The following is a 576716-nucleotide window of genomic DNA, read 5'->3' on the forward strand; positions in this document are numbered from 1 at the left end:
TGCTCCCTATTTGGAAACCCCCAGCATGAGTAGGCCCACAGGGCCGAGGACCACCAAGCCATGTCTTCTGGGATCAGTGTAGAGCTACTCCAATTTGGGGGGCTGATTAGCAATGCAGGCCCCCTCAGGGACAGCACCAGTTGGTTCTGCTATAGAACTCACTGTAGAGCACGGCTTGGAAAACGCAGGGGTTGACACTCTTCACAGTTAGAGAAGGGGTTCTCAACATGTGGGTCGTGACCCCTTTGGCAAACCTCTATCTCCAGAAGCATTTACATGATGATTCCTAACAGTAGCAAAATTACAGTTATGAAGTAGCAACACAACATGAGGAACTGTACTGAAGGATTTCAGCATTAGGAAGGCTGAGACCCACTGAGTTAGAGGAAAGGGTTCTGTTAGGATGGTGTAGCTGAGATGATTAAGGGTCATACTATATAACCAGAAAGGCTCAGCACATCCTGTCTGTAGCAATGTGTTGTTATGCTCTTTGGACGGACCCGCTACCCAGCTCCCAAATGAATCGCACATGGAATCTTCTTATTCTTATAAACGTCCATCCTTAGCTTGGCTTGTTTTTTGCCTACATGTCTTAAATTAGCATGTCTACCCTTAGCCCTTTGTGTTTTTCCCATTCTCTTGCTTTAAATCTTACTCTTACCCCGTGGATTGTTGTGCAGCTGGATGGCTGGCCTCTGACGTCCTCCTCCTTCTCTGGCTATTTTTCCAGAACCCCTTCTCCTAGTTTTTTTCCTATTTATCCTCTCTGCCTGCCAGCCCTGTCTATTCTTTCTCCTGTCTCGCTATTGGCTATTCAGATCTTTATTAGACCATCAGGTGGTCAAGACAGGCAAATACCACAACTTCACAGAGTTAAATGCAACAAACAAAAGTCAAACACCTGAACATAATATCCCCAACACCTGACCTTTCCCTCGCTGCTCACTAACGTGGAGATATTCACAGGTACTTCCCGCCTGCCGGGTCAGAGCCCACTTAGAGGGAGGAAACAAGAAATCATATGAACAGCACCACAATCCGTGTTCCTGTTCTGTCCGGCCTCTGAGGTCCACTCTAGCCACCTCTCTGGTAACTGTCCTGCTCTTTGCTGTACCATTTTCCTACCCAAGCAGGCATGCAAATGCTGGGCTGGTTAAACCTGAGATCTCTGGCCCTCCCCAGAGGCTGAGCTGCAGGGACCACTGCTGATGCCCAGAGCTGGTCTGGTCCCCTAGTGCCTGTCAATCCCAAGCACAGTCTCTAGAGCATGCCAGTCAGACTATCTGGATGCATCCTGGATGTTGCTCAGCACCATGCCAGGGTTTAAGACCATAGGTCTACAGAGGGCTCTCTAAACCAGAGTGTGTCACAGCCTCATCTCTGGAATGGAAGGCCTGGGACCTCCCACAGATCTTGATGCTGCTGTTGCTGCCACTGCTGACCTTGGAATACACCAAGTTCAGAGAGAAGGGGAAATAAGCGTCAACACGGAACTGGCCCTCAGCTGTTAGGGACATCTGACCACTGTGCCTCTTATACCTCCTGGGACACGCAGTAGTGTCTCAAGGCCTTGGTGTTAGTATTCACGCAGGCCCCTGACAGGATCCGTCCTCAGCTGCAGCCACTAAGAGCACCTCCTGCGCACATTCACTATGTTCCCTTTTAAAAGGTGGGCCTTGCCCACAACCCCCCCTTCCACCAATCTTGTACCCTGGTCTCTGCCCCTCTCTGCCCCCTTCTCTGTCCCCTTTTCTGCCCCTTCTCTCTCCTCTTCCAATAATCCTCCCATATGAGTTTTGATACACCATGTGACTTCTCTTTGTGGCGTTTTTTAAATAAATTACAACACTTGGCCCTACCAGTTAAATTTGTATTTGGCTATGAATAGCAGAAATCTCATTTACAGCAGAACCCAAAGTCCAGAGCTGGGTAGCTACTCATGAGTGTCTCCTCAGAGACCTCATAGTAGCGTTTCCTCCTGCTAATGCCGTGTTACCACAAGGTGCCTGCCACAGCCTCAGGCAATGCATGCATTTGTTCTCCATCCAGGAAGAAAGGTATGGAAGGATGCCAGAGCCTGGAAGCCAACCCCGTCTTCTGTCACTACAGGAGTGGAAGTCATTTTTGCTCTTCAGCATGAATTTCTTGGGCCAACACTGGGTCATATGGCTGCCTCCAACCACAGGGTGGATGTGTGTGGATGGGAATTACATCTGCTAGCCACTGCCAAGTACCATTGCCTCATCCTACAGCCACATCTTCCTAGTACCTGGCCAGTGAAGTCTCCTAGGCTCTCTCCATTCAGCCTGCTATGCAAGGTGGTCTGGGAGCGATGCAGTTGAGAGGCTTTCATGCTGTTCTCTGATATGTGCGGCCTTTTGGACAGAGACCTGCGGATTCCAACCCTCATCCTGGTCACTTAAATTTAGGATCTGTGAGATGGGGCCCTAGAGGCAGCTCCCCTGGACTTCTGTTGGGATGAGTCTGGGACTTAGCCATGTAATACACTCCGTCGCCACTGCTGGGAGGGCCCAGGACCCTTGGCTGCGCGTGTGTCACTTACATCTTCAGCACCCATCCATCCAAAGGGAGTCATCATCATTCCCAAGCTGAGCAGCAAAAGGACCAGGTGGTCTGGGAATATTGCTCTTGGAGCCCCACAGAAGGCTGGTGGGGAGGCAGATAACAGGTCATGTCAGTGTCCAGGCTTCGTCAGTGACCTTCCTCTCTATTGAGGTCTACTGGGGCAAGCTCACAGTACGTAAGCAGACGTGAGAGGACAGGCAAGCTCAGACCTACACAGAGGGGAGACAGCCTGAAGGGGACAGAACACAGGCGAGGTTGGTAGGGACCAAATTTAAGAATGGGCAGCCAAGCATGGTGGCACACACCTTTAATTCTAGTCCTTGGAAAGCAGAGGCAGGTGGACCTCTGTGAGTTTGAGACCAGCCTGGTCTACAAAGGGAGTTCCAGGACAGACAGAGCTGCAGAGTGTGACGTTATCTCAAAATAAACAAATAAATATATAAAACAAATAAAAACAGGTGGGATGCTGAAAAAAAGCAAGTTGAGTGGCCAGCCACCAGGTGACCAGAGAGCATCCGGGACCTGTATCTCACACCAAACCGTGAGTTCTTATTCCCCGGTCACAGCCATCTATTACAGAGCTAGCTTCTGACTGCCCGGTTTCTCGACTGTGTTTGCTGTCTTGGTATATTTCAGGAACCCCTCCCTCTGCTGCTGATGCCCACGGCCACCTACATCAAAAGAGACCTTGGGGACCCAGGCCCTTCTAATGGTTGCCTTATTCTAGGGTGTGGGGTGATGATTAATATGATCTCCAGTGTGAACCTTGCTGGCCTGAGGGTGGTGCTGCTGGATGCCACCTCTCCAGGGAGCTCTCAAGCCTCAACATTCGGGTGTGCTCTTAATCCCTGGATGGCTGATGGCATGCATGCAGAAATAGTCTCAGAACCTGAAGGGAGTCCGAGTGACCAGAGAAAAGACAGCTCCCCCCCCCCCGCAAGAAACTTGATGATACCTCCCCTCCCCTTTCCTTTGTTTTAATAGCGGCTGTTGGCTGGGCATGCACATCGGCTCTCTGCGGACACATCACTGTGTTTTAATGACATGGGCAGCGGCAGATGGAGGTGAGGATAACTGGAGAAGAAAAGGGTATTATTGGTAAATGCGCTGGAAGCCTTGCAAATTTGAGAGGATAAATTGAAATTTTACAGGACTAATGAGTTTTTTGAAAACTGTTAGCCAGGCTTGTCCAAACCGTTCTCTCCCTATTTAAGATTTTCTAAATTAGAAACTCAGAAATTTCAGGAGCTGTTTTGGTCCTGGAATGAATAAACAGCCCAAAGTAGATGGTGCGTTTCCATGTATTAAACTTACATGTGTCTGGCTTGCATTGTAATCATAGGGTAATATTATTATTAGAATTTATGGTCTGCTCAGGGCTCTAGCTTTATTGAGCTAAGGTCTAGAAACATAGGAACCATTATTGGAATTCAGCTGTCAGAAAGAATCAAATTCTTGGCACCTGGACGCACGTTTTGTATGTACTAAGGTATGCTGGAATAGTTTCATACAAACAAAAAGGGGAATTTAGAGGAAAATTCACTGTATTTCTGCAGGCATGCTCTGTTCAGGGCTTATAACCCAGTGGTTGCAAAACCCTCAATTTGATTATTGGCTCTACTTATCTTAGTCATTGTCTTAGGGTTTCTCTTTCTGTGAAGAGACGTGACGACAGCAACTCTTATAAAGGGAAACATTTAATTGGCACTGGTTTGCTGTTTCAGATGTTCATGGTGGGAAGCATGGCAGCATGCAGGCAGACATGGTGCTGAGAGTTCTACATCTTGATCCGCAGGCATCGGGGAGCAAACTGTGAGCCACACTGAGTGTAGCTGGAGCATATAAGACCTCAAAGTTGGCTCCCATAGTAACACACTTCCTCCAACAAGGCCACACCTCCTAATAGTGCCACTCCCTATTGGTCAGGAATTCCACACATGAGCCTTTGGGGGCCTTTTCTAGGCAAATCACAACAGCTGTCTTGGAAAACTGATGTTTAGAATCACACTTCAATACTCCAGTCCCCAGAAGTACAACCTTTCAACCCTGGAAGCTCTAGAAGAAATATTTGTTTGTTTATTTATTTATTTATGTGTGTGTGTGTGTGTGTGTGTGTGTGTGTGCATTCATATGTGGAGACCAATGTTGGGTATCATTCTCAATCACTTCTGTCATAGTCAATGTTCTATTGCTGTGAAGAAACACAATTACCATGGTAACTGTTACAAAAGAAAACCATTTAACTGAGGCTGGCTTACAGTTCAGAGGTTTAGTCCATTGTCATCATGGTGGGAAGCATGGCAGTATGCAGGCAGATGTGGTGCTGGAGAAGTAGCTAGAGTTCTACATCTGGATCAGCAGGCAGCAGGCAGGAACAGAACCACTGAGCCTGGCTTGAGCATTTGAGGCCCCCAAAGCCCACCTCCTATTACACTTTTTCCAACAAAGACACATCTCCTAATTCTTGTAATCCTTTCAAGCAGTTCCACACTCCCTGTTGACCAAGCATTCAAATATATCAGCTTATGCAGGTTGGGGGAGGCATTCTTCTTAAAATCACCACAGCTTCTCTACTCATTTTTTTGAGACATAGTCTCTCACAGAACCTGGAGCCACAAGGATCCTCTTGTTTCCATCCCAATCCTCCTGCCCAGCACTGGGGTTACAGGCTGGAGAGCCAGGCTTTGGTGTGACTTCCCAGTACAGCTGCAGGACCATGGCGTTCTCCAGAAACCATATGGGCAACACCTGGCAGTGGTGGCCACCTAAGAAGCTTCAACCTGATTGTAACATCCAGAATTTCTACTGGGTCTCACACACATGGAACACGTGCAGGACTGACCCAGTGCCCTGGAGGTCAAGCTGAAGGCATCTCATTAGGCGGCCATTATAACTGACACAGTGTGTCATGTCGTCAGGCCTTGGGTGGAACACTCCTACCAGGCATGCTGCTGCAAGGGTCAGAAATCACCCAGATTCACCGCAGTTCGGCAGACCCTGGAACAAGCAGCTCGAGCTGCTTAGGTATGACCACCGACCCTTCCCGTACGGTCCCTTTAACCTGCTCTTTGTTTTATTGACTGCTTCTGTCTACTCTGTCTGCCAGTGTTCCCATTCACTTAATGTTTGTAAGTCCATGCCAATGGCTCCTGTACTCAGATAAAATCATCATGGTGTCACCTAAATCCTCATTTTCTAGAAAATCAGTTCCAGGAAAGCCTGATATTGTTGGTTTGGTTTTTTTTTTTTTTTAATTTTTTTGAGGGCAGGGCTGCTGTTTTTAGAGGCAGGGACTCACAACGTAACCCAAGCTGGCCTGGAACTTGCTGTCTTTTAGCTCAGCCTCCCGTATCACAGGCATGTGCCATGACACCCACTTTGGCTGAAACAAATTTTAAGAAGAAAACTCTGCCCACTGACACCAACTGGCATACTGGAGAGAGACCGAGCAGTCAGATTAGACTATTGCCTTCCTGGGCCATAGTCATCTCTCAGGTGGGCTGTTACGGAATGTATCAGAGATGGACCCCGGCAAGGTGCAGAGCTGAGATGAAGTTGTGGTGTTTCTGGAAGCTTTCAAAGCAAATGCTCTACTCTTCTTGGATTATGTGCTCCTCTGGGTCTGGGGAGTGCTGCAGATGACATCCCTAGCTATCTTAGTGTTACCCTCACCCTGACCAAGACTCAAGATCAACTAGAGAAGCCCTCCCCCATCTCCAAAGACCTGGTGGAGCGGTGACTACATCAGAACCCTCACTCTAAGGCATCTTACCAGAGCCTGGTAGTTAAGCTTAAAATGACTCAGTGGTCACGTGTGCTGACAAGGAGCCAGGCCCCACCCACAGTCACAAAAATGTTCATCTCTGTGTCACCAGTTGCAATGGGCACAATGCTTTGTATGTGATTCTGCCACTAGTGTCTGTGTGCAAGCTCTTTGCCACATGGTGGGGACACCTAAGCAGCACTATAGTTCCTCAGGTCCCCCTAACATAACTACACCCCACATTGATGTCCACACAGATCTCGGTAAGCTTTGGGGCTTGTGTAAGCATGGTAATACTCACCCACAGCTGTCAGGTGCATCTGGGCTTTCAGACTTTGCATGGGCAGGCTGGAAAACAGCACTGCATTGTGGGACATCTCCATGCTGTGGTGCTGTGGGGTGGGCCTGGGGAAACCTTCAGATGCACTCTTGTTTTTCCCTAATGTCTCCAGACAGCCTTTCACTCAGAGTGAGACAAAATGGCAGCACTCATATCGACCTTCTGTTTTCTGCCAGGAAGGGAAGACGCTGCCTCTCCTTAGACACGCAGACACTCACGCCTGGTTTTCTGGTTGTCAACATCTGTCTAGATATCACAAGGTTGTGGGATTTACTGTTGTAACAGTGTCTTTGCCACAGTGTTGATCAACATCAGGGAATTAGCCAAGCGTTTTGTGTCTGTTTATAGAGAGGCTACAACTGGAGGAAAGAGACATAGGAGCCGGTTTGCAGAAACGGGGTGGAGACTTCTCTCTGTAATGTCTTCTTTGCCCATTGTGCCCATGTGTGTGGGTAGAAAATATGCATGGTTTTGTGAAATGCTCTGCTTATATACTTCTGGGAAGTGGATTCTTCTTTTATTTCTTAAAAGGATTTTAAGATTAAATAGGGAAGTTATGGACCCAAGCTAAGCATCCAAGAATGGACAAAGAAAAGGTGTGTACATACTGTAGAATACAGCAAAGGTTTATACATACAGTAGAATTCCTTTCAGCCGCGAAGAACAAAGCTCTGTGATTCATAGGAAAATGGATCTAACTAGAGACAATTGCACTGAGCAAATTAAGCCAGTCTCAAAAAGACAAATACCATGGGCCTTCTCCCTTTTGCCATTTCTAGGTTTTACATAGATAATAAAATCATATAGGTATATAGGACATGAAAGTGTAATTAAATTTTCCAGAAGAGACTGTCTTAGTTGGGGTTTAATTTGTTGTGATAAAACACCATGAGTAAAACCAAATTGGAGAGAAATGGTTTATTGCATCTTATACTTCTAGATAAAAGTCCATCACTGAGGGATAAAAGGACACAGATTCAAGCAAGGCAGGAATCTGCAAGCGGCAGCTAAAGCAGAGGCCATGGAGGGGTGCTGCTGACAGGCTTGCTTCTCAGAGCTTGCTCATCCTGTTTTCTTCTAGCACCCAGGATAACCTGCCCAGGGGTGGCACCACCCACAGTGAGCTGGGCCCTCCCCCACTAACTGTCAATCAATAAAATGCTCTACAAACTTGCCCAGAAGCCAGTCTGGTGGAAACAATTGAGGTTTCTTCTTCCAAAATGATTCTAGTTCGTGTCAAATTGACATAAAACTAGCCAGCACAGGGACAAAGGGACAAATGGGGAATAATGAGAAAGGGAAGCAGTTGTGATGGCTTGTGTGCACAAGATCTACCCAAGTTCAAGGCAGTCACATTAGAGCCTGGAGGGGAGGGGCCCATGAGCAGGGGAGCTATTGACAGATTCTGGGTTCTAGGGGAGGGAGAATCCATTCTGAGGTCCCTGGTAGGTTGACCATGTTCCAGCAGATGGCTCCGCACCCATGGGATATGTGGGCGGCACAAATTGGACTGGATGGGTCATGAAATTGGGAGGAGGTGGGGAGAGTGTAGGTCTGGGGAGGGTCATGGGCAAAGCAGGGGGTGAATATTATCAAAAGACACTGTGAATGCATGAAATTCTCAAGTGATTAAGAAGAAAGTTACATTAACAGGAGAGAGTTCTGAAGAACAGAGAAAACAGTGCTGGAACTCTACCAGATGCCAGAGGAGATGTCTGGATTCCCCTCTGTGGCCCTTCACCTTGAGACAGGATGTCTTACTGAGCCTGGAGCTCCCTGAGGGTAAGGCCAACAAGGCTCAGCAGTCTTCTTGTCTCTATGTCCACCACTCTGTGGGACCAGCGGGAACAGTCATGCCCAGCTACAGCTAACCCGTGGATGCTGGAGACCTGTCTCTATATCCACCACTCTGTGGGACCAGCAGGCATGGCCACGTCTAGTTAATTCGTGGATGCTGGAGACCTGTCTCTATGCCCACCACTCTGTGGGACCAGCAGGCACAGCCACGCCCAGCTAACACATGGTCCTCGATTTTCACAGCAAGTGCTCTTACCAAACCGTCTCCCCAACCCTAACAAAACACTTTTCAAGCAGCGTTCTTTACCGTGGACGTCAACTTGAATCACAGCAGATTTCTCAACCCAAACCACGGAGGCCGAAAGAAAGTAGCACAGTATTTTCAGGAGCCGAAAAAAGAGCCTGCAGCTCTGGATCCCATCGTCGGCAAAAACATGTAGTAAAACCAACAGTCTCAAGGGTTGCAAGCAGGCTTCTTGGGGGGCAAAGTGGATAGTGGCGTTCTGCAAAAATAATAATAATAAATATATAAATAAATGCATGAGCAAGCAAAGAAAGAACCAGAGCAGAAGAAATAACAGAGAACACAAAATATGACTAAATATAGCGGGCTTTCCACCTCCTCTTGAGTTGACTCAATTATATTTGATAATTGAAGTAAATTATAACATTGTCTGATGTGGCTGTAACTATGTGGAGAAGAATATTTAAGACGGTTATAAGTGGCAGATGTTAAAGGGATGTAGAGTTAAGATGTTGTTACTTCAGCTGAACTGCTCAAACAACGGCAGACTGCCATAGTTGTGCACATATAATGTAATAAGAGGAACAATTGCTATAAAGCTATGCAAACAGATCTGCTCAAAACACTACAGATAAATCAACAGAACTCTACAAAACCTTCAGCCCTATGCAGATGCTAATCTGCTTTCTCTGTGGCTTTTTTCATTGTAGAGAAGTCGAATTAATCAATGTGACCTTTGGGGACTGGTTATTTCATGGGGCATAAGATTCATTAGTGCTGTGGAGTATAGGTATTCCGTTCCTTTTCACGGCTGAATACTGTTCCTTTCAGGGAAAATGTACAAAATACAACCTGTCTACACCTCCTGGGGGGCCCTCTCCAGCCTGTCTACACCCCCTGCGGGGTTTCTCCATCACTGAGGACCAAGATTTAAAAGAGGACAAAAAACTGTTTAATTTTAGGGCTGTTTATATTACGTGTGTTTCTTCATGGGGTGTCTGAACTTAATTTCTAACTAGAAGATTAAAATGAAAAAAAAGGGGGGGGGAAGTGCTGGAGAGATGGCTCAATGATTAAGAGCACTGGCTGCTCTTCCAGAGGACATGGGCTCAATTCCCAGCACCCACATGGCAGCTCACAACTGTCTGTAATTTCAGTTTAAGGGGCCCGGCACCCATGGCAAAACCCCAATGCAATACAATAAAAACAAATAATTTTAAAAAATAATAAATAAAATAAAAAATTCTCTGATAAAATTTTATTTACAATCTCTTCTTTTCTGACCACTGGTTTATTTACGTTCAGATAGGGATACGGCAAGGGATTCAGTGTAAATCAGGAAAAAATCACCCAGATCTCAGGGTTGCTGACATTGCTCTGCCCACCTTTGTTGAGGTTCACGACAGCAGGAGCAGACCCCTTGAAGAGTAAGAACAGTGCTCTCACGTGGCTAACCTTTGTTGTGAGCTGCTTTTAAAACTGGCTTCTGTGTCTGTGGCATTCCACACTTCTCGAGCTGCAGTGATTCCTTTATTTGTTGCCCTCACCAAGTATTCAATGAGAAGCAACACAGTGAACTGCGTCTCAAGGATTCTGGCCACCCATGGTCCTGATGACTATCTCTGGCTCACAGCTAGGGAAAATAGAAAGGAAGAAAGGAAGGGAAAGAGGAAGAGGAAGGAAGGAAGGAAGGAAGGAAGGAAAACATCAAAATGGTATCTTTGTATTTGCATAGTGTTCCTATTCATTGAAAATAAAGTGTAGAAATCTAAACGTTTGGTAAGATCAAATGTTGCTGCGTTAGTGCAACGGTGCTTGTGCCGGTATCAGCAGGCATGCATTCACATATGACTTGCGCTGCCTGGTCGTATGTCAATGTAGCACAGGCTACAGTCATTTGGGAAGAAGAAACCTCACCTGGGAGATTGGCCTATTAGCAAGTCTGTGGAGCATTTTCTTGATTAATGATTGATATAGGAGGGCCCAGCTCACTGAGGGTGGATGCACCTAGGCAGGTCGCCCTGGGTGCTGTAAGGGAGCAAGCCATAAGGAGCATGTCAGTAACCAGCACTCCTCCATGGCCTCGGCTCGGTTCCTGCCTCCAGGCTCCTGCCCTGCTTGAGTTCCTGCCTTGACTTCCCTAGACGATGAGCTAAAGATGAAATAAACCCTTTCCTCACCAGCTGGTGTTGGTCACAGTGCTTTATTCCAGCAATAGCCACTCAAGCTAAGACACGGTGGCTGTGTCTTTTCATTGTGCATCTCGTTTGAAATCCCACGGCTTCTTGCAGCAAAGGCTGAATCCAGCTCTCCAGGTGTCTGATCTGTGGATGGCATCCTCTTTCCTCTCGGGGAGGAAGAGCTGTTAGCAGGAGGAAGAGCTGCTAGCATGAGGTTTCGCGCTTTTGTGTTGCACTGAAGGATAACTTCCACGCCCGTCTCCATCACTCAGTTATCCAGCTGCAGGCTGAGGCCAGGTGAGGCTGGCCTGAAGTAAGGAGCCGGGGGAGAAAGCCCAGGCTCAAGCCGGAACCCCTATTCTGGTCCACACCACCTCTGTCTAGTGGAGCAGTCATTTATACGTTTCAGTGGACAGAATCAAAGGGTGATCTGAATTTATTCCAGACAATTTCTCCTTTTGTTTTTCTTAATTCATGAGTATTAATATTCTTTAATGAGGATTTTTTTTTTATTTTTAGGTTTTTTTTTTTTTTGTGGCTGTTGTGAGGAGAGAGCTCCCCGTCCCCCTCTAGAAGAGTTGAGCATTAGGGAGCAGCTCAAAGTGATGAAATATTCAGAATGTATTAGCAACTTTCGATAAAGAAGGAGGAGGAGAGGCTGGGTGCACACTCTAATCACAGTGGCGTTACTATAATTCTAAGGTTCTGGGTGAACGTCAATGCGGTCCGCTGACTGTTATGTCAGTTTGACACCCTGTCTTGCCATCTATTGTTCGCTGTAGGGCAGGCTTGATGTGTGACATGAACCTTAGCATCTCAGCTCTCTGGGCTGAAGAACTCAGGAGAGGAGACAGCCACACGGATGAGTCAGGGTTCTATTAACCACTGGTGCTCACTGGGCGCGTGCTAATGAGTCAGCACCGGGCTAACGTAGTAACCACTGGTGCTCACTCACTGTGCGCGTGCTAATGATGAGTCAGCACCGGGCTAAATGCTGTGTATGTGCCCTTATTTGACTCTCGTGTAAATCTTTCAAAGTCTCTGCTGTGATCAGCCCCACTTTGGGGGCAAGAAAATGGATATAGGGCTGGAGAGATGGTTCAGTGGTTAAGAGCACTGGCTGCTCTCCCAGAGGACTTGGGTTTGAGTTCCAGCACCCACATGACAGCTCACAACTATCTATAACTTCAGGCTTAGAGGAATCTGACACCTTTTTCTGGCTTCTTCAGTTCCCAAGCTTGCAGGCATGCAAACAACACACACACATAGAAAATTAAAAGAGAAATGGGGGGGGGGCATGAATACACAGGCTGGTGAGACAACTCAGTGGATGAAGACACTCGCCACCAAGCCTAACATCTGAGTTGGATCCTGAGTTCCACATGGTAGATGGGGAAAACTGTGACCCCTCCATACATGCCATGGCACGTGCCCACCCCAGACACACATCCATGTAGGTGCGCCCATACATACACATGGTACATAAGCAAATATGATATCTAAAAAGAGAAAGAAAATGGTTTCTCTGAGTTAAGAGAGGCTTCAAACCCACTGTGGGCCAAGTGGGATCTAGAAAAACAAACCTGGGTTCCATATTCCACAGCGTTATCTCAAATGCCATGCTAGTTCCCCAAGCTTGACCTTAATGGCAGCCCTCTTTAGAAAACATCTGAAAATCAACTTTCACATATTGTGGGGGCCCTTGTAGTTCTATTGTTAGAAGTGTTCATCAGAAAGGGAGTAGTAAAGTGTAGGTAACGTGTTTGCAAACATGAGGACCTGGGTTTGGTCCCCAGTATCCATGTAAAATATGGAGGAGTGGTATCATGTTCTTGTAACCCTAGCACTGGGGAGGCAGGGACAGATAGGTTCATGAGGCTCACTGGCCATTCAGACTCACCTACTCAGAGTTCCATGCCAGTTAGAGACACTATTCCAAAAACTGAGGTGTTTGGCATCTGGGGATTACAGATGTGCACACAGGTACTGGGGATCTAAACTTCCCAAGCTCGTATGGGAAGCACTTTACCAGCTAGCCATCTCCCACCTCCTGAAATGTTCCTTTACCAGAGTTCACCTTTGGGCTTTGATAACTCGTCCCTCTCACTAATAGTCACACATGTATAGAACAAAAGTTGGGAGTCAACATTTCCTCGGGGAATACATTTTTATCACTAGGAAATTTCAGACCCTTTAAAAGAAAATTAATTCTTCATTGCCTTTTTTGTAAATGTGTGTCTGTGCACAGGGGCAGGTGTAAATGTGTGTGTGTGTGTGTGTGTGTGTGTGTGTGCACAGGAGCTAGTGTAAGTGTGTGTGTGCACAGGACTTGTGTAAGTGTGTGTGTCTGTGCACAGGAGCAAGTGTAAGTGTGTGTGTACAGGAGCTAGTATAAGTGTGTGTGTGTCTGTGCACAGGAGCAAGTGTAAGTGTGTGTGTGCACAGGAGCTAGTGTAAGTGTGTGTGTGTGTACAGGAGCTAGTGTAAATGTGTGTGTGCACAAGAGCTAGTGTGTGTGTGTACATAGGAGCAAGTGTAATTGTGTATGTGCACAGGAGCTAGTGTAAGTGTGTGTGTGTACAGGAGCTAGTGTAAATGTGTGTGTGCACAGGAGCTAGTGTGTGTGTGTGCACAGGAGCTAGTGTAAGTGTGTGTGTGTACAGGAGCTAGTGTAAATGTGTGTCTGTGCACAGGAGCAAGTGTAAGTGTGTGTGTGTACAGGAGCTAGTGTAAATGTGTGTGTGCACAGGAGCTAGTGTGTGTGTGTACATAGGAGCAAGTGTAATTGTGTATGTGCACAGGAGCTAGTGTAAGTGCGTGTGTGTACAGGAGCTAGTGTAAATGTGTGTGTGTGCACTGGAGCTAGTGTAAGTGTGTGTGCGTGTGTGCACAGGGGCAGGTGTAAATGTGTGTCTGTGCACAGGGGCATGTGTAAATGTGTGTGCGTGTGTGCACAGGGACAAATGTAAATGTGTGTCTGTGCACAGGGGCAGGTGTAAATGTGTGTGTGTGTGTGTGTGCGCACAGGGACAGGTGTAAGTGTGTGTGTGTGTGCACAGGGACAGGTGTAAATGTGTGTGTGTGCACAGGGACAGGTGTAAATGTGTGTGTGTGCACAGGAGCATGTGTAAATGTGTGTGCGTGTGTGCACAGGGACAGGTGTAAATGTGTGTCTGTGCACAGGGGCAGGTGTAAATGTGTGTGTGTGTGTGTGCACAGGGACAGGTGTAAGTGTGTGTGTGTGTGCACAGGGACAGGTGTAAATGTGTGTGTGTGCACAGGAGCAGGTGTAAATGTGTGTGTGTGTGTGTGTGTGCACAGGGACAGGTGTAAATGTGTGTGTGTGCACAGGGGCATGTGTAAATGTGTGTCATTTGTGCACAGAGGGGCAGGTGAGAAGGAGGCTGCAAACTCCTTAGCACGCTTCTTTTTGGGAAAAAAAAAGGAAGCTTGAAAAGTTTGCTTTCAATTCTTCATTTTACTTTCTTAAAATATAAAAAGTTCCACACTGGTTTGAAGAGATGGCTCAACAGAAGCATGTACTTCTCTTGCAGGAGACCTGAGTTCAGTTCCCAGAAACTTCCTGTTATTTGCCTCTGGGGTAGCTTCTGACCTGCATGGGTTCCTGGACTCACAGGCACATATACCCACACAAATAGCCACACAACTAAAAATTAAAAACAAAATCTTTTTTGAAAAGTTTAAATTTTTTAAAAAGTTCCATAGTGAACACATGTTATTCTTTTTTTTTTTAAGATTTATTTATTTATTATGTATACAGTGTTCTGTCTGTCTGTATCCTTGCTGGCCAGATGGCCAGAAGAGGGCACCAGATCTCATTACAGATGGCTGTGAGCCACCATGTGGTTGCTGGGAATTGAACTCAGGACCTCTGGAAGAGCAGTCAGTGCTCTTAACCTCTGAGCCATCTCTCCAACCCAACACATGTTATTCTTGGGTAATGAAGAATTTACTAAACAGAACAATAACCCAGACCTTTTCTCATCTTTCCTCAAATTGTATGGCCCTTTATCAGAGGAGATGGATGGCCCTTTATCAGAGGAGATGGATGGCCCTTAGGGATGAAATTATTATGGCAATAACACAATTTCTTAAGCTTTTGTGATTAAGTTTTAAACGTTGCTCAAATTAATCTTTTGATATCACTGCCTGCTTTCTAGTGGGAGTAGGAGAGGGATTGCTCAACTGTAGCTTGCCCTAGTGACCCAGTATGATGCAGAGATGGACAGGATCACACAGTCCCATCTCCAAACAAGGACTGATGGCTGGAGTTTGGAACCATCCAGCAAACTGGGAGCCACAAAAGGCTCGTTTATTCTGGGACCATCCCTAGAAATAGGCACAGGACTCAGGCCTCTCTGTTCACTCCTTCCACTCTTCAACTTAAACTAAGATTTTCACAATATGAAATTTTCATGGAAATTGCCTCTGGCATAATAGGTCCAGGTAATTTACCTGATAAAAGAATGTCAACATCAAGTACAGTATAATTTGCGTAGTGACAAATTGTAGCCATCCTTCCAGGCAAGAAAGGACACTGCTGTGCGTGGAATGGATCAGGGCAGGGTCAAGTACAAGCCCTTGGATTTAATATGTAGCTCCCAGAATCATCACTCTGTCCTTTCAGAAGATAAATGTAAATTATAGCTAATAAAGTTATCATGAGTGATTGCAGCCCCTCCTCTCCTGCATGGCCAGAGAATTGGGAGTGGGGAAGAGGCAGGTGTGAAGGAGACACCTATAAATTATGAATTAGGAGGCATCTGACGGAGAGTGCTCCTCGGTTTTAAAGATTAGTAGGACCCACTACTGAGGTGGCTGTGAGGTCAAACTGACCGAGAGGGGAGAGAAATGCCACATCGAGAATGTCTTCAAGACCCTCATCTCTACCTGTGGAGGCGGGCGAGGGTATGGAAGCGAGGCAGATGAGTGGTGTTTACTTTTCACTGGATGATGGCTATACAAAGTAGGAGACAAGAGCTATAAATGCAGAAAGCAATCACCCACACAGTATTATGGACAGTTAGGATTATTTATTCCCCTGCTACTTGCTCAAAGTCAGACCCCACCAACTGTGAGCCAAGTAGGGGAGATGTGACAGGCACACACAAGTTCCAGTACTTTCTACCAATATGGCAAACAGGCAACAGAAAGTAGTGGGGAATCTAAGGATCGCCCTCCACCTCCAATTTATCTCTGAAAGCTGAGGGAACTGTGGGAGGAAAGAGGGGCTTGGACCAGTCATTTGCTCCCAGTAACTAGAGTGGAACAGGCAATAGTAGGAAGGCTTCTGGGTCATATCCAACTGTCTTAAAACCAAAGGCCAAATACTCAGCTAGGGATGGCTGAGAGCAGGAGAATCTGGTCAAACGGGAGTATTCATGGAGAATCTGGTCAAATGGGAGTATTCACCTTGACTCAGCTGCCATCATTTCTCCTGGGGCATGGGGTAGAGAAAGTAAATCACTGGGTCTCCATCTTTGTCTCTGTCTACCCAACCCTGTCCAGTTGCTGTGAGGTGAGATGCCTTTTCTAACACATGTTCTTTCCAATATATTTTACCACAGCTATCATCCAAAGTGACGGAACCCACTGACCACAGCCTGAAACCCTGAAAACCATAAGCCGGAAGGAATCTTTAATCCTCTAAGATTTTTTAAAATATCTGATTGAACATGATGTTGGGTTGGCTACATTAGAGTCTATCCATTCATAAACTCCTTAAATGAGTATGAAGAAATGGGTTGAAATCCGCTAGAAAGAAGAGAATGGGACAAGCAACAGCATGACTATGGAAGACAAAGAGCAGGTCAGGAGGTAACTCAGCAGCTCTGGGGAAGGTAAGCTCCACACCAGCGGTGAGGAAAGCTGAGCAACAAGCCAGTACATGCCACAAAACTCCCACAGCCTACCCCTGCCATTGTACCCTGGGCATTCGAGACCCCTCCCCATCCGTACTCTCCCCCCCGCCCCCAACAAGACAAGACAGCAAAGTCCAAGTCCAAGGTTTGGTAAAGTACGCAGAGAAGAACCACTCCGGAGACGTAGATCAGCTTCTGCTTTATTGTGTATGAGCAACCATTACAGAGCAGAAGCCTATGGGCTGTGATTGGTCAGCACATTACCACGGATTGGAGAGTGAGTGTTCACACCACCATGGACTCTAAGTAGAAGCAGCACTGGGGAGCCTAGGGAGCCAGATACTATCTACTCACACTACTTAAGAACCTACTGTTCTGGCTTCTGGGGCTCCGTGCTTCTTATTTAGAAGTCAGTATGCCGAGTAGACTGGCTGCCGAATCATGTCTGTATTTTCTCCTACACCCCACAAAGTACCATCAACTGGGGACCAAATGTCCAAACACGATCCTGTAAAGACGTTCGACATTCAAGCCAGGATAGCTACTGTTCATTCTTTTGCTCTTTTTGCTTCTCCTGCCATGCTACAAAAAGTTACTTACCAGGCTTATCAAACACTGGCACCCTGATCCTGGATTGTTTAGCCTCTAGAACCATGGGAAATTCATGTTGTTGCTTAGAAATGACCCACTCCGTGGGTTTCTCTAGCAGCTCAAACTGACTGACAGGACATTTCCGTGCAGTGAGAGCAAAGCACTGCTCCGTCTGTGATGGGAGCGACCCAGCATGGCCGCGCTGCCACCAAACCCTTCTGTGATGGCAGCGTTCCAGTATGGCCACGCTGCCACCAAGCCACATGCCTTGCGAAGTATCACACTAAAGGCACAGTGTGGTCCAGTGGCTGCTTTATTGTGTGTCCTTAGCAGTGGCTGTAGCCAAAAAGCCCCACTGAGTAGAAATCCTGATGGCGAGCACCCACTAGCTTGATCTATACAAAATGCCACTTTGTTCACCTACCCCCTCTCCCCAAAAAAAAAATCAGGCAAGGAAGGGCAGGGCTGACTGGATCAGAGGCATGCCCACAGCTGAGTCATCTGACTTACCCAAAGATCACAGTCTGCCTCCCGTGAGTCTTTGTGTGGGTCACACATGCACACAGGGAGGTCACACATGCACACAGGGAGGTCACACATGCACACAGGGAGGTCACACATATACACAGGGAGGTTACACATACACACAGGGAGGTCACACATGCACACAGGGAGGTCACACATACACACTGGGAGGTCACACATGCACACAGGGAGGTCACACATGCACACAGGGAGGTCACACATACACACAGGGAGGTCACACATACACACAGGGAGGTCACACATACACACAGGGAGGTCACACATACACACAGGGAGGCCCCACTGCCAGGTGTCTTGATCTCTTTATCAGCAGTTTCCAGTGTATTTTTTTTCTGAATCCTGAACACCAAGTATCCAGTACAGAAGGTTCTAGCCCTGTCTCCTTTCAGGTAAAATGAACAATAGGGTCCAGTCTTGGGGACCTTCTCACAGGAGGATTGTCTGTCATTGTTGGCCTTCAGCAACACCCCCAAACCTACAGTGCTACAGCTACCTGCTTGTGAGTGTTTTCCCATATGGCATGAAGAACTCTTTGTAAACAAGGCAATGGTCCTAGTGCTTGTCCACAGGTGCAGCTAAGCGACACAGCAGAGGCTTGGGGAGAGGGAGCCTGACCTGTTTGCTCAACAATACAGTTGACTTTAGGATCTGCTCTGTCCTAGACCTAGACTGTTGATAAAGTAGGACAGATAAGACTCACTTTGAGTTAGACACTTCATTTAAAGGGGTTTGAATGCTTTTCTTTAAAAAAAATTAAAACTTACATTTATGTACATCTTGCGATAGTTTGAATGTAATTAGCCCCCATAATTTCATAGGGAGTGGCGCTATTCACAGGTGTGGCTTTGTTGGCATAGGTACGGCTGTGTTGGAGGAAGTGTGTCACTGTGGGGGTGGGCCATGAGGTTTCCTATGCTCAAGGTACCACCCAGTGTCTCAGTTGACTTCCTTTAGCCCACAAGATGTAGGACTCTCAGCTACTACTCCAGCATCATGTCTGCCTGCATTTCGCCATCTCCATCATGATGATAATGGACTGAACCTCTGAAATTGCAAGTGAGATGCCCCAATTAAATGTTTTCTTTGTAAGCATTGCCGTGGTCATGGTATCTCCTCACAGCAATAAAAACCCTAAGACAGTATTTATGTATGTATATGTATATAAGTATATATATATGGTTGTGTATTAGTCAGGTTTTTCTAGATTAATAGAACTTACAGATAAATATCCCCATCTAATATTCTAATGAATCCCCACATATATAATGTATATATTATATATAATATATTATGTATGATGTGTATATGTATATATAATATATATATATATATATATATATATATATATATATATATATATAATTTGCAGGCTAATCCAACAATGGCTGGCTATGAATGAAAAATGCAATACAGAAATACATGAGTTGCTTAGTTCACAAGTCTGGATGTCTCAACTCGTCCTCAGTATACTCTGAAATCCAGAAGAAGTAGGCACCAATGCCAGTGAATAAATGGACTTGCTAGCAAGGTGCTAGAAAACAGGCAAAGAGCAAAAGCTTCCTTCTTCCATGTCCTTATATAAGCTTCCAGCAGAAGGTGTGGCCCAGATTCAAACTGTGTATTGCAGAATAGTATAACTATGTAACAATGTGTTGCATTTGTTTATGCTCCATTTGTTTAACTTTGTAAAGATGTGTTACATTTGTTTCACCTTGCTTGCCTAAGGCACCTAATTGGTCTAATAAAGAACTAAATGGTCAATAGCCAGGCAGTAGAGGGATAGGTAGGGCTTGTGGGCAGAGAGAATAAGTAGGCAGAGGACTTGGCTCTGGAGAGAACCAGAGAGAAAGAAAGGAAAATGCCAGTCAGACAGACACAGAGAAAGCAGGAAAGTAGGACATAAAGAATGAAAGAAAGGTTAAAAAAAACCCAAGGCAAATGTAGATACAGAAAATCAGGTTGAAGTAAGTTATAAGGACCAGTGGGACAAGTGTAAGGTAAGGTCCAGCATAATAATCATTCTCTGTGACATGATTTGGGGGTTGGCAGTCTGAGAAAGCCTACTGTAGGGGTGTCTTGTACTGATTTAAAGGCATCTCTTCCTACCTTAAAGCTCTAGATTAGAAGTGTTAAGGGATTAAGCAAAATCCCTCTCAGGTATACCTTACATTTTGGGGTTTTAGTTAATTCCAGACGTAATCAAGTTTTGACAACCAAGAAAACCCACCACAGTATGCATGTATATATGTGTATGTCTGTACATGCTCATGCTATAGTGTCCATGTGCAGATCACAGGACAGCTTGAGGGAGTCTGTTCTTTCCTTTCATCATGTGAGTCAGCAAAACCCCTACAGCATGAGCCATCTTGCTGGCACTGGACCTTCTGGATTGGGGAGCAAAGCCAAAGTATCCTTAACAGTTGACGATTTGTTTTGGGGATAGGCTCTTACTTGCTTTGTAGCTTTAAAAGTCCAAACCTGAAGCTGGGTATAGTGGTGCACGCTTTTAATCCCAGCACTTGGGAAAGAGAGAGAGACAGAGAGAGACAGAGACAGAGAGAGACAGAGGCAGAGAGACAGACAGACAGACAGACAGACTTTGGCTGGGCTAAGTCAACCAAATCAATCAAACCACCCATTCAATCCATTCAACGCCCAAAGCCATGTGCTGGAGCAGTTCAACAGGCGTGAATGGGCAATAGAAAGTTAGGCTGAGTGAAAACAAAGACAGCCTGGTAGAAGTCAGGAGTTTGGGAGGCATGGGAGATGGTCCAGCAGGCCTTGGGGTATACTTGACAGGGCCTTATTAAAGAAGACAGTAAACAGTTTGGGGGGCGTTCCAAAAGCACTGTCTAGAGTTAAGAACAGAATGTGGTTCTATGGTTGGCTGTTTTCAGAGCAAATGAAATTTGCCATTTCTGTGGGGCTTTTTGTTTGTTTGATTGATTCTTACAGCATGTAATCTGAGGACTGAGTTATGTGTACAATGAAGCCAAGGGAGGACCAGTGTGGTAGTGATTTTCATTGTCTACTTGGTTGGATTAAGAAGAGCCTGGGAGTTCAACAAATCGCACCTCTAGGTATACCCTTGGGGATATTTCTAGAGAGGATAAGCTAATGCTTTGAATGTAGGTGGCAGCATTCTCTAGGCAGGGGTGCCTGATGAAATAGAGATGGGGAAGGAGGAAGCCTGCTGATACAACCATCTTCTCTGTCTCCATCCCCCACTCTCTGAATCCTGTATCCCAAGATGTGAGTTGCTTCCTCCTAACGCCTCACAGTTGTCATAAACTGAAATTCTGCCATTGAGAGCCAAAATAAATCTTTCTCTTAGATTGTTTTGCTCAGATCTTTTGAGTCTTCACTCTGACCAAGGTGCATAGATATCTGGTAAACATCATTTCTCCCTTTCTCAAGTTGCTTCTGGAGGAGACGAATATTTGGCTCAATGGACTGAGTAAAGCAGACGGCCTTCTCCAATGTGGGCAGACGTTATCTGATGCACTAATGCCAGCGATAAACCCAAAAGGCCAAGAAAAGGTTGAATTCACTCTATGTGAGCTGGATACTGATCTTCTGTGTTTGTGGAGCTCCAAGTTTTCAAGGCTTCAGATACATCCTGCAACCAACTCCATGGCTTTCTGGGCCTTTGGATGATGTTACTGGCCTTTCTGGGTTTCCAGCTGGCAACTTGGTATGTCCTGAAATTTGTCAGCCTCCATAAACATGTGAATCAATGTACTATGTATACCCTGTTACATATCTGGTCACACACGCACACACACAAACACACACATACACACACACACACACACACACACACAGAGAGAGAGAGAGAGAGAGAGAGAGAGAGAGAGAGAGAGAGAGAGATCACCTACAGGTCCTGTTTCTCCTGAGCAGGACCACTCTGCTATGACTCTTTTTCATGATACCTATGGATACATAGGTCTGATGGTTAATATTGATAGTTCATTTGATTGGATCTGGAATCAAATGAGCCAGGCCTTTGGGAATGTCTGTGTGCCCAGTTTTAGGAAGGATTAACTGAAGTATCCTGAGGATACCTGAGGATACCTTCTGACTCAGCCCAGATAGAAAAAAGTCTAAGGAAGAGGCATGCTGGTTGTCTGCCTGTCTCCATTTCTTGAGTCTTTATTTCTGCTGCTGTTGCCATCTTAACTATCAGACTTCTAGATTCTTTGCATCCCAATGCAGACTAAAGCCCAGTGACTTTTCAAGAATCTTCTAGGTCTTTAGTGCCATATTGGTACTGCCAATGTACTGGGCTTCATGGACTGAGCCGCTATGAGATTCTCAGGCTCTGTAGTGTGCAGATAGCCTATGGTTGGATTACCTAGTCATAACTATGTAATCTGATCGAATAAATTTCCTTTATTCTATATATTCATTCTATCATCTTTTCTCTAGAGCAGTGGTTCTCAACTTATGGGTTATGACCCCTTTGGGGATCAAATGACTTTTCACAGGGATTGCCTAAGACCATCAGAAAACACAGATATTTACATTATGAGTCATAGCAGTTAACAGTAGCAAAATTACAGTTATGAAATAACAGTGAAATAATTTTATAGTTGGGAGTCACCACAACATGAGGAACTGTATTAAAGGGTCACAGCATTAGGAAGGCTGAGAACTGCAAGAGAATCCTTACACCACAAGCATATAAGATAGGTATCCAAGTGAAACAATTACTGACAGCAAGTCATAATTTAAGAAAAATTATGTACATATAAATTAACAGTTTATTAAAGATGGAAGAAAACTTACACACTAATAAGATGGATGTGCTATTTATTTTCCCATGAAGAATTAAATACTGTTGGAAGATTTGATATTGCAGAATATTGAAGGTGGCTTCAATATTTTCAAGAGTTCATCAATATTTTAATTTTATAACCATCAATGTTAACAATGCTACTTCACATAAATATAAAGTACAAAATGGTAGAAGTATATTCAGAGTTATTTTGAGAATTGTAAAATTTTGTCTTCATTCCAAGTCAAAATTCAGTTAATGATTTTTTAGTAAAACACAAGCCACTCACATGCCATTTCCAAATCAAACGTCTTAACACTAGTCAACTCAAAGATATACTAATCTGAAATTTATGTAATGATGGTAAGAAAACATCACACATCTTTGCTTTCTTTAATTAAACTGTTGTGTTTCCGCACGAGCAGAAAACTTTGTATACATAATAAAACAACACGACTCTGAGCTGAGCTGCTTCAGACAGAGTTCATTGGCACCACTTGGTGTGACATTATGCCCAGTGCAAAGTGTGTGGGTGCATGCTTAGAGACAAGACTGCAGTGAAGTCACATGACGCAACTCAGGCGCGCACTGCCCAAAACAGTTCAGATAGGCTGTTTGATTCTGAACTAATTTTTGGTTGTCAAACACTCAGAAACCTGTTACTGTTCTTAAAACTATTCTGACTTTTACATTATATGAAACCATGTGGAGTCATATTTTTTTAAAAAACAATTATGAACAAAACAGCAAACATAGAACTCTCTGGAGACTTAATTGTTCAACTACACTAGTAAAAAAATACACTTTTGAAATAAGGAGAAAATCTCAACATGTTTCAGTGTAGAAAAGAAGCATGAGGCACACATGAAACGGTGGTATGAGCTGTGCTATCTCAGAAACCTAGATCGACACGCTTAGGTCTCTGCAATGTCAGAGTTCAGCAAACACTTGATTCACGAGTCACATCGGCTTCTTTGCCTTTGACCATGCAATCCAATTACTCGGCAGAATGTCCTTTGCAAATTGTATTCTTTTAATTCCCGTTTGTATTGGTTACTTTTCATCTTGGGACAAAATGCCTGGAAACAAAAAGCAACTTAAGGGTTTGTTCTGTTTCATGGTCAGAGTGCCTCTAGCTACGGTGGCAGCAGTGTGGTGAAGGAGAGAGGGAGAGAGAGGGAGGAGAGAGAGAGAGAGAGAGAGAGGAAGGAGAGAGAGAGAGGGAGGAGAGAGAGAGAGAGAGAGAGAGAGAGAGGGAGGAGAGAGAGAGAGAGAGAGGGAGGAGAGAGAGAGAGAGAGGAATGCTAGTGTTCCATCATGTCCTCTTCCTCATTCAGTCTGGGACTCCAGCACATGGAACTGTGTCACCCATTCTGGGTGGGTGTTCCCACCTCAGTTAAAACCTCTCTGGAAAATCAGTCATATCCAGAGGGTTATGTTCCAGATGGTTTTATTTTATTTTATTTATTTTTATTTAGCTTTCTGTCTTCATTTTATTTGGTTTGGGTCAGTTTGACCTCTTCTTTCTATTAACTCCTGTGCAAATATATATATATATATATATACACATATATTATATACAAATTTTTCTCTCATATATTATATACTGACCTCAGTTTCCCCTCCATCCTCTCCTCCCAGTCCCAACCCCAACATCCTCTCTCCCCCAGATCCATTCCTCCTTTTTCTTCAGAAAAGGGCAGGCCTACCAGCCACATCAACCAAACATGACATATCAAGTTATAGTAAAACTAGGCAGGCACATCCTCTCATATCAAGGCCAGATGAGGTAACTCAGAAGGAAAAGTGTTCCCAAAGGAGGCAAAAAAAAAAAAAAGTCAGAGGTAGCCCCTGCTCCCACAGGAACCCCAAGCTACATAACCATAACATATATGCAGAAAACCTAGCTCAGACCCTACAGGTTCCCTGTTGTCAGTTCAGTTTCTGTGAGCCCCTGTGGGTCCTGGTTAGTTGGTTCTGTGGGCTGGGTTCTTGTGATGTCTTGACCACTCTGGCTCTTAGAATCCGAGAATCTCAATCTCTTCTGCAGGATTTCCCGAGCTGCACCTAATGTTTGCTGTGGGTCTCTGCATCTGCTCCCATGAGTTGCTGAATGAAGCCTCTCCGACAGTTATGTTAATACTGATCTGGATCCAGAAGATGACTGATTCAAGTCCATATCTTCCATTACGAAGACTCTTCACTAGGGTCACACTTCTGGATGGTTTTAAGTCTCAACTTGACAATCAAAATGAAAACCACATCCTTTTAATTCAATAACTCTCAGAGCATACACACCACACCCATTTAAAACCTTCTCTCTCTCTCTCAATGGCAAAGGAAGGGGAAAAGGCTGTAGAGCTCAGAAAAACTGTCTCAAGTGGGAGGCAGAACATCTGTAGTGGATCACACAAGAAGTCACATGAGGCACAGACATTTCTAGTGTCACTATGAAATGACTATGGTGTCATAACCAGGAGAAACTGTCTTGGAATCTTTGGGGACAGAGGCAGAAGTCCTTTGCTATGGCTATTCCCTAGAGGTTCCTTAAGCTATGCCTGCCACATTTTGGTCTTGGGGTGTTCTTTTTATAGTCCCAGGTGCAAGGTTTGATTGATAAATGCACATGCCTGCTTCTTCTGGTTTGATATTTTCATAGGTGTTATTATTTACTGGCATAAAATAAATGATCAGTTTGTGCCTCCTGGCGTGCTGGCAGATGGCGGGCGCTTACCTGTATAAACAAAATTCAGAATAGCTAAGTTCAAGGCTCTTGGTTTGTCAAATAGAGCTGCTCAAGGATAGGCAGAACCTGAAAGTGGCTATTCTATACTACAAAGTGACTCAGAGCAGGCCCAGCTTATTCTTCAGATGGAATGAAAGATAACTAGCAGCATAAAGGAGGAGTTTGGTCGACAGTGGAACACAGAGAGGAATTAGCCCTGGTGTAGCATAGACAGCCCCACAGGTATTGATGAGGATCCTGGGCTGGTCTAGGCTGACAAGAGTAGTGGCTTTCACCACCCACCTTTGCAAATGAAGGCTGGACCTTTGATGACTGAATGAGTTCAGGTCTGGAATGGCACAGGTAGGGTTTCCAAGCATGTGAATCCTGCCAGAACCTGACTTGCAGGCTGCATTCACCTTCACTTCTACAGCCAGGCTTCCAAGAAACTGGAGACAATAGAACCACTGGGCTAGAGTGCTCCAACAATGGGGATCGGTTGCAGGGCCGGTGTGTGTGTGTGTGTGTGTGTGTGTGTGTGTGTGAGAGAGAGAGAGAGAGAGAGAGAGAGAGAGTGTCAGAGAGGATGGAGACAGAAAGAGACACAGAAAGACAGAAAAAGAGCGGAAAGAAACACAGAAAAAAAGGAGAGAAACAGAGTAGACACATAGGAGAGAGAGACAGAGAGAGAGGGAGGAGAGACAGAAGGTGACACCGGCAGAGAGACACAGACACACAGAGAAGCAGAAAGAGAGAGACTCACACAAAGAAAGGCAAGGAAAGAGAAGAAAAGGAGACAAGAGGGAAGAGACATTGACAGAAAGGGACACAGAGAGAGAGACAGGAGAGGAGAGAGAGGAGAGAGAGGAGAGAGAGAGAGGAGAGAGAGAGAGAGAGAGAGAGAGAGAGAGAGAGAGAGAGGAGAGAGAGAAGAGAGACTTAAGAGAAAGAGCCTCTGGCACTACTGTAACAGTTGGGTGACATAGGACAGGGGCGGAGCTTAAGAATGCCATGGCGACTCTCTTTTCAAATCGCCGTCATCAGACACAGCCGGCAGGGGTGGGACCTGTGACAGCCACCTCCCAGAGCGGTCTTCCGCCGCTCTGTGACGCCATCAGCAGGCGACACTCGGGGGTGGGGCGCTGCGCTGGGGTGCTGCGGCCCTGGCTGGAAGTGAGTGGACCCGGCTGGGAGGAGACGCGGAGTTGAGTCTAGCTGGCGGGGCTGGCCGGAGCATGGCGGACCAGATCCCTCTGTACCCGGTGCGCAGCGCGGCGGCCGCCTCAGCCAGCCACAGACGCGCGGCCTACTACAGCGCCACCGGGCCCGGGCCGGGTGCCGACCGGCGCGGCAGGTAACCGCGGGCCCGATCCTTCCCGGCGCCGCGGGTCGTCCCCGCCGCCCGTGGTCCTTGAGGGGTCGTCGAGTCGGGCGTCCACCAGGCCTCGGACTCCAGAGTCGAGGGCGGCGGACTGAGCCGCGCCCGGGCGCTCAGGGACGCCGCTCCGCCTCTCCCGTGTGTCGGGAGTCCCAGAACTTACCGTGTGGGCGAGCTGGCCGAGGTGACAGGTGCAACTCATGTTGAGTGTGAAAAGCACGTCTTCTGGGTGTCACTGATTTTTCCCGACGCGAAGAGCTTATTAGTCCCTCTTTGTCCTGAGCCACGAGTGTACGGCACAGTACTTTCTGTTGACAGCTGTTTTGGAGGGTAGACATGGATTATTTAGAGAGTGGCCATAGTTTATCAATGCAGTTAAAATGTGCAGACCTTGCTTCAAGCGGAAGTCTCATACTCATATATAATGTCTTACACAAAGAAAGTAATACTATGGTTTATAAAAGAAACTTTAAAGTGGAGAGTTAATTACCTCGTAGTTACCAATACCTCTGTATTGAAGAAACAGCCCTTAGTACGAAGAAGAAAAATGTAGATATCACTGAATAGCTAGTCCCTTCCGAATCAGAGCTTTTAAATACTTTTTGGGTTGAACATTATTTATTTTTCTGTTTAAAAACAAGGTCTCACTGTGTTTCCTTGGCTGGCCTGGAACTAGCTCTGCAGAGCAGACTGTTCTCTAAATCATAGAGCTAGCTCCATCTGCCTTTGCTTCCCCTAGTGCTGGGATTAAAGGCATGTGCCACAACACCCTGCCGGATTTGTTTTTATGGAAATTATTGAGTATACTGCAAGGGTCATCAGGCTGGACACTAAGGACTATTGGAAGTCGAGAGACTAACAGGGCAAGTGTTCGAATGATGTTAGAGAACTGATTTGGATCTTGGTCCATGTACTTAACTACTATGACCTGGGGTCGTTTCTTTTCTCTAAGCTCCAGTTTCCTCATCTTTAAATTGGTGGTTCATATATTTTACTCTTATGGGAACGTTGGTTGTTAGGTGCTCCTTTTCAGAGTGCTTAACGTCGAAGAAGTGGATGCACCAAGCCACCATTTCTCCCATTCTCTTTGATGGTACCCAGAAGAGAACTGCATTAATAGTTTTATAAGTGATTCAATTTTAGGAAATTTGGAGATGCGCAGCTTTTTAAATTCATTCTTGTCATATTTTGAGTCTTTTTGTTCTACATATTCTGAAGCTCTCCTGTTTGATACCTACATACTGCTTGATGACTCCTGAGAGTCAATGTCTAATGCTGGGTTTTTGGTTTTATGATTATGTAATACTCCTCTTTGTTTCTGATTATTTTCTTTCTTTGTTCAGTTTGTCTAGGTCATCCCACTCTTTCCTTCCTTCCTTCTTTCTTCCTTTCCTTTTTTTCTTTTTTTTCTTTTTTTTTTTTTTGAGTCAGGGTCTGACACTGTAGAGCAGTGGCCTAGAACTCCTTATCCTCCTGTCTCCACATCCCGAGTGTTGGGATTACAGGCCTACACTATCATGCCTGGCTCAGTACTTTTTGAAATAGGTATCTGAAGGCATTAATCTTCACGCTGATTTTCCATACATTAGAACCTAAGTGCAGCGTTTTACTTTCCATTTCTCATTTTCATCCTTTTCTGGCTGTCTTTTGGGTTATTTGAACAAACTTTTTTTGAGGCAGGTTCACTTTGTAGACCAGGCTAGCCCAGACTAGCCTTTCGCACTCATAGAACTGTTTTGACTCATGTATAGTGTTTTTCAGTGCCTCTCCCTGTGTTGCAGATACTTAGAGTAGCTCTAGACATTGTAGTATATACACGTACAGTGCACCACAGTATACTATATTTAAGTGTAATATTTACCTCTTTATGTCCCTTTAGCCAATTCCTTGGCAATGTACTTGTAATGTTCTACGTAAGTTTTGCTTTTGAAAGTATACAGATGTTCCCCTTGTGTATATTGGAAGCCCACATCTGACACTGTTGTAGCTTTGTGTATATTGTTGTAGCTTTGTGTATATTGGAAGCCCACATCTGACACTGTTGTAGCCTTTGCTTCATCTCTCAGTTTAGAAACCTCAAGAAGACAAAGTTTCTTGCATTGAGTCATATTTTTGCCCTTTCTGTTGACTGCCCATTTTCTGATATTCTAGAATTTCTTATTTCTGCTCCATTTAAACAATTCTGTAGTGATTCTTTGGGAGTAGGTGTGTTGAAAATAAGTTCTCTTAGTTTTCCTTTATCTGAGGAGGTCTCTGTTTCCCCAACATTTCTAAAGGCCAATTTCACCAGTATAATAACTACCCCTTTACACTTTTACTTCGTGTGCTTTCAGGTGGATGTATTATACACAGCATGCTTTGAAAATATTAAACGCAAATTTCCAGAAATAAGCAGTTTAGATTTGCTGCTCTGGATAGTGCATGAAGTCTCTTAGTCCATCCTGTCTGAGATGAGTGAGCCATCCCTTCTGTGCTCTGTCTCTATTACCTGACGATTAGCCACTTGAACATTGCCTCTACTGTTGTTGTGTTGACTGTCATGGCGTTGACTGTTCTGCAACTTCAGTGTTTAAATAATTCCCATTTACCCAATAGTGTTCCCAAGCACAAAAGAAATGAATGTGTCAATCTCTTTAGACATGTATTGTTATTAAATTGTATTATAGGTGTATATGTATAGGAAAAATCATAGCCATGTGTATTGTTTGGTAATGTGTGTTTTCACACATCCACCAGGAGGCATTCCTGGAGGAAAAGGAAAAGAACTATATTGCAAATGAGAACGACAATTCTTTCAGCATCTGAAAAAGTTACGCCACAGAGAGCTCGTGGTTCTGATGAGCAATCCGTTGTCAGCTGAGTTGCTTTCTCTCTCTAGATGGGATTTCTCTCACCACTTAAAAAAAGATCAGTAGTTTGATAGTATGAGTTTTTCATGGATTTCTTTTGGTTCATCCTTTCATTTTTTGTCCTTGTGGAAATAGTTTTGAGCCTCTTTCTCTGGCATTTCTTTATCTGTGGCATTGGTAATACTTGAGAAGTTTTTCCTTGTGTTGTTTCCAGGCCCCGAGTGTCTCATTTGCTTGAGGTCCATTTCCTGTTCTGTTGGCCAGTTCCTCTTCTGTCTCAAGTTAGCCAGTCCTCCCATCTATTCTGCTCGCCTTTTCATCTTTAAATTCCACTTGGTTTTTCTTTATGTTAGCTCTCTGTGGGGATTATTTTTGCATTTATTATTCATATATTCAAAGTTGCCCACTGAAGCTTGTGTGTATATATAATGTATATGTTCTTGTGGGTGTATCCATATGTTCATGTATATGTATTTATGTGTATGTGTGTGTGTGTAGGCCAGAAATCTATTTGGGTATCTTTTTGATTTTTTCTGCATCTTGAGTCCTTCCTTCCTTCCTTCCTTCCTTCCTTCCTTCTTTCCTTCCTTCCTTCCTTTTTTTTTTTTTTGAGATAGAGTCTCTGTTGTGTAGTTCTGGCTGTCCTAGAACTTTTTGTGTTGACCAAGTTGGCCTTGAACGCATAGAGGTCCACCTGGCTCTACCTTATTTCCTGAGGCAGCATCTCTCATTGAATCTGGACTCACCATTTGGTTAGGTTGGCTGAACAATGAGCTCAAATGTTCTGCCTGTCTTCAGGTCCTCATCTTTAGGGTTAGAGACGTGCTGCTTCTGGCTTTTATGTGGATGGTAGGGATCCAATCTTAAGTCCTCATGCTTTTATGGCAGTCAGTTTACCAACTGTGCCATCTGCATAGCTTCCCATTTTCTTAGTTCGTGTTTCTATTTCTGGGAAGAGACACCATGACCACAGTAACTCTTTTTTAAAATAATTTATTTTTATTTTATGTGCACTGTTGTTTTGCCTGCATATATGTCTGTGTGAAGATGCTGGATCCCTGGAACTAGAGTTAGAGACAGTTGTGAGCTGCCATGTGGATTCTGGGAATTGAATCCAGATCTTCTGGAAGAGCAGCTAGTGCTCTTAACCACTGAGCCATTTCTCCAGCCCCACAGTAACTCTATAAAACAAAACATTAAATTGAGATTGTTGCTTATAGTTTCAGAGGGTTAGTCCATTATCATCATGGCAGGGAGCATGGTGGCATGCAGGCAGAAAAGGTTCTGGCTGCATTTTTATCAAAAGGAAATAGGAAATTGTCTGTGACGGTGGTTGGTTTCTTGAGCATAGGAAATCTCAGATCCTGCCCCTACAGCAACACACATCCTCCAACAAGGCCACTTCTCCTGCCACTCTCTATGAGATTATGGGGTCAATTACATTAAAACTACCACACCAGTTAAGCATTTTTTTAGTGGTAGATTTTTAAAATTCATGTCAGAAAATTTTGTGATCTGTAATTTTGATGCTAACATCTCTGGATTTTCTTTTTCTCATTCAAATTGAAATTTTTTTTCTTCCTTCCCTTCTTTTTTTCTTTTCATTGCATCCTGGACACTGGATATGTGATAAGACTTGAACCTTGCTTAATCCTCCAGTTTTACCAGACTTCCTGTGGTATCATCTTAGTAGTACCTGGGGAATGGCGAGACACTGCCTTGAATGGCCAGGTTCCCTACATAGCTCCTGAGTGGGCAAGGGTGTTCTGTTTGCTCCCATTTGAAATTCCCACTAGTCTTGTTGGCTTGTGAGAGGAGTGTCTGGTTACTGAAGCCTGAATGCCCCACCGCCTTAAGGTCTTTATATCTGGAAAGTGGTCTGAGTTCTTCACACACCCTATTTTCTCCTCTCTTCCCTCTTCTCACCCTCCTCCACTGTGTGTGCCTGTGTGTGTGTGTGTGTGTGTGTGTGTGTGTGTGAGAGAGAGAGAGAGAGAGAGAGAGAGAGAGAGAGAGAAATTGAGAGAGAGAAATTGAGAGAGAGAAATTGAGAGAGAGAAATTGAGAGAGATTTTAAATAAATTAAACCCAAGGAGTGATTTGCTGCCAAACCCCTTGTCACCAGTGCATTCCTTCAGCTCTACTCTTTCATTTACAAAGTACTTTTTGCTGGGTGGGTGATGGTGGTGCACACCTTTTATCCCAGGACTACAGAGGCAGAGGCAGGTGGATTTCTGTGAGTTTGAGGCAGCCTGGTCTACAAAACCAGTTTCATGGCTCTTACATTGAGCAACCTTGTCTCTAAAAACCAGTAAAGAAAGAAAGAAAGAAAGAGAAAGAGAGAGAGAAAGAAAGAAAGAAAGAGAAAATCACTTTTATTATGTATTTCTTGTTGTTTAACAGTATTTTGATATTTGTATATTTGTCATCCCATACACATCACTAATTTTAAGTGTGCAGTTTTTTGCTTTTTAGCTCAGTTATAGATCTGTGCAGCCATTACTGGAAGTGCTGGAGCATTATCATCATCCCCAGCAAACAGACAAGCGAACAAACTGCTTTGTGCCCTGTACCCTTAACCGTACCCAGCCACCTCAGCCTTCATCTTCTTACCCTTCCTTCTGAGTCATTCGGATCTATAGGATTTTTGTTTTATTTTTTGTTTGTGTGAGGTTTTGATTTCTCTTGAATAAAAGTAAAGCATCTGTTGGTTTTGTGTTTTGTTTCTCTGTTTTAAGTGATGACTGATTTACTCAGATTAGCTTTATAGCTGGAAGATGACTGAATGACAGTGAACATCAGGGTGTTGTTTACCCATGTTCGTTAGTACTTTTTCTTCGAGTTTCCCAGTGTTGGAGTTATTGGCCCTGCTTAGAGGCACTTGCCATATTATAATAGCTAAATTTCATTCTTTAATAAGAGACTCATGCTGAGAACAGATGGGTGTTGTCTGGTTATCTGCAAAATATTAGTGTTTCTTGGTGTATGTAACAAAGATTTTTATAATGCTAGCTTTCTTATGTTGATGATCTATACATACTTTCTTTTGATTTCTAAAAGTTTCATGATTCTGATGATTTAATATTTTAGTAATTATAAAGATGAAATTTTTTTGCTGTTATAATTACAGCTAAAGGGATCTGGCTCATTTGTGGTGTTGAGGATGAGCCCAAGACTCTGTCAGGAGCACTCAGCCTCACGGTGGGTCTTATGATGGTGCTTTTCTGCTTGCTCTTCGGCCCATGCTTTTTTTGGGGGGGGGGGGAGGATTTCAGAATTTTTTTTTGTACAAGTTAACAGAATTTCTCTGGAAAGGGATCCATAGTTCAACTTGAAAACAAGAAATTCTTTACACTTTTCAGAGTAGGCATGCTTCAGTTAGTTTTTTCACATCTGAAATATTAGTATGAAGATAGAATTGAGTCCATAATAGTTATAGACAACTAGAATTTATGTCCTGAGCTAACAGGTCATGACCCTTAACATTTCTGTATTTGTATTTATTTTTGTGTTTAATAGTGGATATTATGTCATTAATTATAGTTCAAAAGTTTGTATGTATAATATTGGTATAATTTCTTATTCTAAGAATTCTATAGGACTTTTTAGAAATCACTAATACATTGGGGCTGGAGAGATGGCTCAGTAGTTAAGAACACTGGGGGCTCTCCTGGAGGACCTGGGCTTGATTCCGAGCACCTATGGCAGCTCACAACCATCTGCTAAAACAGTCCCAAGGATTCCAATGCCCTCATTTGGCCTCATGAGCACCAAGCATACACGTGGTACACATACATACATGGCAGGTAAAACACCCATACATGATGTTGTAATAGGAGCGGCGGGGCTGCTTTTCATCCTGCCCGGCTCCCACACAGCTAGCTTTACACCAGAAATAACAACACACAAATTGTATTCTTTTAAACACTGCTTGGCCCATTAACTCTAGTCCTTACAGGCTAATTCTCATATCCCGATCAACCCATCTCTAATAATCTGTGTAGCATCAGTCTTACTGGGAAAGATTCTAGCCTACGTCTGTCCTGGGTCTGAGCTTCATGTGTCTGCCCGGGAGAGGGGAGCAAGCCTCTGCTTCAGAGAGCAGAGCTGTCGAGTCTGAGCTCACTTCCTCTTCCTCCCAGCATTCTGTTCTGTTTACTCCACCCATCTATGTTCTAACCAATAAAATGGGCCAAGGCAGTTTCTTTATTAGCCAATGACCTTCCTCCATCATTTCCCCTTTTTCTGTTTAAACAAAAAAAGGAAGGCTTTAATTTAACATAGCAAAATTACATATAACAAAACAGTTATCAAGTAAAAATTACAATAATCTTTATCATAACTAAGGAAAACTATAACTATAACTAACTATTCTTCAACTCCATCAAAGACTCCAGAAAGATACAATATTACCTAAGCAAACAAGAAATAAGCAACTTTCAAACTCTAGAAATGACAGAGACATCTCGCTGCCTGGACAGTCACCCAAAGTTCTTTTGTACCGCTGGGGCATCCATCTTCGGCCTACAGGCCCATAGTATCCAGAGACATTTCCATGAAGCAGGAAAATTCAAAGTCAGTTCAGTCACTATCTCTTGTGTCCTGCAGAATGTCTTGCAGACTCCTTCATGAATCCGGAACCCCGAAAAATCATCTCACCTTTAGGCAAGTTCAGTAGTCCTCTCTTTGCGGATTCTCTGTTTCCAGTTTATGCAATAGTCCAGGCAAGAGCAGTTTCTTGCCCAAATGACTATCAGACTCCATAAGGAGCCTCTTCAATGCCCATCTTCCTCTTGAAGTAGATTGGTGCTGCCAGGAGAAGAGTGTCTCATTGTCATGAAAAACCCTAAGTTATTAAAACATTTAAAATGCCATATTCTATAATCTTTGAAAAATATGAAGAATGTCTATCTAAAATATATCTATGTACATCTAGAAAATCTTAACTAACATGACTACAAGCTTGACAATTATGATTATCTATTAACAAGCTATATATATTACATTTTAAGTGAACTACACAATCACAATACCTTAAGATCAGAAACACATATACATATCACAATATTGACCTTAAATTTATATCACTAAAGCAAAATCCATGTCAATGCAAATTATTCATACCTATATCACATACACATAAAAAAATAATAAAAAATTTAAAAGACAAACCAACCCTACTAGTTTAATGTTGTGGTTACTTCCCAGCTCAAGGGACTAGCTAGCCTTTCTCCTTGTGCTTGTTATTTCAGCCAGGACCATGGCATTTCTTCCTGGTACTGTTTCCCTTGTTCCTTTGATGATGGTGCTGGTCAGTACTGCCTACCATTAGTCTAGTTTTAGTCTGTTGGTAAAGGGCAGACATTGCTCCCTAGGGCTCCATGGTTCAGTGTCAAGGTGCTTTAATGCCAGCTTGTCTTCTTGCTTTTTCTGGGTGGCACCAGACCATGAGAGAGCCAGCCTCCTCCATGATCCCATTCGGCCTTTTTGAGGGTGACTCACACAGGAGTACCTTGGGTTAGGTCCTGTCCTGACGCTGAGACATTAAGCTTTTATCACACATTTGGAGAGGCTCAAAATAAAAGCAGAATGCCCACACTTTAATAATCATGCCTGATCTCTAGTGACCCCATAGTACCTTACAGAGACATTTGGAGCTCAACACCCATGACCGAGGTACCTTACAGAAATGACCATGGGACAGAAGTGACCAGACTCAAAAACAACTTAAGGCATAAAATTTACTACTCAGCAAGATAATGAGATGCCTGCCAGTTCACCCACATGTAGACAGATCTCAGATGACCCATAGTTAGGACACTAAGCAGTTTCCCTCCAACAGCAATAAAAGAATTTCAACCACCCCATGGCTTGATAAACTCTCTTGCTTTTTGTCATTGTTTCTTTAAATTCTCTCTGTCTTTCCATGCACTTGGTGAATTCTTTGTAGTAATTGTGCCTCTACCTTCCGTAAGCCATTTTTTATGGCCAAGGGGCAGAGCATTCCAGCCTTTGAACCCTTTTTTTTCTGCTCATAGAGGCTGGAGAGGCTTAGTTTCTCAGCCGCTTCTTAGTAATGACTCGTTAGTGGCACAATTGAACTCCTCGGCTCCATTTAACAGGATGTATGCAATTTACTTATGTAGCAGTTACTTGTTTTGTTGTTTTTCTACTTTGTTAGCGTGCAGGCAAAGGAGGTTATTTTTTCTAAAGTTTTGAGCATTAGGTTTACTTTAAATTTCTTTAATATAAATTCCCAAGAATAGTTTGAAACAGCAGAGCTTCGACACTTAAGGTCGCAGGCGAGTGTGAGATAGCTACTGCCCTGGCTTTCTCTCTCTTGGGTCCGTGGAAATTGCGCGCCCTCCAGTACTTGAGCAGTAGGTCGCTGCCTGTGGCAACAGCTGAGGTGGCATGTCCTCCTTGAATGAGACAGTACACTTGGGTCTGTGTCATCTCTTGTTTTCTTTGTTCTCATTGTTTTTACTCATTTTAAAAATGTTTCCAGAATTATACTTAATTGCTGGAAACGTTGATTTCTCTTGAGTGACAAACCAATTAAGTGTGTATGACACCAGGCAACAAAGACACTTAGGATTCTCTGCTTATCCTGCCTCTGGGAAAAAAATCCATTATTCATCATCTTATTGTTTTTAAATACTGAGGTAAAATTTTCAATACAATAGGAAAATTGCTTTGGAGAGGGAACAAATTGCTTGCCAGTTCAAAGGCTGCATTACTAGACTTGGTATTGCTCAGAGTGAGCTTCCGGAGCCCATCACACTGCTCTTCCAGCATTCAGATTGGTAAGAATGAGACTCTTGCAAAGTGATCATTGAGAGAACCTTAATGAAAAAATACCCTAAAAACTCTTATGTTTATTAGCTGGTGTTTTGAATTTTGATTGTAGTTTGAATAAATATTCATTTTTCTAGTTTATTTAGAAAGTTTGTTGAAAGATAGAATCTTATGCAGAAAAGAAAAAAACGAACCATTTCAGGGAAAATACTTGCTTCAAGCTCCTTTGTGCCCTCGCCATCGCCTACAATGTAATTTGTAGAAGGTAATATGGAGCCCCTAAGATGAGCTGACAGTTTGATTGGTAGAGAGGATGTTTAAAGTGGGAGAAAATAGGTGCCATTTCTTTCGGTGTACTTACACTTCACAGAAGTCTTCCACGTCATCACCTTTGGTGGCAATGAGGGCAGGGGAGCTGTAACCCTGCACTGTTGCCTGTAGCCTCAGGAGTTCCTTGTAGAGACCTCTGTCGCCCAGTCGGATGCTCGACTGCTGCAGAAAAGAATTTCAGGCCAAGTTAGCAGGAAGTAGCGTCAGACTTGAGGTTTGAATACAGATTTAAGCTCTGCATTTAGAACATAGGACAGGCCTAAGAAGAGCTCCAGGCACATGCCTTTAGTCCCAGGATGTACGAGGTAGAGGCAGACTGGTCTCTTGAGTTTCAGGCCAACCTGGCCTATATAGTGAGGCACTGTCAAAGAAAAGAAAAAAAAAGTAAAATAGTTTTGGGCCAGTGAGAGGGTTCTTTAGGTTAAGTTCTTGCTGTGTAAGCTGAGGAGATGGGAGGAAAACCAGTTCCTAAAAAGGGTCCTTCTGACCTGCACATGTGCACAGACATGTGTACACGTGTGTAATATTAAATAAGAAATCAAGAAGGCAGTATTACATATCCAGAAGTGTGCATGGCTTCTCAAAACTTTGAAGTTTCTCACTATAAGCTATTCACATGATTTTGTGGCTTTTGAAATTATAGTACTGTAAGAATCTAAAAGATTTAGTAAAGAGTAAGTTTTGGTAAACTTATCTAAGGCATCTTTATTGAGGAAATGAGATCGTGGGTTGGGGGTGTGGCTTAGTTGGTTAGAGTGTTTGCTTGCCTCTCATGAAACTGAACATAGTGAACTGGAGGCCAGTTTGGGCTACATGAGACAGTGTCTTAAAAACATCACCCTAACCCGTCTAAAATCCCAAACAAGAGTGAGATCATAGGGTGGCTTCTGAGGTGTATTGATCATCTATAGACTCATAAGATAAAAGCATAGGTCACAGAGGGCTAAGGAATGCTCTTATTTATAGACAGGTCATAAGGAAACCAAGACATGTTTTTACTGATGATGTGGTTCATAATCTGGTTTGGGAGACCCTCTTGATTGCCAGTCTGCAAGGGTCAGGAGCCCCTTTTCTTTCTCATGATTCTTTAGTTTTTCCCTGTTTTTTTCCCCCTCCTGTACCAGCAATATGATAATCCATTTTGTATGTGTGTGTGTTATTTTATGATGTGGGAGTCTGCTGTTTTGATTGTTGTTTTCATTGGTTAAATAAAGAGACTGCCTTGGCCCTTTAAGAGGACAGAAAATTAGGTAGGCGGAGAAAACAGAACAGAATGCTGGGAGAAAGAAGCTGAATCAGAGAGTCGCCATGATTCTCCCACTCCAGACAGATGCAGGTTAAGATCTTTCCTGGTAAGCCAGCTCGTGGAGTTACACAGATAATTAGAAATGGGTTATATCGATATGTAAGAGCTAGCCAATAAGAAACTGGAACTAATGGGCCAGGCAGTGTTTAAAAGAACACAGTTTCCATGTAATTATTTCGGGGCATAAGCTAGCCATGTGGGCGGCCGGGTGCCGGGGACGCAGCCCCTCCGCTCCCACAACAATTTTACATGTATGAATACTTTTGTCTGCACGTATGTATAAAAGTACCATGTGTGTCTTGGTGCCTATAAAAGCCAGAAGAGGGTGTCAGATTTCCTGGAACTGGAGTTATGGACAGTTGTGAACTACCATGTGAGTGCTGGGAACTGAACCTGGGTCCTCTGCAAGAGCAGCAAGTGCTCTTAACCACTGAGCTATCACTTCAGCCTTCCGCTGTGTATTTGGTCATGGGTATTAAAACCTTTTCTATTTCCTTGGCTCCTCTTTCAAACAGCCAGTGCAGTTCTGGTTACCTTTGCAGACCAATTTCTGTACACTTATTTCTATGGATAATGTGAACCTGCAGTTACGGTTGCAGAGGCAGTAAGGTCTCAAGTGAGTTTTAGGCCAGCCTGATCTATATAGTCAGGCCCTATCTCAAATAGCAAAAGCAGAAGAATTACTTTGTCCTCTTGACAAATAAGGCAAAGCATGTTTTTAAAGTCCTTTTTGGAAACAAATTATTCTCAGGCTTAGAGCTGCTAATAAATAATGATAATTGAAATGAGAATAAAACTCCATTCTGATGCTTCCCTGGCAGTCCGTGTCTTGTCCATGCTATGTGTCACAACCCTCTCTTTTCTATAAACATGGCAAGAACAGTTTTCAGAGTAGTATGGCTTTGTCAGTTTAGATTTGCTTTATATCAGTTTTATTGCATGTGCTTTGAAGATGCATCTCCAGTACTTGCACATTGCTGCTCCAATACCTCTCCCTCGTCTTCAAGATCCCTGCTCTCTCTGGGTGGTGGTGGTGAACTCCTTTAATTCCAGCACTTGGGAAGCAGAGGCAGGAGGATCTCTGTGGGTTCGAGCCCAACCTGGTCTACAGAACGAGTTCCAGGACAGGCTCCAAAGCTAAAACAGAAACCCTGTCTCGGAAACAATAACAACAACAATGAAGGTCTCTTCTCTCTGGTCCTTTCAGACCCTCCATTGGGTGAGCCCAGTACATAAGGAAGTACACTGCTATTTCTCTTACTGCTGTAAGAAATACCTGATAAAAACAGTTAAGGAAGGGAGGGTTTACTTTGGTCCTGCTGTATGGTCTTTTCTCATTGGGACAGAGGAATGTGAGCCTCCTAGCCACATTGTATCCAAAGTCACCAAGCAGAGAGATACAATATTGATTGCCAACTTGTCTTTTCCTGCTTATTCATCATGGGGCATCAGTCTATGGCATGGATGCACACACATTGAGAATGGGTTTTCCCTCTTTAACCAAACCTCCCATGAAACATTCTTCTCATGGATGTAGGCAGAGGAGGTTCTAACGCCCATCAAGTTGACAGCTAAGGTCAACATCACAGGGAGGCTTGTTGGGTTTGCTTTCATTCTGGATCTCTCTGTAAGTAAACTGTTAGTTTATTTGTTTTGTCCTTTGTGCTTGTAGCCGTCACATGAGCAGGTCACGTATGCTTGTTTAATGCTGTGTGTTCATGCCTAGGACAAGTATAGCATGTGTGGGCTTCATCAGGCTTGTCTAGTCTCTATGACCTGCTGACTGAAGAAGCCCTTAGGAAATTTTTTTGCATCTTGCTTTGTAATATAAGTGACAAATATACTTATTTTTATTGCTGCTTCATAACTGTAATTTTGCTGTTATGAATTATATATCATATCTGATATACAGAATATCTGATATGCAACCCGTGTGAAATGGTTGCTTGTGACCCCAAAGGGGGCCACACCCCACAGGTTGAGAAACTGCTCTATATGATTCTTTTTTTAAAAATCCTTCTTTTATTGATTCTTTGTTACTTTCGCATGAATTCCAATCTCAGTCATCTCCATCCCCTCACATCTTCTTTCTGCTCTTGCAATCTTCCCCTCAAACAAAACAAAATTTAAAAGAAAAACCAAAGACCAAACATAATAAACAAAACAACAACAACAGAAGAATCTCTTTTTGGAAGCTGTAGTATGGCCTTTAGTCCTTCATCTTTGCTTGCAAGTCTTCACTGACACATGTCATTGATGTCATTGGTCTGGCTCAAGGCTCTGGCTTCTGCTACACCACTGATGCTGGGGCTCCTCTTGGATATCCTTTGTTGTAGAGACCCTGCCGTTTTGGAACTGTAGGTTCATCATCTATGTGCTCCAACAGTTCATAGATGAGGTGCCAACTCACAGCCCTGGTTCTAGCTTGGTCAACCCATCAACTTTCCCTCAGTCACTACCTGGGTGAGCTCTCTAGTGCTACCTCAGGCGGTTCACCCAATGCAGCCTGCAGAAAGGAGCAGGGTCAGTTCTTCTGCTCTCAGGTCCTTAGATCCCAGTCACCCCTACCAGTCTAGCTCTACTGTTTTGTCCAGGCAAAGCTCAGGGCCCTCTCTCTCTGGATTGCTGTAGGGGACATTTGGGTAGCCAACTCTCCTGCTGCAGTAGCCAGCAAAGGGCAGGGCCAGCTACACCAGGGCCACTGAAGAGTGGGACTGGCTCATCACAACATGGTTCCAGTGACCCCCCTGTGCTAATGTGGGCCATAAACATCAGCACAGACCCCAGCTGCAGTGGGACTACTGATCCAGACATGGCCCTTAGCTGCAGCTCAGAGCTGGATGTCACTATGGCCCTTGATAGCACCATGGCCCTTGGACATCAACATGGTCTCAGGTGGCTGACCAGACCCCTGGACATCCACAGAGCCTTCGGTGGTAACAGAAGCCACGGACATTAACTCAGACCCTGGCTTCTATAGGGCCATGTGCCCATACATGGCTAATGGCAACAGCCCTGTCGTGATCTGTGAATGAATTAAGTAGAATGTGGTTGGATAGAGGTTTTGTTTTTTCTTGTTTTTGTTTGATTGTTAGATTTTATTAGTGATCTAAGCCTTTTAAGTAACAGTGGCCTTTTTAGTCCTGGCTGATTAAGAAACTGTTCTGGGGGACTGGAGAGAGAGGATGCACCTGAATTCAGTTTGCAGCACATGTTGGGCAGCTGACAACCCTGTGTAACTATAGCTCCACTTCTGACCTCCCACACTTGTGGCACAGTCACACACATATATACATGAATAAAAATTAATCTGTAAAAAGTATTTTAGTTGTCTTAGTACAGCTATTTAGCTTTCTTTTGAGTAGTCTTCATGTTATGTCTTTTTCACTGTTTTTTAATTTTTTAACACTACATATTCCTGTATTTAAGGTTCTTCCTTGAGGAAGTGATTTTTGTACTCCAGAAGTTTTTTGGCACTACACAAAGACATTGTTGGGGCATTTTTATTGTCTCCACAAGGGGTGATGCTGCTGGATTTAGGACCTAGAACTAGGGATACTCTAGAACATTCTGTATGCACAGAACAACACTTCACAGTAAGGATATGTGATCACAATGTAAATTATGCCCCTGTTGAGAAGCCCCACTCTGAGGGTTGCAGTAGCCATCATTAACAGTGTTCCTTGAGCAGTGTCTGCTAATACCTTGTGTAAAACTAGAGGACCTTTGTTCCTTCTTATTCTACTTTTACCAGTTGTCTTCGCGTTTTGACGTTGGAAATTTAACTACACAGTGCTGCCATTTTTACATTTAGTCCTGCATATTCCTAAAGAACTTCTCTTGTTGTTCTTGATTTTATAGTTCTCATTTTCCTTTGGATACTATTTTTATTTTGGAACTTTGCTTAGCGTTCTTATAGGGTGGAGCTGCAGACAAAATGTTGTCTTGGCTTTCCTTTATCTGAGAATGCTTTGTTTTGTTGGAATAGCATTCTATCTGGCATGAACTAAAGTTTCCAGAAGAAATGTAAAGGCACATCTGCTGAAGAAGCTGTGAAACTGGACGATTGACAAGAATGCAGTGGCTGCAGAGGGTCAGAGCACTGAGCACCCCACATTATCCTGGAGTCTTTGTTCCTTTAGTAATGGTTTACTTCACCTTGTGGGTCCCACCTAATACTCTGTAACATTTTAAAATTAGTGTTTTCAAACAGTTTGGAAGATTCTTCCTACTCCTCTGTCCTCCATTCATTCCCTTCTACTTAGTCTCTTCCCACTTTGATGTCTCCTGTTACTCTCTTCCCCTCCTCAGCACCTTTTCCTCCTCTTGCGGTCCACCTTCTAGCAGGATAGCCTCCATACTGCATCCGCTTACATAGAGAACATGCAGTTTTTATCTGAGCTGTCTCGTGCTATAATACTTTCCATTCCATGCATTTTTCTTGCCAGTTTTTTTTTCTTTTGCAGCTGAAATAAATTCTACTGTAGTATACATGTGTTACGAGGAGAGGTGGCTTGTTTGCCCTGGCCGCTGGCTAGCTTACACCTGAAATAATCACACAGAAACTGTATTCATTAAAACACTGCTTGGCCCATTAGCTCTAGTTTCTTATTGGCTAATTCTTACATCTTAATTTAACCCATTTCTATTAATCTGTGTATCTTCATGTGCCAGTGGCTTACTGGGAAAGATACAGCATGTCTGACTCTGGCAGCTCTATGGCGGCTCTCTGACTCTGCCTTTTTCCTCCCAGCATTCTGTTTAATTTTCCCCGCCTACCTAAGTTCTACCCTATCAACTAGGTCAAGGGAGTTTCTTTATTCATTAACCAATGAAAGCAACACACAAACAGAAAGAACTCCTACACCATATATGCACAGTAATTTCTGTAATAGCTGAATGAGTTTTCACTCCTCCAGCCATGAGTACAGTTTCCTGCACTGTCCCACATCCTTCACAGCGTTTGTTTTACCTTTTCTTATGTCATCCTGACTGCAGGGAGATGGGATTGTGAAGTAATTTTGAGTGGCTAACATTTAAATATATACAGGGCATTATGTGTCTGTTTTTGAGGATGATGTGTTCATTTTGTAAGCTTATTTGTCAACTGTCAGCTCTCTCTTTCTGTGTGTGTGTGTGTGTGTGTGTGTGTGTGTGTGTGTGTGATTTCTTTATATAGTCTAGACAACCCTGTCTGTAATGGAGCTGGAAAGTGAGCTCATCCTGTAGGCTGTGTTCACTTCTATTGCTTTTCTTTGCTGAGCAGAAACTTTTAAGGTTTCATCTTCTCACTATTCTTGAGGCTGTTTCCCTTGTTATATAGAGTACTTGCCTATATCTATATATTGAATTATATTTACTATTCCCTAACTTACCTTGTATCAAGTTTTTTGTTCTTGTTGTTCTTTTGCAAAGGGAATTTATATCATTATGTAGTAGTTTGTTTGCTTTTAACAATGGTTTGCCTCAGGTGAAGGTAACATAGTTTTGAGAAAAACAGAAGATGATATCTTAGTTATTTTTCTTTTTCCGTGAAGAGAGAGACAGCATGACCAAGGCAGCTTATAAAAGCTTGATTATGGTTTCAGAGGGTGAGTCCATTCGTCTGTGGTCATAATGGCAAGGAGCACAGCAGTCAGGCAGGCATGGTGCTGGAGCAGTAGCTGAGAGCTTATGTCTGATCTGCAGGTTGGAGGGAGGGAGGGATAGAAGGAGGGCAGGAGAGAGATTGATTGGGCCTGGAATGGTCTTTTGAAACCTCAGACCACACTCCCAGTGACACATCTCATGCAACAAGGCCACACCCCCTAACCTTTCCCAAACAGTTCAACCAAAAAGGGACAAAACATTCAAACATGAGCCTTTGAAGGCCATTCACATTCAAACCACCACAGGGGATTTATAAAATTTAGCCTGATACTATTCTAGAAACATACAGTAACAAGACTGCTTAGCTCTCTGTTTTCCCTTTAGGTACCAGCTGGAGGATGAATCTGCCCATTTGGATGAAATGCCACTGATGATGTCTGAAGAAGGCTTTGAGAATGATGAAAGTGATTACCACACTTTACCCCGAGCTAGGATAACACGGAGAAAAAGAGGACTAGAGTGGTTTGTGTGTGGTGGATGGAAATTCCTCTGTACCAGGTTCGTCTTCTGTTACTACCTGATTAGTGTGTACATGAAGAGTATGGATAGACATTTAGTGGCTAGAGTGTTTGTAAGCTGTGTCAATCTATGTTGGTATGAAAGCCAAAGAAAATGCACCATCATGGAGTGTTTTGACAACATTGTCCACATCAGAGCAAGTGGGTCTGAAAGGGAAAACATAATTCTATGGTGATATGCAAGATATTCATCAGTGTGGCTATAGGATAGGGCCAGTTCAGGCGCCCTCTCCTCAGCTGCCCAAGGAACAAGCTGGGCACATCTCCTTGGACACCTGGGAACCCCTCTAGAGTCAAGTCTCTTGCCAACCCTAAAATGGCTCCCTTAATAAGATATCTACTTCCCTGCTCCCATATCCACCCTTCCTCCATCCCAAGCATTCCATTCCCCATCCTCCCCTTCTCCCTTTTCTCCCCCACTCCCCTTAATATTCTTATTCTTAAGAAAAAAGTATTTTCTTATGCAGTCACACTCCGGTAACCAAATTAAATTTACCATTATTACAATACTTTGTATATTTTTAAGCCCATATTCAACGCCGTCTATTTTTGAGCAGTATTCTTTATGGTCCATTTCCCTTAATCCTTGGGATCCTTGTGTAGCATCTAGGTGGTATGCCTTTCTGCTCTTGATTTTATCTGGGATTTTATCCATTCAATTTTTCTTCAGTTTCATAAATTCTCAGGTTTAGCCTCTTGAATGCACCACGTACTACTTAGACGTAGCATTCTTGTTCCTTGTTTTCGTTTCCCCCCTTACATACATACATGGTATATATGCATGTATGTATGTATGTATGTATATCTGTATTTCTTTGTCCTCCCTTTCCGAAATTTGTTGGTCTTCTTGGTCTTGTCTGTTACTTATAGTATCTGTTGTGGTTTTTATTTCATTGGTTATCTCTCTCCTTTATTTCAGTTATTTCTGTTTTTCAGTGTTTCAGTCTTATTTTTCCTCTCTTTTGAACTTCAGTTTCAATCTAATAATTGTTGTGTTTACTTTGGAGATTGTCTTGTAAAGGTCTTGGACAGATTTTCTTAATTCATGCATGTTTGATAAGATAATTCTTTGAACAATAAGACTAAATTCTTTCTCAGACATTTCAGCTCTCCAATTTTGGATTTCCATCTACAGGAGTTGGTCAGTTGGTGATGGGCTGGGTGGTGGTTATGTCATATGTTTTGTGTTGATTTTGTCATGTTTTATGAGTCCTTTGGAGTGGGTTTGGTTTGACTTCCTTCAAACCCTTTGAGATATTCTCTTCTGCACAACGCTAATCTAGGGAGACTGATAAAACTTGGTATTGATTATGGTATAGATTCCTAACGTGGTCCTCTCTTGGCTATATGCTAACAGGACCAAGGATGGGACTGAATACTTAACACCAAGGTGACCAGATTGAATGAAAACCTGGGTCACCATTTGGATTCTGTGCCCTTGATGGAGACAGAATAAAAAACTTTATGCCCAGTGAATCTGTCTATTCTCTGGGGATGATAGTTAGAACCACAGGTCCAAAGAAACCTCTGGGACCACAGCAGTGTACAGATTCTGGTTCCTGCAGTGACCACTGGAACCTCAGAGATGAGAAACTCATTCCCATAGTGATGTCAGAGATCACTGAAATCAATGTTCCAGACTCCCAGGGGACCCTGGGCATACCGAATCTGAAGCTTGGGCAATGCATTGACCTTTTGAGACCACTGGACTGAAGTCCTGGTTTCAGGGTACTCTTTGCTCCCACAGAAACTGGAGGTCTGAGTACTGGTTCTCTCTGGTTCTGAAGAAGACAGAGGCCTGAGCACTCTGCTTTAACATAGTGGTAAATACACTAGTAAACCAATGTTTTGATTTTTTTAATCTTTTATGACTTTTGTTTTTAAATGGAATATATAGCTGTGTTTTAGTTTTTATTTGTAATATGGTTCTTTCTTCATGGAAAATATTAAGAATATATTTTAAAATGTTTATGTCAATACCAAAAGGACCCAGGTTTAAGGATAGTGAAACAGCTCAATAAAATCTAAAGATGTGTTTATAAATGAATACTTTATATGAATAAGTTGTGATCCCATGGGAAAAGCTAATAGAACCATCTAGAGTAGGTTGATAGTGGATATGGTGTTAATGCATGTCCCATTGTCTTGTGGAACGTGTAACCTGAGATCCTTACAATCCTGTGGTTTGGTTGGGGTCTCCTCTATAGAGAAATGGTAGAAATTAAACACTGTACTTAGAGAGTCCTTATATATTTAGCAATCAGCATGGACCTAATTCGTTATTCCTTATATATTTTCAGTTTTGAATGTTTGTTGCTTTGTTTTCTAAATGCCAAGCATTCTTGCATTCAGAATTTTTGTGGCTATTTATGGTGGTTCTCATAGCAGATGGATAATATTAATTGCAGGAAGAAAATTTTAGTGACTATTTCAGTACAGTTAGGTTAGAACTAAGATTAGTGAGTTGTAGTGTTTTAATACATTATTGCTTATTCATCCTGTGAGTGGTTAAGGCTCATTTTAAAATTACTTTTAGTATCACCTACTCAGTACTTTATGACTGCAAACTGTTTTATTTTTTTTATTTTATTTTTTTCAGATTTGTTGTTTGGCAGAATTTCTAACCTGAAGACTTAGATATTTCTTGCTGAAATGTTTATTATTGCTATTTTTTTTCAATTTGGCTTTATGTCGTGAGAGTGAATGCTGCTTCCTGTAGATGCAGTGTGGGACATTGATGTATTGATCTATCTCTTTCTTTGATCTGGGCTGATGATCTTTCTCACGAGATTTACATTTCACTCGTTATCAAAAATCACTTTGTCCCTAGAAAACTGGAGCCAGGAATTGCATTTCCATATGAAGGGAGGAGAAGGGGGATATCAGATGCTGGGCTTATTCCTGGTTCTAAATGGCTTTGAGTTAATCTGTAAAACATTTGGGGTGCAGAAGCATGGGAAAATGCTCATCTTGCAAGATGACATGAATACTATGTTGTTTTGGTCATGGTAACCAAAGATGCTTGCAATTAGATAGAATAGTCTAAGTTGTGGGAAATAATGGGAAAGAACTGGTCTATTTTGAGAATTTCATTATGAATAAAATTCTAAAAGATTCTTGATATGTAAATATATTTTACTTAATGCTAGAAGATTGCTTTGATTGTAGAGGCATTTGTGAAAAGCTGATCATAAAACATTTTAAGGAAAAGTATAATTTGTATATTATTGGATTTACTTACTAGATTTATACAATGCCTTATGCTGTCAAATCTGAAAGTGTTCTCTTTATACTTATTTCGGATACATAGAAATATTATTAAGGAAATATTCAGTTACCTCTTCTAGAGGACCCTCCCCTCTGGTTTTTTGAGGTAGGGTTTCTCTGTGTATACCTGGCTTCCTGGAACTAACTCTGTAGACTAGGCTGGTCTCAAACTCGGAGATCTGCCTGCCTCTAGCCCCCTTCCCCAGTGCTAGGATTAAAGGTGTGTGCCATCATTACCCTCAAGATTTCTCTTTTCTTGTCCCTCGTATTTTTCAGTGTTTGTTCTCTGATGTTTTACTTACATTACTTTGCCCTAAAAATTTTCCCCACAATTTAATTTTTTTCCCTTAGTTCTACCAGTCAGTAAGGTTCACACATAGTTTTTTTGGTGGGATTAGGTATTTAGGATTTAGAGTTTCACAGTATAGCACAAGCTGGCCTAGAACACACTATGTTGCACTGTTTGGTTTATCCTTTAGTGTCAGTCTTCCTCCAAAGGACTAGGATTACAAGTGTAACTCATCATACTCAGCTATTGGAGGATATATATATATATATATATATATATATATATATATATATATATGTATGTATAGTCATATGCCCTTTCCTCTGAGCACCAAAGTCACCTACCTTTTCTCTTTGACGGTCTTTGTGGTCTGTCTATATGACCGAGTAGGATTTGTCAGGACACTTCCAACCCATCATGAATAGATTTATTCAGTTCTGTGTAGTAGTATGGGACTTGATAGTTGCTCTCTAACAACTTTATAATTCTGTCTGTGTGCAATGATATAATTAGCAGTAACACGTTTCCTAAATTTGTAATGTAGTTTTCAAATGCTTAGTCTTATGAATTTACTGTTTTAACTTAGCTCTGTCTCTGTGTATTTACATATCAGATTATTTGTTGAAGAACAAAGCTTTTTAACAGTGCAATTTTGAGGAATTACTGCTGCATTTTGAATGCTGAAAAGAAATGTGTTCATAAGTAGCTGTATTTGCTCGAGGTACCTGACCCTAGTTGGTTTGTTTATGACAAGTGGTGTCCTGTAGGACTCACTGTAGTAGTGGGTGTAGTAATAAGGGCGGCGGGGCTGCATTCCCAGCACCCCGGCCGCATACATGGCTAGCTTATGCCCCGAAATAACAACACACAAACTGTATTCATTTAATCACTGCTTGGCCCATTCTCTTCTAGGCTAATTCTCACATATTAATTTAGCCCATTTCTAATCATCTGTGTGTAGCACCCCAAGGTGCGCTTACCGGGGAGATTCTAGCCTAGTCCATCCTGGGTCGGAGCTTCATCCCGGGAGCGGGGCATGGCGTCTCTCTCTGAGGCGTCTGCTCCCGAGAGAGCTGTGGAGTCTCTGACCTCACTTCCTCTTCCTCCCAGTGTTCTGTCCTGTTTTCTCCTCCCACCTATCCTCTAATCAATAAAATGGGCCAGGGCAGTTCCTTTATTAGCCAATGACCTTCCTCCATCATTTCCCCTTTTTTGGTTTAAAAAAAAAGCTTTAACTTTAACATAGCAAAATTACATATAACAAAACATTTATCAAGTAAAAATTACAATAATCTTTATCATAACTGAGGAAAACTATAACTAACTATTCTTAACTCCATCGAAGACTCCAGAAAGATATAATATTACCTAAGTAAACAAGAAGTCCAAAATTCTAGAAATGACAGAGACATCTCGCTGCCTGTACAGTCACCCAAAGTTCTTTTGTACCGTTGGGGCATCAATCTTCAGCCTTCAGGCCCATAGTATCCAGCAGACATTTCCGTGAAGCAGGAAAATTCAAAGTCTGTTCAGTCACTATCTGTTGTGTCCTGCAGAATGTCTTGCAGACTCCTTCACGAATCAGGAACCCCGAAAGATCATCTTACCTTTAGGCAAGTTCAGTAGTCCTCTCTCTGCGGGTTCTCTGTGTCCAGTTTATGCAATAGTCCAGGCAGTTTCTTGCCCAAATGGCTATCAAACTCCATAACGAGCCTCTTCGATGCCCATCTTCCTCTTGAAGTAGATTGGTGCTGCCAGGAGCAGAGTGTCTCATTGTCATGAAAAGTCCTCAGTTATTAAAACATTAAATGTCCTATTCTGTAATCTTTGAAAGACATGAAGAATGTCTATCTAAAATATATCTCTATATATCTAGAAAATCTAACTAACATGACTACAAGCTTTACTATTATCGATGATTATCCATTAACAACCTATATTTCTTAATTATACAGTACATATTTAAATGAACTACACAATCACAATACCTTAATCAAAATCAGAAACACTTATACATATAACAAAATTGACCTTAAATCTCTATCAATAAAGCAAAATCTATACTAATGTAAATTATTCATATCTATATCATATCCCCCTTTAAATGTAAAAGAACATTTATAAACATTATTTGGGAATATGGGCGCAGTTATTTCTCTCCAAACTGCTTCCTGCTGAATGGGGGCGTTGTTAATTAGGTCTTTCGTGGTATAACCTGTGTGCTAGTTTCATCTCAGTTGGCAGTTGAGCGAAGCAATTTTTTGAAGGCGTGCGCAGGAACCATTCAGGAGGACGTGGTCCATCATACCAAATCGGAATAGAAGAAATGAACAGCGTCTCATCCTCCGTGAAAACAAAATAAGAAACTCCTTTCCAAAGCATCATGTCCTTAGATCCAAATTTCAAAGCCAAGGCATCAAAATATCTATGTTGGATTAGTTCAGCATTTATAAATAAATATCTTTTAGCATCTGTTGCTCCTTCCTCAGCGTTTAAATAATTTAAAGAGAGCATAAGAGCATACAGTATCAAAATTTTCTGTCTATTTTCCATCTTTGTACAGCTTTGTTTTAACCTCTATTTTCTTTATTTTTACTTTTAACTCTTTGATTTTTGAGACAGGTTCTCTGTATCTTTGACCTGAAGTAACTCTGTAAACCAGGCTGTCTTTGAACTCTCAGAGATCCGCCTGTCTCTGCCTCCCAGGCATTCGGGATTAAAGGTGTACACTACTACACCTTGAACTCACAGAGATCTGTTTGTCTCTGCCTTCTAGGCACTGGGATTAAAGGCATGTGCTACCACACACAACAACTCTCTTCCTTTTTTTTTTGTTTTTTACTTTAAGAACTTCAACTTTTAGTCTGCATATATTTTTAACACACTTTAAACCATTCAGAAATTTTCTCTGTCTTTGAATCTCTCTTTACTGTATATCTCTCTTTTTCTGACCACATGAATCTTTAATTTACCAAGCAATCTCAGTAGGATTAAAGGCATGGCTTTGCCAGCTGGATCCAGCCCATTCCTTAGCTTTCCAGCCTCATGGCTGAGGTACTGGCTGTAGCCAGCAAGCGAGCTTCAGCAGCCTGTGCTTGCAAACTGCACAAACCACCTGCGTAAAAGAGTCAGAGTTTGTCCTAGCAGGACAGCCCAGAAAGCTGGCATTTTTAAACGGCGCAGCTTTTTTCCTGCTACAACTGAAAACCGAAAAGCATGCGTTCAGCTTTTCGTCAACACCATTTAAGTATTTCGTGGCAGGACCTCTTAATGAGCTGCAGGCTTTGCAGCTAAAGCTGAGTCAGGAAGCCTCTCTTAGATGAGGTGCTTGCTTGCCTCTGGCAAGCAGAGCAGACCCGAGAACACAGCAAGTCTATTTGCCATCAAACTAATCGTAGCACTTTACTCCAAATGCTCTATTCAAAAGCTCTGTCTCCCGCAGGAGCCAGACAGAGATTGCAATGGCGGCATAGCCCCAGGAAGTCACGCTTTAAAATGACACAGCGTTTTTTCTGCTACTGTTGCCGAATCAGAAAATCTCTCTACAGCACACCACCAACAAACACCAAAAATCTGTGTTAAACTCTCGCTCCCTTATTTTTAAGCCTTCTCAGGTTTTTTAAGTGGGTTTCGGCTGTCCACACGTCTGGGCGCCAACTGTAGTAATAAGGGCGGCGGGGCTGCATTCCCAGCACCCCGGCTGCATACATGGCTAGCTTATGCCCCGAAATAACAACACACAAACTGTATTCATTTAATCACTGCTTGGCCCATTCTCTTCTAGGCTAATTCTCACATATTAATTTAGCCCATTTCTAATCATCTGTATGTAGCACCCCAAGGTGCGCTTACCAGGGAGATTCTAGCCTAGTCCATCCTGGGTCGGAGCTTCATCCCGGGAGCGGGGCATGGCGTCTCTCTCTGAGGTGTCTGCTCCCGAGAGAGCTGTGGAGTCTCTGACCTCACTTCCTCTTCCTCCCAGTGTTCTGTCCTGTTTTCTCCTTCCACCTATCCTCTAACCAATAAAATGGGCCAGGGCAGTTCCTTTATTAGCCAATGACCTTCCTCCATCAAGTGGGAGCATCTGATCTCTAATGTTCCATGGAAGCTGCTAACCGCGGTGGCTGTTAAACTCTTGAAGTATAGCTGAAGATCTGAGTTGTTGGGGCTGGAGAGATGGCTCAGAGGTTAAGAGCATTGCATGCTCTTCCAAAGGTCTTGAGTTCAATTCCCAGCAACCACATAGTGGCTCACAGCCATCTGTAATGGGGTCTGGTACCCTCTTCTGGCCTGCAGGCATACACACAGACAGAATATTGTATACATAATAAATATTAAAAAAGATGTTCTGCTCAAAAAAAAATCTGAGTTGTCATTTAAATTAATTAAAATTAAAATGCCCATTGGTGGCTACTGTATTCTGTATTGGATTGTCAGTGTAGGTCTTCTTGGACCAGAGTCAACATTCAAAAATTGTGACTTTGTAATAGGATGTTAAGAGGCATGCAGTAATGACATCAGCATTAGATAATCACCAAGGAATACAATCAGTTTTGACTCTAAACTTGTAGAATTAAATTGGACTTTTTTAAAAAGGCATACATCGTATAGCTATATTTTTTGTTTCATGCAGTTGCTGTGATTGGCTGATAAATGTTTGTCAAAGGAAGAAAGAACTGAAAGCTCGAACAGTATGGCTTGGATGTCCAGAGAAGTGTGAAGAAAAACATCCTAGGAATTCTATAAAAAATCAGAAATACAATGTATTCACCTTTATACCTGGGGTAAGATAATTACATCTTCAATGTCAATTGTATGTCTGAGCTTGCTACCTTTCTTTGCTTTCTGCCGATACATGGAGAGACTGCTGGCTGATGTCACTGTCCACGCCAGCATCTTCCCATTTCACACCTTTCCATTTCAAATGATGACTTAAGACTTTTTTTTTTTTGCATTTTTCTAGCTCTGTCTACTTTAAAAAATGCACAGTTTGGTTCTTGCTTTCAGTTCTTGATAAACATTTATGTTATAGGAATACAAAAGAATAGAAATACTAAAAAAACGTAAATGATCAGGAAGCACATAATTTTGGGGACACTTGAAATTTGTTTGGAATGAAAAGTAGAATGTAGTGTTGAAGTCTGCCAAGGAATTTATAAAGGAAATACACAATTTGTTCATATAAACAAAGTATTTCTATGTATTTATTTATAGATGCCCTTTCTATATTCAAGCTGTTATTCTCAGGCCTCGTTACATTGTTAACTCATTAGTTATTGGTAGTTGAATATATTGTTAAATTTAAAATCTGAAGTTTAAATATCTTAATCCTTTTTGTTATTAATGCTTTTGATTACATTATAAAACTAGTTTTATCATGAATTTGGAATAGTGGATTGATTTCTGCTTTATATCAGTTTTTTTCATCTTTCTTTTCTTATTTATTTATTTATTAAAGATTTCTGTCTCTTCCCCGCCACCGCCTCCCATTTCCCTTCCCCTCCCCCAATCAAGTCCCCCTCCCTCGTCAGCCCAAAGAGCAATCAGGGTTCCCTGACCTGTGGGAAGTCCAAGGACCACCCACCTCCATCCAGGTCTAGTAAGGTGAGCATCCAAACTGCCTAGGCTCCCACAAAGCCAGTATGTGCAGTAGGATCAAAAACCCATTGCCATTGTTCTTGAGTTCTCAGTAGTCCTCATTGTCCGCTATGTTCAGCGAGTCCGGTTTTATCCCAGGCCTTTTCAGACCCAGGCCAGCTGGCCTTGGTGAGTTCCCGATAGAACATCCCTATTGTCTCAGTGTGTGGGTGCACCCCTCGTGGTCCTGAGTTCCTTGCTGATGCTCTGTCTCCTTCTGCTCCTGATTTGGACCTTGAGATTTCTTTCCGGTGCTCCAGTGTGGGTCTCTGTCTCTGTCTCCTTTCATCGCCTGATGAAGGTTAATATTCAGGAGGATGCCTATATTGTTTTTCTTTGGGTTCTCCTTCTTATTTAGCTTCTCTAGGATCACTAAATATAGGCTCAATGTCCTTTATTTATGGCTAGAAACTAAATATGAGTGAGTACATCCCATGTTCTTTATTTTGGGTCTTCTTAAATGGGACCTCCTGAGACTGAGAAGCTTCTGTAAAGCAAAGGACACTGTCACTAAGACAAAAAGACAACCCACTTACTGGGAGAAGATCTTCACCAACCCCGCAACTGACAAAGGTTTGATCTCCAAACTATATAAAGAACTCAAGAAACTAGACCGTAAAAGGCTAATCAACCCAACTATAAATGGGGCACTGAGCTGAACAGAGAATTCTCAACAGATGAAGTTCAAATGGCCAAAAGACACTTAAGGTCATGCTCAACTTCCTTAGCGATCAGGGAAATGCAAATCCAGACAACTTTAAGATACCATCTTACACCTGTCAGAATGGCTAAAATAAAAAACACCAATGATAGCCTTTGCTGGAGAGGTTGCAGAGAAAGGGGTACACTCATCCATTGCTAGTGGGAATGCAAACTTGTGCAACCACTTTGGAAAGCAGTGTGGTGGTTTCTCAGAAAATTTGGGATCAACTTACCCCTGGACCCAGCAATACCACTCTTGGGAATATACCCAAGAGAGGCCTTATCATACAACAAAAGTATATGCTCTACTATGTTCATAGCAGCATTGTTTGTAATAGCCAGAACTTGGAAACAACCTAGGTGCCCTTCAATGGAAGAATGGATGAAGAAAGTATGGAATATATACATATTAGAGTACTACTCAGCAGTAAAAAACAAGGACTTCTTGAATTTTGCATGCAAATGGATGGAAATAGAAAACACTATCCAGAGTGAGGTAAATCAGTTCCTTGTTTTAATAGGTTCATGTTTCTTTATGAGCATAAAGGCAACTGATGGATTATGAGTCTTTTTTATTCTACAGGAATTTGTTTTCTTTCTAATCGTTGATTCTTTGGAGATAAATCAACGTGATTGATCTGTAGAAAAAAATCAATCGTGTATCTTACATTTCTGTAACAAAAGTGTTGACAAAGTTTAGCTGTTGGTTCTTACTCTGTTTTGTAAGAAATGCTCTGTCTTATACGTTTATTCAACTAACTATGCTAAGTTTCTTTTAGACTGCAATTGTCTTTTCTACCCCAGTCCCCAACCATTCACTAATAGACTTGATATCTAATGTGCTTCTTTATTAAAACATGAGATTAATGACTCCATAATCAACAGAGTAACTTTTTATCCTAACAATAAAATGTAAACCATTTTGAGTCAGATATTCTCATTTTTTGGAACAAAATCACTGTTTTCTCCTTAAGTATAAAGTACTAAATGCAAAGTGTCTAAGATGGTACATTATCCTAACGGTCACTGGTCACGGAGGATATTGTAAAGTATTGGTCATAGTTAAAGCCAGTAGTGTAGCTCAACTTTGAGGAGTATAAATTCCCACAGCCATTGGCTGCATCCTGAGAATACCTGTTGATGGCTCTGCACAGTGCTTGGTTACTGTGGGCATGATTTTCTTCTTTAGCAAGTCTCGGGAATTAGTCTTTTCATCTAAAACGTAGTATTTCAGAAACATTTAGTAATTACACAGTAGGAATTCTATGCCATTTTTAGCACAAATGGCAATTTCTGAATTGCTAATAGATATAATTTGTGTTGAGATTTTACAGAAATTGCCGAAGAAAAAGAGCTTTCTTTCCTGCTGAGATTAGTTTATGAAATAATTCAAAACATTTTTAGACAGCAATTGAGCATGATTATGGATATAAACATATTGAGTATAACTCTTTGTTACACTCAGAATTGTATGACGATGCAGGTAGCTTCCGTGTGTACAAACTGGCTCTAGCTCTTTAAGGCACAGTAGCCATTTACCCCATTGTTCTCTTGTAGAAATTGCTGGGTCTTACACCTGACACAAGGAATGGCTTTACAGCTTTGTAAGCTTAACTGAAAATATTGTTATTTGGATTATTTTTTCTTTCTTTTCATTTTTTTTTTTGATACAGGGTTTCTTTATGTAGCCCTGGCCATCCTAGAATTTACTATGTAGACCAGGTTGGCCTCCAACTTTCAGAGATCCACCTGTCTCTGTCTCCTAAGTGCTGTGATTAAAGTTGTGCATAACTGTGCATGCCTAAAATTATTCTGTTAACAATAACTCCAGTTGCTTGTTTTTAAAATTATTTTTTAGTTTTGTTTTTTGCTATGTCATGATTAAATATAGGGCCTCATATGTGCTAGCCTGCTGCTGAGCTATTGTCTTCAGCTCCAGAAGACTTTTTCTGGATTAAAAAGAGGAAAAGAAAACTAAAATGAGCAAAGTAGCAAAACCTTTCATCAGTTTTAGTAATCTTAAAATGTATTAAATGATGAAATTTATTTTATGTTTGAAAATAATTTAACAAATCAAGTACTAAAAGACACTAAAGCAGATGTAGGCTGCTGTCCTCTGAAAACTGGTCTGTTATTTACATATGTTCATATGAATGGTTTTTCTATTCTGAGAGCTAGTAAGTCAAATATCCTTAGTCATGTTTGGATCTATTGACTTGTTCATTATATGTTTGTAAGGCTCAGTGTCTGCTGAAAAGCACACTGGTATTATATTTCATGTGTGTGTGTATGTATCTATTATATTCTCCTGTTTCATAAATATTGGACATTTAGAGTTTTCCTTTTTAAGAGCTTTTTAAGACTTGTTGGTACTCAGATATTATCTGTGTGCTCATTTAAAGCAGAAGAGTGTCATCTGCTGTGATGTGTGTGTGTGAACAATGTAGATTTCATGCAAAAAAATTTCTAAGGAAGTGTACTTTTAATATAGTTGAAAGTCCTAATTATATTTAAAACTATATCTTACAATTAGAGTAATCTTAGCATACCTTTTGAAAGCTAATGTCAGAAGTAATTTACTCTGAATCAGCATACTTTCAATGATGGAAATGTGTTTGAATGCTTTGTTGAGTTTAACTATTGGTTGAAGTATTAATACATTTTTGTTGAGGGGATTTTGCTAATTTCTTTATTCCTTTTTAGGTTTTGTATGAACAATTCAAGTTTTTCTTGAATCTTTATTTTCTGGTAGTGTCCTGCTCACAGTTTGTGCCAGCATTGAAAATTGGCTACCTCTACACCTACTGGGCTCCTCTGGTAAAATACTTCTATAGTTATGCTATATTATTTAATGCTTAGTATATCAAAGTTGACTGTATTTTTTATATGGCATTTTTGTGCATCATTGAACTTATGGAAAGGACCATGCTGAACTTCCACGAGTCCTGTAGTAAGTCCTGTTGTCAGTGCACTGCCTGCGGAGCTGCAGGAGTGTAGGTCCCTCCTCCTGGAGGGGTCACAATGTATCTTGCCTGTGGCCCTCTACATCTGTACTGGGATAGCTGTGGCCTGCCTGCTCCTGCTGCTCCTGCCTGTGCACTGCAGGAACTGCTACTGGCTGGCTCTGTTGATTACTCTCCTGACACTTGGTTGATGGTGAAAGTTCTGAGGTCTTTGGTTGCAGGATAGTTTCTGGTTGATTGCCCAGTGTTTTCTCAAAGGCTGATAATGGTATACCTCTTTCAGATATATTCTTTCTTTATAGTTTTAAATGATTTGTTAATTGTTTTGCTTGCTCTTTCTTTGGTTATATGATCAGAAATATTGCAACAGATAAACTTATTCCCTCTGTGCAAGAAGGTGAAATGTTCAGGTGTCCTCTAAATGTGACTTTAGAATTGAAGGTCTAAGGTCTGCTCTTTAGCTGATCCATGCTAGGTCGTGGCCCTTTTCCCACCTAGAGACTTCTCAGTGAGGCTGTAGAGCTGAAGGGGAGTAAGGTCCTTGGCCCAGGTCGGGTCCAGTAAAGTTGTACTGAGGTGTTACTAATGACTTCCAGTCCACAAGCTCTAGCAGTACGGTTTATTTGAGGAATAACAGCAGCATTCCATAGTTGTATGGGATATAAATACAAAATTACTGAATAAATTAATGCATGTTTTACTTGCTAAATGTTTTATTGTTGTGAAGAGACACCATGGCCATGGCAACTTTTATAAAGGAAAGCACTTAATTGGAGTGGCTTATTTACAGTTTAGAGGTTTAGGTCATTATTGTCTTGGCAGGAAGCATGAAGGCATGGAGGCAGACATGGTGCTGGAGAGGTAGTTGAGAGTTCTTCTGGATTGGCAGGCGGCACTTGGCTGGAAGAGAGAGTGGCACTGGGCCTGGCTTGAGAATCTGAAATTTTAAAGCTCATCCCCAGTGACACACTTCTTCTAATAAGGCCACATCTACTCCAAGGCCACACGGCCAATAATGACTTTCTTATGAATCTGTGGGGGCCATTTTCATTAAAACCACCACAAGCAGTTAGGTTCAAAGAGACATTGGCACTGATCTACAAGAAAATCTGATTTTTGACACACAACCACTGTAGCATAAATCTGTGTGGGCCACCCCTTCAGAGGGTTATCAGTATGTATTAAAGACCTTTAAAATGAGCTTACTATTTTGAAGGGGTTTATTCTAATGTGGTGCTTGGTAAGACCAAAAAATGCTTAATACTGTTTTTGAGACATTTTATTATAAAACTGCAAAGGCTATGAAACTAGAAAGAAGTCCACAGGAGAGACAGAGAGGTGTGGAGGAGTGAGGGGAGACCAGTAGGACAAGGAAGCTGTAGGGAGTGGGCAGAAGAGTGTAAGGAAGGGGTGGGAGTAGACGATAAGAGCCCAGGAGAAAAAAGGAACATTTTGTTTGAAAAGGCTGTAATGAAACGGAATACTATACATGCTCATTATAAGATCTTAAAGTACGTGTAGGCTGAATTCACAACTCTTGCAGCTCATTTGTGTCTAGCTCTACATTTGTGTCTAGGTAATGTTGATAACGTGAACAAAGCCAGACAAAATCCTACCCTAACAGAACCTGAATTGTCAGGGAGAAGATAGTTTAGAAACAGATACTGGGCGAGGTCAGAGAACAAGTGCATAAACTTGCATTTCACAGCGAAAACAAAGCCCAGAACAAACCTCCGTCGTTTTCGCCTGGCCATTCTCATTCTGCTTCACTGTGAGGTAGCATCGGTGGCTGGGCAAATGTTTGTGTGACTACCTTAATCTAACTGTGTGATGTTTTATGATAAAGTGATTTTTAATAATAAAAAATATCAAACCTATCTTATAATTCTGAAATAAATTCCATATGGTTAAATTAAAAAAAAATTCTTTGGTGAGTTTGTAATTAAAGAGCCAACAACATACCAAAAGCCTGTTTCTGAGATTTGATGATGAACCAATGTGCTCACCAACTCTTTCAGATTTCTGCTAAATCAAATGTTAGGAGACATGTCCACAGCACAAGCATTCATCCGTAGTCACCCTTCTGATCTCTCAGATACAAGTTTTGCTACTGCAAAATCAAGAAACAAAAGAAAACTTCAAAAAATAATTCTCATATCCAAATTTGACAACCAAATTCAAGTCATGAAAGAAATAAAACCAAAAGGACTTTTCATTCCTACCCCTTACCTGCATAATGAACTAGTTCATATTAAAATACGTATCTAAATACAATTAAGGCCTTATCTGCCCAAAAAATGATAAAGCACTTTAAGAACAAACGAAGCCAACAAACTTAAAATGAAGTCGGAAGAGGAAATGGGTAAAAACATGAAAGCAAGGACGCTGCCTTGGTGTACTGTATGTTCTATGGATGCATAAGCACTTGCACGTGTGCATGCACTCACATACATACACACGCAGAGACATACACATACTCATACAAATACATACAAGTTCATTCTAAACCTTGGGTAAAATAACCAACTTTATGAAAAGATCAAATAAAATTCTTAATGAATTATCCAAATAAAAGCATTTTCCTTTTTTTTTTTTTCTCGAGAAGCCTTTGGGAGACAGAGCCAGGCAGATCTCTATGAGTTGAGGCCAGCCAGGTATATATAGGGTGTTTCAGACCAGCCAAGACTACATAGTCAAACCTTAGTAGTAAAAAGGAATTAACTAAAAAAAAAAATAAATAAATAGTGAAACCAGAGTTAATAATAAAGGCAAAGTGCCAAAACAAAATATGACTAAATACACTTTGCCTCAGATTTTCAGGAATTTGTAGTCTCAAACTATCATTGTTTAACTTGAAATACATTTTAATCCAAACTACAAATATTATTTAAATGATGAGCGAATTATAGAAAATAGGGAAGAAATAAATACATTAAAAGCATAAATATGATTTTATTTAGTATTAACAAGTATTGTTTTAAATTTTCTTTAATGCTATATTATCTTTATCAGAAATAATAAAAGTAAGCCAGACATGGCGATGTGCACCTTTTAATCCTAGCACTGGGAGACAGAAGCAGGCAGATCACTGTGAAGCTGAAGCTAGCACAATCTACCTAGTGAGTTACAGACTACCCAGGCTACATGGTAAGGCCTTCTCAAAAATGATTAAATAAACTCTAAACTCCTAGAAAGTATGTAGCATACATAATACTTTCCAAATACACATAAGTAGTTATGAAGAAACAAATTATTAATTACAGCATTCTTCAATAGCAAAAATTTAGAAACAACCTATCAAGAGAATGGGCATATACATTACAATATAATCTAATTAAAAATAGAGAAATAAAGATGAAATGGATATACATGTGCAAAAATGGACCAATTTCATAAATCTATGTTAAGCCAGAATAACATGTTGCAGTAGGATACAAAGTAAGGTAACTTTCACAGAATTCTTTTAAAGAATATAAGACAATAGTGTACCCTATTGTATTGATATAGTCCTGAGTCCTAAAAGTTACTAAGAAATGCAGAAAGTTACAATCTTACCTTCTATTCAGAGCCTATGTCTAGTGGCCTACAGAGCAAGTCCTAGGATGGCCAGGGCTATACAGAGACACTCTGTCTCAAAAACCCAAAGGAACAACAACAATAACAGCAAAGAGCAAATCAAAACAAAAAAGAAAACAGATAGGCTTCTATGGGATGATAATAAAATATAGTAAGATAAAGCAAAAACTTACATGCTCATTTATACTGAGCAAACTTCAGGAATAGAGACCCATTCCTTCACACTCTCGGTAATTATATCAAAATACTAAACTGGAAGCCATAATATATATGTATGTATATTATATAGGAATACTATATATTATATATAATGTTATTATGATCTATAAGGTAAAAAGAGAAGAAAAATATAAATAAGATAAAATGATGATAAACAATAATGGATCAAATTTTAAAAAGTAAAGAATATTCCTGATACACATTGTGAGTCAAGGAATCTTCAAAGATATCCTTGAGTTCATTTTCTTTTGTGCATCTACTGCTGGACATACAGCCAGCCACCTGTAAGAGTAGTTTGTTTCCCCCGTGATACTCTCTTGAAGGAAACTAAATTTTCATTTGTGAGTGGTTATCAACTGGAGATGGTTTCTGGGTTAGGGATGGGGACATGTGTCCACTTCTCTTTTCAGCTGTAGGACCCCATCTGCTGAGACCTGTGCAGACCCGTGCATGCTGCCTCAGTCTCGGTTCCTATGTGCATTGCTCCTGTTGCTTTAGAGGGCCTGGTTTCCTTTGGTGTCCTCTGACTCTTACACTTTTCCTCCCTCTTCTTTATCTTCCCTGAGCCCTGAGGGGAGGAATTTGGTGGAGAAGTCCTGTTTAGGACTGAGTGTCTCAGAGTGTTTCAAGGTCCCTCACTATACAATGTCTGGCTGTGAGTCTCTGTGTTTGTTCCCATCTTCTGCACAGGGATGTTATCTCTGATGATGGCTGAACAAGGCACTGATTTATGAGTATAGCAGAATGTAATTAGGAGTCATTTTATTGATGGTTTTCTTTGTTTCTCTCCCTCCCTTCCCTCCTCCCTCCCCTCCCTCCCTCCTTTTCTCTCCTTCTCTCCTCCTCCTCCTCCTTCTTCTTTTCCTTCCCCTCTCCCCTCCCCCTCCTCCTTCTCTTCCTTTCCTCCTCTTCTCCCCTCCCCACTCCTCCTCCTCCTTTTTTTTTTTTTTAAAGAAGAGTACTATTTGCTTTTACTCTGTCTCTGGGCTATCTAGTTTTAGGTTGTTCACCCAAGCATTGTTGTATATGGATTGGGCCTTAAGTCAATTCAGGAATTGGTTGATTACTTACACAAACTTTGTGTCACCATGGCACTAGCATATCTTAAAGGCAGAACACCATCGTCCATCCCAGAGTTTGTAGCTGGGTTGGTGTTCATATTCTTCTTTTGGTAGCATTCTTGTACCAAAGACACTAGCACACAGAGCTGCAGGCTCTGTGTAGGCCACCAGCTCAACCCTCCATGTGCAACGAGTTGTGTAGGCATTATCTTCAGCAATGGGACTTGCTACCATTTTGTCTAGAGCAACCTATAGTTTTGGCCACAGCCTGGGTTGTTTGGGGGTTAGAGTTAAACCAAGATATTTTATATTACTTGAGGCTATTGTGAAAGGTGTTTTCTCTGACTCTTTCACTGTCCATTTGTCTATTGGACATAGGAAGGCTACTCATTTTGTGAGTTAATTTTGTATCCTGTTAAGTTTGCTGAAAGTATTTATCGACTGTAGTAGTTTCTGAGTAGAATCTTTCAGGTCAGGTATATATCCTATCATATCATCTGCACATACAGATACTTTGACTTCTTCCTTTCCAATTTGCATTCCTTTGATCTCCATCAGTTGTCTTACTGCTCTGGCTAAGACTTCAAGTACTATATTGAATAGGTATGGTAAGACTGGACAGTCCTGGTCCTGATTTTAGTGGAGCTGCTTTGAATTTCTCTCTAAGTTGATGTTGGCTATAAACTTGCTATAAACTGCCTTTATTATGTTTAGGTATGTTCCTTGTATCCCTAATATCTCCAGGACTTTTATCATGAAGGAGTGTTGGATTTTGTCAAAGGCCTTTTCTACATCTAATGAGATGATCATTCTTTTGTTTTCATTTTATTTATATGGTGAATTATATTTATTGACATACATGTGTTGTACCGTCCCTGCTTCTGTGGGATAAAGCCTTGTTGATGATGGTGGATGATTTTTTTGATGTGTTCTTGGATTTGGTTTATCAGTATCTTATTGAGAATTTTTGCATCCTGTTAATTAGGGAAATAGGTCTGTAAATACCTGTTTTTTATTTAGTCTTTCTGTGGTTTGGTTATTGAAGGTAACTATGTCCTCACAAAACAAATTGGGCAATGCTCCTTCTGTTTCTATTTTGTGGAAGAATTTGAAGAGTTTTAGCACTAATTTCTTTGAAAGTTTGGTAGAATTCTGTGCTAAAACTATCCTCCTTGGGTTATATTTTGCTTTTTGTTTTTGCTTTTGTTTTGGACTTTTAATGACTGCTTCTGATTCCTTAGGGGTTATAGGTCTATTTAATTTGTTTATCTGATCTTCTTTGATAAGTAGTATGTATCAAGAAAATTATCCATTTCTTTTAGATTTTCCAATTTAGTTAAGTACAGGTTTTTAAAGCATATCCTTATGATTCTCTGCATTTTCTTGGTATGTGTTGTTATGTCCCCTTTTCATTTCTAATTTTATGAATTTGGATATTCTCTCTTTGCCTTTTAATTCATTTGAGTAAGGCTTTGTCAATCTTTCTGGTTTCCTCAAAGAACTCTTTGTTTCATTGATTCTTTGTATTTTTTGTTTGTTTCTATTTTATGAATTTCATTCCTAAATTAGAATATTTCTTACTGTCTTCTCTTTTTGGGTGTGATTTCTTGTTTTTGTTCTAGAGCTTCTAGGTGTGCTGTGGTTACTAGTAGTATAAGGTCACTCCAAGTTATTGTTTAGTTACTAAGTGCTGTGACCTTGCCTCTTAGAACCATCTTCATTGTGTCCCATAAGTTTGGATATGTGGTATATTTATTTTCATTCAATTCCAGAAAATCTTTAATTTCATTGTTTCTCCATTTTTTCTTTCAATAGTTAGTTCAGTTTCCGTGAATTTATAATGTTTTTTTTGTTTCTGTTTTTGTTGATAGCCAGTTTTAATCCACGGTGGTCAGATAGGATGCATGGTGTTATTTCAATTTTATTTTATCTGTTAGACTTGCTTTGTGTGTGAGTATGGGTCAATTTTTGCAAAGTCCCATGAGATGCTGAGAAGGTACACTGTTTTGTGTTTGGGTGAAATGTTGTGAAAACATTTGTTAGGGTCATTTGGTTTATGTCATCTGTTAGCTCCAGCATTTCTCTGTTAGTTTTGTCTGGGTGATCTGTCTATTGCTGAGAGTTGGGTATCGATGTCTCACTCTCAGAGTATGAGGGTCAGTATGTGGCTTATGCTGCTGTAGTAGTTCTCGTATGAACTTCGGTACATACATTTCTAGAATTGCAATGTCCTTTTGGATTTTTCCTTTGAGTATGTAGAGTCCTTTCCTGTCTCTTCTGATTAGTTTTGGTTTGAAGTTTATTTTTGTCAGCTATTAAAATGGCTATACTGACTTGCTTCATGGATCTATTGGCTTGGAATATCTTTTTCCTCCCTTTACCCTGAGGTGATGTCTATTCTTGGTGTTAAGTTGTAGTTCTTGGATGCAGTAGAAAGATGGGTCCTGTTTGTGTATCCATTCCATTAGTGTGTATCTGCTTATTGAGAATTTAAGACCACTGAGTTGAGGCATATCAATGGACAACGTCTATTGCTTTTTTTGTTGTTGTGGTGGTGGTGATGGTGGTGTGTCTCTCTGTGTGTTTCCCCACTTTTGATTTGCTTCTCCCAGAAGCAAATCTTGTGTTTTATCTTGTGTTTTGTTGGGTGTGATTAACCTCTTTAGATTTGAGTTTTCCTTCTAGCCCTGTTTTTAGGGCAGGGTTTGTAGGCAGATACTGCTTAAATTTGGTTTATCATTGAATGTCTTACTTTGTCCATCTATTGTGATTGAAAGTTCGGCTGGGTATAGTGGTCAGGGTGGACATCTGTGGTCTGGTAGAATCTGTAGAACATTTTCCTGCCCTTCTGGTGTTTAGAGTCTCCACTGAGATGTCACTTGTTCTAATTTGTCTGCCTTTATATTTTACTTGGGTTTTCCTGTTTCAGTTTATAATCTTTCTTTGTTCTATACATTTAGTGTTTTAATTATTATGTGCTGAAGGGAATTTCTTTTCTGGTCCAGTCTATTTGGTATTCTGTATTCTTTTTGTACCTTATTAGGCATTTCCTTCTTTAGGTTAGGGAAATTCTCTGATTTCCTTTAAAATTTTATGTGCCTTCAACCTGGGTTTCTTCTTCTTCTGTTCCTATTATTTGGTTTTTTTCAGACTGTTCCAGATTTCCTGGATGTTTCAGGAAAAGTCATTTTCTTTGACTGAGATATCTATTTTAGTTTCTATTGTGTTTTCAAGTACTGGAGTTTCTCTTCCACATCTTGCATTCTGTTGGTGAGGCTTGCCTCTGAGGTTATCCTATTAGAATTCCTAAATGTTTCATTTTCAGATTTCTCCCAGTTTTGGTTTCTTTATTCCATTTCTACTTTCAGGTCTTGAACTGTTTTATTAATTTTCTTCCATTGTTTGTTCCTAGATCCTTCAAGAGATTTATTCATGTCCTTCTTAAGGACTTCTATCATGTTTATAAATGCAATTTAAAGGTTGTTGTCTTGTACTTTTAGCAATGTGGCAATACCCAGTCCACAGGGACTGTTGTGGTATGCTTTCTGGAATCTAGTAGAGACATACTGTCCTAGCTGTTTGTCATTGTGTTTTTATACTGACTTTTAGTCATCTGGGTTTGGGAAAGATTGTAAATTCTGGGTGCTGATACTTGGTCTTGTCTTTGGTGGGTATTTTGTTCCTTGGGTACTGTGTCCCTCTCTGGTTCTTTGGAGAGTGTGGTGGCTATGTGTTGTCTGGTAGGTAATTCTTCTGGGATCCTGAGAGGCATTGCCAATGTGGGTTCCAGGTAAAAAGTAATGGGACCTGATAATTAGAAATGGGGATGAGCTGGTTTGGGGGCTCAAGGGATACAGAGGAGGGAAGAAAGCAGGGAGTTGCACCATGATCTGCTTAGGCCCCTGGGAATGGGAGCAGAATGTGAAGAGAGGCTACAGCCTGTAGTCTGCTACAGAGCTGATGATGAGACCTGGGAGCTGGATGTGGAGGAGAGGAGGGGAGAAGCTCGGAAGCTCTGCTGCTTGCTTCACTGATCTCCTTGCTTCTCTGGCAGCCTTGAGTGGAGGATTCCTAAAGAAAGCCTACTGGAGCTGGGGTCTGAGGGAGCAAGAGGGGTGGGGAGGAAGGCTGGAGATGTGTGTGGTCTTGTGGCTATGGAGGCAGAGAGAAGGGGGTGCTGCAGCAGGCTGTCTACTGCAGACCTGGTGGTGAGACGAGGGTGAGTCTGGGAGGACTGGAGCTGCAGTCAGCCTGCCTGCCTCCCTGGCTGGAGTCTGTTGTTTTCTTAATGACACCATTCTGACTGGGAGGAGATGGGATTTCAGTGTAGTTTTAATTTGCATTTCTCTGATGACTGTTGAAGCTAAGGATTTCTCCATATGTTGTTTCTTGGCCATTTGTGTTTCATCTTTTGAGAACTGTTTTCATTTTACTAGCCCATTTATCATTTGGGTTGTTTGACTTGGTGCTTTTTTTATTGTTGTTGTTGTTTGTATATTTTGAAGTTATTACTCTATTTTCTTCCATCCACAATAGTTCCGTTTTCCCATGCAGGTAGTCAATGTGGATGAGAAATCAGCTTAAAAAGTGTCATATTTTTTTCAGTCCCATTCTTCTTTTTTCTTGTATTTAATGTATATGTGTTTAGAACTGGAGTTACAGGGTGCTGTGGGCCACCAACTGGTTGCTGGGATTGAGCTTTGTTCCTGGAAGATCTGTCAGTGGTCTGAACTATTGAATCTCCTCCCCAACTTCTAATTTTTTTCTATAGTTTATATTTTTTATGAAATTTAATTCATTCAGCCTTCCATTCATTTGGATCTTTTTTTAATTAGAAAGTTTAAATTTATACAATAAGAACTAACAAAAGATACGTTATCAAGATCAAAATAAAAATGAAACTCACAGGAAATTGTTAATATGTAGAAATTTGCAAAAACAGGATATCACAACGTTTTCAGCAGAATTACTAATCAAGCAGAAATATATCTGGAAGTGAATTTGAGTAATTCCTAAGAGAACATAATCAAGAGTTTAAAATTTTTCATAAATGATTAGATGCTAATAGAATCAATCATGACTTTTTAGGTTTTAAATATAGCATAGATAACATTTACTGTGATTTAATTATAGGGTAATTTTCTGTTGAAAGTAATTTTTCCCCTGTCACAGGCCCCTTTTCTAGTTTCCTGGCATTTACCCTCCCTCACTCCCACATAGATACACTTATATAAAAACTACACACATGAGAAAGAACACATGGTTTTTGTCTTTATGAGCCTGTGCTACCTCATTTTATGTAATTTTTCCAATTCTTTAATTTTCCTGCAAGTTGCATAATTTTATTTTTTCTGTATGGCGAATAAAACTCATTGTTCATATGTGTACCATATTTTTATTGTCCATCTATCTGTTGATGGTCATCTAGGCCAAATCAATTTCCTTGCTGTTTTGAATAGAGTAGTGGTAAAGCTGGGGTGGCAGTGTCTCTATTGTAATAGGCGAAACCTTTGGAAGACCCTGCAGTGGTATAGCTGGACTTTATGGAAGTTTTGTTTCTAGCTTAGGAGAAACCTCCAAACTGATTTCCACAGTGGCTTTACAGTTTATATCCCCAGCAGCAGCAGGAAGTGTTCTTTCCTATCCCAACATGGTTGTTCCTGAGATAGTCCTTCTGACTGGGATGAGCTGGGCTCTCAGGGAGGTTTTGATTTGTGTTTTTCTGATGTGGAAGGACATTGAACACTTTAAAAAATATTTGTTGGTTATGTTAATTTCTTTTGAGAACCCTCTGTTCAGCTCTCAGCCTGTTTTTTGTTTAGTTTTCTGAGTTCTTTGTATGTTGTCGATGCTCCCATTTACTCTGTACTCAATTAGCTTTTTATTTTGCTGTACAGAAGCATTTTTAATTTCATGAGGCCCCATTTGTTGATATTTGGCCTTATTTCCTGATACTGAATTTCTATGAAGTGCCCATACCCTACTTTTTTTTTCTCCAGCATTTTCAGAATTTCAGGTTGAATGTTAGATTTTTGATCCATCTGAAGTTGATTTTTGGCAGAATGAGAGAATAGAATACAGGTCTAATTTCGTTCTTCTACATGTGTGTATCCACTTTTCCTAGCAACAGTTGTTAAAGAGGCTGTTTTCCCAATGAGTAGTATACGTGTTTTTGTAGTGTTTTTATTTTCATTCATTTTGTGTCTTAGGGGAAGAAGTAAATCTAAATAATAATTTCCTCTGCTTTTTTTATTCTGCTTTCTAAAATACTTTTTGTTTTATAGGGATTTGTCTTGGCTGTTACTATTGCACGAGAAGCGATTGATGAATTTCGACGTTTTCAGCGAGACAATGAAATGAATTCACAATTATATAGCAAGCTTACAGTAAGAGGTTAGCAAGAGACTTTTAATCCTCCTAGCATTTGCATAGTATAAGCATGTTAGAGTTAACATAGAAAGGGGAGCATGCTCGTTCTGGGCTTGAAAGCTCATGTGACTACATATGGGCTCCCATTTTCTTATAGTTTATAATGCTAGAATTTCAGGAGAGTTTTATTCATTTTCTTACATGTGTACGTATGTGTGTGTTGTACATGTGCGCATATGTATATTTTCATATTTATACACTAACAAATGTATGCATACACTTACACAAACCTATATGCTGTGCTCTGTTAGAAAGCTGTAGCTGATATGAAAGAAAGGTTTTGTGTGATCCACAGTAGCTCTTTAAAGCACGTCTTAATTTTAATGACAGCCACAGAAGTCAATGTTGATATCATGGCATTAAGCATCTGAGTAAACGTCATTACCCAGTGCACTACAGGTGCATACACATAGTGCTCTCCCCGCATGTGGGCCTTTACAAATGCCTAAGAGTCATTTTCTTCATTTTGAGTCTGTATTGGAGTCAGTTTATGGGGAAGAGAATGGGGCACGCTGTTACAAACAGGGTTTGTGATAGTAGAAAAGAGACCTGATGAGTAAATAGTGCGGGGCACCCTGCAACTCTAAATGGGAGCTATAACCTGGAGTTCTGTTGAGAAGTAAGGTCCGAGTGGATATTGTATGTTCTGTCTCTGGACATATATAATGACTAACTTACTCAAAAAATCCCCTTATGCCTTTTGTTTTGAATACCTTATTGAGTATGATTTAAGACTTACGATCAGTGTTCATCAAGTTGTGTAACCATCACCATCTAATTTTAGAACATTTTTAGCATTTCCAAAAGAAACCCAAAATTCACTGGATCATCTTTTCATGTTTTCCTCCTTTTCTCCCACTGAAGCCCTAGGTGACCTCTGCTCTACTTTTCCATCTCTAGTTTTGCCTACTCTGGACAGTCAAATGTATGGAACCATGTACTGTGAGATCTTCTGTCATTGGCTTCTTTGTCATGTTTTCAGGGCTTAGACATGCTGTAGCATGAAGTAGTGTTTTATTTTTGTTGACAAGACTTTGCTGCAGACACACCACATTTTGTTCATCTAGTCAACACTTGTGGGCATTTGAGTTGTTTGTATTCTGTAACTGTTACAAATAACCACACTCCTATGAACATTGTTTACCAGCTTTTCATAAATTTCGTTTTCATTTTTCTGGGCTATCTTCCAGCAGGGAGGTTCCTAGACTGGGCAATGAAAGAACCACCACCCTACTTTTTAATTGGCTGTATCATTGGCATTCTTGCCAACAGTGTACATGGGTTCTGATTATGCCATGTCTTCATCAGTTACTGTCTGCCATGTTTATTGTAGTAGTATGGGTTTTATTTGCATTTGCTAATGATTATTGAGATTGAGTGTTTTTGTGTGTTTATTGGACATTTGCCCACAATTGTATATTCATTCCTTCAACCACTTTTTAACTGAACTGTTGGTCTTTCTGTTGGTGAATTCTAAGTATTCCTTTGCTATCTTGGGTAAGCCTTTGCCAGATTTATGATTGCAATATCTCTCCCATTTTGTGGGCCTGTATCTTCACTTTCTTGATGCATAAATGTTTTATTTGGTCTGAATCATCTACTTTTCCCTTTTGTTTGGTGTTGTAGCCAAGAAATAACTGGCCAACTTTGTAATGATTTCTCTTTTTTTCTATTGGCTATAGACTTACCTCTACATTTAAGTCTGGTCCATTTTCATGTACAGTGTGTTATATTGGTCCACCTTGGTTTTCATAAATATGAAGTTATTTGTAACCATATGCTAAAAGACTAATCTCTCCACTCTATTTTTAAACCATTAAAAGAAATGAAGTGAGTTGGAGAGATGGCTCAGTCAATAAAGTGCTCGCTGCACAAACATAAGGACTTGAATTAGGATTCCCAGCACCCATGTAAAATGTTGGGTATTGGGATGAACATCTGTAATGTTGGATGTATGTTTGGAGAAGGGAGACAGCAGATTCCTGAAGCTTACTGGCCCAATCTAGCCATAACATTGAGCGCCAAGTTAGTGAGAAACTCTGCCCCCAAAAGAAGCAGGACAATGGAGAAAGACACCCAACATTAACTTCTGACCTTCACCTATGTATGCATACACACATCAACACATGTAAGTACTAGAAAAGAAAGATTTATGAAAAAGAACCCTCAAAGGGCCAGGTAAATTAGGTTTGACTTTATATTATATTGAGAACAGTTTATAGATTCTAGCTTATTTTTTTTCTCTTTTTTTTATTTTTTAATTTATTTATTTATTAATGATTTCTGCCTCCTCCCCGCAACCGCTTCCCATTTCCCTCCCCCTCCCCCAATCAAGTCCCCCTTCCTCATCTGCTCGAAGAGCAATCAGGGTTCCCTGACCTGTGGGAAGCCCAAGGACTGCCCACCTCTATCCAGGTCTCGTAAGGTAAGCATCCAAACTGCCTAGGCTCCCACAAAGCCAGTACGTGCAGTAGGACCAAGAACCCCACTGCGATTGTTCTTGAGTTCTCAGTATTCCTCATTGTCCGCTATGTTCAGCTAGTCCGGATTTATCCCATGCTTTTTTAGACCTGGATAGAGGTACTGCAGAAGCTAAGAGACCATAGATGCAAGCCCAAACTACTATACCCAGCCAAAATTCTAGCTTATTATGAAATTAATTTTACTTTGGTATTTGTAGTTAAGCAGAGTGTGTTGATGGAGAAAAATAATTGCAGACTTTTTCTGATGAGGGTCAGATGTGGCCCTACAAGACATGAAGTTTAAACCAACTGTCTTTCCCCTGATCAAGAAGACAAGGAAGCCATGGGAGAAATTGTAGAAAGATATCAAGAGAATGATATATGAGTACTTAGAGAATAACTATAGAGATATGGCAGTTATATGAATATGTAAAAGAATTCAGGGGCTGAAAAATAGCCTAACTAATAAAAGAAACTTACCAGAAGGTTTTAGTCGCAGACTTAAGTGAACTGGAATGTCAGTGACCTTGACTGTATGTCAGGTGAAATGATCCAGTTTGAGGGGCATAAAACAAACATAAATGAGCAGTTCTTGAGAGGCATTACAACAACATAAAGTGTGTGACATGTCCGTCATAGAAGTCCTGGAAGAGGAGGCAGAGAAAGGACAGAGTAGGGAAGAAGTAACGGCAAGAAGCTTGCCCTGTTTGATCAAAGACATGAACCTGTGCCTTCAAATTCCAGCTACCCCAAAAAGGATCAAGAGGAAGAGGTCATCATTGAGGCACAATCAGACTGTTGAAACTTGGTAACCCAGAGGAAAGGCCAAAAGCAAAGCAAATAGTCCAGATGTGATGTACTCAGATCAGCAGTCATGGAGGTGACAGGACGGACAGGCTTTTACAGCAATGAGAGTCGGACTATCAGCCAGGTCTTCTGTCTGGTAAACCCTGGGTTAATAACTCAAGAAGGCCCTGGCAGGGGTGGTGCACTCCTGTAACCCCAGCACTTGAGAGGCAGAGGCTTATAGATCTATTTGAGTTCAAGGCCAGCCTGGTCTACAGAGTGAGTTCTAATGATTGCCAGGATTGTTACAGAGAAACCCTGTCTCGGGTGGGGGAGACAAAAACTGAAGAAGGAATTAAAACGTTCTTAGATAAAATTCCCTGATAACCTTTCAAATTGTTTCCGTGCGTGCGTGCGTGTGTGCGTGCATGCATGCGTGTGTGTGTGTGTGTGTTTGGTGTCTGTACATGGCATGCACATGGATGTTAGAGGACAACTTCCAGGAGTCAGTTCTCTCCTCCTACCATTTGTTTCCCAAGGATCCAGCTCGGAGAATCAGGCTCAGCAGCAAGGGACTTTACCTACTGAACTGTTGAATTAGGAACAGCAGGCTGCGTCCCCAACACCCGGCCGCCCGCATGGCTAGCTTTACCTGAAATAATTACACGGAAACTGTATTCTTTTAAACACTGCTTGGCCCATTATATCTAGCCTTTTCTCGGCTAACTCTCGGACCTGGACTAGCCCATTTCTTATAATCTATGTAGCCCACGAGCTGGCTTACCAGGAATGATCTTAACCTGTATCTGCCTGGAATGGAAGAATCATGGCAACTCCTCGACTCAGCTTCTTTCTCCCAGAATTCCGTTCTGTTTACTCTGCCTACCTAAGGGTTGGCCTATCAAATGGGCCTAGCAGTTTCTTTATTGCATAATCAATGAAATCAACAGATTGATATATGACACTCTCACATCACTGAACCTTCTATTTGGTCCACTGATTGGCTTTTATGCACTGAAGAAAATTGTCAGAAAGTGGAAAAAAGGGCCAGAGAGATAACTCAGCAGTTAAAGTCACTTGATCTTGCATAAGACACAGGTCAGTTTCCAGCACCTACCTCAGATAGCTCAAAACCTTCTGTAACTCTACTTTTTGGGCCTCCTATGCCTTCTTTTGACCTCCTCTGACATGTGTACCAGTTGATACATAGAGCATACACTTAGCTACAGATGTGTAATAATAGATAAATAAATATTATAAAGGAAATAAAAACAGAGGAGAAAATATGTATGACCTGATAAAGACTCAATATCTAGATAAGTAAAGAACTCAGCAGTTTACCAGCAAAAGAAACTCAACTTAGAAATGGACAAAGAATCCAAATAGGTGTTTTTTTTTTTCAAATAAGATAAATAGCTAATAAGCACATGGTGTTCAGTTAGCATCATTAACTCATAGGAAAATGCAAAGAAAACCTCAGCAAGGTAATGCTACTAGGTAGGCCATCACTAAAGTATTGTAAGGTGACAAAGTGTAAGGGCTGATGTAGAAATATCGGTATCCTGGAGCATTATTTGGGGGTATTATCAGTGTTTAATCAGTCACAGTCACATCCTTCATGTTTAGATAGAATTTAATACAGAGACCCAAGAACATTTGCCCATGTTTATTATAGTCTTTAATATTCATGACAGCCCAAATGAAAACAGTCTATGAGTGGTTAAATGCCTAAGTAAAGTACAGAATGTAGATTTATAAGTTACTATGAATTAGGGAAAGAAGGAAGGAGACAGCAAGTACTTACTGGGTGTGAGGATGAGGAATGCTTTTTCTTTTGTTTGTTTTGTCCTATTCTGTTTTTTTTTATTTTATTGTGCTTTAGATGCTCCTTTGTTTGCTTCCTTCCTTTCTCCTCTTCCTCTTCCTCTTCTTCCTCCTCTTCCTCTTCCTCCTCTCTTTCTCTTCCCCCCCTCTCTCCCCCTCCCCTCCCTCTCCCTCTTCCTCTCCTTCTCCTTTTTCTTCTTCTTCTTTTCTTTTTTCCTTCTTGTTTTTGGTTTTTCGAGACAGGGTTTCTCTGTGTAGATGTGGCTGTTCTGTAACTCACTTTGTAGGCTGAAGAGGCCTAATTTAACGTTAGTGCTGCCATGACAGGCTGCAGACTAACACTCCTGGGACTAGACCTCACTATTAACAATAAGCAAGAAAAGCCACAGACTATATATTTTTCAGGGGACCAATCACAATTAGGACAAACAAGTACTAGGTGCTCCAGCACATTAAGAATAGCTTATCTAACTTGTATATAGGTTGTCAATTGCCAGTCTTTGTTTGACAAGACTCCTGCCACCCCACTCCTGTCCAATCAGGAGTGCAACCCTCATCTGAATCCGAAATTTCCCTACCGCCCTGTCCTTTACTCCTCCCTGCCATAACTGAGCTCAATGCTGCTCTCCCTAATCCAACCACTGTGAAGAGGGACAGAGAGCCCAAACTCGAGCTCGCAATAAAGGCTCTTAGCTTTTGCATATGAACTTGGACTCCTGGTGGTCTCTGGGGTGCTCATGATGCAGGCATAATATAGATCAGGCTAGCCTGCAACTCAAAGAGATCTGCCTTTACCTCTGGTGCTGGGTTTAAAGGGGTGCACTAGCACTGCCAGGCCCCTTTGTTTTTTTAACGAGACAGAAAAGGAGTAGATTTGAGTGGGAGGGGAAGTGGGAAGGATCTGCAAGGAGTTAGGTTATTCCATAATCAGAATATGTTGTATGAAAAAATATTTTCAATACAAGAAAGAGAGAAAGATAAAAAATAAATATCTCAAGCAGCCTAGTGGAAAGACACTATTGAAATAAAAGAACGTAACCTGAAAGTATAGTTTAACAAATGACTGAGTTAAACCAGAAGTAATCAAGTGTTTTAAAGTTATACAGTAATCACATATTCTGTTGGTATTGTTTACATATGCTGTCAGATCCTGGGATATCTAAGGACTTAAAAAAAGTTCTGCAAGAAGAAATAGAAAATGTATATGAGCCTCTGTATTGAGATTAAATTTCAAACTCTATGCTATTTATACAGAATGAGATAGTCTGTTCTTTTTTTAATACCTTTATAGCAATCACCAATTAATAGTCATTGCTTTGTGACTGAGTACATTTTGCTAATACCTCATCATGCAGCTTATTATTATATGACAATAATCTAATTCATTATTTAGTCAAATAATATAAAGTCAAAAAACACTGGCCAGGGTACTTTCTTTTATTTGAGTTTTTCCAATGAGGCCTTTGAATTTGGGGGAAAAAAATAGGTATCTATAGTCAAAAAGCCCCACAGTTACTTATAAGTCAGTTTCCTATTTATGTTTTATCGGTATAAAATTTCAAAATATAAAATCAACAACCTTAGAAAAATGTTATGCTAACTTTTTCATGAAAAGAGCAAAATGTTATTGTCCTTACTAAACAAATTAGCTTCTGGAATTCCCAGGGCTATTGCCTCCTTAGACTGCAAGCTCCATGCAAAGCTGTGTGGTGGTTGTTTTTAATGTGTCCACAGCAGATGGCCATACATGTTGAGATGAAGCAGGGCTTCTAGAAGAAAGAACTTTTGTCTCAGTTGAGGAAGCATCACTTTTATGGATTTTCCGCTTTTGTGGTGCTTGAATTAAACATACTCTAAAGTCAGTTGTCAGTAGGTCTGTTTCTAATGCAAATAGCAGTATACCTTTTTATACGTCAGTCACCATCAGGAGCAGTGGAAGGCATGAGATTTTACGTGGAAGTGAAAACGACAGCTGTTTGACCCCACTCATAGTGTGGACGCCATCACCCCGGGTGCTTTTGGGAGCTGCAAAGGGGACATCTGGTCTGTGTGGACGAACATGCCTCAGTCACAGCTGCGTGTGAGGTGGTGCAGTGTCCTTGCTTTGTGAATGAGTATTTTGACAGAATGCGTGGTGAGTGGAAGCTAGAGTGTGAAGGGAGCATCTGTTTAGCTTGTGACTAAGCACAGTGTAACTATGCATTTGAAGACTTTCATTTCTAGTATTTCATAGACGGTCTGTTGGAATAGTGTTTGTGGTGGCTTCCTTTCGTGCTTTACTGTGGTTGTGACATATTACTGCAGTTCACAGGAGCATTTGGAGGGAAGGCAGCTGGGGAAATGGTCTGTTATTTCTTTTGTAAAGGAATGCCTCTTCTTGCTTTAAATACGCTAATGTTCTGAAAATGCTTTGTTTGGAAGCAGAATCTGCCCAAGAATACCACCTACTCACGGCATGGATTTTGAGCTGACTCATTATCCGATAAGTTGCCTGCCTTGCACAGGAGTTATCTGCATTTCTGGCTGCTACCTCACTTCCTTTCTCTAGGAAAGGAAGGACTGTGTAGGACTGTGTTACTACTTGTTGCCATCATCCATGAGTCTCGGAGGGTATTCAGTGTGCTAATGGCATTGTTTTCTTAAACTTGGTAGGCTCACCCACTGAAGCCTGTACAGGCAGACAGATTGCCCTTGTGCTAACTGGACAGCTATGATTGCACCAGCACTGTGTATGCCTTTTATCTGACCTGCTAATAGAGACAGTCTTTACTTTTTGAGATGTTTGCCAGATGTCTCAGGCTGTTGTCATATTTTTATGAGTTCTTTCCTGATGTGAATAAACTAGGAGTTTTATTTCAGTGTCTAGTTTTGCATATCACATTAGACAAACATGTGTGCATTGTTGCTCTCTGAAGTCTGTGGCAGTATCCACATTATTTTTTGATTATATGGTGCTTCAGTTACTGAGGTAGATTTAGAGTGGTTGGCTAATACAACTCACCAATTATCATTTCATATTTCATTAACTCAGTATTCTTTCTAAAATTACCTAATTCATTTTTGCTAAGATATTTAGAAAAAATGAGGATCTTAAATTATGTCGATTATAGCTAAAGCGTTGTCTAAAGCAAAGCTGGTGGGGAGACTAGTAATTTTTGATTTCCAGAAGTAATGATTTTTAACCCAGTTAACATCAGCAAGCCAAGGAAGAATATGGCATCTCACAGGAAGGAATAATAAAAGACACTGAGGGTTATAGTTAAGGTAAATGAGACTGCTCAGGCTTTTGTAATCTTTTGTTTGTTTTTCAACAGAGTTTTATTATGCCATCCTAATTGGTCTGAAACTGGCCGCCTGGGCAAGACTGGCCTTGAACTCACAGAGATGTCTGCCTCTGCCTCCAATCCAAGCGTTAGAATTATAGGAGTGCACCATCACAAGGGGCCAGAAGTCTTCCTTTTTTTAATGGTAACATTTTCAGGTCTGTATGTAAGAGATACTTCTGAGCTTTAAAAGATACATAGTTACAATTGAAAATAATTTTTCCCACAGGGTAAGATTATATAACCCAGGCTCGTCCCAAACTCCGTAGTGCTGAGATTATAGGCATGTAGCACTGCACTAACTACATGACCTTTTGGTTAACTGAGCATATTAATTTTTAGGGTATGTACTGACCTTTGCTTTGGCCTAGGTACTTGGGTTTTACCAGTGTTTTATTGCCACTGTTTTGGTGATATAGGGAATTGAACCCAGGATTTTGTTTAAGTTCTCTACCTTTGAGTTATAACACCAGTCCGTTTAAATTTTGAGGCAGGGTCTTCTCCAGCTGTCCCCATGTCCACTCTTCCACTAGCACTTCAGGTCCTTACGCTCTGCTCTCATCATTGCTTTCTGTCACACTGACCACCTCCTGACTTGCCATATGACATTTTAAATTTTTGACTTGCGATATGTGTAAGGAAGGTCCCTAGGCCAGGGCTTGGATAGTGGAGATGCTGCATTCTGTCTTCATGTCTCACTTGGGGTTTGCTGTACCTTAATTGACAACTGAGAACAAGCCAACTATGGTCTACCTGCACGAGAGCTCTTCTGGGCCAGGACACCAAAACAGCTATTGATGATTTGTGCGACAACATGTGTGGACCTCAAAACCAAAACACTGAGAAAACAAGAACCCTGGTGCAAAAGATGAGTCATTGTATGGTTCTACCTAACAGTGCTTTAGTGTGTAGTTTAATTTGGCTCCTTTTATTTATTTATTTTGATGTTTGGCACCAACAGTATCATGTGTACTCTATTGTGTTTGCTTCTTTCAGTATGCTTTTCAGATAGGACTGATGGATAAACTCCAGTGTCTCTACTACCCAGTAGGATTCCACTGTACAGTCGTCTTCTCTCAGGAATCAGTGCCTGGCTTTCCCCAACCATCGGCCATTTTGAACCAAACTTCTATGGATGTTTTCATTTAAAATTTAGGTTTTTGTTTTGTTTTGTTTTGTTTGTTTGTTTTGGGATAAATACCGAAAGGTGAAATTCCTTGGTCACCAGATGGATTCTTAGTTTTGTTTGCTTTTTAGTTATAAAATTTACTTTTTAAAAGTGGAGTGGGGCATGCCGCAGCATGCGTCCTCGTCCTGAAGTTTAATAGCCACTCAGATACTAAATATGGTTAGCATTTTAAGGTTAAGCATATAAGCTTTAAAGGTGTTTATCTTACTTAGGTTTTCTATTGCTGAGATAAAGCACCATGACCAAAAGCAGGTTGAGGAGGAAAAGATTTGGCTCACACTTCCACATTGCTGTTCATCCTTGAAGGAAGTCAGGACGGGAACTCAAACAGGGCAGGGACTGAGGCAGAAGCCATGGAGGGGAACTGCTTACTGGCTTGCTTCTCATGGCTTTGCTCAACGTGCTTTCTTATAGAACGTGGTTTCTTTCTTTCTTTTTTTTTTTTTTATTGAGAAAAGGAGAAAAAAAAAACAAGTTTCCACCTCCTCCCTGCCTCCCATTTCCCTCCCCCTCCTCCCACCCTACGCCCCCTCCTCCCACCCTTCTCCCCCTCCCCCCACTCCTTTCCCCCTCCCTCTCCAGTCCAAAGAGCAGTCAGGGTTTTCTGCCCTATGGTAAGACCTAGGACCTCTCCCCTCCGTCGATATCTAGGAAGGTGAACATCCAAACTGGCTAGGCTCCCACAAATCCATCACATTATGTAGGATCAAACCCCCATGCCATTGTCCTTTGCGTCTCATCAGCCCTCATTGTTCGCCATAGAACGTGGTTTCTTATAGATCCTGGACCCACCATGGGCTGTGCCCTCCCCAGTTGATCACTTATTAAGAAAATGCATTCAGTTGGGTCTCATGGAGGCATTTCCTCAACTGAGGCTCCTTCCTCTGATGACTAGTTTGTGTCAAGTTGATACAAAACCTGTCAATGCAGTGTGTGAAAAATACAACTGGTCTTGATTTGAGTCATTGTAAGTTTACAGAACTGTTTGCTGTGTGATTAAGAGTTCTGGGATAGAGGGGTTTTGTTAATGGACCAAGTGCAGGAGTGAGAGTAAGCAAGGACCACTGTGCAGGTGCAGGGTGAGCTACTAGGTTGGCACCGAGCAGGCCAGTGAAATAGCAGCAGACATTAAGAAAAGGCAGAAAACTGATTTGAGATCAGCTATAAAGAACTTATTATACAAATCTGTATTGTCTTCTAAGTTATTGTCAAATAATGGAAGTTTGGGGGTTTAGAGATAGACCTAGTGTTTAGATGTTTAGTTCTTTGGAATTCAGATTGAAGGAGATAAATTACAAGTGGAGTCTATTTTGTGTTATGTTCTGCATATATAGGTAAAATGAGGAGTATTCCTGAAACTGAGAGACTGGGCATATGTGTAAGGAGCTTCTAAGGGAGAACACACCGCTGTGCTTTGCCTAGAGGCTAGCTTAGTTCCGGGGATAAGCCATGTGGATGCTTTTCTCTGGCAGGGCCACTCAGTCGCTCTGCCTTGGCAGCACAGTGTCAGGTCATATGGTGACTGTGCAGAGCAGGCAGCTCCTCCAGTGCCCCAGGGCTCCTTGCCAGAGCATGGAAGGAAGCTATTCAGGTTCTGTAGTGACAGAGTCACCAAATAAAAAGCAAGCAGTCTTCTGAGTGTAAGGTTAAACTGTCCAGGAATTTAGGTCCTATTAAAACAATGTGAACCAATTTTCAAAATGTAAAATCATGACCTTTTAACTAGACACATTTTAGGCAGATGCTCTGTGGTTTGCTATTTAGCCCTCTATAGTTCCTTTTTAGAGGACAGTCTTTCTGTATGCCCACACTTAACTCAGACTGCTGTGGTCAAGTGGTTCTCTTGAGACAACAGACATACACCACTATGACCAGCTTAGCCTTCTAACATTTTGTTCATAGCATAAAATTACTGTCTCAAAACTTTTGATACTATTTGCCATAAACTTTCCCCTTAAACGTGAATCACTGATTCCATAGAAATGAAAAGCAGTCACTATAGCATGTCTAAATATTAAATACCATATGGTAAAATAGCCAACCTTTTGGGCATTTAAGGGTTTTATAAAAGAATAAAAAATGGCCATGCCTTCTATGTTTTAAAATTATTATTATTTTACATCATCTAACTACAGGTTTTTCTTTTCCTCCTTTTTAAATGTGTGTATTATTTAAACTTAATTGGCTGGCCAGGAGAGAAAGCGAATTAAAAGACAGCATAGGGATTCTGTGGAGAGTGGCCCAAGAGGCCCATGGCAGCCCTTCTTATTTCATCCTTAGCTGCGAGAACAACAGTGGCTAGAAGCTTAGCATGACCATGTTTGCAATGATTAAAAGACGAATTCTTTTGTAAGTGTTTAGAATTACTGACTGGGAAGCTATGGTAAGATTTGTTTTATATATAGTTCTAAAGAACATTGCTGTCTTATGAATAAATGTAGTTGTAGCCTTTCTTAGTTTTCCTCATTGAAGAACACGGGAAAGATGTGCTGTGTGCTAAACAAAGCAACTCCAGAAACTTTGCCAATCAGACTCAGCTTCATTAGGGGGTGTTTAGCAAATCAGGCTTAATGAGGAGTTGATGGGAGCAAACTTGAGTAATGAATCTTGTTATGTTAGTTTTGGTAAAGCTCCAACTATGCTGGCAGTTAGAACACAATGCATATAAAAGTTGCAAACAAACCTATTGGTGCCATAGAGCTGTAGCTGTGAACACAGACCATCGGGTGCTCATTGTTCTAAAAGGCAGAGGGAAGGCTGAGACAGGAGGAGGGAACGCTTACTTGAGTTTTTAGATAATCTGCTGAACATCCTATTGTATGCAATATTTTGTAGATACTTAAGTGCAATACATATTCATCTTTATTAACAGATATTCCATATTAGATAGACATTAAGGATTTACTCAAATATGTACATGGAAAAATTACTTTTAGTAGTGAAATTTTCAGTTTTCAGTTCTGACTTGTATAGGCAAAGATACTAGTGGCAGATGATTTCATTTATTATTTGCTTTACTTTGTGTCTTCTGTGCCAGTCTGTGTAATTTGTGGTGTTAAGTGTAGTGATACGGTGAGCAGGCCTGCTTTTCGTCCGGCCCGGCTCCCACATGGCTAGCTTAGCCCCAGAAATAACAACACACAAACTGTATTCACTGAAACACTGCCTGGCCCATTATATCTAGCCTCTTCTTGGCTAACTCTCACATCTTGCTTTAACCCATATCTAGTAATCTGTGTATCACCACGGGGTCGTGGCTTACTGGAAAGATTCTAACCCACGTACATCTCAGGCGGAGCTTTATGGCCGTTGCCTGACTCTGCTTTCTTTCTCCCAGCATTCTGTTCTGTCTTCCCCGCCTACCTATGTTTTGACCTATCAGGCCAAGCAGTTTTCTTTATTAATTAACCAATGAAACAACAGATAAATAGAAGACCCTCCTACATCAGTTAAGGATCTATACATTTCCAAAATAACTCAGCTTCAGTCACCAGATTATTTTATTCAGTAATGTTCCTGATCATTGCTACCTTTTCTGAAAACTGAAATGCTAGCCAAGTGTGTGAAGTACTATTTACATAAGATCCTAACTTATCATGAGGAGGCCTGGCTCTGTTATTTTTACTATTTTAGGGGGTAGTTATTTAATCATGTTTGGTAGTTTAACAAGATTAATTAGGTGTAATTGCATATCTGAAATATAACTTGAAAATATGAAGAAATTCTGCTTTTAATTTTTTTAAATTTGTATTTGTTTTTTGCCCTAGAGGTATTTAAAGTACTACGTATCAAAGTTCCTCCAGTGCACTTTTGTTTCTCTGAGTTGATTGTACTACTTCTTTTCTTTTAGGGAAAGTGCAAGTTCAGAGTTCAGACATACAAGTTGGAGACCTCATCATAGTGGAAAAGGTTGATGCATTTTAATATTTTAATATACTTTACATCTGTACATATATCAGTCATTAACATTAGCTTAATTACAAGTCATTTGTATTTTGAAGGAACTGTAGAGATATTTTGATTCTTAATGTGTGTTTGTAAGAATTGATGTATTTTAATATAATTAATTATTTACATTTTCTGTTTTGCTAAAGTGTATTTTAATGTCTTTAGATAAAGCCATGTTTTTAAATGTAAGACCTGTGTTAATTGCTTAATGTATCCCATTTGTCTTAAGAATTGTGTTCATATGTTAATAATTTTCTATCACTTTTCAGAATGTACTTGTCCAGATGGCTATATTAGACAAAATTGTTGGCTCTAATTCCTTCGGTTTAAAATTGTAAAGAGAGAAAGCGAACGAAGGCTAAAAAGCACTAGAAAAGTAGTTTAGGCCATGATGAGAAGCCTTGCTCTAATAAAAGCATGTCAGGCAGGGAGAGTGAATGGATGGGCAGTATACAGGTCAGGGCTTCCTCCTGGGGTGCTGACCCTGCCTGTCTGTGACATGGAAAGGCCTGTGTGCTGCTATGTCTCTCTCTGTAAAAGATTCTTCCTGTTGTGCTGTCTCTGCCTTGTTCTTGATGTGTTGGGAGTGCTCTGCACACTACCTGGTGTGTGATGTCAGTGTGTGGGTGTGTCTTCTCTGGATATATCCTTACTTTGCCGTCTATATTCTTGGGAAATTCTTTACTGACTTTTAAAGTCTCTCTGGCATATTCCCATTTGACTTCCTCCAGAGCTGTCTGCAGTCTTTGGTGTTGGCCTGCATCTCCACTGCCTGGGGCTGAGGGTGTCTTCTTCCCATAGAAATGATCTTCTTGTTGCTCTATTCTGTATATAGGCGATGTGGTTTGATTTTACAAAGTGGAACAATGCTTAGTATGCACAGGGTACTAACACAAACATCTGTAGTGTTTCATTGTATAAATGCTGGAAATTACTAGCCTTACATCCATTCAGTTTTTGGAAAATTTCTGCTTTATGTATTTTTCTTATGCGGTTGAACTATTTCAATGATCATTCTTGTATCTTTGCACACTTCTGTAAGGTAGATTCTGACAAAGGTGCATATAGATTTTGTTAAGTGTTTGCTTCTTGGCATAGGCTAGATGTCTGCTGTGTTGATTAATACACAGTTTCACCTTTGCCTTGTTTTTTTTTGTGTGGTTTTTTTTTTTTTTTTTTTTTTTGGTGCTGGGTAGTGAACCAAGGGCCTCCATTATGCCAAGAATGTATTCTGCCACTGAGCCCTTTATTGCAATTTATAATATCTTACATTTAGAAGGGGAAGACGCTGTTACAAGTAAGGAAAATGTCTGAAAAGGTTAGTCACTGTTCAGAATGTAGGACTCATAGGGAATTTTAAGCTATCATGAGTAGAGTTGATATTTTTGAAGTCAGATTAGATTAAGTACAATGTTTTTATGCCAATACAATGTTTAGTATATGGAAGAGCTTCATGCCTGTGTTGAGCGTTGTACTTGGGCCTGGGGGTATGGCACTTGTGTTCAGGCTTTGCCTAGGTTGACTCCTTGTACCACATGCAAACAGCAACAGAAAGGACAATAAAAGCAGTTTTAAGGCTTGGTCCATACGAGAATTTAAGTAAAGAGTGAAGTGAATTCACTTTACCGTTTAGTCCTAATTACTTGATCTAAGTATTTTTCTTAAAATAATGTCATGACAGTACATTCATAATACTGAAGGTTTGAGTGCTGCCACTGATCATGAAGTCTGCTTCTTTATGTGTAAGCTTTTAGGTTTAAGTAATTAGCTTGGTGCTGGGGACCTTGTGCTTGCTGGGCAGTACTCTGCCACTAAGCTCCCTTAGACTCCCCCTGTGTCTGATGGTCTGTGCTGCTTTGATGGTGGTACTGAACAGCTCGGTCATCCTCCAGTGCATTGACTTACATGCCCGGCAGTGTGTGTCTTGGGTGGAAAACTACAAGTTCTAACATTTCTAAGTTGTCCCCAATATTAAAGGGCTAACTTTTTAAAGAAACTGTTTACAGGAGTTCGCTGTTTTTTCCCCTCCCCTTTCCCCAGGAAGCAACGTTTTGTCTTCAAAGTAAGCATTATATGATAGCAATTGTATTTGCCTATTCTCGTTTGTTTGTTTGTTTGTCCGTGTTATCTCCTGGTGATGTGCTCTTTGGTGTTGACCTGGAGCAGCCACTGCCCATTTTCCAGGGCGTTTGGAATGAGGAGGATGCAGTTGTTATGTGACATACCATTGTGGAGTGTTATTTATGGTTAAGATGCTGTGGAGATAATATTTAAGCTTTTCTAGACAAGAAAAGTCTGAATGCCATGTATATGGCTTGCTATTGTTTAACAAAACATCTGAATGTGAATTAAAATGTTAGCTTTTATGTAAAATTATGAATAATAGCTATTTTAGTAGAATTTTACTTAATATTTTATTTGTCTTTTTATTAACTATTTCTTCTCTGTAATAGTATTATGTTAATGTACATCTTCAAATAACAATTAGTATATTACTTTTTTGCAGAACCAAAGAATTCCATCAGATATGGTATTTCTTAGGACTTCAGAGAAAGCAGGTAACTTTTAATGTTTTCTTTTACATTGCTGTAGTTTTTTTTCTCCCTCCCTCCCTCCCCCCCCCTCTTGACAGGATATTACCATTTAGCTATGTCTGATCTAGACACCAGGCTGGCCTTGAACTCACAAAGTCTGCTTGCCTCTGCCTTTCAAGTGCTAAGATTAAAGACATGCACCATCTTGTTTTGCTAGATTTCTTTGTTTTAAAAAGTAAAAGCAAGATTTCTGCCTAGAAAACTTATTTTTTATTATTTCAAATTCATTTCCAAATGACATTTAATTGTTGCTATTTTAAATAAACACTTTAGTGTTTAATAATTGCTTGAAAAGTTATCTGAGTAGATTTTCTTTCATAATAGTTTTGAGAACCTAATTACGTCAATAACAGTATAACTCAAAATTTGATTGCTATTTTATATTTTCAGTTTTACTTAATTTCACATAGTGTTATTTTCCATTTGTTTTGTACACAGTAGTAATTGTGTGTTTGTCGCAGAAGAGACCAGCATCTAGTTGTGGATTCCTGCACTATAGTTATGGGTATTTACCATGACCAGTTCATGGTCTGTGTGTGCTAGCACACAGATGCCCCAGTGTAATATCCTATTCTCTAGGCACTGTCTCATAGTGGAAAGCACTCTGTGTACAGGCATAGACATTTGGGCCTATGTGAGTTGCCATGCGCTTTGTGGGAAAAGCAATATTTAGGACCAGAGCTTTCAACTGGAAACCTCATGTGACTAAGTAGAAAAGCCAGTGAATCTCTGTCAGGGTCTGTTTGGCCATTTGCTAATGACTGGCTTAGTTGTGTGGGACACACTTTGGTTATCTCTAGGATGAGGCAGCACATCACAGAATGCCCATAGCCTCTTTCTGCCCTGTTCTTACAGTTCATAAAGCTAGCTGTCATTATTTTCTTTTCTAGGGTCAGCATGAATGCTATTTGTAAGTGTAGATATGCTTCAAAGGCCTGGGTGGGGTTCAGAGTTCATTTCTTGTTTCCTCTATGAGAAGCAGTGTGCTTTAAAAATCAGACTTAATTGTGTGGGCCTCTGAATGTGAGTGGCCAGAGAGTGTGTCAGGTTCATTTGAAGCTGGAATTAAAGGCAGTTGTGAGCCATCTCATGTTGGGTGCCAAGACTGGAACTTAGGTGCTCTCCAAGAACAAATTAGGTCTTAACTCTTGAGCCATCTGTCAAACGCAAAGCAGCAGACTGTTCCAAGAAACATTTTGAGTCCTGATAAAGAGAAACTCTGCAGCGCTGTCGAGTGCTGTGCTTGCTTACCTTGCTGCGTGAGCTGCTCTCAGGAGAAAAGCTATCCACGGTAGGCAAAGGACCTGAGAGCTGCTGTCTGTTTTGTGTTGCTCAGTGTGAGCTCTATCTTCCCAGCTGCTGTAGACACTGGCCAGGTGCTTCTAGATTGTCACGCACCAAAATTACAAGTTTGTCCTTATTGTGACTAGAGATCCTTAGCTGTCTGTCATCTAGCCCAGTTACTTACCACTGTAGGTTGTAGCACTGATTTTTATCAAGAGAAGTTTTCTTCTTAGAATGTTTCCGTTTCTGTTTTGAGAACATTATTCGGATAACATACTCCGAATACACTTCCCAAGCATTGCTATCTAGCGAGTGTGGTGTGGCCTCCTCCTGGTGCATCAGCCCATCAGTTGTCCCCCCGTGATGTGGCACCTACAGACTGCCCAGTGCTGTAGGGTCCGTGAGACCTCCGTCTCCTCCAGAAGCTGTGTGCCTTAGCTGTGGACATGTACAAGACTGTAGACCTCTTAATTATGGCATATAGCCCCTTAGTCTTGCTAGATTTGACTTCTAGTGTTTTCATGAGGATTTTTGGTCATAAAGGCTATATTTGGGATTCTGAAGAGCCTTTGTGAAACCTTTATTTTAATATCAGAGTAGACTGGCCTTAGTGTCCCTCAGAGTTGTTCTGTTCCTTCCTACTTTTTGAAAGAATCTGTAAAGAATTTTTATTTTTTAATGTTTGATGCAATTCATCCATGAAATGGTATGGATCTGGCCTTTGAGGATCTTTGTTTTATTTTTTAATTTCTAATTCTCGCTAAAGGCCTACTTACATTGTCCGTTTCTTCTTGAATTAGTTCTTTTGTTTGTGTCCTTTTTTAAAATAATTAGTCTAGGTTTTCTAATTCATGGACATGCTTCAATTATATCTTCATGATCTTTAAAAAACAGTTTTAACACTAGTAACAGTAGTAGCAATGTCCCTTTCTTTGTTCTTAGTTTTAATAATTTGAGTCTTCTTTTTGTTTTGTTACTCTGATTAAAAGATTGTCAATGTTACTGATCTGTTGAAGGAAAACATTTGGGTTTCAATGATCTTTTTTATCAGTTGTTTAGCATGGAACCTGACCATAGAGAGGAGTTTCATCACAGCTACCCCAGTGACTTCTTTGCATTCTCCAGATGTGTTGATTTCTTGCTATAGACATTTTTCTATGCCCACAGACTCACTCTCACCCCACCCCAGCCTTCACCTGTGAGCTCATGTAATTAGTTATTCTCCCATTTTTCCTGTGCGATGTCTTAGTTACTTTCTTTGCTGTGATAAAGCACCATGCCCACAGCAACTTTGAGAAGGAAGAATTTATGTGGGTTTTCAGTTCTTGAGGGCTAATAGTCTGTCATTGTAGCAGGCATAGCTGCAAGCAGAAGGCATAGTGGCTGTATCAGAAGCTGAGGGTTCCTACCTTGAACAGAAGCAAGAAGCAAAGTGGGGTGGGGGTGGGGTAAGAGGCTTTGGAACCTCAAAGCCTAACTCTAGTGATATATGTCTACCAGCAAAGTCACAGTTCCCAAATAGCACTACCAACCAGGGACCAAGTGTGTAAATACATGAGTCTGTGAGGGCTCCTTTAATGCAAGCTGCCATAGGGGATAGCAAGGAGCTTGTTCTTACCGCCTCCAGGATAATTATCTATTTAAAACCCTGTCGTTCTGAGAGGGGCTCACGTCCTCTAGTACCCATTGTCCACTTGGGAGAGCCGTGACTGGTAACTTAAAGGATATAATGAAATAGAATTGGTCAGCCTCTGCTTTTTATCTGGGGCCTTTAATCCATTTCTATATAGTATAATTATTGAAAAGGTAGTATTTACATCTATCACTTGCAACTAGTGTTTTCATTGTTGATATAGAGAAGTAGATTTTCAAAGGGTTTATCTAACCTTCATTCCTATTGATAATAGCTATTTTCTTAGGCTCTCTGTCTAATAGCGTACATGTAGTATAATAGGTAACTGTGGTAGTTTGAATGAAAATGGCTCCCATAGACTCCTGTGTTTGAATGCTGGTTCTGCATTGTTCTACCAAATGCTGTTCTATCAAACAGTTGGTAGAACTGTTTGAGAGGGATTAGGAGGTGTGGCCTTGGTGAAAGAGTTGCATCACTGGGAATGGATTTTGAGCTTTTAAAAAGCCCATGCCACTCCTAGTAAGCCTCTCTCTTTCTACTTCGTGGTTGATACTCAGCATGTTAGCTCTCAGCTCCTTCTCCAGCACTGTGCTTCCCTGCTGGCAGCCACATTCCCTGACATTGTGGTCATGGACTCACCATCTAAAACTACAAGCAAGCTTTCTAATTAACACTTCCTTATATGAGGCACTTTTGTCACTGTCTTTTGTTGTGGCAGTAGAAATGTAAGACAGTAAACTGAACAGTTTTGTTTGAGAGGTACTTTTACATATGAATGATTGTGGTCTGGTGGCTCCCAGCTTTAGTCTCATCACTTAGGAGGCTGAAGCAGGGATACTGAGATGCCATGAGGTCTGCTCCCTGTGTACTGAGTTCCAGACTACTGCGCTGCAGAGTGAGACACTGTTTAATATGAAACAAGACAGAAAAAAATAATATTACAAATGCAAACAATGGTTTTGAGTAATTCTCTTTAAAAGGAAAAGAGTATACAGATTTTGTTGGGGAGTAAATTATAAACAGCATGCAGTACTGTAAAGTTAGGAGATGTTATAAATACTGATTTATTTTCAGAGGAGGTATGTGAGGGCTGAAGACTGAGAACACGATTTTTAAAATTATGAAATTCCTAATAGTTTTGGAAATTAGCCAGTTTCCTCATCATTTTTCACTGTTGCATGGCCTTAGAAGTCATCAGAGAATAAATGGAACACCAGTGGATTAGCAGATGAGATATTCTATGGTAACCTCAGCTAGGGAGCAGTCCAATTGAAGACCATTTCTTCAGTCTCGCCCTGTGTCCCTTGAGAATACTGATTTCTTTGTCTCAGAAAAATGTACACAGTATATACATGGTTACTACATTCGTATTATTTACATACATAATACTGCGTGAGTACTAGTGGATTTGAGTTTAGGACCTCTGTGTAGCTGACGTCTGACTTAACCTATTCTGGTTCTATTATAACCTTCTGTTTGTCAAATTTAAACATTACTACCCATTCATATGCAGATATTAAGAAGTCAGATTGCTTTTAATTGAGTCCTTCTTTATAGAATAGATCAAATGGCTTTCAAATTTGATTCTGGATTCTTAGTTTCAGAAACTCTTGGTTAATTTTTTTTTTTGAGGTAAATTCTGAAAGATCAGAGAGACAAAGGAGCAAGCCACAGCCATTTCTTACTTTGTTAACTCCTCAGCCCATAAAGGGCCAAGCACCTGTCTCCTCCCATCTATGTTCATCTCTCCATCCAGTCATATCACTTCCTGTCTGTCTGTACAGACCCTCAGACTTCTATGGTTAAATAGTGGCTAGCTCCACCCTCTGATCTTCAGGCAAGCTTTATTTGTTAGAGCACAAACAAAATATCAACACAGTCCTCCACATGAGTAGGCCACACTCTTAACTGCTGAGCCATCTCTTCAAGAACTAATAGACCATTTTAAAGAGAATCCCTGTGGTGGTTTGAATTGGTATGGCCCCCATGGACCTAGAGTTTGAATGCTTGGCCCATTTTTAGGTGCATTTTTAGGTGACCTTGATGGAAGAGGTTGTTTGAGGAAGTGAGTCACTGTGGAGGCAGGCTTTGAGGGCTGGCCAGTGTAGCACCGTTTTCTTTTCTGCTGCCTGCAGATCAAGTTGTAGGACTTGCAGCTCCTCCTCCAGCACTATGTCTGCCTGCATGCTGCCATGGCCTGTCAAGATGAAAAGGCATACCAAGTGAATGCCAAGTGTGGATCTATCTTGCTTGGGTTCTGTGTTGGGTACACTGTAACTACTAATAAGGAACTAGGGAATCTCAGCAATAATTATCTGATGATGATAAAGAGTTCTTGATAATTTATATATGATTATGATTCTGTCATTTTTAAAATGTCTTTGTCTTTGGAGATGCAAAAGAAAATACCGTTTAGATGAGATTATGTGTGGAATTGTCTTGAAGTTTCTATTGCTGTGAAGAGATACCATGGCCACAGCAATATGAAGGAAATTATTATAGAGGAAAACACTTAATGGGGACTGGCTCACAGTTTCAGAGATTTAGTCCATTATCATCTCTTGGGTAATTTTTGCGCTCTGCTTTTAACTGTAAAACGGTCAGAATGTACCGTGTACATTCAGCTAATCTTGCTTAAACATATGGTTGTGTATCACCTCCAGGCCAGCAACTTCCAACCCAAGGTCTTCTTCCTTAGCAACCACAGTCAAGCCTTCTTCTCTTTGTTTCCAATATCCGACTTTTGCTTGCTGATTCTTCATGTTGCGGTGGCTCCTCACTGTGTTCCTGTAACACTCATGACCATCTCTCCTTCCTCTGGATTAGACCTCACGTGGGCAATTATATTTTACACTGTCTTGCAACTCTTCTTTCTGGGGTGTGGAGGGACATTTTACATGGAGGTCAGCAAAATGCACTTGTCTTTTGTGTGGTTTTAAGTAATTACATAAAGTTTCACTGTTGTCTAGTTATTTTCAGAAAATAAACATATTCAGGATTTTTGTGTTATTTACTAACACTATTTTTTTGCTTTTCAATTTTAGCTTTAAAAAATTCTTTATAGCATGTCATTTTTTATAATAAAATTCTAAACTTTTGTCAGTGTACAAGTCCTAAGTAACATTGTGGTTTAGAGCTGGACATTAGCATCCGGGTGCTTGTCAATATAGCATGGTAAGTCAATCTGTGGCATTGTATTGACTGAGTATTAATAAGAGTATTCTATTGAGCCATGACTGGATTGTTTAGAATGTAAATGGAGCTGTTGATGGATCTGGTGACTGATGACTTAAATTCCAATTAATCAATTGTTCCATCAGTTTCTTAATTCAGATCAAATATCTCCCGAGTGCACATAGTTCTTCTAGTGGTGTTAGCAGAAATGAATGCTTTAGAACTAATTTTTATCAATCTCTTATAAATGTCAATATCTTTTTCACTTGTATCTAAGTGATAACGTTATAGTTTAAGTGTTTAGAACACAACACAGCACCTCAGCTGTCACTTGTTAGTGGGATGACAGGCAAGTGGCACTGTTCTCACCCACATTATCTCTATAGAAAGATATATATTGCCACCAGTTTAAAAATTTCATGCAGCCATTAAGTCATATAAATATTTAAAAATCAACTTTAATGGCCAAAGATCTGATATTATAAATCCAAAGTCAACGTCTATTTTTCTTTCATAGGACATATACTCTAGCTTTTCCCTTTCATAGCTTTTGGATATGTGAGCTGTTGCAAGTTGCTGATGATGCCTCAGGATAGCTTGTTAGTGCTGTGACAGCTTCAGCTACCTCACAGGTCCCCTCACTTTATCATCCCTTCATGTGGCTCTTAATGTGACACATACACTAGGTGATCTTAATTCGAGGTCATTAAACTGTCCTTTCCTGTCAACTCTTGTTAATTATACAAAATGAAATCAAGTATTCATAAGAAGTCTGTAATAGGATCTAAGCAGACCAGTTTAATAATTCAGTTTTACTGAGCTTTAGCTAGTGTCGGTTATAGTGCTTTCTGTTACGTTGCTCTTGGTAAGATGGGAAGACAGACCATCCCAGCTGCACTCCAGATTTTGTTGTAGTGCTTCCTCTATTGCCTCTGTTTCTTGAAGTTAGTAATTTTTGGTCTTCTTAGGTAATTTCCCTTTAAAATTTGAAAAGAGTCTCTGCTTATTTAACAGGCACAAACCTTTTATCTTTAAAGGACTTAGAGTGCAGGCTTATTGTGTTTATAGTATTTGCTGTGTTGCTTTTGCTTTTGTGCGAGTATTGGAAGACATTTCAGAGCATCTCATCTGTTCCAATATAAATTTTGGAAAACAAGGTTTTAGCAGTGGACAGGCAGAAAATAGAATCTTGTCCATTGAAGTTTGATTTACTCTTTTATCAGAATGCATATACTCACATGTCTGATGGAAAAAAACCTCAGTTTTGAGTAAACATTTAACTTTAGAGTTACCTGCATATTTTTTACTGCTCTTTAGCTTTTCTATTCAGCATGTGAAGAATGTTTTCCTTTTCATAATCCTTTTGACAGTGTACAACAGTTTGTTCAGTTCAATTGTGCATATCTTCCTGAGTGCATATACTCAAGTGAAAGTCCCTTAATGTAACTTCAGCTGATAATGCAAATAGAAAAAAATCTTCTTGCCATGCTCCAGAGTAGGTTCTGACCTCAGAGTCCCAGAGTCCTTGTCACAGTGATAGTGTTCATGCTTGGGTCATTAGAGGGACTAGAGGAAGCGTAGTGATATGTTGACGGAACTGGGCAGTTTAGATGCTGGGCTGCTGACAGCTTTGGCTGAGATGCTTTAGCTCAACAACAGCAAAATGAACATTATAGAGTAGGGGCTTGGTATAGATACCGTTCCTTTTCTGGCAGTCAAGGAGAAACATGGTAATTATATGTATGGACTTTCATCTCTTTTCATTTCAAATGATTGCATAGAAAGGGTTATTGGATGCAGCTATGTGAAGATACAGTCTTACCTACTTTTGTCTTTTCAGATTTGAGAAATAATAAAAGTTGTGAACAATCAGTTATAAGTTCATGTAACATACATTCTTTTCAGACTTCAGGAAAATTATTCTCTAAGTTTTACAATATGGTTTCAAAGATATTTTTCTCATTGTGCAGATGAAGAAAAAAGAAAAACTGTAACTATAACCTTACATGGCACAACAGTTAGGTTTTGTCAGATTAGTGTTTGGCTCTAGGTTGTCTAATTCTTACTTCTGCATTGTGCTACACTTAAGTTTTGTTTCGAGAGTCTATTGTGGTTGATCCTTCATTACAACTTCACAGAATTTCGATCATCTCAGATTGGTGAGGGATACCACTGAGTGCACCTGTGAAAGCATTTCCATCGAGGGCTGACAGAGTGGGGAAGACCTACGCTGAATGACAGTGATATCTCACAGATCACTCCCCCCAAAGGGAAAAAGTAGAAAACATATCGAGCATTATCACTTTTCTTTGACAAGCACTTGTCCTTGGTCATGACTAGTTGTCTTCTCCCATATGATTGGCTGCCCTTTGGACATAAGACCAAGTGATCATAGATTAAATGTGATGAAAGCACGAGTCAACATACGTCTTTCTCCCTGTGGTTGTGACAGGCATTGTTTCACAACATGAGAGCAGTAACTAAAATAGGGATACCCTTCTGCATTGTAGCTTCCTGAAAATACCCGTATCTTAGAGACTGGGTTCCTGGAGCACCTACAGCACATGATCTTGTGGAAACCAAGTGTCTCCTAATGCTACCAAGTGTAAACCAGAGTAGGGTTCTGGTTCTTGCTCAAGAGAACCCCCATGCTAACCTTAAATGCTCAGTTATATATCTCTTGACAGTATTGGCTTCAGTGTTTTTCAAACCCTTTTCCCATTGAGAATCAACAGAGTCATTCCTTCCCTCCTGCCCCCCAGATCTACGGTAGGCCCCTATAGACAGGAATCAAGCAACTCTCCAGGCACCTGCAGCTCCCACTCTCAGATTAACACAAAGGCCCTAACTAGGAGGATCTGGCCTGTGTCTCTTTTCCCTCAGACCCATGTTGCAGATGCCCTGTCGAAGTAGACTTGGGCTAGATCACTTGACTAACTTTTTGCTGCCAGCTCCTCATCGTATCCAGGAGTTCTGTTTCAGGCTCACAATCACCCTAGTGAGGTTCAGCAGTTGAAGGAAATTAGTGAAGGTGCTGCTCTTCCAAGTGTCTTAGTCAGTGTCCTATTGCTATGAAGAGACACCATGACTGTAGCAACTCTTAGAAAGGACAGAATTTAATTGGGGCTCACTTACAGTTCAGAGGTTAGTCCATTGTTATCATGATGGGGAGCAGGGTGACACTCAAGCAGTCATGGTGCTGGAGAAGTAGCTTCAGAGTTCTACATCCAGACCCATAGACAGCAGGAAGAGAGAGAGAGAGAGCCACTGGGCCTGACTTGAGCATTTGAAACCCCAAAGCCCACCCCCAGTGACACACGACCTCCAACAAGCCAATGCCTGCTCCAACGAGACCACACCTCTGGTGTGGGAAGTCCTTCTGTCTATGTGTTGCTTTTATTGGTTAATGAATAAAGAAACTCCTTTGGCACGGTATTACAAATAATATAGTTTCTGTGTGATTATTTCGGAACTGAGCAGCTGAGAACAAATGAGCAGCCTCCAACAACATACCTCCTAATCCCTATGAAGTTGCATCATTCCCTAGTGACCAAACATTCAAATCTATGAGCCTGTAGGGGCCATTCTTATTCAAACGACTATACTAAATATTCTGTAGAGTCAACTTGGAGAGAAAGTGTTCTGCAGGTCCAGAGAAGTGGCCCAGAGCATCTACTCAGAGGAAGAAACAGATACTGAGGACAAGATCTTTGTACCTTTACCTGACAACTAGAGAAGAGCCTGGCAAGGTTCATGCCTAACAGGCCTTGTTGGAAATACTGGAGAGCTTGGTGGCTAACTTTTTAAAGGTGGCAGCATGTTCAGAAACTTCTAAGGTAGTTCCTCCATCATGCTCTTTCTGCGTGCTTGTACTTGGCTCCTAGGAGCCATGAAAAGGAACTGGGACACACTCTAAAGATCCTCCCCAAAGCCAATAGCCCGTCTTAGTGGCCCAGGGAACACTGAAAATGTAGGATGCTTGAGACGTTGTACAGTAATAGTGATGGCATTCTATGAAACTTAGGGTGCAGCAGCTCGTTCTCCTCTCCCCATACTCAAGCCCCTTGTCTTGAAGCATTGAAGTAAAGGACACGCCACTCTCTTCGTAGGGACCTACCTCAAAACCGCTGAATCCTAAGGACAGAAGCCTGTACTTGGGTTTTATTGCAACTGCAACTGAGCAGGAAAGGTAGACATTACTGTCTGTATCCTCCATTGCTGCAGCACTGGGCATTGGCTAAATGGCTCCAGCCTCGGGGCAGAACAGAAACTATCCTTGGTGCCTCTGGACCAAAGGCTGACATGTTTGGAGTGTAAGATGGGCTCAGAATACTAGTGAATGGTATTGGTGAAGTATAGACCAGGCCTTCAGCAGATGAGTTGGTAAGGGAGGAAACAGATGGGGCCTGAAAATTAACAGTGACTTTGATACCATGTTGAAAAGAGCACCCAGGAGGCAGAGGTGTCCGTAGTGTTCCTTTAGGAGCCAGGGAGGGGTGCTGATGGGGACAGGTAGATCCATCTACATAGATGGACGGTCTTCTCAGGACTCTCAGTTGTTTGCAAGGTGTGTGCCTTTTCATATAGGTGCATAATATGTATGGAGTATAACAAGTTTTGTGGGTTTTTTAATTTCATTTTATAATTAAAACTTATAAGTGACTTGAAAGAATTCTCTCTGATCTAAGTATGAATTTGATGATTCTTTGTTTTGCTTTTTGTGGTGTGGGGATTAAATCAAAGGCCTTTCACATACTGGACAAGTGCAATGCAAGTAATCTACATTCCCAGCCCTGAGTTTATGTTTCATGTACTTCCGAATTTTATTGTTTAAGAATTGCTTTATTACAAGCTTATTGTAATTTGGTCTTTGATTTTTGTAAAGCATGCATGATTTCCAAATGAACATTGTAAGGTATGATCAGGAAGGTTCTAGTTTCTGTTCCATTCCTTCCTCTGTTTCTTTCTTCCCTATATAGGTATATTTCACATATCTGTGTTTGTACATGTGTGTAACAATGCCTTTATATAGATATACATACAGGTATGCTTGTACATAGAGCACAGAAACACATGTATGATATATAGCAAATATCTATGAATGTACAAGACTGCATTGAATACATCCAAAAGATATGTACTCACAGAAAGAGGCACAAGAAGATGCAGGTATGCATACTTGTAGTTATATAACAGCACATGGAGATATGAGCAGAAAACTAATATGCACTACCCTCTTTTGTTCTCTCCCTTCTTTTACCCCCTCCCCACTTCATGTCAGTGTTTATCAACTTCCTTTTCAAGCAAACAGTTACTACTGCAAGACTACCCCAGTTTAAAAATGTTGATTGCACATCCATTACCTTCTTCTGTTCTTAAACATAATGTTTCAATTTTTCCCCCCGAACTGGGTGTCCTATAGCCCAAACATTCCTCAAACTCTCTTTATAGCTGAGAAATCCTTGAATTCCTCTTGACTCTACCTTCCAAGTGCTGACATTGCAAGTGTGTGCCCTCATGCCTCAAACAAGTCTCTCTCTCTGCATGTGTGTGTACATACTTTTTCCACTTAACAATGTGTCCTATGGCTCTTTTCGTAATGTTGAGCTCTTTGCTCTTGTTCTCTTTTAATTGCTGCCTCAGCTGTTTTAGTCCGCTAGTTCTCTAGTCCCTGTGCCAATCTATCGTTATTGTAAACACTGTTGCAGCGAATGATCTGTGTGTATCGTTTAGTGCATTTGTGTTTGCTTTTATCTCTAGATCAATTCTGAGAAAAGGGATGGTGAATATGGTCTGGGGGTAATTAGATTCTTGTGATTCAAATTTTTCCCCTTCTGAAATTTGATGGGTTTCTTATTACATATTAGTATTTACCTGGGTATTAGCATTTTAGTTGTGCTTATATTACCGAATGTTATGTTGGTCAATTAACATTTTATTACCAAGGTAATGTCAGACTCAGATATTTTTGTATGTATCTTATTATGTTGTCATCATCAAAACTTAGATTAAAAGTAAATGATCAGGATAGCTTTCTAAAGCAAAATAGTTGATATTAAACCTTAACAGGCACAGGCAGGGTTGTAGCTCAATGGTAGGGAACTTGTCTAGCATGCTCGAGCATGGGTTTGAGCCATAGCACCATGCAGAACACAGACAGATACTGTCACTACCACCTCCAACAAAAGCAAGGTCACCAAACAGGACATAAGTAATTAAAAATTAGATTGATGGCTGTCTTTTTACAGATTTGTTCTTTGAACCAAATGATATCATCTGAAATGAGGGCTTTTAAAGCTGTTTCTTCTTTGGGCTATTTAGATGAATCATTTTCTTGTTCCTATTGTATTGACATCTGCTTGAAAACATAACTCAGTAGAACTCTTCTCCAGTGCAGTTCCAGATGGTGACATGTTCTTCTCTACCTCCAAGGTTCATGCTTTATCCGCACGGACCAGCTAGATGGTGAGACCGACTGGAAGCTGAAGGTGGCGGTGAGCTGCACACAACGGCTACCAGCCCTAGGGGTGAGCACCACTGGGCACTGTTCTCTCTCTCTCTCTCTCTCTCTCTCTCTCTCTCTCTCTCTCTCTCTCTCTCTCTCTGTGTGTGTGTGTGTGTGTGTGTGTCTTTTGTCTTCCTCTCTCTCGGTCTGTGTCTCTATCTCTTTCTTGCTCTCTTTCTTTTGAAGTGATTTCTAGGTGGTAAGTGAAGTTTCTGTGTCATTTTCTTTTTCCTCAAGGTCATTAAAGATGATGTGGTTTCCAGGTTGATAGACTGTTTCAGATGGTTTTCCATGTCCTGTTGATTTGATACTTAGACTATCTGTGTTTTTATTTGTTGTAAGCTTCTTAATTAGATAATCTGTGTTTGACCTTGAAGTGCCAGGCAGGTGAGTCTGTTTCTAAGAAATGCTACTCACTGAATAGCAGGGTAAGGTCTTCCGGGAGAAGAGAACAGGCCTTGACTTAGCCTTGACTTTGTGCCAAGTCTTTTGCCTGCATCTTTTCCTTCTGAGGACAGGAGAACTGATCTTGAGGAAGTGAGTGCTGCTGTCTTTTATGCTGAGGGAAGTGGGAGATCCTTTCAGATCATTGGGACACAAAGTCTAATTGGTCTTAATAATAAAAACTCAGAGTCAGCTATCAAGGGGTGAAAGCTGAAGGATCAGAGAAGCAGAGTGACCAGCCACTAGAGTTCTTACCTCTACCAGTGCTCAGATCAAAGGGGTGAGCCATCCTGTCTTCAGACTGCACTGAGCTCTTGTCTCCTCCCGCCTGTATTCCTCCCTCTGCCCAGCCATATCATTTCCTTTCTCTACCTGCCTAGTCCTGAGATTAAAGGCATTGATCCCAAGTGCTAGGATCACCTTTGTATGAGCTTTGTTTTTCTTTTAGATTGGATCAATTTCATGTAGCCCAGGATGGCTTTAAACTAACAGAGGTCTGTCAGCCTCTGTCTCCCCAGTCCTGGGATTAAAGGTGTGTGACACCACTGCCTGGCTTCTAGTGGTTTGGCTTTGCACTCTGATCTTCAGGCAAGCTTTATTTGTTAAAATAAAATATCACTATGGACCACAGTTTAGTGGGTCCTCTCCTCACACACATACTTCGGGAAGCTGTAAGAAGAGCTTAGAACAAAGTATAAATCTTTGTAGATTTAATGATTTCTAAAGCAGCTCTCCTAGATGTCTGAATCTCTCCTGCTAGTATACCTGTTCTTCTTTCCCTCCCTCCTGTAATAATGAGGATACCTGCAGTTTTCCTAGTCTAGTTTGCCTAGAGGCTTGATATGTGAGGGGGCAAAGTAAAGAAACTGTTGACGTGAATGCTCTTTGATATGGTTAAGATTTTTATTGCAGATAAGAGAGAGGACAGCCAGAGATGTCTGGAAGAGTCCAGAGCAGAGAGAGAAAGAAGTAGGTTGTCCATGGCTAGCGGATGGGGCATGGCCAGGGCTAGAGAAATGGGAGAGGAGAGAATAAAGCGATAGTAGATGGTGAGATAGCAAGAGAGTGTAAGTGGGAATAAGAGAGAAGAGTGAGACTAGCTAGGCTGTAAGACGGATGAGTAGCTGGGGAAGGAAACCTGCCAGCTGGAGGGAGTTTAGGGTAAGGAGGAGGTGAAAAGGGAGGGGCTTCTAGCTTGGACTTTGATGCCAGAGGTACTTGTGATACTGAGGGAGCCTGGGCTTCAATGTGCAGCCCAGGTAGCCATGTGTCCCTTCTGCCTGAGGTAAGGGAAATGACTCTTTTTTTGCAGACAGTAAGTGTTTCACAAGTTCCTGAAGAATACTGACTTCTGTAGTCCAGCTCGCTTATGAGCAGTGGGATAACCTGAGGCCTAACAGTAACAAAAAGGAATTCTATTTTTTCAGAGGCATTTCTATATCTTTGGAAATAATCTTGTATTTTTTTTTTCTGGAGCAGAAATTAAGTGACTATGGCCTAGAAACTCAGATTCAGACTACCTAAATTCTATGTTTCAGTTTCATAAGTTTTTAGAAACTTTTCCATTAGTGTGTGTGTGTGTGTGTGTGTGTGTGTGTGTGTGTGTTTGATGGACTTGTGTGTGCTACAGTGCACATATGGAGGTCAGAGGACAGTCTGTGGGAGTAGTTCTCTCCTTCCACCATGCAGGTTCTAGGGACCACACTGAGGTCATTAAGAAAGCCCTTTTCCTACTCAGGCACCTTACTGACCCTCATGAAGGCGTTCCTTTTTCTTTGTTTCTTTTCTTTTCTTATTCTTATTTTTATTTTTTGGTCATAATTAGCGTTTGATCTGGTGTAAACTCATGGTCAACTTGTACATTTCCAAATGCCCTAATTTACCTGTGATCATAAGATGTTAAGAGGTCAGGGTTAGGCAGGCAGTGAATGGGTACAAGGGAGGTTAAAGTTAATTCAAGATAACCTGAAACAGTACTTGAGAAACTCCATACTCATCATCCATGTTCTAATCAGTCAGTCTTATCAGCATTAATTTCAGGAGAATTTCTGAACGAGAAATCAAAATCTAATAACAAAAGCCTGTTAGCCACCTGCACCGGTACTATTCCATGAACAAATTATCTCTTTTCCAACCTTAAAATTACCCTCAATTGATTATACAATCTCCGGTCCTCTTTCACAAGCAGGCGTGCCTGTTCTTTAGACCTTGGCTACAAATGAGATATTTTGATCTTTGTTTTTACTGCTGTCTTCATAATGTCTGTTGCTGTATAAATGTGTTAGGTTTTGTTTGGGTCAACACTAGCATGTTTTCCCAAACATTGACTGGTTTCCTTTTGGACCCTAATGCTGCTTTCCTGACACCTCTGATTTGTCATTTTAATCATTCAAGTGCCTGTCAGTAGGTGGAGTCAAAGGGGTCATTAGCATTGAAAGGGCTGCTGTTGCTGAAATATTCAGAGGAAGAAGCCCATTGCACATCTGGGTGCTATAGAGTATAGGCCGAAAAGCTCCTTCCCACTGCCCACTTTAGCCAGGGCAGTCCCTTCCTTTCCTGTTTTTCTCAGGCCTTTTCCATGCTTGCCCTCCTTTTCAGTGTTTTACATTTTTATTTAATTTCTTATGTTGCAAAATAAAGTTGTACTATTATCTTAAATGTAGGACAACTGTCTTCTTATTTTCTTTCATACTTTGTTAAAATGAATAAATTTGGACAATTAAGATGGCTAGCAAGGGTGTTTGTCATCAAGTTTGCTGACTTGAGGTCAATCCCCTGTAGTCCACATGGTGGAAAGAGAGAATTGACTCCCTCCTACAAGTTCTCTGACCTCTACACTTGTTCTGTGGCCTGTGTATCCTGGCATACACACAATAAAGATGTGTAAAAATGAAAACATAAAAGCAAGTAAAATTTCCTTGGGAAGTGACTTAAAATCCTGTGTTGAGGTGAGAGTTACTCCTTGGTTACACATGATCCCTTGTGTTACTGGTTTGCCAGTATGTCTGGAGTAAACTAAAAAGGATGTTTTGAAACTATTTGAAGTGGGTGATGACTCCACTTTCTGTTTCCCCCTTGAACAGCCTTCAAAAATGGCACCGACAGTAGGCAGCTGGTCAGTATCCACACTACTTGATAACTGTGTGATAGATTTGGCTTTAAGAGTAACAGAAAAGGAAGTGCAAAATAAAGCCTTGTCAGAAAGAAATTGAAAGAAAACTGAAACTTAACTAAACAAGAATATGCTGTTTGTGATTCAACTCCAGCAGTCTGGGAAGAACAGTTGGGCAGTTGAGGAGGATGGGGTGGCGCTGGAGGACAACAGAGGAGAGCTGGAGAGGAGGGGCATTGTCAGACTGAGGGCTCACAACCTGCGCTCCAAGTCAGGTCCAGCCACTTGTCCTTTATCAATCAATTGGAAGAGCCAGGTTAAAAATGGAAAACAGAAAAGGGAGATTTATTCAATGTAGCCACATTGGGCAGAAGAATGGGGTACCCAGGAAACCCCTCAAGTCCATGTTTGTGCCCTGAAGTGAGATCAAAGTTTAGAGGACCAAGGACACATACATCTAAGCAGTTCTGGTGAAGGTATGGTCCAGCCAGCCACTGTTGATCACTGACCGGGTTTTGGTGGTCTGACAAGATGATAAAACCATTCGAAGAGACAAGTACCCCGTCTGGCTGAGACCCTTTCCTTCTCCCAGCATGAGATTCTGGGGAAAATCCCCATTACTTTGGTGTCTGTTGTTTCTAGATACTTGGACACAAGTATCTCTTTAGAATGGCTTCTTTTCCACCAGGCCCTGCAGGGGGTGAAGGAGGGTAGAGGTGGAAATGGAGCTAGAGAAATGGAGAGGAGAATACAGGTGTGTGGGGGGTGTGGAGTTGAAGGTAGGCTGAACTGGAGGATGGATGTGGAGGTGCAGGAGATAGAAGTAGAGGAGAATGGAGATGGGACATGGAGGAGGGTGGGAGCACAGTGGGTGCTTGAAGGTCGTGGGAATGTTGTGTACCTTGATTGTGATGCTGAAAATAGGTGTATATGTATATCAAATTTAATTTTATATTTTAATTATGTATAGAATATAATATAAATTATGTGCTATTAAATAATAAAAAATTTAGTATACTATTTTCTGTCTATAACTTTGAATGACTTCTATTCTATCACCATAGGAAGTCATGCTTTATTCAATATCTGGAAGATCTTCTCTTCATTTTTATTAATGGAAAATATGTATGTTAATTTTATTTAAAGTATTGTGTTATATATTTTATATAATGCAGTATTTCAAGAGGTATATATTTCACATAGTGCTACTTTCAAATTTTATGCCTGATATGGTATGATAGGAAGTATGAGTAACTATTGTGAAATAATTGTATATTTAATTAAGACATTTTGATATTTTATTTGGTGGTTAACTAACAAGAATATTTCTTACATGAGAACTGACCTCCCGATCCACAGATCGTCATAAAAGCTGGACTCACTATTCTTCATAGAAAAGAAAGCTCTGATTTTACTATAGCCAGGCTGTTCAGTTTGTCATCATTTTATAGCTTACAATGCCATAGCTATTACTTGTTTTAACTCCTGTGTCTGTGAGTGATGGGTTTAGAGATACTTTGTGTCACACCACCAGTAATGTCCTCCCAGCTCCTGACAGTGTGGTGCAGGGTAGGTGAACCTGCTTGTGCTTGAGCCCCACCTCCCCAATGTGGTCAGAGTGGACACTGGGGGCGGTGTTCCCGTGACCAAGGCTCTCCTGCTGCTCTCTGGTCCCAGATGTGGTTTCCACTTGCAGCTACCGAGTTGGCAGAGCACTTTCCAGACACTGTAGACATTTGGGAAATATGCTTCTGGCTTTTGTGATCAAGCAAATTTATTAACAACCATGAGGCCCCAGCAATTTTCAATAAATCATGACTTGCTGATTTATTTCAAAAGATCCATATAGCAGTAAACAATACCATTTACATTTAATTAGTTTTATTGAACAAGAGGCAATTTTATTTGTAATGAAACACATGTTATGATTAAGGATGTATTTTAATGACCTTTAAGTAATGCGAACAAATGTTGCCCTTGACCTAATAGCGGAGGCTTTCCTACATTATTGAAAACTTCAGAATGATTTTTAAATTATCATGAAACGCTTCGAATGACACTCTCATTATTGTGCCATTATTCAGTCATTTGATGTCTAATATACTAAATGAAACGCATGCTTGTAAATGTTCATGTGTGCCTGGAAATGAGGGTTGTCACCAGCTTGTTCATTATGTCCCTGTATCAAAAGGTGCTGTGTGCTATGGAAGTTTCATGTCTTGAAAATTTCTACGACCATGTTTGCTCAATCATAAGATTTATGTTCATTTTTATTTTTTATATTCCAGGACCTTTTTTCTATCAGTGCCTATGTTTATGCTCAAAAGCCACAACTGGATATTCATAGTTTTGAAGGAACATTTACCAGGGTAAGTTAAAGATTTTCAATATTTGTATAGGCTAATGGCAGTGCACCTTTGTTTAGAGAGAATAATTCAGTTAGCATAGCTTAACACAGAAGCTCTAAGCATGAAACAAAAGCTGTAAAATGTGTAAGTTCTTAGAGGTATGTCCTTTGCGCCATCTCTTTCTGGAGCACATGTGGTGCAGGCTTCCTTGTTTTTAGCACATGTCCAGTCTGTAAGATCTGGTTCCCATAGGATAAGAGTCAGAAAAATAGTACAGTGTAGCTAATTCAGTCTTGACTTCAGTTAATAGTTGGTGACCAATGTGCCCAGCACTTCTAGCTTCTTATGTCTCTGGAGGAAAAATACGTGTTTACATGAACGTACATCCTTTACTTCTGTGATGCTTGTTATTATGGAGACTTGCTAAAGCTTGAAGCCCCATTTCTCTCATGACTGTTGGAAATAGAACAACTGAATACTTGTTTTAACAGCTTATAAAGGTTAACATATTTCTTAATAAGGGTCTTTATTATAAGACTTTTTAATATAGGAACATGGACATGTTTGTTACTCATCATACACGATTTAGCTCATGATCATTATCACTTGCAAAACTATTTGCAGATGCTAAGTGATTGACAGTTAATATACAAGTTGTGGGGATGCTAGTTCAGGACACCTGTAAGGCATTCAGAGCCCACGGGGGAGATAGAGATCATTTTGTAGCTGCTTATTTACATGTATGCTGTATAACTACATGCCACGATGTAATGGAAGCATGTACACATGATGCTCCGTGGTATTTCTGTGCAAAAATTTTAACATATAAACAGCTGTCTCTCAATGTAAAAATTAATCCAACCTTTATTATGAATATTTTTTTTTTCAAGATAGGGTTTCTCTGTAGCTTTGGAGTCTGTCCTGGAACTCCTTCTGTAGAGCAGACTGGTCTTGAACTCACAGAGATCCAGTGTCTTTGCCTCTCGAGGGCTGGGATTAAAGGCATGTGCCACCACAGCCCGGCTACAAATCTTAAATGTTATTGGCATTTTGCTTTTTCTTCACTTTTTAAATGTTGCCAATATTTGTTAGACAGATCTTTGCAGACCTCAAGGTTAAAGAGTCAGAGTAGGCTGTCCAGAGCCTGGAGGGCATGTGTGCCATTGTGGGTGGGGATGTTAGACTGGAAACCTAATCAGTCATGCTGGAGGAAGCTGCACAGGGGAAAGTGGCAGTGTTGGGGAGTTGAAGAGAGGCTGCGTTAGACTCCTGTCACCTCAGGATGGCTATGGCCACCCAACTCTATGTTGGACAGACCTCCAGCAACACCTGCCAACAGTGAGAGCAGGTTGAGTCCACTCCTTTTTATTCATGGATAAACTTGGGTTTGATAATTTCTCATATTTCTCTCTCCGAAAATGGGGTAAAATCCAAAATAGCAGAGTCCGTGCCAGGCTAGTTTCGGTGTTGGGAGAAGAAAAAGGTCACCCTTGGACATGGATGTTAGATAGATTTTTGCTCTCGGAAGAGTAGGTAGGATCACATGTCCTCTGTATGGATTTGGTTAGGGTAGCCCTCCAATCCCCAGCGGACTTTTGGAATATATCACTCATGACTGTTTGAGAAACTTGTGAGGCAAAAGTGAGCTTCTTAAAGGTTTGTGTATCAAGGAAGCATAGTGAGGAAGGGAGACAACACTGGAGCACACAGGAGAGTCAGTCCACACCAGTACCACACAGTGATTGGGCTCATAGATGATGAGTTAAGGAGATGCCTTGTGTAAACTGAGAGCAGATCCCAGTTCCCATCATGAGAATAGAATCCCCTCTGTGTATCTGGTTCAAGAAAACAATACTTTGTTATGAACAGAAAGTACCTATGTACTGTATATAAAAGAATAAATGGGAAGATGGGAGAAGCAAAACTTTCCATTTAATAGAAATCCTCCAAAAAGAAACAAAGAAAAACTCCAAGGCAGAGGAACACTTGAACAGCTCTTGCTTCTGTCACTCAGTGGCTTGTCTGTCTCTTTTGTGCTAGGAGCTGCTTGAGGAAAACCCAGCAAGGGTCCTCAGACTTTCTTGGCAGTTATAGTACAACGTACCTGGTCAAAAAGGATCTCTTATACTAAATGTATTCAATAGGGTACAATTCAGGCCCTGGTATATATTTTGTAGATGAAGTCCTATATATTTATTTATAACGGCAGTATAGATTTAGAAATAAATAAAAATTAAACAACCCTGATAGCTTCAGGCATTTGGAACCTAAATTTAGAGACTTCTTAATAACTTGTGTACAAATGTAAATGATCTATATGCCAATTCCATGGAAAGAGTAGTCAGACTGTACACAGTTAGATCCCAATATATGGTGTCTCTAAGAAAACACATTAAAGCCACTTATATTTCAAAAGTAAGAAGGTAGGAAAGTATGCCTTAGGGTGCCTCTAAGTAAAACTCAAGTGCTTATAGCAGTATCACAAGAAGCTGGGTTCAGGGGATAATGAGGAAAGGTTTAATTTATTGTCAGGACATAAAACCACAAGCATTTATGTCCCTAATAACAGCTTTATGAAGCCAACTCTTAGGACTGAAACAGATTCTTAATGGTAGTTGGAAATTTCAATGCCCTCTTATGAATTAATTGAACAGGTATAAAAAATATGTAGGAACATAATAGCTTTGAAGATTATCTTTAAAGTTGATTGAACTGACAGCTATACAAGATATCATTCAGCAGTAGAATGTAAAATATACTTATGGTATGTAGGACATTTATCAAAGTAGGTCAAACAAATCTTAGTATATTTTTGAAAAAAATCCATTCATGTTCTCTAACCACAGTGTAGTTAAATTAGGAAGAAATATTTCTTGAAGTTTCTAAAACTTTAATAATAATAATATATCTTAAATAACTTATAAGTAAAAGAATTGATTAAAAGAGAAATTAAAAATTGTTCCAGTATTGGAAGAAAACATTTATGATCATGAACTGTCTCAAGAGTTTTTCACTGTGACCCAAACTCTAGAATTGTTTTGAAAAGTTGATACATGTGGGTGAGTGAAAATAAGAGTTTGCATATCAGAAATAAGCACAAACATGTCAAAGCTATATGAGTTATGAGAAAATATATGTAGCTTACATTGTGGCTATATGGCTAACCTGCATTAGGAAAGTACTCTTAGAAATTGATCCAGAAAAGAATGATATTCTTATACATGTTACATAACAGGTGAAACTTAAGGACATTATTTTAAGTAAACTAACTTATCCTGAAAGAACAAATATTCTATGATTATGCTTGTAAGAGGTGAGTAATCAGATTCTTAGAAAGTGGATAGTAGGTACTGGGGCCTTTGGCGTAACAGATGATATTTAATAGGGACAGAATTTCAGTTTTATAAAATAAGATGGTTAGTGGGGATAACCGTGCAGCATGATAAATGGGTTTAATGCTGTGCAGGTAAACTTGGTTAGGTCAGCAGATTTTTTAAATACATTTTTTATTGATATTTATTGAGCTACATTTTTCTCTGCTCCTCTTCCTGTCTCCCCTCCCCCCTTCAATCCTCCCCCAAGGTCCCCATGCTCCCAATTTACTCAGAAGATCTTGTCTTTTTCTACTATCTACTTCCCATGTTGATTAGATCTATGTAAGTCTCTCTTAGTGTCCTCATTGTTGTCTAAGTTCTCTGGGATTGTGGTTTGTAGGCTGGCTTTCTTTGCTTTATGTTTAAAAAAACACTTGTGAGTGAGTACATTCACAGAAAGTTGAATAAAGCTAGAGATGCCCACTGACTGCTGCAGAGACTGAAGATGTGTTCGTTAGGAGCAGGCGGTGGCATGTGTCCTTACACATTTCATTTGTATGGGCTCACCAAAATATGCAGAGCATGGGAAAGTTAGGTGTTACTTTGTGGAACTTTCTAGATTATTTATTTCTATTGATTTCTTAAAGATTCTTCATCTACAGAGCCTCAGAATATAGAGTCAGCTTTATGTGCCATGGTGCATATTCATAGTTCTAAGCTAGGGTTCCTGTTTCCCAGATACTGTTTGAATTTAATGACAATGCCTTGTTTGTACTGACCTCCTTCACTGCTCTCTGTTGAGCATGTTCTGTATCCTCTTTAAGGCTCCTTTACTTAAAAGAAAAGGTTAAATGTATGAGTTTCTGTAGTTTTCATGTACTTCTATAGCCTGCTACAATTCAAAAGCTAGAACCAGGGAAGCTACAGTATGTTGGCAACACATAATTTCCTTGGTAGTCCATATTGCATGTGTTTCTGTTTATATATTTATATATATACACACATTCTCAACTTGGCACAAGCTAAAGTCATCTGAGAAAAGGGAACTGCAATTGAGAAAATGCCCCCATCTGTTTGGCCTAGGGGCATTTTCTTGGTTGATAATTGAGGTGGAAGGGCCCAGTGCAGGTGATACTGGGTTGTCTTAAGAAAACAGACTAAGCAGGAAATGAGGAGCAAACTGATAAGCAGTTTACTCTATGACCTCTGCTTTGGTTTCTGCCTGCAGGTTCCTGCTCTGTTTGAATTACTGCCTTGGCTTCATCAGCTAACTGGGATCAGGAAATGTTAGCCACATAAATTCTTCCCCAAGTTACTTTTGGTACTGTGATTTTGTTGCAGCAATAGAAATTCTAAGAAGGTGTCCCTGAGTTCCTATGCTGGAGACTCGATCCTCAGCATAGCTGTACTGGTACATGGGATTTTTAAGAGGTGCTTAGGTCACTATGTTTTGTGATACACGATTGGTGCTAATTGCAGAAACAGTATAATTGTCATAGGAGTGTGTTCTTGATCAGAGGTTCAGCTTCCCTCATTCCTCCCCATCATACGCATTATAACCTTGCCACTCGAAACTTCTTGGTATAATACATGCAGCCTGAAGGGCCTTACACCTGGTTTCATACTTTTTTGCCTCCATGAACCACAGATATACTTGTATTATTTATATGTTCGTAGTCTGTGAGATTCTGTTATAGCAGCATTTTCCCCTCTGATGTGATTTATAGTATCCTAACTTGTCAGGTTTCTGGGTCTGATGAATGCCACCTCTTCCTTGGTTGTGCTTTTCAGAATTTTCAGAAACACTAATCAGAAAGCACATAGGTTCTTCAAAATGTATGTTCTTTGCACTGTGGATGCATAAAGGTGGGTTTTGTGAGAAACTCTGCAAACCCACACACATATAACATGTATACACACATACTCACAAACATACACACACATATATACATGTACACACAAACACACCTATCCATGTAGACACATAGATACACACACATACATGCACACACTCTTATACATGCAGACACACACACACACACACACACCCACACACACACGAACACGAACATATATGCTTAGGCCAGTGAGAAGGGGAATAAGAAAATGGGTGCAGGCCCAGGTCTAGAAGAGGTCTGTGTGTGCCTGCTCTGTTGTTATTCAGTGTGAGGTTGATGGAGGAGGAAGCTTTTTATATGAGGGCCATTCCCATCTCTCATAACACAACATAAGTCCTGTTTGTCTTAGTTTTACATTGTGTATACATTTCTGCTCCTTTAGAGAGTAATACTACCAGAACCATCTAAAATGTTAACATCTAAGCCTTGTCTGTGATTTATTAAAACAAAGAAATATTTTGGGAGATGAGAGAGCACTATGGGCAATACTGCATATCCAGAGTTTCATTTCAGAGGGATGTAGCGGGAAAGGGACTATCCTATATTATACAGAGTTGCACATGCTGCCCGCAGTGGATGCTCATTATGGAGGTAGATTCCAAGGGAGCCCCCAAACATGCAGAAAGGCAACATAGCTCCTTCAGGCTCTGCATGAACTTGACGAGCCTTTACTTGTGCTTCTTAAAATCGTATCTAAGGAGCACACTTCAGGTAAATGGCCTTTTTGTACCCACATTTGACATTTTTAGCAAGTTTGTTTTTCTCTGTTAAATATATCAGTCTAGAATTTTAGGTTAATAAAGTATGAAAATAATTTTGCATGTACTTTTCAAGTATAAAGAAAGAAAATGACATTTAATATCTTTATAATTAGAAATTTAAATTCCATTTAATTATAGAAAAGTATTAGTTGAACATTGTTTTAAAGTGGTAATCCTATATACTTTTTAGTATAGTACAGTGAAGAAGCTACCCCTGTTGGGGGTCAGTTTGGAGACTGAATTAGGAATTGGAGTGCATCACTCTGAAGTTGCTTTGGTGGTACGTACATTGTGCATTTTGTTGCCCCTGGTGACTCTAACACAGTCAAGCACATTGTGAATGAGTCTGTGTCTGCCACCCTCCTACATCTTGGGACAACCTGGCTGTATAGTGTACTGGAAGTCACCCCCCCACACACACATCTTGAGACAACCTGGCTGTATAGTGTACTGGCAGTCACCCTCCTACATCTTGGGACAACCTGGTTGCACAGTGTGCATCAGGTCTGAAAGAGATATATAGAGACAGTAGGCAAAGTCGGAGAGAAGCCATGTAGCCACCTCCAGAGACAGATGCCCCAGAACTTAGCCTGTAGGACACAAGTCTCACGGTAAATATAAAATAATAGAAATGGGTTAATTTAAGATATAAGAGCTACCTAGCAATACGCTTAAGCTATTGGCCAAACAGTATTGCAAATAATATAGTTTCTGAGTGATTATTTTGTGATCTGGGCAGCTGGGAATGAACTAACAGCTTTCCTCAACAGTTACCCTCCTACATCTTGGGGCCACTGAAAGTGGTCTCTGCCTTTTCTCTAGATGCTAACTTTTCTTTTTATTTAAGACATAAGCCTTACCTTGGAAAGACAGTGTCAAAGTGGGCTAATACTTTTTGTTATCCATTACCAACATACTCCCATGTACCCCTGCTCTGAGTTTTCTACCTTGCTTTTTTGTAGAAGCCACAAACACACCCAACCTTTATTCATGCCTCTTCCTGTCAGAACATTGGACAGCTCCCTGCCTGTTATGCAGGCTACTGCTGAGGAACCAGCCTGGAATTAGAATATTTGATATTCCCTCAAAGTGCATTTTTTTCAAACTACATAATCCTAAGGAAAAAGAAACCAAACTGAAAGTGGTTTTGAAATTCCTGTTTTTATCATCCCAATCTTTATTATTTATGCATGAGATTGGTAAAGAACTTTATAATGATTTTTTTGATATGTATTTGATATACTTAATGCTTACAGACTGTCACTTGCATGACAGAAATGAAGGGAAACCATGGAAAGATAACATGTTATAGAAAATGGGAAACAATTTATATTTCTAAAATTAAATTGTATAGGATTTATTTCCACTTTAGATAATTGTAAAGACTATTACCTGCTTTAACTCCTGTCTGTCTCTGAGAGTTTGACATAAAGGGAAAATACTAAGCCAAATGGTAAACATGTATGAATAATCTCTAACACTTTTTATTAAGGAAATCTGAGGAAGAGGTTTTGTTGTGTTGTTAATTTGGTTTTATTGAGACAGATTCTTGTTGTAACCTTTCCTGGCTGTATATTTTTGCTGTCTAGACCAGGCCCTACCTCCAGTTTTGGTAGTTTGTTACCTGTGCTTTCTGATGGCTGAACTTCAGTCCACCACTGTGCCTTTAGAAAGCGCTCTAAAGGAATTAGTGCATTTGTGCTCACCAGGTAAATAAAGGACATGCTAAAGGGAAGGCTATCCACACCCCTCCCTGGTGTGTCTGCTTCTTATCTTGAGGCACCATGCTTCACCTACTCATGGCATTCTGTTGGATAGCTTAGCTTAGTGGTTGGCATGGCCTTGTGTGCTGCCAAGGTTGTGGGCCCATGGTGCCTGTAGAAGGTAGAGAGTTCCTCTTTATTTTTCAGTTATTAATGTATTGGATCACTTTATGTTACTGTTCCATGTGTGGAGGGCAAACATTAACCCTATAGTTGTTTAGGTTATGATCCTTAAGTGACAATGATATTAATTGTTAGGGTCTAATAGAAATGTGTAGTTAGGTCATAATTTCATAAAATGATAAGTGTGCAGATCAGAAAGTATCTGCATCCCATTGCTGAAACTCTTAGACCAATATAGAATTGAAGGCTATACCATATTGGCTGTATTTAGTAAATAACGCAAAGAGCATCTGGATCTATCTCCAACAGCATTTATCAGAACCATACTCTCTAAGTGATTCAGAAGTTGTCATTTCATTTCAGCCACAATGTCAAATAAAAAGCAATGTGGTCCATCGAGATGACCTGTATTTTCTAAAATTTGATTCTTTTGTTCTGTTAAACCATTAAATAAAGTAAACCTAATTTTCCTTAGATAATCATTATCTGTTTATCTTGAAGAGTGATTTCAGTTTTGAATTGGAGAAAGAAAAGCAGTGTATTCTTGGCATTGTCTATAGAAGACAGTGTTGGGAAATAGGAAGCAGGTTACTTTAATGTCTAATGTGTGTTTTAAAGACGAGTGATGATGTGGGAGTTCCCATGAAGAACCCCAGTAAACATTTTATTGCCTTTATTATATCAAAGTAAATTGATTAAAGTATAACCATGCTTATAACTCTGTCATTCTTAAATTTTGACTCTATGTTTCCCCCCTGCATACCTGAACATTTATATTGTGCTGATATAACCCTCGGCTTTTCCACATAAAGAGGTGTTAGCTAGCCTACAGTTATTAGCCTGTGGTAGAGCAATTGTTTACATGTGTTAGATTCCTGCATTTATGAGTCGTGTCACTTGAGTAGACATGTATTAAGCTTTGTTCTGTGTTTTTGGGAGAGTTCTTTTTAAGCATCAATGCCCCCTCCACACACATGAAGATAACATAGTTTTAAGGCATGTCTATGTTTTAAACACTTACTGATATGACAGCTTTCACAGTCCCAAACCCGAAACCCAGGGCCCGACTAGGGGTAGGGTGCTCTCTTCTCTGAGTACTGGAGAGGGATGCAGGAGTCACACAATTCTAAAACACAAGCCTGAGCAGTTGCAGGAAGGCAGTAGAATTCATAATTACTGATTTACTGTCAAGTGCATACCAGGCACCTATAGGACAAAGCAAAACCTTTTACTTTGTAAATGTTGGCATTATTGGTAATGTTTTTGAAGTAGAAATAAGAGTTTAGGTTCTCTGCCTTATCTTTAATCAGATAATTTTGTACCAAATATATTAATTTCCTAGCAAGATAGTTGAAAAAGGTACCATTTGAAGATGGCCTGATCAATTAATGGAAAAGGTACACCCATAGGTCAAAACTCTTATTTTCTCCCATATTTCTTTATTTTGGATATGTCTTGATAGCATATTATAAGTTATAATAAAGATCCTCTGAAAGTTGCTGTTTTAGGGAGAAATTCTAACAGTTGACACAATGTGAGCTGTTTCTGCCCTGTGCAGACATTGGGGCCATTTACTGCAGCATGTCACTGTCAGATTCACATCTTTGGGCTCCTATGATCTTCCAGCAAGTCTCCCACAATCACAGTATGGACAGAAGCTGTTCATTAGGGTAATGTTGTACTGAGGCTGCTTGTTTGTTTCCTGGCTGCTTGGCAGCTCAGATCCAAAATAATCACACGGAAACTATATTATTTAAATCACTGCTTGGCCCATTAGCTCTAGCTTCTTATATCTTAATTCATCCCATTTCTATTAATCTGTATATCGCCATGACCCTGTGGCTCACCGAGAAAGGTTCTGTCATCTATCTCCAGCCGGGCTACATGGCTTCTCTCCTAGCTATGCCTTCTTCCTCCCAGCATTCAGTTTAGTTTTTCTCGCCTTGCTAAGTTCTGCCTGGCTATAGGTCCAAAGCATTTTCTTTAATCATTAATGGTATTTACAGCATACAGAGGGGGAATCCCACATCACCTTTCTTTTTCTGTTTAAAGAAAAAGGAATGTTTTAACTTTAACATAGTAAAATTACTTGAAACAGTTATCAAGCAAGAATTGCAGTTACAGTATTTATATCTATTTTATCTTTTATCATAACTAAGGAAAACTATAATTATCAATTCTTTAACTCCATCAAAAACTCCAGAAGGATATAATATTACCTAAGTAAACAATAAGTTCATTATAAGCAACTTTCAAAACTCTAGAGTTGACAGAAACATCTCACTACCTGGACATTCACCCAAAGTTCTTCTGTACCAGTGGGGCATCCTTCTTCAACCTAAAGACCCATGGTATCCAGCAGACTTTTTCATGAAGCAGGATATCTTAAAGACAGTTCCACCTATATTGGCAGTTCTTTTGTGTCTAGGATTACTTTTTCAGCTTTTACATGGATTTAGTCTACCATGTTGGTGAACCAATTTGTTGGAAAGGCTGCTTGTTTGTTTCCCAGCCACCTGACTCAGCCCAAAAATAACCACACAGAAACTATATTAATTAAACCACTGCTTGGCCCATTAGCTCTAGCTTTTTATTTGCTAACTCTTACATCTTAATTTAACTCATCTCCATTAATCTGTGCATCACTATGAGGTCGTGGCCTACCAGCAAAGTTTCAGTGCATCTGTCTCTGGCAACGGCTCCATGGCTTCTCTCTGACTCTGCCTGCTTTCTCCCAGCATTCAGCCTAGTTTTCCCCACCTAGCTAAGTTCTGCCCTGCTATAAGTTCAAAGCAGTTTTTTATTCATTAATAGTATTCATAGCATTCAGAGGAGAAACCCACAGCAGGGTGACATTCTCAGCTTTATATTTTATCTCTGAACATCAGCATGTAACATGTACATGTAAAACTAAACTGAATGTCTTACTACATATTGTGACCATCAGCATGAAACTTGTACATGTAAAACTAGACTGTATGTGCTGCTACATATCATAGTATTGCTATTTGGGCACATTTGGTGTTCACATGTATATTAGCAAGAAACAACTTGTATTTAAGTTCTGATTAATGAAAAATATCTCACATTGTATTTGAAAAGGGAGCTTCAAGAGGTGACCTCTTCTTCCTGTGTGTGTTATTACTAATAGTCACAGAAGCATTTTTTGCTGTTCATGAGCATATTTATCTTTTAAAGAATAGCCCTTGTCTTTGACAGATATTAGGAGAGGAAATTCTACCATACTTACAAAATTGTTTATTCATGGTTATGTCTGTGCTAATATTAATTTTTAACCTTTCCAGGAAAAGTGAATCTCAGATTAGGAAGCGTTGCTTGTACCATGCGTTTAAAAAAATATTTTATCCTATTCTCTACAAATAATCAGCATACCATAAGTGCACTTATGAAAATTTAAAATTATTTATTATAAGTGTAAGCACTGAAGTGTTTATGCATAGATCAATCAAACTGTAATTTCAGGGTTTTGTGTTCCCCTTGAAACTTACATTTGTAGTTCGTTGGGTCTAGAAGATGGGCATGTTTCTTTCCTCACACTGCAGATCCCTAAAATGTGAATAGAACATTGCTAATCTTCCAGTGTTGTTTTGTTTTGTTTTTCTCCCTGAACAGGAAGACAGTGACCCTCCCATTCATGAAAGTCTCAGTATAGAAAACACATTGTGGGCAAGCACCATTGTTGCATCAGGTAAGGGGGAAGTTTGCATCGATCTCACAGACAGGATGTTAGTGTTGTCCAGGCATTCTAAAACAGCTTTCCTAAACTTCCCTGTGGGATTTAAGGACTGGAAGCTGAGGAACCAGGAGATAGAGTTGGGAGTCTGTGGAGAGGCCTGGGTTACAATTCCCTCATGGCAGAACAAGGCCAGAAGCATGAGTGTGGTCTACCCATTGTTGTAGAGCAAGGGCCATTTCTCTATGTTGGGCATGTGTTACTTGATGCTCACCAGTGTGCTTTGATGAGGGCTGGGAGACTATTAATAACTTTTGATGGTTCTTACTTTTTGTCCAGTTGACAAAACCTTGAAGAGACTGATTGGGTAATGTAGGAGAGTGAAGGGTTAGATGAAGCCATTCAGGTCAGAAGAGATAGGACTAGCCAGGGCTTTGGAAGCAGGGAAGGTCTGAATGTTGTTTGGGAGAAATTGGAAGACTGTGAACTACTGGTGGTTAAAGAGGAGGTTACTTAAGTTGACAGTTTTGCAAATAAATTTCGGTGGATATGTTGGAAATGCAAAGTTTTACCACCTTGTCAGAAGTAGGTTGACATCAATGATGATGATATTAGGAGGGAATCTCAGAAGTAGTTAATTGACCTTAAGGAAGGTACCAGGCATGAAGCTCGGTGTCAGGGAGCACAAGGAAAAGGATACTAGAGAAGATAGGAGCCTAGGGACACTAAAGGGCACTTAGCAGTTTTGAATAAGATGTCAGTTCATCTTCCATAGTGCTGGAATGATGTGCTAATGGAACCTGTCAATAGACAGCTTTAGTGGGTAGGAAAGGCATGAAGAAAACAGTCCAGTTAATTTTAGCTACACCAAATACCACAAAAAGTACCATGTCTTATGAAAGTATGTGAGCCAAGAGTCTTACAAACATGGTCTAAGAAAGACTTCTCTGAAGAAGAGGCGTTTAAGATTGATTATCAGGTGTGACAGGTGTGGTGGACGACAGGACAACTGTGGGAGTGTTTCTGTCAAAAGACAGGTCGGAGAAGGCCTGTGCTTGAAAGGACACAGTGCCCTGAAGAAGGCTGAGGTCCCTGAACCTAGCTCCAGGTGTGTGTGTGTAGGGGGAGAGAGGGCTATCAGACAGGAAGGCAGTTCTGTGATCCTTTCTTTAAATGGGTCCTGTTTACACCACAGCCCTAGAGAACTACAGATATTCACATTTGGGGCTAAAATATGAAAATTTTATTATACTATTTCATATTTTACAAACAAACATGGAGGCAAATTTTGAGAATCTTGAAAGTTTACTTTTATGAATTGTTTGATGCTTTGATACCAACAAATATTTGTAAAATTGTAGATAGAGAAGCAGAGATATCTCAGAGTGGAAATGCCAGGTCCTCAGCTCTGAAGACCACAGAGCTTTGGAAGCCCTCATCCCCTCTCCGACTTTTGCAACCCCTGCAGTCTGATGAGCCCTGTCCCTGTTCAGTGAGGTGATGCCAGTATTGGTTGTGCTCCTTTGAGTGAAGGATACAACAGAATGCCCCTGTGTGTCAGGCCAGAGCTGTCCAGCATTCACACCAGACTAGAGTACATGTGTTGTCACTGAGCTCAGCATCTGTTTATAAGAGAGCATCTGCATTATGGGACATCTAAGCACCTTTGCACAGAATTTAAATTTTTCTGTCAATAATCATACTTTTTATGGTGTTAAATTGATAGTCATTAAGGGATTAAATATTTCACATTTTGTTCTTTATTTCTGTTTTAAATATGTATTAGACTGTTGACACCAAATCCTAGTATAATATTGATTTGTGGCCTTTCTTCTCGGAGACAGAAGCAACTTGAGCTTAAGGCTTCTGAGACGTCCTGTAGGATTTCCTGGACATAGTTTTTCTGTTTGACTTTGATTTTCAGAATGACCTTGGTGTGCAGTAGCTGCTTCTTGGATACTTTTGCAACAGACATTAACATAGGCATCATCATATCTGTTACCTCTCAGCCCTTTCATATTTATTGTCCCTTGTAGTACTGGGTTTGATGGGGTTGACTTTAGAACATCTTAGAGGGTGTTTTAGAGCATTGGTCTCAACCTTCCTACTGCTGTTATACTTTAAAACAGTTCCTCCTATCTTTAAAAACAGGGCCTTAGGAATGTTGCAAATCTAAGACTACCGGAAATAACCTGAGCATTATCTCTCTGTAAGTGATCACAAGTTTAGAATTCTTTTGACTGAATTTAGGATGGCACCTTTTCAAAATTAGATTATACTTATATCACTTCCCCTTCCCACTCTAAAGCCTTGCATATATATTCCCCTTTCCCTTTCAGATTCATGTTCTTTCTTTAACTGTTGTTGCACATATACACATACATGTGTGTGTGTGTGTGTGTGTGTATTTCTAAGAATTAATACAATTTGTAATTATATCTATTCTTAGTCTGACCATTTGGTGTTGGATACCTAATTGGTGTGCTCTTTCCCGAGGCTGACTTATTTCTTCCACTCTCAGCATTCCTTAATTTCCTGTAGTTCTTTGTCTAGGGTTTAGGCCTTGTGAACCTTCCCAGTACCATGTCTGTTGTTGTGTTATCCTTGTTCATGTTGGTGAGACTTCATGGAACTTTTTTTACGCTGTGCTGTCTTTTCTGTATCTCATGGCCTGGCACATAGTAGTCAAGCATTGTGCCACTGCACTGCACCCCTAACCCCAGTGTAACTCAGAATGGAGTTATTTCTGGCCTTCTTCTCTGTCATAGAGTTTTAAAAGTTTGGGATTAGCAACTCAAGTTACACAAAGCAGTAAGGTGCCAGGTGACCAAAGAGAGACCACTCCATGTTGCTCTGTGCATCAGTGTCCCTATTGACTCAGAGAACATTATTCCTTTAGATCACTGGCTGTCAACCTTTCTAATGCTGTGACCGTGTAATATAGTTCCTCATGTTGTAGTGACCCCCAACAAAAAACTATTTCATTGCTACTTCATAACTATAATTTTGCTCCAGTTTTGATGTGTAATGCAAATATCTGTTTTCTGATGGTCTTTGGTGTCCCCTGTGGAAGGGTTGTTCGACCCCCAGAAAAGGTCAAAACTCACAGGCTGAGAAGCACTGCTTTGAAACGCAAGTCAGGTCCTTACATGGAGTTGCTCTAAACTTGAAAACAAGCCTTCTGAAGCAATGTATGATAATGTATGTGCACAGATTGGATTGTCCAGGATCTCTGCCTCTATATATGCTACTTATACAATGATGTAGCATACATGCAGATGGGGCTTCCAAAAGTAGTTGAAGTATTATGAAAAATGCAGAAGCTGAGAATAAATTTTTTAAACATTTATAGGCATTTGGTGTAGTTTACTAATACCAAAAAAAAAGGAAAAAATAAAGATGTATTTTCTTTTGCTTGACTTCTAATTTATTTTCCTAGTAATTCATTTTTATTGTCTAAGTAGCATAGTTATGGCAGCAAATTTTCAGAATAAAGTCTGGCTGTTTTCTGTGTGTAGTTTGATATATTCCTATTCTAGCCATACATAGGTTGCTAAGAATTATTATTTGAGTGGAAAAAGACCACAATCCTGTAGAAAGTCATTCAAATATCAACCAAGAAATATTGTGGTTAATGGTGTTTACAGATTAATAATGCTTATGTGTAGCATGCTTTCTTTTGGAGCCACTAACCAGCCCTAAATCATGACATGGAGGATTATTATTATGAATACTCAGCCTTATGCTTGTCCCACTAGCTCTTTTAATTTAAATTATCCTATTTCTCTTCATCTGCATTTTGCCTCAGGGCCTTTAACTTTTTAACTTTCTGTCCTACTCCATGTCTGTCTGACAGCTACCTGCCTGGCTGGCCCCTGGTGTCTCTCTCCCTCCTTCTCTTCTTTCTCTGTCTAGCCTAGATTCCTCCTTCTACTTGTTCTATCTGCCTTCCAGCCGTGCCTATTTCCTTACTGTTCAGCTATTGGCCATTCAACTTTTTATTAGCCTAATCAGGTGCCTTAAGCAGGCAAACAGCAAATTTTTACATCGTTAAACAAATGCAACATAAATAAGTATAACACATCTTTTCATAGTAAAAGTAAATTATTCTTCAACATAAAGAAATGGAATGCATCTTTATATAGTTAAAATAATAATCTACAACATTTCCCCTTTTTGTCTCAATAAAAGAGTTTTAACTTTAACATAGTAAAACTATATATAATAAGAACAGTTATCAAGTAAGAATTACATTTACAATATTCAGTCCATTTGTATTTGGCAAATTCAGAGAAAATACTTCAATTTTTATCCTCTTTTGGTGAGTCCAAATTTTGGACCTAATTTGCCTTCTATCATAAGTAAGGAAAACTGTAACTATAACTATCTAGTGTTCAATACTATCAAAGACCCCAGAAGTATATAATATTAATTACCTAAGTAAACAGGAAGTACCGTGCAAGTGACTCCCAAACCATAGAAATGATAGAATCATATGGCTGTCTTGATGATTGCTCTGTAATATTAGAACATCCAGCTTTGGTCTACACACTTAGAGTATTTGACAGACTTTTCCTCGAAAGAAGAATTTTGAAGGACTGTTCTGCCTTGTTTTGGTAAAGCTTGGCAGTTCTTTTCCTTTGTGTCCTGTTTGTCCAGTTTGGACAGCATACTATCAGCAGTCAAGACAAGGGCAGTTTCTTTCCCACATTGAAAGCAAACTCTGTATGGTGATCTTTGATACCAATCATTGTTATATGAAGTAGATTGGTGCTGGCAGGAGCAGAAGTGCCTCACTGTCTCAAAATTTTTCTTGCTTTATTTATGGATGCTTGTAGCCAAGATTTTCAGGAGGTCTCCTCAATTAAACCAGACCTCTGTTAACCTTGAAGGAGCCCACAGCCTTCATTTCCTATGGAAACAAAAGCATAACCTCTTCCCTAATCCAGTAAATTTTTAACTTCCATTTTAAAGTTAAGATATGCATAAGGTATCTAGGCTGGTTTAATTCAACACTCCATTTACAATCCAGCAGCTGTCTCTCAGCAACTGTTGCTCACTCATCAGCATTCAAAAAAATTCAAAATCAATACAGCGCCATATATGATCCAGACTCCATGCGTATATTTCCCATCTTTACGTGGCTTATTCTTTTTATATTACTTCATTCTCTTTAAAAACTTTATTATTTATATGTTCTCTTTTTCGATGTCCTGTCTATACCCATTTTCTTTTCCTTTTTAAGTCTATGTGCATCTTTAAGAAAGGTTTTTTTCCAACTAGACCTGTCTTTACTGCATGTCTCTAGCCTTTTCTGACTATATGACCCAAACGTTACTGCTAAGCAGCTTTGTATTAAGGGTTGGCTTCACCCTGAAAGCTGAACTTTTAGCCCCTTGAGCCTGGCCAAGAGCTGCCTTCAAGTGGGTACCCTGTACTGTGCCAGGTGTTTTTACGTATCTTTTTATTTTTACTTAACATGCTGGCTACTCAAGTGATCACGTATTCCAGAGCCTCTTAAAGGAGTCGTTTCCTTTTATATATATATATATATATATATATATATATATATATATATATATATATATTTCTCAGGCCCTTTGTAGAAATTTGAGATCAATATTGAAATGACACATATTATAGGCTCTCTTCTGGGCCACCAATCAGCTCCCCAAAACTGACACAGAGGCTTATTATTATGAATGCTCTACCTTATTTATGGTTGTCACGCTTGCCCTTATAACTTAAATTAACCAGTTTCTCCTCATCTACATTTTGACTTGGGGCTTTTTACCTTTCTTTCATTCTGTGTCCAACTGTGTGGCTGGCCTGCTGGGTCTGAACATCCCTGTCTCCTTTTTCCTTATTCTCTTCTCTTTTTTCTCTTTTAAGACTAGATTCCTCTTCCTACTTATTCTCTGCCTGACAGCCTCTCCTGTTGCTCTACTGTCTAGCAATTGGCTGTTCATCTTTTTATTAGACTAATCAGGCTCCTTAGGCAAGCAAACAACATATCTTTCATCATTTAATAAATGCAGCATAAACAAATGTAATACACCTTTACATAGTTAAAGCAACCTAAACATAACATTTTCACATAGTTGAAGTAATATTCCCCAACACTTAAGGACATGAGAAGTAGGGAGCAATTGGCTGCAGCCCAAGAACCAGTATGTAGGTGGACACTCCTGCACACTGCCTATTCTCTGCAGTGTTTTGTGTGAACAGAGGAGGTAAGCATTAGAATCCTGTCTAGAGCATGGTGTGAGCCTGATAATTTCTAAAGGCCACAATTTGTGTGCTTTTGACCCAGGTATAAATCTCCTGTGTCTCTTCCTACAACTTTATCCTCCTAGATTCTGTTCCTGTTGCAGATCTCGTGTCTCTCTCCCTTTGTTTCTGACCACAGATGCTGATCTTGTGTGTCCTTTTTTGAGTCCCTGACCTGGGCCTAATGTTGACTTCTCAAGGCCTGGCCTCTTGTGTGCTCCAGTCAGTATGTACCTGGTGTCTAAATAACAAGTGATTATTTCCTTTGTGCTACCCATTTTCCATTCTTGGGCCTGGTGGTAAACCTTCCTTATCAGTGACTATCTGTCAAGACTGGTAGTTAGGTTCTGGTTGGTTACCATGGTCCTGCTGGCTTGTCTTTATATTATTTCCCAGGTTCTGGAAGCCTCACCAATATTTGTCTATACTTTGTCTAACATGTTTTTCACATATACATGGAATGCACACTAACTCTTTCACATATACATGGAATGCACGCTAACTCTTTCACATATACATGGAATGCACACTAACTCTTTCACATATACATGGAATGCACACTAACTCTTTCACATATACATGGAATGCACACTAACTCTTTCACTTTCTGTCTGGGTTTTTTGAGTAGGCATCTCACGATCTGTTAACTTAAAGCCACTAATCAGTTTGTTGAAATTATATGTAATTTTCCCCAGATCACCTGAAATGATTATCAATTTATAATCATTGGTTGATGAGTAAATTCCACATGCTGTCAACCTCTGGTTAAAAGGTGACAACTGAAAATTTTGTAAAAGTCCAGTCATTTAAAATTAATGAGAGTAGCCAGTTTTATTTGTCTGATTAGATTTTGTATTCGTGTGTGTTAAATATTCATATGAAGAATATCTTTTCCCCCAAAAGTTGATGCTGTTAACATCTTTAATTTTCATATAGAAGTTATTTACTTTAAAATATAACTCAGCTATTTATTTGGAATTGCTGTTTTATGACATTTAGATATGATAGCAGAGAGGCCATAGGATAGCCAAAGCATTAATAACCAACCTCCTCAAATGAAAGTATAACGGATCTGAAATTTGCAGTCATACAGATGGAGCACTCAGTGATCGTCAGACTCACTCCAAGAGGCCAGCCCGTGGCCTGGGTTTCTAGTCAGTGGTCATTGTGTCGTGCTTACACCAACCATGCTTGGGACAGTTCGCATATGAATCTTTACTGTGATTTTCAAGTGACTTCAGTCAATCAAAGATATAGATTGTGACCAGATGAGTATATTTCAGGGCTAAGTACTCATAAGTCTTAAAATATTTTCTTGCTGCAAACAGCTAAATTTTGGTTCACTTCTAGACATTGTATCACATTGCCGTTAGGGATTTTGTTACATGGTACCTACCTGATAGGAATTTCTTTGTGAGTGGAGTTTAACATGCAAACATACTTATAAATTTACTAAAGTTTCTCAGTTTGGAGCCAGAAAGATAGCTTAATTTTTTACTACAAATATGGATTGAAATTCTTTCACTTACGTGCCCCCTCCCTGGAAATCTGAACACATTTGCAGCTGTCATATTTTGTCTTCTGTTTATCTGCTGCAGTACAGGAGTATGTCATAACTTATCTTCTCTTATCTTCCTTTCCCGTTCTTCTTTCTATGGGATGTACAATGGTCTTAGTGTACACCATTCTATAGATGCAAACTCATTGTCCAAGAGAGCTGAGTGTCTTGTATAGCACTGGACTAATTCAAGCAATTCCAAGTAATTAAAAAGCATGAGGCTCAGAACAATAATGCACTTGAGCTAATTACACTGAGTAGTCATTTTTAGCAACCATCAAATGAGAAAATACAATGAGAGCCTTTAGCTAATATTAACAGATTACACAACTCTAACATCAGGAATTGTGTTATATATGCCGTGTTTCTTGTTAGTCTTGCGTTTCTTTGTTTAATTTGAATACTGTAAATTACACCAGCCTAGAATCTACATTGTTCAGAATCTGCCTTGGTTTTTAGGACAGGGGTGTAAAGCTTGATGGATCATTCTGAAGGCTTCTTTGACACTTGTTTGTTCTGCTGCTGTTAAGTTGCATTGTTTTGCAGTTGTGATTATTCAACAATAATGGCAAGTTTACATTTTGAAGAAGTAAAATTGGCAAATAGGAAGAAAATCTTTATCAGTTTATATTTAAAATTTAATTTTATTCTTTTAATATTGAAACAGTTCTTTGGTATGAACTTTTATATGTGAAAGTTTCTGATAGTATTACTTCATATAGAACTAATATCCTATACACTAAATCCTATAAGTAAATCTTGTGTAGACTGTAAGTGGATCATGATACAGAGACAACCCTTGTGCTTCTGGGTGAGCTCCATGCCCCTTGTCGGCCAGTCGCTCCTTTCTAGAGCTTGGCTTCTCTGTGATACACAGCCAGGGCTACAAGCTCTTGTAGCTTCTGTGCTGTATACTGCTGCTGTGGACCATATGGCTCTGCCCTTCCTGGCTTGCTGAAGCAGAAGCTCAAGTTATATCATGTGCCATGTGTTGCTGTTAGTGCTCAGATAGAGCCAAAATGATGGAGCCATATAGTAGCTTGTATTTACTTCATGGGTCCTAACTTATAGTTTGCTAAGTTTCATATGTTAATGCTGCTCCTAGGGTTTATATGTGTTGGGAGTGTTGTTCTTTTGAGGTAGGTTCTTGCTGTGTATTCCAGACTGGTCTTGAGCTTACTAGCTTTTTTCCTCTGCCTCTGAAGCAAAACAATTTTTATATAATTGTTAAGAGTTAATTTTGTTTGGATGTTAATTTCAATAATATATGCATATGTATAAATGTCTTTCTACTTTTATTTTTTCAATATCAAGAGTTTTAAATTTGAAAGACAATCAGGACATAAATGGTACAGATGTGATGTGAAGATCCATGGTTTTAGGTTTTGCAGTCTATGTATGTATGCTCTCAGCATTTTAGCATAGACTACCATTTTCTTAAGTTTAAAAAAATATTACATCTTCTTTCCCTATTAACTTAGAAAACTAAACTTTTATAGATATCCATTAAAGAAATGAGTAGCTTCTAAGTCTGAAATCGTATATTTTAAAATTATATTTCTGGTGGGTTTTTGTTTGTTTGCCTAGTTGATACTGTGTTTCTAAGCACATGCTCGCCCAGGGCTCCACTGAGAAACATCCTGGTCCTCTGATGTCGTCTGATGATGAACATCTGAAACAGCAGCAGACACTTCCTGGTCTGACACACACAGGAAAGTACTTAAGCAGAGGAGCTGGGTCTCCTAGCGCATTGTGGTTTTGAGGTCCAACACTGTGCCTTTCTGTTAATAATATCGCCTTTTGATGCCATTTTAACTTGAACTTCTTACTGTTTCTGTAGGCAGTAAGGAAAAGCCATGTCACTTCCATTGTCAGGGAACATGACCATTAATACATTTTTTAGTGTTATATACAGGCAAATTTGTATTGTTTAACAAATCATTTCACATCTTCGTCCTTTTTAAAAGCTAAGATTAAGTTTCTTGAACTAACCAAATCAAATAAACTGTTGGATAAATGTGTATAAGCTCAAATGGTATCGTATATTTTCTATCACGACAGTTCATTAGAAAGTGTTATCTCTGCTTTCAAGTGTTGCTATAAGGACCACTTTCCTGTTTTTGCAGGTACTGTAATAGGTGTTGTCATTTATACTGGAAAAGAAACTCGAAGTGTAATGAACACATCCAATCCAAAAAATAAGGTAGGCTAGACTAAGGAGTGCCTGCTTTCATCAACTTGCTTTTCCTTCCAGTAAGAAAGTCTATGTAGTCCCGAACAGCTCATTTATGTAGCTTAATATTTAATATGAAAATTAGACTCAGTTGCTGGTGGTGGTAAGGAGTCCCTGTGTTTGTGCACATTCTCGTCAAACGTCCTCTGCCTCATCCTAGTTTGATGTGCCTTATATTGGACAGTTCATTCTTGGTTTCTCATTTCAAGTGTATTTTGTAGTTTGTGTTCTTTATCTTGATGGTTTATTTTTAAAATACTCTGTTAATCTTTAATATTATTTCTCTTGATAATATTAGTTGTTATAATTGGGTTGTTTGTTTCATTTCAGAAGCATATTGAGAACCTAAAGACTTCTGGTCACCCTCCTAAAATTATCACTCATGCAATCAATATACAAGTTAAATCATGACTAAAATCAGTGTGAATTCTAATATTTACTGTGTGGCTGATTCATTGTTTACAATGAACTCAGTGTGTTCGATAGTACAGTTGAGTGAGAAACTCCTTCTTACTGTTCAGTTTATGTTTATTTGAAATATATATAACATGTATTTAAATAAAACTAACAGTTTTCACTTATCCTTGCCTTATTCTGTAGGTTTGTAATAGTGAAAGTTGTTTTTCGCTAGAAAATTTTCTACTAAGCAGTAGAAATGAAATATACCCTTAAAAATATGTGTACATGTCTGGTATGATATAATCCACTTCTTCAGTTCAGAACTATTTTTAAAATAGTCCTTCAAAAAAAATGGAAACAAACCAAATGTAGTGCCTTATGTCATTAAGTCCACTATTTAGGAAGTTGAGGCAGGCAGAAGATCCTAAGTTTAAAGCCATCCTGGGCTGCATAGTGGGTTTTATAATAAAGATCCTGTCTCAAAACCAAATCAACACAAACAAAACAGGAAAACATCATCAGCCCCAGTGCATGGCCCATCTCCACTACAGCAGATTTACCCCTGTGCATGCTGATGTCAGTGGGGCCTGCCAGAGACTCTCCTCCAGCACTACTGATCAGTTATGAGTCTCCAAGTGTTTGTGTGTGACTCTAAAGATGATAGATAGATAGATAGATAGATAGATAGATAGATAGATATGAAGCAAGGAAAGGAGGAAAGAGACAGTAGTAACCCGATAGGTACATGAATGATGAAAGTTTGTATATATGATAGAATTTGCCAAGTGTTCAATGTTAGTTTCACCAGATTAAAATTCAATGATATTGTGTGTATGCATATGCATGTGTATGTATATACTACTGTTCCCTTTAGGTTTATTAGCAATTCTATTCTGGCTATCAAATATGCCTTAGTCACTACTTCACCAATAGAACTAAAGTTGTGTTAAGTTTATTTAGTATTTCAATTCAGTAAGCTAGTTATAGAATGATGCTCATGTTTATACATGTTTTCAAACCTGTTCTGTTTCCTCACAAGAACAGGTAGAGTACTACAATGTATATGCAACTTCAAGAGCTTTTTTGTGTTTTTACTTTTGAGTGTATGGGGATGTTGAGAAGAAATTTAATTTTAAACAGTAAATTTAACATCTTAAAAGCTACCTTTTAATCAAAGTTTTAAATTCCACGTTATTCTTCAGCTGAACTTACATCCTATTGTTTTTTATTGTCTACAATTTATCAACTTTATTCTTTACATATTTCATGGTCTCTTTGTGGTTCAGATAAGTTATGATCATGGTTAAGGGTTCTGTCACTTGAGGTTTGTCAACCGAGGACGAATCTAGGTTTTGCCATGGACCAGGTTCGAAACTTTTAGTAAATGGCTTAATTCTGCATCTTAATTTTCACATTTGTAACATAGAGATGGTGCCCACATGTGGTTGTGAGTTATCCCCTGCACATATTATTGTTAATAAAGAAATTGATTTCTAACAAGTGCTCAGTAGATACTGCATTGCTCTTATTGTTGTTGTTGTTATTAGGGTCTTGCTGTGTAGCTTTGACTGGCCTGGAACTTGCTATGTAGACCAGACTGGCCTTAAACCCATGGGGATCAGCTGCTCATCTAGAGTGCTGGGTTAAAGGTGTGCATCACCACACTCAGCCATGTTCCATTTCCTAATGCTGTTCTGTGACGTGAAATATTTTCAGTCTCAGTCCTCATTTCCAATTTAAAGTTACTTGCTGATTCATATGAAGACATCATATGTGGAACTAAAGAGAGGGCCCAGTTCAATTCTCAGCTCCTACAATCACTGTAACTCCAGTCCCAGGGCATCTGATACCCGCTCTGGCCTCTTTGGGTACAGTAGTTTACCTCGAACTGAAGTTAAAAATGGTTATCAGCTACCATGTGGATGCTGGGAAACAAACCCGAGTCCTCTGAAAGAACATCAAGTGTTTTCAACCAGTGATGTTAGCCTTCTCTGCAGCACCTTTGAAATCGTGTTTCCTTGGTGTTAGGATATTACTAGAGAGTTCCAGGGTCCCATCAGAACCTTTGCAGGCTGCTATAAAGGCGCTCTTCAGCCAGTCCCACCCTGGGTCTTCTTCTGTACTCAGGTCTCTCCCCTTTTAGCCGCACTCACGGCAGTGACGGTTGAGGTCTGCAGAACACTTAGTACACTGTGGATAGTTTTTAGGGGAGGGGGAGGGAAATGGGAGGCGGTGGCAGGGAGGAGGCAGAAATCCTTAATAAATAAATAAATTTAAAAAATAAAAAAAAGGTGTGCACTAAAAAAAAGAATCTCTTTTTAAAATCATTTATCTTAAAACTTTTAAATTTTCTCGATCAAGTCCCCCTCCCTCATCTGCTCGAAGAGCAATCAGGGTTCCCTGACCTGTGGGAAGCCCAAGGACTGCCCACCTCTATCCAGGTCTCGTAAGGTGAGCATCCAAACTGCCTAGGCTCCCACAAAGCCAGTACGTGCAGTAGGATCAAAAACCCTCTGCAATTGTTCTTGAATTCTCCGTATTCCTCATTGTCCGCTATGTTCAGCTAGTCCGGATTTATCCCATCGGGGGAGGGGGAGGGAAATGGGAAGCGGTTGTGGGGATGAGGCAGAAATCCTTAATAAATAAATAAATTTAAAAAATAAAAAAATAAAACTTTAATTAATTAAAGGGCTTAATTAAAATCCTTAAGTTAGAGTCAGAGACCTGACTCAAAAAGCATGTTTTTCTTTTTTTCATTTAAGGGTGTGGGAGAAATTGCAGCTAAAAGAATACAATTATGGCTTTACATATATCTGCAAAATAAATATTTGGCTATCAAAAAAAAAACTTTTAAATTTTCTAAAATCTAATCCTATAAATGATTTTATGTTTTTCCCCAAAATTTGTCCCTTCTGTGCACCTACTTCTACCTCTGCTATTTCACTGACATCTGCATCTTCAAGTCTGAGTTTGCATATCCACACAGTGGGTCCCTAAAGAAGGTCACATGCCAGTGGGGATCACTGCTGGGGACCCTGAGTGCTCAGGAGGGCTTTCTTTCTGCAGCTGAGTCTACGAACAGGGAGGCTTCTCTAGGGAGTATTTCTCAGGCTTCATATTCAAATACCTATTTGTAAATTGGGAGTTAAGCCAGGAGAGGAATAAATTAGATGTGTTTCTATATGCAGTAAAGTCTTTCCAAGTGCTCAGTACTAGTTTTATAAGAGTAAAATTCCAGAAAGGACTTGAGCCAGGCTACAGTGTACAAAACAGCTAAGATTTCTTCAGGGAAATTACTGGGTTTGATGTATGTTAAATGAAAAAGAACATGTAACATTTGATTGTAATTACAGAACAGAAGACAGAAAGAATGTTTGCTGTGTGCATGAGATTTTCTGAAAGCTTTATTGTTGCTACAAATGTTCCCCATCCCACTGGTCCCCCTGGACTGGGTTTTCTCCACCCACCTGTTCCTGAAGCTACTTATAAAATAACCACTTTGAGGCTTAATATTTATTATATACTCTTCGGCCTATTAGCTTAGGCTTCTTATTAACTCTTACATCTTAAATTAACTTATTTCTATTATTTTTTATTTTACCACAAGACTTGTGGTTTGTTAGCACACATCTTTCTTCTTGGGCTGCCGTCTTCCTGCATTCAGTTTAGTTTTTTTCTGCCCCACCATAAGTGAAAGCAGCATATTTATTAACCAATGGTAATAAAACATATTTATAGCATACAGAGGGACATCCCACATCACTGTATTCCAGTGTTTTGTAGCTTTTATATTTCATAGATTAGTGCAAGCTAAACTAAACATTGCAGAGGAAAATCAGGTTATTTTCCTATTTTGCTGGGTTTCATCCAGCAAACAAATGTATCTTGAACTCTCATTTCTGACAGTGATTCTAAGCATAGGACCTTGATTAAAAGAGTGATTAGCCAAGATTCAGCTGTGGAGCTCATTGCTAACAGAATAGTTGTTACTTGAAATATGCATAATTCTGAATAAGTGAGTAAGTGCTTACCAGTCAAGATGAGCTAACCCATGCCAGATGATTTACTCTACAAACCATGGTGACCTCTGTAGTAGGCCCACACATATTTTGTGTCTAACTCCATCTAGCTCGCTCATCATGGTGCCTCAAGGATAAAGACTGGCATCTCATTTACCGTCTCTTAATGACTTTTACCAATGAATGACATAGGACTAATTTCTTTGGCCAAAGCAATTCAGTGATCTTATGTGAGTTCAAGGTATCAGGAAAGTACAGTCCTGTCCTATGATCCAGTGGGAGAGGATATCTATTGAGTAGTCTTAGTACACTTAGAGTTGTTTGTGGATATTTTCTTGGAGTCCTGCGACTGGTGAAAAAAAAAAAACTGGAGTCCCAAAGAATGTTTGTTTCAAAAGTTTAACAGAAGAAGGAAATAATGAAGGAAAAAGAAAATTGAGTGAAGAGAACATTTTATTCAGTGGGACTTAGCAATAAGCATTGGTGAAGATTGCAGGATTCACTGAGATAAAAAAGAAAAAGGAGGGGGGAAGTGGTTAGTAGACTTAAAAGTCTGAAAAATATTGGTCCACTTTAGTACATCCAGTAGTTGCAGTAGATTTTCCAGATTCAGGTAGGGTTCTCAGGTTTAGGGAAGTTTAAGGGGGACTGCGGGATCTGGTTGTCATGCTGCGGACTGGGCTCAGGGTTAAGAGAAGGGAGGCTAACATGTTTTATGATCAAGATGCCAAACCAGGGAGAACTCATGTTAATAAAAGACTTTGAGGAAGAGGAAGGAGGAAGAAGAAAGGGAGAGAAGGAGAGAGGAAGGAATAGAGGGAGTAAGGAAGGGAGAAGAAATTAAGGGAGGAAAAGGTTACAGTATAAGAGGATGATTTTATTGATTTGATTTTTTTTTTCTGGTAAGAAGACTTAGCATCACAGGTCCTGGCACTGCTCTCACAGAAGGGTATAAAGGGCATTGATCAAGAAGGAGAATACTCATCTCCTGAAAGATCAAGCCTCGTGCAGTCATCCAAGGTTCCCTGGATATGGAGGGTTCATTTGAGGTTCAGCACATAGAAGAAAATCACATAGTGTTTCCTGACCACTCTCTTCCTGCTTGGGTGACATCCTGCTTTCATTATGGTGTGCATATGAGAAAACTGTGCTAACTTGTGGGACTTTTCGGGGACTCCTGAGGTTAAGGTGCTAAGGAAAACCAATCTTGACCTGATGGTAGTGAGTCCTGTAGTAATTAAGGGCGGTGGGGCTGCATCCCTGGCACCCCAGCCGCCTGGCTAGCTTATGCCCCGAAATAACAACACACAAACTGTATTCATTTAAACACTGCTTGGCCCTTTAGCTCTAGCCCTTACTGGCTAATTCTGATATCCCGATCAACCCATCTCTAATAATCTGTGAGAACCGGTCTTACCGGGAAGATTCTAGCCTAGTCCATCCTGGGTCAGAGCCTCATGGCGTGTGTCTGCCCGGGAGCGGGGCATGGTGTCTCTCTCAGGCGTCTGCTCCCGAGAGGAGAGCTGTGGAGTCTGAGCTCACTTCCTCTTCCTCCCAGCCTTCTGTTCTGTTTACTCCTCCCACCTGTCTTCTAACCAATGAGGGCCAAGCAGTTTCTTTTTATTTAACCAATGACCTTCCTCCATCAGAGTCCTAATAGCTGGTGCAGTAGCCGAGTTGACAGGATACTTGGACAGGGCTCAGCACACTTCCCCATAGGAGCAGGGATTGAAGCCTAGCCACTTAGCTTTGACTCTAGTGAGCAGTTTGAACAATATAGCTCTTAGAATTACATGACAGTACTATAGTAGAGATAAACAAAGGCCTTTTATAGTCTCATATATAAGAACCTCAGCTCAGGACCAACAGATGGATACCGGTTTATCCAGGTCTCCAGATTGATAGGAGAAGCTATCAGAAGAGGACTGCTGTCCTAGAGGAAGACCAGCAGGTGATAGGCACAGCTAACTATGCCGATAGTGACCCAGAATCCTCGTGTACTGGAGATTATACGTCCTCTAAAAGAGGAAAGAGCACTGCAAATGGTCATCCACAGGCATAGCTGCCAAAGGAAGTTGTTAGCCGACACTGCTCTTCCGTTTTGTGGCCACCCAGACCAAATAATCACACAGAAACTATATTAATTACAACACTGTTCAGCCTATTAGCTCGGGCTTCTTATTAACTAACTCATATCTTAAATTAAGGTGTATCTATTAATTTGTGTATCATCACGAGGCTGTGGCTCACTGGTAAGGTTCTGGCATCTCTCTTTTTCGGCAACTTCATGGCATTTCTCTGACTCTGCCTATTCTCTCTCTATGTCCCTTCCAGCCTGACTGTATTCTGCCCTGTCGTAGGCCAAAGCAACTTTATTCATTAACCAATAAAAGCAACACATATACAGATGGACAACCCACAGCAGAAAGTAAGACTGCACTTGATAACGAGGCAGAATACAGCCAGGGAATGGAATTGTGGAGTGGAGGTATCATGGTGTCCTGGATACTAACCTGTGAATGTTTTGAGAAGCCATCTTGCCTCTTCATCTCATAAAATAAATGTGTTTTCAAGCAATTGTTGCTGACAAACAAGGACATAGGACTACCATTCCAAGAATTTTCATATCTTCAGTTTTGTTATCCAAGGAAGCCTTCAAACCTGGCTCCCTTTTATGACTTAGAGTCAGCTTAACAGTTCTGCTGCTTGTTGACTCACAGATGAGGTCTCCCACATTTGTTACCTCTCTGTGCTTTCACCCCTGTTCATCCTTGGCACTTCACTGATACCTGCACCATTATTTGACTTTGTCTTTTGCCATGAGTGTGGCTCCCTAGCAGGTTTCTGTCCGTGACTTAGACTTTGTGAGTAACATTATCATCTAGCTTAGTTGATTTTCAGCGGCTGTGATAAAACACCGTGACAAAATCAACTTCAGGTAGAAAGGATTTGTTTTGGCTCCCAGTTAGGAGTGTATAGTTCATCATGACCAAGAAGTGCTGGTGTTGAGAAGTGCTGGTGTTGGGAGCTTGAGGGTGATTATGTTACTTCCACAGTCAAAATGCAGAAAGAGCTGCTTCTTAGATGCCTTTCTTTGCTCACACAGTTCAGGGTCCCCACCATTAAGTGGTAACACCATAATGTGCAAGTGTTCTGTACTCAAGTCAAGCAGGATAATCCTCCAGGCATGCTCAAAGGCCCATCTCTTCTAGATTCTGTGAATTTGGCAGTGAACTCATAATCATTGTCACAAACGACAGTTTGTAATGTGCTCTGTGGGTCTAGCAGAAATTTAATGCATGCCTATGGCTCTAGCTGAGACATAATGCATACCCTCCAGTGCACACCCACCGTACCCACAAAGGTCATCACTTGTGACCTTCCTAAGAACTATCTTGTACTCAGACCTCCCACTATCAATCCCCAAAGTCATATTAGCCTGCCAGGCTCTCTGTTCTTGGTGATGCTATTCTAGTAGATCTCTTCTGTGCCAAGAAGGGTACCATCTCCCACCAGCCCTCTTTCTCCTTGGATTCAAGTCAGAGTGTCAACTTTCCCAGTTAGGCTGGTGTATCTGCACAACCTAGCAGGTGGACATTGAATTTTCACCCAGTTTCCTTGATAATTTCACAAATCTATTTTTAAACTTACTATTTGCCTCAGTTAATAACTCCAATATCTTTGGCCAATTTCCCTTTTCTCTTTGTTTCGTCACCTTGTTTTTTGTTTATTTTCTTTCTAGTAGTTTAAAAATAAAAAGCCAGCCCTGCAGCCTGGTGTGACATATGCCAATAGGGAAAGTAACCTCATTACTGTGAAGTACAGGCGGGACCTGAGACACCCCAGTTCCTTTTTTTTCTCTAGGATTATAGATAGCTGGCATTTAAGCCTTTATGCATTTTCTTGATGTTAAAGTATAGATATAATATGCCTAGCTTCTGACCTGACATCCATCTTCTGTAGCATGGGATGTCTGTCATTGCTTCTGCTTTACTGGGCTGTCAAGTGCAGCCCCGCAGTTGGTAGTGCCAGCAACATGGCTGGCTGCTTGCACCAACCCTATCCCCATGTAGAACCTGGAAATAAAAACTCTTGAGTGAGACTTCCTAAATCAGAAACAAAGGGCTTCTGCTTCCTGTGGTGCTGGTGCACACTAGAGGTTACCTCTGCTCTGGTGTCTGTTCCAGAAAGGTCCTGTGTCAGTCAGGACATCTGTAAGTAGAGCAACTCTGACTACTAGAACTCTGATGTGTTTTTTAGATTCCTTCTTACTCTCAGAACTGGGAAACAGAGCTCTATGCTTATTTCAGGGGTCCCTGGAGTTCAAGAGCACAGCATTATCATCCAGACAGAGATAGAGCTCTCTACTTTTTCTAGGTGGAGGAAAACTTGCCCTAATCATAGGGCTTAGTCCGGAGAGTGACTCTACTTATATTTGGGAGTTATAAAACTTGGAACAAATAAAAAGTTTTTATTACTAAGCAACTTCACAATGAAATTTGGTGAAAGTTTAAATTACAAGGACTACAACTTGAGTAATGGACTACTTTATAAACCTAGCCTTAGATGTATTTAATAAAATGATACTTGATTACATTTAAGAGGGAAAAATTCTTAGAGAAGGTTAAGGAAAATCAATCGTGACAGGTTGCCATTTTCATGCCGTTCATAATAATAAGTTGCTGAGAGCAAGAGCATCAAGGATGAAATGATAATACAAATTGCTTCAAGCAGTTATTGTAATCCCTCGGGCATATTGATTTGTGTTTCTAATAAAAAGATGCTTTCAGATGTCCCATTGACAGAGAGACAGGTGACATGTGCCATTACGGGAATTGGAGCTGCCTCTCGTTATCTGGATTGTTGCGAAGGCATTTTCAGACAATAGAACAAAATAGAGTCAGCTGCGGTTATGTTCCCAGTTGAAATACCAAGACAGTTTTGGAAAATGGATTTTTTATTTTAAAAAGGACCATTTATTAATATTTTAAGAGTCCTCTTGATCTATAGTAAAACATTACATTAGAATTGCTTGCTTTTGTCTTCCTGCAGTTGTATGCCATCGTAGAACCCCTTTGTTTTTCTAACAGCTACTTTCCTGAGTAGTAAATTCTCCAATTTAATGTGTGCTGCTCTACTTCAGCAAGAGCCGTATGGGGAGAACCTAGTGTTGCGGCCGGTCTCATGGATAGAGACCTGGATGCCTTCTTCACAACTGTTTACTGATATTAATAAACCACAGTGTTTCCAAGCCTCACCAGGAAAATGTGAACCATCATCAAGCCAACCATGAGGCCCTCTGGTAGGCGAGAAACGCCCGTGCTTGCACTGTACTGGCACCCAGGTTACCAGTATATGCCCTGCGCACTGCGGCGTCACAGCCACACAGCATTGCTTGCATTGTGAGCATACACTTACAACTTCATGAAAACAGGGAAAAAGCAATCCTGATGGTAGCTGAGACCTGCTCTGCAAGCACATAGAAACATCTGAAGTACAAATGCCGTTGTCTCTGGATTTCTTTAAATATGAATCTGACTAGAAAGCAAATGCCCTGCATAGGAATATGTTATATTTAAGTAAATATAACATTTAAGCTCACTTCTACATAACATTCTGAATAAGAAGTGCTTGCTGTATGTATATCTATTTTAAGTAAGAATATATTTGGTATTGTTTCCTCATGCCTAAGAAAAATTATCTTTAAATTTGTAGCAGAGAATTTTACTTTAAGCAGGTAGGCAATTTCATTATTATATTCATGTATTGGACTACTTGATTCCTTACCCTGAGGCCCTGAAAACTGTTAGGAGCTTGTGATAATACTTACTTTTCACATTTCTGGTGAAAGTAACTTTTTCTTCTCCTGGATCATTCTGATACATTTCCGATGACATGGTCTGAAAGTAAGGCAGGGCAATGCTCAGACATGACTGTGCAGTGTGGTGCAGTGGGCAGGAGAGGGAACCTGTTGTTAGAGAGGAAGAGTGGAGGTTACTCACATTCCCAGAGGAATGCATGATGCCACCTCTCTCAGGCCAGAAGATTTCTGTGAGCAACTGATGCTGACCTGGACCGGTTTCTGTGCCCACCCTACCCTGTCCCCTACTGCCCATTATTATGTAAATGGAAGTCTTCTAATAGCTATCACCTGTAATCAATGGGTCACACACATGCTGTAGGTTCAGAAGCAGACTTCTCTGGAGATAATTTGGAGCTAGCAGTCAATTAAAAAGGAGGGCTCTCGGACTATCATGGTTCCCTGCCAAAGTCCACTGAAGTGGAGTGGGGTTCTATTTAGCATGTACTCTGCCTGCCTTCTGTTGCCTCTCTCATTCACTCTAGGGATTGGGGAAAGACCCCTTCTATGGCACAGAGTCAGGCTCTGTCCAGGGGTGTCTGACCCTGCCAGTCAGCCTATAAGGGAATAGACAGCCTTTCCACTGGGTCCAGGAGCCTGCAGCTCATCGTGCAGAGAACCCTTGATTTTTTTTTTCTTTTTTTTTTTCGGTTTTTCAAGACAGGGTTTCTCTGTGGCTTTGGAGCCTGTCCTGGAATTAGCTCCTGTAGACCAGGCTGGTCTCGAACTCACAGAGATCTGCCTGCCTCTGCCTCCCAAGTGCTGGGATTAAAGGCATGCGCCACCACCGCCTGACTCCTTGATATATTTTCACATAAGGTTTGTCCCCTCCTGAAACTGTTCACATGCTTATCATTGCTCTGATAGCAAACAGTAACCTCTTTGCTTTGTAGCCATTCTTCCCTCCATTCACCCGTCCTCTCCTTACTCTCACTGCCTTTCCTGGAGGGTCTTTGTCTAAGCTTGAGTGCCATTTAGTCACACACTTGTGTAGACCTGCGACTATTCTGCCCCCTCTACCAGTTTCTTGGCTTGGGTTATCCAGTCATCCTGGTGTTTCTGGCACTCTGCACAAGCTAGCTGCTCAGTAAATGCTGGTTGAAGGTCAATCCGCCTGGGACAATTATTTAGTTATTTATCCCTGCCTTCCGTAAGGTTTTAAATGTTATGGAAACAGAACTGTGCCGTGTGCATTCTTATATCCCATGCTCATCACACAGCTGATAGATGCTGGACAGCTGAACAAAGTTAAAGTAAATAAAAATGGCTCTTGCATACCTGTTAATAGTAGTTGCACAGATGGTGACCACATCTTCTATAAACTAGAAATGTCATGCATGCTTGTAGAAGCACTCTGCTAGTAGAGAGAATGGCATAGGGTACATAGACAATGAGCACTTGCTGTTGGGTACCAGGCTCTGCCTGTGTTTTCCTGTGCAAACTCTGGTTTGCTCTTATTTGAGGAATTATGTAATCTGTTACTTTATTGGATTTCTGTTTATTTTCTCTTTCCTTTGACCTGTGGGAACCTTTGAAGCAGGTTCTGTCTTATCACTGTAAGAGCACCACCCTGAATATGCTTTGTTCTTCCACTAAAGATGTGTCTGGCTCCTCTTGTATCTTCTTTCTTAGCTCTGTGATCACCCCACATTCCTTTCATCAAAGAGTGGCATTTAGAAATTAAGTTCTGGGAGTGGGTCATGGTCATTGCTGTTGAGCTGTGGTGTGTCAGGCCCTTCGAGCAGACAGAAAGAAGGAGGGGTCAGGTATGTAGATGGATGTGCAGATGGGTTAATGGATGGTTAAGTTAGTAGATGGGTGGGCATACATGTATTAAATTGTATTTCTTATTTATGTATACTGAACCAGACATCCTTCCAGTTCTGGCGCAGGTCTGTAGGGTTTGTTTAGTTTCCTCTCTACAGTAATTTTCTTCCCTTACACTGGGAAACTGCTAATATCTGTAATGTTCTTATATATGTAGTCCCTTACTATCACTAGCCTATATCTCTGTATATTTGAGTTCTGCTGTCTTGTACCAGTTCACCTTGCTTATTTTCTTTCCTTTACTAACCATTATATAATGGTTTCATTGCATAAATCAATGAAAGGTATGTTTAAAAAGGCTGATGGTGAATATATAATAGTATTTGTTTTTTAAAGGAACATATATATATATACATATATATATATATACATATATATATATATATATATATATATATATATGCAAGTGGCTGACACACCATAGGATAGCATCCATCTTCCCATAGACAACCATGCTCAGATTTTGTTACTCAAAGCTCCCACCACCACCACCAAGCTACTGTCAAGTTGTCACCTAGGGGAAGGAACTACTAGCAAGTGTGTCACCTAACCTCTCATTTAGCAGGTCTGTTGTATTTTTCTTGGTAGAGAACTAGAAGCAACATTTCTTTAGTGAGAGGCTAATTCAAAGAATGTTTTGTCTCCTGCCTCTTTTCCTGGATTTTGCACATTGTAAATAGAATGACAGCGTACACTGTAAATAGTCTGAGGAGTGACTTATGATCGCATCAAATATGCACGTTCTTTTAAACTGTGTTCTGACTTAAGTAACCTTAGTATTAATGGACAGACTTAAGGGTCTAGGCCTAGAACTCAAACTTAGTGTTTAAGCCACATAACCAGATTCCTGCTAACTTTGCCATTGATGCTGACATGAAGTATATTTTTTGCATTGCAGTAATGTTGATGGCTCACATTAATGGTGTCACGTAGTCATAAAGTTGCTGAACTGCACTGTGGGCACATTTCCCTCATCCCCAATAAAGACAAGCACAAACATAGCATAGCTCCAGAGAGTTCATTAACCTGTGAGAATGAGCAAGTTGTATATGACACAATTTAGAGAGAGATTTGTTTTGTTTTGGTTGAATATTTAGTCATTCAAGCAACAATTTTCTTAACTTAAAGTCAATAATTTGTTTTGTTATTACAATTACAAAAATTGTTTCATAGCCTTAAGATATAGACATGGTCTGAATTACACAATGTAGAGAATAGAATCTTCATAATGGATCAATTTAATACGCTTTTAATTCCAAACAATATAAAGAAAAATGACTACTCTGAGTTTAGTCTCGGCCTCAGATGATGCATTTTCCTCTTGTTTGGGTGGAGGCAGATCATGGGATTTACCTCTTCCTCCCAGCAGGCTGAGCACAAAGCCTGCACGGGGCTGGCATCACCAGGTAGTGATGCTGAAAGAAGGCTGGACTCGTCTCCTTGCTCTCTTTAACAATAGTCCAAGCTCTTCCGAGAAACATTCCTGGATAACAAATGATAACAATCTAGAGGTGATTTATTACCTTATTTACTAAAACAAACAAGTGAGCCAGGCATGGTGGTGTATACCTTTAGTCCTAGCATTCTGGAAACTGATCTCTATGGGCTGCATATTTAGACCCTATGAAAAATGAAGACAAGCATCAGAGCCCCATGAGGTATGACAGTGTTCATTGATAAGCAGAGGAAGGGTTGAAAATCCCTTTGACTAGCAAGTAAAGGGGTCTAGTAGTCTGTTCAGATTGTGGAAACTTGAAAACCAGATGCTAAAGATAAAATGACTGTCAGGAACAGAGTACTCTTAATGGACTTCTTCATGAGTCGTATGCAGTCAACACAAAAACTAGCTTGTGTGGAAATCCCCACCCACCTGAGAAGCAAAAAGAAAATGGGGTACAATTAAAGAAATGTAAAGGGAATACTGGAAATAGAAGGAGAAGGAAGAACAGTGAGAGAAATTCTTGTAGTAGTCTGAAAACTTTCTGAAATTATGACAAACAGCAAACAGGAGTCTCAGAAAACTACATCCAGGGAACCGTGTCCACATAGCAGAAAACTAGAAAGAATCTTGAAGGAAGCTAGAAGGTAAATGGGACAGCACAGGTAGGTGCTGGACAGCAGGGAGGACAAACGGGACAGCACAGGTAGGTGCTGGACAGCAGGGAGGACAAACGGGATAGCACAGGTAGGTGCTGAACAGCAGAGAGGACAAACGGAACAGCACAGGTAGGTTCTGATGGCAGGGAGAACAAACGGGACAGCACATGTAGATTCTAGACAGCAGAGCAGGCTTGCAGGGCTAGGGATAAACCCCAGGGCCTGTGCATGGTATGAATGTGTTCATCCACTGAGCTAAACTCTCATTCCATAACCCAAAGGTTACATGTATATATTTGAGGGTGGCAGGGACACTAGGAAAAAAGCTCACTTGGTAAAGTTCCATCTCCAGAAACAATGTGGAAAACTGCATGTGTTGTGATCCCAGCCCTGAGGAGGCAGAGAATAGCAGGATCTTTGGGAGTTCCCAGGCGTAGTCTAATAGGTGAACCCCAGGACCCTGACTCAGAAAGCCAAATAGAAGACAGCTCTGGAGGAAGGACAATTGAGGTTGGCCTCCAAAAGTAGTATGTACAAGACACCAAAGGATCTGAATTTTTTAATGTTTTCTCTAAGTGTATATGCACCAGCTATGTGCCTGGTACCCATAGAGGCCACCATGTGGGTTCTGGGAATCAAACCAAGGTCCCTTGCAAGAGTGGCCAGTGCTCTTGACCACTGAGCCATCTCACTAATCCCAGGATCTATATTTTAAAGCTCCATAGGAGTAAAATATTTATAATTTGTTAAGTTTATTAACATCTTATTAACAGAAATTCTTTCAACCTGTCTTCTCCCAATGCATCTCTCCTGGTGCTCTTATTTTATCTGCCATCTTGAAGCTGTCATGGCATCACTGAACTTCTTTCCTAGCTAAATATTTTAGTCCTCTAAGCTTTACTGTCATCTCCACCGTGACATCATCTGCAGCTTGGGCATTGTGATAACTGACACTGTACAGTTTGTTGTCATAGGACAACATAGAGCTGTTCTGTGTAAAGCATCAGATTCTGTGAAGGTATCTAACATGTATATGTGTGTGTGTGTGTGTGTGTGTGTGTGTGTGTGTGTGTTTAATTTCTCTTTGATAGCACATTTTATTTCCAAATTGCTTTTCCAGTAAGATGTTATAGTTACAAACCTGACAGTGTTTAGATATTGACCACTCTCGCTCTCTGATCATGTTTTAAATAAGGAAGAAGGTAGCTGATTCCACAGTGATCTCATACCTGCTTTTAGAATGCCCCTAATATCTCCTGTGAGCGTCAGCTTCCCAGCTTCTGTAATGAGAATGTGTTTGAATCCTTGGCACCCTATTAGTGCCACTGTTGGGGATGATGTAAACATTTGGGACATAGTGGCCTAACTGGTCAGCTTCAGCAGGTAGGTACCAACCAGGGGAGAATCAACTGAAGGAGGAGGAGAAAGAGTTCCTAGGAACTGTGCTCTGCCTGACTTATGGGTCAAGGGATAAGATGGGATGAAGTCAGGAAGGCTAACTAACAGATTGTACAAAGGAGTGTTCTAAACTGGAAAGGGCTACTAGCTTGTAAATTTCTGGAGATCATAGAAGATAAAGAAATTATTAGTTTTATTGTTTGTTAAGCAGTGTAAACCAAAAATTAAGCTTATGAATTAGTTATCTATATGGAGTTAATGTTGTCAGAGGAATATGGCTATCCATTTGATTTTTGTTTGACTTGAACAATTTTATCTTCATTTTTCTTCATGGAACATAAATAGATGGGGCCTAACCCACCATGCTCTCTGTCGGAAAGCCTTGGGCTTCCTACTTGCTGCCTCTTCTCTCTTGTGTCTCCAATTACTTAAAGTAGTACCATGTTTCCTTTTGGACAGGAAGCCTTTGCTGATGGCCTCTAATATTTGAGCATCTCCTAAATCTTCCAAACCTTGAAGAGCAGCGTATGCTCTGCTATCTCCTTTATCCTGAGCACTGGTGTTTGTTGCTATTCTGACCTTTGCTCTCAGCCAAGGTGCTGAGGTCTCAGGAGACTCTCCCTAGAATTGGGCTGTTCCGGGGTTCAGCCATGAGCAGCATTCATCTAGAATTAGAACCTGTTGACTCTGCATTGCCATAAGACAATTCACTAATTACTAGAATTTTAGCTCTTTTAGTTTAGGGCAACCTTTTTGTCATTATGTGGCATGCTTGTTTTTAACAGCTAATATGTGTAATTACATTTAAAATAAGTGCGCTCCAAGTGCTTTAACAGCATTTTGATATTGGTGCTGTGACCTAGCAGTTGTCTTCTGGTGGTTGAATAATTAATTTGTTTCTAAGAGCTTTTGAGTTTGATGGTTGCCTAACACAAGGGTTTCCTTGTGGAAGGGTTGCTGGCTCCCAGTGACCCTTTGCTGCCATCTGGTACAAATTCAAAGTGCTTCTGTCATCTGCTGCTAATTGCTGTCACCTGCACATTGCAGTCCCTCATAACTGAGACTCTGGGAACAAGACACTTGCCTTTTGGAGGGAGGTTCCTTGTGCACTTGCAGATGCACCCCTAAAAAGAAAGATGGGATTAATCCAGCAGTAACATTTCAGGTCAATTTATATTTTAATACCTAAGGTGTAAGAAATGGTTACCATTTTATGAAGGTGATTAATTCACTGCATCCCAGTGGTTCTGTCTGTTTATGATTTGTTTTAAATGGCTCTGGTGCTTAGTAGCCTCTTTAGGCTAGCAGGATCGTTTGTGCACATTTTCCAGAAGGCTTCTTTAATCCTCTCCCTAAGCTGATAAGCTTTCGACAGGGCACTAGCCTATAGCACCATATTATATTAATGTATTTTACGTGTAATTTAGAGAACAAGAAGAATATCCTGATTTGAAGTCTAAACTGTCCCCTGTGGCACTGGCACAGCTGATAATCGTGAACGAGAAAGATGTGTATATCAAATAGTTTACAAAATGAAGCCAGCTGTGTTTCCCTACATACTGTGGCTTCCTGACATGCATCATTAAACCTTATTAGCTACTTCCTTTTACAAAGATTCTTGTAGTCTTGAACATTGCATATTAACATTTTCTGCCCCTCCAACTGGAAATTATTTGCTTTATTGTAGAGTGTCAACTTGCTCTAGTTTCTGATGCGTTCTAATTGGTACTTTAGAGTATAATCATCGTGAGATACCACGCCATGCATTTCTTTATTTGGAAATTAATACAGACCTTTTCACTTTATCTGTCAATCTGAACAACTTTTCACACAATCCCCAACTCTTGAGATTGCTTACAAGCCATTAAGTATGAAATGGTTCATAAAATGTCTGTAAAGACATAAAGTAACACAAAAATTTTACATGGTTTAAAATAATGTTACATTTGCCAAGATACCAGCAATAAAGCTTTAGATAGTTTTAATAATAAAAGGGTGATTAAAGAAGATGAAAAGTTTATTTAACCATATTACCCATATCATTTAAAATTTTCAGCAAATCTTCTTAATTCTGTTTTCTTTTCAAACCAAAAACAATATAAAACATGAGGTGCTATGGATTTTGGAAGCTCAGGAACTGATTTAGAGTTTAGTGTTAGATATGATAACTTCCCTCCAGTCTTCTTCTCTTTCTTTGCTATTCTGTTATTGCCATTCTGCTGTGCTGCCTTAAAAATTAAAATGTTTATCTCTTATTAACTTGTAGTTAATAGCTACTTAAGCTGATGTGTGGGTGGGACAGAAAATGGCAGAACAGAGTTGTTCCCGATGATAGTAATTCTGAGGTGCTTCAAACACTGGCCAGCATTTTATATCTCCACATGTATTTTTAGTGTTATTATAAATAGGTGATACGTCTCTAATTGCTAGTAAACTTAATGAATTAACTGAAAGAGTGTTCCTAGGTTCTAGTCCAGTGATATTTCAGGCATACACCTTCTGAGTCAGTGAGTGGCTCTTCATTCAAAAGCATTCTTGTTGGTTTTTTGTAGTGATAGATGTCCTGGAGAACCAGGAGGGGAATTCTTCAGTGGTCCATACATTGCATATATTCAGTCACCCGAGAAATAGCAGGGAAGATTTAGACCCCATCTTTGGCACAGTGACAGCCATTTGAACTGGTTTTGGCAATCTGTGCCTTTTCTTTCCTTTTGAATTTCAGGGCACATATTGGTTCTACCACAGCGCTGTGCAGATTCTTAGACTGTGAAGCCTGAAGAGAAGAGCTAGACTCTATGGCTGCCATTGTGTAGCCAGCCACTCAGAAGCTCCAGTGTCACTCTGCACCCTGCCAGTGTGCAGCCAGACCCCCAGGAGCTCCATAGTCCTCTCGCTATTCCTAAAATGCTATGACTTTGAATTAGCAACCTCAGCTGACTTAGCAAAGTCCCACCAGAGAAAACAGACATTCTATGGAAACCCCAAAATGCATACCCTGCAACATATATATTTAGTGATTTCCTTAACAAGTCTTGATAGAGTTCAGAATTTTAATTTTGCTATCAACCTATTTAAAAGTACAAGACTTTTTCTATTGAGTAATATATTTTATAGCCATCATCTTCAAATGAATATTTAGGAGTAAATTTGAAGAATGTTCTAACAGACTCTCCCTTCAAGGGAGGATTCCTGCTACATAAGGTACTCACTGTGTAAGAAATAGACACACACTTGCACATCTGCCTTCCAGAATAAAAATGTGCCAAATAGTACCTTTTATTCAGATGGACCTGTTAAAATAATGAAACAGGGAAAATAGGAGAGAGCCTGTGTCTTAGAGAAGGCAGTGCTTTGACTGGTGAGCCTAGGACCTGCCAGTGTCCCATGTGTTCTCACTCCAGTGAGAGCATTTGACTGGTGAACCTAGGACCTGACAGTGGCCCGTGTGTTCTCACTCCACCGAGAGCATTTGACTGGTGAGCCTAGGACCTGACAGTGCCCCGTGTGTTCTCACTCCAGTGAGAGCATTTGACTGGTGAGCCTAGGACCTGACAGTGCCCCGTGTGTTCTCACTCCACCGAGAGCATTTGACTGGTGAACCTAGGACCTGACAGTGCCCCGTGTGTTCTCACTCCAGTGAGACCGTTGCTGCCCAATGTCAGCGCTGTTTCCCCATAGTAAAGATTAGGCCAGTGTTCTGCTTCTTAAACAAATGCAAAATGTAAGTAATATCTATTAAAACATTTACAAAATTGCCAAAATGAATTGCATGTGGCCTGCTGCATGGGTACAGTTAAGACTTAGTTATTCATAGCCCAAAATATATAAAACTTAAGATAGAAAAACTACCATATATTATCAGATGCATACACCCAAAAACCAAGGTGGGGTTGCTTAACAGTGAAGAGGATTTTCCAAGAGCAGCTATTATGGACTAAAGCAAAGCAAGCTAAAGAAGACACTGATTTCCAGGGCTGACCTGATGTGGCCATGAAACCCTGATTAAACGAACTGAGCGTCTATAGAGAGAGTGTAGCAGAATAGAGCTATCTCAATCAGGATAAAGGAGGGCTACAGTGCACGTGCGTGCGCGCGCGCACACACACACACTCATTTGTATGATGTATATAACACATTTTTAAGTTAAAAAGGAAGTAGCATTAATACATTATGTTGTTCATCAAAATTATTCGTTCCATTCTGCCTTTAAAAAGAGGAGTACACTTTGTCCTTTGATCCCTGGACTCTCTGGAGAAAATATGTAGCACTGCCTCACTGGCCTGGCCAATGAAGTAAATACTAGCATTGCAAAGTGACGTTTTTGATTGTTTTGCCACTGTGCACATATCCTTAAATGACTGCCAAAACATTTCTCTCTCTAGCGGAACAATTTTTACTAGGGTGAAATTGAAACAAAAGAATCTTTGAATAATTCACAAAGACTCTAGAAAACTCAAGATTATTGAGTCTTTGTGTGTCATTAATAACAGTAAATGTCAATTAATGGGGTGGGGAAAACCTGCTTCTAGTTTTAAGCTCCGTAACAAGAACATTCTCTGTGTAAGATGTAAGAATTGGGTGTAGTTTAAAAGTTTCATTTAGTTAAACTAGATTGCTAAGTAAATACTTGACCTACTAACTACTAAATGACACTAAATACAGAGTGAGGTGTGTGGTATCGGTGGATAGCATAAGACGTTTGAAGTGAGTATTTGAAGTTGGTGGATGATATGGTAAAAATCATTTAAAACTGAAAGCTTTCTATGTTGTTACCACAAAAAAAATCAGATATCTATATTCAGGGTGTTCAGCCATTCTGCAGACTCCAGCTGCACTTGGCTTCCACTTGTGTGTGTCATTGGCAGGGCGGGTCCAGAGCTTTAATAGGGTTTATTCCTTATAGTTGTAGATTAGCATTCAGGAACCTCTCCTGCCCGTATAATCCAGAGTGTTAAAGCCTATCAATTCTGTCCTGAATTCTGCATGATAAGAAGATATTTAGGTCAACTCTGCTGTCAAAAATAAGTAAATCTATGTGGCTGCTTTACTGAGCTGCTGGTTTGTAGGTGACACCATGCTAGAACAGACAACTCCAGAAGACTCTGTGCCAACCTGGAGCACCCTCTGCTGGCAAAGCCTTGCCATGCCACGCACTCACTTTTGCTCCTCACTACTCTTCAAACATGGGCATGATGGAATGACATGCCAGCATGAACATGGTGCTGAGAATATTCAGACTTGAGTGAGAGAGAACTAGCCTTAGGACTTAGTCTCCTTTCATACTGATGTTAAAAAATACTGCAGCTGTGTGTAATATGACCAGAAGGAAGGGCATATCTTATTAACCAGTGCTAGATTTTAATATCCTTTGTGTATATAAAGTAAAATTGAAACTTTCCAGATAGATCTTTTACACATTTCCCTTATTCATTTTTGTTTTAAACATGATTTTGACTTGTCACAATTGAAAATTTGTGAAATCTATAATTATTAAAAAGTTAACGTATGTTAACACCATTGTATTGTCTTATATTTCCTGTCTTTTAGCGTTTTTATTATATTTTAATTCATATTTTAATGTAAATAAAGACTGCTAATCTGCAGACAGCAGGATTAGCCTCTCCATCCCTCGTGAACATACAGAATCGGCACAAGCTTTTCCAAAGCAGACCCGAGGCTTGACGCGTTTATGGGCACATGCACTTGGCAGCTGTACTGCTCTCTGGTATTACTGGAAGAGAAGCCAGAGCCAGTGTGTAAAGAACAGCATTTTGAGAAGATGAACGAGTACCACAGTGCTCTTCAAGCCAGTAGTGAGTGTAGCTGCAGGAACCAGCAGACAGTCATTCACTGTGCTGAAGCCACGTCACAGTGTGCATCATTCTTCCCACCAGGGGCCAAATGGGGCTTATCTTGTGCCATTCAGCTTTCTAGCCACTTGAAAGCCTTTTGTCTCCTGATTATGTTTCTCCTTGAGTGTTGAAAGACGTTTCACTCCTTTGTTTGATACCTGATGCTTATACTGGCATGTTTTTGTTTAGATCAAAAAAATACGATGATCCCCTTTCCTTGTGTGTGTGTTTAGACCAGTGGAGGCCAAAGTTGACATCAGTGTTGTTCCCCATCACTTCTCCACCTTTGTATTTTGAAGCAAGTTTTCTCACAGAGCCCAGAACACACCCATTCTACTTCTCTGCTGGCCAGCAAGTCCAGAGTTCTCCTGCCTCTCCCTTCCCAGCAGAGAGATTTATACAAGTGTGCTGACACACCCAGCTTTTACATGGGTGCTGGCGATTGCATTCAGGGCCTTACATTTACGCTTACATTATGCACTTTACCAACCTAGCAGTCTTCCCAAGACATCCCCCATTGTCTTTTTTAAATGTAAATAACCAAGGTAAAAACATTTTGTATAACAAAGACAAGATAAAACCCTAAATTTTGAGTGAAGAATAGTCAGATTTTATTTGTAGATAAGAACATGGGTTATGAATTATTGTTTCCAAGTAGACCTGAATGTCTTACATAAATACAGAGTTTGATATTTTAAGTTAAGGTAAATATACTATAATATTAAGCATTCCCACACTGATACTTATTTAGAGAACTTGTAAAGCACAGATTATTGAGCCAGTAGACAGTAATGGCCCAAAGAAGCCCTTCTTATTTCGCAGATCACTGGGGCGGCAACAGTAATAGTCAGCTACATGGTCAGCGTGGCCAGCTGCATGACTGCAGACAGTTAAGACTGAGTAGTTCATATCCCAAAATGATAAGTAAACAAACTAGAGGTGGCAAAAGGCTACCTCATGATATCAGTTTCTTAAAGTGATAGCTTCAAAAAAGAAAACAAAACAAAAACCTTTTGCTAGTAGTTTGAGCTCCATGATAGGAAGTTACTGATGTAAGATTTGGGGATTAAATGTTCTGTACAACATTTATTTAAATACAAATGCAGGTCTTAAAAATTGCTCTTTTCTACCTTTTTAATATTGGACTAAACATGATAGTATAAGCTGATTTCTTTTCAAAGATATTGAAATGGAATATTTCTTTTATTGGAATCCAGTTAGGTTCATGACAGTTTTATAACAGTGTTCTACTAAATCTGAATGAAGAGGCAATATTAGTCGAAAGAAACTGGTAAAAAGATATTAACAATTATAGATTCCTCCTTAAGCATCTGTTTAAAGATAAACTCATGTTCATAGAGTCTGAGATGAATGAGACATCTGATCAGGGCTCATCTCTTTTCAGACTGCACTTAATTCATTGGGAAGACAGGGCAGATTAAAGCATATAGTTTTCTTCAGAGTGTAAACTGGATTGATGGAGGAATTGGTTAAATTTTGTGATTTTTGAAATACTTGCATGTAAAGAGTGAGTACATGCAAATCTTAGTGGATTGGTAAGAGTGCTGTAGTATTTTGATTCTTCTAACCTAGGGATGATGTTACCAGCAGTTGCTAACACTTCAGACCTGTTTCATGTAATGCTTAAAAAAATGGGTAGAACCTAAGGTTTTATAACACACTGCTTTTGATCCAGTTTGGTGTGCATATTGATTTCTTAGGAACTTAGTCTATACGGGTACTGTTAACTTTGAGATGGATGAGGTGGTACTGTTCTACAGAGATAAGGTCCGATTCTCATTCGTCCATGTGTTCATTTAAAAAAAAAAAACCTCACTGATCTTTTCTTGATTAAGCAGGAGAACACCGTATTTACCCTTTATTGTTGGTATAAACCATTATTTTACTGAGAACCATTAGCTATTTAAAACTTGGTACATAAATTAAAGAGGAGCTAAATGGATTTGTGATCGTTGCCATTAGTAGCATTTTAGATTATCCAGGCAATTATTGTGCTCATTACCCTAGAAGAGCCGCTTTGCAGAGCCGCTGTGCTTGTCTTAGGCATTATGCACAAATTTCCCCTTGGAGATTAAATTTTCCAGTAGCGTATTTAATTTTGTTATCACAAATAAAACAAATATTATGACAAGTAGAAGAAAATTTGCTTTACTAATATAAGAACTTACAGTAATGTTGAAAATTACTTCCTAGAGTATTTAATTTACCTTTTCTCATACAGTCATAATTACTTAAAGTGATTAATAGTGTATCTTAAGAATATAAAAGGGTTTACAGTCATCGCAGAAGGACTGACTTGTTCAGGTGTTTAAGAAATTCTTTAATAATGGGGAAATACACATCAGAGCTGAAGATGACACTTTTAGAATCTGTAATTTTGTACTTGCTTTTCTTTTAAGTACTTTTTGGGTCCATCTTAGCCTCTAGATGGAGAAACTTTTAAAATGTTGCATAGAAATGGAATATAAAAAGATTAATAATTGAAAATGTTTTTGCTTTTTAAAACAAGCTAGTATTGAAAATGTCTTTTCTTAATTCTGCCCTTTCTTAGAATTAACTAACGTCAAGACTGCCAGTCCAGTCCAGGAAGGGCAGGCAAGGCACCCTGAAAGAACGTGAGGAATACTGTCCTGTTATCTGGGGGAGGATGGCCTCTGACCATTCTGTGCCCGTCTTCATTACCTTCTTCTCCCTAGAAGGGAGCATTTGGTTGGCTTCAAAATTGATATCCACTGGTTGGCAGTCATCTACATCTGTCTTGGTCAATTAGAAAGGTATTAATGCCTTGAATTATCTGCATATCCTGTGCATGGGCTGCTTTTAGGCTTTCCATCCTCTGTGTGGCACTTTTTCAAAGGAAACTTTGTATTCATTTCTCAGAGGTTGTGCAAGCTTTTGGTCTTTGACTGCTATGATGCAGGGGAGAGTGTGAGAGGTAGTGGTTATGCATTTCGCAAGACAGTAATTCTTTATTTTATTACAAAAAAAAAGGCCAACTCTGGAAGGCCAGATTAAATCATTCCTTTCACTTTTTAATGGGATTTGGATGAATAGAGTAAAATATGCACTTTGCATTCATTGATAGCATCTTTAGGTTGAGGTAATTGAGTCTTTTTTCCCTGACTGAATGAATAATGACTTCATCTGATCCTCAGTGAGGCCTGAAACTTAGAGCGCCTTTGTCACAGCAGAAAGATCTGGGCTTTGAAACATGCTCTACTTCCCTGGCTTAATTTTTCTTCATTTTAATCCAAAACCCTATTTTTCTCAATAATTCAAGCATAAACTACGTAGTAGTGAAGTAGCGGAAATCGCCTGGTATTTGTCCTCCTTGTGCTGCTTTTTAAATGGAGCTGATAAATCAGCCACTGAGGTCTGAGCTGCTTGGTTCTCAAGAGGGGGAAGCAGTGCTGGGGACTTGTCAGGACTCCTGAATACCATTCCTTTCAGAGTGCTCACTCTGTAGGGAAGCAGTCCTCACTGTTGTGGTGCAAGACCTGAAGATGGGAGGGCTCCCTCATGACTCCTTGGGCCCTAAGGCAATCTGCTGCTGCTGAGAACTGGGCACATGGAAAGCTGGGAGTCTTCAGTCCCCAGAGTTTCTGTTGAAGTGAGTTGGCAGTGTGCAGAGGAGTCTCTATGCCAAGCCATGTCCTGTTTGTCACTAAAGAAGTGAGGTGACACCTATGTGAATCTGGCATGTAGTTTTTGTTTGAAATTTCCTTGATTAGGAGGCTTTTTTGATCATGATGGGGCAGGGAGCTCAAGTGAGTGCATGCCTCAGATGCACTAAGCACACCCACCAGGGCACGGAGGAGCTGCCTGCAGTCCTGGGGCACTGGTGTACTGCAGATACCAGTTCTCCTGGGTTCTGTGCAATGGCCATTTTGTTTCTGTAGTGTTTACCAACGTAGTTCAAACAGAAACCTGGACAGAGAATAACAATGTGTTTGGATATTTCTCTTTCATAAGACATATAGTACCAGCATTCATTTTGTTTTTCTTAGTAGACTCTTTCTTACAGGTAAAAAGGAATTCTCATAATTAACTCATTTTCATAACCTTAGAGTCTAGCACAAGGTGTAGGAGGCATGTAATTACTTGCTTAATTAGTTTTCTTTACAATTGTACTTAATGAACTTTTGGGAAACTTGATTTTCTTTTCTTTCTAGCAATTGCTTCTTATGGTCTCCTAAGAGTTTGTGGCAACTATTAATCAAAACTAGATTTAAACTAAATTATGAACTATGGGAAAAGATAATTTTAAGGCACTATAGAATAAATTACATTAGCTGAGCTAATTCTCAAACTTTTACATTAGAGAGCTAGAGTTTTATTTTGCTTTTTTTTCTAATTAAGATTTTGGCAATCATTTTTTCTTTCCCTCTCCAATTCTCTCTCTCTCTCTCTCTCTCTCTCTCTCTCTCTCTCTCTCTCTCTTCCTCTCACCTGGTAGCACTGTTCTTCTTGCCACCTGAGTCAGGTGCAGCCAGTTCAGTTCTGCACCCGTTACCAGGCCTCACTGGGCAGAGGCTGTGACCTTGCTCGGTATTACGTGTGTGCCCAGTAACCTCCAGCTACCTTAGTCTATGGATGGTTCCATGTCATAGAAGTGTTTGGTGCTGGGCCAGATGCAGTGGCTTATGCCTGTTTTCAATATTTGGGAGGTAAAGGAAAGAAGATTAGTGTTGAAAGTTAGCTTAGTCTGTGTAGGGAATTCAGGTCTGCCAGAGCTACAGAGCAAGGTCCTGTAAAAATAGTAAATAAAAAATGTTCTCCCGAGGCTAGTCCCCAGAGTCCCACAGGCTTTCTGAAGAGCCTGGATAGAAAGGTAAATATAAAGCCGTGAACACAGCACACCTGCCTTCTGTGGGCTACTGATAGCTCCTTATCCTACAGTGATAAAGCTGGAGGCCCTTTCAAGAGCACGCCTCCCTGCTGCATACTCTACTGCACTTTGTCTTATGGGTGACGTAGGGAGAAGCCAAAAAATTGCCAGAGCTCAAGATTGGAGTTACACATTTCAGAAGAGCCAGGTTTGTGTTCTCTTTGCTTTAGGACAAGGGCTGATTGGGTGTCAGTTGTTTCCACAATCACGGAGAAATAAACTGCTTTCTTTGATAAAATTTTCCATACATTTATGTGCTCAGCTAGTAATCAATCCAGAGTGAATTTCTGTGTAGTATATTACCCTGGAGGAATCAGACATGGGGGACTTGGATAAATCAAGCAGATTCTAATCCTAAAGTGGCCTCCAGGCTTGGCCTATTTTTGTAAGTTCTTTCAGAGACTAGCAGAAAGGCAGACACACACACACACACTGTCCAGTACCTGGGGACTCTGCAACTGAGTGGAAGGTGTTCAGTGATACTTTAATGACAGCAGGGATGCTTGTCTGGTCTGACGTGCCACAGAAGATGGACTGTTTTGCTCACAGAGGAGTTTGATGCAGGACTGGAATGGAGAAGGCTGCTCATGCCTTGCTCTTATAATTCTTGATCTTGCTGTAATGACCCACACAGCGGCTCTAACTGTGCTAGCTGAGTTGTCTCCTCTGTTATACTGTTTTACCAGCAGATTCTCCCTGAGAATGTTCTACAGGTTACAGTACATTTTCAAAATTTTAAAATTTTCTAAAATTCTACCTAAATCTCTAAGAGGCTTGTCAAGAGAAAATTAAATGTTTTTGTATTGCATTATTATAAAGACTATTAAAATCTATCATTTTCTCAAGTTATCATTTTCATGTATTCTTATAAGGATACTAGGAATGGGGGCATCTTGAACCATGTATTAATGCTATGCTTTTCTTCTTCTTCTTCTTCAGGTTGGTTTGCTGGACCTTGAACTCAATCAGCTGACAAAGGCACTATTTCTGGCCTTAGTAGTTCTTTCTGTGGTGATGGTAACCTTACAGGGATTTGCAGGTCCATGGTACCGTAATCTTTTTCGGTTCCTCCTACTCTTTTCCTACATCATTCCCATAAGGTAGGTTTAAAATTAGAAAATGTCTCTTTGATAATGTATTATTTTGCTGAAATTGTTTTTTTCTATTGTGAATGAAGTTATCCAATCAAAGCTATAGAGGAGGAAGGGGCCAGGAACCCAAGTGAATATAGCCAGTCATCTATAGAAGTGCAGTTTGAGACATGACTAGCTTTGCTAGCATACTTTAGAGAGAGTTTAATAATGTGGTCTTAATAGTTGGAAGACACCTCTTGTTCAAACATAAATCTAAGGAGAAAATCTTTACAAATTGCTTGTTGCTATTTTATGTCCAGTTCTGTAGGGTCTACATGCATTGCTGGCATTTAAAAGTTTAAAAAGCCAGGCCTAGTGGTATGGGCCTGTAATCCTTAGCTGTAGTTAGGATGCTAAGGCCTGGCTGCATTGCAAGGTCCTCTCTCAAAAAACAAGGTCCCTGCTATTTAAAGGAGGCTCTGATAGATGGTTCAAGTCAGGTAATGTGCTGACTAAGGCACTCTTTGAAAGGAACTGTTTTTCAAAATAAGCAGTATAATGAGATTGATACGTAAACAGTTAATATTAAATACCTATTTAAAGACTCATTATAGTGTGAACAGCCACAAAAAAGGAATCTTTTTCAAAGATACCCTTAGTGTGTTTGTGTTTATGTTTACTTATATAAAAGACTGAGAATTTTCATATGAATAAACCTTGTGAATCATGAATGAAGTCTGAATCTGGACTAACCATTATTTGTAATATCAGTTAAGGTGACAGTGTTACAGACAATGAGGCTCTTGTATGCCACTGCCATTAGAATACTGAATCAGTGCTCATGTGGACAGTCCTCACTTTCTGACACAGTCTCAAAGTCAGCAGCTCAGAAACTTTTGACATTGGGAAGGATAAACAAGTACTAGATTATTGTTGTTGAACAAATTCTGTCTCCAAGCCTTGCCTGATACTTAGGCCAAACTTGCCTTCTCTCACCTCTTGAAGAAGACTATTTGCATATTAATCTCCTCACACATAGCAGTGCTGGCTACTCAGTTACCCACAGTTAGTCCTTTGTCATCCAGGCGTCACCTAAGTGCACCCCTCCAGCCTGAGAAAGGTCAAAAGGTCCCACCTTGCAGCTGCAGTGCTTGCTGACCTATCAGTGACTGCATGCAGTTCTGTGTGGGTCTGTACTGGTGCCTGTCTTTTTTGTTGACACTCCTCTCCTCCAGTAAGCTCCAAAGGGATATGGACTGTGTGAACAACTGGCTTTATATCCAGTACCAGAACCAGGTAGCACAGTGTGCAAGAAGGACTCCTGTACATACCTGATTTTAGAAATTATTTACGTTCAAATCATCATAGATACCATGTATACTCACATTGAATACTGTAAGTGAACTCAAGGACAGATCCTTGTCCCCAAAGACCCATCAAGTAGTCGAGTAACCAGAGTGTAAGTGTGATGTCACGTGTCTGTTTTATTCTGCAGTTATGACAGAATTTACTCAGCTATGCATATTCTTCAGGTTTTCTTAGTTGGTACCCTTTCAACCTACAGATGCATGGATTGCATTGATCCCACCCTCTGTACCATCCACCACCTTCTTCTAGCTTCTTGACCATCTATCTCCTTCTCCTGCCTTCTCCAGCATCCACTGCCCTCTCCAGCCCAGTGTCTTTCTTTCCACTGTCTGTTTCCCCTCCATTCACAGATTTCCCCTTGCACATACCCACTGTCACTGGACACCAGTTGAAGAGGAAACATACTTGTTCAGAGTAAAAAGAATGTGTCTCCTGCTTAGGAACTCCAGCTTAGGCCAGTTGCACAGTAGTGCCCAGTTCTGAAAGGAAGAGCTACTCCTAAACCAGGCTTCCCAGGTCCCAGACAGAGGCTAAACTGTACCCACCTTAATTGAATAGAATGACAGGCTTTTTCATCTGAGCTTAATGACAATATATTTCAGGACTACTTTGTTATTGTTTGCATGTTGTGGTCAGTTATAAATATCCGTGTGTGTTTAGAAGTATTTGTTTTTTCTGGAGTAAATTGTACACGTCATTAGATGGATCTCTTGGGATTTTCAAAATCATTTCTATGCTTCCTGTTAAAGCAAATATCCCAGCCTTTTAAGTACATTTCTTACCATGATTTTAGTTTCTTTGGTCTTTTAAAATACTTGCTTACAAAATGATGATAACACCATGCTGTCTACAGTCTTTTTCGTGCTCTGGATTTTCAGTAAGCAGGTGTAGCATCTTCAACCAGGTGTGCAGAGCCTGACTAGACAGTGTTGTAACCTTACCTTTCCTCAACTTCCCATGAACAACTACCTTGTACTGCACACCTGGACCTGCAGTTGTTCCAACTTAGCAGAAGGAAGGAGAGTTAGACTGTGAAAAGCACAGGCAGATTCTTTAGAGAATTGTGGTTTATTTTTAATGAAAACAAGTTTGTTTTCCTATTGCTATGTTGCCATAAAATTAGGATAACAATTCATTTTAGAATTTAAAGGTGCTTTTGGACTTTTAAGTATGTGTTATTTTGCAAAACATGCAAATCTAGGAAGTAAAGTGCTTTTTTTTTCTTGTGTCCTAAGAATCAGAAAGCTTTCAAATTTATAGAAGTTAAGAATTTTAATAAAAGTATTAAAAATTAAATTTATTGAAATAATTTTAAGCTACTTGATAAAATTTACAATGTCTTTTTTGTTTGTTCTGTGAGGTTTTGAGATCACATTTAATTACATTTCTGTCATTCCAAGATAAATATTACATGCTATAGCTTACGTTTTATGGTTCTACAATGAACATGTATCCTTCAATCTGTGCATGTCTCCGAACAAAGAAACCAGCATGTTCTTCTTAGCACACTGTAAGCACGTGTAGAACCCAAGAGATGTCTTGGGTCAGGTTTTTGCTGTTCCTTGTGTGTTCTCCCCAGATGGTTTAAAATGCCCCGTGTTTTAATCGATAATCCAAACTGACTTCTCAGAGCTGAGTCAAAGAGACCCTGACTTCTGCATAAGGCATCCATGAGCAAGAGTGGCAAAAATGCTGTAGACAAAGAGATAATTATATCCCTTCTGAGGCACACTTGAGAACCTCTTGTACAGGCGGTATCTTTTCTGGAACACTGAACTGCAAGGGCTGCTTGCTGGTGCAAGAGACAGTTTCTCTTTCATTTTGCTTCTGTCACCAAGTCAGCACATGTGGGAGGCTTTTTAGCAAAATTTCAAGGGTGGCAGGCTGAAGATTAGATGGCACGGGTCCTGTCCAAGTCCTCACCCTGAAGGCTGAAATAGCAAAGGTGTTGGTGGCATTGGTGCAGCAGTGAGCTCGCACTGAAGCAAATTCCTCAGCAGTCTCTAGAACGTATTGTTGGTTCTGAGACGTTTTGTGTTCTTGTCCAACAACTTTTCTCCCTGAGACAGGTCTTCGTCTCCTGATGGGTTCTCACACTGGAGTAGATAACTAAGCTTTATACACTCTGATACAGTAGTGTGTTCTGTTCTATGCACATACATCTATGTTCTGAACAGTCCTCAGGCTGGGCCACTTCCTTCAGCAGCTGTGTACACACAACCACAAAGAATGCTTGTCTTAAAAGAGTTCCCTGTATTACAACTTGCTACAGCAACCTTTGAGTATTAATGCTTGTTTTTACTGTGTTGAAGTATTTCAATTTTATTTCTAATTGACAATAATTCTGTATGATGCTGTTCTTGCCACATGGTCAGATGTTTTTCTCAAGGTTAACTTTTGCTTTTCTCAAGAACATTGCACATACATTTACATATAAAAACATAATATGAATTTTTTGTTTTATCCCTTTATAAAGTTGAAATTATATTGAATAGTTTCATTTTTGCAACTTTTTGTCTTATGTTTAGCATGACTCAATAGATTCATCCATATTTTATAGCTTGCCATCCTCATTTATGAATGAATCACCAAGCATGTGTCCACAATCAATTGACAAGTTTTGGGTTGTTCCAGTGTTGCTGTACATACTCATAAACACACGTGAGCTCCTGGTATCAAGTATCTAGGAATGGAATTACTTGGCAGTGTACTTGTCTGTGGCTTTGCTGTATTTGCTTGTATTCCAATATCAATATAGAGGAGTGGATCTCAACCCTTTAACATAGTTCCTCATGTTGTGGTGACCCCCCCCCAATCATACAGCTATTTCCATTGCTACTTCATAACTTTAATTTTGCTACTGTTATAAATTGTAATGCAAGTATCTGTTTCCCAGTGGAATTAGGCGACCCTGTGGAAGGGTGGTTCAAAAATCCCTAAGGGGGCTCACCCCACAGGTTGAGAACCACTGATGAGGAGTGTCTTTTTTGTGAACTTTCTAACTCCTTTGTCTAGTCTTCTGGACAGTTCATAGTTACGTAGCTCTAACCTTTTCATTCCTGTTCTGCTGACATCTTTCTCTATAGCTTGACATTTTTGACCCATCAAAATAGTTTCTGATTTTACCTTGTTAAGTATATATGAATCTTTATATATTGTCACATCGTGTGCCTAAATCTTCCTCTGCTCAAGACCATGTTCTCCTCTCACTGTCTGCTGAGTGTGAGCCTTCTCTGTGCAACACTGAAGTGATGTTCTCTTGTGATGCTGGAACTTGAGCTCAGTGTTTCAGGTATTGGAAGTGTACATTCTAACACAACGACACACTCCTACGGCGGTGGGAGGAGACAGAGACCATGGAGTGAACACTTGCTAGACAGCTGATTCTTTTAAGTAGCATATGATAGAGTTTTTATATCCAATTTTTAAAAAAAAAATTGTCTCAGCACCCATTGTAAAACTAAACCATAACAACAACAAAACAGCTCTTTCCTAGGGACTGATATCATCTCTGTCATGTATTCACTGCCTGTGGTAGGCTCCCTTGGTCTGTCTGCTGCTGACCAAATAGCAAACTAAATAATGTGCCTTCAAATGAGACAGTGTTTAACAGACCTTTCTTCCTGTGTCTTTGAGTTTTCATTTCTTTTGGTCACGAATCTACTGCTGTACCTCCTAACTGTATTTAAATTTTCTCTAAGCTTTCCCCAAAGAAAGATTATACAACTTTTGTCAGAGTAATTTACAGATGTTTTATATTTTTAAATCCTATTATAAATTTCTTTTTTAAGTTCCCTTTTATATCTGCTTCTGGTATAAAGAAATGATGTTTATTTCTATTACTTGAATATGACTTTGGTAAAACCACGTTGAGTTTAGTTATTAATCTAGGATCTTTTAAACTTTTATATATTCTTTGCACCATTTATTTCTTTTCTTGTTAATAGGCAAAATCTTGTGTATTATTAAATAAAGATAAGAATGAAGTGCGTTCTTCCTTTGCCCCCATTATCAAAGGTGAAACACTCAACATCTAAGCATGCCGTCTTTTTAATAAAATCTCTAACATTTTCATTGTTTTTAGATCCTTTTGCTACAAGTTGTTCTCAGGTCAATACAATTTTATATTTTCTAAATCTCTTCATGATTCTTCTTGTTTAAAATGTTTCTTAAATAGATCACATGGTAATTATAGTGATTGACTTTCTAGTACCATACCAGCTTTTTATCCCTAGGGGAAGAGCTAACATGGCCATGGTTTGTAATCTTTATTTCACTAAATTCCCTTCACCTGCATTTTCTGGAAGACGGCTTCTACAGTTTCCACAAGGGGTAATCTTGTAATTTTGTCTTTTCATAGCATTTCTTGCAGTTTAGAATGAAAGCTTTACAGGCTCATAAAACAATGACAACACTCCCATTTTTCATCTCTACAGCGTTAACATTGGAGCTGTCTATTCTTTAAACACTAGTGTGTCACAGAGACAGTTGGGAGCCTGTCTGCAGAAAGACTGCACAAATTTGATTTCCTTAGTAATCAGTTTGGCAAACTAAAGTTTTCAAGAAATATGAAAATTTTTAAATTTATTCACAAGTTTATGTTAGTATCCTGTATATATATAAAGTCTATCATATTGATATAAATTTTTTATTCATTGTTTTTTGTTTATTTTTGACACAGGGTTCTTGTAACCCCTACTAGCTTTGAATTTCCTATGCAGTTGAGACTGACTCCCATTCAGTGTGCTGGGATTAAAGGCTGCTGCATACTCCGTTTCATCATTTCCATCCTTCAGTCTTACCTGTCCTTCCTTCCGTATCTTTTTAAATCAGTTTCCAAACAACATTGGTAGGTTTTTGGAAATGTGTACTATTATCCTCATGAATTTTTCTACCATATGTTATTTTCTATTTCATGATGTTATTTTTTTGTTCCTACATAGTATTTATTATTTTTCTTCATGATGTAAATGTTTAACTGATTAGTTTGAGCTCCTCTAGAATACATGTATGTGAGTCATTAATTTCTTTTTATTATTTTAGTGAGATCTCTAAAGCTTTCGTGTGTAGTGGTTTTGTTATTAACAAGTACAAAGTTGGTTTGGATGTTGTTGTTGTTGTTAGATGGGATCTCATGATTTCAATAACTCAAGCTTGCTTTGAACTTAACTGTGTAGCCAAGAATGGCCTCAATTGATTCCACCCTCCCCCTCCATCTCCCAAGGGCTGGGCCATGGGCAACTCTTGTGTGGTGCTGGGCATCACAGCCAAGGGTTCATACATGTGAGACAAGCACTCTACCAACTGAGGTACTTCTTAGCTCGAAATAGTTGATCGCCACTGTGACTTCTTGTATTTGTGTTTTTTACAGGGTTGGTTTTTTTCTCATTGAGTTTGTTTGTAATTATATCTTTGTTTACTTTAGCTTATTTTCACCTTATCAAAAACAGTAATGTTTTTCTTAAGTCACCTGCTAAACTACAATATTGTTTGTAACTGAGTAGAATGGAATGAGCTTATTTAGATATACGCAGATGCTTGAGCATTGCCTTAGTCCATGTGTGCTTCTGTAACAAAACACTGAGACTAAACAATTAGGATAAAACATAAATTTATACCTCATTCTCTGAGAACCGGCAAATCTAGTCAAGACACCAATGGATTCTATATGGTAAAGGCTACTCTCTATTTGCAGGGTAGTGTCTTGGGCTATATCTTCATAAGGTTTTTAAATGTTGGAAAACAGAAAGTCAAATGGGGAAGTGGCTTGCCCTCTCGGCCACTCTGACAAAGCAGTAACCTATTCATGTTCAGCACTTGATTGTAGGTCCTACCTGTTAAGGTTGCTGCAGGGGAACAAAGTATGAATAAAAAGTTTTAAGAAAATAAAAACAACAAAACTTTTAATCACAATAGATGGAAACATAAGATATTCCATGATAAAACCAAATTTAAGCAATATCTGTTTATAAATGCAGCCATACAGAAGGAACTAGAAGGAAAACACCAACTTAAAGAACTTAACCACACCCCCAAAGAAATCACAATGAATAAACAGTCTCAGAGTAATGAATCAAAAGAGGGGATAGACATGCATAGCAACAACAAAATAACAGGAATCAATAAACACTGCTTATTGATAACTCAATATTAATGGTACCCCTCCCCAAAGAAAAGAGACAGACTAATAGATTGGTTTAGAAAACTGGATTCATTTTTCTGCTGCATCCAAGAAACACTTTATCATCAAGGATGGATATCTTCTCATGGTAAAAGCAGAAGAACCAAAGAAACAGGCTGGTATAGCAATTTTATAGTTGATAAAATAGAATCGAAACTATCAAGAAGACATAGGGAAGAACACTACATACTCATCAAAAGAAAACTCCACCAAGAGGGCCCAGTTAACCAACTCTTGTCACCAAATGATGCTTCTGGTACCAAGAATGGGTTGCATCTAATTGAGTTGTTAGCTTAAGGGGCTCCATGGGAATCCCCAAACAATCCAGACTGTTGCAAAGACTATAGGTTGCTTTTCACAAACTACTGGCAAGTCCCCATTGCTGAAAACAACATCTACACAACTGATTGAACATGCAGAAGTGGAGCTGGTGCCTACACAGAGCCTTCACCAGTACATGCTAGTATCTTTGATATAAGAAGGGCCTCTCAATGCTACCAAAAGAGAACACCAGCCCATCTACTAACCCTGGGCTTGACAATGGAGTTCTGCCTGCAAAATATATTAGTGCAGTGATGGCACAAAGTTTATGAGAGTAACCAACCAATACCTGCTTTGACTTCAGACCCATTTCATGAGATGGAACCCATATCTGACACTACTTAGGTGACCAAGAACCTGAGACTAGATAACCCAGGGATCTAGGGTAAAACCAAATACTACTGTTCTTGAAAAAATGTAACAATAAAATGACTCCTAATGACATTCTGCCATACTCATTTAACTGCAATTATATTTGAATTTATAGAGCTATTTACAAATAACTGTCACCCTGACACCATCCCATTGTATAACTTAGGAACATCTTTGACACAGAATTTCATGTATACTAGGTTAACCTTAATCTTGAATTCACTACGTAACTGAGGCTGACCTTGAATTTTCAACCTCCAAAGTTCCAAAATTAGTCGTGTGCCATAAAACCTGGCTTTATTGAACATTATTTAGGTCTTTTACATTTTCTGCCAGTATTATTTTAGGGTATATATTTATCTCAAACACTTTATAGTTTTTTGCTATTGTGAGTAATATATGTTAATTTTGGTTATCATTGGTATATAAAATATACATAATTTGTATGTATTTGCCTTAAAAGTAAAATATAAGGAAACATTCACACCATACCAGGTGTCTTGTTGAGTATAATAGCTCAAATCCAAAAGCTATACGTTCTGTGATTACTTCATACAGTTGCAAAATGAGATGACATAACAAGCCAGTGATTTTAGTGTGGGGCAGCATAGGAAAGGTGTGAGGCCGCTGTGGGTGCTGTCAAGGGGTGGTAACATGTGGGTCTCACACAGTTGTTCTGATGGACTGAAGGCTTGTACAGGCTGGCAAGGTTCCACTCAAGTCTGTGTGGTTGATTTGCCAGTAGCTCCCTGCCTTGAAGAAGTTGCAGAAACAAAACACAATCAAGCTCATACCAAATTGGAGGCTGAGATCTCAGGCTCTATAGTCAAGAAGCTAAGAGTTTGCATTGCTGGGTGGACACTGGCCATTGTTCCCAGAGCAGAACTCTACCCGCCTCCCCTAGTTTCCTTTCTTCATGCAGGGAGGTTGGTCACCAGCCCCACTGGCACAGTCCTTCACTTTCTTCATGCAGGAAGATTGGTCACCAGCCCCACTGACACAGACCTTCACTTTCTTCATGCAGGAAGGTTGGTCACCAGCCCCACTGGCACAAACCTTCACTTTCTAGTTTAGTTTCGCTCATCATAACCAACTATGATCTGAAAATTTAAATACTCAAACATTCTGAAAAAGACCACATTCTTGTTACTTTTATTGAAACATTGTTATAATTATATTTCATTGTTATTCTTAAATACTATGACTAGTTTATCTAATCTACTGGGAAGTAGAAAAAGACAAGATCTCCTGAGTAAATTGGGAACATAGGGACCTTGAGAGAGGGCTGAAAAGGAGGGGAGAGGCAGAGAAAAATTTAGAGCTCAATAAAAATCAATAAAAAGTTAATTTCAGTAGATATTACATATCAGAAGAAACATAGCATACCTAGAGTTGGTCCAGTCTGTGGTTCCAAGTATCTACTGGGGAGTTGAAGTCCGTTCCCAATGGAGTCGAAGGATGGCCAGACATAAACTAGCACAGAAGGCCGTGCCTGCGCTGCTTTGTTCATTACACTGACTCTTGCTGGACTCATTTTCTCTGTCAATCTGAATTATAGGATTTGGATGATTAGTATCTCTCTCATGTTTACAGATATATGTAATATCTCACTGGACTCTTAATTTGATGGTGGCACTTCTAAAACCTTTGAACAATGCATTTCTTTGTTGGGTTATGCACGCCCTGATCTGTATGTGAAATGGGAGAACAGCTACTGGGAGTTAATTTACTCCTTCCACCATGTGGGTCCTAGGGATCTGATTCAGTTGTCAGGCTTGCTCTACAAAGACTTTTGCTCACTGAGCAGTCCTGCTTGATCCAAGGTCTACTTTCTTTTGAAACCTTGGTTGACCACTAGAATCAAGTCAGCCTTTAGTAAGAGATCACAGAACTGACATATGTGAAAATTAGAAATTGACACAAGTTATACCTAGCATCAAATCTTAGCCTGATTTCCTTCATGTGGAACATAGAGACAGTTGTCAGAATTTAGGAGGGTAAGTTGGCATGAGTTCATGCTAACCAGATTATACACATTTAACAGAAAGGTTGATCCATGCTGGCATTGCTAGTAGGCGGATTGTTGGGAACAGTGACAATAGGATTTCAAGTTCTATACCTGGACTAACACATTTAGCTGGGCTTGGTGACTCAGGGCTGTAATTCTAACAGTTTAGCTACTCAGAGACTGGGGCAGAAGGATAAAGAGTTGGAGATCTACCAAAGCAAATTCAAATCTAGCCAGGCCATGCAGAGAGAGCCTGAGTGGAACTGGAGGGTGTAGCCAGTGGCTACGCTAGAGCACTCTGAACAGGAAGCGAAGGCAGTAGCCTTGTGACTGCTGTCCTCCTGCTCACTAAGGTTAGAGGTCCCTCAGGTAGCAGTGCTGATCCCAAGCCCAGGAGGAGCTCAACTGCTCCTGAGATGACAGCGTTCACTGTTATGTTGCTTGGAGCTGTTCTTCAGCAGAAAGCTTTTGGTTCTGCCTGCTGCTGCCTGCAGTATATCATCAGAATGAAACATGCAGGAAGATGTCAGATGAAAACTCAGTGTCCTTCGGCCTTAGCTTTTGTAGGAAATGGTTTTGATTGTATTTGGATAAAAAGTTCTGATGAAAATGGCTTCTCTTTTCTTTTGCTCAGATTAGAATTGGCATGTGAATTATTTCAGGTAGATTCGTTCCCCAAGGAGAATTGCATGTGTTTCTCAGGCAGGCTGGGGACTCAGCTCACCTGGCAGTGATAAGTGCTGAGGTTTAATTGTAACAAATTAGAGCTTAAATATAGCAAGCATCCTGGGGCCTAAGTGGAATTGTATTGTGTATTTTGGGGAAAATGCACTTGAAATGTATTTAGACTCTGAATTTCTTCTTCAGGTATTTGTAGCTGTTTGTAGCTGTGGGACTAGACTGTTTGAACAAAAATGAAGGCAGTTTACATCTTGAAATCCACCTCAAATTTCCTACAATTGCAAAAATAAACATTTTCATATGCGTTCCCATTGGCAGCATCCCTGGCAGACTGCTCATCTAAGGCGATTCGTCTTTCATACTGTATGATAGTAGAGTCACGGCTGTGCCCTGGCTCAGTGAACCATCTGAAGACAAATTGTCATGTTCTACCTGGAATAGGTCTGTGGCTAACAGGGTCATGGTTGGTAAACTAGCAGTAGAATGGACTTGGAATGCATCTAACATGTTTATGTAATGGGTTACAAAGCATGTCAGAGTTAGCACCTCCCTGCATAAAGGTCTGTACAGTCAGGGCATTACTAAGTCAAGTCAGTGTAGTGACAGCCATTACTTTGCTCCCGTAGAGTGTGAGTGCCTTAGAGACTTAGCATTAAAAGCAAATTATTCCTTTAGCATTTGACCAAATTCACAACATAGATCATGGTACATGTGCGGCTGTGATTCCTTGTGTGGGAGTGTTGTCCTATTTCACTAAGTTCTTTTTAGTGATGATTTTGTGTTCTACGCTCTGTACATCTGTTTATCCTCTAAAAGGTGTTTATTCTTCCCTTTGACACCAGCAACCACAGTTCTGTATGTTCTTTGAGGTGTCTGAAACTGAAACTGGCCCAGGAGTAATTTCTTATAATACGGTGTTCTGTGAACTAATGCATTTCTGTAACTTCAACGGCATAGATTGCTCGTGGTTCGTAAAGAACAGTGCACAAAAGAATCTTGGTGAGCTTCTTCGGCTCTTTATAACCTGAGCCTGGTGACAGACCATAAGCTGAGGACAGAAAACAACAGCCCACCCAGTGCGGGGTGACATTTTCCAAAACATCTTGACCCACACATAAGCAAATGACTGTGCTTTTCCAGTGTGCAGGTCTCTGAGCCAAGTGATCAGAGCCATGGAAAATTAGACAGCTGTCCATCTCCCTGTCAATTAGACACAGAACGTGTCTTCCCTTAACTGGCCCACCTCCCAGGCTCAGTTTCCTCCCAGCTTCTGTCTGTGTTTATCTCAAAAAGGGCAGTGGTCTTTCTCTTATTCATAAAGCACCTATTTTAAGCCAGGTGGGTGGTGGTGGTGCACGCCTTTAATCCCAGTACTCCAAGGAAGAGGCAGGTGGATCTCGGTGAGTTCAAGGCCAGCCTGGTCTATAAGAGCTGGTTCCAGAACAGGCTCCAAAGCTACAGCGAAACCCAGTTTTGAATCCCAACCCCCGAAATCTCTTTTTAAACCCAAATCAAATAAGAATCAATGAGAAATGTTTTGTGTTTCTTCTCCAAATGCCCCCTTTGACCTCAACCCACCTGGAAGGTATTGTGATTTCACACTTATCAGCACAAAGATCCCTCACACTGCTTGATACTTAACATTGAGTAATTTGGCAGCTTCTCACAGATCCTGGGCTGCAGACCCACACAATGGTAGACCTGCACCTGGCCGCTGGACCTTCCTGGGGTCCATTTTCTTTCCCTTCAGCTTAAAGACTGTTGGCATCTGTTAGTTTACTTCACTCTTTTAACAAGGGTGTGAGTAGCCAAAAAATGGAGAGGTGCTGGCTGAAGAGACATGCACAGTAATGCCAATTTAGTGTCATTAATGTCATTCCTATCATTTTTAAGGTGTGAACCTTACAGGTAGATTGATGAAGTTATGCTGATTTGATGCTTCTTAATTTGCCACTGACTGATTCCTAAATATTGTTTTTCAAAAGTGTATTTATTAATCGGTTGAACCATGTGACTTATAATGCTGATAGGTCATAAATGGTTGATGAATAGCAGTTTCACACCCATTTTGTACACAGTCTTATCTGCTGAGTTTCCATAGTTTAGTTAGGGAGACGTGAACATGTTTGAGTTGGCACATAATAGGTGTGCTGATACTGTTTCCTTCAGTGGGCAGTTTAGAGTGTGTTCTTATATAGTTACCCTTTAATTAAAGCCTGGAAGACCTTCCAGAGGCCATCTAGTATAGTCTACTACTTATAGATTTTAAATACGTAATATTACAAAATATTTAATATTAAAAAATCACTAGAAACAAAGCACCTATTCCAGATGCCTCAAGACCTATTTCACATATTTTCTCATAGTAACTCTTGCTTGATTTCCCTTTTTATGCCCACAGTACTCTGTGTGTTAATGGGGTACTCAGAACAAGTTCCCTGCTTCTCTTACAGCTCATACTGTAGCTTATGTGAAAGGAATTATCCACCCAACTATCACCTGTAAACGTATCTAGATTATAAAAGCATTTGAGCATTTGTTTCCTTAAATATGCATAAATAATTTATTTTAAAGTCTGAAATCCAGTATTTATTTCTATAAAAATTAATATATGTATTGGGTGTGGATGTTATATACGTCTGGCCTCACTGACCATCATGATGGTTTTGTTTACAGCCTGCGGGTGAACTTGGACATGGGCAAAGCAGCATATGGATGGATGATTATGAAAGATGAGAATATTCCTGGGACAGTTGTTCGGACCAGCACAATACCAGAGGAACTTGGACGCCTGGTGTACTTACTGACAGACAAAACAGGTACTGTTCATTTCTATTTGTTTTTCAGTGGACCAGATAACATCAGAAATATTTTTTTACACATGATATATATCATAATTGAATGCTGGATTTATAGGTTTCCAGACTCAACTTTTGAAAACTTTATATGAATGAATCTCCATTCTTTCATACCTTCACTTCCTTTAAAGTTAGTGAACTGTGTCTTTGTTGTAGCTTTATATTTTAGTTTATTTTATATTTTATATTGAATTTTATAGAATCTCACAAGCTATTTTCTCACTACTGTTACGTACCTCTCTAGTGGCTTAAGAGCAAAATGTGTATTTGTTTTTTATAGGATGATCCTTGCTTGAGTTGTTAGAAGTTAGGTAAATTCAGTGTTTTAACAGTAGTACCTCCAATGCAGATTACTACACCTATTTATCCCTTTCTGTGTTGTCCTTATTTGTTGTTCTTTCTATTAAAGAATTCTTAGCAATCTATAATGTATTAAATAAAAGATAATGATTTAAATTTCTAGTGTTAGTGAACAACATAGTAAAAGCAACATACAAAGCATAATTAAATAAAATATGTCCCAAATATGATCCAGCACCTTCTTTGATTAGTATTAGTTTCTAGCTAAACTACAAAGAATGCAAATACACTCACAACATAATTTAACATTGTTGTAGAATGATTTCCATTTGCAAAAAGATGGGAAATAAAAGCAGGTGTATAACCAGGAAAAACACATATGTGCAGATGTGATGACTAGAGTAGCCAACTGATAACTAATTAGAATATTAAATCAGAAACAAATGGCAGGTTGAAAGTTTAAATACTCAAAACAACCCCTCTGGGTGTAAGTGGGAAACAGCTTCTGCTCACAGCAGCATGCTGTCAAAAATGTGGCTATGAACCAAAAGACCTGGATGGTGAGTGTGAACAATGACATCACCAAGAACTATAACCAAACATTTGATGAATATGAATTCAGCATTCTGCAGATGTTAGCTCCCATGGGGATTCTGGAAGTTTAGTGTAACTCAGGTTCCAGTTTGAGAATTTTTACTTGGATTTCAGTACAGTACCAGGTGGAGAAAATCAAGAAAGGTTAGTGCCCATAAATGCAGATGACCCAGAGGTTCCTACTTTAAGAAACTTTGTAAATGGAAACTGTGCTTTCATTTCCTGGCTGTCCAGACCCAAATAATCATACAGAAACTAATTACCACACATTTTGGCCAGTGGCTCAGGCATATTCCTAGCTAGCTCTTACATCTTAAGTTAACTAATTTCAATTAATCTATGCATTACCACAATGCTGTAGCTTACCCATAATTCTCTGGCATCTTTCTCCTTTGGTGGCTACATGGCTCTCCCTGACTTCACCTGTTCTCTCTCTTTCTCTGTTCGGATTTCCCACCTCGCCTTTACTCTGTTAAACCATAGGCCGAAACAGATTTATTCATCAACCAATAAAAAAAAACAATATAAACCATATACAGAAAGACATCAGAACTAGACTGAGGAAATGAGTTATGAGTTTCCTTTCCCAATTCTAGTCAGCTGACAGGAAATTTGTAGAAGACTTCAATCTATGGCAATGCTAGCAAAAGTGTATAACATTCCAAAATTGAAAAGATCTGGAGCAAGGAGGAAGTCAATACCAAGCATATTGAAGCTCAAGATAGCTCCTAAGATGAGCCACACAGAGGGAAGAACTCTCCAGACCAAAGTCTGGAGGGGTGGTACTGCATAGCTAGTATACTTGGCAGACAGATACAAGAAAAAGGCACTGAACATGAGTGCACTGCTGTTCAGTGTTCACAGGCAGCATTTGTTCAGGAGCCAGTTCATCAGAGTTACCCACTACTATGAGCTGCCTAGTCTTGCTGATAGAGGCACTAAAACCAAATCTTCAGCATTATAATCAGAGTAAAGATCACAAACAGCCTGGGAGAACCTTCAAGAAAATTGTTGGTCCTTAAGAGAGTTTAGTTGAAGGCATAACCCCAGTACCCTGTATCCCAGCAACAGTTAGACACTTGCTGTGAAAATACAGGAGAGAAGACCTAAGTCAATCGATAGTGTGTGCTGATAGCCAGGCTTTCACATTTAACATGCACAGGACAGCAGCTCCTTTTGCTTTGGGCAGGGATGGTGTAGGGTGCCACATTATAGACAGGCCGCATGGTTGGAAAGCATGTGCTGCACTTCTCCGTAGTTATACTCCTGCTCCTTTTCCTTCCCAAAAAAATGTTTGCAGCTACATGGGGTGATTATAAAATGATGCTGATAATGTTGGTTTGGTTAACAAAAGCAAAATGTTTAGTTAAAATACACATAAGAGTAAACTTTTTTACAGTAGAATTTAGGGCCACCTAGTAGTACACACCTGCAAGCAGGAGACTGACTCAGTAGAGTTATGAGTTGAAGGCCCGTCTGGAGTACATAGTGAAATACTGTCTCAAAAATTAATTTTAAAAATAGCCAGGCGGTGGTGGATAGATAAGTGTGGGTTGTCATACTGTCCAGAGACCCAACTAACAGTGAAAACAAGAGATAGATGTATAAATGAGCATGGAGAGACTTCAAATCATATTAATGAAGGACTAAAACACACAGAAGGAAAAAAGGAGTCTCTAATGTTTATTGGTACTAAGATTGATTAAAAAAAAATTAAACCACCTAACACTTAAAGAAAAATAACTTAGCTGTAAAAGAACAAGAAGGAGAAGGTGGAGAAGAAGGAGGAGGAGGAGGAGGAGGAGGAGGAGGAGGAGGAGGAGGAGGAGGAGGAGGAAGAAGAAGAAGAAGAAGAAGAAGAAGAAGAAGAAGAAGAAGAAGAAAAGGAAGAAGAAAAGAAAGGGCAAAACATAAAAGGTAAAATAATCATAATGGTAACTAGGAATTGAAAAAAGAACCTGGTTTATTCCTGAACATCAAACAAGATAGACTCTACAATAAAAAGCACTTTTTAAGAAAGAGGGAACTTTACTAATAGAAGTTTGAAATATATATTTGCTTTAATGTTGCATGGAGCCACTTTTTAGTTCCCAGCAGTCCTGCTAGCTTAGACTCAAAATAATCACACAGAAACTGTATTAATTAAATCGCTGCTTGGCCTATTAGCTCTACCTTCTTATTGGCTAACTCTTACATATTAATTTAACCCATTTCTATTAATCTGTGTATTACCACATGGCTGTGACATACCAGCTAAAGTTTCCAGCATCTGTCTCCGGCAGCTTCATGGCTTCTCTTTGACTCCACCCTTCTTTCTCCCAGCATTCTGTTTAGTTTTCCCCATCTAGCTAAGTTATGCCCTGCTATATGTCCAAAGCAGTTTCTTTATTCATTAATGGTAATCACAGCATACAGAGGGAAATCCCACATCCCTTTAAAGGTTTCTATGTACAAGCACAAAGTGATGCAGGAGAAAATTACAGTATCTGCTAATGTAGGAGGAAATGTTAGCATCATCACTTTAAGTAATTAATTGATCATCCAAGCAGGCAGGAACCAGCTAAACTAAAGTCTGAATAGCATTGATCTCATGGAGTAGACTAATATCTTTATCTGCCACCTAGAGAATGTTTTTAGCTAGTGTGGGAAACTAATGAGGACTGAAATGAACTAGACCTTAGTTGAGTCTCAGTGAACTCCAAGGGGTGGGTGTGCCTACTTACGGTAATGGCAGAAATTACCATGAAAGTTAGGAACACATTGCAGATAGAACATAGAATTATTGCTATCTTTCCCTAACATCAGAAATGGCCAAAGTTAGGAACACAGTGCAAATAGCACGTAGAATCACTGCTGTCTTTACCTACCATCAGAAATGGTCAAAGTTAGGAATGCAACAGAAATAGCACACAGAATCACTCGCTATCTTCACCTGTGGGATATTCAAGGAACTTGTGTTTTCAATTTAAAAAAGAAAGAAAGATGACGACTTGGTAGTATATGCCTTTTATTCTAGCATTCATGCAGAGAAAGGTGGATCTCTGTGAGTTTGAGGCCATCCTGAGAGTACCAGGCATCTAGGACTACATACAAAGACCTGGCTCAAGAAAGAATAAAATTTAATCATAAGAGCAGTAAAAGCCAATGACATTGGAAAGAGATCCTAAAGATGAGAACAGAAAACAGTGATGTGGTATTCAGAAGCAGGTGGAGTGTGATGGTTCACATCTGCAGGCCCAGCTGCTTGCTCAGAAGACAGAGGAGAGCCCCTTGAGTCTACATTCAAGGCCAGCCTAAGTAACACAGCAAGATTCCTTCTTTTTAGAAACAAACAGTTGTAAAGATAGAACAGCACCATTCAGCTGGCCAGTCTTTACAAAAGACTTAATAAAAATAAGTACAACTTGAAGGTAAAATCTGGAAAAAAAAATAAAAAAAAAAAACCAAAACAGATACAAGCAAGTAGAGCAAAGCTACAATGATGATATTTTAAAATATCATAATGGAATACCAGCTCCTTATTGTCAGCAGCTTTTCAATGCAAGCACTAGAAAAATTCTTCAGGAAATGTAAACCATTAAATCAGACCCAGAAGAAATAGTTTTTATCACCTGAAAGCATTTTTTAAATTTTCACCTTTATTTATTTGTTTATTTATTTATTACTTATTTTCTGGGGGTGGTAGGTGCATGTGCATGCTACTTTACATGCATGGAGATCAGAGGACCACTTAGGGAGTCAATTTTCTCCTTCCACCATATGGGCTCTGGGGATTGAACTCAGGTCACCGAGTTTGGCAGTAGGTGCCTCTATCTGCTGAGCCATCTCACCCACCCCATCCAAAAACTATTAAAAGTAATCTTCAGAAGGATCTCCTACCACTAGCCCAAAATGATTTATGGGTATTTTTATCATTATACTTTCTATAATATAAACTCGCTTTTTCAGATACAAGAATTTAGAGAGAGCATTTTATTTGTAGAAAACTGAAGCCTCAGCAAGGTCAGGAGAGAACAAGAAAGGAAAGGTAAAAGTATCTCTTTCATGTCAATCTAAAATTCCCAAATAAAGTGCCAAATCTAATAATATTCATATTTAAAACTCTGTACAAGTTAAGGAGAAAGTCAAAATGAAGTATACAATAATAGATAAAGCTTAACAGGTTTGAGACATGTGTTAGAAGTCATGACCTATTTATGATTTAAGAAGGAAAGCTGATAATAAAACTTGAATGTATTGAGATGCCCTAACTTTGCTGTTTGAAGCCCTGTAATCAACAAGAATATAATGTTTGAGAAGCCCCAGATAAATGTGGTCCAGCTGCAAGGCTTATTTAAATTCAGAAATCTATCACTATAAATTACAGCATTACTATAAGAAGGAAAAACCCAGGGACCTCCACCAACTCAGTAAAGCTTTTGATGAATATCAGTTCAATATATACACATGAATATCAGTTCAGTATATACACATGAAGTTCATTAGCAAGCTAGAGGTGAGGGTAGGTCAACTGTTTTCACTCTAGAAAAGGGGACTCCCAGCATGTAGTCTTATAGTACGTAGCAAGCAAGCATTAGCACTTACCAGTAGGATATTTAAAGCTTTTCCCCAAGACTAGGCACAACAAAAAGATAACACTGTCAATTTCATATTTGAATTACTAGCTCATGTCGAAAATCAAGGAAAAGATCAAAGGTTAAAAAAGGAGGATGTATCCTAACTGCTTGCTGAAAGGGTGGGTGTTGAGGCAGGAGGAATTGCAAATCCAAGGTCTTCCTGGACTACAGAGTAATTACAAAGGCAGCCTGAGCACCTTAGTAAGACCCTGCCTTAGGAGAAAAAATAAACCATGGCTGGGGCCATGGCTTAGTATGGAGGGCTCGGCCAGCATGTGGAAGACCCTAGGTTTAATCCCTGGTACTACCAAAAAATAGGGGTCTGGTGAAGGGGGAGGAGACAGACAGCAAAGTACTTATTAGCAAATAAATAGAAAATCTAATAAATTTATAGATTAGTGTTAGAATTGGTAGGTCATTTTTAGCAAAACCAATATAGAAAAATCTATTGTGTTTACAAACAACAAAACCAAGAAAATTTTACGGAATAGTATTCAATGACATAAACTTGAAATCATTGATGTAATTGTCTTCATGTGGTTGGAGACTGTGTTTTCTATAGCATTTGACCTTTCTCTTTCCAGAGGCTCACGCTTAGGCAGAGTATATGCCCTAGCTTGGTGCAAGGCAGAGGCCCTATACTCAGGAGTGTTTGGCCTGCAGGGTGTGTGGTTGGCCGGACTGCTCTTTGTTGCCAGCCTTTCCTCTGACCTCATGAGTTGAAGGGAAGTGTCTTATTTGGTTGGTGTTCCCTATAGGGATGCACCAAGTCTTCCATTTCCATCAAGAGCTTTTCTTCCTGTTTTGTTGTTGTTGTTGTTGTTGTTGTTTTCAAAGCTCACTTGACTACCACCAGTGGGGCCAGAGCCTCTATAGGGTGGGTGCTGGGAGGCTGTATATAGTATATGTCTGGGCCCTGAGGTGCTTTGGGCATTGGAGCCAGCAGTAGTGTTGATAAGCAAGGTGCTGGCCTGAGTTGTCCTAGTCATTCCCAAAAGCAGACTTTCAGTGTCTGTCTCTGTTGTTAATATGTAGATGTTTTATGACATTAGACCTCTTTAAAATGCTGATTTCCTCTTTTAAAAAACAAGAATCAAATTCTTAATTACAGCTGCCCATTTTCCATTGTGAAATTTCAGTTCATCAGAGTAAGATTCTGAAACCCAAAAATCCCTTCACTTGGTGCTGCTTTTAAACCTAAACAGTGCTTCTCAGGTACAAGCAGTCCTAGTGTTTGAGATTAGATAATAAGTCAAAAGACGAGAGGGCAGGAAGTTTTGAATATATCATTCTGCAGAAGGGAGCCACAGAACCGAAAAGCAAAAAGTAGCTGGAGCATTTACATGCCGACAGACAGTAGCTTCAGATGCACCACCACTAACCCTCAGGGCTCTATCTCACTGACCTGGGATACAAAGCCTCATTCAGTGAAGAATTTGGGGCTTGAGGCTCCTTCTGCCCCCTTTTCCAATTCTAGGCTCAATCAAGTAGAACTTCTCCCAGCTCTCAAAGTCCTGAGACCAGCAGGCCTCAGCCAGAGGAGGGAAGGGTTTAATGTCTACAAACTCACCTCACATTGAAAATGGAGCACAGCAATCTTTCTTACATTGGTGTGATACTTAAGAATCCTGGCAGAACTGTATGGAATGTACTGAGGAGCAAGTCAGATGCTGTCATGGCTTCACTTGTTTGTTGAGATGGCATCTACTCTGCTTCCTGGGCTGACCTGGAACTCACTATGTAGCCTAGGCTGGCTTTGAACTCATGGTAGCCTTTCCACCTCCTCCTCCCGAATGCCAGGGTTACAGATGTGAGCCATCGTGCCTGGCCACTGCTGCCTTTCTACAAAAGCCTTTCACTCTAAGAGCCACTGAAGGAAATGTCATCCTTGGCTGAGTTTTTCCCCATTGTCTGCCGTTTATCTAGAAATGCTATGCCTGTTGTGGCAGCATCTCCAGCTGCAGTCTCTCCCTACTGCTGGCTCATCACCTACTGATCCTGGCCTAGCTTGTGTTTCGGGGAAGGATGGACTCTGGATCCCTGATTCCTGAGTGTCCCAGGAGTTCTTGAAGGTGGTAGGTCTGCCGTGGCCTATCATAAAGTCCACACTAACTAAGTCATAGGCTGATGAGTAACAGAACAAATGATATAATTATTACTGTCAGCAGCTAAGTGGCATTTCATTTCTCCCACCTCAGTCTTATAAAAAGCATGTATTTCACACAGTCAGATGAAAAGACACGAGAGTGAGTGATGACCACCCCTCTAATTGTGATCTCAGATGCATCTTAGCTTTCCTGAGTGAGAACTGTCAGCCTCTCCAGCTCAGAGGTAACTGCTGGTCAACTCTGTGGACAGGGACAGTAGATGAGCACAAATAGAAATCTGCGGAAGTCTAACAGGGCCCGTCTTGCCCCCTAGCCCCTTTTGTGTCCTGCTGAGACAGTGCACTCTTAGTGTTATGTTCCAGGATGTAAATTGCTAGTTCTGTCTTGTATTCTCTATTTTTGTGACATAAGTAATGGCTCTGTATTCTCCTGCAAGGATATGAATTCTCCTGAGCATATGTGTCGGAAGTAGGTCAGGTGTTAGCTGCTGATACCTTGTGTCCTCAGCCACAGCACAAGTTGCAGCAGTAGATGGTTGTTGGCATGAACAGCTCTGATTCTGGTGAGCAGAGGTTTACTACTCGGGCATCAGTCAGTTTTCAGACATCTTACATGGGCTGAATTCCTGCTGAAATGCTTCCGTGGAAGCTGGCATCCAAGAGCTTTACATTACCAACATAATTGTAAGGTGGTCCTTCGTATGATTGTAAATTGGGTTTGTGCTTCATCAATAAGCTTTTTGACAAGAAGCGTCCATCACAGTGGCTCTCTCATTTGCCACAGCAGAATAGAAAATGAAGTGTCCCAATAATTGCATTATAGTTTCCTTCTTGTGGACAAGAAAGCAATGTGGTATAATTAGGTTTGATTGGAGTGCACGTTTCCGGTAAGATCTGAAATTAATGATGTTGCTATAGTGACACATCTGCGGCCAGCAGCGCGTGAAACATAAAGTAATTCACTCGACAAGAGTCGACATCTGTTAGCTGCAAGGATGCAGAGCATATTGACACTGACCAGGAATGCTAGACGCTATGTGATAAATGAACAAATGATGCTGAAACAGGAGGACGGATAATTTGTACTTAATCTGCTGGGAGAACTTTAATCTTCTCACTGGTTGCATTTGACAATGCCATTGTTTAAAGAACAATGCTGCAGTGAACTCATAAATTTTAAAACTTAACTCACGGTGCAGCCTATTAAAGCAATACATTAATTCCTTTGCTAGGAAGTTTTTGTCTTCATGTAGAACAAAACCATTGCTTGAAAGAACAGGATTTTTTTGGACTTATATTTTAATTATAGCCTCCATTACACGAAATGTCATGTTCAGGTTTGAATACTGTGAGGTTCATAGGACAGTACCATCAGGAGAGAAATGCTGTTTTCATAGTTTTTAAAAGCAGCAAAAATAATGGATGTATGTGCTAGTTAGTGTATATACAGTAGGAAGATCTTGCCGGGCGGTGGTGGCGCACGCCTTTAATCCCAGCACTTGGGAGGCAGAGGCAGGCGGATCTCTGTGAGTTCGAGACCAGCCTGGTCTACAAGAGCTAGTTCCAGGACAGGCTCCAAAGCCACAGAGAAACCCTGTCTCGAAAAAAAAAAAAAAACAAAAAAAAAAAACAAAAAAAAAAGTAGGAAGATCTTGAAACTAAGACATAGAGGGAATTTTTAATGTCCTTTAAGCCAGAAGGCCACTGAGGTCTCTCCATACTGGTGGTAACAATAGTCACTTGCAGCAAACATGCTGTCTTACTAGGGCAGCCATTCACTAAAGTCTGTACTTGGGTGTGAGTGCTATAATTAACATTTTGGGTGTTTAGACTGATTGAGATACTCAACACAGACAGTGGCTGAACAGACATTGGGAAAGGCCTGATTGACAAGGAAAGTAGACTACTTCTACATGAATAGGATGTGTGTGTCTGTGTGTGTGTTTGATTGATTTGTATATGTGTGTGCGTGGATGCGTGTGAATGTTCATACCTGTATGTGTGGTGGTCAGAGGAAAAGTGTGGATGTTTTTCAGGTGCTCCCCACCATTTTTTTAAGATAGGGCCTCTCACTTACCTGGAGCTCCCAGGTGAGCTAGCCTGACTGACTGTTGAACTCCAGGCGTCTCTGTGTCTCCACCTCCCCAGCACTGGGATTACAGGTACATGTGGACTACTATGCCCAACTTGCTTTGTTTTGTTTTTTGACACAGGATCTTACTATGTCACCCTGGCTAGTCTGAAACTGTGTAGATCTAGCTAGCTTCAAACTCAAAGATCCACCTGCCTCTGCCTCCTGAGTGCTGGGATTAAAGGTGTGCACCACCACCATGTCTCGCCAACTTTAAAAAAAAAAATGTAGATTCTAGAGACTGGACTCTGGTCCTCATGCTTGTAAGCCACATATTTTATCAACTGAACTATTTCTCCAGTTTCGTTAGTTTTTTAAAGACAGTTCTCTACATAGCCTAGACTGGCCTTGAACTGCTAATCATGCCTCACACTCCTGCGTGCTGGGATTATGTGTGTGCCATGATGCCCTACTCAATAATGTGTTTTAATGACCTTTGCGTGTGGTTTGGCCATCACCAGGGAGATTTTGTTTTCATTCACTCATTGTTTAGCTATAATGAGTGATCTCTAGTAGCCATTGCTTTGCTTTGTTCGAATCTTCACAGAAAGTTCTGTGGACCTGGGATGAGCTGGTCCCTGTGTATTGTAGGTGGCTTCTTCTGTTAGTCTGTTAAAAATCACCTGTCTGTCTCTGTATTAAGGCTTGGTAGAATCTCAGTGTACCGTCAACTTGCAGCCTAGTGGCTCTGATCAGAGGTTCCCATCTGCTCCCCTGCATTGACTGCATCTGTTGCCACCCTGAGAATGATGCCTGCAGGACGTTTTTCTTAGAAAGCAATTTCCTCTTTGCCTGCCTTGCTCACTGTAGTCCAGAAAGCTGCTGCTTTATAAAAGACTACTGTGTTGTTTTCTCTTAGAAATAACAAGAAAACCTGTTATCACAGGAACTGCATGTCATAAATAGCTCAATGTCATTCTCATTGATGTGATGGCTCCCTCACCACCTGATTTCATAGCCAACACCTCTTTTTTAATAGTTTCCCAGTTTGTAACCTGTCAGTTTCTGTCATATTAAGATGACAAAGTATCTAGAAATCACAAAGTGATTGAGCCATGAAAAGCACCAAGATGAGACAGAGGAAGAACTCTGTGATGCCGGGCTCATCTGGGACTGACGTAAGGGAGTCTGAATGACTGCAGGAGGCAGTGCAACACTGAAAACTTTTTTTAAAGAAAATTCTGAAGATCCCTCTTGCTTTGTGAGTGGAGTGTTTGTGCATTCACCTAAGGAGCGTCTGTCTATACACAACAGTGCAGATTCTAGGATCCTGCCAGGTAAGATGTGCTTAACCAGAAGACTGAAATATCAGAGACACTTCATTCTTCTTATCTGGTGGGCAATACTATTCAGTGGTTTGAATATATCAGTTTTGAACTGTCTCAAACTGCTTATTATAGCCTAGACATTTTTTTTTTTGTAGTTTGAGTCAAATGAAAAACTCAGACTATCTTTCTCTCTTCCACAGCACTGGTATAGCTATGATATAGTGCTTACCACAGTCCAGGCTTAGAAACTTCTCCCAGAGCAACCCTGTGTGCACTGAATCACTCCTCACTCAGTATCTTCCTCTGCTTATAGTCCGAAGAAACCCTGGCCCGACTTTCTTTCCCTGTGGATTTGCCTGGTGGGCACATATGGATGATGTAAAACATCTGGGCCCTTTGTGTTGGGCTTCATTTAGTAGAATATTTTAAAGATTAATCTCTAGTGTAGAATATAGTGAGTACTCCATTATTTCTTCTGATAAAGACTATTCTAGTGTGTATGTGTGTGTGTGTTTCATTCTATTTATCTACCTATGAATGAATGAATGAATGAATGGGCATTGGGGTTGTTTCTCCCTTTTTGCTTATTGGAGATAATTCTGCTATGAATGAGTAGACATTTAGCCAGAGCAAAGTAGACATGAAAAAGAAGTAGCGTCCATATTATAAAGGAGAGTAAAACTGTCTGCTTATGTATGGTGAAGTCTTGTATATAGAAATCATCGTGGATCTCTGAAAACCTAATAGCCAAAGTATCGACAACAAAAGCACTCTGAACAATGAATTGTACTTTTATATACTAGCAATAAACTATCCCAAGGTTGAATTAGAAGGCAATTTCATTTAGAATAGCATCAAAAATTAAAATATTTCATAGTATAAATATGCCTACTCAGGAGGCTCCGGCAGGATAATTACAAGTGAGACTAGCTGGGCTGCATAGCAGAAGGAAAGAAATCTAAATACAGAGCTTTATAATACCTTTTCTGGGAGGAGGAAATATTATAGTTATCTTCATAATTATTATCCTAAGAGGAGGAGATAATAGTTGTAACCTGGGTTTCTGTTACCTTTTACATCATGTCTCTTAAATTACTGTGCAACAATATATTTAATATTTTAGTGTTCTCTGTGGTTCCCCCTGCTTCTCATCGTCTTTGTGCATGTGTGATGTTACTCTTGAGATTTCCCCAAAGATGCTAAGATGCAAGATACAGTAGCTAGCATTGTTGAACTTGGGAAACTTAGAGTGGAAATACTATATCACGGGCTAAAAAAGGATGATTAAATAGGCACATTCAAACCCTAAATTCACTGTCTAGAAATAGTTTGAATGGATTGATTATAATGATATGTCTTTGTGTTGGGAAAGCATCTGATACCACTGTGGACCTTTTGTGTTTGAAATGCTAGATTTTTCTTTGCCAGTAACCTGGGAAAAAAAAATACCCCATCAAATGAATGATAGAATGATACATGATGCAAATACGTAGTGTCATGTATGCCTTCTCCCATGCATCTTTAGTCCCTAGGTTTTTCTTTTGTTTTATCAGGTTTTTGTTTGTTTTCAGTTTTATTATTGTTTGTTTTTTTTTGAAATGGGGTCTCACTACACATCCCTGGCTGACTTGGAACCTTGTAAACCAGACTGCCCTGGCACTCAAAGAGATCCACCTGCCTCTGCAGCTTAGGCGCTAGGTTTAAAGGTTTGGGCCACATCACATCTTGGTAGTTTCCAGTTTTAATTAAACTTTTTTCTTTATTCTTTTTATCAGCAGCAATTTTCATTCCAAGTTATGAGCTGGACTTTGGGGGTGACATTGAGATAATACAGAGTCAAGCTGGGAGGACAATCATGTGATGCAGAGCTTCATAGCCTGTCCAGAGCCAGAGCTTTGATCCCCAGCACTTAGGGGGCCAGGTCCCTAGCTGGGAACAGTGGCACACAACTATAATGCCAGCATTCCAAAGGCTAAGACAGAGTCAAGAGTTGGAGACTAGCCTGGTTTATGTTTCTAGACCTTTCTCTCTTGGCCTCCTTGAGCCCTGTCCCTTGGGTCTGCCTTCCAGGAGCGTCAGTTCTAAGTCTGCTTTCATGCAGTCCCTGAGGGCACTCCTCTCCATGTCTCGCTGCTGATCTCTTGGAGCACTCACCCTCTCAGAGTGTTCCCTGCCTTGCCTTCCCTTCCTTGCATTTGAGGCCTCTGGAAGTAAGGCTTTTTCCGATGCTTGTGTCTAGCTGTGGGATTTTGAGCAAAGGAACCCACACTGCCATACTTTATGTTTCTGAGATGTCATGAATCACCCTACACACTTTTAAAGACTGGGTGTGAAGTAGCTGACAGCAAACAGCACAGGCGTGTGAACTCTAGTTGTTTACTGCACCAACCCTATGTTTGCCACCTAGGCAATTCCCCAGTTGTTTGAAGTTTATGGAGATGTGGGAGTTGGGGGCTGTGGAAGGTAACAACCAGGTGTGTCAAACGGTGTAAAAAAAAAAAAAGGTAGCTCTAGATGGCATAATGAAGAATTCTATTGTCTAACCTGAGCAGTTTATATTTAGAAGGGTGAACCATATCAAATTACTGGTTACTTTTAATCAAGAGATTTCTGTTTTATAAATATAGCACAGGTGGGAAGTGTGTTAGAAAATATTAGACATGAATTTAAGAATACCTTCAAGAGGTTCACAAAGAGAGCAAAGGAGGGAGAACTGGGAGTAGGGTGATATCAGGGTGCAGTTGGTAGCACCTCTTACATGTCTGGTACTTTATACATCCAGTGTGCCACCCGGATGCCTGTGAGATCCCTGTGCCACCTTTGGTGGCATGTCACTGTAAGGAGGCAGTGGTGAGGATCTTGCTTGTCAGTCAGGGCTCTTGCAGATGAACACAGTGTCTCTACAGCACATTTAACAAAGATCTGAAATAAAAGCAAGAGTTAATTATGGTTTACAGCAATTTATGAAGGAAATACAGTGTGCACCTGCATTAAGCTTTTGGGCTCTGAGGGAGAGAAGAGGTTAGGATGACTTATCCTGGGTAATGACAAGACTGTACACGAGCAGCAGCACAGCTGGACACAGGAGATTTGCTGGGTGTAGGTGATGCCTGACCACAACGCACTAAGCTTCCCCAGGAAAGCTTCTCGGCCTGGAGTCATGGCAGCGCAGAGCATAGCAGAGGTGCACTGTTATTGCTTACGAGTCTATAGTACTTGCATGAGATTGTCTGAAGACAAAGAATTGGGGAGGCGGGCATGATGTTCCACCCTGACTGGAGTTTTGGCAGTTGTTGGCTTCTGGGAGAGGTCATTCTTCTCTATGATATATCAACCACATTCCCATGGAAGTCCACATATCTAAGAATATTTGGCCAGTTTAATTTGGCCTTGATGCCTGCGGAGACAGGAGTGAAGGGATGTGGGGGTGAGAGGGCAGGAAAGGTGACACAGAGTTGATGGAGAAGGGAGAATGGCTATGATGAAAATGTATAAAATTCTCAATAAAATTATTTTAAATTATTTATAAACAGCTTCTCATTATTAGTCTAAGCTATATCAGTGTTTGTTGTAATATTATTGTAACTTTACATATAGAGTTGTTCATAATAAAATACTGACCTCCTTGGCCCATTCTAAGTTATCATCAAGGAGAAAAGTCTATAAAAAATTGCTATTTACATCAAGTCATCTAAAACAACATTTTTGCATATAACTCGTCTAGAATATTATCAACTTTGGGAACACATACTTTGGGAACTTTCTGTTTACCAGTTAGTGTTTTATTTTATTACCTTTGACTTCGTAGTGCTGGAATCCTGTCTATCTTTGTTATATACCATATACAGAGCTCCCCTTTTACCTGAGGCTGGGCTGCTGTTGTGATATTTAATGTAACATGTATCTTAAGCTAATTCCACTTTGAGACTGCCATAAACTACATCTTACATAATGATTTCATTTCCAGTTCTCTGAAGCTGGAGCCATCTACTCTAGATATATAGTGCCCACAGTGAGTGCACAAGGCTACAGCCAGTGTTGCTCTTGAGGAATTTGTAAAGTTATAATAAATGTGTCTAAGAGGGCTTGTCAAAATGTACAGATCTGCTCTTTTGTAAAGAAGATCCTGTATTATTCTGGAAAGTTCCAAGTCAATAACCCATTTTGCTCTGAATGTAAATTGAGACTAGTCATTGATAGGTCCTGTCAATATCATGTATGCCAAAGAAAATAAAAGGCATAGAGATGTTTTGTAACCATATGAAAAGCCACCGCGTTGGCCGTCACACCGCTCACTGTCAGTTGCTAACCTTGCTGTATGTGCTTTGAGTCCAGTGCAGAAGCCCCAGTGCAGACGAGACTCAAGTTCCTTGCATGGCAGCTCCCATTTCTCAACTAAAAGGGCATTTAAGCATTACTTTGTTGTTTTACTTCTGTGAAATCAGGTGAACTAATCATGTGCATGTAACTGCAGTGTGTTTGCATTACATGAGATATATGGGTTAACTATTTGCAGTCCTGGGTATAGTCATTTTAATGCGTCTGCTCTGCTTTGAGGAGACTGTGTTAAATAATGGCTTTCTTAGAAACTCAGTGAGGGAAATTGTCTCCCATCTCACAACCCTTTCTTCTCATTGTAAGGGACATAAATATGTGCTAAGGGTTAAACATCTGTAGCATTTACCTCTCTACCAGTAATGATTGCTTTCAAAGGTCAGTCTTTAAGTCTACTAAGCTATGCTAATTTGGGCCTAGGTCATGTTGTTCTCCAGCTCAGCACTGTGACTGAGTCATTGGTGACTTAGCTTCCTATGTATGCCTTATTCAGAACAGCAGAAGTTGCCGTTATGCCAGTTAACAGATCTTAATTTCAAAGGCAGAGATTCAACTTCTCATTTTTCTAGAGGACCTTTCATTGTTAATGTGACATGCTTGGGAAAAACTCCTAAGGCTCCCTGTCAGAATGAGCATTCTGCTGGGACTTTGCATCTCTAACACCTCCCAGGGACAGTCAGCAATGCGCCCAGCAGCCCTCCTGGCCAGAGCTCCTCACAGAGCAGCAGGGCCTTCCCTAACTGCCCGTCTTCACTGCTGCTGCTCTCCCCATCACAGGGACTCTCACTCAGAACGAGATGGTATTCAAGCGACTCCATTTGGGCACTGTCTCCTATGGAACAGACACTATGGACGAAATCCAAAGCCACATCCTCAATTCCTACTTGCAGGTATGTGGATGACCTTCTGATGCCTTCTTCTCTCAGTGCACCCACACTGGTAAGCTATATTGAGCCTATTTTATGCTACTTTTAGTCCTTGTTTTTACCTTGCTATCAGTTGTAGTATCTCAGACAAGAAATTGATGTGGGAGTGTCACATATATCAATCTTTTGATTTCATTGGTTAAGTAATAAACAAACTGCTTGGGCTCATAGCTTAGAACATAGGTGGGTGGAGTAAACAGAATAGACTGCTGGGAGGAAGAGGAAGTGAGCTCAGAGACGTCATGCTCCCCTCTCCCGGATAGACTGACAGTTCTGCTCTCTGGAGAGAGACGCCATCCTCTCCTCTCCTGGGCAGACACACGTGATGAAGCTCCTACCCAGGATGGACGTAGGCTAGAATCTTCCTGGTAAGCGCACCTAACTGTGCTACATAGAATATTAGAAATGGGCTAGTCCAGGTGTGAGAGTTAGCCTAGAAGAGGCTAGATAGAAATGGGCCAAGCAGTGTTTAAATGAATACAGTTTGTGTGTTGTTATTTTGGGGCATAAGCTAAGCTAGCCATGTGGGCGGCCGGGTGCTGGGGACGCAGCCCCGCCGCTCTTATTTCAACAAGAAATTATAACTAGCATTTGTATATCAGCAGAATTATGGGAAATATAATGAGCTCAAATCATTTATTATATTATTTTCTTAGTGAATTTTTCTTTTACAGGGGTTGGGTTTTCAAGACAGAGTGTCTCTGTGTAACAGCCCTAACTGTCCTGGAACTCGTTCTTTAGACCAGGCTAGCTTTGAACTCACAGAGATCTGCCTGTCTCTGCCTCCCAAGTGTTGGGATTAAAGGTGTGTGCCACCACCACCTGGCTAGTGAATTATTTCTAAAAATAAACTCTTTAGTAAATAGTATTTTAAGGGGTAATTAATAGGATACTGGTATTACTGTGTCTCCTAATAATACCTTTGTTTTTCTTCATAATAAAACTTTCTCAGGTTTTAAAAAAATAAATTCTGATTTCATCTTTTCCAGTAACTAAGGTAGATAACTCAGCATCACGCACCATCATGCCTGTCACTGAACTCTAGCGGCATGTGGATTTGTTGTATCAGCAGGCATTCTCTCTCTCTGTCCTGTTATTTTGTGCAAGCAATTGTCATATGACATTTTTAAAAAGATAATACTACTTGCCAAGAGCTGAATACAAGGATGGGAGCTGTCTGTCCTCTGAAGAGGCTTGCAGACAGGTATGCCATACGGGGTCCTCCCTTACCCGGCCCTTCCAGTTATCCATGTTGTCTGTCCTCTGCAGACAGGTATGCCATACGGGGTCCTCCCTTACCCGGCCCTTCCAGTTATCCATGCTCCTGACTCTAGTCATATCAGGACATTCTGTGTAGAGAATGTTCAGTTCAAATAGAGGACTTAACCCAGGCTTCAAGGAGTGTTTGTGACACAATGATTTTTACTCTTTCTTTTTTTTATTTAAAATAATTTCTTTATTGAATTTTTGGGAATTTTACATCATGTACCCCAATTCTGCCCACCTTCCAGTCCTTTGTATCCTCCTCCACCCCTATAGCACGTCCTGAAAGAAAATTTTTAAAAATAAAAACAAACAAAAATGAAAACAAGCAAATTTGTCCTAATTCAGGAACTCTGCTTGGCAGTTCCAGGAAACCTGTCTAAAATATCAGGCAGGATAATTTAAATAATTGATGCTAGGAGCTTCTCTTCTTGGGCTGCTGCTCTGCCTGCTACGTACTTTCCTTTGAACATAATGATGCCCATGTTTCACACTTTGCTCAGACGGGGGTGTGGCTCACTGGGTAATGTGTTAGTTCTTGGAGCACCACATACCTGTGACATCAGCTAAAAATCCAGCCGGGTGTTTTATAGTAATGTGCTTCATACGTGATTTCAAAGACTAAATTGGACTTTCTCTCCTTAGAATTCAGTTGTCGACGATGCATTCAAATTTAGAAAACCTTGTTCTGTAATTACCACCAGCCCAACATATACTATGTTCTTGAGATGTTGCTAAATAGCAAAAAAATCTTACTTGTAAAATATCCGTTTATTTTATATGATATATCTACACAGATGCCAATGAGCATCTCACATGTGCAGATGTGATTTGTGTAGATATAATTTATATATGCTCTATGCTTGAAAGCATTTTTAAATCAATATTTTATTTTTATAATTTTAATGAAAAGTTTAGTCTTGAAAATTTTCTAAAATACAACTTTTGAAATCAGTTCTTTGTTTTAATTATATCATTTCTTTTTTCTCCCCTCCAAGCCCTTTTGCATACCCCTCCTTGCTCTCAAATTCATAGCCTCTTCCTTAATTGTTGTTACATAAATATTTGTATATGTATCTCTGTTTGTTTTGTGTGTATGTGTGTGTGTGTGTTCTTAAATACACAAATACAGTCTGCTCAACCTCTATGATGCTATTTGTGTCTATATGTTTTCAGAGGTTAACCATCTTTCAGTAGATAACTTCTTGGTATGCTCTTCCCTTAGGGAAGGCCATTTCTCCTGCTCTCTGCATTCCTTAGTTGCCTGTAGTTCTTTGTGTAGGGCTGAGGCCTCCTGATCTTTCACTCATCCACCCTGTCATGTCTGTTATTGTTGTCCTTCAGCTGATGTGTCGGTAGTCATGTTTGCTTCTGGCATTCCTATTGGATAGTGTCTTGCAGCAGATTCCATGACTTCACTAGCCCTGGTAGTTAGCTAAGTTTTCAGTACCAGGCATGATTTCCCTCTTTTGAGAAGATCTTAAGTCCAAATAGAGAGTTGTTGGTTACATGAAGGTATACATGCCCCTAATTGTACCCTGAGAGTTATCTTGCTATGTTGGTCATTGTTGTGGTTCATTGACATCAAAGTTGGATAAGATTATTGGTTGCTTCCTCCATTGGTGCCTTCCCATACCATGAAAGCTAGCCCTCCAAGAGAGGACTTTCAAATATTCCAGCCCAGGGGCTTCTAGGCCCTGTGTCTGAAATGCATAGCATCTTTAGCAATAGGGACTTTACCTTCTAGAGCAGGGGCTACCAATTGAGATAGTAATGGTGATGTTTGGAAGTCTCTTGGGTGACCCTGGCTAACAACTCAAAAGAACCATCTCACGCTAGGTCTTGGGTTTTCTGTTAGTTGGCCTTTGGCTCTTGGAAGGGAACGTTGTCAGCCAGGATAAAGTTTTCATTTGTACAGTATGTATTGTATACCCTAACTTATATGTACTGTAACAAAAAAATCCATCACTGGGTGCTAACAGCTGAGACTCCTATCCAGACCTAATGGGAGTTAGGCAGATACACAGTGCTCAAGTGGACAGTTGTTTCACATGAACAACGGGCAGTCTGACACACCCCATTACTATGTCTAATCCTTGTTAGCTACAAACTAGACCACCAAAGTTCAGAGACCAGTGAACAGTGGGTTTACTTATGACATTCGAGGAAGTCTTAAGAGTTCTGGCTGCTTTGGTTTGACACTGTTTTATGTGCATGTGTGAGCTTACCATTCTGCCTTGATCTTTATCTTGCTGTTTTAAGGAGGAAAGTGTCAGTTGATGGATCTTAGGAGTGGGAAAGTGCCGGGTTTTAAGTATCATAGCAAATACTCTGGTGTGTTTGACAACCTTGAAAGAGCCAAGCATTTTGCATTGCTGAGACAAAAGTTATTTCTTCCCTGGGTACAGTGTAAGAGAAAGAATCAAATTGCTGTTCTTATCTCAAACAGCTTGTTTCACATCAGAAAATATGCCAGTAATTTCTGGTCCACATGTAGACCACTTCATTCTGTCTGCCCTCATTACATGACACCCTGTTTTAAAGGTACACTCCCAAGCAAGTGGGCACAACCCAAGTTCCGCTCCACTGAGAAGAAGCCAGTCTTCAACTCCTAAAGTTAAGAAAAGTGTCAGCAGCCGGATCCATGAAGCAGTGAAAGCCATTGCCCTTTGTCACAACGTCACTCCTGTGTACGAGGCGCGAGCTGGAGTCACTGGAGAGACTGAGTTTGCTGAAGCAGACCAAGACTTCAGTGATGAGAACCGCACCTACCAGGCCTCCAGTCCTGACGAGGTCAGTTGCTTCCTTGGAGCATCTCGTTTGGGGAGGGTATTCTTCCCAGGGCAAACCTGTGTGGTCTGAGCATCTCGTTTGGGGAGGGTATTCTTCCCAGGGCAAACCTGTGTGGTCTGAGCATCTCGTTTGGGGAGGGTATTCTTCCCAGGGCAAGCCTGTGTGGTCTGGTACCTGGACACTGCAGGCTTGAAGGGTGCTTCTCTGGAGCAAGGACACAGGACTGTCCTTAGCTGAAGGAATGCATACCTCTGCACATAATTTAGACCTTTCAAAGCTACCTTTGACCCTATCATGTCAATACCTAAGAGTTGGTCCTTTGTATCCTTGATAGCCACAGACTAGACCTCTAACATTCAGACTGTTTCAGGATTTGCTGGATTTGCTTATGATCTGAAGATTCTTAAAGATTCTGGCCCTTTAGCTTTTATACCACTACATTTAATGGTTTTTACTTGAAATAACATGAGAAAACTCAGCTGGCTTTATATAGTTCCCAAAATAAACTCATTACTGTTACTGTACTTCATAGTCCAGTTTTTCCTCATGTTGCAATGAGTCACTGGGTTTGTATATTAAATTTCCAGTCATTCTGTAGAATTCTTTAAAAAGATTTGTAGTATAAATAATTGAGAGACCTACAGAAGTGATTTTTAAAAAAACTTTAAGTGTGTTAACTTAGTCATTTCTAACCTTACTCCATTAAGATTTGGAAAAATCTATTATTAAAATTTCTACTTCTTCTGCAGTCATTCTGAGTGTGTATGTAGTCTGTCCTCTTGGAGTAACTTCAATCAATTATATAAAATAAAGCAACTGGGGAGACAGTGCTAACAAATTAGGTCTTTCAAATGTCCTACAAAATTGAATCTTATTAGGTATAAAATCAGTATGTTTAGGAAAGCTGCTAAATTATGGTTCTGGAAATAATAGAAAAGTAGGCATAGAACCCCAGTGTTACTGATGAACAGAAAACAGACCATGAGGAGTAGGGAGTGGGTCAAGAAACATTAGAACAAGCACAGAGAGAGGGTAAGAAAGTGTGGTTCTCTTGCTCTACACTTTGCCCAGAGTCCAGAGCCCGCCCTGGCAGGTTACTAAGTGTGAGCACATGAAGTAGCCCAAGAAGTGGGCTGGGGTTGTCAGAGCATGCACTGTGCAGTCAGGCACACTGTACCTGCAGCCAGTAGATAGATGCCTTGTACGTGAGGAAGGGAGCCTTGTAAGTCATTGCTAGAACCACGGTGTAGCCTTCTTCAGGATGCAGAAAGTGGTGGAGAGATGCATGCCGAGCGGGAAGAACTCTGTTGTCTGCAGATGCATGAGACCCCACCAGGCTTGAGGGAACCTTTTCTTCCCAGCTGCTCTAGACTTCCCAGCAGAAGTCTCTTGGTATATTGTGTATGTTTGTCAAAGCAGAATATCTATACTTCTTGATCACTAGAAAAACCTAGTACTATGTTTCTTCCTCTTCCTAGAAGTTACCTGTGGTGGTATTCTAACAGTCCAGGTGCAGTGATGAACAGTTGTGCTTTATGTGGATACTAGAACCACTTTCCTGATGAAGAGCAGGTTTCCTTTTGTGTTAGTGATGTTCTTGACCCCATCATGCATCAGGTAGACTTTGCAGGACTTTAAATTTTTCTTTGAGAGAACTTTGATGAGTATTGAACTGCACGTTCTCACTGGGTCTCCTGTATGCTGTCAGCTTTGCACTCTGAAAGTCCAGAGCACTGCACTCTGGTGGAGAATCCCCAGTCCTGTAACCCTTCCCTTTGATTTCCCTTCAAGATTGAAGACTACTTGGCCAGGCTGAGTGTCAGGAAGTGCTGCCTTGTCCATCCTTCTTCCAGCCACTTTGAAAGGCACTCACTCTTTTCAGAGACTGAAGGCAATGATGAGGAACCGTGAAAGGAAACCCCTAGTGCACAAGCAGATTTGTGTCATTTCAAAACAAATGTAACTAGTGGCTATTTTCTTAAACAAGTTTATCTTAAAGTTTTGGATATTAACATTATTTCTGTTCAGTGAAAATACTATATTATTGTAGCCAGAATAAAGCAGTTCAGACATCGTGACATGTCATTTAACACATAAGAACTTAAAAGTAATGCAAAAACAGAACAAAATGAAAGCATTTATTTCGACATGGAAAGCTGAAGACATTTGGTTATTCACCCACCCTGCCAGCATCACCACCTGGAATACTATTTTTTTTTCCATTTTTTTATTGAGAAAAGGAGAAAAAAAAAAACAAGTTTCCACCTCCTCCCAGCCTCCCATTTCCCTCCCCCTCCTCCCACCCTTCTCCCCCTCCTCCCACCCTTCTCCCCCTCCCCCCACTCCTCTCCCTCTCCCTCTCCAGTCCAAAGAGCAGTCAGGGTTCCCTGCCCTGTGGTAAGTCCTAGGTCCTCCCCTCTCCGTCCATTTCTAGGAAGGTGAACATCCAAACTGGCTAGGCTCCCACAAAGCCAGCACATTACGTAGGTTCAAAACCCCGTGCCATTGTCCTTGGCTTCTCATCAGCCCTCATTGTTCGCCATGCTCAGAGAGTCCAGTTTTATTCCATGCTTTTTCAGTCACAGTCCAGCTGGCCTTGGTGAGCTCCCAATAGATCAGCTCCACTGTCTCAGTGGGTGGGTGCACCCCTCGTGGTCCCGACTTCTTTGCTCATGTTCTCCCTCCTTCTGCTCCTCATTGGGACCTTGGGAGCTCAGTCCAGTGCTCCAGTGTGGGTCTCTGTCTCTATCTCCATCCATCACCAAATGAAGGTTCTATGATGATATGCAAGATATTCGTCAGTATTGCTATAGGATAGGGTCATTTCAGGTTCCCTATCCTCAGCTGCCCAAGGAACTAACTGGGGACCTTGGCTTGGGCATCTGGGAGCCACTCTAGGTTCAAGTCTCTTGCCAACCCTAAGGTGGCTCCCTTAACTAAGAATTGTGCTTCCATGCTCCCCTATCCAACCTTCCTTTATCCCAATCCTCCTTTTCCCCCAAGTTCCCCCCATTCTCCCCTTCTCCCTTTTCTCTCCCCATCTCCCCTTACCCCCATCCCACCCCACCCCCCAAGATCTCAATTTTCTCCCCAGCCATTTTGTCTACTTCCCATAGCCAAGAGGACAACTATATGTTTTTCCTTTGGTTCACCTTCTTACTTAGCTTCTTTGGGATCACCAATTGTAGACTCCGTGACCCTTGTTTATGGCTAGAAACCAATTATGAGTGAGTACATCCCATATTCATCTTTTTGGGTCTGGGTTACCTCACTCAGGATAGTATTTTCTATTTCCATCCATTTGCATGCAAAATTCGCGAAGTCATTGTTTTTTACCGCAGCGTAGTATTCTAATGTGTAGATATTCCACACTTTCTTCATCCATTCTTCCATTGAAGGGCATCTAGGTTGTTTCCAGGTTCTGGCTATTACAAATAATACTGCTATGAACATAGTTGAACAAATGCTCTTGTCATATGATCGGGCATCTCTTGGGTATATTCCCAGGAGTGGTATTGCTGGGTCCAGGGGTAAGTTGATCCCGAATTTCCTGAGAAACCGAAACACTGACTTCCACAGTGGTTGCACAAGATTGCATTCCCACCAGCAATGGATGAGGGTACTCGTTCCTCCACAGCCTCTCCAGCAAAGGCTATCACTGGTGTTTTTGATTTTAGCCATTCTGACAGGTGTAAGATGATATCTCAAAGTTGTTTTGATTTGCATTTCCCTGATCGCTAAGGAGGTTGAGCATGACCTTAAGTGTCTCTTGGCCATTTGAACTTCCTCTGCTGAGAATTCTCTGTTCAGTTCAGTGCCCCATTTTTTAATTGGGTTAATTAGCATTTTAAAGTCTAGTTTCCTGAGTTCTCTATATATTTTGGAGATCAGACCTTTGTCTGTTGTGGGGTTGGTGAAGATCTTCTCCCAGTCAGTAGGTTGCCTTTTTGTCTTGGTGACAGTGTCCTTTGCTTTACAGAAGCTTCTCAGTTTTAGTAGGTCCCATTTATTCAATGTTGCCCTTAATGTCTGTGCTGTTGGGGTTACACATAGGAAGCGATCTCCTGTGCCCATCTGCTGTAGGATACTTCCCACTTTCTCTTCTATCAGGTTCAATGTGTTCTGACTGATAGTAAGGTCTTTAATCCATTTGGACTTGAGTTTTGTGCATGGTGATAGATATGGGTCTATTTTCATTCTTCTACAGGTTGACATCCAGTTATGCCAGCACCATTTGTTGAAGATGCTTTCTTTCTTCCATTGTATACTTTTGGCTCCTTTGTCAAAAATGAGGTGTTCATAGGTTTGTGGGTTAAAATCCGGGTCTTCTATACGATTCCATTGGTCGACTTCTCTGTTTTTATGCCAGTACCACACTGTTTTCATCACTGTAGCTCTGTAATAGAGTTTGAAGTCAGGGATGGTAATGCCTCCAGACAATCCTTTATTGTATAGGATTGTTTTGGCTATCCTGGGTTTTTTGTTTTTCCATATAAAGTTGATTATTGTCTTCTCCAGATCTGTGAAGAATTTTGATGGGACCTTGATGGGGATTGTATTGAATCTATAAATTGCCTTTGGTAGAATTGCCATTTTTACTATGTTGATCCTCCCAATCCAAGAGCAAGGGAGGTCCTTCCATTTTCTGGTATACTCCTCAGTTTCTTTCTTCAATGCCTTAAAGTTCTTGTCAAATAGATCTTTCACTTCCTTGGTTAGAGTTACCCCAAGATATTTTATGCTATTTGTGGCTATCGTGAAAGGTGAAGCTTCTCTGATTTCCCTCTCTGCTTCCATATCCTTTGTGTATAAGAGGGCGACTGATTTTTTGGAGTTGATCTTGTATCCTGCCACATTACCAAAGCTGTTTATCAGCTGTAAAAGTTCTTTGGTGGAGTTTTGGGGGTCGCTTATGTACACTATCATATCATCTGCAAATAACGAAAGTTTAACTTCTTCTTTTCCAATTCGAATCCCCTTGATCCCCTTATGTTGTCTTATTGCTATTGCTAGAACTTCAAGCACTATATTGAAGAGGTATGGCGAGAGTGGACAGCCTTGTCGTGTTCCTGAGTTTAGTGGGATGGCTTTAAGTTTCTCTCCATTTAATTTGATGTTAGCTGTCGGCTTGCTGTATATAGCTTTTATTATATTTAGGTATGACCCTTGTATCCCTAATCTCTCCAATACTTTTATCATAAAGGGATGTTGAATTTTGTCAAATGCTTTTTCAGCATCTAATGAAATGATCATATGGTTTTTTTCTTTCAATTTATTTATATGATGAATTACATTGATAGATTTTCGTATGTTGAACCAGCCCTGCATCCCTGGGATGAAGCCTACTTGATCATAATGGATAATTTTTCTAATGTGTTCTTGGATACGGTTTGCCAGTATTTTGTTGAGGATTTTTGCGTCGATGTTCATGAGTGAGATTGGCCTGTAGTTCTCTTTCCTGGTTGAGTCTTTGAGTGGTTTTGGTATCAGAGTAACTGTAGCTTCATAAAAGGAATTTGGCAATGACTCTTCTGTTTCTATATTGTGAAAAACATTAAGGAGTATAGGTATTAGTTCTTCTTGGAAGTTCTGGTAGAATTCCGCATTGAAACCATCTGGTCCTGGGCTTTTTTTGGTAGGGAGGTTTTTGATAACCTCTTCTAATTCTTAGCGACTAACAGGTCTATTTAGATTGTTCACCTGGTCCTGGTGTAACTTTGGTATATGGTATTTATCTAAAAAAGTGTCCATTTCCTTTACATTTTCCAGTTTTGTGGCATATAGGCTTTTGTAGTAAGATCTAATGATTCTCTGAATTTCCTCTGTGTCTGTGGTTATGTCCCCCTTTTCATTTCTGATCTTATTAATTTGCAAATTCTCTCTCTGCCGTTTGATTAGTTTGGATAGGGGTTTGTCAATCTTGTTGATTTTCTCTAGGAACCAGCTTTTTGTTTCATTGATTCTTTGTATTGTTTTCTGTGTTTCTATTTTGTTGATTTCAGCCCTCAGTTTGATTATTTCCAGTCTTCTACTCCTCCTAGGTGAGTCTGCTTCTTTTTTTTCTAGAGCTTTCAGGATCACCACCTGGAATACTATTAATCAGCTTCTTGTCTTTCTCACAAGCTCCTTGTTCTCCATGTAGTAGTAGCACTGGATGGTCTCTCTGCCTCATCTAGGACCCTACCTGCTTTCTTTTTCCTTCATTGTGACTAGTTGGCTTACTGCAGTGTTGATGCTACTCTGTCCTGGTACATGCCATACTCTGGGACCTTGCATTGCTAGAAACCTGCCTGCTCAGCCCAGATGCCTGCAGCTTCATCTCAGAGATTCCCAAATAAGCTCTGTTTGCCCTATCCAGAATCTTCTCCCTGACTCAGAGCATCTAGTTACAGTGGACATGACTGCATTGTACATTACCATGGATTGAAGCACCAATACTTTCACTGTTGTCTAGATCTTTTTCTATTCCTCTGAGGATTTTCAGTAGTCTTCCTGCTGTTGTAATTCACCTGAGGTCATTTATCTCTACAGGCTGAACAAAGCTGAGTTCAGGCAGTTGTAGTTCTGCACCACTTTAGTCCCGCTCGATTTGGCTGGTCATCAGTTGCTGTGCTTGTTACTGTCTCTGCATAGCTCTCCTCTCTCCCCACTCAGGCAAAGAATGTTCTAGTTTGAATGTAACATGTTTCCCATATGTACTTGTGTTGAACTCTTGATCTGTAGCTGGTGGAGGCAGTTTGATATATCTGAAGAGAAAGGGAGACCTTTGGGGTCTCTTCTCCCTGTTTCTTTTCAGTCTTCCGTGAGGTGAAGAAGCTCTCTGGGACATAGTGCCACTGTCATTTTCTGCCCAACCTCATGAGACCAAGCAGCCCATGGGCTGAACCCTCTGAAACCCAGATCTGAAATCAATCTTGACTTTAAGTTGTCCTTCACATTTTGTAGTTGTTATTGTCATTACAACTATTCTTATAGAGAAATGGTGTTAGAGAAGTAGGGTCATGACTATTAACTACCAGGCCATGTGCTTCCTAAGCCTTTGAGACCAATTTAAGGAGGAATCTGAGCTAGCCTGGTCTACATGGTGAGTATAAATAACGATTTTCTTTTTTATTGATATGGGTTCATAGCTAAGATTATCTCTAGTATCACTAGAGTTTCTGAAGTTGAACCTCTAAAAAATGTTGGAACTATTAAGATTTTGTGAACTCTTTGATATGAACTAAATGGATATAAGAGATGGCCATGAGCCATTTGGGTCAGGGGAAGAATGTTATAGTTAGAACTTAAAATTTCCCCCACAGCCTTGTGTATTAAATGCCTGGTCCCAGCTAATGGTGTATTTTGAGAAGTTGTGGTAACTTTAGGGATAAGATCTTGGTGAAGGAACTAGATTGTTGTGAGTATTAATCTCCTTCCTCTTCCTGTCCCGCCATGCTCACTCTCTCCAACCACTGTGAAGGCCAGGCCAAGCTCAGGAGGGCAAACACCCATGGAGTAAGCCTTGTGAAACTGTGACACAAAGTATATCTTTCCTCTGAGTTGTTTCCCTTACATATTTTGGCCACAGATACACAAATGTAACTAACACAATTGGCCGCATATACACAGGGCCAGAGTGGTGACCATGTGGGCTCCAGGCTGGACGAGAAACAGTTACTTGGAAAAGACTGTAGCGTTGTCTAAAACTGAACTTGAAAGACAACTGGGCTGAAAACCCTTAAAGTTGGAGTAGGCTCTAATTCCTATGGGTTGGCAAGGCTCCATTCAACACTCAAATGTTTTCCTATTGGTAAATAATAAAGCTGTGATAAGAAACTTACGATTCTTCCTGGAAGTCACACCACATCTGATTTAGAAAAATCCTGAGGTATACATCTTTAATCCAGCACTCAAGAGACAGTGGCAGGGAGATCTCTAAGTTTGAGGCTAGCCTAGTATACATAGTAAGTTCCAGGTCAGCCAGGGCTGTGAAGTAAGGATATAAGAAATAAAAAGAAAAAGAAAGGAAAAAAATACTGATGTAGTCTGTGAAGATCAGGATTAGTTGAACTGTTGGTGATATTTAGGAAGCTCCAGAATAGAATCCCATGTTGGTAAAAAGGGAGAAGCTAGGGCAATACACTTCATCCTTTGTATACCTGGCCCTGCAGTATACACCCCTTTAGTGTCCCTTCGCCATTGCCCCACTGTGTGCCAGAGATAACTTTTGTAACCAACAGTGTGTGTCAAAATAGGATCCATGTGTTGTGTGCATGCGGGTGGGGCTGGGAGTCTTAGGAAGCGCAGCTCAGCAGTGCTGAACCGTTCGGAGACCTCAGGGTGACATGGTGTGTGGTGGGATCTGTGTGACTTATAAACTGCTGTCTTCCTAGCCCTCTAGGAGGTTTTGAGGCAGACACAGGACACACTTAACTGCTTATGGAAGGAAAAAAAAAGCTACTGTTCTTTTTCTCAGAAAGGGCTAGCACTGTTTTTGCTGTTGTAGTATTCCAGAGCTCTTCCGTAATCCCATGTGATCACATGTTGAGAAGGTATTTCCTGCTCTTAAATGTTGGAAGCCTAGACCAGAGGTTTCCAAAGCAATTCTTATTTGAAGTTCAAAAATAAGTATATTTTTAAATTTTACATATTCACTTTATTGTCCACTAAAAAAATTAAGTTTTGTTGAAGTACATAAAAATTTTAAAATATTAGGAATACACCATTGAAAACATTTCATTGATTTAAAGACTTTTAAGAGCTTAGAGAAATTATAACAAAGAAACTGCTAACCTTATACTTAACTTTTTTGATTTGTATGGAAATTTGACAGTGATTAAAGGTAGAATGTTAAGTGATATGTAAAAATTCATGTAACGCATATTTTAAGTCTGAAAATGAAAACAATGAGCTTCGTCATGATTTTTAAAGTGTTGTATTGACGTGGTGTGTGCAGATCCTGGAGCCTCAGGACAGGCATCCAAATAGCCTGTTGTTTGGTGTATTGAACCTTGCTGCCATTAGCTTGACAGATGATAGCAATGTTTCCCAGTCACCACAGCACCATTGTAAAAGCATTTCTTATTGGATAAAGTGCTCAGAATATTGCACCCCGGAGCTTTATTTAGGGAAATAGTTCAATTGATGTTTTCTGTTTAACCCCAGTATTGACCTATCGCAACATCCATGTTAATAAGCAGTGTTATCATTTAAGAGACTAGTTTATACAGTCCTATCAATGCTATATTCATATAATCTTATTTATTCATGGCTCTAGCAGTTACTTCTCCATGATAACTTGTAAGATAGAGGATCCCACATTGTGTATATCACATTCTCATAGTCCCATCAGTTCATGGGACTATTTCTTCCTATTCTTAGGACAGATGTGGTCTGTTTAGTGCTCCCATTTTGAGTTTGTAAGCCAGTTGCTATTCTGTGTAGTATAAGCCACCATGGTTTTCATTTTCCCTAATAAACAGAGGATCTTTTCTCTACCAGTGCTTTTACAGAGATGAGCTTTTAATCTGCAGGTAATACAATTCTTAGAGGGTTAATTTTGAATTCAGAAAGGTACTGTTAGACACAGTAAGTACTTGCAGTGTTGCATCATCGGTTGCATGCTGTGTCTACTTGAAGGTCTAAAGCTGGTAGTGATATCAGAGAATAAACAACTGACTTATATGTATGAGACAGGATCCATTTATGCTTTAGTCATTGTTTCTTATGATAAGTGATCAATATTTCATTTTCTCTAAGAGAAAAAAGTTCTGTTTGCCTGTCATTTGTGTCTCAGGCTCATCATAGCAAACCAAAACTGAACAAATGTTAAATTCATCATAGACATTCCTTTACAGCATGAGCACCCAGCTTTCATTGTGTAGCTGCAGGTTCAGCGCTGTGGAAGGAAGCCAGAACTGAACTCAATCACAGGAATCTCAAGAGAACATAAGCTTAGGCTCAGTGCAGAAGTCATCAACATGTGATCGAGGCATAGCATGACCTCTGCTGATTGTGGACCAATTGTGGGCTGTGATTTTTAATGGCTGCTTATTCCTATAAACTAGCTATTTATTAGTGGCATCCTTTCCCCTATATGGTTACATCTTCTCATATCAGTAAGTCCTATATTTAATTATTATCTCAAGATACAGCTATCTTTGTCTTGCTCAACTATTTATGTGTAAGAATCAGCTAGAATTAATGACAAATCACAAGTAGAATATTTTAAAATAAAGGAACAATATGTCCTTAATAGCATTGCCTTTGGATTTACAGAAAAGCTAATGTATGTGGAGTGCTATATTTTTTAATTCATCTTATTGTGTGTGCCTACTGAAGCAAGACTAATTGTGGTGTTTTGTCAATATATTTGTGAGGAGCAAATCATTGTCAGGGACACGAAGCCTTCACTCCGTGACCTTCAAGACCAATAGAGAATAAATACTGCATAGCCTGACAGTGAATATTGATTAGCACTTTTTCTAGATGATCAAATTGCATTTTAAGTTAATAATTCTATTAAATTATAACAATGATTGTAATAATCACAATCAAAAATGATGAGATGTCAATGATTAAATTATGATTTATAAAGCACATGGTAAAATATGTTCTCTCAGGGTACAGCTGGCACCTGTGTGTGCCTAGTTGCTAATAGGATAAAGGAAATTTCTGCCAAGCATTTCAAGAAGATTAGCACAGAAATTTCTGAATAATAGAATTATAGAGAGAGAGATTGATAAAATCTTGCCCCATGTTTTATTTCCTCCCGTATGGTGTGTCTCTGGGACATGCTTGCCTATACTGGTCCTTAGCTTGGGAACATGGGAATGTGAGATGAGGTGCCTGTGACAGCTGGTTAGTTATCGCTAAGTGGCCCAGAGAGGAAAGTTCCCTCAGACTCTCACTGCTTTATTTTTTACATTCTCATTTTAATTATTCTTGTCTTTGAATTATTATCAATAGTCACATTATGTATTAGAAATTTCAGAAAGCTTGGTAGTCATAAAAGTAGTCATTTAAAATATACAAAGCCTTTTACTTCCAGATTATCATTTTCCATCTCAAAGAAAAATATCCCAGAGGTTATTTCTTGTTAAAATGCCAGGCAGCAATTAATTCCATTTAGTATAGATACACACAAAGAGTATTCGATAACCTACCTCTAAGTTTTTATTTCATTACCTACAAAATTGCCTTATAAAATAGACTCAAATGAAGCATTGGATACACAGTATCATTAGATAGTGCTGGTTGAGGAATGCATTTTTTGGTTGCCTTTGCATCCATGACAGCACCTAAAAGAAACAGGGCAAGAGGCTGCAGGTGTCCCTCACTAGTAAAGCATTAGCCTAGCACAGGCAAGGCCTACATTCCATCCCAGCTAGGAGAGAAGTGTGTAAGAAGACATTCACCTCCTCTCCCCCCTGAACCTGAGAGACTCATGAATTGAACACCATATAGTAAATACTTCTCTGGTTTCTTGAGCAGTCTTCTATTTTAATTCACATTATAGTTAGCCATATGGGTAAAAATATATTTTAAACCTCTGTACATCTCTAAAAAGTGACATCAACAGCCCAGTGCTTTCCTTTCTGGTCTCTGTGATAAGCAGCCAGAAGGATTTTGCCTTCTTACAGAGCTGTGAAGAGCATTCCAGGAAGCCACTGGCCAGGCCCAACATAACAGCTTAGGACGTTGGCTCTTAACCCAGTTCCTACAGCTTTCCATGGTGAAACCTGCATCTCCAGCACACCTCAATTCCCTATTTTAACCATATCTCAGCGTCATGAGGACAGACGTATTTGAGGACCATGATCCCTGGGGCTTTCATGTAGTTCCACAAGAAAGTGTATGGGAAAAAAACCCACATTGGGATCTAACTGTGGATAATGGGCAGTGACCCAGGTATGCTTTACAGAGGCGAATTAGCAATCAAACTGATATGTCAAATGCTATGGAACAGAGAACCTCTTAAACCATTTCTGTAAAGTAATTTTAGAAAGGGACAGAGCACTTTGGAAACATTCTGGACAGTCAGTTGGTTGTTTGCACAAGTGAGCACACAGCCCTCAGGAAACTATGAGCAAACAACACAGTGTGTTGATGGAATGGCGGTGGGCCGCTTCCCGGCTAGCTTTACCCAAAATAATTACATGGAAACTGTATTCTTTTAAACACTGCTTGGCCCATTAGTTTTAGCCTTTTACTGGCTAACTCTCACATCTTGCTTTAACCCATTTCTAATAATGTGTGTAGCACCACGAGGTGGCTTACCAGGGAAGATCTTAACCTGCATCTGTGTCAAGTGGGAGAGTCATGGCGACTGCCTTACTCAGCTTCTTTCTCCCAGCATTCTGTTCTGTCTACTACGCCTACCTAATTTTCTGTCCTGTTAAAGGGCCAAGGCAGTTTCTTTATTAACCAATAGACATATGACCCTTCTCCATCAACAGTGAAGCCATGTTTTCCCAGAAGCTCCCTTTGTTTTTACCTGACATATTCTTTTTTTTTTTTAAATCTGAGGATCATTTTCTCTTAGACTCTTCTTAATTGGAACAGTTTCTCACTTCCCATGTTTTTATGACACTTTTGGAGGTGACTGGCTGGGTGACTGTCTCTCAGATTGGGTTTGGTGGAATTTCCCTGCAGAGTAGATGGGTTCGGATCTTGGAAGGAAGAGCATGTTGCATTACCTCACATCACTTCAAATCAGTTTCCACGCACGCAGCACTACCAAGCTGGCCGGCATCACTTGCCCCAGGTGTTTTTCAGTATCTCCACTGAAGGCTACCCTTTCAGTTTTTCTTTTAACACTGTCTCGTTGGTCAGCCAGGTGTGGTGGCATTCAGGCGGCAGAAGCAGGGAATCTCTGTGAGTTTCAGGTCAGCTTGGTCTACATAGTGAGTTCCAGGACAGCCAGGGTTATGTAGAGAGACCCTGTCTCAAAAATCAATAACAACAAAAGTTGTATTCTTGGTCAGGAAGCTCCCATGTACAGCCTGTCTCAAAAGGGGTATTAAACACCCTCCTTGAGGGTGAAGTGCCTGCATAAGTTAGGCTTTGCACAGAGAGTTCTCCATGCTTTTTCTGTGACGTGTGAAGTCATCCGTTTATTCCTCACAATGAACTCATGAATACTTGTTTTATGCTTGGGGTCTTAATCCCCTCTAGTGCTCCTTTCCGTATTTAAGCATTGCTTTGTTTCCTGTGCGTGCAGAGATGCTCCAGGCACATCATATATGTATTCCGTATTGAAGCATTGCTTTGTTTCCTGTGCGTGCAGAGATGCTCCAGGCACATCATATATGTATTCCGTATTGAAGCATTGCTTTGTTTCCTGTGCGTGCAGAGATGCTCCAGGCACATCATATATGTATTCCGTATTGAAGCATTGCTTTGTTTCCTGTGCGTGCAGAGATGCTCCAGGCACATCATATATGTATTCCGTATTGAAGCATTGCTTTGTTTCCTGTGCGTGCAGAGATGCTCCAGGCACATCATATATGTATTCCGTATTGAAGCATTGCTTTGTTTCCTGTGCGTGCAGAGATGCTCCAGGCACATCATATATGTATTCCGTATTGAAGCATTGCTTTGTTTCCTGTGCGTGCAGAGATGCTCCAGGCACATCATATATGTATTCCGTATTGAAGCATTGCTTTGTTTCCTGTGCGTGCAGAGATGCTCCAGGCACATCATATATGTATTCCGTATTGAAGCATTGCTTTGTTTCCTGTGCGTGCAGAGATGCTCCAGGCACATCATATATGTATTCCGTATTGAAGCATTGCTCTGTTTCCTGTGCGTGCAGAGATGCTCCAGGCACATCATATATGTATTCCGTATTGAAGCATTGCTTTGTTTCCTGTGCGTGCAGAGATGCTCCAGGCACATCATATATGTATTCCGTATTGAAGCATTGCTTTGTTTCCTGTGCGTGCAGAGATGCTCCAGGCACATCATATATGTATTCCGTATTGAAGCATTGCTTTGTTTCCTGTGCGTGCAGAGATGCTCCAGGCACATCATATATGTATTCCGTATTGAAGCATTGCTTTGTTTCCTGTGCGTGCAGAGATGCTCCAGGCACATCATATATGTATTCCGTATTGAAGCATTGCTTTGTTTCCTGTGCGTGCAGAGATGCTCCAGGCACATCATATATGTATTCCGTATTGAAGCATTGCTTTGTTTCCTGTGCGTGCAGAGATGCTCCAGGCACATCATATATGTATTCCGTATTGAAGCATTGCTTTGTTTCCTGTGCGTGCAGAGATGCTCCAGGCACATCATATATGTATTCCGTATTGAAGCATTGCTTTGTTTCCTGTGCGTGCAGAGATGCTCCAGGCACATCATATATGTATTCCGTATTGAAGCATTGCTTTGTTTCCTGTGCGTGCAGAGATGCTCCAGGCACATCATATATGTATTCCGTATTGAAGCATTGCTTTGTTTCCTGTGCGTGCAGAGATGCTCCAGGCACATCATATATGTATTCCGTATTGAAGCATTGCTTTGTTTCCTGTGCGTGCAGAGATGCTCCAGGCACATCATATATGTATTCCGTATTTAAGCATTGCTTTGTTTCCTGTGCGTGCGGAGATGCTCCAGGCACATCATATATGTATTCCGTATTGAAGCATTGCTCTGTTTCCTGTGCGTGCGGAGATGCTCCAGGCACATCATATATGTATTTAACATCATATATGTCTATGCTCCACTCTTGCCCATCATTCCTTTAAGGATCCAGGTTGACGCCTGAAAAGGTCCACAGCCCCTGAAATGTGCAAATGTACAACCATGCGTAATAATGCTGTTATGATAATAATGTTATCTGTTTCTTCAGAGCATGCTGAAGGAAGCATCTTTTCTAAAGGATATGTATTTTTGTTTTATTTTATTTTGTTGGTGTGGGGCAATATGTTCTGTAACTGAGGCTCATCCTCAGTCCCCAAAGTATATATCTTTGTTTGAAGCTGTAGGAAGAAGACAGACTCTACTGCCAGTGCCATTGAAACTTTCTTTGCTTTTATTTCTATATGTAATGTCATCAGATACAAGTCCTTAAAAGAATACCTTGGATCTATTCCAAATAAATGGGGAGAATTTGCTCTTTCTTTATGCAGTTCTTTAGTAATGGTCCCAGGGTTCAAAGCTCAGGCTGAAGCTGGAGACCGGCTGAGGGTGGGATAGCCACCCCTGGGCGTTGGCTACTGGATTTACCCTTTAGAGATGATGGTGACCGCCACGGTCTAAATTCACAGCAGTTCTCCTACGAGGCTGTTTCCTCCAGACACTTGTTTACCTTTGTATTAGCAAAAGAATTCTGCCCAATACCAAGCAGGTTACACTGGACAGTAATTAAAGTATCTGTCTTGTGGAAAATTTAACTCTGATTTGCTTGGCTGGATATAGATATGTGATCCTCCGGGTGATTAAACCTTTTGGATGGAATGCTGGGCTAGGTGTAAGTAGCTAAACTGATTTTTGTTATAAGCTGCTAACTCAAAGGAGCTGTGAAGCCAAGCATAAACTAAATAATAAACAGATGTGAGTCACCAAATATAGAAAGCCTGGTCCTGACTGCAGTGGGGCACTGTGAGATGATAGGGTATTCACGGAAAGATGCAATTTACGGGTCACAGTGTAATAGTAACCTTTCACTGTAAATTGAAAATTAACCTTGGCATATTAGATCATTTGCAGCTTACGGAGTCATTGTCTTGGATAGGAAGAGGCACTGTGGTCAGGTGCCAGGCTCTCCTCTAGATGGGATTGTTCTCCTAACATCTCCATGTCATCTTTGATACTGTAGTTTGGAGCAAGCTGTTGATGCTCTCAGCTACAGTATTAGATCATTGGGAGATGTTGTTCCTTCTCTTCTGATAACCTGGAGACTTGGAGTATGAGTTTAGATTCCAGCTTTTACTGTGGCGCACCATTGAATATTTTGTGTGCCACCTTAACTAGCAAGTAACAACCAATGCTAAGAGGGTGGGAACATGCTGCTGTTGCTTTGTAGCAAACAGCACCAAGACTGGGCATAGAAAGCCATTTCTTTCTCATAGACACATCTGCAGCCATGCAGGTCCTCACGCAGTGTTCTGACCCATACCGTCCCTGCTCCCAGTAAAGATGACAAGGCTGCAAAGATGGAATGACCTGGTGGCCTTGTCAGAGGCAACCTGAGAAGATAAAGTCTGCTGATTCCTCACAGTACTGGAAAAGCACTGGGAATTCTGTTACTGTGTATGTGGTTTGTCTCTGTGCCTCGCCCTAGAAGTGTACTCTTAAAGTACAGAGGAATTGAGTGCACCACCTCAGATGGGACTGCCCGACCCTCAGTTCTTGGCTGTAGTCAAGGGCTTGGTTTACTCTAGCGTGGTCCTCTGTCACACCTTCTTTTAGTCTATCCTGCTGAGTACACTATGACCTGTCTGTCATAGGCTAGTTATTTTCCCTAGTGCACTGCTTATAACTTGTGGACGTTAGCATAGAGCTACCTGTGTCTGTGTGTTTGTCATGTTAAACAGCTCTCATACGTGTGCAGTTCACTCCTTTAGGAAGTGTCCTGAAAGAGCAGAAGAGCCCAGCAGAGACTGCCAGAAGAGTGCAGTATGGCTGCAGGCCTGCCTGTCTATTTCTGTCAGTCTGCGCAGTACAGGGAGACAAAGCACCCCATCTCCCCTTGGTAGGGGGCACTGGGCACCGCATCCCACATTCTCTTGTACAAACTCTTCTGTCTTAAAGAACACCTGAGTAGTCCTGTCCTAGTGTCCCTGGCATTCATGCATGTGCCTGCTGTGTGCCCTGGGAGATCTCAGCATTAAAGGTAAAGAAACAGTTCTCCATCCCAGACTTTGGAGAAAAAAAATTCTGGAAGTATTCTTCAGTTGGTTTTGTGTGGAATTACCTAGAAATTCTGATTTTAATAATGATTCCAAAGAAAAAAAACCAAATGGCCTCTGTGCCAAATGACCAGGTATTAACCCCCCATGTCTGGTCACCACATGTGCCTCCTGCTGAGGACCCTCCGACTGTGTTGGCTTCGTCTTTACCAGATCCTGAGCAGTAACCTCAGGCATTGTTGTTGTACAAAGAAGCGGATTTTGAGGCCGTCCCCATTACATAAACTCTGGATCCCTGACTGAAAGTTTTACCACGTTCTTTCTAAGGGGATGGACATGGCCAGGACACTAAGAACGTATTCGTAACACCTGGCACAAGAAGAGATTTAAGTATTCTTGAGATTTCTTGAATTCCCAAAGCCCAAGATAAAATCTAGATGTACAAGCAGTGGTAAAACTGAAAACACAGATAATCTCACTCTTCCCCAAAAGAGAATCACGCTCAGCAAGAACTGCATTCCTAGATGCTGGCCAAACTGCACTCGAGCCCCTGAGGGAAGCTGTGCCCTCACTGGGCTGTGCTGGCATCCCTTAAGGGCTGAGAGGGTTAAGTGCTATTTTGTAACAAAGAACTATAAGAATAACTCCTATGTTTGAGCACCTCCATAAGCCAGGAATTCACTTATATTCTTTCAGCCTGAGGACAGTTCACAAATGTCCTTTGCACATTCTAGACGGAGTAAGCCTTGAAAAAAATAAAGAATTGGACACAGAACTGGGTGTCCAGCCATACTTGGTTCAGATCTTGGACTGGGCATCTACTTTGTTATTGTCTCTGTCCTGGCTATCACTAATTGTCCACTTGACACAAACTAAGATCACCCGAAATTGAGTCTCAATTAACCTTTTTATCATACTAATCTGCAGCCTGTCTGTAAGGGATGATTGCCGGAAGGCCCAGCCCACCGTGAGTGGGCCATCCTTAAACAGGTGGTCCTGGGCTGTATTAGAAAGCTGTCGTACTTTAGTCTGGGAGCAAGCTAGAGAGCTGAGCCAGAGAGCTTGTTTCTCCATGATTCCTGCCCTGCTGTCCCTCGGTCACAGGGCCTGAAAGTCAAAGCCAAGTAAACTTCTTCTCCTGAGGCTCCTGTGAGCCAGAGTGTTTTATCCCAGCACCGAAGGAAGGCAGTCTTCTCTACGTGCTGCTGTCAAGTGGGCACCCTGGTGGCTAGTATGAATTTATTGGTCAGGTATCAACTTATCTTTTCTACTGGGAGAAAGGGAAAAAGAGAATGTAAAACTGTTGTCTCCTTAGCAACCTGTAGAACCATAGGTGGTAAATTGGGACAAAGCATAAGACTCAAGTCCCGGATAATGGTTAGGTATTCTTTCTAGGTCTAAAGCTATGTGCTTCAGGAATTCAGTCAATACACATTATAGAATAGTCTTTGTGGTATATAATGGTCTTCTTCTGAACAAAAATTGTCATGTTCACTTGTTAAAGCGCTGTCCAGAAGTATGTGGGAGAGCGTGAAAGTTAGCACGCTTTGTTGCCCTGCATCGGCTATGTCTCAGTGGGCTCTCTGCACACCGGGGTGCTGTGTTTCATCATGTAGTTTTCCCTAACCAGTTCCTCCTCACACACTCTGATCTCCTCAGGTGGCGCTGGTGCGATGGACGGAGAGTGTCGGACTCACTCTGGTCAGCAGGGACCTTGCTTCCATGCAGCTGAAGACCCCCAATGGCCAGGTCTTGAACTACTGCATCCTACAGATGTTCCCCTTCACCTCCGAGAGCAAGCGGATGGGCATCATTGTCAGAGTATGTCGTATCGCCCAGCTGTGCACACACACCAGTTCTTCCCGCCATGGTTTTACAGACCTCCTAAATCAACACAAAACTTCCCCCCAGAACATTTTAAGGTCAAATATTTACTCAAATACTATGTGCTTTATTGTTTGTTTAAAAGAGAGAAGAAAGGAAAAGAAAAAAACCTCAGTATATGAACTGAGAAGCTGGTATGGCTCCCATTGATAAAGTCATTCTCCACTGAAGCAAAACAAGATGAGGGCAGAAGTAATATTTTAATTAAAATTGTTTTGTTTTGTCCTCAACATAAATCATATAACATGCCAAAGAACTTAACTGAATGATATATGATCACAAAGTCATTAATTCATACCTTTATTCTAGTTACCTTAATTAGTACCAGATTGTATTTTGAAATTTCATTTGCTAAATAGTGAAATTCTGTCACACATGAAGCATTAATACTTAGATTGCAGTCCAGATCTGTCTCAAGAATTAAAGTCCAGCATCTCGGCTGTTTCTGACTTTGGCTTTCACTTCACTGGCATGTCAGGACAGTTTCTACCAAGAGAGCCCAGGGCACATTGTCTACGGCCTGCCTCCTCCAGAGCCTCTCCTTTAGGCCAGGGGTTCTTTACAGGGATCACTGCGGCCCGGCTCTCTTCTGAGTCTTTTCTTACCCTGTTACAGGATGAATCCACAGCAGAAATCACATTCTATATGAAAGGGGCTGACGTCGCAATGTCCAGCATTGTCCAGTACAATGATTGGCTAGAAGAGGAGGTAAGCAAGCTATTCTCAGCATTGTACAAAACGTCTTCAGAATATTTAGTAAATCAATGACAGAAGAGAAATGCCTTTTCCACACTTGTACCGTTGGAGTGAATTGTGTCATCACCATTTTAAGCCACCACATGAATAGGTGGCCAGGGATGATATTTTTTTCCACTAAATTTTCTGAATATTTATAGTTCTCCTAGGTCCATATAAACAAAGGCTAAAACCCTGGTTAGTTATAAAATTTTTCTTCCTATAGAAATAATTGCCATTTTTGTTTGGTGTATGAAGTATTCAGATACGTAAAAGTAGGTCTAAAATAGCATTGGATACATAGCCAATGAGACGTGCACATATATATATTTTATAACTATTGTAAGGAGATTTTAATTTGTATTTTAATCTCATGCTAATTTTCTCTCTTATAAGAAAGAACAGAAAATAAGGTACAAACATAAGCAATTCTATATTATTATTCCTAAATATATTTATACTTAGCCTCATGAGGTTCTAATATTTATTGTTAAAGTTGTATATTAATCAGTAATTGGATGTCAAAGTAAAGCTAAGGTTGCTAGGATTATAGCCAGGTCTCTCTCTCCTGTGTATACATTGCTGCAGGTGCCTGTGTCTCTTTTCCACTGTCAGACTGCAGAGATGGTCTGTCAGCACAACAGCCACACCCGATATTCACGATGGTCCTGGCAATATGAATCAATATCTCCTTCAGGGCTCTTTGATTTAATCAGAGACATGAATAAATTAAACTCCCTGAAGACCTAGTAAAATGCCATAAAAATTACTTTTGGTCATAATGACATGCAATTAATTGTAAAATACTTGTTTAATTTATTTAGCTTTATGAGGTCAAATCAATAAATGTCTTGCAACAGACAGATAATGTCAGATTGTTGTTCAGAAAGATAACTTCATTAAAAATCCTATGCACATTTGTTTGTTCAAATTGTATTTTCTTGCCATAGATAAATCTTTTGCCTCTTCACTACCAGTATGTTTGTTGTAGTTCTGATGTAGCCTGAAAGCCTTTCACTGTACCAAGAGCAAAGCAAAAGGTGGTTTAGCAAAGTTCCTGGGCATGTTTATTAATATGCATGTTGATTCGGGTCCCTTAGAGCCTGATTCCGACCTGCAGTCTGGCAAAGCCCCCTTTGTTGGGAGTCACACTGTTCGTTTACAAGCATAGGTGACATTGGTGCCACTGGAGCAGTTTTGATTTTGAAATGAATCACTGGCTACCTTCAAACAAGTGTGCCTAGAACCCCAAATCTTCTTTCTTTACCTTAGCCCCAGCTAGAATTTTTCTACTTTTAGTAGGGGAAAACAGTATTCTATCATAATTATTATGCCCTATAAATAGGATTAGCATCTTATCACACACCTATTGAATTATTTCCATTTCCCATTTATTATATAAATAGGGTGGTGACTCATCATGGCCTCCTCTTTCCTTGTCCAGTTAAGAGCTGAGCCCCAAGCCTGGTGCGTAGGGTGGTGACCCTGTGTGATCGGCCCTGTGCACGTCTGTGGTGCTGTGTTTCTGCCAGACACCAGCATGCCACTTTATTCCAGGGACTAATGTCGTTCCAGAATAGCCTTGTTGGAGCAATTTTATGATGAAACTGAAGCAGGCAGCTCATTGCTTTGCCCAGAAACACAGCTGCTGTGATTTGGGGGCCCAGCCATCTTAGATCCCTGTCATCTCTCTTCCTCACCCCTCAGTGGGGCAGTTATGGTGGGGTTCTCCTGCGGGTGGGACACAGTGATAGAGAACTTGAAGACATCTTCCGCATGTTTTCTCTAACTTTCCTGGGCTTTGCCTGTCCTTTTTCGCTCAGCTTTGCTGTGGTCTGTGGCTCTTGAGGTTGCTATGCTTCCATAGTGGACCTGCAGGGAAGTGAGAACAAGACGCAGCACTGCTGGAGAGTAGTCTTGATGGGCCCCTGAGGCCTGATTGCTGTCAGCTCAGGTACTCCGGGAGCCACAAATAAGAGCTCCTTTTCTTGCAGTGTGGAAACATGGCACGCGAGGGGCTGCGGACCCTTGTGGTGGCGAAGAGGACTCTGACAGAAGAACAGTACCAGGACTTTGAAGTGAGTTACGCAGTTGTTGCCACTCGGTCCTCTTCCTTCTTCTGAGAACGCTGTCATGTCACTGCACTGCAGCTTTCCGGTGCAGTCTGTGTCTCTGAGATTGGGGGCCCTGCAGTGTCCACAAAGGCCGGGAGTTCCATTTCCTCAGCAGAAGCTGAGGGCGCCTCGGAAGTGCTTCAGCTTGAAGCTGTCTGGATTCTAGAATATTTGCCTAGATGGCAGGTTAAGTTATCCAAAGCCCCTAAATCCAAAATGCTCTCCAGAATCAGAAACTATTTTTTAACGTGATGTCATTGCTCAGGTTGTATCTGACTCTTGATTATTTCAGGTTTCCACATTAGGGAAAGTTAGACTAGAGTTAATAAATGTTCATGTAGTAGATACTTGAGTGCTTAAACATAGCATCTATACAGCATATTACTTCTGACCCCAAGAGCGCATTCACTCCACACAGAGAGAGCATTTACACACACGTTTGCCTGTCCCCTGTGCCCTCAAGAGCTGATACAGTACAACTGTGTGAGTCATACACATGAAGTGTGAACATGGTTGTGTACATGTTCCTTCTGTCCTCAGAGCCGATACAGTCAGGCCAAACTGAGCATCCATGACCGGACCCTGAAAGTCGCTGCAGTGGTGGAAAGCCTGGAGAGGGAGATGGAGCTATTGTGCCTCACTGGGGTGGAGGACCAGCTGCAAGCTGATGTGCGGCCCACTCTTGAGATGCTGCGGAATGCAGGGATCAAGGTACAGCCTGCATCCTCTGGCTGCCAAAACTGCTTTCTTACTGAGTCAAACTCACTTTTTCCTTGAAATCCTGTCGTGGGTGCTCTATGGGATGACAGCTTAGCCCTCACCTTAGTCGTCTAGCTCCGGAAGTCTTCACAGTGCCCTCTTCCAGACTTCTCTCTGACGCTTTCTTTTCACACCCAAGACATCATAGCCCTCCTGAAACAGGGCTCCGAACCTATCCCTCCCCATGGCACATGAGGATAGTCTGAGGAGGGCTGCCAGCTTCCCACTTGCCTTGCTGACTGTTTTCTCATCTGTATGCCATCAAAATCCTGCACCATCAGAGAGGAACATAAACCTTCACGGAGTAGTAGCTGCTTAATCCAATAAGCACCTGTGGTCCTGGGTCTGTTCAGGCGTCCATAGCACATTGTACGCAGCACTAGTTAGGGAGAAGTTTAGTGCAGAAGCCCAGCTTCAGGTAGGCTTTAGTTGCACTTGCTGCTCTAGAGCTGGGGTAGACAGAAACCAGTTGTTAGGGAGGGTCATTCACGGGCTATTCTCTGTCCGGCTAGCTATGCTTCTGAAGCGACATGTATCCATTGCCACAGAGGTAGGAGGAGGGGCTGCAGCAACAAGCTGCTCTTGCACTTGGGCCCAGCCCCAGGTAGCCTTCTTGCTGGGACATGCAAAAATGCTGATTCAGGCACAGAAATGCTTTTCTCCCTGCAACGCTAGACATCACACATGAGCTCTTCCCTGGCGCTGGCGCCTTGTGGCCATCACATAACTCTCCGGAGACTGCCTTCTCTCCCAGGACCTCCCCTTGCCCACACAGTGCCCGGCTTCCCAGCTGCTCCATTGGACAAATTGGCAGTTGGAACACAGTGTTTGCAGGAATCCAGCTGACATTTCTGTCATCAGTTGACAGGGTCAGTCCCTTTCCCAGTGGACTTGGTTTCCAGGGTGACATTTTCCCTGGGGACATTCTCCCGGCCAGCTGTGCCTTAGTCCTCTTCTTCCTCATTCATCTCTTTATGTCTAAATCTAGCATTTACAGTATAAGGTTTGGTTTGGAGTTGCTGCTTTCTTAAGGTTAGGGTTAGAAATGGCTGAGTGTTTTAAGTAACCTACAACCTATTTTCTGACTGTGCATGCTAGATTATCAGTATTAAGGTAGTGAAGATCCTTGGTATAGAACTTCAGGTATTTGTAGTAATTTGGTGCTGTAGTGCATATGACTGTAGACCTTGCCCTCTTAGCTCTTCTCCATGTACCCCCCGACTAGACTGCTCTGAAGACAGGAATGTAGTGTTAATCAGTCATCTCTCAGTCTCTTTCCTGAGTGACAGGTCGCTCAGCAGTGGCAGTGCACACTGTGGTTACTGGGTTTGTTACAGCAGTGTTTCCTAATCATAGGCACAGTGAAGCTAATGAGAGTATCTGAATAAACAGAGCAGCGACCGCTGATTGGACCAATGGAGGGGACATGTGCCATGCGGGTTTTCCTGTTTCCAGCTCCACAAATGTATCTTTCAACATGATAAAAACAATTGAGAGACACTGATGATGATAAGTTAGTAACACGAGGACTTTTGCTGTTTTGCATAAGCGCCCTGATCACTTCACAGTCAGGCTTTTAAATCTTTTCCACTCGTGAGCCCGTTTTGCCTAAGAGACTTTTTTTTACATGACCCTAAATATATACAAAATCATCTCACAAACCAACAGTTACTAATTATAAGTCATAAATTTATTTTAAAACAGTTCATTATGTGATTTTACCATCCATTAAAGACAAAAACCAATCTACATACTAGTGAAATTAATGCTCCTTTTATTTTACTGTCAAGAATTAAGTCGTGACTGCATATTTGAAACAGCAGTATGTGTAGAGTATCTTCAACTGTTCTCAGAGTTGACCAATATTTAATTTTATAGTCATGAATGCCATTTTGCATAAATATATAGTGAAGGGGGCAGCAGAGGTTTGTTTAGAACCACTTCAGAAATTAGGAATTCTGTCCCAATTCCAATCCAGAATTAGTTGAACATTTTTTTTTATGAAACTCACATCAGTAACTCAAGCTGCAATTTTTAAAATTAAAAATTCTCACACAATACAACCCAGACATTTTCATTTCGAGGAGTGACAGCCTTAAAACATTAACAGCCTTTGTTTTCACAATTAAGCCATTCTGTTTGGGGACCAGAGAGAAAAGTTTGTACAGTATCTGCTGCAGCTCATAGCATTCGGTAGTCTGCCGTCTGAGCCGCAGCATCTCAGCCTGCTCATGGGTGCTGCACAGCCTGGGGTGAACGTGTGTTGTGTGAGTCTTTATACATTTGCTTTTAAATTATGTTTCAGTCATTGCATGTTCAGAAACCTTTTTACTGCCATTTTTTACAGCCATCCTCACAAGCAGTCAGTTATGTGACTGCATATGAAATCCTGGCCTGCAGTTTAAGCAGCAGGAGTCCAAGTATATCCTTTGACATTGTGTTGCCCTTGTGTATGCAGCTTTTTATGTTGAGGTAGCACTTTGATATAAGTACATTTTGGGTTGTCTGTGCACCCATTGTCCCGTTTGAACATCACCTCCCAGCTGAAGGTCTGTGTCATCTGCTGGCTCTGTGCACTCCTCTCCCGTCTTCAGGCTCCTACCTCAGCCTCAGCTGTCCATCTGCGCACCACTCTGACCTCTTCTCCTGGAACAAATCAGGACTTTTTTATTGTGGCGCAAACACACAACCATAGTTGCCTGTTAGACACTTGGTAGCAGCTTTCTCGGACCACCAGCCCTGGAAATCATGGCACAGAGACTAGTTATTATTATGAATGCTCGGCCTTATCTTATGCTTGTCGCACTAGCCCTTATAACTTAATTTAACCTGTTTCTCTTCATCTACGTTTTGCCTTGGGGAACTTTATCTTCTTTCCTTCTGTATGTACTGCTTTTGCTGCTGCTTCTGTGTCTGTTTGGCTGGCAGCTGCCTGGCTGGCTAGCCCTGGGTATCTCACTCTTTCTCCCTCATTCTCTTCTCTCTTGAGCCTAGATTCCTCCTCCTAATTATTCTCTAAATACCAGTCCTGCCTATCCCTCCTCTACATAGCTATTGACTGTTCAGCTTTTTATTAGATCAATCAGGTGCCTTAGGCAGGCAAAGCAACACATCTTTTCATAGTTAAAGCAATAGTCCACAATAGTAAGTATACAGTTGGAGTTCATGAAATAAACTCACAATGTTCTGCAGCCATTGCTGTTCCCACCTCTAACTCTCCGTCTCCCCAGCCTGGAAGTCCCCACTTAAGTTCTTACTCCTTGCCCTATCATTATGGCTTCTCTGGACTCCTCATGATGTGGGATTATACAACATTTACCCTTTGAATCTGACTGACTCTGCGTCAGAACTTCCCATTTGAAGGGTTAGCAAGGTGACCGCATTTCATTTCTCCATGCAACTCAGTACGCTCTTGGCTTGCTTCTCCTCAGCCCTGCGTGAGAATCCTGAGTGTGGGGCACAGAGACTGACCTTCACAAGCTTCCGTTATTTTCCAGATCTGGATGCTGACAGGTGATAAACTGGAGACAGCTACCTGCATTGCCAAAAGCTCACACTTGGTGTCCAGAACTCAAGACATCCATGTCTTCAGGCCAGTAAGTACATTTCTAAGTCACTTTGAACTGTTAAATGGGTTTTGTTCATTTGTTTGTTTTTGTTTTGAGAGGATTTTGGTTTGGTTTGGTTTGGTTTGGTTTGGTTTAGAATTCCCCCTACTTCCCCGAGACAAGGTGTGTAGCTCTGGCTCTCCTGGAACTTTTTCTGTAGACCAGGCTGGCCTTGAACTCAGAGATCTGCCTGCCTCTACTTCCCAAGTGCTGGGATTAAAAATGTGTGTTGTCATGCCCACCTAAATTGTGAAGTGTTTATCTTACAGTTAAAATGTGTATACAGTGATTGCTAAATATCTTTTAAAAATCAGCATTGGAGATGTTTTCTTATTCTGTTGTTGAATGATTTTTGTCATGCATTTTGATGGTAAACAAGCTGCAAGTTGAAAAGCATTTTTTCCGATATATTCCATATTGTTGTTGCTTCCTATTTTAAGTAGGCATACTACAGTCATTTTCTACTCAAAACTTATAAGAAGCTGTATGTTGCTTTTAAACATCCATGTTCCTTGCTAGCTGTACCATTTGTGCAAAGATTGCTCCTAGGAGACAAGTGCAGATAGAAAGTGGAAGCGTTGGTCTGCTGCCGCCCCAGACTGAAAGGTCTTCTCTACCTAGTGCAAGGAGAGTGGGAGGAGCTCAGTTGTGTGTTACTGTACTCACTGCTTATGATGAGTTTAATTCAAACAAGAAATACAAGTGCCTTGGGTCATGATTGAGGGTGAGCAAGCAGACACCATGTGGCAGTGGCTGTCTGAATAAAGTGCTCGCACCTACAGAAATAATTATTTCAGTATCATTTACATGTAAATGTATTTTATTTTGAAACATCAGAATCTCAAATTATGCCCTGCAGACTACTATTTGCAATTAAATTATTAATGCTTCTGATAAAACTTTCGATCAATTTTTGTTGGCTTTTAGAGTTATGGCAGCACAAATTAAAAATTTCACAGTAAACCTACCTACTTAGAGACGAGGTGGAGATGAATTTGGAGCATGTGAAACTTCTAATGTATTTCACTCCTCTGTCTTTCTCTAATGCCTCTAAAATCTTCACAGAAAGCATGCACAAAGCCAGTGCCTTAATTCCTGGCATATTTTCATTTTCAAATTAATATTTCAAGATTATGTATTAATTTTACCCTTTTAGACTCCTTACTTCTGTATATAATAAGTAAAAATGGGATGAGTTAAAACTCATGGCAAAAATGATAGAAGTAACTTCATGAAGTTATTTCGCATTATTCCACATTTATAAAGAAGCATGTTTAAATAAAACCCCAGTCTATACAATTGCATTTCTTACCTGCTGTGTGAGAAAGGGGAAGTCAACCTCCTTGGGCCCTTGTATTCTGACTTATAATTTTCTAGGGCTCTGTTTGTGATGTGTAAGCCAGCGATCTTCAACACTGCTCACAATACCCACACCTACACTGCCACCAGTTTAATAAATCATCTCCTAGACAGTGCTAGAAAATCCTTGGCATTACATTCTTATGAGAATATTTTTATAACAACAATAGCCCTCGCTTGCCTTCATGACCACAAACCAGAAAACAGCCCTGTGACGAGGCGCAGGCACATTATCTGTAAGGACCTTGTTACAGCACTTCTGTTCTTAGGGGAAGCACCTTTCGGTTCTAAGTACAATATCTAAAGGGTCCTATTGTGAGACCTGAAAATGTCTTACTGCTCTATTGCCTGCATTTTTAATTCATGCTGCTTTTTTTCCTCCAATGAAGGTGACCAATCGGGGAGAGGCCCATTTGGAGCTGAATGCGTTCAGAAGGAAGCACGACTGCGCTCTGGTCATATCCGGGGACTCTCTGGAGGTGAGCATGGGTGTGGGCACTTGCGCTCTGGTCATATCCGGGGACTCTCTGGAGGTGAGCATGGGTGTGGGCACTTGCGTTCTGGTCATATCCGGGGACTCTCTGGAGGTGAGCATGGGTGTGGGCACGTGTGGTCTCTCTCGTGTGCTAACCCTGTCCTACCTGTGTATCTCTCGGACTCCAGGACTCCAGAGGTCAGACTACTCTGTACCAGTGTCTGTCTTGCTTCTGAAATAGGACTTGTCAGTAATGTACTGTGTTCTTTCTCTCTGTCCATCTGGCTAAGACTGACCTCTGTGATTGAGTGTGTCTGTCTGTCTTCCCTGGGCATTCAGCCAAGATTTCCTGAATAACACATACTCCTCAGCAGCCCAGCCAGCCTCTCCTGTCATGGCAGTTTTGGGGTTTGGTTTTGTTTCATTCTGTTTTTCCTCTGTAACATCAGGACTGCTGAATGCTCAGTCCTGAGGACACGTGCTGGCCATGTCTGACTGACCCTCTGCCCCTCCTGTTTAGAAGCTGCTTGAGTTCAGCAGGTCAAGGCCCTGTCCTGGTTTTTGGTTCCATGCTCATTGTTAATGGCATAATCCTCCAGTGGTCATGACGTACTTTACTCTCCATTGTCTAGACCAGTGTTTCCATGTGTGTGTGTGGGAGGGGGTTCCATAGCTACCTGGGTAGAAGTAGTGGGCCCACCAGTCAACCTATGGCATTCTCAGGGCACTTCAGAGTGTAGGGGCCTAAGTGGACTGCAGGAAAAACTCAGGTGGGAAATAGAGGCCATTGGGCCAGTTGTTATTTGTACTTAACTATATGTGTGGTTTTCACCTTCATATTCCTCCTGTTCTCCCTGCTTCTAGTTCTCCTGCCCTAACACACTTAGGTTTATGAGCCTCATATTGTGGAATCACACAACATTGGTGTGTTTCCAAGAGCCAGACTGCAGTTCTCTTAAGGTTCAGTAATGTCTGTTTATCACTGCTGTAATAAGGGATTCGGTCTGTCCTTGCTGACAATTCACAGCAATTGCGACTTTGGTTGTATCAATGTTATCACGAGATGGTATTTGTTTGCTTTAATATGTTCCAGATAGTCTTTTCTATCTATAAACATAGAGAAGAACTATTCTCTTACATCCTGATAAGTAACAAAACATCTTGTAAGTAGCTAACTAAACCATACCTCTTCCATGAGATTAAAGGTTATATAATGAGAACTCTAAACCAAAAGAAAAAGAAGACATAAATGAAGATAGTTGTAGTGTGTGAAACCAAGTGCTGGGCGGCTTCCAAGGCATCCTTGACACGGCCTCAGGCGTCTTCCTTGACACGGCCTCAGGCGTCTTCCTTGACATGACCTCAGGCGTCTTCCTTGGCACGGCCTCAGGCGTCTTCCTTGACACGGCCTCAGGCGTCTTCCTTGGCACGGCCTCAGGCGTCTTCCTTGACACGGCCTCAGGCGTCTTCCTCCCCTGAACAGAGTGCAGACAACACAGCAGCCAGGGGTTCTTCTGGGACGTACAGATAGAAGGAGGTTGACAAGAATCCTGGCTACAATTGGAAAGGAAGTTACCACAGCTCCTGCAGGGTGTACACCTGCCACCCTCTGTGCAGCTGGCTGTTAGGTCTCGGGTCTTTTGAGAGATAAGAGCCCTCCTTTTGTTGGTGATCCGGGCCAGACTCCCTGAAGACCTGCTCTTCCAGTCCCTGTCCTTCATGATAGGAAAAACCATGGAGAGCCTGGAGAGGGGGTAGACAGTGCTGTGAGATGTGTGGTTTCTCATGGGTCAGACCAAGATCCCCTGAGCCACATGCCTGGGAACCAAAATAGGAATATAGTCTGGGGGAAGATGTTTGGAACTGGCTCCAGAGAAGGACACACATGTTTTGGACATATTAGCCCAGCAACGCTTCAGAATGTTCTATGATCTCTGACCTTTGCCTCTGCCTGAGACACTCTCCTCCCACAATACAGTACCTTTAGGAGATCTTGTACTCTTCCTAACTAGGGGTCTGGCCACCCCTTGCCCATCTCTGTACCGTGCCCTCCTACAACAAAAGGTGGTTTGGAGGGCATAGTCACAAACCCAAAAATGCAAGTATACTTACTTGAGGAAGTCTAAGGCTTCCCCACAAGTCTACTTACCTGCTGCTTGAGCCCAGTCGTCACAGCACTGTCTCCCAGGTCTGCCTGAGGTACTACGAGCATGAACTTGTGGAGCTGGCCTGCCAGTGCCCTGCTGTGGTCTGCTGCCGCTGTTCACCCACCCAGAAGGCGCACATCGTGACCCTATTGCGTCAGCATACCAGAAAGCGCACCTGTGCCATTGGTGAGCGCACCACCTTCAGGCATGCCTTGGGTGGGTGGTGGGATAGTGTGCCACCTTCCTATCAACAGTGAAATGTGACAACCACCTTTTCAACATTTACAGGCAAAATTGTGTTGTCTCTAAAACTGACTTCATCTACATTATATATATACTACCAGTAGTATCAAAACAAACATATAATGGAAAGATGATTTATTTAAACTTCAACTCTTGGTGCTTCCCAGGTGATGGAGGAAATGATGTGAGCATGATCCAGGCAGCTGACTGTGGGATTGGGATTGAAGGGAAGGTAGGTGTGTGCTTTCGTCACACATACAGCACATGTGCTCCCTCATCAGTTGACCTATTCGGGCCAGTCCCATCCCAGGAGGAGAGGTCAGCAGTCGGTCCGTCCTTTTGGTCTTCAGGCCCAGCCATAGATTGTTGGTAAACACAGGAAACTAGCATCCTTCACCATCCTTCTTATGCTTGGAGTGTCCTTAGGACTCTCTGAGGTCCTCTATGCTCATGAGCCCAGTCCAGTGTCACTGATTCCTCTCACACCTTCATTGGGCCTTGCCCAGCCCAGCACCTCAGCTCCTCCCCCTGCTCCACATGGTCCATTCTGTGCAGGTAACCCTTCTTCTTGCCAACTCAGCCAGGGTTGAGGTTTGAGTTTGTGGCAAGCTTGACTGCTCCCTGTGTAGTCACCCAAATATAAACACACAGCAAGAACTAGAAAATTTGCACAACTTGATTTTGTCTTTTTCTCTTTCCGGGGGGAGGGGAATTGGTTTCTCGAGACACGGTTTCTCTGTAGCTTTAGAGCCTGCCCTGGAACTGATTCTGTAGACCAGACTGGCCTCAAACACACAAAGATCCTCCTGCCTCTGCCTCCCAAGTGCTGAGTGGGATTAAAGGCGTGTACTACCACTGCCCAACTGATTTTGGCTTTTCCTTTGGCTGCTCTGTTCTACTCTCCTTTGTGGTAGTTTTGAAAAAACAGAGGTAGGTTGCTTTTACAAATGTGAGGAACAGAGGTTTGGAGAATTGTCTTGGAGAGGCCTGGGACCATGTGATGAGGTAGGGCGTCCCCGTAGCCAGTGCTACCCCTTCCCATCTTACTGTCTGTGTTGCTGATAGAGCAGCAGCTGATACCTGTGCTGACGCTCAGGTTCTAGTGCGGGCTCCTCTGCTCCACACTCTCTCATGCTGGGTGCCCTGCTCCGGGTGCTCTTTAACCCAGATGCTCTAAAACTCAGCTCTGTGTGCAGTTCTCAGTATGTGCTGTTTCTCAGAGGCTCCTTGTGGTTCTTCAGGAGGGGAAGCAGGCTTCACTGGCAGCCGACTTCTCCATCACACAGTTCAGACACATCGGCAGGCTGCTCATGGTGCACGGGCGGAACAGCTACAAGAGGTCTGCAGCACTCGGCCAGTTTGTCATGCACCGGGGCCTCATCATCTCCACCATGCAGGTAGCAAGCCTCTGCCAGCATGCCACAGCAGGCAGGGCCTTCTCTGTGCCGTTGTCGTGGGAGGTGATCACAGTATCTGTTATGTGTCATTGCATTCTAATGAGACCCCTGTGTAAATGTGGTGTGAATGTGACCACAGCAGCCGTGCCTAACTTACGATATCTTCTCTTAAGGCCGTGTTCTCCTCAGTCTTCTACTTTGCATCCGTCCCGCTGTACCAGGGATTCCTCATGGTCGGGTAAGTGAGTCAGATGCTCTTGATGCTGTTCATCTTCATGGATGTGAGAACTTTTTTATTTGCTATTTGGAGAAAGACATGCGAGTGATCCTCAGGGTGTTCTGAGTAATTGCTACATATAAGCGGTTAAGATGACTGACTGCCATAAAATCTTATGTTGAGTTTGAGGAAATTTGAAAAACACCTGGACACTTGAGCTTTTTAAGACTCTGCTAAGTTTCTCACTAGATTTTGTTTTCTTGGGGAAGCCATAATTTGTGTCAGGAATCATGGCAGATCTGAGGTTTTATAAAAGGGCCCCATAGCATAATGAGAGGGGCAGAACCAAGGGGCGGGTACATGCCAGCACTGCCTTCAGCAGGGGTTGAAGCAGGCAGGCCACAGCTGCAGGCCTCCTAAGCCTGCCCCATCCCAGTGAGGATATAACTGTACCATGAAGGGAACAGGACCAGCCACTAGCCAGGAATCAAGGCCTAGAAAGCATGGGGGTGTCTTCTTAGCTTTGGGAGAGAATAACTAGTTACTAGTCTGTCCCTAACAGCAACCAAACTGCCTTTACAGCAAGTGCTGCAGAAGTGTGGTGTGCCTGAAAGGAAGACTCCAAGTAAACAAACGTTGTTTCTGTCATCCTCTCCTCAGTTGTTACACCTAGAGATCATACACACAAGTGTGACTGTTAGTGCCCACAGATAAAGCTGTCCCCTCCACTTTCTGTCTCTGCCCATCAAGGCTCGTCACTCATCTCAAACCAGGGCTCCATCCTGTAACCAGAAAGCACTTGGAAAGGACAATTTGTAGCTGTGACCTTGATGTCGCCCCAGGAAGTGGCTGTCCTCCTGACATCCCTGTTTGGCCTGTGAGGACAGCGAGAAACAGGAGATTCAGGACCGTGCTGGCTCAGACTGGAAAGGATTGGCTTGGGTGCCACCTCCACTACACCGTATACCAGCACCTTTCCCCACAGTGCTCAGCTGCCCTGCTGGCTGGTGGAGGGTAGACAAAGCAAGTTCTCTTACAAGTTGATATGAGTGCGTCCTAAGTGCACAGGACAGCTCCCAGAACTCCTAATAACTTCAGCTAGAATCGGGGGTTTAGGTCTTTGTTAAATGTCAGGTCCCGTGAGTCACCGTCCTCTGTCAGTATCTGCTCTCTGCGGCGAATGCAGTGTCCTCTCTAGACTTCTTCCTTCTTACACCTCACTACATCATCAAAGCAGAAGGTGTGCCTGTGGCTTTGCCACCACAGCAACATGTCTTTCCCACAGTACAGCCGCCCTCTGTCAAGACTCAGTATCCTGTTGGGCCCACCCGGAGTCCATGATGGTGTCTAATGGATAAGTCCTTAGCGTAACTGTAAAGCGCCTGCACAATAGTGCTGATGAGGAGTGTGGGTCTCTGGGAAGCCAGTACGTTTCTGACCACATTGTGATATCATGAAGAAAAGGAAGGCCTCCCATCTCAGAACCAGACGTGTTTACTGCCTCTCACCATCACTTGGCTGTGGCTTTGGGAAATGTGCATAATCCCCTGAGCCTGTTTGACCCAATAGGAAGTTATAGTGAGGAGCTCAAGTGGTACTGTACAGACAGGCTGCTTGTAAGTGCCTGGCACCAAGCGCAGCACATCATAGGCAAGTCATTAAATAGGCCTCTGCTCTGTGACTAGAACCAGACCAAAGAGTGACAGTCGGTACAAAAACTGGACAAGCTGAGCATAGTGGGACATGTGTATAAATAATCCCAGAACTTATGAGGACCATTTTGGGTCTGTAGTGAGTTCCATTCCAGCCTTGGCTACAGAGTAAGGCCCTATGTTAGGAAGAGGGCAGTGGATGTTTTTACCAGTTTTATTTGTGATAAGCCCAAATTGGAAATAACCAAGATATATTTACACAAATGAGCAACTGGTTCAATGAGTGTGGCTCATGAGGTATCACTCAATTGTAAGGAAGGCACTGTGCATAGCCGTAGATCTCCAGGGCATGGCACAGAGTCTGGAAAGCCGTCCCTAAACTTGCCTTCTGCCTACATCTCCACAGTAGCCCTCACATGACAGAATGGTTTAAGTACAGGCCTGAGGGCTAAGTGTAGTTGACAAGACATGAGCGTGCCAGTGGGCTGGGTGTTGTAGTCAGGTCTGCCATCAGGTACTGTGGAGATATTGAGATGTCTCTGTATTAGGTGGATGCATGTGGGTCTGCAAGAATCATTCAAAGTTTAATAAGGAGACTAGACCTGTGGTCCAACACTGTGTAATCCTAGCTCTCAGGAGGCTGAGGCAGGAGGATCCCAAGTTCAAGGCCCACCGTGGCTTCCTAGGAAGTTTCAGTCTTTCCTTGGCTGTGAGAACCCTGTCTCAAAAAATAAGTTTAATAAGAAAACTCTTACATTAAATGGATGCCTCTCTCTGTAAGAGTCTGTGATTTATATGACAACCCTGTGCTGGGCTCTGGAACCAGACTCAGGAAGAATCTAAAGTGATGCCACCTTGGGGGTTTAGGTTTGTTTTTATAAGATTGTGTTTTCTGGGTTTTGAGACTGACCTACCTCTGAATCTAGGAACGTTGTCACAGTTTTGTCGCAGACATTCAGCAGGCTAACTCAATGTGGTCTTCTTGCTTTTCTAGGTATGCAACTATCTACACTATGTTCCCAGTGTTCTCCTTAGTGTTGGACCAAGATGTGAAGCCAGAAATGGCAATTCTCTACCCAGAGCTATACAAGGACCTCACCAAGGTAAGACCCCAGTGCCAGTCTCACCCAGTGAGAACACATCAGGGCTGGCCTTTGTGTATTCCAGCAAAATAGAGACGGCCTCTGTCCTGGATAACGTAAGAAATGTATGGCATGTAGCAAGCATTAGAAAACATTTTGAAGTATCATTTTTAGAAAACAATTTTCAACTCTCTGTAATAGTCATGTGATGTTGCACATAAGAGGTTAGTGAGTGTTCTGAACCATTTGTGAGCTTTTGTAAATTTAGCAAAGTCATCCAAACCTGTGCCTTGAGTCTTACAAAGGACCTTCTCTAGCTGTGGCTCAGCCTGCCTAGCACTGTCCCCATGTGAGAGGCTGGCCTCCTTTGCTCCGTGCAGAATGCAGCCCTCTCCAGCTGCAGATCCCTAGAGTCCGTGACTCAGGGTTTCCTGTGCATTCCTGGGTCTCTAGTTGTGAGTTTCAGAATTGCACCTTGAAAGCGGTTCATGCATGTCTCTGTCCTTGAGACATTCGCTGTTCTGTGGAGATAGTGCAGAGTGTGGTCTGACCTGCAAAGACTAAAGCTGCCACCATGAAGAGGCCCCACTCAGCTGGGAACAGCGCTCCTAAGAATAAACTGTTCCTAAAGAGGTTTGAAGTTGGCCGTGTATTACATCCAAGCATATTTTTAAAGATAAAAACCAAGAAGACAAGAATAGAGGAATAGCTGAGCCCTGCACATACAAATTCTTAAAAATTCAGGATTTTCTACATAGCTAGCTTTTCCTAAACCAGAAAACAGCTCCAATTTAAGGAAGTATCCATATGATATAGTGAAGAAGGAAATAGACTGGGTGTTCAAAGAATTAGTTGCTGGTCCAACTGACCATTAGCAGATTAGGATGTAGCCTAGCTATCTGCTAACTAATGGACTAGACTGTAGTTCAGCTGACTGCCAGCCAACTCACTAGACTGTAGTCCAGCTGACTGCTAGCTAACTCACTAGATTGTAGTCCAGCTGACTGCCAACCAACTCCCTAGACTGTAATCTAGTTGCTAGCTAACTAACAGACTAGACTGTATGTAGTTCAGCTGACTGCTTACTAACAGACTAGACTAGTTCAGCTGACCATCACCTCACCAGATAGGTGTTAGATAAAGTTGCCTTACTTTAGAGGTTTAATGGTATTATTATTATTATAATTACTAAATTTATAAAACTTAAAGCCTCTTAAAAGAGCTCTAAAGTATCCATATAATTCTGTTTTCAAGTTAAATAAATCTTCATCTTTATAGCATAAAATAACATAAACATCAACTATTGTCATGATGATAATGTAGTTGTAGCTACCAGAAGAGATTTCCCAAATTTTTACATATTACAACCATAAAAGGAACACTCTGAATCTAAAATTCTAAAATGAGACTAGGATCAGAATATGGCCGTAGGAACAAAAACTGTAGGAATTTATTGCAAATGGTTAGTTTTAGTAGCTCGTTCATTTGCTTATCTCCAGATATTCTGCAAATGTTTGATTAACAAAAGAAAAGCAGAAACCAGCTCTTGATACAACTTTAGACATCCCACCCCCTAACCCCACCCTTCTTACATCTAGGCAGTCTGTGTCCCTTAGAATTGGACACTGTAGGTCATGTTGCTCAGCTCTGGCACTCAATAGGACACTGTAGATTGTGTTGCTCAGCTATGACACTCTCTAGGACACTGTAGATTGTGTTGCTCAGCTATGACACTCTCTAGGACACTGTAGATTGTGTTGCTCAGCTATGACACTCTCTAGGACACTGTAGGTCATGTTGCTCAGCTATGACACTCTCTAGGACACTGTAGGTCATGTTGCTCAGCTATGACACTCTCTAGGACACTGTAGGTCATGTTGCTCAGCTATGACACTCTCTAGGACACTGTAGGTCATGTTGCTCAGCTATGACACTCTCTAGGACACTGTAGATTGTGTTGCTCAGCAATGACACTCTCTAGGACACTGTAGATTGTGTTGCTCAGCTATGACACTCTCTAGGACACTGTAGGTCATGTTGCTCAGCTATGACACTCTCTAGGACACTGTAGGTCATGTTGCTCAGCTATGACACTCTCTAGGACACTGTAGATTGTGTTGCTCAGCTATGACACTCTCTAGGTCACTGTAGATTGTGTTGCTCAGCTCTGGCACTCTCTGGCAGGTTTAGGATTCTCAATAGCAACAGTGAAGTAATGGGCAAGCACAGTCTTCCATGGGCATTAGAGGAAACATGGCTTTTACCACTTGTAGCAATTTAGTCCTTGTATCATTACAGGCACCTAAATTATCTAGTAACAAAACTATGGATAAGGTCACAAGTGTCTCAGTAGCTCATAGTCTCTATGTATGCATCATTAGTTCTCACCATATAAACTCAAGGAGTTTCTTGGGTTGCATTTCATCCAGGTGAAGTCTCCATTTTTGTAAAGAATTTAGAATGTCTCAACATCCCAGAATGATGCCTGCATTATTTTAACATTTCAGCTTCCCATTTTCTCTAAGTTCTCTTTTCCTGTGATCCAGAAAGCTGTAGTTTTTATCTTTGTAGTATCTAGTACATTACACATCTGGTATCCTTCAAATCCTTCAAAAACAAAATCATAGTAATTGGATTAAGTTGAACTGTCTTGTCTTAGTTGGAAGAACCATTTTGAAGCTTTTCATTTCTTCTGAACACTTTGGCAAGACACCCACAGGACAGCTCTTTCCATCCTTTAATAATCATGGAACCAGAGATGGGACACCATGTGCCCATGTAAGAGGCACCTACTATAATTGAAGGACATGCTTCTGATGAGCCTACATTTTAGCAGCAGGAAAAGAAAAGAAAAAACATATTTTGTGGTAAATGCCAGGGTGGTAGCAGAGGACAGCAGCTTGAAATAAGCATTTCCCACTGCTGATTTATCCAGGTATTTTCAGTTGCTCATCCAAAGTCAAAGCAACCAAAGGAGGTACTGTGTTCTTTGCAACAAATACCTGTGACTTAGTCACCCTTCTGTTGTCATGAATAGACACCATGACCAAGGCAACTTATTAAAGACAGCATTTAATTGGGGGCTTGCTTACAGTTTAGAGGGACAGTCCATGACCAGCATGGCGGCAAGTGAGCAGACATGGCGCTGGAACAGTAGCTGAGAGCACACATATGATCCACAAGTAAGAGGCAGAGAGTGAGAGTCTGGGCCTGGCATGGGCTTTTTAAATCTCAGAGCCCACCCCAGGTGGCAGATTTTTTTCCCCCCAACAAGGCCACATCTCTTAACTGTTCACAAAACTGGTCCACTAACTAGGGACCAAGCATTCAAATTAGAATCTTTGGGCCTATTCTCTGTCAAACCAGCACACACTGTTTTCTATTAGTCAAGGGTATAAACAGTGCGTGCATTCCAGATCCACTGTACTGTTCTAATCAGATCTGCTAACTGTGGGCCTAAACATTTGTTGGTCTGTTTCTCAACCTAAACCGTACCTGCCCCTTCTTATATGTCACCAGGTGTGGTTTAGGCCTTGGCGATAGAGATGGCAATAGTATCTGTTCACTAAATGGTTGTTGAATGAATGAGAGAGTAAAGCAGTCAACCACATGAAGGGACATCATTTCCTTCATTCTCAAAAAAATACCAGTTTCCTTTCCATACAGAAAAGAATGTATTTATAACTGAACTATTTCTTGATCTTTTAAAATCCAGTTTATGCTCTGAACTGTTAAGCATTGCTTCTCTTGAGGTCACTCAAGAAATTGATGTGCCCAGGGCCTTCCCAGCCCTGCAAGTTCCTCCATGTCCTGGGTGTACACACTCTTAGAGAGCTAGAAGTGAGTGTGAGAACAGGCTACAGAGGTGATTCCGCCAGCTGAGACAGCCCATACTTGAGGTGTCTCTGCTTGGCTGTGAGTTTGGCTCACGAGTCACGGTTTTACATCATTGATTAATGGCAGAAATAATTGTTTTATAAACAATTGTAAGTAATTACAAATGGCCTTTCATAAGAACCCTGCAGCTGTCTACCATTTCTTCTTTCCTGTAGAATATTCTCAAAATGATTCTATCTTTTAAAAATGTGTATATATGTCCTTGTATAATTTTTAAAGTAATGCTAAATAAAACCAAAAGTTAAAGGCACAGAATTTTACGAAGAAGAAAATTTTTTATTTCTTTTTTAGGTGTCATAATTATGTTGAAATTTCAAAAAAAGATAAAAAATATGTGATTTCTAATATACTAACAATACTTAGACCAGAAATTAATATCATTTTATTAATATAAACAGAGCACTTAAATATTACTGGTAAAGTATGCAAAACACATGCATTGGAACTATGACACACCTCTGAAAGATTTTTAAGATGGAAAGGGTGTGCTAAAGCAGCATAATTCACAACTTCATTCTAAGGCCTATACACCCACAAATAACTGTGCCTGTCACCCAGAGACCATCACAGAAAGCTAAACTAGTCAAAAATCACAGATCATGGCGAGCCCACCCCCAGCAGACACATCTAAACACTGCTCCTGCACCTAAGGTTCAGGGACATCTCAGAAGAGAAAATGGAAAGATCATAAGGACCTGAAGACCAGGAAGTCGGCTATGAGATTGTCTTGTAGAAATGACAAGGAAGCAACACCCATGATAGCTCAACAATATGACTGCTTAAACAAGACCTGAGCAATGACAGTACCAAATAAGGGGAAAGCCGTGCAGCCCCACCCCTAGAGTAAGAGCTGCGGGCCACTAACGGATGCTGGGAGAGGGAGAATTCGTCTTTCCTTCTAAAATTGGTTATCCAATACAAGATGATTAGCTCTGCAATCATAACCAAGCCACCCAAATGGACTCAGCAGTTTGTATCTATATATTTATACACACATATTCATATGCAGTATACACACACACATTCAAAGAAAAAGGCCATCCATTTGAGAGGAAGTAAGGGAGTTTGGAAGGGGGAAAGGAAAGGGGGAAGTGATGTAATTAAATTTTTGTTTAAAAATAGACTTTAAAAAAAATAAAAGAAATGCCAAAGTTCCCTGTACTTTGAATTCCTGTGTCTCATCTTAAGCTGGTGAGGATGTGCATCAACAGGAAGTGTGTGCTAGCTTTGTCATAGTCGCCAAGAGCTAGAAGCAGCCAGCTGTTCCTGGAGCAGGGAGTAGGTAAGCATTCCAGTGACTACAGGATAGCTGTGATGATGCTGCTGTGTGGTGGAGTGTTAGTGACTACAGGATAGCTGTGATGGTGCTGCTGTGTGGTGGAGTGTTAGTAACTACAGGATAGCTGTGATGGTGCTGCTGTGTGGTGGAGTGTTAGTGACTACAGGATAGCTGTGATGGTGCTGCTGTGTGGTGGAGTGTTAGTGACTACAGAATAGCTGTGATGGTGCTGATGTGTGGTGGACTGTTGTTCCAGTGACTACAGGATAGCTGTGATGGCTCTGATGTGTGGTGGAGTGTTGTGCAGAAGAAGGGAAAGCAGGTCACTCATACAGTATGAGTCACAGGTGGATCTGAACAGTGTTTTGCCAAGCAAAACTCAACTCTAAATTGCTTTGCTTCCTTCCCCTAAAATCTGGAGAGGATAGAACCAGAGGGCAAGAGCAGATCAGTGGTTGACAAAACTTTGTGGGGTGGGATGATCTCAGGGGGTTTGTGTCTGCCACTGTGTTATGGATACCTCACTGTGCTGGTCAGCCCCTCCAGATGTGTACACAGCAGAACAGATATTGGAATGATGGGATCTAGGTAGTAGCAGATAAATCTCCATCAGATCACACCAGACGTGGTGCCTGAGGGAGGACAGCGTCCTGAGTACCTCTCATCCACTGAAAGACCAGAAATAGGAAGGACTGTACAACCCACAGTCCCTGTGTGTAAATGTACTTCTAACAGGAGACTCTTGTGTGTCCTTAGTGTGCAGGAAACACGTGCGAATGAGTGGCTAGTGAGAAGAGCCTTCTAAACAGATGAGACACAGGAGTTCAGGGCTGGCTTGGTCGTCAGCGTCAGTTGGGACCGGTTTTGTTGCAGATGAACAGAAAGACACATTGCAGAGTGTGAATGTATATGAGTATGGCTTAGCCCTCGTGTGGACCTGGAGCCAGTAACTGTGAGCACATCGGGGGCCATACTCTAGTCAAAGAATCCAGTGTTTTTCAGCCAGTGGAGTTGGGCCCTAACGGAAGAGTAGATTCCAGGTTATGCAGAGAATGGAAGCCAAGCTGAAGCACCGTGTGGCACCAGACACCTGCTGAAGTCAGTGAGGATGATGGTGTTGAACTAACGTGGGGCTCAGCCAGAAAGAGTTCCCTCCAGGAGACAAGAAGCACAGCAATCTTACTAGGGCCACACTAACGTAAAAGGGGAAATTCCTCCTTAAGGAAGAGTTCCTGTGCTAATGTGAAGGACGCCAGGAACCACTAGGAGCCCCAAGAGTGCTAACTACTAAGTGAAACAACTATATGGGGCATTTCTTGGGCTGAACGTATATTCCCAAGAAGGTTTGGGAATACCTACAGCAGCAGTTTAACAGTGGAACCCCAGGAGATATCACCTCTAAAAACTGAACAGGGGTACCGTCTTGGATGCCCAAGTTGGACATCAGTAGTTTTCCATTAACGTCCCTGGGTATAATTAAGAACATTTGCTGTCAGAGACATCCATGTCCTGGTCTCACTGCCACCTCACCATCATTCCACTATTTGTCAAGGATCCGGTCTTCCAAAGATACCAGCCAAGTGCAAGCGAGAGAGTCTTTTTAAAAAAAATGAGATAGCCTTGCTGTACTAGTCCAGCCAGTGCTACACAGCAAGGCTGTCTCAATAATAATCATCATCATCATCATCATCATCATCATAATAATAATAATGAGATAGCCTTGCCGTACTAGTCCAGCCAGTGCTACACAGCAAGGCTGTCTCAATAATAATAATAATAAGGGTTCCTTGCTGATTTAGGACCAGTGGTTGCTGAGTGGCTGTGGGCAAAGCAAGCCCCTGGCCAGGCTGGAGAGTCGGTGGCAACTGTCCTCTGCTGCCACCGCTCCTGTGGGGATACAGAGCAATTGTTCCTCACTCTGCCAGCCCTGACCTGGCCTAGATGCAGACTGACCAAGAGCAGTCGGCCACATATCAGATTGCACAGTCTGCTTTCAGGTCTTACATGTTCAAAAATATTACCAGTTAGCTAACAGGTCTTTCTGTGACATCACCATGTGTATCAGACAAACTGTGATTTGTTCTTCAGTTTCTATTCTATTTTCTTTTATTTTTTTTAGTTGCCTCTATGATATTTATACTATAGACCCTGCCTCCTCATTTCAACTTTGGGAATATAAGAGGAGCAGTCGTTTTGTTGTTTCTGATAGGAAATAAAGTCATGTATAATCATATGTGCACATCAGTTGCACACCTGTAACCTGCATGGTTACAGCATGATTCCAGTCCACTTGTATGTCATAAACACATGTCACTAAGCTACACATGCATTCTATACCCAGTGACATTTTGTGCTTTCATTTTCATGATTTTACTCATCTTGGGGTTAATTAACCCTTTTGTAAAATTCTTTTTTTATTACATTTTTGGTTCATCTACATTTAAAGTGTGTAATGTTTAATTAGAGAAATATCTATGGTAATACCAATTGAATATGCTACCATTCATAGTTTCCTTGACCTGAGATGCATGCCATTAACTGCATTTCAAAGAAAAGGAAACTGAGGCCTGCAGATTTATTCAGGAACTGAGGATAAAACAGGAGGTGTGTGCTGGGCAAGGCTGACTCTGGACGTCTGTCCAGAGCCTGTGTGATTCTGACGTGTCTACCACATGGACAGAGTCCCTGTTGGGTGGCCTGGTCTTTGGTACTTGAGTGAGCGATTGAGCCTGTCAGTTAGAGGAGCAGGAAGAGCAGCCTTCTAAACAGCCTGCAGTCCATAGGACTGAGCTGCTTCAGTGGCCCATAGATTTGTGCCACAGAGTGGGATTCTTTCTCCCACGGATCTGTTTGGAAGCATCTACATCAGGAAACACGAGCCTTATGCACATTTCCTCTGATTACTTATTGATGGTTTTATACCCATTTTATTAGTCCAGACTTACTAATCTGTGGCCTCTGTAGTCAGTAGTCGTCATACATGCCCTGATATGTTTGCAGCCTTAACAAGACACATGGCACAAAGTCCTCATTAACTTCCAACATCTAAATTGATCATTTTCTCTCAGTCTCCATGCATTTCAGAAAATCTGGCTATTGAGTACATCTCTTTACTTATACAAAACATTAAAGTTAAATTTCCTTTTAAATTCCTGAAGTAAAATTAGTCACATGCTTAATTACAGATGAGTTTTATGACCAGAGACCAAACATGCTAGTGTCTGACAAGAGAAGTGCCCTTGGAAAATAGGTGCTAGAGAAACCTGCTGAAGTTCTCTGCTTTTGAAAATCAGTATTAACTTTAATCAAGTACGGTAGAGTTGATTTCTTCTTAGGTCATCTGTAGTGAGGATTGGGGCTCAGTCAGCATCTTCCCTGATAGACACTTGTAACCAAGGAACTGCTTAAATGGAAGTGTAGCTATTGTTTGCAGTTACAGTATAACTGGAATTAGAGTATACACATGTACCTGCATGCATGTGTGCTTACCACATCTGTGCAGGTGCCCGCAGAGGCCCGCGTGTGTTTATGTCCTCTGGAACTGGAGCTCCAGGTGGCTCTGCACTGCCTTGTGCTGGAGGGGCACTGCGCTTCCTTAACTACCAAGCTGTCTCTTCAGCCCTGTGGCAACACATCTTTCTGCTTTGACCACTAGAAGTTCCCACCATGCTCCAGTCCATTGCGGTTCTAGGCTGTGGTGTGTTATTGCTGTCCTGCATCCCTGGAGTGTCCACCTTTCCTTGTACGCTCTTATACCCACATCTCCTACAAGAACCCTCTCCTAGGGAGTGGAGATGGGGGGAAAGGGTGTATTAATGCAGAACATTGGAATCTGAGTCAGTGACATCACAGGATGCCAGAGGCATGCAAGAAGGAGCTGAAGGACCTGTGCACCTGTCTCCACATAGAGGCTCATGGTCATCCTACTCTGGCATATGTCACCTGATGGGCATAGCATTGAGTCCTTGACAGTCCTTCCTTGTATTGGAATATCTTAAGCTGTGAGATTCAGTGCAGGGGACTAGGCAGCATCTTTTGTCTCTGGACCATGCTGGGAGCCTGTGCTTAGTCTGAATGGTAAGGCAGAGTATACAGGAAACCATCTCATCTGTCTGTGCTGGACTTACAATGTGGAAGGTTTTCCTGAAAGGATTACCAAATCAGAAATTCTTACTCCAGTTGGGACAAGTCATAACTGAAATGCCTTCACTGTTTCTACTTTGGGGTGGGGGAGTCCAGAGAAAACTGAGAAGTAAATAATTATTTCTAAAAAGTAACAAAGTAGAGGGAAAATATTTTTATTACAGTCTTTATCTATTAGTTCAGTTAAAGGTTTGTCTGTAGATACCAGCTTCTGGGTTACTAGGAATCCAAGGACATGGCTGTGGCTTAAGAATTCCACACATGAGAAAAGGCACATAAAACTCCAACCAACCACAGGCATTCGCTACACACCATGATGCCCACCCAGGCTGAGGTCCCCTTTGTCAGGCTTAGGACAGCAAATGGGTGGGCCCCTGCCCTTGGGACTATATAGTCAGGCATGCTACTCTGCTCTCCTAACCAACCGTTCCACTGTCCACCCTAGGGCCGGTCCCTTTCCTTCAAGACCTTCCTCATTTGGGTTTTGATCAGCATTTACCAAGGTAAGATGGCTCCTGATTTCACCAGACCAGAGAGAGAGTGTGTGTGTTAGCAATACTGTGTTCTGTTTTTGCCTGCAAATTAAATTTCAATGGTTTAAATTTCTTCAGCAGTTAAGTTTGTTTCTCTGTTTCTCTTGTAGATTGGTATTCCAGCGTGGGGATGTGTGCATTGATATTCTGGGGAGAGCTTTTGATTTTGGGTTGATTTTGAAGGTTTTGAATTTTAGAGATAAGCTCTCTTGTAGCCCATGGTGGGCTCAGGCAAACTGATTATGTGGCTGAGACTGGTCTTGAACTCCTGATCCTTCTGTTTCCACCTTCTAAGTGCTGGGAGCTGAGACTGGTCTTGAACTCCTGATCCTTCTGTTTCCACCTTCTAAGTGCTGGGAGCTGAGACTGGTCTTGAACTCCTGATCCTTCTGTTTCCACCTTCTAAGTGCTGGGAGCTGAGACTGGTCTTGAACTCCTGATCCTTCTATTTCCACCTTCTAAGTGCTGGGAGCTGAGACTGGTCTTGAACTCCTGATCCTTCTGTTTCCACCTTCTAAGTGCTGGGAGCTGAGACTGGTCTTGAACTCCTGATCCTTCTGTTTCCACCTTCTAAGTGCTGGGAGCTGAGACTGGTCTTGAACTCCTGATCCTTCTATTTCCACCTTCTAAGTGCTGGGAGCTGAGACTGGTCTTGAACTCCTGATCCTTCTGTTTCCACCTTCTAAGTGCTGGGAGCTGAGACTGGTCTTGAACTCCTGATCCTTCTATTTCCACCTTCTAAGTGCTGGGAGCTGAGACTGGTCTTGAACTCCTGATCCTTCTGTTTCCACCTTCTAAGTGCTGGGAGCTGAGACTGGTCTTGAACTCCTGATCCTTCTGTTTCCACCTTCTAAGTGCTGGGAGCTGAGACTGGTCTTGAACTCCTGATCCTTCTATTTCCACCTTCTAAGTGCTGGGAGCTGAGACTGGTCTTGAACTCCTGATCCTTCTATTTCCACCTTCTAAGTGCTGGGATTACAGTTGTCTATCACCGTGCCCAGTTTGTGTGATGCTAAGGGTCAAACCCATGTCCCCCTTTATACAAAGCAGGTACTCTACCTACTTAGCTGCATTCACAAGCCCCAGACTGGTACTTTTTAACTATTGTGTGTCAGCCAATCAGAAAACTCTGTAAGTACTTTTTATATTGTGCTACACAGTGGCTGTCTCTGAGAGATGTATTGCCCTCTGCTAGAGTTCCCAGGAAGGAAGGATTGTCCTAGCATCATTAGCTTCCTGATCAGAGAGCTCATGTAAGACATACTGTGAAGTTGGCTTCCGGCAGATCTGCAAGACTGGCCTGTCCATCCTCACCAGCAGTGGCTGTGCTCCTGGTCCCTGTTGCATGTGTGTAAGCCAACCATTCCTGTGCTCCCTTCCAGGTGGCATCCTCATGTACGGGGCACTGGTGCTCTTTGAGGCAGAGTTCGTCCATGTCGTGGCCATCTCCTTCACGGCACTGATCCTGACTGAGCTGCTCATGGTGGCTCTGACCATCAGGACATGGCACTGGCTCATGGTTGTGGCCGAGTTTCTCAGTCTGGGCTGCTATGTCGCCTCACTTGCTTTTTTAAATGAGTATTTTGGTAAGTGCTTGGAGCTTTGATTCATTATCTGTGACGAATTAACCTTTTGTTGTTATCTCTTCAACAGCTTATATTATAGACAAGTCCCAAAGCAGAAAGTTTCACAACACAGAAGTTTGTTTTTATGGAAAGATAAAAATCATGTAGTGATTTGTAAAATTAAGACCTTCACAGTCCTGTGTATGTTTGCTTGCGATCATTTTCCCTAAAAGAACTGTGCTATTGATGTTTTCATGGTGGAAGCTGATGAGCTCTTCAAGGCAGCCACTTTTGGAGAGGAGGTCTAGGTGTGTTCTACTTCCTTCTGCTGTCTGCAGAAATCATAGCAGCCCAGCAGGCAGCCAGGCTCCTCACCATGTGACCAGGGCTCTTCACCATCACCTCCCTGAGTTGGAGTCCAGGGCCTGTTGCTTCTAACACATTCTTTGTGCTAGCCCTAGCCCCAGCTCACAGTGACTTACGAGGTGACCTTGGGACTATGGGGCTACCCTGAGCCCTGTGCTCTCAGAAAAGAGACCCTAAGTGAAATGCACTGTCTCCTGAGGAGCTGCCCGTCTGGGTCTACACTCGTGTGCACTGTCTCCTGAGGAGCTGCCCGTCTGGGTCTACACTCGTGTGCCCTCAACATTCCCAGTGGCTCCCATGTCCGCTAGCACTGCTCCGCCCTCACTTGGCCCACTCCACTCTGCTCTGCTAGGTTTCATCACTCTTCCTCCCCAGCCAGAGGCTGAGAATGGCAGACGCCAGGTCACCTCAGCATGGTCATTGTACCTAATGACACCACGTCTGATTCTTTCCCAAGATCTATAAAATCACGGCCGAAGGAAAAGATACTCCTTGTGCATCTGTCAGTGTGGGGCTGCACTGCTCCTGGAGTATAGAAAGGCCCAGCTTCCCAGACTTCAGAGAGTGCGCATGCTCCTTGCACCCATGCTGTACTTTCTTGTAGCTGCCTGAAAGTCAAGCAGAGTGCTTCCTGCTCCAAAAAGAAAAGCTCCAGACTTCAGAAAGGAGAAGGCTGTATGTGTCCCTCTTGTGTTTTCCACACCCATGACAGTGGCAACAGCTGCCTTCATGAGCAGTTGTCCATACAAGTCAATCACCCACCTGAATAACAAAGCCCTCTAGGTGGTAGATCAGAGCCACAGTGGTGAGTTCACTCACTGTAGGCCGTCAGTCTTCAGAGCAGGCGGAGTGACGCAGGTGGGAATGGAATCAGCCTGAAGTCCACATTGCACTTGACGTATAAGAAAGGGCTTTCAAATGAGACCATCAGGTGTGGCAGGGTTCTAGCACAGATCCAGGGGGCGTCTGGGCATTTGCTTCCATATTGCAGTGATGTAATTGTTATATTGCCATTCTGCTTAAAAGATTATGTGGCAACAGGCAATGAAATGCAAGTTGAGACTCCCAGCACAAGTGCATTTCCTGCTAACATTCTACTGCTTTTTAATGCATTTCTCCGGTAAGTAGCTAACTAACCACTGAAAACACCTGAGCCTCTTTCCGTCTTCCTTCATCTGCTTTATCCATGTTTTCTCTCGGCACAGGTATAGGCAGAGTATCTTTTGGCGCTTTCTTAGGTAGGTAAAGTTATTATTCCCTTCCAGAGTACAGACTTTTAGCAAAAAAGTGTTGGTTTGGCACGCCAGGCTAATTCTTGGAAGCCAGTTTTCCTCTGACTTAGCACTCCTCACCCACTGAGCCCTTCGCGAACCCTCCCTGAGCGGCACAGTGTGCTCCTTGCTGTAGGTGCCAGCTAGAGACTGGGTGCTGAGCTCCAGGCCCAGCGTGAGTCTGTTACTCCAGTGAGCAGACCCTCTTATCCCGGCTTTGACAGCAGTTTGTGGACTCCTCAGCACAAGTGAGGCTTTCCCACCTGTCTTGCCATGAGGACTTTGGTGGCCTTGTTAACCACAAGCGAGCTATGTCCTCTGTAAATCATGCTGAAAGTGCCGTCTGCCCTGTTAGCCAGCTCCAGGCCTTCCCAGTGCCAGGATGTGCTTGCTTCCTGTGCAGAGAAGCACGAGTTGGACGGGTGCACAGTAAGGACAGTCAAGGTCAAGGCAGACCTGTGTGCATGGCCCCGGTGGAGCCCATGGCTCTGGGATCCTGAGGGGCTCAGTCTGGGCTGGGAGCTCCTGTAGCCGCTCTCAATATCTCTCTCTCCTCCCGACAGATGTTGCCTTCATCACAACCGTGACCTTCTTGTGGAAAGTGTCAGCCATCACTGTGGTCAGCTGCCTTCCACTCTACGTGCTCAAGTACTTGAAGAGGAAGCTGTCCCCTCCCAGCTACTCCAAGCTGTCCTCCTGAATATGACATGAGGCCAGGTAGAAACACTCCTGCGCTGGGCAGCGTGAGGGACTGGCCCTGCTGGTGGGCTTGAGGGCTGAGTTCCCCCGGCTCTCCTCCCGGTGTCTGTACTGTAGCAGCGTGAACAGCTGCTGAAAGGAAGTGATTGCTTCAGCACGGCTGGGCAGGGTTTAGTTCCTGAGCACCGAAAGCTAATTTCTGCAGTGTCCCAGCACGCGGCTCCTTCCTTTGATGGTGTACTGTAGAAAGCCATTGCTGCTCAGACTGGAGGTGACATGGCTGCACATGCCACCGCGCCACAGCAGACAGTGGACCTGCTCGTCCACCCTGACACTGGCACACTCCTCTTCAGACGCAGTTTTGCTTTTCACTGGACACCACACACATAACAAGCCCAAGTGGCCAAGCAGTGACACTTCTGGTATCCTAATTCCGTTGCAGCTATGAATGTAAACCGTTCCTCGAGGCACTGCTGTTAGCCGATACGTTTTTATACCATGAAACCATATTCAAAGCCGTTTACGTAGAACTCAGCTGTCCTGTGCAACTCACAGCACCACAATGCTTTGCTTCCTGAGTAGGGGTTCCTAGACGACATGGCTTTACCTCAGCACTCTGAGCTTGTGATGGCAGATCCTCTGTCGAAGGCTGCACTGAGGGCTGGTGGGAGTTCCCTAGGGGCATGCTGGGCTCAGTTCGCCCCATGCATTGTGTGCGTGCAGCTCTGCACTGTGCAGTGTGTCTGCCACACACACAGTGGGCCTTGTGACCTCAGCTCTCCCCACTGTGCTGCAGGCTGTGGGAGTCTCCTTTGCACTAGTTTTTTGTACGTGCCTGTGCTCTTCAGCTTGACTTCCCTCAGATGTAGGCCCCAAGACCCTGAATTCCTTGGGGGAGGACAAGCTGCGTGAGCAGAACACTGCGGATGTCCCCCTCACAGGCTGTGGGTCTGTGCAGGACCCGCCCCAGGCTTCTGTGAGCGCTGCTTTTCAGAGAGAAACTCTGTGGCGTAAATAAAGCTTCATTTGTCCCTATAGTGCCTTTTGACTTGACCGCCTTTGTTATTAGTAAGGAACCTTCTGGGTATTTTAAGTATTCCTACAGAACTGCCATCAGGAAAAGCTGTTTCTGACATTCCCCACAAGGTGTCACTGTTTGTTGTCAGTTCACAGGCTGTTTCTCCTCTCTGTTGAAAGAGGGAATCCATAGGCCACTGACCAACCTATCTGACTGGACTTCACTGATGCAGCGGGAATTAAGGGTGTTGGATTCACAGCAATGCCAAGGGGCCACGAGGCGAGGGCAGGCACATTGCTTAGGTCAGGGTGTGAACTGACTGCAGATCACTCACTGTGTGTGCTGTTTTGAAATAGAGCTCACATGGGAAGCTAGACCAGAAGGCGGTAAAGAGTTGCAGGCAGCCTCAGAGAATAGCACTGTGAGTCTCTGGGGCTCAGCAGCTTCCGCACAGCAATGGGATACAGAGAAGGAGAAGTAGTTGGGCTTTGTATCTTTAGAGGCTGAGATGCACGAAGTCCTAGTTAGAGACTGTGGGAAGCTATTGCTCCTCCATGAAGTGAACATAATCTCCCCCTCAGGGTGCCGCTGTCCGGGTCAGATGAGACGACGGCTGGAGGAAGCCCTGAGCAGATGCCTGGCACACAGTGACTCAGACGGCTGTGTAGCATTGCTCCTTGGCTGGACTGAAGAAAATGACTGCTTAATAAAGGATTGTTTGACCTGATCTAGCTCAGGCCTACAAAGTAGCTCTTCAAGTGTCAGGGAAAGAGGCACCTTGAGGAGCAGCGCTGTATGTTTCTGCTGGCTTCTAAGACAACCTCGCTGAGTGTAGTTTTAAATTCTGGAGCTGTGTTGGCTCCAGAGGTTCTCCTGGACAGGCTTGCCTGCTGATGAGCACTGCTTAGCCCTCACAGGACTTCTGCAGGCCTGCTCCTCTGCCTTGTGCAAAGAAAGGGCTCTGGTCTCCACCTCCCTCCCCATTGGAAGCTCTAAGGCAGGAAACTTTCACAAGTTCCTCCAGTACACAAAGGCATGTGACAGACATGGTCTTGCTCGTTACACAGGAAAGAGTAGATGTAAGGGAGCTAGCAGGACAGATAGCAAGTGGAGAGACTCCCTGGAAAGACGGAGTTGAGCCAAGACCAGAAAAGATCCATTCACTCCAAGAAGGAAACAGCTCTGGGATCAGAGGAGCAGATGGAGCCGAGTGTAAGGGTGGCTCGGAAAGGACAGTGGGGCGGGCATGGTGGGCGAACAGAGGGAGAATGAGCAACTGGACAGTGGGCAACTGAATAGGTAAATAGGCTGGTGTATAGATAGCAGGTGGGTGGATGGATCGATGGATGGCCGGGCGCTCCAGCAGGTAAATAAATGAGTAAGCAGATAGACAGGTGGACAGATGAATGGATGAACAGATGGGCATAGATGGGTGGGTGGCTGGATGAGCTTTGATGACCACGTAACATTTCAGCCTAGGACCACCAGGCTTTTCCTTCTGGCCTCACTGTGTTCCCACAGAACCATGACATTGTTAAAACGGCCCCAGGCTCCTTCCCGTGGTGCTCAGAGTAGCCAAGAGGCCAAGTGCTGCTCCACCTCCGAGGGAGGCCGGCCTGAGGACCCGTCCTCATGGACAGCGTCCTGGCATATGAGTATACCAGAGGCCTTAGTCAAAAGACAGGTGATCCAGCTGGGCAAAAAGCAAAACTAGCAACATTCTGTACCGAGACAAGAGTGGGCTGAAAGCAGACGGACGGGGCAGCTGCAGTGTGCTACCAGGAGGTATCAGGAAGCCAGTGGCCATGGCAATATCCTTCACCGTTAACTGCATATAAAAGTATCCCTCAGGACAAAGAGAACACTTGGTGGAAACTGCGCTAAGGTGAAGTGGATACGTGAAAGAACGCTCTGCTCTCGGCCGGCCAGTTGCCCTCCTCAGCAGAGCTGGTTTCTTTAGTTTTTAAAGGTTTTTGTCTCTGTGTACATACAGGGTGGGTGGTGCATGCACTTGTGTGCAGGTATGCCCACCCATGCACACGTGGAGGCCCGAGGGGGATATCAGGAGGCCTGTTCCATTACTCATTGCCTTATTCCCTTGAGACCAGTCTCTCACTTAGCCTGGGGCTAGGTTGGTAGCCAGCATGTCCCAGGATCCTCCCATCTGCCTCACGGTGCTGGGGTTACAGGTGCAAACAACCACACCTAGATATGTAAGTAGGTGTTAGGGCCTTGAACTAAGCTCTTGCTTACATAGCACGTGCTGTTGCCGCTAACGCATCTCCCCACCTCTGTGGCTGGCATCTTTACCTCTGCTGGTAGTAGCAAATCTGGAAGGAGAGAGAAATCAAGGTGGTGATGTCAGCCCATCACACTAGCTGGGTGCCCAGCCCGCTGCAGAAAACACAGCAGAGTGGCCGTGTGCTGACTCAGTAACGGCCCCAAAGAAGCTCAAAGCCAGAATCAAGTAGACATGCTTGACACGTGCCTGTAATTCCAACATGTGGAAGACTGAGGCAGGAGGATTATAAACTCAAGGGCATAACAAGGCCCTGTTTCACAAATCCAGAATCAAATGGCCTACTTCTAAAGAAGGTAGAAGGGGATGGTTAGAGAAATTCTACATTGCTTTCAATGAAGTGAAAATGTCAGGATTTGAGAGATGCAGTTAAAGCCATGCTTGAGGGACTTACAGGTTTAAATGCTTACATGAGAGGGGAAGTCTAAAATCAAGGCTTCATTTTGGGGAATCTAGGGAAAACAGCAAAATGCACTTAAACAGAAAGAAAAAAAAATGATGAATGTCAGCAAAAAAGGTTCACACTGGAGGCAGTAATCCCGAAAGCCAGCTCTGAAGATGAGCTGAGCTCCATCTATCTGCCCCACGTGCTGAGGAGAAGAGACCAGATTCCCACGCTTGGGTTCGGTCGATGAGACTGCAGCACACTCGTGTGAAAACATGCCTGAGAACATGAGGAAACTGAGCAGTCAGCCCATGGTCTGCTGGAGCAGAAACTCACCAGGGAGACCAAAGCTGCACTCTTGAAGTGGACAGGAGGCAGGGAGACACAGCAAGGGATCAGGTTTGCCGTGTCCCCTTTCTTCTGGGCACACCCTAGTGGCCTCCCTCTAGGCCCCATCTCTGACTGAGCCTCACAGTTCCCTCAGCACTGTCTCCTGGAAACCACACGTGAGCCTTTGGAGGGACACTAGCGGCATTCTTGGGGCTTGCAAGGTGGGGCTCCCAACATCCTGTGGCAGGCAGTAGCAGCTCTGTACCCCACCATTTCTGGTTCTTACTGTACATGGTAAACAATGGCAGGGTTCTTCCCCACAAATTAAAGTTTCCTATGAATCTATATTCAAAATAAAAAGTTTTAAAAGCAACAAAGATCTGCTGAGGACTGAGAGATCTTCTGCTGAGTGGTCGTCTGGTCAGTGGTCAGACCCTGGCCCGAGCGTAGGAAGTGAGCTCAGTCCTGGGCTGTAGCCCTGCAGAATCCTTTAGTTTTTCTGGAAGGAAAGCCAGTTGGTAAGACCAGTCGGCTGTGAGCAGACATGAGAGTGGCAGAGATGCATAGCTTGCAGACAGCTCCCTTGTGGGCCAGTCCCTGTGAGCCAGCCCAGATGGGAAGAACCTGTGGGCCAGGGGTCCTATGTCTTAGGAAATGCCTGCCTGCCAAAGCTTCCAGCCTTGTGTTGCCAAGGAACAGGACTCCCCAGGATGGCAGAGGGTGCCGTGGGCACCAAGAGGGAAGCCTGCCAGTCTCAGAGCTGTCCTGCAGAATGTTCCTGGACCCCACGAGGACTTTGTCCTTGGCACCCTCTTTCCCACCACATTCGGAGTCTGGCACCTCCTGCCACTGGCACCCTTGAGGGTAGAACTGACCTTGCAAGCCTTCACGCATCAGGAAAACAGCATTGCACTGCAGGCCTGCTCGGAGTGTGCAGTGTCAATAATTAAGGGCTGCAGAAACTGAGGCACAGAGGAGTTGAAGGGGTTTCTCAGAGTGAGGGGACCAGACCTTGCACACAAGAGTGGTACACACGTGGACCTGGCTGTGCCTAGTGCACTGCTTCTCAAGCCACGGGTCCCCATCCATGTAGGCCCCTAAATCACCCTTGCTAGTTCATGCAGGCCCATATAGAGACCTGAAGGGGTGGGAGGGGAAGAGCTGGACATAGACAAGCACCTTTGTCCTCCCTGCTGGATCTGCACCCCACAGCCCTCAAGTATTCCCAAACAGGGCCTCTCCACCCTTCTCATGCAAGACTGACTGCCCTCCACATTCCTAAATCAAAACTGCCTGGCTATGAACACAACCATGCCAAGCCCTGCATTCTCCCTTCGTCTCCTTGTAAGTGTCCACAGGACTTGGCAGAAGGCCCGATGGGACATGATCTGTTCAGCTTTGGGCATTGGTCAGTGACTTGATCAAGTGGGATGTTTGTCTGGGAAGGATCCTAGAGGGAAAACTCCAGCTCTAGGTTCCAGTCAGGCACGGGCACCAACCTGTGTCATCGCATGGTGCCTTTTAGCAGTACATAGACGCCAGGTTATAGAATGCCTTCTCCCACCGCTTGCCTCCCACAGCCTGCATTGGCACAGCCAAGTATAGGTGTAATTCCAGATCATCCCAGGAGGGGGCAATAGAACCCAAGAAACGGTGCTTCCACGTTGCTCTGGCCGCCCAGGCTTTGGTGAGGTTAAGTCAGCTAATGGATAGAAGGAGCACTCCCTCCGTGCCGCATCTTCATGGGGTCCTGGGTTGTTCTGATGGGAACATGCTGCTCACAGACACTTGTGTGTAGATGGTATCTGGTTTTGCCTGAGTGGGAAGCCTATTTCCCTCTGCAGTGAAGCCCCAGTGTCTGAGTTCCAAGTGCCTGGTTCTTGTGGGAAAAATTTAAGAGATACGCCCAGGACCTGGGCCTGGGAATGTCATAAGATGCCAGTCATCTGGGAGGTCCTGTTTATCTATGGAGGCACGGGTCTCGGATGGGGGGCTGAGGTCTTTCCTTTTGTTATACTGAACCTGAACACGGCATTATTGACAGAATCTTTCAGAACCCATCACAAGACAGAAAAGAGCCAGGCATCTTTTAGTAACACTTTGAGTTTTCCAGAGTTTTTGTGCTGCAGGCTGCTTCCTACCCCTGCAGCCCAGATAGCACTGTGCTCAACGCACTAGCAGCTGGTATGCTCCCTACAGACCCAGGGGGAACTGTGGCCTCAACCTAGATGCGCACACAGATCTGTGTGGGAAGCTTTGCAAGTAGGGAGTTCATTGGCAAATGTCTGAGGTCTTCCAGAAACCCCCCCCACCACCACCAGGGAAAAGGTGCCATGGGTACCACTCCCCTTTGGAGGAGGGAGAGTGAGGCCTTAAAGGCCCCTCACATGTAGGTCGAGCTCTGCACAGGAGATTACCCTGGGTCAGGACCATTTCCTTTCAATTATGCATCTGGCTCCCACGTCCTCAGGGTGCTGTTAATTGTTGGTATTTCTCTTTCTGTAAGGAGTCCTTTGTAGCCCCTTTGTGGAGCTAACATTACCTGCTGTAGGTCTGCGGGAGGAAGCGCTGCTAGCTCTCTTAATTTCGGTGACTAATGGTGTGTTAGTCACAGCACACATGCAGAGCTTCCCAGGACCCGTCCCTTCAAGTCACAGCACACATGCAAAACTTCCCGAAACAAACCTCTTCATGTCCATTTCATACATGCAGAGCTTCCCAGGACCCGTCCCTTCAACTCACAGCACTCATGCAGAGCTTCCCAGGACCCGTCCCTTCAACTCACAGCACTCATGCAGAGCTTCCCAGGACCGAGGAAACAAACTGCTGGCGTGGAGCTAGATGGTATGCTAGAGACAAGGAGAGAGTGGGCTAAGTCTTCAGCTAGGAGTTAAGCAGCTATGCCGAGGGCAAGCATAAAGCTGTAGAATACCCAGACACAATGGGACAGGGAGCCCAGGAGCCAGAAATGGGAGGGAGGGGTATCCTGGAAGGTATAACAGGTCTCCTGATACAGTACACTGAAACTAAGGAGAACCCCTTCCCTGGGCTGCCTGCTGACATCCTGCCCTGTGGACCTCTTGAACACTAAACAACACAGCTACTGTCTGCCATACCCCCAGGGCCAACTTAGCCTCTCTTGAGGATCTGATTGGCTTCTCCCTTATTGCCACCCCCAGACCACCTCCAGGCTCTCACACTCTCTCACCCTTGAGATGCACCAGCCTGAGTAGTCTCAGCTCTGAGAAAAGAGACTCATATCCCATTTCCAGAGCCTACGGCTCACATGCCCACACAAGTCCTTGGTAGCAAGATGAACTTCATAACCATGAAGAAAATGCAGTCCCTAGTGGGCAGCTTGCTCACCCGTTAGCCAAGATCTCTAAGGGACTCTGGTTCTTTCCAGTTAGGCAAAAGCAGAGCCTTCAGTGCCACCTGCTGCTGTCACTGTCCTTACTGGTTTCAAACCTCAGAACTCCAGGATACCTGCCCCAGCCCCATGCCCCTTGTCCTCATCTAGGCTGGCCATTAGCACTGAATCTCTAGAGGTTTGCACTGCCTGTCCTCTGGCCGGCCTCCTGTGAAGACCAAATGCGAGAACACAGTGGCATAAGGACCAGAGCCCTTGCTAGGTGCTTAAGAAGTGACCGGGCACCACTGGTGGGGTCCGAGGCGTGGTAGGCGGTATGGAGAGGGTGCGGAGAAATTAAACAGCATGTGACAAGACGCAGAGAAGCTCGAAGGTCAGCTGGTCACTGTGGCATGTGTCTCTGGCTACTGCTGCTCAAGAGGCCGAGGCAGGAGGATCATCTGAGCCCAAGAGTTCAGAACAGCCTGGGCAACACAACCAGATATGGTCTCAGAAAGGAAAGGAAAGATACGGAGGAAAGGGGGAAGAAAGAAAAGGAAAGAGGAGGGTAGGGGAAAGAGAGTAAGGGAAGGAGGGGGAGGAGTGAGGGAGAGGCAGGAATGGAGGGGGAGAGAGGGATGGAGGAAGCGGGGAGAGAGAGGGAGGAACGGAAAGCAAGCACTCCAATCAGACATTCTATTTAGCCTTTGAGAAGGAGGGGGGCCCCTGGCACATGCTACAACATGGTAGAGCTCAAGGGCCTTTGCTGCGTGAAGCAAGCCTGACAAGAAGGGCAGGTAAGAAAAGGTTCCATTAAAAACTATATATAGACATATATACATACATACTGTGTAAGAGTGTTTTGCTTGCATGTAAGTGTGTGCTGTGTAGGCGCCTGTTGCCTGCAGAGGTCAGAAGAGGGCACTGGGATCCCCTGAAACTGGAGTTAAGGGTAGATGCTGAAAACAGAAACTGGTTCCTCTGTATGAGGTAATCCCCCATCCCCAGTGCGAAGCCACCTCTCCAGCCCTCCAGTCCCCAGAAGCCACCTCCTCCCCAGCCCTCCAGCCCCCAGGGTACCAGATCTTTGAGAAAGCAGTCAAGTGCTGGGAATCCGGCATGGACAAGATGGGGACAAACTCAGCTTGGGAAGACAAATCCCAAAGGCAGAAGTGGAACCACGTCATGGAATACACACACTTAAAATGGGCTTCACTGGGGCTGAGGAGAGATGTGGGAAGCTATTGTCATACAAACCTGAGGGCCTGAGCTCAGATCCCCAGAACCCAGAGCTTGGCACATTCTTGATCCCAGCATTCCTGAAGCTGGGTAGGTGGTGGACAGGAGAATCCCCAGAAGCTTGGGGGCCAGCAAGCTTGGAGCATGCAGCCATGATCAAGAGACAGGTGGAAGGTCAGGACACTTGATGTAACCCCCCCCACACACACACACACACACGGCATGGCATGGCATGGGAATGCCTGTGTACATTCATACACAAAACATTTTTTAAATGGTTCAAAATAGTCAATTTCATGTTATGTTTATTTTTTAACAGTTTTGAAAAAGTAAAACTCCTTTAAAAAAGACTTTCTGGATAGAGTCTGAGCCCTGGGGAAAGCCCCAGGCTCAGAGGGGACAGCCTGGGCATGCTATGTTGGTAACTCGAAGCCTTACTGCAAAGAGACTTATGTTCATTTACACTTTGGCAAGATGCCACTTCCTGTTTCCAAGAAGAAATAAAGAGCTGAGCAGACTTATAAAAAGCCCCACATCTTCTTGGACATCAAACGGCCCCACACAACCTCTTGATGGGTTGGGTGTAAATGAAGCAGAGACACATGGATTAAATTCCCCTTGCAGTTTGCTCCAGTTTAAAAATTAATGGAAAAGTGCCTGGCAAAACTTGTTTAGAGCTTTATTGAACCAAAACAGTTTAAAAATAGTTTGGGAAGCTGGGCCTGCGCTGGGTGGATGGAGCTGCGTCTCGCCAGGCTGCGGGGCTCCTGGGGCAGCCGGAGCCACACTCTCTGCAGTGGAGAAAACTGCCACCCATGAGAAATGAAGGCAGTCATTTGATATTAGAGAAGGAAAAGAAAAAGCACGGCCTCATTACCTAGGGCTGGGGGCAAAGTGGCTCACCGTGGGCTACAGCTTAATTAAAATAGTCCGGGAAAGCGAATGTTTGAAGACGCTTACAATGCTGCCATCAGAAAACGGGTGTTTCTCATTATAAACATTTTGCTATTAAAACAAAACAAAACAAAAGGCCCTATGAGTTTGAAAGGAGCAGACCTGCAAACACAGGGCAACCTAGGAAGTGGCTCCGGCAGCCCCTGCCAGCCTAGAGGGAGAAACAGGAAGTGGCTCCAGGAGCCTCTGCCAGCCTAGAGGGAGAAACAGGAAGTTACTCCAGGAACGCCTGCCAGCCTAGAGGGAGAAACAGGCCTTCTCATGATGGCCATTTCTTCTACAGAGTGGAGCAAAGAAGACCAGGGTGACAAAGTCAGATCAGACTGCCTACAAACACACCTAGGTGCAGCAGGTGAGGTCATCCCCAACCTCCAGCTGCCTTTACTGCCCTGGCCAGCGGCACCTTCAGGTGCAGACACAGATCTGTCCGCAGCCTACTAGGAAGAACACATGAATTTAACCAACCTGCACCAAGGGCCGGTAGCCTTGCCCAGTGCACACTTGCACACCAGTTTCCCCAGAGACATCATCTTGAAGGGAGTGTTTCTCCTGCCCGGCATGTCAGCAAGGCCCAGAGGACACAGCAGACTGTGACGGTGTCTCAGTCCATCACCATTTCCATCCTTCCTGGTGGGAGGGGTGTGTGCTTTCCGATACCCCTCCAAAGTTGTTCTTTTAGTGCATGGGAAGGAAGAGGAGATACTGGCCAGCTACATCTAGTTGCTACTGTTACCTAAGCCATGGCTCTGGGTTCTGTAGGCTCCTATCAGATGTAAGGAGGAGGATCCGAACCAGACCGGAGTGAGCCCAAAGAGGAAGTGATTCTGCCACAAGGTGAGATGTTCTGGGGCAGGTTTCCATGGATGCTGGAGCAGGGCTCAGCCTGATCTCAGATTCTGACCCTGGACTGGGTCTCCTGTTAAGTGGCTTCCTCAGATTGGGGTAGCCTGGAGCTTGAGACCCTTCTGCCTGTGGTAGGGAAGAACACTGAGTGGCTGGTTTCTATCAGGCACCCACCTGAAGCAAGGGCAGGTAGTGAGAGGTGGGCAGGCAATGACCCATGTCAAATTAGGACCTTCCACCAACAAGTATCATAGGATGGGTCATGCATGCAGCACTGGGCAGGAGTGACCTGGCTGCTGTCCCTGTTGGGGCATTGGCCCAGAAAGAATGTCACCCACTTTCTCCACAGTAGGTGTTTTGGAAGAGAGCTGAAGGGGGTGGTCCCTTGCCCCCCAGAAGAAGGAAAGTAGCATTCTGGATACAACTGTGGTGTGCTATGGCACTGTGTTCAAATACTGAGCGTGATGGCTGGCTTTGGCTGTTAACTTGACGACATCTGGAATTAACTACAACCTAAGCAGTTGGGTCCACCTGTGATGGAATCTTTTTTCTTAATTAAATCATTTGAAGTGGGAAACCTGACTAATACAAATTTTGGTCATGTCCTCTGGAGGGGCAGAACTTAGAGAATAAAGGGGATTTATTAGAATGGTTTACAGACTGTGGTCCAGCTAGTCCAACAATGGTGTCTGCCCGTGGTGGGCCCAAGAATCCAGTGGTTCCGTCTGAGAGGCTGGGTGTGTCCGTGGGTCATCGGTATATGACAGAATCCAGAAGACGCAGACTCAAAAGCCAGTGGAGGGATGGATTTGCCTGTGAGCGAAGAAGCAGGCCTCCTTCTGTGTCCTTCAGTAGAGGCTGTCAGCAGAAGGTGTGGCTCAGGTTAAAGGTGGGTCTTCTTCCCACTTCAAAAGATCTAGATTAAAAGTGGGTCTTCCCTGCTGGCCATGGTGGCGCATACATTTAATCCCAGCACTCAGGAGGCAAAGGCAGGCTGAGCTCTCTGTAAATTCAAGGGCAGGCTGGTCTATACAGCAAGTTCCAGGACCGCCAGAGCTACATAGTGAGACCCTGTCAAAAAAAAAAAATGTGTATTTCCACTTTCAATGATTTAATTAAGAAAAACCCCTTCCAGGTGTGCCCAACCACTTGGGTTTTGTTAATTCCAGATGTAGTCACATCAACACCCAAGAACAGCCACCACAGTGAAGTAGGCCACTTTAGAAAGAAAGGAAGATCATTTCTGCTCACAGTTCTAGAAGTCCATGGTCCTGTGTGATGGCGTCTGTCTAGCAGAATTCCTAAGGAGAGACACGGTGCAGATGCTCAGTTCTGGGGTCTCACGCAGTTGTCAGAGGGCTCGTCTAAACATCATGGCCAGATGCACTTCCTCTACCCTGTTAATGCCACTCAGTGGGGTGAAGTTTTACTGAGCCCCTGGGGATCACTCAGGCCATGGCCAAGCCACAGTAACTGATGTCCTGAAGGGACAGTACCAGGGACCACAGGGACTAGCCTTAAATGGACAGAGAGTTTTTTGCATAGGTCAGAAGTTCAAAATCAAGGTATCAGTGGGGCCAACCTCCCTGAGACCTGGGGAGGATGGGAGTTTCTGCCTCTTCCGGTCCTGGGTGGACTTCTAGTATCCTCTGCACCCCTTGGCTGGCAGAATGTCCCCCCCAGCTCTGGCTTTCTCCTCTTTGTCTGACGTGGGTCACGCTCTCTTCTTATGAGAAGTTCTGGGTTGAGAACTCCAGTGGCTTCATCTTAGCCACCTCTCTATGACCCCACAACTAATGAGCTCCCATGCCCAGGTGCCAGGGGTCAAGCCCTTTGAGGTCCGTTCAGAGGATGAAGTTCAACCCACAACTAAAATGTACCGACTCGTCAAGAGTGAGGCCATGCATCCTTCACAGCTGCCCTGTGAGGAGAGCCTGTTAGCATGGCACTACAGGTAGATGAGGAACAGTCTGTGGGAGACCAGCTCGCAGCGGGGAGGACGGATGAGCTGTGCTAACCCATCCCCCGAGGAATTGGCAAAATTACTTTTAAACCCCTATTTAAAGTCTCTGGAAAGGAACAGACACCCCAAAGTCCCTAAAACAGGCCCAGAGGCAAACAGTAAATGAAGAAGCATCTGTGGAGAAAAACCCTGTGGGGATTTAATGAGAGAGAGGGCCTCTGCGGCCTCTGCACAGCCCCTCCCCCACTGGCTTCTTCAGTTTCTTAGCTTTGCTGTGGAAGAGTGGCGCATTGTGTTTGAATGCCTGCTCTGGTCTGCCAAGATGGGAGCTGCTCTGCCAAGCTAATGGCAGGCTGCTCCACAGAGTGGAATGCTGGGAGGATAGATGGCTTTGTCACCTCAGCCCAGGAGAGGGGCAGCAAAGCCACCGGATTGAAGAAGGGTTCTCACACCCAAGTGCACAGCTCCTAGGAGGGATGTGGTCTAGATCGAAGTTTGTCTTCATCCCTGTTCTGGCTCACCTCTTCCTTGGGAGAGACAGCTGTTGTCTTCTCCCAGAGGGTTTGACGTCACAGGCAGCAGAACTTGGTGACGCTCACACCTAAAGTCACTCTGGAGAGACCAGGGAGTCATGGAGGAAAAATACGCAGTCTGGAGTTCAGAAGGACTAGGGTCCGGAGAGAACCTGAGAAAGCCGATGCTGAGGGGACCCTGCCTGAGCTCGGGGTGGCAGCAAGCATGGCTCCAGAGTGGAGACACAGTATAATGGCTCATTGGTGGAGCAATGTATGCTCCAGAAGGTTGCTGAAAATGACACCCCATTCCAATGCCTGTCAAAAGTATATAACGGGAATAAAGTCTGTGAGAACAGGGTCTCTTCTGAGACCTCGTCAGGCAGGTGACTGTGGGAATCTCTCAGCCATGCCTCCCGAGGGGAGCAGTATCATTGGCTGATAGTGCGGGGGGGGGGGGGGGCTCAGATGTGGTTCCTCACAATGGTGCTTCCTAGGTCACTGACAATAAGCCTATTAACCAATTAATGAGCTAATCAGGGTTATCTAGTAGGCCTGAGCATGGCAAATATTGCAGACTGGTCTTACGCACTCCCCTGCCCTCTCCCTTCCTAAAGCTAGCCACAGGGTTGTAGGAGAGTGTGGAGACTAGAACCTGGAGATTCTGTAATGCATCGTCTAAACTGGCTCGTTTCCAACTCCTGAGATGTGCAAAGAAACACAAGCTGTACGCATCAAAACACAGAAGATAGAAATCGGGTGCTATATTTAACCAAAACAAGAATACGAAAACCTTAAACTCTCCTCTGTTACTGTGCCCACAGATCTGGAGTAAAGCTTGGTTAATGAAGAGGTAACATGAGGAAATCCCAGCAAACTCCAAAGAAGGTGAACTCTAAATAGAGTCCACCAGCAGAGAAAAGGCGCTGCAGAGCAGAAGCCAGTGGGATCTCCAGAGCTGGAAGGCACAGTAACCCAGTTACTGCTGTAAATGGTCTCACAATAGGGCCTCCGCCATCCATCTGAGCTGGCATGAAAAAAGAACGGGCGGATGTGGTGCTATCCCAGTTGAGATTTATACAAGAGATGGAGAGAGAGAGAGAGAGAGAGAGAGAGAGAGAGAGAGAGAGAGAGAGAAGCATAAACTATCACAAATTTGTTCACCTACCTACACCACCAGGAAAATTATAACAAACTCCCAGGAAGGTAAACCTCAAGAGATCAACAAACTGACCCCAAACAGTAAAACCACAGAAAGTAAAAGATGAGGAGAAAATATCCAAGGCAGAAAGGAGGGAGGGCTATTATCTCTTGCAGCGGAATCCCCAGTAGGTAATATCAGATTCAGAGTAAAACAGCTGAGGCTGAAGGACAACGGTGCAGCATGACCCAAGGGCACTAAGAAATGCTGTTGCACACCCCTGTACCCAACAAAGCTTACTTCAGACTCTAAGACAAATTAAATGTTTTCCCAGAGAAACAAGAAACAAAACTATACTGCTAGCAGAAAGAGCCTCCTTGCAAGGAATACAAGGTGTTCTTCAGGCCAGTGCAAGAATGTCCGGACAGTAGCGTGCATCTACACCAAGTGGCAGAGCAGGGAGGGGAGCAATCACATGACTTTACAAGCCAATATAAATGCTTTCTTTCTTCTATTTTCACAACTCATTTAAAAAGCAATCACATAAAATAACATGTATCCAATGTCATGTTCTGCCCATAGCTTACAGAAATGTGAGCCAGGTGTACTGTATTTGCCAATAACAACACGAAGCGTCTTAAGTGACTGCAGATGGCAAAGGAACCAATTCCCGCAGTGTGCTATGAAGTTTGTCACATCACCTGTTTGTCATGGCACAGGACATCGCCTCACTGGGACATTGGGAGGACAGAAGTAATGTTTCTGTCTGTCCCTCCGTGGAGTTCCGCGTAGCTGCAAACACAAGAGCAGCCTCTAATTCTAGGGAAGCACATTTTCACCCAAAGCACCCCGCAATGCAAAGAAATCAATCAAGAGATGGAAATAAAAAGACACGGAGAAAGTAGACACAGAAAGTAGACACAGAAAGAAGACACAGAAAGAAGAATTCAGCTTTATCAGCTAACACACGAGATGTGAACAGATTAACACAGCAATCAAAGGGCAGCAGTAGTCAGGTGGGAGAGTAAGACATGCGACTTCGTGCTGCCCTCTGGAGATGTGCTGTAGGTGAAGTACACAGTATACACTCTCTGCCAGGATGGAAAACATACCTGATGCCAAGAGAAGCAGCCCAGAAGCTGGAGTGGCCCTATGTCTGGTGGATAAGAGACTTCGAAGGGAAAAGTGTCGAAGATTGCTGAAGTGTGATTGCTGAATCTGCCTCCAAGTCTCAAGTTAAAGACATGGTCTCTGGAGAGGGGTTGGAGTCTTTGAGAGGTGAGGTAACCTGGTAGGAGCCCCCAGGTTTCTGGAGGCAGCCCTTCAAGAGCTTGGTGGGCTCTCAGCCTTTCTTCCTTTTGCTTCTCTGCTGAGACGAGGTTGCCATGGTCTATCCCCATGATCCCACTGTGATAGGGTAACAAAGTACTACACTTACCAAAACTGTAAACTAAAATGAACCTTTTCTCTTCATATGCTAATCTTTGGTGTGTTATTTCAGTGATAGAAATAACACAGATTGAGAGGGCTGCTTCACTGTAACCAAAGAACAGTCTAGGAGAAAAAGAAACAGTTATAGATATGTGTATGTGTGTGTGCCTAACAACAGTTCCCAACTGGACAATGCAAAAACCACAGGGGAAAAAAGACAGAATTCATGTTCTTCTCAAGCATGCATTTACTGGGAAAGATCATGAAACAAGCCTCCAGCTCATGCTAGAGGCCTCTCTGCTTTAGCCTCAAGTCAGGTAGGCACTAGGCTGGTGGCAGTGAGGCTGATCCAAGAGGTAGAACCTCCCACCCCAGGCAGAGGCAGGGAGACAGACTTGATCCAGCAGCTACCTGGGACTAGCCTTCAGGGGTGGGGCAGGTTAACTCCAATGGGGGGGGGGCTGAGTGTGACTCAGAATGGCTTCAGGGAGGAGGTCCCTCATGGGTACTCCTGACAAAGGGTGTGAAGTAAAGAGCGCCAGGTATCAAGGGAAGCAGTCTGGCCTTGGTCCTGATTTCTTGGACATATCCTGGGAGAGGCTGCTGAACAATTGATTGATTGGTTGGTTGATCATGACTTTTTGTTTTATTATTGTTTTTTAGGGCTGTGCCAATTTCTCACTATAAGACAAAACACCTTAGAAAGTTAACTTTGAAGGAGGAGTTTATCTTAGCTCAGGCCTTCACAGTCTCGGGCTCCACTGCCTTTGGGGAAAGCAGAACATGCAAGCAGCAGAGCACACTGAGAGCTGGTGACCTGGAGACCTTGGATAGCGGAGCTGGGTATCTGGTTCTCAACAGGCTCTTCAAGAGCGTGGCACTCCACTCAATGGCCTTCCTCTTTACTGGGTTCCATCGCCTGAAGATCCCATCACATGCCCATGACTCTGTCAGCTGGAAAACAAGTCTTTAGCCATGGCCTCCTGGGCCTCTTGGACCCTAACCATTAGGCCTCATAGCAAAATGGATGGCAGACTGGTTAAGGCAGAGGAAGGCTTCTGCACTCGTCCAGGGAAGAGGGGCGAGGATTAAACAGGTGTTTCACAAGTAAAACTTAACAGCTCTCTGAACACCAAATTTATGATCCTTCAAAATACCCCAAGGTCTGAGAAGGGGCTGGGGAAGGTGCTAGAACTAACAACTCAAGACAGCTGGGCGACTTCACTGCAGTGCATAAAATAAAATAAAATAAAATAAAATAAAAGGCCTGGTACCCTAGAATCTCAGAGATAGAAGCAAGAGCCCCAAGAGTTCAAGGCCAGCTTTGGCTACATGACACCATCTTCTAAAAACATATCGTCCCTGAATTCTGGCTTGTTAATCTTGCCATCTACAGGATCTGGGGAAGGCCCGGTTCCCCAGCCTTGCCAACATCTCTGAGCCCCGAGCTGTGGTGCCAAGGAGATGCATCCAGTTGGAAGCCTCAGGTGCAGTAATGGGAGTTGTAAAGAAACCACTTCTGTGGTTCCAAATGCAGATGCAGTGAGATCACGCGTATTTAGCTACAGATGTTTTACGTAGCTTATGCAAGCAAGATGCGTGGGGATGAGTGGCTCTGTGGTACAAAGAAGCCCTCCCTAGCCTGGTGCCCTGAACCTGCCCACAGTGCAGTGTGCACAGCTCTTGGATAGGCCAAAGGAGGCTCCAAGTTGCAGGACTGAGAATCCCGCCGCTGGCAACTCAGGCTCCTGCACTAGAAGCGCCCACTCTATCTTGCTGGGGTTTCCTGGGCATTTGTGTTTTCGCACCAGGTTAGAATCAACTGCCCGACTCTTGGAAACTTTGAGCTCTGGGTGGATACCCAAGTGCGCCTCAGGAGGAAGGATTTGTCGTCCAAAGACACTTTGTAGATGGTAAGGTTCTAGGGGTGTATTTGCCCCAATAATCCACAGAAGCAACAGTAATCTAAAAATAGTCTTGTTTTCTGTCCTAAGCTCCTTTTAACTTTGTTAGTCATCGCCAACCCTTAAAATAAAACCCGTGTAACGTCTCTCCTGGTAGCAGCTATAAACAGACCTCCTCTAGAGGAGGCCGAAGGAAGAGGAAAAGAGGCGGTAGGGACGCACAGGGAGCGCGGCCACAGGACGAGGCTTGAGCCCGAGGTGGCCGCAGGGCCTGGCGGACAGCGTGGAGCTGGCCGAGCTCCTGCGCCGCTGCCTCCGGAACTCCCTGCGCCTGGCATGCGGCCACCGTGGTCCCGGCAACGGCATTAAACAGAGGGAAACAGGCCCGGGATTCCGTCACCCGCGGGGGATAAGGAGGGCATTGAGACAGACAGGAAAGGGCTTTTCTGGATGGGGTGAAAAGTTATTTATTGGAGAAAGAAGGGGAGGAGCAGACAGGAGGAAGAGGAGGAGCAGGAGGAAGAAGAGGGGGGAGGAGATGAAGGGTGAGGAGATGAAGGGTGAGGAGATGAAGAGGAAAAGGGGAAGGAGGAAGAGGAAGGAGCGGAGATGAAAGACGATCCTGGAAGAGTCCTGGCCCCTTCCTCCAAGCTTTGCACAGTCAGTCACGTCCGGAAAGTCCGAGAGTACGGACAGGCCAGTGTGTCTGACGCGACGTGTCATCGGAACTCCTCTGGCCTCCGGAGTCCCCAAGTTCTCGGGTGGGCCTTAGTCTTCCCGCCACGCCCCGCGGATGATGCCTCCGCCCTGCCCCGCCTGGTCCGGGGCGGGGGGGGGGGAGCGGGGGCGGAAACTCTCAGGGCAAAATCTTGGCACCTTGTCTGGCGACACTAGTACTCACTGAAGAATGGATTTTGGGGAGGTTGGGTGGAGAAAAGGGTCTTGGGCAATGGGGTCTTGGCACCCCCTAGCGGCGGCCTCTTCTGAGTAGCGCAGGGAGGCTTCCGCGCATCCCAGCAGTTTTGGGGGGTTCGGCTTTGGCATCCTCGCCCTACACACCAGCACCCAGCATCCTCATTGAGCTCGCAGCTACTTCATAGCTGCTCTCCACATCGTCGCGGAAGCACCCCCAGCCTCGCTTGCCTCACTATCCTCTCGACCTATGCTAGTGGCCCCTTCCTCTCAAGGCCAGAGGCAAGAAGTCCGCACCGCGGCCAGGTCTCCAAGCGAGCAGCAGGCCAGCAGGCAGTACACCTGAGACATGCTGGCCATCGATTGTGGCCATGCAGCCCCCACCGCTGCGCTTCTCCGCTGTGGTAGGAAAAAGGTCGCTCTGGGAACACTGGAAGGAGCGGGTAGATGCTTCTGGTGGAGTGAATGGGTTTAAAACAAGCACTTTCATATTATTTAACATGGGGCCCAGTTGGCGAGCTCTGCTTGCTTGTTGGAGCAGATTTCCCTAGGTTTGGGGAATGTGAAGTCCTTTGGAGAACCCACTGGCTCAGTACACGCCCCTCGCGCCCCACAGTCTCGCTGCCCCACACCCAGACACGATTTTATGCCTCGTGGTTTTATTTTAACGCTCATGAGGTGTGGGCCAATAGACTTATGATTTCTATATACCAGACGTTCTAACTGCCCAACCCTCCTATGTCTTCCATCCAAAGCCAACAAGAAAATATGGTCGACTTCTGGCAGCAGAGCTGCGACCTAGAAGATGCGAGGAGATTTGAAAGAGAAAAAGTGTGAAGGGAGGCGGGACAGAATCCGCAGAAGTTCCCAAGCACCAACTTCCACCAAAGCCAGAAACCTCACGGTCACACTACAGAGATCATCCTGTGGTCCCCTTTCAGGCCCGCGGGCGGCAGGGCAAAGACACGGAGAAGGAGCTGTGTAGGTGGGCGCTCTCTCCTAGACGTGCTGCCCCCCCTTCTCATACAGCAAGAAATCTAGTTGCTCAGATATTTACAGAGTAAAAATGACAATATCTGGCTGTCCCGGGACGCCCATGCAATCTGTTAGTAATTTAGCGGGATGGGAATTTCCTTACTCCCGCCTGCCAGTGGAAGCGCTTTTCCAAATTTCCACAGCGGGGGAAGCCTGCGATTTTACATAATGACTTCAGCATGCAAGGCGTCTCGACACCCCTCCCCCGCCGCTCGTACCCCCCAGCCCCTCATTAAAGGGGAGAGTAGCTCTCTCAGGACACCAACATGAAACTGCGGCCGTCCAGGCTTGGCGCATTCACCTATCGCACCCTGGCAAGCCCTTTCCTTTCCATTTTATCCTCGCCAGTCCCTAAGTCCCCGCTCTCCCCAAGAGCCTTTTCTCTTTAAGTCTCCCCTCACCTCCCTTCGAGCCCCTGTTTTCCCTCTTGAACACCTTTGCCCACCTCTGGGTGCCACTGCGCACCTCTGGGAGCCCCTTCCAGTCCCTTGAGTCCTCATTACCCCCTGCTAAGTCCGTTCCCTCTCTGCGTGACTGGCCGGTCCACCCCGGGGTACCCCTGTCCAAACCAGGGCGCCCCGCTTGCCCAGTGAACTGCAGCCGCTGCGCACGGAGGGCGGCGCTCCGCGACTTGTCCCCCGGGCCCCGGGCTCGGGAGGGCAGGGGCGTGATGTCACTGCAGGGAGGGGGCGCGGGAGCGGCCGGGCGGGCGGGAGCCGGGGGAGGTGTTTTCCAGCTTTAAAAAGGCAGAAGGCAGAGCCCGGCCCTGCGTCAGAGTGAGCCCGAGAGGCTCCTAACTGGGCGGCAGAGTCGCCGCGCGAATCCGAGCGGCTGGGAACCGGCTCCCGGGCGCGGCACACACCTCCGAACTCGCGGCGAGTCCCGGCCGCAGGCAGGTCTGCCACGCGTGCACACCTCCCGCATGCCACCTCCCCACGGTTCGCGGCGCTGAGCCCGGCCCCGCGCGTGTCGGCGAGGAAGAGGTCCGACTAGGGAGCCGGCCGGGGGCTGCTCGCCGCGCCAGCTCCCGCTCCTCCTCCTGCTGCTCGCCGCTGCCGCCACCGCCGCGTGGATGCCAAGTACCAGCTTTCCAGTCCCTTCCAAGTTTCCACTCGGCCCTCCGGCCGCAGTCTGCGGGAGCGGAGAAACTTTGCGGCCCGTGCCGCCCGCCGGAGGCACCATGAAGGCGGCCGAGGAAGGTAAGCTCCGCGCCCCCTCCTTCGTCTCCGCGTGCCCTGTTTGCCCCCGTGCCCACCCTCCGCGCCCCTCACCCATCTCTAGCCCTCCTCCTGGACCAGGCTGCCGGGGGCCGGTCTGCGCGTCCAGGGAGGGGCGCGGGCGTCCGGCCGGACAGCGTGGCACACACTGTGAAGGGTGTCCCCCTGGTGTTTCCCCGGCGCAGCCCAGATTTCTAGCGCGCTTTCTTGCCAATAGGTGTCTCCTCTTCTCTAGCGCCGAGTACTCAAACTTGGCTTTGGCTGGGGTCTCGGAGATCACAGTTGGGGAAACTTGATTCACAGGGGTGAGATTTAAGGATGGGGCACAGAGGAGGGGGGGGAAGGACCGTCAGAACCTGGGCGGATGAGGGCGTGGGGACACCCTAGGATGAAGTGAGGCTTCTTTGGAGATCAGATAAGGCAAGACCACCCGTTAAGGTGAAGAGCGAATCCATGACATGAAGTTGGAGGGTCTTACAACCTCCCAAGTAGGTCCGATGGTAGGTGCTTCTCACAAAGCAAGGACTTGGCCAACTGGCCCCAAGTGGTCCAGGCTGCTAGATGCTTCTCAAGTTCTGCCTTAGAAAACGCCTTGAGAAAGATCCAAGAAGGACTGCCAGGTTTCAAGCTGCTTCTTCCAGTTAAAGAATAGACGCTGGAATCTTTCATGATTTGGTAGGATCAGAAGGATAGCATTTCCCAGACCCTCTGCCAGGACCCTTTGTGTCCCTTCACAGGAACCAGTAAAATAACTTTTAAAACATGTAGGCTCCTGCAGGTGTCTTTAGAACACCCTTTAAAGGATGGCTGGCTTTTCAGCAGGAGATTAAGATAACCTGACCTGTGTACGATGGAACCTGGGAGTCATGCGTCCTAATTCCTTTTTGGCTCTGAAGATGTTACTTAAATTAATGACCACGAGCTGGACCCCTGCTAGGGTTGGGGCGCTCTTATTTACTAGGGCAGCCATCCTTTAGACAAGCACTTGGAAGGAAACTTCAGCTTCCTGTGAGACTCTGAGGAGTGTGTCAGGCAGGGGCAGCGGTCCCCAGAGTCAGCCCTGGACACCTTGCTTATCTTCAAACTCAAGACCTATAAATTCTTCACTAATGGATCCAGATTTTCAGGGTCGGCTGTCCTGGGTAGAGAGGATTTGAGTCAAAGGGGGCAGGTATTGCTTGTACCACGCCATCGCCCTCTCTGTTTTAAAGAGGCCTAAATGTTGTCAAAGATGTGTCAGTAGTCACAGAAGGAGCTCTTGCTGCCAAGAAAGTTAACAGTGTTTGTGTTGTGGTTTGGATTGTGGATTTTTTAACACTTATTTCCACACACATTCATCACCCCCCCCTCGGCGTTTAAAGCCTACATTTCTTTAATTGTAGAGTTACTATTTCATTACTCGATAAGAAATCTTTTCTTCTAAACTGAGCTTGTTGGCTCGACCCCATAATCCTAGGTGTAATCTCAGCACTTGAAAAACTAAAACAGGAGGATTGCCATGAGTTTTGAGGCTACCCTGGGCAAGAAACCAAGTACCAGGCCAGTGTCGGGCTACAGTATAAGATCCTGTGTCAACAAAACAAAACACACAAAAATGATTTTTGTGTGTGTGTACAAAAGGAAAAGTCATTATGTGTGTGTGCGTGGGGTGGGGTAGTGGTCATCTCTTGTGTAACCTGCCTAGAAAAGGAAGTTTGAAATGTCTTTGCTGAAGCAGTGGACTGGAGGTAATAATGCCCTCTGACCAAATCGTGTTGGTCGTGTTTTGTAAAGTATGCGTACGTAACTGGGCTAACCAGAGACTGTGTGATCCAGGCCTGAGACAGGCAAACCCATACAGGGGAAGGGAACTATATGAAGCAGGTCCGTGTCCGCCATTGCTGAGGACCACGGACAAACACTATCCTTCTTGAGGAGGCCTTGACCTGGGCGCCAGCTGCTCTCTAAGATCTTCCCACTTGATGGGCATCTGGATGGAGGCTCACCAGGCCCAGCCATTTCTGAAGGCCTTGTTGCTCTGCTCTGAAAAATTCCAAGAAACACAAGCCTGTAGGTAGCCACGGCGTCAGAGTTGCCTCACGCAACGCCCCACAGGCTCTCCGGAGTGGAACAAAGCTTGCCCTGTTCCTCAGCCACTTAGTTTCATGGCATTGTTTCCTAATCCAGATTAGAAAATGCTGCGGCCTTGTACCCTGCTTCATCACACTCAGCACTGGAGCCAGCCCATTAACATCTTACAGACTTGGGAGGAAGTAGTCCAAGTTAAACACTTCTATCAAAAGTGGAGTGTCTGTGGAACTGGCAAACCAAGCTTCATATCATGTAGAGGACAGGCAAGGGGGCTGGCAGAGGCGTGTGGGAGCATTCCATAAGTAGCTGTGTTGACTGACTCCCGTGTTAGTGAGCAGACAAGGAGGGAGCCAGAGCAGCCCTGAGAGAAAGGCCCTGTGGTTTCCTTCCTATGGTCCCAGCATCTGGGGACATGCGGGCAGCAGAAGTCAAGTGCTTTGCAACTTTAGCAAAAAGCTTTATTCAAAAATCAGACAAGAAAGGTTGTTATGTGTAATTGGGGAAAAGGTGGCAGAAGAGAGATCGAGGTTTCTCCACAGAAAACAGAACTTCCATTTCCCCGAAGGTCAGCAAAAAGCAAACTAAAACCAAACAAGGCTCCACCATGCATCTCAAAGTAAGAACTATTATTAGAAACTAAATCAGGCCAGACTGAACTATAGTTTATCACGGGGGAAAGCCAGCTATTGAAACAGGGTCTTGGAAGAAGTGGCAGCCCACGTGAGGCCCAAGTTAGCCTCCGGAAAAAGCCATTCCCCAGGGCTGCAGGGCAGGAGGAGGACACAGGGGACACTTGCATCTGGTGGCAGATACTGACACCGACCTTCCTCTTCCTTTCCTTCCTGCCTCCCTCCCTCCAGGGTTCTGATACTGGCCTCTCCTGCACTGGCCACCATTTCCCTGATATTCCAGATGTTGGTTTATGTGGTGCCAAGACACCAGGAAAGTCAGAACAAAAAGCTGGGAGAAACAGGAAAAGATGGATGGGCCCACACAGGCCCAGCCTTTTCCTCCTGATCGCTATGTTCATGGCACTGTTTGAGTGGGTAACACCCAGCACCCAGTCAGCCTCTGGGAGCTCTGGAGTCACCCCTATCAAAATGGGAGTGTGTAGTGTTCTGGGAGCCGAAAGACGGAAGTCATTAGCACATGAACAGCATTTGCTTTGAGTGAGGTGCCCACGGAATGAGGTGGCCACCAAGGGTAAGCTTGAATGGTTTGTGAGCAACTGTGTCAACCCTCAGGAACCCCCACCCACTTCTTGTTGCTTTCAGACAATTTCTTTAGTAAATGCAGACTTAATTACTTAGTTACTGCAGCGCTAACTGCTAGAAGTTGTTCAGCTCTGAGGAGGGCTCTGGGATGAAGGTGGGGTTCTTCCTCCAGTCATGCAGCTCAAGAAGCAACCTGGAGGAAGCCCTAGATAGATCAGCAGAGGTCATGCTTTATATATATATAATTTTTTTTCCTTTCTCTTCGAACTTTTGAACTAATCCAGTAGCCTTGGTCTTTTTCCTGGTGCAGGGAAACAGCACGACCCAGGGCACCTCCTTCGGCTGTGGACTGCGCACCACGCTGAACAGGAACCAGGGGACCGGCTGCGAGGCCCGGCGACGGGTCCAGGACGCAGCTCCAGCGCCGCCGGCCCTGCCCTCTAGTCTGGAACGACAGCGCACCCCTAGGCTGTTGCTCTCGCCTTGCTGCAGCGGGCAGTGCCGACGTTGGGGCGCGGACGCCTGGGCTGCTTGCGGGGACAGGGTTCCTGCGGGGAGGGGGACATCCAACGGGAGACCGAAGTCCCACGGGGAGGCGGGGATCCGAGGAGCTGCGCGGGATCCAGCGGGGGACCAGGCATCCTGCTGAGGGGCGGGGATGTCCCTCGGACTGCGCGGTCCTGCGGGCGCGAGTGGAGCCCAGGCTGCACTCGGGCTCGCGCGCGGAGTTTATTTAAAACTCGGAAGCCGGCGGCCGCGAGCGGCTTGTTTATGTAAACCCGGAAACACCCGGGGGGACAGGGGCGGGACCGGGGCGGGAGGCCGGGGAGGGGACAGGGGAGGGGACAGGAGGCGGGGGCCGCGTCACGCCGGGGACGCGCGCGAGCGCCGGGCGCACCAGTGCCGCGCGACCCCGACATGACAGGGCTGGAGCAGGACCCGGAGTTCGACTTCGATTTCCTCTTCGAGTTCGATCAGAGCGGCGGGGGTGCCGCGGCCGCAGGTGGGTCCGGCGGGGGGCGGCGGGTGCCTGCACCCCGCCGTGGGCCTGAGTTTGCTGAGGTCGCCGGTGCCCGCCCCAACCTGGCAGCAGTCGGGACCCCGGGCCGCCGCCCTGTGCGGCCAGGAGCGAGCGACAGGGACCAAGTTACTGCCGGCCGCAAGGAGGCAGGAGGCCACCTGTGGGGCGAGCCTGCCACGCTCACCCGCCCGGGCACTTCCTGGCATCGGAGCACCCGGCCACGGGAGAGGGCTCGCCCCTCCTTCCAGGAGGCCCTTACCCGAGGGGAGTCTGTGTCCGGCGCAGGACTTGGACCTCGTAGTTCGGGGACAGATGGTCAGCGACGCTGCCAGAGGGCGGTCGGAAGCCGCCCTTTCTGAGAGCCCAACTGCGGGCCCCGGGATCCCGGAGCCAGGAGGCCCGGTCCTGTGCTGACCGCCACCGCAGCTCCCTCAGCAGGAAGGCTCCACCGCTTGGGTTTTCAGTCCACACCTCAGCAACCAGAACCTGTCTTTCATTTTCTCTCCGTCAAAAGCAAACCTTTCAGCTAGGCCAATAGTCAATGTGCTGTTTCCCCAAACTTGACTCTCCTAAACAATAATGTCAGCGCCCCCCCCCCGCACCCCCCAGCAGTTTGACTCTTTTCTCCATCCGACTTTCTGGTCCAGGTTGCACAGGGACCCCAGGCAGCTTTCTGTGCTTTCCTTGGGGTCTGCATCCCAGACGTGGGGATGGAACAGACAGGACACTTTTAGGGCACCTCTGAAATGAGCGTGTCATGTTTCCCATAACATCCACTACCCTCCCCCTTTAAAGTTCAACATCTTGTTTGCCTTTGAAAGTGAGTTCTCCAAGTTGGCTGTCACCACCCAGCAACTATCATCTGCCGCTTGCTCGCTAAAACCCTTTCCTGACTGGTCTCTTTCCTTCTTCCAAGGCCCAGGTTATAGGGCTCTAGGGTCAGTGGCCTCCAAGGCAGGCAGGATCTGAAGACCTGATGGGAAGAGATCTGGGGCTGGGAGTGGAGACTCTCTTGGCCTTGTTGCTTTGGGGAAGTTGGATTTGGCCGCTGTGGCAGTGCTTGGGGTGTTCTTGAGTTCTCTCCAGAATTCTCTCTCATGCTCCAGGCAAAAGAGCCTACTCCTGACCTCTTCTTAGGGTGTACATGTTGGATTTGGATGAGTGTGGGTCCCTGTGGTTCTGGTTCACCTATGATGCCTTTAGTTCCTGTCTCTTTAGGGATAAAGCCATGGGGTAGGGCATAACCTTCCTGGGCTCCCCAAGCTGCCTGCTATTTGGGTAGGGCCTCACTGCCTTCCTGTGACCCACTTGTTTGCTCTGAAAGATCGAACAATTGAGTACAGGCCCAACAATAGGGACAGGGATAAAAATCCAGAACCATGTCCAGGTACCTCATGGTTGCCTGTGGACTGCTTGGGGGAAGAGTATCTTGCTGACCTGCTGACTGTTATCATATCTTTTTATCTTTGGAGGGGATGCTAACTTGGTAGTCATCTCCCCAGACCTAAGCTGTGTATCTCTGAGGGCAAGGGTGTGTGTGTGTGTGTGTGTGTGTGTGTGTGTGTGTGTGTGTGTGTTTGCGTACTTCCTCAGGCCAGCATTAGCGACTCTCAGCACCACCAGCACCCACCCCCAGGATCTTTGACTCAGAGTTGTCTCACTAGGGTCTTTCCATATGGAGACACAGAATGCCAAAACTGAGAGTCCTCCAGGCCCATTTGTGGAAGGAACACAGGATGCTGGTTTCTGCTGTGATCCATGAAAACACTGAGTAGTGGCTCTCGGGAGCCCCGGGCTCTCTTCTGGCCTGGGAAGCAGGTGGCTCCTTGAACTTTGAGTGGCAAGTGGGTTTAGGTCACATCCTCCCCTAAGGCACGAGAAGGAGCTTTTGATGGTTTTTGTTTGAAGTAGAGTTGAGTGGAAAGGCAAAGCTTGTGTGTCTCATGATAGCTCAGGCTGGGTGTGGCCCTAACAATACAGGGTCTCTGGAACAGAGTGCACCCTAGAGCCACACAGAGGTGCAGGGATATGCCTGTGGATGTCCCTGTGAATTGTGGGTCGAGCTGCTGCATCTTAGTCCAGTGCTTACAGCTTGCAGGTCACGGATCACTGGAGAGAGCCCAGAGCTAGGGAGGTCAGCATTGGGACAAACTCTATTCTCTTTCACAGTGTTGAGAGAAGGTGCTGGAAGTCATTATACGTGTAAATATATGCTACATTTCTGTGTGTGTGCGTGTGTGTGTGTGTGTAAGAGAGAGAAAGAGAAGGGGAGAGAGACTGACTCGGACTTCTCTCTTTCTTATTACCAATATCATAATTACATTTTATTAATTGCCCAATTACATTATTTATAATACCTAGTCATATGAAGTTACCAAACTCTCCAGTCCCTAATGAATGGTAGCAAGACCTTCACATTATCTGGAATGGATCTAAACCTACGTTCACTAATGAGCAAACATTTCTGAGATCAATTGCAAAACCAAGTAACACTTGAGTTTTACAGATCATACTGAGCACACAAATTCAACTCTTTTCTAGAAAGAGGTCTTGGCTACCCTAAAACAAGGGGACATGGTCCCCCTACCACTTACCCATAGAGGGCAGGCTGGGCTGCCATGGGCCTAGGCAGGTTCACTGCGTTGCTCCCATGGTGTACCTGCCCTGTTGGGACTTACCAGTCTGTTTGGAGGGAAGGGTACCTGGTGCTCTATTTCCAAAGCACTCAGCACATGCTAGTAGTGGTGGCTATACAGTAGCCATTTGTGAGTGGAGGAGAGAGAGGGTGTTTTGGAGTAAGCAGCCGAGGGCCTAATAGGACTAGACCCACACTCCCTTCCAGTACCAGGCATCCTTCTGTCTCCACCCTGCCAACCAGTGGGCCAGGGTCAGTTTTGGGGGAGAAGATGGGGCCCTAGGCTTCCTTCTGGGGCTCAGGAAATAGCTGCTTTGCTCATCAGCTGGGAGGCGGGTGTGCCGCTTCCCGCCCCAGGGCTCCTGTTTTGTAAGTTATTTTGGCCTGGCCGCTTAGCTCTGTCTCCGTGGCAACTCAAGAGGAAACTGGCCAAGGCCCTGGGCCCAGACAGCTCTGCCCACCGGCTTCAGGCTTAACCAGTGTTCTGGTGCAAAGGGGGCTTTGCTGCCATGGGATTTGGAAGAGCTGTTATTCTCCAGTGTTTTCTGTTGAGGACTGCAACTTCTCTTTTCCCAGCGAGATGGAGTGGAACCCATGTTGGTCTGTCACTCCCTACTGTAGGAATCCACGGGAGGGAGTGGGTCTTGCCCTAGGAGAGTGTGCCCTAAGTGTGCTAAGGTTTGATGTTTCAGTCTTTGCTGGAGCAGCCTCCCTGTGATCAAGTTCTAGAGACGGTTTAATCAACGGCAGACTTGTCCGTGCGAGCAGGATCTGTTAGCTCTGTATCAGGTTTTCAAAGGAAGCCCTCGGCTGGGCAGAGCACCTTGGAAACCGAACAATGGAAAGTAATGCTTTACTATGCACCCGGGGGAATGTTGGAGTTCTTCGAGGAAAGATGTGGACCCAGGCTGGACATGGGACCCTTAAGCCTACTGTGGTGAGCTTATTCGTGGATCGTTGGGTGACATTTTCTGTTACTCCAGCAAGCCCAGTTCCCTAGCCTGTAAATCTCCCTTCAGCACAGCCTTGCGTGACAGTTCTTCAGAACCTGTTGCTGTCTGTCACTTCCCAGGACTGGCACAGTCGCCTCCACGCTGTCCTCCCTAGATAGCGCCATCTAACGCGCTAAGTGACCAGCAAGAACTCTGCCGCCCCTGTCCTGTCATCTTCTTTTGTTTCAGCTCTAAGTGTAGACACTTTCAGCCTCACCCGCACCCCTGCAGACAGGCGCTGTGGCGTGTAGAAAGACCAGGGTGGGCAGGCATCTGGAGGATAGGACCTGGCTGGCAGGCTCCTGCTGCTTCTATTTCTAGCGTCAAGTCCTGCAGTGTAGTACGAGGAAAGGCTAAAGGGGTGTTCCTTAAAATGAAAGGTGAACGTTGACTGTAAAGTGCCGTGCTCTGTGTGTGTGAACAGTGAGTTCTGGTGGTGGTTCTGATAGCCATGCTTATGGGAGAGCGTCATATACATTGATGTGCCGGACGCACAGTGTTGTCATAACTCACTTCAGGCAAGATGCCAAGTGCCCTGGACGAGAGCTCCTACAGAGTGACTTCCCAGCAGGTGCCATAGGTCATCTGGTGGGCAGCAGGCATTCTCCTGCAGCTGCAGTGTCTTACGAGGAGATATTCCAGGTGCTTTCATGGCGTGTACTCTTCAGAAGCAATGCCTTGGTACAGCTGAAGTAAATTCTCCCGCAGGATCAGAGTGTTTTGGTCAGCACTGGCTTGTTGGTTTGCTGAGGCCGGTAGGAGCTGGCCAGCTGAACAACTCTGGGTTTGCCCAGTGTTGCCTGCACCCCATCGCGTCCACATGGAGTTCTGCGTGCAGCAGGGTGACTGAGAGAAATGAGCCAGGGCCCGATGACCTGTGGCACCTGCGGAGGATGGCTGTGCCTTCATTACGTTTGGTTACGTGGCAGAGTAGAGGGCGAGCTGCGAGAGCTCTTTGCTTTCGACTGTGCTGCTCTTCTGTGGTCCCTGCACCTCCGTTTAGTGACCCAGCAAAAGCCAGGCTGCCAGTCACAGCAGTGTCCGATGTTACATAATCGCTTCCAACATCTCAGGACTGGTGAGGGACTTACTGGGAAGCTTGGCATTCCCTATAGATTCTACAGAGCAACCCCTTTGTATGTACAGATGGAAGTTAGTGCAGGTGAAGGGCTAGCCCCGCCCCCACAGGCCCAGGCTTTGTGGCAAGAGGAAGCTCAGCTGAAGTCAGCTGCCCGCCACAGAGTCAGTGAGCATGCTTACTCCAGAGGACTCTGAGAGGCAGACACACCTCTCACAAACAGGCATTTAAGCTTTTATTCTGGAGTTTGACCAAGGAAATTCAAGTGTAGGTTAGTTAGTTTTGTTTTTCATATGTTTTTGAGAAGGGGGCTCACATAACCCGATGCTAGTCTCTCCCTCACTGTGTACCCAGGATAGCCTCTAATTCATGATCCTCTGCCTCCCCCTCCCGAGTGCTGGGCTCACAGTGAGCCTGCTTTATGTGGTGCTAGGTATTGAACCCAAGGCTCCTCCAATGCCAGAAGTATCTACTTACTGATCTGTCTCCCTAACCTGTTCTGTTTTTTTTTTTAAATTAATGTTTTATGGATTTTATTTTGCCCTGTTGAATACTATTTTATTAACCATTCTGGTTTAAGTAAAGGCCCCTCTTATAATGTCCTGGGGCCTATGTGCCACGTTCCACAACTTCCTCTTCCTCTGCATCTGGGCCCAGAGTGAGAAAAACCTCCTTCTTCCTCCTTCTTGGGGCCTTAGAGAACCTGTTGCTAGGGCAGCCCCACGGAGACAAGCAGAGATTTGCCATGCCATTTGCCCTCTCCTGGACGCGGCCTTGTCTTCTGGAATCTTCCAGATCCATAGGCAGCTGAAGCCCGCGCCTTATATACTACAAGGGGTGTCAGAGAGGGACTGAGGAGAGCCCATTGCTGGGAGTCTCCAAAGAAGCCTTCAGTTTCCCCTTCCCACTGAGAGAAGGTGGTCAGCTGTGGGGCCAGCCCCGATCTGGAGTACATAGGATCCTTTCACGTGGGGGACGGAGAACACGAGAGCCAGGTCTTGCACAATCGCAGGTGTGCCTCCTTCGGGGTCTTGCAGCTCAAGACTGTGGAGGGCTGGCCCAGGTCTTCAGGCCACACCTCTGTATGGAGAACTGGGCAAGCCCTGGGCTTGGCTTTCCCAGCATATGCACAGCTGCTTGGACACCAGTGTTTCTCATTAGCCTTAGGCTCATACTGCCTAGTCTTCCAGAGCTGGCTCCCTTTAAGATGAAAACCAGTTCTTTATTTTAAAGATTTATTTATTTTATTTTATGTGTGAGTATTTTGCCTACAGGTATAGATGTGTACCACGTGTGTGTTTGGTGCCAGCCGAGGTCAGAATTGGGCATCAGATCCCCTGGAACTAGAGTTCCAGGTAGTTGTGAACCACCATGTGAGAGATGGGAATTGAACCCAGGTCTTCTGCAAGAGCAACATGTATTCCCAACCGCCAAGCCACCTCTCCAGTTTTGAAAGCCCATTCCTCTCAAGTGTTAGGTTATTTACTGGCAGGCTTCCTGCTTTGCAGAAAGCTCTAGACACAAGTGGCAGCATAACATTGGCAAGGCTTGACTTCCCAGGCTGATTAGCTGCCCGCTCAGGGCTGGGGCCTGTGAAGTCAGCTCACCTGGGTGCTGTTTGGGCAACCATGGCACCCCCATGGGTGTGGTCACCACCGTTCTTAGGATGTGCACTTTGTTCAGAAGTGGTGCCTCTGGCAAAAATGTGCCTTGCCATGCTACTCCCCATGCCTGCTTGGACCCTGGTGGTACCACGGCTCAGAAGGCTGGAGGGCAGAGCACAGATGACCTCATCTTCGGGGCCCTTTGAGTGATGAGCAGGTGGGGTCACGAAGGGGTCACCCATCTGTGGTGGAACGGAGTCTATAATTTCTGAAGACCTTGGGAGATGACCAGAAGGAGCGAAGTGATGACGGCTAGAGAAACTTCCCGAAGGGGGCATGTTTCAGAGGATGCCGTACACCAGGGAGCACCGAGTCAGAAATCCTAGCTCAGAGGTGAACTGAGGAAAGAGAGGCAGACATTAGTTCAAGTTTAAGTGCCTGCAAGCCCCCAACACTGGTGAAAGTGTTGTTGAGATAAGTTAGCAAAGCACCCACTGTGTTAGACTATCATTTCCTTCTTCCTTCCGTCAGTATTCCAGTTAGCAATGACATGGTGACATTTTGGGATCCCCGCCTTACACTCTGGCTTTGGTGGACTAGTTAAGAGCTGAATTCTTAGCTGAAGATGGGCAGATCCTGGCCTCTGAACCATGGAACACTGATTGTGCTTTTCTATTGAAAGTTCCAGATTGGAAAAGGCAGTGCCAGCGGAGGGAGATCTCTGCAGCAACATCTTTCCTTGTGTCTGCTACCTGTGTGCGACAGCAAACATAGGATGCATAGAGAAACCCTCCTCCCCAGGCCTCCCCCTCCCCCTCCTTTCTGCCTCTCTCCTCCTTTTGCCAAGATGACTGTTCAGACAGCCTCTGGCAAGAACGACAGAGAAGACAGCATCTGGACGTATACATCTATCAGTGCTGCTCCCGCATGGGGTCCCTAGTAACCTGCTCCAGACTTGCCTGTGGGTGACCTCACAGAGCAGCCAAGGTCGTCTGTCTGTTTCACCAGCCAGCCTTTGGTCTTAGGCCTGGTTTTCCCACTTGTTCATCTCATAGCTACTGGGTCCTCTGAGACTAGTGTTCTTTCTCATTATGTACCACGGCAGTCCGTATCTACCCCTGTCAGTCTTCCCCATGGCTGTACTTGGGGTACTGGGGGTGGCCTGCCTCTGTCCAAGACTGGGATACACAGTTGGACATGAAGGGGGGCTTAATGAAAGTGGACAGCTCTGCAGTCTTGTCCGGTGCTTATGAAGACAGCCTGAGCTTAGGAACTCAGCAAAGGCCTACTCTGAGACCAGACAGCACTAGCCACCAGTTCTGTCTCTTCAGAAGCATTGCCTTCTCTAGAAAGTGGCTTTAGAGTAATTTCGAACAGTGTCCTTTTTAGCATTAGGCTCCAGCTTCTTGAGGTGTGGCATTCTGAAGGGCAACAGTGCTTTTGTACGACAAGGACCCTCCAACCACGGTCTTAGCTGCAGGGTCCACCTGGCGCAAAGGCAGCTTCCTGTTTGGGTTGCTGCTGATTCCTCCAGCTGTCACTTGTTCCTCTTTGTCTCAGCTCTAGTCTTTTCCAAAGGGCCATGGTGACCTAGGATTGAGGACTACAATGTGTCCTCTCACTGGACTATGGAGTGGGACCCTTGCCTACCTCATAAAGAGGCTGCTGTGTGGCTGGAGGGATTGTGAGCTCCCCACTAATGGGAGAAGACTGCAGTAGGCAGTGATGGAAATTTGCTAAACTACCTGAGGCCTGGCTTGTTCCTCCTCAGAAATATCCTAGGGTTTGACTGGTGCTCCGAGACCCTAACATTCCTAGAGTTTTCCCTGCTGGTTCTGAACCAGGGATCAACAGCGAGCTGTGCCTTCCCTGAGCACACTGTCTTCCAGGCGGGCATGGAAGCCCGCATGGAGCTAGGACTTCCTTGTGCTGATTTCTGTTATTCAGAGACATGGAAACGCTTGTCTCCAGACACACATGAATGGCTCTGGGATGCTGAGAGCCTTTTCTGATGAGAAATTCAGAAGCAAGCCTTTCCTGTAGATTGCTAGTTAGAATAATGATTTTTTTAAAAAGTGTTTATCAAGATACAATTAGCACATAATGGCTCCGAGATCTAGCCGTGCCTTAGAACCGTCTGTTTTGTTTAAGAAGCTCTGGAAGATAGATTTCCAGGTACCAGCCAGCCTCGGTAGCATAGAGAAACTTCAGAATTCACATCCACATCCATCCTTTGAGTGTGCTCTTTGCAGTTGAGCATGTGGGCTGCTGGATAGCAAATTTCCTGTAAACACCTGTTTAAATGTCCGGGTCCCTGTGTCGAAAGCACATACCTCCGTTGACCTATACACTTGTCATTCTTCCTCCCTCCCTCCACCGTCTGCCCAGCCACTGTCCATCCTTCTGTCCATCACCTGCCACTCATGCACGGCCATCCGTGAAATACAATGAACACCTGGCTTAGAAGTCACACTCCCCCTGCCTTGCCCAGCCTCTGAAATGCTAGTCCAAGGCTCTGCAGACAGCCATGAACCAGAAGGCTGAAGCATGGCTTCTACTGGTCAGAGGGATGGGAGGATAAAAATGTATGTTAGCTGGTGATGCATGCCAGAGAGAGGGATGGGGGGAGGGATAAACTGGAGAAGATAACTCAGCTATTGGAGTAGGTTATAAAATCATTACAGGGGCTAGGGAATGCGGAGTTTAAATAGAGAGGACAGTAAGGGACAGCTGTGTGGCATTTGGCGGGGGACATCTAGCTGAGGAAGGCTTTCGTGCTGGAACAGAGTGAGGTCCAGAGTCAAGCAGGAGGCCTTAGAGTTCTTGGGGCAGCCTGACCTCAAAATGCTTCCAGAGGCTACTCCTGGGGCCTGGAGTCCTCAGGGGATGCCCCAGTCTTGCCTTTGTGAGTATCTGATGCTGCTTCCTGGCCTCATCTCTTCTCTTTCTCTTTTCTTCCAGAACACTACAGCTATGCATCCCCTGGCATCACCTCGACTCTGCCCCTTCCCACAGCGCACACCTCCCTGCCAGCCCCATGCCATGACCTCCAGACATCCACCCCCGGCATCTCAGCTGTTCCTTCAGCAAATCATCCCGCGAGTTATGGAGGGGCTGTGGACAGTGGGCCCTCTGGGTACTTTCTGTCCTCTGGAAACACCCGGCCCAATGGGGCCCCAACTCTGGAGAGTCCTCGAATTGAGATCACTTCCTACCTGGGCCTCCACCATGGCGGCAGTCAGTTTTTCCACGACGTGGAGGTGGAAGATGTGCTTCCCAGCTGCAAGCGGTCACCATCCACGGCCACCCTGCACCTGCCCAGCCTGGAAGCCTACAGAGACCCCTCCTGCCTGAGCCCAGCCAGCAGCCTGTCCTCAAGGAGCTGTAATTCTGAGGCCTCCTCCTACGAGTCCAACTACTCGTACCCGTACGCATCCCCCCAGACCTCTCCGTGGCAGTCACCCTGCGTGTCTCCCAAGACCACAGACCTTCTGGGATCTCCAAGACACTCCCCATCCACCTCTCCACGTGCCAGTGTCACCGAGGAGAGCTGGCTCGGTGCACGTGGCTCCCGGCCCACATCCCCCTGCAACAAACGCAAGTACAGCCTCAATGGCCGGCAGCCCTCCTGCTCACCCCACCACTCGCCCACACCGTCCCCGCATGGCTCCCCTCGGGTCAGCGTGACCGAGGACACCTGGCTCGGAAACACCACCCAGTATACCAGTTCTGCCATTGTGGCAGCCATCAACGCCCTGACCACTGACAGCACCCTGGACCTGGGTGATGGCGTCCCTATCAAGTCTCGAAAGACAACCCTGGAGCACGCACCCTCAGTGGCCCTCAAGGTAGAGCCAGCTGGGGAAGACCTGGGCACCACTCCGCCCACCTCTGACTTCCAACCCGAGGAGTTCGCCTTCCAGCATCTTCGCAAGGGTGCCTTTTGTGAGCAGTATCTGTCGGTGCCACAGGCCCCGTACCAGTGGGCAAAGCCCAAGTCTCTGTCCCCTACGACATACATGAGGTAAGCAGCCTCCAACTGGGGTTGAACTGTGTTTGGGGGTATGCAGGAGGGGATGTGGCTGGGGTGGAGGAGAGCATTGCCCTGGCTTCTCTGTAGAGATATGGTATGCTGGTACACATAGCATGTCCCTACCCCCTTGTCTCCTCTGGTGGCAGCTCCCTACAGGCCATCTCTGTCTGCCTGTTCCTTTTCTAAGGACACCTCAAACTAGATTAGGGGACCCCCAAAAGTATTGATTCACAGACACGAACTTTTTGGAGGTTACATTCACAGGTGCCGGGGCCAGGATGGTAGCACTAGAATTCTGTGGCTGCTGTTCTGCTCAGGCTGAGGGTCATCAGACACCCACAGTTGTGTTTTGAGTAAGCCCAGCGAGGCAGTCACCCCCCTGTGTGTTCTGCCTGCTGCCTACCAACTTCCTTTCTCTGCCTTAATTGCTGTCGCCATGCTGGCGCAGATGGGCTCTCTGCTCCACGGTTCCCCAGAGCAGCCAGCTCACCAGGGTTCCAGCACCAACACTGCCACCGCCTCCCAGGAGACCAGTACATGCTTGCTGGCAGTCTGCTCCACGGGGAGCTAGAGCGTGTTACAAAACTACTCTCTTAAGTTGTTGGTTTTTCTTTTAAACAGGATGTATAGAGCTGCTTGCCATTTACCAGGTTCATTTAACCAGCTCAGGGCTTTTATTTTGAACTAAACAGCTTTCCGGACAGGTGTGCCCCTTGTGACGCCTGGCAGGCTGCTTTCTGCTCCAGGGTTTTCACACGAGGCATTAAAGCATCTAATCTGACACCAGAGTCTGGACCACTTCCATGTGCTGAGGCACCTCTGGCCCAGGCGCCTGTCATGTCGCAGGGACTGTCTAAGGCCTGGTGCTTCCCTTTTGCCTCCTTCCCATCTCTGTCTCCTCACGGCAGACTCAGGCCCACTTGGGGCATGGCTGCCGCGCACTGTGCCCCCCATGTTGGCGTTCGGTACGCTAGACCCCAGTTCGTTAGCTTCGGGCAAGGGGGCTGGAGGTTAAAATACACAGACACACACAGACAGAGAGACAGTGACACAGGTCATCCTTGAATTCCCCAAGAATGCCCCCTTTATTGTGTTCAGGGGCAGGTTATATAGAGATAGCCACGCCCCAGCCAAACCCACCAGAAACCACTCTCCTGCCATCAGGAACTCCTGAAGGTCTCGTGCTCAGAGCAGCTGTAGGCACTCAGCTCAGGGGATTACAAGAAATTCAGGATCTGGGGTCTCACTGCTCCCAACACATGGCCACCTAGTGTTTGGTACCCTGATCTCTAGTGACTGTGAGGCCACTAGCTCCAGAATTCAGTTGGAGTTTTTGGGTTCTTGTCCCACAGTGCAGCCACATGGCCATGTGGGACTGGGGCCACTCCAGGAGATGTAGTGACCGGTTGTGAGTGATACTACTGGACGCTCTGTAAGGGGCAGCAATGGGAAGGAAGACTAATGTGAACTGAGGACAGGAGGGTGGAACAGAGCTGTTGTCCTGCTGGATACAGGCCTCTGTCAGTCTGTCCTCTGTCCCTCCCTCTGTCCGAGGACCTCAAAGGGCTGGCAGTTCAAGCCATGTCATCAGAACCTGTTAAGATTTATCTAAAATACTGGAAGCTAAAATACATAAACAACTGTTGGGCCTACTGTACTATCACTGTGTTTACCTAAAACCAAGAATATTTCAACACTGGCCTCACAGCTCACAGCTATCGGCATTGCACGATTTGTTTGTGGTTCATGGACAGTGAAGGCCATTGTTACTCACTGAGACTTAATGGGACTCCTGAGATCAAGGGAAGAGGATGTCCTAAAATATAACCGAAGCCATAGCAGTAAGAGCCTTGTAGAATTAAGATTCAGGTAAGCACATGAGTGGCTTACTGGGGCTGGAGTGACAGGAACCACAGACTGGTGGCTTTCCCACCAGGCATCTGCTCTCTCCCAGGGGCTGGAAGCCCAAGGTGAATGTGTGTGGTCAGCTGGCTCCTTCTGCAACTCCTTCCTTGGCTTCCAAATCGCTATCATCTCCCCCGTGTCCCACGGTCATTCCTCTGCCTTTCTTTAACTCCCTAGACCTGGATGTGGGTTCATGCTGGTAACACCACCTTGGTCACCCCTTTAAAGGTACTTTCTCCAGATCAGTCATCCTCTGGGGGTGCCAGGAGTTCAAGTTAGAGCTACGGGGACACAGTTCAAAACTGATTGCATGTCTTTCTTTTTCAGGGAAATAGCAAACCTCCTCTAAACATGAGATCTGTCCCCATGCCATGTTTTTTGGTTGGGTATTTCTGGTGGCGCACAGCTGGCTGGCTGCCCATCACAGCCTGCCGGCGTCACAGGCCCTGGAAGGCAGTTGATATTGTTTTCCTCTGCTTAGGAGCACTGACAGGAGCCTACTGGCCTGCGAGCCTATGGCCTCTATCTCGTGGTCATGAAATTCCTGTGAGCTAACACAAACTCCACCCTATCCTGGGGGTTGAAGTTCTCCTTTTCCCACTGTTTTGCTTCACCTAAAATATGTTTCCTGGTCCCTTTTAGTGGATTTCCATAAACTCACTAATGGCTGCTCCAGGCAGCTGGGAGCTCCTGTGGAGAGGAAATGTGGGGTGATTTGACCATCACTGTGAAGAAGCCAGACTCCCTCCCCACAGATGCTCTTAGTGGACAAGCACCAGGCAGCAGGGACCTGGAGGTACCCCTGGAAGGCTGTGTTCCCATGTGTCCCCTAGATTTGGTCTGCCTGAAGAGTTCCCCTGGGGTGAATCCCTGTCCCCACCCATCCTGGGTACGGTGCCTCCCTCATACTTTGAATTTCATTTGGGGATCTCGTTTGTTCTTTTCTGTGGTGTTCACTCCCTGTCCTGCTCAGGGTGCTCCAGTTAGCTCCATGGCAAAGATCAAGAGTGACACTGAATTCTTGGTACAACGGAAGAAATTACATTTGTGGCACTAATAGGAACAGTGGACAGGGTTTCGCCGCAGGCTCTAACTGGATGTTGCTGTGGGAAATGGCACAGTCGTGTGGTGACATGCTTGAGTCTCAGTGATGGCAATAGCCGTGGAGAATACCTTCTGTGCAGGCAAAGCCACCATTGTGTTGCTGCTGAGCCTGGGGAGGAGTGGGCCAGGGGTGGCCGTGTGAAACCAGGGCACTGGCACCTAGTGCGGTGTGGGAAGCGCGCACCCCAGAGTGCCCGTGTCTGGAGATGCCAGTTCACATTAGCTTGTTCCTGGATGTGGTTTTCAGGTTGTGGCTTTTAAGGAATTGTGTGTAGTATATGTACGTGTGTGTGTGTGTGTGTGTGTGTGTATGTGTGTGTGTATGTGTGTGTATAAGTGTGTGTGTGTGTGTGTGTGTGTATGTGTGTGTGTATGTGTGTGTATAAGTGTGTGTGTGTGTGTGTGTGTATGTGTGTGTGGAGATTGTAAGTCAACTTTGGATGTCTTTTTCTTTTCTATTCTCTTCCTTCCTTCCTTTCTTTCTTTCTTTCTTTCTTTCTGTTTTTGTTTTTTTGAGAAAGCACACAGACCCCGCTAGGCTGGTAGGCAGGTGAGCTTCAAGGATTCACTCACTTCCCCTCCCCCAGTGCTGTGGTTACAGATGTGTGCCATAACTCCCAGCTCTACATGACTGCTTAGGCATGTTTACATAAACAGCAGGCGCTTCGCCGACACAGCCACATGAAAGGACTTTTGGATTAGCCTGAGGACCTAAAGTTTAAATGACTGTCCATCCATCCCATCCAGACTTCACAGCGTACCTGTGCTGTGTGTCAGAGCTTGGGCCAGCTCTCCATAGAGGCATTTTCTTTCCTTCTAGAACAGGCTCATGGGACATGTCTTACTGTCCTAATGTCCTCAGTCAGCACGATCTCTGGACTTGCCTATAAAAAGGCAAAAATCACATGAGGAATTCAGATAAAAAGGAACTGGCTTGGGGCTAGTGGACAGCTTTTAACTGTGTCTGCGGCTTCAGTGGCGTGTTTGCTGAGTTGGGTTGGATGCACGAGCCATTGCTTTCTGAAGAATAGCATTCCCAAGGGGTGGGGCAGGCTTGGCAAACAGCTTTGATTCAGGGAGCTGGCTTGGTTCAGATGATAAGAAACGGGTGCTCCGTTCAAATCCGTTTATGTCAGCCGTTGTTTCTTTCAGGCTTTGGCTGTGATGTTGGACGCCTTGATGATACCAGTGGCTTTGATGCTATGCACAAGTGTTAGCTTCAAAAGGGCCAGCCAGTCCTCTTGCATTTAAGGTTATCGGAGTAGCTCAGAGTTTATCCTACGTGGGAATAAGATTAAATACGCCTGTAGATGTTCACAGCAAATCCAGGTCTTGTCTTTCTCCATGCTTGCCCAACCACTCTCATCAGGGGATTTTCACTTCGGATAGCTGCTCGGTGGATCCAGGATCCTTGTAGCCCAGGGAGGACACAATGTCTGTGAAGATCATTCTGGCTCCTGTGGGTCCTCAGGTCCTTGGTGGTGACAGCCCACCTCAGGGCTCTGGAAGCCAAATTGGCCTCTTGGTGTCTCTGGCATCGGCCAAGAACATCCAGACTCTGGGCTCTGGGAGGCTCATTAGAGCTATGATGATTGTGGATTCATTGCAAGCTAGAGTCTAGGAAGGCCCTGCCCTTCTTTAGAGCACGGAGGGGCAAATGAATTGGTGGCTACAGGGAGCAGAATCTTCCCAGTGAACTCAGCTGTGCTGTGGACTTAGTGGTGCTCATAACAGCTCCTTAGGAGATGGTTCTGTGACTAATAAAGCTGTTTACAGCCATTCCTAATCCCCTGTCCATACAAGGCCTAGTCTCCTCTATATAAATTTCAGTATCACACCAAAGGGTTACCAGTACTCTGTCTATACGATTCCCAGTACTTTGCCATAGGATTCCCAGACTTGATATCCAGTGCCCAGTACTGTGTCCCTTGAGTGCTACTCTCTTCTTTAGTGCCAAGTTATTTCCAAGCGGTTCTTACTGCATCCTGAGGGTAGCATCTTAGCTCTTGTTTTAGGACCACCCTTCTAGGTGCTAAGCGTGTTGACTCTCCTGCATCTCCCCCTAGCTCTCGTCAGTGTGCAGTGTTCAAAGTCAGGTATTGAGTGAAACTTACTCGCTGTCTGGGAAAAGTCAGTGACTGGCATTGGGAGCTCACAGAGACTGCCTTCCCCTGTGCTCGTGAGAGCGTTGTAGCATCTCCACCCAGCAGAGCCAGACTCCTGTAGCAGGTAACACACATAGACAAGACATCCAGGCAGAAGCTCTGGTGGAAAAGGGCGAGGCTGCCACAGGTTGTGGGTCCACGGACGTGCACTTTGTGTTCTCAAGAGCTATCTGCTATTTGTTCTTGGTTTTGGCGTTGGCCTTTGATATCCCTGCCCCAGTTCCAGGAGAATGTCTCACCTGGTGGGGCGCCACACCCATCTTCTTTCTATGCTACAAAGACCCTGGATGTCTCTGGGAACTTGGAGAAGAAGGAGGGAGAGCTGGTTTGAGACTGGGAAGAAGTCTCTGTCACCCCATCCATATCTTAGGAGGCTTTGCACATAAAGAAACACTGGAGCATGTCAGGTCCCCACACAGCCTCCTCATAACTGACAAAAGCCCAAGGAGGTCCCTTGTTAATGTGTCCAGATGATAATTGATAGAGCCGGGACAGGCATTCAGGATGAGCTGATCCCAAAGCCTGCACCCCAAATGCTACCTCGGTGATGTCCCCAACTCTAAGTTGTTCCATGGGGTCAGCTCTCACATGAGCCCTATGTAATATAGGGAGTGTGTAGGGGCTCCAGAGCAGGGCTGAACCCAGGCCTCCTTGAGGGAGAGCCAGAACCCAAGATCTCACTGGTCCTAGAGAATGGGGCTGCCTTCTAGAGCCTTTGGGGTTAATACCTGGGAGCTGTGTATGGAATTCTCTGTCCACTCCTGCTGTGCCTCTGTAGTATTATTGGGTGCCTGAGATGTTGGTTTCTTGTTCCTGGTGTCAGTTCACAGTTTGATACTTGGAGAACCGGCCTTGCCTCATTTACTTCTGCCTGGACAGTTAGCCTGCTGTTTCAGCTAGGACATTCAAGGAGACTATGTACGTGAAGCTCCATCAGTATAGGGGATGTTGGCCTTTGGTTTCCTCTTAGTGTTCTGTGAGAAAAGGGGAACTCACACACTTCCACGTTCCAGGAGAAAATAAGATGACAGCGATCTTATTGAGGATTGGAACTCAGGCTCCCCTGGTTGTCCTGGAACTCGCTTTGTAGGCCAAGCTGGTCTTGAACTTACAGAGACCCACTTGCTTCTGCCTCCCAAGTGCTGGGATTAGAGGCGTGCACCACTGCCACCCAGCTGAGCTGAGAATCTTTAAATGCAAACCACCTAGACCTTAGTTGTTACTGGTCTCAGAAAAATCAAACTGCAGCTTCACGTCCTCAGGAGGGAAAAGAGGCTGTACCTGGTCTTGGTTGTCCCCAGTCAGGTCTGGGAGTGTTTTGGCTTGGAAGCTTTCACCAGTCTTGAATTTTAAGAATCTGCCAAATTGCTAAAACCCTGACTGGGAGGGAGTGTCCAAGGCCACATGCCTCCGTCAGCGACCACTGACGAAGCGGTCAAATTTCTGCTCACGGGCTTCCATCTGAGAAAAGTTGTAGGGAGTCATTGCTAGTTAGAGTCGGGGCTGCCTGTAGAGCAATGACTGCCTCGGGAGGAAACCTCTGCGGGAGTAATTGCTCACTTCTAATACACAACTGTTAGCTGCAAGACAGTAGGGCTGTGTGTGTGTGCGTGTGAGTGTTTTTTGTATGTGTGTATATGTGAGTATATGTGTGTGGTGTGAGTGTGTGTGTGTGTGTGTGTGTGTGTGTGAGAGAGAGAGAGAGAGAGAGAGAGGGAGGGAGGGAGGGAGAGAGAGAGAGAGAGAGAGAGAGAGAGAGAGACTGGAGGACATTCTCAGGTATCATTTCCTCAGGCTCCAGCCACCACTAGTTTTTTCTTTTTCTTTTCTTTCTTGTTTTTTTCTTTTTTTAGAGAGAGGGGATCTCTTACTGTCCTGGAACTTGCCAAGTAGGCTAGGCTAGCTGGCCCTGGAGCCCAGGGATCCACCTGTCTTCTCTTCATAGCCATTATAGCCAGCACCTGGCTTCCCCGCATACCCCCAGAATATGGGTTCTGGGGTTTAAGCTCAGGTCCTGAGCTTGCAATGCACACATCTGACTGACGGCTAGCCCCCACAGTTTGCCTTTTTGTAATCTACTCTGAAGTCTCTCCCAGTGGCAGGAGTGTCGAGACCTATTCAGCCTAGTCTTAAAGACCTTTGCCAGGGGAAGCGCCTGTAAGGCAAAGGAGGACTTAGCTACTATGGAAGCTTAGGCACGGTATGTGGACACTACCCACTACACCTGGCCAGCATTGCAGATGCAAGGGTTCCAGCCTCATCGGAAAGTTTCCCTTGGGACATACTGGTCATATGCACATAGTCTTCAGATGCAAACACTGCCGGGAGGTTTGGCATAGGAGTGGTCACGCACCTTTGCCCCTGCCATGGGCAATCCTGCACAGGTTGGCACCCAGCTCTGCCCCTGCTACATGGGCTGTTGCTTCCAGAAGAGCCACTCAGGTCACCAAGATGCAGACTTTGAGACCCCTGAAAATACTTAGCTCACCCAGCAGGCGAATGTGGCAGTATGTGCCTAAAGCCCCAGGTAGTACCTTCCTATGATAACCCTGTTTTTGCTGGAACCAGGACTCGAGAACGAAGGAGGCCTGGGCAGCCAGTGACACTAATGGCCTAGAATCTCTAAGCTAGGCACAGAGCTGTGACACCTTAGTGGGTGTCTGACTATAGGTACTGATTCTACAGGAGACAGAAGCCCTGTGGCATGGCGAGGTTCTCTGACCTTGGGCCAACGTGCCCAGCCTGTTTCCTGTCTCCTGATGATTGAGGGATATCTGTGGGTGCTCTGTGTGTTGGCACGGACTTAACCAACTTGACCAGCAACCGTTTCGGTATCACTTGGACACCAAGTTGTAGGAAGTCACAGAAGCGCCGTGTGACTTGCTTATCCTTCAGCCTCTACTCCCTCATGCTGCGTTCACGATATTGTGTTCGTTTGTTTTGATTTTCATTTTTTCGTAAATAACTCATGGCAGGCGTGGCCTAAAGCATTCTCATTATTAAAACATCAGGGATGTGTGCGCGGATCAGCGGCAGCTGCTAGGAGTTGCTCGGTGGCTAGAGAGAGGCACGACGTGGAAGAGGAAGGGGGTACGCAGGAGAAATGCCGGGTATGCAGAAGTTGGGCCTGCCCCAGGGCGGAGGGAGCAGGAAAGGGCACAGGGTTCCTTTCCCACGGAAATCCTCCTGGGGAGCATTCTCCATCTGTCCTGCCTCCTTTCTTTGTTCTTTGTTTTCCAGCTTGAAGCAGGTGGGCAGGGCAGAGACCCAGAGTCTGGCCAGAGACCCAGAAGCTCTGGTCTCATCGTGCCGGGCTCATGAGTTCTGCCCTCCACCCACCCGGGTGCCAGGTGGTAAGAGTTATCCGGACAATGATGGGATACCAAGCCCTGGAGGGCAATTCTTGAGCTTTGGATGCACAGGAGGAGGCTCCTGGGATGTCCTTGGGCCAGGGAGGTCTGGGAATGAAGGGCAGAGTGTCCAAAGAACTGGAAGAAGTGTTTCCTTGGAGACACTCCACGCCCTCATTGATGAGATCTCAGAAAGCAGCCAATGTATGAAGTCTGTTAATCTGCAGTTCTACTACACACATATAGGCCTGGATGAACATACACTTGATTGCGTATACACGTGTGCCTACTGTCTGTTTTCTGGAAGTTGCAGATTTGTGACTTTGACTTGGTCTCCTGAGCCAGGCATGTCCTTTGCTTTCTGTTACAGGGGCTGCCTGCCCACCAGACTCTGTTCCCCTCCTAGGCAGAAGTCCCTAGAATTCCCTGCCCCACACCCCACTAATGGAGCAGCACAGGGGTAGAATGGGAAGAGCACAGAATTGTGGAACACACACTCTGGGTTATTGCTTTTAGGCTGTGTTAGGTCCTAGAGCACAGGGAGAACTTTGCAGCACACAGCCGTCGTGGTAGAGGCTGGACCACACATGGTGGAACCAGGCAGAGGGCAACTTTACACCGAGTCCAGCTCTAGGCAGGAAACTTGGGGATCGGGTCACTTTCCTTCCCTATTCCTGCTTACACCTGGGGTTGAGGACCACACTGAGGACCTGTCTCCCCCTTGGATGTAGAAAGGAGTCACTTTTTAGTGGCATGCCCAGGATACTAGTCCACTAGACAAGAATGTCTGGACACTAGTCTCCGGCCAGGACAGTGGTGTTCTGGAGCCCTTAGATACTCCAAGCTGTCCTAGGTAATAAGGTCTTGCTTGTACCTGTACCCTTACCAACTCAAATGGAAACATTTTTGCTAAGGCCCTGACTGTTGAGGCCCCAGGTCCCTGAGGCCCTCCCAGCTTGTCTGAGAAAGGCAGGAGCTCAGGAACCGGGACTAGGTCAGAGGTGACCCTCGTGTTCAGGTGGAGTGAGGAAGGCATAACCCACACACCTGCTCCCCATCTGACCATCTTGAGGCTGTCCATCTTGTCTGAGGTGGCCATTGGTCCTCTTCTGTCCAGGCACCGGGTCAGTCTCTAGGAAGGCCAGCCCCGCTTGGGTGAGGCGAGCTTTCCCAAGCCAAGAGTCCTATGGTCAGGGGCCATGGCCCAGATGTGCCCTCTGGACAGTGTTGCTGGGTGGTCTTGGCTTGGCCTTGGATGGATGGACAGATGGAGCCCTTGAGGCCCAACCTTTACAGAACTAGCCAAGAAGTGCACTGATTGACTTCAGCAACCATTTCTCCTCCTGCCTGACTCCTTCCCTCCCTCTCTCCATCCCTCCCTCCCCATTCTATCCTTCCCTTTCTCCCCATTCCTTTCCTTCCTGCTCTCCCTCTTTATTTTTTCTTAATTAAAGGAAGGCCCTTGTCTGCTTCCCGAGACAATGTGTTATAAAGCTGAAGTTCTTGTTTCCTTTAACTTGCTTCGATTTTCTTTCATGTGGGCAGACTTTGGCTTAGATTAGGCTTAGAATAGCGTCATGGATTTTAGGATGATGGAAGCACAGATAGCCCTATAAGACATGTACACATAGCGCTTTTATCTATGGAAGTTTCACAGTCCAAAGGATTTTACCCAAACTAAGCAAAACCGTGCCCCCCTGCAGGGTTCTGATTCCCAGGAATTACTCTGAAGCTCCTTTGCTGTTGTACCTGTATCTGGGATGACTTTCCATGGAAGCTGATGAATGCAGCACAAGGAGCTGAGTTGAGCTCTCAGATGACACATAAAGCCGGAAGTGGCATGAGGCTGGACTCTCCTAGGGCAAACTGGGAGGCAGAGACTGGCTTCTCTTTAGAAGGTCGTGGGCTGCCATATGCAGCAGGGAACCACCGGCGAGACCCGGTCTTAAGTAAGGCGAAGTCGATGACCAACACCTTAGGCTGTCCTCACACATGAACATATACGTGCCAAACTGGGCTCATTACTGTGTAATCTCTTTTTCTATTTCTTATTTTTTTTTCTGTTTTTCCAAAACAGGGTTTCTTTGTGTGGCCCTGGCTGTCCTAGAACTCACTTGGTAGACCAGGCTAGCCTCAAACTCAGAGATCCTCATGCCTCTGCCTCCCATGTGCTGGGACTACAGATATGTGCCACCATAGCCCAGCTGCCCTTACTGTGTAATTAAAAAAATACATAAAAAGAATCACTTATCATGTAACTTAGTCTGCCATGGTGATCGTTTTCAGCTCCAGCTCTCCAAATCTGCCCCTCACAAGTTTCAAAAGGCATTTTAGGTCTGGAGCCCCAACATGGAGGGTCCTGGCTCTCGTCCTTCACCTCTGCCATGCTTGCCCTATCCTCTGAACACCCCTGGGCTTTGGGCTTCTCAGAGCTCCATCTGTAGGTGTTTTAATGTGCACAAGACAGGAATCCAACCTTCAAAACTCACTGTGACACCATTGATGCACCTCGGAACCTCGTATAGCATGAGCCCCATCTCAGGCCAGGGTTCGCAGCTCCCGTGTCTGGAATTTTCATAGCAGTTGTTGGGCTCGGGTTTGGGGTTTGGGGTGGATCCCTTCTTCAGTCAGCAATTCCCTCCCTCGCAGCTATGCATTTTGTTTTCCTACCCTTTTCCTTCCTGGCAGAAATTGTTCCGGACACTCACACCCCCACACGGGTCTCGCCAAAGGTGTCACTTAGGGCCCTCTGGATTTGGATTCTATGGTAGCCCCATGGCCTTTGCGTATGGGGGCAGATGCCTATGTCCGTCTGTGGTAGCCCAGGTATCCAGTGACTGCTTTTAACCCACTTGCCCTTTCTACTGCCTCCCACACAAGGTAGCTGTGAGGCCATGCCCTGCCCCCCTCCTCAGAGGTCGCTTAGGAGTTTGAAAGGGAGAGGAAATTGCGTGACAATCGAAGTCGTTAGAGGTCATCTACCCAACCTTAGCTTTGAGCCCTGGTGTTAGTAACACCTGTGCTTCCTGAGGGTCTTCCTGTGTTCCCTGGGACCTTGTGTCAGGAGAAATGCAAAAGGCAGAACTCACAACAAGCACAAAGCAAAGCTCTGTCTTGGAAAATGGTTGCAAATGGACCTCTGTGGCCCACAGGTGCCTTCTGACACTTGAATGAGGTTCATGTTGGCTCCAGTCAAGGGCTGTGGTGCTTACATGACAGGCTTCGGAGCTGGGATTTGAGAGAGACCTGTGTGCCCCTGAGCAGCCTAGCTGAGCTGGATGAGGCATGGATGAGGTTGTGCAGAGGGGAAGTGATACTGGCAACCCCCAGTGGCCAGCTGGAGAGCTGAGTGCCCCAGAGAACCTCATGGTCCCTATGCTTCAGCCTCATATGCTGGGCGATGGTGGAGCTGGGGATTGTGGGTCTTGTGTAGACAGGAATCAGAGAATGTGAGCCCCCTTTGGCCTCAGGTCTGTGATCTCATGAGGAGTTGGTCTCTGTGTTGTGACCTGTGTGCCAACAGCATTTTCATGCTTCCTGTCAGTGGGAGGCGGAGCCCTTTCTCATGGGAACAGTGATTCAAAACAGGAGAGCTGGTGGCTTCTCCCTGCACTACGCCCACATACCAAGCACTGTGGAAGGTCTGACTCGCCCGTTATCAGGGGAAGCTGCCCATCATTCCCACACAGCCTATCCCTCCTCCCTCCTCCCCCAGCTTAGAGGCTACATTGGCCATGGTCTCTTCAGCTCCTACAGCTGGAGGCCATACAGTGTGTGACCCAGGACCCTCAGGACCCCAGAATCAAGAAAAAGCTATGCAAAAAATTTCTTACAAGAATTCAAGAAAAAGAAATTTAAATTTGTTCAAAATCACTGACTACTTGCTTTGAACAGGCTAAGAGGGGCAATGGGTGCTTGACGTGCCTGTGGGAGGAGGGCAAGCTCCAGATCTCTAAGTCTAGCATGCTGTAGCTAGCAACATGGCCCGACCACAGGCTGCTCACCTCCAATCTGCCTGCTTGATTCTGTAATGTGTTTCTTTTAATTATCACTACATATTTATTTCATTATTTATTTTGTGGGCGTGTCATAGTGCACACGTGGAGGACAGAGGACAACTTGCAGGAGGGCATTCTCTTCTTCCACCACGTGGGTCCCGGGGGCCAAACTCGGGTCTTCAGACGTGGTAGCAGGTGCCCTTAGCTACTGTGCCATCTCTCCGGTGCTTAGTTTGATTTTGGAAAGATTTCTTTTCTTGCTTTTAAGTGTGCGTGTGGTGTGTGCATAGGAATATGCACGCCTGCAGAGGCTAGAGTTGACTATGAACAGTCTGACACAGAAGCTGGACGTAAACCTCGGATCCTTCGCAAGAGCAGCCACTACTCTAAACCACTGAGCCGTCTCTCCAGCCCTGTCTGTCATGCGGAGCGAGCAAGGCCTGACAGTCCCGCTGTGGCTTTGTGAGACTTTTCATCACAGACGGCAGTTTTAGACAGAGACGGTCCAGACACATGCTAACTGATGAGGGGTGAGCAGCAGAGTCAGGGCCAGCCTCTGTTGGGGTGGCGGCTGAGCCCTGGGAAGTGTCGCAAGGTCCCGGAAGATCTTCAGGAAGACACAGGACCGAACTTCAGCAGGTGGTGAGGGGCCAGGCAGTCCCAGCTTTCCCAGCTTTGCTTCAGGGAGAGCAGAGCATCACTTTCTCACAGATGTGTGCTTTACCGCACCCACTGCCTTCTGCTCTGAATTCAGGGCTGTGTAGAGGGGCAAACAGCAGCACATGAAGCCAGTCTGGGGGGACAGTTTTGAAAGTGAGTAAAATATGTTAGGTTAATGTTACGACAAGTTGGGGCTGAGGTAGGAGGCTCCCTCATAACTCAGGGGAGTGTGAGGCTAATGCCTCAGGAACCCCAAAATGCTGACCCTGCATTTAGGATGGGGCAAATATTAATCCCTGATTTAGTTATGTGGACATCAAGTCAATGGCATTTATTCTAGTTGTGGACTAGGTAGTAATCAAAGTCCAGCTAAAAAGAAATATTCGTGTAATATAATGTGGTGTGGTGATTAAACCGCTTTTTACTGTTACAGTAAGGTGCTCAAAAATTGGTTCATTTTTTTTAAAGGTTAGGATACCAAATTCTATGTTTTCTGTAAAATTTATGCATCTCCACTCCCATTTATTTAGACGGTATCTTTGGATCACTGGTGTAGGTTTTAAAGTATGCAGGGAACTTCAAATGACTTCATTTGTAGAAGTCGAGGGCTCTCCTGGCCCGCTGTTCCCTGGGTTGCTTTGAGTGTGACTTCCAAAAGGCGTGGAACTGAATTCACCGTGTGCACAAAATTTTGGGTCAGTCCTGGGCACTCATCTTCAGTGGGCAGTCACAGCCCCTATGTCTGATGTCAGAGACCACCCCGGGGACAGCAGAACCATGGCAGTGCCCTGAAGTTCAGACACCAGGAGGGGGGCAGTGGGCAAATTGTATTCAGCCATTTCCTCCTCCAGCCCTGTCCCCAGCTCTGATCCGAGGTGTAGTCCTGTGGGGTTGGAGAGATGTCGGATTTGTGGTGGATATTTCCGTCCAGAGCTGACAGTCTTAAACATGTAAGTCATTCTACATCCTGCTCCTTCCCACAATTTCTGTCTGTCACACTCTTTTTAAGCATTTCCTAGGGGTTGAAACTAGTTCTTTTCATTGTGAAGCTTTCGTTGTTTTGTTTCTGTTCACGGCAGAGCATAGTCTCTCTGTGCGGATAAGAAACTCAAATGCACATATAAGAAATATGACAGAGAGCCACAGGTGTGGGCTGCTTTGCAGTTGCCTCCCACACCACACCTGGGTACCCACGCCGCCTCTGGCTTTGAGCACTGTGACCCCACAGCCCTGGAAACACATCCCCTCCTGGAAGCAGGAGGCTGCTCGGCTCCCATGGGGCACCTTCCCCAGGATGCGGGCCTCCTTCCCGGGCCGAGCCCTCTGCTCTGTGGCTCTTCCTTCCGCCTGACAGCTTCTGGAAACGGGGTGTGTGACATACACAGGAAACGGCCCTGACTGGCGTAGTGTGAGCTGCCGGGCGCACGGCAGCACTTCTAGTGTCAGGAAGCCTGTCCCTTCTGTAACGCTGCTCTGAAGCCGCAGCCGGCCAAGCTCCGCCACCAGCCAGCATTCATCTGTGCTAGGCAAATGCAGCCCTTCAGGACTGTGGGTTTGCGAGTCAAATTCCTGCAGGGATGGCCTGGCTTGTACCCGCATAGTAGCAAACACAGGTGCATCTTGTTAGAATTGGAACGGAAACAAGGGACATGCCAGTCTGGAGGAGGGAGTGGGCCCAGGAGTTCCTTCTTTCTCTTGGGTCTGCTGTAACTTAGCATTGTTGGGTAAGTTATTCCTAGAGCCCCATTTGGTCAAGGGTGCCTCTCAGGGCTTCCCCTAGAGGAAGGTGTCCTTTACCGTTCCTCGCAAAGGGTATTCAGAAGCCTGCATCCCACTGGTGGCTCCGCTAGCTACGAGCTGGCTATCTGTACCTCTTCATTGCTCTGGGTAGTAGGTTTGGTTAGCATCTTAAAGACTGGCTGGTTTCTTTTATTTGTGAAGCACTGGCAAGCTGTGACCACACATGGTGACATAGCCACAGTGGCCATACGGAGACTTTCCTCTGCCATCAGGATGCTAAGGGTGTTGTGTCTGTCAGCGGTGAGCGCTGTCCCGCTGCCCGGTGCCTCAGGGACAGCGTGGGCGACTGTGTCTTGGTGTCTACCTGCACTAAAAGCTCCTCTGTTCCTTTGCAGCCCATCTTTACCCGCCCTTGACTGGCAGCTGCCATCCCACTCCGGTCCGTATGAGCTTCGGATCGAGGTGCAGCCCAAGTCCCATCACAGGGCTCACTATGAGACAGAAGGCAGCCGGGGGGCTGTGAAGGCCTCAGCTGGAGGACACCCTGTCGTGCAGGTATGGCGTCTGCTGTGACCTGCCAATAGCCCATGCCTTGGCATTTCTCAGTCTAAAACTGTTTTTGGATCCACAGCTAGGGACTTTGCTCAAACGTTAAACACAATCACCTCAGAGCTAGTTAGTTAGACGTGCGCTATGTAATGTACCTCATTTCCTTCTGAGTAGGGATGCTCCTCATCTTCTGTATGGTTATGCCCCAGTAAAAATGCCAGAAGTGAAGGTATATTCGCTATACCTCACTGACCTTGTGTCTTTTCATAAGCACAGCACAGGCAGAATGTCAGCCACCCCTCTCGTCACAGAGGGGCTGGCTGAGTAAAATAAGAAAAATTCAAAGTGTAGTTTTCTGAATGGGCATCACTTTCATACTAACCTAAAGTTAAAGGGAAGAAGATAAGTGGAACCACGGTGAGTCAGGCGCCGTCTGTGGGTACCATACAGTACTTTTCGTGACGTCTTTAATGGTTTAAAGGCTTACCCCAAACTGACTTACTCACAGGCCTGGTTCCATTGCATCAACCGTTCTGCAACCCTATGTTTCCCTTTCCAAACTCTCTGACCCTGGCGCAGATGCAGACTCTGCACCCACACCACAGACAGGGAATCAGTGGTCAGCCTATGCTCGTGCACCTGCCTGGAGGTGTCAGAGGTAGGGTCTGAGGGAGCAGGTAATGAGATGGCGTGCCAAGGGGAAGATGGCTGAGACGGGCACAGTCACACCCTTGGGATTTGGGGAAAGGAAACATACTCACTCAGAGGGGAGATTCGATGCTTACCCCTGCTGGCCAGGAGGCACATTGGAAACTAGGAGGTCCGAGAACATCACATATCTAGCTTGCCCCTCCTCCGCCTGCACATCAGTGCGACATCCCAAGAGGCCGTACGAGGTTGTCCTTGCTTCCCTGTGTCACACCTGTTACCTTGTGAGTTTTAGACCCCCCAGACATTACTGTTTTAAGTGGCACAGAGAAGTGCTTGTTTCTCTGGCTGGCTCTGGTCACATGGTGTTATCGAGAGCTCTCTACCTCAGTACCCCAACATCATAAACCCAGGTGCCCAGCCCTGTTATTTCAGGACTGATGCAGACTGGAAGGGGGACTCGACAGGAAACCATGTACTTTTATTTTATTCCATTTAGGTAAATAAAAAGCTGGCCAAGGCAGGAGGCCATGGAGACAAATGGCTGTTTGCCAACGCAGCAATCAGCCCCATGGCATGAGCCAAGCGAGGTGCAGAAATGAGGCACTTTAGCAGGGCTTGTGGGTGATATTAAGGTGATATTTGTGGCCCGTGTGCCTGATGCCAATTAATACCCACTTTGTTAGCGGCTTGATGTGATAAAATGCGGGAGAGACATCAGCACGCAGCAGCCAGCTTGACATTTTAAGTTTCTACCTCTTCCCAGGTGGAAGTCAGGTAGAGCGGGCCCTCAGCTGTGCAGGGTAACTACAGGTATTTACCGCTCCTTTCCTGCCGTGGTCGGCACTGAATGGAAGTGCATTATTGCTGAATGGAACAGGTTTTAATAAGAGAGGGCATAAGCCCGTTAAAGGAAAGCAGGAAAGTTAGCGGAGAGATAATGGCCAGCCTCCTCCACTTACTTGGATCATATAGGCAAGGGGCGCTGGGCAAGAGCCAGGGGGTGGAAATAGTGTGCCTTCTGCAGAAAGATGAAGCCATGGACACGAGTCTGTGCCTTTCGGGGTTTCGTTGATGGTGGTTGTAAGAATCTCATTCGCTTTGGGAAGACAAAGCCAGGAGGAATGTGGGGAGCCCTTGTGTTTGGGTCGGGGAAGTTTGCTGTCTGCCAGCCTCTGATACCCATTGACTGTGTGTCAGGTGCCTAGTGGACCTGCAGCCCCTAAAGAGCCAGGCTGTGGGCATCTTGGGCACAGGGCAACGTTTATGTACCAGTGCAAATAATATCCAGGAAATTGAGGCATTTCTGAGGAATGATGAAATTTAAAACAGCGTTTAAGAAGTACCCTCTGAATTATTTAAAGTGGTATTAAGGGAAGGTGGCAAAGTCAGGTCAGGCCGGTGCTGCTTCCACCAAACAGCCACCCCCTTCCCTAACAGTGTTGATAGGCAAAGAAAAACAACCCCTAACCAAAAATGCCAGGTTCTGTGGCATGTCTCATGGTGAGAAATTAGGAACCCAAGGAGTTTCCTGGAATATTCTTACAAAGTAAGCTCACACCTATGCCAGTGTGAGGTAAACAGCTAAAAAGAGGGCATTTTAGGGGGGTTGTTTTCTTTTTTTGGTTGGTGGACCACAAATTAGATAAAAATAGAATTTACACATAATTATGAAACACGCAAAAATAGAAAATTCTCTTGGTTGCCATGAAAGCGCCGTAACCACAAAGTTCTACCCCAAGCTTCTGGGTTCTTTTGACACACCCTTTAGTGCCATCAGCTCTGCGCCTAACCTTTTAGCTCTCAGAGGTGGGTACACTGCACAGTAGTCTGGGTGAGGCCACGGGCCAGCCCACATGTCCAGGATGCAGTCACTGCACGAGCCACTGTGTGGCCAGTGGTATTTGTTGCGCTCCTAACTGTTCCTCCATCTCACACATGAGCCCCTAGAAGCTCCCTTTGGTCCAGCCTTGTCTCTGTAGTGGATCCAGCATCCTCTTTTACTCTGTGTCTCAAGACGTTGTCCATAAAGACAGCAGCAATCTGCAGAAAGGGAGGAAGATGTGCCCTTAGAACCGGGGTCCAGAAAGAGCTCACGTCAGTGACCTCTTCCTTGTATGTATTGTCCAGGAACATACGGATCAGACTTGGACATATTGGGAGAGTCAAGGGCATGCATTTAAGAAAAGGAAGGGGCAGCTGCATCAGTGAGGTCAGTACCTGTGAAGGTCCTGCCTGAACAGCCAGCTGTGTGGTGGGAGGACTCTCCCTCTGACACAGACTTTCATTTTGAGCAGTGTTCTCTTCTCGGGGATCATTGTTTCCCACCAGGATGGTGTCACTTCTTCTTCTGTTGTGCTAGGATCTAAGTATCCAAAATAGCCACAGGCTCCCACTAGCTGTTCCATTACCACAAGCTACCCAGTCTTCAAGAACACTGGCTTAATAATCTGACATTATCTAAAAAACCAAAACCAAAACAAGACAAGACAAAAAAAAAAACACACAAAAAAAAATCATGCCAAATCAGAATGAGCAGCCACGAGTTACTCTGGACTCAAGGAGGGGCTGGTAAGGGCTTACCTTTAGACTGTCTTGGCAGACCCCAGGATCAGTTTGAGACCCACCTTGCAGTGTCTACGTGGACATGGTCTGTGCAAAGTCTGTGGGGAATATCCTTGGTGACATGGTAGCTCCCCTTATGTCCCTCCAGTTCCACTGTCTTCCATTAGTTACCAAGACAGGGCCTCCTACATCTGTCTACAGTGTGCTGTGGTCTTGCTTCCAATGTCACACTGTAGCCAGTAAGAAAAGGCCTAAACTTCCCTTGACTCTGAAATTTGCTTTAGTAGACCAGATGTCTCAATTACTCTGTCTAAGGTAGAGGCACCTGCTTCTCCAGCTCCCCACAGTATGACTTCAGTATTGAGCATCACCCCTATCCAGCAAGGACCCGCCTGACCTTAATCTAGCCTCTGGCTATCAGGTCTCTGTGTCTGTTGGGTCTTGGCCACTGCTGACAGAAGTGGCTGAGGACCCAAATTCTCCAGAAGTGAGGCAGGTAATGCCTAGGTTGTCCTAAAGTGAACTGTGGCCTTGTAGGCTCCTGTCTTTAGGGGCCCTGACTGCAGCGCATTGTGGGGTCTGAAAATCACCTCCCACCCTGGGGGTCACAGCATCCAGCTCTGCTTACCAATCACCAAAATGACTTGCCTGATAGTATCGCGCATCACACACAGGCCCACTCTGCTTGAATAATTGATAGACCACTGACATATGAACACTCAGAAGCTGGCCAGTTCCTAACATTTAGGTTTGCAGCATGGGTCTTGCCATTTAGAACAGGGACCAGAGGAGCCCCTGCCTGGCCATGAAGGATTCAAGTCAAAGAAACACAGTTAGATAGTGACCCAGACAGGTGACCCTGCACTCAGCATGCATAAGTAATATACTCTTAGGGCACAGACAATCGGTACTTGAGATTCTAAAGGAACCAGGGCAATGCCATAGAGGAAGCCATCATAAACCTTGGCTTGTGTTCACGCACCAGGGCCAGGCAGAGGCCAGTGGGGTCTCATGGCCTGAGGGACCCTTCAGAGGTCACTTAACTTGCTTCCTCCCATATAGATTTATGGCAAATGATTTTTCTGTCTTACATGACATTTGGCAGCTGAGGACATCCACTGGGGGATGACTTGCATTTCTCAGGTTGTTAAAATTGTCCTCGAGCCAGGCTGTTGTTATAATTACATTTCTTTCTTGGTGGTGTCTTTCCTCAAGTCCCAGGGGGAGGTTGAGAGTGGTGAAAATACTGTGGCAGGGGGTTGGTGAGGGTGTCTGACCTGTGGTTAGAAGGTCATTTGGTTCAGTGGCCTGGGATGCTCTGCCACGTGTGAACCTGCTTTCCCCAGTCTCCCAGGCTTCTCCTCTGGAATGTGCACACCTGGAGGCTGACAGAGCCAGGGTCTTTCAAGGGCCAGTGAGGGGTTTTGCTAGGTGTTCTGGTCAAAGCAGCAGGGCGGGGGTGGGGGTGGGGTATAAAATGCAGCACTTCACTCTGCCTGGGGCAGCAAGCTGTTAAAACATGCACATCGCAGAGGTTAAACTGCAGCCTTGACCCCAAAGCAGAAACATGCTGGCCCTGGTCTGCCCAGAGTCAGCTGACTGCATGAGGTCTGGATTAATTTTTTATGGATCTGACTGGACAGTGCACAGAGTCCTCTCTTCTTTCAGGGCCTTTCAATGCAAACATTTTCCAGTCCCTGCCCATCACGCACAGGCTGACCCTCCCGTCCCTGCCCACCACGCACAGGCTGACTCCCTTCCGCACATGCCCTCAGCCCCCAAGTCCATTGTTCAGAAAGCACAAGGGTTTCACGAGAATGCCCCTGAGCTCACTGCAGCTTTACTTACCGTACAAGCTCCCAGTGGCACAGCTAAGGGTCGACAGACAGTTGGTGGTGAGAGACGAGTTGTTGTACTGGGAAGACCTCTGGGGACAACTTCCACACCAGTGTGACAGTGGAGTGGAGATGGCCTGTCGGCTTGCTCTGTCTATAGCGGTGTGATTGGAAAACTTCTCTGGCCTCTGTTTAGTTGCATGGATGTACTCAAGGCTGCGGCTTCCTGTGGCTCTTGGTATCTGCATGTGAGCTTGTTTCAGAACCCTGCTGTCGAGTAGAGTGGGAAGCTGCGAAGCCACTGTGCGTGCCTGCGAGCAAAGGCAAGGCAGGGCTACAGGCAGAACCGTCCCCTCCCCGCAAACAAGGAGCCTCCAGGCCTGTCACCAAGTCCCCAGAGAAGACTTGGAAGCTGTGGCTTCTTTGTTCCAGACTAGAGAAAGTTTAATGATGACATCTTGGGCATGGAAACTGCAGATGGCTCTCTCGTCGCGTGCCAGCTGAGCTTGTTCTTAGGGTCCAGACGAGACAGACCCAGTCGAGCTTCTCTCCTACCCTGGGATCTCAGCTGTCGAACTGGGGTGCCGTGAGATGAAGAACGTGACTGGAGACGAAACAAGAACCAGCATTTCTAGCAGCAGTGACCAGGAAGAGGCATGTCTCCAGCTGGCTCCTGGCCGTGCATGGACCCCCTTCCTGGTGACTCCGTGGCTTTCACTGGCCCCGAGGACCTATAGGTACCCCGAGTGTCACAGTTTACTTTTGAGCAGCTGTTCAGATGTGAAGAACATACAAATAGCGGGTGTGTTCTCTCGGGAGTCGGTCAGGGAAGGACTGGTGCTTTGTTTCCGAGTCTGTTGTGTGACTGTCCCCAGTGTGGGGCCACCATGGGAGGTAGGGGTACAGAGAGAAACTATTTTTGTATGCCTACCCTGGCCCAGCAACCTTTTTTTCTGCCACCTGAAAGAGGAGAACACTGGGCTCCTTCCTGTGGGGATGGAGGCAGTTGGCTCTGTATCAGCACAGAGGGCCACAGGCCTGGCCTAGGCAGTCACACACACAGTCCCCACCTCACTGGTCATGTGAGTAGATGCCCTCAGCATGGAACTCAGGGCCGAGAGACGGGGCAAAAGGAGAGCCGGTGCCTCTGGTGTGACACACAGGATCTAGGGTAGCATTATGGGACCAGTGCAACAAGAAGCCTTGGTGAGCTTTAAGTATCTTCAATCCTTCCTATCACATCCCAGCCCTCCATCCTCCCTCGGCATTCCTGGGGCCCTAATAGTCTAATGGCAAGGCTCAAATTCTCTTACATTTACTCCGTGCATGCTAAATGCATGCCCTGAGCCCTGGTAGCCACACTGTAAACAGCAAAATTCACCAACGTGCTGGCAGCCACAGGCTGGACTCTACAAGCTGGAGGGGTCGGGGTTCAGGACAGCAGCCATGTTCTCTGGGGTTTCCTTGCATGTCTGGGTCTGAAATCCTCATGGTGGCATGTTGCGACACACTACCTGGCATGGTATAGGAGGCCGCTCCTGAGGGGCCTCCGCCCTGTGTACAAGGTAAGCACTAGCCTAGAGTGTCAGTTTGGAGCCTGGATGAGTCCCAGAGGGTGGACAGGCGGCTGCTTCCGAGTCCATTGGGTAGGGAGGGAGGAGCCTATGTCGGGAGTTTCTGTACCTGCTCACCAGCTACGCAAATGGAATCTGCTAGCTTTTGGTGTCTCTTTCCTTGGATTTGGGTGGACAGAGAGTGGGTAAAGGCTGCCATCTGCAGGGCCAGCCTTAGGGATGCTAAATGCCATGCTTAACACAGAGATAATCCAGGTTGGTATGCACGGGGCTGATTGGGCTGTGATTCCTGGCCATGCTGACAGTTTCTAAGGACACCCAGGCCCTGGGGGCTCTTGCAGAGAGGTGAGCAGTGCGATCCGCCCCACCTGTATGTTGCCCGAGTTTGTGCCTCTCTTTGTCCCCTGGCCCCTTTTGACCCCTCAGGCCTGGCAGGAATCAGCCCTGCCCAACAGTCCCACTGAGCCTGTGCAGAACAGATGGGCCGTGATTCGATCACATGCCCTTGATTTAATATCCCCACACTACCTTGCTGATGCCCAGATCTTGAAGGGTGATCCCATCCACTTCCATCCAAGACACCTTCAAGTAAGGGGCATTTCCAGCAAGGGTGGGGGTGGGGCTCCCACTCTCCCAAGCCAGCATGCAAGGCAGGAAGGTTGCCATTGGAGAAGAGCAGGGGTGCTGGCCTAAGATGCACATCCGGGTACATCCAGGTTATGGATGTGAACAGCGTCCTCCGATGTCCATTCTGAGCTGTTCTGTGGCTCTACCTGACAGGTCATAGAATTAACATCTGATGGTGGTCTGAGGCTCAGGCCGTGTCCCCCTACCCCACCTCCTGTCTGCCCCAGCCTTCTTCAGGCCGGGAGAGGAAACATGAAATTTGTGAGGGAATTATTTCCTGGGATGGGGCCAAAGCTCACTTTCCAGGACCCTATAAGAAAGTAGATCTGGACCCTTTGACCCCAGGACGGGCGGCGCTTGAAGCATCTGCAAACGTGCTCTCTGAACGTGTGCAGTGCTTCAGGGGGCCATGGATGAAGACAACAGGGAGCCAGGGTTCTAAAATCTGACCGGCCAAACACCTCACCAGTTCCAGCTGCAGGCGAGCCATGAAGCTCACAGTCCATCTCTGAAAGCCGTGGAGTGTGGCTTCCTCCATGAGAACCTGCACTAGGGCCTTTTATCTGAGAAACTGTACCAGATTCTGGGGAGAGGGTAGTCCTGGGAGGTGGGAGGTTGGGTTCAGGGTCCCATAAGGAAGGAAAGGCATGTTTGAGTCCAGTGCTTCCATAGACAGCACATGCTTTCTCACTGGGGCTTCAGGACGGCAGACTTTCTCCTCAGAGAGACTCTTCGCGGCACTGGGGATGATGAAGCTTGGGTCCTTGGATGTACCAAGCAGGCATTTTGCCTCTTGAGTTACAGCCGCAGCTCTGAGACATCGTTGAGTAAATTAAACAACTCATTATTAGAGGCCTGGATCAGCCTCAGGCCCTCAGCAAGGTGAAATGACTTTGCCAGTGGGAATCAAGTCCCCGTGAAGGTGTCACATGCAAGGTTCTCAGTGAGGGCCTAGCGGGCATTATCAGTATGTGTGGTCTCTAGCTTGCATACCTTTGAAGTATTTACACAGATACACCCATTTCGGTTCTTTTTTTTTTATTAATTTGACTTCTCAGAAAGGTAGAGAAAATGTGTACATGGAAAGACCTGAAGGAGCTACGTGCAGCCTCTCACCGTGTCCCTGTGCGGCCCTCAGCTTCAGGCTTTACTGGAAGGGGCCGTGTGTATATGGCCATCATCCCTCGGGATCTGAGGAACAACTGTCTGTGTTTATAAAGATGGTTTTGGTCTTTAGTATGATGATTGTCTTCATGGGAAGAGTCCTCAAAATTACGTTGTATAAATTAAGAACTGCTGTGGGCTCATGACACATATGTGCACACACAAAACCAAGTGCGCACACTACCATAACCGTGTGCTTGCTCACCCAGGCACACATTCATGAAACAAATTGCACAGGCTCCAAAACACACGTGTGCCCATACAATTCAGGGTCAAATGCACACCACATACACACATACATACCTACGTACATTCATAACATACACATGTACATGAATCCCAATAGGTCATATTTACAGACACTTATATGCTCATATATGTAGAAACACATGCATAGACATACACATGTCACATATATCAGTATATGCACACACGCACACACATACACACACTTGTACCACCAGAAAGCCAGGGAATAGTTTGTGTGCAGACACTTAGTCACTGACAGAAATTCTGTGGGTAGCCCACTGAGCAGCAATGATGGTAACTTTGCCTTCTGTGCTAGGGAGCTGTGCCCGGAAGCTCTGCCCGGTGCCTGCCTGCCTCATGGGGAAGCCCTGGAACCTTATGTTCTGAGCCCATTTGCTGGGACACAGGAGCTCAGGCAGTGGGTGTTCCCACCTAGTTAGGCAGAACAGGACAAGCATTGTCTGTCTGGCATCCTTCCAGGTGCTGCTGCGTACGTGAAGCTGTTTTTGTTTTTGTTTTGTTTTTGCAATATATGCTAGGCAAATCATTTACCACTGACCTACATTCCTAATCTCCCTTTTAACTTCTAATCTTGAAACAGCAGTCTCCTTGAGTTGCTCAAGCTGGCCTTGAACGCACTCTATAGCCCAAGCTGACTTTGAATGTGTAATCCTCCTGCCTCAGCTTTCTGAGTGCTGAGATTATGGTCCTGCACCACACAGCCTGGCTCTGAAGTTGTGCCTTAATTGTTCTACTGAGTGTCTGCGAGGGGTCCTGACCCCACTGGTCACTCCTTTCCTCCCAGACAGGCACATGGTGGCATCTGGAGTGACAAACAGTTCCACAGCTGTGGTGATGTCCCCGTGATGGTTGTTCTGAAGGGGGTCACCCATGATTAAGAATAGCAGCTCCCAGGGCTGTGCCTCTCGCTGAAGTTGGCATGGTAGCCCCCACCTCACTAGAGTGACATTTGGCTCCCACCTTCTCAAGTTGTGAGGCAGGAAGCTGGTTCAGACCTGGCTCCTGTGGGGCAGAATGGTGAATTCCCAGGGTGCCTCTTTGCCCTGCCTGGAGACCAATGCTCTGCAGTCTCCAGGATAGGGAAATAGAACTTCCAATAACAGAAAACTTCCCGTCTCCTGGCAGTGGTGTTTGTAATGAAGAATTGGGGCTGAGAACAATCTGAGATAATATGAGTTAGTAAAACACGTGGACTCTTGGTTAACCAAATGGAGGGAACTGGGTTTAAAAAAATAGTGAAACCCACTCTGGTGTGATCCCCAGCAGGAGGGAAAGTGAGACCAGTGTGTGTGAGCCGATATCTCTCGTCTTCTGGGACGTGGTGGCATGCTCATGTTACTCAGGGTCTTAAATGCAAATTTCCCTTTAAGTTGATTATTTCAAGTGCACGTTATGTCCATGTGGAAGACTGTCCCATGACGCTGTCCTTTGCTTAGTAACCAAGTCAGAATGGCTGGCTGAAAGGCAAACTGTTTTCCCCAGCTAATTGGCACTGCTAATTCAGATCTTCCCTCTGCCGTGTAGGAAGGTGTGCACGCTGGCCCAACTCCAGCACTGAATAAATTTGTCCTCCATCAGTCCGTTGGCCTGTCATTTCCCTCTGTAAGTGCTGAGGTGGTACAGGAGCTAAAAACAAACATTTTCATGTGCAGGAAACTGAGGAGTGCTTACGCCTTGCAAACGAAGTGATGCATTTTGCTTCGTTTACAGGGAAGCCGAGGAGAGTTGGGTTTGACAGGTAACTTTAGAGATGTAGTTCTGACAGACATTGTGAGAAGCCAGAGGGAGACGGTCCCTGCCGTGGGATGTGTGAAGCAGCTTAGATTTCGTCTCTTAAAGTGAACTTCGTGCTTTAAATAATAGATATTTACCTCCCAGGTTAAGCCTTAAATATTCCTATTTTCACTGAAATGGCATGTTTCTAAAGGATAAAATTATACCGTGTTCACTGCCTTCCATCCCGTAGGAAGCCTGGAGTAGCAGGGGTCCTGGGGGAATTTTCAGTTGTCATTTTAAAGTCATCTGACCCAAGCCAGGCTTGGCCTTGGGCCTTTCTGAGGATTGCCCACTGAGAAGGTTTAGGTTGTAGGCTCATTTATATATTCTTGTGTTAAATTTCACAAGATAGAATACTAACTGGCACAATTTGCCTCTGAATTTCTGATTTTTATTTATTTATTTACTTTAGCACATCACATTGTAAAACTATTCTAGCTCAATACAGAGTATTGGTTTCTTAGTGTTTTTATCCCATTGCAAGAAGCAAGTGCCTGACTCCCAGGTGTTTAGGCACCTGGACCAACCAACCTTGGTTGCTGACCATTCTGGGCACTGTTTGCTCCACACTGAAGATTTAGACAGTTGCTAGCCTAAGATGGCAGAGTTAGCTTTCTATGCTGATGGCCTTGGGTAGGAGATTCTATGTAGTATCCATCCATTTAGCCAGCTAGGCCCATGGCAAATTGGGGAGAGATTTCTTTGTATGCTTTGACTCACCAGTCTTAATCAAGGGTTTTTACTGCTGTTGTCTTAGAATGGTTGGGTACCTGTGGTCTGTAGGCACCCTTCACACTCACATATATGTACCTTGGTGCTTAGCCCACCTGAACATATCACACAGGTGTTTACTGAATCTGTCTGAAGCGATCGAGTTCATGGGCACCGTGACTACATAACACAGATGCCTGGCCCATAACTCCTGACCCAAGCCCAGAAAGAAACCTTTCCAACCTGACCTGGTGTCTATGAGTACGCAGGGAAAGACAGACACAATTACACTGCCACACCAGACTGTCTCGTGCAGGGGCTGACACTTATAAAACCACCCAGGTGATGGTCGGAGTCTGTCGGCTGCACCACATGCATCCAGGGTTTGTCACAGGACGAGCATTGATTTTTAAGCATGAATCAGAGGTGCTCGTCATGCTGAGCAGAGGCCCGGGAGACAAAGATTCTCTTGGAGCCACCTATGGTGTCAGGGAGTGGCTGCAGATTCAGGCATACCGCATCAGCATCTCCCACCTCTGCAGCACAGATTCTCCTGTCCACAGTTGTGACGTCTGCATGGTGTCGCCACAGGGATGGGTGGCTGTTTCACTCAGCCCCTCCACCGTGCAGTCTGCCATGAGCTCTTGATCCCCTGTCCTGTGTGGTGATTCACCGTAGAGAACTGCTGTTTCTCAGCCCCCAGATTCCCTTGCATCTCCAGAAGTGAACCGGGGTAAGCCCCATCCCCGGCCCTCAGCTTGCTTATGTAGACTTCTCTCCTGAATGCTGTCAATAATGGACCATTTGACAGGATTCTTTTCTGGGAGCTCAAATTCAGAAGTAGTTTCTTTCCCTTTACAGGAACTAGAGGAGGGTCTGCATCTTTTGCTAATACAATGTGGAGGGATGGTTCCTACAGACTGAGCTGGGCTGTGAGCACAGATGTTAGATAGGCACTGAGGTCTCTGGGCCATTTCTTACTCTCAAGCCTAAACCTTGCATGTCTGTATTGAGGAGTCTCTTGGGTTGAGAGGAGTTCGTAGGCTCACAGAAAGTTATCCCCACTTGCCTCACAGGCCTTTGCATTGGGAAAACAGAAGGCTTTGCTGAAGAAAATGTTGGGGTGCAGGGTCATCCCTCAGATGCGTGCTCCTCACATTTGCCTTCTCGAAGTTGCCAGTGGCTACCACTTTGTATCAGCTCAGCGGGAAACGGATAGAAGTCCCCCAAGCCCATATGGAGGTCAGCCAGCCTCCATGTGGAAGCAGTATGCTTTCAATCCAGTCGTCAGTGGTGAGCCCTTTGTGGGGTTCCTAGTCCACCTGGCCTCCTTTGCTCTTGAGGCAACAAAGCCCTGGGCCTCTGCCCATTAGCCTCTGAGGAGTGGGGAACACATTTGTTCTTCCTGCGGCTGCTGGCGCTGGGCTGATAATTGACCTCGAGGATCTTGGTGGTACCTGTTTGAAGTTCAGCCTTGGTCCCCAGTCCTTTCATCTTGAGGTAGAGCTGGCACTGGCCGCATGCCACATGCTGGTGGATCACAGGACGGCCATGCCTCTCCTAATGAGCTACTGGCATGCATCAGGCCAGAGGCAGTGGCTGAGGCCTTTGCGTGAGGGACATGCGAGCGGCCCGCTGCCTTGTAAAAACCCGATACCCAAGGCCCACATCAAAATCCAGGAGCAGCTAATTACACTGTCTGATTTTTCTTGTTCCCGTTCCTGGGTTTCTTTGCTTCCTTCCCAATGTTTTAAAATGAAAGGCACAACCCTCTAAGAGCCCATAAGGCTTACGCTGGAAAGGCAAGAGGTAGGTGGGTAGAGCCTCGGGTCCCCTGTACCCCCTCTCTTCCCTGTTGCCTCCCTGTCCTTTGGCAGGAATCTGTGGATCCATTTCTTGTGCTGAGGTTTTTTTCCGTTAGGTTTCATCACAGAGCTTCCTCCTCGTTGCTTCAGGACCCTCAGAGACTGCTGGCTGCTCTCTAGAGGGGTGTCCAGAGCCCTCCTGTTTGAGGGTGCTGAAACCAAACCCCTACACTCCAGCAACTCATTTCAGGTTCCCACCCATATGCCCCTCTTAGTTCTGAGTTCTGTGTTGCAGCCCTCAGCCTCTCTACCCCACTGTGGCCAGGCTATTCCTGTGACCTCCATGAGGGGCTGCAGCCTTAGCCCTTGGTAAAGTGGGTGACAATGACTAGGGGAGGCTGTACTTCGTCATAGACTAGGACCTCGATGCTCATTGCAAGCACAGGTGGCCCCTGCATCCCACAGTGTATGTCATCCAGCCCGGGCTTCTTTCAGGATAGCGGGGCACTATGGGACATTGTAAGCATGGCCCATGAGGTGGGCAGATTTCAAGACTCTGAATAGAATGACTGGAGGGGGCAGAGCTGCTAGGGGTGAGGCAGAGCGAGGAGCCAAAGCCTTGCCTGCAGATCGACTTCAGCTTGTGTGAGTCTAACACATTATCCTAGGATCCTCTATGGTTGGGACTAGCATCATCCTGTGCTGGCATATCACCTGCACCTGTCTGGGGCGCTTGAATCACACTTAAATGTTCATCATGTGTTTGAGTGGAGGCTGTGGGTCCTGGGCTCCTGGCCTGATGGACTTTGAGTGGTGCCATGTGTGAGGAGTGCATGTGTACGCTGATGCATGTATATGAATGTGTTATGATTGTTTGAAGACAGGCCCAGGAATGTTCAAATTCTAATCTAGATTCCCAGGGCCTTGAAGATAGTGAGGTTTTATTTTATGTTTATTTTTTGAGATAGGATCTCACTGTGTAGGTCTGGCTGTCCAGACACACTCTATATAGACTCTGGCTAGCTGGGAACTAAGAGATCTGCCTGCCTTTGAGCCTCAAATGCTGGGATTAAAGGTGTGTGCCACTGTGCCTGGCTGCATTTTGTATTATAATTTTAAGAAGTAATGATATTACACCCCATGAAGCTGAGGGACTGGGCACTGGGCACGGGGCACGGGGCACGGGGCACCGGGCACCGGGCACCGGGCACAGCTTTCCTTCTGAGCTTTCCCCTGCTGACGAATGGACCCCACTGTTTCTGTGCATGGAGCTCACTGGGAGTTCTTTGTTTTCCTGCCAGCTACATGGTTACTTGGAAAATGAGCCGCTCACGCTACAGCTGTTCATTGGGACAGCCGACGACCGCCTGCTGCGGCCCCACGCCTTCTACCAGGTCCACCGAATCACGGGGAAGACTGTCTCCACCACCAGCCACGAAGCCATCCTGTCCAACACCAAAGTCCTGGAGATCCCTCTACTTCCGGAAAATAACATGCGAGCCATGTAAGCTGATTGGAGCTCCCTTGGGGATAGGTTTCTGCACTCTGCCCCAGCACCCAGGGCTCTGCCCCAGCTCCCGGGCTCTGCCCCAGGTCCCAGGGCTCTATTCCAGCATCCAGGCCCCAGGCCCTGTAGCTCAGCCCTGAAGGAACTTTACAAATATTTGCGACAACAGATTTGTTTCGTTCTGGGTTGTCAATTGCTATGTAGTGTGTCTGAAAAACAGAGTTGTAAACGCTACCCCCAGCGCCTGCATTTGGCGCCTAAGCACAGCACCTGTTTACTTCTGAATGCAGCCGTGCTCATTCAAGAAATGGTTGAGATAAACACCGGAAAGGTAGGGAGGGCAACACCTCTGGATTGTGCTTTCAGTGGAAGCTGCCAATACGGCTGATGTGGCCAGCTCTGGTGCACAAAGCCCACAGGCACACAGTTAGCTTAGAAAGGAATTCGTTAGAGCACATCACATAGTATGCCGTTTTGAGGGCCCCAAACTGTGAGTGGAGCAGAGAGAACTTGTGTTCTGGTAGTTCCCACGGGAGTCACACTGAGCTGGGACCCCAGACTGGGACGGATGACAGCACACATAAGCAGGAGGCCATCATGAAAATTGCAGGTAAGGGAGACTGGGTGCAGACTGGAAGGCTTCCTCTTGCTCTCCAACATCTGTGTCTCCCTGGTGACATTCAACTAAGCGATGTCTACCAAAGGGGCCTGTCCATGCAAAGGCTATGGGCATGGGGAAATTTGGGGTATGTGTTCACACATGAGGAGGCCAGCATGGGGATGGAAGGGCGGAAGACAGGCAGACTGGTGTGGCTGAATCACGCAGTACTGTGTGCGTGTGTTGATAAGTTCTCTGTAACATTAAGCCTTCTAAGCCCATGGCAAAGGGAGAGCTCTCTGTGTGTGTCATCCTCTCACGGATCCGAGGGCTTTACTGATCAGGACTTCACTGTCAGCCCCTAGGTTCCCTTCTCTAACTGTATAATCCAAACTTCCCAAGGACAGGACAGAGCCAACGCGTCTCGGAGGAGACAGGCTCAGCCACGGCTGCTGGGGCCACTGTGACACAGCATGCTCCAGCAGGGGACCAGGGAGCAGCCATCAGCTAACACAGCCACATAGCGCAAGACATACTCTGAAGGCTACGTGTGTGTGTGTGTGTGTGTGTGTGTGTGTGTGTGTGTGTGTGTGTGCTGAGCTACAGGGCCCCACACAACTGCTTGGCATGGGAGATACATGCTTATTCTCTTCTTGTGTGGGGGAAGGAAAGGTACTGGTTTTATTATATCAAGATTTTTGTCATGTTTGGAACATTTTACTGGACTCTAGATTTGAATGAGATTATGAAGTAAAATAAAATTATGTGAAACCCTAGAAGACAAGTTTTACAAATCATAAAAGATATCAAAATGAACAAAGAGAATAATATTTCAGGCCTTGAATACATTGGCTAGAGCAGTGCAGGACACACAGGGATGTGGAGCACTGCAGGACACAAAGGAAGGCAGAGCACTGCAGGATACACAGGGAGGTGGGGCACTGCAGGACACACAGGGAACAGAGCACTGCAGGACACACAGGGAGAGGAGCACTGCAGGATACACAGGGAGGTGGGGCATTGCAGGACACACAGGGATGTGGAGCACTGCAGGATACACAGGGAGGTGGGGCATTGCAGGACACACAGGGATGTGGAGCACTGCAGGACACAAAGGAAGGCAGAGCACTGCAGGATACACAGGGAGGTGGGGCACTGCAGGACACACAGGGATGTGGAGCACTGCAGGACACACAGGGATGTGGAGCACTGCAGGACACACAGGGAGGTGGAGCACTGCAGGACACACAGGGAGGCGGAGCACTGCAGGATACACAGGGAGGCGGGGTACTGCAGGACACACAGGGAGGCGGAACACTGCAGGATACACAGGGAGGCAGAGTACTGCAGGACACACAGGGAGGTGGGACCATTGCAGGACACACAGGGAGGTGGGGCACTGCAGGACACACAGAAAGGCATATCCTTCTAGGCTTTTCCCCTCAGAGCTATTCTGGAGTGTCTGTGATGTCTGGGACAGCGACTGTCTGGTCTCCAGGGGTCCCAGGTGGAGACTACAGTCTACATAACTGTTCAGTTCCCATCCTCTGACATGCATAGATGCTGTAATCTTCTCCATAGGCTTCTCCTCAGGGAGGCCTGTTCAGCATGAACAGGCTAGGACAGCTAAGTCTTTTGGCCTGGCAACCAGATGGCTGGTGCGTCTCATATTCGGTGCTGGGCTTTAAAGACAAGCCATGGCTTTTGTTTCTGGCAGCATTGACTGTGCTGGGATCCTGAAGCTGAGAAACTCGGACATTGAGCTGAGGAAAGGGGAGACAGACATCGGGAGAAAGAACACCAGGGTGCGGCTGGTCTTCCGCGTTCACATCCCACAGCCCAACGGCCGCACGCTGTCTCTCCAGGTGGCCTCAAACCCCATCGAGTGCTGTAAGTAGAAGTAGAATTAGCTGTAGTCATAATTTGTGAACTGAACTATGCCATTGAAGGTCTGCTTCAGCCTACTTCCTGGGAAACAGGACTCCTTGCAGGAATCCCTACTGCTGCATCACCATAAGGGTGTCTGGCTGGGGTACATATCCCACATGAAGCTGGTTAGTACCTGACCAGAGTACACAATGTTTCTGCCCCTGGCAACTACAGACATAAAAAAAAAACCAAAAAACAAAGTTGGCCATGAAGCAGTCAGGTTGACCATATCTACATTTATTCCCTCTTTATTTGGGGGAAATTGGGAAAAGTAACTTTGGCTTTGCAGTCACCAGACTGGGCGAAGTGAAACAATTCCTCTCTCTCCTTTCCTTTTCCTCTTCTGAGTTCTGCTTTTCTTCTCTTTCCTACCCAGCCAGTTCCTCTTTCCCCCCCTCTCTTTGCTACCTGCATCTCCCTTATTCTCCTTCTCTTTTCTACTTTTTCCATCTCCCCAATCCGTGTGTGTGTGTGTGTGTGTGTGTACGTGCTCACACATGCACACACTTCTGGGAATGGAACTCAGAGCCCCATGCATGGTAAACCAATGATCTGCCAGTAGACTGTACACCATGTCCCAAACCTGAATTTTGTACAAATTTTGTATTTTAATATGTGCTGTGGCCATCAGACCGGCAACAGGTATGGCTATTGCCTTCTTATGCTCTGCTTGGCTGGCCCCTGGTCAGCAAACCTGGTCACTGCAAACCTGTCGGTTCCCATCCTGTCTACTTCCCTGCATGCTGAGAACTGGACTCATATGGGACCTGCCAGACCTCTGAGGAGAGACATAGTCTCTCCTTGCTGCTTATTTTTGGTGCCTTCAGACAGTTTTGCTCCTTCCCAGCTCTCCTGGATTTGTCTCCTAAGAGACTCCCACCATGGGGTCTTTGGCTCCATGCTCAACTCCCTGTTTTACACACCCCTCTGTCAGTGGCCCCCGGACTGTGGAGCAGGTCCACCTATGCATCCAGCTAATCCCTGCTTCCCCCAGAACAAGTGGAACCTTCCACAGTCACACACACTAAAGCCATGTGGCTCTGCCCTCTGTCCCCTTCTCTCTCAAGCCTCTGGAGACAAACTTCTAAGGCTGATCCTCTTCTCTGTGAGGTGAACTCTTCACTGCCCTGAACTGCCTGACTCAAGGGAGTCAAGGTCACCCATCTGACACAGATGTTGAGAATGTCACCCCTCTCTCTGCAGTTCCCTTGCATCTACTGCCCTCCTGAAGCTGCCAGTGCTCCACATGGTCCCTCCCAGACACCTGTCTAGCTTTCCACTTTGCCCCGCCCCCAGGCTCAGTCTAACACTAGGACTGGCTTTCCTATCCAGCTCTTCTGAGGATCTCACTGCCCTTCCACTCCAGGAGCCAGCATTAGGAATCACCAATCCTATTGCTGGCAGCTTCTGAAGACAGCATTTCATTCTTATTGTGGACCATGTCCTGATGGGGTTGCTGCTATACTCCTGACCAATTGGAGCAGCACACCTATGGTAGTCCACATAACACGGCATGAGACCCTCTACAAAGTTCAGGGCTTGGAGAGTCCCTTATGTCAAATGGCAGTACATGGGGCCCAGCATCCCAGCCAGGGTTCCTCCAGACATCAAAGACAAAGCTTTACAACTATGACCTCCTCTGATACAGCCCAGCGGTCGGCCCAGGAGCTGCCCCTTGTGGAGAAGCAGAGCACGGACAGCTACCCAGTCATTGGCGGCAAGAAGATGGTGCTGTCTGGCCATAACTTTCTGCAAGACTCGAAGGTCATTTTCGTGGAGAAAGCTCCAGGTATGTTCTCCAGGATGGTGGGTGAGCACCTATTCTGCTGCTGGGAACCGGCTCCTGGTCAGCAAGATATAGATTCTCCACCTGCATGATCCGTCTGCAGAAGGGTGTTTGGTCTTAGCACGGGCAGTCACCAGGCAGACAGTCACCAGTTACCCATAGGGCTCTGTATAGCCTGTGATTGCATCCCCTTTGCAGTTTTGTGTTGCTGAAAGTCAGGTGAAAGCTCCCCTTGGCATCTGAGTTAAAGAAGCCTGCAGGCTGGGTATCTCAAATGTACTTGCTTGGGCTTGTCTGGTTGCCTAGAGTGGAGACCAGGCCTGGCAACTGTTTTTTACTCTTCCAGCCCTTCCTCCTCCCCATTTCCCTTTCGTGAGGGAGACCTCACTTGACTTCTCTAGGAAGTCAGTCCCCTAAGCAAGTGCCAGTTAGTACCATAGTGGATTTAAGTATGAACCTGCTGACCTTCTTGGTGTCCATATCATGGACATCACAGCCCAGGACAGTATTTTCTTTGTCACTGGAACCTTCAGTGCCACAGCCATGTGTGTGAGTGTGCCGTCCATCTCCACGGACCCCTGTACCCTATAAAGATCTCCACTAGAGGACGGAACATGATACTGGCACTTATAGAAGGAGACAGCAGTTTTGTTTCCCGGCCGCTCAGACTCAATCACACAGAAACTATATTAATTAAAACACTGTTTGACCAATGGCTCAGGTGTATTTTTAGCTAGCTCTTACATCTTAAATTGACCCATTTCTAGTAATCTATCTATTACCATGGGGCCGTGGTTTCCTGGTAATGTTCTCCTTCGGTGGCTACATGGCATCTCTTTTACTCTGCCTACTCTCTTTCTATATCTCTGGATTTCCTGTCTGGGTTTACCCTGCTAAGCCATTGGCCAAAACAGCTTTATTCATCAACCAATACAAGTAACACATATACAAAAGGACATCTCACATCAGGCACTGTCTCAGCTATAGCTGTCTTCTCACACTGTTCTATAATGGAAATATCTTATTAATTGTAGATATGGGGAATCAGAAAGGGTGATGTCCCGAAGAGTTGTGTGCGCTGTGTATTTTCTTTACATCTGGAACCATTGTGTCTGTGTAATCCATGGGCCAAGAGGGCAGCCCAGGTCACTTCATTTGGACACTGGGCCAGTTGCTTATCATTTCTGGAACAGTGGGGACCCTTTCTGACTTCAGATGGAGGCAGCAACTTGGTAGAGCTGTGCTGACTAAAGAGGCTGCTGGGCACAATAGAAAGACCCTAGTCCACTGATGCTCAGTTTTAAAGAACAAGGGGTAAGCACGGCATGAGCCTCTCGGGTGGCTGTGGGTAGGTGTGCACTGACCCAGAGGTCCTCAATTACCCTCCTCTACAAACGCTGTACGGCGTTTGGAATTTTGGACCCAGGTCTTCCAGATGGCATTTCTCAGGTATGCCACATGGGCAGCCAGGGCTGCATCTACTCAAGGCGGGTGTGTTAAAGACTTTTCCTCCTTTCTTACTTACCCACTGGAGTTTTCTTGGAAGTGGTCAGTCGGTACTTACCCTAATCACCAGAAAGCATGGAGTCATTCAATAGCCTCCATAATGGAGTCTTGATTTTGTGCCATTCACAGGAAACCTAAGCACTTCAATCAACATAGGCTTTCAGATTTAACTCGGCTTGCCTCTGTAATCATGCATATAATTGGAAAATATGTTTTAAATTATAAAGAAAACCCAACTAAGTACAATGATAAAGAGAAATAACAGTGCCCACACCCTTCTCTGGGGAGGTTCATTCTGAAACCATTTGACCTTCAGAACCTCGGGTACGCCTCCCTGTCGGACGAGGAGCACAGACTTAACGCCTACACTCTGCACAGAGTACATCTCTGTGCTCAGACTGAGGACAGCCATGCCCTCCCTGGCCTTGTCATAAGGCAGGATCCAGACAGCTTTCCTGCCTGTTTGTGGTTCTTCAGGATGGGGAAGCCTAGGATGGTGCCTCTCACATTGGAGAATTAATCACAGCTGTAGACTTGGCAGTTCTCAGCCAATAGCAGGCAGCTGGGTCAGAGCCTGGCACGGTGCAGCCATAAGGGTGCAGTAGCGAGATTCACCTTCATGCCTACAAAGTGAGAAGCCCTCCACTGACCACAGGCCCCCACTTCACTGATTGTTCCTGCCTTCAAGCTAAGCCCACGAAGTTGCATGCTGGGTCCCTGACTTACTCTCCCAGGTTGCAGGTGATCTCTAGTGTACATAAGGCATGCAATACATGAGTAGCTATCACCAATGCATACAGCACTGTGAGCTTTGGCATGTGGGAACACTGCAGTTCTTTGTCTAGACGATGTTTGTTGTTTCATTTTTTTTTATAATTAGATTATTTGCGTATCCACTCAGGTGTGTTCATGCAAATGGTATTTTTCTGAAGGAAGGAAACCAACATCTGCATAATTCTCTTCCTCTACAGTTGGTTTTCTAAGCAAATGCCATCACTAACCTACCATACCATGTGAGGTATGTAGAGACTAGCTTTTTCTAGTTGTTTCTTTCTGAGAAACCACTAAACTCCATTTGAATTAATAGCAGAACTGGACTCTTGTCTTCTGATAGTATGTCTGGTCCATTTTAAAGTTCCGTTTTTAAACTGCCGCTTGCAGGAGGACCACACTGGGGTGCAAGGAGCCACAGCTGTGTGGAAGCTGCAAGTTGGGCAGTTGTTACCCTCTCTGGAAGAGGCCACCCCTGTGGCTGTGACTGCTGTGATCATTGTTGAGTCAGCCAGGGTTGTGTTCTAATGTTACTTCCCTGTGTGATGCAGGATGCCTGAGTCACAGGTATCCTGCTATTCTGTGGGCCACCATCCAGTGCTCCGGTCACAATGTTCAATGACTCAAAGGTTCTGTGTATCCACCAGAGCGGTTCCCCTGCCAGGAGGGCCGTGGGAGTTGGGGCGTTTCTGCTGCAGTGACTTGGGTAGGGGTGGTAGAGCCAGTGGCTAGCTCCTGCACCATGCACACCTCACTCCGCCTCTGCACTTAGCAGTTAAGGGAAGTTGCCCTATGGTCTCTGAGGCTGGCCCCTACCATGGTCATCCATTGATGCTCTCTGGGAGGGATTGATAGCACAGGGCATTAAGCAGCATGCCTCTGGCTTATCCATAAATGGAGAGGCTGTGGCTCTTCTTGGGCCTCATCATCATGCCAGGCAATTGGTTACTGGTTGAAATGAGACTTTCTTTCAAGGATGAGGTCAAAGGTTTATTCCTGAGTATCAGGGAACACTGCCAGATGATGTTAACCCTTGGAGGATATTTGTTCAGAAAGCAGAGGTAGAACGTGAGATGTGTGGGCATTCACATGGGTCCACACGTCCTGCCAGAGGTTGTGGCAGACTTTCGACCCATTCACTCCAAATGCTGCAGGTGTCTGTCATGGGAGATGACAAGCCAGCTGTTTGCCCAAGTATGACTGTGTCTTCAGACGTGAAGCCTGGGGGGGCATGTTTGAATGTGAATGAGAGCTCCCCGATCTCTGAGCAGTGAAAACAAGAGGCATCTTCCTGAGGTAGGCTCACTCTTCTTTGGAGGGTGACCCAAGGAAAGCAGAAGGTGCGGGTTTCTAAAGCACCACCCAGCTCTGGATGTTGGCATTGCATTCAAAGTTTATACACTCACTTTCTGCTCTGTTTAAAAACCTTATTGAAGCCTGCTTGGGCTTCTATTACTGCATTGAAACCGTGCCATCTGAACACCTAAAACCCAACACAGACAGATGATGACACCTGACCCTCCTTATGCCATCTTCTGCTTGCTCCTCAGTGCCACTGCCCTCTGAGGCCCCGAGATATGTCTGTGCCCAAAGCACAGACCTGGTATGCTCTGCTGCCCATGGAGCTGCTTTCCTGGGCTGACCCTTTCTCCGTTGCTTGGGAAGGTGTGCAGGGACACAGGCGTGGCTAGGCTGATTCTGGAGCATGCAAACAGAAGGTAGAGTTTGGGAAACGGTGCAAAGTTGTCGTCTATGTTTCTTTCAATGGGCACGGGAAGGCAGAACTGGCAGGTGGGCACGTTCCATCCCTCTGAAGTAGAGCAGGTGCTTAGATGGGGATTGCACTTCCTTGCTAGCTGACTTTCCCTGTTCTTGCAGAGTAGGGAGGTTTGAATAGGCATGGTGATGTGCTTTGTTGAGAACCAAAGAGAAGGCGACCGTGGGAGTGGAAAGTCTCAGGGTAGAAGGGCAGATGTGGATCCTCCTGAGTCTAGGAGAATGTGTGTAGGAGAAAGCGCCATCACCACCCAGCCAAGGGAACCAAGAGACACCTGTTCACCTGGAGGATGGAGCAGAGATACTTCATCACGGTGTGTCTCTCTGGGAACAGAGCTGATCCCAGGGCTGGCCAGAGGAGAAGGTGCTAACCTGGGGAAGGGAAACCTCTGGACAGCTGAAGACAGCAGGGCCCTGGGAGGGGTGGGGATCTTGGACTCTTCGTGGGCCATGTGCTCTGACTCTCTGCAGACTTTCAGCCTGCATGTTAATTGTGATGCATTCCAAGGGATCTCTGTGTGGGTAGCACCCACTCCTGGCTAGAGCACAGAGCCGGGAGCCTTCAGTCTCCAGTGCATATAGCTGACAGTCTTTGCTCATTTCTGGTTTATTTTTTAAAGTACGAGTCTGTTCATGATTGTAGACTTAAGGGCATACTGTCCCCTGTCTAGGAAACAGTCTCCAGGGAGATCTATGGCTTTAAGACAGTATGTAGGGGGCTGGAGAGATGGCTCAGTGGTTAAGAGCATTGCCTGCTCTTCCAAAGGTCCTGAGTTCAATTCCCGGCAACCACATGGTGGCTCACAACCATCTGTAAAGAGGTCTGGTGCCCTCTTCTGGCCTGCAGACATACACACAGACAGAATATTGTATACTTAATAAATAAATAAATAAATATTTAAAAAAAAAAAAAAAAAAGACAGTATGTAGGGAGTGGAGGGTGTCAGTATGGGGGGGGGTGTCCGTATGTATATGGTATGTGTGTATGGCAGTGTTTAATGTATAACCGAATGTGGATGAATGTGTATGTATGTCAGTGTGTCATGAGGTGTGTGTCTGTCAGCGTGTGTGTGCGCGCATGCGGTGATATTAGTATGTGCATGTGTGACATGACCGAGTACTCCATTGGCCCCAGGTGGAGTGTCCCTGCCACTTGCAGAGCAGAGCAGGGGCACCTGAAATTTTGTGACATCTTTCCACCATATGGCTGTTACAGTTAGAGACAACCAGCCTTGTTTCAGCTACCGTAGTTCCTACTGTTCCTGTCGCCAGGCAGTCTCCTGCCATCTATAATCTCCATGCCTCAGCCATGTGGCACAGAGACCTCTTCTGCTTCCTCAAGAACTTCTGAAAGTCCCCCAGATGCAACTGCTGTGGGCTTTTTTACTCACCGGGTGTCTCAGGGTCAGCTGGAGGCGTTACACATACCCTGAAGCAGTGACCAGCTGTAGGAAAATGCTTTCCTTTTTCCAATTCCCTGGCCGTGGTGCTGGGGTGGGCCAGATCAGAGGACAGCGTCTGCGCCCAGGCTCTGTACGTCATCAGCCTTCTGCACATGCGCTTGTTTTCATCATGGGCATAAAAATACCACTGTGCTGACCTGATCAGGCAAGGCTCCATGTGGCTACCATCCACAGTCACTCAGCAAGATTTGGGGAGAGAGCACCCTTGAAGTTCTGCCCCACAGACATGCCCAGCTCTACATGGTTCCAGAAATCACTGGCCCAGTGAGTAAAGGAAGCTGGGGGACTGGACCCAGAATCTTGCACTGACAGCATTTCTAAGAGCCTCAGGAGGAAATGAATTGGAAAGGCAATGATAGACCCACCTTGGGCATTTAGAAATTAGACTCTGCCCAGAGCCCTCCATGGTAGGAGGGGTCTGCCTTAGCTCCTGGTGCTGACAAGCTGTGTATGAGCTGTGTATCGCTGGTGGGCTTCCTGGCCAGTGTGATGGAAGCCACACAGGGTCCCTACAAATGAGCAGCTGGTCCTTGACCATCTTCTCCCCTGAGTGTTGTAGGATCCCATTTGGCCATCGCACTCACAGTCCCACTGGGTTACACCATTCTGCCTAGTGTCTGTAGATGACAAACAACCAGATCTCTCAGGGGGTGCACTTCCTGTGGCTTTATGCTGTCTGCTCCATGCCCAGGATGCGTTCGTTGATCTTGACGAGAGAGGTCCCTTTTCCATGAGCAGTGGCACAGGTGTGACGGGTGTGTCTCTGACACTCTGGTACTGGAAGTACTCATTGGAGTGGCTGTGTGGGAGACGCTGGACGTCATGGGGTGGAGTCTAGTGAGAGAATAGGTGTGTGTGTGTGTGTGTGTGTGTGTGTGTGTATGTGTGTGTGTTTCTGTGCGTGTGTGTGAAGTGGGGGGGGGTCACCCTGCAAGTGACCAGAGTGCTGGTTAGCCAAGCAACTTGTTGTGAAGGGCAAGCCTGGTCCTCAGCCCTCTGGCACCCTGTCTAACTGTGGATCCTCTTCCACACAGACTCCCACATGGCACCATGACTACCTGCCCCCTTCTTCCCTGGGACAGAGTGGCTGCTGAGTCACAAGCTTCAGGTGGTCTGTGTTAGCCACAAAGAGCCCGAGAAGCCATCAGCTCTTCTCCTCCCCATCCAAATGCCCGCCACCCCCCCACCTCCGCACACCTTGTGGATTTGCCTCTGGGATACTTTTTGGCAGTAGAGTCAAGAAGTTGTCTGTGCTTTGCTGTCTTGTATCTTTCACAGGATGGCATTTTCATGCCCCTAGTAGTAGAGCTCAGTGCTCTGCTCATTTCTTTGACTGACCAGTACCTCCATGTGGCCAGTCCACACAGATAGGTTGCCCAGTAGATAGGCATGAGTTGCTCCACTCTCTGTGCTCGTCATGAATGAAGTTATTGTGAATGTTCATAAACAAGGTTCTGTGAGTGAGCCTTCCTCATGGCACATACCTGGGCATGCGTCTGTCCTCAGCTAGCCAGCGCCACCAGGCTGTGTTCCAAAATGCTGGGCAGTCTTAGTCTACCTTGGGGTGCTGCTGAGGAATGCAAAGCTGCCCTTCTAACCAGAGAAAAACAGGCATCTCAAAGGTCATTCATTGGCTGAAGGAGTTTCCCCAGCAGGGACCCAAGGGATACATATCTGTATACACCAGCTTGCATGGTCCATGGAAGGTTAGAGAACCCACACATGTCCCAGGCTGTCCACATCAGAGACCCTCTGAAGTGCAGCTCTGCATGGCCTCTGCTGTGCTCCCCCAACCTCTTAACACACCCATCCTGGGGCCTCACCATGCTGGGATGTTTGGACCCGCCCCTCTCGAGGATGGTGTGGTGCAGATGCAGAACAGGAAGGGTGAAACCTCCTGCCCCACCGAGCTAGCGGAGGAGGTAGAAAACATATCCCAGGATGCTCCTCCACTCCTGAGCTGGAAACAGTGGCTCAGCCCCTTCCCTGGCCTGTGACTGGCCTGTGGGCCTGTGGTGGCAGCAGCGTCCTGCAGCCAGTGGAGCTGCTTCAGACCTGCAGGCTGGTTGTGTGGAAACCTTGGGTGGGTGTGGTGGGGAAGCCTTTCCGATGACTCACACCGCAGGGAATTCCCTAATGATTTGGAATATTTTTACTTCTGAACTGGAGCACAGTTTCCTACTGAGAGCCTAGGGAGCTCCCGATAAGATGGGACACAAAGGCCCTTTTAGGATGGCCGGCTGGCTCCCTGCTGGGAGAGGCTAGATTCTCAACAGGGCTGTGTTAACTTGCCTCTGAGCATGGGCTCTTTGTTGAGGATGCCATGGGCTCCTCTGGGTCATGGGCACCCCTCGTGGTTGACACTCTGATGATTTCCTCAGGATTATAAAGGGCCGTCTCCACAGCATTGGGCTGCTGGGCTCCTGCTAGAAGAAGCCTGCCCTGTGTGCATTTGAAAGTTCGGTCAGCTGTGTCAGAACAAGAAGAACCGTCACTCAGTTTCCTCACTGTGTGGCACCTGCAGATGGAGGAGCGAGGTCCAGATGGGACCAGCGCTTTGAATACCCTGACCTGGGAGGAAGTGATTGACAGCAGCCCCTTCATCTTGGGGGCTGCAAGGAACCATATTTCAGTGGGAAACGGAATCCGATGAGTTATCTAACTTGGTACGAGTTAGAAGACAGGAACGGAGCTCCATCTTGTCTGCTGGTGGTAGGCATGGTGCTGGATGGGAGCTAGCCAGCGTGTCATGGCAGCTCACGATGCCCTCCTCAGTCGCTCTGATGGAGGGAGCATTCCTCACAGGCAGCTGTGATAAAGGGAGGGAAAGACCTTTCTTATTTTGTGTGGCCATGTCCACAGTGTCCAGTCCACCTGTATGCCTACGTTTCATTCACTTTTTGCCACATGATTTGAACTCAGGCAAAGGCACTGCAGTCTCTCTGCCACCAGAGAGTGGCCTTGCCCAGGGAGATTTCAGAAGCTGTGGCAGAGATAGCAGAAATGCGCTGCCTCTGCCTTGTAGACGTCAAACCTAATCTTCACATGCACAGCATGCGGCAGGGCTGCACAGCCAGCGCGTGGTCAGAGAGCTGCATGTCGGCACTTCCCTCTTGACCCTCGTGGTGACATGGTGACAACATTTCTTCTGCTCAGCTGAAGTCCCCGAATTGCCAGGGCCAGGGGGTCCACTGCTCATGACATTCCAGTGCTCTAGGGATGGCCAGGTGTATTTTTAGTGTCCTGTTGTCTTCTCTGAGGGGTGCGGCTAGGGAATCCGGTTAGAGCTCTTCCTGGGCTCAGCTGATGGGTGATTTGCTTGGGGCCTGGAGCATCTCGTAGGCTGCTGTGGCCTGGTGAGCCTGGGTGGCTCTCGGAGCCTCCCATGACTCACATTTCCACCCTGTGCCTCCACCCTCCACCCACCCCTGTCCGGGACTGAGGGAAGGAGCTGGTGTTTGATTTATCAGTAATGTAGGGTTAGCGACAGACAAATGGACTGGGAGCAGAAACCAAGCATGAGCCTCTTTAACGGCTCATCTCAGGAACTGACTTCATTGGAGAAGATAAAAGCTGGGATGGATATCTGTCAACTCGGGAGCCACCCAGCTGTCCCCAGGTCATGGGCCTGTCAGCAGGCCTGGGGACTCAGAGCCTGTGAGTGGCAGACACCCTTCCTCTCAGCACTGGGTCCACACCTCACCGCCAGCCGAGAACAATAAGAGCTTTCACTGTGCCTATGGGAGCCTTTTAATTTTTTTTTTTTTTGTAACATGCAAACAGCCACTGGACTAAGGTTAAAAATACCACGTGTTTTGCATTTCCAGGTCCTGATGTGGCATGAAATAGCCAAAGAAAGACTTTTCTTCTCCTCAGCATTTCCTCTGGATAGAGGCTTGGGCATTGCCCTGAGCTCTCCCAAAACACACAGGGAGGCTGGTGGGATAAGGCACCAAGTGGCAGCGCCAAGTTGGGCTCTGTACATGTCTTGCTTTGCTGGGTTTCAGGGGTTTCCCTGCCTCTATCTCTCTTCTGTTTTTGTCTCCTTCAGAAGAGACTGAGGTAGGAACCCTTTCTTGATGTGCGCTGGGGCCACTAAGATGTATGTAAAAATGGATACAAGGATGGACCATTACAAACATTCTTGACTGTGTGGGGTCCCTCCGGCTCAGAAGTTACACTGGACCTTGTCTTTGGACTTTACTAACTATACAAGGCCGGTGCTCTGAATCTGGTCAATGCTCACCACTGGAAGGGCCAAATGTCTAGGAAGCCCAGAGCTCTGCCCTGACCCACACCCTGAGCAGCTAGACACTATCGTTCCCCTGTATCATTCTCCCCTCCCTGATCTTCGGTTTCTGGGTCACCTGGAAGGTTTTGAAGACAGACTATGCCCACACGGAGTGACAGATTTCTTCCTGCCCTTTGTTCCAGATGGCCACCACGTCTGGGAGATGGAAGCAAAAACTGACCGAGACCTGTGCAAGCCAGTAAGTATTTAGGATCCTGAATCAGGGACTGGAGGCCAGTCCAGGGCTCCTGTTCGTTAAAATGAAGAAATGCTGAAACAAACAAACAAAAACAAAAAAACAAAAAAAAAACAGACAGAGGCCGTGAGAAAACATAGCCATAAATCTCTTGCCCAAACAAATGCCATCAGGGTAGAGTTGGGGCAATAGCAGTGACCATGAGGACAGAGACTGGATGGAACTTGAGGCCTCTTTGTGCTGTGTTTGCTTTGTCTTCTAGAGGTACCAGATTCTATCTCCTCTTGCTAATGCTCTACCCCCGGGAGATCTTGGTGTTCTAAGTCTCATTCATGGACACCAAGCACCTGCCTGGACATGCCATCCTGCCTGTGTGACTTGCCACCACCCTCTCCGGAGAATGCCTCAGCTACCTAGCGCTCTTGTTTTGAACTTGACATGGATGAAAGGGTAGACCTAACCGGCTAGCTTAGATCTGCTGGTTGGGTTTGCTGATGAGCTGTGGTAACCGTGTGGCATGGCCCGTGGGTGATATAATTAGTTTCCCGCCTGCTCATAGACATGGCACCTGCCCGTGCCTCTTCTTCACCTTCGCATCAGGCCATTGTTGTTTGTGATTGGCTAATTATGTTGGAAATACGTTTTGCTACCCCAGCGTGCTTCTGACTGTTGGTGTGGTCTCCTTTCTCACTGCCGCCGGTCTCTTCACCTCCAGTGGCCACTGGGGACAAAGTGGAGTCAGGCTTTGTTTGCAGACTGCAGTCTATCTCCACCATTCTCACGGTTTTCTCTCTGGTTTGCTTGGCTTTCGCAGTGCTGGAAGTTGAACTAAGAGCCACACATGCTGGGCAAATGCTCCACCACTGAGCTATATCCCCAACCCCAACAGTGTCCTTTAATTGGACATTAGGCCGTGGATGCTTAAAGCAATTATTAATTCAGACGAGTCAGAAAACCCTTGCTGAGTTCTGTGTGTCTTCTCTCCAGTCTCAGGATAGCAGAACATACTACAGCCAGGGAGCAGGTTTTCGTGAAGGCAACTAAAATCCTCCCAGACTATAACTCATTCCACTGACTGCTTTCCAATAGTCCGGGCAGTGCTCTTGTGAACGCAGGACAAAGGGGGCCTTTGGTGTGCTCTGAGTGTGTGGAAGTGGGGTTTAAATGATTTAGAAACCCTGGGCAAGTATGAGTAAAGGGCTTTTTCTCTTGGGCCACCTGTGAACACTGGGCAGCCAGAGTCACATAAACAGGCCATGCTGGTAACGGGACTCACAGAGCAGACAGGTGGTCACGGCTCTCATTAGCGTACAGTCGCCAGGGTGTTTGCTTCACTTACAGCAAGCACAGGCTGCCTCCCCGCCCTCTGGGTGACTCGGTCAGAATGAAACAGCTTGGCTTGGCTACTGCAGTTCCTCTTCCAGGCACCGGTCCACTCTCAAGAAGCCTTTCAGAGTCTTTATCAGGCGGACGAGTCCTCTCTGGCCAGAATGATACTTGTTCATGAAGGTGAACATTAACCATTCCTCCGCAATGCCTGGCTTCTCCCTCCCACTGAGGAAGCCTTTCTCTGCCTCAGTCTAGTTTCTCAGCTTCACACAAGAAGCCCTTGTGGAAATATTGAAGATAGTGTCATGTGCCTAGGCGCGCGCGCGCGCGCACACACACACACACATACACACACCACATAGAGGCACACACAAACATACATGCACTGCGCACACATTGTATCTGCAGATATTTCAAAGATGGGTTTCTGCTGTGTTTGTGGTTACACCTTGCATAAACTAAGACTATGAACTTGAGGCAGCCTGCGCTAACTGCAGCTCATGTTGTCTCTGACAGCGTCGACAAGCCCCATCATTGGATTTCAGGTCACATTTCATCCAGCTCCTCCCCTGTGTCCTAGGGCGGAGCTCCTGTGGAAGCCGTCTTGGTATAGGGGAGTGCCTTGACGTGCCAGGCAGGAGAGCCTGGCGGCACTCGAGGCCATTTTGTATTCCTTATTCAGGGGCTTCAAAGACTTTTCTTTCTTTCTTTCTTTCTTTCCTTCCTTCCTTCCTTCCTCCCTCCCTCCCTCCCTCCCTCCTTTCTTCCTTTTATTCCTTCTTTATTTCTTTGGCTTCAGCTTAAGCATCAACAAGATGTGCCTCCTTGTGTCTTCCCTTGCTTCCTTCTGAAGAGTTATTTCTTTCATTACGTGGCAGCAGCTGCCGCCCCTGAGTGACAGCTGTACCTGCAGCTTCCTTCTTCAATGCAGCACGTCCTAAAAGCCACCCAGTGACCATCTCTGTCCTTTCGCCCGAATGAACTCAAGCTTCACAGTGAGACCACTAAAAGCTGGACACAGCCCAGACCTGAGTCGCCACAGTTTGGGGCAGCCCCCAACAAAGCCGACCATGTAGCGTGGGCGAACACGCCTTTTACCTGCCCTCCCCCACCCTCATTTCTTTCAAAGGAAGGGGAGGAAATGCAACAGCTGCAGCAGGTTGCTGGAGTGAGTTCGTCCTGGGGGATGGATTCCAGGGGACAGAGCCCAGCACACTCTGGCCAGTCCTGCCCTGGTGCTGATGTCTAAGGGCTCTTTCTCTGTAATTCAAGAGGCTGGATCTGAAGTTCTCCTGATTTCTGTTTCTATTACTGAGGTTTTATTATTAACACAACTCAATAAAGTTTGCTGCAATTGATTTGCTACCATTATAACAAGCTATGGTTAATTACTTTACAAAAGAAATGATACCATGGATTTTCTGATATATATTTTTCTTGGTCTGTTAAACTGAAATCACATGAAAGAAACAAAATGAAGAAACTTTATGGATTTGAAATCGCCAGAAGAAATGTGGTATAGCCCTCTGAAGCACTGGCTCTCTTTAGCGTGACTGTGCCAAGCTCCAGGTTCACCTAGGACCAGGCACCCTCGGGAGTCTGTCTACATTTGGATATTTCCACTGAGTTCCAAGGGCTTGTGCCTTGCATTTTTGTCTGCCCTTGAAAGAACATGTCCAAAGTTTGTATATTTCTGTTTAAAAACAGGAAAGAAAGCCCCAGCCACCACAAGCTGTCTAGTATTTTCTTCCCTGTGTTCTCAGTGGTTCCAGGGTCCTGGACTGAGAGCGGCTTTGTCTTCATTTTGAGGAAATTGGGGATTGTGGCGGACACCACGACTTTTGTTGCAGCTCACTCTGGACAGTGTCCACAAGGAATGCCCCCTCTCATGTCTCCAAGTAGGCCGAGAGCAATTCTTTTTGTTTGAAGGTCACTGGGCCTTGGATGTTGGGGCAGTAGTAGTCCCTAGAATCTGCTACCCCAGTAGCAGGGAGGTGACTCCACTCTCTGAGAGATGCTCGTGGGTTCTCTTTTCTTGGGCTCTGTTCCAGCATAAAAGTCTTCCAGCCTCTAGTGTGGGAATTCAGGGTTCCTCTTCCCTGTGAGTACACCTTATAGCCAATTCGTGATCAAACCTGAACGGGTTACATACCAAAGTCCCTGTCGGAGGCCCTGTGGGTAGCCAGAGACGGCTGTTTGAGTTGATGGCAATACCTCAGTACAAAGCATTTCTGGTCTGTGAGGTCCTGACTGCCTCTTTCTCTCTGCTGTTTCTCACCAGAATTCCCTGGTGGTGGAGATACCACCTTTCCGCAACCAGAGAATCACCAGCCCTGTGCAAGTCAGCTTCTACGTCTGCAACGGGAAGCGGAAGAGAAGCCAGTACCAGCATTTCACGTACCTTCCTGCCAATGGTAACGCTGTCTTTCTAACCTTAAGCTCTGAAAGTGAGCGGCGAGGAGGCTTTTACTAAGCCACAGAGGCCGTGAGAGGATGTTGTTATAAAAACAGTGTGGCTATGTTGCTCTGTTCACACCACGTGATTGCCTATTCACAAGACCAAGTCGCCCTTCCACTCAAAGAAAAGCGAAGCCTGGGTGTGTTTGCCTGTGACTGGTGCATGCTGGGGGAATCACTTGCTAGCCTTTTTGCAAACGCTCAGCGGCCAAGCAGCAGCACTCAGAAGCTGATGAGGTCGAGGTATATCTATCTACCCTCTGTGAGTCTTTGGGGTAGAACAAGTATTTGTTAGAGCAATTTTGTAGGTAGCTTCAAAAATAAGCCTGCCACAGCCATTGGGGAACATACACAGTGTTGTCCTTATAGCGATGGTCCCACACCGCATGCAGGGTCCCTGCTTAATAACGCCATCCCCTGGTGACGGGACGCCTTCAGATGGGAGGTCTTCTGCTTGGGTTTGCTCATTTGGGGAATGGCTTCTTTTCATTCAGATATGATCAGCTCACCGTTTCAACTTTCTAGACTGTTTTATTTAAGAAAATACTGTTATTGTTTTTGGTTTTTTGCTTTGGAAAAAAAAAAACCCTCTTTAAGCTTGTAGAAAGGTGTGTCCCAGGCATCCGGGGTTTTCCTGTGTGGTGCAGGCCATTCTCCTGTGGCAGGATGTGTGTGCAGAGAGCAGAGTGGGCTGTTATCCTGAGCTCTATTGTATTTTGAGTAAGCTCAGCTATGTCAACAACCTTTTTATACTGTTGCTTCCCGCCCCCCCAAAACCTTAAGATATGCATATCATTTAAGAGCCCTGTCCAAGGCAGGACTTTCACTACCTGTGAAAGCAGCCACATTGCTGTCTTAGTAAAATCAAGATTTTCCTTTTTTTTTTAAGGTTTCAGGGTCTCTTTTTGAAGTGTAAAGACATTTGGAATATCTTAGTAAGAAAAATCGGTATTAAGATGCTGAAATCAACGGTCTTATCAGGCAAGCCCTAGGGATGTCCTTCAAAACTAGAACAATAACTTTGTTAAGTTCCCATACAAGGGCATCCGTGTAAGCAACTGTGAGAACCATGGCGAGCCTCAGCACAGCTGCCCACACCCCATCCTGCCACTGCTCTACAGTTTATTCCACAAGGCTTTTTCGTTCATGAAATAATGTACAACCTTTCTTACAAAAACAAATATTTGGTCTTTTTTATTTGTTTGAAAATGCAATGATTGTGTCCTGATTATACTTCAAGCATGGTTGATCCAAAATTTACAAAGGTCTAAACCTTATAAAGAAAAAAAAATTATTTTCTAAAACAATGTAGAAATTTCATGAAGATTAATGTTCCCTTGTTTGGTGGCATATCTGAGTCCTTGATAGAGATTCTGTACGGTGCTCAGTTTAGTAAAAAGCATTGTGTCGGGGGGGGGGGGGGGGGCTCTGTGGTGCAGTGTGTGGAGTGAGGCCCCAGGGCCTGGTGTCCGAAGTTCACCACTGCCTCCTACACTGCCACCCCACATGGAGGCAGCATCTAGGCAAGCCAGCTGCTCCACACTTTGGTCTGCACCAGCCTGCCTCCCACAGTCCGCAAAGCCTCTTGCTGGAACCTCCCAGCTGCCCATCACCTCCTGCGTGGTGCAGGTCTTCCTCAGCCCTTCTGGGTTCAGCCATATGGTCCCGACTTCAACCTTTTCACCTTGCTGCCCCGACTCTTGCCTCCAGCCCCAAGATGGCTGCCCACCAGCAGCATGGCCCCGGGGACTGGCCATGTTTCCACACCACTAGACTGTGAGCTCCTTCAGAGAGACCTTGGCCATCGCAGGGTTGAACCCCAGCATTATTCATTGCCTGGTGCCTGGCTGGCTATCAACATGTGTTGTTGTTGTTTTTTTTTAAATAAATAAACACACAGATGGAGAACTCCCGCTCCCGTGTCCCGTGTTCTGTCTGGCGCTCTCCCTCGTGCTCTGTGCCATCTGTTGCTTGGGGATGTGTCTCTGAGCACGTTGACGCTGACAAAGGGCTGTATTCATAGCACCTGTGTTCTTGGATCGATGCGTTTGAGTCCTGGAGACCCTCCAGGGCCTGAGAGCTCGTAATTAACCTGGGTCCATAGTGCTTGTGCTTTGCTCCTTAGACACTGGTTGTGAAGTTACAAGCCTTCCCCCCAAGTCTTCCTGTACTATTAAGTGGACTTCACGTACATCCCTATGTCACGTACCTGTGACCACTATGGATGCAGGTTCTCAAGGCCATAAAATATGCTGTTAGGTGTTTGAGGAAGCAGGAATAAATCCTTTTAAACCCTACCTGTGAAATTCATTTTCTTCCATAGACATATAAAATCAAAGCTCATTTTAGTTTTCCTTCAAACTTAGATGTGAGGCTGCTTCAAAGGACCGCATCAGACCCCTTGTGGAAGGGTCCTGTTCTTCCACAAAACTGCCCTTTGTTCCGGCTCCTCTGAGTTTCAGGATGTGGGAAATCAAAGTGCCCAAGGTATTCTGCTCCTTAGGAGGCAGGAGGGACACCTTTTGGCCACTAGCTTTCTGCCCCATAAGCTCGACGGGTTGACACCCACCTTGTGTACCATCCTCCTCCTTCCTTACTCTCAAAGTAAAACCGTGATAGGGATCAGGTGGCAGAATAATCGGATGAGTTCTAGGACCTCTAGGTTCTGGGGTGGTGGTGGGGGAGCGATGGTTTTGGTGTATGGTCTGCGGTGGCCCTGGAAGGGCAGTTTGGCCTCTCCCTTCCCTGCCCCCATTTGGGGTGTGTCTAACGGGAAGAGTTTCCACTTGAATGCAAGGCACCATTTGCAGACCGTGAACATCCCATTGGAAATCCTGCACCGGGCCCTGTGGTGTCTCTGGGATAGTCATCAGGCCCAGATGGTAAAAGCACCTGCAACATGAGAGGAGGCTTCGGAGTCCCAGAGCCAGCCAGAGAGGGCCTCCCGGGCTTCCCGAGTCTCTTGCTTGTCACTGGTTTTGCTTTTCTCCCTGCAAGGGGAATATACTATCTTCCTCCCTGAGCCAAAGGGACCGAGATGGACACCATCGTGAGATGGCGGCTATGCCAGGAATGTGTAGGTCCAAGCCCTTATTCCAACATGCCAGTTAGAATTACAGAGTGATAAGTGGGTGTGGGAGTTGCAGGATGAGCATCTCTGCTAGTCTGAGCCTTCAGAAGAGCTTCTTTCTCCCAAGTAGACATGGCAAAAATCAGCTGCAGGGGTACTCAGAAGAGAATCGGTCTATCTTGAAAACACACCCCAAAGTCAGTGTTTCTATACCATGAAAAGATAAATGGAAATAAACTGTGGGGTTCTGAAATTCTGTCACCTCATCTGAAGCCGTTTCAGGTGGTTAGGAGCCCTGCCCTTCCCAGCCAGGGCAGGGCTGTGCAGGTGAGAGTGAGTGCTTCTTGTCGTGAGCCCAGGACACCTGCTCCCACCCCCAGCACTGGGGACTGGCCTGGTGGCAGAGACCAGTGCCTGACTGTAGGACAGTAAAAGCACTCCAGCGGAACCAGTGTCAGGCAAGCAACCCCCTGAGCAGGTGAAGCCCGGAAGGACAGAGCTGCCCTAGGCTCAGGAGTCCCTGAATCTCTGAGGCCCACCCCGCCACACACTTCTTTGTGTGGACTCTTGGGTGGAGCCATGTGCGACCTAGAGAATAAAATACCACAAGTTACTTTCTTGAACCCTTCCTGGTTATTAAAAAGTGCATCTTTCTGTTCATATGCCAGTTACTGAGATACATTTCCATCTCGGAGGAATAGGGGCAACCATGAGACTCCTTCTTCCAGGTCCTTGGCTGTGTCACTAGGCTCTAGAATCATGGAGACGCGGATGCAGTTTAGTAGAGGGCCTGGGCCCAACCATAGAAGTGGAGCTCCCACCTTATGGTGGATTTCTGGCATCGTGGGCCCTGTAGCTTCGTCACTGCCCTGACCATGACAAACATGACTGCAATGAAAATATCAGGCCTCAACTTGTAACTGCCCTGGCCTGGGTTCAGAGACCATGATGGCATGGCAGAATTGAGCACAGTTTATGGCTGTCTGCCTGTGTACCCACCGCCTCTCGTGCAGCCGCTCTCCTATTAGAAGCCTGGAGCTGGAGAAGAGGACCAAGACTGCCCTGCTCCAAGGGTGTCTTAGGAGGGGCCACAGAACACAATAGCTCTTAGGATAAAGGGCGGGACAGTTTCCCTCCCTTGCCATCGTTCAGCTTGACCCTGCCTTCTTTAAAGAGCCCCTGAAGACTTCAAACAACAGGGATCACAATGTGGTGTGTGCCATATAAGTGTGTTAATTCTAGGGACTGTGCTGCCTGATTTCCTTCCTGCAAGCTAAATAAAGTCCTCGTGAAGATAGCAGAGGGCAGGCTGGGTAAGGGAGAGCTGTCTACGGCTCCTGGAGCTGCAGGTGGCAACTACTCTCAACTCCCAAATGACCTCAGTAACTAACTGGCCGTTGTAGCTGTGGTAGGTGTGTGCCTCAATGTTCAGGTGACACTGGCCAGTAAGCATTTGGGATAATGGCCAAGGGCTGCCTAGACATCTGGATCATGGAGTCCTGATCCCTTAAACTCTCAAATCCATCTCCAGGGAGGAGGGATCTGTTTCTCATCCTGATACCAATGTGACCGAGAGATTTGACTCTTGCCCTATGCCAGCCTTCTGCATGAGGAATGTTGGGCACTGAAAGAAGCCATTTATTTCTGCATCTTTGTGGTCTCCCAGGTCTTTCCAGCTGTCAGAAGGCCTCAAGTTGGAGTGAGAGTTACTGGCACCCTTGCCTAAATGCTAACATAATGGCACCGAGATGTAGACCTCTTAACCACGTGATATAACTGTGTGCACACACCTGCATCTGTGGACTTTCCGTTTTCATGTAGGGGAGGAACTGAAGAGTAGAGGTTGTCCTGAAGATCATAGGATGATAGAGAGAGAGAGAGAGAGAGAGAGAGAGAGAGAGAGAGAACACCATGGAACCTATGTGACACCAGGTTGCTGGGGAAGGAAGGGTTGGAGAGGGAGGCTCCGGGAGCCCTGCCCTGTGGCCTCTCATGGAGAGATAACAGGACACAATAGCCCATTAGGATGGAGAGCAGGAAGGTAGCTTTGTTTAGAAATCTAAGGGCCATGTGCCACCAAAAACAAACAAAAATGTGAGTCAGAGTGAGCCGAACACCCAAGGAGATGAGTACCTAGGCATGCATGGGCAGGGGGGTGGGCAGAAGGTAGCTCCACTTGTGTTCTGCCAACAGAGCTGCCTGCCAGATGCTGCCTGTGCAGTACTTTCAGGTCCCTGGCTGCCCCACCCAGCTCTGTCCTATGTGGTATCGCAGCCCCTGAGCCCCAGCCGCTGGAGGGAGAGCTATCGTCACAAAGAGAAACTCTAGCAGCTATTGGATAGAACATCACTGATGAATGTGTGTGTGTGGCCTTTTCTGACCACCACTGCCATGGAGCATAAATGGCCTTTATCACTTTCTACCTGACTGTGTCCCAGCTGATCCATGTGGGCAGTGGCTGGTGTTCACAGACAGTAAAATCATTTCCCTTCTCTGGATCAAGAACTGCTCCCTTGCTGGGAACTAGGACCTAGTGACATGTCTAATAGCTATCAAAGGAGCCCTTTGATGCTCTGTAAAGGGGATATTCCCAACCCTCACCTGCAGGACAGGCGAGAAGACTAATGAGGCGGTGTACAAAAGGCTTGAGTCAGCCAGCCTTGGCATATGCTGGGGATAGCTTCCATTCCTTAAGCACCGCCCCCCCCCCCCCCCAATACATCCCTCGGTTCAGGTCTAAGCTCTCTGGGAGACTAACTCCCATGTTCCCAGGAAGCTGGAAGCCACACACATGCATAGCCGTTTTGTATGCTGGATGACAGGTGTGTTTGTCCATCTGCCAGCTCTCGGGTCCTTGACCTGCAGAATTTGTGGACCCTCAGCAGGAGATGTGTGAAGCCTTTTGGCCTGGACTTGGATGGCTCTATGTGTTCTTTACCCCTGACATCTTGCCCCTGAGTTGTCATTCCTGAGCTGCTGATGTTGATGGTGAGACTCGGGCTTTAATGCCACTCTGCCATGAAGACAATCTGACTTCTGTTCTCTAGGAATTTTAGACTTTGAACAAAACTTCTTTTGTATGGAAACATAGTTAGTGAAGTAATTCGAGACAGAACACTTGAGTGTGCCTGAAAAGGCAGGTGTAGAGGAAGGTGGCCTGCATGGCAGAAGTGCCCGCCTGGACTGAGCATGCTACTAGGAAGGCCATGGGACGGTATCGGGTGCCTGTTTGCCCATAGCCATGTTTCACTGAAGGGCTTCTGTAAAGGTCCCCGATTACCTGCTCCACAACGGTGACAAGATACCACCAGCTGGTTAAACATTAGTCACCAACCCTATGGGAGGCCTAAAAGCCCCATCTCCACGTAGTCCTGTTGGGACTTGGTTCTTCATGAATTTGGGGGGCCTCCAAGTTCTCCCAGCTTCTCAAGATTCAGAGCTTAGAAGTAAGGTATGGCCTGTGATTGACAGATGCCCAGAATGCCTGGTGAAGCAGGCTGTGTACCCACAGCTCTGCCTCAGAATCCTTAGACAGGTCCTACTGACTCAGAGCTGGTAGAGCCTTAAGCTGTAGGACTGAATTAGCCCAATGATCACACCTCGGTCATTAGAATTTCCATCCTGTCTCGTGGGTGATGACTGCATTCGCAAGCGGTGATCTCTCACTTAGTATGCAGGGGCACCTCACACACTGAGGCTTGAGCTGGGCAAGCATACTTAAACAGAAACCCAACAAAAGCATCGTCGACACAATGTGTGGTTTCCCTTGGTGCACACACACCTCATGTGTCAGGTGCTGGGTCTTCTACAGAGCGAGAGGACTGGGGGCACAGGAGTCAGATGTCAGTGAAGCTTGGCTGGCAAGGTTGCTCAGTTGTCCACATTTTCTTAGCAAGCTGTCGTCTTTCCCCAAATAAAATGGCTGGGATTTGTGAGGTAGAGCCTGGAGCCAATACCCCAGAGTAATGCTTTTAAAGTAGGAGCCATTCTGTCTGTCTGTCTGTCGTCTGTCTGCACAAAGGCCTGTGTGATGTTTGACTAATCCCAGGCAAGGACCAGGCCCATCCGCATGGCTCTGGTCCACAGTAGACACATGCAGGTTCCCTCAAGCACAGATGCATAGTCTGTGCGTGTCACCAGGCCCCTTTTGTGGACATCCCAAGAGGGGATGAAAGACCTACCCACATCACCCCATCAAAGTGTCTCCTTGTTCCTCTTGCCTGTTTTGGAGAAAGGTCATACTCTACCCTGCTCCCTGTTTCAGCAGTCAAACCTAGTGTGTCCTGCACCCTGGGCGAGCCACATTCCAGTCCAGCTGGAGGTTATTGGAGCCAGCGTGACACATCGTGCTTGAGACATCTCAGACTCCTCTCAGGAAGATACACACTATGTTAATGCACAGGAGAGCTGGCGTCAACCCCTCCCTCATTGAGGTGGTCAGTCTTAAGACCCAAGGCCAAACTGTGAACCAAGAGCCTCCATCTCTTCTTCTGGGTCCTCTTGAGGACCTTCTGGCTGCCTCTTCTCTATTCACCTAAGTTCCTCAGTGGGTGTTCATGAAATACACACGGAAGTTCCTGGGTGAGGTGTGGGTGGTAGGAACCAGCTGTCCACTAGCAAGCACACAGGGACATGGGGCAGCAGAGGGAGCTAGGACAGTTAGGCAGAATTGTTTCCAGACTCACCGTGTAGATGGCTTCAGAGGGGCTGTGGCTATTAAGCACAGAAGAGCTGGATCTCCTGGGAGCCTTCGGTGTACACACACAGCCCCGGTCCCAGGAGGGATTCAACCCACAGTTTCCTTAGCCACGATGTAGAGAGTGCCTCCGCTCTGAGTCACAGAGACCCTGGCTCTTGCTGAGCCTTGTGCGCAGCAGGCAACTTTAGAGTGTGCCTCTAAGACATTTTAGAAGCACAGCTTCCCAGTCTCCCAGCCCGACCTGGAGGGACATGTCAAGAGGCTAAGAACATGTGAGGCCTAGGAGTGGAGCACCAGCAGAACGTGACTGCCCAGTGGCACCCAGACGAAGCCTATTGGTCTCACTGGGCAGCATCCTCCACTCATTGCCATGTAGGAAAAGGAAAGCATTTGCTAGGCCTAAGTATCAAGTTTAGAGGCCAGGGATTCTCTTTAGGGCTCTTTGGCCCCCAGACCATCAGTGCAGGAGGTGCGAGATATTATGGGACTAGGAGTGAGCTTTCCCCATCACACATCTGAGCATCTGTCTCTCTCTGGTGGTGTCACCTATTCATGATTTGAGGAATTCTGAAAGCCAGTAAATCCCAACCCAGGACACAAACTCTGAGGTGACTGCAGGCCAAAGCTGGCAGCTGTCCCTAGTCTCTGTGAGGACTGGGCTCCCCACACCAGCACTGCCTGGGAGAGTCCTTCTGCGCCGTGCAAGGGACTGTACTGTACAAGGTTGCTGGACTAAGGGTGCACGGCTGTCAGGTGCCCATGACGTCAGGTACGCATGATGACACACACCTCTCACCGCCAACACAGATACGGCATTGTGTTGTACTGGGTGTGAAGGCCCAGTTCCAGCAGGAGCCGGCAGCCCACCTTCTTCATGAGGGCATTCTTTGTACCTGACAGCTGGCCCAAAAGATTGCCATTAATCCTCTGTGTGCTCACTCCCCGTAATAAACCATGTATTATAAACTCACAGCTTGGGTAATGTGATGTTTTCGGTGTGCCGTTGCATAGCCCTGCAGTGAGCTACACGGCAGGCACCGGATCCCCTTACCTGCCCCCCACCCGGCCTAGCCTGGAGACATTGCGTCACATTCCTGCTTCCTTCTGGCACAGGAGGCAGAGCAGAGCCTGCACAGCCTGCACTTCTGCACAGCACGTGTTCTATTTCCTGACTAATAGGAAATGTCCTAAAAGGCCCTCAACCCCACATGAGAAATGCAGAGGACACAGGCAGTCTTGAGACGTGTAGGACTTTCATGGATACTCTGAGCGGTGGTATGTGACTTCAGTTGAGGAGGCAGCCGTGGGGAACCTCAGGAAAGGGCAACAAAATATGACTCTTGGTTCAGTTTTCCGCCAGAGGGGTAGGCCACTCTGGCTCCGAGCTGTCCTCAGCTGTTCTGAGTGACCACCCAATCATCAATGGTCTCCATCTTTGAATGGCATGTGACCCAGCCGCCTCCATCAGAGATGAATATGTCAAGTGTGGGACCGTGGCAGTGTCCTCAGGGCAGGGATCAGGCTTGCCACCTCAGGGTCAGCAGGTGCTAGGAGAAAACACTGTGCCTTCTTTCCCTCTGTGCGGAGCTGTGTGACATTGCCATGTGCCCTGAACCCAGACACTGAGCTGGGGTCTAGCTTTGGGGATAATGGACCTGGATATAAGATAGTGTTATTGTAATGGTAGTTCCCAAGCCTTTGTCTCCCTCTGTCCAATCAAACAGGCGACATCCCCAGGGTGGTCGTGTGGCAGTTCTTAAATGGCACTGATGTCGCTGTCCCAGATGGTTAGAAAGAAAGAGACAGCGGCCAGAGTGGAAAAGGGGTTGCAGTGAGGTGTTGGTCCCCAAAAGGGACTGCATAGGCTCCTCCACAAATCCCCATCCTGGTCCACTCTGCCCCTCCAGAGATAGAAGCTTGGGAGTCCGACTGAGACCATCACGACTCATGTTCCTGTAGCCAGGCAGTCTTTAACATTCTTCTTGTCCAGGCGACCGAATGCCAGGAAAACTCTGAGGTGGTCAGCAAGATGCGGCGCTGGTTCAGGGCTGAGGTAGTTCCAAAAGGTCCTAACAGCAGAATCTCCAGGGCTCCCCAGAGTAACCACCACACCCACACTGTGCCTGGCCTCTGGATTGCTGGCCCCAGGTCCAGCCCACGCTCGCTGTCCCTGCCCCTGTGTGGCAGGTAAATTACATTCTCTGGCATGTCCTGGGCAGCTGTGTTTGGGACTGTGCCTTTCATGTCATGCTGGACAGTTGGGGCTGGTTTTACAGATCTTATAGGCTGCTTCACTGGCCTTGGGACCTGGCTGGGGACCCAGTGACGTGAACAGAGAGCAGTTTAGTCTGGAAATAATTCCACCTTCTAGTCATGTACAGTTTAAAAAACACCAGCTCTGAAAATGACCAGTCTCATTTAGACTATCATGTATGGCTATGGGCTTTGAATGGAACCACTCCTACCCAGGAGCCTTCTTGCTGGTCTAGTTGCGTTCTCAGCAACATGGGTACCTGTTTCGGGTGAGGCCTGTGCTCACAGAGACTGGCTGGATACGGTTCTGCCTCCAGGTGCCTCTCAGGGCCTGTCTTCTACCTGTTTCTTGCCAATTCTGCATTTACAATGTGGTTGAGCCAGCTGGACTGCTGCTGAGTGGGGGGTCGTTCCTAAAGCCCGGCTTTACCCCCACAGAGCTGTCTAGACGGGATCGTGCCTGGAGCTGAGTTAGTACCTGAATAACACATTTCACTGCAAGCTGCAGAACCCAGATGGCCAGGGCTTCCTGCTCCTCGGCAGCTCCTGGGAGATGCCGTCCTTAGGAAGGGTGGGACCCACAGCTGATTTCACATATTCGACTTTCTAATGTCAGAGGGATGGGTTTCCCTTCCTTCCATTTTTTGTTAAATGCCAGGATGCCAGCCATCTTTTTTGTTCCTAGCAGAGCTTCCCAGCCTACAAAGCAGTTGGGGAACCTGCTGAGAAAGGAGCCTGTTACCTGCCTGAACCTGGGATTTCCCTGGCCTAGGCGAGAGGACAGATAGGATGACTGACTGTTGAGCTGAATTAGTTGAAAAGCCTTCACCCCGAGGCTTTTCTAGGAAGCTCTGTGTGTGAGGAGTTGGCCTTGAAGATTCTGTTCCTTGTGGTCCCTCTTCCACCAGAGCTCCCTAGACAACTAAAGACCACATGAATGGGAGGACAATAGGAAGGACTTGGAGAGGAGCTCTTCCAGGTCCCATGCTGATCAAGCCTCCAAGTGCCTACCTACAAGTAATCTGGAGCCCGAGGCACTGCCATCTCAACTGTATCTGGTCTTCTTATGTGACTAGGTCCCTGCTCCTGTTCAAGGGTCCCTTCCTCCTTGCCACCCTGGGATGGCTTGAAGGTCAACCCTGGATTCCAGGCAGGTGAACTTTTATAGATCTTGTCAGGAGGCCACCCATAAAGCCCACTGCCAGGCCCCCATGTCCCCTCTCTGTCATGTTTGACTCACAGGAAATGCTAGCAGCACATGGCCCACCTCCCCACTCTCTCACGTGACTGACTGACCTCTGACTCCTGGCTAGTCACCCTGGTACCATATGTATGTAGCATCTCTGACATGAACACAGTGCAAGCAACCTGGTTTCCCGAGTCATGGAAAGCCCATGGCAAAGTGTCATGAGCAGGGGACCCACAGCCTCTCGGAAGAAGGTTGGGGTACCACATGAGGGTCAACTCTCTGTTAGCTGTCAGCTGACAAGTCACACTCTTTGAATGAGCCAGCATGGGATCATCCTGGGGTCACACCTAGGGACGCCTGAACTTGCATGTAAAACCCAAACCTGAAGAGCCCAGTGCTGCGTCAGCCAAGTTTGGCTTCTGGGCTGAACACAAGCGTCTCACACTGACAGTCTGAGCAGCACGAACCACTGTTGTCACCTCAGACGGAATGTCTGAACGTCAGCGACTCCTGAGACTCGGCTGCTGCAGAGCCCGCCTCATCTGCTCAAGCCGGGAGAAGTCTTAGAGACCAGAGTGAATGAGAATGGAATGAGGGAACTGTGGCAGCCAATGGCTCTATTGCTTTCCAGAGGCTGAGCCACTGGCGTTGAGTACCGAGAGGTGAGGAGGGTGCACTTAGACCAGAAAACCACAACCTGCCCCAGCCCACGTCCAGGGCAGAGCCTCCAGGCGCCCAGTGGGGGCTGTGCCGTGAGGGAGGTTGCCCTTCCCAGGAAGCTCCCAGTGGAGGCAGGCTTCAGAAGAGCTGTGCCTTCTGTGATGGCTCAACAGGACCAACGTAAAAAAAAAAAAAAAAAAAAAAAAAAAAAGAAGAGCTGTGCCTTCATCCCTCACAGCAGCTGGTGGCGCAGAGGCCAGGCTCTAACGAAGAACACATGGACATTCCCGCTGGCGCAGACCTTGGCTAAAGACTTTTTCCTCAAAATGCAAATATGCTTTTATTTATTCACGGAGACGCCGGGCCTCCCTTTGCGGCACGTGTCTTTGTATGTGGAGTGTATGCGCCTCTTGAAGAGGCCGCAGTGGTTGGGCAGTCCCTAGGTGGCTGACCTGCTGCCAGACCCAGCCATGCGCAGCATGTGCAGAGGTGAGATGTAATAGAGAATTATGTGAGTGTTCATCATGCACATGACTTATGCAGCACAATGCTGCTGGGGCGGGGGGTTGTCTAGGACCCCAGGGTCTGTGTGCCACCTCTTCCTCTGCCCGGGACCTTCGCTTCCTAACCTGTAGAAACTCAGGCCCTGAGGAAAAGCCCGGCATCTGCTCTGGAGCTAGTTCCAGGCCACAGAGGTTACCTGTCTCTGTGGCTCTTGCCTGAACTGGGGGCCTTCTTGCTAAAAGTAGAGAGGGAGAACCGGGAGGCCCTGCTCGGGGCTGTAGGGTCTCCTGGGGCTGTGGGGTTTCCTGGGGTTACCAGGTCTCCTGGGGCTGCCTGGTCTCCTGGGGCTGCCTGGTCTCCTGGGGCTGGCTAGTTGCAGAGTCCTCACTTGGGTGTGGGAACCAGAAGGCATGCATGGGAGACATGGTGCCCTTGCCCAGAGTGCACAGTGTCCTTCTGGCTCAGCGTCTACCGGCTTCCCGACGATCTCAGATGGCTATCCGCCTCTGGAGGCTCACGGAAGCCAACTCAGTGCTGCTCGGTTTTCCGCACTGACAGACTCACCAGAGCCGTCAGTAGCAGCATTGCGGCAATACCCATGCTGAAGTTTTCACTTTGATTGCTACAAATCCATGGGGCCCTCGGGCCCAAAGCTCCCACTGCCATTTGCAAATAGATTTTTATAGCATGCTAGTGCTGGGGGAAATTCCAAGGAAAGCAGTCCTCCTTGTATTAGAACCAGCTGTGAGTTTCTCAGCCAGTGACTCACCCTGTTTTTAATTGGGTGGGAGAACCGGCAGAGACAGAGGGGCTCAGTCAGGACGCTGTTTGTTTTGCACGGGGTATCCTAGCCACAGCCTAGCCTACCCAGCTACAACTTAGGTTTATTTAACTTGCTCTTTCCTCCTCACAGTTCCAATTATAAAGACGGAACCCACGGACGACTTTGAGCCAGCTCTGACCTGTGGACCAATGAGCCAGGGACTTAGTCCTCTGCCAAGGCCCTACTATAGCCAACAGCTCACCATGCCTCCCAACCCCGGCTCCTGCCTCGTGGCTGGCTTTGCCCCCTGCTCACAGAGGAGCGCACTGATGACCACGCCTCCCGACGCAAGTCCGAAGCTCCATGAGCTCTCTTCCACTGCCTACACCAAGGGCCTCACCAGCCCAGGCCACAGTGGTCACCTCGGACTTCAGCCACCAGCTTCGGAGGTCCCCGCCATGCAGGAAGTGCCGAGACCCATGGCCGTGCAGCCCAACTCGCCTGAGCAGCCCCCGCCCGCCCGGCTGCAGCCGCAGGTGAGTCCACATGTGAACAGTAGCTGTCCCCTTGGTTGCCAACAAGTCCTCTGTCCCAACAGCCCCTCTTCTCCACTTCCGCCTGCTGCCCTCGAGCCAGCCTGCTTACAGCCCTCAGCCCTCCCTCCTGATGTGGGCCACCAGCAGCAACAACCGCAGAAGGTTCAAAGAAATGAATCTCCAGCCGCACTGCCAGCGGTGCGTGAGGACAGTGATCATAATTTGGCCCCTATTCCTGTAGTGATCAAGCAAGAGCCCGAGGAATTGGACCAGTTGTACCTGGACGATGGTAAGTGCCTGCAGCCGAGCAGGTGTGTGCACAGCCATGGAGTTTGGGAAGGAAGGGGTGACATGGGTGGAAGACAGTCCCCATGTTGTGCCATGCAGAACAATCTCCAGCCAGCAGGCTGCATGTCAGTGGTTTTGCTCTGGTAATCGTGGCAACCCCAGCCTGAGCAATATTGGTTCTAACTTGAGACTTGGATTTGGTGTGAAAAGTGAAGCGAATAGCTGTCCAGGTGACCCTCAGAAAGTCACATCAGAAAAGGCCTGTCACAGAGTGTGGCCTTTGTGGTTCGAGCATCTAGAAGCTTGCTAGAGAAGAGTGTCTAAGTCAATGCCCAGTTCAAGGCAATGGTACTGTAGGCAGCCATCTACAGATGTTCAAATGTGACAGCCGTGTCATGAGCCCAGAGGTTGGGAGCCAAGGTGGCTGTCCCCATAGGCTTTGGTAGGATGTGGCATTTCCTTCTGGGACAATATGGCTTGCTCTGGGCAGAGGGACACACTGGATGTAGTCTGTCCAGCTGTGCCCAGCTGTGTGTGGTGGCACAGGATCGCTGAACATGAGCGTGACCAGGTGTGTCTCTGTTGCTCTGCGCGGGTTTGTAACTCTGTCTTTGGACTCCTTGCTGCTGTTCCTGTCAAGTGATAATTCCTGACCACGTGACTGCCACAGTGGCCAGACATGTGACTGACACACTGCCCACTGGGAGTGGGTTCGGCGGTGTTTTCCAGCTTGTTCAGATAGTTTGTGGGTGTTTGGGCCCCCACGGAGGCCAGCTGGTCTCCCCAGATGTGGGCTGTTTCCCAGGCCGGGTGCAGAGCTCCACACCTGGAACAGGTCCAGCTCCTTGCTGCACCTGGAGTCAGGTGAGGCCCAGGACCAGGCCAGGACTTGCTCAGCTCCCCGTCTCTGAGGCTGAGGCCTTGCAGCCTCTCCATCTCTCTTCTTCGTGCTTCTGTCTGTGAGCCTGATGCTCCTTTTCTTCCAAGGGAACATTTGGGAGGAACATTTGAAAGAGGGTACTAAGTCCCAGGTTCTGCACCTTCTCCTTGATACCTTGGGTGTGGGATGAGCTTTATTAGGGATGAGAGAATATCCCAAGCTCCCTGTGGACAGGCCCAGTGTTGGCATCCGGGCACTTGGTTGACAAGGATCTTGTGTTCAGAGTTGTAAAACTTCTTGCTGAACATTTCCCTCCAAATCCATAACTTAAAGCTTTGGGGGAATGATTCATGCAAAAGTTTTTTTCTCAAAAATATATTCAGCTCTTGAACCTAGAACCCAGTGTCCCGCTCCATAGTGCATTTGTTAGACATGTTCATCTGCCCCCAATAAGCCCCCATAGACTCCTGAGAGGTTCCCGGCCTCTCTGGTCTCTTCTCTTTGGATTCAGGTCGGAGGACTGTTGCTACCCTTATCCACCTCCACACCACTCTGCTTACACGTCACTCAGGGCTAGGATCACAGTGACGGTGCCCAGAGCAGCTTCCTCAGCCTGAGGATTCTGCCTGTGTTCCTCGTACCTGCCCAGGTGGACAGTGTCCAGGATGGGCATTGGTGTCTGTGTCGAGAGTCCCGCCTTCTACACCCAGTGCCTGTGTAAGCCTGTGGGATCACTGTCATCTGGTCAGAGGCAGCGTGACCAGCCAGCCCAGGACTCCCGCATCTGGGCAGTGCCCTCTGGCCCAGAGACAGGAAGTCGGTCTTAACCAGGCTTCCCTCTGACCCAGAGGCCAGCATTGCCTACGTCAGACAGGGCTTTGTTGTGGGCATGGGATGAGAGCAGGTGAGCCTTCAGGGAGGAGAGGACACTGTGTCCAGGAAGCGACACAGCAGAACTCGGGACTAGGACTGCCCACACGTGGCACGGGACGTATTTTGTTGACTTTTACTGTGTCCCTGAGAGAACATTTCAAGAGTCTCACATGTTGGGGTGCAAAAAAGAGGTGCTGATATAGAAAACAGGAAACCTCTACAGGAAATGAAGGTGAAGAAGAGGAGCCGAGAATTGGGCATGGGTACCTGTCCTGGGTGCTGTGTCTTTTCCAGGGGGTCTTAGTTTAAATTCCCCAGGGAAGGAACAAAGAGAGAGCAGAAACCACCACAAGATCTAATTCGGAAAGCCAGATTCCATTTTCCCCAAACCCCCTATTTAAAGGAAGTCGGTCATCAATTTACCCAACAGGGAGAGGTACACGGGGCGGGGCAGGGGGAAACTTCATTTGAAAGTAGGAAGGCTCAGGGGGTAATCACCTCCCGGCTGTTAGGTTGGACCCCTGGGCCATGTGAGAAGGTCAGGCTGCAGGCTCCTGCCCTCTCTTGGAATCTCCCTCTTCAGCTATCAGAAGGCACTCAGCCCTCTCCAGAGTGATGCTGGGTCTCCAAGTACAGAGTCACTAATGGGAGGAGCATAGGGACAAACTGGTGACCAAGAGGTTCCCGAGCTGCACAGGATGGGCAGTGAACAGTCTAGGAGGGTTGACTGACGTACAGACAGCCCTTCGGCACTTAGGGACCTCCTTTAATACGTCTGTGGGCTTCAGGGGTTCACGATGCGGTGCTATGATTGCCCCGCCTGAGAGGGAGGAGGTAGGGAGGGGATCTTGCTCACATACTGGTTCTCACGTGGCTTTTTGGCCTTTTGATTTTGCCTTCTGAGAACATGGAAAAGGCAGTACTAAAATATGAACTCTGGTGGTTGCGTACCAGCAGCTCTCCATACGCACAAATTCTCAGCACTGGCATCATGAGGACACTGGGAAGTTAGTGCCTACGTGAACAGCACATGGTGTGCCCCACGTCATTGGGTCTGCAGGCCACACATGAGGATGTTCAGGGCGGCACACTTCCCAAATGTCTCCTTATCTAAGGAGTCATTTAAATTATGGATAGAAAACCAATCCCACCTTTTCCAGGGGTCTTTTTCATTTCCACTCTGAAGTTTTGCTGAAAAGGTATTTGACCCATTCAGAAGCCTCGGTGGTAATTTCTTTGTCTCGACACTCTGCATAAGACTTGGGCTTTTCATTTAAACTTGCCATGGTTAGGTTTCAAAGGTGTTAGCACTGAGGCTCTCACGTGATTTGAAAGGCAGACCTTTAGAAGGTCCCACCGAAGCCACACATTGACTGTTTCTGTAGTGTTTGCTTACACTGCCTGTCACGGGACTGAAGCGTGTGGCGGTGTTCCTGTTGGAATGAGTCCTCTAGGTCACGTGTGTGAGCGCCTCCCTTACACACAAAGCTCCTGCTTCAAGTACATCTGGAAACTCCTAAAATACCGTGAGGCATATAGGGTTTGTTCCCACATCTGTGCAGATGAGACCCTGGCACGGAACTACGTTTGTGCCATGTAGCCAGCCTGCTTTGGGTTCTTTGACTGAGGCAGCCTAAAGGCCTTAGCCTCTTGGTCTCTGTAACCCTGCACCCCATACACACACTTATGGTGACCACCCTGCGGCCTCTACCACAATCAGGCCTTTCAGCCCTGGCGGTGGCTGCTGGGTGTCCAGAAGTCTAGATGTCATTAAAACAACAAGCAGGTAGACCAGACAGCCCAGCCGTGTCTGTTGGCTGGCTGAGTTTCTTCGCCCTCCCCTTCTTTCCTGAGCTTAAGCTGCTCTGGAAGAGAACAAAAAGCTTTCCTCATGGAAAGTTTGACTAAGTTGGCAGCCTGCCCAGACCCAAGCCTTCCCCGTTGCTAGCAATGATGGCAAGAGCCTGTATACAGCGATCAAACACACCAAGTCATGAATACGGCAGACACAGGCCACCCCATGACAGATAGGAGAAAGAATTCAGCCGTGCATTCATCTCGTCAAGTCAATACTCCATGCCCTGGGGTGCCTGCCCATGAACTGGGAGGCACAGAAGTTATACCGCACACCACCAGAGTTGGCGACTGCCGTAGGCAGTGTCGACCAGCAGGCTGCTTAAGTAGCTCGTTGGAGTCCCCAAGGGAGGGATCTCCCAACATTCATGAGCTCACCAGGCCCAGGCCTGTAGCTGCTGCGTGGTGGAGTTTCCAACTGCTCCCTGCAGGGCGAGCGAACCACAGAAGGCTGTTTTCCAAGCCTTCGTGCACACCACAGGGCGTCGGGAAAGCAGACATTGGCTTAAATCTTTCAGTTGTATCTAGACACGCGCCTGTAGGGCTGCTCTGAGTGTCAGGCGGCTGCTACCAGGAGACTTGCTGGGAAGGATGAGGGGTTAGTGTGTGCTCTGAGTCAGAGGCAGGGCTCGGGCGGAGAGCCCTTCTGCAGTCCGGGGGCTCTCAGTCCCTTCCATGCAGGCAGGCCCAGCAGGTGGCGAGGATCCTAGGCTGTCTGTGGAGTCAGACTTTCTAAAAGGGGTGTGTTTGTCACCCTGGGTCAGTCCTGGTGCTGCTTCTGCAGGCTGGCAGCCTCTGACTTACAGTGTCTGTGCTTTTGACATGGCAGGAGGGCCGGAGGAGGGCCGTCACCCTGCACCTGTGCTGCATGAGGGGCCGGAGCCGAGGTCTGACTCAGCCCTGCTTCCAGTGACATAGCTTAGATGGTATATGCTATACGTAAAGTACTTGGGGTTACCCTGGATTTTAACTGTGGTGTTCTCCTACAGTCCCATATGTCTACTTACGAGGCAGGGAATTTGAATATATGGCTATCAGCCTTTATTAACAGTCTACCAAGCTTGATTTGTGGCATTGTAATTTGAAGTAAGACAATAGGTTAGGGGAAAAAAGCTAAACGCAAGAGCTAGAAAGGCTCCGTGGGCCTCGAGATTATGCTAGTTAGTGTCAAAGATCTTTCAGAAATTCAAGGCCAGGAGGATGCTCAGACGTAATCTTGAGGTGGCTGGCTGTGTGGGCGTTTGTGGCACTTCTGCTTCTCATAGGCAAGCACTAAACAGCAGCCATGCGTTCGTGTGTGTTCTGTGAATGTGCAGGCAGTCTTCTCGTATGGAAATGCCCCTTTCTCCTCTAAACAGGTTAAAACCCTCCCAGAGCATCCTAAGGGTGGTTCTCCGCGTCTGTCGGTTTATCTAGCAGTGCTCTGCCCTCTGGGCCGTGTCTCTTTCACGCGTCCTGTTGATTCTGCAGATCTGTGAGCCAGGGAACAATGGTCCGCTCTGTTGGCTCCAGAGCACAAAACCATCAAGTGTGGGTGGTATTTAGAAGTACGTCCACCACATTCCATGAGGCCAGTGGTTGGTGGCCATCAGGAGTGTGGTGCCCTCTGAGATCTCTGCCACAGTTGTTCCCGAAAACTGGCAGGGTCCCTTACTCTACGCAGTCCTGCTGCTGGAGCCACAGAACTTGTCTAAAGAATCTTCTAGATGTGAGAGTGTGTTCTTGCTTCTGTGATCCAGGGGGTCGAGAGGACCCGCAGGGTACCCAGGGGAGCTGAGCGTTTATTTTCCCCGAGTGGAGAAGAACACTGGTTGCTGGAATCGTAGTGACTGCCCTCCCACCGATGCTAAAACCATCGCCCTTGGCCCAGGCTGACACATGATGCTAACACACAAGAGGACCAGGGGCAGCGATGTGTGAGCACGGCAGTGGCATGTGTAACTTCTCACACCTCCCCATCCCGTGAGCAGGGAAGATGCCCATTTTCACTTCTCTGGGCACAAAAGGCAACTGAAGCTTCTAGAAATATATAACCATCCTGAGCAGCAGATGTGGAACTCCAGCGTACTGTCTTCCTAAGGCTCAACTTGACCATGGAATACCCCTCCCACCACCGAGAGACGCAAGCAAACACTCTCCTCTGGCATAAGCTGGCCCTAGAGCCACCGAGGAGCCTGTTCTGTATTGGTTTCTTCACCACAGAATCTCTTCTGGTGCTCTGAAGTACTCTGCTAGCCTGGCAAAGGTGGAAGATGGAACAGGGATAGATGTTCCAGAACAAGGACAGAGGATCTCAATATGTCAGCCATCCCCGAGGAACTGCGATGCTCACAAACCGACCAACTCTCCACGTTGGGAATCTAGAAGTTAAAAGGGGAAGGCGGCAAGTTGAAAAGCTTGTGCTCAAGAAACCTGTCTTATCTTGGGGTCACCTGCCCCCATCTTTTTCCCATGGCACGAGGAACTGACAGCTTACCACAGCGAGAGAGCCTGGAATCCCCAAAACCCAATGTGCTGTCTGAGCTCAGCTTGGTCCCTAAGCTTACTGGACAAGTCCCAGTCTCAGGTTGGAAAACACCTGCCACTGCCTCCACTCACTGATGGTGACACTGAAGCCACTCAGCACTGTGGTGTCAGTGGGCAAGCCAGCCCAGGGTCAGGTGAAGCCCTGGGACCTTTCTCAGTAGCCCAGAGAGCCGCACATACACAAATGGATGTGTATGCTCCGGAAAAGAGGCCGGGTCCTCGCCTCTGCCGCCTCAAGACCACACAAGCAGAAGAGAAGTCAAGCTGGCCCGCATCCTGCAGTTAAAGGCAAGCGTGGAGCATTTCCCGGTGAAAGCTCAGGACTTAGAAAAACCTCCTGACTGACTGACCATCCGCAGACCAGCAGCTCGGCAGACCGAAATCCGAGCCCCAGGAAAGAGGCCTGATGAGCAAATAAGAATTTCTAAAAAGGGAACTGAAGGTTTTGCATCACTGCCTGCAAGGAATACAGAATCTAAAGAATTAGTCCAGGACAGTCGGCAGCCAAATGAACAAGAGGCCCATGCACCACAGTAACAATTCCTGAGGGATGAAAGCCTTTACCCACAGCTGCTGTTATATATTATCTATAGTGCCCAATCCTAAGGCCAAAAAAATGAGATATGCAAATTAACAGAAAATGTGTCTCATAAAGAGGAGAAACTACACCAGTGGAAAATGTCCCTGTGAGGTCTCAAATCTTAAACTAAGTAACAAAGGCTTTTCAAATTGGCTATTTAAATATTAAATCCAAAGGACTAATGGAAACAACACTTAGTTACATTGAAGTGTGATAACCACATCTCACCAAATAGTGAATATCAGCAATGACACAGACTAAACTTTAAAGAGACTCAAGTAGAAATTCTTGGGTTTGAAAAGATCAATACTTAAACATTTCCTCAAAGTGTTGAACCAACAGATTTCAGGTGGAAGAGAAGAATCAGCAAGCTTAGGGAAAGATCAAACCTTTATCCAGTCTGAGGAATCGAAAGCAAAAGGAGTGGATAAGATTGAGCAGAGCCCATGATGCAGTGAGCAAGGTATCTGCTGCCATGACCAGGCTCCATCCCTATGACCCACACGGTGGAAGGACAGAACAGACTCTTGCAAGTTGTCCTCCGACCTCCACATATGCAGATTGTGCAGCATGCACCCCATACCTCTGCAGACACAAAATAAATGAATAAATATAAAAACTATTTTTTAAAAGTAAGCAGGGTCTTAGAGACTTGGGGATGGCACAGGTGTGCAGACAAAAGCATGTTGGGAGGGAGGTAAACACTGGAGCAGGAGAGTAGGGAAGGATTGGAGCAGGAAGCGGAGGGAAGCATCCTAAACTTGGTGGGAATGATTCTAGACATCTGTAGAGGTTTGCGAACTCCAAGTAAGATCAGTTAAGAGAGATTCACACTTAGATACATCATGACCAATGTCCAGAGTCACAGGAGGCAATCCTGAAAGATGCAGGACAGACCTTTCAAATGGACCGTGTAGGAGACAGACCCTGTGTGTTGTAGATGCAGATACAAGGGGCCTGTACATTCAAACCCCTGAGAGGAACTGCCAACCTGGAAGACTTCTGACAAAACTAGCCTTCAAAAGTGAAGGAGAAATAAGGTTGTTGGGTTTTTGTTTTTTGGGTTTTTTTTTGTTTGTTGGTTTTTTTTTTTTTCTTCAGATGAATCAGGAGACACAGAATGCTTTGCCAGGGACTCTGACCTACAGAAATACTAAAAGCAGCCATACAGACTGACAGCAGATTCATGCAAGGAAGTAAAAAGTTCTTGTGTCAGTCAGGATTCTCTAGAGGAACAGAACTAATAGGATGGTGTGTGTGTGTGTGTGTGCGCGCGCTTGCGTGCACGCATGTTTATTAAGTCAGGTTTGAAATAGTACCAGCAGCAGACTCACACCTCAGAGCTAAGAACCTAGTAGGTACACGGTCCTCGAAGCTGGGTGACTCAGCATCAGAGTAGCCCCACAGTGTCTGTCTCTCACTGGAGGGCAGAGCCACCAGTAGTTGTTCAGGCCACAAGACTACTTGGTTCAGCAGTCCAAAATCTGGTGCTAGGACCCTGAAAGATTTCTGGGAAGCCACTGGTCCCTAGAGTGCTGTGAAATCTTGTAAATCTGACCTCAACAACAGCAGGGCACATTAACTCAAAAGAGGAGAGAAGGGAGGTCAAATAAACAAAAGTTACCTTCCCTCTGCCAAACCTTTTCTATCTGGGCTGCTAGCAGAAGGCGTCACCCACAGTAGAGGTGGATCTTCCCACGTCAATCAAAACAATCACAACACTCTTCAGGTGAGGCTCCCTACTCAGAAGATTCTAATTAGTGGCAAGTTGACATTAAAACCCACTATAATATCTGGAAAAAGTTATATTAAAAAGGTGATATTGACAGATTTTCATTTCTTCTGACCTAAAACTGTATAAAACAATGGTTATAAAATTACTTGTGGACTTAACAGTCTTAAAAATACATCATTTATATGACAGTAGTTCACAAAGGAATGGGTAAGAAAGAGCTGTAGCATGTCAAAGTGTTTATATATAACATGTCAAAGTGTTTATATATAACTAAGAACTAAATTAGAGTAACCTGAAATGGCAAATGGAAAAGTGCCATGCCTAAACCTATCTACAGCAGCACTGCATTAAATGTAAATGGACTGAGCACATCAATAAAAAAGACAGAGATTGCCAGACTGAATTAGGAACTGAATTAGGATCCATCTATGTGATACATATAAAAGACGTACTTTCGATTTGAGCATAGCAGCAGGCTGATAGTTAATGGTGGAAAAGGGACACCTTACCAAACAGCCCTGGAGAAGTTGCACTAAGGTGAGGTTCAGCCAGCTTTTGTGGCTGATGAAGGCCTGGCCCAGGCTTGCCTATAGGAGGCTTATTTAATCATTATTCGAAAGGGCAGGCTCACACAGTGCTAGAGCAGGCCACTTTGGGAGGAGCCAATCTCAGCTGCATCCCATCATGACAGAAATGTATGAGGATGGGAACTCCTCATCAGGCATAGAATAAATCAGAGAGAGAGACTGGGACTCCACAGCCCTTCTAAAGGACAGACCATCACATACTGGATCCATCTCCTGATGGTGTCACCTCTCAGTACCACCACCTGGAAAACAAACCTCGATTCACTTTTGGTGGCTCAATTAAACCATAGTCAAAGTAACTAATACCAGATAAAACAAACTTCAAGACAAAACAAGTGTTGCTGTTAAAAATACAGTGACGATACCATTAATTAGAGCATTTTGTGACTGCAGTTCTAAATTGGTAGTGCAGTAGTGCCCCATAGGAAATAAAGCAGAAAGTTCCAGAACAGAAGGAAGATGTAGACCACCAAAATTGCCAGGTGTTGCAGTACTCATTTCTCAGTAGAACAAAACGATTGCACATAAAATGAGCCAGGAAAGAAAGCAAGCGTGACCCAAGAGGTGCAGGTAGAGCCTTCTAGAAAGCGTGCACGTGGGAGATTCCAGAGCGGAGTTCTGCCTAGAGTGCAAAGCAAAGCAATGAGCTTATATATATTGATTTTGAGAAGCCAAAAGATTACTCTTTGAAAATAAAGACATTGATAAATCTTCCGTGTGATTAAAAATAAAAAAGTTAGAAATAAAAGGTGAAATCCCTCCTGGCTCTGTAGTTACTAAAAGGATTATAAAGAATTACTATAAATAACATGGTACCAACAAATCTGACAACCAGGATAAAATGGAAAAATCCTTAGACACAAATTACCTAACCTGGCTCAAAAGGAAACAGGAGGATATGAAAAGATCTATAGCAAGCAAAGAAAGTAAATTAATAATTTTAAAATATGACCATAAAGAACAGTTGAGGCCCGGACAGCTTCATTGATGAATCGCATCAAACGTTACAAGGAGCACAATAATGTCAGTGTTCCACAAGCTTCCGGAAAACACAGAGGGAGCACCGCCCTGCTGATGCTTGATTATAACAGTAAATGAACGCCGGAGGAAAACATCACCAAAGAACCAGAGACAAATGCAGGATGGGACTACATAGGCAAAAGCCTGTACCATACTGGGCCTGGTGGACAATGCGTAAATAGATGATAGCACACCATCTCCAGGTGAAGTTCTTCCCAGTAATGTGATGTTGGCTTCACACCCGAAAAGCAAAATACCACCTGAGTAAAATAAAAGACAAACGTTGCCCAATCCTCTCAATAGATGGAAAATCCCATCCCATACAATCAACAGTGGACATCACGCTCACGACAAAGGTGAAACACCATTCCCCTGAGACAAAGAATGAGATGAGGAATCCTCCTCACTTGCCATTCAGCACTGATCTGAACAGGCCTGTGCAATCAGGCAAGAAAAAGAAAAGATTAGGGAAAAAATAGGTAAAATGTCTTCCTGTGTAGATATATGACCCCATATGCAGAAAATCCTAAAAACTCTGCCCCCCCAGAAGAAAACAAACCCCATATTTAAAATTATTCATAATCAGATATGAAATTACAGAATATTTCTACATCTTCATATAGTAAATAATCTAAACAAAACCGAATGAGTCCTACTTATAATATTATTAAGAGGAATAATATGCTCATGAATACGTTGACTCCCCAGCACTGCTGAGGGGGACGTGGGCTCTGAATGGACAGAGGCTCTGTGTCCATCAAGAGGTAGTACGTGACAACGTGACAGCCTTCTCCAAGCTGGTCTTAGAATCTACACGACCCCACCAGACTACAGCAGGAAAGGAAAGAGAGGATTTCCCAGAGGGAGAATAGCCCAAACAATTTTGAAACCAGAGAACAAAGTCAGAAACCTCACACCTGTAGATCTCAAAACCTGCTACGAGAGGTTGGGAAGACGGCTCAGTGATTAACAGTGCCTGCTGTTCAGCATCAAGACCTGAGTTCAAATCCCCCACACCCACATAGATGGCTAGACGAGGTCACACCTGTGTCTGTAACCCTGCCGTTAGGAGTAAAGGGTGCAAAGTGGAAGCTCACTGGAGCTTGCCGACCACCAGCCTACCTCCAAGTTCAGCGAGAGACCAAGGCAGAGTCACAGAGCAGGACACTTCCTTTGGCCTCCATGCGTGTACAGAGACAGACACATACACTTACACGTGATACCAAACATACACTCTCATACAAAAATAAACCCCATACACAAAAAATTACTATAGTTCTCAAGACAGTGTGACTCAGGTGTAAGACATACACACCAGTGAAATGAGATCCAAAAATATATATCTTTAGATTTATGGTAAACTGGTTTTTGACAAGGATATCAAGCCATTTGATGAGAATAAAGACTAGCCCTTGAAACAAATGGCTACTGCATCAGTTGCGTATCCAAATGCAAGCAAACAACCAAGCAAACACAACAACACATGTCAACACACACACACACACACGCACACACACGCACACCTCGCTTGAATGTAGACTTAATACTTTTTAATAATATGAGAAACACACTGTCATTGGCTAGGCAAAGATTTCTTAACTATGACATTAAAAACACAGACCATAAAGTAAAAACCTGTCAAATTGAACTTCATCAAAATTCAGCATTGTTGTACTTCAAAAGACACCATTGAGAAAGAGAGAAACAAGCAATGGTTGTCCAGTACCACATAGCTATCCGATCAAAGACACCATTCTGCCCAAACTGTCAGAGATCAGAAGGGCATTTCCCCAGAGCTGTGCGGTCATGGGCACATGGAAGATGATATTTTTGTCAGTATATGGGTCACATATGAAAAGCGGTTCATAAGGTTATATCACTTGTGAACGGACGCTGTGGCCCCTGTAGTCTGTATGGGTGCATTCTGTTGTCCCCACAATGACAAGGACACATTTTCCAGACCATCTCCACGTGCCATGGAGTCACACATGATTACCCATCATTCGTCATTAGGTTGAAAATCTAATTAAAAGTTGAAAATCACAGCAAGATTCCATTAGTGTGACTGAAATAGCAAATTTTGTAAAGGACGTTGGGGAAGTGGACTCCTGGAAGGAGTAAGGGAGACTAGAGACTTGAACAATTTCTTAAAAGCTAAAGTAAGTCTACCATGTGACCCATCCTAAGTGACACAAGTGTTCCTTGAAGTTCTTTAGAAGAGGCAAACCCTTGAAACACCTGCGACATCCAGCAATTGGCAAATAGTCAGAAGTGTGATTCTCCCGTAGATTCAAGAAATAACCCCTGGGGCATGTTGGGCTCAGATAGACTTGAAAGCCTGAAGCTGAATAAAGAATGATAGGCAAATGGGCCAATCCTTCAGGGTCCATTTATATCAACTGTCTTTAGAAGGACAGGGCAGAGATCAACCATAACTAAGGACAAGGACATTTCTAGGGAAGTTCTGAAAGACGCATTAGGATCACATAACTTTAAGCTGGATGTGGTGGCTTTTTGTCTAAAAAAAAGAAAAAGAAAAGAAAAAAATAATAAACTTGTTAACTTACTAAAATATCATTGGATGGTACCTCTGAAGCAAGACACTGTATATAAAATATGCTTTCACAAACGTAATGGGACTTAGGTTATAGAGTACAGCCTTCTCACTTGGCGAAAGTGAGGTCTCTGTGTGACCTCAGAACATCCCTGTGGTCTGTATATGTGGCATAGAACGCCTTCCTTGCAGTCCTGCTCAGAATTAGACAGCCATGTATCGTCATCTGGGTCTTTCTCTGACCTTCTTCCTAGACTGTTCTCTGTGGGGTCTCATGCAAAGAGATGGGACCCAGTGGATGGAAAGGAGTGACTGCCTGAGGTGCTCATCTCTCTTCCTGATGAGAGTTCAAACTCAAGTGCAGTTTCGTGACCTCTGTCAGCCTTTCAAACGCCTCGAGGCCAGAGGAGCAACGGCGTTCCTGCAGTCTCTAGGCGCCATTCTCCAAGGCGTGTTAGAAGAAATAGAAACCGGACTAGCTGAACATAGCGGACAATGAGGAATACTGAGAATTCAAGAACAATTGCAGTGGGTTTTTGATCCTACTGCACGTACTGGCTTTGTGGGAGCCTAGGCAGTTTGAATGCTCACCGTAAGAGACCTGGATAGAGGTGGGCAGTCCTTGGGCTTCCCACAGGTCAGGGAACCCTGATTGCTCTTCGAGCAGATGAGGGAGGGGGACTTGATCGGGGGGAGGGGGAGGGAAATGGGAAGCGGTTGTGGGGACGAGGCAGAAATCCTTAATAAATAAATAAATTTAAAAAAAAAAAAAAAAAAGAAGAAATAGAATGTGAACCAACACTGATGGCAGACGTTCTCATAGGAAATAAGCCGTGGGCTCTCATTGCTGACTTACGGATCACTTTGGGAAGATAGGCTGAGGGTGGACTTCTCGGTCCAGGCCTCCTGGCGTGGGCTGACTGAGCTTTCTGACATACCTGTTGTCTCTGATGTCACTTTGGTTGGCTGCGTGGAATTTTGAAAATTCCTTGACTGTGTTCAGTTTTAGTTGTGAGACTGGGTTCTTCCTTCCTCCTAGATTATGGAGTGGCCACTGACACTTAGGGGTGTCTGCCTCACCAGCCCCTAGGTCTAACAAGCCTGATACACAGGACAATAGGCCAGGCATCCAGGCCCACAAGAGGTTATCTGTCTGCCAAGAGACTTTGTTCCCAGGCCACAGACAGTACAGGGGGCTGTCCCGGTGGCTCCCTGAGAGGGATAGTGTTATCAGCCCTGTTCCCACACTGAAGTCTCCTCAGATCCAGCCTCGCCCTATCAGGTCTTCCAGCTGCTGCTTCTGATATGGCAGGAGGTTGGGGTCTGGAAAACACAGAGGGCCAGGCTCTGGGTCCTCTCAGAGCAGGCAGATTTGGGGACGTGGGACTGGGTCCCAGCCTGGTGGGTCACTCGATAGTTGTGTGGGTTATCAGGGCTATGCTTCAAAGAGCCAAGGCGACAATCACAGTGACATTTGAAGGCTTAGGGTGGCCCAGGTCTGTTGTACCGCCCTCCCCTGCCCAGGGCTCTTGCTTTTCAACCACTGGTTTGTTGCAACCCTCCTCCCTTCCCTCTTTCTGCCCGTAAAGTGGATGGATCTACAGTTCAGTCTTGCTCGTCTCCACAAATGACTTGACCAGGCTGGAAGTTCACCCAGCAAGGACTGGAAAATCCATGGCAGAGGCTCGGTAGCAGGCTCTCTGCATTAGATCACTGCAGCGTTCAAGCTGGGAGGAGCCCTCCATCCAGACACAGCAGCCTTCTTGATGACAGGCTGACTTGGCGCGGTATTCACTGGGCCGAGCCTTCAGAAAAATGGAGGATGGGGAGAGAGGGGTGTGTGTGTGTGTGTGTGTGTGCTTGCGTGTGTGTGTGTGTTTGTGCATACACGTGCATGTGTGTGAGTGTGTGTGTATTGCTCGCATGTGTGCGTGTGTGAGTGTGTATGCATGTGTCTGTGACTGCGTGCGTGTGTGTAAGTGTATGCTCACGTGTACACTGTGTGAGAGTATGTGTGTGCGTGCATGTGTGTGTGTGTCTGTGAGTGTGTGTGTGCACATGCATGTGTGTGAGTGTGTGTGTCTGTGAGTGTGTGTGTGCACATGCACGTGTGTGAGTGTGTATGTGAGTGTGTGTGTGCGTGTGGTGGGTGCAGACCTGGGGAACTCTGTTTCATGTTGGCTCTGCATGTGGTTCGCTGCCCTTGGCCAAGTGCCCCACTTCCACAGCATCAAACTTAGAATCGCCTGCGTGTGTGTGCCCTTTCCTCTTTTTCCACAGTAGCTGTTGCCAGCAAGCTGCAAACTCCCGTATATCACTCCAGTTTAAGAACCTAAACTTTAAAACAAATTAAACTCTTGTTGACATTGTAATAAAAATCAGAACGAAGCTGAATGGCTCAGTAAAAGTGAACTTCAATTATTTTTGTGGATTTCTGATTGTTTCCTGGGTTTCCTAGACTCCAGTGTGGGGAAGTTATTTCCTCTTGGCAGATGGCTGGAGGAATGGCTGGGGTGAGGTGGCAGGCGCTGGTGAGGTCTGGGGAGGAAGCCAGTCTCAGGCACCTGGATATTTGCTCTGGCCTGATCCGCAGCGTCTGGAGTCAGGGGTGTAGGCACAGGGTTGGGGTGGCAGGAAGACTAGGAGGGAGTGGTGACACGCGAGTCTTTGGTGTTTTTACTGAAGAAAGGAGATCAAATGTCTGTCCGATCCTGTATGCTAACTAAGTGGTCATGCTGGATTAACAGAAGCTAAAGGCGGACTGCTGCCCTTCCTGTCCAAACCCTGATGAATGGGTACGATAGCCTCTCATGTCTCTCTGTCTCTCTGTGTGTCTCTGTTTCTCTCTGTGTTTCTGTGTGTCTCTGTCTCTCTGTGTATCTCTGTTTCTCTCTGTCTCTGTGTGTATCTGTGTGTCTGTCTCTGTCTCTTTTTGTCTCTCTGTCTCTCTGTGTGTCTGTCTCTGTCTCTTCCTCTCTGTCTCTCCCTTTATCTCTCTCTGTCCCTCTGTGTGTGTATCTCTCTCTGTTTCTGTCTCTGTCTTTCTCTGTCTCTCAGTGTGTCTCTGTCTCTCTTTCTCTGTCTCTCTGTGTCTGTCTCTCTCTCTCTCTTTGTTTCTCTTCCTTTCTTCCCCATCTTTCCTTGTCTCTGACTCCATGTCCCTCTCTCTTTATATTGTCTCTTTTGTCTCTAGTTTCCTTGTCTCTGAATCTCACCCTTTCTTTCCCTGTCTCGTTTCCGATGTCTGCCTCTTTCTTCCTCTCTCACTTAGACCATTTCTTTCATCAGCATGTTAACTGTGGTGTTCGAATTTTTTTCTTTTTGAGAAAGTTTCTCTCGCTGAATGGAAATAGCTCTCCTCAGGACTGAGGGCCAGTTTTCCATCCTTCACGCTGTTTCCTGTTGTGGCCGTCCAGAAGTAAAACACTGCACCGCAGCATGTAGACTCAGGGCAGGCGATTCGTTGATTTGAAGAACATCCTTTGGGAGGTGTGACTTGGGGGAGGGGGCCCTTACCTGAGTTCCAAGCCAGGCCTCTCCATGAGACCCTTGTGGTTCCCTCCTTAGCAAGCCACTTCCTGTCCCCTCCTCCTGCTTCCTGTTTCTCTGCTTTCAAGGCCAAGCTGGAAACGGGTTCATGACCTTCGGTTCCTAATGTGCCAGTGTTCGTGAGGCACCTTTCGGGTCAGCTCTGTTGGCAGCTGCTTTGCGGGCCCGGGTGCCCTCCCACAAATCTAGGAGTTGGCTGGGCAAACTGAGACCTGACCAGTCAGACGAGGAGCTAGCCCTGGGTCCCAGGTGGGCTCCCAGCCCAGTGATTGCCCCGTGTGCCTCTCTGGAAGCTGGGAGAAGGCTCTGGACTTGCTCATGCTTTGCTCCCTGTAGGATCTGTGCAGACATGGGTCTCTCTTTAAGAAGCTGGTGGCCAGAGCTTGATTAGCTCAGAGATTTCTATCAGAGCATCTAACGGTGCTTCTGGAAGTGAGCAAACCTTGACTTGGCAAAGTAGAAATGGAGCCTGAGCAAGGAAGCCCTTGTACTGTGCCCCACAGGCCCTGACTCCTGTCCTGGAGTCTGTCTGTCTTCTTACCTGGGGACTTTCCCGTATTCTGTCTCCTTTACCTTGGGGTTCACCCCTGTTCCCCCTGTCTCACTCGGGGGATCTTATCTCCCCAATCTCCTCACTCAGAGATCCCTCTCTCCCTTGTCTCTCCACCAGGGTCTCCTCCTCCTCTATATTTTCACCCTGGGTCCTTGTCTTCTCATTGGAATCTCAGTCAGGAAAGTCAGAGCACACACAGCATGTGGCATGTGGAAGCTCCTATGATTCTCAAAGCCTCTCAGAATGCCTCTGGGCCTCACACTGAGTGCTGGCATCCCAGGAACTAGCCATTTACTGTCTGTGCATTGCTCTTTATTCTGCAGATGTGTTTAAGGTTCCTCAGATATCAAATTTAAGGGAGCAGAGGAGGAATTAATGCTAAATTTACAGAACTCTGTCGGTAGCTCTTCAGAAGGAATTCCACCAATGCAGACCCAATATAGCCCCCAGAGTGACAATTGCACAGCGGTCTGCTCAGAAGGACTGCAAAGCCTTTCTCCATCCCTGATTCCCAGCGTCAGGGAAGAAATCAAGCAGCACAATCTGCTGCAACCCTGACATCACTTCATCCCAGTATCATTTCCTGCATCGCGCCACAGAGTGTCTCATAAGCAGGTGCAGTTATTACAAACCAATCACAAAATCAAAACCCAGTCTTGGGAGCTAGATCAGTCATTTGAGCGCTTACCAAGAGGATCTGAGTTCATTCCCCAGTGCCCATGTCCCAGAGGCTCACAGAGATCCTGTAATTCCAGCACTAGGAAAGCAGAGAGGCAGATACCTGGAGTTTGCTGACCAGACAGTCTAGTTTGCTTGGCAAGTTTCTGGCCAATAGGAGACCCTGTCTCAAAATAAGTTGGTGGCATTCAGAAATGACAACTGAGCTTGTCCCCCGGCCTCCAGATGTGTGTGTGTTCACATGTTCATGCACACACAATATTCCCAAGCCTCTTTGCCATCACCATTGTAGGTCTATGAAGCTATTGGATCTCTGGCCCCTCAGGAAGCTGGGCGGATGTGATAAGAAGTTGAGCACCCGAAGTCTGAACAGTGGGTGACAGGAAGGATTGCGCTCACTGTCCCCACGAGTCAGGATTAGATCCTGGCTCCTGCTTTGGACGTGAAGGAGCTGAGATTGCAACAAAACAACCACGCTGGATGAGCAGGCGAGCTCCCCAGAGGAGCGCTGTTCCCACCCCAGCTCTCTGCTGGCATGGGGGCGAGGGCTAGCGATGAAGGCGGAGCTCTGAGGACTGGCTCCTCTTCCGGCCAGGCTGCTAAGACATTAGACACTCCCACCAGGGTCCCTGAAACCAGTGCTCCGGAAGGGGCTGGAGGCCATCCTAGAGACCATGGTCTTTGGGAGCGAGGGTCCTGCAGTGAGGCGTGTGTTAGCACACAGAGTCCATTAGAGCAGGTGCACACCAGTCCTGTTGATTTGATTTAGGTCTGAGGAAAGCTCCAGTAATGTGCAATTACAAAGAACTTAATGGCCCTTTATACTGAATGCAACTTTCATGGCACCTAATATACTTTGATGAATTGCTCATTATGTGCAGTGTCGGAATAGCCTCCATAAAGATTAATAATTGGATAATCAATACAAAAATTCAATCTTGGGATTTTTTTTTTTTCACTCCAGGGTCAATATGTGCTCAAGATCGCAGGGTCTCATTTGCCTGCATGCTTCTGACTCTTTCTTCCCGCTCCCTGATTTCTACGCTAGGAATCTGTTTTCCATCCAGATCCCAGAGTAATGAAACAGAGTCTGTGACTGATGGCTTTGTCAGCCGTGGATGGCAGGGCAGGCTTGCCTTCAAAGTGGCTTCATTCGGGTGAGGAGGGGGCACTCGGGATCCCTGAGGTGTCTGTCCTATCACAGGAGCTATGAGAATACAGGGGGTAAGCTAAGTAGTCTTTTGTAGGTGGTCAGAAAGGTAGAGTGTGGACATGTGTGTTCTGGGTAGAAGATTACAGGTGGAAGCTCTATAGGGAGAGAAGTGTCCTGCACTCAGGAGGTAGAGGATAGCCTGCAGAGTTTGCCAGGGCGGAGGGAGCTCAGAGTTCTATCTCCATGTGCCTGACTGTGGCCCAGGAGGGAACAACTTTGGTAGAAGTTGATATAAGAGAAATCCCCTGGCAAAGCATTTTATCCTAACTGATCTCAGGGAGAAGAGCTGGCTTGGTGCCCCCCTGGAGCCTGCCAGGGGGTCAGCAGACTCACTGAGTTAGGATGAAGGCGAGGAGGCAGGCTGTGACAGTCGCCACCAGAGAAGAGGAGCCATCCCCCACTACACCCAGTGGTGGGAGGGAAAAACAGGGAGCCTGGAGCCCACAGGCCTGTTGGTATGGCAAGTTCTCTCTGGCAGGAACATCTGTATCTAGAGACTGACCAGCCACAGTTTAGTGTTAAGTGGATGTAGACATTAGTGGCTGAGAGATCAAAGGCTGATGCCAGTCACAGTGAGTGGGAGAACAGGAAGGCAAAGCCATCTGGACGTGGCTGAGATCGATCTAAGTGGGAGGCAAGATGATGGACTCACAGGCTGGAGGTAGTGGTGCACAACCTTAATCCCAGTACTTGGAAGGTAGAGGCAGACAGGTCTCTGTAAGTTCGAGGCTAGCCTGGTCTGCATAGCTGGTTCCAGTCTATCCCGTGCTACATAGTAAGAATAATGAGACTGACTCTATCTCCAGTTTCTTTATGAAAACTAATAGACAGTTTAGTGGTGCATATCTGTATCCTGGCACCTCAAGGAACAGGGTCATGCTCTCCATCCCTGTGAAAGGGGAATCAGATGGCCACCAAACCCAACCCCATACCAATGTCCTATAAACTCAGGGCCCTTGGTGTGGACGCACTGAGATGAACCCACCTATCTGCTGTGCCTCTTGGCTGCACGGCTTCACAGGGCCTTTGCCTAAGAGACATGAGTTACAGCTGTCATAGTCAAAAAGAGTCCTGTAAAAGCCATATTGCTCACCCCAGAGGAGATCTACATGAGTGTCATTTGAATTCCCTTTCCAGTATCTGAGAAAGGTCTAGGCAAGCCATGCCAACTCCCACAGACTCAGAGCAATCAGGCCCAGCTTCTGACCTCAGGTGACCCATGCTGAGCAGGTGAGCTCAAGAAGTTGCTGCCTCAGTTGGTCCCAAGGTTTGGGACCACTCCAATAAGTATGTGTACCAGGCTCTAAAACTGTGGCACAGGAGGGTTGCAACCTCCTGCTTAGCTTGGCCTCTGTAATGGGATTCAGACCCCAGGGAAGCATGCAGCCTCAACCCCTCTGTCTGCATCTCCACTCATGGTGTCCCTGCTTCCCTAATACCATCTGCTGCCACATCCCCGAGAATCAGTAAGAATCCCAAAACCTTAGCCAAAGTATCTATTTTAGCATTATGATTTCAGTTTTTAAGAGACAAATTCATGGGACTGGAAAGACGGTTCAGTGGTCAAGAGCACCACCTGCTCCTCTAGATACCCAAAATCTCCATGGCTACTCACAGATGTATATGACGCCAGTCCCAGGGAATCCAACTTCCATAGGTACAGCATGCATGTGCTACAGAGGTATACATGCAGGCAAGGCACTCATACACATAAAATAGGAGTAAAGAAAAATATAACAAATTCATAATTGCTTTCTGGGATTTGGGCAATATTTGGACTATTTTGAAGAAGAGGAAAACGTGTTTTCCCTGGGGAATGCACACTGGAATGCATGGAGCAGCTGTAGGATGCTTAGGATATCCTGCTGGGACAGAAGGACAGACACGGCCTCAGGCTCTCCTCATCTCCTCTGTGGACACTGCTGTGACATGGATCAGCCAGAACCCATGGGTGTTCTGATCAGCCCATGCTCATAGGAGGTGTGCAAGGAACACAGTCCTAGTCCCCAGCCCCAGGCTCTGCTCTCTGTCACCAGCTGTAGGAGTGGGGAACCTGTGGCTCATGAGGACTGAGAATGTCAAGGCAGTGCCAGCTCCGAGAAGGTTGTGGGCATAGTGCTCGTTTGGTCTTCCCTACATGTGGGACAGGGCTCAGTTACATCAAGAGATAGATTAGGATGTAGGTTTGTGCTGCCAATCACTGAATCCTCCTCCCTGGGTTTCGTGTGTGTGTGTGTGTGTGTGTGTGTGTGTGTGTGTGTGTGTGGTGTCAAAGTCAGCCATGAATGTTATTTCTCAGGAGCTAGCACTTTGTTTTTGAGACAGAGTCTCTCCCTGGCCTAGGACTTTCTAAGTAGGCCGGTGGCTAGCCAGTGAACCCAGGCATCCTGTCTCTGACTCCACTTCCTCAGCTCTGGGGTTACAAGCACACACCCCAACGCATGGCTTTTTATGTGGGTTCTAGGGACTTGAACTCAAGTCCTCATGCTTGCGTGACAAGCCCACTACAGATACCTTCCTAGAGCTCCAGGGCCTTCTGGGACAGGTGCTCATCTTCAGATGGGACCGTTTCTAGCAAGCATATGACAAACCAGGCAGGTGCCCTCACCTCACACCCACTTCATCTGCCCTGCCCCCAAACGCCAAGGCTGCTGGGTCGTTCAGACATCAGATCCTGACCTCTCTCCCTTGCTGTACCATTTTAAAAGTGGCTGCTTCCATACACAAAATGTGGTGGTTACACCTGACAGACTTACTGTCTACCTCAGGGAATGTGAGGCTCCAGGTTAAGGTCAATTGAAGCAGGTCCCACTTCCCCTAAGCAGAGGGAGCAGGCAGCTCGGAGCTGTCCCGTTTACTGAATGAGCTGCACCTGGTACCTCACACCACCTGCTACTGGGGTCACTCAGCTGGGGTCTCCCCAGGCTCCGGGGTCTCCCTAGGCTCCAGGTGGAAACCAGGCTACTGGCGTGTGGCTTCTGCATCTTGGTGTGGTCCCTTGACTTCCTCACATGTCAAACAGCAACACATGAATCCCACTGTTTCTTTGTGTTGTGAAGGAAGGAGAGCCTAAGGTGGCCTTTGTACCCAAGATCCTGCTCTCACAACAAATGGGCCAGAACATTACGGGGAAGACAAAGTGGGAACTCATGCTGGTCGCTCTCCTTCGGGTCCACTAGTTTAATTTTCACTTAAACTTTTTGTTTTCTTTTTTTCTTTCAATTCCGTAAATTCTGTTGAATGGCAATTTCATAATTTGGGGAGATATTATATTTCTAACAATACAAGGAAAGCCCTGGGGAAAAAAAAAGAAACCCCTACTTGTTGGTGGTTAAATGATCCCGGTGAGTAATTGCTGAACGGAGCTTGGCGCAGATAAAACAGCAGAACAGATGATATGGAAACATTCTCCAGCCTGCATCAACTGGATGGCCAGGCCTGTGGAATCTCCCGCCACGTGGCCAGCCCCGCTGGAGTTTCCACACGGCTGTCTGCATGCTCGGGAGTTTTCAGGCTAAATAGGGAAGCAGGCTACCTACGGTAGGAAAATCATTCCGTCTTCACGGCTGACAGTCCTGCGTAGCGGCAGCGCCCGGCAGCGCGAGCCCCGCTCCAGGTGGAGGGTCATGTTTTATTAAAACCGTGACTTGTTGCCACTCAGTCCTTCCACTGTCCCACTCTCTCCTTCCAGAAATAGCAAGCCCCGTGGCGGTGGCTTATTAGTATTAAAAGATAAAAATAAGCGGAGGCTGAGATAGACGCAGGACCCCGAGGTAGGACGGCTGCTTACTTTTTAATGAAAGTTGAGAAGCTGTGCTATTTTCACTGCTTCCCGAAGCATCTTGCAGAAAACCAGAAGCATGGACCACGCTCACACATGCTGAGGGTGCGCATTTTCCAAGTTGAAGTGGTCATGGCACACGTACTGGAAACTGGTGTCCTCTGCCCAGTTCGCAGACACGGCCCTGGTGCCTGCAGGGCTAGGCTGCTGGCCGTGGGCAGTTGCGGACATGCAGACTACTGGGCACAGGAAATGGCAGATCGAAGGGCAGGCTTGTGAAGGAGAGCTCCATCTCTATCAGTGTTCCTCCACCTTCCCAATGCTGTGGCCCTTTAATACAGTTCCTCATGATGTGTTGACCCCAACCAGAAAATCATTTTCTTACTACTTCATACTTGTATGAATAGTAATGTAAGTATAAGGTCTGCAATCCAAAGGGGTCGAGACTCACAGGTTGAGAACCACTGCTGTAGGAGGCTGTGCTTCCTCAAGAAATCTAAACGTTCAAAAACCCATTGCCATTGTTCTTGAGTTCTCAGTAGTCCTCACTGTCCGCTGTGTTCAGCGAGTCCGGTTTTATCCCAGGCTTTTTCAGACCCAGGCCAGACCTGGATGGAGGTGGGTGATTCTTGGACTTCCCACAGGGCAGGGAACCCTGATTGCTCTTTGGGCTGACGAGGGAGGGGTACTTGATTGGGGTAGGGGGAGGGAAATGGGAGGCGGTGGCGGGGAAGAGACAGAAATCTTTAATAAATAAATAATTAAATAAAAAAAAGAAATCTAAACGTTCTTAGGGGTACAGGTCCGAGCCGAGCCTGGATGGCACCAGGGCGCTGAAGGTGGGGTAAAAACATCTCTTTCTCCCTCTTCCTACTCTCGAACCTCCTATCTAGTGCAGTGCTTCATGTAAAAAAAAAAAAAAATCCGGTCTGTATGTGCAACATGTAGAAATATTAAGAGCCGTGTCTCCTGCCGCTCACTGAGAGCCCAGAGTGGCGAAGACGTGTATCATAGCCTGGAAATGAAAGTTGCGGCAGCGGAAATGTGTGTGTACTGAGTTTCAACCACCATTATGACACGCTGCTCCTGTTCCGAGAATCATTATATCGTAAAAGTTCAAAGTGGCAAATGCAAGGTACTTCTTAGAAGTTGTTAGTTAGTTAAGAATCACATTGGGCTTTAGGTATTTCTGGTTCCGCTTACCTAAATCACTATCCTCTTAGATTCCAAACCTAACTTTAGCTAAAGGTTTTAGCTAAAGGTACATTTTCTGGGAAGGTTAACGAATACTTTTTTGTAATTATCTTTTAGTCATAGGAACGGGAGAGAATGCCCTTCCTGTTTGGTTTCACTCCCCAAAAGGTTATTTTGGCTTCCCTTAAAGATAAAAATATTCTCAATGGCTCGAAGTCTGGGAAAACATGCATTCTTCTGTCCCTCAGGAAAATGGAGGCAGCAAGTAGCCATTGCTTCTGCATCATGGACTCGTTGATGTTGTGTGCCAGCCCATGTGGGAGGGTTTATGAGACCCCCACATGGTCCAGCGTGGGGTTCTGTAAGGATCCTTCAGGCTTTGCTTCCCGTCCTGGTTCTGTGGGAAAGATCGAGAGCTCTGAGAAAAGCATTGCTATCTCCAGAAAAGAAGGGTTCCTTTGTGCCCGTAGACAGTCCTTGCTGAGAGTCCGCGGTTGGTATCACAGGTTCCTGGGGCTAGGGGGCACAGCTGCTTTCCCTTGTTGGAGCCGGTGGCACTGGTGAAGAGGCAGGGCGTTTGTGCCACGAAGTGAACAGTGTCTGTGTTATGCGGAGATGATTCTAGATGCCCCGGTAGTGGTGTTTTGTCTGCTTTTTGGAAGTACGGCCTTTCTCTCTGCTTAGTAGACGTCTTGAATGTGAAAGTAATGCTGAAATTGATGAACCAGAATTCTAAACCTTTAAGTCTGAATCTAGTGTCTAAGAACGAGAATCAGGCATCTGAATATCATCAAAAACATTTTTACCTGTCCCTCCCGGTTCCTCATTCCCCAGGCTGAGGGCGGCCCCCTCCCCAGCATGGTGGCATCAACTGGTCTCTTAGCTTATTTGGGTCACTGCTTAGCCTCAGATAGTTCCACCCAGAAAAAGGGACAGATGGACCACGTGGGCATGTGGGTGGCTGTGTAGAGGGGACTCGGCCGTATCAAACCACCGTTTTCCCGTTTTGCCGGATGTCATGGCTACATCTGCCAGGAGGCTTATACAGCTAACCTTAGCACTGACCTGAAAGTCCAGCACAGATGTTTGTTCTGATAACCAAGATACACGTGCATACTTCAGGGGACCTGGAGGATAATGCTCCCAAGGCCGAGGAAAGGCTGCAGAGCTACTTCCGGGTAGCCATTCTGAGCCCCGTGCACGGGCTGGGCTGGGCTGCGCAGTGCGGTTCTGCTCTGCTTTGCATTCTCTTCAGACCTTGTGATTTCCAATCCACTGCCGGGGCTTTTCCTCCTCCAGACGGTCAGTGACTAGAAACTTCACCAGCGAATGCTAGCACCCTTGTGACTGTCAGACCCAGAGACGTGGATGAGTGTGGTGCGGGCGCCATTGCTTTGCCCTGCGGTAACCTGGAAAAGGCTTCTGTTCCCTGAGGTCGTCACAGCCTGTCTCTCACAGCCGTCTGGGTGCTCCCGAGTGATAGTACCACACCCACGAGCTGCTTCCCACCTGTCCCTGCCTTCCCTCACCACCTGAGCACCAGCTACCCTGACCTCTAGGTCAAAGTTAGCCTTGCAGTAACACGAGTCTCCTGAGAGCCACACAAGATGAGGCCCGTGATCTGTTCATCCCGTACGTGGTGGATCCTCGGTGGATGTTAGATGGGTTATAGGGAGAGCCACATGAGGCGAGGCTCCTGGGCTCTTCATGGCGGGCACTCGATGCATGTTCATAGAGTTAGTAGAGAGGCCAGGCATGGTTCTCATAGTGGAACCGGGCTGCCATCCCTCCTGATTTGACTCTCCTGCTCAGGGGCCATTTACTTTCCCGTTAGCTGACAGAAGGACATAAAATATGGGAGCCCCTGGGGCCTGCTGCCACCCTCCCTACCACACGTTTCTCACCATAGCTCTCCCAGGCCCAGGGTGAGTTCTCCAAAGAAGAGTCTTGGATCCTCCACACAGAAGCTTACTCACAAGTTTGAGTGATGCTACCCCTGCCCCCAGCCTGCAGACGCTCCCAGGAAATACATGATAGGCTGGTGCTTACTGCAAACAGGGCCAGGGGATTTTCTCACATGGTACACCATGGGTTTCAAACATTGCTCCATTCCAGGGGTTCTTTTGGGCCGCCATTCCGATGTCGAGGCATCCTGCATTAAGGTGACAAGCTAGGCTTCAGAGCCTGGATTTTTCAGAGCCTGGACAGTCGCTTTCCGCTGCAGCTTTGCCAGTCAGACGGTCCTCCTCCAGACGGTCAGTGACTAGAAACTTCACCAGCGAATGCTAGCACCCTTGTGACTGTCAGACCCAGAGACGTGGATGAGTGTGGTGCGGGCACCATTGCTTTGCCCTGCGGTAACCTGGAAAAGGCTTCTTTTCAGAGCCTGGATTTTTCAGAGCCTGGACAGTCGCTTTCCGCTGCAGCTTTGCCAGTCAGCAGAGTCCTGTCACAGACACACAGACAGGCACAGCCCTGCCAGTCTGCCTAGGGCTGTAGTTAAGGTCTGTGAGGTGGACTGGGTTGAACTCTCTGAGGGCCAGGTTGGAAGATGTCAGATTTTAAAACAAGGCGAGACGCAAAGAAAGGGTGCTCATGTCAAGTTGGAGCCTTCTTTTAAAGCTTGCCTCGTCTCATCCCCCACTGCTCCCAGCCAAGAGCAGCCCACCCGACCGAAACCCACCACCCAAGGGTAATGTGAATGTAGTTTCTGAGATTGTGCCAGCAGCTTTGCCCAGTGCCAATTGAACTACCTGCTTCTCTGAGGGATTTGTTCACTGGCTGGCTGCCTCATAGCAGGAGAGATACTACCTTAGGGCTGTTTGTTCTTGCAGTGTCCCGGAAAACCAGCGACAGCACGGGCTTTGTGTGCTTCTTCCCTTGTTTACCCCCATCTGCCCACCTGAAGTGGGAGATTTAAGTCCAGGAGGAGGTATTAAAACAAACAAAACAAGCCGGCTTTTTAGCCCAACAGAAGCCCAGTGTCTGTCGTGAACTGGTAATGGGGCAAACACCCATGCACGATGCTTTGTTTCATCTTAAGAGACGCGGGCAGCAGGGAAAGAAAGCAATAGTAAATACAAACATTGCCAAGGAGACAGAATTCTGTGCCCTGGGGAGCTTTGCAAGTTCAAGCGGTGAAGATCAGGGACGGCGTGAGAGTGAGTTCTGGAGCGGAGCTGGCCACAGGATTTCAGAAGCCTGTGACCCCCGGGAAAGTTCCCTGCTACCTTCTCACAGGTCCTGGGCGACCAGTCTGGGCTTTTCTTTCTTTCTTTCTTTCTTTTTTTTTTTTTTTTTTTTTTTTTTTTTTTTTTTTTTTTTGGTTTTTCGAGACAGGGTTTCTCTGTGGCTTTGGAGCCTGTCCGGGAACTAGCTCTGTAGACCAGGCTGGTCTCGAACTCACAGAGATCCGCCTGCCTCTGCTTCCCGAGTGCTGGGATTAAAGGCGTGCGCCACCACCGCCTGGCCAGTCTGGGCTTTTCATGAGTTTCCTAGTGAAGAAGATTTTTAAAATTCACGTCTAACCCTGTGGACTTTCAGTGGGAATGCAGGCAGCAGAAGCACAGGACAGTGGGACCCTGATGTCCAGACCCAGCTCCATAGAGCAGAGCGGTTGGAAAATAAAGGCCACCAGTCCCCACGTGGCTTCTGTGGTGTCTCTCTCTGACAGAGCTGGTTACTTCAGAACCCATCTTATTCCTTCCCATGACTGCTACAAGAACCCCCCAAATACAGACTGAAGCCTACAGTCTGTACAGACAAAGGGTGTGTAAATGGTGGGCAAAATAATTCTTCATTTCTTAAAGTTTGACTTAAGATCCCCTCGGACAACTTTAGAAACTAAGAATTCAACCATGTCAGGCGACTTTGCCTAAAAGCTTTGCCCTTCAAAGGACGAGAGAGGTGGCAACAGGCATGCTCTCATGAACCCTTGCTGGTGTGCAGGGTTCCCTGCACAGATGCACAAAACCCACAAGTGACCAGAGATGCGAGCTCTGTCTCTCATGAGCATCTGAGATTCTCCTGCCAGTTTTCTGAAAGGCACTGAAAAAAGAAGACACAGCTATGTGCACATGACTGCCTCCCTTGGGAAGGACTTTCTGTCTCACTAGGGGAGGACCTCACTGCCTCACTAGGGGAGGACTTTCTGTCTCATTAGGGGAGGACCTCACTGCCTCACTAGGGGAGGACTTTCTGTCTCACTAGGGGAGGACCTCACTGCCTCACTAGGGGAGGACTTTCTGTCTCACTAGGGGAGGACCTCACTGCCTCACTAGGGGAGGACTTTCTGTCTCACTAGGGGAGGACCTCACTGCCTCACTAGGGGAGGACTTTCTGTCTCACTAGGGGAGGACCTCACTGCCTCACTAGGGGAGGACTTTCTGTCTCACTAGGGGAGGACCTCACTGCCTCACTAGGGGAGGACTTTCTGTCTCACTAGGGGAGGACCTCACTGCCTCACTAGGGGAGGACTTTCTGACTCACTAGGGGAGGACCTCACTAGGGGAGGACTTTCTGTCTCATTAGGGGAGGACCTCACTGCCTCACTAGGGGAGGACTTTCTGTCTCACTAGGGGAGGACCTCACTGCCTCACTAGGGGAGGACTTTCTGTCTCACTAGGGGAGGACCTCACTGCCTCACTAGAGGAGGACTTTCTGTCTCATTAGGGGAGGACCTCACTGCCTCACTAGGGGAGGACTTTCTGTCTCACTAGGGGAGGACCTCACTGCCTCACTAGGGGAGGACCTTACTGCCTCACTAGGGGAGGATCTTACTGCCTCACTAGGGGAGGACCTCACTGCCTCACTAGGGGAGGACTTTCTGTCTCACTAGGGGAGGACCTCACTGCCTCACTAGGGGAGGACCTTACTGCCTCACTGGGGGAGAACCTTACTGTCTAACTTGGGGAAGGAAGACTTTCTGTCTCACCTTGGGAGGACTTTCTACCTTGCTAGTAAGTTGCACAACTCGTAGGTGACTAGCCAAGAAGCCTCTCTGCAGAACTTGGAAGCCCCTCATTAAGATTTATAAGTACTGTGAGCACAGGTGGAAGGCTATGCCTGCACTTTGAACTCTTTGGCTCTTATACTTGAGAAAGAAATTGCTGACTTTCTATTTTGCTCAATTCCAGGCACGCACTCAGGGGTGGGTGTGGGTGTGGGTATGTAGATGAGATTCACAGGGACACACGCAGCCTGTGGGCACATCCCAGGTTATTGTAGCAATTCAAAGTGCCACACACATACTTTAGAGGGAGAGAAAAAAAAGCAATAGTTTCCACCTTAGGAGCATTTTAGAGAAAATCAAATATAAGGGAAAAAACCCTTCTTACTTATTAAATTGAATTGTGGTCTAACAGTTTGCCACATCCTGTCAAGGGACATCTGACTGAGTGAGCAGAGGTTCCTCTTTCAGGCAAGTCGTGAGGGTCACATGTCACCTGCAGTTCAAAACACCTCTATAAAGAGAAGCCTCCGTGTCAGTGGAAAAGCTGAATAAGAAGATGGAAATTATCAGTGGAGAAAAGACTCGGTGGGAACTCGTGGGTGGCATCACCACAGCTGTGTCAGAGAGAAAGCCACCCCAGAGGAACCAGCAGAGCCAGGGAAACGTGGGCTGATAGGGACCCAGAGCGGTGACCTCATGGAAGAGAAAGTGGTGGCAGGAAAAGAACAGGGGGGATCGAGTTGTTGGTCAGCCATCTCCACCAGCTCAGGGGTGTCCCTTAGCCACCTATGATATGGACGTACGGGCGACTGCACAGGCTATATCATAGACGTGTCTGTAGAAAAATGTACCCCACCCCTCTGTCATTAAATAGCCCAGTGGCGTGTCACCATGGCAGCACTGTCTGTCCCAGCAGTATGGACAGTTGTCCGGAGTGCCACTAGAAAGTAGCCCTCCATCTTGGCTGTCCGTCAGTTGCCCCCTGCCCCGATCAGCTCCACCGGCAGCTTTGGGAAAGCTCTTTATATGGGAGGGTGTTTGTGTTTGTGAAACTAACTGGGCATTGTGAGCCTGTCAAACGCTGGGACACACCTCCAACCCACAGCCTTAGGGCAGGGAAGCTGGTCAGCCCCCCTGAAGGCAACAACAACAGGCACCCACAGGGACAGGCCCTGAGCTCTCCAGAGATCTCGGTGGAAGCCCCAAACAAGACTGAGAAAGCAAAGCAGACATTGGGTGGCCGACTGCTGCCTCCAGTGGGGGACCCCTGCGGGTGAAGACCACTGAGTAATTTCCCCTCCCTCAGGAGGGTTCTCCCTTCGAGGCTCAGGTGCCCCAGTGGGCAGCAGGGGGAAGCCCACATCTCGTGTTTCTTCCTCTTTTACCTTTAAAGCATTTTTTTTTTTTTTGTGGTCTTGCCAAGCCCATGAGTAACTAGAAGATTCTCAGCTGCTTTTTAATGTCTCCGACACAGGCCATCATCCTTATCCCTCAGAACTCCCGTGGTCACAATTGCTTTCCCGATCGTTCTGTCCCTTTTGTATTACTCCTCAGATCTCTCTCATGGTCCATCATTACTCTGCCCGAGGCCACGTAGCTATTCCTCCAACATCCCCCTCCCATTGTGTGCTGTGTGTACCCTTGTGTATGTGCATGCCTGTGGCACACAGGGAGGCTAGAGGGGGATTTGGATATCCTGTTCTGTCGGTCTCCACACCATTTCCCTGGAACTGAACTTGGAGCTAGGCCAGCAGCCAGCAAGCCCCAGGGATCCTCCTGCCTCTGTAGCCCACAGTGCTGGGATTACAGGTGTGTAGTAGCCACACCTGGCTTTTGACCATAATTGCTGGGGATTTGCACTCAGGCCCTGACCCTTGGACACTAAATGCTCCTACTCATCACTCCCCAGCCCTTCCTTACTCTCCTCATCGTTAGTGCTCCTTAGATCTCCTTCCGTCCTTGGTTTCCCGTTCTCCTCAGCGTTCTCCTTTATGCCCCCTTCTCTCATTGTTACTGTGCTTCAAGCTCCTTTTCATCACTAAGCCCTGCCGGTGAACCGTCGGTCTGTGTTTCAGTCTGTCCTATGATTTGAATGAGCAGTAAAACGATGGTTCCCTAGTGTAGTGTGTTTGAATGGTGCCTCGCTCCTTGTAAGGAGCCTGATTATTTGGAACACCTGGAATTGCTTCTGCCTCATCTCCCAGTCTTGACATTTTATACTCCACAGACATCTTTCCCAGCCTCACGTGCCCACCTGCCACTCAGAGATGGTCACCATCCAGAACCCCAGGTAGAGTGTTTGTCTTGACTCCGCCCTTACCTGGGAACCCAGTCTGGGCAGTAAGCACTCAGAGCCCTAATGCACATAAGACTTGGGGACAGTGTGAGACAGATGGGGCACCCTGGCAGTCAGGCACAGCTGTCTGTCACCAGAACAAAGATGGGTGTGGCACAGTGGAGGGGCCTGTGGCTTGTCTCCACCTCTGCACAGAGCTCTGAGCTTCAGCAAGGGTCTAAGCCCTTCTGACTTGGCCCCCCAATAAATCCTAATGCCAGGCAAGCCTTTTTCCACGGAGAGAGAGAGAGAAAGAGAGAGAGAGAGAGAGAGAGAGAGAGAGAGGATGAAATGTGCGGTCTTTCTTTCTCAGCTGCTCTCTGACCTGGCACCGATGAAGCAGAGTACAGAGCAGACGGTGCGGCTCTCACAGGAGGGCTACACAAGGAAAGGGAAAGAAGAATTCAAGCCTCTTGTCCCGAGGTGTCCCTGCCGAGGAGCCGAACAGGAAAGCTCAGCCTAAGGAGGTTGTGAGAGAGCCCTGAGAAAAGCCATGCGACTCAGCAGGGATTCAGGAAGGACATGTGACAATGGCTTCTACTGCACAGAGCAGCCGGCCCCTTGGTGTCCCCCCCCCTCCCCCTGGGGACCCTGCTGCCCGGCTGCTTCTCAGGGCTGTGCAGCGGCCCCGCACCCACACCCCGGTATCATGGAAAATGTTGGTAGCTACCAGGGCGCACTCCAGGGACAAGTTGAATCCTGATTGCTGGTCCCAGACCAGCCTGTGAGCACCTGGGCCTTGTTATTCCTCATTAGTGGCTGTGAAGTCACAGGGCCAGAGGGAGCCTGCCTGCCTTCTGGTATTTTCCACACTAAAGACTGAGCCCTCTCCACTGTGTGCTGGGCCCTGTGGTCAAGCATTGATCCTGGATCTGCACTGCCCCATGAAGCTGGCCAGGAAGCAGCCACGGTTCATCTTTGCAAATGTGACTCTGGAGGGAACGGCAAACACACCCTAGGCAGGGGACTCCAGGTGTGGCAGTGGCCCTGGTATAGGGAGCCTCGCTCTTGTAAGGCTCTTGCCAAGGCAGCCCCTTTAGGGCGAGCCTGAACTGTTTGCCACCAGGCTTCCTTCTGCTATCAGTTCCCATGACACAATTCCTGGTTCTGCCAGTTGCGTTTTATTATTGTTATTCTTAAAACTATTGCTGGGGAAGGGGTGTTGAAAGGCAGTTTAGGGAAGGGAGTGGTGATGAAGCACACGCCCCCTGATGGCTCCAGGAAGCGTCCTCAGACAGGCTGGGGCCTCCATCCCTGAGTTCCAGGGGCTTATCTAGCTGTGGGGCGGGCGCTCCAGCCCATGGGGAAGGGAAGCCCGGGTGGTTCCCTGACGTCAGCGTGGGTGCCCTGCCTTCAAACTCTGTTAGAAAATGGGACGTGGTGACAGCCGCCCAGTGACATTTCCTATCTCAGTGTGGATCAGGTGGCTGGGCCTAGAGAGGCAGGGTGGAGAGGGAGAGAATGTTGTGCTGTTTGCTGGCCGTGGCCTTTCCGAGCTTCTCTCATTTCCTGTCCATGTGCCAAAAATCACACGCTGATAGTGGCCATCACTGGCTTGTGGGGGCTGCTGTGACTTGACCCTCTTCAGAAAAACAAATGAAGCGTCCCAAACAAAGGGAGGTTCATGACCACGGGAGGTCCCCACACCTTCTCTCCCAGCCTCTGAGCACACTCCATGGGATGTTGTAGTGTGTCAACATCTTGTCGTTCAAACTTAGGGACGTCCTGGAGTTGACTCCTGCCCTAGAGAAGGTGTTCTGGGCCATCTCAGCGTCATAGACTGAATATAACCAGTTAGAAATGTGTTGTTGGCATTCCCTGCTGTTAACTTGGAGGTTGGCAATAAGGGACCGTTTCCCTAATACTCTCTCCTCTCGTTTTCTTGCAGTAAATGAAATCATTCGCAATGACCTCTCCAGCACGAACCCCCACTCCTAATTCAGCGCCTTGGAGCTGGCAGAAGCTGTGTGGAGCTGGCTTGGTGCAGACAACTGGGCTTCAGCGAGCGAGACTTTGATGAAATAAACCGAACCCACATCTGGTACCACTCAGAAATCCCAGCTTACCGATTCTAGGAGCTTATGTCTGAAGAAGTAACTCTCTAACAAGGATGGAGCAGAAGAGGAGGCCACTGCAACTCCGAGAGAAAAGTCATCTCAACGGAAGAGAAGGGCTGGCCTGTGGGGCCAGGAGCAGATGCTGGCCCACGAAAGGAGGGCCTGTATGGCAGACTGACCCCAAGCCTGACCCTCCTGCCTACCAGAGTAAAACACTGGAAGTGCCTTATTTCATCCAACCACCACACCAGGGCATTGTGGAAGCAAGCATTGAATTTTCTACCGTGAGAGAATTTGTAGGAGCCAAAGCTATTTTAAAAACAAACAAACAAACAAACAAACACTTTGTTAGGAGCCTTTATCCTTTGTATCAATTGATAGGATTCTGGTGAGCTATGGCTTCCTATTTATTTCTGACTTTGCTGCCTGCCCTCCACAGCTTGCCTGCCTTTTCCAGTGCGTTCCTGAGGTCTTCCAATGGTCATCTCGGCTCTTTCCTAGTCAGCTCCGTCCGTGTGACTAAAACAGCAGCTTTGTTAATAATAGCATGCTGAGCTTTTTGTTCTTAATCCGGCTTCCGACACAGCACAAGGAAGTTGAACGGCACAAGACAGGGGTCCTGGACAGAACAAAACCTACCGGCTACAGGACAGAACCTTGTGTTTGCATGCGTGTACATAGAGGAGTTTATTTATGTATAGATATTCAAGAACGGAGATGGTGATGACCAGTCCGTGCCCGTGTTAGCAATAATGAGTGTCCACCTTGAGAATGCACCTCAGAGTCCAGACCTGATTTCCCAGCACCTTGCATCAGCGTCTGTTGCCCCTGCACAGACAGGTGGCATTTTCCTATCTCGAGTAGTTAACGAGCACTCTAGACGCAGGAGAGCCGTGCCCAGATGTCCATGGCTACCGAACGGCCAAGTCTGAAGGTGGTTGGTTGTAAATAACTGTTACAGAAGGAGTGTAATATATTTGTTCAATTATAAGATTATTATTTCACAGAAGCCTTATAGCTCTCTGCTTCATCTAAGAAGACAATTACCAAAAACAATGTTTCTGTATGCAGTCTGTGGATAGCGTGTTTTCAGGTTAGTTTCCGGTAACAGATAGGCTGGTGTCGGCTGTGTGTAATTAGCTGCTTATTACAGTTACTAGCAGTGACCTATTATTTCTTATAACCAAAAAGCATGGTTTAATTAAAACATGTTTAATGATTGTGCCTTAGGAGTTAATGCCCCCTTCTGGAACATGCCTGAATTGCACCTGTGGGTGGACGCTATAAGTTAGTCACAGACGAAGTCATGACAGGAAAAGCTCTCTCATAGGAAGGAAGATGCATCTTTAGAATGGTCGTCTGTAGATGGTGTCTTACCTTTCTCCAACTCTCAGAAAGAAACAAATGTTTGAAAGCCATACCGAATGTTTTCACACGACTGTGAAGAGCTGACGTGCGCCACCTTGTACACACACAGCTCCTGGTCGCCTGCAGGCTGCCTCCTGCCTGCATCTAGTATGTACCTGTGTTTGTTAGCACCATGGAGTTGCATGACCCATTCTTAGAAGACTGTCATATGAAAGCAAGCGTTGGATATTCGTGTCAGCTATCTTTGTAGTTAGAAAATGGATCCAATAAAGCAGTATTTTTTTTTCTTTTTTTCCTCCGTGGCTGGACAGTCTGTGTGGGAGTGATTATGGGTTGCCATGCTTTCTTCTGTATTGCACGTGAATGTGAGGACCTGGGACAAGTGCTTTATGACGTGGAGCTGGCTGTTCCTGTGTCGTCTGGGCACAGGAAGAAGCGTGTCTTCCCTTCCGGAAAGGAACGAGTGGATGTGTGGTGGTGTTCTTAGGCACTGTAAACAAAGCACTTCAAAAATGCTCATCCAGGCTAGGTGGGGAAGGAACTTCTGCTTATGCCAAATACTTTCACTGAGAGAGACTCTGGGTGAGGCTCTGGCCACCCACATGCTCACTTGTGATTGGGCAAGTTGCTTAATCAAGAAAGAGCTTGTGCTTTAGTTGACATGGCCAGTGCCTTCTCTCTCCTCTCGTTCTAACCTTCTCTCCTCCCCCACACAGACTTCCCTTTAAGCTCTGGTGAGAAGCCATATTGAGATACTCACAGACCAAGGAGAGATGGGACAGCTATAGTGTAACTGACCTTAAGTATCTCTGAAGCAATATTCTGTGCCCGGGACTTGAACGCCAAGGTTCTAGTGTCCTTTGCTAAGAGGTTTACAGATCGATTTACAGCACTAGAGAAGCCACCCTAAAGTGATGTGCATGGGTCCACCCTGTCAGGTGCTGCCACAAGCTCATGGGACCTGCTCAGGGAGGATAACAAGAAAGGGATAGAGGATGATGTGTCAGTTGATTATATTCAGAATCTTTGACCTGTGGCTGAATGTTGAGTCTCAGATCCAGGATGCTGGGTCTAAGGGAGGCAGCAGACTCGTGTGTCTGCTGAACAACTCTGAAGCTATTGTTCCCTTCCTGCACTGGGAACTGGAACGGCTGGGCTTTGAGCGTGGTGGCTTTGTGCAACCTAGGGTGCTGGGAGTTGTCCTTATCAGCATGTGCTTTGTAAATTCCCATCCCCCCCCCCATCCTAACAGTAGAATCTTCCAGCTCCCCCAGTGCACACAAATTTACAAAATTATGGATGGATTCTGCCCAGGAAGATGGGCTTCTGGAAATAGCACTGTTAGTTTTTGAACCTTCTGGGTTGATTTTGATCAGTGAGGAAATACTGAAAAGTCCCTGGGCTCACTTGTAGCAGGGAGGTTGTGCAGGTTCGCAGGAAGCAATCAGAGCAGTTGTGTGTGGCCCTCATGTCTCCCCAAGCAAGGCTATAGCTCTCAGGAGAAGTGGGGGTGGGTAGGAGAGGCCGAAGCTTAACTGGGATGGTTGGGTCCTCTGGAGTACTTCATGCTTTGCTGGATACAGGCTTCCCATAGTGTGTGTCCTTGGTGACCAAAACTACTCAGGGGCTTAAGGACTCGTTGAATGTGAGAGAGAAACAGCAGCACAGAGCAACCCCACACCTGCTTCATTTCCGACCTAAGACTGCAGGTGAAGACTCTGATGTGTATACAATTTGTCCTCATGATCCAATGCAAATGTGTTGGGGTCCAGCTGCCTACCCTGGGGTCTCCCAAGCTGGGTAACAACAGCTGACTGAGAGTACAGTTAATCGGTCCCTGTTGATGGACAAGGCCATCCTGGGGTCTCTGACCTCACCCGTGAGCACTGCTGCAAACCTCCTCTTTCTTCCATGATTAGACTGTGGGCGGACAGATGTGGATGGGCCGGTCTCTTGCCAGTGCCAGTAAAGTGTGTGCAAAATTTGTTCCCCGTAGAAGAGGTAAAGAACTCTTACAGACGTCTCTCTCTCTCCCTCCCCCACTCGCTCCTCTCTCTCTCTCTCTGTCTCTGTCTCTGTCTCTCTCTCTGTCTCTGTCTCTGTCTCTCTCTCTCTGTCTGTCTCTCTCTCTCTCTCTGTGTGTGTGTGTGTGTGTGTGTGTGTGTGTGTGTGTGTGTGGTGTAAGGAAGATATCCTTGGGGGCTGTTCTTTATGAAGGGAGGAGCCATCCGCCTTTTTCTTCTGAGACAGGGTCTCCTATTTGCTTGAGCTGCCCATTGTGTTAGGCTGTCTGGTCAGCAAGTCCTGTCCTGTCTCTGCCTATCCAGTACTGGGATTTCAGCTATGTACTGATGTGCCTGTTTTGTTTAGTTTAAATATGAGTTCTGGGGATCAAATCCAGGTCCTCATGCTGTCTGAACCTTGGTTTTGGGATTCACAGGAGATGAGGATAACCATATTTTAGTGTGAATCACTGTGACCTTGTATGAGTGTGTATTCACGCTATGTGTGGCCCCCGTGTCCAGTTCCAAAATGTCTTCATTACCCCCCCAAAGCAAAACCCATGCTTGTTCCTGGGCCCTGAGATACAGAAACTTAACTCTGCCCTCAGTAGTTTTCTGGCTTGGGACAGTTGGCACAGATGGACTTACCCCCCAGTGTCCTGTGAACCTGGCCTCTGTCTCCTGCCCATCTTGACCTACATACATCTGCACCCAAGGCAGTGCCTGTCAAAACCCTGTGGAGTCGCACAAGGCTGCATTGTGGAGCCCCCGTTGCCACGCACTCCTTCACCACAGGCAGATGCTGACTCCTCTTCGCTTCTGCGAGCGCAGCTCTTGTAAATGCTCACACGCATTTATTCTCAGCTCTGCGGCCGACGCTGAAGAGCGGGCCCCTGGTCATGTGGCAACTGAGTGTAAGTTTACAGGACTGTTTAAATTATCCATCCCCGAGACAGACCCGGCTCACTAACCTAATTTGGAATTACACATGTGAAGCACGTCACATTTATAATTCTTTATGCCAAAAAAATTAAGTTAGGTCAAAGATGACTGAACGCGTGCTTAGACAGAAGCCGAAAGCAGACCCTTAGCCCGCCTGGGACGACTCTCGGCAGAGCTGGCCCGTCTAGGGTTTCTGCCGGGAAGTTGGGACCACAAGCTGTGTGAGTCATTCCTATGGTGCCAGCTGAGCCCCTGGTGACACTTCTTTTACTTCATGCACAAACTAACCCAGTGAAGAAAAGAGCCATGCATGGCAAAGACTTTCAGATCTGGGAAGGGCCAAGCCTGGAATGAAAATGTCCTCAAATGACAGAGTCACTGTGAATATGGGCAAAGGAGCAAAACCAGTCCTTACATTCTGCAAGCGAGGCTCAGAGTGTCTCTGTTTCTAGGTGGCTTTGTCAAAAAAGCAGTCTCGCTGTCTCTCAGCCCTGCAACCAACAGGCTTCCAGACACGGCACCTCTGTACCCTCCATTTGACAGCACCCAGGGTTCTTCCTCACAGGGCATAGGACAGAGGGGTAAGCCGTGCTGCTGCTGAGAGACCTCTGTTCCAGCACTGACATCACCCTTAGCCATCCTTCTCCACAGAAAAGGGAAACAAAATGGGGATCTATCTGAGACTGACCTGGAGTCTATGGGAACCACCCTGGTTGTCGGGTTCACTCTCAGCTCATTCCCCCATGCTATCACCTGGTCTGGCCTGCTCTAATGAGAAGTGAGCCCGCTTACTCCCACTGCCCTTCTTTCTCAGCCATGAGTCTGCCCCTGGACTGACTTTTTCAGGACGAGGGCTTTACCCATACCGTGTATCTCCTAGCTTTAATCCGTGAGACCTGGAAGTCAGTTTGCAAAGTGTCTCGGTTCTCTATGCATCACAAATTCTCAGAAATGCCCTACCCTCACCTTGTCCATCACAACAGAGGCCACCCCTTCTCTGCTTAAAGAGACCTGTTCTTTAAGGGTCTCTTTAAGGGTGGGACTTCGTCGTCACTGGCTGGAGAGAAGAGAATTGCGGCACTATGACCACTGGCTGTGGGGCCACCCAACTGCCAAGAATCTTCCTACCTTCCTAGACGTTTGCCTTCAGTGGCAACAGTGGAGCCCTGAACTTCCAGGGACCAAGGCTGGCAATGGCTTTAGACTCCAGTGTTGCTTCTGGTCCAGTTATAAAGCATAAATTGCATCCCTATGTAGAAAATGGGGTTTGGATGTGGACAGCTGTATTCACAAACCCAGCTTGGACGTTGGGACCAAGGTGTGGAGAGTTGAAACCCTCTATGGACACTGGCGCCTTAGTGTGGATGTCTGCCCCCACAGCCCCTCTACAGACCCTGAAATCTGGGCACAGACAGCACTATGCACAGCCCCTCTGTGAATTCTGGGGTCTGGCTTCCTTTGGCCCATTGTTTAAGGGAATTCTTCCAAACCCCAGTTTCCTCACACAGAGAAGTTGCTCAGTGGTGAATCAGGAGGCTGCACAAACACCCACGGGGCAGAGGACTTAGTGGGGAGGGAGAAGCTGAAAGAAGCCCCACACTGGCAGATCTTAGCTCCTGAAATCTTTTACCCCCCCCCCCCCCCGGACATGGGACGACTTGGTGCCACCTGCTGAAGAAGTGCTCAAGACTCCCAGAGGTACCAGACTCAGGGAGAGCAGGACAGCTTCCTCCCGTGGTCACGGAGGCTGTTCCCCCTGGGAACCAGCCTTTATGCTGTGGACAAATCTGGCCACAAAGAAGGCCATTTGAAGGTGAGCGCTGCTGGGAGCCAGCTAACGCCTCCCAAATGAGTAAAAGAAAGGAGATGAAGTATGGGCTGGTGAGCAAGGGTGAGTTTTCCTGCCCAGACTTGGGCCTCCCAGGTGGACACAGGACCACAGGGCCCAGCTGTGCCTGACGAGCTCTACCCTATACAGACGTCATTAACTTTAGAGGTCTGTGTTGCATGTAGGCAGAGGCAACGGTCTGGGGACGTGCAGGGTTTTTGTGTGCTGCAACAAGGAGTAGACCTCGTCCTCTGGGACAAGGGGGCTGCAGCAGAGCCACAAGGCTGTTTGCCAGATGGGCTTCTGGGAACAGGTTGTAAAGGAGGAGAGAAATGTGATCGGAAGCTGATCAATCACCAGAGAAATCATGATGAAGGAAGAGCCATAATCACACAAACATGTCAATAAACTTAGTGATCTAAGATGTGTCTAAAGCCAGGGTCACCAGCACAACCACCATGAGGAGAGTAGAAAGTAGCATACCACAATCCCAACATGGCACTGGCCCAAGGCACATCCTGGACCAGCCAGTAGTGTTCATCTCTCTGTACAGCCATCCTCTGCGCAGGAAAGATGTGACCTTCTGCTCCAGGATCTAATGTGACCATGGCTGCCCTCTAAGGAGCTGCTGAGGGCCATCTAGGGCCACCAGTACTCACCCCCACGTGAGCCTTGTTCCTTTGTTCCCAGTCCCGGCTAAGGAAATCACCAGCCTGAAATCTCTTGTGGCCTTCTTGTTTCTGGTACTCACCTCACTCCCGCTCACATGCCCTGAGTGACTCTCCAAGTGACTATCTCCACTTCCCTTTTACTCCCAAGGCTTCCCAACAAGACATTAGTGTCCCTGCCTATAGAGGAAGGACAGAACCCCTTGCAAATCCCTTGCAAAAAAATTCCTTTGCCATCTCTGGGATTTGTGATTTTTTTTTTTCAAGTGATAAAGAAAACACTCGAGAACCTTGACCAAGTTCCAGGCCATTTGGGTTAATATCCAGCAACAGAGGTAGCACGTCCAGTTTGGTGTCTGCAAGTCCCAACACTGTGTTCTCCCAAGTGTTTGGCACCCACAAGTCTACTAATGGCACAGAGAGTCACAATCACTTCAAACCTGCATCGTCAAGTCTCTGAAGCGCAGCCTCTACGCAGCCTACTGCCCGGTCCTCCCATGCACTCAACAAGTTTTATATTCCAACAAGCAATGACTTGTATGTTTGTTTTTAATGCCAAGTCGAAAGAAAGTTCAACTAAAATGCTCCATCTCGGTGGGACATTGCTGTTTGTAGTCTCTCTTTATGTAAGGTTTTCCTGGGGTGCCTTTTGTGATAGGACTCCACCTGAGAAGGGGGCAGTCCTTATTGGGAACCTGTGCACCCCATAGTGTCTCTGCACGTCCAGTCCTGCCGGAACCTTCTTCTCACACCCGTCTTTCTTCACAGCCTCCTCACCACTCCCCGTGGTCTCTAATCCCCTCTCCTTTTAAGAGCCATACGGCAGAGGATTCAGGGAAACACCACAGGCAAAGACTTGGTCCAGGAGATTGGGGAATCCTTGAACCCACCTCAGTTCTTTATCAGACACAATGCAAGCCTGGCGTGGCTTCACTCCACACATGAGGGATGATGGCCCAGCACAGACACTTGCTTCTCCTCTTTTTAAAACAATAATTTATTTAACTTTATTTTATGTGGATTGATGTGAAGGTATCAGATCCCCAGAAACTGGAGTTACAGATAGTTGTTAGCTGTCATGTGGGTGCTAGGAATTGAACCTGGGTCCTCTGGAAGAACAGCCATTGCTCTTAACCACTGAGCCATCTCTCCAGCCCCCACTTGCTTTTCTTCTAATATCTTTGTCTGATTGTAGCATCATACTGAAACTAGCCTCAGACTAGGATGGGACGAACACACACACACTAGTCCCTGAAGTTTATGTGAAACTCAGATGTAATCCCTCAGCAAAACCATCCATGTCTGCTGTTTTCTTTACGGGAGTTTTTCTAATACAAATTCAATTATCTTAATAGTTACAGTGTTAATTGGTTGTTTACAGGTTTTCTTGTTTGTTTGGTGTGTGTGTATGGTGTGTGTGTGTGTGTGTGTGTGTGTGTGTGTGTTATATGCCTGGTATGTACAGGCATGCACATCCATGCACACAAACAGTGCAGAGGAGGAGGCTGGGTGTCCTAGTCAATCCCCCTCCACTTGTTCCCTCAAGAAAGGCTCTCTCATTGAAACTGGAACCATGCTAGCAACCACCCTTCTCCCTCTGCTCCCACAGCACTGGGGCTACAGGCATGCCTATGCGTACCTGACTTTTTACATGGGTTCTGGGAGTTTGAATACAGGTTCTCCTGCTTGTTTAACAAACACTTTGAGCCAGTGTGATATCTCCCTAGCCCTGAGTTTGGGGAAGTTTTTACCGCTGATAGTTTCTGACTTTTTGGACAGCTGTCCATGTTATCTAAGTTACAGACTTTATTGGCATGAAGTGCCCTAGGAGTACCTAGAGCTGTGACACCTCTTTCACCAGTGACCTTGGCCATTTGTATCCCCCCTCCCCAACCAACCTGACTCCAGGTTAACTTTTGGGAATGTTTCTAAAGGGAGCTAGCTGTTCACGGCTGAGGCAATGCTCGTAGGGCCAAATTCATGCATTAGTGCATCTCCAGCATGTCCTTTGGGGGAAGAAGCTTAGCATCCTCCCAAGGATTTCCACCCACCATTCTTCATCTTGAGTTGTGGCCTTACACCAAAGGCGCAACTCTCCCACGTGAACATGTATAGACACCTCAAATCAAACCCCAAGGCTTCCTTTGTTCGAGGAAGGCATAGCTTTGGAAGTAGGTCCTGTACTCTCGTTACCTGCTGCTGGTAGTTAAATCTGTCTCCACTCTATTTCTTGGCAGCGCTGGTTCTGGCTCTGCGCTCCCTCACCAGGCTGTGAAACACTGAGCTCATTACCAAGCCGCTTCCAACTTCATTCATGAGCGCTGGTTTTGATCCTCTCGCTTTCCTACCTCATTTTCATCCCCCCACCTCCCCCCTCCCCCCCCCCCCGGTGTCCTGAATAACTTTAACCCTCTGTCCTGGATAACTTTAACTGTCCATTGAACGCAACCTGTAGTCGTTTGAGAAGGCCGTCTCAGCTGAGGGACTCACCAGGTCAGACTGGTCTGTCAGCATGTCATAAGGGTTTATCTTGACTGTTAACTGATGTAGGGACCAGCCCACTGTGGGCAGCGCCATTACCTGGACGAGTGGTCCTAGGCTGTGAGTCTGCTAGGGAACCAAGAAGCTGCATCTGCCACAGTTTCTGCCCTGACTTCCCTCAACTATGAACTGTAGCCCGAGCACTGAAATAAACCCCTTCTGCTCCTAAGCTGCTTCTGGTCAGTGTCTTATCAGAGTAAGTAACACGTACTTTCTAAAGATAGGAGCTAAGGTCACAGATCTGAGACCTTTGCCAGTGTAGGTTTATGTTGACATGATTTTCCCTCAATCCTTGCTTCCCCACTGCTTATTAAATATACTTTCAGTTCATGACATCCAAAGTCACTCCTTGACTTCTTGAACCCATTGGAAGTGGAGATTTTCCTTTAGCATTTGAAGATTATCCAGACTGTCCAACACCATTTGTACAATTTTTACTTTTGAGACTTACTGAGCCTTGTTCTGAGCCTTGCAGAACATGGGTTATCATTGTAAGAGTCTCAACACTTGATAAAATAAAAATACCTGTTGTGTATAGTTGAACGGACAGAACACTCTAGAAGTCCAGCTAGGTAAAGCCACTTGACAATGCTGCCCGAGGGTTCTGGCTCCTGGCTGAGGTGTCACCTTCTCGTTAAGAGGTGCTTTTCTTCATAATACGGGTTTGCTTGTTTTTGCCTGGAACTTGTGTATTTTGAAACCCTGTTATTTTGCTGTTTAGGTTTGATTTAGAATTGATATGAGCCCTGACTTAATGAACTCCTTTGTGTTTTGTGGCGTCACCCTCCCTGTCTCTGGAAACACTCTGCTGTGAAATTGCCCAGCTGTGGTTTCATTAATTTTGATTAGTGTAACGTAGTATACAATTTATGTATTAATGATTGAATTTTAACCCTTTCACATCTTCTCCTGTAAAATATGTTTATAGGCATGTAGGTTGGTAGGAAAGTATATTTACTTTCATTTTTTCTGCCTCTGAAACGGGGTGGTTTAAACTAAGCTACTGCATTTAATATAATTATTCAAGTGGTCAGATTTAATTATATTTAGTCTTGTTTCCTATTTTTCCTATCGATTAACCCCTTCCTCTTTTCCACCTATTTTGGGTTCCTGTATTAGTTACTTTTCTTGTGGCTATGATAAAATTCCTGAGAAGAGGCAACTTAAGAGGAGTTTGTTCCAGCCTACAGTTCAAGAAGATGCAATCCACATTGGGAAGGAACGGCAGCAGGCAACTCATGGCAGCAGGAGCAAGCAGCGAGGGCTCCTTATTTCATCACATTTCCGTAGATCAGGAAACAGAGAGTGGGCAGGAAGTGGGGCCAGAATATAAAACCTCAAAGTCCACCCACAGTGACCTATTTCCTCTAGCAAGGTTCCACCTCCCAAGGTTCCTACAGCCTTCTATAACAGTGCCCCCAGCCGGAGTTCTAGTGAAACACCCAGCCTGTCAGGGACGTTCAGATTCAAGCCACAACAGTTTTCTCTGCACCGGGCTTTTGTGCTTTTCTTGCTAAGCACCTGATTGCTCTCCATGCTGCAGGTCCTGCAATGTGTTGCATTCGCTTGCGTAATGAATAAATTATATGCTACAGAGATTTCCATAAGCATTTTACATTTTCTTGTGTGGTACCACTCCTAGAGTTGGCCCATTTCATACAGGTTTGATCCCTGGGGTCCTTCCAGGAGAATCTAGAACCTTCTATGCTATACCTAGGCCTGGTAGGAAATGTTATTTCAGGCTTTGCATGTATGAAAAGCTTTTAGGTTGTCTGTTTCCTTAATTTCTACTTCACATAAGTTTAGATTCACAAGAAGTTGTAAAGACTCCTTAGCACTTTGGGAGATGACTTAGTCAGTAAGAGCATTCGCTGTGGGAGTGTAAGGACCTGAGTTCTAATCCTCAGGTTAGTTCTCCAACACCCACAGCAAAAGCTAGGCATGACCATATGTGCCTATAATGCCAGTGCTGGGACAGCCACGGGAGGATCACTGGTGTCATGGACACCAGGGAATACGGCAAAGCGTAATAAAGCAGTCTGCCTGGATCCTTCTCGCCTAGAGTGTGCGCAGCACACACCACAGAAAGCCACCGCACAGGCCAAAATTTCTAAAGTGCACAGAGGCCCTACTGACGCCTCACCACATCCCCCTCAACACAGGAAATCAGCACAAGTGCAGCTCTCGATATGCACTCTGCTTCCCCAGGCCCTGTGCTGAGTCCTCTGGGCTTTACTTGTGTGTGTATATTCTCGTAGCCACCACCAGGATCCAGAAGTCAGACCGTGCCTCGGTTTCCTTATGCCCCACAGCTGCTAATTTATTCTCCACATTTGCAATGTTCTGTAAGTGAGTGTGGCAACCTGCACCCCAAAACTACTATCCTCTGACCCAGCCAGGCTGCCTCTATATCACAAGCTCCTCCATCAGTCCCTGCCAGCAGTGTCCATGGTGTAGACGGATAAGGTTGTTTAACTACTGTTCTGCAGAGGGATATTTGGATTTGGGGAGGGTGTCTCTTATGTAATTTGTTGTTTTTTTTTTACTTTGCTGTATTCAAACCCAAGGCCCTGTGCATGCTGGGAAAGTGATTTAATGCTGAGTTATAGCTCTAAGCCTGTTTGTTATTTTAGTTTTTGGATACTATGAATAAAGCTACCGTGAATGGTGGGGTCCAGGGTTTCAGTGAACACAAATTTCCATTTCTCTGGGACGAAGGCCTAAGAAACCAGCGATACGTTAAGTGGATCTTTAGTTTCTTAAAACCTACACACGTCCTTTCCAGGGCTGCGGTTCTGGTTTCTATTCCCACCAGGGATCCACGAGTCTTTGTTTTTATTAAAACTGTTCTGATATGTGTATAGTGACATTTTATTGTGGTTAAAATTTGTGTTTCCTTGACAACTAATGATGTTGAACATATTTCTGGACGTCTAGACCCATGGGCATCTACAAAGTGTCGCTCAAGTGATGTCCTCATGGGTTGTCTCCTGGCAGGCCCAGAAGTCCCTTGCATATCCTAGACAAAGCCGCTTTGTTAGGGATCTAGCTTATGAGTATCTTCTGCTAGTCTCTAGCTTTTCTCCTCAGTCCCTTGATAAACTCTTGAGATAGAACTCCCTTTTTGTTCTGGTGAGATCCAATTGACTAATTTGCCCTCTTCTAGGTCAGCGTCTGGTATCGAACCTAAGAACTCTGCACTCAATCCTGGATCCAAAGAGCTCCTCTTCTGTGTAATCATACATTTTATATTTCAGTTCGTGATCCACCAGAGTTCATGTTTTGAGAAAGGCAAAACTTAGGTCAAAAGTTGTCTTTTAGTCTTGGTCCTCCGACTGATCTAGCACCATTTGTAAAAAGGGCCCCTTTGTACTTTTCATTGTGGAGGTATAAACGTCCTTCTGAACTCTCTGCTCTTCCTTCTTGATCTGGGCGTCTCTCCTGGCCAACACCCTCTGTCAGCATGGCCGTATCAGCGGCATCACCCATGGCCAAATCCACCACAAGGCCAGCACCACTGTGTGGTCAGCACTGTCATGATCACCCTTGGCATCTGACCAGATGGTTCTTCCACTTTACACTTCTTTATCAAAACCACCCCAGATATTCGAAGTTCTCCCTCTGCTAATTTTAGAATGGGCCTATCTATTTCTAACAGAAACCTTGCTAGGTTCTTGATAGTGATTATATTAAACCTGTCAACCAGTTTGGATAGAATCAACACGTTTACTAGCCCACGAGTACACTGCATCTCCCTGTTGTTTGGGATTCGTTAATCTTTCACCTGCACTAAAAAAAATGTTAGTTTGTTTGATTGATTGGTTGTTTATGACAGGTTCCCTCTATAGCTGTCCTGGATCTCACTATGTAGACCAGGCTGGCCTTAAACTCAGAAAAATCTGCCCACCTTTGCCTCCACCTCATGAGTACTGAGATTAAGGGCATGAGCCACCACACCTGGCCTGCATTTTAAATTTTAACACAGACACACACATTGCCATTGTTTATACCTTTAATTTCATTTGCCTCATTGTAAATAATACTGTTTATTCAATTTAGATAGATGCGGAGATTGCTAGAACGTGGAAGTGTGGTTGGGTTTTGCATTCCGACCTTACTGCATCACTATTAGCTCTAGGAGTTTTCTGTAGAAGCCTCAGAATCTTCTACATAACTAGGTTATATCAAATAAGGGCATTTTGATTGCCCCTTCCACGTCTTCCATGTCTTTTTCTTTCTTCCAAAGATTGAAGGGTTTTTTTGAGCATAGATTTTCTGTTCACTTCTTTCCTTAGGGGTCTTTAAGGATACTGTTCTTTGGTCTTCGCGTGTGCACACTTGCAGGAATTGTCATTTTACAGAAAGCCACAACTAGTCAAAATGCAGTGAACAACCTGCCTGACACATCTACAGCATGATCCCTACACCAAACACCCAGGGAGCATCAAGGAAGAGGAGGTGGAATAGCTGTAAGAACCAGAGGACCTGGAGGTCTGCTGTGAGATCATGCCTTTTAGATGTGACAGGGAAACCACACCCACAAAATCTCAACAATATGGCTACACAAACAAGACCTGAACAATGGCACCAGCTGACAACCTGGTTTATATGGGTGAAACATCAGAGAGCCCTACCCTTAGATGAAAAGCTACAAGCAACCTTCAGTGACTGAGAGAGGGAGAGTCAGGCTTCCCCATAGATGAACCCCCTGAGTGGTTATCCAGTCCCAAGTGGTCACCCTAAAAATACAAATACAAGCAGTCAGTGCTAGCCAGACTCAACTCGCTGCATCTATATATTTGCTTGCAAATGTATAATTAAATGAATAAGAGGCCATGGATTTAAAAGGGAAAGAGTGATGGGGGAGGTGTTGAGGGGGGTAAATGATATAATTATATTTTAATTAATTAGAGAAAGATTCTCCAATCGCATGCTGGACCAATTCCTTGCCTTAGTCCTCATCTTGGAAAAGTGTCTCTTTTTCCCTTTTAAATATGATGGCCACTGAGGGTTATGTGGGTGACCAGTATTGGGTTAAGAAATATCCCACTCGTTCCACTTCCTCCGGTGTTTTTGTCACTCCTGTGTGTTCAGTTTTGACATTCTTTTGTCGATGAGATGACACAAGTGTACTTTTCCCCTCCAGTCTACTGACAGGCTGGATCACATTCAACTTTATTTTTAAAAATTTTAATTATGTTTTTTTATTCATTTATTTGTGGATGTGTGGGTGCCACAGCATGCATGTAGAGGTCACAGGTCAGCTTTTAGGAGTTGGATCCCCCTCCTGTCACGTGGATCCTGGGGATAGAATTCGAATCCTCAGGGTTGTGCAGCAAGCACCTTTTCCCATGGAGACAGCGTGACACCCTAAACTTTATTTTTGAGAGATGATATGGTGCGGTTTTTTTCCCCCTGCTGAGAAGGGGACACGAGAACGATGCTCAGTGCAGGTTCCGATTTCCACTGCCCTGCGAAGTCCGCCGTCATTCTGACCTTTGTTCTTTTGCTCATGCCACTTGCTCCGGCTGCTGTTAATTTTTTCCCGTTTTCACTAGTTTTCAGCAAACCGATTACATAATTTGGTCTACTTTTCCTCTTCTCTCTGGCATTTAAGGTTTTCATGGATCTGTGGACTGGCGCTTTTCATAAAATGTGGAAATTTCCCAGTAGTTGTGCGTTCAGGTTCTTCGGCCATGACCACAGCGAGTGTGATCACATATATTATCAGACTTTTCCGTTTCTCAGTTACTTCACTCAGTTTTTTCTTTGCAGTACTTAAGTTGCTGTTAAGCCTACCTACTGTCCTTCCCAATGCCAACACCCTACTTTCAAAGGCATTTGTGTTTTTAATACTAACTTCTTGAACCTGTAGGCAATAGCTCCAGGGACACAGGGACAGTTCACCGCCTTTACCGGCCGAGTTACTTTCCCTCTCTTCTCCGGTTCTTTGCTTGCCCAGCCAATTCAGGCATCGTGGCCTGTGCTCACCCACACGTCTCAATGCCTATTCGTTTCTGACTGGGTGCCAGGCTTGTGGATCTCACCACCCTGGGTCCAGGATGTGTCTTGTGTGCTCATAAATCCACCTGAGCCTTGTTCAGTGTGCAGCCTGGTCACTCCAGAGCGCCCGATTCCCTGGGGTCGTCCTGGCTTTAAAACTTTCCTAGTTTGACACAAAGCCCTACTGAGGACATTGCTGGATGTCCTTTGGAATCTCCCACTCTGGGTGAAATAAGACAGCGCCCTAACCCAGTGTGAAGCCCCAGGTGTTTTGAGGTGGTTCCTTCCCGGGCCTTCCTCGGGAACAATGGGAACAAGCTTCAGCTGTGCTAATCTCCCTTCCTCTCTGCCCAGCTCTCTCCCCTGCAGCCATCTGCCTGAAGACACCTAGCTTTATCTCACCCTGCAGATAGATTAACAGGCTCTAGGCCTTCCAGTCTCACCAGGGCCTGGGGCCCTCTCCAAGCCAAAAACGGAGGCCTCACCTTGCTCGTTTGCCATCCCTCGGGGCTGCCTGTCCTTCATTGCCTGAGACCTAATGCCTACCACATGTTTCATTTATTTTCTCCACTCTCGAGTTGTTTTGGTGGGAGAGTCAATCTGGTCCTTGTTAGTTCATCTTGGCTGAAAGCAGAAATTCTGATGTTTGATATTTCCAAGCTTCCCTGGTAGGCCAGATTCCAGGCAGTGCACCAGTCAGTCTTCCTTCCCCTGCATTTTACGTCGTGCAACAATGATGCTATTCAGGCAAAACCGTGCGTCTAGCCAAGAGAGTGGCTCGAGATCCCTGGATATGCCTTGGGGCCTCGTATAGTTTCAGTCGGAAGGGAGAGCATCAAACGGGCTGAAAAACAGCTCGCGCTGCCAAATATGCTCTTTACCTGGAGGGAAAACAAAGGAATCCTGAGCAGGAGCCAAGAGGTTTTCACAGTTTTCAGAAAGCAGAAGGGAAGCAAAAGTGTCTCTGTTCGTGGGGTGTGGGCGTCCTCCTACACGGCTCAGGTGGCCTGTGGTCACGTGCCGGCAGTGTGCCTGGGGCTCTTCACCCTCCTCTCGGTGGCTCAGGCTGTCCGCAGGTTGCCGAAGGCCTGCCCGCTCCAGCTACCACCATCCAAGTCCAGCTGCTTCAGGGGCTCGTACTCGGGACCCATCAGAGCTGTGACCCGGCACGGCCAGGGTGCAGGTCTGGAGACCACCCAGCAAGTCATCTTTCTACTCAGTTTTATAACCCCAGTTGAAGATGCCTGGATTCTGCGGACGTTTCTCCGCTGTGCGTTTCCACATACTGTAACAGGAAGCCTTATTAATGGCGACTCCCTTCACTCAGAATCCCTGGGCAGTAATGATGGTTTGGCTGGGTTCAGCTTACCTTTTGGCTTCCTCTTGAGAAAGGGGTTTGCCAAGCAATTTAATCACTTAAAACAAGAATGCCAGAAGTACTCTTAGGGGAACAGGGTTAAAGACTTTAGGAACACTCATTGTCTGCATGCAAATAAGGCTGCTAATTATGAGATTTTCCCCCCATTCACTGGAGTAGACCCAGCAGGACCTTGACTTGAAAATATGCTATTAGCAATTAGTTCCCATAATGACACGTACTTGAAAGGAATAAACAAAATTTTTAAATGCTACCTAATCCAGACTTTTCCCTAATTAAGACTCCACTTAATCTGGGTTACAACAGTTCATTCATCGAGTTCAAATTCTGTTTTCAAAGAGCTATTCAAAGGGGCCCCATCCTCTAAGATCCCAGTGAGGACAGCTAAGCCAGGCGACCTCCGATCCGCAGATGACCTGACATACGGCGCACAACGTACTAGGATTTGCTTGTGCATACTATAGGTCCAGCTTGTTGTGCTAATATTCATGGTGGAAGGAACAGGTCCTCGCATCTTTTCGTCTGCCCTGCACTCACGCCTTTGTCTCCCCACCACCCGTCCCTCACTCATTGGTCCTCGCATCCATCCATCCACTCTTTATCCACTCCACATCCATCTACTTCCCATCTGCCAATCTACCAGTCCACTGGTCTATCCAACCCCTCGCTCTCGCTCCAGCCTTCCACCCGCACGTCCGTATATCCCCTGCTCTTTATTCATTCCTGGTTTGTCCACCTCTACCCTCATCTTCCCACCAGTTCACCCATACTTCATCGGCCTGCCACTCTCTCACCTCCCCATCCTTTATCTGTCCACCAATCACCATCCCTCCACCCACCCACCCACCCTCTCATCCCTCCACCCACCCACCCACCCTCTCATCCCTCCACCCACCCACCCATCCTCTCATCCTTCCACCCATTCACCCCATTTCTAGCCATCTGTATTATCCTCCTATCCACTATCCCACCAGCCCACCCATCCTTCCTTCCATTACTCTGCTCCCATTGTGTTGTCTATGTTTCTATGTTCACCCCTTACGACTCATCATGAGAGCTAACGTTGAGATTCAGTCAACACTTAACACAAAAAGTTAATATGACCTAGAGAAAACGGGACCTCGGGGGAGCTGTGCTGGTTCAACACTGCCCCTCTCTAGTTGAGTATGGATCAGGGTTTTCTATGAGTTGGTTCTAGTTTCTTGGAAGACCTGAGTCCCACTAGGTGTGGTTAGGCATAAGTGACAGGACAGTTTTATGTCTGGGCTGCACATCCAGGTCGCAAAAGTCCCCTTGCTTCCCTTAGCTGTATTTCTTTCATCAGGCACGGGGCACACCCCTAACATCTCAGCTGTTCGTGATGGATGGCTTGGGATTCCCCTTGGAGACAGATTTCCTAGTTACTTTGTGGAGCCAGAGCAGGGCCTGGGATCCCACCAATTTGGCTGCCTCTGCCTGGAGCTTCGTTGGGGTCAGACCAGGATAACAGAGCCCTAGCAAGAGAGGTCTGTCACTCTGGGAAAACTGGCTAATGTGAACACAGGCTACCAGGGCTAGTACGGATGTGGGGTGGGGGAGAGGGCTGAGAAAGGAAGAGGTATAATAAATCAGGGCACATATTCAGCGTTCCCGATATTTGGGAATGCACTGCCAGGTAGGGAACCTTAAGCACTGTCCTTTCAAAGGTATGTTATCACATTTGATACCTACAATAACTAAGAAGAAACCTTTTGTGGGCTTAGAAGTTCTAACTTACGAGGCCAGGACAAAGTGAAGAATCAGGAGTCAGACATGGTGGCATCTGCCTATAATCCCAGCCCTTAGGAAGCACGGGTGGGAAGATTACTCAAGGTTCATCATCTACCTAGTTTACATAGTGAGTTCTAGGCCAATCACAACTACTTGGTGAGATTCGGTCTCAAAAAACAAAAGAAGGGAGAAGAAACTAAATAAATCTGGAGTTGATGAGCCTGATGTAGGAAGGTATGGGGTGTTTGAGTAAAGGATCTTTGGACTTTGTTTTGACTATGTCTACAGCTCCTTACCTTACTGAGGACACATCGCTTCCCTGAGGACTGGGGTTAAAGATCAGGATGTTGAGACTCAGAGATGCTGTGTTTTTCACCCCACTCTGAGCTTCTGAGAAGGCAGCAAAGCCTGGGCTGTCGATAGCTGCCTTCCTGTGGATTATCCAGCTCCACTGTCAGAGCCAAATGCATTTCCTTCTAGCCGCCACATACCAATGCCGCACCAGGACAATGTCAGCTCTAGGCACTGGCCATGTCCATGTTCCTTCAACTTGCTGGGTTTCCCAATGGGTAGGCTCAGTCAGTGTGGGAAAAGTTCTCTCAATGGACTCCCATATGCAGAGGTCGGCTGAGCTCTGCCAACCCTGCCCAGGGAAGAGGTCAACAAGGATGAGAGTTGGGGTAGAGGGGCTCCCCAGGACGTGGGAGGGTAGGAGGAATGTCCATGGCTCCTTGCTGGTTGGCTGCAACTACCTGTTCCCAATGACCCCACAGAGATGGTTGTGGGAACAAGATGACAGTCCCTCCCTGGCTCTGGCTAGTCTCTGGCTCCAGCTCAAGCCAGACTGTGGCATGTCATAGGCCATTCCCTGCCTCTTCCTTTTTCTCCTAGCTGTGACCCAAATTGCACAGCTCTCTACCTTTGAGAAAAGATTGTGTTTCCATCTTTCCAAGGTTCAGTCTCAGTACCAACAGGAAAATCTGCCTTCAGCAATGTCAACTGAGTGGTCTCCCACAGGAAGCACCTCACAATCATCTTTGCGAGACAAAGAGGAGCCATTGGACTTTTATGGAACTGAAGTGCACGGGGCGAGTGTGTGGAACAAGCCCGAAGGGCAAGCGCCATGTCTGTTGTAAATGTCCTGGTGGATGTCAAGATCTCCATGCACAAGAAAGATGAGCATTTGCAGTTAACTCAGGAGAAGTACATGGAGCTCCACCTGGGCCTTGGGACCACCCTGGGTCCTTCTGGGTATCCTCCTCCTACTGAGCCAGCCAGGGGGCCCTGGTAGTTCTGCTACACCTCACGGATGTGGAAAGAACTTAGCTAACCTTGTAAAACCAAGTGCAAGGAAGGATCTCTCCTTTTTCTTCGGGGTTCTGTTCAGAGATGCCAAGATGTCAACACACCAGCACATGCCAGAGGTCAAAGTTGACTAACTTATTTGAGGAAAAAACTCCCAGCACACGATCATAAAGCCAGATCATCTGTTCCCTGCTCATGTGTTAACCAAAACTTTCTGGCTTATCTTTTGCTGGGATCGTGATGAGCTGCAGGGCAAGCCCCTCCCCGTTAGTGGAGAGAAGACCGAGAGCAGCCTTGAGCACAAAGCTAATTAGACGAAGCCCAGGCAGAGCCTCCGGCTTCAGAGTGGGTGCGGATGAGACAGGACATGTTGACTTGAGACAACACTAACAGGCTGTGGCAAGGGGGCCTCTAGGGTCCAGCTGGAGGCTGGGGCAGTCCTTCTGAGTGCCCGGTAGGATGACCTGGTCATAGATGACAGTTCTCAGCCTGTGTTCCCACAGAAACCCTTGTGTTTGAGCAAAGCATGGTTCTTAGTGAGTCCTTGATTTCAGAAGAGCCTAGCTAGCCCTATGAGGATACAAGATCTGCCCATCTCTGCTAGGAAGTATACTCAAGAGTCTAGGCTAAGAACTTGTGTGTGTGTGTGTGTGTGTGTGTGTGTGTGTGTGTGTGTTTGTGTGTGTTAGGCTATGTAGCTGGGGAGATGGATCACTGGGTAAAATACCTGCTGTGCATGGATGAGGACCTGGATGACAATCTCAGCACTTAAACACCTGATTGCAGCACTGTGAGTGTCTGTGATCCCTGTTGAGACTGGCAGATGCAAGACTTGCTGACCAGTCCATGGAATCCATAAGGCAGTAAGTTCCAAGTTTGAGTGAAAAACTGTCAGGCACACCCACTGGAGTCCATATGTCCATATGCAAATTAGTGTTTTTAGGGAGTGCTTGTCATTCAGGATGGCGATTATGGTTGGCCAGTGTCTATTTGGAGTTGCTAGGTGTCCATTGATCAGCCTGTATGACAGGGACCCTCTGGTTGGGCCCAGGAGGAACAGCTGCTGTCGTGAGGAGGCAGGAGACCGAGAGACACTGTAGAGAGATGCAGCTGGGGCTCTGCTCCAATGGGACCCGCACCAGACAACCAGATCCTTGGCCACCCTCAGAGCACAAACCTTGAATATCAGGATCCTCACAGCTGCTCTTCAGACCTCTGGGACTACAGAATAAGGAGGCAAGCCTCCTTACCTTCACCCCTGAATTCACCAGAGGTCAACATCTGCTAGGGCTTTCCCCCTCCAGGCCGCCCTTTCTCTCTTCCAAGGTGGCTGCTACCTCATGGCATCTTCCTGCACAGGGTCATGCATCACGTCCAGTGTGGTCGACACTGACGGCCTGTCTTTAAACCTCTGTGAGGCCACCATGTTGCACCCGCCTGTCTCTTCAGTCAGCTGGAGTGCACTCCTCATCCCTCTTGCCTCACTGTCTTCTCGAGTCCCTCGTGTGGGGATGTCACTGACATCTCTTGCTTCAGGGAGCCTGGAGGTTGGCAGTGTGCGCCCTTCACTTTGTGTGGGATGGAAAATGCTCTCCCATTCTGAGAAGTAAAGTTTCCTCAGGTCCTTAGCAATTTGGTTGCAAGACTTCGGTGTGTATAAAATATCTCACTGCTTTAACATTCAACTTCTTTTGTCTTTGGAATCACCCTAAAAGGAAAACCCAGTTCTGAGAGCATTAATGAAAGATAGATTTTTTTTAAAAGGAGATTTTCTGTTAAGGGAGAAACTTATGGACCCAGACCCTGGTTCGACTCTGTTTAGATGTCTCTTCTTGGTAGGAGTCTCTACTCCAGGCAAACAGCCGGGTCTCTGGCCTCTCCGCCCTCTCCCTACCCTGTCCCACAAGACTCCTTTCTTATGCCCATACAATTTCTCTGAGGAATGTCTGGATCTCTGGAGGATGGCAGGAGCACCTCAACTCAGAGACAAGAAAAGGAAGGTGGGGTCCACATCCTCAGCTGGGCACCAGCCACCAGGGCCTTCCCTGCTACTCTGGTTCTGATGAAGCTGAGGTGATCCTGTGTCATAGTGTTTGGGTGACGTCCTTCAGAACATCACAGAAGGTTCTAGCCAAGTTGATGGCCTGCCCTACTATACTGCTCAATTGTCAGATCCCATGTCCCTCTCTCTGCCTGTTCCGTTCAGTCTTTGAAGATGATACTCTTATTGGGAAGTCAATGACTATCACCTGAGCCCAGCCCTCATCAGTTGAAACACCCTCCCCTAGGACTGAGCTCTGTGTAATGCAAACACGCAAATACTGCACGTTTTTTTTCTGGGCATTGAGGGTCTTAATGAAAGCATGTCCTCTGACAGATGGGGGCGGGGGTGGGTAAGGAGGCTGTGCTGGCCACCATGTGCCGCCGGGGCCCACGGGGCACTGGCTAGGCTCGGCAGGCTTTCAGTGGCGCACTCTAACCCGGCTCTGGCTCACCTCACGATATGCTTTGTTCATGAAACAAGGGTGTGTTGTTTCCCGTCTTTTATTCTTGGTGGGTGAGCAATATATTTTTTCTAAGTACTAAACTTGTGGTTTGCAAAGCAAACATTACCCTCACTTGCTGCCAAGGCTTGTGCTGAGATGTGTTCTGTGCTGTCGACCTCCTGGGGCCAAATCCCACTTTAGTCTCAAATACAAGCCTAGAAAATTGGAGTCCTGAGAGTCCAGTGTTTACACTGAAAACATTGTTCTGTTTCCAGGATTTCCCTGAACCCAAGTGTGGTGACAACAGCTTAAGGATTGAAAAGAGAAAATGACGCTCCCCTCTCTGACGAGATTCACGCTGCCCCTTGGCTTCACTGCGGAGCTGGAGACAACCACTGCCCACAGTCCCCAACACTCAGATGGTCAGGCATAAAGCCCCCTCCATAAAGAGGCCTTCCAAGTCCACTGCGGCTTCTGTGCTTCTCTGACACTAGAACATGCACAGTGGTGGTGGAGCTGCAAGGTACCAACGTCAAGTTGCTCAGCACCTCCTAAAACCACGTCTGGGGCTAGCCCATCCCAGCTCCTGGCATTAAAGCTGCGGAAGGTGAGAGCCAACAAGGGATTGGTCTCATGGTTGGGGGAATCTGCCAGAAGTTTCCTTCCACGACAGAGAGGGTGTGTGTCTAATTGACAGCACCTACTTTGCTGTAAAGAGAGCACTGCTTGTCCGGGATCCAGTCCCCATTAGCCTTCATGGCTAGATACTTGCCAATTTGTGCATGGTCAGTATCTCCAGTATGTCCTGCCCATCCCATCTAACCCTGATCATCACCCTAACCTTAACACGGAAACTAACTGCTGACTATGGTTATTAGCCAACTTCAGCCATTCTTCAACAGGAACAAATCGAGCACAGGTCTGCGCCACATAAATATATACAATGATGTGTACTCATTTAAGACATTTGATGCCAAATTATTATTCTGGGTGTGTCTGTGAGGATGTCTGGGAGAGACTCCCCTTTGAGCAGTGGACTGAGTGCAACAGAGTGGTGGCCCCAGCCAGTCTGCTGGGATCCTGAATAGAACAAGATGCTAACCCTCCTTGTAATAAGGGGGGCGTTTCCTGCCTTTAGACCCCAACTGCATGCAGAGTGAGAACTTGTGTCCTGGCTCTCCTGGGTCTCCATGGCAACTGCGAGCCTCTGCGATCAAGTTGAAGAATCCTCGGGGGGCTGGCAGTCATGTGTGTGCAGAATGCAGAGTTGACTTATCCTAGGTCTCTGGATCAGCGTTGAGTATGATTCCTCCAGCAATGTCTCTGCTGACACAGTGAGAGAGTCACACATGCGACCTGTTGGCAGGCCACAGCTGAGCACACACCTAGCCACAGCAGCCACTTAGACCTCAACCACACGGACTCACTGGATATCTCCAAAGCACCTCGAGGCATCCAGTCAGCTTGTCGTTCTGGTCCTCAGTGAAAGCCATGTCCCTGCCTCGAAAGGCCTCCTCCTCCTCCTGCCACCCTCTTTCTCTTAAGCAGTAGAGTGGTTGCTTCAGAGTTCAAATCGCTGAAGACAGAAGTACCAGGAGTAATCCACACAGAGCTCCTGGCCTGCACATTTAGCATTTCTCTGCTGTGCTCTTTAGTGGCGTTTCCCGCTGCAGAAAAGCAAGCTTCCCCCACAGGTGGCCATGCTGTGCGTCCTTAGTGCTGTGAGCTCCATTGCTTACAGGGGTCTGAGCTGATTTTACCAAATAGCGGTACTGCCTGTCCGTACAAGAGATTGAAAAGGATAGAGCCAAGTCTGAATCTCACTGCCACCGGCTACAATGCCCTGCTTTCTCAATGGATTGGGGAATGGTTCCTCCTACCCATTCCCACTTGTGCCTCAGTACTGTAGTTAAGAAACAGCAGCTAGGTACTAGATCGTGGGGGAGGAACCTTGGAGCATGCCACACGTGAATGGCTGCTGAACAAACTGCACACTGTGTCTAAGACACATGGAACCCTGAGTTCTTGTGTTGATTTCCTGAGGGTGTGAGGGGTTGGGGGCACAGGGGCATAGGCAATGGAATCAGAATAAAGGGAGCAAGCAGACAGTCAGCTCCAGGGGACATGGGGACAAGGTAGGGCACTGGAGGGTTTACTCAGTCGCTGGTTTAGATGCTGTGACGGGAACGTAGCAGGGCAGGGGAAAGGCTGACTGGGTGACTGTCAATGGCTGTGCATGGACAAGGAGAATGGTGTGAAAGCCCAGGTGCCGGAGTGGAGGTGTTGTGGAATATTAGTTGGAGATGTGCTGCATTTGTTTATGCTGTGGAACATTTGTTTAGTGATGCAAAGATGTGTTGCATTCTTTTATGTTGCATTTAACTCTGGGAAGCTGTGTTACTCTGCCTGTTTAAAAAAAAAATACCTAATTGGTCTAATAAAGAGCTGAGCAGCCAATAGCAAGATGGGAGAAAGGCTAGGTGGGGTGGCAGGCAGAGAGAATGGATGGAAGAGCAAGAGAAGGAGAAGAAGAGGAGGACCGCAGGGGCTAGCCACCAGGCTACACAGCAAGCCTGTGTAAGTAAGGGGGTATACAGAAACAGAGAAAGATAAAAGCCCAGAGGCAAAGGGCAGATGGGATAATTTAAGGGGAGTTGGCAAGAAACAAGCCAAGCTAAGGCCAGGCATTCATAAGTAAGAATAACCCTCCATGTATTTATTTGGGAACTGGGTGGCAGGCACCCACCCCCAAAGAAATAAGAGCCAAAAGAGTGGAAACAACCAACAACACAGAGGACACAATGCAGGAAGGGGTGCAGCCTCCGCAAGAGCCTTGCCTGGGTCAGGACCCTCAGTGCTGGCCTGGTCACTCCTCTCCCCTGTAGCCATGGTGCTACTGCTTCTGAGGCTGAGCTCTGAGCAGCAAGGCCAGGCTGGGTATCAGGACAGGGAACTGGACATGCCCTAAGGTGCATCCTGGGGACTTCACAGCTCCAAAGCATGTGGCTCAGGCTCTGGTCTTCTAGAATTGGGCTCCAGGACCACTTGGTTGGTGTTATGAAGGGGGAAATGTCACTCTGGCCCATCTCAGAGCCTGGTCTGGCCTGTGGGCCTTTGGAAGCTCTGCTTTCCAGACTCTGAGGTAAAGCGGGTCCTCTCTACCTCTGTCAAGCACAGTGTACTAAAGGCCTCCCCTTGTTTACTACAAGGCTGCAATGTTAATTTTACTTTACATTTTATTTACACTTTGACTGATGCTTGTCCCTTGAATTCTGACTTCTCCCAATATGTCCTAGGAGTATCCCTTCCTTTAAATCTGGCAAATGCGTTCTTCCAAACTCAGTTTTGACTCCTTTGTGGCTTCCTGGGCTTCTGAGATCACATAGCACTGTGACAGGGAAAGAATGATGGGCTATAACCTCATGGCCTTGGAGAGGACCATCCTTGTCCTAGCCCCAGGCAAACACACTGAGGCAGAAGGATAATTAGAGTGGCAGCCATCATGGTGATCAGGCATGCCTTCAATAGCAAGGATTTCTTCCTACACCCGGAGTGCCAGAGCTAGATCCGTGGGGCTGGTTCCACAGAAGATGAAAGTTCCTGCATGTTCTTGTTTCAGCTTCCATGAACTTTGGCTTGGAGTCTCCCCTTGAGCCTGGCCTATCTGACCCCAGCCTATCTCTGTCCATAACCTCCATTGTCTATCGGGATGTTGGTTGCACGGGATGAGCTGCAGCGGTCTGGCCTCATCCCACCAGAATAGATCTCGTCCCTCATCTGAGCAATGCTCTCCAGCCCAGGCCACTCTCTGACGCCAAGGCCAAGCCAGGGTATCAGAACATCACTACTTGTGTTTTGGGTTGCAAAGGCCACCTGTCCTACTGATACACCAGTGACAGGTGGTTGGGAGCCCGGAGCTGCCCTGCCCCCACCTTCCAACTGACTCTGTCTGGACCACCATCCTATGCTCCTTCCTCATCATGGACTATATGCGTGCAACAGCCTCCAGCCACTGATGGTCTGCAGCCTCAAAGCCTCGGTTGCTCCTTCCTGCCCACCTATTTCCTCCCTCACCTCCTTGACCTCAAGACTGAAAATACGTGCAGTCTTTTTGATGACTTGGAGGTTTCACTCACAGTAATGCAGAGGGAACTGAATTCAATTTTGTTTTAATCCCTTGTTTTCTCTCTGTGTATCCTCTCTCTCTCTTGCTCACTCACTCTCTGTATGTGTGTGTGTTTGCATGATGTATTTGTAGGTATGACTATGTGTAAGTGTGGGTGTGTGTGTATGTCACGCTGCAGGAAAACCTCAGTATTGCCCCTCCCCTTCTACTTGTTAAAATAGTGACTCTTGTTTGCCACTGTGCAAACCAGGCAAGCTGGCTCTCAAGTCGGCTCCTCCCATTTCTGCCTAGTATCTCCCTGCAGAAACACCTAGATTACAGATGTTCCCTGTGTGCCTGACTTTACACGGGTTCTTGTTATCCAAATTCTGCATCCCACATTTGTGTGACAAAGGGCCTTACCCGCTGAGCCATTTCCTGCATCCAATTTATGTAGAAAATAAACAAATACAAATTTATCAGCAGCATGACCTCTATTAAAAGTAATCCTCACTGGACGTTCAGTTACTGGTTTGCCACATAAACATGGGAGCCTGAATTTCCTCCTCAGAATTGATTAGAAGCAGAAACAGCCAGCGTGGCGGCATGCGCTTGCCTTCTCAATGTTGGAAGGCAGAGACGGGCAGCTCTCTGGTCCACTGGTAGCCAGCCCAGCCGAATCAGCATGCTCTGGGAAGTGTAGAGACCCTGTCTCGTAAAGCACTGGGGTAGCCATCTCTCTTCCACACAAGCACTATATACACACAATCGTCTGCCTTCGGTCTATGGTGACCTCTTTACAGAATGGCAGAGAGGGGACCTAGCGACCTTCCTCCCGCTGGCTGCTTCACTAATTTCCATGCCTTTGTGTAGCACTCATAGGTTTTTGCCCTGATCTGGATCAGAGAATTGACACATGCAGATCTTGGGACAGTGGTCCTATGGTCTCACCTGCCGCTGACCTGGTAGGGACAGAAGTGATTTCAGACTTGCTGTTGGAGCTGGACAGCTCTCATGAGAGCCAGCCCTTACCCACAGGGTCACTCCCCCCTCTGCCCCCTGCCCCGACCCTATGACTTGGCAGGGCTATGAAGTTCTTGTTTTAACTCTTCTAGTGTATTTGCCCAGCAAGGTGGGGCTCAACACACACAGATCCTGACCACCCACCTTTCCCATATGGGAGGTACATCCGCTTACAGGGCAGATGGCCCTACCAGCCATCTCTGCTCAGATGGAGAAGGAAGCACCCGAATCCGTGGGCTCTGGGCTGGAGTAGCTATCAGAGAGTTTCCCTCTCTCTCTTTGACAGGAGGTGTGGCTCTCCAGGGTGGCAGGCCCAGGGACAGAGGTGTCCAGGAGACTGTGGAAATCAGTCAGAGCACGCTAGGCACCAGCTGCCCTTGAGACTTTCTCAGGTCTGCCAGAGAGAGCCGCCATGCTGAATTCCAGCCACACCCTGGAATGGAGAGATGCGGGAAACTGTAGATTTTGCCAAAGGCCATTGAGTCTTTTGTCTTAGGAACTGAAAATTAGGCAAACTGGTGCCAAACCTCACGCCTATGCTTGGCGGGGCTGAGTTTCAACAGATCACACCTAGGGAGACACCTTCCGCCACAGAGGCCAGCGCCATCCCTGGGCGTGGCCCAGGTGATTCACATGAGACCACTTGTGACTCACGGCTGGCTGCCCCACCCAGTCCTGAGAAAGTCGGGCCTTCCAGGGCCAGCCTGGCCTGATCTAGACTCCCAGGAGGCCCAAAATCCAAGTGGATCAAACCGATTCGGGCCTTCTGTGTTAAAGATAGCGTGGCTAACAAAACAGCCAGCCCAGAATTACCAAGCATTGAATGAGAAAGTAGGAGAACAAACCAGTAGGTTGGGTGTGTGTGTGTGGATGTGTGTCAGGAACAGCCTTGGAAAAGAAGGTAAGCCGTAGCCTGTCACAGATGTCACCCTTCGTGACAAGCGGAGCCCAGATAACGCTGGCAAGCTCGGTGTCTTGTGTGTGTGTCCTTTGCTCTGATCCTCACAGCAACGTCTCATCCCCACTGATTTTCACCATAAGGATTAATGTCCCTGAGCTCTGCCTAAACAAGGGGCGTATACCTGGAGCCATCTTACATTCCTCTCTCTCACTTCGGTATCCCTCTCTACGCAAAGCTTTCTGGTCACCTGGAGGTCCTGGGAGCACCTAATCACCTCTGTGTGCTTGCTGCTCTCTCCCAGGGACAGCCAGATTCTGAGAGCAGGGAGCTAAGCCCCTCTCCACTGCACACAGGCCTTCCATACCGCTCCTTATCCACGCAACACCCCTCCCAGGCCGCAGTGATGCTCCCTGAGGAGCCCAGATGCTCCTCAGCACAGCGCCTTGGGAGCTACTGGACCTGTGGATGACAACCTGTAAGGCACGACCCATTGGCCATTCCGCCTGACGCTCCTGGCTGGTAGTGAATTTCACTTTGACAGAAGCAAGGGCTCAGGGACCAATAGCCAGCATAAAACCACATCTCCTTGCCTAGTTAGTGCTGCTCTGGGTGTTTCTAGATACCAGCTTTCCTGAATCTCCAGATTGCATTAATGTCCTCATTCTAACTCAGAGCACAGCCGGCCTTTCTGCCTAGCGATGAAGATGGATCTTTGGGACAGAGCGTCTCCAATTGAAAACAGATTACGGCTGATGTTTCTCATGTTCCCATACTGTTTGGCTTAAGAAACTTGGGAAGGTACTGACCTAAGTCCGGAAGGGATGTGTGGCCACATTTAACTTTGTCCAGGCACTTTTTAAAAACAAGGTGATGGGACCAACCTCAGCAGGTCTCCATAAAAGGGCTAAATGTCTGAAAAAAATCTCTACCCAGGCCGCCCGCCAGAAGTGCTTCTCCCATTGACAGCTAACTCAATCCTTTGTGGCTTTCCTTCAGACTACCTGGGGGTATTAAAATGATGTTTACGCCACACCTGGTTCATCTTACTAACTGCCAAGCCGAGGGTAGAAAGCACATTTCAGAGGCTGACTTGGTTCCATCCAAGCCTGCTGAATTCACGCCTGCTTTTGAGTCAGGCTGTGACTGCTGGGGGCGCATTTACATCAGGGCAGGCTTTGCGGGCTTTGCGGTGGGAGCCTCACTCTGCCACCTCCGCCAGCTCATCCTCTTCCCCTCCTCCATTCTTTTGCTGCTCTTGCTGCCAAAAGAAAAAGAAATCAAACCAAGTCATGATGCTGTTTAGTTGCCAGCTTGGGAAAGGCCTTGTGGCTGGTGGGAGAGGCTCAAGTGGGGCCCAAGGCCAGGGATATGGTGGGCCTCCTCAAGATTATAGGACGTCAGTATCTGCCACTCAAGAGAGTGTCTCCCAGGGAGACTCAACTCTTGTCTAAGGATTTGTTGAGGCCCTGCAGGCAGGATGAGGAAGTGGAGATTAGAAATTCCTGGTCTCTCCTACCACCCTAGGACTGTACTGCCCCTGATGGAGCCCCAGGGAGTCCTGTGGCTCGCCTACATTTTCACAAAGAGTTCCTGGGCAGAAAAGACTTAGAGTGGACATATCAGGAAACAATGATGGTCTGCATGGGTTGAAGTATGCACTGGACACAAGGCTCTGAGGCCCACCTTCCCTCAAGAGTGGTACCACAGAGCTATGGGCAGAATACCATCTATCCCGGGGCTGGCATGCCCTGTGCTTTCCCTGTCCCCAGCTAAGGAGACTGCTGGGCAGTCCGCAGGGGACGTAAGAACAGAGAGCAGGCTGGGTGAAATAAGTATCTTCCCAAAAGAAACAGACGTGTCTTTAACTGTCTAAGAGTGTGGCGTTTCTCAGGCAAACGCATGCAGCTCAGGTTTAGTCCTGGTGTCCCCGTCTTCTGGCTCCAGTGCTGTCCCAGTTCAGTTTCCAGATCTAACACATCCCATCCCGTTGTTCTCTGGGCACCAACACAAGGGAACAACTATGACAAGTCCTCGAACCTGTGGCCACAGGGAAGGTAGGTGTAATCTGTGAAGTGGATGGGGCCTCACGAGACAGTATTCCTTCCTTGGAGAAGACTTGGCTGTGAGTGAGCCCTACCTGCTCCTTGGACTCCTCTTGCCGTGTGGAAGTTCTGCCTCTCACATGGACCCCACCTGACAGCACCGCCACCAAGTCTTCCCGGGAACCCAAACTCACGCTATACTCAGATCCCCCAGAACAGAAAGTTAAACACACACTGTCATTTATAGAGCGTGCTTCCTTGGCTGTTTTTACTACAGCCATGTAAAATGAACAAGGACTGCAAGAGAGATGAGAGACAGAGGTTTGTGCAGCCAAGGTCAGAGAGAATCCGGTTAACATGAAGGGTCACTTAGGTTGCTCTCTCTCCACCATGGCTAAGCCTGTCTCCGACAGCTGTCATTCAAGATCATCCTGTGGCCACTGACAGAGTAGCATGGCCTCCAGCCTATTCCATTAACCACGTCATCCGTCACTGTTGTCGCCCACAGATACCTAGAGGCAGGTGATCTGTCTGGTCATTGCAGCTGTATTCAAACGATCCCACCTCCTTGGGAGCACACTTGACCCCACCCAACACTGACCCCATCTCTCAGTGACCTCACCACACCCTGACCATACCCTCCTGTGGCCACATCTCCTGCTCAGCTCAGCTTCGATCTCTCCTGGCAGCTGATCCGTCTGGGATCAGCTCTTAGACTCTCCCAGACACCCACGGCACGCTCTCATACGTGTAGGCAACTGACAAACATGGATAGGGGCAGGACGCAGCACCTGTTGTTAGGAGATGCTCAGAACATGTGGTCAGCTGTGCACCAGCCTGAAGCTTTGCAGCGAGGACTGGGCTGTGGTGGTAGGAGACTGAGCTGGGAGCAGGGCCAGCTGTCCTCCGCTGTGCCACAGTCCTTGGCTCACCAGGGCCCAGGAGCCCTGCGCTTCTGCCCATGGGACACATCAGGCTGTGTCTGTGACACTGGGTGGAGGAGATTAACAGAAAGCCTCTTGCTCCTGGGTGTGAGGCGCTGGGCGAGGGCTGATGGAGCTCCACAGAAGTTCCTAATTATCTGTGAAATTAAGGATCTATTTTAAGACGAGACTGGAGGAACGATTCCACCAAAGGGGTTGTGAGCGCCTCTCTCTCCTCCACAGCGAGGCTGGGAGAGGGAAGGGCCCAGAAGGGTCCACCCCACCACAATAGACTATCGCTTCTGCCTTCGAGGTCAGTGACAGGCAGACAGTCCCCCAGCATCCCAAGCATCGTGCAGAGCAGCAGAAGTGGTACACAGCCGGTGCTGGGAGCTCATCTTGTTCTCTCACCTTGCCCAAACTTGTGAACACGGAGATAGCTCGCTCCTGCTCCCAGTTCCTGTGGCAAGTGGAAGTTATGCCCTCAGCTGGGTAGCTCATTTATCTGCTTCTGGCATTTTCAGGCCTGGATAAGGTAAAAATCTGAGAGTGGCCTGCTCCATGAAAGTGCTTTTCTGCTCTGGTGGCCCGACAGATAGAACCATCATTGTCACCCCATATAAGGTTTAAGCCTGAAGGAGCAAGTGAGGAGACTGGGGCCTTGCCCATGAGAGACAGCTGAATACCGCAGCAAGACATTGCAGCTTGGGAATTCGTCTTTGGTGCAAAGACTCCTCACATCAGGGTTCCCAGATGCTCCATGTTTGAGTGTCCAGGAGAGTAGGAAATACCATCATTCTCTAAGATGCAGGAGTTAACCGTGATAACGGTGATGCCCTATGCCTGTGATCATTGGGTGATAGGAGTGTTCCTAGCTCAGGTTCACAGAATACGACAGCCAGGACTTACTGTTGATCATTGCTCACCCAGAAACTGCTCCAGAATGATGAAGAGACTAGAAACCATGTCCCACCAGGAGTAAGTGAGCCAAGGTTCTCCGACCTATAGAAGAAGCACTTGACCTAGGGAAGAGGCCCATGAATTTCTGAAGGCAAGAAAAGTTTGGGATCTAATCCTGCCTGAGAAGGCAGCAGGCAACTCTGCTGAGGCCACACAACAGCTGCACGGACCTACCATGCCCCGTCTCCCAAAGGTATGTGCACAGCTTCCGCTGGGCAACTTCAAGAGCACCGTATCTTAACTCACCATATTATCTCTCTCAGGTTAGGACAGTTTTGATTGATGGCAAGTGTCTCAGTTAAGGTTGCTGTTGCTGTGATAAAACACCATTTCCAAAGCAGCTTGTGGAGGAAAGGCTTTATTGGGCTTACTCTGCCATGTCCTAGTCCATCGCTGAAGGAGGTCAGGACAGGAACTCAAACAGGGCAGGAACCTGGAGGCAGGAGCTGCTGCAGAGACCATGGAGGAGTGCTGCTTACTGGCTTGTTCTTCATGACTTGCCCAGCCCAGGGGTGGCCCCACCCACCGCTCCTTGTCTTCATTCTCTGCAAGGTGAGAATTCAGAGGCTCACACCAAGACTTTGAGAAGGGTCCCTCGGTCATATGCATCCTGGCTAGTGTCCCTCAGGTTATCCTGATGTCTGTTGGAGCCTCACTACCATGCCTGCACCCGTGCCATCTGCCCTACATGGAGTCAGCCTCACCAGCAGTGAGCACGGCCATGCTGTGCCATTCCTTAGGAGGGTCCCTGATGTCCCACATAGCCCTCTCAGGTCTCCTTCCTGATGTTTACATTTTATATCACACACACACATACATACACACACATATACACACATACACATACACACACATACATACACATACATATACACACACATACACACACACACACACACCAAAGCAAGTCCCTGGGTTTTATTTTAATCTATCTAAGAATGTTTGTGCAAAGCCAGCCCTTTCATTAAAAATATATGATTACTTCAGAAAAAAGTTTATAGCCAACCACCTTTATTTGCAAAATCCTTACACATGCAGACATAACTTTTCCTCAGCCTCGGGGAAACGCAGTCCTATAGTGATGTCCCTCTGCCCTCACCTTGAGAATATTCTGGAAGCAGGTTTCCATGGCTCCCGTTTTCTTCTCTCTTCCCTCCTGCCATGTGTGGTGAGAGGGCACCCTCATGCTTGTGTTACACAAAAACAGACGTGAGAAGTGAACAATGGCTGCTTCACTAGAGGTAGACACAGGAGGAATTTAGTTGGTTTCTGAGTTTGCAGGGGCTTAGTTCACAACGGGGACAGAAGGAAGGGAGATCTCAGATCTCACCGAGTCAACCCACTGGCTTCACCAACACTGTTAGCATATCACCTCATGTGGGCACAAATTAAGCAAACACGAGGAGGAAGTTACTACCTCTTCCGGTCCTGGTAGTAAGCTGGACTCTTCTGCTTACCTTTCCAGCCTGCTTAACGTTTTTTTTTTAAGACCCTATGTGTGACATTGACAACGTGGCGTCTAGGACTCCCAGGATGGCTGCATCAAGAGCTACAGAAGGGCAGCCGTGACATTAGAGCATCCCCCATGACGGTTATAATCTCCACCACTAGGGCTGGCGAAACCCTGGGGGTCTCCAGAACACAGCCATTCTATCAGTCTCCCTGGCCACCTTCCTCTTCTTTTCACCCGAGATAGTCCAAGCTTCTGGCACACACCCCCTTTGTGTCCCTCCTTCCTCTACGTGGTGGCTTTCCAATCTTTTTCTAATCAAGTCCAGCCCGACCAGCACATACTTGCAGGAGTGAAATAAAACTTGGTAAACAACACCCTCTGATGAGCGATTCCCGATGGAAATCGGCAGTCCTGTTATGACAGAAATAGATGGTTCTGTCCTGCTCCACCCCATGACTTTAAAATGCTCGTTAGGACTCATTAATTTGATTTCACAACCAGCTAATGGGTTGCGACCTGCAGTTTGCGAAATGCCCTGTCGTCTGCAACCTGGAAGCGGTGGGCAGTGCCGACACCAGCCTCTGGCTTGTCTCTGCATCTCCTACCTTCTTTCTCACAGGATTCTCTGTCTAATAATCCCACTGTGGAGGGCTTCTGCCATCACCTCCTCCTGGTCTTAGTGTCGTTTCATCAGCCCACCCAGCCCCAGGTCTCTGTGCCCAGCAATCAACACACAGATGGCACCTGCCTGACCTTGTCCCCCAATTCCTTGACCTGAGACGTAGAACCCATGTTTTCCTTCCCCAAAGCCATGAGTGACCCTGAAACTCATTCTTTACTGTGGCTGGAGAGTGAGGCAATGCTACCTCAAAAGACACAGCACCACTCAGACCTGGACTATGCAGTGCAGAATTCTCTTTAACTCCGTATTGTGTTTCCCAAGTTGTTTCCAGTGGATTGTGCTATTTCTTGGAAGTACAAAGGAAGCTGAAGTTAGGATGAGAGTAAAATAAAATACGATCCCTACAGCCTGTCACTCTGTCTATCCCCTTTGGTAGGAACCCCGCTACACATGGCCTTTCACAAGGGGTATGTCGTGGAGTGTGTGCTTGCTGTCTAATGCCTGCCGCTAATAGCACAGGCACCACTGGAGCCTAGATGTGCTGGTCCCACACTACGCTGGGGCTCCGTGTCACAAGGTCATCACTACCACCAAAGGCCATTTTTGGGAATCCCTAGTCGGCAGGATTGTGTCTGATGGCTTTTGTACCTTCAGTGTGCGATCGGCAAATCCCACCTTTGCCCTTAAACTCAGCTCTGCTCATCCATTCCCTCACAGACTTTTCTTTTTTTTTTTTTTTTTTTTTTTTTTTTAGTTTTTCGAGACAGGGTTTCTCTGTGGTTTTGGAGCCTGTCCCGGAACTAGCTCTTGTAGACCAGGCTGGTCTCGAACTCACAAAGATCCGCCTGCCTCTGCCTCCCAAGTGCTGGGATTAAAGGCGTGCGCCACCACCGCCCGGCACCTCACAGACTTTTCCTCCAGCAACTTCCTCACCAGAGAAGCGGGCAGTAGCCGGGGTTACCTTGACCTCCTGTCCAATGGGAGTGCTTGGGGTCTGGTGACATCAAAATTGGGGGAGAAGAGGGACAGTTAGGCAGATCTCTCCTCTTTCACCAAGGGAGGGTGCCCTGGCCAGTGACCTAGGTAGGATCTGCTTGTCATAGCGGCAGCTTCTTCTCCCAGAGATCACAGTGATGATGCCGCCCTGGGGCTCACGTGAGATAAATCTTGGAGGCTATGTTGAGTGAAGAAGCCAGCAGGATGGCCCAGTACAAAACAGACCCCTCACTTTCTACAACTGCAGGAAGTAAGACCCCTCTGCTGCCAGCAGTCCATGAAAACCTTTGCTACCCTGGGGGGGGTGGGGTAGGAGTTAGCGGAACAAAGGCAGCTGCTGAAAATGAATGGGTCTGTGTCTCCTGGAGGTGCCTCCAGGACAGGCATCGGCTGAAGTCTCATCAGCTGGTTCTTGGTACCTGAGCTTCCTCCTGCAATATGGCAGTCTGTGAGAAGGCTGAATTCTTGCTGACAGCCTGATGTAGTTAGTGTTCTCCCCCACCATCGTGCTCAGATACGCTGCAGGAGGAGGAGGAGGGACAGCCTCTCTCCTCGCTGGCCCAGTAAGGAAGCTGCACGTGCCTGTCCTACTGGACAACGCCTGGCCCTGAGCCCACATGGGAGGACCTCACCCCTTGCCCAGCAGCTTTCTGCTTCAACACTGCAGGTGCAACCTTTAAGAAATCACTGTGCCCTTGGAACTTTCTCTTCCTCCTCCCAATTCTCACTAAAATCACAGTTGGGTGTGGAGTGACGCCCCATTGGGTAGTGAAGATGAGAGCTTGATAGTTGTCCTTCAGGTAGCCCCTGGGGAGGACGAGCTGGGGGAGGTTCGAAGGAGAACACTGCACCCACAGATCAGGAAGCCCCCCAGTATGAACAGGAGCCTGAGGCTGTGATGTGGGATTTCTTTTTGACTTTTTGGGGGCTGCCACCTAGCTCCCAAATAAAAACACAGAGACTTACTCTTACTTATGAATGCCCAGCCTTAGCTTGACTTGCTTTCTAGCCAGTTTTTTTTAACTTAAATCTTCAAGTTTCCCTTTAACTATGTTTAGCCTCTGAACTGTTTTACCTTTCTTAATTCTGTTTTCCTTTGTTTCCTTCTTACTCTGTGGCTGGCTGGTTGGCTGGCCCCTGCGTCCTCCTCTCCTTCTCCTTTTCTTGTTCCTTTTTATTCCCTCTGCCTGCCAGCTCCACCTATCCTTTCTCCTGCCTTGCTATTGGCCATTCAGCTCTTTATTAGCCCAATTAGATGCTTTAGACAGGCAAAGTAACTTAGCTTCACAGAGTCAAACAAACGCACACAAAAGAATGCAACACATGCTTGCATCATCAAACAAATGTTCTGCAGCATAAATAACTGCAACACATCTTCAACTAATATTCTACAACATTGGGGCTTGGCAAAGGCCAGGTCTGGCTCTCTGCAGAGCTGAATACAGCAGCCTGCCTTTGCTTCAGCAACTCAGCAGAGCTAAAGAAAAGTCTGAAACATGTGACGTAGTCATAGGTAACGCTGCTCTCTGGGGACCACTCCAGCCCTTCTGACTACCACTCTCACGTAGTATTGACATCCGAGACCAGGCATAGGGTCTTTTGGGAGTGATGACAGTGTCCCCAGGATGATGGTGTCTGGCTAGACACTGAAGATATATTGAAAGCGACTGTGTGTGCATTTTACATGCAAGTCAAATGGTCTGCGGATGATGCTTCAGAGGAAAAGACAGATCCAGGCATATTCTCAAGTTTGCGGCCATAAAACCAGTGTCCAGCGGACAGTACAGGCTCATCACCATCTGTGGAATGTCTACGCAGTGAGGCTGACTCTTTACTGCTACATGGGAGATCTGAGGTAGAGGGCCAGTTGTCCTTAGTGCAAAATTGCCCCTAATGAGAGAGCTTACACTGGGAAGTTGGACAGCACCTAAGCCTTAACGTTTTTCCCCCAAGTCTAAATGTTTTTAGTACTTTACCATACCTAAAACAATAAATAGAAAAATAGAAAAAAGGAAGAGAAGGCAAAGATATATGAAGTGAGGAAACACTCTTATTTATATTTAGAAAGTTTGAAAATGTGCAATCATAACACAAATGGAGAGCCGGGGTTTGTTTGTTGTTTGTTTTTAATTCTTAGAAATCACTAGAAATAAGAGCATAATAAGAATATCAGAAGGAAAGTTGGAGATAGAACTGAGATATATAGAAAAGGAGAACAAAGCAAGATGGGGGCAGGAGAGGAGGGACCCCCACGCTACCTGACAGAGACCAGAAGAGAGCCAGGACCTCCCAGTGAAGCAGCAACATTGGCTAAGGACAGCAGCGAGGACAGCACAACAGCCAGGACAGAAGCCTTGTGTTTCCCAGGAAAGTGTGTGGTGTGTGTCACACACAAGCCCTTGGGAGGCTGAGGCAGGAAAACCACAAGTTCAAGATCAGCCTGAGTTTCATAGTAAAACTTTGCTTAAAAAAAAAAAATCCCTTCCTCAAATTCCAGCATGGCCAAGAAAGGAAAAACACAGTTAGACATACAGACATGCTCAATCAAAAAGGAGCTGTGATGGCTAGGTGCGGGCTGGACAAGAAGGGGGCGGGGGGGGGGGGGTGTCACAGTCACAAGAAGGATGCTTCAGGCGTATCTCTGGTAATGAACCGAATCCGTCTCATTGTACCAGGACTTCCGGCTCTCATGGAAGGTGGGGGTGACTAAGGAAAGGCCGCTATTAACTTCAGGCAAAGTATAACAGTATAGAAAGGATATACAATAATAAGGCAGTGTGTGGTTAGGTTTCAGGTCCCAATCAGCAGTTTAAATTACCCGTAAACCCATTTCTCCCATGTTACCATTTGCACTTACGCCTTACAGCTTCTTGGCCCTCCCTCCTATACAAGTGATTCTGGTACCCGTGTGACAGTCTGATGTGGCATGCCAGTGCTGCCATCGAACCTAGCTGTCCTAGAAGAAGGGAGGGACAAGTGCCACTCATAGATGGGCCCTATCGGTCAGAGCCTCACCCTGTGGTCCTCTCTATGAAGAAAGCAGAGAACTTACACTTGCTTAGCATCATGAGAGCATCCTAAGAAGACAGGTGGGCCTCTGGAATGGACAGTGTATGTGACATCGGAGGGTGACCCTCCCCCAGCTTAGGCTGGCAGGAAAATGACATCACCATCACGTGGTAATGCAAACAAACAAGAACTTGCCTGTTAGAAACACAAACAGAAGTTTTTCGCTGTAGAAATGACGAGACGCCCAAGATTTACTTAGACTAGCAAACGCATGAGCCATTACTTGCAGAATGAAACAGTAGGTCTTTTCACAGGTCACAGGATTTGTTTCCTCCTGTCTAGAAGAAGATGCTAGATCTGTTTTTCTCTGCTGGAGCCCCTCCAGTCAGGCAAGAACAGCATCTGTATAGACAAGACCTCCAGACTCCCCGCCTAGAGTCTGCCAGACATCTGACTGGGGCGGGAGTGAGGCAGGCGGCAGAGGAGGCAGAGGAGGCAGACATGCTTCTGAGCACTGGGCCGTCCTGCACCCAGGTGGGATAACAGTAGGTAGTGCGGAAGTCTTAGGAACCACTGAAGGGCAGCAAAACACAGCTGGTAAACTTGGGAATTAAAAAAAAAAGAAATCCAAACAAGTGCTGAGACCTGAAGGTGGCCACCAAGACTGCTTTGAGGCTGTGTTTGTTATAAACAAAGTGTATCTGATTTTTTTAAAAAAAACTATTAATTTAATAAAAAGAAAACAATAAAGTGATCTGAAAAAGGAAGACTCGCCAAAGCAACAGTTTCTTTTGCATGACAAAAGAAACTGATCTTAAAAACAGAAGGAACAGCACAGGAGTGACAGTCACTGCTGGCCCAGACCTCTGCCACCACCACTCTGCAGGGTTTGTCAAGGACACGGGAGTCTTCACAACCAGACACCAAGCACAGTCACCCAGCCCTTGAGACCCAGGGCTCCACAAAATCGGAGGTCAATGCCTGGAGTGAGGTGCCCCTGGGTGGAGCACCCTCGTCCCTGCCGCTCGTAGCACAGCTAAGTTGCCAGCATACAGCGCCACTCATGCAGCGCAGGCTCAGGAAGGACCTGTTGTTAGCCCCGCGCTTTTCCCAGATTGCCGGGCTGCTGGCAGCTGGATTCCTGGATCCCGTCTGCACCACCCCTCCTGGCTCCTGCCGTGCTCAGAGTGGAAAACACAGGTTAAGAGTTTAACTCTTGCACGGTTGGAGTTTAAAAATGAAGTCTGGCAAGTGATTAAACTAAATTGCAGACCTAATTGCTTTCACTTAAAACAATATTAAGGCAAATGTGATATTGTGTTTAACTTGGAGGAACGGCGCCATTGGCAGCGGAGTCCAACTCTGGTTCCTCACAAGGGAGGCCTTGCCCTGCAGACGGCTCACGTAGAAAGCGTAGGGGCTGAAATCCTAAGCGGTATTTCAGCTGGAGCAAATGGCGGGCTCGCAGCCGTCCACAGGTGGCGCGGGGCTGACCGCTGACCGTGATGAAGGTGGGGCTGAATCAAGGAGTTCGGCAATGCAGCGAACGCGTGGGCCATGAAGGAAAGAGCTCTGGAAGATTCAGAAGGACACTTAGATCCAGGCAGGGCCCTGGAAGGAGCCAGGAACACTAGCAGAATTACAAAACGACTGGAAGCTTCTATTCTTAACCATCGTCCTCCACATTTTGCAATTTTTATGTTCACTCCCAAGTCAAATTTTATTCACGGTTGCCAAAACAGCTGTTCACACAGTGGAGATGAGGCCCTGGGGTTTCGCCCCTCCTAGCCCGCCTACAGTGAGGCAGCAGGCCCCTGCACAGGGTCTTGGCCACACCCAGGAGTGCTGCAGGAGGAGTGGCCCCAGGAACCAGGCAAGAGTCCCACTCCTGGAAAGCCTCCCACAGCCCTGAGGCTCCGACCTACAGAGCAGCCAAGGCTTCTCTCTCTTCAGTGGTCCCACGCTGACTGGAAGAAAGAAAAATATGAAAAGGATCATTAATCTGGGACCTGTTTTATTGGTCCTTCTATTTCACAGTTCCAGCTTGGAAAATACATGTTTTATGTGTTCTAGGCACCTCATCACTGGCTGAGATAGGATGAGAAACGAAAGGAGGGGAAAGGGAACTTTTGTGGTCAAGAAAACAAATGCTGGTCAATTGCCACTCGCCCGAGACTCTCCACTGAGTCTAAATTCAATATGGTTTAGCTTCAGCTCCTCCCGTCTAACTTCAGATGTGGGCCTCTTCCGCTGGTGTCAAGTGCTGGGTGCGGGGTGCCCTCTGGTACTGCTGGCTCAAGCTTGTGTTCCACAGAGCACTCTCCCCCTGGATGTGGAAGGAAGTAGGTGTGCAGGCATGGTGGGCGGTTGGATGGCAAGGTTTGCTGTACAGGAGCACACTGAGTGAAGGTTTCAAATGCTTCTCTGTGGGAAAGCACCAACGACAAAGCCTAGAGAGAACCTTTCCCTGGACAAGTAGACAGTGTGACGTGCACTGTCTGAGCATGGCCTCGGTTTCCCAGAGGAGACAGTAACAGTCACCACTCCGTTTTGGTTTGGAGTCATGGCCCGAGCACAGGCTCTGGTTTGGCCATGGATTCTTTCTGCAATGGCCCAAGAAAAGCTATTTGCATTGAATTGTGAATCTGAGTTTACTGTGGCTGTGCCTTGAACAGCAAGAAGCCAGGTCCGGGTACGTGGGGTTTTAACGTGCCCCGGCTGTGCTGGCCTGTCTCCTCTAGCCACCGTGATGATACTGCTAATACAGTACCAGCAGCTGGAAGCCATTCAGTCTTCTAAATCGACATGAGAAGACAGAGAAAAAATCCAAACCTGCCCGTCTGCCCCATTCCACAGCTGTACTCACGACTCAGCGAGACTGCCGCCCAAACAAAGCCACCTCCCTGGCGTTGGCTGGCTGACAAGAGGAAAGAAAGGAGATTGCTGTAAGCCCCAGGTATTTTGGTGAGCTGGAAGCTGGCTGGAGCAGACTTGGGCGCCAGTAACACCTCCAGCTGGCGGGTATACTTGGCAGCGGTCCTCAGAAAGGCACCCTGGAGAATGTGGGATGTCTTTGGGCCAATGACTTCCCGGCTGCCCAGTAGGAGCCGTGTAGGAACCTAGCCCCAACACGGGCCAGCACAGAATTTCCTCAGTGGGTCCTCTGCTCTCCTGAAATGATTGCGGAGAGAACAACAGAGAGACTGGGCAGGAGTCCATGTCTACAGGTCCAGATCAGCTGACCACTTGACATACTAAGATGCTAAAGACATGGAGAAGCTGCCTCTCAGCCTGTGCCAGCTGGACTTAGATAACACCCCCTAGCTCCTCCACCCTACTCCCACCCCTCCTCTCCACTTGTGAATATCCAGCATTCCTACTTCAGAGGCCAATGATGCCTTGGGAATTGGGCCACCAGAAGAGGATGGCCTGGATGACTAGGAATAGTAATGATGCTCATGGCAATGCTGTCAATCATGGTGGAGCTAGTGATGGTGGTAACCATGGAGATGGTTGTGATGGGGATGGGAATGGTGATTGTGCTACTGCTGATGGTGGCTGTGGTGACGATGGTGGCGTAGTCATGGTGATGAGACTATGATGATGGTCACAACAGTGGTAGTGGAGATGGTGGCAGTAGTGATGGAATTTGAAGATAATGGTGGTGATAGGGGTCACAGTGGCAGTGGTTGTGGTTACAGTAGTGGTGGTAGTGACGACAACGTTGGTGGTGGAGTCAGTTGGGATAGTGGTAGCTACAGCAATGGTGGTGATGATGAAGGCGAGGATAGTAGTGATGGTAGCAATGGCGGTGGTGATGGTGGCGATGGTGATCATGGTGCAATGATGGTAGCTGTGACAGAGGTGGTTGTGACGGTATTGACGAAGATGTGGCTGTAATGTGTATGGCGGTGATGGTGGTTAGAATAATGGTGAAGGAGGTAGTGGTGAAGTGACGGTGAAGATGTTGATGATGTTGGTACGGTAACTGGTTTCTGTTGGCTTGATGTGGATAAAGGCAAGTGCCACCTGTCCTCCTGTGTCCTCCACATGTATGGATCTCCACATGTAGCAGCATCCTGCTGTGTGGGCAGCATGGCGATCAGCTGTCCTCTCTACTCTCAATCTGAGAGAAGAACTACAGTCATTGGCCACACACGAGCACCTACAGTGTAATGTGCACACCTGCCTGGGGCTAGCTATGGCTATAAACTCCGTGTCAGATTTAAAGTCACATAAAAAACAATATAAAATGTCTAGTAATTTTCATTTTGATTACAGATTGAAGTGTTAATGTCTTCTTGGAATGAGTTAAATAAAAAAAAATTAAAAGTGTTATTTATTTTTACTTTTTAAATGTGGCAACTAGCAGACTTACAATGATATGTTGCTTCCATTACCTCTCTGTCAGGCTATGTGTGTCTCGAAGTTGCTATAAACCTTCTCTGCCTGCTGAGTTTATGGGCGTTGTGTCTAATCCCCACAAATGTGAATATGGGTCACCAGGAGATCTTCACAGTTGATATGCTGAATGATACTGAATTATTGGGGTAATGCACTTGACTTGGTGTTTTTCTGTTTTTAAAAATGTCAATAATACAAAACTTCAGGCAGCATATGGTCTAGAAATAACTCTTTGTGCAGATTCAGAACCAAACACCCTAATTGCTTCTGAGTCTACTGTGGCCTTTTGCATGTGTGAGTTCATGTGGTCACGCGTGAGCAAATGAGGTGGCTCTAGCAGTAGTGAGATGTCCGCTGTTCTCAAGTGTTGAAAATTACATAAGCTTCTGGAACCCAGGGCAAGAGTCAGCAAGGCTGTCGACTTCAACCCTCTGCCTTTCAAAGTCTGCGCCCGAAGCATGTAATATCTCAACTTGATGGTTCTTTGCATTTGGCCATGTGCTGTGATGGAGGGAATGATGGGAAGCAATGAGGAGGCCAGAAGAGGCAGGGTCACCAAAAGCAGACCTGCAGAAAGCCCCAAGGTGGTCAGGATGCCCATTCTCTGCTGTAGAGGACCAGCATCCACCAAGAACAGTCAAAGTGATTGTGGAATCAGCCATGGTTGCTGATCCAAGGGTGCATGACCAGGTCCTAGGTTCACACGGGTGTATCCATTCTGCTATGAGCTTGGCAGGCTTGTCACTGTAGGAGAGCATTCTCACGATGGCCATGGAAAGCTGCATGCTTGTAGGTACTCTTCATTCCTTCACGGGGTCTCAGACTGGAGGACCCTTCATTGTTTGTCATGATGGGCAAAGCCTTGAGCACTCCCTTCCCCCTTTCCATCACTTCTGCATGCTGGTGGTGTGTTTATGCCAGGTTTGATAGAGAAGTATATGACAACTCCCTCAGATGACCTAGACATAGAATGTTCTGGTCCTAGACACACATCCGCTTCATTCCTCACAGTGTCCGGAGCCTTAGAGATCAAGTCTTGCTTGCATCAACACATAGATATGCTCCCTTTATCCTTCAGGGTCCCACTGAAAGTCATACCAGCCTATTTTACAGATAGTAGGCCCACTTTCCGATTTGAAATGTCCAAGTCAAGACGTCAGGTTGGGTAGCCACCTACAGTTCCACACTCACTAGGAGGGACCTGGATTATACCTGGGGCTGCACCACCCACTCCACCACATGATCTGCCAGGAGGGTGGAGCCAGGGAGGGACAGAGTCTCTTTCACAACCTCATACAAAGCCAGCTGTGACAATACTTTGAGTTCCTGTGTCTGGGCCCAGTGCTGTGAGAGACAGTATATAGCAAGAGTCCCTCAGAAACAGGAAGAGCAGCATTAGAAGAGGGCCCCAGAGAGCCACCTGCCCAGCACCAGTGAGAATGCCGGGAGAAGGCTCCATCTGTGAAGGGAAGTGGCTTTCCCAGCCCTTAGGGCCATTGTACGGGGATTCTGCACTTCCTGCCTCTGGAGCCTTGAGAAACCAGGTCTATGGCACTTTGTAACAGCCCCACAAAGGGACTGAGACACAGTCATCAAGGGTTGACCACTCGATGCTCACAGGGCTGTATTTGAAGGCTTCTACCATCTCTCGGTTTAGGAGTACTTCCTCAGCCAAGGTGACAATGGCCAATGAGTAGGTTTTCCCCTATTAATAACAAGTGACTTTCAGATGAGCTGGGTTCTGCATACGCCATTGGCCATGGCATGAGAAGCAGGGTGACTGGAATCCTCAGCTCTGGTTCCATTCCTCCCAGAGCCAGCTGCAAGCAGTTTAGTGAAGGGTTTGTGTGCCCTAGCAGCCAACATATCTCTGCAGACAGACGATATCCACGGGGGCTGAGGGCTGGCTCAGGAAGAAAGCTTTGGAATGACCTGGGAACAAACATAGGACCGTTACAAGAAAGGTCACAAGAAAGAAGCTGTGACCAGAGTCATGTGTAGGCCATCAGATCCTACATCAAACAGAAAGCTACAAAACTCAGGAGGACCAACTTAAATACCCAGAGGCGAAGCAGATTTGGAGACTGTCAGTGTGTGGCAAACCAGATCTGTGTTTCCATCCCCCAGTGTGATTAAACAGTGTACAGCATACATGGGTCTCATCCGGTGAAACATCTGGAACCAGGTACAGAGGGAGGCTCACCCTAGGCTACATGTCCATATGCTGGAAACCAACAGTCTCTTTCCTGGAGGCCCTGCAGATGAGACAACTGTCCTAGACTGGGGGCACAGTTTGAAGGAATTTCCAGTGGTAGGGTCCCAGATGACCTTCCACCTCTAGAGCCTGTGTGTCAGCTCTCAGGAGCATGCTAGAGGGATGGGACATCACACAGGACTAGTGGGAGCTCCCGTGGACACAACAACCAATTACCCTCACCCAATTCTGCTGCCTGGGTTCCTACTTCACTTTTTTTGGGCCTCTGAGGTGCTACCAAGTAGAGATCTACTTGGGACAGATAGGCTCCTGATCTAAAAGCACAGAATTACCTGAGTGTTAAGACACTATCAGCCTCTCACACATTGGCTGGAATAATTCTGCTTGTTGGTTTTTTTCCCAGCTCTTCAAAGCCAGCTACAATGTTGGTCTGGGCTTTCAGATGGACCCAGGGCCAAGCTGGAGGTCTGGACCTAGCCTATCAGATTCTCGTGGGAAAGGAAGCCTGGCCCCAAGATACCCTACTTGGAGGGATAGACCTGAGCTCGTGTTTGCAAAAGAAGATTTGGAAGCATGTAGCTTATGGTGGAGAAAGTGTCTCTCCAGTTGTTCATTTTGGGTGAGTACCCTTTATTACCCTGGCCTGTAAGGAAATAGTGTTTGTTGTGCGGAACTGAAGCGGCTCTCATGGAGGCCAAGAATAAATTAGCTTAAGTTTCTCTCCAAAGTTAGAGACTTGAGGCTGGGCATAGTAGCACCTGCCTGTAATCCTAGCAGTTGAGAGGCAGAGGCAGGAGGGTTAGTAATTTAAGACCAGCCTCAGCTGTGGTAAGTTCAAGGCTAGCCTAGGCTACATGAACCCTTATCTTTAAAGGAAAAAAAACCTAAAATAGAAAGACAAAGGGGGGAAGAAGAGAGAGAGAGAATACTTGGGGTAGCAAGTACATTCACACAAGGCATACAACATATAACAAACACACACACTCACACACAGAATCTACTCATGCTCATGTTCAGTATTTTCAGGCCCTCCTGTCCCAGCTTCCTCCCCACTGTGTTCCAGGTCATGCTTTTTCCTGCCTTCATTTTGGTGAATCTACTTCCATGAATCCAAAGGATGACAATGACCTGAGCTGTTTCACCAATAGGCTCTTTCCTCTTCCTAAGCAAACATAATTCCATAATAGAAGACTTGCCAAGCATGCATGAGGCCCTGAATCCCATCATTGGCACAAGAGGAAGAGAAGGGGGAGGGGGAGGTGAATGGGGAGGAACCGCTTTAATGGGAACAGGATGCGGTGTCTGAGGGGGCAGCTGGCGCATATATAAGACAATGGCCCCGGTCCCATCCCTGACCTCTGATGAGCTCACAAGCCCTTCCCTGATCCCTGGATGGGGCATCCATCCCACTGTTCCTCAGAAGCCATCTTCATGTTGACACAAAAACACACTTCCTACCTCAAATATGAGCCCAGGAGCTTAGGTTCAGATTACTCCAAACACCAAGTTCCAGTGTGGTACCAGTTTCTCAGTCTTTATAGTCACAGAGCAAAGGAAGGTCATAAGCGCACATTTCAAATGTGTTCATGGAAACATCAGGAAGGCAGGTCACAGAACAGCAGGGAAACCTCTGGAACAGGCTGATCGGCTATCGGATGATATCCTTCCTTTGAGCTGGTGGAATCTAGTAGTTAGTACATTCCAAAAGGATTTACCTAATGGCCTCAGTTAGGGCGAACCCAGAGACAAGCAATGAATGAGTAAGAGATCTAAAAATAGTGCAACATAATTTGGTTCCAAACCTGCAATAATCCAATTCTCTATAACCACAAACGTTTCTAATGGGTCAGACAGATTTTTGGACTGTTTGTACAGGTAGGACTTTTTTTCCCCCTCCGTGAACTCCAATTCACACTTCCAATTCTCAGACAAGGATCCCCACTGTGTTGTGTCCCCTTGAGAGTCCTCCATCTCTCTCAGGGAGCCAAGAGAAGTCAGTCTAGGAGGGATCCCTAGAGATACAGATCCACCCCAAGCCTTCCAAAAGTAAGGGAGTGGAGAGGGTAAGTGCTGCACAGGACACTGCACGCATTTCTCTACATAGAGGATGCTGTTTCGGGGTACCACAGAAGTCTGCTGCATGGGGGTACCACACAAGTCTGCTGTGTGGGGTCTTGCAGGCAGGCCTAGGCCCATACAGGCTGCTGGCTCCTCAGTCCAGGACTCAGAACTGCTTGTTCCATGTGATGCAGAGTTGTGGTCCTGCCTGCCAGATGGATGACCTCTGATCCTTGCTAGCCGGCAAGTGTCCAAGAACAAACCTGGATCATCCTGAGAGCTGTAGGAACGTCAAGTTACTACAAACCGGGTGACGCAAAACAGCAAACCAGTAAAACATTTTTTTTGTGGTTTTCCTTTTTTTTCTTTTCAAAGAATTTGCCATGTTGCTCAAACCCCCTGCCTCAGTTTCACAAGTGGCTGGAACCACGGGCTTACGTCACCAGACCCCAGACTGACACTCACAGCCCAAAGCAGAAGGGCAAATTAAGATGTGGGCACTGCTGCACTGGGATGCACTAGGGACGTCATCCCTGCCTGCCTCAGTTTGGATGGCTACCAGCGCTGCTTGGCTTGTGGTCACATCATCCTGGTCTCTTCCTTATCATCACACAGAAGCTCTTTGAACCTGTGTCCCTCTTCATTAGACACTGGTCCCTGGCGAAGGCCTTCCATAGTGAGCTGATTCTGATACATCTGCGAAGTCCATTGCTGGAGTCTGTACTGGGCGTTTCTGAGTTCTTGGCATCTTGTTCAAAGAACTGGAAAAAGTGCGCCCTGAAAGCCAGGAGGCAAGGGGTTTTATTCAGAAGCAAAGTGAAAGTACAGAGCGTTTAAGATGCAAAATAGCAGCGGGCCCTGAGCAAGATTTTCCTATGAGCTCTAGGTTACTTTTCAGGACTTTTTTGGAGAAGGAGGGGTGGTTGCTAGGGGTGGTTGCTAGGGGCAGGACTGGGGAGTTTTCTGCTCTGTTACACTCATGAGGGGACACACTTGGGTGATGTAACCCTTTATTCACTCACCGCACAGGTCCTTTCCCATAATGCATCTGATTTCAATATCATGTGTGCACAATCATGCATAGCCATAAGATGCTAAATGGGGGGGGGGGTCCCTAAAGGTTCACTCAGAGGACACAGGTCCTCTTTTGAGGCGTGTGCCTAAAACCAGTCCACACTGGTTCAACAGGCTGACTCTGGTTCCAGCTGTGTTCAGCCACAAAGGAGATGTAATTAGGGGTTACCAGGGTATTACTAGGAGCTGTTGGGGTCGAGTGACCAGTTGCTTTGTTTACTAGGTATGTGTGTGTGTGTGTATGTGTGATGGAGGTGGGGGTTCCAGGTTGCTAAGCTATCCCCACAAATTGTCTGCCTCAGATCTTCCTATAAGGAAACAGGTACCTGAATTATGGTGTCTACAGGCCTGCAGGGTAGCACAAAGACATGATTCAACCCCCAGCAGCATCCTTAGAAGTTTTCCTGGTACAAGAAGGTGGGGGGGGGGGACTAGGTTGCTTTAATGTTTAACCAGTCTCCTCTGGCTTGAAGCCTGGGGTCCCCAATCACTATCCTCCAGAGGTTCATCTACATACAAATGGTTTCACTCTGGCTGCCAAGAAATCTGACAGGCCCCTCAGACTGTGATTGGAATCCCAGGTGGGCTGAGGGCCACTGGGGCAAGCCCAGTGCTATAGAGCCGCCCTCTGCTTGTGAGCCATGGCTGCCAGGTGCAGGGGATGTGGCTGGCTCACATGAACACACCTAAGCGTTGCCCATGGCTTCCTACTTTTGCAGTTCACAAGCTTTTGCCCTAGTGCTGGAGGGTGCTCCAGGCCACCAGGGAAAGGAGCCACCATCCAGTTCTCATGACAAACATTTGCTTATGTGCTCTACTAAAGCATGACTCCGCTCCAGCAGGTGCTGCAGAAGGTAAAGGCACTTGCTTACAAAACTGACTACCTGAGTGTGACCTCCCAAACCGAGATGGTAGACAGAAAACTGGCTCACACAGTTGTCCTATGATCTCCCCCATGGGTGATGGCATGCATGGATCCCCTCCTCCACCACACACACACACACACACACACACACACACACACACACACACACACAAATAGATGTGATCTTCTAAAAAGGAGCTGTCCCATTGGGCCAGGACGCATGTGTAGGGGTAGAAACGTCACATCTTGGGAGTGGAACTACCATGTCTAGGCGGTAAGGGAGCGATTTCTGGGGGGTGGGCGGTAGGAACAGTGTCTGGAGAATGGAGAAGTTATCCCTTGGGGTGAAGAAACCACATCTGGGGTATACAGGAATCATTTCTGAGGGAGGAAAGAATCATGGTGAAGAATACAGGAGTCATTTCAAGGTGGGGGTAGAGGAGCCACATCTGGGAGATGGGGGAGCACCTTCTGGAGACTCTTAAGTATCAACACATCTGAGGACTGAAGAAGTCACATCTGGAGGATGGAGAGCCCACTTCTGGGGGATGGAGAATCCACTTCTAGGGGATGGAAGAAGGTTTGTCAGCTCTGAGGGAGAACTTTGAAAAGTTATTAACTGGACTTCAAAGAACATTAAGTTTACAAGACCTGCTTGTTTGCTTGACCCTCGGCACTTAATGTTCTTTCAAGTGAGTCTGGGTTTTCGGGATGTTCTGATTGGTTCTCTGGCTCTCCTTGAGTGTTCTCTCTCTCTCTCTCTCTCTCTCTCTCTCTCTCTCCCTCCCTCCCTCCCTCACACACACACACACACACACACACACACACACACACACACATTCCCTATGCCCTAGGAATGAAGCAACGTGGTATAGTGCCACCAAGATTCTTTGCCAATCCCCTGTCTCAGTGGCTGACTGAGATGGACCATATGAGGATTTGATTTTTTGGGTCTACTAAGTGGACCCCAAAACTCTGAGGAGCAGCTTCATTAAAAGTTAATTAGGAGAGGAGATGGGGAACTAGTAACACAAATGAAGTCTCTCGGCATTAGTTCCTGTGGCTAAGACTCCACCCAAACCACTTCTGAGGGTCAAAAAAGCTGTTCTGGGGTACTCCTGTATCTCCACACACTGCACAGCCCCTCAGATAGTCTTGGGCATAGCAAGGCACTAGGAGTGAGGCTTAGACAGGCAAGACCTCTTTAGGTGTGACAGACATCGAGCAAGTCCCATGGTGGGTGAACTCAGACACTTCATACTCTTTCAAATGATCTACCCATAGGCAGCACAGCACCCCAGGAATGAGACACGATGAGATCCCAGGGCATCATCTGGCCTTCCTGAAGAAATGTAGTGTATTCCTTGGGAGCCTTCAAGCTCAGGACAACTTCCTGGGGATTACAAGTCATCCCACTCTTCAGAACATCCCACTCCAACAAAGTAAGGGTTCAGAGGGCTCTAGAAGTACTGGCCCAAAACACAGGGCGCAACGGTGGGAGGCATTTCCCTCTTATTCTGATGGCACAGGCTACTCTGTAAGGGCTTAAGAGACAGGGTTGCTGGGCTCATTCATCGGAAAGGTCCTGTGTGTGTGCTGACACTGGTAGTGTAGGGACACCAGGGGGTTCCAAGTGGTACATGGTGACAAAGGATCCCAGATCTCACGAGGACCACAGCGTGGAGAGCAAAGATAAAACAGACCCCGAATCCCAAGGAGCTGGCACCTGTGCAGGATGGGGCCATGCAAGAGTTTCATAATCTACCCAAGAACAAGGGATGAGAAGCTGAGAGCCATACTCCACATTTCTGTCCCTTGGTGGCGTGACATTTGCTAAAGAACCCCTGGTATTGGTCCTTGAAGCTCCCCTCTGGTGAACAAAATGGAGGAAACATCCATTTCCGGTGTTTAGAAACTGTGCTCTGATGCGGGTTCCCTGGACTACCTGGAACGTTAAGGCGTACTGACCTTGGGACATTTATGCTGCATCCCTCTATGCCGGTCTACAGTGTGGCTTTCGCTTCCCCATTGGTACACCATTGGTAATGGGCTCTCTCCCCTGTGGATAGACAGTCTGGGGCCTCTGCCACTGTTCCAGGAAGAAGGTTTCAGCCTCCCGGCACCCTTGAGAAAAGCTACCTCCTTCCCAGTAGGTGTCTGACGTCACATCTGATTTCCACTGCAAAGCCAGCGTTTGCCCCACGGAACCACGGGAGTCCTGTGAATGAGGCCGCTCTGGTCACTGCTTCTCTTTCCAATCTTGCCAGAAGCCTCAGGCCTTCCATGGATCCTGTTCCCTCCAAATTGTCACCTCCGCCCTTTCTGGGTAATCCAACCTCCTGCTACCATGATCCTCACTGCCTGCATTTGATGTGGTCACAGCGCACCTGACAGGCCACCTAGTTCAGTTCCTCCAGCAGACAAGAAGTTCAACCTCCAAGTTCCCAAAACCCACAGCATAAGGCTCCGAATGCAGTAAACCTGTCTCCAGTTCTATGAAATCAATGTTTATTAAGCTTGTTTTGGAGCCAAACTGGTCTCCTGCCATGGAGCTGAATTGCATATAGGCTGCAGCCGAGCCGGCTCAGACAGCTTTCCAAAGAGGTGCAAGAGGAAGGCAGGAGGGAGGCCCCGCGACTAGGCTCCAGGGCCCCACAAGTGCCGGCCAGGGTTTTATTTGCTAAGCAAACCTGCGCAGGCGAGCCTGGCCCCTTCTCCAGGGTGAGGCCCGGCCTGGACGTGAGCATCACCGGCTTTTTGTTTTGTTTTCACCAGAGCCTGTCTCCAGCCTTCCTTGCCTGGTTTTATGTAAACTCTGGGGCCCTGCTGGCTGAGAGCGGGTTCTGTTTTTTTCGGCAGCCCTGTGGCTTTTGGACTCAACAGACTTGAAATTAGTTCATGGCGACCCAGACACACATCACAGCTCGGAAACCACACGGGAGCTATGCTGCGAAGGCCGCCGCGCCTCGAAGCAGCCAGAATGAAATTTATAACAGTGACCTGGGCCTCGTCAGCCTCATGACAGTGTGTAAAGTGAGTCGCTGCTTACTCACCAATTTGCTGGCGAGGCCGGTGGATTAGGAAATACATCAAAGGTCAGACAGTGGGAGTGCGTCTAGACGGGCTATTTCAGATTCGACACTCCTTGTGTTTCTTTAGCAACCTTTGCAAACACTGATTTTTTAGCAATGTCATAAAGAGTTTTGCTCACTTCTGCAGTCAGAGAAACCACTCCGAGTGACAAGTACCGCATCCAGTTCATGTGTTTCTTCAGTGTCCCCAAGTTCCTCTTTTTAGAGAGAGCTGGGATAGAAGGGTAAGTCCTGCCCAGCCCTCCCAGGGTCAGGCTCCTGGAGAGGCCAGGCCTCCAGGAAGTTCCAGGCCTATGGCCAGAGTGCCTAAAAGAAGTGACTATGTTCCCCTGGGACTGTAAGGGTAAGCGTGGTTTGTCATGGTTTTTGTCAGCCCTCACGAGTTCCATGTAGGGTTTTCTGAGGGCGGAGGCGCATCTGTGAGAATTGACCCATGTGACTTTAAGGTCCACACCCTTCCTACCTTGAAAGGATGTGGGGAGAGTAGGAGGGTGGAGAGATGTGTGAAGACAGGAGAGTGGCCTCCTGCTTGAGCGCCCTAGGATTCCCAGGACAACCCGTCTCTAGGGTTCTGAGTCTCAGGGCCATGGGGCCATCGCTAGGACACAGGTGGTCGTAATGACTGGGTGCTGTGGGTGGAAGGCCAAGCGCTGCTCCTTACCCCGTAGCACTCCAGCTGGCAACACAGGCTGTTTCTCGTTGGTGAGCTTGCTGAGGGTGAGGAGACCTGGACCAGAGAGGGAACCAGGCAAGAAAAGGGCAAAAACCTGGCCAGCAAAACTGAAGCACCGGTTTCGCATCTACGGTAACTCTTGTTCCCTTTTCTACTCACCGGCTCGGGATGAGCTTATGTCCCATTGGCTCTGGCCCACCTCTAAGGGAGCTGCTGTAGTCCAGGCTCTGGCAGGCCAGCTGTTCCCGCCAGTCCCCAAACCAAGAAGCTTTCTGCTACAGGTGTAAGTTTGTCATGTGTGGGAGTAGCAAGAAAGGTTAAAGGAAATGACAAATACAAACAGTAGAACCTGGAAGAAACACAAGAAAACAAAACAGGGGTGCAGGGCAAGAAGGCATCCCAGGCCTGGAATGGTGGTTCAGTTCTGCAGTTAAAAGAACTGGTTGTTCTTCCAGAGGACCAGGGTTTGGTTCCCAGCACCCACATGGCAGCTCACAACTGTCTCTAACTCCAGTACTATGGGATCTGATGCCCTCATCTGATCTTCATGGTACCAGGCACACAGGTGGTGCATAGACATACATGCAGGGAAAACACAGACATTTTTAAAAATCTTTTTTTTTAAAAAAAAAAAAGGAGGAGGTGGAGGAACAAGAGGAGGAAGAGGAAATGAAGTGGACAACATAGTGCAGTGGCCCATGCTTAGGATCTTAGGGCTAAGCAGACAACAAGATCACTACAAGTTCCAGATCAGTGAGGGATACACAGCAAGACCTTGCCGAGAGAGAGAGAGAGAGAGAGAGAGAGAGAGAGAGAGAGAGAGAGAGCTGCATGTCAGAAAATAATGTTAAGGCAATTATGTGAACCTGTGCACTGCCCTTTAGAGAGAGTACCAGTTCAGAATGATTTGCATATGTGTACTTCCATGCGTATGCATGTGTGTATGGCTTATCAGCATGTGTGAGCGCATTTCCACAAGGCCACTGGCATTCTACTGGAATCCTCCAGGGGTTAGAAACAACCTTGTGACGGGGGTAGCAGCCTGCCTAAAGCCAAAACCTCAAACCTGGGTGTCTTTGACTAGTACTGCTGATATTGGACCAGGAAGCTGCTGAGGTGTCACTGTAGTAAGGAGTGTGGCATTTAAGGTGTCCTTGTGCCGCCCTGGACTGATTCCATAGAACAACAGCTATAGGGGAAATCATACTGTCTCAGCACTCTGACTTCTACTTATGGATAAAGCAACCTCTTCCTAGTGATGACCATTAACATAGCACATTGCAGGTGTCTCCAAGGAACCTTGAGCTCACTTCCATCAGGGGCCCCAAACACAAAGCACAAAAGAACCAACAGCCACCAAAAACAAGGGGTATGAACCCCTATAGTCTATGTCCAATTGGCCAATGCTAACTCCATGACAGCAAACTTGACACTTGATTTAAACTGCATTCACCTGATAAAGTATGTCCGAGATGGCTTGGTCTGCTATGCCTGTCACTGTGTCTCCTGAAGTATCCTTTCCTTTCTTCTAGCCATAAGGACAAGACTGTTTTAACCCTCTGTTCAGTGCAACACACAACACCAGAGATCAAACAGCCAGAAGACAATGTAGACCTTTAGGCTGAGGACAGAGCTCTTTCCCCCACCCCCCCACCCCGCCTCCCCTGACAGCAGGAACATAGCCAAGCCTGGATGAAGAACACAATGCAAGAGGACCACCTCCCCAACCCCATTAGAACTACTCTAACGGGAAATTCAGGACAAATAAATTATTCTGGCCCAGTATTCTAGCTCTGCCTACACTAGTCCTCACCAAGGTAAACCACAAGTTATGGTTTTGAGCCACCCCAAAGTAGGGACTTCTCAAAGTAGGACAGTAAGACACAGCCTTCACTTTGGACACCTAAAGATGGGTAAGGAACTACAGACAAGTGACTAAGCCTATAGATGAAGGAAAGAGGATCTACAACAGTGTAAGAAGCTAGAATCTCAGTGTAGCCCAAGGGTCAGGCCAGACCCTGCTCACCACTGCTTACCACAAGCTCTTAAGACCCAGGAGTGTGAATGGGATAAAGGTAAAAATAGAATGGACAAGAGAAGCTGGCATCTGGCCTCTGCAAAGACACGGGCAGAAGAACTCGGTGCAAGTGAGGTGCCAAGACAATCCACCTGCTGTAGTATGCCCAGAAGTTGGTCACAGGCATGGAACAGGAGAGGAGAGCGAGCAGCTGTGGATGGAAAACCGGGAGAGAGGGTACTGGAAACAGAGGGCTGGGAACATGCTCCGAAACAGGAGCTAATAACAGGAGGCTAAGGGTATGGGACTTAGACTGGGGGACAGGCATGATGGGGACAGGAGGGAGGAAGAGGCATATGATGTAGGTTTTTTATAAACTTTCCCCCAAACAGTGTGATTTTGCTGGTTCTGGGCCCATTTTCAAATCTTTATGGCTTGGATATAGGAGGTGATCCACTAGATGTGTCTGAGGTGATCTCCAGGCTCTCCTGGAAGACCAGAGGGCCTGTCTGAAGTTAGAGGGCCTGTCTCATTTCAGAGCTGTGGACATATAAAAGGGCAAATGACTCAGTTTTCTTTAGGAAGAATAATCAGGCCAACTAAGCAGTGTGTAGGTTCTGTCTGGAAGGGCAGTTTTGGCCCAGGAGGTCCTGGCATTCAGAGGAGGGAGCAAATATTAGTGTCCCTTGGACACGTGTGGATCAGTCCTTCTGTGTGACTCATACCTGGCGAGCAGCTGGAGGACACACCCTGCTCCATGGATGGAAGGAAGCATCTGTTAGTTGGAGCTGCTCTTGTGCACCTAGGTGGGATAAGATGTATCTGGGTGCAGTATTGCCTGGGGATAGCACTGCTCAGCCTTCCTGCATCAACTGCTGATGTTTGCTGACACAAATTATCGAAGACGATTGTAACGAAAGAACAGTGACCACAGGGTAGGACCTGAGGCAATGGGCTCATCCACAGCCTAGGCACCAGGTAGGGTCAACAGCTATTTAGATTTGCAGAGAAGCCCCCAGTCCCAGGAAAGCTAGAACATCTGGTCGACCTCCCCTACCACTCATTTCCCATTGCTGCCTGATCCTAATGAGCCTTGTGTTCCTCTGGCTCTAGCTGGCCTTTTCTTACCACACAGCAGGAGCCATCATTGTGACACAGTGACTGGCAAACAGGTAGTAGCCATTGTATGCTGATGTACCCTGAATCCATGCCAAGCTCAGTTGGCACCCTTCTGGCATCTTGAGGTGACTCACTCTCAGAGCTCTCCCTGACTCTTTCCTGTAAGCACATCCCTAGGCCAACTGGCCTTTTTTTCTGGCCACTTGCCAATTGACATCCTTTCTTTTCTAGGAGCTCTAGCCGGACCTGCTGTCCAGACAAGAAACCAAGCCTGTGATCTCAAGGCCTTGGGTTTCTGTAGTCTCCAGAACCATGGAGACTGTGGGTTATGATGTCTGTGGATGTCTTCCTGTTCCTGAGTCTGTCCAATGGCTGCAGAGCTGAACATGCATACATACCACTGCCTGTATCACATGTTCAGCCAACACAGATCATGCTAGAAGGAGCTGCTTCCTCTCATTTGTGTGGCTTTCACCAAAGTAACCTGTTCCAGAGGCCTCAAGGAGGACATTCCCTACCTGACTGAAGCCTAGAGATGATGTTCAATCTGAATGCTGGCTTGTTTTATTTTACAGATGTTGTAAGACATATTGTCACTTTTCTCCCTTTTCCCCCTCTTTTCACTTGCTTCTGGAATGCACAGTGAGTACTTATTGCTTCTCAAACACCTATCTGCCATGAGTAATGGTTCCTACCTATAATCCCAGCAGGTGTGAAGTCAGAGGACCTCCAAGAGTTCTATGCTAGCCAGGGATATAGTGTGGAGACTCTTGTCTCTAAAAGCAACAACAAAAAAGTCCACTGGAACCTCACTCCAGTCTTGTCTGGAGAGAAAGTAGAGCAAATCAAAACACCCAGGCTAAGATCCTGTAAGCATCAAAGGGAGGTTCCACGCTCTGGGCTCCAGCAGGCCCCATACATAGTCCAGCTGTTTTTGAACAGAGCAGGTGACTGACTGGGGTCTGAATGAAACCTTCCTTTTTTCGTTTTGTTTTTTTGAGACAGGGTTTCTCTGTAGCTTTGGAGCATGTCCTAGAACTAGCTCTTATAGACCAGGCTGACCTTGAACTCATGGAAATCTGCCTGCCTCTGGATCCCGAGTGCTGGGATTAAAGGTACGCACCACCTGTAGCGGCGTAAACGAATGCAGACAGAGTGTAAATATATATATATATATATAGCTTTAATGTAGAAATAGACTTACAGAACCACCGTTCCCGCGGAGACCAGGAAAGCAGAAGCGCGCAGCTCGGAGCTTGCTCGCCAAATTTATAGGCAGACATTAGCCCGAGGCGAACACGCCCCTTAAGGGGCGGGACTTATCCCTACATCTCCCCTTTTTGTCTAAATAAGACAGAACTAAACCAAATACAACTACATACAATAACAACAAATAATAAATACAACAAACAATATTGAGAACAAAAGCTTTGCTAAACATTCTATCTCAAGAAGTCCAAATAATGTAAAGAGTAACTACAATTATATAATCTTCAACTCAGTCAAAGATCTGAGAAGGGAATAAACACTACTCAACAAATGAGATATATCCAAAATGTGCAACAATTGACAGAGACAACTGACTACCTGGGCAATCACCCAAAGTCTCGTTTGCAACGTTGAGTCAACCAATTTTGGCTAAGGCCTAACATAACTGACATACCATTATTAAAGGCAAGGAACTTTTCAAAACTATCTTACCCTGTCTTGGCAGGATATGACAGTCCTGTTTTATCCATTGATGCACGCTCTGTATCTGTGTCAGTGGTTGAGGTATGGGCATTTCTTTGCCCAAAGGCCAGTTCTGCCAAATAGAAAGGCTCCAGGTGGAGTGTTTTTGGTGCTCAACATTCTCTCGGGAATAGAGCGGTGTTGCCAGGAGCAATTGTGTCTCACTATCACGAAACTCTGAGTTAGATTAAAGGCCATTTTCTACAGCTCTTTGAAGAAGTTGAAGATTATCTATCTATACTGAGTATAATCTCTATATATCTAAAGAACCTGATTAGTCTGATTATAAATGACAAACTTAGATGACTATTTGTCTATATAATTCTCAATATCTATCTAACTTAAAGACTAAGACAATAAACAACTGTGTAACAAATGAGGATAATGACCTCCAAATATAAACACTGTACAAATATACATTGCAATATGGCAAATATATATCAATACACAAACATTATATAAGTATCTTAATCAGAGGTAGAAATGTACATTGCAATATGGTAAAAATATACAATATATATATATCAATACAATATATGTCAATACATAAAAATGTTTTAAACAGAGGTAGAAACATGCATGCGTACAATAGTCAATATAATTTAACTTTGTATCAATATACAAGAATCTATACCAATATATTTGTCTATTATCCCATCATCCCTCTTTTTTTTTTCAAAATGATCCCTGAGCTTATAAAATTCCTCTCCCAACCCTCAATCATATACTAATTATAATCAACCCCTAAATGATGTCCCTAAACCCAAGGGCAAACTTTACTGGGAGAGGGGACGTCGTTCTCTAGAATTACTTCCAGCTGTCATAGGGGCGACGTTCTTTCTGGGGGATCCTGTGAAAGTAAAATGATGGTTAAATTTCAAGATAATGTCTTTTAAAATTGCAAATAGTCTCTGAGTATTTTCGTGCAGGTCTGGCCAAAATGTTGTATAAGATGTGCACCATTTCAGCTAACCAAGTTGGAACTGTCTTGTGCAGCTGGTACCCAAAGCAGGTCTTGTAGTAGCGCTATCAGTATCATGATGTCATATCAACCAGGTGGAGTTGTTGTTATGGGGCCCCATCTTCTTCCTGGAAACTTCAAATGTCACTTCAGGAAAAACTCATTGTTCATTATGAAAAACTTAAACATTAATCATATAGACTATATATATATATATTCAATGAAAGACATGATAGATATATTCAATGAAAAGTATGATAGATATGAAGAGAAGCAAAGATGTTTTCTAAACTCATATTTCTTTCTGTCCCATATCATGGCTCTTGACATGAGACAGAAACTCCAGAAACTCTGGGTTTTTCTCTTACTAACAGGCTTGGAATTGGAGAGGGACTGAGCCAGAGTCCAACTTCAAAACCAGCTTTATAAATTTAGAAATATGGTTTAATATTACTTACACAACCCATTCAGTTGTCTTGATATTTCCTATTGGGCAGGTATTTTTCCATCTGTCAGTATCCAAACATCCAGGGTCCCTTGAATTTCTCAAAGATGAGTGTTTTCCTGTGGAGATAAGAACAGAACCCTGCCCCCATTCTATATGTTTTTCTTACCACCTGTATGAATATCATCGTTGTGGATGAGTTGTCATTTCTCCTTTCCAAGAGGTTTCTCCTCTTCAAATCGAAACTTTATTAATTTTGATGGTATCCACAATTTTTCTTCTCCTGTGGAAACAAGAGCAAAACCCCTTCCCCAACGTAGCACATCTCCTGGCTTCCACTGAGAGGTCAGCACATCTTTGAAATAAATCGGTTGATTTAGTTCAGCAGACTTTTCCATTATCCAATGTCTTTCTGCTGCTGTCGTTCCTTTCTCATTAGCGTTAAGAAAATTCAAGGTTAGTAAAGCATTATGTAATCTATTTCTGGGGGTATTTTCAGTCCCTTTCTGTTTGTTCAGCATATCCTTTATAGTACGATTTGATCTTTCTATAACTGCCTGACCTGTAGGATTATTTGGTATACCTGTAATGTGTTTTATATTATAATAATCAAAAAAGCGTTTCATTTTCTTAGATACATATGCTGGACCATTATCTGTCTTTATTTGCGCAGGTATACCCATGATGGCCATAACTTCCAATAAATGTGTGATTACTGAATCAGCCTTTTCTGAGCTCAGGGCAGTAGCCCATTGAAAACCTGAATATGTGTCTATGGTGTGGTGTACATATTTTAATTTGCCAAATTCTGCAAAGTGGAACACATCCATCTGCCAGATTTCATTCCTTTGGGTGCCCTTTGGATTAGCCCCTGCAGGCAGTGGCGTTTGGTTATAGAAAGAGCAAGTAGGGCATTTCTTTACAATCTCCTTAGCTTGTTGCCATGTAATTGAAAACTCTTTCTTCAAACCTTTGCTATTAACATGATGTTTTTTATGAAATTCAGAGGCTTGTAGCACACTACCAATCAATAATTGATCAATTTCTGCATTACCTTGTGCTAGAGGACCTGGCAGACCCGTATGGGATCGGATGTGTGTTATGTACATAGGGCAAAGCCTGTTCCTGATCAAATCTTGAACCTGGAGGAACAATGAGGTTAGTTCAGTATCATCAGGTATAAATTCAGCAGTTTCAATATGTAAAATAACTCTTTCTGCGTATTGTGAATCTGTAACTATATTAATAGGTTCTTTAAAATCCCTTAGCACCATAAGAATGGCATATAATTCCGCCTTCTGGACAGAAGTATATGGACTTTGTTCCACCTTATCCAAGTCTTCTGATTTGTAACCTGCCTTCCCTGATTTATTGGCATCAGTATAGAATGTACGGGCTCCAGTTATTGGAGCATCACGGACGATTCGAGGAAGAATCCAAGAAGTTCTCTTTATGAAGTTAAGCCGCTTGCTTTTTGGATAGTTGTTATTAATGTCTCCCAAAAAATTAGCACAAGCTCTTTGCCATGGTTCATTATCTTCCCATAATTTCTTTAGTTCATCAGCAGTGAAAGGCACTATAATTTCTGCTGGGTCTATACCTGCTAGTTGACGAAGTCTCAGCTTGCCTTTTGTAATTAACTCAGAGACTTTTTCCACATAAGTTTTCAGTTTCTTACTTGGTTTATGTGGTAAAAAGATCCATTCCAAAATAATATCATCTCTCTGCATTAAAATTCCTGTAGGAGAAATTTTTGATGGTAGTATGACGAGAATACAATCGAGCTCTGGATTCACCCTGTCCACATGTGCCTGTTGTAATTTTTCCTCAATCATTGTCAGTTCCTTTTCTGCTTCAGCTGTTAATTCTCTGGGACTGTTTAAATCTTTATCACCATCCAAGGTTTTGTTCAAATGAATTATTAAATCAGGTGTTATTCCAATAGCTGGTCGTAGACTGGAAATGTCTCCTAACAGTCTTTGAAAGTCATTAAGAGTCCGTAGGCGATCTCTCCTAATTTGTGCTTTTTGTGTCTTAATTTTTTGCAAACCTATTTTATAACCTAAATAATTAACAGAATCTCCCTTCTGAATCTTTTCAGGAGCTATTTGCAATCCCCATTTAGGTAAAAGTATCTTTATTTCTTCAAACAGTCTGTTCAAGGTATCCATGTTTGAATCGGATAACAAGATGTCGTCCATGTAATGGTATACTATAGATTTGGGAAATTTCTTGCGTATTATTTGCAATGGTTGGTTCACAAAATATTGGCACAGGGAGGGGCTATTTAACATACCCTGGGGGAGAACGGTCCAGTGGTACCTCCTCGAAGGTTGAGAATTGTTGTAAGTAGGCACTGTGAAGGCAAATTTTTCTCTATCTTCTTTTTGCAAAGGTATAGTGAAAAAACAATCCTTTAAATCAATAACTATGAGAGGCCATCCTTTTGGTAATAAAGAGGGCAAAGGAATTCCAGATTGCAGAGGGCCCATAGGTTGAATAACCTTGTTGATGGCCCTGAGATCTGTCACCATTCTCCATTTACCTGATTTTTTCTTAACCACAAATACAGGAGAATTCCAAGGGCTGGTAGATTCTTCTATATGTCCAGCATCTAATTGTTCTTGTACCAGCTGTTCTAAAGCCTGTAACTTTTCCTCAGCTAAAGGCCATTGCTTTGTCCATATTGGTTTCTCAGTCAACCATTTTAGAGGCAAGGCTGTTGGTATCTCTGAAGGGACATCAATTGCTTGTTCTTGTATAGCCCGAATGGCTGGTTTTCTCCGTTTGTAATATCTTTTAATATTATTCTCAGAAATATAGGCTCTAGATTTAGCAGGGATGTTAATTTCAGTATTCCATTGTTGTAATAGGTCACGACCCCATAAATTCATTGCAATATTGGCTACATATGGCTTTAATTTTCCTATTTGTCCCTCTGGCCCTATACATTCAACCCATCTCGTGCTCTGCCTTACTCGAGATAGGGTTCCAATTCCCAGGAGCTGAACATTTACATTCTGAAGAGGCCAATACGGATGCCAAGATTCTGGGGTAATGATACTTACATCAGCACCTGTGTCCAGCAGGCCAGTAATAAAAATGCCATTTACACACACTCTCAGTTTAGGTCTTTGATCATTTATAGAAGTTTGCCAAAACACACGTAACTTATCTTTCTGATCATTATTGCTTGTAACAGTAGGCATGGGGCTTCCTAATTGTCCTGATGAGGCACGTTCTCTGCAGAAACTGGATATGACTGAACCATGTTTGCCATGGGGGCCTGTGAGGCCCCCCCTCTCACGTTTCCCGGCTGTATCAGGTTGCCTTGTCTATCTCTTGTAGACCTGCATTCATTCGTCCAATGTCTGCCCTTTCCACATCTTCTACATAAACCTGAAGGCTGAGTCCTCCTATTTCTGTTATTTCTAGAAGATGCATTATTATTATTATTTCTGAAAGATGCATTATTATTATTATTATTATTATTATTATTTCTGAAAACCCGTTGTTTACAATTCCTTTTAATATGACCCATTTTTCCACAATTAAAACATTTGGTATTCTGGTGTCTCCTTTTACCATTGGAAATTGCTTCTTCTACCCATGCTTCAGTGCCATAATCAAATGTATCAACATTGAGTGTATGCAAGACCCATTCTTCCAACGGCGCTGATCTGAGCTTTAAAGGACCCAAAATCCTTTTGCATTCCACATTTGCATTTTCATAAGCCAAAGACTCAATCATTATACGTCTCGCTTCTGGGTCAGATATTCCTATTTGTACAGCCTTAGTTAATCTTTGTAAAAAGTCACTAAAGGGTTCTCTCTGACCCTGTTTAACTCTGACAAATGATTCCATTCTCTGTCCTGGGTCTTGTACCCTGTCCCAAGCCCTTAAGGCTGCTGTAGTACACATGGAGAGTGTGTTTTCATCCAAATTAGCTTGTTCCTGAGGATCGGAAAAGGGCCCTTCACCTAGAATTTGATCTAGGGAAATGTCAATTCCCTTCGCTTTTTCCTGCTGTTCTAAGAGTCTAGCCTCTTGCCTGAATAAGCATTTCCATTTCAATTGCGGTCCACTCTCGAGTACCGCAGAGCTCAGCTGGAGCCAGTCTGAGGGGGTTGCTCTGCTTGTCGTGGCCCAAGATCTTAGCATCTCTTTAACAAAAGAGGCTTGCATCCCAAAAGTCATGACAGCCTGTTTTATTTCCTTGAGATCATTCATACGCACAGGCTCCCATGTATCCTCCTTGATGACCCTAGGGTTTTTGGAACCAATCACCTTCTCTGTTGTTATTACTGGAAAGGCAGGTAGAGCTGTAGGTAGAGCTTTGTGGAAATTGTCCCGGAGAGACTTACCCACAGATGTAGTTAAAATTTGCCTTTCTACCCTTTGCTCTTCTTCATCAGAATTTAGAAATTCCTCAATCTTTTCAATTCTGTTCACCATTGCCTTCTGCAATGTCTGAAACTCCTGTCCAGAATTATGTTCCAAAGCCTTCATTGAGGATTCTAATGTATGAAGTTTGTCCGTTAGAGATAACATCTCATCTTTGGACATAATTTTTATGGCATAAACCGTGCCTTCTTGTATTGACAATCTTTCCGTCAATCTGTCATAAGCTTTAGACAAAATCCGATTGTCACATTCAGCAGTTTTGATTCTCTCAGTTAATGTTTCCTTTCCAACAGAAAGGGACTGAATCTTATGGTCCAGATCAGCTGTTCCCTCTTCCATACTAATGAATTTCTCCTTAACATCAGCCTGAAGAACTTCAACCTGATTCTTGAGAAGATTGTTATCAGCCTGGAGAACTTCAAACTGATTCTTGATAAGATTGTTATCAGCCTGGAGAACTTCAAACTGATTCTTGAGAAGATTGTTGTCATTCTCAATTGTTTTTAAGCGTTCAATCTCTACCTTAAGAATCCTGGATTCGTCTCGTAAAGACTTTATCATATTTCTATTATCAAACCATTTGGTGCCAATGAAAACTACGACTCCCAGAAGGATCCATATATGTGGGGTGATAGACACCTCTTGTAAAATCTCCCACATGGTACAATTAAAAAAATCATTAAATTCTTGAACAGTAATGTGTTCAGACATTTTATTTATAAAAGAAAATTTTTTTACCTGCAAAGATCGGTTCCTGCCAGTGGTGGTCTCTGTGTTTTTGGAGCCTGTCCTAGAACTAGCTCTTGTAGACCAGGCTGGCCTTGAACTCACAGAGATCCGCCTGTCTCTGCCTCCCAAGTGCTGGGATTGAAGGCGTGCACTACCAAGGCCTGGCAGGCCTCAAACTCACAGAGATCTGCCTGCCTCTGCTTCCCAAGTGCTGGGATTAAAGGCGTGCTCTACCACTGCCTGGCCGGCCTCAAACTTGTGATCCTCCTGCCTCTGCCTCCTTCAGCAAATCCTACCGGCGTGCGCCACCACAACCGGCCAAGTCACTTTGTAACAGACCAAATCTGACACTGTGGCAGCTTTTGTTGCAAAACCGCAAGTACTTGAGCTTCTGCTAATTCAGGCAGTGGGGTTCCGCTGCAAAACTTAGCCAAGGCAGGCAGAATGGGCCTGTGTCGCCGAGTGTGTCTCGGACTCGGCACTGGGGCCGGAGTCACGAACTGAAAAACAGCACCCGGGAGGGTGCTGTGTTAGCTAGCGGGCTACCCGCTTGAGTCGGGGGCAAAATAGCCCGACGTTGGACGCCAAAATGTAGCGGCGTAAACGAATGCAGACAGAGTGTAAATATATATATATATATATATATAGCTTTAATGTAGAAATAGACTTACAGAACCACCGTTCCCGCGGAGACCAGGAAAGCAGAAGCGCGCAGCTCGGAGCTTGCTCGCCAAATTTATAGGCAGACATTAGCCCGAGGCGAACACGCCCCTTAAGGGGCGGGACTTATCCCTACAACCACCACTGCCCAGCATGAATCCTTCCTTAAGGACACAGTGGCTCCAAGTTCCCCTACCCTTCCTCTCAGTGGGATTTGCCTTGGCCTTGTGCCCCAACCTTGTCTGGTCTCGCAGGTGTTTCCCTAATAAATCTGCATATTTAATCCTGCTCTGGGAAGGATCTTCCAGACAGGGCCTTCCAAATTACATTTACTGACAAGTGGACAAAGGGAAAGGGGTCTGCTTGTCTCAAGCATGTCCCTGGAGGCCGCAGGCAACATCAGAATGGCTGCCAGTTTTATCAATGATAGAGTGAATCTGTGTGAATACAGGGGGCTGGAAGTGCCCAGCGTGACACGGTCTCTTCGTGGGAAGCACGTGAGCTCCTGGTTTTGTAGCCCATTGGCTTGCTGGTGTTCCATCTACCTGGCTTTGGCTCCTGCTCTCAGCATCTGGACCCAACACACTCTCATCCACTCACTCATGGGGAACGTTGGGTGTGTAGAGTGTTTCCGTCGAGCACTACAAAGGCCATGCCTAGCTGAGCAGGAGGGGAATAAAGGCTCACATTTCACAGCATGGTATGAAGGAATGGGGACAGTCTTCGGGCCCAGAGCCCCGGTGTGTGGAGGCACACTCAGGTACACCATGAGCTGGGCTCCTCTCTTCCTCCCAGAAGCCACAGGCCTGTCTTTCATCTCGTGCCTTCCAGAACTTGGTGGTTTGGGTTTCCCATGCCTTGGCAAGCTGCCAGAGGCCTCCATCCACAGGCCCAGGACTGGCTCGGGCACAAAGGAGCTCTGTTGGTAGAGCATAGGGCGGAGGCCCCAGCTGGCTCCAGAGGGGTCTGGCCCAGACCAGTATTGGCAGGAAATCGTTGGCAGCCTGGGGTACCAGAGGGAGCACTGAGGGCGAGAGCAGCCTCAGTCAGGATTTGAGCCATGGCAGGCACTGAAAACCCCATAGCCTAGTAGCCCAGGAGGGGCTGCCAGTGAACAGCTGAAAGACCTGAACCATACCATACACACAATACACCACACACACATGCACACACACACACACACACTACACATTACATACAAACACCACACACACTATGCACCACACACACATGAATACATACACACACTACACACACTACACATACACCACCACACACACTATGCACCACACACACAAACACATCACCACTACCTCCACCAGCAGCAGCAGCAACAACAACAGCAGGCTCAGAAGTCAGAAGGGGCGGAGCTGGTCCCCATAAAATAAATAAACATTAGCACTTACAGGGAACCTGAGCCTTGCTGGGGAGGGAGAAGCTAGTGGGTGAGAGTGTAAACATGTGGGAGATATTTGATCTGCTCCAGCAACAGGCACAGGCCCTTGGCATGGGCATCCCAATTACGGCCACAGTTCTGCGCGCCCTTCTCTTGCTGTGTGGGCGCAGTGTCGTAATGGAACTTGCCCCATGTCTCTGCCACTAATTAGCAGGTGACCTTAGGCAACTCCCCTGAACCTCGCTTCCCTTGTCTATGGGGAGAGGAATGATTAATGGAGACACCAAGGGGAGGGGTGGGGGCCAAGCCCTTGGGAAGGCTCTGGCTTATCAAATGACCAAAGAACAAAGTGCAAAGGGGGGCAGAGGACTTCAGGGCTGCACATTGCAAAGGTAGCCCCCATCTGGCGCTGTTGATGAACCTAAGCCCCTTTGATACAGAGTCTAAGGATCAAGGTTGTCTGAGAGACTCCAAGCCCCGCATCAGCTGGGATCTTGAGAGACAGTGCCACTCCGACTGAGCCTCAGGCTGCTACCAAAACCCAGTGAGTTCCTTCCAGGACTAGGAGGAAGCAGATTGCAAACCCTACTAAACTAGGCAGGAGAGAGGTGAGGGGCACCCTCCTCAGCCGCCCTCCAGAGTGCCTTAGCACCCACATCTTCTCTGAATTCACCCTCATCAACATTAAAGCCATAAATGCAGCATATGATGAGGAAATGTCCTTAAAGAGCTCCGAGCTCATCATTAGTGACTGTCCCTGATCACAGCTGAGCCCTGCATGCCTCGTCCTGTGTCCTGCAGGTTCCCTTTCCCAACCCTCATAGGTAGCACCTTTGTGCCCAACATCAGAGGAGCCACCGCGGTGATGCGATGTCCTTAGTACAATGCCCTCACTGTGGAGTCCCAGCTGGCTCCCGGACACTCTAGTCCTCCCTGATGGTGGAAGGCTGTTACTTTCTGTTTTCATGGGGAAATTAGCGAAAAGCTATTATGCATCTCCCTGTTCCATGAGATGCTCGTAAATTGTGTCCTACCCTCAGAAGCTTGTTTGAGGACCCAAAGTCATCCTTTCCCTCCCCCTTTCTGCTGCCTTCATCCTCTGCGTCCTGGCTCAGCACTGAGGACTGGGTGAGGAATTAGAAAAGCCTCGCTGGCTAAGATGGAAAAAGTCCTGCACACCGACATATGCACGCTGCGGTACAGTTAATAGGAAGACAGTGTTTAGATGCTGTGAACTCGCTGTCTTTTCCACATAAAGCAAAATAAGTGCAGAAGGTGAATTCTATAGATCACCCCTGCCTAGCCCTCTCTGGAAGGGAAACTCTCAGGACCTGTCTTCAGACGTCACCACTAACTCAGGTCGGAACAAAGTCTTGGACCCATTCCTCATTTCTACGTGTATTGTTTTCTCCCCAACTGTGTGTGCCACCTTGCTGGGAGCTTGTGAAGCCTATGGAGTGTGCAAGAATCACAAAGATGAGCAGAGTCAGACTCGGTGTGAAGAATGGGGGCTGTTCATGGGAGATCTGTCTACGTACCAGCAATCAGTGTTGATTACCCAGACCACCATCTGTGCCACTTCTGTACGGGAAGCCATGGTGTGGATGGCTTGGCAGCTGGGGCCAGTGCCAGAGTCACGATCCTCAGCTGGGGATCCATTCCCTGTGCGTCTGGGGAAAGGTGTGGGAACTGACACCACCACACATGGGTAGCTGGACAGACTCAATGTGCCCCTTGCACGCATGTGTTCCTACCCTGGCATCAACCCCATTCCCTCCTGGTGCAGCAGGTCCTGTTTTGTTTTCCTTTCACTAGAAGGCTTTGTGCCTGCTAGGCAAGTGCTCTCTCTGCCAGTTTGCTCTGCTGCTGAATTCCGTTCCCTGAAGACAGAAGGCAGGTGGGCAGAGAGGGGAAGCTCCATAAGCCGCCCCTGGACAAATGAGCAGGAAAGCAAATGCATGAGGAATCGGGATTAAATGGGCAGGCTCCAATATTTTCAAATTAAAATAAAAAGGTTCTCCATGGGCCTTAGCAGTCCAAGCACTGTTGCGAATCCCAGTCTCTTGAGACTCAAGGCAAACTCTTATCTGCGACAGTGAAACAAAGTTACCATTCCATTCCAGGTGGGAGTAAGGGGAGTGTGGAGAAGACAGATGGGACCAAAGCAGTCCCCAAAACCACATCTCCAAATTCCTCCCCACTGTCCTACAAACCAGCTCAAAAGGCCCGAGAAGCACATGGGTCAGCTTTAGTCATCGCCACGACCCCACATTTCCGAGACCAATTTTTTTTTTTTTTTGTTTTTTCGAGACAGGGTTTCTCTGTGGTTTTGGAGCCTGTCCTGGAACTAGCTCTTGTAGACCAGGCTGGTCTCGAACTCACAGAGATCTGCCTGCCTCTGCCTCCCAAGTGCCGGGATTAAAGGCGTGTGCCACCACCGCCCGGCTCCGAGACCAATTTTATACCCCAGTTATTTTTTCCATTACTGGCACTAATGCCTGACACAAACAACCTGGGGGAGGGAAGGTTTATTTTGGCCCATGGTTTCAGACACTTTAGGTCTGTCAGGGTGAGGAAAGACCTTCTGGTGATGCTCATGATAGTGGCTATGGTAGGATTCCACACACTGCAGATTACCAGGAAACAGAGGGAACCAGAAGCAGGGACGACACTAACCACTAGTACCCACTTCCGCTAACTAGGCCTTAAGGCTATGGAGTCTTCCGAAGCAGTACTGCCAGCAGTGAGTGCCCAAAATATGAGGCAAGAGCTAGGACATGCCGGGTCCAAACCATAACAGTAAAGACAAAATAAAGGAGGGAAAAATAACTCGAGACTTCTGGTGTCCTGCTCTGCATGCCAAGTGCTAGGAAGTTGCCTCTCCAGTCCAACACCAAGAGAAAAAAAGAAAAAAAAGGTCGAACAAACTAAGAAGTCAGCTGTTCTTCTTAGAACCATGAAATAGATGAGGTCACAGAGAAACGGTTGTCCTAGTCATGAAGAAACAGGCAGGAAGTCACAGCTCACCCAAGCAGAACACTTTGAAGAAAGTGAGAGCCAAGTTAGGAACCTGGACTGTGATTGACACCTTGGTGGAAGCTCAGCCTTGGAGAGAAAACTAGAGCACCTCGTCCTGAGGACACTCTACCAAGTCCTTGGGAATATCAGTGGAAAATCCCCTAATGCTCTGACAGAGGGTGGGAAAAAAGCCATGCTGGCGTACACCTGCGCTCCACTCTAGAGAAACTGACCAGAGCCCAGCCTGCTGGGATCCTATGAGCGTCAAACCTACCAAGATGAAAGGAAGTGTACAGCTGGAGTTCCCTCTAGCCTTCCTTTTCCTTATGTTTGTGAGGTTCACAGTCCAAGATCACGGGATCAGTAGGGGTAGGACTACAGCCACCTAACAGAAGGCTTGTTTATGGCATCTTCTATCCCCTGTATATAAAGTCCTTCCATAAAAAAAAATCCCAAAGTTTGAACCTGGCCAGGAGTATAGCCCAGCTGGTAGAGCACTTGCCTCGCATGAACAGAACTCCGAGTTTGATGCCCAGAATCACTGAGACTGATTGTGGCGGTGCATGCCTATAATCCCAGCACTCAGAAGACAGAGTCAGAAAGATCAGGACCGCAAGAGACTCCTTGTGCACGCAGCTTGTAGCATAAACTACAACAGCCTCTGACTCAAAAGAAAAGAGATGAGAAGAATCCCAACGCTCACAAAGGAACGACCACAGTTTAGAGAGAGAAAGTCTGAGCTGCGGGCAGAGGGTTGCAAAGACCAGGCAGGAAGCATTAACGATGATGATGGATAAGATGGCGAGTCAGGACGATGAGCAAGAAAGGCAAAGAGGCAGGAATTCTACGAAGAACTAAAAACAAATGTTAGATACAAAAACTGCAACACGTGAGGATTGCCTCCAATAGACTTAATGGAGGACTGGAGAGGAAAGTTCTGCACCTGAGCACACAGTAACAGAAACCTTCAACCAAGAAGCAAAGAGAATAAACCCTGATAGGAAGAGAGAGGGACATCCTGTAAGTATGATGGGAATCACAGACAAAGAAAGAGAAGACAAAGTATCTTGAAACAAAAATGACTGAGATGAAGCCCAGAAAACCCCACACAAGATAAATACAAACAAATAAAAACCCACATCTAAAAACCCCACTTAGAGTATCATTTTCAAGCTGCAGGAGGTCAAAGGTAAAGAAAAGCACTGGGACTAGATGGAGATTGCTCATTGGTTAAGAAAGTGGGCTGCTCTTGCAGAGGTCTTGAGTTCAGATCCTAGGTCCCATGTCAGAGCATTCACAATGGCTCCCGGGGACCTGACAGCCTCTTCTGGCCTCCACAGGCACCTTCCCTCATGTGTACGTGTCCATACACAGGCACACACTTATATAAACAGAATTCAAAAATAAAATATAAGTGCAATAAAAGAGGAAATGGAAAGCAGAGATTAATTTGAGTGGGTAATACTGCAGGAGAGAGAGCAAAGAGATCTAAATAATATTAAGGATGTTTGAGAAAGTCTAGGGAAAGCGTATTATGGTATAAGCACACGCACATACATACTTAATGGAGTTACACCACGGTGATAGTGGACTCAGCCAGCAACAGCCACAGACTATCTAACAAAAACCCAACTGCCCAACGTGAAAAATCTCCATTCCAGTTATTGGTCAGGAGGATCTAAGAGATTCCCCCAAACAATGCAGGCTAATGCCAATGCCCTTGGTTGACTCCCAGAACTGGGAGGTGAGATCTCACTGCTGGTGGAGACGACACACAGTTTGGACACAGGACTTGGCAGAAGAAAGATGGTACAGACCTGGAAGCCCCTCCTCCCTGAGGCTCTTATGGCATTAGAAGGTCTACAAGCTGCCAGTGGAGAAAAACAACCAATTGTCCTATCTAGCCATGAAGCTTACAAACCACAATGGCTGGCCACTGCAGGGTATCCCAGTGGTGCAACAGTGCTACTTTTATCTTGTTGCTAATCAAGAGCTGTCTATTTGGACTTAAGGCTGCCTCAGTAGAAGGTAATTCATGCCTGGAACTATAAGCCTAGGCAACTCCCTGTGGTTAGTGAGGTCATAGACCCTAAAGGAGAACCTACTACAGTATACATACATATATATATATATATATATATATATATATTTCTAGTTGTATTCTAAATGTTTTTCCTTATCCCCACAGGTAAGCATAGTTCTCACTCCTCATCAAACAAGCCTTATTTTATATCATATGGAGATAGCATTATAGGTCCACAGCTAGTCAAAATGCAGAGAATAAGTGAGCACAGAGTGCCCATCTCCAGCTGATACATCTGCAATGTAGCCTGTATACATAAGACTCGGGGAACATTGCAGAGGGGTGGGAATTCCCCTGAGGGATGGAAAGATGGTAAGAGCCAGAAAGCTAGGAGGCCTGCTATAGATAGTGTCTTCTAGACAGGACAGAGAAGCTGCACCCACAGACTCTCAACAATATAGTTATCTAAACAAGTCTGGCACAGTGACAATGCCAGTTGGCATGCCCTCATGGATGGGGGACATGTTAGCAGGTCCCACTCTTAGATGATGAGCTGCAGGCAACCAATGACTGCTAAGAGAGGAGAAATCAGTTGTTAAAAAAAATAGAGACTAATTCCCAACAGATTATTCAGTCCCAAGTGGTCGGCAGTAAATGCATGTACATACAAGAGATACTAAATAGACTCAGGAGGTGGGTTTCTTGGGGTGGGCTGTTTGTTTTGTGTGTGTAACAATAACGATTGAAGAAGAGGTTATGATTCTGGGGGAGCACAGGAAGAGGTGTAGGGGAGAGGAGGCAGAAAGGATAAATATAAAATCAGCATGTGTGTATGAAATTCTCAGAAAAAAAAAACTTTGAAAAAGTAAATTAAATAAATTGAACCTTTAAAGAGAATCATTCATATGTATGCGAAATGAATGGCAAAGTGGCTCAGAGACAGAAAGGAGGGACTCTGGTTACTTTGTTACTATTGGGTATTCAGCCCCATACAAAGCATAGTAGCCTACAGACGAAAAGGAAGAACTCTGGTTACTTTGTTACTATAGAGTATTTAGTCCCCCACAAAGCATAGTGGTGGCACAGAGACGGAAAGAAAGGGCTCTGGTTACTTTGTTACTATTGGGTATTCAGCCCCACACAAAGCATAGTGACCCAGAGACAGAAAGGAGGGAGTGTGGTTACTTTGTTACTATTGGGTATTCAGCCGCATACAAAGCATAGCAGCCCAGAGAAGGAAAGGAGGGACTCTGGTTACTTTGTTACTGTGGGGTACTCAGCCCCACACAAAGCTTGTGCTTGCAAACAGGATAAGATTAACGATAAATCTATACTGCAAGCCAGGGAAATTTGCAAAATTTTTTAATGTAGATGATGTGCTGAGAAGGGAGAAAAAAATGAAGCAATATAAATGTCCCCAAACTACAAAAGTTAATGAGACAGTGGAGCTGATCTATTGGGAGCTCACCAAGGCCAGCTGGACTGTGACTGAAAAAGCATGGGATAAAACTGGACTCTCTGAGCATGGCGAACAATGAGGGCTGATGAGAACCCAAGGACAATGGCACAGGGTTTTGAACCTACGTAATGTGCTGGCTTTGTGGGAGCCTAGCCAGTTTGGATGTTCACCTTCCTAGAAATGGACGGAGGGGGGAGGACCTAGGACTTACCACAGGGCAGGGAACCCTGACTGCTCTTTGGGCTGGAGAGGGAGGAGGAGAGGAGTGGGGGGAGGGGGAGAAGGGTGGGAGGAGGGGGAGAAGGGTGGGAGGAGGGGGAGGGAAATGGGAGGCTGGGAGGAGGAGGAAATTTGTTTTTTTTTTCCTTTTCTCAATAAAAAAAAAGTTAAAAAAAAAAGAAAATAGGGATTGGAAGCAAGATCGTGGCAACAATGACATGTTTACTCCACTGCCTCGTTGGTCACTTTGAGTGTTGGTATGTAAATGTATTGATTAAAAGAGAGGACAGAAATAAGATCTCCTGAATCAATTGGGAGCATGGGGCGGGGTGGAGAGGAGAGGAGAAGGGAAGTAGGGAGGAGAACATGAAAGAACAGGATGGTCAAGTTGAGGGAAGGACAGGGAGGGAGAACAGGAAAAATATATATCGAGACAGAGAGAGAGAGAGAGAGAGAGAGAGAGAGAGAGCCAGCCATTATGGGGTTAGTAAGAAATGTGGTACTAGAAAAATTCTCAAGAATCCACAAGGATGACCCCAGCTAAGACTCTAAGCAATAGTGGAGAGGACGCCTGAAATGGCCTTCCTCTGTAATCAGATTGATGACTACCTTAATTGTCACCATCCAGTAACTGATGGAAGCAGATGCAGGGATCCACAGCTAACCACTGGGTCGAGCTCCTGGAGCCCAGTGGAAGAGAGGGTGGACAGATAATATGGGCAAAGGAGTCAAGACCATGATGGCACAGAAACAGCTGACCCAAGCTAGTATGAGCTCATTGACTCTGGACTGACAGCTGGGAACCTGCAATTAGCACTGAGCTAGGCCCTCTGAGTGTGGGTGACAGTTGTGTGACTTGGACAGTTTGTGGGGCCACTGGCAGTAGGACCAGAATTTATCCCTAGTGCATGAACTGGATTTTTGGAGCTTATTCCCCATGGAGGGATACCTTGCTCAGCCTAGATACGGGGGGGGGGGGGGGGGGGGGGGGGCTTGGTCCAGCCTCAAGTGATGTGACAGACTTTGTTGAGTTCCCATGGGAGGCCTTACCCTCTCTGAGGAGTGGATGTGGGGTGGGGGGAGGTAAGGAAAGTGGAGGAGGGGAGGGAAGGGCAACTGGGGTTGGTATGTAAAATAAAAAAGATTGTTTTTAAAAAGACAAAGATTGGGGTAGAGAGATGGCTCAGTGGTTAAGAATGCTGTCTGCTCTTTGAGTGGACCCAGGTTCAACACCCAGCACCCAAATGGCAGCTCACTGTAACTCCAGTTCCAGAGAATTCAACATCCTCTTCTAGTTCCTGCACAAACATACATGCACAAAAAGGCATGCAGGCCAAGCACCCACATACATATAAAAACAATTCTGGTTCTTCAAAAGGACAAATGAATCAATAACAATATAGTCAGGTTGAGAATAAAACAAGAGGATATGAATTTAGTACTGAAGTGGACCATGGGCCATCACTGCAATCCCATGAACACTGAAAGAATAATAATGAATTTCATGGGTAACACAATTCTTATAATGTTAATTGTCTAAATAAAATAGACCAATTTATTTTTTATTTACTTACCTTTCTCTTTATGTGTGTCACGTGTGCACACATACACATGCATGCTCACACTCATAGGCACATTGCATCCCTCGGAGCTGGAGCTACAGGTTGTTATGAGCTCCTGACATGAGTACTGGGAACACTCCAGCTCTTTCCAAGAGTAACAAGCACACTTAACCACTGCCATCTCTCCAACACCCCAAATTGACTAAGTTCTTGAAAGACGCAGTCCATCAAAATTCCTTCAGGAAGAACTACCAATCTCAGTAAGCATATATCTATGAAAGAAATTGAATCAATAACTAATAACTTCACAAAAGAAAGTCCAGGCTTAGAAGAGCCTACCAGTGAAATTTACATAAAAATTTTAGAAATTATTCCTGTTCTCTTGTATCTCTTTCAAAATATAGAGGCAGAAGAAAGAGCTTGACTGTGAAGTCAGCGTCACCTAATGGCAACACCAGACAGAGACATCATGGCAGCCACAGCTGAAGACCAGCACCTCTTAAGGACACAGATTCAGAAAGGCATTAACAAAAATATAACACCCACTGCCAGGAAGGATTTATCCCAGGGATGCAGTGCTGATCAGACACTCCCAAGTCAGGTAATAGAACCAATCACACCACCAACTAAAGAGGAAAAACCATGTCTTCAAATCAATGTACTTGGAAAAGCACTTGATAAGATGCAATCCCAGGAGCTCAGTAAACTAGGAGACAGAGAGGACTTTTCATGATTGACAAGGAATACGAAGAACTCCTCTAGCAAATAGAACATTCCAAGACTGAAGACCTCGAAACTTTTCCACTAAAATCAGGATCAGGACAAGGAAGTGCTTTCCCACTGTTTCTTCTCAACATCCTACTGAAAGCTCGAGCCAATGCCACAGATAAGAAAAGGAAATAAATGGTGTACCAACTGAAAGGAAAGAAGGAAGGAAACAGAGAGAAACCAACAAATGCTCATAGATACAAAGACTCATTGTTATGATATCAGTTCCTTCCAGCTTTCCTGTCTATAGTCAACATCATTATAACCAAATCCCGGCAAGTTATTTTGTGTAATATTGGCAAACCAATTTTAAAGTTTATTTGGAGAAGCGAATAACTTGGAATAGTCAACACAACACTTAAAGAGAAAGACAAAGCTGGAAAGCTGACCCTTCTCAACTTCCAGAATTACCAAAGAATCACAATCATTGGGACAGCATGGTATTGGTAGCAGAACAGATGGGTAGACCAGTGGGCCAGAGAATGAGAAGGTATTGGGAAGCCTGACATAAGGTTCTGTGCTCTTACTCTGTGTTTCTGTGTGATGTGCCCTTGCACAAATTTCATAATTTGCATACTACTTTAAAAAAGGTTGAGTGTAGGCAGCTGGGGAGAGGAGACCCCACCATCAGTCACAGTGGGAGCACAGAGTCCCACTAGGAGAAAGGCTGTGGAATCTGGACCCACTGCCTCTGGCTGCAGCTCTTGGAGACTCAGAACTGTGTGGTACTGTAACTGACCTTGGAAACTGTTCACTGATAATAGCAAGAGCCATCTTTTCTTCTAGGAACGGTGTCAATCTTGCATGGCACCAGGAGTTCCTGCCCACTGTTGAGTTGCGAAAGAGAGCAACTGACAGCTCTCAGACACAAGCTGGAAGCAATGCCCACATTCTTACATACTGAGGGAAGTTTGTTTGGTTTTATTGTTGTTTTGAATCTAGACAATGCCCTCCTGTTGGTTCCAGGTCAGGAGACAGGTCCATGTGTGAAGTCCGTGAAAAAGACAGCCTCTCGGTGCTATGTGGTCACTGTTTGGCACGTCAGCCGTGCAGCCTGAAAGATCCCAAGGGCTGGAGCTGCCCAAGAGCTGAGATAGGAGTCTCAGAGGACTGGGAAGAGCTCGCAGTGCAGGGGTGAGGGTGGGGGCTTTTTCATAGTGCGGGGATGGGAGCATTCTCTCAGTGTGTGGTGGGGAAGCATACAAAAAGCATCTGGCATGGTCAGCAAAAATACCTAGAGGTCTTCAGAGTAAAAAGCAACGTTGTATAGAAAAACTTGGAGAAGGAAAGGGACCTAGATGTTGCTCTTTCTTGACTTAGATTAGCTGAGTTTAACCAAACTTATGCAGCACAAAACACTTTGCCCAAAATGCCCCATTCTTTAGAAAGGTGCCAGCTATCTTCACGGTCTTGACCACAACAGCCTTGGCCTACCCCACCCACATACAAGGCCAAGAATACTTTCTTCTGCTCCTGGCTGTCTGACCTCACTAACACAGTCCCTTGACCGAGTGGCACAGCCCACTTCCTGCCCTGTGGGTATAGACAGAGAGAAGCAGGTCAGACACTGAATAGCTTGGAGGCTGGGTTTCCCTGGCCTGAGGCTGCCCTCACCACAACCTGTCCTTGTTTTGCTAGGTCTCAACCTTTTTCTGTTCCCTGGGAGCTAGCACTGAGTCTTCATCTAGGGGAGAGTATCCCAGAATGGGCAGGGTGCTAAGGAAACAGAGAGTCAAAGTTCACCCTTCTGCAGTTGGGTTGTACTACCCATGGGGGGCATGCGTGCACCACTAATGGGGAGCAGGGTGGTGATGGGGTGGGAACAACTTTGGGGCTGAAAGGCATGTTAGGGTTAAAAGAGAAAACTCAGAACACTGGGGATGTGAAATAAAATGACTGAGAGCTGGATATGAGTCAGGCAAACGGACCACACAGGCATCTCCACAGCGGGGCCAGGGGAACATGCAGAGGAACACATGTTAACATGGGCATCTCCATGGTGGGCCCAGGTGAACATGTGGAGGAACACATGCTAACATGGGCATCTCCATGGTGGGCCCAGGTGAACATGTGGAGGAACACATGCTAACATGGGCATCTCCATGGTGGGCCCAGGTGAACATGTGGAGGAACACATGTTAACATGGGAATCTCCATGACGGGGCCAGGTGAACATGTGGAGGAACACATGCTAACATGGGAATCTCCATGACGGGGCCAGGTGAACATGTGGAGGAACACATGCTAACATGGGAATCTCCATGGCGGGCCCAGGTGAACATGTGGAGGAACACATGCTAACATGGGAATCTCCATGGCGGGCCCAGGTGAACATGTGGAGGAACACATGCTAACATGGGAATGTCCATAGTGGGCCCAGGTGAACATGTGGAGAAACACATGCTAACATGGGAATCTCCATAGCGGGGCCAGGTGAACAAGCAGAATGGGAGGCTTCCCAGTTGGCTTGGCTTGTGACATGCTCGGAGTATTAACCAGTGACAGTAGGCTGTCACCTCAATATTGTCATTTCCCACCACAGGTCCCAATTAAAAACAAATAAGCCCAAACTGGACACGAGCTAAGGGACAGCCCCTTTAAGGCTGTGTCCACGGGGTGCCCAGCCCCAACTGATAATTCTACACTACAACACAAACGCCTAAGGCTCAGGGGAAACTGGAGGAGAGAAGCTACGAAGATTTTAAGAGTCGGGAAGCCAGGATATTACACTCATGAACTCTCAACATATAGTTACCTAAACAAGGCCCGCCTGATCACAGCCCCAGCTGTCCACGCCAACATGGAGGACACCAGGCTCCACCTCTAGATGAAAACCCACAGGAAATCAATGGCTACTGAGACTGAAGAAACAGCTTCCTCCAGGGACAAGCTCCCTGATATGCTCTCCAACAGCTCAGCCCTAATGCAAGAAACATTAAAATGACTCAGTGGGTTGTGTACGGTTTTATGTGCATGCCTTCGTGTATGCATGTACATAAATACATACATGTAATATATATTACATGTAATATATATATATGCTTAATAATAATAATTAAAGAAGAGATAGTAAGAGAGGAGGTAGGAAGAAGACGTGGGAGGAGTTGGAGAGGGGAAAGGAAGTGATGGAACTAATGCAAATCCAGTACTCAGGCTCCAAACTCTTAAAACATTGAAAATTAAATTAAAAAATTCACTCTCAAGGACACTCCCTCTCCCCCATTTTAATGACTCCGATAGGAATTTTAAACTAAGAGCCTGTAAAAGCGTGGCTCATATCTTTTTTTTTCTTTTTTCTTAAATAGTAAAGGAAAGGCTAGTTGAAGTAAACATCCTTCTACAAACAGCAACACCAGAAACACCTCCCAAGTTTGCCCGGCGGAGGCCTCATTGGGGGAAACTGAGTCCCAGAGGACCACCTGACAGTCTGGCCTATTTCTTTATTAATTTGCCTGTCAAACTGTTTTCAGAGAGAAGGAAGGACTCTCTCCCGTGCCCACCCCACCTGAAGGCGATGTCATCAGCTCAGCAAAATGCTGCTGGCTTTCCTGTGTGGGATTCTTCCTCAGGGCCAGCCTAGAAAAGTGTCTGTGCGGGAGGAAAGTCTAAGGACTTCCCTGTCTACTCCCAAGGCCACCAAGCAGACAAGCATGTAGGATGGCCACAGAGGCCGGGGTTCGCTCTTTGTGTTTGCTAACACCTTTAGAGAGACTTTGCATCCTTGAGGGGTTCAACAGCCCAGCAGGAGCCCCAACAACTCCTCCCGTAAATTTACAGCAAAGTCCTGCTGGCCTGAAGCTGGCGGCTCCACCGCAACCCCTGTAACTTGCCAGGGATAGCAACACTCACAAAGGCAGGGCTTTGTTTGAACTATGCCTTATTCTGAAAAAAAAAAAATGAAAAGCAATTATATTTTAATAAATGTGGCTGTGCTTACAGATGGCACTTGGTTTCACAACAGAACCTGTATGCGCTGGCAATTAGCAGCCGGAAAATGAGCAACACGGAGCCCATTGCCGGGCCTGCGTGATGTTTTCATTACAGGAGTTACAAATCACCTATTAATCTTCCGCTAAACACACAGCAACACGCTTGCATTCCTCACCCCAAAGTCAGTTCTGTGAAGCCGTTCTAAGTAAACAAAACAAGATGCCAGGAGGCAGCTTGTCAGTCCGGGATTCGTGGCATCACTGGATCCCCCAGTGTACTGGAAGATCAACCCGCAGGAGCTAAGGGTCATGGAGTGGCTGAGACTAGCCGGCAGAGCCCAGCCCACCCACAGCCTACCCAGAAGGGCACTGTGTCTGGGAATAGTCGCCGTCCACAGGGTAAACAGCCTCGGAGGTACAGTGCCTATGTTCTGCGGGGAACAGAAGGAGCCCTGAGTGAACGCTTAAGAAGTAGATGAAGGCCTGTGTGAAAGCGTATTATTGACAAGGACCCCAGTGCCTCAGACCAGTGGAAACTTCCTTGGGATGAGACTCAGAGGAACAGCAAAGCCTTCCTCTGACCCAGTTATGAGTGTTTACAAATGTTTGACCAGTTAGTGCAAAAACTAGCAACGGCAGCTCCCTCCTCCAGATGCTGCAATCTGAGACTGCTCCCCTCCAGTGACCCCCTATAGAGATGAGCTAACCTCTCCTCCCAGTGTTGCTGAGGTTAGACCACTCCCTCCGAGCAGCCACGGCCCATCCGACCATAACTTTTCTGTACCTGTGTCTGTATCTCTGCCCTTTCTTCCTTCCTTCATTGCCTTAGGTTTTCAGGACCGAGCTATGTAGGATATGGTAGATATCCTCATATCAGCCTGTGTACAGACGGTAAGTGTGTATGGGGATGGCCAGTCCACCCATGGACAGTTCAGTGATTTCTTGACCCCCTAGCAGCCTGTGTCAGAAGGCAGGGGCTGCTGGCGCAGGCACACTAAGGCGCGTTCTGCTTCCACCTTGCCACTGAACCAGGAAATGGTACAGATGCAGTCAGAGTCTTCAGTTTATGAAGCCTCAGGTCCTGTGCTCACATCCCGGCTTTCTGCCTCCTTCATCTGTGTTACAGGTACTTCTTTCATGTCTGTAATAGGCCAGCAACGGTAGAAGATAATGAGTAGGGAGACAGGAATGCCAGCTTCTCCTTCACAGAGCCGTGGCAGCTGTGGATACAGTGGTCCTCATTCTAGTCCACTTCAGCCTCTCACTAGCCGCTCCTTCAGGGACCCAAAGCCTAGCAAGCTCTGCCCTAGGCTGACTAGTCGACAATCAGGGTGTGTGCATAGCCTCCTGCCCAGGTGCTCAGACTCCACAGCAGGGTATATCCCGGGACACTTCCAGGCCAGAGGAGGATTGGACATTGTAGGTCCTTCTGCTGCTCACTGGAACGAAGACTGGGCTGGGAAGGAACACTGAGGATTTATTTGTTTCTCAAGTAGGAGCTCCCAAGCACCAACATTGGATGCCTGCCCCCTCCCACACATAGCGGTTACAAGAGGGAACCACCCTGTCCACAACTAGAGATTATGTGCCCCCACCCTGGCCTTAGGGGTCAGAATAATCACTCATAGATTTCTCTCCCTGAGGTCTTGAAACACTGCATATTTATTCACCATGTAGCCTGTACACCACAAGGATGCCAGAAGACTCAGCCTAGGAGGAAGGTGGCCGCTGGGTAATTACTCTGTCCTATAGGGTCCTGGGTCACCTCCAGTAGACTGTCCCATGGGAGAACTGAGCCACATTGCTGTATGCTCCCCCCGTGTTTCACCCCCCACCCCCACCCCGGCTGTGCCTGTTGGGAGTTTACCTCTCGACCTCAGGCCCCACAGGGAGCTATAAGGAGTTCACACAGGGTCAATCCACCACGTTGGTCCAGGAGCAGCTGAGCCAAGGGAGGGAGCAAAGTCCATAATCTAATGAAGTTTCCCGTCTCTGGCCGCAGTGATCGCACGCTAAGAGCCACTCTCTCTTAATTAAGCTCAGCTCCGAATGCTTTTAACCACGCAACGTTCAAAGAAACATGTATCTTTCCAAATTAGCTTTGTATTTAAGAATGATAAGAGAGCGAGGGTGGTATTAATTAACTTACAGTCAGCTGTAGAACAAATTTGCCAGGTTCTTATTTGCTTCAAAGGGAGCCAACATTTATTAAAGCTAGAACAAGCCTCTAACACTTCCTGGGCACGTCACGGCCATCACCCCGTCCACTGCACAGCGTTTAGGAAGCTGAGATGAGAAATTGGGGGTCTCAAGTGAAGTTCCTCCCCAAAGCCCAGCTAGAGCTTTCCACGCAAGTATCTCTTGCTCCAAAGCCCATCCTATATTTTAGAACATCATCAAGATTAACTACATTAGCTGCACATTTGTTAAAGCAATACAATAAAGGAATCTGTCTAAAATATAAGCTTTGAAATGGCAGAATGAAAATACTTTTTAAAAGAATGGAATTTTCTTTTTTTAATTTTATTCATCTTTATTTTATGGATGTGCTTGCTTGCACTTATGCATGTTAAGTGCATCATAAGAGTACAGTGCTCACAAAGGCCATAAGAGAGTGCCAGGCCCTCCAAAACTGGAGATACAGATGGTTATATGTGTAGTGGCATGTCATTTGTATTTTAATTTAAAAAAAAAAAGCTTGCCTGAAGATCAAAAAAGTAAAACAGCCACACTGGCCAGTTTTATATACCAGGCAGCAATGACACACATCTTTAATCCCAGTAGTCACACTAGTTGGCCAAAGAAACTGGGTGGTAGTGGCACACACCCTTAATCCCAGCACTAGAGAGGAATATAAAATGGGTGGAGACAGCTCTCACCCACAGTCTCATTCTGAGATTCACTATTTCGGACTGAGGTAGAGGTAAGAGCCAGTGACAGGCTGTTTTGCTTTTCTGACCTTCAGGTTAAACCCCAGTTTGTGTCTCTGAGTTTTATTAATCGTGCTTCACATATGAGTGCTGGGAACTGAACCCAGGTCCTCTGCAAAACCAGCCTGGTCTCTTAGCCTCTGAGTCATCCTTCTAACCCCAAAGGATTACAATAGAGCAGGGTCTATCTAAGAGAACTTGTCAGGTCTTTAGCCCTTGGCTGATGATGCGTTTAACACACCAGTCTGGATAAACAGCACTCCACCTTGAAGCTGATTTCAGGCCTGGCCATCTGAGTGCACACAGAGACAAGAAGAAGCCCTCAGGAGGTCAGAGAGCGAGTACAGTAACTGAGGTATCCTACAACATGCAGGGTAAGGTACCATGTCTCCTTGCTTACCCACCAAAGACAGAAAACAAAATGCAGTAACCAGCTCAGCTTGGGAAAGATGGTGCTCAGGAGGAACGAGACTGCAATGCAGCCCCCCTATTCACAGAAAGATGAGAAGGGAGATGGTTCAGAGCCCTCCCAAAGACCTGTGAGTCCAGCACCAAGCAAGTTACCACCCCCCCTGGGCCAGAAGCTTCTGCATAGCCAAAGCTGAGGCAGCAGCATCCTGGAAGCAACAAGCTTTTGTTTTGTTTGATTTGGTTTGGTTTGGTTTTTGAGTCAGGGTTTCCCAGTAACTTTGGAGCCAGTCCTGGAATTCATTCTGTAAACCAGATTGGCCTCAAACTCACAGAGATCCACCAGCCTCTGTCTCCTGAGTACTGAGTTTAAAGGCATATGCCACCACTGCCCGGCTGGAAGCCACTCTTAACAGAGAACTATCACAAAGGAAGAAGAGAGAGTACACAGGGGTGATGGGAAGTGTGCTGGTGACCAAGACAACCCTCAGCCTGGAAGGGCTCTGGAAGCTGGCGCATTTCAGGACCCATGCCATAGCACAATGTCTTCGACACTCCAAAAGAGACAAACGCACCCTGTGCTCTCTGAGCAGAGTAGCAACAACAGAATCCACGATTAATGAAAGAAACGTGCACCATTGTTGAGGATTTAAACATGCTTTGAAAAGAAACGAGCAGCCACACTTCCTGCGTGGTTCCAGAAATAGCGCAGTTTCCACCACCGCTGTCCCAAGAAAGATGAGAAGTGTCCTGTGAGGAAAAGGGCTCATGATAACACTGTTGTCCTCACGCCTATCCCTTAACCAACATCCTTGCCTGTAGCACTCTGGGCCAGGCTTTGTAAACCATATTCCCTAGAACTCACCTCTCTAGCTCTGGCTGGTACCTGAAGCAGAGCACAGGCTGGCCAGGCAACTGTATCCTTGGGAGTAGAGGCTGGGCTCCCAGGAAACAGTGCCCATTTCCTTCTCTTGGTGTTCAGCCTGGATTCCAGAGGAGGCTGTTTCTAACCTTAGACTAGACTGGGCTTTGCCTCTCTACACCATCCTCATCCAGGCAATGAATGTGTGGTCCCTTCCACCAAAGATGCTCTTCATCTTGCAAAAGGTCAAAGTAGCCATTCATAAAAGCAGACTTTTCTTCTCCTCTTGAAGAGAAACTTAGAAGTCAGCTGAGATAATCTGGATGCTTGGCAGGGCTGTCCCAGCTTTAGGAGGCTACCAACCACTGCACTTCCCACAACGTCCTGGCATCTGAAGTGCTTTCTGCCCCACTCCAGGGAGCTGTGGCTCTCCTTCTCTCTCCTCCCTGCACACCTTGGTTAACTGTGGCACTGAGCACCCACGTCAGGTGGAACCATGTGGCTATGCGATTTTGCAAAATGTTATGTCCATCTTGGGGAGAACAGATGCTCTGACTAGTCAAAACTACTTGAATAATGCCATCTACCTTGAAGGGCATATGCAGCAATCTACAGACAAAAGGTCTGGGCTGGGGTCTAGCTTCTTTTCTCATGGGTATGCCCATGAGAATTTCTCGTGTGCTTTAGGCAAACAACCGTGAGCTTTGCCTTTCTAAGACTGTCCATCAGATCTTCCTGTCGGTCGCCCAAGATGTAAGAGTTCAGGTCCTCTCCTGGTCTGGAGATGCATCCAGATTAGAGCCTCAAGTGAGGCCACATAGTAGAACCGTAGAGACCAGTGCTGTCTATGGCACTTGGTGCCATGGTGTCTTTCTTTCACCTATTCCCTTAAGAAGGTGCCACTGGCTGGGGCAAGGTAGTGCTGATGGCCCGCAGTCCTGGTATGATGATAATGCAGGTTTCCATCTAATGCCTCTCCTGGCAACTCCAGTGGGCCAAGGAAGATGCTGCCTCTTCAGATGATGGGACTGGCAGAGATGTAGAGACGCAATAGCTAGGGTTAACCTAGTGGTCATATCTGAGGACTGCATGGTGTACTCCCACCCAACAAGCAATGCCACTGGCCATTCAGACATGCACACTGGGCAGATGTGTCTTCTGCGTCCTCAAGGATGACAGGGAGACTACAGGGATCATCCATAACAAGACTGTAGCTTTCACAGATGCGTGCTGTTCTCAGTCTTAATCAGATGTGTCTTTGTACAGAGGGCAACAGCTTATGGGGACTCATAATTGGTCAAAGCACTTAGAGTAAGTGGTGAGTTCTGAGCCCTAAACAGAAAATTCTATGACACCCGCTACATGCCCCAGGAAAGGTCACATCAAAGAATAGAAGGCCTGTAAAAGCTGGAAGATGAGGAGGCGTGATGCAGAACACTGTCTCCAGATGTGGCATGCTGTTGTAATCACGAACCCATAGCAGCAGTGGCTCCCTCCACAAGGCTACAAAAAAAAAAAAAAAAAAAAAAAAAAAAAAAGAAAGAAAGAAAAGAAAAGAAAAAGAAAAAATAGGGAGCAGATTTGTCAGGAAGAAGAAAGGGTTTTGTGAAGGGTGGTGGAGGGAAGTAAAAATGATAAAATTGTCATGTTGCCCTGATAGCAAAAAAATAAAAATAATTAAAAAATTTAAAGAAAGGGAGCTTTCAAGTAAAACATGTTGTTTTGGAAAACATGTATCTACTACTGCTAGCTTCCCAAAAGTTCCGAACTTTCCAAGGAAGTAGGCAGCCACTCTAAATGTGACTGATAGTCCATGAAGCAATGCATCACCAGCCAGAAACCCGGGAAGCCAGATTTTCCAGATGAAGAAGCCACTCTGTCACAGCCACGCACGGATGAAGACCCTTTCAGTACATGAGTCAGGCCAGGAGGCGTTCGTCGATGCGGACAGGAAAAGCGAGTTAACGTGGCTTCTGAGTCCCCAAACAGCTGGCTGTGAAGAAGCTGCCCCTATCAGTGCTAGGTGATAGCAAAGAAGACTTCACAGAGACACAGCCGAAGCTGTGCAACTGCACAAATGTACTTCCCTGTCCCAACCAAAGAAGCAGGGTGCACGGTCTACGGAGAAGCCAGTGGACCATAAACCGGGCGAGAGAGACTCACCGTTGTCTTTGCTAGTGTTTGCTGTGTCTCATGGTAACCCGTAATGGACTTATTTTCAAATGCTTCAGTAGGCCCATGCTCTGTGTCTTGGTTTTCATCCTAATGTGACCTACCCCACCAAGTTAGGGATAGCACTTTAAAGAGCACAGACATCTTGACACCAGAGGGATGGAGACCTGCTAGGGACAGCAGCTAAGCACAGATCAGTTTTCCACTAGTTCATCTGGGCTCAACCTCTGGCCCGCATGTTCTGGAGTGTGTTGGAGCAGTCTTGAAGCTGGGGCTGAGCTCCAAATCCAGCACACTTTGGGGTCCTTTGTTGCATGTGATGACAACCAAGCCCTCCACCCTCGTTGGCATCTTCTCACAGACTTCTGCCAGCGTCCTTCTATACAGGAAGTCAGGACTCTCCTGTCTCTCCCGTCTTGGTTCCTTGCATCATAACCCCCAATGGAACGAGCGATCTCTACCCCTGATCCTTCAGTGTCTAAGTTTGAGCAGAGCATGGCCCAGCAAGCTTCACAGTGTCAGTTCTGACATTACAAACCCAGAAGAGGGTGACATGTAATGACTGACAAGTATCCAAAACCAAGAGACCTCTGGATTAGAGTGACTTCCGAAATCTGAGCTGCCAAAGGAGTGCCATGGGCCCCCATGGAAGAGCCTTCACCTCAAGTAGGACAGTCTTTGTGTGGGCCCCTGAGGAAAGGCAGCCCCATCTTGCTGGCCTCTCAGACTCAAACAGCAGGAACTACAAGAGGTAGGGAAGAGGGAATCAGGAGTGCATTGCCAAGACATTTCGTGAGGTCCCCTGCCTAGGTCTTGCTTCCAGGCCCACTTTAGGGATTAGACAGTATATATGCATGATTGCTTATGTCTATGTTTGTGTGTGAACATAGGTGTGGTTTTATGTGTGCAGTTGGATGTGTCTGCTTTGGTGAGAATATGGGAGATCAGGTATATATGTTTGTGAATGCCTATGATTATGTGTATGTATTGTATGTTAGTGTGTGTTTCTGTTTCTGTATCATAGGTGGGTATGTGGAAATATATGTCCCTATGCACATGTCTGTGTCAATGTGTGCTTGTGTGTGCACATGTCACATGTGAACATGTGTTGTACAGGGGTGTAGGGATAAGTCCCGCCCCTTAGGGGGCGTGTTCGCCTCGGGCTAATGTCTGCCTATAAATTTGGCAAGCAAGCTCCGAGCGCTCGCTTCTGCTTTCCTGGTCTCCGCGGGAACGGTGGTTCTGTAAGTCTATTTCTACATTAAAGCTATATATATATATATTTTTACACTCTGTCTGCATTCATTTACGCCGTTACATTTTGGCGTCCAACGTCGGGCTATTTTGCCCCCGACTCAAGCGGGTAGCCCGCTAGCTAACACAGCACCCTCCCCGGTGCTGTTTTTCAGTTCGTGACTCCGGCCCCAGTGCCGAGTCCGAGACACACTCGGCGACACAGGCCCATTCTGCCTGCCTTGGCTAAGTTTTGCAGCGGAACCCCACTGCCTGAACCCCACTGCCTGAAGCTCAAGTACTTGCGGTTTTGCAACAAAAGCTGCCACAGCGTCAGATTTGGTCTGTTACAAAGTGACTTGGCCGGTTGTGGTGGCCCACGCCGGTAGGATTTGCTGAAGGAGGCAGAGGCAGGAGGATCATAAGTTTGAGGCCGGCCAGGCAGTGGTAGAGCACGCCTTTAATCCCAGCACTTGGGAAGCAGAGGCAGGCAGATCTCTGTGAGTTCAAGGCCAGCCTGGTCTACAAGAGCTAGTTCTAGGACAGGCTCCAAAAACACAGAGACCACCACTGGCAGGAACCGATCTTTGCAGGTAAAAAAATTTTCTTTTATAAATAAAATGTCTGAACACATTACTGTTCAAGAATTTAATGATTTTTTTAATTGTACCATGTGGGAGATTTTACAAGAGGTGTCTATCACCCCACATATATGGATCCTTCTGGGATTCGTAGTTTTCATTGGCACCAAATGGTTTGATAATAGAAATATGATAAAGTCTTTACGAGACGAATCCAGGATTCTTAAGGCAGAGATTGAACGCTTAAAAACAATTGAGAATGACAACAATCTTCTCAAGAATCAGTTTGAAGTTCTCCAGGCTGATAACAATCTTCTCAAGAATCAGGTTGAAGTTCTCCAGACTGATAACAATCTTTTCGAGAATCGGTTTGAAGTTCTCCAGGCTGATAACAATCTTCTCAAGAATCAGGTTGAAGTTCTTCAGGCTGATGTTAAGGAGAAATTCATTACTATGGAAGAGGGAACAGCTGATCTGGACCATAAGATTCAGTCCCTTTCTGTAGGAAATGAAACATTAACTGAGAGAATCAAAACTGCTGAATGTGACAATCGGATTTTGTCTAAAGCTTATGACAGATTGACGGAAAGATTGTCAATACAAGAAGGCACGGTTTATGCCATAAAAATTATGTCCAAAGATGAGATGTTATCTCTAACGGACAAACTTCATATTTTAGAATCCTCAATGAAGGCTTTGGAACATAATTCTGGACAGGAGATTCAGACATTGCAGAAAGCAATGGTGAATAGAATTGAAAAGATTGAGGAATTTCTAAATTCTGATGAGGAAGAGCAAAGGGTAGAAAGGAAAATTTTAACTACATCTGTGGGTAAGTCTCTCCGGGACAATTTCCACAAAGCTCTACCTACAGCTCTACCTGCCTTTCCAGTAATAACAACAGAGAAGGTGATTGGTTCCAAAAACCCTAGGGTCATCAAGGAGGATACATGGGAACCTGTGCGTATGAATGATCTCAAGGAAATAAAACAGGCTGTCATGACTTTTGGGATGCAAGCCTCTTTTGTTAAGGAGATGCTAAGATCTTGGGCCACGACAAGCAGAGCAACCCCCTCAGACTGGCTCCAGCTGAGCTCTGCGGTACTGGAGAGTGGACCGCAATTGAAATGGAAATGCTTATTCAGGCAAGAGGCTAGACTCTTAGAACAGCAGGAAAAAGCGAAAGGAATTAACATTTCCCTAGATCAAATTCTAGGTGAAGGGCTCTTTTCTGATCCTCAGGAACAAGCTAATTTGGATGAAAACACACTCTCCATGTGTACTACAGCAGCCTTAAGGGCTTGGGACAGGGTACAAGACCCAGGACAGAGAATGGAATCATTTGTCAGAGTTAAACAGGGTCAGAGAGAACCCTTTAGTGACTTTTTACAAAGATTAACTAAGGCTGTACAAATAGGAATATCTGACCCAGAAGCAAGACGTATAATGATTGAGTCTTTGGCTTATGAAAATGCAAATGTGGAATGCAAAAGGATTTTGGGTCCTTTAAAGCTCAGATCAGCACCGTTGGAAGAATGGGTCTTGCATACACTCAATGTTGATACATATGATTATGGCACTGAAGCATGGGTAGAAGAAGCAATTTCCAATGGTAAAAGGAGACACCAGAATACCAAATGTTTTAATTGTGGAAAAATGGGTCATATTAAAAGGAATTGTAAACAACGGGTTTTCAGAAATAATAATAATAATAATAATAATAATAATAATAATGCATCTTTCAGAAATAATAATAATAATGCATCTTCTAGAAATAACAGAAATAGGAGGACTCAGCCTTCAGGTTTATGTAGAAGATGTGGAAAGGGCAGACATTGGACGAATGAATGCAGGTCTACAAGAGATAGACAAGGCAACCTGATACAGCCGGGAAACGTGAGAGGGGGGGCCTCACAGGCCCCCATGGCAAACATGGTTCAGTCATATCCAGTTTCTGCAGAGAACGTGCCTCATCAGGACAATTAGGAAGCCCCATGCCTACTGTTACAAGCAATAATGATCAGAAAGATAAGTTACGTGTGTTTTGGCAAACTTCTATAAATGATCAAAGACCTAAACTGAGAGTGTGTGTAAATGGCATTTTTATTACTGGCCTGCTGGACACAGGTGCTGATGTAAGTATCATTACCCCAGAATCTTGGCATCCGTATTGGCCTCTTCAAAATGTAAATGTTCAGCTCCTGGGAATTGGAACCCTATCTCGAGTAAGGCAGAGCACGAGATGGGTTGAATGTATAGGGCCAGAGGGACAAATAGGAAAATTAAAGCCATATGTAGCCAATATCGCAATGAATTTATGGGGTCGTGACCTATTACAACAATGGAATACTGAAATTAACATTCCTGCTAAATCTAGAGCCTATATTTCTGAGAATAATATTAAAAGATATTACAAACTGAGAAAACCGGCCATTCGGGCTGTAAAAGAACAAGCAATTGATGTCCCTTCAGAGATACCAACAGCCTTGCCTCTAAAATGGTTGACTGAGAAACCAATATGGACAAAGCAATGGCCTTTAGCTGAGGAAAAGTTACAGGCTTTAGAACAGCTGGTACAAGAACAATTAGATGCTGGACATATAGAAGAATCTACCAGCCCTTGGAATTCTCCTGTATTTGTGGTTAAGAAAAAATCAGGTAAATGGAGAATGGTGACAGATCTCAGGGCCATCAACAAGGTTATTCAACCTATGGGCCCTCTGCAATCTGGAATTCCTTTGCCCTCTTTATTACCAAAAGGATGGCCTCTCATAGTTATTGATTTAAAGGATTGTTTTTTCACTATACCTTTGCAAAAAGAAGATAGAGAAAAATTTGCCTTCACAGTGCCTAGTTATAACAATTCTCAACCTTCGAGGAGGTACCACTGGACCGTTCTCCCCCAGGGTATGTTAAATAGCCCCTCCCTGTGCCAATATTTTGTGAACCAACCATTGCAAATAATACGCAAGAAATTTCCCAAATCTATAGTATACCATTACATGGACGACATCTTGTTATCCGATTCAAACATGGATACCTTGAACAGACTGTTTGAAGAAATAAAGATACTTTTACCTAAATGGGGATTGCAATTAGCTCCTGAAAAGATTCAGAAGGGAGATTCTGTTAATTATTTAGGTTATAAAATAGGTTTGCAAAAAATTAAGACACAAAAAGCACAAATTAGGAGAGATCGCCTACGGACTCTTAATGACTTTCAAAGACTGTTAGGAGACATTTCCAGTCTACGACCAGCTATTGGAATAACACCTGATTTAATAATTCATTTGAACAAAACCTTGGATGGTGATAAAGATTTAAACAGTCCCAGAGAATTAACAGCTGAAGCAGAAAAGGAACTGACAATGATTGAGGAAAAATTACAACAGGCACATGTGGACAGGGTGAATCCAGAGCTCGATTGTATTCTCGTCATACTACCATCAAAAATTTCTCCTACAGGAATTTTAATGCAGAGAGATGATATTATTTTGGAATGGATCTTTTTACCACATAAACCAAGTAAGAAACTGAAAACTTATGTGGAAAAAGTCTCTGAGTTAATTATAAAAGGCAAGCTGAGACTTCGTCAACTAGCAGGCATAGACCCAGCAGAAATTATAGTGCCTTTCACTGCTGATGAACTAAAGAAATTATGGGAAGATAATGAACCATGGCAAAGAGCTTGTGCTAATTTTTTGGGAGACATTAATAACAACTATCCAAAAAGCAAGCGGCTTAACTTCATAAAGAGAACTTCTTGGATTCTTCCTCGAATCATCCGTGATGCTCCAATAACTGGAGCCCGTACATTCTATACTGATGCCAATAAATCAGGGAAGGCAGGTTACAAATCAGAAGACTTGGATAAGGTGGAACAAAGTCCGTATAATTCTGTCCAGAAGGCGGAATTATATGCCATTCTTATGGTGCTAAGGGATTTTAAAGAACCTATTAATATAGTTACAGATTCACAATACGCAGAAAGAGTTATTTTACATATTGAAACTGCTGAATTTATACCTGATGATACTGAACTAACCTCATTGTTCCTCCAGGTTCAAGATTTGATCAGGAACAGGCTTTGCCCTATGTACATAACACACATCCGATCCCATACGGGTCTGCCAGGTCCTCTAGCACAAGGTAATGCAGAAATTGATCAATTATTGATTGGTAGTGTGCTACAAGCCTCTGAATTTCATAAAAAACATCATGTTAATAGCAAAGGTTTGAAGAAAGAGTTTTCAATTACATGGCAACAAGCTAAGGAGATTGTAAAGAAATGCCCTACTTGCTCTTTCTATAACCAAACGCCACTGCCTGCAGGGGCTAATCCAAAGGGCACCCAAAGGAATGAAATCTGGCAGATGGATGTGTTCCACTTTGCAGAATTTGGCAAATTAAAATATGTACACCACACCATAGACACGTATTCAGGTTTTCAATGGGCTACTGCCCTGAGCTCAGAAAAGGCTGATTCAGTAATCACACATTTATTGGAAGTTATGGCCATCATGGGTATACCTGCGCAAATAAAGACAGATAATGGTCCAGCATATGTATCTAAGAAAATGAAACGCTTTTTTGATTATTATAATATAAAACACATTACAGGTATACCAAATAATCCTACAGGTCAGGCAGTTATAGAAAGATCAAATCGTACTATAAAGGATATGCTGAACAAACAGAAAGGGACTGAAAATACCCCCAGAAATAGATTACATAATGCTTTATTAACCTTGAATTTTCTTAACGCTAATGAGAAAGGAACGACAGCAGCAGAAAGACATTGGATAATGGAAAAGTCTGCTGAACTAAATCAACCGATTTATTTCAAAGATGTGCTGACCTCTCAGTGGAAGCCAGGAGATGTGCTACGTTGGGGAAGGGGTTTTGCTCTTGTTTCCACAGGAGAAGAAAAATTGTGGATACCATCAAAATCAATAAAATTTCGATTTGAAGAGGAGAAACCTCTTGGAAAGGAGAAATGACAACTCATCCACAACGATGATATTCATACAGGTGGTAAGAAAAACATATAGAATGGGGGCAGGGTTCTGTTCTTATCTCCACAGGAAAACACTCATCTTTGAGAAATTCAAGGGACCCTGGATGTTTGGATACTGACAGATGGAAAAATACCTGCCCAATAGGAAATATCAAGACAACTGAATGGGTTGTGTAAGTAATATTAAACCATATTTCTAAATTTATAAAGCTGGTTTTGAAGTTGGACTCTGGCTCAGTCCCTCTCCAATTCCAAGCCTGTTAGTAAGAGAAAAACCCAGAGTTTCTGGAGTTTCTGTCTCATGTCAAGAGCCATGATATGGGACAGAAAGAAATATGAGTTTAGAAAACATCTTTGCTTTTCTTCATATCTATCATACTTTTCATTGAATATATCTATCATGTCTTTCATTGAATATATATATATATATATGTCTATATGATTAATGTTTAAGTTTTTCATAATGAACAATGAGTTTTTCCTGAAGTGACATTTGAAGTTTCCAGGAAGAAGATGGGGCCCCATAACAACAACTCCACCTGGTTGATATGACGTCATGATACTGATAGCGCTACTACAAGACCTGCTTTTGATACCAGCTGCACAAGACAGTTCCAACTTGGTTAGCTGAAATGGTGCACATCTTATACAACATTTTGGCCAGACCTGCACGAAAATACTCAGAGACTATTTGCAATTTTAAAAGACATTATCTTGAAATTTAACCATCATTTTACTTTCACAGGATCCCCCAGAAAGAACGTCGCCCCTATGACAGCAGGAAGTAATTCTAGAGAACGACGTCCCCTCTCCCAGTAAAGTTTGCCCTTGGGTTTAGGGACATCATTTAGGGGTTGATTATAATTAGTATATGATTGAGGGTTGGGAGAGGAATTTTATAAGCTCAAGGATCATTTTGAAAAAAAAAAAAAAAAAAGAGGGAATGATGGGATAATAGATTTATAATTGTGAGTTACTGCTTTTAGACAAATATATTGGTATCAATTCTTGTATAATGAAACAAAGTTAAATTATATGGACTATTGTACGCATGCATGTTTCTACCTCTGTTTAAAACATTTTTATGTATTGACATATATTGTATTGATATATATATTGTATATATTTACCATATTGCAGTGTACATTTCTACCTCTGATTAAGATACTTATATAATATTTGTGTATTGATATATATTTACCTACTGCAATGTATATTTGTACATTGTTTATATTTGGAGGTCATTGTCCTCATTTGTTTCACAGTTGTTTATTGTCTTATTCTTTAAGTTAGATAGATATTGAGAATTATATAGACTAATTGTCATCTAAGTTTGTCATTTATAATTAGACTAATCAGGTTCTTTAGATATATAGAGATTATACTCAGTATAGATAGATAATCTTCAACCTCTTCAAAGAGCTGTAGAAAATGGCCTTTAATCTAACTCAGAGTTTCGTGATAGTGAGACACAATTGCTCCTGGCAACACCGCTCTATTCCCGAGAGAATGTTGAGCACCAAAAACACTCCATCTGGAGCCTTTCTATTTGGCAGAACTGGCCTTTGGGGAAAGAAATGCCCATACCTCAACCACTGACACAGATACAGAGCGTGCATCAATGGATAAAACAGGACTGTCATATCCTGCCAAGACAGGGTAAGATAGTTTTGAAAAGTTCCTTGCCTTTAATAATGGTATGTCAGTTATGTTAGGCCTTAGCCAAAATTGGTTGACTCAACGTTGCAAACGAGACTTTGGGTGATTGCCCAGGTAGTCAGTTGTCTCTGTCAATTGTTGCACATTTTGGATATATCTCGTTTGTTGAGTAGTGTTTATTCCCTTCTCAGATCTTTGACTGAGTTGAAGATTATATAATTGTAGTTACTCTTTACATTATTTGGACTTCTTGAGATAGAATGTTTAGCAAAGCTTTTGTTCTCAATATTGTTTGTTATATTTATTATTTGTTGTTGTTATTGTATGTAGTTGTATTTGGTTTAGTTCTGTCTTATTTAGACAAAAAGGGGAGATGTAGGGATAAGTCCCGCCCCTTAGGGGGCGTGTTCGCCTCGGGCTAATGTCTGCCTATAAATTTGGCAAGCAAGCTCCGAGCGCTCGCTTCTGCTTTCCTGGTCTCCGCGGGAACGGTGGTTCTGTAAGTCTATTTCTACATTAAAGCTATATATATATATATTTTTACACTCTGTCTGCATTCATTTACGCCGTTACACAGGGGTTTGCTGCATCTCTGGGAGTCTGCCTGAGTATGTCTGTACATGTGAAGGGTGTTAGTTCTCAAGGACAGTCTGGTATGCAGAACTAACCACTGTCTCCACGAGGCAGAGCCATGTGGCAGGGCTTTCAGTTGAGGCTCATAAATAATGTGTTGCTGATCAACACCTTCTGTCTAAACTGAATTGAGGCAGTTTCTTGTGGAAAATCATGGTTCAGATTCCATAGGCTCTGTCCCAGAGGTCTCAGATGTCTGGCCCATCCCCGGAAGGCCCAGAAAATATGTCATAAGGCTATTCCTTCAGGTGTGAGCCCAAGTTCTGCCATCTTGGAGCTCAAATCACTTCACCAGAGTGGGGTCACTGCCAGTCTGTGTCTTCGCAGACCCAGAAGCGATGGTTGGACTTGGAAATTCCTCCAAAGAATTCAACCTAGCTTGCCTGCTGTCATGGTTGTCATCTAAATAAAAAGTTACATATGCGCTAAACACAAAACAACTCTCAGAAACACCCACGGCAGCTTAGAAGGAAAGCTTTATATTTTTTACTTCACACAGCAATCCTTACTCATCTAGTCTGTCTTCCTCTACATCTTCTCTACACTTTTTAAATATCTTGACCTTACAGATGAAAGGAATTTGAACATTGCCACCTTTCTAAACAATGTCCTTTCCCTTCACTGAATCCCAGCGAGTTTAGTTCCTCCTCTCTCACTCTGTAAGGGGTCTGGGGTGTTCTGTGATTTCTTAGCCTTGGAGATGAGAGTTGAGTTGGGAAGCTGGCTGGCCATCACACTGGAAACGCAGGCTGATGGGCACCGAGCTGGGATATTGGTTGGTTTACTGCATATTGCTGAGCCGCAAATAAAGACTTGTAATTCACAAAGATGTGGGGAACCCCAGGGAGACCGTGCTGCGAGGAAGACATGCACGAAGTTTGTGTTGGAATGATCCCCCCTGATAAAGAAAAAAAACATAAGGGCATCCAGGGAGGTAGAGACGGGGACCCCTGCAGTGGTGTGATACATAGAATGTTGAACGATGTTCTTAGGACATAGGCAGCTCACTATAAACACATTTTTATTTTAAAATATTAAAACACATAGAGACTTCCATGATGTGCAACTGACCTTGTAATGCAAAGGACAGGTGGATACTGGGGAGAGGGGAAGGGAGGGACCAATGCGTTAAGAACAGAAATGCTCACTACAGGGTCCCGGGAGTCAGTACATGAGAGTTCAGTGAGGACTTACTTCAATCTTTCTGTATGTATGAATTTTTTTTCAATAAGATGCTTCCTGAGTTCCATTTGTCCCATTTCAAAGCAATGTGTAAGATTGAGTGCGCCATCCCACCAAGCTCAGCATCTCTTCCCCTTTCCCCACAAATACCCACTTTGCTCTCCCCCGTAGTCTTGGTGTGATGCTGGAGCTAATGCTAGCCCTGGTTCCTAAAGTATTAACTAGCAACATGGTATCCCCTTGCCTTTGATGGGGAATTTTGATGAACCTATGCCCAAAATGAGTTCAGGAAGACCACCCCTTAGCTCTGGCCTCTGGTGCAGGACCTTCATGCTCATGACCCAGGTTCGATCAGAAACCACCAGGTAGTGACTGGTGGAATTAGCCTCAGGATGGGTGAGAATACAAAGATCAAATTATCCTTGAAGCCTGATCCCTGTGAACCTGTGAGCTACGGTCAGCCCGATTGTTATGTTCCCCTACACATGAGTTTAAATTAACAGGAGCCCTGGCTAGGTACGTGCTGAAATTACAGTTCTGTTTCGTGCAGTCTTGAAAACTCTGCCTGGGCCAATGAAGCACTAAATGGTACCTTCAAGGGGCTCCAGCCATGGCTGTGCTGTAGGCTTCCTAGTTTATAGAATCTTACTGGTGCCTCTTTATGGCTGCCACTGACTGCCATTTTTATCATTTTCATTTTTCTGTGGTCAGAGTTGACTACCTTCAGGACTATAGCTCCTTCACCAGAAATACAGTTTTATAAGACTGGGTCCTTTACATACCTTAATTCTCTTTAAAAAGGATGTTTGCACGATACTAAAAACATCATTCTCCTGTTCCATCTCTAACACAAGAGGCAGGCGATAGCTTATTCCTACCTGTGAGGGAGCTAAGACTGTCGGCCTATCCGAGAGCTGAGCACGGGGACTTTCCTGTTGTGAGAGTTCCTGAGCAATGCTGACTGTCTCACCCGCAGAGAAGCTATTTCTGGGAAAGAAGAAACAATCAATTCTCTAAAAACACCCAGGATCCAGCCTTGCTTCCCCTTTCAAAGAAAGAACAGAAGTTTCCTCTTCCGTGTTCTTGTGGGAACCAATGCAGGTGCAGGGATGCGAGGAGCCCTGCTGGTGGTGACCAGGCCAGCCAATCTGCCGATGAATAATCCCCAGAGTCACCATGTGACAGCCTGAACCCTGACTGTCCACCATCAGTAGACAGTGGTTAACACAGCAGTGGGCTCTTCCTTCCTATTGGAACTGGGGGTGGGGGGGCAATTTTTCTTTAACAAATATCAAGAAAAGCAAGACAAAAACGGGAAGGGGGATTTGTAAGCCCCAAGTCAAACATTTAGCGTATGAGGTGTTCCATTTATAGCACATAAGATGTTCCATCTACAGTGTGTAGGATATTACTCGAGTAATGTCTTTTAAGGATTCTAGAGGTGGAGAGATGGCTCCATCAGTGAAGTGTTTGCTATGCAAGCTTGAGGACCTGAGTTCAGACCCCAGCTGAAAAGCTGAGCAAAGAAACACAGGACCAGGGGGCTGGAGAAATGGCTCAGTGGTTAAGATTTTCTAGAGGTCCTGAGTTCAATTCCCAGCGACCACATGGTGGCTCACAACCATCTGTAATGAGATCTGGTGTCCTCATCTGGTGTGAAGGTGACAATGCAGGGAAAACACATATATATATATATATGTATATATATATATATATATTCTTTAGAAAAAAAAACACACAGGACCCAAATCCCCACACTGAGGAGTTAGAGTCTAAAGAATTCCTGGGGCCTGCAGGCCAGCCGGTCTAACTGCATCGAGAAGATAGAAGGTTCAATGAAAGACCTTGTCTCAAAACTTCAAGGTGGAGAGAAACTGAAGGAGACAATGTTAGCCTCCAGCTTCCACACAATGTGCACACACTCACGCATACGCACACGCCGTGAGGTCTGGGGTGTTCTCCAACAAGCAACACAGGGGCCATTTCCAAAGTTTGTTTAGAAGCTCATGAGATTATTCACATGCTAAGCAGCTAAGATCTGGAGTAGCAGGGCTTCCTGAACCTGTTCATTCCTAGGTCTCCAAAAGTCAGTGGTATTTTGGAGGCTCATTCCCAGTGTAGCTACAAGACTTTGGATCTAATTGTTCTTACCATACACCCAGAGGTAGATACTTACAGAGGTAATTGTCAGTGTCTCTGCAGCAGCCTCATCACAAAACACAGGGAAGAACCAGGCTGAATCTTTCAGTAACCTCTAGGCTTGCCCACATGAACCTTGCCCCTCCACATGGACTTGGGTACCAGCACATGAGTCCCAGGAAATTTACACCCTGAGCAGTGGCATGCAGGCACCACAACTCAACTTCTTCCTCACCTGGGCAGGTTAGGGACAAATCTATGATGCCTAGAGTCCCATACCACCATTGTTCTAGGAACGGAACAGGGTCCTTCTCCTGACCACGGCCAGACAGGTCCCCTGCCTCTTATCTTTCACACAATAGCCTGCTTTGCCCATGAACACCCACGCTGCATCAGACTAACCGGTTATGCATTTCCTCTGGTTTTGAGCCTCATTTTCACTCCGTTTCTTCTGGTTACAATTTATTGGGTTGTGTCCATTTGTGTGTTCTGCCTGATGTGACCTATCTCTCATCTTTTCTGGAGTTAGTCCAGATTTAAATCATTTAGTCCCATTAGTTGACACATTCTGGTTGTCCCCACCTTGAAACAGTCACTTCAAGCTGCCTGGTCCTGTGCACAGGTCTGGAGACAGATACTGACCCGTACTTCAGGAGCAGAGGCTTCTTTGCTTGTGCTCCAACTCACAGAAGGTCAGAAAGATGCAGGATAGCCTCAGTGGCTGAGCTAGTCCCCCACCACCTCCCTCCACAGCTGGAGAAGAGGTAGCTGCTGCAGATCCCAGCAGTGCCCGCACCATGTACCCTGTGTTGAAGGCTGCCATCCAGAAGCTAAGTATAACCGATTACACTCATGGCCACAGCTGTCAGGGTCCAGAGAATTCCACCCACTTCTGGGTGCACACTTGAGAGAAGCCCTGTGTTTAGAGATCCTAAGAGGCAGGTGGCAGCTGGCTGCCCCCGAGACGCCCGGGCCTGCTCCTAGGGAAGCTGCCTGCCGGTTGTTGTGTCCGTTCGCTCAGCTGGCCATGTGGAGGCAACAGAGGGAACTAAGAGATGCCTGACTGGCGAGGTAGCAAGCGCAGTGACCGTCCAGCGGAGGCTCTCATTTGTCATGTCCAAATAAGCAGGTGTCACTCTTCCTAACGGAACCCCAAATCACAGCCTTTCTACACGTCTCTCTTCTGCCTGATTCGTGACAGCAGAGTGGGCCAGCGAGGTTTCTGAGAGGTTATACCATCCTTGAGAGAAGGAGGGCCAGCTGACGAGCAGTTCAAGAGATTGAGGAACAAGGGAAAGTCTGGTAACACCAAGAGCTACCAGGACAGGCTCACATACCCCTTCCTGGACCACCAAGAGAGTGAGACTTCAGTAGACCAGACAACACAACCTCGTAACAGGCATCCAGTGTAAACTCAGAACCCCACCCAGCACAGGTGAGCCCAAGGACTGTTACCACAAGTGAGCCCCAGACCTTGAGAACAGCAGAGGGGCGCAGCTTTCCTCTCTGTCCCATTGAGGAAGGCTGGTCACCTGAGAGACACAGGTTGGAGGCTGTTGCCCAGCTGATCTTGAAGGATGCTGAGCAGACAAAGAGGCAGAAAACCCCAATCTAGCAGAGATCTCTGCTGTTTCTCTGCTGTGATTTCTTTTTTGTTCTGTTTTGTTTTTGTTTTTCAAGACAGGGTTTCTCTGTGTAGCTCCAACTGTTCTGGAACTCACTCTGTGGACCAGGTTGGCCTTGAATTCACAGAAATTCACCTGCCTCTGCCTCCCAAGGGCTGGGATTAGAGGAAAGCACCACCCTGTCTGGTTCTGCCATGTTTTAACTATCCCAACTATTTAACTGCCATGAACTACACCCTTGGAGCACAAAGGCCTACTTTTAGCTCCAAATATAGGAGCATGTCTCCATGCAAATATCAGTATCCTTACCTGCATCTAACCAAGGTTTTCTGCACCTGAGGAACATCTCCATAGGCATTAATATCTGTGGTTGCACCTGTGAAGCCCCTGGGCAAGACTGCCCTTAACTTAACCTTAATGCCGAAAGTTCTGCTAACTGACCATTTGCTGTGGAAACCCAAACTACAACCAGCCTGGCATATGCCTACCATCACTAATGAGGGTGGCAGATGGCCAGGCATCCAGGGTATTTAAAATACCTATTATTAATGGACTGATGTTAATCTGTGTCTTTAAAATAAGTAGTACATTTTTATGAATCTGAACGCTACGGAGTTTGGTGTGTATATATTTAGGATAGTGACGTCATCGTCTTGGTTAACTAGTCCCTTGATTAGGTGAAGTTTCCATCTGTATCTTTGCTGATTAGTCTGACTTAAAGGATCAAGAAACAAAATATTTTCATCTGTTGTCTATAAGAAACACATCTCAACTTTAAAGGTAGGCACTACCTTAGAGTAAAAGGATGGACACAAGTATCCCCAGATATGTTTCTTTTTTTTTTAATCTTTTTTAAAAATGTTTTTAAATATTTATTTATTTATTATGCATATAATATTCTGCCTGTGTGTATGCCTGAAGGCCAGAAGAGGGCACCAGACCTCATTACAGATGGTTGTGAGCCACCATGTGGTTGCTGGGAATTGAACTCAGGACCTTTGGAAGAACAGGCAATGCTCTTAACCTCTGAGCCATCTCTCCAGCCCCCACCCAGATATGTTTCTTTTGGACATCAGATGAATGTATAGTGTTTCTTGGTCCTTTAAGTCAGACTGTGCCTTTTGATTGGAGTATTAAAGCCATAATATTTAAAGTTATTGTTGAAGTGCATATATTAACTTCAGTCATGGTGCCCCAACTCTCTGGCTCCTGCAAACACCAAGACATCACCTCTAAGCCTGGCCCAGGCAGTCTCGCCAAGCCAGAGCAGCAAGAACACAGGCAACGGCCCCAGCCTCTTGTCTGCCCCAGGACAGACACTCAAACAAACACAACTTAGCCAAGGAAGCTGGCCAGACTAAATGGAGTCCTGAAATACAGACAGCACCTGAGCAGAGAAAATACAAATACAACCAGGTGTGAGACGTAAAAACCTGAAGCAACTGAAGGAAGTAGGAGGTGTGGGAAGAAACCTTTACCTCGCTGCCCAGATGGGCACCACAGCCATGAAGCACAGAGAAAAGGTTGCGCTCTCATCAGAGCGTGCAAACAGACACAAGAAATCCCTGAAAGTCAAAGTGATGACGGGGAAAGTCCACAAGAGCTGACATGAAGGGAAAAGACACCCAGATCCATAGGGGAGAAGTCCTGAGCAGCCATGGATGGTTCAGACGGACATTCCAGAAAAGGCCCAAAGATGGGAAAAAAAAGAAACCACCAACCCAGACACCATGAGAAATTTTATGGGACTAACAGGCTCGTCCCTTGTCAGGAAGACCTAAAGGGCTTCACTATGGATGAAGACCACACACTCATTCTTTGTGGAAACGTGCAGATCTCCAGAGACAGTGGGACACACCGTGGCTTCGAACAGCTCCAGAGCATTCGCAGAAGCTAGCAGATGTGGTATGACCTCACATCCCAGATACATCCACCGTCCAGACTGTCTGTCTAGCTCCCTGCAGGGCAGGACAAGGCTTATGTCTACATCTCCTGGAGGAAACCATGAGAGAAGAGGCTTTGTCCACACCCAGTGAGCCCAGGGTGCTGCGCACTAGTCATGAGATGGGAACATGACAGATCAGGTAGAGACAGAGGAAGTCAAAGGGTGGAGGAGGGTTGAGGCATTGAGTGTTGGGATTTGAGGCCCGGGGAGTCTAGGCATAGCAGGGGGCTCTTTAGAGCGATGAGACTGGTGGACATAGTGGACAAGACAAGGGAGGTTTTTTCTGACAAAGAGGTCCATTAGTGCCTGTGCAGAAAGTAAGATGAACGGGAAAATAGAAATGCTCACCCCCAGAGCAGGAAACGCCATTCCATTTGCTAAGTATTTACTGTTTATGAGAGGATGCAGACGGGGCAGGAAGAGTAGGAAGGAGTTGACCTTTGCTCTCCAATCAGGGGAATCAACACATAGCATTCACCTTACGATACAGGCTATGACTGGGTTGCTTTTGTTTGTTTCTCATGCAGAGTCTTGCTGTCCACCCTGCCCAAGCTGGTCTTGAACTTGAAATCCCCCCATCTCAGCCCCAGAGTAGCTGAGACCTCAGTACTTGACTTTATGGCCAATTATTAGAGACCCCAAATGTTAGACACGAAACAGCACAGACTCAGGAAGAATGTCCAAAAAGAGGAGAGCCGAGGCTGCTGTTTGTAGAATGTTCCATAATAAAGACTAATCACAACATCCAATATGGCCCTTATGAGAGCCTGTCCCAGCAGAGGGTGTGGGCCCAGGGTAAGGGCGTGTTCCTAGAGCATCATAGGCACTGGCAGTTCTCAGTACAGGTAACAGCAGCTTGTTTCTCATACCATCTGTGGGGCCTTCGTGGAAACTGTGATTGTCCCCGCTGCTTTCTCACAGTCCCTAGGAATGAGAAGTGCTGTCTCCCTTGTGTAAATATAACCTTGGTTTCAAGTCCTGCTCTGTCACAGACTTGGTTTAGAAAAAGCATCACGTGAACTTTGTGAGATCTGCAAGCCTTCTTCTGGGGCCGCATCCTTATCAGCAAGGGGTTTAAAGTCCACAGTTGGGGCAGGAAGACACTTTCTTGAGATTCTCCAGTGTGGACAAAGTGGATGTGGTGCCTCATCTTGGCCCTATTGTGCCCCTGACATCAACCATTTGAGCACAATCCAAACTTAGGTTTACAGCTTGCACCCACCACCAGCAACCACTTGGGGCAAATCACAGAGCATTCTCTGGGCAGTGCCTCAGTTTCCTGGTGTAAGAAATGCGATCAGGTGCTTTAGGCCAACAGGAAATAAAAGGAGTTGAAGAAACAACAGTGTAAGGCTTGAGCACTGAGTCTGAGGCCTGGAGCACTGAGTCTGAGACCTGGAGCACTGAGTCTGAGACCTGGAACACTGAGTCTGAGGCCTGGAGCACTAAGAGTCTGAGACCTGGAGCACTGAGAGTCTGAGACCTGGAGCACTGAGAGTCTGAGACCTGGAGCACTGAGTCTGAGACCTGGAGCACTGAGTCTGAGACCTGGAGCACTGAGAGTCTGAGACCTGGAGCACTGAGAGTCTGAGACCTGGAGCACTGAGTCTGAGACCTGGAGCACTGAGTCTGAGACCTGGAGCTCGGAGAGTCTGAGATTCAGCCTCCCTGTTCTAGCTATAAGTCACCCTTCACTCGGGGAACTAAGGAACTGCATCAGGACACAGCCTGTGCTTGCTGTCTTGAATGCTTTGGGGCCATCTTCACCCAGTAAACTCACTGGGACTGACACTGAATCACACACAGTGGATGGGTGCACCGTGTGAGTGTGACCTATTGTGCATTCGTGCCGTAAGCAGTTTGCTCAGGGCATTGGAGCACTTCTTCCAGGCAACACCTGGCCAAGTCATCCCATGAGTAAAGTTCCCTTTCTAAGTCACAGGTAAAGCCTCCGACTGTGACCTTTCACATCAGAGAACTCTCAGGTAAAACTATTAAGAAAAGGAGACAATGTTTCTTTGGGTATCTATGACCTTAAGAATGGAATACAAAATCAAGAAGTCATTTTCTTAATAGGACAACCTGTCGCAGGCTTGGGAAGGAGCTGACTATAAGCCACCTCCCATTGTGGGTGCCCTAAATGCTCAGGGCAGCCCATGTTCTCGGTTCTTGAAGGATCTGGTGCCCACACGGCATCGGATGTGGCATGCTGGCCACTGGTCTGGTCTAATGGCTGAGAGCTGTGGTGTCTCCCATCGGGTCTTCTCCTTTGCTCTCAGGAAACCCTGCAGTGGGCAGAGACTATTTTTACTTAAGAGCTGACTCACAGAGAATCTAGGCCACCTAAAACGTGCACTAGTGTGGCTTTGGTGGTGGGATGACACCCAGTCAAGGACTCTGCATAGCCAACCATAACTGTGCCACGCAAGTTCCCATTAAAACACTTTTTCTGGTTTCCTCAGAAAAAACAAGCCAGGTATGATCCAAATACTGGGAAGCACATGGAAAACAGAAGAAGGGAAAAAACTAGGTGCTAGCCACCGAAACATGGCTCACGTTGACATTTTATATATGCACTTCCAAATGTGTGAGTGTGAAGATGTGTGTGCGTGTGTGTGTGTGCGTGCGTGCATGTGTGTGTGTGTGTGCGTGTGTGTGTGTGCGTGTGTGTGTGTGTGTGTGTGTGTGTGAAGTCAGACAGCCAGGGTCAGAAGCCAGCCAGAGCCTGAATGGACTTAGGTGAGATGGTTTTTCTCCAAGCCTGGTCTTCTCGCGCACAGTCTCATCATATCCCATGATGGTCCAGACTTTAAAAGTGTGTGCCTGCAGGTGTGGGAATGCGTACACCTCATTTATATTTGAGTGAACATGTATGTGTGTCTGTGACATGTGGAGGCCAGAAGTCAACATCAAACATCTCTTTTCAGTCACTCTCCACTGAAACAGTGTCTCCCACTGACCCCAGAGCTCACTGCCTCAGCTAGACTGACTGGCCAGTAAGCTCTGGGGATCTATCCACCTCCACCCTTCAGTGCTGGGGTTACATACGTGTGCCTGCCATACCTGGCTTTTGATGAATGTGGTGGGCATTTGAACTCAAGTCATTATTCTATGATGGCAAATGCTTTACCAACTGAGCCTCCTCCCCAACTGGAAAACATGATTTCAACCCGTGACACTATTTCCTACCTGTTGGAATTTCATGCTGTTTCTAATTGTGATAACGCTGTCTTGTGTGTGAGGTCAGGTCACCATCCTTCCTTAGAATGAGGGGTAGAAGTCCTGTTGTGGACAGAGCATGCATATGAACTTGTTTGTGTTACACCAGCCCTGGGACCCCACTGAGGAGCGTCCTCCTTGGACCACAGCCTCCCCGTTCTTGCCTGCCAGCTCCCAAGGCTAACAGAACTTCACATTCAAAAGCAAAGCCAAGCGTTAGGCAGGGAGTTTGGGATCAAGCAGAGAATTTTTTTTTTTTTTTGTATTTTCGAGACAGGTTTCTCTATTAGACCAGGCTGGCCTCGAACTCACAGAGATCCGCCTGCCTCTGCCTCCCGAGTGCTGGGATTAAAGGCGTGCGCCACCACCGCCGGGCTCAAGCAGAGAATTTGAGGCAGAGCACTGCTAATTCTCCTGGGAGATTGCTCCTGTGTCTGCACTTGTCCTGTCCTGGAGCACCGCCTCCTTCCTGGGACTCTTCAGGGAGCCCTCTCTCCTCAGACAACTGGCCTAGTCCTGTTGTGCAAGTACAGTAAGACATGGTTCCTTGCGCATCAGGAACTCAAACAGTACACAGGATGCAAATCAAACCACCAAGCAACCTCTGCCTTTGGCCAGCTTTTTCTTCTACGTACTATGGACTTGGATCTTACCTATGCTCTCACGTGTCTGACTTAGCTCCTGGTCCATTTTGATTCAGGATATATACAAATTATTAACACAAAAGGACAAAGATAGTGGGTGTTAGAAATGGTGACATGTAGTGGCACTCACCCAGCTGAGGCAGAAGAGAGCTGCAGATTGAGGGACAGCCGAGGAAGACAGTCTGGGCTGGGAACTGAAGGAGTGTGTTTCATGAGTGCACGGTCTAGTGTGGCGTGGGCCATCACTGAGCTCTCCCGTGGCACAGTTACCATCCTCAGGGCTGCTGAACCATGACTGTCACCTTCACAGAGTTCAAGGAGACAGCATTATATTATCTTGGAATTTGATAGGAAGTTAATACTGTGTTCCATATATCTACTTAGACTTCAAACCTTTAAAAACGGTTAACATTGCAATGAAATCTAAAGTACTTTATGAACTTTCAAAAAGCATAAACTACCTGAAATAAAAAAGTAAAGAATAATAAGTTACATAAGAATTCATCACAAAAAATCCAGTTCTAAAAGAGGACACCTAATATGGCCCACTTGGCCGCAGTCCTCTGTGAGTGACCTGACCTTTGCCAGCATCACCTTCACACAACTGGACACCACAAGATGAGTAGATGGAACCCAACTTCTGCATGAGGTGAGTGTGCACCTACTCCAGCTACCCAGCACCTACCCAGGACCTACACAGCTCAGCTCACCAGAGAAACAAGACCTACTCCAGGGAAGGAATTCCAGTCTGCTTTCCAGTAAGGCAGCCAGAAGTCCATCACATGAGGAGCAGCCTGGATACAATGTTAGGTCCCTGCAAATGCGGTGGTGGAATACCGCCTCTCCCCGTGTTTAGAGCAGGTTTTCCTCCTGTAAAAACGCAGTTACACACAGGCAGTCTGTGTTCCTTCTCGCCCCACTCATCCTTAATCAACCAGTCACTCAACAGCTAATTACCACGTGCTATTTAATGTGGGCCTGGAAAAATGTTTGTCCTCAAACTGTTTGTCATCAGGTAGACCCTGGTGGCAGAGCAGAGTGTTGGGGGCAGGTTAGAGGGGCACACCTCTTTCTGGAGTACTGGGCGTACAGGTAAGTCTTTATTTGTAAATACCTTCCTTATGCTTTCTGTGAATGATGAAACCGTCAGGAGCTGACTCTTCCACAGGCCCTTCCCCTATGCCTGGCACCGTCAGGGAGTTGTCAGGCAAACCCAGCCTATGACTACCAGCCAGATTTCCCTTGTGACACCCAGATTGCTTTGAATGCAATGTAGCTGTGGTTCTCAACCTGTGGGCCATGACCCCTTTGGGGCCAAAGGATCCTGTCACAAGGGTCACATACCAGATATCCTGCATACCAGATATTTGCATTATGATTCACAACAGCATTATAGTTATGAAGTAGCAATGAAAATAATTTTATGGCTGGGTCACCACAGCATGAGGGACTCTATTAAAGGTTGCAGCCTCAGGAAGGCTGGGAACCACTGCTCTGTGGTCACTCTGGAGTCACTCCTGCACTTGCAGAGGGCCATTGTTCCGTCTGCTGAAGACAACAGAGCAGGTGAATCCCCAAATAACAGGTGGGTTAGGGTTAGAGTTAGCAATGTTATTTTGTAATAGCCAGAACCTGAAAACAACCTACATGTCCCTCAACTGAGAAATGGATAAAGAAAATGTGGTCCATTTACACAATCAAGAGTATTATTCGGCTGTTAAAAACAAGGACACCAGGGAATTTGAAGGTAAATAAATGTAATTAGAAAAAAAATCATCCTGAGTGAGGTACAAACATGGCTTGTACCACTCATACGTGGACGTTAGTTTTAAATTAAGGGATAACTATGCTACAATCTACAGACCAGAGAGACTAGGTAACGAGGGATCGTGGGGGGCACCTGGATCTCCCGGGGAAGGGGAAATAGAAGAGAATTCATGAGTGGACTGCAGACGGGTGGGGATGAAAACAGGAGCAATCAGGTTGGGTGGAGGTTGGAAGGGGAGAGTATGGGAAGAGATGACTGGAGAGTGGGGGGTGGGCAGGTATTTCAGGGGCAGGTAAAAACCTGGTGCAGGAGACTCTCCCAGGAATCTACAAGGATGAAGCCAGCTAAGCAACAGCAATAGCAGATACATAGTCTGAACTGACCTTCCTCTGTTACTAGGAAAAACTTCCAGTGGGTGGATTGGGATGACAGCCCAGTCACATGACCTTCAACCTACAGTCTGTCCTGGCTATGGGATGTACTGCCTATGGGATGTGCTCTAGAGCTTGAGGGAGTGGCCAACCAATGACTGGTCTAGCCTAGAACCCATGCCAGGAGAGTAAGCTCACCCCTGACACTGTCTGAAGTACCAGGACCCAGAGGCTGGATGACCCAGAGACCTAGGGTAGAAGCAAACAGGACTAGAAGGAAAAAAAATGTCAATGTAACAATGCCTAATGATGTCCTGTTATACCTCCTTGCCTAGCCCAGCTGTCACCAGAGAGGCTTCACCCAGCAACTAATGGAAACAGATGTAGCCAAACATTAGGCAGAGCTTGGGGAGGTGGGGGGAGGGGAGAACTGGGGGAGTCAGAGGGATCAAGGACACCACAAGGAAACACACAGAATCATCTAACCTGAGGCTAACTCATAGGGGCTCACAGAGACTGAACTGGCAACCAGGAAGCCTACATGGGACTGACCTAGACCTTCTGCATATGTTACAGTTGTGTAGCTTGGTCTTCTTACGAGACTCCTAACAGTGGAAAGAGGGGCTGTCTCTGACTCTTTTACTGGCTTTGGGGATCCTACTCCTGTTCAGTCTCCTTGCCCAGCCTCAATCCACGAGGAGGTGCTTGGTCTTACTGCAGCTTGATGTGCCCTGTTTACTTGTTACTCATGGGGGACCTGCCCTTTCCTAAACAGAACCGGAGGACAAGTGTACTGGGGTGGGAACAAAAGGGATGGGGGAGGGACTGGGAGGAGAGGATGGACAGAAGCTATGACCGGGATGTAAATTTTAAAAAGAGAGAAATGGCCTCTTCTGCTTTGTAGGGTTAGAAGGTGGCCCCACGAAGGGAAGAGAAACCACTGCGACCTAAAGCCATTGCCTGTGTGACCACTTCCTCTCCCAGAGAGGACAGATTTCCTGAGTCTCCAATGGTGTCAGGGTCAGAAGGCAGAGACACACACAGGGCTCCATTTGCCCTCCCCTCCTATAACAGGGGCATTTCCTCTCTGACCAGCAGAGCTGCCTCTAGGCAGCAAGCATCTCTGGTGCCTCATTCTGAAGAAGGTGCCCCTCCTGTCCCCAGTGCAGACGAAGGATACTGAGAATCAGTACTCCTCCGCCAACAGCAATCTTGGAGTACTCCACTGCCTGTGCTTGTGGCTTTTAAAGTCAATGGATGTGGCTGGCCCACCCTGTTAGGCACCCAATTAGTCTCACAGCCTGGAGACTAGATATGCCAACATGAACCCTGATAGTTCCGAAGACAAAGCCCACAGACAAAAAGACCAAGTTCATCAGTTCTACAATAAACAGAGTCCCGAGCTATGTATGGTTAAGAATGTGGCACCAACACACAGTCCTTAGAGCCCACCACCACCTCAGAAATTGCCTGGATGTCTTTCTTTGATCAGTTGAGATTCAACAGGTTTAGTTCCTGTTGGGGACAGGACACTGGTAGGTGCTCCCAGACACTTCTGGCCTTCAATAGCAGTAGCAGACAGTGCTCCTAATAAAGTTGACTCTGTTCCCTGTCCCCAGCCACCACTGGTAGAGACTCAGACACGGGGTGGTGTGCACTGAATCCCTGGAGGGCCCTGCTGTCAATGTCCTGGGGCTGTGGGCACCATTCTTGGTCTTTAAAATGCGGAAGCTGGGGTTAAAGCACCACCATTGTGGACAAGGGTGACCAGAATGGGGCCCGTTGTTCCTCTTCAGGAACAGAATAGCCAGCAGCGGTTGGAGGCACCCAAACTTGTGCTGCACGTAAGAAAGAGCCCCTAGTCCACAACCACCAGCCAACGGGAGCTGAGATGGTCAGAATTCATCAGGACAGGAGGCAGCAGTCAGGAGCTGAGGCCGAATGCCAGAGACCTCTTCCGGCAGGGCCCTGCCTCCTAGATGTGAATTTGGACAATGCGGTCCAGGCTCCCGAGGCAGGGCCCTACAGACGCAGAACATTGACACGCCAGCCCTGCGGCCGCCCGCTGTCAGCCACACTTTCTTTTCCTGTGGCAGTCGGGGTGATGAAGACAAGTCGTCTCTAGAGACAACCTCAGACTTCTGTTTTCCAATTGGAAACAGCGCTACTGGCTCTAATTTTCTGTGAAATTAACCGACTCTCTCGCTCTCCTCCAGCGCTCGGGCTGCCATCCTGTGGGCGACAGCGGAACAGGCGCCAAGAGCGGGTTTCCACTGGAGGAGGTGCTTGCTCTGGGAAGGCTCTAAGCACCCATGGGAAGAGCTGCGGTCCTCTCGGGCCCTGTAGGTTGAGCCTGGGCAGAGGATCTTACACAGTGGTGATGGCCTCTGACTGATGTATTGAAGACCCCAGGGGCGGGCTCCCTACCTGACCCTACAGAGTCCAAGTGAACTGGGTTCTGTATCAGACCTAGAGAAGTGGTGAGATACAGCCGGGCTCCCAGCCAACCCTATGAGTCACCCAAGGCTTTAAAGGCTCTAAAATTCTTGGGGAGTGGGGTTCTCGTGAGATGTCTGGGAACCAACTTCAGAAAGAAACAACTCCTGCCTAGGAAAGGCAGGCAGGTGTCTCCCAGAGGTGCGAGCTGAGGTTTTGCATGCCAGTCTTTGTGGTTAACTGGAAGGGTTCCCCTGATTTGGTTCCACCAATTCTGTCTTTCTCCATCGTCCTTACAGAGGCAAACTCTGCCACTGTGTCAAAAATTTTGGCTTAAAAGTTTAGGTTTTGGTTTTCTTGAGAAAAAGCATCACAATGTAGCCCTGGCGCCCCTGCATCCCAATCCTAAGATTACGGACATGAGCCGTCAAGCCCACTTAAATCTGTTTATAACTGTTAGCTCTTCAGTTAAAACTCCTAAGTAGTTCTATTTCTTGAGAAGTTTGCTGTGCGGTTTTTTTTTTTAAGCATTTAATTTAGTTTAAGAAAAATGAGCCCATCACTCTGTATGTTCAGACCCTGCTCCCTATTCCAGGGTGTACAGGGTGGTAGGGGCTTAGAGTCCATGTTCAGGGGACTATCTGAATTCCTGCCCTTCCGACAGCCACACGGGCAATTGAGAGCCCCCAGAGGGAGCAGAGCTTATGAACAATCTTTCTGCCTTATTCTCTACCCACCAGGATTTTATCACTTGAAAAGCAGCCAGAGATGGGGGTACAGTGGCTGGTGCTGGATCTTTGTGAAGCTAAGACAAGAGGATTATTGAGAGATCAAGGCAAACCTGAGCTGTCTAGTAATGTTTCAGGGTAGCCTAAGCTACAGAGTGAGACTCTGTCTCAACCAGAAATAAATCAATCCTTTTCATCACTGATAGGGCATTCAGGGTCTTTGTGGAGTTTGGTTCAGTGACCTATGTCTTCTCTGGGCCTCCTGATGGAAAACTGGTCATGACTGTAAGTGTTGTGGGTCAGAACATGGCTTTGATTGGATACAGGAACAGGGCATCCCTTCCAAACGCTTGCCACTCACTGACTTCATCTCCAAGTTCACACACAACGCCTTCCATCTCTCAGAAGCATGTAGGGCAAGCTTGGGAGGAAGCAGATATCAATATAAAAATGGACAACCCCAAGAAGAACCGCAAAGAAAAGGCAATGCTGGAAGCTTCTCCTGGACACCTCCCCCCGCCCCGAAACAAAAAAGTGTCAGTTGCCCTATGGCGAAAGCAACAGTTGGCTATAGCATCTGCGGCGGCGGCTGCTGCTGCTGCCGCCGCTAAACTATCAACTGATAAGGGCAATGGGGACAGGCAAGAAGGCCCCTGCCCAGACGGCCACAGTCCAGAAGTCTGGGACTCCTCCAGAAACTCAGAAGGGTGCGAATATTCCAGCACAATAAGCACCTGCTCTGAAGACATCTGGAAGAAAGCATAAGACATGTTTAAGAGGAATGGGGGTTCTTTTGGCAATAATAATAATAATAATAATAATAAGCTAGAGTGGAACACTCAGAATTCTGAAACCACGTCACGAAGGGCTAGCCTTTCCTGGAATGGAAAGATGAACCTTCTGTGGTTTTGAAAACTATGCTAAAATATATAGACTGCCCGGTTTTCCACCCTAACTAGCTCTAGGCACACAGTTCAGCAGTGGGTGTCGATCTACATGACTATGTCACCATTACCGTCACCCATAGAGCTCTTCCTGTTGTGTATAGAAGAAACTCTGTCCCCTTTATACTCTGGCTCTCTGGACCCCTCAGAGCCACCATGCCACTCTGTCTATGAGTTTGGGGAAATCACATATGTGTGCCTTTTTTTGGCAGGCTTATCACAATGCTCTCAAGGCTCAACCATGTGTTGCCTATGTCTCGTGTCTTTTCTTTGTAGGGAGGAATGCTATTCTGCATTGTGTGTTTGCCCACTCAGCCTCGATCAACAGTGTTTGGTTGCACTGTGGCTACTGTGAACAGGAGGAGTAGACAACTCCATGAACCCCAGGCTTCATTTCTTTGGGTCTGTCCTCAGTCTGCACTGTATCTTAATAAATGATTTTTATCTTTCCTTAAGTCGTTTTGCAAATTCTTACATTTATTTAGTTGAGATATATCTGTAATAAATATTTTTCACAGTTGTAACTATAGAAATCTCTAAATGAGATTTCTGCTGATAAATACTCCAGGTCTTAAGAGAGATATGGAATGGAGGGGAGGAAAAACAAAGGGAGAGAGACGGGCAGGCCAGGGAGGAAGTGGAGGTGTAAAACCCTGGCCCACATCCCAGGGCTGAGCTCTGTCAGGCTTCTCCTGTGGTGGTGCCTCCTCTTCCTCCACCATCTATATCTCCCTTCCTTCCCACTCTCCTGTGGCCCTGTTAGGACAAGCCAGGTCTGTCTAATTTCCATTCAGCCTTGGGCTCCTTCCCTTCTCTGAAACTGTCCACTGATATTTCAGGAACATGGTGGCACCCGCTCTCAAAATTCATCCTCTTCACTCAGGAAGGAGGCACAAGTCTCATTTGGAGACTTTGGAAATAAACTCTACGTTGCACGGGCAATAGCTGAAGACACAATTGTGCCCCAGTGTGGTGACAGTTAAGAATGCAGACCAAGAATGCCCATCAGTGCATCAGGGTGGGTGTAACAAACTTGCTCAGAGCCACGTGCCTCGTGCCACACCTGGAGTAAGGGAGTGACAGCGATGTCCCACCAACTCCCCGAAGGCTGTGGCTTGTATGGTGCCTAAGATGAGATGCACTGAGACCAGTGATTGCTTATCCATTGACTCGGTACCTCAGTAAATGTTTCTAAAATGTCTCTTCTTTTCGCCCCCAAGCACTGTGAGCAGATGCTTAATAATAGGACAAACCCTCTACAAAATGACACTGTGCAATGTTGTGGCTGTCCACATACACACGAGCGCAGTGTGGGAACTCCTACCCCAGAACCTGCAACTGTGCTGAGGAGTCCCAGCCGACCCACATCCCTTCCATCTATGCTTCTCCCGGAGAAAGCGGGAGGCCGCCCTGCCTGAAGTCAGCCAGCCACACACAGATGTGTGCAAGCAAGGGCGGAATAATTCTGAGACAGGGTAACCGACTCAGAGAAATCTGTAGATGACCAAAAACTGACTACTTTTGGTAACCTCTTTAGTAAGTAGTCACATTGGCTGCTCAGACTGTTTCTTCCAGGAGAAAATGAGAAATATTGGAATAATTGACCTCTGGTAGCTAAAATCAAACAACCCAAGAAGCATTGGGAGCTCACACATGCACGCTCACACGCATGCATACATATATACACTCACATACATATACACACTCACACACATGCATACATATATACACTCACATACACATGCAACTTTCCATGGCAAAGGAGAGGCAGCTCCTCCTAGTCTTGATGTGAAATGAAACTGGGAAACCCCAAGGGATTTACTAACCTGATTGTCAAGTTTCAGAGAATCTAGCTAAGCCTCAAGGATAACTGTGTAGCCCACAGATCCTGCACCCCCCCCCCCGCCTCTGCTCCTACTGAGCCCCCAGTGACACCCATAACTCCTAGCTCCCAAGGATGGGTCCCTAATTCCATAAAGAGCCGCTTCCTGATTGCATTAGCTGCATGATGAATCTCCATATCACCCCGGGGCGGACCTTCCCTTCGCTTATCTGACCGCACAAAGTAAATCAAACGCTGCCTGCTTCAGAGGCCTGAGAGAAGAGCAAACGAGGTGGAATTATCGGCCCCTGGGAGGTGAAGGATTCCCAAATACCACATTAGACACTAGTTTCTACCCATTTCCAGATACAGAATTGCCACCGCACTGAGTTAAGAGGCTTCTGCTGCCCCTGCCGCATTGCCTATCAGCAGGACCTGCAGCCTCCACCCGCAAACTGGCCACTCTGCAACAGCAAAGCTACCCATCACCCCAAATTCCCTTACATTTGTTTGTTGTTGTTTCAAGACAGTGTTTCACCATGTAAGTGTGCCTGGCCCAGAACTCACTACATAGACCAGCTGTCCTCAAACACACAAAGATTCCCCTGCCTCTGCCTCCTGAGTGCAGGGTTTAAGGGTGTTCATTATCACACCCAACCTCCAGTACATTCGTGCTTAACAGTCTTTTCTTAAAAGAAATTTAGTCTCACCCTCAATAAAATAAGTAGCATCACTAGCTAAATATGATTCTTTCTAGCACACATTCAAAAAATATATACATAATCAGTCCAGCGTGACAGATTTGTAATCAAATAAATGCTATGCTTCACACACTCCCTAAAATGCCACCCCAGGGCCACAGCTGCAGGTGTGGTGTGTTATGGGACCTTGGGAAGACAAAGCTTGCCTTCACTCACCTCCCCACCGTGGGACCACAGCCCAGGCCACACTGACTACAGGGTTATGGAGAGAGGCCTCCACCTAGCGGCCTCTTCTCTCATTACATCCGAGAGGCACCTCCTCCTGTCCCCGCTGGGGAGAAGGGGTTTTCCTGGAGTCTTTGATGGAATCAGATAAGGGTGATGTTTTCATAAACTTGCAGAGATGATGAAAGGCGCTGGAGGGAACGGTTTAAGGAGGGTACAATATGGAAAATTCGTACTTTGTGATTTAAGAAGAATATTGTGAAAAGTTTCTAATGAGCAGAAAGGAATGAACCATATCTTAGGGCAGACTTCTCCAGCCCAGCAAGGCTGTTCTCTTCACCTCATTGCAGGAATGGGAAGTTTGACATCCAGGGACCACAGCCATCTCATGTGTGTTTGTAAACCGTGTCTCCGTTTCTGGGGAAGGAGTCCGCCCAGGACCCCTTCTCTGATACTCACTAGGTTGTTGCTTTTTAAGGCTACCTTCCCCCACTGAGAGTCCAGGCTTGCAATTACAGATCTGAGACATGCACACGGGCCTTCGCTCCTGCTCCGCTGGGCTGGTGGGCGTGGTTAAATTATGATGCTTTATTCTAGGGGAGCAAGAAACATCTGCTTCTTGATGGGAGCCGTGTGTTATTCCAAGACACTACGTCAGGCATTTTAACACGATATGTTCCTCGCAATTACACTCAACCACACAAAATACCGAAGCAGGATTCCCACTAATGTTCTCATCACACACCAACTCAGGGATCTTCCTCTGCACCTCCGTGGGATTGATCAGTGCAATTATTCTGTAAAGGTCTTTGTCAGTGGATTCAAAATAACCAGAAACAGTAATTATTATTATTTAGGATTCAAGTGTTAATTTTCCAGCTGAGATGCAGCCTCAGCCACACACAGCTACAGGTGTGGATAAAAAAGAAAACAAAGTTATCTGAGCCCAGCAGATCCTCACATCTTCGGAAGGGTCCTGGGAAGATGATTTCACTGCTCTACGAGAACAAGCTGCCTGTGCCAGTGTTGACGATGCTGCTATGGGGGTCTCTGAGGACCCTCAGGCTTGGCAAGTACACAGTATGTCCACCCTAACGGGCCCACCTTCTCTGTCAGATAAGGAACTATCTCCACAAGCAAACTCGACGTGCTGTCTGAGGCACGAGGAGGCTGGTACTGCCTCCAGGGTACAAAACCCCAGCAGAGCTGAGCAGGGTTGGAAAGCCAGTGTGAGCAGCAGCTGGGGGTAAATTGGAAAGCCATGTCCCTGAGGAGCCCTGGCCCAGACTCTAGGATGTTCAGCCTGCCTCCGCTCTAGCTCCCCTCCTCCCTCTCCCTCTGCTCCCTCGCCTTGCCTTTCACAGCTGTGGATCCTCAGAAGTCCACCTGCAAAGCAGACCCAATCTACACAGGACAGCCTAGGAAGCAAAGAATCATCCGGTCCAAAACACCAGTGCTACAAAACTTGTGGGAGGCCCTGCAATAGACTGACCAAGGAAAGAGACTAGATGCAAAGGAGACAGGAAAAGAAGACAGGAGTCATGAGGGAATGGCATCACCACCAATCGTATCCCAAAATAAAACTAAAAAGATGCAAATGATCAGAGTGACTCAAGAAGAAATAAAAAGCCTAATCAGCCTATAGCAAATAAACAAATATAACTGTGACTAAGTCTGTCCACAGAGGGAAGCTCAGGGCCCGGATGGGTTCAGAGGTTAGGCCTCTCAACCCCTAAAGATAACACCCATCCTACACAACCCTTTTGGGAAAAGGGCTACATAACACTCTGAGCTCATTCTATGAAGCAAATGTCACCCTGACACCCAAGTTCCAGTGCCATGAAACAATATTAGAAGTCATGGCCAACTGCAAGACAATGCAAGTTCAGTCTAACATCTGGAAATCAATCAATCTGTAGAAAATGTGGGGGAGAGAATGCTGCAGCTCTACATCTGCTTGTGATTTTTAAAAATCTCTCAGCAAAGACTGGGGAGAAGGGGGTGTTCTCAGTCTGTGAATAGTAGTGTACAAAACCCACAGCTGACATAAGAAGCGATGGTAACAGGCTGAGTGCCTCCCCTTCAGATAATAAAACAAGAAGTCTGTTCCTATCCTCCCGCTCAGCACTGTGCTAGAAGTTCTGGGCTTCTAGGAGAGAAGGAAAAAAGAAAACGGTAGGAGCCACGGATCATGAAAGAAAACTTAGCAATCAACCCAGTCTACCAACCAGCAAAACCCCAAGGAACTGATAAAAGAAAAAGCCTACTCAACCCAATACACAGAATTACAGGACGCACAATCCATTGCATTCCGAAGCTATCAACAAGCAACCTAAACATCCAATGATGACAACAATTTCATTTTTTTAAAAAAAAGGCCCCAACTCACCAAGGGCCTGGGAAAGCTGGCTCTACCCCACCTGAGAGGAGTGCTCGCTGCGGCCTGGGCTGACCAACTCAGCTACCACCCAGGCACACATCCAGGGCTTGGAGTAGGCACACCCCAATATCTACCCCATCTATGACCTGCTGGAGTGTGTGAAGGGACTGGTCCTGCAGAACCGTAGCAGCAGGGTCTCCATGACTCAGGGCGACAGCGGATATAGAGAGAAGTTGTCGATGTGGATCCAGTATTTATGCTGTGCCAAAGCCAGAGGCCTTGAACCTGACCAACAACTTATCACACAACAAACCTTTGCAAGGAAAGCTGTTTGGACAAAAGAGACTACAGCATGACACACAGCAGCTCCCAGTGCCACTGGGATCAATGAAGAGGTGATAGAGTGGGAAAGATGGAGGAGTAAAGTGTTTTTCTTTTTTATCATTACTGTTTATTTTTATCTTATTTTTATTCTTTTTTAGCTTTCCTTTGTGGTGGGCACTACAAGAGGGAGGAGCAGATATGGAGGGCCTGGGAGATGAGTGTGTTTGGAGTGAAATTCCATGGTGTGAAATTCCCAAAGAATCATCAACAACGAAGTAAATAAACTAGAAACAGCCTCCAAAAGAACAGAGTGCCCTGGCATGGCGAACAAACGCCTTCAGTCTCAGTACTCGGGAGCTGGAAGCAGGCAGATCTCTGTGAGATTTGAGGCCAGCTTCATCTGCATCCTGAGTTCCGTCCAGTCAGGGCTACATGGTGAGACCCAACCTAAAAAATATTAAAAAATAAAATGCTTTTTATTAAATGTAGCACAACCATGCAACATTTGTTCTCTGATAATTGTGCAAACATGAGAGAGCTAGGCCTACCACGGCTTCACATGACAAACATAGAGCTAAATAAACAGACAATTTACACCCACAGATTAAAAGATTTAATAATGTTTATATGTCAGTTCTCTACCAATTGCTATAGCTCAATGCAATCACTACCAAAATGTCTACACGCTTTTGTGGAACCAGGTACGCCAAGTTGTTCATTTATTTGGCTAGGAAAAGGGTCTGGAACAATCAGAATATTATGAGAAAGACAGAAGTCAGAGAATGCACACTATTGAAGCTCAAACTCATCATAAAGCTAGTGTCATGGGTAGGTGGCCCTGCTGTCAGAACAGGCCTTAGGATCTTCGCACAGAACTCAGTGGACGCTGGTCCTGTGTGCAGTGTGGTGTTGGAGAGCCACCAGACTGGGGTGTCTTTGGAGAGGACTCTGTCCATCCTGAAATTTCTCCCTGCACTGCCCTACACTGTCTGTCTAGGTTGCTAGACTATTCTGTTTTGAATTACATGACAATGGTGCATCTTGAGACCTACTGTTTATCAACTTTCCCCAGTGGATTGAAACTCAGAAAGAATAGGATGAGACGCAAATTAGAAGGTAAGGTGTTTATAAGTCATACGTGAATTTATTCAGTGAGACTCTTTCCTCTGGACCAACCTTTAAAATTTCTCATCAAAGACAGGCAAAAAAAAAAAAAAAGAAAGAAAGAAAGAAAAGAAAACATTCCTGCCCTCCCTTCAGCAGTCCCCAGTGCAAATCCACCTGGCTTCAGCTGCTCAACTGTTTTCTGATCCTGACTATCCTGAGGCACTTGGCATCTCACTCCATCTGTAAGAGCTCTGGCAGGCACCTCTTAGTGACAAGGGTTCTTAAATCAAGGTTTAAGCCACTGTTAAGCTCCCGTCGGGTTTTATCATATAAACAGACATCTTCCAAGAGCTGCACGGATTACCTAAGTTCAGCCCAGGAAGCCAGAGGTCTCCAACAGGGCTTCTGCAGATGACCCATGTGAAAAGAACAAGCAAGGGGGCTTTAGACCACTGTCCAAAACCTGCACCTGTCCCAGCTGGAAGCACACTTTATCGTACGCAGTGGTCGGTGAGCTTTGGCAGTACATCTACCAGAATCAGTACGTTAGGGATAAGCAATGTTAGGATCTGACCACTTGTCCACTTGTTTCTCCGGGACAGTGTGGAGAAGCTGAAGGCTGCCCCCACTACTCTTTAGCTCCACAGGGCTCTCCCTGGAAAGCCAGTTCCACACCTGGCAGAGCACTAAATGAAAGTCTGTGGGGGGGCTGGAGAGATGGCTCAGTGGTTAAGAGCATTGCCTGCTCTTCCAAAGGTCCTGAGTTCAATTCCCAGCAACCACATGGTGGCTCACAACCATCTGTAAAGGGGTCTGGCACCCTCTTCTGGCCTTCAGGCATACAGACAGAATATTGTATACATAATAAATAAATAAATATTAAAAAAAAAGAAAGTCTGTGGGCTGCAAGGGTGAATCCAAGTCACTCTGGAATTTCTTCTTTTCTTAAGGCCTGACTAGTAAATTAAACCCAAGCTGGGTGGAAATATCCAGAGTGTAACATTCTCATCCCCTAACCCCGTAGTATTAACATAAACACAGTCACGATCCTGCGGTGAAATCAAACCCCTCACCGAAGTGTGACACTAGACTCCCAGTCATGAAAAGATGCAGCTTCGGGGTCCAGGAGCGCGTGGGTGAATTGTGAAACTCGCCCTGTCACCGTCTGTCTGCTGCAACGGCTCAAAATGATTAGAAAGCAATGTGTTCTGCCCTCTACGCACACCAGCCCTTCACAGCACACCAGCTGCTCTCGCGGTGACAAACCCCAACTGTTGTCACATCCCCTCATGGCTCCACCTTCTCTACGGAGCAGATTCACAAAGTGTGTACTACTGCCTCCTTTAAAAATACAAGCAAATCAGAAAATGTGGTATATCCCTTTCAGCAAAACTTTGTGTTTGCAAGATTCCTGTTTTCCAAGAGCCACTTCCCTTGAAAGTTCCATGCTGTGTAACGCAATCTATCAGGACACACTGCACCATAGGCTGTCTTGTGTCTCAGAGCACAGCTATCCTGAGGCTGGTCCATCAAGTGACAGCACCTGAGACAACAGCCTGCTTGTGTTTGTAGACTCTTACCCTATGGAGCTCTCTCCTCGCTCTGAAACCCAAGCCAGAAGTAGCTCTTCCTCTAGATTTCCTTCCAGTAACAGAAACCTTCTCCAGATCCTCTGTCCTCCCCCTACCCTTTCCTCAAAATGAGAGGACTGTGAGCGCCCACTGCCTCGGAGGCTAGGACCACCATGTCTTAGGAATGAGATCAAAAAGAAAGAGAGAAAACAAAGGCAGAAGAGAAAATGGGGAGGGGGAGAAATCAGCGTCCCTTTGAATCTTTGCAGGATATTTATTCTGCTGTAGTTTCCCCAAACAAAAATAAACTACAGTTAAGAACTAAACAATTAATTGGCAATGTAGAAAAAACTAATAATGAAACCTAGAGAGCTGACAAATTCCTAGGACACAATTCTCAAAATCTCTTAGAGAGAATCCAGAGTGTACCTTCGGGAGAAAGCGACCAGTGCATTAAAGCTTTCACACAAGTATCAAGACAAGGAAGGGCATATAAAACATTTTGTTGGGTTAAATGTAAGACAATTTGCCATTTTAGTGTCAGTGTTCCCCTCAGAGGTATTAATTACATTCAAATGTTGTTTAATCCTCACTATCAATTTCCAAAAACTTTGCATCATCCCAAACAAAACCCTCCAATCCACTAGGCAATGACTTTTAATCCTTCTTTTTTCTCAACTCCTAGTAAGCCTTGAATTTTCCTGGCCTTTATATTTCCTGTTAGTGGAATTACAACATTTATCATTTGTTTCTAATTTCATTTCACACCATCTATTTGTCTTAGGGTTTCTATTATTGTGAAGAGATGCCATGATCATAGTCACTTTTCTAAAGGAAAACTATTCAACTGGGGTGGCTTACATTTTCAGAGTTTAGTCCATTATCATCGTGTGTAACGTGATGCTGGAGCAGAAGCTGAGAGTCCTTACACCTCAACAGGAAGTGATCTGAGACACTGGGCATGGCTTGAGCATATGTGACATCTCAAAGCTTGACTCCACAGTGACACGCGTCCTCCAACAAGACCACGCCTACTTACTCCAACAAGGCCAACAAGGCCACACCTCCTTATAGTGCCACTCCCTTTGGAGTCATTTTTATTCCAACCATCATAGTATTCTAGATGTGTTCATGTTGTAGACTGTCCCAGATCTTCATTTCTTTCCAGTGGTGGAAGAATGTACTAGTACATGTATGAAGAACAGGTCTATATATTCACCTGCTGATGAATATTCAGATTACGCCATCATTCTGGCTGCTGTAACAGGCTACACTGGATGTTAGACAGGATGGCTGAAGGGTGAATGACTAAAAACCACTGGTGACCAAGAAGCTTTAGACAGGAAAGTTGGCTTGACTGACATCACCTGTGGAAGCTTCTGATCACGTGCTCCACACAAACCCCACTGGTATCTACCTCTTCCAGACTGCAGAGAAACCAACCTACAGATGGAATTGTCCATCCCTCTAAGTACCCTTTTTCCCCAAGCACCCCAGGCAATGTGGGCACAGTCTCCAGTTCCACAGTGATTAATTTTAATTATCAACTAAATTGGATTTAGAATCATCATGGAAACACACCTGTGGGTGTGCCTGTGAGGGTGTTTCCACGAATGTTTAACTAAGCGTGAAAACCCAGACTGGCGGCTGGCAGCACGGTCTCATGGGCTGGGGTCCTGGACTGAATAACACGAAGAAGAGCTGAGCCCTGGCATTCGTTTCTCTTCGCCTCTAGACCCTGGATGCACTGTGAAAAGCTGTCCAATGTCGCCACCACCATGCCTTTCCTGTCCTGATGAACTCCGTTCTCCAAGTGTGACCTAGAAGGGACTCTCTCCTGCTGCAATTGCTCTTGTCGGGTGCCTGTCCCAGCAATAGGAAAAACAACTAACATTGAATGTTTACTCTGTGCTGTTGTATGTTGAAACCATGTAACTTGGCTTTGGTTTTACAGGAGCTCATAGTTAAGAACTATCCTTGAGTCTCAGAAAGGACTTTAGACTTTTGAGTAAATGCCTAAACTGTTAAGGACTTTAAAGTCAGGCTAAACACATTTTACATTACAAGGTGCTCATGAGCATGTGCGAGTTCGGTAGAATTTTGTGGCTTGAGCCTAAAACATCTCCCAGAAAGTCATGTGTTTAAAGTCTTGGTCCCAACCAATAGAACAGTTTGGGGAGGTTGTGATTGGCAGGCAGAAGTGTATTACTGAGTGGGCCATTAATGTTATGACTTGACCCTCATTCCAACCCAAGACCTTTGCTTTCTAGTTGCCAAGATGTGATCCGCTGCCATGGTCTAGGGTTAGGGTTAGAAGGAGGGGTTTGGAGCCTTTAGAAAAGAGCCTCACTAGAGAAAGTGAGTCACTGGGAGTGGGTCTGGAGCTTTTAGGAACTCAGCCTACTTTCTGTCCCACTTCCCAACTGGAGATGCAATCTGACCACATGCCTGCTCTGAGAGCCTTCCTCACCAGCATAGAGTGTCTCCCTTTTAACAGTAAGCCAAAGTAAGCCTTTCCTCGCTCACATTGCTTCTTGTTAGGTATTTGATGACTGCAACAAGAAAAGAAACTAGCACACTGGCATTTAGGGAACATCAGGAGGGTCACACACAAGTGTTGTGAAATAATAGTTGAAGATGTGTTACATTTGTTTATGCTATGGAACATTTGATTAATGATGCAAAGATGTGTTGCATTCCTTTATGTTGCGTTTGTTTAACTCTGTTTCTTTGTCTGTCTAAAACATCTGATTAGTCTAATAAAGAGCTGAACAGACAATAGCTAGGCAGGAGAGAGGGAGGGCTGACAAGCAGAGAGAATAAATAGGAGAAATCTAGTTTGGGAGAAGAGAGATGGGGATCAAGAAAAGGAGAAGCAGAGGAGGACATCAGGGGCCAGCCACGCAGCCACATAACCAGCCATGGAGTAAGAAGGAAAGAAAGGTATATAGAATAGGGAAAAACCCAGAGGCAAAGGTAAATGGGATAATTTAAGTTAGAAAAGCTAGCTAGATACAAGTCAAGCTAAGGCCAGGCATTCATAAGTAAGGACAAGTCTCCATGGATTTATTTGGGAGCTGGCTGGTGAGCCCCCAGAGAGGGAAAAACCCAACTACACATGGGGTTGCCCACAGTCTTTAGCTAAGGAGCTAGAAAACAGAAGCAGTGTGCCGCATCATGGTGGTGAGGTACAGCGAACTCTCTTACAAAGCAGAAGCTGTTTCTGTCCCTGTATTAGCTGCTTTTCCAGTTACCGTGAAAAAAGCATCTGGCAGAAGCAATTGAAGGGGAAGAGTATTGATTCAGCATCACAGTTTAAGAAATGACATAATCCATCATGTCAGGAAGGCATGGGCAGGAATGTGAGGTGGCTGTTCACATCATCCTCCACAGTTAGGAAATGGAGACAGATAGCATCCTGGTGTTCATCTAGACTGTCCCCTTTACCCTAACCCATGGGACGGCGCTGCCCACATTCAAGGTCGATCATCTATCTGAAGTTAGAACTCTCTGGAAACTCCACCAAAGACACACCCAGAGATCTGCTAGGAGGAGATTCCTAATCGTGTCAAGTTGACAATAAAGATTGATCATCACAGCTGCACCCCTTGTCAACACCCAGGCGCATCACTGTTTAACTTCCTACCCAAGGTCCTCCAAAAAGTTCACAACCATTTCATGCTATAAGCGTATTTAGTTCCATCTTCAAAAGTCCCCAATGTCTTAACAATTTCAAAACTGTTCAAAGGTTCAAAGTCTCGTCAGAGACCCAAAGCAATGGCTTAAGCATGAACCCATTTAAAATGTCAAAACTTACATACTTTCCAATATGCAATGGCAGAGCACAAACACTATTGTTCCAAGAGAAGAAAGAAGAACTAGCAAAGAGACTAGCCCAGAGGAAGCTGAAACCCTACAGGGAAACAGCAAACTTGCATCTCCGCGGCCAGCATCTGGAACTCATAATCATTTAATTTCCACCGGCCTTTTAGAGCCCACCCACGGCTCTACCGCCTGTAGCACAGGTGTCCTCTCTTCTGAGCCGGCTTCGCTCCTCGCCTGTTGCTTTCCTTGGTGGTGTCTCATGCTCCCAGCATCTCCATCTAACCTGAAGAGGTCTTCACTGCAGTGTAGGCTTTCACTTTGCCTGCTTCACACAATGGACTCCTCGAGGCCTCCTTGAGGGGAACCCTGTCAACATTGCCTGCCACCAGTGATGTTGTGAAACCGTGATGCAAGACTCCACTGTCCTCTGACTTTTGCATTTTGGATGCCTGCAAACCAGCGTCACATGGATGATACTGGCAAGTTCTGTTGCCAGCTCAAGATGTAGCCTGACACCCTTTCTACTGCTACTGTGATGCCCTCTGTGTGGCCTTTTGTGCCTGGTTGTTTGAAAACAGAACAGCCTAGCAGCACTCTGAGTTCAGGGCCTCTTACTGAGATGGCTTTGTGTTGGCACAGGGCAGAGCCTTCAGGAGGTGGGATCAAAGCCCCGCCATTCCTACTGTCTCAGTACAGAGCCCAAGGTTTCCTCTTTAATGACGCTAATGTCCTTTTCTCCTCACCTACTCTGTCTGCGACGTTGAACTCTCTCACCTGTCTCTCCTCGTCAAACTGCGGAGTTCCCAGAAGTGCCCTCTCAGTTGACACCGGAGCACAAGGTGGCGATTAAGGTTAGTCTTCACATGTTGTGACTAAAGTCTGAGGCTATTTATTATTTGGGGGGGGGAGAATTAAAGGAAATTTAAGACAGAATGAAAGTAATCCAGTACACTGGAAAGTGACATTCATTGTCTTACTTTCTTGCTTAGAAAAGACTGGTTTTCAGAAGTAGATGGCAGGAAGTAACCTTTAAAGAGCAGCTAGGGTCAGCCAGATGGCCCAGCAGGGGAAGACACTTGCTGCCAAGCCTGTTGACTTTAGTTCATTCCTCGGGACCCAGATGACAGAAGGAAGGAACCAATTGCCTGCAAGTTGTCCTCGGGCCACCACGTGTTCCCATACATACAGCGCACATACATACACACAAAGTTTTGTATTTTTTTAATTGACAAAGGATCAAGAATCTAAATAGAACTAGATTTTCTTTATTCTCTGGAATTAATTCACCTCATCTATTTCCATGCTTCCAAGCAATTCTAGTTTATATTATGAAATAAGAACAAGTGCATTATTAGAGTGTTTGACTCACAAGACTCACTGCTAACTTTAGAGGCTATAGCTTGGTGGAGAATACTTGCTTAGCATGTACAAAGCCCTAGTTTCCATTCCCAGCACCGCCAAAAAAATTCCTGCAATATCTATTTTATTATGACAAAAATTAACTAAAACCAGGCTAAGTGGTTTTCTAAGCAGTCCCTAGCTTTCCCTTTTATAAAACTGTAATTGTGGTTATAAAAAAATCCACATCGAACTTCCTGTACACACCTGGTAAATCGCCAGCCACTGTGGTGCATCCACCTGCTGAGGGACGGCAGATCTCTAGACCTCTGCATCTAATACCACACCTACTTCCCTTCTTGCAAACACTAACTCGTCCACCTTTCCTTTAAAAACTGATTGCTTCAGGCATGTCATGGGTAAATTTACGCAGTCAGAGTCCTCTGGTTTGTTTCATTTAACGTTATCTTCGACGTTCACCACATGATAGTTTGAGCCGGAGCTTCATCATGTGTAAGGCTGAAGAGCGTCCCATAGAATGTGTATGGCACTTTGGTTGTCATCATGCAGCCGTGGGCTCTTTTGGTGGCTTCTCTTTGGCTGTTACAGATAATGCTTTTATGAACCTGGACATGAAAGTATCTCTTCTAGATAGTGCTTCTAAATCTCTTGGATAAATGCCCTTCCTGACCCTTATCTGGGATTGTTAGGGTACATGGCAATCCCAAATATCGCCATAGTGATAACATTTTACACACCTACTAACAGTAGAACATACTTTCAATTTATCGTATCTTTACCAACACTGGTTTGTTCTTATAGTGGCCATGCTAATGGGTATGAGGTGATAGTCCAATAAAGTATTGGTTTGCATTCCTCTAATTGAGGCTAGCAAGTTAGCAAGCCTGTTTGACTTGAGTTACACACACACACACACACACACACACACACACCTTTCTTAACAATACACTTAGAAACTTAAGATTTTTCCTTCATTGAGCTGCATGCACACACCTCTCCAGGAAGAAGCAATTGGGGCAGTCTGTAGTGTCTTGAATGAGAAACGTACCCCATAGGCTCAGATATTTGAACACTGGGCTTCTGATTGTTGGCATAATTTGGAGAATACGATGTGGAGCCTTGCTGGAGGATACACGCCACTGCAGGCAGGCTTTCAAAGTTGCACCATTTCCAGTTCATTCTCCGCTTCCTATCTGAGGTCGAGATGCGCTGTCTCAGTTTCCGGCTCTGGCTACCTGCTGCCATATCGCTCCTACCACTTTGGAACTAGAAGACAAAATAAACTTCTACAACCATAGGACAAAATGAACTCTTCCTCCCATCAAATGCTCAGGACCATGGTATTTTATCATAGAAACAAAAACTAATACACATTCTGGCCCAGGGCTCCCTTGCTACCTTCAATAACTCTCTCTCTCTTAGTTGCTGTTCTATTGCTGTGAGGAGACACCATGAGCAGGGCAACTTATAGAAGAAGGAGTTCATTGGGCTTACAGTTTCAGAGGGTGAGTCCACGGCCATCATGGCAGGAGCATGGCAGCAGGCAGACAAGCCTGATGCTGGAGCAGGAACTGAGAACTTACACATTGAGACAACAACCATGAGGCAGAGATGGATCTAACTGGGAAATTTTGTTGGCTTTTGAAACCCCAAAGCTCACCTCCCGTGATACACCTCCCCCAACAAGGCCATAGGTCCTTATCCTTTCCAAATAGTTCTATCAGTTCTGGACCAAGTATTCAAAAATATGAGCCTCTGGGGACATTTTCATTCAAACTACATTCTACTCCCTGGCACCCATAGACTTGTGGCCATATCATAATGCAAATTTCATTAATATTTCTCAATAGCCTTTCAGTCTCAAGACTGTCTAAAAGTACAAAACTTCTGAGACTCAAGGCAATTCTTAGCTGTAACACCCTGCAAAATCCAAAAAAAAAAAAAAAAACAAGCCGGGTAGTGGTGGTGCACACCTTTAATCCCAGCATTCAGGAGGCAGAGGCAGGCCAGTCTCATTGTGAGTTCAAGACCAGCCTGGTCTACAGGAGCTAGTTCCAGGACAGGCACCAAAGCTACATAGAGAAACTCTATTTCAAAAAAACAAAACAAAAAAATTACATACTTCTATAACGGAGAGATTGGAGCATAGTGAGGAAATACTGAACTAAAGAAAGTCTGAAACCCAGTAGAGCAAAATCCAAATCCTGTAACTCCCGTGTCTTAGGTCAGAGGAGCAAGAGGGCTCCATCCTTCCAGCCTGCTGATGGCAACACTTCTCTTGGGCTGATCCCACTCCCTATGTGCAGCTCTCCCTGGTAGCCATCCCATGGTGGTGGCATTTCTAACACTTTGGGGTCTCCAACATAATTCGGGCTTCACTTTCACCGCTTCATTCATTGGCCTCTCGGGGTCCGCAGCCACATGCCTGGCCTCAGGAGCTTCCCTTAACTGTGAATGAAGATTCCACAACCTCCTTCATGATTCGACAGCTAGAACCACCACACTCCCTCTTGACACTAAGTGTAGTGGCCGATCCAGCCTTGACTGGTTTGGGGTATGTGTAAAGCAAACTCTAGCTTCAAAATGAACTTCTTGGGGGGAAATCCTTAACTTACTATCTGATGCCTAGGTGCAACTAAGACATTTAATTAGGATGCTGGGGATTTGAACTCAAGCCTCATGTTTGCATTCTAACATCTCCCTAGCCATCTCCCTACTAGGCATTCATCTGATTAAAATCAGCTGTATCACAAGAAAGGGCATGTATAGTGTACAGAGGTCTCCAAAATTTGAGGCTTTCAGTCAAAACAGAAATCCTATATGCTACCTTTAATAACCCACTCCTCCTTTTAGACTCTGTAAAAGAAAGGTCCAAACAGTAGCCCGGTGTTCTTGAGCCCTCTAGTTCAAGTAGCCCACCGCTCCCTTACAGTGTGTCTGTTCTTTTGTTTTGCCTTTGAATAAAACTTCTTGTAGCTTTCCTATTTGTGTGTGCTTTTGAGTAATATTTCAAGAACCTGGTAACATCAGGACAACTCCCTGTGATATCATTAGTAATTGTGAACACCTTTTCAGTTATTTATTATTATCTTGGTTTTTTGAGACAGGCTCTGTGTGTCTGTCTGGACTTGAACTTGTAATCACCCTGCATCCACTGCAGCGCTTGGATTAAGGGATTGTGACACTCAGTTCTGGAGATCAGACCAGCCTGCCCATTTTAAAATTCGGTTGTTTGATTGCCTTTAAGCTATAGAAATTCTTTGCATATTCTGGATATTAGCCCCTAATCACATATACATCTCTTCAAATAGTTTGTTTCGCAGGCTGCATTTCCATTGTTGTGTCCTCTGAGAGCAGACATTTTTCAAGCTTGATATCATTTTGTGTGTTTTTATTTTTGTTGCCTGTGGAACTGTCATATCAAGAAATCAATGCTAACACCAATGTTATGAAGCTCTTCTTGTTCTAGAAATTTCGTGGTTTGTCTTCAACCCAGTTCAGGCTCATCTTCGCTTACCTTATAAAGATGTGCCCTCGCAGCTCTTCTGGAAGCCACAAGTTTGTGCATGAAACAGCTCTTTAGCATGGGCATACAGACATGCAGATGAAAGTCTCCAAGCCTGAGAGTCTGGTCCTGTGGAGGTGTTGTTCTTGCCCTGGCAGCCCTCTTATCTTTCCTCTTAACTGCCTCATAGTTTTTTTTTGTTTGTTTGTTTGTTTGTTTGTTTTTTTTTGGTTTTTCGAGACAGGGTTTCTCTGTGGTTTTGGAGCCTGTCCTGGAACTAGCTCTTGTAGACCAGGCTGGTTTCGAACTCACAGAGATCCGCCTGCCTCTGCCTCCCAAGTGCTGGGATTAAAGGCGTGCGCCACCACCGCCTGGCTCTGCCTCATAGTTTTGACCTCACTAACACTGACCAGTATCTGTCCATCAGAGAACAGAGTCTGAACCGACAGTTCTCAGCCAGGAAAACGGATGAGGTCATGCTCCAGCTTTTGAAAACCAGTCTAGGTAAAGTAAGTCAGGCTGGATTCAAGAGAGGTGAGGCCTTCTTCCCCTGGGTCATAAAGATTAATTCATCACCTACATAGTATATCAGGTCTCAAACTCAGGATAAATGGCTAAGATGCTATTAGCATGACCAGCATCCCTCAGCCACTACCTGTTACAAGGTCCGCCTGGTTGGCATTCCCAGCCCCCATCCTAAACTTCTCCAGCTCAGAGCCTTAGTGGGGTGCCCTTCCCCCAGCTGCTTTTTCCTATATAACCCATTTTGGCTACACTAGTTCTTTTTTTTTTGGCCTCTTGCCCTCTTGGCTACTGCTCCTGATTCACCTGTCCCTAGCCCCTCCCCCTCTCCTCATATGGCCTGTTTCAGTTGGCTGGTCTTGTTCAGTCTGGACCCTTCCAGATGCCTCTGACTATGCTTTTCCTCATATCTATCGTAAATTTCTCCACTATACCGAGGCGCAGTCATGCCTTTTTCTTCTTTTCATTCATGGTACTCATGTCTTTCTCTATAGACCTCAAATTCATAGTTTACAACACTGTAACTCTAGTGTGCCTTACTTGATGGCAGAATCTGACATGATTTGCGTTTACTTGCGCTTACATTTCTTTGACGTTTCATGACGGTGCTGTCTCTACCTGCAGATGATTACATGTACACATCAATTTTTTAAAAATCTGAAAAGTCATGTGCTCGGAAACCCACCCATTCCTAAGATTTTAGGATAGAGGGTTGTAGCTCATGATAAACTTTCCTGGTTGTGGCCTCCCCTTCTGCAAACACGTTACCTTTCTTTCTAATGAGTAGCAATTCTCACTACTCACCATTCGTCTCAAGCTTGTATAAACAAACACCTGTCGGGTAGGTTTGGGCTGTAGGACAAAACTCACATCCCTAGGGACCTCAAGTCTCATAATCTGGCTACACTACTTCAATTTACTTCCTTGTACATTTACTGGTGGACCAGTAATGAGTAACTTGAAGATCTTTTTGCTTCTGCACACTGCAATCCTTACTTGGTGTTTTAGGGATGCTATTGCTTCGAGGAAACATTGTGTCCAAAAGACACGCAGGAGGGAAAGTGATTTTGCTTACACTTCCACATCATTGTCTTAATTTGGCTTACTATTGCTATGATGAAATAGTTTGACCAAAAGCAAGGTGAGGAGGAAAATGGTTTATTTGGCTTGTGCTTCCACTTCCCAGTTTATCACTGAAGGGAGCCAGGCAGGCACTCAAACAGAGTAGGAACCTGGAGACAGGAGCTGATACAGAGGCCATGGAGGAGTGCTGTTTACTGGTTTGCTCTGCCTGTTTTCTTTTAGAACCAGCCCAGAGGTGGCTCCATTCACAGTGGGCTGAGCTCACCCATATTAATCACTAATTTAAAAAATGCCCTACAGACTTGCCTACTGCGCGATCTTCTGGAGCATCTTCCTCTGACAACTCAAGTTGCCAGTACGTCTATCAAAGAGAGTCCAGGTAGGAACTCAATCAGGGCAGGAACTGATGCAGAGACCATGGAGGGGTGCTGCTTATTGACTTGCTCAGCAAATTTTCTTATACACTCCAGTAATACCTGTCCAGAGGTGACACCACCCATAATGGGCCGAGCCCTTCCACATCAATCACTAATTATGAAAATGTCATACAGACTTTCCTATGAGCAAATCTTATAGAGGCCATTTGCTCAACCGAAGAACTCTTTTTAGAGGAGCTACCAATGAACTATGCCATCCCTCGAAAAACCTATTCAACTTAGCAAGCAGTTTTAAGCAATATACACATATTTTTTATTCTCTTGGGTTTTATCTAAAACAACTATCTCCTGGGACGCTATTCACCACACTTTGGGCAATTCGTTGGAACACGGCCTGTAGGAACAAAGGCCCAGTAGTTTTGCATAAGATGCGGTAACAAGGTGTAGGCATCTTTGGGACAGGCGTGCTCATAGCTCAGAACACCTACTCAAGCTTTACGAGCATGCTATTTGATAGGATTCAGAAACTGTGAACTCAACAGTCAGAGAGCCTCCCGGCTCCCACTTGCAGGCCTGATGAGTAATTAGCACACCGCAGCCCGGGAAGGACGAGCAGGCGGGGTGGACACCCTACACCAACCGCAGCCCCACGCTAGACCTCCACTCTGAAAAGAGCGCCAGCTGCTAGCGACCACTGCGCACGCTCCGCCGCCGCGCACCAGACGAGGGCGGAACCGAGCAGCCAGGCCCGCCGCCGCACCGCCAGCAGAAACTCAGGCTCGCCACCCCAGCATCCACGGTGCATGACGAGGGGAGTGGGCTAGAAGTAGGGGAGCGTGCAGGTAGCACCGCCGAGAGCAACCCGGAGTTTCTCCACCTCCCACTCGCAGTGCACGACGGGAGTGGTGGGACAGGTTCGCGTTGCATGTTGGGACTGGTAGTCTCTCGCTCCATCGGGACTACCGTGTGCTATATAGCACAGACGTCCGCGCTAATACAAGTATCCGAAGTCTCCCGTAGTCGGAACTCGCAGTGTATGCCGGGAGTAGGCACAAGGCTCGCGCTGCATGCCGGGACCGGTAGTTTCGATGCGTCGGGCTTTGCAGCGTGTGACAGAAGTCTTGTGACAGCGATCCGCGCGGCGTGTCTGTAGTCTCAGTACCGCGGACCAGCGGCCAGTGGGTGTGGACCGGCACCACCCGGCTTCGCGTGGGCCGACTGTTTACCCGCGGCCTGAGAACACGCAATCACGCGGCTGCACGTCGCCGGCCCCGCCCCCGTGACGCAGCACGCCTCCCGGAAGTGAGTGCGCAGCGAGCGGCGGGTGAAGCCGGTGTCGGAGCGGGAACCGCAGCGTCGCCGCCGCCCGCGGTGGGCGCCGCGCCCTGACCGCCTTGTTTTCGTTCCTCACCTCCGTTGTCCTGACTGCCCTTGCCGCTCGCCGGGTCGCGATGGAAACGCCGCCCGCAGCCGGCTTTCCCACCGAGGGCGCTTCGGCAGCCGCCGGGGCAGAGGTGCACTGCCCGGGCCCCACGCCGCTGCGTCTGCTCGAGTGGAAGGTGACGGCCGGCGCGACCGTGCGCATCGGCTCGGTGCTGGCAGTGTGTGAGGCCGCTGCTTCTGCGGAGCCCTCCGGGCCAGCCCCAACTCGCACCGCTTCTGGGGGCTGCGTGCGCTCTGCGCGGGCCGAGCGCAGGCTCAGGTCGGAGCGCGCCGGCGTGGTCCGTGAACTGTGTGCGCAGCCAGGCCAGGTGGTGTCCCCTGGGTGAGTGTGCGTGGACCCGGTTCCCAGGGCTCTCGGGATGTCGGGGGGTGTCTGGGCTACAGCTGCGATCGGGCGTGCAGGGACGCCCGAAGGTGCTTCGGGGTGAGAATGTAGGAAGAATGGTCGCCGTTTGTGATCGTATCAGATCCGAGATACTTTGTGTTTGAAAAGTTCTCAGTGACCCAGGGTTACCCCTTTGGGAAATGTTTTGCATTCGTCCTTCTTCTATAATTGATGGACTCCACCTTTGTAAGTGAAGGCAACTTGGGTGGCTGTGGCCGCAGGACTACTCAGGCAGGTTCCAGGCTCGTTATTGAAATAGAAGCTGTCAGGCGTGTGTGTTTCTTTAAACGCTTATAAAACTCTGTGAAACGCGGCTGTAAAACCCGGTGGTTCTGCATCATAGCCACGGAAAAGGCAGAACCCAGGCTGCATCGGTGATGGGTACTTGGTTCTCAAGTCATGCGAGGACCCTTTAGCTGTCATTCTTGTCATTCTACAGGATCTTGAATTGGTTTGATCTGCCACTGTCTGGCTTTATGTCTGACTTTACCAGTGTTGTGTGTTGAACCTGATCTAACACGTGGGCATGTGTGTCACATGGTCGTGATTGTTTTGATTGTAAAGAACAGAAACTACTGGGGGAGGTAAGTGGGTTGGGCTGGGAGCTTCCCTCTGAAAACATCCTTTCTGTTCCTTTTCTGGTGTCCAGTGCTCACCTCTTTGCCTTGTACCAGTCCTGCCTTTATTGAGTATTTGCTGTCCCCCATTCTCCCTAAGGAAATTTCCATTTTCCACCGGTCTTGTCACAGACAGAGAACCCTACCTAGCTGTCTTTCTGGTCACTCCCTAGTGCCTCTTTGGAGATGTTGCATGGGGTCTTTGCCTGTGGACCGTGCACCTACTCCTGCCCACTGTATGCTGGAGGGTGAGGTTGCACAGCCAGCCGGAACTTGGTTCTTTGGGGCTGACCACCCCGAGGGAGCTGTCTGCTTGACTTCTGGAAGGACAGGGCTGTGGGCTTGGTAGGCACTGTTCCTACATCAGAGAAGCTGCTCTCTCAGCTTCACCTGGACCCTCCCTAGCAATTTCTCCTGTGGTGGTAGCCTGCTTTTGAGTTGACTGGTAGAAAACGCCCACAGTGAAAGTCTCCTTTCATTTTGGTCCCCTATTACAGAATCACTGAGGCCTAAACAGGTACCATCAGTCTCATAAGTAGCTAGTATACATACTCAGGCTCAGATCCACCTACTCGGGTCATTGACCCAAGGAGTCAGCAGAGTGGTAACTGTGATGAGTTTCCAGCTGGTATTTGCTTCTTCTCTTTGATGTTTGAGATATTGGAGCTTAAAGCAGTGGCTTGTAGCAGGACTCTGGAACTGATGAGTTGTGTCACTTCTAGGTGTCCTTGAAATGACTCGGAATCCTAAACCGCTCAGGGTACCTGTACCACCAGTTCAGTGATGTCAGGTGAATTCCTAGTTCTGGGGAAATCGTTAGCAACATCCCTTTCATTTAAAATGTTTCCTTCCCGTTTCCTATTGTAGACAGCATTTTGTCAGTGTTCTGGGGAGTACTGCAGCAAGGTGACATGCATGTTTCCCATAGTATTCCTGTCTGTATACCTGCATGTACGTGGGTGAACAATGTGAAAGGACCAGGAAAAAGCAGTTAACAACACCTTTATTTAAAGATCCCTTTATTCCTTCCCTGTGTCAATCCTTATGGTTTTTTTGGAATAAATTTCATGGTACCGGGTTGCCTTTCCCAGTTGAATTCATGGAGCTGGGATTGATAGGTGTGCAGTACTTTTGGAACTACTGAATCTTGAGGACACCATTTAGGACTCCCCCAAAATATACTTTTGTGGAACAGAGTCTTAAAAAAAAATTGCTGCGTTAAGTCACTTTGTACAAAGACCACTCGGTAGAAAATTGTCTTCATCAGGCATCAACCTGGCAGAAGCGGGATCCACTGAGAGTGGCTGTCTGTGTGGAGGATGCTGTGGGCAGCACTCACCGTCTGGACAGGCTTTGGTAGCACAGACTCGGCTAAGTGGTCCTTTGCCCCACATTTTAGTTGTACAGATTATCTTTAATTCTAAAATCCAAAGTATAAAATATTCCAAGATCCAAAACTAGGGCCTATTTACTTTTGAGTTCCCAGTGCTCAACATACGTGAGGCCTTTGCAAACCTAACAAACTCCAAATGGCCCCCAGAACTGCAGCATTTCTGGTCTCTGGCATTTTGAACGAGGGAGTCTCATGTTAGGAAGTCTTTCTGAAGGGCATGCACAGTCCCCTGTTTGAGAAAACAGAGAATAATAAATAGCATTTTATCTGGTATTGAATGATACTTGCCAGGACTGTCAGACTTTGGACAACAAAGAACTGTCTGGCTCACATCAGGTTCCCAGAGTCAAAGCCCTCTGTTTTTAGAAGGGTGTCTGTCTCTGGTTTGGGTGCAGCCTCATCCAGGAGCAGTTCCATCTCAGCACTGGCTTCACCCCAGGTGGGGACCGTGGAGGGGGGAGGTATCAGGAAGAAGTAGCCGTGCCTGATAACCCTAACTAGATGCTTACTTCTTTAAGACTACAACGGGTTTATCAGAGCAGTACTGGAAGTTTGCTTATGATCTCAAGTTCTGGTCATCCAGCAGAACCTCCTGCCTCTTCCTCAGTGCTGGGATTACAGCTGTGTACCACTGAGTCTCACTACATAGTCTTAAAATCACATGGACGAGCCAGCATTTCCTGACATTTGCATCAAACCTTTGTAGAGTGATTATTGGATGGTGGTCCTCAGAGCCACCCCACACACATACTGATGTCACAGCCACTTATATAGACTTAGGATTGGTGATTTCAGAACTGATTTGAGGCTACTTTTGCCCATCTTCAGCGTGCCTGTTAGCAGAAGAGACATCTGTTGATGAACTTTCCTCTCCTTGGCTTGAAGCCCCCACCCCATTGGAATCTGTGTTGATCAGCAAGCTCCGCACACAGCTGAGAAACTTGGTGTTAGAGTGTCAGTCTTACACAGCTGCTAAACAGTACACAGCTGTGTAGTCTGCCAAGACATAAACATTGCTTCTGAGCCAAACTAGACCCTAGTCCTCATCTGTATGCCACAGATTGGTCCTTACTGGTGTTTCTTTTGACATCAGGCCACTCTAAGTCCCTGAAGGCGGCATGAAGAGGTTCTAAGCCAGACATCTTCGTGGTTTTCCTGCCCATTATTGTCATGATTTCTCCCAGGGTTGGCTGGCACCATACTTTTGAAGAATGAGGGAAGAGAAGATCACCCACTGCCTGGGTGGTATGGCACAGCTGAGCCCTGATATGTGCACTTGGTGAGACCAGGTGCTTGACACTAGCTTGTTTTTCCTGAGACCATGAAGCTAGGCAGAGAAGGTGGCTTGTGTGTTTAATAAAGACTAAGAAAAATGAGACACCTGTGGTTGTAGTTGTCACAGTTGTTTTGGTCATTAGCAACTTCCAGTCATGCAACATCTGAGTTTGTTCCCAAAGATCTGTGTCTGGTTGAAGTGGAAGTGCTAGGACAGTGCCCACAGCATTTCATCCTCTTGGGTGGAAGAGGAGCTCTGCTGGGCAGGTGAAGGGAGGAAACTGAAGGTATACAGTTCACACTGCTTGGTAGGCCGCTGTGTATAAGGTGTTGTCAGTAAGAGGCCGCTTAGTCTACTCCCTAGACCTTCTCATGGCGCTAGAGCTCAGTAGGAACCTGGAGAATGATATTCGGTAGCAGTTTATAGGGCGAGGGATTGATTCTCTATCGGTTTGCCACTTCGTGGTGTTTACCTGGATTACAGTTAGTGTGGTTGAAAGCACTGGTCATTCACCATCTGTCAGAGAAAACCTCTGAATTGCTTTGTCGTATTTCCCTGATCCTCTCTGCAGGACTTGTTTGCTTGTTTCTGTTTTGTTTTTGTCTTTTTGGACAGGGTTTCTCTGTGTAACCTTGGCTGTCCTAGACCAAGCTGTAGACCTGACTGGCCTGGAACTCCCAGAGATTGGCCTGCCTCTGCCTTCCCAAGTGCTGGGATTACTGGCTGCAGGACTTTTTAAAGTTCCCAAAGAGGTTTGAGCAGAGTGGGAGAGTGGGTTGGAAGAGGGCGATAAGAACCCTGATCAAGTTGACTTTACTTTGCAGTAGAGCGAAACCGTTGCAGACATTATCTATATTATATTATGTTGTGTTCCTGGTTTTGAAGGAACTCATCAGGTCTTTTTGGCTCTTGAGTTTTGTGTGCAGGCTTTTAAGTAGCTTGACGTGATCATTAACAGAGGTCTCTGAGGTGGGTAGGCTTTGAAGTGTGCCTACTTAGGACCAACACATTGGCTCTAAGACTTGTACGTGCACTGTGAAGTGAATCGCTAGCCCTGTGCTTTCTTTATTTCATTTTAGAAGAGATTAAACAAGGGGCTTCAGAGGTTAAGAGCACAGACTGCTCTTCAGAGGATCTGAGTTCCATTTCCAGCACCCTCAAGGTAGCTCGCAACCTGTGACTCCAGTTCTAGAGAACCCAACACCTTCTCTGGCCTCTGCCAGCACCAAACATACATGCAGGCGAAATCCCCATACACAATAAATAAATCTTTTTAAAAATGATTGAATGAAATCCTCATATTGATGTGGAGGAATAGATAAGTCATTTTCATATATATTTTAAAATTATGCATAAATACTTATGTCATTGCCAAACATAACAAGTGATGTATATCCATTGTCTCAGGAAAAGTTCATTTTATTTGAGGGAGAACAAATAGAACAAATCAATTTTGAAATGTTTAGAAATACTTTAAAGATACACATCTTAAAGTTTATAAACTGAGATCTTAATGGATTTTTAAGTGTTATATATACACATAATTTTATTTAATTAAAAAACTTGAACTACTTATTTATTTTATTTAACTTTTTTTTTCACTTACTTTACATACGGACCTTAGGTTCCTCTCCCTCCTCTCCTCACGTTTCCTCCCACTCATCAATACCCCTTCCCCATCCACTCCTCCTCCAAACTTGAGTTATTTTTAAATTTATTTAATAATTTGTGCTTCATAGTAATTTTTAAAAGTCTGTTTTCACATGGCACATTAAATTGTGGATAATGTTGATCCTCATTTACGCACTGTGTCCGTGTGTGCGTTAACTGTGAACTGGTGGCAGGTGCACCCTGCAGCTTTGGAGCTTAAGGAGCATCGGTGGCTTTGTGCAGCTGCAAGCATTTAACCCTTGGCTGATGAAATTTTGAGACAAGTTTGCTGGTACATCCATCCTTGGAGGTCTGTGTTCCTGCAGAGGTCATAGGACGAGTGGCAAATGGATGCAGCTTCTGTGCTTTTCGAGACTAGCAGTTCTGGACCAAGGAGGGGTGTCTTTGTGTCGTCAGAAGTCAATAGAGACGTTTTGAGACTTAGCTGACCCTTAGGAGATTCTTAGATGGTTTGGAAAATTGGACCTCTTAATTTAGTCTTTCTCCAAATGTTTTAGACTGTTTTTTATAACTGCTGCCAAAGCCTAACCCATCGAGTTGCTCCAGACTTTGTCCTGGCTCTATGTCTCCTAAGGCCCAGCACAGCTCTGGCTGCAAGTTGGCCACATATTCCCGATGTGGCACCTCCACCCCTATGGAATGACTATAGGGTAAGAAGTGTGGGCTGGCAACTATTCATTAGGGGTGGGTGTCTCTAGAACACTGAGAGCACAAGTAAACTAGATGAGCCCAGATAGTGTAGACTCTGGTGACGTTGGTCTCATGTCTGTGTCTTGGCTTCTAGTCTGAGCCCTGGGACATTCTGGATCCTGTGACTGTGCTACAGGTGTTTTGTGCCCTGTGAAACAATTGAGCAGTGATATATGTATTATCTAGAGTGTCTGTAAACATGGTCGTGTATCCCAAGGCAAAAGCTGCCTTCTAGAATAAGATGGGCAAAGCCTTTTGATTCTAGTACAAAATGTTACATGATCTACTCATACAGTGAGGATGTTAGGTTCCCAGTGCCTGAAGTATAGGAGGCCAGACTTGTGCACTACACGCACTGTACCGCACCCTAGCTTCACAGCCTTGCTTGTCTGCTTTGTCTTTCCTGCCTCTCCTCTCTTGCAGAGTGTCTGCAGAAGCACTCCTCGCTTCCACGAGAGTTCACCGTCTGTGCTGGTGGAATTCTTTCTTCCAGTGCTTGCTGTCTTTAACTCAGAGCAGTTTGACTGTAAGCTTCCCTTCTCATCAGGTCCTTGAGAACAAGGCTGTGTAGCCCACTGCTTAGATTATGGCCATGTTTCTTTTGTGTATGAAGCTGAGCCTATTCCCAGAGGAATCTTTGCCAATGGCTTTGATGTTGGGCCCATGCTCCAGAGAAGACCAAACTGAACAGGTTACCCACCAAGGTGGTTGGCTTTGTTATCAGCTCTGTCCTCACAGCAGACTTCACTGTAACTTTACTCCTGTCCTTGATGGTAGCTCAGTGTGCCATGTAAAATGTCACATAGTTTCTAGACAGGCACAGGAGGCAGAGAACCAGGCTGACCGCACATAGGCTGGAGTGCGGGTGTCCTGTGTCTGAACTGGTATTAGTAAGGTAGGACTTGGGTGATCTGCTGCGGTTGCGCATCTCATGCTTCCTTGTGCTGCCTGTGTGCCATGTGGAAGATACTGACTTCTTACCCAAGTAGAATTTAGCAGCTGTGCTTATGGAAAATGCTGAGCTGGTCCTGATGTTTGTGCAGAAAAATACAGGGAACCTCAAACAACCACTTGGAGAAAGAATAGTTGAGAGCTTTTGTTAACTGGTTTGGAGGCTTATTTTAGAGCTACAATAATCAAGGTCCCGTTTAATTTTCCTGTTGGGTTGTGAGGATTCTTCGTGCTAGATAGTAGCTCTTTGTTCAGACTGTGGTTAACTTTTGGGGCCTCCCTGACCAAAAATTCAGAGAGATCCTGCACCTGCCACTGGGCTTTGTGTTTAGCTGTTTTAATAAGTCAGGTTTGGCATAAGGAATGAGCCTTAAATCAAAGATCCTCTTTGTCTTGCTTTTTCTTGCCTATGGTATCCCACAGCGCAGTGGAAAAGACTCTACTGTCTCCACTGGGTTATGGTGTAGACCTCTGGGCCTATACCCAGCTCAGGGGAGCCCCTCTTTCAAACCTCATGCAAAAGGACAGGGATGGGTGCAGAGACCCTGTCCAGTGAGTCTGAACCTGTAACTGTGTGTCTTGGGTCTTGGCCTTCTACATCTTGTGAAGTACGAGGGAAGTGTCCTTTGTTGTTCCTGCGTGGCCGAGCTTTGGTCTAACGTTTGTCCTGCTCTTCTCTTTCTGAGTGCTGTGAGGAGGGCAGTGGAAAGTCTTCTCTGGCCAAGTCTCTGGGAGGGCCAAGGTCTCTGGCTTACAGTGTGATAGATCAGGCCCTTGGGAGCTTCTGCTAGTGACAGGCTAGACCAAGCAAGAAGCAGAGTGCTCTTGAGTGTAGAGCAGGGTGGGACCAGTTTTGGTTTCTGGAAGGTGACCCTGCTTCTGGAAACTGTTAATTTCATGACAAGAAGAAGCATGGGCCTGACAAGCACCCTACTGAGCCATATTTGAGAGATATGAATTCGCTGGGTTATTAGAGTACAGCCTCTGCTCTTACAGTCCTGAGATTTGTCTATAGGAATCCCTCCCTGAGACAGTTGTGTGTGGAGAGAACAAGAAAAACAGTTTCTGTTTACATAAAATTAGGAAGTGGGCATGGTAGCATATCCCAGTACTTGAGAGGCTGCTGTAAGAGGTGGAGAGTTCAAGGTCAGCATGGGGTACGTGGTCAAATACTGTTTTAAAGGGAAACACACAAACAACTGGGGACATTGTGATAATTCTGTCAGAAAAATATGAGATGACTGTGAGCCGGTCTAGACTGGGAATCATCTGTGGAAGGGAACAGGAATTAATTTTGGAATTATACCAGCATGTAGAGCTTTTGATGTGCTCTCTCCCAGATACATGAAAGGATCGTTTGCAGATAGTTATTGAGACCATCTGTCTGTCATGTCGTCTTTTGATTACACCGCTGCAGCTCAGCTCTTGCCGTGTCCTGGCTAGAGTAATTGGAGAGTCAGCTGGAGCCAGCCTGAAGACTTGTTCCCATTCAGGTGCCCTTTCTCAAACCATGTGATACACCGAGAGATTTTTAAACATGCATTTGTTAATGTTTGCCTCTATCTTGCAGAGCACTTCTGGTGAGATTGGAAGGATGCAGCCATCCTGTTGTCATGAAGGGCCTGTGTGCCGAATGTGGCCAGGACCTGACCCAGTGAGTACATATGGGGAGGGAGGCTCCAGAGTCTTTGGCTCTCAGGTGGGTGAGCCCATGGGTACTGAGGGCAGTGGTGTGTAAGGCAAAATATAGGGTCCTGCTGCCTTTGCCCAGAGTTGGGCCCAGGACCATGGCCAGTTTCCCAGGAAAGAATCCTTTTTGTTTTTAGCCTTCGCTGCCTGACTCCCTAGATTCTGCAGGGTACTTCTCCAGTGTTTCTGAAAGGCATATGCTTTCTACATCTGGAGCACACCCCCTCCCCCATTCGGGGACACAGCTTTGACACCAAACCTGCTTTTCTAGTGCTCTGTATAGCTGACCACTGATGCTAAGTGATCTCTAGTCATTCAACAGTATAGGTTGTGGGTGGCTGTCACTATTATTACTTGTTTTCATGTAACTGTGGTTGGTTTACATGGAGACTTGACTCTTGCACTGAGCCTGTGATTGGCATATCTGGCTGCAGGTGTGATCTAGAGCATGATTTCTCATGGTTTCCTGTTTTTAAAGACAGGCAACATTCACTTACCGTATGCACAAGAGTGTGCTAGGGTAGGAGTGTTGGTCACCTCCTGCTGAAGGCATGCCACTCCCAGCTACATGTGCTCTCCATACAGTTAACCAAATGCTCTTTCCACATTTCCAGGTTGCAGAGTCAAAATGGAAAGCAACAGGTACCACTTTCTACAGCTACTGTCTCCATGGTTCACAGTGTGCCGGAGTTGATGGTGAGCTCTGAGGTGAGAAAAGGGGCAGCTGCTGGGCTCTTTAGGGGAACCCTGGAGCATTTTATAGGCACCCCCGTCTGGAATACTGCTTTCTAAGACTTGGAAGCTGCTATTTTTCTTTTCATTCGTTAACAGCTGTGTCTATGTGGATGCTTTCAAGCCCCACAGCTCTTAGTTCTATGTGCCAGTGACCTTGGTCTGCCAGCACAGCAGCAGGGTGGCTTCAGGCCCCTTGAGCCAGACTTTCCGTAGAAATGTGCTGATAGGCTGCTAATGTGCAGGCAGTCGTGGTGGCTGGGAACTTGTCTATGTGCTTTTCTTAATAAAACTGAATTTTGTTTTTAATCCAAATATACATACTTTTGTCATTTTTCTCTCTTCCTTTTTGTCTTTAGCAAGCTGAAAAACTAGGAAGGGAAGATCAGCAACGACTACATCGAAACAGAAAACTGGTCCTCATGGTTGATTTGGATCAGACCCTGATTCATACGACTGAGCAGCACTGTCCCCAGATGTCCAACAAAGTGAGCAATGCCCACTTTTCCCATGGTAGCTCTTTCAGCAGCCTAGACTCCACGATTCTATTTTAAAGTACATTATCTTGTTTTAAGTGAATTCCTGTGATCTCCTAGATCTGGGAGACAGGCTCGTCACATTGTGTGAGGCTCTCACTTGCTGTGGTCATCCAGGCTATAGAGTTCCAAGACCTGTGAAGACAGTGAGTGGAGACACAAGGAGAATGCTGTTAGGGACATGGTCTTGGGAAGAGCTGTTATGTGGAGTTTCTCATATCTGTGTGTCTAGAACAAGAGGACGTCTGGGTTTGTGTTGAAGAGAACCTAGGAGTCACCATGAGGAAATTGAGTTCTCCAAGGTGACAGGTGACAAGGGAAGTGGCTAGGTGTGGAATCACATTCAGGTTAAGCCTGAGTAGGAAAGCAGTCACTTGCTGGCAAGTTCAGGTTCAACAGTGGAAAGCTTTTAGGGTTTATTAGAGAAAGATGGCATAAAGCCTGTAGTCATGCATACTATGAACAAGGAAGTCCTAGCTAGTGTCAGGCTGCTAGTTTTTAAAATACTAGCTGTTGGGCATGCGACACGTAGACTTTGGGTACCACTGCAGCTTTGTATGTGTCCTGCCGTGCCAGGCCTAGGTGTGAGAAGGTACTAGAAGCTGACCAGAGCCTAGGGTATGGGTCGCCATAGAGCCAAATTCCTTTACATGAGTGCACTCTGTGGATATAATGGTGACAGGAGTAGTGGCCAGACAAGAGTGTGGGTAGTTTTGTGAAGATTAGCCTCCACAGCACAGCTTCTACAAGGGTTATATTAGTTATCTGTGTGTGTAGGGGGGATCTTACAGGACATTTACACTGTCCTGTGCACAGTATTTGCTGTGATAGAAGTTCTTACTGGATAGTATATCATTTCAGTCAGGGCACACAGGTGGGAGGGGCTTTGCTCTTGTGCATCTCGGCTTGTGTTGCTGTGGATGCTTCTTGTATTGTTCCTTTGGAGTTACACATTTAAATTAGTTTAGTAAGGCAGCTTGAACCAGTTCTCACTTGTAGGGATCTGGAGAACTCTGGTGTCTCACATCTGTATAGGGAAATGGTTCTCACCCTGTGGGTCACAGTCCCTTTGGGGGTTGCCTAAGACATGGATCTTTACAGTATGATTCACAGCAGTAGCAAAATTGCAGTTTGAAGTAGCAAAAATAATTTTATGGTTGGGAGTCACCACAACATGGAGAACTCTAGTAAAGGATTGCAGATCAGAAAGGCTGACAACACTGGCACAGGATGATTTAGGCAGAACTAGCCCTCTACTAATATCAGTACTGCCAAGATGCCTCTAGTCTATATCTAAGGTCACCTCTGGCCAGGGCCTGGGCCACTACTGAAAATAATTGTAGGCCTTGGGACTCAGCGTCTGAGTTCAGTTTCGGATGTCTGGACACTTGGGGAAGGGCTATTTATTCTTGCCTGTACCATTATGGAGACTGACATTATAGCTGTGGGACTTCTTTCTGTTGAGACGGGGGAAAGCTGATTATAGAATCTCTCACTGCGTCTTTGACAGCTCAGTTTCACCATCCTGGTGTGTTTATATTAGAGCTAGTGAATGTCTGTCCTAAGTAATTTACCTTTTTAATTGTTAAAGAAGTCAATAATTTTGCTGAGAAAATAATGGTAAATAGAAGTAAATGGATCATAACTTCGTTTCCTAAGGAAAACATGCTTATCTACAAAATAATAACCTGCCTGCAAGGTGATCTATAACACTAATTCATCACTCATGTATCTGAGTGAAGCTGTGTGTGAAGCCATTAGCAGCAGCTCAGGAACCACATGGCTATGTTCAGAACGGTGGCTGCAGCTCTGTTTTTTGAGCCATAAGAATACAGGAAGCAGCAAAGAAATAGGCTGTAACGAGATAAGATAATGCCACAGATAACATACAGATTACCCTGAGGTGTGACTTGACTGGGTTCTCACCAACAGCCCTCATCAGGCTATCCTGGTTGTGGTTATCACAGGGAGTTAGCATGGTTGATCCTGAAGAGTCAGAAGTGATTACTAGTTGGCAGATAGTGTATATGGTAAGGAGTGTCGTGGACAGTAATAATTATGAGAGGTAGTTATTGCAGCTTGTTATTACAGTGGCTAGTTGTCATAGTGGCATTCATCATCGTGGACCTTCCCATGCCTTCCTCCTGCAGAATCTGGATCTCATGTGCCCTGTACAGACCCTCACCTGGCTTGTATGTCTGCAGACCCTTGCAAGGTCTCAGATGCCAGCTGAGCAGTTCTCCCTCGTCCTCTTCTCACTCTTGCCTGTTCTCCACAGGGCATCTTTCACTTCCAGCTGGGCCGAGGTGAGCCGATGCTGCACACCCGCCTGCGGCCTCACTGCAGGGACTTCTTGGAGAAGATCGCCAAGCTGTATGAGTTGCATGTTTTCACTTTTGGCAGCCGTTTGTATGCCCACACCATTGCAGGTCAGTCAAGCACAGTATACGGTCCACAAACGAATAGATGGCAAGTTGTTTCCTGTTTTCAAGTGCATTTTCTTCAAAACAAGGAAAGGTGCAGAAACTCAGACTGGCTGTTGCGGTGGGAAAGTTAACAGGGACCATAGGTGAATGAAAAGGGAAAACTTCCATGGGTCTGTTTTTAAAGGTAGTTCCTTTAGCTGACTAAAAATGGCTTTGGAGCTCTGCTGTCCCACGTGTGTGCCAAATGCCATCATGAGTTACTTAAGAACTGAGTGACCTTTGCTTGTCCTGGTTGGACATGAGCTGCTGGCAGTCTTGTCCATGGGCTCTTAGTGTGCCGTGGCCACCAGGTGGCACCACTGTCTGGGGAATGAGTTCTAGCTATTGCCAGAACTGTACATTATCACTTCCTGAATCCCATGCCAGCAGACCCACAGCAGTTGCAGAACTCTGTTGAAATAGGAGCAGCGGGGCTGCGTCCCTGGCACCCGGCCGCCCAAATGGCTAGCTTATGCCCCGAAATAATTACACGGAAACTGTATTCTTTTAAACACTGCTTGGCCCATTATATCTAGCCTCTTCTTGGCTAACTCTCAGACCTGGACTAGCCCATTTCTAATAATGTGTGTAGCCCACTCTCCCCCATCAGAACTTGTTCAAGTGAGCACCTTAAAATTCAGAGTCTTAGGGCTAGGGAGATGATCTCATGGTACAAGAGTCTTCTTGAGCTAGCATGAAGACCCAAGGGCAGATCCCCAGCACCCACTAAAAATCAAAATGGCCAGCTGTTTCTGAACCAGTAGGATCAGATACCCTGTTTCAAAACAAAACAGAAAACAACAAGGCAAAAAGTGATACAGGAAGTGATGTGGGAGTCTTCTGTTTTGTGTTGATTTCATTGGTTAAATAAAGAAACTGCCTTGGCCCTTTAATAGGACAGAAAATTAGGTAGGCGGAGTAAACAGAACAGAATGCTGGGAGAAAGAAGCCGAGTCAGGCAGTCGCCATGATTCTCCTCTCCGACACAGACGCAGGTTAAGATCTTTCCTGGTAAGCTATCACTTCGTGGTGCTACACAGTTTATTAGAAATGGGTTAATCAAGATGTGAGAATTAGCCAATAAGAGGCTAAAACTAATGGGCCAGACTGTGTTTAAAAGAATACAGTTTGCGTGTAATTATTTCTGGTAAAGCTAGCTGTGCAGAGCTGGGTGGGAGCGCAGCCCACCGCTCCTTCTACAAGGAAGAAACCTAGTGTTGACTACTAGTCTTCGTACAGGCATGCATGGGTGAGTACATCCACCACACGTGCACACACACACTTCAAAGATACAGACTGATCTGTCTTTGTTGATGGAGTTGTTAGTTTATAATCTCCTTTTAGTCTCTAGTTTCTTTGTAGCCTGTGTTTTTAAATAGGCTTTGTTTTTCAGTCAGCTTCAGGTTCGCAGCCGAATTACAGAGATTTCCATGTCCACTCTCCCCTCCACAGACTCTACCCCTACTGCACACACCCTACCTTAAACACATCTTGCCTCCCCATGGTCAGCAGCTCACACCAGAATGTGTGCTTTGACAGTCTGCACCGATGCTGTGTTTGTCACAAACATTGAACCCACATGTTAAAGCTGATTCCTGTTGTGCACGTCAGGGTTTTACGGTTGTTACTCCTGTGTACCTAGGACATAGGATTTAAAGATTTGTATGATTGTGTAATAGGAAGGTAAGTCATCTCAGACCAATAAAGAACCCTGTGCTCTGCCTGCATATTCTAACCTTTAATCAGCAAGGTGGTTATTAGGAGGTGGCCTTGGGAGGCTATGAAAGTGACCTCAGGGCACTAGCTTGTCCCTTCCACCCTTTAAAGGTATAATGAGATGGCACCATCAGCAGAACTACCACCTCCTGTCCCTGGAGCTGCTGATGCCTTCATCTTTGTTTACAGCCTCCAAAACTGTGATGTGTAGATACCTGTTGGCTATAAATTACCCAGCCTGCAGTAGTCGGCTGTAGCAGCCCCGACAGCTAAGGCATCCCTATATAAAAGTAGATCCACACCCAAGTTTTGGCTTTCCCATTGAAACTTTGCCTCTCTAGGTGGTAATTAGTGACTCATGGGTAATAGTGATAATGGTGCAAGCTGTAGGCAGGTGACTTGGAGAGACACAGCAGAGTTTAATGAAGAAAACATTCATTAAACGAGCACTTTGGTACTTTTAATTTTTAAGTTAAAGCTATTAGAAAAGTTAAAAATTAGAAAAATATTCATCACTATCATCATGCCCACATGTATTCCCTCCTCTCTTGCTGGATGTGGGTGTGGGTGTGTTTGCATAGTCTTACATAATTTGTCTAAGTTTACAAACACATTCAGGCCATGTTCTTCTCACATAAGATTCTTACATCCTTGTGGTTATTAATAAATCTGTGTCACATAACTACCTAGTAATCTATTCCTTTTTGAACAGTTGCATTCATTTTGCTCTTTCTTCATAAGAAAAATGTCCACTGAGCATTCAACATGAATAAACTTTTCTTGCTCTGGATTGGCTCCTGTGGGTGAGCACCTCAGCAGCTGTGCCTCCTGCCTCTCTAGTAGCAACGTCAGTATTTCTTATTCGGGGCTCTTTTAGATCTCATCATAGTTATTTAGGACAGTAGAGGGTCGAAACCCCTTTGGGGGTGGAAGAACCCTTTCACAGGGGTCACATCTTAGATATCCTGCATATCAGATATTTACATCACTGTTCATAACAGTAGCAAAATTACAGTTATGAAGTAGCCATGTAACCAGTTTATAGTTGGGGATCACCACAACCTAAGGAACCTTATTAAAAGGTCACAGCGTTCGGAAGGTTGAGAACCATTGGCCTAGAACCACTCCTTGTAGATGTTTTATTGATCAGACCATATGGACACAGCAAGGACCAGAATGAAGGAGGATTAGAGACTGACTATGTCAGTACTGAGGAAGAGGACATTTGCTTAAGCAAAGTCACATCCTGGGTTTCACCTGGGTCACATGCTCATTAGTCCTTTTGACACTCAGTCACTGTGATACTATCAATAAAGCCCCAGTGATGAAGCTAAGAAAAGAATGGATGTCAGGCTGCTTCAGACCAGAAGCAGGAGAGTGTGGCTGCCTGCTGCTTTGATAGTGTCTGTACTGATGGTGCTATTGACAGTGCCACACATAGGAGCCAGCTCACAGCCCTGGCCCCTAGGGCTGCCAAAAACCAAGCCTGCTACTGTGAGTATTCCTGTGCTGGGCAAGCGCTTGAAGCCTTGGGCACCTATCCCATTTCTAGCAGTGACTCTAGGGAAGAAGTCCAGTATCTAGTACACCCGAAGCATGTTGGACAGAATCACACAGCAATATCAAATAAAATTGTAGACAGTATCTTTGAAAACACAAGTGTCAAATTCTCCCAGGAACACTGCAAGCCAGAGCCTGAGCACAACTGTGCACAGGGTATGAACTCCAATGGCGGTTATACCTGCGGGTCCTAAGTCCTTAGTGTTCTGCACGGTGCACATCAGCGTGACTGTGAGCACTAACGACATTAGTGGGAGGTAGTTCAGCCTGTAGGAAGTGGGGTCTAGTGGGAAGCAATGAGATCATTAGGGCAGTATCTTTAAGGGAATACTGGGGTCGTGCTTCTCCTGCGCTGAGTGTAGCACAATTGCGCATCACAGATTGCTTCAAGTTAATGGTACTATAGACAGCGAATGTGTGTAAGAGAAGAGCAGACCAAGTGAGCCGGTCTCAGCTGTACTGGTCACAGTGTGGAGTGCTGTGTGCACAACATGATCTTTGTCCTTTCTATTTACAGGTTTTTTGGACCCCGAGAAGAAGCTTTTTTCTCATCGAATATTGTCTAGAGATGAATGTATTGACCCGTTTTCTAAAACAGGAAACCTTAGGTACATATTTGGCTGAATTACTATGGGGGACAGTTTACTATTCGGTTTCCTCTTTAAAATTTGAATTTTGAGCCAGGCAGTGGTGGTGCATGCCTTTAATCCCAGCCCTCAGGTGGCAGAGGCAGGTGGATTTCTTAGTTGAGGCCAGCCTGGTCTACAGAGCCAGCTGGAGTACAGCCAGGTGTACACAGAGAAATTCTGTCTTGGGGAAGAGAAAGAAAGAAGGAAAGGAAAGGAAGGAAAATTAAACTTTGGGACTCAGCTTCAGAGGATTAGTCCCTGATCATATTGTGGGGAACATGACAGCAGGTGGCATGGTGTTGGAGTACTAGCTGAGAACTCACATCTGATCCACAGTGAAGCTGGGCCTGGGTCTGGATTTTTGAATCCTCAAAGCCCACCCCCAGTGACATACCTCCTCCAATAAGGCCGTACTTTCTAATCTTCCCCAGACAGTTCACCAACTAGGACCTAAACATTCAAATATAATATGTGATTTTATGGGGTCTTCTCATTCAAACTACCATAGACCCTTACAGTACCCAGTCCCGAACCCTCCAGTCCTATTCCCTCCTCTGCACCATAGTTACGCAATTACTCTGATGGCTTTTGTTGCTGTCAGAAGTGGTGTGGTGGCCATCTTCCCCTGCATGTTGGCTTGCTCTTGGCCTCTCACCCGTCTCTCTGCCTTCCATGTCTCCCTTCACCACTGGCCTAGGAGAATAGACCTTGAATTTCGGGCCTATGTAGAGGCCTGGCTAGAGCTCAGTATTGCAAAGACAGGAAGCAGTGACCGCAAAGGTGCAGGTTTGGAAATAAGGCAAAGTAGCCTAGAGAAAGTGAGGGGCCTACAGGAAGCAGCAGTGTGACCCCAGCAGCTGTTAGAATATCACAATTTTTTCACCATGGCTTTCTGAGTTGAAGGATGAGGACACCAGTACCAGCATCTCAGAGTTATAATTTCATAGGAATTTGCCTGGTTATTCGTTCCACTAGTATGCAGAACCCAAGTTAAATAGCCGAAGTGTGGTGTCTTCCCTGTTTCCTTTTGTGTTCTCTTTACTTGTTTCCTGTGATCTCTAAGCTTTTGTGACAGGGCTAGCGCCGCCTCAGTCCTCCTTAGAAAGCAATGTTATATATGAAATTTTCACTTTGCTCAAGATAATTTCCCATTTCTACCAAGAAAGGACTGTGCCTGCCATTCTTATGTATCAGGTGGCGTTTGTTTCTGTAGTGTGTTTCTTTCCACCTGGGCCATGACAGTTTTGTGTGCCAGGTGAAGGGGTGTGGCTGATGCAGGCATCCTCTTCTAAAGTTTCATTTTCACATGGAGATGTCCAGAGAGAAAACCGTGCGAGTTGTTATTAGCTGGAAGAGAATGTGGGGTGTTTAGGTGGAACAAGACCTCCCTTTTGCTAGCATACAGGGAGCAAACTGAAAACAGGAGCTATCATTGGTGACTCATCAACCTGCAAAGCTTCTGAAGGGACGGTTGCTAGACTCCAGTGCATCACCTGGACAGCACGCTGCCACCTGTGCTGTGCTTAGCGACAGCTGGAGGGCCACTCTAGGGGTGCCAGGTGAACTGTTGGCTCTATACCCTGGCTGTGTTTGTGAATGTGGTCTGACCTACTGGCTTACAAGAACTGAGTTTTCAGAGTTGTGTTCTGACCTGTGACTGAAGAATTTACCATTTTTTAAAGTTTTTTTCACGGAGGAGCCCTAACAGTGAAAGAAAAAATATTTTAATGTTACTTTCTCTGGACAGAAGAAAAGTTTAAATTGTGACATAAGCAAAAGACCCTGTTATAGCTTGCTTCTTAAGGCGTCTGTTGTCTGCTGTTAATATAGTCAAGAGTCGTAAACTGTTCTTTTTAGCAGAACAAAAGATAATTGTAAACTGTGGTTTTGCTTGTAGAAATCTCTTTCCCTGTGGAGACTCAATGGTTTGCATTATTGATGACCGGGAAGATGTCTGGAAGTTTGCCCCTAACCTCATAACTGTGAAGAAGTATATCTACTTTCCTGGCACAGGAGATGTAAATGCACCCCCTGGGGCCCGGGAATCTCAGACAAGAAAAAAAGGTGGGTGCTCTTCTTCTCAGTGTGAAATTAGTATTTTGATAAATGTTTATCTCTTACTTTTTATTTCTATAAAGACTTACAAATTCAATATTCACTTTATTCTTTTTTTGCTTTTTATTTGTATTTCAATTTTCCTGTGACAATTGGATTTATGTAATGAAAAGTGGGATATTTAAAAATCACAGTAGGGCTGATGACACAGTTCCATGGTATACTGCTTCCTTCCACAAGGCCCTGGGTTCAGCCCCCAGTACTGGAGGAGGAAGTGGAGGCGCAGCAGGAGATACCATACACACTGTTCTAAGTTTTTGCTGACCGAGTAAAATTAAAGATGCTGTCTGAGTATCCAGCGGTGGTGCTGCCGTGTTTCATCCCAGGTTTCCTTAAACAACACAGTCTGTGGGTTATATATCTCACAGAGGAAATGCCCCGCACCTCTTGTGGGATACAGTCGTTCCCCTTGTAAGACAGCCCCAAGCAGGGACTTGACTCGCTGTATTGCTTGGTTGGTTTCCTGCCTAGAAACTGTTAGGCACATGTGAACCAGCGTGTCCAAAAGAAATTTACATTTCTTTATCCTTCCGTCCTTTCTTTTTTTTTTTTTTCTTTTTTTTCTTTTTTTTGACATAGTCTTTTTATGTAGCTCAGACCCTCGCCCTCAAACCGAATATAGGGATTACAGGTGTGCATCACCAAACTCAATTTAAAAGTTTGGTTTTATGATGAATTTCAGTTTTGAAACAAAATGTTTAAAGGCATGCCATTACTTTTATAGTCTCTGAAGTAGAAAAAGAAGGTAAAAATTCTGTTTTAGGGCCTTGTAGAGGAGGGCATTGATTTGGAAGACCACGCCCACATGGGCTATAAAGTCAGAAGGTTTGTGCATGGCCACAGACCTGAGCTACTGATTTTGTCCAGTTGTTGGATCAGAAACTTCTGAGACCTCAGCTAGAGGGTGGGCAATCTAGACTGTCCTGGAGAGGGTATGGTTCAGTTTTGAAAGTCATTACCATTAAGTAGCAGCGGCATTCCCTTTTGTGTGCATACTTAGTAAATCATTCTTCTAAAGGAGCTGGCGTCTTGGAACAAGCTCTGTCGGTGAAGGGTCCTGAGGAAGGTAAACCTGCTCCTGGGCTGGAGCAGAGCAATGGCCTTGGGAAGGCCTCCTGGGAGCTCAACGGTGGCGAGGTTGTACCGGGAGCTTTTACCAGTAAAGCGGATGAGAAGGATACCTGGTCCCTCACCCAGTCCTCTCCTGCCAGCAGCCCTGGTGGCCAGGAGCTGACAGAAGCGTCAGAGCTCCCCATGTCTTGTGAATGGGATAGTCGGACCATACCAGGGGCACAGCCCACTCAGGGAGACTCCGCCCAGAACTTGGACTTTGACCTGTCCAGTGACAGTGAGAGCAGCGAGAGCAGCGAAAGCAGCAAGTCAGACAGCCAGAAGTCCTCTGCTTCCGATGGGGAGAGTGAGGAGAAAAGCGGCCGGAAGTCTCCAGCCACCCAGGACAGAACCAAGGTTCCACTGCAAGGGGGACCCCCTGGCACAAGTGGGGGGAGACCTGCAGCAAGCCCTTTGGGAGAGTCTGGGCCTAGCACTCACCTACATGACAAAGCAGCAGACCTGGATACACAGGAGGAGGGTGAACGGGACAGTCTCTGTGGCCTGGGGAATGGCTGTGTGGACCGGAAGGAGGCTGAAACAGAGTCACAGAACAGTGAGCAGTCAGGTGTGACTGCGGGCGAGTCCCTGGACCAGAGTGTGGGGGAGGAGGAGGAAGAGGACACAGATGATGATGACCATTTGATACACCTTGAGGAGATCCTGGTCCGAGTCCACACCGACTATTACACAAAGTATGACAGATACCTCAAGAAGGAGCTTGAGGAAGCTCCAGATATACGGAAAATTGTGCCAGAGCTCAAGAGCAAGGTGCTGGCAGATGTGACTGTGATCTTCAGTGGGCTGCACCCAACAAACTTCCCAGTGGAGAAGACTCGTGAGCACTATCATGCCACAGCCCTGGGAGCCAAGGTCCTCACTCAACTGGTGCTGAGCCCTGATTCCCCAGACAGGGCCACTCACCTCATTGCAGCACGAGCTGGTATGTGTCACCATCCCTGATCCTATGGGTAGGGCCGTACAACCAGCAGTGCTCCTGGGTGGGCGTACACCTGTGCTTTGGCGTGTTCTCTTTTCAAGACTAGATCATAATGGAACACTCTTTATAATCATGACATTTTAAAGACAAGGTGACCGGCTAGGGGGACAGATGAGTAGATGAAGTGTTTGTCACACAGGTATTAGGATCTGAGTTGGGATATCCAGAAGCCATGTAAAGCCAGGCTCAGTGTATATGTTTATGTATCATGTATGTATGATACAGTATGATACAGTGACAGACACAAGAGAATCCCAGAAGCTTGTGAGTAAAATACCCTGGTGTAAGCAGACAACGAAGACTCTATCTCAGGGCAAAAAAACAAAACCCAACATCCAAGGTTGTCCTCTAGCCTCCATATTACACAGACACACTTACACAAACACTCAGGGTTGATAATCGAATTTGGGTAAAATTTCCAAAGATGTCCTCTGACCTCTGCATTTGTGTGTGGCACCTGCACACACAGAGATACACGTAAAAACACACGTGCAAGGTTGATAATCAATTTGGATAAAGGGTGGGTTTTTGTTTGTTTTTTCCCTGTGCACATTTCACCTGTCGTGGGTCCCTAGAATCGTAGTCACGTAATGTGCTTTGTATAACACGGTAATGGATGTTGATCTGAGAAAAGCTTAAAGAAAACAAACAACCAATTACTATTTTAAATAGTCTTCATAAGCAGCTTGACTTTTCCATACTCAAGATTGCCCACATTCTCTAGGCACTCCATGTTCAACAACAGTCAGTGAGTTAGGGCGTGTTCCGCATGGCTGTCAAGGTGGCTCATTCCCAGAGTCTCCCTGAAGCTTACAGTCTCATTTGCCTCTGGCTTCTGACCATGCTGGCATTTGCTCTGTAGAGCAGTTACCACAGATTAGTGGGGATCAGACAAGCTTTCTGGTACCAGCAACATCTTCTGAAGAGAGAACGTCGCCATCAGCCTTCCTCAGGAACAAAAGGGGTCATTCTTCCAAAGTATTGAGAGCAGAAGTCAGATCCCTCCTTGGGTTGTGTCTGTGTGTGCACCTGCTTGTGTAGGGACTGTCCAGTACTTGGTCCACATCTCTGTTTTGCCTGATTCTGAAGCTCTCTTCTCTGTGGAGACTTCAGCCATAGGGACAATGTGAGATGTGACAGACATGTCCTTATCCTACCTTTTCCTTTGAAGAGAATGGCTTTCTTGAAGACACAGTTAGCCAGAGGCTCAGTTGACCACCTTACAGCATAGGGTCACTGAGCTGTGTACAGAACAGCTGTAATATACCAGGACAGGGCAGGATCAGCTGGAGACAGAATGAGGAAGCACTAGGTTGGTGATCAGGAGCCTGCAGGGGGCCCTTGGCACAGGAAGGACCAAAAAAATAAATAAATAGGCAGGGGAGATGCCAGGCGCCAGGCTGGTTAAGGAAGCCTTCGAGTTGAAACTGGTAGGATGCCTTGGTGTAGGGAGAATTGACATGGCCTCCTGATAGATCTCTTGTCATGGGTTGTACCAGAGCCCAGGTAATAGACAAGCCTGGAGGGCAGGGCCCCAGCTGTCTACAAGGATAACTTGAGGAGTAGAAAGCAGTTTAGGTACAAAAATCCTGTTGGCAGAGGTTCTAATTCCCAGTGGTGAGGATACTTGTAAGCCTGGTGTTCAGCTCCATTTTAAGGATATGTAACCCCCACACTGGTATACCAGGGCAGGCAGTCTGACATGTTGTCTCTGCAGGCACAGAGAAGGTGCGCCAGGCACAGGAGTGTAAGCACCTCCATGTGGTCAACCCTGACTGGCTTTGGAGCTGCCTGGAGCGCTGGGACAAGGTTGAGGAGCAGCTCTTCCCACTCATAGACGACGATGCCCGAGCCCACAGGTAGGCTCCTTCCCATCCATATCACCGTGTTCCACACTGCCTTTCTTCCCGAAGTATCCAGCCACAAGCAGACATCTACGTGTGGCCCCATGATCTTCCCAAGCGGGGCCAGGAGGTTCTGTGGACTCCATTCTACTTCATATCCAGCAGTGTTTCAGGTGGAAAGTGAGTTCTGGCTGGAGACAGTGAGGAGAGCCTTGGTGCTGCAGGGTTTCCATTCAAGATTCAGGACATGCTAGTTACTGTCCTGCTGCTGTGACACAGGACCCTGACAAACAATTTAAAGGCGGGATCTGGGTGCAGGAGCATGAGGCAGCTAGACATACTGTTTGAGCATTTAGAAAGAAAGAATGATAGATGTTGGCGCTCAGCTAGCTTTCTCCTTTCCGATTCATATAGGACTTAAGCCCAGAGAATCCCGAGATGGTGCCCCACATTCTTTTAGGGTGAGTCTTCTCCTTGGTTAACTTAATCAGAATAATCCTTCACAGGCATGGCGAGAGTCTTCTTGATGGTTGTAGACCTGTCTAGGTAGGCATTATTAACCGTTACAAATGCCACCCAACTCCCAAGGCTACAGTGCTCCTGCGAGGTGTCTGTTCTGTCCACCCTGGCCTTGACCTCCGCAGTGTGACTTTCAACTCCTCCTTCCTCTGTGAACTCAAAGATGAGCAGCTGTTACCATCCAGAGAAGCTTCACATCTGGGTTTTCTTTTAGTACAATTCAGTGTGGGATTCAGGAGTATATCCTGGCTTGCAGAGATTTCTGCAGGGTTGATATTGTCAAACAGTTACATAAAGAAACCAGAGGAAGGGTGGTGGGATGAGGGCCATGGAGCCAGTCTGCAGGATTACTCCAAGAGGGAGGTATATGGAAAATGGAACAAATGTATTTGTAATGAGAAACTTGGTTGTTGGAGGCAAGTGGCAGTCAGCTTCCTTTGAGAATATCCTGGTCATTATCAGTCAGCTCGAGCAAATATCGAGCGTGAAGCACAAAGAACTGAAGTTGTCCTGCTGAGGTAAAGCTTCCAGGCGGGTCCTGCTCCGTGTTTTTTACACATAGTTATGTTCTAGAATTTTGAGTTGCAGATCTTCCATCTTAAGCATTCAGTCAAGAATTGAAGAGGCATTTCATCTGGAGCCTAGTCAGTAGTTTCTGGTTGTCTGTGGTACATATTGCTACATTCTCGTAGCCACACCCTTACAATCATTGTGCCTCTCTTTGATCTGTGTCCCTGGGCCATGTGTTATTGACAATACTGTTGATGGCCCTTGCTCTCACCCACAGGGATAACAGCCCTGCAGCCTTTCCAGACAGGCAGAATGTGCTCCCTACAGCCTTGTTCCACCCAACACCCATCCATTCCAAGGCCCATCCTGGCCCTGAAGTTCGGATCTATGACTCCAACACAGGCAAGCTCATTCGAATGGGCACCCAGGGTCCTGCACCAGCTCCCTCTAGTGCCCCTCTAATCCACGGAGAGCCTTCCTCCTTCAGGTATGTTGTGGCACATGTAAACTTCCTTTGCTGAGAACATAGGTATCTAAAATGTTAAGCTTTAGTTTTTGAACCTGTTACAATGGTTATACTGGACCACAGTGCGGACAAGTGACATTTGAGGCTTTGTTCAGTCCCGAGTTTGTGTTGGGCTACCTGTCTGACAATGGCAATTTCCAGTGCATAGAACACCTTTATCCTTTATGAGTCATGTGTCTCTACACAGTGCTCAGTGCTGGCAGGGAACTCAAGAGTATCCTGGGGTACCCATCAGAGGAGGGTCTAGCGGGTGCTCTGGACTCTTCCACATACTGAGAGAAAACACTTTGTCAGAAGGGTGTGTGAGAACACTCAGCAGACTAAATGCCATGTGTTGGCTGGGTTGGTGGTTCTCTACACATGACAGACCCTTACTACCCTCTGCTTTCTCTGTGCATTCTTAGTCACTTCCATCCTTGTGAACCCCTCACGCTGCCCGTATATAGCTGAAGCACATCCTGCTTATTTAAATAAGGAGCCTGGAGATACAGTGTGCAGCTCTTGCAGTAGGCATGCCATCACCTGCCCATTCCTTTGTGCTTCTCCAGAAGCCCTGAGATCATCTCTGGTAGTTGCCCTATGCAATCAGCAGCCCAGAACTATAATGGTGTTAGTTCTGCTCTGATTGCAGTGGGCCCTGAAGGCCTGAGCAGTTTGCATGTTTTCAGCAGAGTAGTTTTAGGGCTGAGCAAGAACTTAGTCCTGTGTGGCCCAACCTCAGTGACACACGGCAATAGGAAGCAAGGTTGGTGCAAACAAAAAGCCTAGATACTCATTCAGGCCTGGTGTGCAGCGGCACTCTGCTTCCTCGGTGCACCTCTAATGCACCTGCTGCTTTGCAAAGCAAAGAGTGTCACCATTACTAAAACTTGTTTTCTTCTAATTAGTTACTTACATGCTGGAATGTGTCCACTTGCTGCTGCTTCTAGTCTATACCATCACGTTACCAAAGTCGGTGTCTGAGTTCAGGGTTATGAATATTTTTAACTGTGGTACAGCATAGCAGCTGTTTTGCAAAAACATGCTGCAGTTTGCCCTGATACCCAGAAGAGTAGATTTGTATGCTCTAGTGAGATGTTTGTGCTGGACACATCCAGTAGCTGTCCTGGGATGCTAATGGCCAGCAGGAGCTTTGTGAAGGCAGCCTAGCCTCTCTGTGGGTGTGGGCTCACTAGTAGAGTACACTTCAACCAATGGCCTTTTATGTCCTTTCCGTCCATTTCTGTGCTGGGTTCTTCCTTTGAGAAGGGGTATAAAGGGCTGGTTTGTCTTGAGAAGGTTAGTCAAGTAAAAACTTAGGAAGCCCCCTATGTGCTTACATGAGAGCTGCTTTGATTATTGCTATCCTGCTACTGCTTCCCTCCCTGGGCATGACCTCATTGTTTGTGTGGTGTGGTACCAGGGATTTTCCTCTGTAGCAGGCACCTATGGCTCAGACATTTATTCACTGTCTATGAAATTAAGTTCAGTGGAGATTCACTATACATTATTTTTCTTGACATTTTCACCGTTCAGTCTGAGCCTCCTTTCAGATTCTGTTGTGATTAATACCATGTGGCAAATTCTCCTTATGCTGAAGTGTCACCTGGTTCCAGAACACAGGGACAGCAGAAGTTTCGGCACCTCCTGCCATAGCCACAGCCAAGCTTGGCTGCTATACAGAGCCTAGCGGGTATGAGGTTGCAGTCACATACATGATCCCGAGTAATTTGTTTGTATGAGAAGTCTGCATTTGGTTCAGAGCACTACATGTATTTACTGTCCTAGGGTGAAACAGTTACTCTTGCCAAAGTGTCCTTTAGGCTGTCCTTGTCCTTGAGGTCTTGGTTCAAGAATAAAGAGGATGAATGTGCAAGGGCACAGCTGGTGTGGGGTTTGTACTCCTAGGACCTACATAAATGCTGGCCTCAGTGGTGTGCATCTGCAGTCCTGCTGCTGGCAGGTGGAGACAGGCATGACCCAGCCCAGCTGAATCAGTTAGAGGCCTTATCTCAGATATGTAAAGTGGAGGGTGATTGAGGAGACACATGATTTCAACCTCTGGCCCCCATCATACATATATCACATCAAAGCGTGAAAGGATGCTGTTACCTCATACGGGCAGCAGCGATACCTCTGTTCCCCACTCGTATCTGCATCTCACTGCTTTCTGCTTCTGTGACACAGCATGATGGAGGAGAAGCCAGAGGGCACAGGCACCAGGCACTCGTGTGGAGGGTTGGATGTTGGAGATCAGGGTGGGGTGGGATGTTCTAAAGAGTCTTCTAGTAAAGCTCCATGGCAGGAAGTGTACTAGAACAGAAAAGGTAAAATCACATGGTACAACACAAGAACAAAAAAAGGAAAGCCACGTGGAACCAAAAGCTCAACCCCAGGTGAGGTGGCGTGGAACTTGTTGGCTGTAGGAATGTGCACGTCCTTTACGTGGTACACAGGTACACTCAGTTGGAGGTCAGGGCAGGTGTGGTCTCAGGGCTGAGCTAGATACCTGGAGCCCAGGTGGTCAGTGCATGTGTACCTAGGTGATCTCAGGATACTCTGTGGCAATGAAGAGAGATTAGCATTCAGCTTGTAGGAATTGGGGGTATACAGTGAACACTAGCCTCCACACAGCACTAAGTACAAAGGTTTCATCCCAGTGCTGCTTGTCCACTCCAGCGTGAAGTGTGCTTGTGTCTCGCTGAGGATGTCTGAGTGCACTCAGTATTTGGCTGGGCTCTGGCAGTGTTTACTAAGAGTGTGTGCCCTTTGACCCAGGTTCTACTTTAGGAACTGTGTCTAGAAGTCAAAGCAGTAGCTGAGGACAATGGCGTGGGACACAGGATTTGGAACTCAGATTTCTTTCTTGCTGATAATAATCCTAAAGCTGTCACATGGAACAAGCGATGGTGTTGGGAGCAGCCCCAGTGACCAGGTGGGCTATGGCTGCGTCCACACTGGGTTCTTCTCGGGGGCACCTGTACCCTTCTGAGCTGAAGAGACACAGTGCAGAGTTGAGGCCGCCACAGCAATCAGGATTTAAGAAGCAATGCCGAGAGAGGGGAGGCCCAGAAGGAGCCTGGTGACTACAGACTACCTCTTTATTCTGGAGCTCTGAGTCCTTCTAGATCCTCTCCCCAACAATATCTGGGATGGGATTGTGCTGGGGTGGGATTATGTCATGGTCAGCCCAGAGAGGCAGATATGAGTATGGGAAAGGGCTAAAAAGACAGAGAACTCAGGCAAGATTCAGGAAAGCTCTATGTACCCACCCTCTGGAGGTTTTGTAGAGGACACTTTACATCATATAGAGGTTAATCACTGGTCCTAAGTGATTGACTCTGGAGGTCAGAGGTTGGGGTTGGGTTTGAAGTTCCAGGTCTCAATCTTTCTAGGGATCAGCCCTGTTCTGAAGCCATCTCACACTTGATGGACACGCCAAGGTTTTGACTTTTATGTCAGGAACTGGGAACACCCTAAGATTTCCCCCTGAGCACAAAGTCTCGGTGGTCAAGGGGTCCACATTTCTGTTGTTGTCTGTTCTGCAGTATTATTATAACCTGATAAGGGGCAAGAAGGAGCTGGGATTGAAGGCGATTTCTGAACTTCAGTTTCTGAATTGCAGTTGGCCAGCAGTGCTTCCAGAATTTAAAGTCAGTATGTGCTGGTGTGCACCTGCGCAACACCTGTGCAGTCTGCTCTCCACGCTGCGGAAACCAACTCAGCCTCTCATTTAGCTTTCCTTAACTAAAAAGCAAAGGCACCTTGTCTTAAGGTGAGTACAGTGTTAGGTACAATATTGTTTTTTAAATTATCTGGCTTTGTTTGAACTGTGTGTCAGTAGATTAGGGATATCCAAGACAAGTGAAAAGTAATTGTTGTCTGAAAAATAATTTGAATATGGTAGGCTGAGCCTCAATAAAGCTTTTAATACGACCACAGAGAAAACGAGTTCTAAAATGTGAAGTCACCCTCATACAGCTCCAGGAGCTGGCCTCTGGCAGTGCATCCTGGGAGGTGACTGTTTTGGTGATGTCTTCTTTTGAACCTGGAGGTGTCTTGTGTACCCTGTGGCAACTTATCCTGGTACATTAGAGGGTAGTAAAGAGTCATCAACTGTATTGGTTGTAGAAACTTAATGGAAAGTGGCTTTGTATGCTCATACTGACACGTCTTCTCAGCATAGTTCATTTTGGAGGCTGCCAGGTAACCAGGCAAGTGCCATACTCCTGCTGTCCACACTTGAATGCACAGGGAACCTTAAGCGCCACGAGGTCAACAGGTGTCGGAACTACTTATTCATGACCCTGACCAGTGTACATAAGGAAACATAGAGGCCCTGCCCCTTCCTCTTCCCTGCTCGTATGCCTGCACCAGAGAACTAGATGTCTGAAGGGCAGGAGCATCCAAACACAGAAGAGTGCTCTCCTTGTGGTGTTTGTGTCCACTAAGGAATGTAGCTGAGGGACTTGGTCCCACTTTGATCAGACCCACTCTGCAGGGAGCTCTTCTTTGCTGAATGGAGAAATCTAGCATGTTTTCCTAGCCCCACCTTGTGGAGTTCTCCCCTTTGACTTCTTCCGTCCTTGTTGAACTTGCCTTCCTTTCTGCTGAGTCTCGTATGCTGAGCCCTTAACCAAGTAATTGTGCTCTGGTTCAGCTCTCCGTGCTGGGGTCGGCACCTGGTGATTTTATTTTATAGTCATACCCACCACAATTCCAGACATGCACAGTACATCCTTGGTTGTAGAGAGTCCTCTGACCCATCTCAGTATAGTGGAATGGCCCACTGTTCCAGCCATCTACAGCCTATGTAGCTCCTGCTTTGTCTGTCATGGGGCTCCTGTGCCTGCTGAACTTCTACCTCCGTGAGAGTGGCAGTTAGCCTTGTCCTGGGCCTGGAACTCTATGCAGACCCATTGTGACAGGGTGCTTGGCAACAGCACCGAGCACTATCCTTGATGATCATTGTCGCCCAGGCTGTGAAGTTGTAAGTTTTGCTTGGTGCTTGGTGGCTAAGAGTACAGTGGAGTCTCCCAGACTTGTCACTGAGTGAAGTCAGGGACAACTGCAGGCACTTCTCGATGACACTCGAGATAGTAAATGTGGGACTTGAGAGCAGGCTGTGTCCTGTTGTAGGTGATGTCCATCTGACCCCACCTAGCTCCATGTCTGAAGCAGGGTGAGGTACACGTCTCCTCTGGACATGTGAAGAGGTGTACCCCTCAGCCTGACTGACCTTACTAAGATGACAGGGGCATCTGGAAGCATGAGCCCAGAGAGAAGCCAAGCATGGCTCTCTGAGAGACACTGAGCTATGAGCATTTATTGAATATGCTTGCCCTTCGGTGAAACGACCATGCCGTTGCCATCCTCTCTGAATTGTGTGTGGTTGCTGTAATGTGTAAGTCTTTGTATGTTTTCCCTATGTGAGCACCTTCTCCGTCCACCATGTTGTCTTTGCACCTTTCAACTGGGCCTTTGATAGAGCGCTAAGTGTTTTCACTTTGTGAATTTTGTGAAGTCTATTTATCAGCTTTTCTTGTTGTGAATTGTGTTTTCATTTTTAAGTTTATTACTGATAGCCCAACCCTCAGATTTTTCTGGTGTTTTATTCTATTTCATATACTAAAATATGATCTGTTTTCAATCAGGTTTGGGGTTTTTGGAAGGAGGGTGGTATGAAGGGGTGTGTGGGTGTGTACACACAGATGAACATGGAAGCCCGAGGTCAGTGTCCCATAGCATCCTCATTGCTCCTAACCTTATAGTTTAAGAGAAAGAGTCTCTCACTAAAATTTAATAAGCAGACTGATGAGTGAACTCCAGAGAGCTGCCTGTCTGCCTCTTGGGCACTAGGACTGAAGGAGCTTATGTGACCATGCCAGACTTTTACAAGGGTTCTTAGGATCCCAACTCAGGTATTCAGGTTTGCATGGTGCTTTCTTGAGGCACTTTTTATAAAAGTGGTGAGAGGTCTGTTTCAGCCCTCCTACCCCAAAGGTACATGAGGATATGGGGGATTGAGTGGTTAGCGTTTTGAGACAGTCTCACTTTTTAGTGTGGCTTGGAACATGGCTGTCCTCCTGTTGAAGCTCCTCCACTGCTGGAATTACAGCTGTGCATCTCACGAAGATGTGAGAGTTCTGGAATTACAGCTGTGCATCTCACTAAGATGTGAGAGTTCTGAAATTACAGCTGTGCATCTCACGAAGATGTGAGAGTTCTGGAATTACAGCTGTGCATCTCACGAAGATGTGAGAGTTCTGGAATTACAGCTGTGCATCTCACTAAGATGTGAGAGTTCTGGAATTACAGCTGTGCATCTCACGAAGATGTGAGAGTTCTGGAATTACAGCTGTGCATCTCACTAAGATGTGAGAGTTCTGGAATTACAGCTGTGCATCTCACGAAGATGTGAGAGTTCTGGAATTACAGCTGTGCATCTCACGAAGATGTGAGAGTGCTGGAATTACAGCTGTGCATCTCACGAAGATGTGAGAGTTCTGGAATTACAGCTGTGCATCTCACGAAGATGTGAGAGTTCTGGAATTACAGCTGTGCATCTCACGAAGATGTGAGAGTTCTGGAATTACAGCTGTGCATCTCACGAAGATGTGAGAGTTCTGGAATTACAGCTGTGCATCTCACGAAGATGTGAGAGTTCTGGAATTACAGCTGTGCATCTCACGAAGATGTGAGAGTTCTGGAATTACAGCTGTGCATCTCACGAAGATGTGAGAGTTCTGGAATTACAGCTGTGCATCTCACGAAGATGTGAGAGTTCTGGAATTACAGCTGTGCATCTCACGAAGATGTGAGAGTTCTGGAATTACAGCTGTGCATCTCACGAAGATGTGAGAGTTCTGGAATTACAGCTGTGCATCTCACGAAGATGTGAGAGTTCTGGAATTACAGCTGTGCATCTCACGAAGATGTGAGAGTTCTGGAATTACAGCTGTGCATCTCACGAAGATGTGAGAGTTCTGGAATTACAGCTGTGCATCTCACGAAGATGTGAGAGTTCTGGAATTACAGCTGTGCATCTCACGAAGAGGTGAGAGTTCTGGAATTACAGCTGTGCATCTCACGAAGATGTGAGAGTGCTGGAATTACAGCTGTGCATCTCACGAAGATGTGAGAGTTCTGGAATTACAGCTGTGCCTCTCACGAAGATGTGAGAGTGCTGGAATTACAGCTGTGCATCTCACGAAGATGTGAGAGTTCTGGAATTACAGCTGTGCATCTCACGAAGATGTGAGAGTTCTGGAATTACAGCTGTGCATCTCACGAAGATGTGAGAGTTCTTGCTTCTGTCGTTTTTGTTGAAGATGCCCTTTTCTCCCTTGACCTCATGTGCAGTTCTCAAGGTCAAGTGGGTACGTGACTGTAGAGCTGTTTCCTAGTTCTGTCTGTTTCTATTAACTTGAGGATGCAGCCCCTTTCTCTCAGTCTTGCTGCTCGGTTGTTGAAAGCTGTGGAGTTTGCTGCATCCCTGTTGTCACACGGGGGAGGGTCTCTCCTCCTCTCTTATGAAGTTTCCTTACTGGTGGCTGTGATGTTTTGAATGTATGTGTATATTGACTAATATGAACACGTAGTTTCTTCTTCTTGACCTGCTTCTACATGGGAGAGTGTAGTAATAAGGGCGGCGGGGCTGCGTCCCTGGCACCCCAGCCACCTGCCCGGCTAGCTTATGCCCGAAATAACAACACACAAACTGTATTCATTTAATCACTGCTTGGCCCTTCTGCCCTAGCCCTTACTGGCTAATTCTGATATCCCGATCAACCCATCTCTAATAATCGGTGAGCACCGGTCTTACCGGGAAGATTCTAGCCTAGTCCATCCTGGGTCGAGCTTCATGGCGTGTGTCTGCCTGGGAGCTGGGAGTATGTCTCCCTGAGGCGTCTGCTCCCGAGAGCAGAACGGTGGAGTCTCTGAGCTCACTTCCTCTTCCTCCCAGCATTTTGTTCTGTTTACTCCTCCCACCTATCCTCTAACCAATAAAATGGGCCAGGGCAGTGCCTTTATTAGCCAATGACCTTCCTCCATCAGGAGAGTTAACCTTCTTTGCTTTTTTTAAAAAAAGTAATTTCTACACTTATTTCTTAGAGGGAAGTTGTGTGGGCTTATGGGATGTGCCACAGAGCAAGTATAGAAGTCACAAGAGAACTTCGAGGAGTGGTTCTTTCCTTTTACCATGCTGGTCTTGGGGTCAGCGAGCTCGGCAGCAAGGACCTTCACCCAGAGCATGTCCCTGGCCCACTGATTGGTGCTCTTGGAGTGGAGCTGTGTTTACAGGTTTGTGTGTGTTGGCAGGCACTCCAGCCACAAGTCTGTGACACATTTCCACATGCCCTGTGTGATGTGTTTGACTAAGTGGGTCAAGTAGTGTTCTCTCCTCTCCCTTCCTTTGTTGAGCCTGAAGGGAGCTGGTGCCACACCTTTGAATGTCTGGATGTTTCAGTGATATCAACTGACCCTGGGGTGACCCTCTGCCCTGATACAAGGAATCTTGTCAGGTTTTTGGTTTGTTTTTTTTTTTTTAAGTTTTTATTTTTATTTTTTCCAGTCTTGCTGAAGACCTCATTCTAAAAACCAGTTATTTGCACTTGGGAAGTAGAGAGGCAAGTGGATCAGAAGTTCAAAATCTTCTTAAGGCAGCCTAGACAAATGATCCTCTGTCTCAAAAACAAAACAAACAACAGTTATTCAATTTATTGACTTGTGGTTGTTTCCTGCTGTTCAGCTCCATGGTTTCAGTTCTTTCTCATCTTCCTTTTGCTTGCTTGCTTTCTTACAACTTTTTCCAACAGTTGGATGCTGTCCAGCAGACTCCTTCAGAGCAGGGTCTTCTGTAGTGCCTTCACCTGCTCTGTCCTGTGTGTACTTCAGTCTCCATGTCCTCCCACGAGAGAGACCCGTGGTGGGCTCTGTTCCCTTTGCCTAAGGTAGTCTTGACTTAGCTCCATTCCCGGTAGTTTTCTATTCCAGTATAAGGACCCAGGCTAATAGTTCTGTTTCAATCCCTTGACAGAATCTGTTTCCTCCTGGTCTCTGAATTTGACAGACAAGCTCTCCTGTTAGCTGTCTTTTTCCCTATAAGAATAGGTAAGGCATCTTTACTTACCACTTCCAAGACACACACACACAAAAAAAAAAAAAAAAAAAAACTTTAATTGTCCACTATGTCTGCTGGTGTGGACTTTGAGAGTCTGTGGAGTAAAGGATTCACTCAGGCTTTTCCCAGAAAGTTTTATGTCTTTTGCTAGGTTAGGGACATTTTCAGCCATTCCTGCTTGGGTTCATCTCTACCTCTCTTGGGAGTCTGAACTCCCTCTTCCCTGAAGTCTCAAAGCTGCGTGGTGTCACACCTGATGGAGATGTGTAATCAACTCCTGAGATGGCTAAGGCCCGACCTATGCTATGATCACGCAATGATCATCAGCTGCTTGCATATGCGTGAACTATGGGCAGTGCCCACCTGGCAGTTCAGGGTTGGCAGCCCATGCCTACTTAAGGGCTGGGAGAGGTTTGCCCGGGGAGAGAGGAAAAAAGGAGAGAGGTCAGCAGAGAGGGAGGGGAAGAGAGGAAGAGAGAGAGAGAGTGACTAAAGGTTCTGGAATAAACTGCAGTGAGAAAAGCTCTGGTGGTCGCGACATTCCTTGCGGGACGAGGGTGGCCGTGACAGCTGCGTTCATCTTTTCCTCTCCAGTTGCATTTGCTCTTGTGCAGACAAGGCGATTTCTGTGAGTTTGCTGATAGCCTCACCTTTCGGCCTGCTGCCAAGCCCATCCTGTGTGTGTGTTTTCATCGTGCTCTCATCTCTTAGACATCCCTCACCGCTTTTCATCTTCTATTCTTTGCCAAGGGTTTCTTTTTTTCTTTTTTCATCTCTTTCAGATATATTTGTAATTGTCGGTTAAAGTCTTTTTGTTGTGGATGCTTTAAAGTCTTTGAAAGATAAAAGGTCACTTTGGAGTTGACAGCCCTGTTAATTGTCCTTCCCACCAGTTGGAGGTCTTCCTGGTTCTTGCACAAAAAATAATTCATATTGAAGCATCATCACTTTCCCATCACGTTAAGGATTTGGGTCTGGTTTATCCTCTGTCTTACCTGACAGACGATATGGGAGTCGGGGACGGCTGTTAGTGTTCCTAGAAAATGATACCAAGTCTCCTCTCTCCTGTGCTTCTGCCGCTCAGCATGGACTGTAGGCTTCCTGTCTCCTGTCTGCATTAAGGCAGCACAAGCAATACGGGGTCTTTGCCTTGTTTGGCTAGAGTAGAAAAGTTATTGTCTAAAGATTGATTTATCAACTCATTTTCAAAAGAACATTAAGTTATTGTTAATACACGTTTTATTTTAAACACAAAGTTGCTTCCGATTGAGAATGAATATAAGAGGAGTGCTCTTCTTAGGACTTTGTCACACTTTTTCTCCTGGTGGCTTCTGGGAGTAACTGGCCTCTTGCCCTGGCTGTGAGCTGGGCATGACTTTGGCAGTGTTGTCCTCGGAAGATCCACACTCGGCTTTAGTAGAGAGGTCTTTCCTTACACTTCAAACTTGGTAGAAACATTAGACACCCTTAAAGAGAAGGAAGCATAGTAGACTTAATTTTATAAATTAAATAAAAGGGAAACTCACAAGAGCTTTGGAGCTGCGGGTGTTGGGAGCAAACAGTGGCTATGAATGTGGTCAGCCAGGTATCTGGGCTTCTGTTGCTGCCCCTGAAACGGAAGCATGGTCAGGGAAGTAGATGCTCTCTTCAAGTGCTTGTTACTCAGCATTGGACAGCAGCAACTTGTGACAGCAGGTGGCGCCCTGATGTTAACAGTTCTCCAGCAAGCCTCAAGTGTCTGGGTCTTCGGATCTCCAAGTGTTTACAAAGTGTTTACAAGTGAACAGCTCCCTGTAGGCCTAGGATATTTAGAATTCCTTAGATGTTGGCTTCAGTTGGCTTTGGAACTTCTGTGCAGGCCTAGATGCCATGATTTTCTAGCTCCTGACAGCACCTAGTATTAGCAGTGTCCAAGCCTGGGGTGGCTTAGACTCTAAAGGCTAAGCAGCACTATGGAAGGCTTCAGCACCAAGGTCCATGATTTTCTTCTAGTCCTTCAGTCTTCTGTTCGTCAACCTCGGTCTCCCCTTGGTTTTATCCCAGCTGTTCTGAGCTCTTCAGTTACCAACCCTGCTGCTTTGGCGTCTCTGTGTGCCGACTGGCCGGCTCTCACTGCCACTCTGCTGCCTCTAACCTGATTGTGACTCTGCTGCTTTCCTCATCTTGCCACTTAGCCCACTCTACTAAAAGTAAGCAGATAAAGATTGAAGAGAAGCCTAATGCAGAACTAGGTAGGAGAGCACTGCCCACCCAGCTCAGCAAGTGAGCCAATCAGCCTGTCCTATAGAGTTGGAGGATGGAGTTTTCACAGTACTCATAGCATTGCCCTTTGATGCCAGTCAAAGGCAAGTCTCAGGTAGGCCCCCAGGGAAATGGTGTCCCTTAGTCTAGGTGGAAATTGTTTTAGGATCTTCTGGAGCTTGACAAGGCTTGGTGTATGATAGCAAAAACTCTAGTACAGGAGTTTGAAACAGCCCTGAGGCAGGCAGCTTTCCAGCAGTGTCCATGGGGGTTCAAGAATGGCCAGTGCAGCATAAAGATAGTTCAGCTGTCTAAGGCAGCCAGGACAACAGGAAAGTTCATTTGCCTCATCTCCAAATTCTTTGCTTATATATAAGAAAATAACATCAGAAGGGGTGTTTACTGTAGCAAATTTACTAATAGTAGTGTTTCATTGTTGATTTAAGAGTCACCTCCTCTGTCTCAGAAAGGCAGTATTGAGCCTTTGCCACATAAAAATCCAGAAACAGATATTGGAGGGCAACCCGAAAACCAGAAAGCAAAGCAACCAAGTCACTAGAGAAGTCTTACTCTAGGCTGGGTGACTGCAGTCAAATATTCTCTCTTCTTCCCATTTTATTTCCCCTCTAGTGCTGGGGTTACAGGTGTGAGGCACCACCACCTGGATTTGTTTCTGCATTGATCTTGTGTAGCCCAGGGTGGCCTTCCACTCACAGAGACCTGTCTGCCTCTGTCTCCCAAACCCTGGTGTGTGCCACTGTGCCTGACCTCTAGTGGCTTAGCTTTGCCCTTCTGATCTTTAGGCAAGCTTTATTTATTAAAACATAAATAAAATAGGTATGAACATGTGTAGCGAGCTGCGTGGTGTCACACCTGATGGAGATATATAATCAACTCCTGAGAGGGCTAAGGCCTGACCTATGCTATGATCACGCAATGATTATCAGCTGCCTGCATATGCGTGAACTATAGGCAGTGCCCACCTGGCAGTTCAGGGTTGGCAGCCCATGCCTACTTAAGGGCTGGGAGAGGTTTGCCCGAGGAGAGAGGAAAGAGAGGGAGAGAGAGAAAGTGAATAAAGTCCTGGAATAAACTGCAGTGAGAAGAGCTTTGGTGTGTCGCGCGTCTTCCTTGCGGGACGAGGGTGTACGTGACAAACATGGGGTCTTCGGAAAAGCAGAGATTGCACTTTTAAAGGTATCGAGATAGAAAATATTTTTCTCTCATTAGATAATATTTAGTTAGCCTAATATAGTTGCTTTTTAATTTGTGACTTTGAGTTAATGCTCCATTATTCTTTTTCCTTACATTTAATCTCTATGTATGTGTGCATACGTCCATGCATGTATTTGTGTAGGTTTGCATATGCTATGACATCCTTGTGGAGGTAAGAGGACTTGAGGAGTCAGCTGTCTTTCCACCTTGTGGGTCCTGGGCATCGAATCAAGTGGTCAGGCTTGGCTGCTATACCTTTATCAGCTGTGCCATCTCGCCGGGTCCCACATTTTCTTCATGGTAGTGGGGTCTTACCACCCTATCTGTAGTGTCTGACGGCCAGCCTGGGGAAGGAGCTGTTCTAGAGACAGCTGTCTTACTCTCTAGCACAGGCTGGCCTCAGGCGCACAGTAGTTTTCCTGCTTCAGCCTTCCAAGTCCTAGAGTGTGTATATGAGCGCTGTGCCTTAAATTTTGACATGAACTTAAACATGCATAAAGTGTATTCAGTGAGGTCCCGCACACCTAGGTGCACATTACACACAGACACTGTTTGAGCATAGCTGCAGTTTTTGCCATTAAGAATACCAGCTTCATGTTGACATGTTGGGGGTCACAAGTAGGAATGAATATCCCAGCGGGGCCTCCAATTGGATGTTCAGCAACTACAGTGTCTTTGAAGCTTGAACTTGGTCCTTGTAGCTGATTGGTTACTACGGTACTTAATGAAGCTGTGCACAAGTAATCTAATGTTTCTTCCCTGGCCTTTGTAAGCAGATAATTCCACTCCGTTGATAGCCATCTCTTCATTCACTGATCCTGTTTGGGTTCTGTTTTGTGCTCTGAAGAGCATGTCAACGTCACTTTTGTTTTTCTCTTTGTCTTTATTTCTTTTGACTATGACTATTCAAGGGTAAATGACATTTTCTGATGATTTCTAGCAAACCATTTGTCTTTAATAAAGTTTTGTGCTCAGGTCAAGTCAGGTGGACAGGGTGGATTCTCTGTAAAGCAGGTGAGTGTGAGCCTCCACAGGGCCACAACATGGCTGAAGAAGAGCTGCTGGGTTTGCTAAACAAGCAGAGATAGCAGGTGGGCACAGTGGTCAGAACACCCTTTCTTTCCCTCCAAATGTTGTCCGTGTGTGTCACCTCGTTCAAGAGTCAGGGGTCTGCTGCAGAGCTGGCAAGGTGCTATGGAACTGCTTTCCTCATGCGGGACTGTAAAATTCCTTTCAGAGCTGTTCAGCCACATCAGCAGCAGATGTTTGGTGAAGAGCTGCCAGAAGCTCAGGATGGAGAGCAGCCTGGCCCTGCTAGAAGAAAGCGACAACCCAGTATGTCAGAGACAATGCCGCTGTATACTCTCTGTAAGGAGGACTTAGAGAGTATGGACAAAGAGGTGAGAATGTGATGCAGGCCCCAGGTCCTAGAGGCTGTCACCCACACATCAGAGTCAGTGGGTCTGTGCAGAATAGATAGGTGTTGTGAGACATATTTTCCTGCTGAAAGGGATTTGAAACCATGTGAAATGATGGACACAAGAACATGTAAGCCCCACTCCCAGAGCTTCGTGATTTCTGAATTGTCACAAGAGAGGACTTCTGGCATTTTGTGATACAGGAGACACAGTGCTTTTCAGGGTAACCTGTTAGGGAACAACAGTTCAGACAGAAAGTTGATGGAATTCAGGATGAGGTAACCTAAATTAGTTTGCATTCAGTTGAACATAGATTTTAAAACCATGGATTCAGACAAATTAACACCATTTCTTCTGTCATTTTTACACCACTAAATAGTTTTAGGTACATAAGTAGTTAGCTCTTTCAAATGCTCTGTTTGGGGAATTGAGTACCAGGGCTACAGGTGCGTTTTGTTTACAGGGTGCATATCCTTTAGAACTGTCTCAGAGGTCAGTAGCCTGTACTCTAGACTCATGTTCTCATACAAGCCCTGGCTCAGCCCTGGGCATTCCTGGGACCCTTGGCCTTACACATCTTCCGCCGGCTCTCAGGCTAGCCTTCTTACAGAAGCTTCTGCTCCAGGGATTTTGTCGTGTCGCCTGCAGTGTCATTGCTTTGCAAACTGCTTTTAGGGGACCAGTCTAAGAGTTGAGCCTCCAGTCAGGTGGACAAAAGCTGCCTCTACACTTTTCCTGCAACCGTAGTTGAGCACAGTTACCTGGCACACTTTGCTGTGGGGACAGGAGTGTTCTGTTTCCATTGATCATGCAGCAGAGAGATCTCGAGGAAGAAACATGGTTATTCATTTATTTTTAGCAAAAGCAAGAAAATGCAGACAATATTTTCAGGGTGGAATTCCATCAACAGCTCAGATTTTTCTCTCAGACGATAACTTACTTCTGAGCTTTTACCATGTCTGTGTTCTTGAACATTAAGTGTTTTATTTCATGAAAAGGTTTTTCTCGACCACTGCTTCCTTGTCCTCAAGGTCAGCTGACTCTTACTAAAGCAGTGCCTGCTCCCTGCAAGCGTAGTTGGCTCTCCACCCTGCATGGTTTCCATACTGCTGTTTCCCTTCTGGCTTCTTGGCCTGTCTCAGAGGGCACAGCTTGACCACACTTGTGGTTTTATTCACTTAATGTCAAAAGACCTCAAATTATCCTGTGAAACAGCAACTTTGAGTTACTCCAGAGTCTTACCCTTTCAGCAGTAGGAGCCAGCCTTAGCCCCAGCCTTCCTTTCTCAGACATGTGCTCCTAAGAAGGAGGGGCTGGTGTCACATGCATGGGTGCTTGCTCAGGTGAAGGAAGAAAACTGGAACCTTCACAGCCCTCAGCACCCTGCGCAGACCCAGAAAAGCAAACATCCTGTCCTCCAACAAAGATAGCAGCCAGGCTTCCCCATACATAGGCATAGGGAAGTGTGCCATGGGCCACTGGTCAACATGGACTCTTTCCAGTCTTCAGGAGAAGCAGAGGGCAGGTAGTCAGCCACATAAGATGTAAGCACCAGGCTATCCTCACATGCCTCTGGCCACTTAGGGTCTGCCTGAACCCCTCTACATCCGTTCAGTGTCGATGTGCTTGCACATAGTGCTTAGGTTCAACACTCTCTTCTTGTCAGGGTCCGTGCTCTCAGCAAACCACCCTGACCCAGGTGACCTCATCGTACCGAGCACATCCACAAAGACCCTATCTCCATTGAAACCATAGACACAAGGACCAGAGCAGGACTTGGGGTGCGGGTCAGAACTTGGGCCTCTTTTTCTGGCAGAAACACACATTCACATCCCTCCCTGTGGCTACCTGGGGTGCTTCCATGGGTGAGTTGGCAAGGGTTTTTTCCATTACAAATCAAACATTTACTTGCAGTAAATCATGAAGAAATTTATTTTAAAACACTTCTTTGAAGCTGGGCGGTGGTGGCGCACGCCTTTAATCCCAGCACTCGGGAGGCAGAGGCAGGCGGATCTCTGTGAGTTCGAGACCAGCCTGGTCTACAAGAGCTAGTTCCAGGACAGGCTCCAAAACCACAGAGAAACCCTGTCTCAAAAAACCAAAAAAAAAACAAAACAAAACAAAAAAACAAAAAAAACAAAACAACAAAACACTTCTTTGATCATATATATATATATATATATATATATATGAAATCTTGTCGTTTATTAAAGGTGAAAGCAAACTTGCATGCTATTAAGGTGAACTTACTTATTTAAAGTGTTCATGAATACATGTTTCCATGCCTGTGGCGGCCAGAGGACAACCTTGGACATCGTTCCTAAGGTACTCTCCACCTTGGTTTTGAGACGGGCTCTCTCACTCACTAGGTTAGGCTGACTGGCCAGCAAACCCAGTGGGTCCACCTCTCTGCCTACACAGCTGGATTATAAATGTGTATCGCTATGCCTGACTTTTTTTGTTAAGTTGTAGGGATTTCATTCAGATCTTCAGGTCTCCATGCTCGCATAGCAAACACTTTACCAATTAAACTGTAGCCCCAGCACTGTTTTTCTTGATTAAATATTTGATACTGCAGAATATGGAGCACCCTTTACATTTTTCTATTAGTTGATATTTTGATTTTTTAATCATCAACTCTTATAATACTATTTTACCAAGCACACACATACACAAACGTGCTCATGAAAGAAAGGACTGACTGAAAGAGGGAGGGAGGGGAGGAAGGATGGATGGATGGACAGACACATCATATAATGGCAGTAATATGCTTAGGGCCATTTCAAAAAATTGGGGGAAATTTTGTGCTAATCCCAAACCAAAGTTCATTTGATGATTTTTTTTAAAATAAAATTTTAAAAAGTCAGCAACTCAAACACCATGTATAAAAAACATTCTAATGCATTCAATATAATTGAAGGTACACTAATTTCATATCTGTCTCCTAATGGTGGAAAAATATTGTTTTCTGAAAATAGCTCTCTGTGTATGAGCAGAACGCTTGGTATACACAGCCGCAGCTCTGCCGTTCAGAGCTGTGGTGTTTCAGGCAGCATTCATTGGCGTGGTGTATTGTGGCAGGGTACAGATGTTGGAGTTGTTGTATAACTCTGCTAGTTAAACTGTCAACTTGACACAACCCAGAACCACTCAGAAAGTGAATCTTAGTGAGGAATGGCCTCCATCAGGTTGGCCTGTGGGCATGTCTGGGGGGGGGGGTTGTCTTGACTATTAAGACACACCCTGAAGGAAGCCGACTGAGCTTAGTGCAAGCAAGCAGTATAGGCGCCCTCGTCTGCGCCTCTTACGGGCTGTGGTGTGACTAGCTCTTCAGCGTCTGTTCCCTTGCCTTCCTCAGAAACGAACTGACCTGAATTGTAAGCCAAACAAGCCCTTTCTCTCTCTTGTGTTGCTTTGGTTGGAATGGGGTTTTTTGCTTGTTTTGTTTTGGGTTTTTTTTGTTTGTTGTTGTTTGTTTGTTTTATCATGGGAACAGAAATGAAACTAGAACAGAAGTTGTTACGAGAAAAGTGGGCTTGTTGCTGCTATGAACTTGACCATGTGCCTTCTTGTGCATTGGACTCTTTTATTGGAGGATTGTGGAGGATTTCGGAACTTCGGACCAGAAAAGCTTTTGAGTGCTCAGAGCTTACTGGCCTCCAGCAGGAGCTTAGAAGAGAAGATTGCTAAGAATAATGAAGACAGTGGAGGAATGGTTCAGAGGGGAACAAGAATTTTTGTCTTAGCTCAGTTGGGGCTATTTGTGGATATTTTTGCTAAGAATCTGTGTGCCTGGGGCTGGAGAAATGGCTGTGATTGTCCGAGCTCAGCACCACTGAGGTGAAACCACCCGTGCCTCACTGGGACGATAGAAACGTGTTTCCTCAAGGTCAGCACACAGAAGCTGCCAGGCCAGGCTGCATCTTGGCAATGTATGAACATTGTCCACGTGGTACTCGTTTTGAAGGCATAAAAGATGCAAGATTGAGAGAGCCATAGAGAGCAGCTGAGACTTGGTGCCTTGTGGCAGGGTCACAGTACCTATGGAGGTCCTGCTTAGGAGAAAGACGCAGATGAGCAGTGCTTTCTCCTCCCCACCGTGTCTGTGTTCCCTGAGCTGGTGAGCAGATCCCTGTCCTTGTCACCCTCTCATTCCTGTCTTGCTTCACAGCGGTTTTGATGGCTTACTGCCCAAAGCCCAGATACCTAATGGAGGCTCCAGTGCCACCACTGTGAGCAGGGAAAGCCAGTGCTCTTCTGAGCACAGCACTGACGGTATCATTCCCTGTTCAGAACCACAGAGCAGGTCCTCATTGCCTAGAAAGCAAATTAGAGATTGGGGTGGGCCAAAAAGGTACAGCAGAAACATGCGTAGTTAACAAAAATCAACATTGTGCTTTAGTTTTAGCTGCTTTGTAATCCTGTGTATGTTTCTAGAAATATGTCAAAGCCAAAGATTCTAGTGGAATCCCCAAGGCAGAATACCAGCCTGGAGAGGGTCAGGACTACCTGCAGGCTGGTTTTCTACAAAGAAACAAGTGGGCTTGGAGGCTGTAGGCTGCTCCATCACTAGTAGCATGGGTAAGTAAGGTAACTAGGTTAACTAAGACTGTCCAGGCCTTATCACTAATAAACTTCTCTGATAGTTATTGGTTCTGTACAGTCCAGAGAATGATCGTTGATAGCCATACTTCTGGTTTTAAATGGGTGAGTTTATTAATTACACAGCAAGCAAAAGAAGAAAAATAAATCTCATAGCAGATAGAGAACAGAAATGGATAACCATCTAGTAGAGGTGACTGGAGTAGCCCAGTTGAGAGGACAAACAAGAGGTGATGTCACCAAAGCAAGGGCATGCAAAAATGCAGCAGAAATCATCTGGGGAGGCCCATGAGGGCAGCCAGGCAGAGGTCCTGATCCAGAGCTGCAGGCAGAGCAGAGGGTCTCCTTGGGTGAGGCTTCAAGGGGCGCACATAGCAAGCAGTAGTAGATGATATGAGTCCAGGCAGTTCCTGCTTCCAGCAGCAGTGAGCAGGCAAGCTGAAGCAGTCAGCTAGAGCTCTTGATTGTGCTTCTCTGTGGAACGGCTTCCCAGTCCCGCTCTAGACCTTCATACAGAGGATAAATGATGCTGACATCTGCTAGGATTGCTTCATCTTCTGCCTGTTCTCGGGGTTTCTCTCTAACAGCCCCAGCTGTCCTAAAACTAGCTCTTGTAGACCAAGCTGACCTCGAACTCAGAGAGATCCACCTGCCTCTGCCTCCCGAGTACTGGGATTAAAGGCGTGCACCGCCACCACATGGCAAGGACATGGTTTTAATTCTTGAGCTGTTTGTTCTCTTCCCTCCCTGTTACAGAATTGAGCTGGGAAGGCCCCTGGGGGCAGGCATGGGTTCATGCCCACATGCGTGTGTGTAGTCAGCATTGCTAAAAGATGTTTTGTGTAGTATTAGGACTAACCCACACTACTGCGACGTCACTTTTTAAGAGTCCTATTCTCTGGTTCTCTTAGGGCACTGTATATGATCCCATCACTAGTACATGAGGGTGGGGAGCGGGTATATTATTCCCAACCTTCTTTTTGCTGCTTTATGGTTGTATCCTGTGTCTGGCCCGCACCTTCGGTCGTGTGGCCCTATCTGTTGTTTACCTATGTCTTGTTTACTGTCTTGGGAAGAATGTATTTGGTCAGCCATGAAAACCAGGAGATTGACTGATTTACGCAAGTTGCAGGCTTCCTAGAGCTATGTTCTCAGAAAAAAAATGGTGCTAGAGATTCTGTGTCTCCCATGTCTCTCATCTTTCCATTTTAGGAAGCTAGTTATTGTTACTATTGTGGACATTCTGTTTATCCTCAGATGATTAGCAGATATTACCTTTTTTTAAGCTGAGTGATAATACCTGAAAAGATTTTATATAGTGATAATGAAGCAGAGACAGGTGCAACATCGTATCTCCTTGCTTGCCCACTGCTGTTCTCAGTCTTTGAAAGTTGTTACTAAGGAAGCAGGGCAGTGCCTACACCGGCTGTAGAGAACCATTGCCCACGGCTCTCCTGGGCCCCAGCGGCCACCTTCAGTCCCACCTCTGTCCTTGAAGTCTTCCTCCTCCTGCTTGAGGAACCTAAGAGCGCTGTGGTGAGCACTTGCGGTGAGAGCTGCATGTGTGTTGCTTTAACACACCGTGTGTGAATTATCTCCTGACTCAGTGGAAGAGTGGGTTTGTTGTTGGCTGAATTCAGCACCCGTCTGTCTGCTCCCGTTATCTTTATAACAGAAATTAGTCCCCTCTTAGCGTTTGGGCTAAAACCAACTGTGTAGCAGTAATTCCTGTGGAATGAGAACCCGTGCAGGAAACTGAAGAGACAGCCTGACTGGGACCGTTCGCTGCTGACGCATTTGAGATGTTTGACCGAGCGCAGCAGACGTGTGAAGGTGTTGGGAATGCTCTGTGACTACGCGCAGTCATTTTTACCTCTGTCAGCTAGTGACTGGGTCTTAGGCAGTTATCCTAGAACACACCCTTGGATAAGCTGTTTAGTCAGTAGAGGGTAGTGAGCCATTTGCTAACAATGTATCCTACACAAAATGTTGCTTGATGGTGATTTAAAAGATCCTCATATGTTCATTTTTGCTTTTTTTTTTTTTTAAATCAGTGAGTCTTATCTCTCTGGTCCTTTATTTCCTGGAAGTGTTGATCACTGAAGTTTTAGTAAGATAAGGTTCATTGCATGTGAAAATCTATATGCGAGAAAGAGTTTGTGGTTATCTTTTGTTTTCATCTCCCTGGTGTAAGGAACTTTCTTAGGGGTTTTAGAGTGTAATTTGCATAAGTCGTTTTCAGAACATATGTGCTGCCTACAGCCAGCATCTGTGTGGCAGTTTTAAATCCTCTTGAGCAGTTTCAGAACGCTTCAAGTTTGTTTTCCAAGTTTGGGGTTTTTCACATGTCATTAAAGTTTCTCTTTGGCCTTCAAAGTGTTTTCTGTTCATGAAAATAGCTTCTCCGTTGACATCATTCCCCTTAAATACATCCCACCGCTGTATTAGTTCTGTGACGCATAACAAGTACCACAGACGCAGAAGCTTAGAGCAAGCTCTGTCTTTCCTTTGTCCTGTTCCCGGGGTCAGGAATCAGGTGCAGGGAGCAGTGTCCCCTGCTGGGCCAGAGCCTTCTGCCCTGCATCTTCCCAGCTCCTCGTGGCTGCAGGTTGATTTCCTATTGCTGTAGGACTGAGGTCCTGAGGTCATGGGCTGCCTCTCTGGCCTTGGCATGACCACTAGGCCACTGGATTCCAATAGGAGTCTCTTGTGTGGGAATATCAACCATGGGAATGGCAGTCTCCCCTGTTGCATTTGCCCTTGGGTGAGTTAGTTGAGTGCTTGACTCCCAGCGACTTTCAGATACCTACCACTGAAGAGTCCCAGGAGTGTCCTGTATGTAAAATAGAAGCCTTCGTCCAACAATAGAAAACCAGCCTAGTTACAGACAAAGAAGAATGACATATAATCAGGTTTTGAAAGTACTGTGAGGTGGTGCCTGTTCTATGCCGCTGAATCATGGTCATAGGCATATGTCAGGAACTGACTGACGGACATTAGCTTTCACGTAAGGAGGAAGCCAGGACAGTCTCGGGAAGTTAGCATGTGTCAGCAGTATCCTGGAGGCCCTGAAATTCTGTGTGGAGTCCCCTCTGTCCTTGGTAACGTCATCAGGAAACTTGCAGGCAAGACTGACTTAATGCATCTATAAATACATTGAGTTGGTTCAGAATGTTGGTTCTTTGGGACAAGGAGGTAAGTACATTTATTTGAACTCCAAATCAATTGGTACAAGTTTAAGATTAAGAAACTTGTTCTTGGAGCCCTCGTTCTCTAGTCAGTAGTCAGTTGTAGGAATGGTGGTGCTTTTGAGGCAGTGCTGGTCCTGTTTGGTGACATGGGTGTGGGGCCAGTTCCCTGGCATGTTCTGCACCAGGCTAGGGAGAGCTGTCTGTCTGTCATTCTCTTCCAAGGCTGTCAGTGTCTTGCAAGGCGCTTCCATGACAGAAGAGCAGGAGGGGCTACATTGGACTCCGGCTTGTAGGCTAGCTACCATATTCTGTCCCGTGTGTTCAGGTGTACTGTCTACCTCTAGCCACACCTTGTGGCTCTAAAGCTGTGATGAGACAGATTCTCAGAGAGCTTGTCTGGCTGGGGGACCCTCTTGTGTTCTGTATATTGATAGACACAGGAGTGTTTGGTGTGCTGTGTGGCCTTTTGTGAAGATTTAGTATTTAATTTTGTATCTGAATTTTTTCCACACTTGTTTTTACGTTTTTCTTTAACATTTAACAAAACAGCTTTCCTGTTTTGTCTTTTAAATTAAGTTCATTACAGTTAAGTAGTTTTCAAAAGGCAGTTGACACATTTGCACAAGAAAACCTTTGGAAAATTCATGTCATTTCCAAACAGAAGCTTGATTGAAACAAAGCCAGACTTGGTGTATGCCCACATTTCGTTTTGGCTTTTAAGATGTTTCTATAAGTCTTTGGCCAGCCAGCAGAGCTAATACATGCTCAAGTCAGCTGTCTGCCTCACAAGAAGGCTGGCACAGATATAGGAAATGCTTTTCTGATCAGGATGTAGATGCAACCAGCCACCCAGAGACGCTGGTGGCCGTGGATCTCACCCAAGTTGCCTGTTGGCCTGACAAAGCTGTGCTTGGGTGGAAGCCTCACTGGAGTTGCCCATCAGGACTACCACATTATCATTGCTGAAGCTCAGTAACCACTGCACTGGTGAGCAGCTGGGTGTAGCCCCCTGCCCTGTTTTGCTCATCCCTGCAGTGCAGGATAAAAGCTAAGAACTCGAGTTCTTGGGCCAGAATGCCAAAGCCTGGGGTTGCCTTTGCCTTCTCTGCACAGCGTGGCTCCTACTTGCAGTAAGAATAACAACAGCTCCTACTCTCTGTTACCCGGGTAAAAGGTAGCTCAGTGTAGTGTTGGACCCCAGTGAGGTTCCTCTATCAGAAGCCTATCACCTGTATTCTGTTTGCGGTGTTCCCCCACCCTGTTGTCTGCCCTCCGCCCACCCTCAGATCTCGGGAGCAGGAATCCCAGGTTGGCAGGCCTGTTCCTCTTCCCTCTCACTGTTCTTGCATCACCTTCGTGAGGCAGATGGGAAAGAAAAGCCAGCTGAACAACTGCGCTCTAGACCCCAGTGTCTAGGAGCCACTTTCTCCTGGGACATACGTCCTCAGGCTCTGGGTCTCCTGATCCAGAAGATGCTAAGTGAATGTCCAGCTCACAGAAAGTCCATCAGTACAATATGTGAAAACTTAAGCCATAACGAAAACCACCATCCCTTCCTTGGGACTCACGTGCATGCTCCATGGGATTGTCTGGTCTTCTGCTGTCATTTAAGCGTAGCTTTAGACTCCAGCATTCAAGTAGGAATATAACTGAGTATGCCCTTATGTGGGGATGCTGTGAAGTTATTGTGGTTCTTCCTGGGCAAGTGGATCATGTGACTCTTACAGAAAGCTAACTTGCAAGACCACTGACTCTTCCCCCTTTTGTCAGGTCGATGACATCCTTGGAGAAGGCAGTGATGACAGTGACAGTGAGAAGAAGAAGCCAGAAGACCAAGACAATGAGCAGGAGAGAGCATCAAAGTCCCGGAAGCCCAGAGCTCCAGGGATCCGAAGAGAGCAGCCCCTAGGGCTGTCCCCATCTGGCGAAAGAAGCACCGCTGGCATGCGAGGACCCAGGTGAGGATGGGCGCCTGAGGGAGGCAGTTCCAGGCCTACACCTGCCTGTCACTGAGGTTTGCGTTCTGTTCTGGGTGTTGGTGTCATTTTCACAACAGTGGGAAGGGAGAAGAGAACCCTGCTTGGCCTCCTTGTTTTGGTGGTGGCGGAGCATTGTGAGATCATTTGTGGAAACTGTTCTGACTGCATGTGGTCCTAGCTCTATTGAAAGGTCTGACTGTCACACCTCGGGTCATTCTGTGGGGGTTAGGGAGTGGCCTGAGGTGTGCCTTTGGCATTGCCTGTGTGGCATCCACTTAGGCCAGTGGTTGCCAGTGGGTGCATACTTAACTCTAATAGCACTTTCAGAGGCTCCATCCTGGGGGAGCTACCTTACCCTACCTTCTCCTCTAGGTAGGTATAAATACAGATGGGATGTTGCCATGGGAATTCTTCCTAAGTATCAGGGGTCACAGTGGGTGTCCTGTCACTAGTGGGCAGTCAAGTGGTGGATCAAGACTCAGCAGCTCCATCTGCTGCTGTCAGAATGGCGTGCGGGGCCTTTTCAAGTGCTGGCGAGCATGCGCATCTTTCCCCTTTTGATTGTCAGTGCTTTTCAGTTGACAAAGGTTCTCCTCACTGTATGTTCTTCCAGCCTCGTGTCTGTCTGTGCCTTGATGTTGTGCTGCACACTTGCTAAAGTGCTTCTGTGCATCCTTATGGAGCTAGGTGTCCTGGCCTCAGGATCGTCAGTAAAACAAATAAGGAACCTAATAGTTCTGTCACAATTTATCCAATAATATTCTCCACTAGTTTGAAATTAGTCTCTGGATATATGGTGGGCTTTCTGTTTTGCTCTGTTGGTCCCTATATGCTATTATTAAATAGTGGTATGGCATTATAATATCAAGCTGATTTGCCTTTAAAGTTTGTTTTATCAAATTGACATGAATTTATTTAAAATCCAGAAAGCACTAAAAGGCATGGAATCAAAGATAACCAATTCCAGTGTTCTGCCCCAGCCCTGCCCTGCCCTCGCTGCGTTCTCACACCTTCATTGCATATGCACTGTTAGAGAGAGACCCTGCCTTACCATGCTTAAGCCTTTTCTTTGCACCAATTCTTCCAGTGTGATCCTTTCAGGTTTAGATTATGCAGTATTTTTTGTGACTTAAATTGTTTCACTGAATCTAGAAGGCCATATGGTTGTATTTTCTTTCATAATCATCTTTGGTCTTTTCTTGATTTGATAGTTATCTTTTATTGCTTAGTGTTTCTGCCTGCCTGCCTGCCTGCCTGTGCAGTGGTATACAGAGGGTATATGGACACGAAGTAATATGTCTTTGTCCTCTCAGATCTCACAGCAGTGGGCAGGATGCAGAGCTCAGGGATAGTGCGTAAGGGCCCTTTTAGAACAAACAACAGAAATAATGTGGCTTAATCAGTGTTGGTACATACATATACAGCCTTATGGTATTCCTGTGGCCTCAATGTCAGGCAACCTTACTAGATCCATGTAACCTTAGTGGCATAGCCCTATGGCGATAAAATAACCTCCAATGAAGATGATGTTACCATATCAGGGGGACAAAGGACGTTAAGAAGCACATAAGACAAAGCCTCACTGCTCTCAGCACTCGGCCTTTGGGTGGGAATCCACTGAGCCCACATGAACACAGCTGGAACACAGCTGCTTCCTGGCAAAGGAAACCCTGAGTAATACTCAAATGGGGGTGCAGAACAGATCTAATGGAGGCAGAGATATACCCAAGAAGGAACAGAGAAGGGCCCAGAACCTTGTCCACCCTACCTCCCTGCACATATCCAGTGGCCTCCTTCAGCCCAAGAGCAGAGCTCACCCCCACCCCCACTCTAGTCTTTCTGAATTTCGGTTCTGCACATAGTTAAGTGGTGTAGGAGGGTCTTCTGTTCATGTGCTGCTTTCATTGGTCAATGAATAAAGAAACTGCTTTGGGCCTGCTAGGGCAGAACTTAGGTCGGTGGAGAAGACAGAACTGAATGCTGGGAAGAAGGGCAGGGTCAGAGAAGCCATGGATCCTCCGCCTCAGACAGATGCCGGTTAGAATTTTGTCGGTAAGCGACAGCCACGTGGTGATACATAGATTAACAGAAATGGTCTAAGTTAGCCAATAAGAAGTTAGAGCTAATGGCCAAGCAGTTTTTTAATAAATATGTGCAGGGAAGTAGGGTGGACAAGGTTCTGGGCCCTCCTTTGTTCCTTGCCCATTGGGCTCTTGGACATAGCTCTGCCTCCATTAGATCTGTTCTGCACCCCCATTTGAGTATTACTCAGTGAGAAAGCAAGCTGGCCTCCAGCACAGCAGCTGTGCCGTGGTCGGGATGAGTCCTCTAAGCAAAAACCACCTGACTTAGCCAGAAGAGTTTGGGTGTAGCTGCCCTGGGTGCAGAATGGGGGAGCATTCAAGATGGGGGAGCCTGGTATATGCCCACCCAGATTTCTAGGTAACAGCCCTGTCCATCCTCTGGCGCCTAGTAAGGCTGATGGAGAGCCTTGTTAGCAAACACACAACACAGTTCTCGCCCTCCTCACATTTGTTCTTCACCCCTAAGGACCCACGACAGCCTCAGCAGTTCTCACCAGAGCTTGGCGAGTTCCCGCGGCCTTTCATGACATGTATGAGGTTCTCCGATAGCTGTCCCAGCCAACAGCCAGCACAGCCTCTGGAAACTGGATAGGAAGGAGACATTCTGGATAGACCCAGCTCCCATCAACTCTGTGCCTCTCAGACTTGGAGGTCTCACAACTGCCAAGTTTCTTAGTTCTGTTCCTGAGTGTGATGAAGCTTAACAGCTGAGGTGCAGGCTTGGTTTGTCACATGGTGCTCTGCTTGGCAGCACATCCTGTCAGGTTCACACGGCCAAGCTGTTGAGAATCTTAGCACACTTGAACTTGAAAGTGACTAACAGGAGGAGGGAGCCCGACTGTATTTGTACTTTCCCACCAAGAAGTGATCCAGGCTCCTCTCAGCAACAGCAGCACTCTCTGTATACATCCCTTAGATAAGAGACCCAGCACAAGATGGGAAAGTGCCTGGCACCCAGGTGGAGTACACAGCTGTATCAGACTTGGTCCTTCATGCTTACCTTACCTTCTGGCAAGAGCTTTTTATAGGAAGGGAGGGGGAGTATGTATCACGGCCAACAGCTGTCAGCTTTGAAATACAGCATGACTTTAGTCTGTTCCTAGAGTTAGTGGAAAAGTGAAAGCAAGAGTATTGAAATGCCAAAGCCCGCAGCAATTTTGCTGATACTTGTGACTCTTGGGTGACAGAGAGCCTGAGGTGTGTCTGTCCTTCCTTTACTGCGATGGCACTAGGTGGCACTCTGTTGATCTCAGTGTTGCTTTTACCCCATTGGTACTCCACACCCTCTGAGTGGCAGCCTGAAGGCATGCTAGATGGCACAAAGCCCCAATGCAGGCTCTCCTGCTTAGTCAGCACTGTCCTGGGTATGGGGACAAGAGTGAACAAGGAAAATGTCACTACTTTATAAAGGAATAATGTCCTGATACAAGTTCCCTCTCCAGGCCCCAGGTTCTGTTCTGTTGTGTCTCCGCATGGAGAGTGAGAGTGTGGTTACCAGGGATAGTCAGGGTAGCTCTGCCCAAGCCTGCCCCATCCTGTTCTTTCCCTGGAAGCTTACTTTAGCCCCAGCTCTCACATCTAGGGGCCTCACTAAATAGTACTGCAGAGATCCTCGCATAGAAATTAGGTTTGGCATGATAATTAACTTTAGGAGAATGAAAGCAGAAAAAGTATTCTGGGGGACAAATGGCCAAAAACTTCTGAAATTTGATGGCCTTGATTTTTATGACCCAAAAGTTCAACACACTCCATGTCAAAGAAGAAATCCACACCAGACCCAGTGCAGCTCAGGCGTGGAAGATGAGAACACTTAAAGCAGAAGCTCAATGTGTTTCCGAAAGCTCTCAGGTGAGGTGAGCCTACTTTCCAGTGTTCCCATGACACGGTGGCAGGGCCATCCGGGTGCTCACAAAGCAGTCACCTGCCAGGACTCCTGCACCGACAAAACTGTGCCTCACATGTGGAAGAAGACGCCGTCCAGGAGCCCTGACACTGGACTGAATGCACTCCGCTAGAGCAGCATTGCGAACCCCATAGGCAGGAGGAGCTGTCCAGCAGCAAAGGGAAAGAGTAGACTCATGCTGTGGTGCATATAGCTACACTGCTGGGCCTGGGACGTGCTCCAGGGTAGTGTTTGCCAGCAACATTGTAGAGGGGGTAGGCAGGAGCTCACAGCTGTAGCCGCAGATATGGTGCTGACTTAATCATGTCGGTCCTTGAAATAGAGGCTGTGGTCCAGAAAGAAGCTCGGGATCTTTGGGCAGCTGGTCGTGTATGGCAAAGTCTAGCCTGAATCAGCGTATCTGAAGCCGGGGGAGAAAGGCAGGAAAGCTCAGAAACACTTTTAGCTGAAACTTACATTACCTGTATCTATGTATGGAGATTGCAGGCTTTTCAAAAGCTGCCGAGACATGTATTTGAAAATCACATGAGCTCTGTCAGCACATTGTATGTCCTGACTGAAATGGTAAAAATAAAATGCTGCGGGATCCCCGAATAGCTGCAATAGCTGCAGTGGCAGAAATGCCGCAGATCCCTGAGCAGCAACAGGCAGCGGGCCATGTGTCCCAAGAGCTGCCAGTCCCAGGCAGGGATGGTACACGAGACCACGTCACAGGTCTCTGAAAGCAGCTGATCCCAGGTGGCAAGCCATGTGGTGGCAGCGGGTGAGAGACAGATGGATAGGCACTCCATGCAGAGTGAGGTTAGATATTTATTTAGTGGGTTATGGAGGGAGAAGGAAGAAAAGAAGAGCAAAGAGACAGACAGAAGAGAGAGAGACAGAAGCTGCCTCTCTGAGAGGGAGACAGAAAAAAGGAAGAAACTCAGGCTGCAGGCAGGAAGGAAGATCTGCCTGCCTCAGCAGACAGGGGAGGGAGTGGGCATGGTTTGTCTCTTAAAGAGAAAGATCTTTACATCTCTTTTTTTATAATGAAAAAGCGGGAGGTTAGGCACCACAGATTAAAGGAATTGGGGTGGCGGATTCTCAAGATTGCTTCCTGTTTATTTATGGGTGTTGTCTTTGGTGGGGGGGACCTGAGAAATCTGGGTGTTGGTCACATCCTGGCATAACTAGTCTGTTTGTTCCTGTCCAGTGTTAGTGCTATGGAAATGTCTGGTGTCTCTTACACCTATTTAAGGTATTGGCAGAACAGAGGACAAAATTAAGGGAAAAAAAATTAATACCAGGGAATTGAGGGGGCGTGTATCTGACCTGCTTAAGGTGGATCCTTAGATTCGGCTCCCTGGAACTCAACAAGAATTTTTTGGGTTTGTGGAAACAGAAATTTTAGACATATACATTGTATAAACAGTAGCACGTTTATGTCAGAATGACCGTGACAGATATTTTTGCACAATGAAAAGTATTTTTAAGACTATGGAAGGCCTTTAACAGTGAGGGTAAAAAAGAAAAGAGAAAGAAAAAACTGAGGGACCCTGGGTCCCCAGTCGAATGCACCACAGAGTGTGCAGTCCTAGTGCAGGAGGACTGACCCCAGGTCAGTCTGGTCACAATTTTAACTAAGGGAAGCAATCCAGAGATGAATGTCAGCGAAGAGCTCAACCCTCCATGGTTGGGGGCTGTCCCCCAGTTTCTAGGAATACCAAAAGATTGCTGGGAGCTCACCAGAATGGGGGAAACTCACCGATTAAAGCCGGTGGTGTACGTAGAACTCACGGTGTAGAAATCATACTGAGGCATATGGAACACGTGGTTTTGTGTAAAAAAATACCTGGTTCTGGATCCCGACCCCGGGAGAGGGGTTCAGGGCGGAAGATCCATCCGAGTCACGGCACCAGTGTAATAAATTAATTTAAAATGCTGTGGATCCCCAGATCCCTGAGTGGCTGCAGGCAGAGGGCCATGTGGTGGCAAGCAGAGGGCAGCTGGTCCTGAGAGCAGCCAGTCCCAGGCAGGGATGCTGCACAAGACCACACAGGTCTCCAAAGGCGGCTGGTCTCAGGCAGCGAGCCACATGGAGGTGGCAGGCAAGAGACAGATGGATAGGCACACCATGCAGAGTGAGGTTCGATATTTATTAGTACGTTATGGAAGGGAAAGGGGAGAAGGAGAAGTGCAGAGAGAGAAGAGAGAGGAGGGGGGAGAGACAAAAGGGAAGGGGAGAAGTAGAGAGGGGCAGAAGCTGCCTCTTCAAGAGGGAGACTGTATTTTCTGTCCTGCTGACTGTTCAGATCTGGACACAAGAATGTACCTCACAAAATGTGTGCATGTGTGTAAGGGGAGGCACAACATTCTTCTGCATAGTTTTATTGGTGTGCAAAGTCACATACTTTAGTATGTGCAAAGCCACACAAACACAAATCTTTTGAGAAGTATTTCTCCATGCCTGTGCAGCTTACCCAGACCCGTCCGAGTTCAGCAAAGGCAGTGGAATAAAGCAGGGTTGCCCCATATAATGCTGGTCTTTTCTCTCCTTTCTACAAAACAACCCGCACAGCTGTAAGCAGCATGTGAGCAGTGCACATGGGACCTGTTGGCTCTTACTAGATTGGGTGCTGGTGTAGAACAGCACTGTGTTTATTAAAATAGTTCTGCACTTTTTGAATAATAAACCTTAGGCAATGTTCCATGTATGCTGTGACAACAGTGAGTTCAGAAACTGGGGAGGAAATTTACATCTATAATTCATGTTTATATCCTTCTACCACATTGAATTTGATATGCTTTTTCATATTTTCCAAAATTAAATATGCTAATATTTCTCTGTGGAGTTGTGCAGCTGGTTGTGAGAACAAAATATAAATACTTCATGTGATACTAAGAGGGAGGCATCAGTGTTAGTCCAAGGCAGGCAGTTGTGCCGCTTTTACGCCACTGGGGTAGTCAAGTGTGTACGCACGTGCTCCTGCATACACCAGAATGCAGCAGCTTTCCCAGAGCGGAGCTTCTTGGGTTCCATGTCTGCCAAGAATTTTCTTCTCCTGCCCAACCACTGGGCACTCACTTGTAACACACCATAAAAAAATGAGCCCACGTGGAGCCCCGTCTTCTTGGATGGGGAGGCTGACTGTCCTGTGGTATTCATCCTTTGGCCACTCGACTGTCCTTGGGCTCGCTCTATTTGAAGATGCTGTTGGAGACAGAAGCATAAGTGGAAGGGAATTTTGAGGGTGGACAAGATTTATTTAAAGATTTTTGAGCATGGATAGCAATCATTACTTGAAAATGCATTTCAGGATCTGGTGAACGTTGTCCCAGCTTCTGCCAGCTTTGAACCTCAGTACCCTGGGATCTATTTACCCCCTTCTCCTGTCACCACGGGGTTGAGTGACCTCTTTCTCGGCTTGTTTCCGTGTGCATGAGCATGCACACATGCACAGGTGCTGTATCAGCTTGTGCATGCACATGTGGGGGCAAGCACTGTGTGTCTCCCACCTAATATAGAGCTTGCAATTTCAGCCAGGCAGCCAGCAGGCGTGTCCCAGGATCCAGTTTTCTCCACCCCCACCCCACCCCTACCTGGGAATATAGATATGCACGATTGTGTCCAGCTTTTACATGAGTGCCAGGGGTCCAAACTCGGATCCTCCTTCCCGCTCTTTCCCCACTGAGCTTCTCATCTACCCCCTTCCCCTTCAGTCTCATTGGCTTTCTGGCAGTAATGTTCATCGTGGACCAAAACAGAAGTATGTGTTTCAGTGTCAGCATGCTGGTGGGCCCATTTCCTACGGGTACCCTGAGTTCGTGCAGCTCCCAGAACTCAAGGCTTCAAGTTCCTGCACCCAGCTGTAGGAGGGCATTCCACCTGCTGAGTGTTCTGTACCCTCCTTACCCTGACTTACATTTTCCAACGTTCTGTTTACTATCTGCTTGAATTTTGGTGGTCTTGTTCACTTGAGGAGTATTTCTCTTCTAGGTTATTTGTTATCCTACTACTTTTAGAGCTTTTCATACATTGTATCACATACATGGCCAAGTGTGCGCCATCTGTCTTGCAAATCCAGTGTTTGCAACTTTGTGCTCTGTTTGGCTAAATAAATATTTGCTTTCCTGCAGCCAAATACAATTTTGGGGAGGTTTCTTCTTTTGCTTCAAAATCCAAAAGGTTTCTTTGAATAGTGGGTCTTTATATTTCCTCAGGCAGTTCTTAAATTCTCTTTCCCACAAATGGTGCTGTAGCAGTGGGCTGTGCAACTGCAAAAGAAAGAAATCTCAACCCAACCCTTACACCCAACACAGAAATTAACTCCGAGCTTGGCCATGTGTCACACAGTGAGTGTTAGCAATGATACAGAAAGTACTGGCCATAAATCAGAAGGTAACTTGTGTTTGTAAAGGAAACTTAGGAAGATAGCTACAGATAGAGTGATGCTTGGGTGCTCACCTGAAGGGACTCCCCAGACCTGAGCAGTGAGGCTGTACTCACCCTGGTAATGGCAGATAAAGATGTGCCCATAGTCACTGGAGTTTCAGGAAAGCCACAGTGAAACTTGGTACACACTGGCTAGAAAAGGACCTATTTGTCAGCAGAGCATGGTTAGGCCACAGTAAGTGGTTTGGTGTATTTTTATAGGGGAACTTCAGGTAGCTTTCCTTTCCCTGCCTGTGGAGAGTTTGAGTTATAACCTGGCAGCAGTATATTTTTATGTCTGCTGCACTGAAACCACCTGAAACCATGCTCTTTGAAGCTGGAAGGGAGGGCTCTGTGTTCTTGGCTGTACCCCATGTACAGAACTTAAGCATCTTTGTAACAGAGTTCACTGGTTTCCAAAGGTGTTGTAAGGAGAGGGCCAGTTTGTTCGTCCCGGCCGCCTGGCTAGCTTAGCCCTGAAATAATCGCACAGAAACTGTATTAATTAAAACACTGCTTGGCCCATTAGCTCTAACTTCTTATTGGCTAACTCTTACATCTTAATTTAACCTATTTCTATTAATCTGTGTATGGCCACATGGCAGTGGTTTACCCGGTAAGATTCAGCATGTCTGTCTCTGGCGGCTTCATTGTGTCTCTCCACTACTCCGCCTTTCTTCTTCCCAGCATTCAGTTTTGTCTTTCTGCCTACCTAAGTTCTGCTCTATCAACTAGACCAAGGCAGTTTCTTTATTCATTAACCAATGAAAGCAACACACAAACAGAAGGAACTCGTACACCCCATTCCCTCCATGGTGTCCTGCCCACACAACTGGCTCTCTACCACTCACTGAGCGTATACTCCATGTACACGGGCTCTCAGTAGCATGTGACCAGACTACTTCGTCTTTGTCATCATTTCCTCCGAAATGTCTGTCTGTCTGTGGTCATGACTCCTTTGCACTATGTTCCTGGAGAAATCTGCTTTTTCTTCTTCTATAGTTCCTCTTAGTTCTAATTTTTCTTATTCCAATGTGAGGATTCTGCCTTTTACGTCAGTTTTAAGATCAACCCTTCATTTTTGTATCTTTTAAAAAAAAAAAATCTATGTTTTTTCTTAGTAGAAAAGTTGATCTGTCTGAAATTTCAAAAATAATACATGGATTTTGAATTTAGGCTGATAGCATACATAGCTTTTGATGCAAAGGGCCTCAGCATATAGATAACCACATTCCTGTCCTCCTCAAAGGGGTGCAGGATAGGGCTGAGCTGGCAGATGACCTTGGAGGTTTACAGTGCACTGAACTGTTGTGGTTGTTAGTGTTGCCTTTGTTGTAACACTGATGCAGTGAACCACCTGGAATGGGTACTTTTTACTTGGAAACAGTCAAGGGGCATCTTGTCTAATGCTTCTGTCCCATTGCCTTCTCACATTGTGCCTGCCTCACATGAAAACTACAAAGTTTTCCTAATACTAGCATCGGTCATTCGATGTTGTTATTGCTACATCTAGATATAATAGTTTCCACTGTAACTGCTCTAGAGGTGTGTGTGTGTGTGTGTGTGTGTGTGTGTGTGTGTGTGTGTGTTAGCCAAAGAAACTTGTTCTGTGGCCACGATTACAATGTATTTCTCTTTCAGTTGTCCCAGGATTGGAGTCGTGGGCTGATGTTGCTCAGTTATCCTCTAGATCAGTTAGGGTACAAGGTTATAGAGAGAGATTTCACCAATCAGTGTCATTATAACCTCGGGGCTATGGAAAGGAACGCACCGAGCCGTCTGATGCCACTCTGGTTCTGGTCCACAGATTCCCTGCCGACAGGTTTAGTGATTAGAAGCATGCAGTGGTGTTTGCTGTTTGTACAAAGTGCTGGTGCTTGTTTTAGTTTGTGTAGTAGAGTGACTGCCTGAGGAAACGGGCTCAGTGTACACCCAGTCGCCTGAAGTGACTGGATTTCTTTTCAGAACTTAGCCTTGAGTGGCTGTGGTAAAAGACTCCCCTCCTGAGTCTTTATTTAGTTGTTCCTCTATGGACCTTACCTTTGCTTTATGCTAGTACTGGAACTTTGAATAACAAAAGGAAGGAATGCGCATATCACAAGCTCTCTCTCTCTCTCTCTTTCTCTCACACACACACACACACACACACACACACACACACACACACACACACGAGACAGCTCAGACAGTTCCTGTGGCTGAGTCTTTGTAGACTGTGGCATGGTACCCATAGCAGCTGCTCTTGTCACTGTGGTGGTCATGCCTGTTGGCCATGCTCTCTCCACTTACTATCTGGGAGCCGTCCCTACGTGCCTTGTTGGGTTAGAACCAGCTCCAGTGAGCTTGGGAGCTCCCAGGTGTGAGTACCTTGTCCATCACCCACCTCATCACCTCTTCCTCTCCAGCCTTCTCCTTCCTTGTGGCCTCTCCTGTTCCAGATCTGTCCCCTACACCTATAGAATTCCTCCTTGGCATATACCTGAGGATGGGGTGTTCTCCACCAGTCCACTCCCTTTCCGTCCAGATGCAACCATGTGTGGAGTGGGGCTGCATCACATGCCCTCCCTGAGACAGTGACCACAGGCTTGTTTCCTACGCCGAGATGACCAAGGGCTGCATGCTTGCCCACTGCCAGTCTCTCAACGGTCTTGATTCTCTTCTATATTCAGGGGCCACAAGAGAAAGCTGAACGAGGAAGATGCTGCCAGCGAGTCCAGCGGGGAGTCCAGCAACGATGACGAGGAGGGTAGCAGTTCGGAAGCAGACGAGATGGCCGCTGCTCTGGAAGCGGAGCTGAATGACCTCATGTGACCTGGACCTGCCACCAGTCCAGCCTCTGGCTTGGGTCCTCTTTCTCCAGAAAAACATATATTTTGCAGAGCTCCACATACAGAAACACATTATTTTGCAGAAATAAGTGTTTGTAAGAAGTTTTACTATAGGAAAGTCTACTTTTTTAAGCGACAGAGTGTTACGAGGTGTTGGTTGCTATGCCAAAGAGCTCAACAGGGCCTCTCATGGCAAGAGTGGCTATGTGATGTCTGGTCATGTAGTGAGAGGCCTTGGGGGCTTCCCTTCAAATATAACAGCATATTTAGTGTGAGGCCTGCGGACCCAGTAAGACTTAGAGAGAAATGTAGCGAGAACCTAGCATCTTGGGCTTTTCACAGCTGACACGATCAGAATCTTGAAGGATTTCTAAGTGCAACAGCAATATGCATCCACGTGCACAGGACACCGAGACTCAGGCAGGCCTGGGCCCAGCCACCCTCAGTCCCCATGACCTGCTCCCATGCAGGTGCCGTCTGCAGCCTGGGCTGCCTGGGCCTGAGCCTGCGGCATGGGCAGGGTGACGAGAGCTCGTCTGTGCCGCCCTAAGAGAGCTGATGTAAAGTTTTTGTATATTTCATATTCCACCCACCAGATTCTTCTTCCATTTAATAAAATCCTTTTTCTAAGTTCTCTCCTCTGGTCTTTGACAGCAGTGCAAGCGGCCTCTTGGTATTCCCTCAGCCCAGCTCCTGAACCTGTTCCCTGTCAGAGCTTGTAGGACAAACACAGCACGCTAACAAAGAAGTAATTCCCTGGGACTGCATGGTGGAGCTGGCTCTCACCCACTCGTTGCTGCCCCCATCTCTTCCTGTTACTTGGGGGAAATTTTTCAGAACTTGTACCATGAAGAATGCAGACTTGTTCCCGCATGAAGTGGACGCCTGGGGAGTCAGGCTGAAGAGAGGGTTCATCGTGAGATGTAGCTACTGCGCTTCACTGCCTTGTTGCCATGACCAGCAGTGTGTAGTCAGTCTGTCACTCAGGTGACCTCAGAAAAAGCTGGGGTTTGGGGGCACAGCCAGTAAGAGCCAGTCATTTATTCTCTGCAGCAGCCTCTTCTAAGCCGTGGGCAGGGACCTCATGCTGGGTCCATGAGGTCACTGCCAGTGCTGCAGACCTGTCCTTGAGACAGTTCATTCTGTCTCCTGCCTATTCTCGTCTCTCCTACAAGAATGACAAGAGCAGACAGTGAAGGGCGTGCAAGAGGAGAATCTGCTAACATGGGATCGACAGTTCCAAAAGGAACCTGGTCTCCACACATACGTGACCATGGAATGGAACTTGAGAAGTCTGCGGTCTTGGTTGTGTAGGTGCTGGCTGAGACCTGGCCAGCATGAGTTAGGAGGCGTGAGCTCCAGGCTGCAGCCAGAAAGGCAAAAACCTCGGGGGTCGTGAGAACCCAAGGCATTCTTCCCTCTCTTGATCCTGTTCTATAGACTCCATGTGTGCTGATTGGCTGGGCGTGCATATGCAAATAAGTATAAAATGAAGACCTCAGTCAAGGGAGCTGTCTCCCTGGGGGAAGTAGCCTGCCCAAAGCTTCCCAGTCAGGTCAGCCACCCACCCCGTCCTGGTGGTGTTAGGAAAGCAGGTACCTGGTGGTTAAAAGGTCACAGCAGGGCAGTCCATTTCAGGTTGCCCTAAATTTTGACTCGAGGCCGTCCAGAATGTGGGTCTTAGATTGCCTGCTTGTGGTTAGCGGTGGGACCTGGGGTTTTGTTGGTTTCCCAGTGGGGATTTTCATACTGCTTTCATGCAAGCTGGAGCCCCTTCTACCAGTATGCCAGGACTGGGGTGCAGCCAGGGTGAATTTCGTTCATAAAGACACCAATGCCTTATGCCCCTTCCTGGGTTAACCACTACATTGGTAGTGAACTTTGGGATCAAGACTGGGTCATCCATGCCCAGCTATACCTCAGGAACATACTCCAGTGGGCTCAGCTCTGTGATTGGATGGACTTGATGTTCAGAGACGTTAGGGACGGTGCTCTAGGTACTGCTGCATCTAGGTGTTAAATGCTTGGACGTCATCAGGAGCCAGGGCCTTTCCCGTTGCTTGGTTAACATGGTTATACTCTAACCTGAATGGTGTGGACAAGGAATGAGGTTATTGGAAGACCACTGTGGGCCCAGAAATGAATTGCTGAGCAGGCAAACACCCAAAAGCCAAGCTCACCAGAGTCCCTGAGTGCATTTGTTTACTCCAGCGGCAGGAAACAAAATCTCTGTGCTTTCCAGTCAGTTGGCAGAGCCGTGCTGGGACAGACATGAGAACGGATGATTAAGATCAGCTTGGAATATTGCAAAGCAGCCCTCCAGCTGGCTTTCTGAGCAGCGCTGGTCGGTGTCAACGTCTTCTCACAGTATCATTCTGTCCTGGTGCCATGGTCATCTGGGCTGTCAGCTGCCATTCAAGCTCCTGTACCCAGACCGTGTTTATGGCTGTCAATCACTGATGTTTATGTTGCTATCAAACATGCATTTCATCATCCCATTCCCTGGCCCAGATGAACAAAACCCTTCCTAACCTGGCCCCATCCCCACCTGCCCTTGGAAGGTGAGAAGGGAAACTGCTGCAGGGGGTGGCCAGTCTTTACCTGCCTCCGAGGAGCTCAGGCTAGCTGCAGATACTGGGTCAAGGCAGGGCGCCTCTCAGACCACCACCATCTGTCTGTCCACCTGTCCCCAGGAGTTTACTGTTCTGTTTGAGGTGTGGCTTAGTCCCAGAGCATCCCCCCCACACACAGATGCCTGAGATGGACTTTCTTCCCCATCTCAGTGTTGGCTACCTTTGCACATCAATACCAGGGCTGAGCCAAGCAGGAAGTGGGTGTTGAAGGCCCTCCCACAAGGTTTTTCAAGATTCCATACTGACTCCCACCTGTCAGAACTAGCCACATCCTCTGGTAGGCCCTGACTGCTAGTCCCCTGACCTGCAACCCTCTTGAAGACCTGTCTAGTGCTAGCTGCACACCTGTGGCCGGGAATGACCATGAAAGCCTGCAGCAAACCCAGGTCCTCTGCAGACACAGGTCATAGCTATTCATTCACAGTTTATACATTTATTTGAAATTAGATCTTAGTAAGTTTAATAGCTTGAACTTGTTTTTCTGAAGGTTTTTGTTTTCTAATAAAGTCAATCTCTATGTAGTCTTGGCTGTCCTGGTACTCACTCTGTAGACCAGGCTAGCCTTTAACACTCAGAGATCCACCTGCCCCAGTGTAGTGATAAGTCCCGCCCGTGTTCGCCTCGGGCTAATGTCTGCCTATAAATTTGGCGAGCATGCTCCCAGCCGTCGCTTCTGCTTTCCTGGTCTCCGCAGGAACGGTGGTTCTGTAAGTCTATTTCTACATTAAAGCTATAGATATATATTTTTTTACAATCTGTCTGCATTCGTTTATGCCGTTACATTTTTGGCATCCAACGTGGGCTATTTTGCCCCCGACTCAAGCTTATTCCTTTTGTCTCTCTGGGTGAAACACTGCTGGGTTAGGTGCTCCCCTACCAAAGGACATTTGCTTGTAAATGTGGACCGCAATTAATACAGTTGTGGTAAACACCTGAGTGTAGGGTGGCTAGATACTACTGTAAAACTACTAGGTAGAAGGGGAGAGGGGAGGAAGGAAGGGAGCAGAGAAAAATGCATAAGCTCAGTAAGAACAAAAACAAAAGTCCTCCAAAGTCAATAAAAAAACGTGCTTTTTGCATCATGGCAGTGAGCAGCCACAAAAAAGAACCACACGCGCACACACAAGAGAACTTGGGTTTGTAGGGATGTGACAAAGTGCTCTCCATTGTGTCCTGCCAGCTCGGAATAGGAGTCCTGCTGCCGACTCCAGCGCCATTTCCTGCTGTGTCTTTTTCTGTGTTTTCTGCACATCGTCTATCGGTTTTTCTGGTTTTCAAGGGCTCTTACCTTGCCACTAAATTTCTAATTTTTACATTAATATGGTCTGTGTCCCGAGAGTGGCTCGGAGATCTCCCCAGCCCCAGTCTTTGCGCTTCCACCTGTCTCCATGGTGACCTTCCCACTTCAGTGTCCCACCGGCCAGGCATGTAAGCAGAGGCTAGGTCAGCTGCTGTCTGGGTTAAGGAGACCTTCCCACAGGTGTGAAATCTGTCACACCCGAAAACTCTAGAAACTCTTCCTTTGTCGTCATTGTTATGTTTGCTTGTTTTTATTTCTGCACTAGCACTTAAACCCAGGCCTTGTGTGTGCTAGGCATGGGCCCTGCCACGGAATTACATCCCCACAGTTCCTCCTCATTCTCAACTATTTGTCTAGGTGGAGTTAAAAATTATCTCATCAATCACACTGTTACACTTTCAAACTCAATGCATTCAGAATCTTAGCAGGAGGCTTTGAAGCATAATTTCCTCTAGAAGATTCTCAGGTCTCAGAAGTGGTTTTCTTACAAACAAACTGCTCACCGTTAGGGGATGCTAATGTAATGGTTAATCTTCATTGTCAGTATGGCTGTCTTGATATCTCCCCCAAAAGAAAGTTATTATTTTAAATGTTGGAACCTTTATGGATAAAATGTCTGAGTCTTCATTAAGACACAAGGCTCAGCAGTGGTGTTTTAAGATCTCCATTCGGAAAGTTGGGTCATGAGCCAGCCCCACTACCTGTTTTTGTCTCTGAAATGATCTGTAGTAAGAACATAATACTCATGTGAATTTTTAAATACATAAAATTATGCAGGATATTTTGTAATCAAAATGACGTAATTGCTCTGTGGCATCCCAAGTCTTCCTTGAAAGTCATTGGAACTACATTGAGTAAATACTGAGAGCACATAGTGCCACTTTGAGGTAGACTTGTAGAAAGATCCATACAGACAGGCTTGGGAACCCTGTGTCAGTGCTAGGGGCAAATGAGGGTGGTCTCAGCAGTTCGCCTTGCTGTAGGGTTCACAATTCTGCCCGTAACTGAAAAACTCTCTGGTGGGTCTTTTAATCTACAACTTCTTGGCTCTTGGAATTCCACTTCATCTGCATGTCTTGAGAGGATGGTTTGGTCATTCTGAGCCCTCGTGGAGGATCTTCTCAAAGTCAGTAATCAGCCAGTCAGGCCCCACTGTAACACAAGTAGCATGATTACTACAAACGTTCTTGTTCCAGAACGTCTAGAACATTTTTAGAATTGTTTTTATGATTTTATTTCAGGATTTCTTTGGATATAATGTCTTTGTGCTGATTTTTGTTTGAGAATAAGCCTGCATACATGAATCCTCTTAGCATAAATTGCCTTTGTTTTTGCTTCCATTTGGGTTTTCCTGGGACTTCTGGGAGAAGCTCAGTTCCTACTGTCTGTCACTTCTCACATTTTCATCTCCTTGGCATCTGCCCCCAGATCCTGGGAGGACTTCCCAGGACATTCTCCACACCCTTCATGGCAATGCCTTGAGCGCTCCTGGCAGGCAACTCAGCTGTGAGGCTCGATCAGGCGCTTGCTCAGCCTGACTCCTCCGCCCTTGTCTTCATGACGCTCCTGCCGCTTCCTGCTTCTCTGTGTCCTGTGTAGAAGGTGAAATGCTTCTGAAATGTTCTTCAGGTCAGTGATTTTCCAAAAGCATTTTTTTTTTTCAAGACAAAAGGTTTCTCTGTGTAACAGTCCTGGCTGTCCTGGAGCTCACTTTGTAGACCAGGCTGGCCTCGATCTCACTGAGATCAACCTGCCCCTTCCTCCCAAGTGCTGGTATTAAAGGTGTGCACCACCACCGCCCAGGTATCTGATTTTCTTTTTGTTTAGTTTTCAAATGCTTCCACTTAGATTTTGTTTTTTTAACCTCAGGAAGGGAGGTGCACTCAGCTTCAAGGACTTAGCTTTGACACCTGGAGTAGTGGCTTCGTGGTAGACAACTTGCCTGATATGCAAAAGGCCCTGTGTTTGATCCACAGCATGCACACATGCACGCACCGTAGGTAAAAAGAGTCACAGCCCTAGCTGTAATCTCTGGGGCAGTTCCTTACATAGCCCTAACCACTCTGTTAGCCTCTTAACTCTGACAGGGTGGCCTGTTCCCCTGCCAGGGCCTTTGCAGCTGCTTCCTGCTTCGATCCCTTTTTGGGCATGACAACTCGCCTGAGACGGTGTCCCCCAAGGGTTGCGGAATATCCCTTTACACTGTGTGAAGATGTGCCACTGTGATTGCCTTAATAAGAAACTGAACGGTCAAAAGCTAAGCAGGGAGAGGTTAGGAGGAAAAAAGGCAGGGTCACCAGCCAGATGCGAGAAAGCAGGTGAGCAGTATGGAGAGATGAGGTAACATGCCTTGCAACAGACCATAGATTAAAAGAAATGAATTAAGTTATAACAGCTGGCGGGCCAAGCCCAAGCTAAATCCAAGCTTTCATAATTAATTATAAATCCCCATGTTATTATTTGAGAGCTGACAATACAGAAAAAGACGTATTATAACCAAGTCTTAGCACAACCCCCAAACTCCCCCCACCTCCACCCCAAGAGAGCTTCTCTTACCCCCTGTCTCCGCCCCTCATTTAATCTTTGTTAATTGGTTGTTTTGGGCTCTTCGCCCCACCCCTTTTCTTGACTGACATCCCCATGCTGTGCTCCATGCAGAAGGGTGGCAGTTTGGCTGTTGTCGCTTTGCAAGTTCTGCTCCCACCACAGACCTCGTTTCTGGTAGAAGTTTGTCGCCTGGTGTGGTTCGGGTACCCACAGCTTGCTTCATCAGTTCCCTTCCCACCTCGCGCTGGGGCTCTGAGTTACTTCTCTATCCCAGTCACAAGCCAAGGTGACACTTGGTAGATGCCATTATCTGTCCCATGTGAGAGTCAGAGGAGCAAGAGCCTGAAGTAAGTGGGTCTCTCAGACCTCGCCAGGGGCTGGCATTGGTACTCCAGCTTTCTCCCTGTGTTGTAGTGAGAGGGGGAGCATTTGTAGATGGGACTGGGCAGTTGCTGAAGGAAAAGTCTTCCAGACGGTGTATAAAACTGCCTTCCCAGCTAACACTTCTGTATAGGAGAAATCCTGAGTAACTTCCAATGCTGTCGGCTGCAAGCTCAGCAAGGTTCACAAAAAGCAGGCTGTGGCGGGCAGCTGACACACATCTAATCCCAACACTCAGGCCAGTCGGAGCTGTGTAATCAATCCCAGACAAACGTGGGCTACAAAGCAAGAGCACCAAGAACAACGTCTTTAACAAATGATCCTGGGAAAATTGAATCACACATGGAAAACAATGAAGAGCCCTCCCTCACGCAAAATGAAACAAAGAAAGGCCTAAATGCAGACCTGACACAGCAGAACTCTCAGAGAGGAACATAGATATAAACCTTCATGTTCTGGACCAATCAGATGTCTCAAGCATGGTAGCTAGGGCACAAGCAACTACCGGACTGGTTAAGTGGGACCCCACCAAAACTACAAGACTTTGTACAAGATAAACTAGCAAGAAATTAAAATGCAGTCTACACAGCAGGAAACTGCAAAAATATATCTTTGATAAAAGTCTAGAATGTCTAGAACTACAACAATTAAAAAAACAATTCAATGTAAAAAAAATAGCTGAAGGACCTAGACATTTCTCAAAAAAAAAATACAAATGACTAATGGACAGATTAAAGAAGGCTCAATGCTATTAATCCAATAAAGATACAGGACTGGAGAGATTGCTCAGTGGTCAGGGCTGCTTGCTACAAAGTCACAAGGATGGGGTTGACTCCCACTAATAAACCAGGCATCCCACAAACACCTGCAATTCCAGTTCTTAGGGATCTGATGCCATTCCTGGGCTCTATCTCTATATGCACGAGAGAGAGAGAGAGAGAGAGAGAGAGAGAGAGAGAGAGAGAGAGATTGCAGACACTAAAGTCACACCCACAAGAGTTGACAAATGGGACTGCGAGGAATGTAAAAGCCTCTGCTCAGCCAGTGACAACCACCGGAAAGAAAGACTGGGAGAAAATCTTTGCCACCGTACATCTGACAGGATTGGCATCTACAATATATAAAGAACTCAAAAGAAATACATACCAGTGAATAGACAGTTCTCAAAGATGGAGTACAGATGGCCAGTAAGTATATGGAAAAACATGCCGTGTCTCAAGCATCTGGATTGGTGCAAATGAAACAACAGACCTTGCATGTCACCCTAATCAGGACGGCTAATGATAAGAGAACAAATACGGGCTGGGACTGTGCCTCAGTGGCTGTTTGCCCAAGGAAAAACAAATCTGAAAAGCATGTGGAGAAAAAGGAACAAGAATCCATTACTAGAGAGAATGTGAACAAGTGTGGCAGCTGTGGCAGTCACCATGGAGGTCCCTCGAAACCCTTACAGTAGAACTCTCCTCTGCTTCTGCTCTCCCAGTCCTGACCAGAAGCCCTAAGGAATCTAAGTAGACCACAAGAGATACTCGCACACATCCATGCTCAATGCAGCACTAAACTACCAGAGCAGGGCAGTCACCCTGGCTATCCATCAACAGATACACAGGCCCAGCATGTGCGATGGCCCCCGTGTCTACAGTCAGGTAAAGAAAATGTGGGTGTACCCAATAGTGTGTCATTTCACCATAAGGGAGAATGTTTCCACGAAAGTTGGAAACAGATGGAAGTGGAAGCCATCCTAGGATGAAACAGACCAGCCTTACAGAGTGTCTCCTCTTTGTTTGCCTCATATACATATGACATCACAGTACCTGAGACCAGTGGGAGTGCGGAGAGTGGACCAGAGAGAAAGGGGTGAACTGATCAGTGTAAATGATCTATTTAATTGATGATGAAACCATGACTGTACAATAAACTTGTACTAATAAGAATAATGGATAGTCACTTGTACTTCAGAGAAATGGAATAGGCCATTTTGTTTAATTTTAATTAGAGCGTTATGTGGCTGGTGGTTTCATTCTAGAGACTTTAAAGTCTTGTTAATGATGATATTTAAGTAAAATTCTTTTTGAAGTACAACTCTTTTTTTTTCTTCCAGTTTCGAGCTCCCAGTAACCATCTGCTTCTGTCTCTATTGTTTTGATTTTTCCAGAAAGTCATAGAAATGAAATTATATATGGTGCACTTGAGGTTCCTTTTTTTTTTTTTCCAAAAATGATGGCCGAGAGCAGAGGGTGTGTCGTATCAGCCTCTGTGTCCCAGGTGTGGGTGGCTCTCCCACATCCTGATCTTCGGCAGTAATGTGAACCAGGCACTGGCAACATTTTAGCTCCAAGACCGTTTTGTTGTTACTAGTTTCTAAAAATGCATCTTTTGTGTTTTGCCACGGAGAAAGCAGGAAAGCTGGCAGTGGGCACTTGAATCAGGAGGCTCTGGATGTCTGCAGCCAGCATGGCTGGGAGCCTCACAGGAGCTGCAGAGCCCCAGGGAAGAAAGGGGCTCCCTTGAGGGGTGGCACCAAAGTGGGCAAAGGCAAACGCCCCCAGGGTTACCATAGAGTCTGCCAAGAACTGTTCACAGTTTCCTTCTTAAAAGGCTCAATTCTCCAGAGAATGTCAGACGTTTTACAAGTCACTGAAAGGGAAAGTGGTAACTCCCAACCCGAGCCCAAGGCAGGAAGAAAGTGTGGGAATGCCGCTTCAGTCTCTATGCAGAGCGAACGGTTCCCAGAAGACACACCTTGATCATCCACAGCTGCTGTCTCAGTGACAGTCGCCTAGTCACTTTTGAGCCACCACAGATAGCTGAGGCTTTTCAGCTGCCTGTCTAATAGAAAGAAAGGCTGTCTCAATCCACTCTGCATTCACCAGAGCCAGAACGATAGCACTCATGCAAGTGGATACTCACTAAAGATCAGCAAACAAGCCTCAGACCTCCACAGAGGGCTCGAGCTACCCAGGCTGGGCCCCAGGGGAATGCTCCTAGGCCCTGGGCTCCTGACTATCCCCAGAGCCTGGGTGTACCCAAGCTCTAGTGTTTGTTCTGGGGCAGGGAGAGTTGTCCACGCAGCCTGGGAACCTCCATCTCTAGGCCAAGTGGGAGGCGAAGATATGCTTCCTTCTTCAGCGTAGCTTGGGTAACGAGGTGCTCCTCCACCCAGTCCCTTATGCTACCAAACTAGTTTGTTTCCCCATCCCCGGTAACGGAGTCTTTGCTTCCATCTCTCTTGACACCAGAAGTCCTAAAAGGATATCGTCTCCCAGGGTCTGTGCCAAAGGTCCCCCCGGGTACTGGGGTGGAACTGGGTGCTGAATGACTCAGGCTGGGGCATAGGGAGAGCAGCACCATGCTGGACATGTCCATGTGGTCTTCATCTACTTCTCCAATAAGCTTTCAGCTTTTCTTGCCAAAAAAAAACAAAAAACAATAACAACAAAAAAATCATGCATCCTTCTCACCACCCTGAGGGAATATGCAATACCAGAAAGAGTGGAGCAGCCCCCTTGGACCCTTCTCTCGGGCCCGGCCTGAACGCCCAGTCTCCCATGCCAGTGGAGGTCTGTGGCTGGTCTGCAGGGCAGAACTGACACAAAGAAGGAGGGTCCCCTTCCCTGGGCCTCTTGCTGGCCTCTTCCACTTCACCTCCACCCACTCCCCTGAGAACAGTAAAATGCACTGGCATTTAAAAGCTGCACCAATAAGCCAGTATTCACCCATATGTTTTTGAGAGCATAAACAGGTCATTAGGAACTTGACAGGCTGGGCAAGTGTGGCATGGTGTTCAGAAGGTGAGCGGGCAGTAATTAAGAGGTACAACCTTCTACAATCAGCATGCTCTCAGGGATGCAAGAGACACCGAGGCTGGTGAAGGCTTCCTCCTTCCTCCTCTCAGAATCCTCACAGGCTGTCACCCTGAGTCATGTGCACTTAGTTCCAATGGGCACCTGCTATAGAGACAGGCAGAGCATCAAAGACATGTTAGAACATCAAAGTTTTCCTGAGCATTCTCAGTACCACTAATCCCTAACTACTGGGATGTTGACCAATGTTACTGTCCTGCCCGGTTCCCGCAGTCATTAAGTCCCAAAGAAATCACACAGAGATCTACATTAATTATAAACTGATTGGCCTAGTACCTCGGGCTTCTTATTAACTCTTATAACTTATATTAGCCCATAATTCTTGTCTGTGTTAGTCACATGACTTGGTACCTTTTTCGGCGAGGAAGTCACATCTTGCTTGCTCCGTGTCTGGGTGACGACTGCAGACTGAAACCTCTCTCTTCCCAGAATTCTCGTTGCCCCGCCTCTACTTCCTGCCTGGTCGTCATCACTCCACCTCTACTTCCTGCCTGGTTACTGGCCAATCAGCATTTTATTAAAAATAATACAAGTGACAGGGTACAGACCATTGTCCCACAGACTGGGGGAAGTGTGGTGGGTGCTACCCCAGTGTTGAATGAAACACAGCTCTGTGGCCCTACCCACAGCCGTCATGTCATTCCCTCTCCGGTGCTTCCTCTTGGCCATTCTCACGGGGCCTGATGAAACTGCTGTGACTACCTCTAGCACCTCGCTGTGCAGGGAACCTTGTCCCTGGCCCCTTCTCCATACGCCACTCCCCGAGATGCACAGAACAATCACAGTAACAACCAGAGTCTTGTTACTATGGGTGCTGCTAGATGTTTTCAGTTAACTAAGTCCCACTCTCTTGGGTGGGAGGGGATGGGGGGACATCTGATCCACATTGAGGCTGATCTATGGCAGAGACATCTCACGTGGCAGAACTGCCTTTCCCAAATGGACAAAGCGCCATCACAGAGAGTCACCTGATCCTGAACCACAGTGCATCCAGGCAGGTACAGTCTCTTCCTGTTGTCTTCTTTAACCAAACGTCCAGATGACCCCTGTGAATGGAACCATGGGTCAGGGAAAGACAGAGGGAAGTCCGATCACTTGAAGCCAGGTTAGTGCTGGGAGGAGTGTGCCCAGAGAAACTCACCCTGTGAGAGCAGTGGGGGAAGAAATTGTAAGTCCGGCCCCCGCTATTCCTTAAAGATGGTAAGTGCATCGCAGCTTCCCCATCTACAGAATTGACCTCATGGCAACAATGTTGGTCTGTCCACTAAGTTCAGGAATGGGGCTATCCATATGGCCAGTAGGGAGCAGAAGAAGCCCTGAGTCAGTGATGATAAAACCATATCGAGGACTCCAATCCATCAGACCCATGGCAAAGCCGTCCCCAGGGGAGCCTCCAGGATAACAAGCCTTCCTCTGAGGCCCACGTGAGGACTGATCAGTTTGTTAAGTACTAGCAGCTGCAACTTCCTCCACTGTGATGCTTACAGCTCAAGACTGCTTGCCTACAGACCTGGTGACTCCTCTCCCTGTGCTGCTCCCAATAAACACACTGAAGTTCTGGATTGTGGTGGGGCTTGGCGTCTCTCTAACAGAACCCACCTGACCCCAGCTTTTCTATGCAGGCATCTGTCCTTTCTTCCTTCCCTCACAGTTGCAATTAGCTTCTCAGACCCAAGTCATGTGGGCCATGGCAGGAACCAAGGTGAGAACATGTCAATGGCCAGCTAGCTATGACTCTGGGGTCCTAATGAGGCAAAACTGATTTCTCGTGAAGTGTTCAAATCTGTTACCTGCTCCCACTTCTCTCAATCACGTCTACTGTCACTAATATCACACGCAGGGTCTCGACGTCACCTCGCCTGCCCAAGACCTCCTTTACCTCATCCCGGCCTTTTCTTTCCTCAGACTCTGGTCTGTACCCAGAGAAAAACACGGGGTGGCCCAGGGTTAGCGCTTTCTCTCTCGGTGGTTCCCCTGCTATATAGCTGGGCTTGGACTTCTCGTTCCTGTTTCATGAGTTTGCCCCTTATAACAAGAAAAATATAATTAGTCTATCTTGTAGTTAGCCTGGTATTTCTCAATCCGTGATAATTCAACAGTTGGTGCCCAGTGTGGGGTTTGGGGTCTAGTCAGCTGCTACCAGGCTCTGCATGGTACATTTGGGTATTTGGATAGCATCCCAGCGTGGCAGCCCTGAGTGGCCACTAGCCTCGGTAGCATCTCGAAACCACTCAGGATGCCACCAGCAGACTGTGTGGCTGGCTGTGGCAGGGCAGCTTCTGGGTTCAGCTTTACTGGCGCACCCCAGAAGCTCAAGTGGGACACGGGCTTCTCTGAGTATCTCTGTTGGTGTTGCTGTCCCTGTGTGGCTGCTGACCAGTCAGGGACCTCCGCAGAGTGCACAGTCTGATTTACACTAAATAACTGCTTTTAATTTGAGCATATTTTTCAATAAAAACCAATTTAAACTGTTCAAGCTGGCCATGCAGCTACACCTGTGACACCTACTGGCCAGTAATGATTATTGCATCTACTCCAATTCATTACAGGTGAGAATCATAAGGTCAAATTTATAATTTAGAAGGTCAAGGGCATAATTTGACAAGAGCTCAACAGTTTTTTAACTTGTATTCCCCATCAGCCACCAGGATGTCCCCATGAGGATTGTTGCACCTAAAGGAAAGGCGCTGGTCTCCTTTAATCACTCAGGATTTCAGTTTGGGTTGCCCCAAGTATATAAAGAAGCTATCCCCACAAGCCTGGCCAATGCAGGAGACACAGACGGCTGAAGTAGATAGGGAAGTTTAAGGAGGCCAGAGGGGAGCTGTGGATGTATGTCTGGAAGTCTGCTTACAGGGTCAGGGACACTGGTCCCTATTACTGCCACATCTAGCAAGACAGTCACCATCACAGCAATGTGGTTGCACCAGACTACAAAGAAACTAGGATCTTCAGACCAGCATGGTTGGACAGGCTGGACTAGGGTTACTGCATTCCCCAGCCAGGAGTGCCGCCAGCCCTGGGACTGGACTGCTTAGGGCAAAGCTGAGAGGCCCAATCTATCTACTTTGGGCTCCACAGATATTCTCTCAGATCACAGTCTGTGTTTCATGAACTGTGAGTTACAGGACATGGCTGCTCATGCCTGTGCTTGAATGCATCACCAGGAGGTGGGGTGGAGGGTTTCCATCAGAACCCAGCTGGTACTGAGGCTCACACAGAGCATCCTCGAGGAACAGGGTGAGGATTCTTTTGTCTTTGGTCTTCATCAGCCGCAAGGGTGACATAAAATCAGGGGGATCCCCTTCTATTCCTTCGCTCCGAGAGCCATCCGACAGAAGGCATGAAATCTGTACCTGTCTTAGGACCATGGGACACAGCTTCCTGGACAGGATTTGGGGGATGTTTTCATTCTCGAGTCCACTTTTAGGGATGTCAAGGCTCTGGCTATCCTGGCTCTGGGCTCAGCTAGACTCATCAGAGGCTCCATGGGACCTGGGGTGTTCTGCTAGGGAACACAAGCAGCTGCAGGTTCTTGATCTATGACTGAAAAGAAGATGAGTCTCCATGTCAGAGGGCTGCAGACCCTGTAGTCTACCGGATGGAAAGCTTGGCCACAGGAGTGCACATGACACCCAGGAGAGCCAGGACACCAAAGACAGGTTAAGGCTGGTTGCATCCACCCAAACCACAGCATCCTTGGTGTGAGTTGGTCACCAACCTCCAGTCTGCAGCCCCTTCCTAGACCCTGGCCCACTACAGCAGACTTCAAATACAAACACAGACTCCATGTTCTTATTTTATTCTCTGTATCTGGCTTGGAAAATGTTCAGTGGGGCACTGTTCCTGGAATCAACACACAACATAAGATATGTCTATATCTTGTAACGTTTCCCATCTTAGGCTGAGCTCTTGGGGAGTCCATGTGATTAAAAAATGGCGTGGAATTGTGTTCGGAGCACACGCTCACAGCACCCTAGTACTGACTCTGAGCCCATGGCACCAGCTAGGGCACTATGTTCTCGAGTGTCCGCTTAGGGAGGGTATAGGCAGGTGACACCTCTCCCATGTTCTTCTAGCCTCAGTTCTGGTTGAGCTTTAGCCCTGTGGCCAAGGCTGATGGGATATAGGTGGACCAGTATCTCTCCCCAGGATGCACGGCCTGGAGCTGGCTGGCTCCTCTTTCTCTGCATAAGGCAGTTAATTTCCGCTAACAGCTGGACTGGTATAATGTATGTGAAAATATTATGGTCTTTCTAGGACCAGCAAGCCCCAGTGTGACATGACGAGGTGTGTTCCCATAAGCTTATCCCTGGAGAGACACTAGAAAATTCCGGGACACTGCTTCCTGACTTTTCCATTTCCCCGGAGATGATGGTATGTTTCAGAAAAGTCAGTCTAGATTTGTGACTGGGGAATGAGGAGATGGCATGACACACGCTTCCTGCTTTCCTAGCCCAGCCATCTGGGGCTCAAGGTCAGGGCTGGACAAGATGAGGCCTGGCCTCATGTCACCTTGGGAAACGGCCTTGGGGAAGCTTCCCCTACTTCCTTTCTGGAGGGTGGCCCCATATGCGCAGTCAGCCTGAAGCCATCTACAGATGCCCCTGTCCCAAGGCATCTGGGTATCCTGTGGCACAAGGGAGAGCTCTGAACAGTCCCTGCTTCCAGAGGCTGCTGGGGGTGGAGACGCTGTGGTCCAGCTGCCCGTGGAGCAGTGAGCATTTACATTCTTTATGACTGAATTTATTTATTTTATTGTGTCTATGAGTGTTTTGCCTGTGTGTATGGATGTGCTCCACCTGTGCACCTGATACATGAAGAGGTCAGAAGAAGGTATTGGATCCCTTAGGACTGGAGTTACCATTAGTTGTGAGCCTCCATATGGGTGACGGAATGGAACCTGAGCCCTCTGTAAGAGTAACAAGTGCTCTAACCACTGAGCAATCTCTCTGGGCCTTCTCAGACCTCAAGTAATGTCTCCTTGTGCTGGTGGGCTATGGTAGCTCAGGCCAGTCACTGGCCCCCACCTCTCCCTTTGCCCCGAGTGGTCCCTCACCTAGAAAGGTGACATCTTATTTTCCTACAGCTGGGGATGAAGTACTTGGGAATCACATGGCTGGGTCACATTGAGTGAGAAGCCAGCACAGTCCAGAAAAGGAAATGGATCAGTGGCAGCAAATAGCCCCAGGGACCTCAGGAAGGGGCCAGTTGCCTCCCAGCTGCAGCACCCTCCTGCTTGGATGTCCAGAGAGAAAAGCTAATGCTGAAGAGGGTCTTATCCAAAAAGGACCTGCTAGACTGAGCATTGCCTCTGGCTATGAATCTCCCTCTCCCTCTCCCTCTCCCTCTCCCTCTCCCTCTCCCTCTCCCTCTCCCTCACGCCTACTGTCAGCTTCGGCTGGAGACACAGCCACCACTGTGCACTGAAGCCTCCCTAGCACTGTAAGAGCTGAGAGGCCCTGGGGCTACACCAGGAGAATGACCTTAGTGTTTTCTCACAGCCCACATTTGCTGTATTGTGCTACATTGCCGACTCTGGATTTGGAGCCACTACACAGGGATGGGAGTTACCTTTTCTTCCCAAGTTTAGAAACCATCTGTTCTAGTATTAGGGGAAGAATTGACCCTGGCAAGTCAAATCTGCTATAGTTTTAGCATCGTAAGCCACACAATGGCAGGAAGCACAACCTTCAAGAGAGAATGAGCCAGTGGGCCCCAGATACTCTTTTTAGAAAGTAATTTTTTTTAACCAGGTGGTAGTGGCACATACCTTTAATCCTAGCACTTTGGAGGTAGAGGTAGGCGAATCTCTGATTTTGAGGCTAGCCTGATCTACAGAGTGAGTTTCAGGATGGCCAGGGCTACATAGAGAAACCCTATCTCAAAAATTGGTGATGATAATAATAATAGCAATTATTATATTTTACATTTATTAAATGTGTGGGTGCACACACACACATGTGCATGCTCACACCCACACAGGCCATAGCACACATGTGGAGGTCAGGGAACAACTTGAGGCGGTCAGTTCTCTCTCTGCACCACGTGGGTTCCAGGAATAAAAGTCAGGTCATCAGGCTTGGAAGACAGTGCCTCTAGCCTCTGTGCTGTCTCACCTGACCCCCAGGTGCTCTTTATCACGGGAAGTGAGGGATCAGAATGTAGGGGTATCTGGGAGAGAAGTTAGGCAGCTCTCAGCCTGCCCCAGATGGTGAAGAGCGGGGCTCATCGCTACCAAGGTCAGTGAGAAGGGAGGTAAGAAAGACCTCAGGATTGAAACCTCTTTGTCCACCTGCTCATAGCTGGGAAAGGGTACCTCATGGCCATCCGACTTTATATTAGAATCAACACCTTTCAAGCCAGATGGCACATTTTAAAACTATGAACAGTTTTGCAGGCGACCTACACATGTTGATGTCTTCTGTGTTCTCATTTGTTCCAATAGGTTTGGGATTCCAGGAGAGCATTTGTAAAATGACACACAGTCCTATCTCCACTGAGGACTTCAGGGCTAGCCACCAGGGTGGGGCCATGGATTGAGCTCTTCGCGCAGCCCACGGAAGGGAACAAATGCCACCACACGGTGTTCTGGGAGCGAAGCTGACGCATGGCGCAATCTGCAGCTTCTGATGCCAGCACTAATTGGACGGATCCCTTCTGAACACTTGTTCACAAGCCACAGATGCTACAAAAATACATTTTCTTACACTCAGGCAGTGACTTCGGGATGCCTGAGGGGTCCTGAAGCTGAGAGCCGTCCTTAATCGGGTTTTAGTTTGAGTTTGCTCCGTGAATGCTCCCACTGAGCTCCGTTGGTCCCCATTGGGCCGGCTCTGGAACCTGTAGCTCCTCCAGGGTCCAGGTGACTCTTCTTGGTGAAGGGATATCTTGTTTGTACTCTTACAAAGCTTGCCTGAAGATCAGAGGGCAGAGCCAGCCACTAGTTAACCATAGAGTTATGGAGGTCTGGACAGACAGACAAAAAGTGATCTGGCTGGGTGAAGAGAGGAGTATCAGATGGGAGGAGACTTGAGGTCAGCCTTTTTCGGTTGAGGAGTTAGCAAGGTAAGAGTGGGCTGTGGCTTGCTCCTTTCTTTCTCTCTGATCTTTCAACATTTGCCCCAACATCTGGCTCCGGGATTTTATTATTAAGACCAATTCGAACTCATGCAACAAGGGAGCTCTTGACAGATCTGCTTCTCTTACTTGAACACACAGCACCCCCAAGTGCTCTGGTCCACGTCCCTCTCCTCACATCACCAATAGTGATAGCCAGCAGAGATGGGCTTAAGGATGAAGGACCTTGTTCCTAATGCCGGATAGCAACTGCTGCAGAGTCCCAGCTCCTTCTGAAGGCCCAGCTGTGCTGTCTGTAAAGAAGAGAGGCTGGAGGTAAGGACTGAACGCTGTTGAGGAATATTATTTTAAGGTGTGTGACTTTTGTTTATGCTGCCTTTGCTTAACTCTGGGAAGCTGTGATTCTTTGCCTGCTAAAAACACCTGATGGTCTCATAAAGAACTGAACAACCAATAGCCCGAGCAAGGGTACGTGGGGCTGGCAGGCAGAGAATAGAAAGGGAAACGAGGGAGAGGAGGACTTGGGGCAGCCACCCAGCTACACAACAAGCCATGGAGAAAGAAGTAAAGAAAGGCATACAGAAGTAGAGAAAGGTAAAAGGCCAGAGGCAAAAGGTAGATGGGAGAATTTAAGAAAAGCTGGCTAGAAATAAGCCAAGCTAAGGATAAGCTTCTGTGTGTGATTTATTTGGGAGCTGAATATCAGCTTCCCCCCCCCCCCAGAAAAAAGCCAAAAGAGCAAACAAACAACCACAGGAGAACACAGCCATTCTCAGAGGGAACGGAAACGAGTGTGGAGATATGGAGCCCGCAGCAGAAGAGCTCACTCCCCTCCTCCCTCCTTATCATCACATTTGTCAGCATTGCTTTTGAGGTTTGACCAGGTGGGGCTTATGAGCCACAGATTGGTTACTTAGAAGACATCCTTTGGGAGGGCAGCGTGGGAGGGCGGTGGCATCTGGCTCATAAAATATCTGTGTTGATGCTCATTGAGAAACACTGGCCAAGTGAGGTCACTGCCCAGTCAGAGCCCCAGTGAGACTCACAGGACCCCGTGCAGGGTCCTCACGGTGCGGAGAGGATCCAGGGTGAGACACTGGCTGCTGTGCATGTGCAGGTCAAGGACGCTCATCTGGGAGGCTGGAAGAGATGGAGAAGAGGTGGGAGGAGATGCTCTCAAAAGTAGCTCTGCAGTGGCTCAGGGGACATTCAGCCTGATATCTACAGCCCAGTCTGGGGAGGAGGCCACAGTCCAAAACATTGTGAAGGGTCTCTCTTCCACCTCACAACTCTCCCAGAAACCCCTGGACTGAAGCAATGTGAGAATTCCACAAAGGTGAAGAGACTTGGGCCCAGGAAGCTTTCGGATCTGCATGGAGAGTCACGGGAGAGGGAGAGTGTTTGGAAGGATAGCAATCGTTCTCCACTCTGCCCCTCCCTGCGTAGCTCACCGGCTCTGTCTTCCCGAGCAGCCTGGTCACCTCACTGGAATAGCTGTTCTGCTCAGCACCCATCTCCATGCCTGCTTTCCTGAGGAGGCATGGTGGCCCTGGACCTGCACACAGCAGGTGCTGGCAGCTGGTCCTCGAATGATGAACGATCTGGGACAGAAGTGGTGGTCTGGATGTAAGAGAGAATGAAGGAGCTGGAAGGGGCCTCATTTATTATCCCCCCAGGCTGAACCCCAATGCAGCCTCTGCATGCTGGACTTCCACATAGGATGCTGCTTGCATCAAGAGTTTCCCTGAAAATAAGAGAAATAGTGACAGCAATGGTGAAGGCAGCAATACTTGAAAGGTTGATGGTGCTAAATTTGCCACTTCTAACACCCAAAAAGAAAATTAACACATACACACGCCATGGATAACCCCTTCCTGGACATGGAGAAGATGCCAGTCTGCCTCCGCAGGTGCCCTCCTCCACAGCACACACAGAAACACTTGGGAGCCTTCCTGGAAACAGAGTAACCAAGCTAACCCGTTCCTACTCAGGATGTCACAACACGTCTTAATGAATGAGGAAGGAAGCATCCCACGCTCTCCCTCAGCCTGAGTCCTGGTAAAATTAGGGAGCCTGTATCTGGGGAGGGAGATGCCTGCCTGGAAGTCTGGGTGCCGCCTGGTGGGGACCAGCCCCTTCAGCATGCCTGTTCTTCAGCGTCACAGGGTGGACGTGGCAGTGTCTACCCATAGTGACGTCATTCCTTGGGGGTATCTGGTTTGTTGTAAAGATGTCTGCTGGTCTCATTTTAGGGCACGGGATAGTGACAGCCCCTGGGTTGCAAGGCAGGGGTACTGTTGAACATCCACACACATGGAACACCCCCAGCAATGAATGGCACATGTCAATGACCACAGCTAAAAAGCCTGGCTCGGCTCCAGCAGGGAAATTGGATCCCTAAGGCAGGCGGTGGGAGAACATGAACCTCCCTTCCTCCCTTCCATATCTCTGAGGGTCTGTACTTGCTCAGAGGGGATGGTCGAGAATATGTGCTGGCAGGAGTGGGCTGCGTGGAAGGGACTCAGAGACAAGAAGTATCCTGAATTTAAGGCTGTCTTTAACTGTGGACAGCCTCTCCTGCTGTGCTTGGGAATGTATGGCCTGTTGCTTGATCTAGCCTTGTTCATTTTTTTTGTTGTTGTTTTTTTCGAGACAGGGTTTCTCTGTGGCTTTGGAGCCTGTCCTGGAACTAGCTCTTGTAGACCAGGCTGGTCTCGAACTCACAGAGATCCACCTGCCTCTGCCTCCCGAGTGCTGGGATTAAAGGCGTGCGCCACCACCGCCCGGCTTAGCCTTGTTCATTTTTAAAAATCAGTTATTACCCACTGGTTGACTTACTCAACAAAACTATAGAACGGCCTCTCCAAGAAGGCAGTGTGCTGTGCTCTGAACCCCCCTTGCCGCCCCCCCCACATCAGGCACTGGACCTAGACATCTTGTCCTGAGATGCTCTCAGATCAGATGTCAATGCAAAAATATCACATCTGTCACTCAAAAGCAACAAGATGGCTTATCTCAAGCCAAATGAGAGCAGTCATGGCCAGAAACCCAGATTCAGACGGCACCAAATAACATAGCCTAACCTGGAAGTGGTTACAAAACAAGAATAATAAATCGGTGTATTTTCCAAATACATGCGTGGAGACGTCAGGCAGGTGGTTGCAGATAAACTGGGAACACTCTGCTTTAGGTCTCAGACACTGTCTAAAGACACTTGGTGTTTGGGTTGATGGAAGCTAGCAGCCTGCTAAGTTAATACATTCCAAAAGTTTTACCTGACAGGTGACAGGATGCAGGTCAGACACCGAGATGTGAAATGAATTGTCAGCAAAGGGACTAAAGACAGCCCAGGGTAACTTGGTTCTGAATCTGCAATATCCCAACTCTCCACAATCATAGAGTTCTATCAATCAGCCTCATGAAATCTTTCATACAGGTGTGCGTGTGTGTCTGTCTCTGTGAGTGTTGTGTTCTGGGGACTTCACACAGATCTGCTTACCTCTGAAATGCTAGGTAGCTTTCAGTAGAACAAGAGTATAGTCAGAGTTTCTTTAGATCA

The 576716-nt window shown here is 45.6% G+C and overlaps 3 protein-coding genes across 17 annotated transcripts; all 3 read left to right on the forward strand.

The window, feature by feature from the left end:
- Window positions 1-26571: 26571 nt before the first annotated feature.
- On the forward strand, window positions 26572-236193 carry Atp9b (ATPase phospholipid transporting 9B (putative)). 9 transcript variants are annotated; one of them, XM_041640820.1, is made up of 32 exons: window positions 26572-26785; window positions 44066-44239; window positions 52449-52599; window positions 56858-56971; window positions 68258-68366; window positions 81837-81895; window positions 84441-84492; window positions 97052-97146; window positions 102969-103049; window positions 114521-114596; window positions 124536-124612; window positions 151943-152103; window positions 165684-165826; window positions 181994-182106; window positions 185950-186198; window positions 204696-204857; window positions 205536-205628; window positions 207650-207733; window positions 208310-208480; window positions 212026-212124; window positions 213885-213974; window positions 216159-216303; window positions 216528-216592; window positions 217581-217757; window positions 217931-217995; window positions 220621-220729; window positions 230473-230530; window positions 231943-232146; window positions 233518-233611; window positions 233697-233729; window positions 234326-234479; window positions 236061-236193. In XM_041640820.1, exons 1-31 carry the CDS (start codon window positions 26667-26669, stop codon window positions 234471-234473), a joined length of 3570 nt encoding a protein of 1189 aa, XP_041496754.1. In that variant the 5' UTR covers window positions 26572-26666; the 3' UTR covers window positions 234474-234479; window positions 236061-236193. The 9 variants fall into 9 exon arrangements, with proteins under 9 accessions (XP_041496754.1, XP_041496758.1, XP_041496753.1 ...); XM_041640824.1 differs by lacking the exon at window positions 233518-233611; XM_041640819.1 differs by lacking the exon at window positions 236061-236193 and having other exon boundaries at window positions 234326-235513.
- An 18371-nt stretch (window positions 236194-254564) lies between these two features.
- Nfatc1 (nuclear factor of activated T cells 1) lies at window positions 254565-366233 on the forward strand. Of its 3 annotated transcripts, none has more exons than XM_041640859.1 (10): window positions 254565-254975; window positions 268569-269631; window positions 284958-285117; window positions 299388-299590; window positions 301909-302081; window positions 303769-303909; window positions 313857-313912; window positions 317520-317652; window positions 330984-331658; window positions 364409-366233. In XM_041640859.1, the coding sequence occupies exons 1-10, from the start codon at window positions 254849-254851 to the stop codon at window positions 364456-364458; spliced, it is 2781 nt and encodes a 926-aa protein (XP_041496793.1). In that variant the 5' UTR covers window positions 254565-254848; the 3' UTR covers window positions 364459-366233. The 3 variants fall into 3 exon arrangements, with proteins under 3 accessions (XP_041496793.1, XP_041496795.1, XP_041496794.1); XM_041640861.1 differs by having other exon boundaries at window positions 330984-331369; XM_041640860.1 differs by lacking the exon at window positions 254565-254975 and adding an exon at window positions 259137-259280.
- Window positions 366234-496324: 130091 nt separating this feature from the next.
- On the forward strand, window positions 496325-555988 carry Ctdp1 (CTD phosphatase subunit 1). 5 transcript variants are annotated; one of them, XM_041640903.1, is made up of 13 exons: window positions 496325-496766; window positions 504998-505081; window positions 505731-505824; window positions 506208-506336; window positions 508663-508813; window positions 512643-512733; window positions 514652-514818; window positions 515870-516922; window positions 518697-518838; window positions 520130-520339; window positions 534175-534337; window positions 543919-544106; window positions 555195-555988. In XM_041640903.1, the coding sequence occupies exons 1-13, from the start codon at window positions 496453-496455 to the stop codon at window positions 555334-555336; spliced, it is 2928 nt and encodes a 975-aa protein (XP_041496837.1). In that variant the 5' UTR covers window positions 496325-496452; the 3' UTR covers window positions 555337-555988. The 5 variants fall into 5 exon arrangements, with proteins under 5 accessions (XP_041496837.1, XP_041496838.1, XP_041496839.1 ...); XM_041640904.1 differs by having other exon boundaries at window positions 515888-516922; XM_041640905.1 differs by having other exon boundaries at window positions 515891-516922.
- The last annotated feature ends 20728 nt before the right edge of the window (window positions 555989-576716 follow it).

Source organism: Microtus oregoni, unplaced genomic scaffold, assembly GCF_018167655.1.
Source record: "Microtus oregoni isolate MIOR12 unplaced genomic scaffold, Mior012 000065F_ref0000479, whole genome shotgun sequence".
NCBI lineage: Eukaryota > Metazoa > Chordata > Mammalia > Rodentia > Cricetidae > Microtus > Microtus oregoni.

Coding starts and splice junctions, on each gene's coding strand:
- Atp9b (XM_041640820.1), top strand. CDS start 26,667: ATGGCGGACCAGATCCCTCTGTACCCGGTGCGCAGCGCGGCGGCCGCC. Junction 152,104..165,683: donor TCCTACATCATTCCCATAAG/GTAGGTTTAAAA, acceptor TTTTGTTTACAG/CCTGCGGGTGAACTTGGACA. Junction 182,107..185,949: donor TCCTCAATTCCTACTTGCAG/GTATGTGGATGA, acceptor CCTGTTTTAAAG/GTACACTCCCAAGCAAGTGG.
- Nfatc1 (XM_041640859.1), top strand. CDS start 254,849: ATGCCAAGTACCAGCTTTCCAGTCCCTTCCAAGTTTCCACTCGGCCCT. Junction 302,082..303,768: donor CTCAAACCCCATCGAGTGCT/GTAAGTAGAAGT, acceptor CCTCTGATACAG/CCCAGCGGTCGGCCCAGGAG. Junction 317,653..330,983: donor CACGTACCTTCCTGCCAATG/GTAACGCTGTCT, acceptor TCCTCCTCACAG/TTCCAATTATAAAGACGGAA.
- Ctdp1 (XM_041640903.1), top strand. CDS start 496,453: ATGGAAACGCCGCCCGCAGCCGGCTTTCCCACCGAGGGCGCTTCGGCA. Junction 496,767..504,997: donor GGCCAGGTGGTGTCCCCTGG/GTGAGTGTGCGT, acceptor TCTATCTTGCAG/AGCACTTCTGGTGAGATTGG. Junction 505,082..505,730: donor TGTGGCCAGGACCTGACCCA/GTGAGTACATAT, acceptor CCACATTTCCAG/GTTGCAGAGTCAAAATGGAA.